The sequence below is a fragment of the Pogona vitticeps genome, chromosome 1 (genome assembly GCF_051106095.1).
Source record: "Pogona vitticeps strain Pit_001003342236 chromosome 1, PviZW2.1, whole genome shotgun sequence".
Classification (NCBI taxonomy): Eukaryota; Metazoa; Chordata; class Lepidosauria; order Squamata; family Agamidae; genus Pogona; species Pogona vitticeps.
The window spans coordinates 258,562,606-259,139,321 of NC_135783.1; the positions used below are offsets into that span (position 1 = coordinate 258,562,606).

Consider the following 576,716-nt stretch of genomic DNA (forward strand, 5'->3'; position numbering starts at 1 on the left):
TTCATGGGAAAGATCGAGCTACTTGGATGCTTTGTTTTGTTTCTTTTCGAATAACACCCGTTTTACCCGTCGTATTCTTTTTTCTCTTGTTGCGTTGTTTAAATGTCAATGACGCCTGAATGGCATGAGTGCCTGAAAAAAAGAGAAAGCGACTACTGTATGTTGCATTTTTTTCTCCTAAACGTTCATTCAAAATGTTTCTCTACGGCCTTTTCAACAAAACAGTCGTCAAGGCAGCTAACCGTTGTTTTGAATTGGTATAGCGGCATTCTTTGATTTCCAAAGATGCCCTCCAGGAAGGCAATCATGGAAGCTGACCTTGGCCAGAATGGGAAACGTTCTTGAATCTTCAGGGGCCACCCTCAGAATTTCCTTCTGGCTTGACAGCACTAATTCCCACTCATGCAAAAGATGAGCACCATATCTTCTGGACTCACATTACTAGATACAGCTGTAATCATTTGGTTGTGATGCAAATACAAGTTTTGGGTTTTCCCCCTGAAGTCCCTGCCTGTCCACCTGGATTTCACTTTGGACCAAAGCATTTCTGTCTCCTCTCTCTACTTTCTTAATCTGGGAAAACTTACACAGGGCCCTGTAGGACAGATAACTATTCATAAACCCTTTGGAATGGAGTGAGGGACCAGGGCAGTCAGTCTCACAACATACAAACAAGGCTCTGACCCAAACTTCTGGCAGAAGTGCGAACTTGGAGGGCAGGCAGAGTTCCAGTCCAATATATATGCGTAGGATGTTAGTTGCTTTTTCCCCCCTCGAAATTTCCGAAAGAATTTCCTTGCAGTGTTGTTCTGAGGTCAAGATGGAAAATGGACAGGCAGGCACAGGATACAAATGCAATTATGTCATAAATAAAATGCCAGACTTTCAGAGGTTTTAGAATCTAAGATCTTATGTATGATGCCTGTTGCCATCTCTACCCTATAAGCACACTGAACAAGTTACAAGATTGTACCGGTATGTCTGATGTCATAAATCATCCAACGTGAAAAGCACAGCATCTTCTTGAATGTAGTCCTTCAGCTCAACCTTGACAACGCAAAGACCTTTTTACTTTATCCTGATTTGCTCATTCATTAGATACTTTTCCATTGGTTCTTTCCTGGCAACTGCAACTTGGTATTTCTGCAGAGGAAGTTCAACCTTTATTCTTTTCTTGCCCCGAATTCTGTGCCAGAGAAAAAAGAAAATAAGAGAACTACAAGACAAAGCAAATAAGTGACTTGTGATGGACTCAGCTTAAAGAGTGTCTTTGAATCCTTCTACTTGCCCTTTTCCTCATCATGCATAGTGAAGATGCCGTATCTTTCAAAAGTTAACACTTGGAGACCTGACCTCAGTAGTCTCGATGTATTGCAGTGAAATAAGCTCAAAGAACAATAGTGTTGGATATCCTGTGATGCTTAACCCTGACAGGGTTAGGCTATAGAAGCATTTCTAGAAACTCACATTTGGTGTATATTTTGCTGCAAAAAGCTTGGAGGAACTGGCTTGGAAGAACTCTTAGTTTAATTCATTGAAGACTTCATACAAAGTTAGGCAGCCATTGGGAGTGGGAGAGATTTGTGTCCACCTTATCTGAGTGAAGGCCTCTCTGCCAGGACCCCTAGGCACACTTGATGCCATGGATGCCCCTCTACAGCCCCTTCAAGTCAGAGCTTAGAATGTTACATTTGCTAGGCTATTCATTACTTCTCAGCAGCCAAGTTGCTTTATCCTTGTCCATTCTCACAAGTTGTGCATTGCATTGCATATTATTAATGTATTTACTACCAGGGCAAAGTAAGCAACATGCTCTAATTCCCTCTGGTGGGCAATTCTGATATAGCATCTTAGATATATTTATAACATGACGAAAGGTAAAAACCAAAGACTTCCCTTGCTTTTTAGGATGGAAAAATAGTTGGTGTGATGCCTGAAAAATCCTTGTCAGCATCAGATTGCTCTCCCATCTCTAAACTATACTGATTGCAAACTTAGATTATGAGGATGATAATGCAGGCTTGAGTCTCTAGTATGTATATAAAATTTCAGCCATCTGCTTTTCATAGCTTAGACTTACGGCTCTGATAGACAAATAAGCATCCTCAATGATAGGTAGACAAGATAAGTGTTACACAGAGAGAGAGAGAGAGAGAGAGAGAGAGAGAGATGTCCACAGCCTCCAATACCAGCAGAGACATGTTCATTTCTTCCCCCTCCTCAGTGCTGCCGTAGTCTGCTGTCTTCACTTGGGGGTCTGCCTGTGTGGAGTGTAATCCACAAAACTTCATTCTGAATGCCATTTTTTTGTCCTAAAAGTGCCAAAATACTTATAATTTCATTGTTGATAAAACCAATTAAGAATCAGACAGGTAAAATATGCTTTGATCCACTGTGATCCACAGTGGTTCAGCTCAGTTCCCTGCTGGTTTCTGCAATTGAAGTTGCGGTAGTCATCCAGACAACAAGCGACTCTTATGTGGCAGGAGTCAGCAGGGGCAGAGGCAGGGAGAGCTGTGCTTGCATGGAGTTCCAACAGATTAAAGCTGCCTTTGATCTGATGAGATGCCAATTGGCAGTTTCCATTCGGACCTCCCCATCCCTTTTTGTCAGCACAGCAGATGTCCCCTCGCACTTCCAGTTCCCTGTGCCTTTTCAAACACATGATAGAAGGTTGGAGGGCCTCCAAATAAAATGTTGGGGATGAGCAGGGGGCTGCATACAACAGAATCTGGAAAGGTTCTATTGCACAAGTGGAAATCCACTTGTATGACATCTTTAGCAATGATCAGCACAAAATAACTGAGTGCTAGTCTCTCACAGCCAATTGGTTTTACAGTGTACATACAACAAAGCAAGAGGCCCCACCCATATTGCTGCTTATCATACTGACTGTGAAAATATAACTCATACCTGCAAGAAAACTTGCAGTATATAAGGTGATTTCCCCTAACCATCCTTTCTTAAACAGAAGTAACAGCCAACATGGTGTCAAGTCATTTCAAAATTAAGGTGACCTTCCCAGGGTTTTCAGGCTAACCAGCATAAGATGCATTACCACCTACAGTTATGTGCCTCTTTGCTTTGAGAACATCTGACTTAACAGAGAAGAGATGTGAGTTGCAGGATAAAAAAAAGAGCAATTTCCATGCACACTAATGATCCAGCCACAAAGAGGTTCTAAGTGAAAGTTGTGTCATTTATTTCAACGTATCAAGCACAAACAAGTTGTTCCCTGGTAGGGAACATCACAAGGAATGTAGTTAAAAATCTGGAAACATTTACATTGAAAGTTAGCCCAGACTGGCACCACCACTAAATAGTTTAAGGCTGCATATACCTATATATATATAATTTCATTTTTTTAAATATATATAGCAGTACTTACCACTTGGAACTACTTCAGGCCAGAAAAGAAAGGCTTAGTACTGGCTGCAATTCTACATAAAATATTGCAAATTTTTTAAAAAATGGTGTAAAAATAGGAAGACTATCAACAGTTTTGAAGGATGCAGTGGCAAACCCTTACTATTCCTGACCATTAACCTTACATGTACCTACGAGCAAAGACCATACATAGGATGCCTTCACACAGTCACAGGATCAGCCCTATATAGGGGGAAAGGAGCTCTCTGTGAATCTAGAAAGCAGTTGTCTCTTGATACAAAACCCCAAGACACTGGAGCTACCTGGGTCTCAGTGACTGCTGCCCAAACTAGCTGCAAGCAAAATTCACCTACTCACATACCAGTGTGGGTGTGTATCAATGGACAAAAGCTCTGCTATGCCACACTCTATGCCCAGTGAACCCCAGTACGCTAGTGATTTTGTGACATACAAAATAACTTATGTACAGTAGTGCTTATGCACCCATCCTCTTTCACCCAGAAGGGAATAATGGTACACTTCAGAAGCATTCCTTTATACAGTGCTTGCATTCCTCAATACAATGCTGTGTGTTTGTATGGTTTAATCAATGTAAAAACAATTCTATATATATGTATGTATATATATTTATATTAAAAACCCAACTGATTCTTAAACAGGCATATCTGATTCTCTGGCCCAAAGGGCATCACTTAGGGCATTGTTGGTTATGCATGGGAAGCCTCATCGTTCCTAAAAGGGGCAGGCCTTCAGAAGTCATGTGTATTTACAGTCTTGGTGGAACGGAGGGCGATGAGGGGCTGTTCAAAGGGAAGTGGTGTGTGAGAGCACTGGCCAGAATATTCCAGAAAATGCTGTGCTATCTATCCCAGTTGGCTGGCTTTTTATACCGTTAGCTCCTTCGGTCACAAAATAATACAGGAGGCCTCTTAACTGATGTTCAGAAGCCTTCCCTGACCTATTGAAAAACTGGAAAACAAGCTGTTTGGTTTCACAAAACCAAGGAGATGTGTATAGTGTTAAAAAGGGGGACGCAAATACTCGTCGGTAGATTTTAATTGCATCCTAAGATGACAAGACATAGAAAACAGAAACTGCACACTTAAAGCTACATTTGGCTTTAGCATTAAGGCCCATACAGGTAAAGAGGTCCTTGTAGATGTCCAGGTAAAAGGCAATGACATTAATCTGAAGAACAAAACTTTGCAGGTTCCCTGGTTTACTGTGTCCTCTCTTCTTTCCACCCCAGCTGTGTCAGCATTAAAGTGCTTAGTGCCTCCGCAGGCTCCTTGCAGTGAAGTCTCTCTTTCTCCTGCAGCTGGTCCCTTTGTTATTGCTGCCCAATGCCCCAGGTTTTGTTTTGTTTTTTTATTTGAAGACATAATTGATGAAGAGCTGACATGTGAGGAAGATGCACAAAAGGAACCAACAGCGAGAGTCCAGGAAGAGGTTTTCCGAGGAGGCCCTCCTGTAAAGAGACTTTTTGTTCAGAGCAGTGAGGTTTCTGCAACGACAAGAAGCCCAGAAACAAGTCATTCAAAATGCAAACGGTTCCTTACACAGCAGATCCCGCAGAGATAAAAATGCCACATTAATCCAAAGCTCAATGTCAAACAAGCCTCATAAATAAAATATTCTGATAGGTAACTTGCCGGCTGCCTGGAACGTTTTGCATCGGTGGGCCTCCCAAATTCTAGAGGGATTAAAATAAAACTTCTAAAATTCTTCATTTGTATTTATTTCTTTAAAAATTATGATTAAGTTCTTGTGCTCCTCTGCCCCCCAGAAAGAGTTTCCAAGAACTACATTGTCTAATCAAGCCAGAACCTGTTGTTGTTTGTTGTTTGTTGTTTGTTGTTTGTTTGTTGTTGTTGTTGTTGTTGTTATGTGCTATCGAGCCACTTTCAACTTATGGCAACCCTATGAATGTGTGATCTCCAAAATGTCATCTCCTCAACAGCCCTGCTCAGCCTTGTAAACTCAAGCCTTTGGCTTCCTTTAGGAAGTTAGCCCATCTCATATTTAATCTTCCTCTTTTCCTGCTGCCTTGCACCTTTTGCCCAGCCTTATTGTCTTGTCCAGAGAACCGTGCCTTCTCATGATGTGCCCAAAGTAGGAAAGCCTCAGTTTCAACATTTTGAAGAAGTTCCAGCTTCTTTTGATCTAGGCCCCACTTGTTTGTCTTTCTGGCAGTCCAGTGTATCTGCAAAGCTCTCCTCCAGAATAATATTTCAAATGAATCAATTTTTTTCTTGTCAGCTTTCTTAAATGTACATCCTTCATATCCATACATGGTAATTATAAATATGATAGCGTGAATGATTTGGGCTTTTGTCTCCAGTGACACATCCTTAGACTTGATGATCTTTTCTAGTTCCTTCATTGCTGCTTTTCCTAGTCTTATTATTCTCCTGATTTCTTGGCTGCAGTCTCCCTTTGGATTGATGGTCGAACCAAGTTATCAAAAATTTCTAACTATTTCAACTTCTTCATTGTCAATACTAAAGTTGTGTAGCTCTTCTGTAGTCATGTTTTTGTCTTCTTAACATTCAAATGCAGTCCTACTTTGGCACTTGTTTTTTTTTTACTTTCAATAAAAGAACTTTAGAACTTTTTATAGGAACACAAATCTTTTGAAAGTTAAGTTAGAAGATGCTCTTCCAGGCACAGAGGAAAGGGCAGATTACCTAAGATTTACAAACTTCCTCTGCAACAGTAGCCCTCTCCCTTTTATCTTTTAAATTGTAGAAGCAGATTAAGTTGGTTCTTCAGTTTTAAAAAAACACACTTCTTATTCCCATGGGGGAGAAGGCAGTGATTCATGTCCACCATGAATGTATGCCCTTCCCTTATAAATAAATCCACGTTTACATGTGGCCGTAATGTCTTGAGGTTTTCTTCCCCCATGCACTGTGCTTTGGTGCCTGCTTGGTAGCATTCTGGCATCAGTAACCTCCCTGACCAGCCTCCATAGAGAGAGACCCCATGTACGGCCATTCACAGCAATCTTTTCCTCCTCCTTCTGAAGTCCCAGCAATTATGGACCCTTACTCTACACTCCTATCCTTTTTATGACACCAGGCATGCTAACTGTTCCACATTGGTTAGAACTACTGGCTGGTTGTTTGAAACTTAGACAGATGACTCTGTTAATTAAGAGCATGGAAACAACAGAATTCTGGCTTGCATAGAAAGCCTCCACAACAGGGTGGGCGCTTTCTCTCAAATATGTCACCTTCATGCAGGAAAACAGCAATAGAAATGGGCAGGGCTGACACGTCTCCCCCTGGCATAGGGTCTACACAAGCTTCACGCGCGCCAGAATGACGGTACCTGTGTATGTCCTGTTGGGCTCTCTGGAGGGATAAGACAGCAGTGTGAATTTCTTTTAAATGGTCCGTTTCTTTCCCACACTGAGTACATGGACTTTCAAAACCTGGAGAGAGAAAAAGAGGAGATAACAAGTCTTTATGTGTGTTTTGTTTTTGAAATGGGGAGAACTATGGCATTTTATATGTTTTGCCTTTTCTTCTTCTCCCCATGCTCACCAGGAAGATATAATCACTCCAACATACATGGGAAAAAGGAATATGGTGGCAGAGGGATGTGGATCACACAGCTGCTTACAGATTCATGAAACCCTGAAATTTCGTTTAATGACACAGGTTTTACAGATATGTTCAAGGAAGTGGCCTACTCACACATTATTTCCTTCCCACATTTGTAAGCCCTGTATCTGCAAAAACTGTGTCAAACCATACATTTTGAATCTGCCGGCCAAGAGATCCACTGTGAAATGTCAGGGTGAGTCATGTACAACATACACAGTTAGGGAAACTCAGTAAGATATCTGCAAGAAAATTCTGGGTCAACTGATGTGCACTCGCTTCCCAAACTCAGCTCCTCTCAGTGAGAATTCTCCAGCAGAGACTTCGGCGCCTTGCTTATCTCAACCTAGGCATGGGAGGAAGGCCACAAAGCAATGCCAGTCTTAACAGACACCAGTAGCCATCTCAACCCGATAAGAACATACCAGGCGCTAAACTAGTGACCCCAAATGCCAGTAAAGTAATAAACAGAGAGATAGCAAATTAGGAATGTAATCCCATAAGGATTTCCAGGTTGTAAGTATTCAAGAAATGGTATGTCCTGAAATAATTATTTACTCATAATCAGATCTCCAATGTCCCAGAGATATGGAAGTGGTGTCTTTCATATCACAATAGAAAAAAGAAATCGGCGCAAAAGTGAAGGGACTCTGTTGCTAATACTTTATTCATTATTATTGTTAAGGTATGAAAACAGTGTAAAAGGTGACAGTAAGAATCCTCTAGTGTGTGTTTTTCACTGGAAAACAGCCAACGTTGTATGACTTTACAAACTGCTAAAAAACATAATTATCCTGCCTGTATGAACATAAAATATATTATGTTGTATTGGATGCTTTCTAATCTTGGCTTGTGCCGTATCATGTTTTAATAGCAAAGGAAAGACAGGCAAGCAGATGTCCTACAAAAGTCAATACCGTACATCCAGGTACTGTTTTAGGAGCAGAATTTGTTGTAGGGAGATGTGGATATCTCACTGCTCAACTTAGAGGTGGCAGAAACCAGGAAGCATACTTTGAACTAAGTTATAATTGTCCTAATAGGAAGAGTGTACATTTTCAGTCTTGCTGGCAAAAAAAGCAGTTGGATATTTGGAAACAAAAACTGAGGTCAGGAGGGAGCATTCACAAACTCTGCACCCTTGGCTTCTGTGGTTTGTGGCTCTCCCTCCCTCGTGAGTCCTAATGTGCAAATTTATAGTTATGTACAGTTACATCCTGTCTTTCCTCCAATAAGCAAGTGGTAGTTGTCTTCCCATTTTCTCCCAGTAACAGTCTTGTGAGAAAGGCAGGTTAAGAAAGAGTAACTGGTGCACGGTTATCTGATGAGCTCACTGGAGACTTGAATGCAGATCTCCAAAAGCCCAGTCCAGCACTTTAACCATTATACCAAACTGACTCTTGCATGTGCATAGCATGTTGTTAGCTAATGGCAACTGGCTGCAAAAATACAAAATGAAAAGAAATGAACAGCATGCAATGGATTGGATGGAAAATCAGAATTACACACTGGTTTTGCCTGCTATGATTTTTAATGAATCTTAGTCTGAAATCACAGGTTTTGATTGTCCGACTCCCAGCGAGTGATTCATCATGTTCAGCGTGTAGTAGGCAAACCACTTGTTGGGAACCACACACTAGCATGTACTGTTTCTTTGTCTTACATAATATTTAGGGGGAGATCCATGGCAAGTGTGGGAATGAAAACTCAGTTACATGTCATGCACAGCAGGATGATGCTTCTTGTTCTGTGGACATGTTTTATTAAGAGACAGCTCAATGTGTGGACATGATGTCAGCCAAGGAACCATGGAAACTCTAGCTGAGGTTGTGAGGGAGATGGGAAGGAGGTCTCCTGAAGGCAGAGTGTGCTGTGTTTATGCTTGATTTCTTTGTCTGGTTTGTTGGGAGGGAAGAAACCAAATAAGGGAAGCTGCCTCCTGCTGGATGACATAATTCACCAATGGTGAAGTGAAATGCCCTGGCTTGCTGCAAACTGTTCATTCTGGATAAACGAGAGATCCCATCCTGTGAAAGCATCTTATGCCCAATAAAAGATCTTGCCTATTTTAGGAACTTTATTCTCAAGGAGCTAAATCAATAATCCAACTGACAATATCAAGCATGAGAAGGGCTTTTAGAAATCTGTCTTCATTCTAAAGCCTTGGGGAGTACACCCCCTCATCACCCAGAGCATTCATTGAGAGAGTGCCAGTGCAAAACATCTGAAGGGTGCCAACTTGAGGGAGGTGGATATGCCATTTTGGGATGGCAGCAAGACTTATTAAAGGTCATGGGTGGAGAGAGAATCAGAACATTGCAATATTCTTACCATCATCGTCTGAAAGGTCCTGCACCGATTCAGGTGTTGAGCAGCTGCTTTCAGTGTTCTGGCTGTTATTGGACGGTTGGTCGCTGGCTTTACGCCATCTACAATCATTTGCAGACCTCTGAACACAAAGGAAAACAAAGGTTACAATTTACACGAGACTCCAAGGACACAAATTATAGAAAGAATCAATACCTGGACTTCAGTGGCAGCTGATGAAAGAATGGTCCTGGCCTGAAACCTTTATTCTTAAATAACAATACTGGTTTCTGTGGAATAAACCTGAAGGTTCAAGGGCAAGGCCACTCAGCCTCTTTCCCTTCACTGCATTACAAGGATTAGATCCAAATCTTAGACATGAGCACAATAGCAGTAAAAAGGGATCTTTCAACAAAACGTAGTACTATATTTTTACCTTTTCATAGGATCACTACTGTTGAGAGTGCCAGATAATCAGCTGCATCAGCCTCCCTTTCCTCACCTTCTAGCATTCTGTGACTACTGTATGTGTTGATTCTCGGTGAGTTGTGCTTTTTCCCCTTAGGAGAAGGAGCAGCTTCCTCAGATTTTTTTAAATATGGTTTAGTACTTTTGCAAACATTCAGCCTCCCCTCTGCATCCTGTCTCTCTCATCTGGGTGACGTGTTCAGAGCAGGGAGGTATTCCCTAAAGTTTAGAGGTGAGGTACCGCCTTGCTCCATCCAAATGTTTCTTGTTTGTCATAACCCTATTTTGCCTCCATTCCTCCAGGCACCACCTGAGTTCACAATTAGAAAGAGTGGCAGAAAGAAGATGGAAGTTTTTAGGTTCTGAAATGGCTATTGAGCAAAATGAATTCCCTTGACTGTTTCTCTCGGCTCTTTTTCAATTCTCCGAACTTATAACTATAAACTTATTTTTGGAGCCCACCTTTTCCTAATGGCATACAGCAGAAAATACACCTGTCTCCTCTTTTGTATCTTCACATCCAGCCTATGAGACAGAGGCATGTTCCCAGATACAGGGGAAGAGTATCAGGAGACAGGTATCTAGTTTTCTCATGTGCTCCCAGAGGCATCTTGTGGGGCCCCCGTGAGATACAGGAAGCTGGGCTAGATGGGTCCTTGGCCTGATCCAGCAGGGCTCTTCTCATGTTCTTAGGTTTGCCTATTACTTCCCATTTTATCCCAGGTGTTTCACAGACAAAAACTAAACCCCAAACTAGCCAAATGGGAATCTGAATGCATTCCAACAGTCTATCCATTGCTGGTTGACGGATTACACTATTTCACATTCCATATACACACCATTAAATACCCTTCTGCTACGTTCATCCGAATTAATCCTTTCCCAAGCGATTCTACAAACTGCAGCCTTGACACTTTGCAGAATGCTGCAACTGTTTGAAGAGGAAGGATTTCTCTTAACAGGCCACATTAAAAATGTTTGCAGACAGAGACCTGGTATGTCAGATTGGAACTGTCCTTGCACTGCCAAGGTGCAGGACTCCCTGTATCCAGCATGAGAGCACAGCCTCTGAAACCTGGCTCGGCAGGAACTCCCAGCTCTGGCAGGTGAGATTTGGAGCACGACCAATGGACAATTAAAATGCACAAGTATGGTTCTCCTCCGAGTTTAGAAGGGATGCTGGTTATGCTGGACAGGGGATTATGGGAGCTGTACTCTTAAAATGAACAGGATCTTTCCCAAACAGGAAAAAAAACCCACATTGCAGGCACTGTGATGGGAATTCTGAAGGAGTCCCAGTTACCTTGTGTCGGGCCACTTGGTTGCTGGTGCGAATGTTCTTGTGAGTTGACATTCGATTGGGTAAATGCCTCTGCATGGTTTGGAGGATGCCGTCTTTCTCATATTGTGCAATGTCATTCAAAGGGTCCCAGGGCCTTAAACTTTCAAAGCAACACAAAAAGTGTATGAATGGGAGGGAAACTACTAGCTTTAAAGGAAGCTGAGAATTCCAAACTGCAAGTTCAGTTTCGCAGTGTGTGCAGCAGAGATAAACATGTATGCAACACAAAATGACTGTAAAGCAGAAAAAAGATGGAAATAAAAAAGGCCCAAGGAGTCTCCACCCTGCTACTAATCAAGTAGCATCTTCTTTTACATGTCACAAACAATGTGCAATCTTTATGTTCACAATCACCAATCACTCTGTGAGGCCTCCCTCTCATGATTCTTTTTCACAGACAGGGAACTAAAGCCATGAGATAAAGCATATGCCCAGAAAGGTGTCTTAAATGTGCTGGATCCTCTCCTCATTTAGGCCTCAGGAAGAGCTAACAACTGCAGTTCTCTCAGAGCTGACCCTCGTGGCCACTAAGCAAAATGAAATGACTTCATGCCTTGATTTGGATGGATATGCGTTGCCATCCACTTCAGGCAGCAAAATGTCTTGGGCCGGCCCTGAATTCTGTGCACACGTCCATGAAAGCCTGTTATTTCAGTAGGACTTCTATCTAAACAGGGCTGGACAGTAAGGATGGACAGCAGCCGCAAGCAGGTTTTGACAGTTTTGTGTCAGGTCTCCCTTATCTGGGTCATATGCAGTGGTCGATGTATGTGCATATTATATAGGCAATTAATCTGTCTTTCCCTCATGATAAGGCAGTCTCCTACTGGCCTCCTCAGGCAATCTATGTAATTCCATCTGGCATTTGGTCCTTCATCAGCTTTGAACAAATTTCATTTATTACATTTCTATACCACTGAACAGCTAAAGCCTGGAAAAAGACCTAGATGGGCAGTTCACAAAATCAAACTTTATCACAGAGCACAGGAAGCTAATAAAACAGTTTAGGACTGTGGTATAAACATGTCCGAAGCACAGTTATGACAAGGATGGTCAACCTCTTGTCTATTGAGGGACACATTATCTTGGGGGTAATATATGGGGCTGAAGCCAGCAGCGGATTGGTGACAGCCCAAAGGAGGTGTGACCATGGCACTCTTCTCCTTCTCCTTCTGCCACTTCCTCCCCACCCACTTTCCTCTGTCTTCCTTCGTGCCCATCAGCCTGCTGGGAAAAAGAGGGATCACCCTTGCAGAGGCCTCATCGGCTTGCTCCACAGTGGGCAACTGACATTAAACCAAGGATCCAGCCAAGGGCTGCCTGTGGTTGCCTCCATGCCCTGTGCCCTCTGAAACGTCTAATCATCACAGATGACTCACTCTTCATATTTGTAGTGCCATTCGTTGGTGGCAGGATCATGCCAGAAGAGCAGGGGCCTCCAGTCGGCCCCGTTCTCCTTCCGTTCCCGTGCTTTGTTCCTCTGCTCCTCTTCCAACACAAACTTCTCTTGAGTTGCTTTGTTCTGGTCTCCTTTGCTGATGGCACTTGTGACATGTTGCCAGAGGCTGAAAACAGACCAGGGTAAACAAGTGTCCTTAGTAAGACCAGGGACAGGCAGGAGGCTCAGAGGCCCTGGCAGTGTTTCTAAGGGCCATGGGGAAAGAAGGGGCTTAAACCAGTCCACTCCAGAATTAAAGACACATCCCAGAAGTACTGAAAAGACACCGTTTGTTAACACTGAAGAACCACCCCGCAGGGGTGGGGAACATTTAGCTCTCAAGACGTTATTGGAGGACAACTCTCATAGCCCCTCACCACCGGCTCGGCTGGTAGCAGTTGTGATCCATCACTCTCCAGAGAACAGGCTGCCCCTCATGGATATGTACACCTCTGCTCTTAGCTGTGGCAACCCCCTTGTGTCTTTGGATCAGGAGCAGCTCTAGGCCCTAGCAACCAGCTGCGGTGTCTTACATGCTGTGGCTGGGAAAAGAGCTCAGCTCCTTGTATTCTCCAACCCTACAACTACTGCATACTTCTACACTTACTATATACAGTATTTGCGTGCTGGAGGAATGATCCAGACCGATACCATAGCAAGAGTTGTTGGGGAAGGGGGAAATTCCCTTGCCATGATGCAGGGTCCCATCTGAGTTAGGCCCTTTATGATTTCCTTTGAGAAATGTCGGTGAAAGTAATGTCAGCTTTCCTCTGTTACCTGGGGCACCTTAAGGCTCAAGCCAATATAGTTTTGGACCTTCCAGAATTGTATAGCTATCAGCCACTCCACCATTACTCCGAGACTCCTGCTAAAATCAAGACATATATTAAGCCCTTCTTCCATCACATGAGGTTTTGGTGGAGAAAAGGACTTCCTCTGTGCTGAATTTGAAACTGTAGGCAAGGACAGAAGCCTATGCAGGCACTCTGAACAGGACTAAGGCAAACACTCTTGAGGAGTAGCATTCTTCTCTCTCCATTATCATTGCTGTTGCCTTCATATATGCCTTCCACAATATGAAGCCATGCCATTGGGATTCTACAGATAGCAGAGGCTTCTCCCTTCAGAAAAACATCCTTGGGAAATGGTGACCAGTGGACTGAGCCAGTATGTTCCTTTCCACTCAACCTCCTCGCATATTTAATCCTGTTCAGAAGCCTCAACACAGTTCAGCTGTCTTTGCTGGAAGTTCTTTGTACGACATTTGAAAGAAGATTTTTTTTCCCAAACCTTCACATAAGTGGGCAAAGTGCAGAATTATTCAAATGTTTGTGTGTGTTCACATGTATGTATGTGTCTGTTTGGGTGGGGTGGGGATATGATTCCCTCACTTGCCCTCTTAAGGCAGCTGGAGCACCTTACCGTTCAGATTCAAATTCTGTTTGCTCTTCAAAGAGCACAATGTGTCGCTTCAGTCTTTGCTTTCGAACCTCACTGGTTGGATTCCAAAAAATCTCTGTGCTGCCATTTTTCAAGTCGTTTATATATACTTCACCATCCTGAAAAAAAAAAAGAAAAAACCTAATTACAGGATATGTTGCTTTCTTTCTTTATTTGTATCAGAGCATTTGCACAATTCAAAATCATGGATTAACATGAAATACAAGCAAAATCAAAAACCAATTAAAATGTCAAAGCAATCAGACTATTTTTCACCAGAAGTGGTCAGAGCATAATGTTACAGTAAAAGAATAGATGCTTTCAGTTGGGTTCTGCAAGAACTAATTGAAAAGAAGTATTTAATTATCTTCTGATACCCCTGTTCTTTCCTTTACTCTCTCCTGCCATGACTTTCTCATGTCCCAGAAAAATGAACTTGTATATTGCATGAACCAGAGCTTGGAAATGCAGTACTGTGTACTGTGTTGGATTTAACATGTTAATACAAAACCACTCTTTTTGCATTAAACAGGAGGAATGTGTCTAATCTTTTAAAAATAAGGCCTTCAAAGTAAACTTGAAGTATTCAAAATATTGGCCAATATCTTGTAAGTGTAGCTTGTCTTGTGCAATGGGACTGACATCTCTAGCAGTGACAAACTGCCTCTAATTAAAGAGTTTCTGGTGCTCACAACTTACAAGCAATGATACAAAGTCACACACAGCTTGAAATAATAATAAAAAATAATTCTGTATGAAAGTAGTGGCAATTTGCTGCTGTCAGAAATGTCACTTCTGCTTATGCAGGTGGAGGTACCCAACAGGATACAGTCCATCACTTCCAAAACATTCTTCTTCAGATGCATCAGGTGGCCCTGTTCCCTTGTGAACACAAAAGTAGTGATGTTAATGTTAACACACCAGCATATTATTTCCAGGCTCTGAGAAAAATGCTAGGGCATGGGCTTATTTTGCTCTGCAAAATCTGATGCTTTTGGGACCATGCAGTAGGTTGATGTATTAATGATATTAGTATTAGCTATGCAACTATTTTACAAATTTTTTAAAAAAGAAAAGAAGCCAACCCATAAAATGGTTCCCCGTAAACATAGCTACTGCTTGTGCCAACTGGGGAAGTTGTAGACCAAAAACAGTATCTTTTTCCAAGCTCTGAAGTTCCCAATTTAGGGCTGTTGTTAGGCATTCTGCCTGACAGGTTTCTGGGTGAGAAGCCTTACAGGGCAGCCATTCTCAAGCTATTTTTGGTCACGGCCATAAACACAATATGAAGGCAATACCGGTCAAATCAGAATTGTGTAAGTCAGATACCAAACCTTATGAGGTGGTATGTGAAGAATGTTGTGCCTCCCTTCAAATGTGACAGAGCCCCCAGGGGTCATATGGACCCCATTGAGAATGGCTGCTCTAGAGCAAGGAGGTGGGTGCATGCTCTTCCCCTTGCTCCTCAATCTCCCACTGCAGCACCTAGGATCCCAGGCTGAAATAATAGCATCCCTTCCTTCCCTCTGCCCTGCCAGGGAGAGAATCACAGTACAACAGACCGAGGCAACCAGAAAGGCAGGAGGAAATTGCACTAAGGCAAGAAGGGAAAGCTTGACATGCTCCGTATTCCATTCTCTGAATGCTTCAAATGCCGCTAGGAAGTCATCCTTGCCTACTGTCAATTTATTCTGAAAATGAGCCACTAATTAAGCTGTCCTGCTTCAAGGCTGACAAGGCGATGGCTTTGGTTCCTCATTCCAGTCACAGAGGTTGAACCAGAAGGGTAATTTAAACTGCTCTCAAGCTAATGGTTGCTGAGGCTATTCTGCCATCAAGTCTAGTATGTAAGCTTTGCCTCAGTATTTCACAGTTATTTCAAAAGATATTCTCTGCACTGACATGAGAAAATCTATCTGTATCTACATTTCTATCATGCCCTTCTTTCAAGGCAGGAAATGAGAAAAGAGAGCACCTCTGAGGTGCAGAAAAATGTAACATAATGAAACCAATGTGTTTTGAAGGCTGTGCATGAAGGGCATTGAAAGGAAAAGCCACGCTCTTTTGCTAAGTCATATCCTCCTCACTTTTTTAGCAGAACACCTAGGAAACGGAATGTTCCTTTCTTAGTACCAGTGGCCTGACAAAGACTCTTTGAAACATGCTGGGCTAAATGAAGGATGGAGAACATACAGGCCTTCAGATATTTTTGGGCTCCAACCCCATGATCCTTCGCCACTGACTATGCTGAATGGGGCTGATGTTGAACACCAGATGAAGGAGCACACCTTGTCTGACTATGAACGAAATAAATGGTATTTTTTGAATATCTGAAAGGCTCTCCCTTGTTCTATAAACAAGAATTTATTTCTTATGGATCGCTTCCTCTAGCTGCTGATTTCAGGGGCTAAACATACTGTCCCACCAATTGGGGCTTTGCAATCCAAATGTTTGGGGTGCTTCGACCATGTTGCTCCCCCTACTGTTTTGTACCAGCTGATAGGGTCCAGCCTGGGATATGTAGTCTTTGTAGCTGGAAGCACAGGAGAGTCTCAGGGAAAGGGCTCACACTTCTTTCTCTCCAAGGGCAAATGCTTCATTCTTATAGCCCTGCAAATTCCACCAAGTGACCCCATTGCTCCAAAGGCCCTTCCATTCACTAGGAAGCGCCACCCTTCATCTCATCAGCTACTGCTTCACTCTGAGGTTCATTTTCTAAACTGTTATCAATCCAGGATTTCAAAACTGGTGCTAGCAGAGTATTAACCAGGACAGCAAGATTTATGTCTGAGCAAATTGAACTGCCTGTTGCAGCAGTTTTACCAGAGAGAACCTATTGTTTTAAAATTCATGCTCTACTTCAAAGCAGCTTTTTTAAAAAAAAACAAAAACAAAAACAAAACCACAACCATTCCCACCAGTCCCTCAGCCCCTGCTCCAGTCTGTGCTTGCGTTTCTAAACTGTCAGTAAAGAAGATTACTTTTTCTTACCCAGTGACCATCGAGGCTTGCCAGCACTTCTTCTCCTGATTTAATCTTCCCCGAGATTTGATTAATGCTTGTGCTGCCACCAAAGAACGGCTGTTGGGAGAGAGTTTAAAAAGTTTAAAAAAAATGCAATCCAGCCTAGAAGAAACTGGAGGCCAGCCAAGAATCTAGATGCTTGTCGTTCTGTGCCATCAGTCACTTCTGTTTATGAATAAATGACATTCAAAAGGTCCTGTCATTAATAGCTCTGGTTCAGCCCTTGCAAACTAAAGGCTCATGGCTTTCTGTCTCATATCCAGTCTTCCTCTTTTCCAAGCACTGTTGGCTTTTCCAGGGAGTCCTGTCTCACTGGAATTTCAGATTCTGGATTTTAAGAGCGGCCAAGGAAGAGTCGTTGCTTTAATTCTGGCAGTGCACCAAACAGGGGTCAAGCAGGCCCATGCTTTAGCTGGTTGCATAATGAAGGGCTCTTTGGACGGCTTGGATAAACACTCAGATAATTAATTATTTGGTGCATGTTTAGGCAAGTTCAACCTACACAGTCCAAAATCCTATTAAGAAAAAAAAATGTACATTCAAAGGCAATCCTGTAGCGGTTTTTCTCCTCTGGCTTGCCACCCATCACACAACCACTTCCCAGATCCAGCAAAGCAAGGGAGTACAATGGCTGGTCAGCCTTGCAGCCAGGATAGTGGGCATGATTGCCTACTTGCAACACTGTGTGAATCCAAGAGGGTTCTGACTGCACTGTTTGGATTACAGTCTGTGCACCAACCTGGGACAGATCTGGTACTTAATAATGAGTTCTTAAAGGTCACATTATAATTCATGCCATGATGTGAAATGTAGAAGTGGAGGTGTGCATCAATAACAATCCAAAAATGTGAGATGGCTTTTTGATCCATATCCCTTTGCATGAATATGTATGTACATGTACACACCTCAAAGAGCACCGGTACCATTCAAACAGCAATACTACATAGCATTATACTCTATTTATTAGGATCCAGTGACAGCCACAGAGAAGCAACCTGGCAAAGAAGTGGAGGTAGCAGCTGATGCCACTGTCCCTGCTAATCAAAACATCCCAGTGTCTTGGCCCTGCCAGTCCTGACTCTACTACACCACTGTTTCCTGCATAAGACTATGTCTTAACAACATGGGTGACCTCTCCCTAACCCGAGGACCCGCCAAATATTTTTCATCTCCAACATAGCGTACCATAAAACTCTAGAAGATGTTGGGGAGGGGCACAGACCTGTCATTTCAATGTAATTTTAATTCCCCAATCTCCTTTAGGCCCCAAAAGACTTTCTTCCAAAAATCCAAAGTGACTGGCTGGGTCGCAGGGCTTGGGGGATTTGGGACTGGGGTGCTCTACTCTGTCTGGCCAAGGACAGGGATGTCCCCAAACACTGCCCATGTCTGCTAAAGAGGCTTAATGAAACCTGAACCACTTTGGAGAAGTGCTGCTAACCTCCCTGTTTAGGCTCTCCCTTGTGAGGAGGGCAGCAATTTTAGGATTTCATCGACATAATCCTTATCTGGGATGCCTTGCAAGACCAGCCCACACACTTAGAACAGGCGATTGGGGTAGAAAACATGCAGGTGTGTGTTCCGGGGGGGGGAGGGGGCAAGGTTTACTAAGTGGAGCCGTAGTACTGAAGACCAGTTTCAAAATGTAAAACATTGATAGTTACGTTGGCTGTTGTAGGTTTTTTTGGACTGTTTGGCCGTGTTCGAAAATGGCCAAACAACCCAAACACATGTTCAGTACACGGCCAAACAGCCCGAAAAACCTAAAACAACCATTGGATCCCAGCCGTGAAAGCCTTCGAGAATACATTGTTGGTTACCTTTAACTTGAATTCCAGTTCTGCCCGGTGGTTGCTTTTCTCACAGTCAATTGTCACCTTCCCTCCAAGTTCCATGGTCATGGTGCCATACAGAATTCCTAGAAACAGAAAAGTCAACATTGTTAATAGGACGTCATGTTTTCAAAGGATGCATATATGTTTCCAGACACTATTACCTATGTGAAACCAGTCCCTCTCATTATATCATGCATAAAATGACAATGAAAGGCTCTTTGGTTATATAACATTACCTAAATAATTAATTATATAAATTATACATACATATAAATGATATAACTAATTATATAATATTAATTATAATATATAGATATCATCACCTTGTGTCCTTCATCACTTTTGAAAAAAAAAACTAAAAAGGGCAAGACCTTTGAGATTCAGAAAAAATGTAGTTTTTCTGTTTTTAAAGTATTAGTTACAATAGTATTAGTATTAGCCACAATAAGGCAATATGTCTGTCTCTCTCACTTTATTGACAAAACAACACTGAGAGGTACAGTAGATCCAGCTGAGAGTGTGTTACTAGCCCAAGGTCACCCCATGTTATGACTGGGCGGTGACTAGAATCCAGATTTCTTGAGTATTCGCCCAGCAACAAAACCACTGGATCACATGGTTTTGCCTCTACAGGGGCAGGCAGAATGTAAACCAGCGTTAAGTCGGTAGATCGCAGGGTGGTCTACACCCTGCCTGCTGTTCATTCTGCCTGGACCATCCTGGCCTAGTTGTGTGCTGGCCTAGAATCCACTGCTTCTTGGGTGCCATTTCACCTCTTGCTGGTTGAAACAGCCTATGGCTCCAACTGCACAACTGATGGGAGGAAGAGGAGCAGCAAAGCAAAGTGTTCATTTGATGCTAGTCAAGGAGCAAGAGAGGAGAGACGGCAGCACAGCACTATTTGAAGATCACAACAACTTATTATATTGCAAGGAAGTGGGGGTAAGAAAGACCTCACACAGGATTGTTTTAGCCAACAGTGTTGCTGCTGTATGTGGATTTTAACACAGGGTAAGTACTGTTGGAGCAACTAAGAAGATGAAAAGGGGACCCCCCATTCCATCTTGACCCACAGCAAAGATTTAGAAAGATGAAAATCCATTCCCCTGGATGGCAGGTGCACAAGCATCTGTTCCAGGCACGACACCCAGCTATACATCCAGTGAGGGAATTTGTTTTTCATCTGCTTAGGTCTGCTTCTGCTGACTCCTAATGAAAATCAGAGAGCAGCAAAGACAATGACATGCAGCTCAGTCAGAGCAAGAAGACAAACAGAAACTCCTCCCCTCACCCCAATTGAGAGGGAACAAACACCGGATGGCATTCTGTAGCTTCAAGAAAGCTCATTTAAAGTTGACAATTTGCAAGCAAAGCAAATTGGGTCCTAACAATGCATCCTAAGAATGACTTCGCTGAATAACTGTGCAGATTTTACTTCTGTATAAAATGCATAAAATTGGACATTGCAATTTAAGATAAACTGTCTGTCTTGATTTGATGGTTGTAACTAGGTCATTGGGGTGTTGGGTATTCATCATCCGATATTAACCTCCCCCGTATGAACTTCAAGTGTATTTGAACTTATGGAGGCACAGCTGAAGGTCTACTGTCTGAAATTATTGTCTTCCAGCTTTTTCCAACCGATCGCTTCTATGTATGAGGTGTGGCAAGAAATTCTAATTAGCTCCATTCCCATCTCACTGAGACCCTTGCCTTCTGCAGTCTTTTTGAAAAGAGATCACCTCTGATCTCAAGTTGTTACACTTAGGAAAACCTATTTTTGTTAATGAATATGTCTTTAAGGAAGAGAAAAGAATCCAAGGCAGGAAAGAACAGAAAGCATGCAATTCTATGCCCAGAACCCCAGCAATATCCCACCTTTGCAGTGTGCATACGGCATGGTAATAATGTATTCTTCGCCGCTGCTTAGGAATGTAAGCTTCGCTTGCCCATCCAATAATGCGGAAAGCGAATTACCTGGGGGTACAATAGTACAAATGATTATCTATCTAGGTCACTGTTGCTCCTCTTACAAGTGGAGAATGGAAGAAAGATCAAGAATCTGGATTTGGTTTACTTTCCATTTTTAAAAATACAGAATCCACCCTCCTTTTTTAGGGGAGGTGCTTCTAAGAGGAGGAGCCAGTAGGACAACTTCTACTAGTTTTTCTTTATTGGTGCCTGCGGCAGCATTGCAGATCAATATAGAAAACCTGGTATACTTCAGCATGGCGAAAGTGTTGCAATTTCTTATTACATTAGGACCCCTGCACCCTTGGGACCAGTTCCAAGCCCCCCCCCCAATACTGAAAAACTCAAATTATAGCAAACACTATTTGAATAGTGAATGCTATACATAGCATCGTCTCTGCCTCCCTTTACTGGTCAGTTGTAGGTTTTACTGGTCAGTTGTAGGTCAGTTCTGGTAAAAACACCATGAAACTATATTTCTCTAACGAACTCTATGCATAACATGGCCTCTGGCTCCCTCTACTGGCTAGGTCTGATAACTTCATCTTTAGAAGTATATATTTCTAGGGTTTTTCTTTTAAAATGTTTGATATTTTCAGACTGTGGATAAATGAATCATTAGATGCTGATCCTGTATATAGGGGGGGATCCTACTGTAGTCTTAAATGATCCTAAAAGGTATATCTGTCTCCAACCTAAGTGAAGCGGACATTTCAAAGGAAGGACTGAATTATCATATGAGCCATAATAAAATTTGTCCCACTTTGCTTTTCTTTCTGCCTACAGAAGCAAAAGGCAGAATTCAGAAATCACTCCAGAACAAATTCTTCCCTGGCATAGATCCCTGTTTGACCCTCAAGTCTTACCATAAAATTTCGATCTAGCTAGAATGCTGCCAGTAATACAGAACCCATCCTTCCTGTTACTGACATGAAAGGCTGATACTGGAGGGTGATGAGAAACCTGTAAGGGAAGACAGCAGGATAAAAAATTGCTCATATATGGACTTCATTTAGATGGTGCTACATAGTTCAAGATGCTTAGTTTAATTCTGGCACAAACAGAAGCCCAGACTTACCTGCTCTGCTATGTAAAATGTGTGACTGTTGGTCTGGGGGTGAAACCAGCAACAACGAAAGGTTTCTCCTAAGATGGGATTGTATGGCTTTTTTATTCCCTGGAAAAGAAGAAATAGATAGGATCACACCAGAGATAAGTTCCAGTAAATGTCCCCTGCGGTGGAGGTGGAGAGAGATAGGACTCCCTCCACCTGAATTGCTCAAACCCATCTTTTGCAGAGTCTGGAACGATGAGTGTTTCAGAAGACAGCTAACAGAACCGCCAATGGCTCCCAGGCTGTCTGTGAGATGCTGGGATGTGCCGTTCAAAAAAAGGAATGGTTCCAAGCTCTGATACCTCAAGGACTGCCTAGTAATTTAACCACACTGCCTTACCTTCGGCTTCTTATAAAAGCCTGACAGGTACCACCTCAAGACTTGCTGGATGCGGGAATATGGATCTTCTTCAAGGGCAGCTCTATAAGAAGGAAGAATAAAAACTGTTTAACTTTCTCTGAGTGGTTGTGGTACATCCACACATCTTCATGGAGAATAAGGATTATTGTGGAATCGTGTCAGGGGCCCTAAGAATGATTAAACACCAACATAATGTAGAAACTTTAAACTTTCCCTCTAAAACCTTCCTACTAATGGGCAAAGTAGAACGTGACTTAGCACAGGAACTAGGAGCACTGTATTTAAAATATATAATTTAAGAAATAAATGTGATTTGTTTTCATGCAGTAAAGGTTTAAATAAAAGGAAAACAATCTGACTCCTTGAGATTGGACTAGCCCAGTGATCACTGGACAAATGATGGTTCAACTAAAAAAGCACCTGGAATAAAATCCTTGCACACCACCCTGATACTTCATCTGTCCATGAGCATCCCTGGCCTGTTGTACCTTTGTCTTCCTTATGACGCATTTGATTTTTGGTTATTAGAATCAAGGATTTACATGTGCTATTCCACAAAGCAACCAGACCCAGGGAAAATTCTATGTCTCTATAAATTCTTAGAATGCATAATCTGTAAGAAGATATTGGGAAACTTACTATAATCCAAGAGCCATAGTAATGAACAATAGCTTTTCAAAGCACTGCCTATAGCCTCACAGTCCCAATGTTGCAAAAACGTACAGACAAAATGCACTAAATGCTGTCACATATCTTTGTTCTTCCCTTTTGAACAAGATGTTATTGACATTTGCTAGAAATTCCATAACATGTGTTGAGATATTTTGCCCATCAAGCGTGAGAGCACATTAAAGCTCAACCCATGCCTTGCCACACTGTCCATTTAGATTTCATTTTAAACAAATTTATTTTCCAAAAAAATAAAAAACATGTTTTTCTGCCCCATGACTTCAAAGATGACTTGATTATTTACTTTATTATTGCTTATTATATGTTCACAATTTCTCTTCCTTACATTCTTCTATTTGTCCCATATATCTCAGTGAGTGTGCCTTTAGTCTTGACTTTCGGTTTGCAAGAGGAGAACAGTGCGAATCGGCATCAAGGTGTTGACTCCTCCCTTACTGCTTGCTATCCTCATTGGGGTTGATAGCAGCAGTTTATGTCTGAAGACCACCAGAATGAATTCCTGGCCTGATTTACTACCCTGATTAACTCTGAGGCACAAGCACACTATCAGGCAGACCTGTTAAGCATCCTAGATTTAACTAAGTTGGCACTCTTTGCACATCTGTGGACAGATGTGCACTCTTTCATCAAAGGCCCGCCCAAGAAGTGCTTACTTACTGGGAAAGTAGGTCAGCGTGGTAATAATAATCAGAAAGCTTATTGAGAAAGGAGCGCGGTTCTAAGATGAAAGTGGGCAGGACGACACGAGACAAGTCCATGCCAGGCCGCAGTTGCTTCAGAAGGATCCACATCAAGCTCTTGTTTTCCTCAGACACTGTTTCAGTCTGAGAGCATTCACCGGTCTGAAGAGGAAAAACATTCTGGTTACCCTGAACCTCTGTTATGGAAGAGCTTCAGCTGGGCTCAGCTGACAGCACAACTAATCAGTCACAAACTGCTCTAGGTGTCTACTCAGCAGGAATGTCTTGCACAAGAGAAAACTCTGCTCTTATACCATCAACTCCACCTATACACTCACGAATTTTTACTTTCCAGAATTACCATACTATATATAGATTAGGATCTTGTTCTTTCTTTCTTTCTTTCTTTCTTTCTTTCTTTCTTTCTTTCTTTCTTTCTTTCTTTCTTTCTTTCTTTCTTTCTTTCTTTCTTTCTTTCTTTCGTTCGTTCGTTCGTTCGTTCGTTCGTTCGTTCGTTCGTTCTTTTTTTTTTTCTTTTACTACGCCTTCCAAAGGCTATGCTGACTAGGGAATTCTAAGAACTATATACCAAAAAAAGGAACTTTTCTAAACTGTGGACCAGCTACCTGGCATACTGCACAGACTAGGTGCTGGGATAATCCCGAAACACATGCATGCAATCAAGAAGTTCCTGTGGGCATCACTTTTCTATTTAGTTCTGATCTTTGTTAGCAACTGAACAGGACTGAGCATAATCTGAAAACATTCATGCAGATTAAAACACATTCCACAGGTCAATTTATCATTTCATTTCTTGCATTAACAACCACATTTACTTCCTAGTCACGATGTCCAGCAGAAATGCATAATATTGACCCTAGAGTCCCAAATCCATCAGGAGGGTGAAAATTTAAGAACTTCAAGCAGCTAAAGACCTCGACTTTATTACTAAAACAACTTGTAAGTTTTAACTGACACAGCAAGGTGGCTGTGCAGAAGTCTCTCACAATCTGTCTGTTACTTCATGTGAAAGAAGAGGACAGTCTGAGTGGTAAAGGAGCTGAATGCACGAAGCAACAAGACACCACAGAGGATACTGGGAAATGGTGTGGCTTCATGCAAATAAAACGTCAGCAGACTGAAAGGGACATGCACCTCTTGAGCCACACACTATTGGTCCCTGCACATGTTCATGGATGGAATTCAGCACTGTGTCACTTGGACAAGTACAGAGCTCACCCGGACAGAGAGCAAACTTACCAACACAGAGCAATCAAACCTTTCTTTTTCTCTCTATTGATTTTCATTCGTTATAACCCATCTTGTGCCAGACAAACAACATCTCTAAGCTTGGTCCTCCTCAGATAATGGAAGCCATTAAACAAAAACTCTTCCAGTTGAATTATAGGCTGCACTTGCGATCAACCTGCACTTTCATCAGATATGTTTGCTAACTGCATGTGGTCATTGATCTTGGTCTTAAACCTGTATAGCCCACACAGATAGAAATTCAGCTCTTTTCAACGCAACACATCAAATACTTCAAGCACAAAATTACACAATGTCTGGTGCTTTTGTCTCTCTCCAACTCTCAAAAACGTGTTTTATCATTTAAACAGATTCCTTCCTTCCTTCCTTCCTTCCTTCCTTCCTTCCTTCCTTCCTTCCTTCCTTCCTCCCTCCTCCCTCCCTCCCTCCCTCCCTTCCTTCCTTCCTTCCTTCCTTCCTTCCTTCCTTCCTTCCTTCCTTCCTTCCTTCCTTCCTTCCTTCCTTCCTTCCTTCCTTCCTTCCCTTCCTTCCTTCCTTCCTTCCTTCCTTCCTTCCTTCCTTCCTTCCTTCCTTCCTTCCTTCCTTCCTTCCTTCCTTCCTTCCTTCCTTCCTTCCTTCTTCCTTCCTTCCTTCCTTCCTTCCTTCCTTCCTTCCTTCCTTCCTTCCTTCCTTCCTTCCTTCCTTTCCTTCCTTCCTTCCTTCCTTCCTTCCTTCCTTCCTTCCTTCCTTCCTTCCTTCCTTCCTTCCTTCCTTCCTTCCTTCCTTCCTTCCTTCCTTCCTTCCTTCCTTCCTTCCTTCCTTCCTTCCTTCCTTCCTTCCTTCCTTCCTTCCTTCCTTCCTTCCTTCCTTCCTTCCTTCCTTTCCTTCCTTCCTTCCTTCCTTCCTTCCTTCCTTCCTTCCTTCCTTCCTTCCTTCCTTCCTTCCTTCCTTCCTTCCTTCCTTCCTTCCTTCCTTCCTTCCTTCCTTCCTTCCTTCCTTCCTTCCTTCCTTCCTTCCTTCCTTCCTTCCTTCCTTCCTTCCTTCCTTCCTTCCTTCCTTCCTTCCTTCCTTCCTTCCTTCCTTCCTTCCTTCCTTCCTTCCTTCCTTCCTTCCTTTCTTTCTTTCTTTCTTTCTTTCTTTCAGGTTTATAGGTTAAAATTCTTGAGAACCCACATAACGATCATGCAATCAAAAACAACATGGCAATACACAACAATATATAATGATTTATGGCATGTTACTGGAATTTTTAGCATTGTCAAACCAAGCTAGGATAATCAAACTTTGGCTATTTACAGTTTGCATACAGTTGACAGTAACATCTAAACACCATTTCAAAATCAGGGAAGGGGACAAACAACTTCCCAAATAATCTTTGCATGTACATTATATGTGGTCACAACACACGGTAAATGTCTACTGGAGAAAAAAATATTTGTCTTAGATAAAGACTTTGGGCCAGAAAAATGGGGGAAATTGCAGTTAAAATTAATTTTTACCAACAACTGCCTTAGGATTTTTTTTCAGTGCCTTTAACTGAATAGTAATCTATGGGAGTTTGCTTTTGTATGAACTAGGGATAGATCCCTTCATATAAATCATAAGCAGAAAATATTGAACATTTTGGAAATGAGTTATGGCAGAGTGATGATACTCAAACATTTATTTAGGTCTAATGATGGGATGCTCAAGGAGAACCATTGCTTAGATGGCCAGAAGCTGCAGTCCGACAAAATTTGGAGAGGCACATTTTCCATGCTCCTAGTTCAGAGCAACCTTGCTTTTGCTTCAGATTCTTTGCTAATTTTTCCCTAGGTATTTTTTTCTTTGCCTAAAAACTATCCTTTCCCTTCACCATCAGTTTAAGAATCTGTTCACAAGTCTCCTGAGAGCAATACCTTTGTAAATGACTAACCAATCCCATTTATAGTATGTGTTGCCTAGGAACAGTTTACATTTATACATCAGTAAATGTTCCATACAGGCAGGAAAAGCGACTTCCACAGGCTCCGTGGAAACAGGTTTTCCTGCCATAAGGCGTCAAGTGGGACAATGACTCAGGCTGAAAATCTAAACACATCTGCGACAGAGTAAGACCAGCTAAGCATAGTATAATGTGATTCCATATTAAAAATGCATGTCCAATTGTTTCACAATTTTTCTTTTCAAGTTTCCCCCCCCCACACATAGCCCATTTAATCCAACTAGCCCAATTCTATATAATATGCAATTGATGATTGGCTTTAGATTTATCATAAAAAGTACAATAGGGTAAGGCTAATAAAGCCTCCACTAATTGGACTTGATAGTTTGTCGCAAAGCTATTAGATAGGATGGAAAATAATGCTGTGGTCCTAATAAGCTATTAAATGTAGACCTCTGACCTTATCACTGCTCAATAACAGCTTGTTTTGTTCTCAAGAAGAAATAAAAACTATCATACTTTGCACCTGTCCTTGGGATGAAGCACATTAAATTTCCTTGGGAACACCAGTTTTTGAGAAATGGCTCCTCTCCTGCTGTTGTGGCAAACGGCCTTGTCAGTTACTACACAGCTTTTTATGACAACACTAAGTTGAAAATCTCAGCAGTCCTGGAAGTGGGCCAGGAGAAGAGCAGCCTGCTCTCCAACTGTCGTACAAGCACCACTACTTTCTTTCTTTCTGTATTTATTTTATGCCCATCTTTCTTCTAGTGAGCTGAGGGCAGGGAACATGTCTCTCCTTCCCTCATTTTATCCTGACAACCACCCTGTGAAATAGGTAATGCTGAGAAATGGACTAGCCCAAGGCCACCCAGTGAGTTCCATGGCTGAGTGAAGACTTGAAACCAAGTCTCCTGAGCTGTAGTCCAAAACTGTAACCTGGACATACTGGCTACATAAATTGATATCAAAAGGGCTAGGAAAAAACAGTGTGGAATAAAGAGGTTTCTGTCATAACAGAATGAATGGAGTGAATAGGTCGGTGGAAGAGTGAAGTCAACTCAGGTTGATGACAGACCCAAGACAATTTCTATGGAAAGATAAGTTAAAATGGTTCCTACCTCCCCAAATTCTTCATAATTCTGTTCGATATAAGTTGTCCCTTTCTTTTCCAACTCCCCGTGGATTTCGGATTGATCACTCTCACTTTCATTTGTCTTCCGGCTGTTTTCGTGCATTTCATTCTCAGACTCCTCAATGTTGTCCCTTTCCGATTTGTCTGAGAAAGCATCATTTTCCAGATGATGATTCTCCAGAGCTGATTCATTAAGGCTGAAACACACAAACGGTTATTACGTTTTATTTGGATATGTTGCTCATCGGTCAGTCTGAGCTATACAGGCCATAAGGCTAAGAAGTATGGTTTTGCACTGCAGGGAATATCCTTTGGATATTTGAACTGTTCAGCCAAAGATGCCTTAGCTCAGGTGGGCCCCATGAAGGGCATTGTTGCCTTCCCCAAACCCCCAGCCTCATGTGGCCATCTCCTTCCAAGTTAAAAAAACAACAAACAAAGCAAAACTAAAACCACTGGCTTTGGGGGCAAAGTTTCCACACAAAGCAGTTTTGGGGAACTCACTTTGCCTTCCATGAAACCCTCAAACCCCACAATCCAAATCACAAATGGATAAATAACCAGAGACTCTCTCTCTCTCTCTCTCTCTCTCTCTCTCTCTCTCTCTCTCTCTCTCTCTCTCTCTGTGTGTGTGTGTGTGTGTGTGTAAAGTTGGGGGTCTTGTGGCTTGTGTGGCCTCTCACATGCGCTGGGATCAAAAAATGTTTACCAGGCCATCAGAGCTGAAATCACATTTATGTTTAAGATCTGTGATTCAGGCAATCCTTCCTATCTGAAAAATCAGACTTGTAAATCACACCTGAAACCTGCGTTTAGCTCCCAAGGACCCATCACAAAATAAGGTGAACTAATTTGCAAATTCTAAGGGAGAAAACCACCTGCTTTGACAATCACATACAATGAGCATTTAAGAAATCCCTTTTCAAATGATGAGTTATCTGTAATGTATAATCTGACCCTCAGAAAACTTTCCAGCAAACTTGAAGGGTTTAGTTAATTTGTTTGAGCACAAAAAAGTTCCTAGATTGAAGGATTGGATGATTAAAATGAGATTGAAAGATCAGATTATAGTTAAATATCAAACGAATAGATTGTCATGGTGTAACTATATCCAATTAGATAGTTGGACAAATGAATGGCTGAAAATTAATGGCAAATGTAGAGAATACACTAAGTACGAACAATTTCTGTCATCACATGAAGATATGCAGAAAGATGCTTTGATGAAGGGAGTAGTAAGTAGAATATATAACCTAATTTTGGAACAAGAGGAAAAAGAGACAGAAACCGAAGGCTTGAAATCAATTTAGGAAAATGATTTAAGGACAGAAATCAAAATAGAGGATTGGATAAAAATTTGGAGGATGAGAGTTTTAAGATTAATGTTGGTAAGAATAAATACTCTGGTTTCTCTTCAGATCGCATAAAGAAAAAAATTTACAATCAGTTTAAGGTGGTATATTACTCCGGTGAAAATGAATATAATACATTCAGATTATTCTAAATCTTGTTGGAAATGTGATGAAGAAATTGGCATGTATTATCATATGTGGTGGGAGTATAAACGGATTCAGAAATTTTGGAAACTGGTTTTTAAGGAAATATGTGATATATTTGGAAAATATATTGAATTCAATTCTAAAATTGCTTTGTTGTCAATTTTTATCAATTTTCAAAGGAATTGATTTCCAATTCTATGACAAGTGCTATAATATTAATAGCTAGATTTTGGAAAGACAAAAATTAGAAGATTGGTATAATGAAGTATGGGGCATTGTTAATTTTAAATGATAAATTAACTACTGAACTTAAGATGAAAAGAGGGGAAATAAGTTCAAATATTTTTTTATGCTATTTGGGGTAGATTTGTGGAATCTGTACTAGTGAAAGGAAAGGGGAAAGCCTCTAAACAACAATCAATACAATTTTGGAAAGGAAAATCGTATTAAAAGTATTGTTCTAAGGGGTCCCGTGGGTAGGGGGTGCACTGGTTCTTAGATCACTGGTTCTTAACCTTTGTTACTCAGATGGTTTTGGACTGCAACTCCCAGAAGCCTTCACCATCAGCTCTGCTGGCTGAGGTTTCTGGGAGTTGCAGTTCAAAAACACCTGAGTAACAAAGGTTAAGAACCACTGGTTTAGATTGTGTAGTACGTTTTTTGCACCTTTGTATTTGTTTTTGTTCTGAAAAAAATAAATATAAAAGAAACAGCTGTGTGTGGAAGGGTTAGTCAATATGGAAGTCATAGAAATGTGATTGCTTGCCACTGTATTTTGGAAGTTCATAGCAGGAAATCTGTGTGGGGTGTTCTTGGTTCACATTCATACACAAATGGATAGCCACATGTTCAAAGACTTGAACAGACTTTGGATTTATAACAGATGACAGATTTAGAAAATCCATTGGTTTACATGAACTGAGACTTCCTTAGCAACACCCACTGAGATCCAAACACCCATCCATGGCTTTATGTGTGCCTAGGGGATGGCCAAAGTTTTTGTGATCCAAAGGAAAGTGGAATTGTTTTCTTCATGGCTCATAATTCATGCTTTTAATCCTCATTAGAAGTGTCCGTTATTTGCTGGAACAGCTAGTGTTAAATTTCTCAAATATGCAGCACGGGACAGGGGGCTTAATTTATTGATGCTCTAAATTCAGGGAAAATTTATTTGTCTCTCTAAATAAAGAGAAACAGCTGCATTTGTAAGAGAATGACGCAAAGCAGATAAAACCTTTATCTGTAATCTCTCTAAATATTAATACCACATGACCACTTGCTAGCTTTTAAATGGAGCATCCCTAAGAACAGAATGATGGAGTAGACTCTAAATGCACAGACTATTTTTCAGAACTATCCAGCTCTATGACAATTTACCGAACAGACACCCCAGCTTTAGAATGAAATCCTGCCCCTGCTCCACCTTTAAAATCCAGCTTAATGGCCATAGAGACATCAAAGTTAAGTAGATCCAGTAGCGAAAAACAGACATTATATTCCAAGGACATGCATGGGGAGGTGGGGGGGGGGGATGAAACAAATGCCTGCAGTGTTGGAGCACTCACCAAGTACCTTGGAAGGCAGTGAGTGCTCGGAGGCTGGAGGCATTCAAGAAAAAAATTAGGCAACCATACTTTGATTTGGATTCCTGCCCTGAGCAAGGGGTTGGACTCAATGGCCTTATGGGCCCCTTCCAACTCCTATAGTTTATGATTCTATGATTACGGGAGTGAAACGGCTAGGTCTGTTGTAAATATTATTATTTAGAACTATAAAACAGCAGCAGAAGAGCATAAAACCAACCATAAACCCGAACTTCAAGATCATGAGGGGAAAAATTCATATCAGTAGTAAACAGCAGGTCTCCTTCACTGTCAGAGAATACTCTGTGCCCAGTACCTGGAGCAGAGGTCCATATTTCAGGCAATTCCTATGTAGCTGCCCCAGCAAAAGGAAGCTATTAATCTCCATTCCCTATTCATTCTGTCATATAGGCAAACGTGCACTGTACTCATTCATCACGGAAACATAAGAAGCATAGAGTAAACTCTTCCAAAGAGGACCACTGTCATCCTTAAAGCAACACCTACATTTTCTTAATTTTTTTTAGCAAAGTTTAAATACTCTGAAGTGTTAAATGTAATTAACAAACCTGCTACTAAGAACATGTCAGCTTAATTGGCCTAACTCCCAAGAGTAAAGATGTTTAATCGTAAGATTAGTCCCAAAGTGAGACACTGTTGACAGCAAATCTAGGCCATCCAAGTATTTTGTCAGAACTACCAAAACAGCTGGAGAACAAATGCTATTCCATACAGGTGATTCCCGATTTAGTGTTCTCCTCATATTTGTTCACAATTTGTATCCCTTCTTGATGTCTGGCTCACAGATTTTTACTCATAGTCTTAACATTTAGAAATGGAAGGATGTTGTTCTGAATGCTCATCTAATGTCGGGTAAATACAATGGGAATGAATCAAAGTCCTTTCTAGCCCAGGATCCTGCTTCCTCCCAGTGCCAAACAATTTCACACAAGAGCACATGAAGGAAACAGCCTTGTCCAGTGATTGGTCTGCAGGACCTGATATTCAGAGGTGTGCTGCCTCTGAACCCAGAGGAAATATGATACCCACTGTAATGAGCAATGGTAAAGGTAAAGGTAAAGGTTCCCCTTGACATTTAGTCCAGTCGTGTCGAACTCTAGGCAGCGGTGCTCATCCCTGTTTCCAGGCCAGCTTCTGTCCGTAGACAGTTTCCATGGTCATGTGGCCAGCGCGACTAGATACAGAACGCCGTTACCTTCCCACCGTAGTGGTACCTATTCATCTACTTGCATTTTTACATGCTTTTGTACTGCTAGGTTGGCAGGAGCTGGGACAAGTGACGGGAACTCACTCCATCAAGTGGATTCAATCTTACAACTGCTGGTCTTCCGACTTTGCAGCACAGAGCCTTCTGCGGTTTAACCCACAGCACCACCACAACCTTGACTGATACTCAAACTTTGTTCAATCCCCATTTAAAGCCATTTAAACTATTGGCCACTGCCATATATTACAACATTGAATTCCACATAACAGGAGGCAGAGGAAAGGGAAAGAAAAATAAACATTCCATTGCTGTGCTCAGAATACTGAGATGTCGGATTTGGCTACAGTGACACACTGCCTTAGTTACATCCCGTTTGGATTACTGTAACATGCTCTATGTGGGGCTGCCTTAAAGACAGTTCAGTAACGTCAGCTGGTGCAAAACTCTGCAGCCAGACTACTGACTGGGCCCAGCCACAGGGAGCATATAAAGCACTTGTTACAAGAACTGCACTGGCTACCAGTCTTTTTCCGGGCCCAATTCAAAGTGCTGGTCATTATCTATAGAGCCCTATAAAGCTTGGGTCCAGGCTACCTGAAGGACCCTATATGTGCCTTCTCGGCAATTAATATCAGCAGAGGAGGCCCTCCTCTTGGTCCCATTGCCAGCACAAGCACAGATGATGGGGACACAGGAGAGGGCCTTCTCAGTGGCAGCTCCCAGGCTATGGAACACACTCCCCTGGGAGATCAGGGTGGCCCCTTCCCTTTCATTCTTTTAAAAAAAGCTAAAGACCCATCTCTTCAGGCAGGCTTTTAACAGTTATAACTGAATACCTGAAACCCATTTTAGCAGATAATTTTAATCCTTTTCATGTTTTAGTCTTTTATTTTTATTTTAATCCATATATTGTTTAATTTGTCTTTTAATATTTAACTTACTGTTTTTTTAATTGTATGAATGTTAATGTTGTGAGCAGCTTTGTGTCCCTTCTTGGGAATAATAATAATAATAATAATAATAATAATAATAATAATAATAATAATAATAATAATAATAATAATAATAATAATAATAATAATAATAATAATAATAATAATAATAATAATAATAATAGATGCAAGTATCCTCTACCATTACAACTTCACAGGAAAAAGAAGCAGGAGAAACAACTACTATGGACTCTAGAAAACCATACAGCATTGAAAAACCACTGGAAGCAGAACAGGCCATGAGATACTACTGGCCATATATCCACCTACCAAGAGCAACCTGCCAAGCAATGAAATCTATGCCAACATTACTGATGGGACTGCATCCACCAACTTAACTTACCCAAGGGCAGCAAGCTAGCTTAGGGCATGTGGGATAGGCCTACAACACACTGCTTTGTCCTCCTACAGCAGACCTGGGCAAAGTGCAGCCCGAGGGCCACATACGGCCCGCGAGCCGCTCCTGTATGGCCCGCCGGTCGTCGCTCCAGTCCGGTGTTCAAGCACTTGTTCAAGCCCAAGACAGACTGGATGTCTCTCACTGAACAAGTTGAACATCAAAACCATTTTTAGCTTTTTGTCTAAAGTTGATCAGCTGCTTATCTTTAACATACCGCAAAAAACCTCTTTAGTATTTGTGAAGATTAACAAGTTTAAAATAAAAGCAATCATAACATCACTGTTTCATTTTATTTTTAAGTAAAGTTGGCTCGGCCCCCAAACACAGTTCAGATTTTTCATGTGCCCCCCACTATAGAAATTATTTGCTTACCCCTGTCCTACAGAGTGGAACAATCGGAAAGAGGCTTCTGCTACTCCTTCTATGTGATCTGACATCAGCTGCCTAAGGAAACTGCCTCACTCTGCCCAATAATCGGGCCAGTGCTGGTTGTGGATGCTCTTCCCTCTCCCATATATTACTCAGTGCAGAATGACTGCTGCAGTGACTTCATCCTGCTTCCCAGTTCTGTCATTATGCACTGATGTGCGGCTTATGTACAACAACTGATGTGCTGGTGGGCCAAATGCTAAACAAGTCCATACATCTACCCCTGTGCAGCCACACCTACTTCAAAACACGGAAACTTCTTTTTCTTCTTCATTAGTGACCCGGAAGCATTTTGGGGCTGCAGCTATTCAGACAAGACTAAAAGGAATCTACTTTCCAGTCTCCAAGGTTTTGTTTTGTTTACTTCAACAAAGCACTAAAAATCTGATATATTTTATAAGGTATACTACATAAATTTATATTTTTTGTGCTAAAGAGTATAGTTTGAAAAAGTTACTGTTTTGGACTATAACTCCCACACCTTGATGCGGATACTGAAAGCTGTAGCTCAAAAGCCAATGTTTCCAGGTTTTTGTTCATGTATCTGTGACATCATGGGTATGTTTTAACTTTGAAGCTGCAATATTATGCAAGTAAGCTTCACTGAATACAGCAGGACTTGCTTCTTTGTAAACAGGCATAAGGTTGTGTTTCAAATCCCCCCCAAACCCCCCACAAAAAAACATGCAACTTTCCAAAAGGCTGTGCACAGGGTGATAGCTATACAACAAAGGATCCCCTGCCATCTGGACACTGTCCTAGTTCAAATAAAATCATCCTCTTATTACAAAACAATTTTCATGTATTCTGCTGTGGCCTGGCTAGCTACAGCAAAGAGAAAGTAGATGAATTAAGAAAGAATTCTTCCATCGGAATGTTACAAACTTCAGAATAGACGGAATGAACAAAAACACATCCTTACTGGAAAAGTTCTTGGTCAGAGATTGTAGCTGTGTGTAGCAGGTTGTATAGCCCAGCATGTGAAGAATCAGTTGAGCAGTTCATATCACTATCCTTTCCTTGCTTGGATGCACTGAGCCTGAAGAGGCTGGAGCAACGCAAGGCCAGTTCCAAGGCGTCCAACCAGCATCGGCCTGCAAAACACCAGAGCAGATAGGGGTGAAATAGGGCAATGCCAGATATTCACTCAATAGCTTCCCATTCTATAGATTCAGACATTTAATCCTTTTTTAAAAAAAATAATGATGGCGATAGCAGACATGATGCTGCAAGGATTTCAAATGCTCTGAAAGCAATCAGTCCTATAAGCAGAGGAAGTATTAATATGTTTTTTAATTTATTTCCTTTAATATTCAATTGTAGAAAATGCTCTATAAGGTAAACGTTTTTATGCCCTTTAGATGCTCTAAACATGAAAGATCTCATTCTTCTGTGCCACTGACCCCTGAAAGTTAAACGAGCCCTAAATAATCATAAACAGATATTGCTGTAACATGGATATAGTCAGTTTGTTTCCTGCCAGCGTATTCGATTTTCAGCGCAATGCAGATGATCAAGATTCCCCAGAATTTACTCTAAAAATGACACTAAGGATCAACATTTCCCAGCTGTGTAAAACTAACATAGTAACTGCTGTGGCTGGCTATTTGAGGTTATTGTAGCAAAATTAAGTATGTTTTGCATACACATTATGTCACTGTGTTTATATAAAGCAAGATGAAAAACCTGTTTGACAAGTCATGGGTTCTTCTCCTTCCATTTCTGGTTATTGTCTTTTTTTTTAAACTCCCAATGACTGGATACTTCTCAGCTTATATTCAAGAAGATGCATGCCTTTGCATGGGGAAAAGAAACTTCAGATGAAGGACCTTCTCACAAACACTAGACTTTTACCTGTAGTGAATGCCTTCAACCTTTTACTACTATTCTTAAAATTGCTGGTGCCCTGTCTTTCTCGCACCATTGTCTTATTCCTCCAAAGAGAAGACATCTTGCCTTTGTTCTCTTCAAATCAAAGGGAAAGCCATGGCTTCTGACATCCCCATCCTAGCTAGTCAGAACAAAATGTACTTGTGTAGTAGACGCAAGCATTCTCATTTTCTTTGAAGTGTGGATGTGAATCATGTACAAAGGGAGTGTGTGTGCTCTGGTAATGATCAAAAGGATGAACCCATAAGTTAATATTGCTTCTGTGCCACTGTGGGCTTCTTCTCCAACTTCTCTGTTAATAGTACTGCCCTTAGTTTGGGGATTATCTCTCTGACAAACTGGGATTACTGGGAAGAGTAATCATTGGTTAGAAACTTACGGGTGCTCACATAAAGTTTTGCCCATACTAAACTGTGCTGGGGTGGGTGTCAGACACACTTGCCTGCACAATGAAGAAGTGCCCCAGCATCTCATAAATTAGCCACAGTCAGCCACGGAAAGTTATGCAAACCCTAATAGGATTTTGGTCAGTGTCCTTGCACACCTTCTGTAAATCTGAGGGAGGCTGACAGGTGTCCCATGGTGCCCACAGGCTGAGAAAAGAGCTGTTGTCCAGTCACTTCCTTTCTCTCACACACACACTCAAGTAAGATAACCAGACAGATGTGTCAGACTGCCGCATTCACCCTTGTCCCCAGCTTAGAGGTAAGAAAGAGAAGCAAGAGAAAGAGAAGTGAGAAAACCAGGTTGTGGGGTTCATACCATACTTTACAAATGTCAGAGCAAAAACATCTAATAGACATTAGGAAGAACAACAACAACAAAACCTAGGAAAAATGGTTCTCTAGATAGAAACATAAACTGCTCATAAACTTGAAATAGGCATTTATAAATTGCTGGCTGTCAGCTTCTTTGCCCTATTCCCCAAAAGGACAGGAAAGAATTGCTAAATGCAAAACATCATTTTTCTTTCAAATGGCATATTTTCATTAATAGCAAACATCATTTCTTTCCCAGAAAGTTACATTCCCAGACCTGTAGCAACCCATTCCTGTATATAAGAGGCTGTTTTGGGAGGACAACATCTGGGATACCTGTCAGCGAAACAACCGCACAGCCTAAGATTTTCTGGATTTAAGCCAGGCAGTCCCCTCCCCCCAATCTTCCCTGTACTATGAACTGATGCCAGTCCCAGACGGGAAGTCTAAGGCCATTTGCAGGCGGCAGCGTAAAGTGAGAGAAATAGAGAAAGGAAACCCTGAGGACTTCTCAGGGAAGAGGGACTGGTAAACAAGAAGCAGGCACTTCTGCAAGTCTGTGGCTTTGATGAGCTTTGTAAAATATTCTATTCTATTCTATTCTATTCATTCATTCATTCATTCATTCAGTCAGTCAGTCAGTCAGTCAGTCATTCACTATCCAGGCTTTCTCCTAATAAAGGGACACAAGGCAGTGTACAACAACAACAACAACAACAACATTACATATATGGAAACCCACAATAAATTAAGACATTAACATTAAAATATGTTAAATCAACCAACTGAATAAATATGTATGTATGTTTCAAGGGGTGGTGTCCTTAAACAAACAAACAAGTCTGAAATGGTTGCAGTGATGCATTTATTACCTTCCTTCCTTTCACTGGAAACTTCCCATTTGCTCAGGATGACACTCAAGAACACTGCACAAAATCAAGGCTGGGGTACCTTTGGCCTTCTAGATATTGATAAATGGCTACTCTTATCTTAACTCGCCAATAGCTGGGCTGGCTAAAACTGATGGGAACTAAAGCCCAACAGGTATCCCAGCCTTGACTTAAACTAATGTCAGATATCATCAAAGCTTTTTTTTGCAAGGTTGCCAGAAGCCCTGGCCAGTTATTTCAAGCATATCACCATGTATCAAATAAAACATCTATCATCTTTGCTAGTCACTACACAGGCAGAAGAAGTCTGACTGTTGATTTGGCTCATATTCAAAGCGGTTGCATACAGTTAGTTTCTGATTTAGGTACTGATCAAGCCCTCTTCATCCTGTTAATACCCCTTAAACCTAGTTTGTTTGTTTGTTTGTTTGTTTATTTATTTATTTATTTATTTATTGTATTTATACCCCGCCTATCTAGTCATTTCGACCACTCTAGTTGCGTATCATCAGATAAGAGGGATGTGTTAGTTGTAAAAAACAGTCTCCCAGGCATTACTTCAGTTATTTACATCTTTAAAATCTACTGTGCTACCCAATGCTGTAGTTAAAAATGTCAATCAAGGGAAAAAATAGAGCAGTGAAGGGTGTCATTATCACCAGGAAATAAATAGCTTTGTATATAGACATACAAACAGCTAAAAGAGCTCAGGATAGACATTTGTATAATGCTGGCTGTCAGCTCCTCTCTGCTCTCTCCTCAAAATAAAAGCAAAAAATAAAATTCCAAATTCCAAAATATAAAGCTCCCTTTTTCTGTAAAGCACGACATACTTTCACTAATAGCAAACATCATTACTCTCCCTGAAAGTTAACAGTCCCAGACTTACAGCAACCCATTCATGTACAGATGGGGCTATTTTTGGAGGATAACATCTGGGACACCCGCCAGCCAAGACAACTGGGCAGCCTAAGGCTTTCTGATCTAAAGCAGGCAGCCCACACAGAGAGAGATCCTTTCTGCACTGTGAACTGGAGGGCTGCTAGTCAATTGTGGAGGGACCCTGTGGCTGTGCCAAGCAGGTGAAATGAGGTGAGCTGGGAAGTAAAAGAAGCTCTGAAGTGTCTAAACAGGGGAAGCAATGGTCAAAGAGCAGGTATTTCTGGAAGCCTGTGGGTTGGAGAGAACTTCTCCTGCTTTCAACCATGAAACTGAATAGCCTCCTCTGGCTGAAGCTTGGGGTCTTCCAATTCCAGAGCCAAGAAATGAGGGATGAACCTGAGGTCCTTTCTCTGTAAGCATGCTCTGACAGTTTCTCTTAATGGCTGTTGGCGGGAGACAACCAGGAGGGTAACTGGAATTCCCTGAGGCACCAACATAAGGAAATGAAAGCTGCAAATATTATTAATATTAGTTATATTTATACACTTTCCAAAGTAGTGTACATGATTCTATTCTTCTTCCCACTTTATCCTCACAAGGACCCTCTGAGATAAATCAAGCTGAGGATGTATGGATCAAACAAGGTTGCCACTGAGTTTCATGGCAAACCCCCAGTCTTCTGAGTCCCACTCCAGTGCCACTTGTACTATAAAATGTGTAAGTGTTAGTGCTGATGCATGTAGGAAGAAAGAAAAGGGGGTGACAGATACAGCATAGATATTTAAAGACTACACACTTTCCATGGTATAGGGTAGATTTTCAGTTCTGCTAGATTTGCTGGCATGGAGGGTCAAAAGACACATCATCCAGAGCTGACAAACAACTTCAATATACTGCATGGAAATTATGCACTGCCCAGCAGATAAGCAGAATATAGGAAAACCAATGCTCAGTCTCAGGAGAACCTGGCTTAAGAAGAACAGAAGAGGAAAATGCACCCAAGACCAAACATTTTCAGCCAAGAGAGCCTGAAGAAATTCCGTTTATGTGCCAATTGTCTAGTCCTGCTGGCTCTTTTTACAGATCCTTGGCTCTCAGATGATTTTGGAGAACATCTGGCAGCAGTAACAAGAGGGTGTTCCGGCACTCTGACTGGAAGCTTTCCTCCAACAATTGTATTTTATTAGAAATGTAAGTTCTGTAGATCAAGAGCAATTGTTGTTGGACAGGCTAATCTCCAAATCTAGTAGGTCTCTCCATCAGGCTGGTCACTACAGAGTTTGCCGAAATGTTTCCCAAATCGTACACCTTGATGGTAACCAACTTCGGCAAGGAAGATGACACCAACAAAGAGTGAGATGTTGAAGACCAGCTGTCTTGGTTAAAGTAAGTTCCAAAATTGAATGTGGCCTGTTTGCAAGCTTTCAATGGTCTAATAAACATATTGCCCACATTTGTTTTTGGATTTTGCACAATGAGCTCATAGTCTTTTGTTGTTGCTATTGTTGGACTATAGAAGATATCCATAGTCGAGTGCTATGCGAAACCTGCTTAAATGTTATAGCTGCATTCTGTTCCAGTGATGTGCATACACTCCTGGCAGGAAGCGGCAGCTGCCAGCAGGCAGGGTAAGCCCTTATTCTGCCGTTTCACTTAGAGGTAGAGCATAAGATCAAAGGGTTATTTCAGCCAATCCTGGTTACGATTAGGTAACTAGTATCCTATCTGTCTCTCTCACAACATACTATGTAAATCATGCTAAGTTAATAAAAAGAGCTCTCAGGGCATTGCCTTTAGGCTCCGCTGGCTCAGACATCCGTGGTCGACTCCTTTGTTCTTTCTCTAAGGTAATTAGCCTTCCTTTGTTTTGTGATCACCCACAAAGTGCAGTATCTGCAACCACAGTGAAGACATCTACTCAACAAGGACAGCTCCAAGCTGAGTACTAGATCTTCCTTTTGCCATTGGCTATGATTCTTTACCTGGATGTAGTTGACAATTTCTTTGTCTAGGGTGTAAACAAAATTAAGTATCCAGCTTTTCTGATACAAGGTTTGCTGTGTTTCCATGTGTCTGTTTTCCCAGTTTAAAAAAAGCTATTGCTTCAATAGAAGGCAATGGGAAATGTTCACTAATTAGCAACCCTTTGTCTAGGGAGTCAGGAAAGACTATGAATTCTACATCCCCATAGATGAAACTTCCAACCTCAAGGTAACTCTACAAGTATGCACACTCCAGTTTGGAACCAACTTCAAACAAGAAAGCCAGGTCTCACATCTGGATTGGATGAATTTGGGTCTTTTCTGTTTCTCTTTGCTCCCTCCAAACATTTGCAAAGCACATTAAGTTACGATTTGAAAGTTATCATATTTGTGAATTTTGGGGTTTAATTAAACTGCAGTTTACTCCACATTTTTGGTGGAGTTGGCATGCTTAAATTTGATATATTTTCAGTTCACTGCATGACATACAACTAATTGCAAGTAATGCTGGTCTTCTTTCATGAGCATTTGTTAGTTTTTGTTCAGCCAGCAGGGGCTAGTGTATTTTTCTAGCAATTTTGCTTGCAATATTTTTCTTTTTTGTTTTTGTTATATGTGAATGGTGATATCAGTCCAATATACATACCAGCCAGAGTCAGTGGTGGGTGTGTCCTACAGTGACATTGGCTGTGGAGCATTAAAAAAATTTGACGAGTGACATAGTGCTGAATTTATACAAGCTACTTGTGAAACTGCACCACTATCATCGTCTGCAACATCCTGATGGAAGGTGTCCCTGTATCCTTGTACAGTGGTGCCTCACTTAGCGATGTTAATCCATTCCAGAAAAACATTGCTAAATGATTTAATCGCTAAGCGATATTAAAAAGCACATAGGAACGTATTAAAATGCGTTTAATACATTCCTATGGGCTAAAAACTTACCTTAAAGCAAAATTCCTCCATAGCGGTGGTCATTTTGGGTGCCTCTAAAGCGAGGCAAAACAGCGGCGGCCATTTTGTTTTTGCGGTGGCCATTTTGGAACCGCCAATCAGCTGTTTAAAAAGTTCGCTTTGCCATGATCGCTTCCCCGCAATCATCGCAAAGCGAATTTTAGCCATAGGGGACATCGCTAAGCGATCGCTCCAGTGATGGCCAAAAGTCCATCGCAAAGCGATTTCACTGCTCAATGGCGCAATCGCTAAGCGAGGCACCACTGTACTGCCTGTGTAGAAAATGAGCAAAGCAGAGTGCTGTGCAAACAAGGAGAAAGGAGTCAGTACCCTTCTCTTCCTTCCCTGCAGATATTTTTCTGTTTGTTCCCAGAGTACATGGGCACTGTGGCTGGCAAAGGTTCCAGCTGCAAGTTCCATAGGCTCCCAGACAACATAAAAAGTATGCTGACCCAGCTGCAAGATTTGAATGGTGACAGGACCTTTGTGGCAGTGGGAACAGTGGCAGTGATGATAACAAAAGCAGTGAGATAATGCAGGTGCCACTGTTTTGTACCTTTGCCTCCTTTTCACTTCCCTCTCCTCACTACATTCAATAGGGTCATACCTCATTATAATCCAGTAGTCACCACTGAAGCACCCGCCTCCTTTCCTGCTGCCCATTGGCCTATCCAGCTGAGGCTCACCAACACAATCTGCCCCTTGTGTTTCCTTAGCTAACTTCAAAAGGAGTGGGGAAGGAAGCTTACTTTGACAGCAGTCGGAGGTTCTACTTAGGAAAAAACAGTCAGAGTGTAAAGAGAGGGGGGAAAATAGTGAAAATAAAAATGTTGGAACTTTAGTTTCTCTTCCAAACTACTGTATTTTTAAATTAAGCTTCTTAAATTCAGTTCTATTTCAAATAGGCAGCGCAGTTTCACAAACTGTAATTCAGTGCCATATCACTTGCTAATTTAAAAAAAAAAGAAGATGCAGGAGAGGCCACTGTTAATGACAGAGGGTGGGCAACCTCTAATCCTGGTAAATGCTTTGAAATGTAGTGATTTGAAGTGCAGCGTGGACTGTTGCCCAGAACATTGCCCTAGATACTGTAATTCAATATTCCTGATAAATGGCAACAGAAGTTTAATGGCCATAGGAAACTTTGAATGCACTCAGGACAGCCTTCTTGTCTAATTGCACCATTGCGAGTTTAAATAAAGGCATAATCAGCCCTTGTTTTGGGGGTTCTGAAGAACAGCCACATGACTTTTTCTTTCTCCTTCAATGAGGGACAGTAATTCTTTGTGCCCTACAGGTGGTGCTGTGCCTCCAGAAGCAACTACCTGCTAAACATGGAGACCAAAAACAATGGTACCATCTCCATTTGAGCCCACACAAACCACCTATTTGAGGGCTACAAGAAAGATAAACTGAAGCACCCAAATCAGGATCAGCTGGCAGATAGCACAGAAGAGTGCCTTGGTCAAACTGAGTACAGTGCAACCACCATTTGGTATAAAATATTTATCACCTTGTTTAACAAGAATAGGAATCACCCACTACTGCAAAATAAATAAATAATAATAATAGCAACAACAACAACAACAACAACAACAGCAACAGCAACAGCAACAACAACAACATGTTAAACTAAATTCTGTATGCACACAACTAAACTTGAGGCCTCGTTTTTTTTACCTAGGACTATTCCCCAAATATTATAGATACATTAATAGATCAACAGCACAGCTCAAAAAGCAGCCACAGCTATATACATATATGTAAAATCTTGTATAATCCATCCCCAGTTAATTATGTTGTTTTCATTATCCAAAGCATTTAACATCCCGTGCTGGATTCTTTCTGAGTAGAAATATCCAGTTTTGCAGGTGTTAAAAACTCCTTAGACCTCCTCTCACAACCACAGTGATTTCTCTCTCTACTACTGCCATTTCTATGTTTTCTCCCAGCTCACTCTCCCCCTTTTATCAGGCACCAAGACACAATGTCCCCTCTCATTTTTAACTAGTTCAAGAGCCCCATAAGTGGAAGTACTGTGTACTAACTGCTAAACTTAGCAGCTAAAGGACCAGGGGAGAAATGAATACCCTAGGCCTGCCTGCAGATCTGCTTCTGGTGATTATAGAAGACTGACTAGCGATGGTACTTCAAGCTACCAAAAGAAGTTAATTAGCTAAATGAATCCATCCATTTAAAAACCAAAATAATCCTGAGGTGCTCCCCCTGTGGAATCCATGCCAAGTTTTAAGTGTCTACGTCTTATGACATGGAACACTTGGAAAACCACTATACATGCTCTTTTATTATTATAGATTCACTTGATTTAATCACAAGATATTGATTTTTTAAAGAAACCTGCAGCAACTTTGAAAAGCAACAAACTCATATGACGTGAGCTTTTGTTGACTAGAGTTCACTACCCATAAAAAACAGTTAGCCAAAAGGTACTACAAGAACCTTTGGAGCAGCAAAGTGCTCCTCTGAGAACCCTTCCAAAAGATCTGGAACGGCTACATATAAATCCTTTAAAATAAATTTTTAAAGTTTGGTTTCTTGCAATCAAATATCACAGTTCCATCCTTGAAAAATTGACTCAGATTTCACTGTCCTTGATATCCATGATACAGATTTTATTTTCTGCTTTCCTAAGAATTAGGTTTTACATGATTTTACTTTACTCATTTCTTCTTTTCAAGTAGGTGCTTTTAAAGATGTTTTTAAAACAAAACTTTTCATTTATGAAGACCACACATAAATACATACACATGTCATTTGGAACCAGGCACCTGCAATGAGCTGCAAAAGGGGCAATGATTTTTGTTAGGGTTTGTTAGGGTGTCTATTTTTAACCTCATATGCTTTGAGTTATTTATAAAATCACAAAACCAAGCAGGTAATTGGGCAGCTCCTAAACCCTACACTGTATGGAATAGAAATTTACTGTGGACTACTGGTCTAAACCACACCAACAGTTAGTTCATCCCATTTGATTGTGACCCATGACCAAAACAGTAATGGAAAAGGACTGTCCAGTACCACAAGGCAACTCAGTATCCATCAAAATGTTGTCTGGAATGGGCAACAGCAACTTGAGTAACAAACAATAAATACTGTGGTAAATCAACAAACTAGGTAATCACTGTATACAGAGAAAAAGTGGATGATCAATATAACTGTTAAAATTTACATTAGCACAGACTTGCCCAGAGTATGGAAGTGTTCTGAGGACTCCAACTCTCAGCATCCCACAGCCACAGCGGATCCTGGGTGCTGTCATTGAACAGCACCCAGGCACCCTGGGCTATCCTAAACAATAAACTATGCCTGGCACAGAAGATGGCACCAATATGGTGTCATGGATGGAAGGCTGTACCTTCACATCATTGCTCGGTCAAAACAGCACCTCTGAGGCTGCAATCCTATGCACGCTAACTGGGGAATAAGTGTTGCTGAGCACACAGGACTTGACTCAAAGAAAGTATGCACACGCTTTTGCTATGAGTGGGGCTTGCTGAACAAGTCACTTCTTCTCACCTAACGAACACATCTCAATTTATACGACTGTTGTAAAAATAAGGCACATAATGCCACATGGGACAATGTAAGGCCCAGTGAGAGAATGATTAGAATATTAATGGGAGATTTGTGTCCAGTGGCAATAATAACTTCCGGGAAGGGGTTTTGGACAGAACTACAGCAGGGGTAGTAAAAACTAGATGCTCCATCTGTCTACTGGGAGGCTCTTAATTCTCAACCTCTCCCATAGCTGCTACCTGCATTTAAATGGTGCGTATTAAATACAAAGACATATTTAATGTCACATGCCATTTGACACTTATCTACTCAGATAGCCTAGGTACAGTCTGGGCAACTTGTGGCTGTCCACACATTGCTGGAATGAAACTCCCATCATCCTCCCTCATCTTTGGCTCTGCTGTTTATTTCTTATGAGAGTCCAACAGCATCTGAAGGGGCACAAGTTGCTACTGTGAAGAAGGGCAAAACGAGAATTTGGTAAATAAGCAACGAAAGTGTTCTACCCATTTCCACTTCTACACACTGAAACTGTATGGGATAAAGAAACATTATTGCATTTTAAAATCACCAATAAGCAGTTTCCAAGGACAGAAGCATCTGGGTGAGGACAGGATCAGGTTTTTGCCTGAGTACAGAAGGCTTATTGCACGCAACTTCTACCAAGTGAAGATTAGAGAAACACTAAGGCTACTCTAAGATGCCCAATGTATTATAGTGGATAGAGTAAAGCCATGGAAACTCACTGGTCGTTCTGAACTGGCAAAACAACTCCTTAAATATTTCATTCACCTTGAAAGTGAGATTAGGGTCGTTATGAGTTGGTTCTGATGTGACGGCACACGATAACAAAAGCTACTCTAAATAGGACAGGGCGATCCAGCCTAGAGAACTCTATAAGAATATGATCTAATAATATAGATATTAGTTTTTCAGCTTCTCCCCAACACATTAGGATACAGATCCTCAGACAAGCATTCTGTACTAGTTTCCTCGGGGAGAGTGGCCATATAGTTTGCCCCACATGTTTTGCAATTAAGCTAAATGGAACTGCAAGTTAAACAGATCTTAAGGACATAATGGCTTTTAAGATTTAGATGGATGGGCAGTCAATGAAGCTATTAAACTGCCTTAAAAGCCTGAGGGACTTTTTGATTTTCATCTCTCTCCTGATAGCTGTCTTAATCCAACATTTGAAATATTTACTCCCCTCTTCGCACTCAACCTCAAAAAACCTAATTATATCTAGTAGTTATCTTTGAGAGCTAGACAGAATGAGATATGGAATGTCAAGAGAAAGTATTTGATAAAGTCTGCAATCCCCCCCACAAGATTTAGCTTGGTAATAAACAAAAAGAGAGAGCGCCTGTAAGCATGAAGTCTGTCACCCTTGAACAGTTTGCAGTTTTCCACTGCAGTAAAATGGCAAGACTCACCAGCAAAACAAAAATAATAGCTTCTGGAATACTTTAGCAAGGCTCATTGCCTAAAAAGCTAAATGTTGTGTGAGAACTCCATGGCTGAATCCAAAGAAGTCTGGTGTGGGACAAAGGCTACAATCCTTTATCTGATTACTTAGACACAATTGATATTTAGCCTAATGAGCCTTACTTCAGAGTATTTAGGCCTAGGATTATATTGTGACTTAACAACAGTGAGGCAGCATATGTGATTAAAAATGCATACATTGTTAAAAAACACCTGCTTCTTGGGAGGAAAGCGATGACAAACCTTGACAGCATCTTAAAAAGAAGAGGCATCACCTTGCTGACAAAAGTCCGCATAATCAAAGCTGTGGTTTTTCCTGTTGTGATGTATGGAAGCGAGAGCTGGATCATAAAGAAGGCTGACCACCAAGAATTTATGCTTTTGAATTGTGGTGCTGGAGGAGACTCTTGAGAGTTCCCTGGACTGCAAGGAGAACAAACCTATCCATTCTAAAGGAAATCAACCCTGAGTGCTCACTGGAAGGACAGATCCTCAAGCTGAGGATACTCCAATACGTTGGCCATCTCATGAGAAGAGGAGACTCCCTGGAAAAGACCCTGATGTTGGGAAAGTGTGAGGGCAAGAGGAGAAGGGGACGACAGAGGACGAGATGGTTGGACAGTGTCATTGAAGCTACCAACATGAATTTGACCCAACTCTGGGAGGCAGTGGAAGACAGGAAGGCCTGGTGTGCTCTGGTCCATGGGGTCACGAAGAGTTGGACACGACTAAGTGACTAAACAACAACAACAACAACAACAACAACAACAACAACAACAACAACAACAACAACAACAACAACAACAACATATTATGGATGGCTCGTGTCTTTGGTTCCAAACCAGCAATGGAAAAAGATCAAAATAATGTTTAGGAACTATAACCAGATTTGCATTCCAGCTAAGAATTTTAAAAAATCATCACAGCAAGAGGATGGTTATTAATTTTATAAAAATTAACACATTTATGTTATTGCTTTTCATTAATATGTGGTAGAGCCTATGTTTTGCATGTAGAAGGTCTCAGATGCAGGTGTTGATGTTTCCAGATATGGCTAAGAAACCCTGGAAAGCCTCTCCTGGTCAAGAGCTGACAATACTGGGAGGAGGATAAGTGGACTCACTCACTCAGAACAAGGGAGCTTCCAATTTTCCTCTTTAACATGGGGAATACTAAAATTGATTTGCCAAGGGCATATTGAAAGCAAGAGCTTATTGAATTAAGGCTTTTAAATGGGCACTGATTTTGTCCTTACTGCTAGGAATTAAAAATTTCAAAGGACTCTTCCCTTCTGGATTACATCATGCAGTTCTTGTGTATCAGCTGACTGGGGAGAAAACAGGGAGAACCTCTGTAATGCTCACAGAAAATCTTGTATTTTACACAGTAAACCAACACAAAATGCAAGACTTTTAATAGAAGATACAGTGTTAACAAAAAACACTTTTTTTTCTGAATACTGCTGCTGATGAAAAAAAAGTGCTGCTCTTTTTACTCTCATGGAGGAGTGAAAAATCTCTCAACAGACATCTATGATTATCTGTTACCTGTTTATCCTGGATCCTAATATGAACTGTTATCCAGGCAAGGGTTTCTCAAGCACAGAAAAGACTCTGGATGAAAAAGGTATGAACAGGGGAAGAGAAACCCATAAAAAGAACAAGACTATTTAATCAGGGCATTTCTTAAAGACCTACCCATTCGCCTCTGTTTATAAACACAAAAACATTATTAATCCTGTACTACTGTTGCAAGTTTAAATTTGACAAAACCGTGATTTTGAATTGTCCTTTTGGTTTATCTAACAAGAGCAGTTACGAAGTTTTGTTCCATTTGTACCTAATACATGAAGTCTCAGAACTACTCAGCCAGGATGAGTCAGGATATTTTGATAGGTTTTGAGATGCAACCAAATTTAAAGAACCAAATATAAAAGGTTCCTCAAGAAGCTGGCTATAAAACAACTGGAATAGACAAAGAAAGGAACAGTAGAGCTTATTCCCAGAGTGGCATCTGTTTTAGTTTTTAATCAGCTGCAACCAAACCAACAATAAGCCCTGTGACAACTTAAAAAATAGTAAATTTTAATTGTCTTAAGCCTACATGGACTGCAGCTGACTTGCATTTGGAGAAGTGGTCTCCACACCAAGAATGTTTAAGTCAAATAAGACTCGTCATCTTTAAGGTGCCATACAACTCTTGCATGAGGCGTGCTCTGGTCCATGGGGTCACAAAGAGTTGGACATGACTTAACAACAACAACAACTCTTGCATGGTTTTGCTGGAAGGAACAATGGCTGTGCATGGGTGCAAACTGGAGATTATTAACCCAAATGCTACAAAGTGCTTTTTAACTTGGATTTTTAAATTGACGATCCTTAAGGATAACAAGAGAAAACAATACAACTAGAGATGGGGGTATTTGTATTCATAATCAAATACAAATATCCCCACACACGGGGACTTAGCAAGCTCTCTTCCTGCTCATCTAGCTAACTCCAGGGAGGGGGAGGGAGGACAAGTCTCCCTGCATGGCTACCAAATAGGCAGCCGACCAGGAAGAGAGCAGTGCTCCAGGTGTGATTGGAAGGATGAGTGGGGCCGCCACCACCACTGGACATGTGAGTGGATGGTCTGGGCCCAGTGGCTAGTTAAGTCCAGCTGCACGGGGATATTCGTATATGAATACGAATACCCACATTTCTAAATATAATCTATATACAAAACCTATAGCCTAAGATATTATACAATCATATATTATCATTTTAATCTTATACACATCAGTAACCTTTCTTCTATCAATATTTCAGTTCAGTACATAAAGTTTGTGTCCATCTTAAAAGATGGAAGACCAATAATCCAGCCATCTTCCCAAAGTAGTCTTCTCACTGTTTAATTCATGGCCTGAAACCAACAGAGGGTGCCACATTTTAGCAAAGTTAACTACTTTTATTTTTCCTCTAAGGGCCCTAGCCCATGTGGTCAGTTTCTCCATTAATGCTATTGTCCATATCCTATCTAAGTATCTTGGGAAGGAAAGTCCTTGTGTGTTCTTCCAAGTATGAGCTATTTCAGTTCTTGCTGCTCCTGTGAGGATCTCCACCAACTCTTTATTAAATAAACAGTCATTCCCTCTAATAAATAATGACAACAGTAATAAAATTGCATCTAAATGCTATGAAGTAAAGCAGGGGGATATAGTCTCCACTGACCCACATATTGCTAGGAGCTCCACTAATCCACTTTCTACCCCCCCAATAAATTTGACATTGAAGGAGATGACTCACAATATGACATCCTTCCAGTATCATTTCCCTGCTTCCTCCAAGTTGCAACCAGTAAAACAGAACAGAGAACAAAGAAATGCTAATATAATGTCATCTCATACATTGCAAATGCATTTGACTGCACTCACGCATCTCCCAGAAACATATGGCTCAGTTGATGTTGATCCAAAAAAAAGGAAAATGAACATGTCTTATTTGAATTCCAAAATAGGAGTTCTGTCATCTTGTTCTTTCCAATCAGGAGATGGAGTTGTTCAGAATCACTGGAGATTACACCACCAACTGCTTGCCCAGAAAGTTTCTCATTGGTTAATAAGAAGGATAAAAAGAGTAACTAGAGATGTAAACAAAGAAGAAAGAACTCACCATCTGATTCGGAAGCTGCCCTGAAGATTAAGTAGCTGCTTGGAAGAGGCTGCGTGATTGAACCTACATTCTCTCCTTTCGGACCCTAGAATAATTTGCAGAATATGGGGGAAAAATCATTTATCATTTGTTCCCTCTTTTAATTTCAACTTTCTACTATCAAATAAACAAAAAATATAAAGCAAACCTCAGTGTCAAACAAATTTTAAAGTATATCCAACAGATCATGAAAAAGTTACATTTTTTGGACTACACTTTCAGAATCCCTCATTAATCATGACTTGTGACCAGTTGGTTGGGGACTCTAGGGCTATAATCCAAAAACAGAACTTTTCCAACCTTTTATATTAAGCTAAAGTCCAACTGAATGCCTCCTAAAATAGGCCAATAACAAAATCTTGGCTACCGACACATTTTATTTATTTATTGAATGACTGATTAATATATAACCAAAGAAATGGATTATAATTTAAGAAACAAGCACTTATAGACAAAACAAAACACTTTGTTGTAGAGCTGGGTAGATGATACTGAAAATTAGGGCCTCCCCTATGTTACATTAGAAACTATTAGGAACAATTGTTTTGTAACTGTGGAAGATTAGAGTAAAAAAGATACAGTATTTACTGATTCCCACAACAAAAGGACTACATCTCCCTTAGCTTGTGAACAGATATGAACTATTCAAATATCTGTTACTATTTACAACCCTTTACATTAAAAAAAAATTAGCAGCAGACACCTTCCCTGCTGTCCCATCAGCTGTGTACTATGACCCATATTTCATATGGATATTTACCATAAAAGTACACCAATATACAAGCACAAAACTGCCCATCTCATGTCAGCATTAACATTTCAGATTCTATTAGGCCTTATTAGGCCACAATACCAGTGTGGCCTAAATAAGAAAAGACCGTTTTGAACGCAGAGACATAGGTGTGGATTTCAAATGTATACATGTACAAGCGGGGGTACTTCTGCTTCTTACAGCTGTCCTTTTTTTGCTCCCCAATTTCTCAGCCAACTCTCTGTAGCTGGCATCTTCAGAGGACAGGAGCTAGAACTCTGTCTGTGTCCTGGTGTAGTTTGTGAGACAGCTGAGTATTTATAGCTGTGGGATCAGCTTTTTGTCCTTTCTAGGAGACTGGGTGATTATGGTGATCAGGGTGTTTTTTTTTTATTATGGGTGTATTGCTCTAACTCCTGTCCTCTGAAGATGCCAGCCACAGAGACTGGAGAAAGGTTAAGAAGAAAAACCTTCAGAACATGGCCAAACATCCCAAAAAACCTACAACAATCATCGGATCCTGGCCGTGAAAGCCTTAGAGAATACACCTCACAAAGTTTTTTTTTGTATATCTTTTATTTCAGACCATTTTTCTGTCAAAATGACTTCCAAAGCAACAAAGGGAGAAACACCAATGTACGTATAATCTACCCAGAGCACCACTGAATCACCAAACACAAGTGTGGAGGGAAGTTTTACAGTTCTGTGCATTGCCCTGTAATATCATCATGAGACATCTCCATCTTTCTCCTGACAATACTGTAAAAGGGAGGGCACAGCTAAGACAGCACCTGAGGTGCCTATTTCATAGCTCTCACACAACCAAAACGATTTCTCACATAGTGTCTCAGAAGTATTAAGAACTAACCCTCTCTATATTCCATTACTTAATTGAGACAAAAAACAAACATGACTATTTGTACAAAACCCTTGAGATTAATAAACTAATTACTTTAAAATATTTTTACTCCACCTTTCTCCTTAAGAAAGACCCAAGCAGGCTTGCTTTATTAAAAGACAATATTTCGCGCTAAAACAATATTTAAAGCTAAAATTTGGAGCAGTGACAGAGAAGGCCCTATCCTGTGTCCCCTCCAAATGCAACTGTGAGAACAGAACTGAGACCAAAGCCTCTCCTGATGTGAACCCCTGAGCAGGTTCATAAAGGGAAATGTGGTCCTTGAGATAGCCTGGATCCAAGCCATTTTGAGCTTTATAGGTTAAGACCTGCACTTTGAATTGTGCCCAGAAATGGATCAGCAGCTGATGGAACTGCTGCAACAGGTGGGTTAATGTGATCCCTGTGACCAGCTCCAGTTAGCAATCTGAAAGTCACATTGTGGACCTGCCAAACTTTCTTGAAACTTTCCAGGGGCAGCCGAATGTAGAGTATGTTACAGTAACAACAAGGGCTTTGCACTGAACTCTGAAACAGGAGGCAAAGCATTCAGTGGCAACATGAAAGGTGACTAACAAGCAGCTAATGATTTGCATTGTTCAATAAATTATACAGCAATTCCCTCCATAATTCTTAAGGTCTCATCATCTGAGAAATTCAGTTGTGCAAAATACCTTACAAGCACTCAAAATACCTTAAGAGGACATGATTAAAGAGTTTTACTGTGAATACCAAGAAGGAGTGGATAATCATTACTTTAATTTGGGAATTATCTCTTATCAGCCACATCTACAGATTTTTTTATATATATTCGCGAAGGCTTTCACGGCCGGGATCTAATGGTTGTTCTGGGTTTTTTGGGCTCTTTGGCCATGTTCTGAAGGTTGTTCTTCCTAACGTTTCGCGAGTGTCTGTGGCCGGCATCTTCAGAGGACAGCAACCTGTGCTCTGACCAGAGCAGTAAGGTAGATAGTAAAGGTTCCTCTTGACAATTTTTGTCCAGTCGTGTTTGACTCTAGGGGGCGCTGCTCATCCCCATTTCCAAGCCATAGACCAGCCTTTGTCAGAAGACAATCTTCCGTGGTCACATGGCCAGTGCGACTTAAACACACTGTTACCTTCCCACTGAGGTGGTCCCTATTTATCTACTCGCATTTGCATGCTTTCAACTGCTAGGTTGGCGGGAGCTGGGACAAGCGACGGGCGCTCACTCCGTCATGTGGATTTGATCTTACAGCTGAAGATCCAGAGACCTTACAGCACAGAAGCTTCCGTGGTTTAACCCACAGCACCACCACGTCCCTCTCAGTAGTATCTTAGCATAATTCATGCATGTAGGGCTCACTAGTAGGAAACAGTGGCCAAAATCCTGTTGATTAGCATGGTAAATTGAAGTAATAAAGCTCATGGATCAATGTGGATTTAAGTTCCATTGATTCAAATGGAACTACACCAACTGCAGCAGACTATGCTATATTTATGTCTGGGTACATTATGTTGTATATTCTCATATACATTTATCATCAGCTTTGAATTGTTTAAAATTCTTTGAAGCTGATATTTTTCATTGTCTTGTGCCCTAAGTTCTATTGACATAGGTAGGTTTTCAGTTAAAAAGAAATCTTTATATGCTACTTACTGTATAACAACAACAAGAACAACAACACTTGGCACTTCGGTTACATTTTGAATATTCTACAATGCGCTTTAGTAGTCCTTAACGACCCGTCTGTAATTAATCCAACTCTGGAAGTGGAATGCCAAGACCTGCCTATGGCTATGGAGCAAATTTATGAGAAAGGTGAGATCTGACCCAGGGGGGCTGCCTTATTCAACCACAGTTGAGTCACCTGCAGAATAAGCTGGTATATATCTACTCATAAGTCTTATTTAGCTCAATGGCACTTACTTTCATGTATGTTTGTACAGGAACGCAAACTAACTAACTGCATGAGCTAGTCCCGCTTCCTTTGTTCTTGCATTTGACAGGAGCATGACTATCATTTTCAACACTGCTTTTTTTTGTAGCAGTGACTCAAACCCTTAATTTACCTATTTTTAAAATGTTGGCACCTTACATCAGCACCATTTCTTGCTACTATATTCCATTTTTAAAAAATAAAAACAGCTCATATTAAGAAAGTAGTGAATGCTTCCCACACCTCATCTTCCAGATTAAAATGAATGAAAAGGGCGGGGGGGGGGGGGACACACAAGAATTATTGCCAGATCATATTAATGTCAGCTGTCCCACTGTAAGCTGCTCAGCTAAGTGATGTGCTTTTGCTCACTTTGTCTATTATGTCTCCTTAGAGATTGCTTCGGTTTCTTCTGTGAGCTCATCCTTTGAAAGAAAAAATATGTCTTTGCTTGTCCTTTTCCAGAGCGGGCAAGTAAATAATGTATACCTTCCTTGCTGGAGACTTCTAACCATTAAGAACTGAATCAGCAAATGTTTCAGCAGTTCATACTATCAGATTGTCTCTGGATCAGCACAATTTACTGCACTCCTCCATTTTGTTCCTTGGTCTTTCACTTCTAAACAGCAAATTCTAGACTTTGGTTGCATTACGCTCTGCTAACCCTGCCAGTGTAACACAATAAATATGGTGTTGTATTTGGGTTGAAAGACATGGTTTCAAATCATCATTACTCACAGTGTATGGTCAGGGTTAAGTAAGTTATCATCCCAGCCTCATCTTCCTCACAGAGTTAAGAAAACAAACATGGGAGAATACAGCCCTGAATTCCTTGGGTGACATATGGAATTATGCTCATATATATTATTGAATCTCTCAAATAATCTATACCCTACATTCAAAGTCCTGAATGAAGCCGACCTGTCGAATAGTTGCTGAAGTGTTCTGAGTGAATGCTTACGTAAATCCTATTGTTTAGAACTACTGACCAGATGACAAACACAGAAATATCCTTTTACACATGAACATAAACTGACTGGGAGAAAACCAATGCTTTATCACTAAGTTAGACCAAACCTAGCCATGACTAGCCATTTACTCCTGCACCAGTAGTTCATTTGTATATAAAAGAACAGGTGGAATGTTGATCGGCATATGAAAGGAGACATAAATATAAAGACAATTGGGTCCTCCACCCTGTCTTATCTCCCCATTCAGCACCTGCAACAAAACCCAGTCACCTGATCAACCTTCTAACGGTAGGACAGTTTGACAATAGAACCTATTACCCAAAGAAGTGATGGGTTTTCCTACACCAGAGGTCTTCCAGTAGAGGGTGGACAGTCATCTGTGGAGCTTCTCTGACTTGAGAGTTCCCTGCTTCAGGTAAAAGTTGGAACCAAATGACTGATAAGACCCCTCTAAGGTCCACAATTCTAATTTCTATTCCTCTTTTGATGCAAAAAGCTGATCACCTGCCCACAATCCATTTCTTCAAAACTGCACTAAGAAACTTTGTCTGATAGTATACCGTAGGTCTCATTGGAACCGGTCTCAAAGAGTGGGCCCATCTTATTCCAGACAGCCACTAAGGTCTTAGCTATCCATTTCCTACTTCACTTGAGTCAAATCAACAGCACTGCCCATAAATGAAAAAGAGTTTCCCGCTAGTTAGTGACATAGTGGGGCATCTGTTGGTCCAGTTACAGCGAGCAAAACATGGCAAGTGGGAATTGGTTTTGACTGTTTTGTACTGTATAATGGTGGATCTTGAAGATACTGTATCTGAATAGTTCACAAAAATGTCATTCCACTTATACAATCTTCCGTTTCCAAGCTCAGTGCTGTTCAAATTGGCTTCATGTGACTTCTCTGGCACAGAGCCAAAACAGTAGATAAGGTGCAGCTGCTACATAAGTTGAAATAGTTAAATCTAAATATCTTATGATTTGAACTGTCGCATTTCTTAAACAAGGCCTCAGAGTGCTTTCATTATTTCCTCAAGGAAATGATGTGTTGTGTTTATAGCATCTTATCTCAGATTCTGAGTACCTCTACAGCACTTGGGCACTAACTATCTCCGGCTTAAATGAAAAGTCAACCATACTTTCTCTGCCTAAGATTTTCAGCATAGGGAAATAGCACTTTCCCAAAATGTTTAAACTGCTGTCCCTAGTAGGGAGAGCAGGAGACATGCTTCCATTGTAGTTAGGATTAAAGTATGAATCAAGATTGCATTCATATCATACTTGCATATAGCCCTAGAGAAAGATTGCCTGTTGCTCATGTCTAGTGTGGAAACACAAGTAGTTGCTCTGTTATCACATAGCCAGTCTTGAAATGTTCCAACCTAGCAAAATACCATTTGAATAACTATAGCTCCATCATGAACATGGGCAAGTTGATTGAGCACGTGGTGGCAGAACAGCTCCTTGAGGAGGAGGGACTGCCTGGATCCCTTTCAGTCTGGATTCAGGGCACACCAAGAGACAGCACTGGTCGCGTTGCAAGATTACTTGTTAAAGGAATCCAACAGAGAATCGTCCGGTTGGCGCTCCTTGATGTTTCAGTGGCCTTTGTAACCATCAACCATGGTATTCTCCTGGATAGGCTGTCAGGACTGGGGGTCTTGAGGGCTGGCTCCTAGCTGGTTCTGATCCTTTCTTGATGACTGGATCCAGAGAGTCCACCTTGTGGAGGAATTGTCAGCCCTTTGGGCCTTCAATTTTGGGGTGCCCCACGGGTTAGCTATCTCATAAATGCTATTTAATATGTACATGAGGTTACTGGGAGAGGTCATCCAGAGACATGCAGCATGCTTTCATCAATATGCGGATGGTTCGCAATACTATCTCTCCTTTACATCCTCTGCAGTGGATGTTGTCTGGCCCCTGGAGCACTGTCTGGCCTCAGTTTTGGAATGCATGAAGGCTAAGAGGCTAAAACTGAACCCAAAAAAGACTGAGGTTCTCTTGATGAGAGTCCTTTTGGAAAAGTTGGGAGATAACCACCCCAGGTTGCGTGGAGTTGTCCTTCTGCTTAGGGACTATGTGCATAATTTGGTTGTGCTCCTGGACTTGGCTCTTTCTCTGGAACAGCAGGTTTCAGACGTGTCCAGGACAGCCTTCAACGAACTCAGACTGATCAACCAGTTATGCTCCTACTCTGATGGGGAAATCTCTGGCAAGATTAATACATGTCCTAGTGATCTCCAAGATTGATTACTCTAACACTCTCTATGTGGGGCTGCCTTTGAGGCTGGCCCGGAGATTGCAGGTCCAGAAAGCAGCAGCCAAACTGGTGTCAGGTATGAACAAGTTTGATCACATCTCACCAGTTCTGGCTCACCTGTGTTGGCTGCCTGTTGTTTTCCCGGTCAGGTTCAAAGTCTTGGTTCCAGCTTATAAAGCCCTCAATGGTCTGGGACCACTTTATCTGTCAAAGTGTCTTTTCCTCAGAACGTCATTCCACCCCACCCATTCCTCACAGGCCTTACTTCTGTTGGTGGCCGCACTGAGGGAGGCAAAAAAGGACAGCTACGAGAAATTGTACCTTCTTGGCTGTGGCCACTTGCTTTGTATGTCTAATTTGAGGGGGGGGGGGGAAGGAACAACACAAACACCAGAATGAAACCCTGAAACAAAAATATTTCTAATCACAGTCAATGTTTTTTTTCCACACAGTAAATATTATACAAAAACACACCCAATGTCTCATACTAATGGTGCAAGAAATATACCTAGCCATGTGCTGTTTTGAAAAACCAGCGGAGGAGAAGGTATTGTCAATGAGCTTGACCTCATTTTTGCACAGTGATGGGCTTCCATCCTGTCTTGCAAAGCAACGTATTTATCTCTCTTAAGCTCTCTCTGTGTGTTGTTGTTTTTTGCTTGACCTTCAGATTGAAGATTAGTCTGGATCTGAAAATACTTCATGACTTTGGAGCAGTTTGACATTTTAGAATTCAATGTTGTCACACAAATACAGAATTGTTGTGGGGGTTTTAAAGGTAACATTTACTGATGGATGTCATTTTCAGACCACTTCAGAAACAATGCAGCTATTCGGACCAACGTTATTGGAGATCTGATAATCTACTTGGGAGGGGCCTAGTTCAGCTGTAGAGCCTATGGGACTACATTTTTAAAAAAGTCCCAGGTCCAACCTATCAGGCTTTCAAATTGGGAAAGCAAAGCATACTGGGAGAGCTGCTGCTGTCCCTGCTGACTGTGAATGGAAACAGACAGACCAACAGACCAGTGGTCAGTGTCAGTAGGAAGCAGCATCCTATGGTCCATGCTGACAGACCTTTCCACCAAGAAAGATGATACCATCACAATATCGCAAATTCCCATTCAAATTTTCTCTCATTCAGAGAGAGAGAGAGAGAGAGAGAGAGAGAGAGAGAGAGAGAGAGAGAGAGAACACGCTTCTCATAGTATCGCTGTGAACATGCTACAGACTTCTCACTTTTAGCAACGGACCTGATTCAAGTGTGGTTAAGCAATGTAACTATAAGACATATGTACGCTAATGTCAAAATCTGTCAGGAAGTGGTCAAGTCCTTCTCATTCATCCTAAATGCTACCTACGTGTGTTATTTCTCAGGGGTTATCTGATTTACTTCTACACAGAAAGTAGGATCTCTAATATCTTTACTGTTCACAGAGGCCTCCCTACTGTTAAAGGTCCTTTCTTGCTTGAGGCGTGTGTGTGTGTGTGTGTGTGTGTGTGTGTGTGTGTGTGTGTGTGTGTGTGTGTGTGTGTGTGTGTGTGTGTGTGTGTGTGTGTGTGTGTGTGTGTGTGTCTCCGTGTGCATGCGTGTATGTGCATGTGCGCGCGTGTGTGTGTGCAGATTGGTTTTTCCAATAGGGATCCCTGTTTAATTAGACAGGACAGGGCACATTCAGGATGAAAGAGAATGTCATATGCTGTAGAAAGAGTCAGTGAGAAATTGAAAGACATTCTAGGGTGTTAGAAATTGTGGATTATAGCCTTTGCAACAAAATAGGGTCATTCTGTGCTAAATTACGCCCTTCAAATGAACTAGTTTGTTCCATAAAGAATGTTTACTGCCCACCGTTGGGTATCCTTGACTCTCAGGGTCATCCACGGGGAGATTCTCTCAAGTGCTTTCATCCTCTCATTATGGTAACAAGGGAAGTGACAAAATTTAAAATACACCCCTGTCCTCTAAGAACTATTGTCACTATAACGAAAGCATAAATTCACCACCACAAGCTGTGAGTGTTTTTCATTTACAGTACATAATTTCCATTTCATTATTGCAATTAAGCTTGTATTTGTGTATTTCATCCTCCCTGGTTGGAGAGATAGCGTCTTTTATCTTCTTTCTTCTCCTGCCCCAATTTGCTGGGTCCAACACTCAAAACGCTCAATACTCTGGTGCTGTGAATCTAATTGCTTCTTGGCCCCACAGATTTCTACAGGATTTTCTGCTTTTCTATTTCCTTCCCATAGGCTTTCCCACCTTCCAAACATCCCATGTTTCTTCCCATGAAATCTAGTGCACAATTCTTGGCTACTGTGCAGAAATTTATGTCACTTCCCACAGTATTCCTTATCACTGCCTCTTGTCTGTTTCATGCTCCTATTCTAATACAGCTCTCTGAAATTGATCTCTATAAGAGCATGAAATTGATAAGAGCAGCAAAAAGATACAAAACTCCTGAGGAGGATAAAGCAGTGCTGGACTGTCAAGCTGAATCTTGTGGAGGAAATCAGGAAAGAGGGTGGAGGCGGGGGACAGTGCTCAGCATTTCTCCCTGCAGCTTCTCCAGCAAATCTTTCAGGCTCCATCGGGGTCCCTGTGAGATTCCCTGGCAGGGAAAAATGTCAAAAATCGCTGCAACTTCAAAAAGTGCTGAATACACATCACACCCCTACAGTATGGAAAGGAGCTCTCCACTCACCAACAAACCCACCTTTTCTAGGAAGTTATGCAACATCTTGTACATATCGGGAGTGGAGTGACTAGCTGTCTTACACCATGGCCTCCTCCCATACCTACATCAGGGTTAGATAAAGCATATCCCAACCTTTGAAGTGCCTGGCACTAGATTTGAGCTTCTGTGCATGCGCTTTCTCTCAGTACTGTATGGTCATACACCCCTGGTCTACCATCTCGTACCTTTCTCCTTTATTCAAACTAAATGTGATGCCAGCCTGTTGAATTTCAAATTTTGTCCTACAACTGTCATAATCAGAAAGGCCCAAACTTTTGTACTCTCAAGTCAGAAAGTATCTTTGGCATATGCAGGTTTTACATAAAAGTACATCTTCCTTAATAAGTTACGGCAAGAGCTTTCAGAAAGGGAAGCACTTCAACCCTCCCCCCTTTTAAAAATTCTTCTGAAATCACATCTTGGAGAATTGTCAAAACTGCTCTGTACCCTGCTGGAACTCTGTTGTTTTCTCCTCCAAGACACCTTGATCTAACACATCAAGTTAGGCATCCCACTTACCTTCACAGCCCAAATCGACTGATCCAGGGGGTGGAAAAGTTTGAAACAGAAGCCATCTTTTTTGGACGGTCTCTCAATCAACTCGCAAGAATGGAGCAGGATGGTGCCCACCCATTGCCCGACCTTTGGTGTTTTATAGATCAGCAACACTCCAGGTTTCAGCACGCACCACAGCTTGGTCCAGCTTTTCAGAGTCCCACGAATCTGAAGAACCGGAAGAAGAGAATTATTTCCTCACTCTACTGAAGTAATTTGCCTCCAGTGAAACAGATTTAAGAGCACTGTTTTTGCTAACATGATCTGACTGCAATGCCTTTCTTAAAAAAACAAAAACAAAAACAAAAAACCACACCAAGCTCAGTTCTCTAAAGTGCCCTGCTGTACTACTCCACTACTCCAGATGACAGGAGGAAGCTAAACTCCTAGCAGAATTATCTGTGAATAAAAGAACTGGCTCGTTCCAAAGAGCTAATTAAGAGAAGGCACCACCACCACCACCAAGATTTACATGTCATTCTTAAACACAATTCAGAATTACATTAAAAGAGCACTCCCACAGGGCACCTATGGTCATCTTCCAAAAGGCAAGGCATGTTAGAAATGCAATTTATACACTTCCAGTTTTTTTTAAAAAGAAAAACATTGCTTGCTTCATCTGTTTTTTCCCCACACTCCAGCCTAATTAGTTTCTTCCACTCTCATATATAATGGTTCTGAAAGGTCTCAAATAAATGAAGCCATTTTATCTCAGGCATTCATTGTGGCTTAAAAACACTGATCCGTTCCACCCCTGTTGCATCAAGTAAAGATTTGATTATCAAAGATCAGAAAATGAGTCTGAGACTGCATAATATCTGGCAATAGTTTCATCATACAGAGTGTTAGCAGTTATCCAGTTAGTGAGAGCCCATAATTTTTTTGAAAAAAGCAAAATGTTCAGAAACATACCCATGTGCTTCATGAATTGAAAAACAAGACTATTGATTCAGTTCTTAGTATCTGCCAAACAAAGAACTGATGACCAGCCACAGAATGGGCTTGTGGTACTTCACAACGAGCAACACTTAATGCCCCATCAGGTATGAAGGCTGCAGAATGACTCCGACTGCTGCAACCTTCAGACCTGCTGGGACAGATAGTCCATAGAATCAGTAGCACAAGGGGATAATGGTTCTATCATTGTTTTTTTTTTAAATGTTTGTGTTTGTAACTAGTTTTAGCATGGTTTTATTTTGTGCCTTTTAATAACTAATATGTTTAATTAATACTTTTTAATAATGTTGTTTCAGATTTGCAATTGTTTTAATACGCATGTTTTTAAGCCGTCTTGTGAGCTGCCTTGAGTCCCTCCTACAGGGAAAAAGCTGGGGTCGAAAACAAACAAATAAAAATCTCATAAGGATGTATAAAAGGTCCTGCTTTGCCACCTACAAGTCTCAGGTATCACATCAGTCTTGAGTACTATGACCTTAATGTATTATTTCAGCCTTCTGCTTTTGTTCCCTGAATCGGGTCATTTTTAAGCTGCAAGCAACCTTTTGAAAGAAGACAGCTGATGGATTATGAAAGTGTACCCCTCCTGAGAACTTCTTATCCGTGTAATCTTAAAGTGATGTTCCACACTAAATTACCTTCAGCCAATCTGCCATTATGACCACACTGGGATCTTTCAAAGCACTGAAGAGTTGCTTAGTGGCCCTTTTCTTCTCCTGCCTGTAATTTTTCTTCTGTACCTGTTAGACCACAGAAACAAAGCAGCACTCATGAGCATTTCACCCCCTTTTTTTCCTACCATGCTGGCAGAGACAAAGAGCAAAACTGAGTACTGTACAGAAGAGGAGGTCATGCCATTAATTTCAAGCAGCCACCCATATTTTAGCAAAGTAACTGAGGCAACCAGTACAACAGTGAATGGAATATCAAGTGCTTTCATTTCTAGTAAAATTGTTACTGACATTGGCCTCATACTCAATGCATTTCTACAGCTACGCAAAAACAACAACAACAACTTCACTCAAAATTACTTCACTTAGTAAAACAGTGCTTAAAATCTTGGAGTAGGAATAGGATAACTCAGAGTCAAACTAGATGACATAGTTAGCACATCATTACACATAGAACTCCCATAAAATGCATCTGTTTAGTCCAACACAAATTTCCCTCACTTCTGTATGCTGCAAATCAGATTGCTATAGCTTCATGATTGGCCATTGAGGGACAAAAGCAGGCCTCATTTGCAAGTCTGATTGCTTAGGCATGGAGCTTTGAAGGATTGGCCTGCCTGGAAGTAAAAAGTGTTATTGGGCTCTAATTGCAACGCTTATACAGTCTTGTTTGGGGGTCATGTGCTTAAAGTAAAGCCATTTTGGTAATCTGAGACCTTTCCTCCTTGAGACCTGACCTCTTAATAAACCAATGGGAGGACCAGGAACAGTTTCTCTCTGTTTAGCTCAACCTGCTTGCCAATATAAAGCAGTTTGCCTGGTGTGTTTCCCCTCCCTTCTGCCCCACTTTTTAGACAGTCCTGATAAATATTTATTGCATCCAATCAATGTACAGTAACTGAATTCTCAGGCTGTGCACAGGAGAACATAGCCAGCAATTTCCAATTTATTTTTAAAAGCAGCTCCTGCTGGTGAAATCATACAGAAGTTTTCCCTGTAAATGCAAGGAGCTTGTTCCTTCTACTCTGCCTGCTTGTAGTATTCCTAATTCAATGAAAACAGAAATGATTGTGCCCACTGGATACATGACAGATGCATGCCTGTTCTGAAGCAAGTCTCACTGAGTTCAGTGGACATACAAAGGTAGAAACATGTATATAAAATCACAGCCTCAATTCATTTAGACAAAATTCTGTATGCTTCCTTTGTGTTCTGGAAAAAAAATCTTATCCTTGTATAGATCACAGGGTGGGTGTGATTCCCAGGATAATGCTTTCTCCAGGTTTTCATGGGAGAATCTTACATATACTTCTCCGATGCTTGTGTGACCTTCCACTAGAATCCTCTTTATGCTCATCAATTCCATTTAATGCACAGGAAATGGCCACACCAAGGGCTGATTTATCAAACAGGAAAATTCCAGCTTCAGTATGCTACAACATTGTTTTATGTTTTGGCACTCCTACTACTCTTGCTAGCCACACTGTTAATAAAGCCTAAATGGTTTTAATACTGCTCACAGGAAAACAAATAAAACCAACAGGAAAACGAACAGTGCAAAATCTGGACCAGTCAAAAATCCTGCCCAGATCTGGCCTCCAGATGAAGGGAAATAGGTTCAATTCCATCATGGTGTCAATAGTTTTGCCAGGACAGTCCTTTGCCCGCCTACCTTCAAAGTCTCCTTCTTGTTGTTTTTGCCGGTTGGAGAAACACACTCTTTATCAGACCCATTGCAAAGCTTGTAGTCAGTCTAAACAGAAAGGAATTCAGATCAGTTAAAAGCTGAAAGATAAAAATAAAATGCAGCAACAGTAACAACATAGCACATAAATTGTGAAGTAGGGAGAAGTTAGTATTGAATGAACACAGAGTTTGTTTTTCCTCTTGCAGTGTCCTTGCTGGATGGCTTTTTTGCAATATCACAAGGAGAGAGGAACAAACTCAGAAGCAGAGAAAGGTTCTGTCATGACCCACACTACCATCCATGACTTAGACACTGATTGGGAAGAAGGGAGTCCATCTGAAATGGTGGCACCAAATCTGGAGCCTGGCACTGGGATAGAGCCGGATAGCCATGGAAGTAGGATGGTCCAAGACTGCAACCCCATAGCTTGATCCACACAGAAAAATCTAACTCAACACCTTGCTTGCTCTCCTTTTTTCATATTCTACTTCTGGCTCATCTTTATCAAGAGTGGTCACTAGTTTGTCATGTAGCTTGCAAACCAGGGGATGTACAGTAATGATGCAACACCCAGTTCTCTGGTTTGCAGTTCAGCAACTTGGAGCATGACCATGAACCGATGGAGCTACAACAAATGTCCAATTCACGTCACTGTGACAGATGGTACATACAAAACCAGCTAGTAATACCACAGAAAAGAGCATCTTAAACCATTGCCAGGGGAAGAGCTGCACTTTGTGAATATGTTTTAATTTTCCTTTGCTTTTTCGGGTGTGGATAAGAGACAAACTGGCATGTGTCTGGGGGATCTAAGTGTCTTTAACACAGGTGACAATGCAATTTCACATAAATTAGATCAATACTGAAGATGGAAATGTGTGTGACTTTCAGGATCTGGTTTGATTCTGGCCATTTGCATCTAAAAGGAGTGTCCGTATAGGCATTTCATAGAATTTTGCATCAAAGGGAACAGAGATGCAATCTCTACATGTGTGAGAAAACTCATCAGAATGGAATCTGTTGCAAAGAATCTCTGGTACAGGCAAATTGAAACAGCAATGGTTTGAAGTCTGGAATGTCTGCTCCTTCCTCTCCCTTCTGGAGCAACACATCCTTCTGTTCACATGGTACACACCAGATTTTGATATTACTTGTGTGCTACCACAGAGAATGAAGGACTCAAATCACGGTTTGAAGTATGTTTGCAAACTAGAGTTCTAAGGGATTTTTGTTAACTGTTAACTAGGGATTGTACTGCCACATAAGTAGCATGCAACCATGGCTAACTATAGGGGATTGAAAGATCATCATCATCATCATCATCATCATCATCATCATCATCATCATCATCTTAGAACTGCAGAGCTGAAAGGGTCACTGAGTCCAGCCCCTGTCAAGGAGGCACAGTGAAGAACTGAACTCCCAACCACTTGTTATGCAGCCAGATACTGAATTATCCAGCGGTTATCATTCCCTCATTTAAAGAGGTGATGAGATAAGACATATGTTCCTGGCCCAGTCCTAGTCTCTAAATCATGGTTAAAGGATCAACAGCTTCAGTAGCATTTGCACAGCCTTTAAAATGTTACCTATATTCTCATTAGGCCACCATCACCTACTGCAAATCATTGCTGACTTAGTAGCTAAATGTGATATAACAGGAATCTCTGCTGAAACTCTGTGAACAAGCCACAGTAAGTTTTAGAAATAATGTGCTTCATTTCTTCCATTCCCTAACACAGCCATGAGGATACTGAATCTACTTTCATTTTTAAAGTATTGTGTCCCCAACTAGAATGTATTTAAACCACGATTTATTAGAACAAGCCAGTATTACATCATGGTTTCAGATCCTAGTTTGTTCTAGGATCCTTCAAGCTCTGATCCTTTCATCATAGATGCACAAATAGAATGGGCAGAGAATCATAAGATCCAAACAGTTTGGTTTGCATAGTACAAAGCCAGAAGTTCCCATCATGGCCATCCATCCATTAGAGAGGGCATCTGTCTCAGTTGGAGGAGAATGCAGGTGGCCAAGTATGTTTTTCCCCTTTGCAGAAGAGCCCTTGCCATCTCCCACAGAGTATCTCACTGGCCACTCTCCAGATGTAGCAAGTGTTCCATTCAGGAAGTGGGTAGGGGGGGTTATTGTGAATGGGTAAGTTCCAGAGAGGCAATCTGGCTGTTCTTCTGCTGTGCCCACAGCACAAATACAGCCCATGAGCCTGCCAGGTTCCAAACATCCATCCTCTCAGAGTCACCCAGGACAAAGAAAGAGGAGGGGCATGTTCTCAGAGTGGAGCATCACACCTGTCTTCTTCCCTCAGGTGGCCAGTGGCCTAGTGCCAACTCTGTTCCCCATTTTACCTGAAGGAGACTTTAAATATAAAAGGCGATGAAGGCAAGATTATGTATTCCCTCTTGGATGAAAGCAGTCTATGATGTGGGATAAGATATCAAATGGAATTCATGCCTTGGCATTAGTTCCTGTCCCTAGAATGCTTGGACTGTTACCACAGAACTCAGAGAATACAAAGAACATTTTGTGGCTGAAATCACACCCGCCTCGATTGTCTCGGCATCAAAATTTGCTGCCAAGAGTGTCTGGCCTTTTCTTCTCCCTCTGCTGGATCCATAGCAGGCAGTTACATGCCCCAGAGTTGATACATTCCATTGGTAAAGATGGCAATCATAATTCAGAAAGGCACAAATACAACTACTGTACACTGCAGTACTCTGGACTCCAGATGTATTACAGGATGGGACGCTAGTTTTTATAAGTACCTCAGCTAGTGCTATGGTTTTTTTTCTCAAACAGTTTTACTTTATAGCATTATAAAGACACCCAAAACGTGTGCAAGATGGGTGGCAAGTGAGCAATATCCTTGGGTAATCATTTCTGACTCTGGATGTTGTAAAAGAAAGACAGAAGTGATCAAACATACAGCGCATGTTTCTATGCCGAGGCCAGGGCAATGAATAAACCTTGCTTGCCAACAGCCAACTGGGGAATGAAAAGCCCAAGTGAGACTGCTGCTTGCAAAAGGATGAGGTGTGTTTGTGCCTTCAGTGCACTCCAAAACAGAGAAGCACACCCCCCCAATGTGTAACATTCAACAGTTGTTTCATTCCTCTCCAAATACAGAGAGAGAAACACACCTTCAGAAAAGTAACGGTTGGCTGACATCTGCTGCTGTGTTAACACAGCAAAATTGCTTTCTGTAGACCCATATTCAGATGTCTACTATAGAATAGTAGACACTGCTAGTTCTTTATGTATTGTTGCAATTGGCATGGTGACATAAAGCAGGTGTGTGCTGCTCTCTCCTTCTGTCCTAATTTCTCATTCTACTTCTGCCTTCTCTCTGCCTTCTTCTCTCTCTGCAATACACAAGTGCCCTGCCCTGGCATCTCCCAATCTGTTCAATGGCTCCATGCGCTCCCCTGAAGCCTGGAAGTTCCTTCCAGAACACTTAAATATTACATGTTGCCAATGTAGGCTGGTAGATCCAACATTAGCAACCTTGGATCCTTTGGGAGTAAAGTGGTATGTAAATATTTTATATACAATTAAGTAAATAGTGGGGTGGTGAATTTGCAGTGGGATTTTGCTCAAGGACACACAGGAGCTGTTCAAGGTTCTGAACCCCATCACCAAAACAGGCTCACCAGCTTGGATAATCCATTTAAAATTAAGAGTAAAACCAACAGGGGGGCTCATTAGCATGCTGACATCAGCCTCAACTACATCTTGTCCTTTTCACTTTAGCATGGTAATCATCTGAGAACCATTATAACAAAGAACGGAGTGTCTCATCACCAAAAAAGGTGGGCACCACATAATGAGCAAGCGACTGCAACTATGAGTATTACAACACATTGAAATAATTGTGGTCTGTATAGGAAGAGGGAATATCCCTACTGATGAGATCACAGATCTTCAAAGTATTCATTCTTTTAATATTACAAATTACCTTGAAAAACATTTGATTATAAAGGTGGAATAATTTTATTTTATTTTAAGAAGATGAAGTTGCATGCACCCTGAAACTGAAAAAACATAATACTGTAATTGGTGGCACTCTGCTGCCAACAATGATACCATCCTTGATGCACAAGCAGAAACCACCTGATAGGATTCTGGAAATTGCATTCCATACCGTCTAGTTAGAAGGAGGGCTTCTTGAGCCATTCAGAGTCGGCTGGATGAGTTTGGGTCCACAATTTGACCATAGTTTGGCAGATGAAAACCATGAATACAGCAAAAGCATGCTCTTCATTCACCAAAGAGAACTTCAAAGCATAAGCACTGAAGTCAGTGATTTTAAAAATAGCTATACATGAAAGGCTATAATTAGGTGACAGTTTAATGAATAAAGAAACCTAGACTCTGAATGACGTACAGTTTAGCTGCTGATTCTCAAATCTGTTCACGAGTCCATGCAGGACCTCTTAAAAAGCACAAGATTGTTTCCTGCAACTGGCTTTTAAGGTCTGGAACACTTCTTATTCCACAAGAATCCTGCCCCAAATCATGTGGGACAGAATAAGCTTGAATTGCTAAAATAGGGGTTGTTGACCTACATGGACCCAGGAAAAAAAGCATACCATGGCCTTGTGACTCCTTCCTATAGTCATCATGTCAGATTAGCAATCACATGGCTGTGCCCAAGCCTCTGCCAAATGAATTTGCTTTTTCCCCTTTCTCTATAGCCTGTCAACACTTCCTGAACAAGTTGCCTTCACCCCCAACACACCACCTCTCTGCAAATGATCTGCTTCATTCTTCTCCCAGTTAGCTACACAACAATAGTCATCTGAAACATATTTAATTGTATGAACAACAAGAAGCACATCCTCCCTTTGTGCTATTCATCAACTTCAGGTGAACTTATTTCATTGCTATAGTATCATTTTAATGCAGACTAAATGTAAGAGTTCCTACATTAATGCTTAAAATCTGCTTAAAACGTAGAGAATGAGGATGACACAGTGGGCAGTGCTGAATTGGGAACAGTATTGCAACCTGCCTTCCACTGTCTCTCCCCTCCTCCAACAACCAGGGGACCAGTTTCCCTGTATGGCCATGGTAGTTGTTTGATTTTCAGGTGAAGCAGTATATAGGATGATGATAAACATTATCCTCTGCCATCATGGTGTATAAAGTTCTTGTCAAAGGCACCAGGAAGATGAGCTAGTAACCTTTGGTCTAGATGGGCGGGATAGAAATCAAATCAAATCAAATCAAATCAAATCAAATCAAATCAAATCAAAAAACAAACAAACAAACAAACAAACTATAATAAGGACACAATAAATAAATAAACCATAATAAGGACGCAATGTCCCCAAATGCATTGGTTTCACTTCCTTGTCACTGACTCCGTTCAAATATTTTAGCCAATCAAGTATAGGCTTCTGAAGCTAAGGGCTTGCATGCTCTTCCATCCAAGCATGCTTACTTAACCCTTCACCTCCTTGAACACAGTAATGATACTCTCACATCTGACATCTTAAATGAGCAAGTTATGGCTGAATATAAATGACACAACCATGGACGTTTCTATCACATAGCGTATTTGTCATCTGTATTACGAGTACAGAGCCATAAATGTTTTCTGCATTATTTTCCAAAATGCATCATATATGAGAATCTCTATCAAAGCATGTCTGCCCTGCATGTTTTTTAAAAAAGTTTGCATAATCATCTGTATACAAATGTAGGGGTGGATGATATATTTTATGGAGCACTAGAAAAATCAAAGAAAGTGCATGCTTTTGTGGAGAAAATTTCCACCTCATCTGACTAAATTTCACTTCATGGATAGTGCAGGAAAACTGTAGGCCAGGGTCCCCAAAACTGATGGCAGATGTCTGTGCTAAGCCTGTTTGGAGAAGTGATCTCAGATGCAGGTTGCAAACGTCATCTGGAGGGTACAGTCTCAAGCCCCTTCCCTGCAGCAGGACAGCCAATGCGGTAGCAGGAAATGGGTGCTGGAGTGAAATTTAGGAGATCCAGATTTTAGGAGATCCAGATTTTAGATCCATTGCCATGAAATTCACAGGGCTCTTAGGATGATAAACTGGAAAGATGAGCAATGTATGTCCCCTAGACTTCAGTGGAGAAAAGTCAAGGTCTAAAAGTAACTGATAATAATGTATGATGCTTGACAATGAACAACAACAGTATTTCAAGTAGTTCTACAAAGAAGTCATTCCCAAACTGGTGCCTCCCAGATGTGTGGGACTGTCAACCAGCACAGCACTAAACTGGGGAAGGCTGCTACACATCTGCACAGCTACAGAACTAAGGAGGATATGCCTTCCGGCTTTTTCAATATAGCTATTAAAACATTTTACAATTCCATGTGTGGATCTGTAATGATTTTAATACTTCTAATTGTCAAGCAATTTTAAATATCCTCTGCTAAAAATATTACACGTATCTTTGGAACCTGATGCAAACAAGACCACCCTCACAGCAAACTGGCTTTTAAATACATCAGGTACAGATTAATCACTGTCTAGTTTCTTAAACAAAGAACTGGCAAGTACTGACAAAAGGCTGCAGTAATACATGGCACTATGGGTGGAATTCAAGTCTGCACAGTACAGCAATGTTGAGTCAATAAATGTGACAGGAAGCAACAGCAAACACTGAATAGCCATTTCTAACAGCAGTCATCCATGTTGCAGCACTAAAGCATTCATTTAGAGGTCGATACACACATTCAGAGAAATGAGTCTGACCTTCCTGCTCTCATATTGTTTTCTTCCCAGCAGCAGAATCTCTTTTGTAATATGTGATTCTGGAATTAAACATACAAAGGGATTCCAGAGATAATCCTAAAGGCACACTTGCTTCTTTTCCCTTCAATGTGCTTTACATCATTATACCTGTTTCACCACTTGACAGAGCACTCCTTTTAAATAAGGATTTTTCATATTGTATAGTGAAGCTCTAAGAAGCAAGCAAAATTCTCCATGTAATGTGTTCATTGTTTGTATTGATGTTGCACTTACCATTTAATGTCAAGCAAAGTATCACAGCTTGAAGTCCAGAGAGCGTAGGAGTGGCGTGTTCTTCCAAATGTTGTTAAAGAACTCTGGATCAATACAGGTCGATCCTCTTCTAACCCACCGCAAACACAGACATTATATACCTCTTTGGCAGATTTCTATGGACAGCACCCATTTTGGATTCTTGCATTAATCAGATTGCCACTAACCAAAGGTTCCTTACTTCCATTCTGGATCAAGCATAGAGCCCCCTGACTCGTGCACAATAAGAAATTGAAGCAGAGACTCCTTAAATAGCCAGTTATCCATTTCCCTTACGCCAGTGTGATTCATGCAAAAGATTTTGGTTTTTGAAGCTCTCTACTAGCTGTGATCTACTAGCTGTCTTTGGAGTTTGTTGCACTGTTAAAAATGGTAACTGTGCATTAAACACACACTTTAGGGATATCCATCTACTATTTGTCTTGGCCCCGGCACAAATGAGAAGAAAAAGAGAAAGCATTCCCTACAGAGCTCATTACCTTATTAACAGAGTTTGGCGTCTGAGGAATCTCATCCTTCAGCATGGTCAAACTGTTTCCTTCCATGTCTTTCCCTAAAACACAAAAGCATACATACAACTCTGAGGACTTCGGAGGGACATTGAAACAAGCACTTTGTAAAGAGCTCCACTTCTAAGGAAAACTGTAGCAGAAACATGTGAGGCTCTAGGCAGGGACTCCTGGACAAATGCAGCAATATGATAACCAATGTGCTGCATGGTACCCAAGAGTCAGCCCAAGACTGAAGAAGATATAGAAGAATGTCCACTCCATTAAATACTAGTAAGATTTCAAAAGAAGATAGATCATCAAAGGGTTATGCAATTTCTGTACATTACTAGGAACATAGAATATTTGGCATTCACTGCTTTTGGTTAAGTTCCAGTTGACACATGCACACCCGTACCTAATGACTGGCTGCTGACCATGTGAAGCAACACCACTGAAAATACAGTAGGACTCCTGTACCCCACGGAACTAGTATCCACTGTTTCACTTTTCCATGGTTTCCTGCAGCCCTATATACAACAGATGAGGGCACAACTTATGGTCTTTGTCCTGCCACCTTTAATTTATATATATATAGGATTCCTATATCTGTGGTATCATGTATCCATGATAGACAGTAGAACTGATTCCTCATGGACACAGAGGGATACTACTGTATACTATTTCAGGTCACTTGGAGAAATAGGGAATTTCCCTTGATGCAATGTCTATGTTTCTGTCCATGGAGTTTTCTTGTCAAAGATACTGGAGTGGCTTGCCAGTTCCGAGTCCAGGTGGATCTCGTTTAGTCAGAACTCTCCACTATGACCTGTCTGTCTTGGGTGTCCCTCCATAGCTTAGCCCATAGCTTCTCTGAATTACTCAAGCCCCTTCGCCATGACAAGGCAGCAATCCATGAAGGATTTTGACCAAACTCTGGGAGGCAGTGGAAGACAGGAGGGCCTGGTGTGCTCTGGTCCATGGGGTCACGAAGAGTCAGACACGACTTAACAACTTAACAACAACAAATGTCTATGCGATGTCCCATTTGGAATTATCAAGGGATGAACAGCATGGGTTGATGAAGCATACATACTCAGTTCTTGTGCATGCTGACTTTTAAACATAAATTGCTTATTTTTGTAGCACATTTTCACTCCTTTGGGGCTTTCTCAGAATACTAAATGTTCTCTGCATCCTTCATCGATCTGCCTTGCTTCATGCTCAGAATGAGAATCAGTTCTGCCTCTCAAGTGGTCTTTACTAAAAGAGGGAAGTCTACCCTGATTGTTTCATGCTTTTGGAGGTCTGCTGTGATCATGACTGATCACCTCTGCCACAAGCTGAGATCCTGGGTGAACAGAAAGGGTGCCAAAAAAAAAAAAAAAAAAAAAAAAAAAAAAGCCCCTGCAAGCTCACTGGGGCTCCTGGCAAGACAATACTAGGATTTAAGGACCTGCTTGCTCTCTCATTCTCCTATATGGTTTAAAAGCTGGGTATTTGTACAATGATGTTTACATGGGGGGAAGATTGCTGAATTAATGTCAGTTTCTTTGATTGTGGATTCATTTAACTGAAAGAGAACATATGGTCCAGACTGTCAATTAGTTTTAATAGGAATCATAAGACTGATTTATGGTTCACAAATATGCAGATTTATTCCTTCAGCTGTATTTTTTTTTTAAAAAAAAAGAAAAATCACACCATCTTGCCAACTGATTTATGCCTTAAGAAGGGAGAGCGGAGCAATATTCCCCCATTTCTATGAATCAATGCCTGTTACTGCGCTAAGAAAAACAATAGCAGAATTCCCTCCCCCTTTCCTGTCCCTGATCCCTCCTATCTTAATTCAGAGCACATTTACTTGGGAGTCTCTCCTAATTTCAACAGAACTGACAGCTAAAGCAAGAGGTAGGTACCAGCTTGCATCATTAATATCACTTAGAAGCATTCACTTCTAACAATTTTTGTGGATCAGTATTTAGCCTAAATCAGGGGTGGACAATTAATTTCCATAGGGGGGGCACATGAAAAATCTGAACTGTGTTCGGGGGCCGAACCAACTTTACTTAAAAATAAAATGAAACAGTGATGTTATGATTGTTTTTATTTTAAATTTGTTAATCTTCACAAATACTAAAGAGGTTTTTTTGCGGTATGTTAAAGATAAGCAACTGATCTACTTTAGACAAAAAGCTATAAATGGTTTTGATGTTCAAAACTGTCCGCGGGCCAGACAGGAGCAGCTTGTATGTGGCCCTCGGGCCGCACTTTGCCCAGGTCTGGCCTAAATGGTCTCCTCATACTCTGCAATAATTTTATAAGCTCTTATATATAAAGCATTATATAAAATGCTATGGCTTTAACCGCTGTGGCTTTAACATATTTCCCATGTTTCAACTCCCATATTTCCATAGCTGCTTCAGAACTCACTTCTTGCCACCTCCAAATAAAAGAAACATTCTACAGAGGGAACTATTTCTACAGCAAACAAGGAAAAACCACATAATCATTGTCTTCTGCCTGCATGTACACTCCCACGAGTGTATTAACATTAAAAGAGATAGCTGGCACAAAATGGCACAAAAATGAATTCAGACTTTGAAGAACTGCCAAACTCTTCATCAAGCAAGATTTTTTAAAAATACACTGACTAAATTGAACCATAGCATGGTAATATTAAATTCTTAAAGCAAGCAAGCAAACAAACAAACAAAAGCAACCTTTTCCAATTTATGAATGTGGAATATTGTGCTTCTGTATCCACCATTCAAAGCATCAGGAAATGGCCCGATACTGCCACACAATATTGCCAGCAGGAAAAAGGATGCCAAGCTTTACATAGAAAAACGCAGCCTGAGTGTTGACAACACCAATGGCAGTAGTCAAGATGATCTACGCAATATGCTCTTCTGCTCACTACTATTCACAAAATGACACCATGCAAGGGAAAATCCCAGAACATGAATCCTTTTTTCATCAGTTAACCACTTCTTACCCAAACACAAAGCAATTGTCATGGCTGTTTTTAGCCAAGTGTGAATCGATCTGCCTTGCTTCATGCTCAGAATGAGTATCAGTTCTGCCTCTCAAGTGGTCTTTACTAAAAGAGGGAAGTCTACCCTGATTGTTTCATGCTTTTGGAGGTCTGCTGTGATCATGACTGATCACCTCTGCCACAAGCTGAGATCCTGGGTGAACAGAAAGGGTGCAAAAAAAAAAAAAAGCCCCTGCAAGCTCACTGGGGCTCCTGGCAAGACAATACTAGCATTTAAGTATCCTTCTGACCTGCCATCTATCATACAATTGGACACATACAGCTGGGAAGTAGAGATATTCAACAACACCCCAGCAATGCAGCTGGGTTTGCTTGCATAATAGCCTACATATACTGCAACAATCCAACAGGATTCTGACCAAGACTGTAAAAGTTTGTACACAAAAGCAAATCTTACTGGACACAGTGGAGCTATTGAACTCCCTAGTTGAAATTTCCCCTCACCTGTTAACATATTGGGTAATCTAGGGCCAAGCTAGATGAAGTGCCTGCAGTTAAACAAAAATGTTTTGTATAAGTTTAATTGCAAAACATTTAATAGGAATCATGCCAGTACTGAAGGGTTGAAGAGGGAGGGGGATTAACCCTTTGTTTTCATGCTGTTTTCCAGCTCCAGATCAGCCTCCCTCTCATCTGAAACTCACAGAACCAAACCTATAGGTGATATAAGTATACTGCATGTTTTCGCACAGGGTCAAACAACTACAAAGAGTATTTTTTTTAAAAAAAAACACATGTAAAGGGTTTTGGTGAGAAATCATTGCCCTCTACGATCACTGTTGTAATTCTGATTAGATTTTACCTTCCCCAGACACTCCTATTATATCCCTCAAAAAGAGCTGGACAGCTTATCATTCATCTCCCCGTATCATGTGTGGTGAAGCCCATGTAAGAGCCTCTGCATACCAGCCTCAGGAACCTCGTTGTTTAGTCATTTAATTGTGTCCAGCTCTTCGTGACCCCATGGACCAGAGCACGCCAGGCCCTCCTATCTTCCACTGCCTCCCGGAGTTGGGTCAGATTCATGTTGGTTGCTTCGATAACACTGTCCAGCCATCTCATCCTCTGTCGTCCCCTTCTCCTCTTGCCGTCACACTTTCCTAACATCAAGGTCTTTTCCAAGGAGTCTTCTCTTCTCATGAGATGGCCAAAATACTGGAGCCTCAGCTTCAGGATCTGTCCTTCCAGTCAGCACTCAGGGTTGATTTCCTTTAGAATTGATAGGTTTGTTCTTCTTGCAGTCCAGGAAACTCTAAAGAGCCTTCTCCAGCACCACAATTCAAAGGCATCAATTCTTCGGCGGTCTGCTTTCTTTATGGTTCAGCTCTCACTTCCATACATCACAACATGAAAAACCATAGCTTTGACTATTCGGACTTTTGTTGGCAAGGTGATGTCTCTGCTTTTTAAGATGCTGTCAAGGTTTGTCATCGCTTTCCTCCCAAGAAGCAGACGTCTTTTAATTCTGTGGGTGCTGTCTCCATCTGCAGTGATCATGGAGCCCAAGAAAGTAAAATCTGTCACTGCCTCCATATCTCCCCCTTCAATTTCCCAGGAGGTGATGGGACCAGTGGCCATGATCTTAGTTTTTTTGATGTTGAGTTTCAGGCCGTTTTTTGCACTCTACTCTTTCACCCTCATTACAAGGTTCTTTAATTTCTCCTCACTTTCTGCCATCAGAGTGGTATCATCTGCATATCGGAGGTTGTTGATATTTCTTCTAGCAGTCTTAATTCCGACTTGGGATTCCTCCAGTCCAGCCTTTCGCATGATGTATTCTGCATATAAGTTAAATAAGCTGGGGGATAATATACAGCCTTGTCGTACTCTTTTCCCAATTTTGAACCTCAGTTGTTCCATATCGTTCTAACTGTTGCTTCCTGTCCCACATATAGGTTTCTCAGGAGATAGACAAGGTGGTCAGGCACTCCCATTTCTTTAAGGACTTGCCATAGTTTGCTGTGGTCCACACAGTCAAAGGCTTTTGCATAGTCAATGAAGCAGAAGTATTTATTTATTTATTTATTTATTTATTTATTTATTTATTTATTTATTTATTTATTTATTTATTTATTTATTTATTTATTTAATTTAATTTAATTTAATTTAATTTATACCCCGCCTATCTGGCCCACCGTACCACTCTAGGCGGCTTCTGGAACTCTTTGGCTTTCTCCATAATCCAGCGCATGTTAGCCATTTGGTCTCTAGTTCCTCTGCCCCTTTGGAATCTAGCTTGTACTTCTGGGAGTTCTTGGTCCACATACTGCTGAAGCCTACCTTGTAGGATTTTGAGCATAACCTTGCTAGCATGTGAAATGATTGCAATTGTACGGTAGTTGGAGCATTCTTTGACACTGCCCTTCATTGGGATTGTGATGTAGACTGATCTTTTCCAATCCTCTGGCCACTGTTGAGTTTTCCAATCTTGCAGGAACCTACCTTTCCATTAATGTAGGAGTAATAATACGGGTCTGGTGTATCATTCTGTGGTGAAAATAACTCTTAACATTGCCACTTATAACCATTTTTATATAATGCTTTATCTATGGTTCACCTACAAATACAATATTTATACAGTGCTTTTCTGAAATAATGTAAGCCTGTGGTTCCCAACCTTGGGTCTCCAGCTATTCTTGGACTGCAACTGCCAGAAGCCTTCACCACTAGCTGTGCTGGCCAGGATTTCCAGGAGTTATAGTTGAAGATCATCAGGAGATCCAAAGTTGACAACCACTGGCCTACATTATTTCAGTAAAGCATTGTATAAATATTGTTAGAAGTGCAAATGTTAAGAGTGAAAGTGTGTGGGACACCTTTCTTTTCTTCTAAGGAAGCCATCTGCTTTTAAAGATGTAATGGTTTGTTTTTCAATTTTTAATTTACACTGTTGTTTGCTATACATTATACAATGTGATCTATATGTTACCTGCAGCTCCCCCAGGCATTTTTGTGCCTCCCCAAAATACTACCACTAAATTTATCACCCTGTTTTCGAAAAAGCTAACATTTAGAAAGACAGCTGAACAGAATGCAAGAGGCACACACATAAGGTGAACACCAATTAATATCACTTCCCATGACCTATCCCAACTCTCACTGGAAGCTTCAGGCCCCATACCTGTGTACCAGATGACTCCACCATAAAAATAATGGTAGCCGGAACATGTATCCCTTATGATCTTGGCGTTCTACTCAGTGCCCCTAACTATGTGGCAGCAGTTGTAGTGGTCCTGCTGCTGCAGTCTTTGCCACACTTTGGTGGATGTGGACAGCTGTCCAGCCAATGTACGGAAGGGGTGGGTGAACTTTAGGCTAATGAGATTTACTTTGCTTTTCCACAGATACCCACCAAATGAAGCCAGGTAGAAAAGAAGTGTTTCATTAGGCAGACACAGATTTGCAAAACAAGGTTGCTCTGAGCCTAGGAATTCATTATCAGCACCAGAATTAGACCTTGCATAAAAATGCTTTCACATCTGAATCAATTCCTGTTCCACAGTCACTCTGAAACAAAGCTTTGTGCCTAATTCATGGTCTGCCTTATTTATGTCATATATTCTTAATCTGCGGACAGAATGAGCTGACGTGCCACAAGCCACCTGGAGATCCCAATCTAACCTTTGCCCATCTGTGCTGGGCAGGGCAGTACTGAACTCATGGGGTAAACACTGACCTGGGCTGATTGGGTAGATCTCATTATCGGCCCCAAAAAACAAGTTCCGAGTCAGCTTGCGAGGATCAATTTTCTGAGGAGTAGATGCGGCAGGGCAGAGTGAGAACCTGCGCCGAAGAAAATTCTCTTCCTTCATGGCATGTGCTGTAGGGGTTTTCTGAAAGGAAGAGACAAAAATAACAAGAGTGTCAAACTTAAGTGTCATTTTCTTATTTTTCATCCTGTCTGCTTATTTCTGCAGCTTGGAATTGATTTGTCCTTAAACTTTCTGAGTGTTTTTAATAAAATTGAGACCTAACAAATAGTCTCAGTATGAAGTTAGTTGCAGGTTATTGCCAGAAGATTGCTAATGTTATCAGGTAAAACACATACATACAGCCACATATACTTTCAATTTTCTCTGATAGGTGTAGACAATGTAATATTTATCCATCACTTACACATTCTGGAAAAAAATTTATCACACTGATCTATAACATCTGATTAAAAAACTGGCAGCTCTAATGCCCTCTATGAGCCAGAATCTTCTTGTGAGTTTATACAGAAAAAGTTGTAATTCAGTAAACCATGTCAGCAAACTGTCGCTAATTAATAAGCTACCTCCTACATGCCTGCTCATGCACCATGCCATGTGACTAGGAATGGGACTGGGATCCTGTTAACTGGTGGGAATTTGCTGCTACAATTTGTACAATTATGCATATGTTGGTGTAAATTCACCTCAGTTTCTGGACATGGTCTCTATGGTGACTCTGTGTTGTACATAACATCGAAAGGGGTTTAGCACTTTTCAAGGATCATCCTTTTTTGCCATAAATGGCCCACAAATCAGTGCCATCGTCAGCAGAGAGTTAATTGCACCGCTGCAACTCTGCCTACAAAAATAATAACTTGCTTTAGATTAGCTATTATCCTTGGAAAGGAGGAGATAATAACAGAGCCAGGTGTTTATGATGCATATGGCTAAGCACCATGAAATAAGTTTTCAACATGTACATGTCCTCAGATGGTGCTGCTAACTGGGGAAATCACATCAGAATTCCTGAAGTAATATCTCAGCAAACACAGCACATCCGATGAACTGGACACTCCACATTTCACAAGGAGGCAGGTAACTTGAATTGAAATAGTACAGAGACCACAAAGTTTAGTAGGGCCAGCTCAAATATTTTTGCTGAATGAGGAAAAATGTGAGATGACCCTTTCCTTTTACATGTACAGAAGCCTGTCTATTGAATTTTATTGGAACATTAGGGCTGGGACATCACACTAGAGTAGCTTAGGGGGTCCAGGGATGGTTACAACTGTCCTCTGATATGTTGCCACGACTCTTCCTTCTCACTTGATTTCTAGCATCAGCCAATCTAAGGTGCTGTCGCTTTCTGCCAAAAGATAGGTGCCTCATATTCAGAGCACTTCCCACAAGCAAAACTACGTGTACTTTAGACATTCAAAAGCTGATAGTATCAGATATGCAATATTAACCCAGCCACAATTCCTTGCCAATAATAGCTTGGAAAGGAGGAGGGAAGATGCAAGGTACAGGGAGAAACACAATGAGGCTTCATAGCTTCTGAAGCATGTGGAATGCAAGCCAAAGTGCATGATATCCAAGACAATGCAGAGCATTATGTGGATGTGTGGGCAGGCAGGCCTTGCTTGAGGGCAGCACTGAATCTCCCACTAATGGAGACAAGGGCTCCTAATTGGCAGTTGTCTTCCATTTCTCAATCCTGGAAAAAATCCTGGGAAGAGCAAAGAATCCAGCATACCCCACCACTGGCTACACTGGCCAACTGGGCAGAGCTCATGGGAATGGTAGTCCATCAACTGGAATGATAATTACCAGTGGCAGGTTGCATCTTGCCCAATCCTGATCTAATGGAACAAAATCTGTCTCTGTTCTATCCAACACTGGGTTAATCCGGTTAAGACGAAAACATAGATGCTGTAAACCTATGTTTTATTTATCACTTTTAAAAAAACCATCAAAAGAACATTGTATTTTAGCAGGGATTACATATGCATAAATGAGCAAACAGGCTTATGCGAGGAAGACGCATGCAAGCAACAAAGGTTTGCTGCTTGCTTGGGCTGTATTAAGAGAGTCAGTCCCCAGCATTGCAAGGGCAGCTGCTACAGTGGCTAGGTTAGAATGTGACAAAGAAATGTATTATGCCACATTTTTGAATGGAAAATCTATAAATATATGATTCCTAACTGGGTAGCTCAGTGAGTGAGGTATCTGGCTGTACAGCTAGAGGTTGGGAGTTCAATTCCCTATTGTGCCTTCTGTGAGAAGAGCCAGCCTGTGTGGCTTTGGTCAAGCGGCACAGACCCAGGATGGCCCCAGAAGAAAGGAACGGTAAGCCTCTTCTGAGTACTCCACACCTAGAAAACTCTGGAATGAGCTGTTGTAGGTCAGAACTGACTTGACTAAATACATTTAATTATCATTAATATTACCCTTCGTGTTAAATTACATGGACTGTTTTAGTTATCCTACAGCCTCCTCCTTCATGCTTTCCTTGTGGACAAGTGCACCATTTGTATCTCCCACTTTTTAGCTGGAATAAAGAAAGACCACAACTATGAAGTAATGTACGAAGGTCACCTAAGAAAACCCTGCTTTAGATCCCATCCATTTATGCGGTCAGTTCTGCCAAAACACACCATGCCATCTTCTAAAGTGGCAACTTAATTGTACCCAAAAGAAGCCCTGGATTTTCCCTGTACAGGTGGCTGGAGAAGGTTTTGCTGATTTATTACAGCTGTTGTATGGACATCGCTGAAAAGCTATGATATATATTTTTGCAATGTAGATCATCGGGTTGCATCAACACTATATGCAGAAAGATGAACGACAAGTTGTAGGAAAAATGCAGCCCTCCAGATACTGTCAAACTACCAACTCCCAGCATTCCTCACATTGGCTATGTTGGCTTGGCCCAATGGGAATCATAGTCCAACAACATCTGGAAGACACTACTTTGCCCACTTCTGAAATAAATGTTTCAAATGAATGACAGTAGTAGAGTTATTCCAAATGAGCTTTTCAAGTATAGAGTGATAAGAATACTGTATACATAAAAGTTGATCAAACCTATTCTACTAAGCTGTAAACATAGTCTCTTCTTCCTTTGCCCCTCTGGTTAGCCACACTTTTCCTGGTTTTTTTCCAGTGATGCCAATGACAGCTGGAAAAATCCCTGAGACACAGTAGAGTCAATCAAAGTAGAATGGTCCTCATCACTCAATGGTTTGGCTTAGTTTAAACCAGAATCCTAGTCTGCTAAACATTTAATTTTAATTTAATTTAAGATTTAACTGATTAATCAGCAATGTTAATTATATTTACATGTTAATTTACTAGGCAGGAAACAGTATGTATACTTTTGCTGGTGTGTTATTGTAAAATGGAGTAAAACAAGAAGATATTAAAGACACATTTTATTTCTGATCAGTAACGGTATGATAAGAACAGTAAGTCAGAAGGTACACAGTGAATATCCAGATATACGTGGAGTGAGGTATCTGGGATATCGAAAAGAAAAAGAATGAGGCTGTGCTTCTAAAATGCAGACTGGTCTCCAAGCCATATTATAGAAGAACAAAGCATTTAATTATAAACGATTTTTAAAGAGAATGTCTTGAAAATTATTTGAGTAAACCCAGTAGTTAGTCCCAATTAGGGTAGATCTATTGAATCAATAGCATTTACATACAGTACATATTGACTTAATTCCCAATCTTTTAATGAAATTGCTCTAGCTGGGACCAACAAGTGGATTTAGACCTTTGCATTTAAAAAAATACTTAGAAAATTTTAAGGGTGGAAATATGACAAACTAAGTACTCACAGTTTTACACTAACAGAAAAGGAAAAAGAAAGAAGTATCAAGCAACAACTTATTTCACAGAATCTAAAACAGGAAATATCAGATAAAACAGTCCACATCTGCTCAAGTTAAAAAAATACCTCTGGCATTCAAGCCAAAATATTCCAGACGTGGCAGATTTACTGGCGTTTTATCACTGGATTTTCATAAAGAGAGTTGGACTAAGCCAACTTTCCATTTTAAAAATAACAAATTACTCTGCCATGATGTAACCTTACTCTGGCATGCCTCTTACAGATAAGTCACAAATTAAGGGAGCAGTGCAGTTCCTACTCTCAAAACAAACCATCCTACACTGCTCTGATATAGTAAGGATACAGAACTCAACTACATAGGAAGGACAGGATCTTGGGGGAAGAACTACAGAAGCACCATGCTCATTGTTACTGTGGTTTTTTCCTATGCTACCTGGCCACTCTGCTCCAAACAGCTGGTGATAAACAGCTGATCTTCTATCCCCAAACAGCTGGTAATAAAGTCATGCAGAAGCAGCCACCACGCAGCTTTCAGTACACTAGAGATGGCTCTAGACAACTTCTCAGTCCGGAATTTTGATGTGGGAGTGTGATGGAGAAAGATATATTGGGTTTAGGCAAGACGTAGGAGAGTGCATATTTTTGGCATATATCCATCTGTATCTGGCTTATTCAGGTATTCCAATTATATATACAGTAAACACACAGAGGGAGAGACCAAGATACAGTATACTAATTCTTACCCCTTCCATTATTGCTCTTGCCATCTGCCACAGTGGCAATGATTATATGGAGCAGGGTGTAGTTAGAAGAGCTTGCAAAAATTGTTTTTGGCTTTGATACCCAACCAATGTCCTTCCCCCCACCCCAAGGGTTAGGAATTAGTGTACTTGTCCTTCTCTCCTCTTTTACCTTAACCAGAACTTCTGATGAAAGAAATGTACATAATTCTTGAATAGACTAGAGTACGTAACTGCTAAGTAGGAAAGGTGCATTGCAGTGGGCTTATACATCTCCACAGACAGAAAGGGCTTCCACAGTAGAAATTTATCTACTGCTAGTGACAGTAGATAAGAAGCAAGCTCTGCAGAGACTGCGAGGGTGGTGGTGGTGGGAGCATCCTGAGACTAGGGTTTGGAAGGTGTACCCGTACGTGTTTGTATACATATGCCTAAGCAGCCTTTAGCTCCCCCAATCCAATACCAGATATGAACTTCAGGACCAAGAAGATTCTGTACCCCATGCAGGGGAAAAAAGGTATATTTGACCTGAATACCATGAAGATGCACTGTCCAGCAGCTGTTCACCTCTGGTCTCGGCTCCTCAGTTGTAGAACACTACAGTAAGGGCCAGCAATACCAGAAAAACATATTCACAGAGCATTCACCAAAGAATGGATTATTTACATTGGATGATAAGACCCCACTTCTCTCCTCCTTGTTTTACCAATAATACTGTTTTTCTCTTTGTGACACAAACTTCCTTTTGCTTGACATTTGCTTTAGTTTGAAATATCTGTGGTATCCCATTAGAGAATCCATTCATATGTTTTCAGAAAAAATAACTGGGAATAGGTTCATAAAATGAATGGATTTCTGTATTTATTTTTTCCATTTCCTCTGACCTTTCAGGATGGAAATTGATTTCTGTGCACAAGACTATTAATATAACAAAACACATTTCATTTGGACTGGAGACTCTTGTCTGACACAGAAATTTTACTAGACTATCCTTTGTTTCCCATAGATATTGACTCTCTCTCCTCCCCTCCCCACCCCCAAATTATTTAGTTAATGTACCCTGTTTTCCCAAAAATAAGAGCTAACCTGAAAATAAGCCCTAGTATGATTTTTCAGGATGCTAGTAATATAAGACTTACCCCCCAAATAAGCCCCAGTTAAGTGAAACCCTGTCCTCCACCATTGTGCAGCAACCAAAAGATGACATGACTTATCTGAATAAATGTAGATTGTACATGAAAAAATCAAACATCCCCTGAAAATAAACCCTAATGCTTTTTTTGGAGCAAAAATTAATAGATGACCCTATCTTATTTTCAGGGAAACACAGTAGCTACAGTAGTTAGAATAGGTCTTGCGAAGTATAGTCTGTGGAGTGTATGTACCTCCTCCCACCAGTATTCTCCTAAGGCCCCTGAACTTCTCAGACACACTGTGAAAAAAACAGATCACTGTCCCTCTGGAAATGTTAGCTATCTCTTTGAGCCAAGCCTTCCAAGTATCAATGAGCAACTTTATTCAAAACTGGAAGAGATCAGAAGCTATTTCCTGTTTTGGAGAATGGTCCCTCCATGTCTAAAACACACCCAGGGGATGTTTTTGAGTGTTTGATTTATCAGATTTTATGATCAATGTTTTCTAGAGATGAGGCCACAGCATGTCACAGAACCCTTGAAAATGGCATGTATGGCCCTCTGACCTATGGAAGTTGTCCATCTCCGAGACGGAAGGATCAGAAGGGTGACACAGGATGGGAAGGTCTCTTCCCCAGTTCATGAATAGCAGTTACGAATCCAAGAAGACATCACCAGGCTAGATGGACAAACTGTCTGACCTAGTATAAAAGTTTGTCCAAAAAAAGTTGTGTTCAACTTCTTATGGCACATAAACTTATTTTCCATACTCCATTGCAGTCAATGGTACAGATATATTCTGACACAAAGTACTACCCTCTGCACGCTGCAGTGGTCAAGATGGACATGGAACTTAGTGTTGGGCTGGCTCATCAGGTCTCCATGAGCATGAATGCCTTTTTAAGAAGGTCCGTCACCATCTAAGAATCGGGGCTGGTGCTCCAATTCAGATCAACTCCAACAGCTCACTAACCTCAGAACAAGAGCCTTGAATCTCGTGAATTTTTAGCAACTAAGGAAAACACTGCCTGCAAAATTATATAAACAACACATGTATTTTTTCATTATTCCACAGAGCACAGGAAACTGTCCAAGAAGTGCACCAAGTCTCCTAAACAATTATTTTTCCATTGTAACTTTTGCAAGTTTCCCCACCCCTGCCCTCTTTTTAACAGAAGCATTGTGACCTTGTTTGTGACATGAATGAGGGCCATGATTATATTGGCCATGATGGCTGGTGTCCTGGGCCATTTGGAAACCCAATATTTATCAGCAAGCTTTTGCCAATCTCTTGGGGTAAAATTATCCAGCAAGTTCCCTATGCTGATTAACAGTATTAATGAGCTGGGTATTGCTAGCAAGCGATGTGAACTCTTGCCTCCTTGGCTGTCCTAACCATGTTCTGGCACTCAGTGTGTATTGTAATTACAAATGGCCTCTTAAAGAGTGCCAACAGCCCTATTAACTATGAGAAGCAGTAAACAGCATCTATCTTTCAGAAGACAACCACCTTTCAGAGATTACTTAACAGGGAAAGTGGGGGGCGGGATGTAAAACAATGTAAATCAAATGAAGTACAATCCACATCACAGCTAGGAAAAATTACTTTTGGAGGGGTACAAAATCCCCCCCCCCCGGCCAGCAGGATCACTTTTGTCAATTCCGAGGCAGTTTACTCTGAAAAACATTTTAAACACTTTTCTCATGCATGCTCTTGGTCTCTAGCGATATTACTATGCAGACTGTGCAACGCTGCCTGTGGCTTTGGTGAACACAGGCTTCAGGTTTTGGAATTCCACAACGATGGTTCAGGCTAACTGGCTAATTGTAAAAAGGAGAAATGTTACTATAGGAAATCAAGCTTCAGATTTCAAAAATGAGTCTGAGCCTAAAATGTTACCAATCTGTTCCCTTTCCAGAGAATACAGTACTGTATATGGTTGTGAGACCCGAGGCGAGGCTATAGAAGCCCTCACCGGAGTGTCATCCTCCTTTAAGAGAGAAAAGGAGACCCAAATGGAATCTACGGCTACTCGCGTCGCGGTCAGACATCAGGGTATAGACACCTGTGACTTGGAACAGGGTTTGACGAGATGGTCGGTGGCCACTCAGACAGGACTAGAAAAGGCGGGAACAAATGTGGTAGAGGCGGGACATGGGGATATAAAAGGGGAACGAGACAACATACCGGGGGGTTGAGAATTAATATGGGTCGAGGATCCCTGGACAGGGAGATGTGAAAAAGTAAGAGTGCCTCGAGAGGAGGCTGATTACAGGCGAAGAAGGGGTTTGCCTCCTAAACCGTCTTATGGGGGGGAATCCGAAGGCAGAGAGTGGCAGAGACGTTTGAGGGAAGAGAAGGAAGCGGTGGAAAGGGAGGAACGAGAAAGAAGAGCATGGCGTCTGGAGGAGGCTCGCCGGAGGAGGTATTTATAGGACCTTGGGACCCCTATGCAGAGGGAACCGACCCCTATGACCATGAGAGGGGAGATGAAGAGACATTACCCCTGATTGACATGGACATTGGGACTAAGGAACAGGGTGAGACCAACCCATTCTCTAAAGCAGTGGTCCCCAACCTTGGGCCTCCAGATGTTCTTGGACTTCAACTCCCATAAATCCCGGCCAGCAGAAGTGGTGGCAAAGGCTTCTGGGAGTTGTAGTCCAAGAACATCTGGAGGCCCAAGGTTGGGGACCACTGCTCTAAAGGACCCGTATATGATCCAAGTTACAATTCCTTTTTACAAGATTTATGGACACCCTTGTTTGACCTGCTGGCGATAAGAGAAAAGGACCATGACAAGTTTAATGTTGATACTTCTTTATTTGACGTTCCAATAAACCCCAGTTCTGTTTTTCAAAAAACTGAGCATCCTGTGTTTGTGTCCAACCAGCCTGAGGTTAATCTTGAACCCTCACAATGGTATGAAAACCAGGGGGCAGAAAGAGAAAGGGATTCAGGCTTCAACTACATGGGCAAATAGTACAAGAGATTAATTCCCATATTTAAAGACTAATTACAGGAAGCAAAGGCCAATGAGAATCAGCCCAGCCCTTCTTACTTCTGAAGTAGATGGTGGTTTTTGTTTTGTTTTGTACTTTTTTCAAGCCAGAGTGATTCTAATGATGTTCACCCCACGTGATTGATTGTTTCGCTCTCCAAAAATACAAGGAGGTGTGTGTTTGATTGTGGGTGGTATTCTGGTGACATACTGAGCTGGGTGTGACGTTTTGGACAGTGGGAGCACACTCCAATCTTTTCCCCTAGTCGCTCCGATGCATTAAAAAAAATCTAAGTTTAGTGCTGGATCATCTTGTCACTGGGTCGATAAGATTAGTTTAGCACTAGATAACGTATGCATGGACAAAAATAAAAAAATAAAAATCAATATGAAATAGAAACAACTCTGACAAACTACAGAAGACCACTGTGTTTCCTTGTATGTGTGTATTTGATTGTAAGGTATATAGAACTTTGGAAAACTGACCATTTTTCCTTATGTCATACAGCTGTGCAGCCCCACTGGCTTTACAATGGAAGGAACCGTAAAAGGACAGCCAGGAATCGGCTGAGGGCAGGATCAAAGGAAGCGGGGCTCTGTGCTGTTGTCCAGATCCAGCTGCACTGGACTGAGGGGCCAGTGTGGACACTGCATCAAAACAATTCATGTTCTCTGTTTGACCACCTAATCTGAATAAAGCATTAAGACAGGCTGTGAATCAAGCCACAGCAAAGCCAAATTGCTCCAATTTAGCTTGCCAGTGTAGTCATAGCCTTAGAAAGATCTTTATTCTCTGGTGGAACTTACTGAATGACCACAGTCACTGATGATTCCACCACTGTTTAATCCACCACATAGGTTCGGAAGATAAAATGCTTCTTAGGACACACCATACATACTGCAATTCAGCCCATGGGGTGAAAACCAAGACTGAAATGCAGTAAAAAAGTAAATGAAATAATGAGTTTCTACAAAGAGTGTTGCTGCTTTAATATATATAATTATTTCATTTACTTTTTTTTACTGCATTTCAATCTTGGTTTTCATCCCATGGGCTGAATTGCAGTATGTATGGTGCGTCTTAAGAAGCATTCTCTCTCTCTCTCTCTCTCTCTCATCATAGTCAAATGATTTTGACTATGATGAAGTCAAAACTGGGCTAATCTTAATCTAGTTTATTGGAATAAACAGGATTTGGAAGCAGTATGTTAAAATTTAATGACATAGTTACTTTTTTTTAACTAAGAAAGGACAACATGATTGATTCTAATTATTTAAACAAAAATTATGAAAAAATATCTTGTTTGCATAATGAATTGAATTTTCTAGTTAAGGTAGAAACTATTTTTTGGAAGGTTAGGAGTTATACAATTTTAGTCATTTTTGTTGTAACTTTTTTAAAGCACTGGCACTAACCTGTTACGAACACATTGTTTTTCAATAATTGCAAGTCACTCACAAAAAGGGACAAATGAAGAATAATGTGTTGTATTCTTGAAGGCTTTCATGACCGGAATCTGATGGTTGTTGTGGGTTTTTCGGGCTCTTTGGCTGTGTTCTGAAGGTTGTTCTTCCTAACATTTCGCCAGTGTCTGTGGCCGGCATCTTCAGAGGACAGGAGTCAGAACAGTCGCCAGAGCACTTACAGAGTTCTGACTCCTGTCCTCTGAAGATGCCGGCCACAGAGACTGGTGAAATGTTAGGAACAACAACCTTCGGAACACGGTCAAAGAGCTCAGAAAACCCACAACAACCAGTAATGTGTTGCTTTGAAGAGTAGCACATCCCTGCTCTGGGAACAAGCTAACTTTAAACCATAGTCATGAACTTGGCCTGTTCCAAGCAACCATATTAATTATCTACTGTTCAGGGTTGAGATGGGATGAAACAATAAATGGTGGTTCATCAAAAATGAAAGCAGATTGTTTCAATTTTCTCCTGACAGCCAGGAAAAGGAGAAGAGATGAAAGGAGCCTGTGAGCTTCTGTGACAAGTTCTCTTGTAACTCTGTCTAGATATTGCCATTATCTAACCACAAACCTAACTGAAAATGTTTCCTCATCTTCCTAAAACTGTTAAGAATCTTTTTTTTTTTGACTATGATGAAGTCAAAACTGAGAGAGAGAAATTCTGACATGTCGACAGAAAAGTACAAATACAATGGAAATAAGCAAAAGGAAAGGAAAGGAGAAGAATGGTCCTTAACATCTGTTGGAGAAAACAACGAAACAACATTGGATTATAGGCCCACAGCAAAGCAAACTGATAGAGTAACTCGGCTCAGAGAGACTGCTAACAAGTATTTTTCAGGCTTTATTGTTTTCAAGGTATCGCGATTCATTTTTTTCTCCCCTTCCCCCCACAACTAAATCACAGACTATCTGAAGTATGTTGTTTTGCTCATTTTTGAACTTTTTCTGAGATCCGCCAAACTCCCTCAGAAATGGATTTTGATCATGGTAGAAGTCTCTTTTTTTTCCTGGAAAACTTCCAAAACTTGATTCAGTCAATTTTTCTAAAAAAATGCTAATGAAATGTTTGCTCCTGTTGTCAAACACAGCACTATAAGAATGCTCCTGAGTGTGTCAGTCTACAGACAGATGAAAGTCAAACATCTAGATGTCAAGATGGTAAGTCTACATAAAGAGATTGTAGAGGAGCTATATGTGGAACAGACACCCAGCTTCATACTATTTGGGCCCTCAAACTGAAAGGGAGAGAGATGGTTCATATCTGCTGAACCATTGCAACACCCACACCAACAGACTTTCTGAAAGGCAAAGAGAAAAGGAAAAGAGAAAAGGAAAAAGGAAAAGAGAAAAATGTAGCAAGTACAGAGTAGCTATGGGAAAGCTTTTGTATTTAACAACCTCTACTAGAGCACACACAGTTACTGCTGTAGTAACACAGATCAGAAAAGTTAGTTCACCAACACAGAGTGTCTGAACAGTTATCAGAAGAGCAGCAATATATTTGATAGGAACTATGGACTTTAAGGTAAGACTGCAGGAACCCAAAGCTTGTAAAGTACATTGATGCACACTGGACAGAAGATAGCACAGACTGTAAGTCTACCAGAGAGATCCTGTTTATGTATGGCAATGGGCCTATTTCATGAGCTAGTCATAAAAAAGATGTTGCAGCTTTGTCTTCTACAGAAGTCAAAATTCATTGCTGCAGCAGAAGCATTCAGAGAATTGCTGTATCTAGAGATGTTGCTAAATGACTTTTGGATAGATTAAGAGATGCCAGTCCAGGTGATGGAAGACAACCATAGCTGCAGCAAGCTGTCACAAAGTGAGAAGATGAATCCATGTGCCAAACACATTGACATGAGGTACCATGTCATATGTGACCTGACTGAGAAGGGGCCCATTGAGATGATCTACTGTCTGGCTACAGAGATGGCAGCAGATATCCTGACAAAACCTCTATGAAGAATTTGTTTTAAGAACCTGCAATACAAGATGGAGCTTGAAGGCTTTTGCATGCAACTTTGAGAATGGAGTATTGGAGAAAATAACAATTTTGCATGCAACCTAAGTTTGAGTGGGAAGAGGGAACTTACACAAACTAAGGTGACTGTCTTCTGCCACTAACTAATTAGCAAAGTTCTTTTTCCCACTTCTGACTTGCACCTCTTCTCTTCCTATTTGTTTTGATTCTGTTGTTTGTTTGCCCTCTTCTTCTCTGACCAAGAGAGACATGCCATTCTCAGCTCCTGACCTCTGGCCATGTGCCTGCATGGTGGACTATGTCTTCCACATGGGTAAGCCTGCAATTCTTTTTTACTGGTGAAAGTGGAATCAAAGGGTTGTAACATGAAACTGCACCACTTAGCTGTGATCTTGCAACATGTACAGTGAGCTTGAACTTGGCCTTTTCGAAAAATGCAGTCAGGCAAGTCAGGAAACACTGATAGCAGTGTTAAATGAATACATTAATTAAATTAAATAAAGGTAGCATTCACTGCTGAAACCTATTAAGGTCTGTAAACATTGGTTGTTGTAGGTTTTTGGGTTGTTTGGCCGTGTTCTGGAAGTTTTTCTTCTTAATGTTTTGCCAGTCTCTGTGGCTGGCATATTCAGAAGATCCTCTGAAGATGCCGACCACAGAGCCAGAGCACAGCCAAACAGCCCCAAAAAAACTACAACCATCGGATCCCAGCTGTGAAAGCCGTCGAGAATACCTCTATAAACATTATTTTTGCAAAGCTCTGAATACACGATGTAGAGGCTTACCTGCTTGATACAAGGTAGGGTAACTAGTTTGAACAATAAAGCACACTTCCAGTGTTTTCATGTGCATGAACAATGTGAATAACACAGCAGTCGCAGAGTATGCCAGCACTCCCAAGAGGATGGATGCACTACTTTCCTCATCTCCTCTGGCACTTTTAGATAGGCCGCAGACTTGCATAGTGCCTGAAGATGAGGTCTCCTTTTATTGGAGTTAATTTTGGGTTCTCCCAATGGAAGCAGCAACATGCTTGAAAGCAAGATGGCACTATTTCAGGACAAGTCCAAAACAGGAGAATGAAAGGATCCACTGAAGGTTGTATTGGTGCACTGAACAAACAAAGGTGCACTGCATTCTTTCAGAAAATGTATAAACTGTTGCTTTCTTTTCTCCACATCTTTCAGATCTTCTGGTTGCAGCCATCTCGAGCCAGCTTGCTCATCCAGTTGTGTCCCACAGAGTTGTTTTTCAGTCGTATTCAACTTCCATGGAACACTTAGCCATTATGTAATCAGACCTAAATATAGAAACTCCTCCCTGTGTTGTGTCAGGAATGTTTTATGACTACCTGACAACGAAAATGCTAAGAGATTAGCTCTATTGGAAGTGGCTTACTATTGTTTTCTGATATTTTGATTCAAAGGACTAGTTCTGACTGGCAAACACTATTGGAACAACTACAGATCGCGGAGAGAGATTCCCCCCCCCCCCAATAGGGTATCTCCTTGTTTACAACTGTTCCAAGAACCACAGAAGACTACCATCAATTTGAGTAAGGTCCCAAAAGAAGCCATTCTGTCTAGACACCTCCTCGCCACATATATCTCCAACAATACCTGGCTCTGAGGAAGCACCTCTCTCAACCAGGTATGTATGTGGGCTAAACCAAAATCCCTTGAGAGCAGTTTGTCAGCCAGTTTCTGCATGCCAGTTTTCCAGACAGCAGCAATGACTGCAGAAGCCAGCGCAGTGATGCTGGTGGACAGTGGCACACGTCTTCTCACCTCACACAAAAAGGAAGGTTGTACTGTTACTTGGCCCCAAATACACTAAACTTAACAACATCATGAAACTTATCTGAAGAACACCATACTGTATCTGTATTTTGGGCCTCACCTGATATAATACTCTCACATATTTATGGGAATATGAAATCAATGGAAGCTGGTACTTTAGAGGGAACTGACTTTATTTTGTCCAATTGTATTCTGGCATCAGTGAGAGTTTAATTTTCACTATGCCTAGTGGGAGAAAGGTCCAGCCTGTGTAGCCTTGGACAAACTACACAGACCCAGAGCAATCCCAGCAAAAGGGAATGGTAAACCACTTGACTCTACGTAGGAAGCCCTGGGAAGAGTTGCCGCAAGTCAGAATCAATTTGAGGACACATCAATCATCTGTGCTACCAAATCAGAAAAACATATAGTGGCCAGATCCTTCTTCTTAACAGTTCTAAACTTATTTCATGAAGAACTGGCTAGTTCAGACTAGATAGATTTAACTTCTGGATGTATATTCAGGAACAAAGACCAGGATGTGTGCCTCTTCATGCTTCCCAGAAGGGTTTGAAATTTTACCAAATGCTCCAGTAGGCACTGCTGAGTCACAGAAGCACAGAGGTTTTTGAAAGAGCCATAATGACTACAGATGCTTCCTTTGCTATGACCTATCAAGACATCTATGGCTGATCAGGAAGGTTCACGGAACAGCACCCATATTCTGCATACCATGTTCTAAAAGCATAAAAAGGAGTACTCGGTGGGCTGCTGCCTCCATGATGCAAGCAACGTTTGAAAGTACTATCATTTTTGATTTACAAAAAGAGTGCTCTCTAATGACCTACAGACTTTATACGATACCCACCTTCTTCCGTACAGTTTCAAAAAGGGGCAGGCTGCAGTCAGCTAAATAAATAATTTTGATAAGGGAGCACAGATGCAACCTTTCTTTTTGTTTGAAGAAGACAGCAAATAAGAAGAAAAATAAAATGCAGAGATACTTGGCATTCACTTGACAGTATCAATCTGATTAAACTCTAAATACCTGTCAGGACATGAGGTACTCTCATTAGAAGAGCCATTGAGACTCTTGCCTGAAGGATGCTATTGAAATTCATGTAGGAGGATTTAATCATATGACTGGCAAGTTGCTCTCTCTAGATTCCCAGAACATGGGGGCTGAGTCATTCAAGGCAGAGGACCTCTACTGAGTCATTCAAGGCAGAGTGGTCCGTTGGGCCAGATAGGCGGGGTATAAATTAAATTAAATTAAATTAAATTAAATTAAATTAAATTAAATTAATTTAATTTAATTTAATTTAATTAATTAATTAAATAATAATAATAATAATAATAATAATAATAATAATAATAATAATAATAATAATAATAATAATAATAATAATAATAATAATAATAATAATAATAATAATAATAATAATAATAATAATAATAATAATAATAATAATAATAATACTCACTAAAACAGTTCCCAGTGGGCCTTTTATCATTTCATCACCTTATTATTCATTAAGTTTTACAGAGGCTTCCAGGTAACATCCTTCACTTCTAACTTCTCCTTATATTTCTACCCATTGCTACTTATGATGAAGAACCCATTAAAAAGAAAAAGACAAAAGAGCTGCACATTACCTTCTAATTTACTAGTACAAATTATTTCCACCCGGAAATACCTTACCAGACCATATTCACATAATCCAGTGATACTTTGTGGAAGATATCAACCCAAATTAATATACCTCATTTAACAGAAGTATGCTTTTGTATAAGGGACGTGGTGGCTCTGTGGGATAAACTGCAGAAGCCTGTGCTGCAGAGTCAGAAGACTAGCAGTCGTAAGATCGAACCCACACGACGGAGTGAGCTCCCGTCGCTTGTCCCAGCTCCCACCAACCTAGTGGTTCAAAAGCATGCAAATGCAAGTATATCAATAGGGACCACCTCGGTGGGAAGGTAACAGCGTTCCGTGTCTAAGTCACACTGGCCATGTGACCACGGAAGATTGTCTTCGGACAAAACGCTGGCTCTATGGCTTGGAAACGGGGCTGAGCACCGCCCCCTAGAGTTGGACACGACTGGACAAAAATTGTCAAGGGGAACCTTTACCTTTATGCTTTTGTATAAGAAAGACACCCTGGAAAAGACTCTGATGTTGGGAAAATGTGAAGGCAAGAGGAGAAGGGGACGACAGAGGATGAGATGGTTGGACAGTGTCACCAAAGGTACCAACATGAATTTGACCCAACTCTGGGAGGCAGTGGAAGACAGGAAGGCCTGGTGTGCTCTGGTCCATGGGGTCACGAAGAGTTGGACACGACTAAGTGACTAAACAACAACAACAACAACAACAACAACAACAACAACAACAACAACAACAACAACAACAACAACAACAACAACAACAACAACAACAACAACATATGGATGGCTTGTGTCTTTGGTTCCAAACCAGCAATGGAAAAAGATCAAAATAATGTTTAGGAACTATGACCAGATTTGCATTCCAACTCTGGGAGGCAGTGGAAGACAGGAGGGCCTGGCATGCTTTGGTCCATGTGGTTACGAAGAACCGAACATGACTTAACAAATAAAGAACAAAAATGCTTTTGAATGCAGTTTTCAAAAAAAGGAAGTCTTGTGGAATCTTCAAGACTAAGCTTTCATGAACTATACCTTGCTTCTTGATGCTGCAGCCACACATTCTTGCCCATGATATTAATTTGTTCTTATTACATGTTGGGAGGTATGCCCAAAGCCACCAATACTCAAAATAGTGATAGTCACACTGAGAACTCGGTTCTGTACATACATCATCAAGGGTACATCCCACCAAATCTAATAAGTCTTACTCCCTTAAAAACCAAGCCTGAGTAGACAGGTAACAGAAGTGAAGAAAAAAAAGGCTTTAAATATGTTGATTTCATGTTTAATATACTACTTCATGTTGCAAAGATCTTAAAGGCTGAACTAATACTAAGCATTCCAGATATGTGCTGCAGGTGCTAGCAGGTGTGTGTCAGTGATGTTATGTTGCTGTGCAGCAGAATCAACATTCTACTAAGAAATTCTAAAAATTGCCCCCCCCAAAAATTATAACTTTTAATCTGGCCTTCTAATCAGCACCAAATTTGGAACATGTATAGCAGACCATCTGCTCTTGCTCTCTGCCACATATGGAGATGTTTGGGCAAAAGGTTTTTGAGTTATGATTTTTTTTTTAAAAGCAAAACTGTTTTCTACCCATGCAGAGAAACAAGCAAGCTTGTTTTCCAGTGTCTATTCACACTTGTCGAAAAACAGCCCTGGCAATTGGTTTGTTTTTGGATGAGAAGCGGTAAACTCATGCAAAAAGGAGTTAGCTTCTGGGATTTTCCCTTGAGTAGTGTCACTTTGTGAATGGTAGTGAGCGCAAACGGATATCCTGTAGACTATCTTTACTTCTGCTGTTGGTGTAGTCAACATTCATGCTGCCCTTTGCTGTGTAAGACTTTCCTGCTCGCAAAACAGACATGATATTGTGCAGCAATATCAGGTTGTTTCCTGGTGTTTTGAAATGTGGATATAAAATGCAATACCCCACATTCATACACTGGAGTTCTGAAGAACTGATCTATCAGGATGATGCATATGTATCAGAGAGCAGGCCTTCTAACCAGTTACAGGTTCTTTCTACATGAATACTGCATAACAAGTCACTGGTGGGCCCTTAAGTGTCTCTGACACACAGTAACCTCTTCTTCCTCTGGGAGGCAAACAGTTTAGGACAGGCTTGTCCAACCCGCGGCCCGTGGGCCGCATGTGGCCCAGGTCGGCTCGTAATGTGGCCCAGTGCAATTTTTTATTTTTAAAGAAATTCCAAAGTTTCAAGTTACGCTGCCGGCGCTTGTGGCCGGAATGCAGCCAGGGCACATCACAATGGTTGGGGGGGGGAGAGAGGGAGGGAGGAAGGAATGGGAGGGGAGAGGGGAGCCGCGTGGCTGCATTGTGCCATCCCTGTCAATAGGTAGACCCCCTCCCGGCCTCATAAAGCCACCGGAGTCGAAGCTGGCAGCCTCTGCTGTCTGAGATGGCAGCTGCCGGTAAACGCGCTTGGAGCGGGGCTGCGGAGGACGGCTAGGGCTGCCCCCCCATGCGACCCAAACCAAATTTATGTGCAGCCCAAACCAAATTTTCATCTTCTAATGTGGCCCAGGGAAGGTTAAAGGTTGGACACCCCTGGTTTAGGAGGTAGCACAAGATGAATCTGCCTGCAACCTTTGCTTCAAATTCTCTCACTTTTGGCAGAGGGATGAAGAGCCAGTACAGACTGCAGCAAGGGGAACTTATTTCTGATAGTTAATACACAGTTTAAGTTTCAGTAAAATTTAAACAGAGTTATCCTTCTGTTACTCAAAAAACTAACTCAGCTGACTCATTCTGTCTATGTCTTGTTGTCGTTGGCCTCTAAATTTAGAAGTATTAGCCCATAATAAACGTGTTGCTCAAACATCTCAACAGTTAATAACTGTAGCTTGCCAAAACCTGAGACAGAAAGTACACACACACACACACACACACACACACAGAGAGAGAGAGAGAGAGAGAGAGAGAGAGAGAGAGAGAGAGAGAGAGAGAGAGAGAGAGAGAGAGAGAGAGAGAGAGAGAGAGAGTGAGTTGGCACCGATGACAAGATTTTCTGGTATGGCAGAGAAATGAATTGCTGTAATATTTCTTCCCACAGCTTGTCTTTTCCCTAAAGACAAACTGCCTTTATAGTGTGGGAACAGATCTAGCAAAGAGACATTTTCAAAATTATGCAACATTTAAAGTCTCTGCTTAGCCAAAAAGAGAGAGAAAGAGGGAGAGGCAGAGGGAGAGGGAGAGACTTTTTATATTTGACATTTGTGAAAACAATTCTATCATTTGTAACACTACAGAAAGATTTATTTTCCATTCACTCTGAGGTGCTATTTTTAAAAAACACAATGCACGAGTTCACCTATGTCATGTGAAAGGGTAATTAATGTTCTGTGTGGTAAAATTTTACTAATCTATCCAGAGTCTTGGCACTTGGAACTGTATGTCAACCTCAGCATCCAACCAATCTACTCAAACTCTGGAAATACCTCACCTGTCTCTACAAACAAGTCACGCTATTTCGTTTTCCTCTTTTTGTACACGGTCACGTGTAGCAAAACAGGATATCATCATTCCCACTAACAACAAACTCAGGGTAGCAAGCTCCCCCAGAAGAGTAGCCACAATTGGACAACTGAGAAATAAGAGAGAAATATGAACATTCAAAAGACATGGAGCTTCAAAGTTTGAAAAAGTATCCATTTTTTTTAAGGATTTGACAAACTTTCCCTCACCCAAAACAGACTAATGACGACTGAGCATGCTCAGTTGCCATGGAATATAGATGGGAGTTATAGTGGGTGGGGATAGAACTGGAAAAGTCATGAAACGCTGCTTGGCTAGTTATAATAACCTTAAACAGAAGCACTTATGCTGCCAGAGAAGATATACTGCATCATTCTGTTGCAGACCCCATTTGCTTGCCTAAAATGTGAAAACAAGCTAACAAAGCCTGTTTAGGGCAATAGGTCCTCCATGGCCATCGTCACAAATTATAAATTTCATAAAGAGCCGCCTATTTTAGGGTGTTTTATTTTGATGTATAGTCATTGAACCTCTATGACAATTCTGCTACATTATGTCTGTAAGGATCTATGCAAAGGTTAACACTGTAATTCAATCTTCATAGGTCTGTTAGCTTGATTTGTTTTTAAGCCAGAAGAATGGTTCCATTAATCCGCCCTTGACTAAATGCAACATTACAGAGCAAATACCTCTGAGAACAGAACAGCTTTTACTCAATACTCCCGTATTCCTGAGAAATATAAGTATTTCTCAAAGGTAAAGAAACATATTACTGTTAGAAGCAAAAATGCTACAGCTGCTGCCAAGCCAAAAAGGCTTCAGGCAGTGCGGCCGGCTCTTTGCTTCTCACCCCCGGATAATGCGAGACCTTGCGGGTCTCTCGAGAAGTCTAAAGAGTGAGGGGGAAACGCCAAGTTACTTAAGGGGCGTTCCCCCTCGAGCCACCCTCTTCTTTTTCAGGCACCCACCCGCTTGCCCTAATTCTAGTGTGAGTTTTCTGGTCACCTTTGGGCCGGATAGGAATTTTTGACCTTCATCCTGATGGGCCTTTGGATGGGGGAATTTTTCACCTATCCCACACTGGAACAGGATGTTGGCATTTTTGGTGGAAATTCTGGTCACACTGGCGGGTAGTGCGGAAAAAACAGGTATTTTCCGGTGAGTCCCAGTGTAAGATCAGGTAAGCTAACAGCGCATCGGACCTCCCAGCACTGCGGATCATGTGATTACAGTGATTGCGGGCAAGGATGCACTAGGCCACTTCCGGACCAACAGTCATCAACTAAAGATGGCTTGAGGTCTGGGGGTGTTTATTAGCGGACGGCCGGGTTCCTGCTGTCTTTAAGACCATGAGAACCTGGGGCCGGGGACTCACCCATCTGTTGATTAAGGCAGTGGTCCCCAACCTTGAGCCTCCAGATGCTTTTGGACTACAACTCCCAGAAGCCATCACCACCACCTCTGCTGGCCAAGATTTCTGGAAGTTGAAGTCCAGGAACATCTGGAGGACCAAGGTTGGGGACCACTGGATTAAGGGATATTTCGATACCTCTGCGATTTACCTGTTTCCGCACTACAGCAGGCCTCCTCTTTGCCAAAGGATGGCTAATTTGAATTTTCAATCAATAAAGTGTGGCCCATGTTTTAACCCATATTATCTGTCTTGCATCTTTATTCCAGAGTTGGGTGGGGAGCAAAGATCTAGGTCCTTGCTAGTTTAGATGTGTGTCCTGGCATTTTGGAATATATAATTCTCTAATATTTCCTACAACTAAAAGATTAAGGGGTGGGGTGGGTTTCAAAAAGAGATGTTAAAAATCATAATTAGGAAAAATGTGATTACATGAAGAGCCTTGTGGCGCAGTGGTTAAACCGCTGTACTGCAGCGAAAACTGTGCTCACGACCTGGGGTTCAAATCCCAGGTAACCGGCTCAAGGTTGACTCAGCATTCTATCCTTCCGAGGTTGGTAAAATGAGCACCCAACTTGCTGAGGGGGGGGGGCAATGTGAAGCCTGCATAATAAACTTGTAAACCTCCCAGAGAGTGCTTGAAGCACTATGGGGCGGTATATCAGCAGCATGCTTTGCTTTTTAAATTCAGACTTACATTTATCCTTCTGTAAGAACACTTAACTGCATTTTTACAGAACTATGCAATGTTGAACAGCACTGTTTATCAAAAAAGATAGGACAGATAATGTGGCATAACAGTGATCTATTAAAAATAGATACAAACATAATAAGTTCTAAAAACAAGAAACAAATAAGCAGGCTGCTCTACAAACTGAACGTTGGCTGACAAAAGTCAGTCCAAACTGGAAAAGAGTACATACCAAATTTGACAAATTAAAGCTCAAGGAAAACCCAATTCTTTACAAGCTCCACAGTACTAGTTTCTGGACTCTGTGAACAACCCTTTACAGATCACATCTACATGACAGGGATCTATTTTATCTTATGAGATGATCCACTCATTTCTAGTTTGTTAGCTAAGCCTTAGTTTATACCTGTACAACACTTTACGTATATCGTCTTTCCCTTACTATTACCCATTGACTTATAATGCCCATTGTCTCCTTTATTTCTTTTTATACAAATTCTTTTACATTGTTACAACAACAACAACAACAACAACAACAACAACAACAACAACAACAACAACAACAATAATAATAATAATAATAATAATAATAATAATAATAATAATAATAATAATAATAATAATAATAATAATAATAATAATAATAATAATGACATCTGATCGTTCAGCCTGGAGGCAGGCAGTGCATCACGGCCTCTCCCAATTTGAAGAGACCCTTGTCCAGCAGGCCGAGGCAAAGAGGAAGTCACAAAGGAAGCAAAACCAGGGAGCTGGACAGGGGACAGATTGGATTTGTCTTCAGTGTGGAAGAGATTGTAACTCTCGAATTGGCCTCCTCAGCCACACCAGACGCTGTTCCAAGTCCTCCATACAGAGCACGCTACCATAGTCTTTCGAGACTGAAGGATGCCTACAATAAGTAATAATAATCTAAAAATAACAAGAGTTGCCTCAAAATCAGCTCAGATTAATGTTATATTGTGCTACAGATCAATAAACCAGTATTTTTGGGATATGCAAGAAAAGGGAGTTCCACACCCAAGGAGGACTTCCCTCTATGTTTGTCTGATGCTTAAACAGCTCACTGAGAATTTCAGCTGAGGGTCTTAGGAATAGCACAGGGGCTACTGTAGTGCAGCTTCTTTACATATCATCCCTTCCTTGTTCATGGAAAGCTAGTATGATATAGCAGCTAATAGAGGGCTGGAAGGGCATTTGGGAAAACATGGTTTTAGCTTCTATTGAGCCATGAAATTTGCTGGGTCACCTTGGGTCAACCACTCTCTTGGGTCTGCAATGGCATGGAGCCTCCTTGAGACTAGAGTATGCTATGTCTTTGAATAAGAGACCCAGTAATCCCCCATCCAGTGTGGTTATTTGCCACCTAACTGGAGATTCTGGGGGGTGTACTTAAAAAAAAAAAAAAAAAAGAGAGAGAGAGAGAGAGAGAGAGAGAGAGAGAGAGAGAACATTTCCAAAGTCTCCGGGAAATAGAGCAATGCTGGCACTGGAAGGAATCTTCCACCACAAAGTGCGGGTCTCCTGGGGTTACCCAGAAAATACCAGTTCTACAGATCAACTTGAGGAGTGGCGCTCAGTTGGAGTTCCTGATTAAATTTTGGGAGGCACATTCTTAGACACCTCATATAGCTCATATTTCACAGCCTCAGAATTTCCTACATGATTTTAGAGAGTTGCAGCTTTTGAACAAACAATTTTGAAATAGTACTTTCATTCGCAATTATCATGTCATTTTGCCACTTAGTGGTAATTGCTATGCAGCAGGTTTCTGGGGTGGGGGGTGGGGAATCCTGTTTAAGCCCAACAGCAAATTCAACTCTGCTCTCTCCAAACTGACACAATACTTCAATTCTTTGCTAATGTGTTATTGTCCATTATGAAACACAGCCATTCTTCTCCCATCTCTCACACACAATTTATTAATGCAACAAGCTCATCTCCAGTCCATTACAGCTCTTACCTGTCAGCAGTGTTTCCTACTTATTGGCCTTGACTGTTCTCAACTATTACATTAAGTCAACATAGATAGAACAATGAAGTTGATGATAATTAAAAGAGCCCCATAAAAGTCATGATGCAAGAAAGGCAGAAGGGCCTAACATAACTGAACAATCATATCCAGGAAGAGATGCCACAATATCAGATGAGAAATGGGGGGGATGGAAGGGCTGTGTATACAATTCTAAAGTAATATTGACATCACAACGATTAAACACAGGCTTCCTGCTACGGGCGATGTAACTTTCCAGTTTCAAAGCCACAGTGAGTAAATTCACTCAGCTGCTCCTCTGTTTACTACAGTTCTGTCCTAACTACCCACATATGTTCATAATAAAAGTTTTTTTAAAAAAACACATGTATTTAAAGCAGCAGTGTGCTTTAAAATGGCCAAAAGTTATCCACTATCAAAATATTAATTATCCACATTGGCTGCAACATGAAGATTATATGAACCATTTTCAAAGGAAGGGCGCTTTGAGGGGCCAGTCGGGGAAGGGAAGGTTTGAAACAGTACACTGTAGTATGTCACAACGGGAGTAGGCAATAGTTCCAGGCAAGGAAAGGGCCCATCTATCCTAATTTAGGTACTTTGTGGCATGCAGGATCCTGGAAGTTGTTTCTTCTGCAAAGATCCCTAGCCAGTAAGACAATTAAGCTGACTACTGAAACTTAAGTTGATCCAAGATGTATTTCTCCTTAGGTATTTCTACTGAATAGTAAAAACAACCTTGTTGTGAGTGCACCAAACACTGAGTAAATCCTCTCGCTTCTTTTGCTTCACCTATGTAATATTGACTGCAATCAGCCATGTAGCACAAAAAAATCTACTAATAAAATCATTCCAAATATACAAATAATTCTGCTAATTTTACCCATATCTTTAATACACTGGGGTATGTATGTGTATGTGTATCAATCTTTGGGTACCCTAGAAGAGAAATGGGGAGATTTTGTTTGGTTCTCATTTAAATACAAAATAACCAAATATGCATACTTCCCAAACCAATATAGAAGCTAGGATATAAGTATCCTTTGGCTTTTCCTTTGGTTAATTTTTTTCCTGGTTTTTGGCAGCAGAGACATCATCTTGCAAACAAAAGTACGCATAGCCAAAGCGATGGCTTTTCCTGTAGTGATGTATGGAAGTGAGAGCTGGACCATAAAGAAGGCTGACCACCGACGAATTGATGCTTTTGAACTGTGGTGCTGGAGGAGGCTCTTGAGAGTCCTCTGGAGTGCAAGGAGAACGAACCTATCCATTCTGAACGAAATCAACCCTGAGTGCTCACTGGAAGGACAGATCCTGAAGCTAAGGCTCCAATACTTTTGCCATCTCATGAGAAGAGAAAACTCACTGGAAGAGATCCTAATGTTAGGAAAGTGTGAAGGAAAGAGGAGAAAGGGATGACAGAAGATGAGAATATGACCCAACTCCGGGAGGCAGTCAAAGACAGGAGGGCCTGGTGTGCTCTGGTCCATGGGGTGACGAAGAGTTGGACACAACAAAACGACTGAACAACAATAAATTAGTAGACAAAGGCAATAAATAAACCAGCCATTTCAAAGTGGGGTGATTATGTAAGTCAGTGGAAAAATTTTAACAGAGCATCATCTTTAAAAGAGTGAGACTTCTAAGACTCCAGTGACGTCCATACAAGATGAGAAACTGCAGATCTGAGGGAGTCAAACTGACAGACAGGCAGGAAGGAAGAGAATATTTTCCTGTGAGCTTCTGTAAATTAGACCTTCTTTCATTTGGCACCTGGTGAATCTGGCAGATTTTTACAGTGGCAGTTGGTGACACTTCCCTTTGGCTCAAAAAGGCTGTTCTTCTCCAAGTGTTAATCTTCACCCAATGTTGGAGGAACACATACAGCCTAAGATAATGAGTCTGACTGCTTGACTGCAGAGTAAAACATTACCACATGACAACAGATTCTTGAATTAAATCAAGGTGTTCTGTGATTTCCAAACCTTTTGTAACATCTCAAGTGAACCATAACTTCCACCCGTACAAAGTTGCACAAGCACAGCACAACATTGCCTGTGTACTCATAAGTAAGTCCCACTGAGTTCAGTAGAGTTTACTTCCAGTTTAAAGGGCACAGGATTGCAGCCTTTCAAAGATCTAAAGCAAAAGCAAAAGAAAAGTGTGCTGCTTATCTACCACCTCATAGTGATTAAAGTTCTCTGGGAGGTTTACAATTTAATTATGTAGGCTACATGCAGCAATCTGGGTACTCGATTTACTGACTCTGAAAGATGGACGTCTGAGTCAACCTTGAACCAAGATGAGAAAATGGATAAGCATCCCTGAAAGGCCTTGAATTGCACTTGTGTACTATTTGGGCCTATTGGGACCTGGGGTCTCCTCCTTCAGTTCCATTGCTTGCCTTATTCATGGGTTGAACCTTGTAGAAGCCTGGATTAGGAACATAAGAAGCGGATTTATATTGACTCAGATGACTGATTCATCTAACTCAGTATTGTGGCTAGGAGTGGATTTCAAAAATTTCCCCAGTTCTATCTGAAGATATCAAAGAGTGAACATGTCACTGTTTGAATGCAAACCTTTTCGCCTACCACTCAGCCAGGGCCCTTGTTTCTCTTCCCATGGACCTTGTCCCTAGAAGTCACAGTAATTTGCCTCTGGTATTGTTATTGTCTGTTATGCAGATGGACAAGACAGGTTGATATGACAAGGTCAGCAGCATATCATAAGGTCAAGAGAAGACCCAGTGTGGGCTCAGTGTTTCCCAGACCGTCATATCTTGCTGAAGGATTTCTCATGTATGTCTGGTGTAAATTAGTGCCAAGCAATAACCAGCAAAGCACTAAAGAAGCAATACTGGATTCTGCACATATTATTGGCTTAACTTTCATTAAAACAGTGTAGTTCAGAAACAAACAGTGTAGTTTCAGAAACCAAATCTTCTTTGCTTGTATGTTTCATTATGTTTCACAGCCTGAGTCACCTTTGTAGTTCAATATCCAAAAGGCAAGAGATACCCCTTTTTCCTTCCTTAATTCTCACTTTCAGGCTGGCTCTGAGATATTAAAGGGCATGTAATGCATCCAAGTACATATAGAGACCCTGTTTCATGGCATAACTTCTCAACATATCCCAGAGAGCAAGGCAGTGAGTACCATCCAGGATAAATAAAATGAAAACTTGGTCTTTGGAATAGGTGATACTGGAATTTCGTTTTTGGAATAGGCTTCAGATATGCACCTGAAGAAGCAGCCAACAGTTCTTGAAACTCTACGGCAAATAAAACTCGTTTGTCTTTAAACAAACAGAAGTGGTTTGTTGTCTTTGCTGCGAAAGACTATAGACAATACATCTACCCTTCTTTTAACAGACTTCTTTTTAAAAAATGCATTTGAAAGACACGATCCATTTCTGACAAATTCTGACAAGTATGAACCATAAGTTAAAAGTTGACTCTAAGACAGATGAGGGCAATCTCTAGAGCACAGGTCACCAAGGGGGTGCAAAATGGTTTTTTATGGGGGGAGGCATCATGGTTATTTTAGATGGCTGTCGTGGTGGGGATCAGTCGGTAGCAGCAGCAAAGGCTCTCTCTTGGGGAGAGTTCCCTCCTCCATGGGAGCAGCAGCAGCAGTGCATCAAGCAGAAATGGCAGCCGCTGGTGCCTGCCAGAGAAGGAAGAGGTGGCGACAGCTAGGCAAAGCCTCACAAATGGTGACTGAACAGGGACTTTGCTGTGGTTTCTTGTGCACAGCAGAGACTTGAGTTTTCCTTCACACTACCTGTGGAGGAGCTGCCTGGCGGGGTCCTTTTTATGCAAATGTGGCAGGGATTTGATACTGGATATTGAAAAAAGGGGGTGTGACTCAAAAATGATTGGGAGACACTGCTCTAGAGATTAAACATTTGCAATCTAAGTGTATTTTAACTCTTTTGTAAGCTGCCTTAGTTTCCAGATCAAGGAGAAAGGTAACATGGGACTGAAATGAAATGAAATGTCTTCCTGCTGAGGCTTGGGAGTTTCAACAACCTGACAACTTTTAAGTGGTGACTGTTCCCACCCAGACTGTAAGATTCTGGTTTTCGACCTTGTGAAGGTAAAATTTTCTAGCTCTGATGGAAGAGCACGGAGAACATGGCTTTTTTTTTTTTTTTTGCCTTCAAGGACCTATATATCATTTTGATTTGATTTAATAACATTGGTAGCCTGCTTTTCCAAACAAGAGATCAAGAGGGCTCCAATAAAGATAACACAGAATAAATACCCAATGCAATAAAAAGGGCATCTGACATACGGATGCAAGCCAACAATAAAACGACATAAAGGCACAAATAACAGAGAATAAAAAGAGAATAAAAATAAAAACACACTGCAGAATTAATCAAAGGAATTTTTAAAAACAAAGTTCCTAAATGTTCCCAAATCCCAAATGATTACAAGGAAGGTAAGTAGATAACTCTTTCACTGAAGCAAACAGATCACTTTTGGGCAATATAAATTGCATTTAAGGGATAATTTACATTTACATTTAAAAACTGGATGGTTTTACAAAGCTGAGATCATCCCACAAGAGGTGCAAAACAAGAAAGACATTCCTATCCACATATTAGTCAAGAATGTGTTGACTGGACTTGGGTGCTTTTAAGTAGAACAGTGGGTAAAATATTTTAAATAAAATTAAATATTTTAAATAAAATAAAATAAATAAATTGGAATTCTGACTGGCTTACTAGTGTCCTTTAACTCAACAGTCCCCTCCATATATGTTGAATTATACATCCCACTACCAACAACAGCATGATATGTAGGATGAACACATCAGACCAGCACCAGACCAATCAACCCTTTCTTTAAATTCCTCAGAGTTCATAACGCAGTTTTGGCAACTTAAACCAGAAACATTTAAATGGGCCAATTAAGGAGAAGAAGTTACATGTGTGCAAAGGGCAGGACTTCCTATTTAAAGGGCTTTCAGGCACAATCTTTTGTATTAGGGGGCATTTGGCATTAAGTCCCAAAGAATGAGACATTACAACTTTGGAAAATGGATTCAGACAGTTCTGTAAACATGGAGAGGTCTGTTTTCCCAAGAAGAGAGACTCAAATCCAAGGATTCAGCTTCCGATAGTCCCAGCAACACATAATTCTAAAACCATGTTCCTGAACTACGGAAGACTTTTATTCCAGAAAAATTTTCAAAAGCAGGGGAAAATTACTCTTTTGGATTCCAACTCCCAGGAGTATCCCAAAAGAGGCATCTTTTGAGCTGTTTCCTTGCCCTAGGCCATATATTGTCAGTTTGCTTACACAGCAGGAAAAGGGGGTTCCTTCAACTCTCCCTCTCTTCTGTATCTGTCCTTATATGACATTTCCACAGATCAGTTACCCACTTTCAAAGCCATTTTGTCTCCTTGGCATTTGGCTGAGTCAGTGCCTGGTGGAGTAAAATTTCATAGCAGCAGGAGCAATTTTTATTCAGACTGAAAGATCAACATTTGCAGCTTAGCTAAACCCCAGGGCAGCAGCTGTCTAACTGGGGATCTCTGATTAAAAGCAAGCTTTTTACAGTCTATTCTTAATTTTTTTTTTTAAGCCAACGTTTCTGATTATGTTGCTTGCTTAGGAGCTAGGCTTAAGCTGCGCTCGCCACAAGAACTGTAGGCTGATTCTGGGAATGTTTACCCAACAACTAAGGTATACCAAAAACAAGCACTCATTGCATTTCACTATCCTACGAACTGGGTTAGGTGGCAGGCAGGTTTTCCAAAAGTAGTCCAGTTCACAAAAATCGGATTTTTAACACTAATAATTAGAGATGGGCACAAACTATCCTTTGAACTAACAGGTGTTTGGTGCTTCCCAGCTCTGCCTCCTCCAGTGGGGGCCCATTCAGAGGCAGTGCCTGGAGGAGATGGGGCAGGAAAGACTAATCTGTCTAGAAGGCTATTCCTAATGGCCACTGCTACTGCTGATCTCTATTACATTATAGTAAAGACAGCCAACAAGGTATAGTAGCTGGAGTGTCAGACTAGGACAGTTGGTAGGTCCTGGTTCAAATCCCTACCGAAGCATGACTATCACTGGATGGCTTTGAGCCTCTCTTTCTGTCTCGCCTACCTTACATGGTTCCTGTGAGTGTAAAATAGGGATGGGGACAGCCATCAGCCAAAGCAGGAAATAAATATAATTACTGTTAGGCATCGCACACCATCATGGCGTGGCATCCTTTTACACAAGAACAAATCCCTGGCAGAGACATTTGCATACTAAAATTTAGAAGATGAAGACTACAGGGAAGAGCTGTCTGAGAAAAATGAATGCTGTGTGAGGTTGTATTGGTTACAGGAGAACTGGAGTGAGAACAAAAGAGCAAACCTATTGAACCCAGAGCCAGCCCTCAAGTTGCTCATACATCTGAGAAATGTGCAGGTAGAAAGAATAGAACTGATGAAGATATACTCTTTTGGGATGCGGTTTGCTTCTGGCTGCTCTCCTCCCTGAATACTCAGGTGTTTTTCTGTGGCAGAGCACAACCTGGCAGCCAATTATTTGGTAGACGTAATACCCACAGCTGGGCCCCAACTGACAGGAGCACAAGAAGCATGTATTTCCACCACTGAGCAATATGTTTTTGCACTCTTGTGTGGTCCCTTGAAACCACACAACCAGGGCTCCATTCTGCAGCTGTCACTGTCAGACAAACAGATGTCTAGCAGTAAGCTTTATATTTATCGGTGTGTGTGTGTGTGTGTGTGTGTGTGTGTGTGTGTGTGTGTGTGTGTGTGTGTGTGTGTGTGTGTGTGTGTGTGCGCGCACGCGCACGCGCGCGCATGTGTTTTCCCGGGCACAAGTCTATTTTTGTTTCCCTATAATGGTGCAATTCTCTTCATCACAATTAAAAAAACACAGATCTCCCCCAACTCCCACCCTGGCTACAATAACTGCAAGAAGGACAAATTTGGTTTGTTCCTAATAATAATAATAATAGTTTCCTTTCAGTGGTAATACATATAAATTGGTATTTAGGCATCCACAGATCGTTGCCAGCTACAGCAGCCCATACAAAGAAATGCATATATAATTTTTACAGTATCTTTCCTGTCATTGTACTATTTTAGATGGTACTGTCTTTAGAGATAATTACCTTTTATCTTTATAAATGAATGCATACAGAAGGCATGGAGAAACAAGCCCATTAGAGCCAGTGTTCTACTGCCTGGCTTAAACTTTGGCTTAATCTTCTTTTCTTTTTCTGGTACACATAAGGAATCTAGTATATATGGCAACATACAAGGTGAATAAAGACTTCAAGATATACATTCCCCTTCCTTTCGTACTTTTCCAGTCACACCGGGGAGCCTGGCTGAGAATCTGGGGACTGGGGTGAATGTCAATAAACCCGGCAGTGGCAAATTATTCCCTCTGCCTCAGAATAGTGAAGAGAGCCATGCCTCTCTACTCAAGAGCTTCCTCCTCCTGCGCTATTTTTTGGCAGACAGTCTGAAGACACAGCAAATGTATTTAGTCTGTCAGCAAGTCCTGTCGTCACAAAGCTAGTTAATCAGTTAAATTTTGTTCAATGTAACCAGTTAATATTTTTCTACAAAATGCTGTTTGTTTTGATCTAAAAACTGTGAGTAAAATAGAAACTTTTTCATTTTTTTCTCTTTCCAGTGTCTCGGAGTGAATTAATGAAGCAGCAAGCACTAGCTGAAGAGAACTAAACAATAAGTGGTGGTGTATTCAGAGGAGACTTGAAGCTAATTTTGCTCTGTAGGTCCTTGACCTTTTATCCTCTGAGTAGTTAGAGGCTTTTCAGCCACATTTCCACTCTCAACCTCCCCCTGAGCAGTACGCATACACTTGGAAACAAGTGCCAAACCATGGGTGGCACAAAGACTAAGCAGGGGTGCCTTCCCCTCCACCAAATCACAGTGAGAGACCATCCTCTCCATCCACGAGTCACCACAGAGTCAAAAAGAAATGGAAGGGAACTACTATATCAGCTGGCATTGCTATATACACAGAGATCTAATGCATATATTCTTCTGCGGGCAGTTTTTGTTCTTGTTGGCTTGGCTTGCAACAGAACCGCAGTTTGCCAACCTTCAGCAACCACAGCCTCCTCTCTTGTACATCACAGAAACGTGGCAACTATAGCAAGAACCCTGCCCATGGTAGAACTTTGCCAACTGTTTCATTCCTTTTGGCAAGAATTCAGAGAGTATCAGCCACTTTCCTTTCAGCTTATGGTAGTTATAGGGTTGGGGTTTGACAGCAGTCACTTAGAATCAAACTAGGCCAGTTAGCATGATATTAAAAGCAGGTCTACTTGATTAAGTGGCAAAATCTGTTTGACATAACAGAAACGTCTCACAAATTAGCATGCTTGGCTTTGTGATTGGCCACTGGGAAATAAACAAAGGCTTCCCTTGCAAATCTGATTGTTCAGACATGCTCCTCTCAACGAACTGCACTGATGGAGAAAAAAAATGTGAAGCCGACATCTTGTGTAGCTGGATCCCCACCTTCAGCCAAATGCTGCAGGCAGGAAGTACCACATGACAGATTGACACTAACATGTGCTGAACAAAATGGGGCCTTACTTTAGTCAATTAATAGAAACAGCCCTTAATCAGTTGCGGGGCCATGCCACGTGACATGAAAACTCTCTCAGTGGTGTTTGAACCACAAACACATGAAAATTCTCCCTTGGTATAGTCATCAATATGTGTGTGTGAATATGTGTGTTTTGCCAGTTTCCATCACAGCTGCTTGAATCTTTCCCTTTGGGACTCATTTTATCCCTCTGCCCCCCATGCACTTCCCTTCTCTCCAAACAATGCCTTAATCAGAAAGGCCACCAAAAGATCACTAGTAGATCTACTGCAGTTGGTGGGATGGATGGCATAGGAGACAGTGGTGGGCAGGGCTATGGGCAAAAGTCTGTATTTGTGCACACATGCAGACTGCAGACCAAGAGAGGGACACATTCTCTCACTCAGGCAGGCAGCCATCCACATGCACGTTGCATGAAAATCATTGGGTAGGAGTGGTCTGTCTGGGGGGGAGCCAGAGCCTGGGGTGGGATAGTGCCCCACATGCCCTAATTATAGACCAGTCTTAACTACAAAAGATGCTTGAAAAAACAAACACATTTGAATGCCTAACTGGGTGTTGTGCTGCCTGAGCGAACAGGCATGCTGAAGCTGAAGTGACCTCTGTCCCTCAAATGACTACGTGAGAGAACATTTGTGAAACCTAGATAGGCTTCTAAATAGGCTTCACTTTCAAAATAAATGGAGGGATATTAAATGCAATAATTAGTTATGTATGTAAAAATGAATGAAGAATTGATAGAGCAATCAATCGATCAGTCAGTCTATGGGTAGAACAGGTCAGTGTCTTGTCCTGAAAATATTAAAGTTGCAAGTCGTAACTAACTTTAACTAGACTCTGTAAGAACTATTCATCTTTATTGAGCAATTGCCTCCTATTAGAAAAACCTTTTAGAAACTAGAATCTGGATTCCCTCCTCCTTCTTGTCCTCAATCTCCACCCCACCCCCCACCGTCCCCATTCCACCTTTCAGGCTACTGATGCCCCAGTAAATAGGTATGAATGAGCAGGCAAAATAGTCAGGATGTTTTGTGCACTTTTAATGGACTCATTAGGAGGAGTGTATCTCTCCCCGTGTGTATTTAACAGTGAAATCAGAAAAAAATAAGGCTTCAGATGCATGACTGTATCAGTCTAGAAAGCCAGGAGATGCTATTACTTCCTTGCTTGTTGAGATCCAGTCCAATATACATAAACTTTTTTTGCACACTTTTTTTTACAGTGGAAAATCACTGAGACACCTCACAGCTGTTTTGCACATAAAGGATATCCTGGAACAGTAAGGGGCTTTCTATAGAAAAAGTCTAAGGTGTTGTCTTTAAAGACACAGCAAGTGCCAAAGTGGTGCTCACAAATTAAAAAGATAAGGAGAGGTTGGGGTAGACACCAGAGATGTCTGATTTCTACTATATCAGGGCTAGGCCGCTTCACGCCCCGAAATCTGCAGATCACTAACCTGATCATTACTGGCACAACAGCTTAATCTTACAGTATTTGCATATAAGGGAATGGCCTAACTATTAGCCTGGGATGAAAACCAAAAGAGGAAACTCACACTCCCTTTGAATGGAATGACTCAGTTTGACGACATGGACATAAAACTGGAACTCAGATTCCTGCTAAGACATGGACTTACTCAATTGGTTTCATGCATAGTCTTAAGGTCACTCATACCTGTCAGCCACATTTGTGCACCTGTAAAATGGAAACAATGTAGTACCCAATTTTCACAACTTTGTTTGAGGAGAATCAAGATAAAGACAACAAAATTATTCTGCACAGTTAAGTAATAAAGAGGGTACATAATAATGTTTACACCAGACTCAGCTATTCTTGATTCAGCATCCTAAATGCTTTGGAAGGCCTTACTATTAATTTTGCAAGCATCACTAGTTCAGGACATTTCAATTAGGCCAAACACAAGGGACAAGGAGGGTTATTATGGTACAAGAGTAGCTTGGCCAGGTTCTGTCCAACACTAAAGTGTATCTGTTGGAGAGGTTGGAAAATACAGCTGGGAGATTCCGGATGTGGTAGTTACTTCTCCAAGTTAAGGAGATCCCCGAAGATATTTAAGATTAGCCACTATGCATTGTTAAAGCATTTAACAAGATTTAACAAAGATAAAGCTGGTCGCATCGCATTTTCTGGTCATGTTTTTAAGGTCTGTATTAAATCTGGGCCTACTAGGGAAAAGTAAGAAAGGGCATGACAAAGAAAACAGACAGAAAGGCCTCAGTGTAAAATATACTGCAAATTAAAATAAGATGTTCTGGAAAAAAAAACAGACACCACAAGTCTGCTGCACAAAGTCAGTTTCAGAATTTATATTCCTCTCTTTGCTTGAATGAGTCTGTTGCACTGACAGCAATTTTGGCTGTGAACACTACCACTCCATACGTGTTGTGAACATTTATCTTCTAGGACCAGCCATAGAAGCCCAAGTCTGTCGGATATTACTTTCATGATGATCTCGTATTTTTAAAAAGGTAGTCAGGGGTGGGCAAAGTGGGGCTTCCCTAAGCCTGTTACTACAGCCTGTGGCCCCATCAAATCTTCCCTAACTTGACGAACAAAAATGGTTTTTTTTTTCCCATGGAGAAAAAAAAACCATAGTGAGCACTCCAGGAGCAGTGGTTCACCCTTCATATAGAGAGCCAGGCTTTCCTGCGGTACTTCACACTCCAGAGTACCCATTTTGCAAAACCAGAACAGGATTTCTGGCCGCTTAGAGTTGTGCTTTTTTACTTTTTCACAAGGTTGGCAGTCTGCAGAGGTCCTGGAGGATCCAAGGGACACAAAACTGGCTAGCAGACCTCCTGACGTTTCCCACTCTAATCTCCCCTGATCTGTTTTCATTTTATTGTGAGAGATGGACAGAGAGAGAGAGGGAGAGAGAGGGAGAGAGAGAGAGAATTAAAAGAGAGCAGGATTGTAGAAGTGTGGAACTGGGCGTGTGGAAATTTTAGGTTATTCTTTCAAGGCAATGAGATTGACCAAAGGCCAGATCATTTTGAGGAGAATAAAAAGAAAAGTGAGGGGCAGGGTAGGCAAGATGTCACATTACAGTCTGTTATTTCCTGTGTTCTATTCTAGATTTCCAGTGAAAGAAAACATAAAGGAAATAAAAGGTGCTCTGTCTTCATCAGCAAATAAATACTTTCTCCATTCAGAGCAGGACCATCAGAGCTATACTATATTTCATCTTTTCCTCCTAAGACAAAAAAACAAAACAAAACACCAGCTTGTCCTAAATTCACCTGTCTTTTCTCTCTCTTCCCTTATTAGAATTGCATCTGTCATCTTTACGGTAACTGCTGGTTCCCACTAGCCACAATGTTATTAGATCAGGTTTGAACTAACTCATAAACATTGCCTGTCTATATTACTTCTGGTCTTTAATTTTTGGCAAAACCTTTGGAAGCCTTGTTCAAGCTATTTCATTTATCCTTAGGCTCTCTTTCCTTTCAAAATGTTAACATGCAATAACTGATCTTCGCTATGAACAATTTGATTTTAGAAACACATTTGCCCTTACTGCCTTTATGCGCAGCTGTCACGGATTCTCAGCTGACCTTAGCTCTCGCTTCCTTTTTCTTCAAGACTTAGTCATTTAAAACTACAGCTCTCATTACAATTTAATTTTGCTTCAACTCTGGGTGGAAGTTCTAAGACTCTTTTGATCAATTTAATTTGCTTTATTCTTCTTACAGACACAAGAGGATTGCTCCAGCGAGGCCCCATTTTGTAACCTGCTGCTTTTTTGTGTGATTGACCACTGTGGATGAAAAGCTATTATAAACAAATACATTAGGGGGATAAAGGAGGGCCATTCTTTTGGCCTGGCAAACTGAATTGTAATTCTAAAAGATCAGAAGAGCTGGAAGGGACCCTATGGATCACTGTCCAGCCCCTGTCATGCACAGTGGGGAATTGAACCCCCAACCTCTGGCTCCACAGCCAGATGCCTAAACCACTGAGCTATCCAGCAGTTACAAGTCAAAGAGAAGCTATATATACTATTTACTTTGTGGCTGGGGACCACACTGCTTGTCAGAGCATCTCTCCCCAGTGTCATCTGCCCACCCACCACACCCTTCCAATCTATGCCCCTCCATGTTGCCACTCTGAGAGAGGGCTGGAAGTCTTCCACGAGGAAGGCCTTCTTTGTGGTGGCACCAATTCTATGGAACTAGCTTCCAGTGGAGTTACACCTGGCCCTCTCCCTGCTTACATTTAGAAGATATTTAGACCGATTTCAAGGAGGACTTCCATAACAACCCTGCCTAACGCTGTGTCTAGCTGTATTTCTCTCTTATAGAGAAGAGAGCCTTGCACTATTTGTGTTTTGATGGTTTTATGGGTTTTCTTTTTTTTACAGTTTTACACTGTTCTTTGTCTTTTATTTTATTTGTTGTGAGCCACTCAGAATAGTGCATTGCACTAATGGGTTAGTATATAAAACTAATGAAATAATACAGTTTCAAATTATTAACATTATTCAGTCTCTAGACAAAGCAGGCACTAAACTATCGTTGGCAAAAAGGTGTTCAACAACACAAAACAGTTATTTGAAAATTGTGATCTCCACCTGGATAACAGTTGATCTGGCAGTTGAAAGACTTCACTCAATAGCTGAACATCTGTTCCTCCTTAGCCATACAGGCACTCCTCACTTATTGACGGAGTTCCATTCTTACGACTAGACCTTTAAGTGAACTCTGGTTGATAAGTGATGAGCAATAAGAGTGTATAAGGGAGTAATAAATCATGTGCCATTAAGAAGGGGCGTGGAGAAGATGCAAAAATGGATTTACAAGGGTCGTAAAGGGTCGTAAATCCAAGTGGTCATTAAACAGGTAGGTTTTTAAGTGAGGAGTGTCTGTAGTAAGTTGCACTAGAGAAGGACCATTGAAGCAGTGCAGATTTGGCAAGTGAACTTTTTAATAAATTTGATTGATTCAAATGGGCCTACTCTATCTGTAACATGCTTTAGCATACTAAGCTACAACTAGAGTAGGCTCATTTGAATCAATGGAATTTACAGAGGAATTCACTCACCAAATTCCCACTGATTCAATGGATCTACTCTAGTGCAATTTACTACACTAAGAAACAGTGAAGGAATCCTACTGGCCACCTAAGCTTCTGTTAAGTACAACTGCCAATCATAGCAGCAAATTGTTGGTAATTAACAAACTGCTGGTTTTGCTCCCAGTTTTGTGAACGGCATGTGACCAGGAACCTAACTGGCTCTTCATTGTTTAGCAGTGATTCACCAATAAGACTCTGGTCAATATCTGCATATGAGCAAGCTGATTCTGAACGCACTCAAAGCATAGGAATTTAATTTGTTGGTGCTATTCATAGCAGTATAATAATTATTATTTTTAATCTTACAATATTTATTTGCTTGGCCTGCTACCTTTCATTCCTTTTTTAAACTTTTCCTCCACAAACTCTCTTAGAAATGCTGAGGGAATTGCAAAGGTCTGTTGTTGCTTTGACTTTAGATGCAGCAACTCCAAACAAGAATGCTATGTTACATGCAAATCAGTGTCCACAGTTTTCGGTAAACACGTTTTTCCCCCCCTGCATTTCCTTTCTTCTGTATTTTACTATGAATGATCAAAAAGTATGCATTTTTCAGTTCTCATTATGTAACCAAAGCATGCTGCATTTTATGTGTTTTGTGATTTCTTGGTCTTACATCTTTGCTTTAGCATGTCTTTGCTGGTCAGCCTCTCAATCCAAGCAATTCATCTTTGTAATGAAACCATATTTCAATTTTCAAAAATTCACCAACTCAAAATATCCTCAAATGTACTTCACAATACATTTAAATGTACTGCATTGAGAAACTAGAATTGACTTGACTCTCTTGCTAATTTAGCTTAATCAGAGATGGGCATTTTCCTGGCACTTTTATTCCAAGAAATAAAATCTTTAAGCTTCACTTAGGGTTAATTATTATAATTATATTATAATCATCAGGAAATTATCGGTTCCACCACTTTCACAGGTGCATTTGGTGCGGCACAGGAGACAACCCTCTCCCCATTTCTGCTCCCCCAAACTACGGAACTCCCTCCCACAGGTGGCTAGGCTGGTCCCATCTTTGCTGTCCTTCCCCAAGCACACAAAGACCTTTTTCTTCCATGCTTAAGCTTTCCCTGCGTGACTGGCTGCCTGAGTGGGGTTCTTCAGTGGATCGTAGCGCCTTACTGCTTTGAATATGTTTTTATGTTGTTTCCATTTACCATAATTTATTGTGGTGTTTATTTGTTAGGTCCTTTTTAGTATGTACTTACTGATTTTAGTATACTTAGTATATACTTCCTGTTTTTAGCTTCACATTTAGTATATACTTTAGTATATTTAGTATATACTTCCTGTTTTTAGCTTTACATATTAGATCTCAGTTATGTCAGCCACCTTGGATCCTTCTTAAGGAGAAAGACAGGATAAAAATATTAGAGAGAATGAGAGAGGGTGTGAGGCAAACAGTCCTATTGTGCAGCACTGGAACTCAAGATCCAGTGGTTTGTTGTGGGTCTTCGTCCTATTCTGATTTTTAACCAAAATAATATCTAAGCATACCTTTATCTGATGGAAGTATTGGAGCACTCTCAAAGACAAGGGGCAAGTTTTAGAAACCTGGAGCAAGAGGAAGGGTGAGACCGAGTTTCTAGTAACAATCCTCTGGCCATTCAAATTATCCTCCAAAATGGTCCAAGGAACACATACCGCCATCTTTTATGCTGCACAGAAGTTCCTAGTTTATCTGTTACCTACTTTGCATACTGTATTAAAGGGAGGTGCCGTTCTTCACTCTCAACACGCTACACCAAAAGCAGAACCTTTGTTTTAATCATGACTCACGCTAACCACAAGAGATTCCCCCACAGTGATTCAATTCAAAATCACTAATTTAAAGAGGATGAGAAACAAGCCTTGAAAAACAATTTGTTCCTAGCAGTGAAAGCCTCTTCTGAAAGCAAGGAAGGATTAATGCTGGAGAGCCAGCAGTTACGGGAAAAAGAGCAAAACAGGTTGATTTGGCTGGTTATGTAAGCTGAAAGGGAAACCTGTGAAAATTTATATACACACAGGCTACAGCCAGACTATCTACAGAAATAACTGTTTAGCTAAAATGTACACAGAGTGACGAAGGAAAAGACAAGAGGGGGTAATGAACAGAAATGCAAGGCAAGAAAACATTGCCACTGTCAGCCAATGGTACTCAGTAAAATAATGCATGCTCAGTCTTCTAGTCTGGATGAAGTACGTATTTATCCTTCCAATGGGACATAAACAGGAGTAGTCAGAGAAATGTAACCAGCACAATCTGCCCCAGTATTTCTCAAGGATAGAAAGTATGTGATATTTGGCCTCAGACACAGCACCTTACTTCTCTTTGAAACCAATACAGTTCCTTGTTATTTGTGCATGTGTCTGAAGTTTGCTATTGCAGAAAACAAAGGCAGAGGATGCGTTGTTCATAGCACGAAATCAACTTCTTAGCATGGGATAGGTTTTGCTTCCTCTAATAAAAAACATTTAATGGAATATGCTGTCTTGGCTATCAAAGAAGAGGAAAGAATTAAGTAACATACTTGGAGTAACAGGCAAATGCGAGAGATGAACAAACAATAGGCTTAGAATGCCAAGCAACTGCACATTACCCGAAAGAGAAGAAAAAAAGAGTCTTATTCTGAAAGAAACTAAGCAGTAGCACAGCCTGCTTCAATCAAGGGATTGGGCATAAGTTGTTAGGCTGCAGTTCTCAGCCTGGCTCACCATTCATTCTGCTAGCCAGAGAGTTGCTGTCTAACAGCATTTGGAGGGCTACATGTTGCCACCTCATCTTGGATGCCAGCAAAATATATTATATATATTTGTAGTAGATGATGTAGGCCCCTTGGGTCCTTTTAAGGAGAAAAGTGGGTACAGACAGACAGACAGACAGACAGACAGACAGACAGACAGACAGACAGACAGACAGACAGACAGACAGACAGACAGACAGATAGATAGATAGATAGATAGATAGATAGATAGATAGATAGATAGATAGATAGATAGATAGATAGATAGATAGATAGATAGATAGATAGATAGATAGATAGATAGATGGTGCTAGGAAGCCAGTCCTATTATGCAGCACTGGAACTGAAGATCCTTGATTTTTTTAAAAATGCATCTGTCAACTATTATTATTTCTTATAATGCCATTCTAAGAAGGCTAAATAGGAAATGACCTGCAGTAGCTGCTTCAAGGAAGCAGAGCTCAGATGTCATTAAAGGGTGGCAAACTGTTCCTCATTTAATACTGTTCTTGTGTTTTTACTGCCAGGCACCAGGAGACGTGGCCGTGGATTTTTCTGCCAGAATAACACAGCTAGCTTAGAGGATACTATACCCTTTAACTGGGGGAGGAGGAATTTGTTTTGCTCCCTGATAATAGCAAAATGTTTTAGGCCAACCCTGGAAACAATTGCTTTCCAGCCCTTTTGCAATACTTGCTTGGTAATGCCAAGAGTTTAACTCATTGGCCAGCTGCAGTTTATAAACCAGATCATTCCAACCAGCTTCATACAACAAGACACTTTATATTATAACCTTGCATACAAATACTCTGTCTAAGCCAATGTCCGACAAAGACGACAGGATCATCTCCAGAGATCTGACTTGGTAGTGAACAAGCCCGGCTCTGCACTTTATTTGATCATCACATTTACTGTAAGTACAAGTGTTTCACAGGTGTTTCCCAGTGAGTTAAAACCAATGAAGTCCAAATGACAGGTGCACATCTGTCAGCCTCCATGTGCACTGCTAGGAAGCTGCAGCTCAGTCAGGACTCCTGGATATCTGGACACAGCTGTCAGCAAGCATGCATTTATCTTTCACATGTCAGTGCAGGAAGCATCAATTAAATTTCTCTGTATCTGCAGAAAGGGTGGTTGCCACTCAAGCATGGAAGCACTCAGAGTAATTAATCAGCAGAACATGCATGCAACTCAGGACAGAGAACGTCCATATATGTGATGGCTGTTGCCTGGTGCATTCAAACACATTCAAACACACTACAGAGTCAAGAACATCCCTTTCAGTTGTCCACTTGCAATTATTCCTTAGATCTCTTCCAAGATACTTCAAGGGGGCTTACCCTTAGGTAAGTAGGTAGATTTAGCCTAAAAGGCTACACTTCTATTAATGCAGTTCCCTGATCTCCTTCCATAAAGCTTGCATCCCAAATAGACTTACATTCCCAATTGTTCCACACCTTCCATTCCTACTTTTTCAAAGGATAAAAGATCCCAATCACAATGTTACTGAAGTCTCTGGACATCTTATTGGTCTTTACTGCAAACACTTCAAGAGATGACAACTCTTGGCTTGCTGAGCGCTAGCATCTAGGATAGAGCAGAAAACTTCAGGAACCTGTACAATTCTTCCCAGGTCTAAATACAACCTGTTATTGGATGAGGTGTGGCCCTACTACTTCCACTAGACAATTGATAATAGTTGTTCCCAAGATTTTCTAAAGGTGACAAAGTTTTGAGATTGGCCTGACATTTACTGGATCTGTAGGTGCTTTACCAAGTTTCGAGATGGCAAGCACTTACGACTTTCTCCAAATTTTTGAGTTCCTGAGAGAGTCAATACAGTTAATAAAGAAATTAAGTAGCCCCTTTTTTTGTTATTCTGCCAAAATGTTTTATCTGTTCTATGCGGATGTCATTGAGGCCTGCTGTTTTGCCATTTTTGCAGCTACAAATAGCTTTTTCCAGTTCGTTTAAGGTCTTGAAAGGCTACTGGTCTCCAACTGTTCATTTTTTTTTTTCAAGTTCAAATTCTGATGTCCTATGGCAATGTTTAACTGTGCCATTAATGAGAAGCTGATGGGCTATTTGATTTGTTGAAATATTGGCTTGAGTGGAGCCTTTAGTTGGTCCACTGTTAAGCTGTTTTAATAATCTCCAGGCCTTTGGCCTGCTTCTTGACATGGCTGTTCCTTCCATGAGTTTTATCCAATTATTTCTTAGTTTCTGAGCCTAGTATTGGTATGTGTGATGCCTAAAGGGTCATGTAAAGGCTAGAAAAGATTAATCATTCTCCAAGGAAGCTAACAATATAAACCTTGAGAGTGTGAGAGATAACAAAAGGAGATGAGAAAAGGGAAAGGCCAGAGCACGGTAATGACAAATATGATTCAATGCACTTATATTAGGCTTCCTTTCATCTCATTCAGAATGATGGCTACCGAGATGAAATACTATAAAGAAACCCACCGAGGGAAATGCTTAATCACTGCTTGGTGTTACAGATTTTATCTCTCTTTATGTGCTGATATTATAACCCTGCAGGCAATATACCAGACATAAATCTCTGTGGAAATATTAAGGTGTATAGCACTGAAATCGATTAAAGGAATGAAAATATGACTACCAAACAATGGGGCTGGACTGAGCTGCTCTGTGGGTTAGACTAGATCTTTGATACCCAAAGATTCAGCATGTTTATCCTCCCTTACTCCACCAGTAACTATGCCTATAGAGGCAGCGTTCATGATCACACACACACACACACAAAATGCACTCATTCCTTTTTCAGATGAATGCCCTGTAAGACCTACAGCCACAGTAGGAGACCTAATGTGATGGTACCCAAGATCTAGGCTACACAGGCCTCTGTTATTTCAAGGAACCCCAACTCACAATGGCTTACTTTGTGACCTCACACATTTGTGACCCTTCTTATTATACTAGCCAGTGCCTGCCACTAGTGCACAACCCTCACTTTGACAACCACTGTAGCCAGTGTCGTCTCTATGTCATCAAGGACAAGAGTCAGAGAAGGGAATGGAGATCAGCTGGGAGAGGAGTGGAGAGAGGAACGGAGAAGGAAGGGAAGACGAAAATGGAGGTTGCTGTGAAGAACGGAGGGGAGAAAAGCGCAGGCGTGAAAAGCAGCAACTGGTGGGAATAAAATTATTTGCTAACTTTCAGGTATGAATTTTTTTTCACAAACAAAACACCTTTGTTTATTTGCACACCATGTTTCTCTCTCAAAAGGGACCCAAGGCGGCTACAACTATACACTAATCACATATTTTTAAAACACCATAAGAAATCTATACCAGAAAACAAGCATGTATCAATATTAAAACCTCAACTAAAAACAATTTCAAAAACATTTTAAAAACTCTAAATTCAATGAGCATAGCATTCTGAGCCCCCCAACTGTTGTTTAAAATCCATCTTGAAAATGAAGTTTTTTGCCTCCGGATGGAAGGACATGAGGGAGGGGGCCAACCAAGCTTCATAGAGCAGGGTGTTCCAAAGCCTGAGAGCAACCACTGAGAAGGCCCTCTGAACCAGCAGGCAAAACAGTTCTGAATGTAAACAGCCTGGTTATTTTATTTTTATATTTATTTTATTTTTTTATTATTGTCAGGAAAGGAATTAGATCTCTAAGTCTGGAGGCCTGCTGAAGCTTACACTCAGGAAAAGAAACGCTGCCTTATGCTACTGGTTCATTTAACTCAGGTACATTGGTTAACAGAGGCTCACCTCGGTATCACTTAGGAGTCAAGTTCAGCTCTACCAGGAGATGCAAGGATTGAGCTGAGGCATTTAATGGAAAGCCACTCATTACCACTGAGTGCCCCATAAGTCTCTGTCTCTGCTGGTTAAGAGGCAAGGACAGCAAGAATGCCAATGAGAAAGAATACAGGATAGCGGCATAGTAGAAGGAGGAGAGAAAGATAGAATATACCTTGGTTCCTTCTATAAGTTTTTCATGAAAGGAAATACATTAGGACCCCCATGTCCACTGGGGATTGGTTCCAAGCCCCCCCCCCGATACTGAAAACCACTGACAAAAGTGAACACTGTAGTGTGGTAAAAAGAAAGAAAACAGGAAAAAATATTTGCACATGCATTACCAGAACTAGCCACTAGAGGGGGGCAGAGACCATGCTATGTATTCGTCATCGTTGTTTAGTCGTTCAGTCGTATCCGACTCTTCATGACCCCATGGACCAGAGCATGCCAGGCTCTCCTATCTTCCACTGCATCCTGTAGTTGTGTCAAATTCACGTTGGTTGCTTCGCAGACACTGTCCAGCCATCTCATGCTATGTATTATTCACTAACAAATATTCATTGCACATTCTCTGCCTCCCTCTAGTGCCCGTTCTGGTAATGCATATGAAAATAGGGTGTGTGTATGTTTCTGGATTTTTTTTCTTTTAATATTTTTAGTATTTTCAAACCATGGATAAGTGAATCAATGGATACTGATCCTATGAATAAGGGGGTCCTACTGTAGTATGAAAAAACTGGCATGCATCTACCGAAAGTTGTTTTCTTTCTCCAAGCCACAATTAAGACCAATCACATTTTTTCTGTGTTGAAACATAAGAAGGAAATGAAGACTTCTAATTGATATGGGGGTAGAAGAAGCTTGGGATTCATGTACTGTACTGTTCACCTCAATTACCTTCTCTCTTCCACCAGGTTTACAAGGTGTATAGAAGATAGAGATAGTGGTATTGGTATACGAATATGAATTAGAGTTAACGAGGGTCTCGCCCCCTGGGGCCAGATTGTCCATTCACACGTCCGCTGCTGCTGTTCGCCCCGCTCTTCCTTCCAATTGCTCTGGAATGCCCAGTCGGCTAGGCACTCCGGGCAGAAGGAGGGAAGGTGAGTCTCCCTGCAAGGCTGATGAGTGGCTAGCCAACCGGGTGCTCTGGAGCAACTGGAAGGAAGAGTGGGGCCACTGCCAGCCGTCTGACCCCAGAGGCCGGACCCTCGTTAACTCCAGCTGTGTGGTGGTATTCATATTCATACCACTATCTCTATCTTCTATACACCTTGTAAACCTGGTGGAAGAAAGAAGGTAACTGAGGTGAACAGTACATGAATCTCAAGCTTTTTCACCCACGGCTAAGTCACAGCTCAGCACTATGTCAGAGCTGAGGCCATTTTGACATGTTGTTTCGCTTGGTCTCCTGTGCCCCATGGAGTCACCAAAGTACAAGTTTGAAGAGGCAAAAAAAGGGGGGGGGCATGGAATACACCACACTAAAAGCCAGCTTGACTTATCTTCTTCTATTATGTACAGCCTGTTCCAGCAGCAAACACTGTAAAGAATTACAGATCATTATTATCAGATGATTGCAAAATGTACAAAGCCTCACTGGCACTTATGGCTCAAATTGCTGCCACTTGTATTTTCAAAGACACTTGTGGTCCCTTTGTTTTCCTCTCCCCATAGCAGTCTTGTCGTAGGTTGTTACACTCAGTGGTTCATAGGGATGGTTTAAGTCCAATTTACATCAAGGATCCCTTTTTTCCCTGTCAAGAACTGAACAGAAACACAAGTCAAAATGTTCCGCAGTTTCTAAGCTCCTTGCAAACAAGATGGAAGGAGAAAGAATAACATGCAACAGGAATAGAAATGAGTCAAGAAAATGCTGGACTGTTTACAAAACAGAGTACACCGTGTTCCCTACTCGGCTGAGCAAGTATTTTAACCTCAGATCTACAATGTAAAGATGTTTGGCAATCTCTCTTCCCTCTCTCCCGGGTTGGGATAGAGGTGAGTTAAAGCCAATATCCATTTAAAATATAAATAAATAAAATATGTCCAACTTTAAATTTTATTTCCTTCACACCTGATGCCTTAACTCACCAAATTCCTGCTGTTCCTTCATCAAAGCTGTACAGCTTTTCAAGCAGATATACAGTTGTTCAGGGGAAAGACTACTGCCTGATGCACAGAATCGTTCCCCTCTCTAGAGCTCAACAGAAGAAGGAAAATACTTTTTTTTCTTTTAAGTCCAAAGTCTCAAACTGTTTTTACACTTCACCACCTCTAAGAAATGCCTCTTAAACATTGGACAACCTTAAATAATTTCCGTTAACTATAATTTTTCTTACAGGACCACAAACTACCACCAGCAAGAAAGGTAGCAGCAGGAGTTATGAAACAAAGACCACTAAAGTTCAGGTCCTTAAAAAAATAAAATAAAAGGGAGGCACTGACATCTAATTGTTGGGATATCATCTTGTCCTTACATTCCAATGAAACAGTGTATTTTTCTTTAAAAACAGTAACTGGTATGAAGCTGCAAACTGTAACTTGCTACTGTTCTCCATTTTCTTGATCTCTAGCAAGGGTGGCTACTACTCTCAAGAAGTGGGTAGGAGAGAGGGAAAGCAACAAGGTCCACCCACCAGGCAAAGCCACACCTTTCCACCCTTCTTAGCTCCACCTGCACAAAGTTCCATCCATTTTCACTCAAGGAAGTGTCTCCTATTAGACATAATATCTGTATAGAAACCCCATGTCCAGAGAAGAATACTGTACTTGTGAATCCTGCATGACTCTAGGGACATACAGGAAGAGGAAGGTCGTGATCTTCACTTCCCATTTATGAAGGTCCAGAGAAGAATGCAGTGGCCAGACTGGAAGATTACATTTGGTGAGGTCTGGGTTCAATCCCCACTCAGCCATAAAATCCTGTAGAGGTAGTTTTAGGCCAGTCACTGTTTTTCCATCTAAATTTAACAGTGTTGCTGTGAGAATGAAATGGTTTGTATGTGTGAATGGAAACCATTGATGTACACACCTTGAGTTCTTAGAAAGAACGGTGGGTTATGCAGATGCAGTTGGGTCTGGCCCCCAAGGACCATAAATTATAACACAACAACCCTCATCTATAATATATCTGTGTTCCACATGGGCTGATAGTCTCTTTACAAATGTTCAAAAGTACTTTATATTCACAGACTCATTAAATTCATTTCTTCTCCGATTAATTATCTCCACAAATATTTCTCTTTCAAGTACAAAGACCTGATTAATAATAATTTGGCGTTTGTGCACGCGTCTATGAGTGCACTCACAGGAGGAGAGAAGGTGGCATCAAGAATCACTGCAAGTTTCAGACACAGACATGATTCACAAAACTGGTTAGGATTATACGGATGACCTTCAGAGAAGCTCAGACTTGTATATTCCCACTATACTCTCTCATCTTCAAGTGTGGTCCTAAGGAGATTGGAAGCTTTCGCTTCAGTTTTAGATGGCACATTTAATCTAAACTCTAAAGTGTAGTAATTTTAATTATGGTTTCTTGAATCAAACCAGGTTCTTAAATCACAATTTGCAGCTGTTTCAACAAATCATGGTTACGTTTAGCCACAGTTTGTTGGAGCCAGATGACATAGCAAGCTGGTTAATCCAAAGCAGAAGTTGTTGTTGTTTAGTCGTTAAGTCATGTCTGACTCTTCGTGACCCAATGGACCAGAGCACACCAGGCCCTCCTGTCTTCCACTGCCTCCCAGAGTTGGGTCAAATTCATGATGGTATCTTTGATGACACTGTCCAACTATCTCATCCTCTGTCGTCCCCTTTTCCTCTTGCTTTCGCACTTTCCCAACATCAGGGTCTTTTCCAGGGAGTCTTCTCTTCTCATGAGATGGCCAAAGTATTGGAGCCTCAGCTTCAGGATCTGTCCTTCCAGTGAGCACTCAGGGTTGATTTCCTTCAGAATTGATAGGTTTGTTCTCTTTGTAGTCCAGGGGACTCTCAAGAGTCTCCTCCAGCACCACAATTCAAAGGCATCAATTCTTTGGAGGTCAGCCTTCTTTATGGTCCAGCTCTCACTTTCATATATCGCTACTGGAAAAACCATAGCTTTGACTATGTGGACCTTTGTCAGCAAGGTGATGTCTCTGCTTTTTAAGATGCTGTCAAGGTTTGTCATCACTTTCCTCCCAAGAAGCAGTTTGTGGCTGCTGTCAGCATCTGCAGTGATCATGGAGCCCAAGAAGTACAAGTACTGTATTCAAATTCTTCTTTGTCAGAGGAAGAAGGGGAAATACTAGTGCAGGGAGAGAGTTATATGTGAACTAGACCAGTTGCTGTGATGGCTGGAAAGACACAAATACAGATTTATCAAGACAAAAACTGTCTGTTGATGAAAGGATTCTAAATGAATCTTCTAACTCAATAATCTATGCATGCTTTCCCTTTCAAGCTCAGTAGCAGTTGAGCAAAAACAGCACCTCAACCAAACAATACATTTAAAAAAAAACACAAGAGCATAACTGAGAGGATGCTTGAAATCAAGTACTGTACTCTGGAATGCAAGAGTGGACCAACCTGAGGTCACTACAGCATATTTGTATTTGTTTTTGCAATACCCCTTCCAGAAGACTTTTCTTCTTCATCTCTGGCATCAGAGATAAATTGGAATATATTATGGCCAAAGGATCCAGGGTGACCTTCTGTTCCAAACCATCGGCCTACCCATCCTCTCAGGGGATGATTACATAGGGATTTGTCCCACTGCTTGGTCTACTCTGGGGATAGGCTAGTTTGCTCCTTTTCCCAGCAACCACACTGCATAAGCGTCAGCATGAACCAGCCTGTCCCTGGTACATTTCTACTTACAACTTTTTGGCTCTTTGTCAGGGCTACTGTTTTAAGATGTGGATAGAACTGCTCCATCTTGGTTCAGTTCCACCATGTGCAATAACTGGGATTGAAGCAAAGCAGATGGCTTAAACCATTTAATGATATTGGGAAATTGAAAGCTTCGTCTGCTCCTTCATGGAGGAGGAGAAAGAGGAAACAAAGTGTTTTTTAAGGCTTTTAGGGCAGCACTAATGCACTATGCCTTTTAGATTTTTTTATTAAAATTGAAAGTTTCCTTTTTTGTTTTCTTTCTTTCCTTTTTTCCTTTAGAGCAGGGGCCTCCAAACTGTGGCCTGCGGGCCAAATCGAGCCGGCCTTGCCTTTTTATCCACCCCAGTGTACGCGCACATGCATGCATGTGAGCGCACGGGACTGTGAGCGTGTATGCATGAGTGCGTGCATGCGGGCGTATGGGAGTGCAGGCAGGCATGTGGGTGGGTATACACGTGCACACACACGCATATGCATGCCAGAGCACATCTTCCTTTGGCCCTCAAAAATCCGGAACATATACTATTGTGGCCCTCACTCTGAAAAGTCTGGAGACCCTTGCTTTTTACTTGTTCAAGGTAAATCAGATATTTAAGGAGTGGCTTTACAAGTTCCAGTAAGTTTCCATGGCCAACCCGAGTCTCCATAGTCTGCCACGTTATCCAGAACATCACACTGGGTACCTTTATATGACCTTAAGTGACCCTATTTGGCTCAATCCAGCATGCTTCAATTTGATCACCTAGCTAAGCCCTGAAAAGGCATGTTGGAAGTCTAGATAATTTACTGGCACAGATTATATGTTCATATATTTTCAAGGTAAAATGAGTCTAAGGAGAAGGCTGGGTGCATTTTGATGTCTCTCCTCAACTGCTTTGTGCATGCTCTAAATGTAGGACAGACCAAAGAACACCTGCAAAAGGAGCAGTAACACCACTGCAGGTGCTCAGAAGGAGAGTCTTTCAAAAGTGGAAATAACTGCCTCCAGTCAAGAACCAGGAAACATTTATTTAAAAAGCAAATCACAGATGTCCTAGGAGTGAAAAGAAAAGGTCAAAACAAAACACTAACATCAAGAACCCCCCCCCCCCCGCTTCAAAGCCAGAAGGCTACCCGTTTACCATCTCAAGGTCAAATGTCACTGTAAAGTCTTTAAAATATCAGCCAAGCACCTGGGGCTGTTGTTAGAAATCTGTTGTAAGTTATGGGTTTTTTTTTCTTTAAACAAAACAAAGAGCACCCATAACCTAGGAAATGGTGTCACCCGTGACCCATAACTTAACATATGCACTGCTCATGCTGCCCCGCCTTCATGCCTGCTTAAATAATCTAAGACGCTGAGCTAAAAGGGGCTTCCTGATGGGAAGCATCTACAAAATGGCTACAGATGACGATATTTATTACAGAGAAAGGGCCAGGTGAAAATACCACACAGATGCCCTATCCAGATGTATATATGCAAGCTGATCACACACACACACACACACACACGCACACACCTCTTCTCTACAATGTGACTGTCTCCCATGACCCAGGGCCTTTACTGATTCAAACAACCTCTTGTTTTCTTGGGTGTGTGTGTGTGTCAGTCTTCATCCTTAGAAGATGAAGTTCAGTAGAGTTCAATTTGCGTGAGATTCAGGGTGGGCTTCAAGCCTGAATTCAACAGGTGAATTCTAGAATCCTTTGCTGGAAAGTCATATCCATCCAAACTATGCAGTGCCAGGAGTCTTCTGGTCATGGGGCATAGGCAGCTTGTGCAGGAAGCAAATAGGGGCACACCACCCTGAAATGGAGGTATGAAGCACCTCTTCCACCTCAAGACACCACTGTGTTCCAGCTACGTATATGTGACAGAAAACTGGAATGGTATATAGTAACAAACAAGATAAAACAGCAGTTCTCCAATGCAAATTTCACCTCAGCCACAAATTAACTAGAGGACATCATGGAGGCCAGTATGTTCCCAGCCTCAAGTGCTCACCTACAGCATGAAGGTAGTAACCCTGGCCTTACGATCACTGAGGTAGCATGCTCAAGAGTGCTGTAAATACTCAAGGAGAATGCTCAGTAAAATGCTGGTTAAGGTGTGCCCAGATTACTCAGGACCGCAGAAATGTGAAGAGCTTCCCTTGGAATTTCAGTCTACTAATAGCCACTTCCTCTTGACAGTTTCTATTTGGACATGAATTTTAAATTAAGAAGAAGAACACTGCCTAAGACTTGAGGGATAAGACTACATTAATTACTGTTACAGCTCTACATGTGGCTAATTTTAGGAAGTGTACAGAAATTTAAGCAGATCGCAAACACTGCAGCTAGATCATTAACTGGAGCTGGTTCCAGAGATCACATAACCCCTCTATTATAGCAGCTTCACTAGCTGTGAAATCTGTTTCAGAGCACAATTCAAAGTGCTGGTTCTAACCTATAAAGCCCTAAACAAACTGGGTCCAAGGTACCTCAAGGACTGCATCTCCCTCTATGAGCCAGTCTGGGAATCATAATCATCAAGGGAGGCCTTTCTCTTGGTCTCGCCACCTCCACAGGTGTGTTTGGTGGGGACACAGAAGAGACCCTTCTCTGTCACTGCTCCCAGATTCCAGAACTCCCTCCCACAAGAGGCTAGGCTGGCACCATCTTTGCTGTCCTTCTGCAAGCAGACAAAGATCCTTCTCTTGAGGCAGGCTTTCCTTGAGTAACTGGCTGCATGAGTGGGGTTTTTTTAAATGGATTGTTATGCCTTGTTGCTTTTAATTTTTTAAGTACAGTATTGGTTTTATCTACCATTTTAAATATAATATTTGTATAGTCAATGTGTTTTTTTAGCTTGTAAATATTGTCTTTTCAGTTATGTCAGCCATCTTGGGTCTTTTTAAGAAGAAATGCAGGGTAAAAATATTTTAAACAAATAAAAATGGAAATAAAAGTATCCTCTCCCATGAAAGCAAGAATGATGCCTAACATTTTAGGGATGTTTCTCTTTGTACATGCAGAAGGCAACAGTTCTGAAGAATCGTGAGCCATCTGTTTCAATAGCAAAGACTATTATTTAGCTCTGCTTCTCCTAATCCTGATGCATTCTCAAAATAAAATGCTCAGTAGTGTCAGGAACAACCACCCCCACCCCCATGGCTGCCGGGCTAAATGAGTAAATAAAGCTACCCTGTTTGTCCCGCAGTGGCACAGGGATTTGCCCTCCCAGCAGCAGGTGAGAGAACATGTCATTAAGCCAAGGAAAAGCTGCAGAGCCTTTACACACCTCTCATTCAATCACAGCCCAAAAGCCAGTGCTAGGGCTGAAATTTTCAGAAGAGCTTAAGGGAATTTCTCAAATCTCACAGAATGTCTTGTCTTTAAGCTCTTCATCCTTGTTCTCTTTCCCTTCACACTTCACAAACCACTCTTCATAGCTTGGGTTTGTAAAATGCTTCTTTCTCACTCTTATTCAGGAAAAGTTTCACACACTCACACTCACACAGAGGCACCTACAGTGAAAAAGAACACTGCAATACACAGGGAACTAAATGATGGAAGGGGGGAAGGCCTGCCTGAAGAACCAGGTCTTCAGCTTGCTCTTAAAAACTCCCAGCAAGGGTGCCAGGCGAATCTCCAGGGGCAAGGTGTTCCAGAGGTGAGGGGCCACCACCGAGAAGGTCCGGTTTCCAGTTCTCTCCTTTCGGGCCTCTCTCAGGGTCGAGCCCCTCAGCCGCCCAGCCTGGCTAGATCAAGTGACACAAGTAGAGCTAGGTGGGAGCAGGCGCTCTGTCAGGTATTTAGGTCCTAAACTGTTTAGGGCATTATATGTAAGCATTAATACCTTGAAGTCAATGTGGAAATGAATAGGCAACCAGTGTAAGGCCGCCAGAGTGGGGGAAATGTGCTGATATTTTTTCACCCCAGTTAGTAGTCTGGCGGCCGTGTTCTGGACCATTTGTAGTTTCCGCGTCAAACTCAAGGGTAGCCCCACGTAGAGTGCACTGCAGTAGTCTAATCTCGAGACTACGAGCACATGGGCCAGAGTGGTGAGCACACCAACATCAAGATAGGAATGCAGGTGGGCAATCTGACGAAGATGTAGGTGGGAGGTACGGACACAGACACTACCTGGGATTCCATGGTAAGTGCTGGGTCAAGATGGACCCCCAAGCTGCGGACTACACTCTTTGTGGTGAGAGCCACCCCCAAAAAGAGAGGGAGCTTCCCAAACTACTGATACGAGGGACGGCCACCCTCAAGACATCCATCTTGTCTGGGTTCAGCCTCCGTCCATTCTCCTGCATCCATTGTAGTACAGCCCCCAGGCAGCGCTCAAGGGACACAATGGCATCCATTGCTGTTGGAAAAAAGGAGATGTAGAGCTGCGTGTCATCAGCATACTGATATATCACAACACTGACCATTACTTGCCTTCTTAGAACTGGAAATAAAATTTGATCTAAGTTGGGAGCCTCTAAAGCCCTTACAGACCACAGCTGCTGGTTTCCTAACAGGCACATGCAGAAGCACACATGACACCAGAGCACCAGAACCTGCTAGAGACTTCCTGTTTCTTGCTGGCCTCAATCCAGTGTGGCGTGTCTGGCTTCTAGGGCATTGAAAGACCTGAACCCAGTGTGTCTTTAGCTGCTCCTTTGTCCATATGAATCCCTTTGTCACTTGGAGTCTTTGGGCTGGTCTTGTTCCAGGTTCCCTTTGCGCATCATCTTAGGAAGATGAAGTGGGTGAGCTCGGGGTTGAGATGAAAGCCACTTTCCTACCCTCAAGACCCATTAGTCATTGTGTCTCTCACCCCCCCACCCCCGCATAAGAAACAAAAATCAAAATAAAAGCACACTTTAATTTTAAATAGCTCTGAGAGGGGTCCAGCAATTTGTATTCTTGGGGAATTCCTTCTCCTTGAGGCACCTAGCAATAGCAGTTTCCCTGTTTTGCCATTTTTTCCAACTGAGGGATGGAGAAATACAAGGGAACAGGGCCACGAAAAGCAGTCCTGAGGCCACCTGGCCAAGGTGGCCTCTCCTAATGTAGAACTTTCTTTGGGGTGACCACTGAGGATAAGGTGTGGCATTTCCTCCATCAAGCCTCTGCCTAACCATTCTAGATTTAGATGGTTATGTGTTTTGGGTGTTTATTTTTTAATGTGTTGTGAGCAAAAGCAGGTGAACACCTACATGATGATGGTGGTGGTGGTCTGAGTGGCTTTTCGTGCAGAATCCTGGGATTTTTATATAAGCAGCAAAAAAAAAAAAAATCAAAAACAGTTCCTGTGGCCCACTGGCTTCCTAGCAATATACTGTAAATTTAGGCTCTTCTGGCAAAGTACAATTGTAGCTGCAGCGACCTTCCTTGCTTCATATATCTCCTAGGCTTTTCCTTATCTAGGAATTAGTAGCCTTGGGCAAACTGCTCAGCTCCAGAACAAACACAGGAGAAGGGAAAGCTAAACTACTTCTGAGTATTCTATAGCCAGGAAACCCTGCAAAGGATTGCCATGATCAGAACTGACTTGACAGCATGTAATTAATTTATAGACATTTTTTTAAATCACCCATGGCAAGCTTTTTGCCTACTTTGGTCTCCCTGAGCATTGGAACATATGAAGCCATCTCAGGCTGAGCAGAGCTCTACCCACTACACTACATCAACTGCCCAGAGTAGTGCTTGCACAAATATGGTAGTACTGTATATAAATCAAATAAATACCTGCATACATACACCATGCAAGGTGCATATCACATACCTACCTATACTTAACTTGTAATACACACAGTTAATGTTTTTAAAGTGATGCAGCACCTATTCACTGCTCTAATACACACTTCTTTTTAACTGTCAGTATCATGAAGTGGAGCTTCTTAGGCCACTTCATTATATTGGTTAATTGCTGCAGACCAAATTGGGTTGCTTGAGATCCATAGGCTGTTTGGATGAGAAGACTGCACCAAATGGCAGGCCAGGCCTTCTAATGACCCTGAGTAGCCCTCTCCAGCCTGCTCCAATTGCTATGTCTAGACAACAAGCCCTAGGCTACACAGAATTCATCACTGAGTCGCAGTCATAGTCCACCTGGATGAATCTCTCAAAGAACTTCAGAACAGAGGTAATTCCCAGAACCAGTGGTTCCCTTTTAACCAGAAATACCAGAGAACTGAACTTGAGGGGGGGGGGAGTCGTTCTGTAAGTGTTTAAAAGCACACATTCTGCTAGTGAAGCCAGGGCCTCTTCATTCATTTCCATGCCAGCCAGCCACATTAAGGTTTAAAAATATATCAGCTGACTGATCCAACCTTCCACATAAAAGAGCCAGTAATAATTTCAAGCATGTTCTAATGTTTGAGGACGTTTCCAACTATAAACATACCAGATCATGAACTGTACACAGTTCACACTGTATTCTTGGATAACTCAAAAGATTTACAAACCACATACTCCTACGCCTTACTGTCAGCGACAGTGGGCATAATCAATATACAACAGCTCACAGTGAGTTAGCATCTTCAGGTGAGCCATTTAGCTATCTCAGAAAAGATTAGAAATCGGGACAAAAGGAATGGTATTTCCCAGAAGGCCCATCTCAATTTCAGAATGACATTTTGTTTAGAGGACAAAATGAGCTAAGTAGCAACACTGGTGGTTTTTGTTAAAGGAAACCAAAACCAAATTATTTCTCAAACATAAACAATGAGCACCCGTTCTAACTGCATATAAGTCATGCATACAGAGATATAATTCAAGCTGTTCTTTAGCTCCAACTCATGCTTTAGAAAAATAAAACATCACAAAAAAATTTTTAGCTTTTATCTCCCCAAACAGCACTAATGCGACCAGTCCCTCTCCCTCTTCTGCTCAATGAACTGATACACTTTCAGTAGCCTCATCTCCTTCTGGACTGCCCTGTCCCTGCACCAGCAACACACTGTTGTCAACTGGCTGTCACATGCCTAGTCCAAAACCAAGACCCGGATCAAGGGAACAGCCCAAACAAATGCATGAAAAAATTCCTTTTGAGGACTATGCTTCCCAGAATCCCTCAACCAGCACAACCAGGATTATTTGCTATGATGGAACTGAAGATAGTCTGCAACATTGAGTTAAAATAGTGTTATGCTATGCTGGCTGCTAGATTCAGGGAGTTATTGTCAAAAATTTAACTTTTCCAAGCTCTGGCACAGACTACATAATCAGAGGCAGCAATTCTGGAAGTGCTCCCAAGAGGAAAACCTTTCCAGCTGTCCTCCTTCTCTTCAACTTCTGAACAAAACAGCATTTCAGAAACATAATCTGGAAATCCCTACTAGTTAATTACAGAACACCTTAGTCCCATTCCAGGACAATCAGAATCAAACAGTGACATATAGCAAAAGAATTTGTTTCTATGTTCAGACAAGCCTAATTTTGGATTGAACAAATGGGCCATGAGACAACATTTTGCAGAGAATTTTGCAAACTGGAGTGCTCCTATTAGAGTTCCAGTCACCCAGACGTACCCTTTTCTAAACTTCTGCATTCCATTCCACCCTAGTCACCTTCTTTTGCCCACTGAGTAGGCAGTAGCACACACTGAGCTCTTCGAGGAGAACCCCTGCCCACTTTAGGATTTTCTTTTTCCCCTTCTAAAGACTTCTGCATTACTACCAACCTTGGTGATTTCCCCAAACCAGCTAATTACTCCTTCTTGTGTATGATTTTGTCTTGCTCATATGATAATGGTCACTCACAGAAAAAGGCTGTCTTTGTTAATACATAGCATATCCCAGTTTCACCCAACCACAAACTTATTTGCAACAATGGATTTTTTTAAAAAACCTAAATTTTCTTCTATTTTTTTTTATGTGAGCAGAAAGCAGATTGGGACCTACAGGTAACCTCTATGTCATTTGCAACAGGTTGCCAAGAGTTTCTGACACACCGTTGTCAAGAATAAAAAGAACAAAATTTTATTTCCCACCAAAATTGGCTGGAGAAATAAAGAAAGGCTGGGGGTAACTAGAAGTGCACTTCTGTGCAAAATGGTTATGTGCTCAGCCTAGGTTTGATCCTGGAAGAAAATTCTTAGGGTCAGGATGTACCTAAGAGGTACTCTGTTCTTTGATTCTAAGCATATGTCATTTGTCTCGTCTCTGGCTTCTAGATCTTGAGAGTTCTAGTTTGTGGGGTAGGATCGGGTCTGAGAAGCCTGGAGTCTGCCCAGCCCTGCGTTCTGTTGCATGCTGCCTTCTCTTCTATGTAGCAAGTACACAGCACTGCTCAAGTGAACGGTCTAATGGAGCCAAGATGTTTTTTTTTGCAGACCCTTGAGAGCACTCTCATCCTCCAGATGTTTTGAATAGAGATAGGGGTATTCGTATATGAATAACCTCGCACAGCTGGAGTTAATGTCCACTCACACGTCCACCACCGTTGCAGGCCCTACTCTTCCTTCCAATCGTTCCAGAATGCCCGGTCGGCTAGCCACTCCTATCAGAAGGAGGGAAGACGAGTCTCCCTGAAAGGCTGACAAGTGGCTAGCCGATCGGGTGCTCTGGAGTGATTGGAAGGGTGGGGCTGGTGGACGTGTGAGAGGATGGTCCAGCTCCAGGGGCCAGCCCCTCGTTAACGCCAGCTGTGTAGTTTTGAACTTCAACACACAGAAGCTTCAGACATGGCCAATGGTCAGTGATGGAGAGAGTTGACGTCCAGAACATCAAAGGTTAAGAGCCACTGCTCTAGAATTCTTGGCATGGGAACACTGGCAAGTAAACAGAGAGAATATACACTTCACTGTTAAGAACTGTATTGGATCAAACCAAAGGACCATCAGGTACATTGTCCTGTGACCCACAGTGACCAATCAGATGCCTCCATGAGATCTATATGTAGAGCATCATGGCACAAGCCCTTGGAAACCTGGAGGTCCCAGGTGACCTTAGTGATTGAAAGACATACACATTAATCTGCCTAATGCCCCTTGAAACCCATCTGCCACCACTTTTCAGTAACAAATATTTTTATACATTAATTCCGCATCATATAATAGAAACAGCAATTTTGCATATGCCTGTCCTGGATTTTTTTTTTTTTTTTTTTTTTTTTTTTTTTTTTTTTTGCCGGTCAATTCCTTTGAATGGCCTGGAACCCTGAAAGAAAGAAAGAAACTTTTCCTTCCACTTTCCCCCACACTGCAGACTTATCCAATATTCATATACGAGCGTCCAAAGTACATTACAAACCTTCTCTTAATGCGTCTGAAACAACAGGGGCTGGGGGAGAAATGGGGACAGAGTGGAATAAATTGCCTTGGACACAAATGCATTACAGTGAAGCAGAACCCTTTGGCAACTTTGCGAGGGAGACCCAGTTAAAATAATAGAGGGCACAACAGGGTCACAGACAGCACCAGTGACAAGAAGATTGGAAGTGAAAGGAAGGGAAGGGTAAAAATCCCATTTGTACCCTGTTTCCCCGAAAATAAGACCTAACCTAAAAATAAGCCCTAGTATGATATTTCAGGATGCTCATAATATAAGCCCTACCCCCAAAATAAGCCCCACGTAAGTGAAACCCTGGCCTCCACAATCGTGCAGCATTGTGCAGCAACCAGAAGATGACATGACTGTATTTGAATAAATGTAGATTGTTGTACATAAAAAAATAAAAAAAAAACTTCCCCTGAAAATAAACCCTAATGCGTTTTTTGGAGCAAAAATTAATATAAGACCCTGTCTTGTTTTCGGGAAAACACGGTATTTTCATTGAGAGATATCTTCACAGTGCAAGTAATTTCTTACTTTAAAAGGATGTAAAACTTTTGTGCAAGTGAAAAACAGAGAGCCACCACTGAGGTATCTGTGCAAGGCTGGGGATACCAATTCAGGGATGGAAATGCATCACAAATACAGTGCATTTCAAGGGAACCCGTGATACCTTTCTATTCTAATTTGGCCAGAGCTAACCCCAGATGTTGTGTCTAGGCACCACAGTTTAAGCAGGATATCAAGAAACCAGAATGTGTCTAGATTGAGGAAGGCAATCTAGAGTCTGGACACCAAGCCCAATGAGGAACATTTGTGCGAACTGAGTATGTTTATGGTGGAACAGGTAAGATTATGAGGGGATATGATAGCTAACTTCATATTGTCCGAAGGGCTGAAAATAGCAGATAGGGCCAGTTTGTTTTCTGTTGCTCTAAAGGAAAGGGTCAAGCCCACTGGGTCAAGCCCATTGGGTTCAAATTGCCAGTAAGGAGACTTCTATTAAAACATTAGTACTTCCTGGCAGGAAGATCTGTTTGACAGGAGAACGGGCTGCCTCAGAAAAAGGGAGGCTCTCCTTTATGGAGGTTTCTAAGCTGGCTGGATGACACACTGGATGTCAGGGATGCTTTAGCAGTAGATTTCATACTCTGGCAGGAGGTTGGTCTCAATGACCTCTCAAATCCCTTCCACCTGCACAGTTCCATTACTATAGCAAGTTCCCAACAGCAACATTTTGCTCATGCTTTGGATGGATATTGAGAAAAGCACTGCATTTGATTTTGTTTACTAATCTTAATACAGAAAGTCCAAAATCATCGCAAACTTTATCTTGGCGCTTCTCAAACAACAGAGTCAGGGATACTGTGAAACTTGGGAAGCAAATGCCTCTAGGAGACATAAGACTAAGGGGGGGAGGCATTCTCTTCCTCCCTGTCCTCATCTCTGTTTTTCAAAGGTTATGCTATGACTGAACATGGTGTTTCCATCTAACCATCTTGACTGTTAGGCTGGGATTTCAAAGGCCAAGTGTGCATGGAACAGATACTGTACAAGGAACTTTGAGCAACTGGAGCTGAGAAGAGGTATGGCAGGAAGAGTTTTGTGAGATGAGTTGGATTTATAACACTCCCAGCTATTACATGCACTGCCTGCCATCATATAGCACTCTAAATCATTCTTATGAATGGGTGACAAGGAATATTCTTGCAGAAAGAGAAAATATGTGCTTTTGCCCCCTCTACTTTTTAGCTTAGTTATATTTAAGTTTTTTTCAAAAAAAATATATTGGTAATAATTTGCTTTTGTATTTTTAATAATAATGATAATTGTGTGCTGTCAACTTAATTCTGACTTATGGTGACACTTTTTAGGACTTGAAAGATATAGAATACCTTCTTCTGGGGGCTCCCTGCAGCTATGCAGCTTGCTTTGTGACACAGTGGTTAAGCTGCTGTATTGCAGTCAAAACTCTGTTCATGTCCTAAGTTCAATCACAGGTAACCAGGTCAAGATTCACTCAGCCTTCCATCCTTCCAAGGTTGGTAAATTGAGTAACCAGCTGGCAGAAGAGGGGAGGACAATATATAGCATGCATGATTAAATTGTAAACTACCCAGGGAATGCTTGAAACGCTATGGGGCAGGATATAAGCAGCACACTTTATTTTTTTGCTTTGCCCAAGGCCACACAAGCTGGCTGTACTTGCAGGCGCCACAGTGGGGAATTGAACTCTCAGCCTCCAGGTCCACAGTCAGATACCTAAACCCACTGGGCTATCCAGTCAGCTCTGTATTTCTAGCAGAATATGTAAAAATTCGTATTTGTCTTGCCACAATGATCAAAACTAAAACCTGTCAGAGCCCAAAAAGTATACTAAAATTGCATACCCATGAGAAATACAGAGGGGAGAACATGAACCAAATTGCTGATTGCTGGGTGATCTGTCAGCTGCTGGGAACTTGCCTGATCTTTTTCACAACAGCAGTGTGATGAGAGTTGTGTTTTGCTCTTTATAGAACCGGCAGGCAGATATGGAAGAGGAAGTGGCAACCACATCTTTTAAAGCTTCCTACTGGACCAGTCCCATTAATGGTTGTCATTTGATCACATATCATTACAGTGGACCCTTGACTTACAGACGGCTTGACTTACAGACTTTTTGAGTTACAGACTTCTCTGGCCGCAAAATTTAGGTTTGACTTGCAGCCTGAGAATTGACTTACAGACCAGAAAAAAACCAAAATGGAACAAAAACGGCCTGTTACAGGATCAATCGGTTTTCAATGCACTGTAGGTCAATGGAGACTTAACCTACAGACTTTTTGACTTGAGAACCGCCTTCCAATACGGATTAAGTTCTCAAGTCAAGACCCCACTGTACCTGGCTTTCCACATCATGTGCTCCTCTGACAATCTAGATTCGTTCTAATCATCTACTGTACTTGGGAGTTCCATTTTGTAGAGAGTTACATCTTTTATGAAGATGAACAATAAAGGAACTATGCAAAATTCTTGATTTTGGAGAGATGTTTGTTGAAGAGACCATTGTGCTGGCAGCTAATTTAGCAGACTGTAGCTTACCTTCCAGAGTCAATTTTTGGATATGAACTAACTTCAGCACACCAAGGATGCCTAGTCTGTCTAAATGTATGTCTGGAACAAAAGCTAAGATCAGGACAACCCTAGGTACAAGTGTAAGGTTCTTGATATATGTAGAAAGAGGAATCTCTGATTTTCTCTGCTGGCAGCAGTGATTTTCTCTTAGGTGACTGGTGAGCTGCTTGAGGGGGATTGCTAGTCCTCAAGATCGTCTGGGTGAGATGCAAGGGACTCCCTCTACATGAACAGAACAGAAAAGTCCCTGCAGTATCAGAATACTGAGCATGGTATTTTATTTCTTAGCCAAGAGCACATATAATTCCTATAAGAAGTGCCTAAATTTACATCAGGAACTTTCTTTTTACTCCTAGCACAGAACAGCAGCCAAGGGCAGGTCCATTAATCATTGTTTTGACACAAAACATGGCCATCAAAGCACCTTACCATGCCTCAGAGGCTAAATCATGTGCCACCATCTTTATTTCATAAAAAGTACTAAACATTGTGCTCAAAATAGGCATCTGGGCTACTTGCAGAGTGCACAAGGTAATTGCTGCAGCACACACAGGCAATTAGCATCACAGAAAAGCATGCATTAAGGATGGAGCAGCAGTTGTGCAAAGGTTCACCATGCCCAGATTTCATAACCTCCAAGCTGTATTAGCAATAGCCTATGAAGTAGTATTCACAATTAGGAAAGTGGTGACACATATCTTTCCACCACAGAATAGGCTCATAAGAATATTGTGTGAGCTATCACAGGGTTCCAAAACTTTTGACAAAAGATTTGAGATTCAATCAATTCTTCCACTGGAAGAAGTCAAAATTTCGGTACATACAAGAATAAGAAAAACTACTTGCCCAGAAAGGAGACATTTCCTGTGGTTTTCTGATCTGAACACATATCTTGATTGGAAGGCGGTAAGCCCCAGAAAAGCGGTTCCCAAAGCAATACGACAGGTAGCTTCTTTGAAAGGAGGAAATATTGCTGCACCTCTACACTGGGAACAACCAAGTTCCCCAATTACAGTATATCCAATGCCAAGAGTCAAGACTTTCTAGAAGGAAGAGCCAGTACAATGGATCATGCAGAGATACATCAGGCAACCTTCTCCGCTACTTGTCCTGCTATGTTCCTATTTTATCTATACATCTCTCTAGATCTGAGGTGGAAAACTGCTGCCCTTCCAGAAGGTTTTGGCTACGGTTTCCATAATTTTTTTATCATCAGTCATGTTGGTTGGCTGTTCTATACGTGGAGATCCAAAATATCTGAAGGATAATTGGTACCCCAAGCCCCATTTAGATCAAATGGTGTACTCAGACCTGTTATCATTTTGAGAATGACTGGTATAGCAAGATCCTTTGAGCAGTATAGGCTGACTGTGGTCTGATTGCACTCTAGCTTCTCTACTGCGTTTTAAAGCCTTCATTGTCCACTTCAATGGGAAGGCGTGGTCGGCCTTCATCTGTTCCTTCAGTATGAACCATGTCCTTATCCATCCAGCCTATTCTCTGTGGCACCATTCACAATGAATGCCCTAAAGAGGAAAAAACAAACGTCTGCAGTATGTATGGAAAGAAAGACAAAAAAACCTATTTTAAGCCTAGGAGGCTTGACATTTCAAAGGGATACATCTGTGGTCTTTTGTACCAGCAATTTTCAGCCCACAGTATACAAAAATGTGTGGTTATTCATCCAAAATTCCCAAAGTGTAGCATTTTATTTGTGTGGTTGGCAGCAGTGGAATGTTCCAGAATTTTGCACAGCTGACCAGCCACATTTTCAACCAGACTGCCATATTTGGGAGACATTAATAATTTATAATGTTTTCTTCAGTAGACAAGAAATGTACACCTTTAAACTGTTTCTTAAAAAACCCAAAGATGGTTAATACTGTATACACATTTGCTTAGGGTTTTTGAGGGATTATTTTCTTCAGTGAGCCACACCCACTACTACACAAGTGAAAAAGCAGGGGCTCTGGTATTTATAAAGCATCTGACATTTCCACAATGTTTTTGCCTGTTAAAATATAAAGGCCAACTTGTTTAAAAAGCTGCTCACTCCACTCGCTTTGGCCTTTCAAAAAAATTTGATTGGCTCGTATTCTCAGACATGCATTTATAGGGCAGAGGATTATATTCTACCACAAAGTCACATCTTGGACAATTTTTTGATAGGATCATGTCCCTGAGTGACCTTCTTCCTGTGTTCCTCCTCACGAAAGCTAAGGGCTTGCTAGGCAGCCCATGTAGGGAAATAGATAGCTAAGACTGGGTAGATTTGAGTTCAGAGCCCCAGGTCAGCCATGCATCTTAATGGAATCAGTAAGAGATAATCACTGTCTCTTAAGCTAATTTACCTCACACCATCTCAAAATTGTTTACATATGTAAAATGTTTTGTTTTGTTTTTTTCCTCTGGAGATTCCTTTGTAGCCCCCCACCAGGGCATATGGGAACAATTTTGCAATGTTTCAAGTCTCCCCCAGTTGTCCTATATCCCTATGTTTAAATAAAAAATTATAATATTCTGGGCAATACAAACATGGTCCCTCCCACACATGTTAAAAAAAATCCTTTTCTTCAGTTAAACCCTTTTTTTTTCATTTGACAAAAGGCCCTTGTAGCAATTTCAACAAAAATATACAAATTAGCCTCTTTGGCCACACACCCTTGCCCTTACAAGTGCTGCCCTCAGTCTGTTGCCAGATGTGAAAAATGGCCTTTATTCTCATTAAGATTTCATATCCCTGCCCCACAGCCTCCATATTTGACTCAGGAGTGGGTTATCTTGATGCAGTTCTGAGCACACTTGATTGGGTACAGGTTCCAATGGAATGTACTTCTATGTAAGAGCATGTGGGACTATCCAGAACGCCACAGATAGTTTTCAGATAAAGTGGATAAAATCCTGTTGCTTGACGTATAGATTAATAAGTAGACCCACTGAATCAATGGAACTTACATGGCAGTTATCAAATCCCCACTGATTCAATGGACCTACTGTAGTTGCAATTTACCATCCCAAGCAACAGGATTTCAGCCAGTATATACCAATTTGCTCCATCGGTGAATCAAATAGTGTCACGTATTGGGTATTACGGCCAGAAATTTAAAATACTATAAATCTAGAAATAAGGTAAATACAGCAAGAAGATGGAGCAATAAATAAATAAAAGGATGATGTGGCATATGTCTCTGTATGCTTGCTTTGTGGAAATCTAATTTTAAATTAACTAACAATTAAGAGTATGTGACTAAAGGCCTATTCAGAAGACGCAATGCTTTTACATACAGTACCAGCCATACAGAGAAGCAGGCAATTACTGTACAAAATTATGTTCCAAGACATCTGCTTTTGATTACATGGGATTTAATCATGTATTTTGCCTTGCTAACTTTAAAAAAAAGTATGGAAGTAATCCTGAGTTCCTCCTGGATACCAAGCCACAAAGAAAAGTCTCTGTGGATCCAGTCCCATAAAATTCAATTGAAAAAATGCAGTGCTGTATCTAATTTACAGATGAGGAAACTATATATTATGGGACACACCCTAAACTGTATGTAAGGCGGGTTATGACATCTGTGGCTTTCATGCTAAAAATGAAAGATTCAGATGGTTGCTATCCTCCTTAAGATTCAGTGGCATCCTATAATTGAATCTCTCTATGTCAGCAGAGCCAAACAAATCACATTGGCATATTTCACATAGATATTTGCAGAGATTCAGCACCCACGACCTACAATTTCATCCCTTCCACCCAACTTGGACTCAAGTGGCTGATGGAAGAACAGCAGTTTAAGCAGTTTTTACTTACATCACCCTCAGCTCCAACTTTATGCATTTTACTCTGAAATAGGCAGAGTTACAAGTAACTTTATTTAGTATTGCCATACCCTTTACCCTAGTGTCTGTGGATATATATGAATACCACAGATGGGGACAACAAAATCTACCCTCCACTGCACCACTATGGCACTGCTTTCTTCCTCCAATACCACCTTTAAAAAAAAAGAGGTTACCTACCTGTAACTCTGGTTCTTTGAGTGACCTCCGCCATGCTGGCTATAACTCTGCCCCTGGCACTGAATGCCTCAGTTTCATGGAACCGACCGCCGCTGCACTGCATGCAATGGCACATGTGAAGTACAGTTGGGAGGAAGGGCGGGAAGTGTGTATTCACAGATGACCACTCAAAGAACCAGAGTTACAGGTAGGTAACCTCTTTTTCCTCTTCATGGTCTTTGTGAATGCACACTAATGGGTGACTAGCAAGCAGGAGGGACGTCACAAAAGTGCTGAAACCAGGACAGCTTGACCTACCACAGCCTCAGCCTTGGCCCGGATATCTAGGCGGTAATGGGAGATGAAGGTAGATGGAGTGGCCCATGTGGCAGCTCAGCAGATGTCTGCAATGTCTACCCCACGCAGAAAGGCTGTTGCTACAACTCTTGTAGCATGAGCTCTGACTGGGCCTGGAAGAGGAGTCTCAGCTGAATCATAGGCAAAGTGGATGGTCTGGACAATCCATCTCGAGATGGTCTGAGAGGAAGCTGGTGTTCCCATAGAGGGACCAGCAAAGGCGACAAAAGAGTTGTTGTGTGGTACGGAAAGTGGCTGTGCGGTGGATATAATATGAGAGAGCTCGCTTGACATCAAGGGAGTGTAGAGCCTTTTCAAGTGGTGAGGTTGGTGAGGGAAAGAAAGCAGGAAGCACAATTGGCTGATTCAAGTGGAAAGAAGATGAAACCTTGGGGAGAAAGGTAAGGTCCAGATGCAGAGTCACCTTGTTTGGGTGAAGCTGCAGGAATGGAGGGTCTGCCCTCAATGCAGCTAGTTCTCCAGCCCTCCGTGCTGAGGTTATTGCCAGGAGAAATGCAGTTTTATTGAAGATTGCAACGGTGTTGACGCCACGGCCATTGACCTCAAGCCCAAGGACGATTTTGGTTTGGCTGCCATTTTCACCACCTTTTGGGATGCAACCTCAGGCGAAGCTGCCGGAGATGGTTGCAGAGTTTGGAGGGAATCTACAGAGGCAGTTTGAAACGGTGAAAGGGCTTTCTCCCAAAGAAATGATTTAAGGTGTTGGAGCTGCAACTTCAGAACTGGCTTCATAAAGTTTTTGCAAAAGGTGCACACGGCCGGCTGATGTTCTTCCCCGAGGCAAACAACAACAACAACAACAACAACAACAACAACAACAACAACAACAACAACAACAACAACAACAACAACCACCACCACCACCAGGAATGCCCGGCGGAGAGGGGAATTTTGTTTGAGTAGACCTCACACCTCTTGAAGAAGCCCGGGGAGGCCATAAGCTCAAAGTAAGCAAAACGACAATTAATCCATTTTTTTTCTTTTTGTAGATAACTCACTGTTGCAAAGTGAAGGTCAACAGTCTGGAATCAAGGCAGGGAGGTCCAAAGAAGAAAAGGAAAGGTAAGATAGATTGATTGAATGAGCACATAAAGTTCCAAACAATGCTGCAACAGTGGCAGTCGAAAAGGAACTGAGGCATTCGGTGCCAGGGGCGGAGTTATAGCCAGCACGAGGGAGGTCCCGGCACCATGTGCTTGAGCTAGAAAGTTCCGAGGCTGCTCCATGCAAGCATGGATTAACCCATTACTCTGCATTCGCATAGACCATGAAGAAGAACAAACAAACCAAAAAACCCATAACACCAGTCTTGCATTACTGGTTTTCTTAGCCCCTCCCTACTTTATAGCTTCATGTTGCTTACCATTTGAATTTTCATTGTATTTGGAAAGAAGAACAACAACAACAATAACTGGGGGGTGCACGAAGAAATGCTTGCTTGGAAATATGGGCCAGGGTACTAATCTGAAGAGGTAAAATTGGCACAACATTACCTGAGTGCATATCATTTAAAAGGATGCTGATCATATCCGAAGTATGAAATCAATAACAACATGACTCCCTACAAAAACCTCCAGTCATTTCAGAAGCGTAAAAATAGGAAATTGATTTTCTATATGCCTAACAGCCTAGTAACACTAGAATCATATAACCATAACCTACATGTGAAGTGAACTGAGAATGATTTTGCAGGAACTGAATGAAGTGCTGGGGGAGGGGAACGGTCCCTGTGTGGATGCAGAGAAGAGAAGAACACCGAGTAAGACGATCTTGTTCTATGCACAATGCAGTAATTCACATGGATAAACCAGATGCTCCTGAATTGCAGGCCAGCTGAGAGAATCATGGATGCAGTTATGTGTTCCACTTTCACAGGTGCTATCATTGTTACCTATGATATGCAAAGGTTCCAAGAAAAATTAATATGAGCTGCCTTTTAAAGCTGATTGCTCACTGTTGGAAAGATAACTCCCACAGTGAAAATTTCAATTGAATTCTAAATGTAGCTTATTCATTGTACAGAACATTTTATTGGTTTTTGCTTTGGTGATGTATTCTTTTCTTGTTCCACAGACGGCTTTTCCACTCTGCAAATATAATACCAGATCAGTTCCTATGTACCCACAGACTGTATCTTTCTACTGTAGCAATCTGCCTGGAACATTTTCTTCCCCTGGGAGGGAAGAGTTGCAGTTCACCACAGGGGAAAAAAAAAAAAAATCAGGTCACTGATTCTCACTTGGAAGGACCCATATTGCCAATAGGATGCAGACACAATTGAGGTAGAACTCAGGGTTTTCATAACAATTACTGATTACTTGCTCTCCTTCAGCCCCCATGTCTGCATACACGTGAGATGCTGCGCTGCTTCCTACAGATTTTAAAACACCTCCCACCTGATTATTCATCAGTGACCTCCTACCCCGCTAAATAGCAACTCTGCAAGTGCAGTGTTTCTCCTCATCCCCCACCTCCCTTGCCCTTCATCGAGTATGACTGATGCTTTCAAGCCATTTTGATCAAACCAGTGTTCTTCTGTTTCTCCCCTCATTCATGACCTAGATAACAAACAGAACAACAGACTGTAACAACAGAACGTGAAGCACATATAGGTCATTCAGGGGGAGATGGTTTTGTTTGTCTCATGAGGTTCTTTGACCGAGTGATCAACGGAACATAAAGTATGAATGGCAAAGACAAGGAGAGTTCTACTGTATGCACAGTTCAGCACAACAGCACTACAGCAAAGAAAAGACCCACAAGGTCATGGTATCCATGAATTTTGATTGAGAGACACAAGCATGTTTACCTACTATCCCCTTAGGCTTCCCCTCAGAGCTTAGCTGCAATCTTGATAGCAGTTGGAAAGGAAATCAATTTTCCCAACAATATATGGTCGTGGATTACTCCTAGTTGCATCTATTTTTTGGATTCCCACTGGATATGTAACTATGAGTCTGACTACATGGGCATTTAGCACACTGTTTGGTCTGCTGCAGGAACGGATTTGTTCGCTCCTTTTTTCCAGGGATCACACAATGTAATTGCTGGAGCAAACCAAATTGTCCTCATAATGTTTCTGCCCACATCCTTCTGAGTCCCTGTCAAGAGCTTCTGCTTTTTTGGTGTGGGTAAGATCACTTTGATTTGGTCTGTTTCCAGCACACATGATTGTGAGCCTTCTGGCTGTCAAGTCTCCTTCTGCTTTGAATTTCTGATATTGTGAAGTAGCTTATCCCATGGATTCAGGTGCAAACAGTTTCTCAACCAGGCTTTTAAGACAAAGCAGAGAAAATATATTGTTAATTTTTAAAAAAAGAAATGATGCAGTGCATCCGTGATGGTCTACTAGAGTTGGAAAAAAATCATCTTCTTTGCCCTCTTCAATGCAGTGGCTTGATTATTAAACCACTTCACAATATCAGAAATTCAAACCAGAAGAAGCTGGACCAAATAGGGTCACTTGGATTCTGACATGCCGTTTGGATGCAAGGATCACACCAAATAGCATATTGTACAGTACCTCTAAATGACCCTGAGCAACCCTATTTAGCCTATACCAGCCCACTCCAAAAGGATCCCTGAGGACAAGCCCTATGAGAACTGTAATGATAAAAGCCTGTACTTCAAAACTTTCCATTGTACTATGAAGTCTATGATATCGTTTGGCCTTTTCTAAACAGCTATAGGATTATCTGTAGGATAATAGCTGTTAGAGAATTTTCTAACTTCAATTTGTTCTGCCCCAGAAAAACCACATTTCTTTTCTTTAGGTACATGAAAAGGGAAGCTAGATATATTGCTTATTTCTTCCAAAAAGCATTTGGCTTTATCTAAGACAATATACAGTGTAAAAACAGAAACAGAAATAATTTATTAAAGATCAAGCTAACCTGCCATGTGGATTCTAGTGTAAATTAATAATTGTGGAGGTTATCATGGGCATAAGAGGAGACTTTAGCATGGTAACAGTCCCATCTTACAGACAAAGTGACTATCTCTGTTGGCAGAGAGGAGCTCTGCCACATTCCACCCCACCCCAGACAGCTAGCTATCCAAGGACAGTAGGAGTTCTCTGCTTTTCTTTACTGAAAAGGTGGTTAGAACTGAAATCCTAAAATACCTCCATACTCTAAAACACAAGTTAATTAATTGCACACAGCAGACTGAAGGCTGGAAGAAAATGTCTGTCGCGTTTTGGGAATCAATGCAGGAGAGTCATCAGAAAGAATGCTGGTCAACAAGACTGCAGCAACTACTGACACTACTACTGTGCTAACTGGGATGGTTAATCTTTCAGAGTGTCTGTGAAATCTAAAAAGAGGCCTAAGTTGGTTTACTCTTTTAATTGCCAATTAAGAACTTCACTAGTGATACCTGGTGTGGTGGAGTGGATACAGTAATGGACTAGAACTCAGGAAACCTGGGTTTGATTCCCCACTCAGCCATGGAAGCTCAACACTGGGAGGTGAACGGGTAAACCAGTTCTAAAATATGTCATTTACCTAGAAAGCCCTATTAGGGTTGCTATACATTGGTTCCAACTTGACGACACATAACGCACGCAATTGCACCAACAATACTAAGTCAAAGAGTAAAAAGTAAAAGTGCATCATCAAGCCAGTTTTAAAGCTAGCTAAGTAGCAACCTTGTAAGACACTCTCTGATCCAAACCACAGAACACCTATACTACATGTTCTATATTCCATTGGGCTCCAGAAATCTTAAGGAGGATGTGGTGTTACCAGTCCTGTAACCACCTGTGGCAATCCCATCTTCAACTGTCATGCCTTTGTCCCACATGGACATAAACTGAAACATCTTTCCACCCTCTTCTCAGAGCAACTACAGTGGGGTCTTGACTTGAGAACTTAATCCGTATTGGAAGGCGGTTCTCAAGTCAAAAAGTTCTCAGGTCAAATCTGCATTTCCCATAGGAATGCATTGAAAACCATTTGATCCGTATCTGCTCTTTTCCGTCCATAGAAACTAATGGGAAGCTGCTATTCTGCCTTCGACCACTAGAGGGGGATATTTTGTTTCTTTTTTTCTTAGGTCAAGAAAGGTTCAGGGAAGGCAGGGAAAATACAGTCCAGGCAGTCTGAAGACTCCCAATCCACTCTCTAAACGCTGGGAGGAGTGAGGAAGCAGACAGGCACCCTTTTCACTGGCCAACAGTTAACTGAAAGTTCAAATTTTGCACTTTCCCTGCCTCCCACGTGGTTTTTTTCAGTTCTTAACTCAAATCTAAGTATGTAAGTCAAGTCAATATTTTCCTATGAGAGTGGTTCTTAAGTCAAAATGTTCTTAACTCGAGCCGTTCTTAAGTCAAGACCCCACTGTATTGTCACCAGGATCTTCACCAGATCCCACTCTCCTTATTGTCTGTGTATAAAGTCTGTAACTTTGACTTTTAGGCTTTACTTCTCTTTTACACAATTAATAAGGAACACAATTTAATCAAATAAAACTCAGGCTGCTCCATATTATTATTTAACATCCTCCAGCATATTAAGTCATACAACTCCATTTAGGCTTTATTCATTAATATGACAATACCAAATTAATTGTTAACCACATAAGCACAGTCTGCCTTTACAGCAGCCTCATTCAGGAAGTAACAATTACATAAAATATATAGATTTTTAAAAGCACTTTAGTCCCATAATGCCTCCTCCTCCCCCCCCCCCCCCAATTTTGTCACTCTCCTACATGGGGATGATGAAGTGTCTGATGAGGGACAGCGGTCTACCAACCATACAAACTCTTCATGTGGGTCAGAAATTTGGAAAATCAGGGACTCAACTGACATGGAGCACCTCATGGACAGCAGAAGCTGTCTCTCTTCAGCCTCATTGCCCTCCATGTGCGAGAGTGAAACAGAACTGGCGATGATGAAGGTTAGGCAAAAACTCTCACTCTACATAGAAGTGTTCTACACAGTATTTTTAATGCCTAAACATGGTTAGTCTCACAGATTCTGTACACTACATTTTCTATTCTCAAAAACCACACCCCTATCTAATTGTTTCTCTCTTGCTCAACTGATACTACCTCATTCCGACAACACGTCTCCCACTCCCACTTAAGCATGCGAATGCTATCACCACAATACCTTCCACGCCTGTCAGTCGCTTTACATACATGGCGCTGACCATATTTCCCATAATATAATTGTGTGCCATCAAGTCAATTCTGACTGACAGCAACTCTTTTCAGGGTTTTCTAGGTAGAGAATACTCAGGGGTGGTTTACCATTCTCTTCTTCCAGGGGCACTACGGGGATGTACAGCTTGCCCAAGGCCACACAGGCTGGTTCTTCTGTGATGCACAAGGGAGGAACTGAACTGCCAATCTCTGGCCCTGCAGCCAGATATCTAACTCACTGAGCCACCCAGCCAACTCCCATAATATAGTGCTACACAAAGACACAAACCATAATAACAATGTATGTAATGTCAACACAGGAGGACTTCATAGTATCCTGGACTGCATCCAGTCTTTGACAGAAAGACAGGAGAATACATGAAAAAGAAAATGGAGCTCCTGTATCTTCAATCATTTGTTTATTTTATTATATCCTGACTTTCTCCTACTTCAGAGAGACAAGGTGGTTTACAAAATAGGGGAATGGTAGGACCACTCATATCTATATAATACTAAAATACAATTAAACATACTGAAACATTTTTAAAACAATGAAAGCTACTTAAAAACAAACCAGGCATGCACGTGTAAAAACACCAACACGGCCACAAAAGAAAAGCACAGCACCCCCTATTAAATATGACTTTCTCTGGAGCCCATTCAGCTGCCAAAAGCTAGCTTGAGGAGAAAGGTCTCTGCCTGCTGGTGGAAGGATAGCAGCAAAGGGCCCAACCTCGCCATAAGGGAGTTCCATAGCCGGAGAGGAGTCACTGAAAAGGCCCTCTGTCACGTCCTCAGCAGAGTTGCCTAGGATGGCAGTAGGACTGCGAGAAGGACCTTTCCCTTGGGAGAAATTCAGTCTTTCGGATAACATGAACCCAGGCTGTATAGGGCTTTAAAGGATAAAACTGACTTGGGTCCTGAAATGAGCTGGAAACAATTGCAGATGGTGTAGCACTGAAGTTTTATACTCTCTGTAACCAACTTTAGTCAACAGTCTGGCTACATATTTTGGACTAGCCAGACACTCTTCAAACAGCAGACCACTGTGCTACAGTAATCCAAATGGGATACTAAATAAGGCATGTGCCAGCATTGTCAGATCAGGTATCTTTTTTAAAAAAGGTGCAGCTGGTACTGTTGCTTTAATTGTTCAAATGCTTTCTGGGGCCACTGCTGAAGCCCAAACTTCCAGGTTTATGGCTAAATCCAGTAAAACATCCAAGTCCAGACCTGATTTTTCAAGGGGCTGATAATCTCATCCAGCATAGATTGAATCTGACCAGGACCACGCCTATTTTATTTTATCAAGCATTAGTTTGTTCACCCTCAATCAGACCAGTACTAATATCAGACACTGGTTTAAAACTAAAACAACTTTCTTGGTGTTAGATGGAAAGGACAAACTGAGTTGCATGTTGTCAGGATATGGGTGGCATCCAATTCCCAAACTCCACATAACTCTACCAGCACTTTTATATACATATATGTTAAATAGGATGGAGGAAAAGACCAAGCTGGGAGAGGCTACACAGGCCAACAGGCAAGGTGTCAAATAAAAGACCCTCAACACTGCCTTCTGAGATCACCCCTCCACAAAGGACTGGAGCCATAACAAAACAGTAGCAAAACAGTGCTATCAACTTCCATCCCACAGAGGTGATCCAGAAGGATACCAGAACTGATGTTATTAAAAGTTGCCAAATGGCCCAGCAGAACTAACATGGGCAGCTACGCCCTTTCACCAGCTCCAGTTACAGACCATTCACCCAGGTCATCAAAGCTATCTCTGTCCTTTAAGTTGGCCTGAAATCAAACTGATGTGATCTAGAAAATAATCCACAGGAATTCTGCTGTACCACAGAGGGCCACTCACCACTTCCCCTACCGCTTAGCTACTTTTATGTGCCAGGAAGGGCAACAAACTAGCACATACGTAGTGGCTCTCATCTCTCCAAAAATCATGTTCACAGCTTCAGGCTCCACAAACTGAAACTCATCCACTATTACTGGACAAGCGGAGGCCCAAATTGTATCCACAAGCCCTGTCAACTGCAGTATTCAAGTCAAAGTGCAGCAAAGTTTTGTCTGTAAAGTGTTGTGGAAGGGGGCACCTGAGCAGATATAACTTGTCAAACAAATGGTTGTTGTGGGTTCACCCATCTACAGAAAAAAGACAAAAGCCTATCTCACAGCCATAAATACTGCACTCCCAAGCCAACTACACCAGAGCACAGGTTGCTGTCCTCTGAAGATGCCGGCCACAGAGACTGGCGAAACGTTAGGAAGAACAACCTTCAGAACATGGCCAAAGAGCCCAAAAAAACCCACAACAACCATTAGATCCCGGCCGTGAAAGCCTTCATGAATACATTGTCTAACAAACCTCACCTGATGCAGTTTTCTCTTCTGTACAACTACTTGGATGTACAGGGTTTATTCTCTGAGTGTGTGAGCATGGCTACCCTACGTAAGGATCTAAATCTGTAACTTCTGTTGTCACTAGCCTGATCAAACTCTGCAGTACACTCTAGAATACAGCTACATGAGACAAAATGTAAAGACTTCCCCAGCACAAAGCATAGAAATTTTACTAGCTCTGCTAGCCCCAGGCTGTATTCCAAAAGACCATCAGTTCCAAACAGGAGATAATAATGATTCTTATGCCTCATTTGGCTAGTTTAAAGACTAATTGTTTCAATAAGTACTCTGTATGGGGCTTTGAAATGTATGTATAATTAGCAAACAGCTGTGTTATTTCACTGAAGTCCACAGTCTGCTAGACAGTCAGATGAATTAGCAGCTTCCCATTCTAGAGAATATTTTGACCACAGCTGAAGATATTGAGAATATTTTCAACAAGTGCCAGGAGAATTAAACAGTTGCTACTCATTCAGACATCAGTCCAGACTAGCTGCGTAAACCCTCCCTCATTTTGTTCTCACAAAAGGAAACATTAAACATTTTGCCCCTGCTGGATAACTTTATGCAAGTTTTCGTATATTTTCATCATTTGGGGGCCTTTTTTGTGGAAAACCCACTAAACAGTTTTTCTTTTTGCAAAAAAGGCTTTCTCCTTGAACAAAAATCCATAAATAAATTAATTAAATTAATTAATTAAAAATATTTGCAGACTGTAAGTTTTGGTTTGTATTTTTGTGCAACATATAAGGGCTTTTTTCTCATGTATTTCTGTTGAGGCTGCTACTGATGAAAAAAGAAATCCTGGTGATTTTGCTCTCATGCAGATGCTAAAGGTTTCGCAGCACTTGATAGTTTTTTCAGTGGTGTGTCTCAATTCATTGAGCTCCCTTTTCCTTTGAGGATGAAGATATTTCTGACTATTTATTACTTCTTCTTCTTCTTCTTTTACTCCATATATCCATCTTCCTTTCCTATTTTCCTACAGGATTAGGGGATTGGGGATTACTGCAGATTTTCCCAGTGATAAACAGACTTGACTGCAACATGTCATCCACAATATTTCTGAGGGTCCTGCTTCCAAAACCACCCCAGACCGTTCTGTAACCGCAGACGAAAGACAAAATGGAATCCTCCTCCCATTATGTACAATAGCCAACATGGGCCAGCAGCAGAATCTTGGGACAGTGACAGCTGTTAGCACAGTGAAGTGACACATTTTAACAATGTACGTCTAGGAGCCTTATTCTAATATATGCAAACTAGGTAGCCATTATAAATAATCAGTGTGGATGGCCTGTGAAGGACTGTCAGGTGGGTCCTTAATCTTAAGGTTTAAGCTGTCTGGAGAAGAGGGGGAAGAAGCCCAGGGGGAGATGTGTGTGCATCAGGCTAAAGATCTACCCACGCTATCATCCAATTCTAAACAGCGGCCAACCAAAGATCTCTGGGAAGCCATCAAGACAGTCACCCTCTTCCACCGTTGCTCCTCATTATTTTGCTTTCAATGGCAAAATGGGGCGTGCAACAAAATGTTGTGGTGCAAAGTGCTGCTCTCCAATTTTTAATCAGGAGGGGAAAAAACTTGTTCTCCTCCAAAAATCCCATTTCATTCTCTTTTCATCTTAGATGCCTAGCTCTGAACAATGGACATAAAGGGGATTATTTATTCTCTCTCTCTCTCTCTCTCTCTCTCTCTCTCTCTCTCTGTGTGTGTGTGTGTGTGTGTACAGATACTAAATCTCTCCCTTCTCCCCTTTGTACCCCATCTTTGCTTCACAGCTGGGTTTGAACATGCCAAGCCAGAATTGTTTCTGTGTCCCAGCCAATTGCTTGGGATTTCTCAAGATCCTCAATCCACAGTCAGACTTTCAGTGATATCAGTCTGCAGCAAAACTAATATCAGCATTTTGTAAAGTTTTCCCCATCAAAGAAGATAGTGCATTTATTAGAAACCCCAAATTAAAAAAAATCAGATAAAATAATTCTGTTCAGATCAATTGCTAAATCAGATGATTAACCTATATTTCATAAACAAAGGCTCTTAAAGCAACACTTGAAAATACATGATTATTTGCCAGAAATCGAAGACTACAGCAGCATTCAATACCTTTGTTTGGGAGTCAAGAGTTCCAGATATACACAGAACTCTGATACTACAGAAAGAAGACAGATTTTTAAATTATGTGTTTATGTCACCAGGAAAGGCTGAGAAAAGCTGCCAAGGATTTTACTCCAGTACGTTTGGACAGCTTTTTCAAACATGTTGCAGATGGCAGATTGCCTAACTACCATAAATTCCAACATTTAATGGCTCAGAAATTAATGCCAAAACTGACAGGTGCAGAATTGCAGCACTCCTAATACTAAAGAAACTGGAAATGGAAAGGGGTAGTAAATGAAATTGATGAAAAAAACTGCAGCTTGCAAAATCTTTTTTTTAACCACAACTTCCAGAAGCCTCTCCCCGGCCAAAATAGAGTTGTAGTTTTTAAAAAGTAACTTGTCCAAGTTCTGGGAAAGACTACACAGATGAGCTCAGGGATGTTCAGAGCAGCAAAACAAATAAAACATAATTAAAAGGAAACACTGACACATTTCAGAAAGCAATCTGTTTTAAGCGTATCTGGCTTGAATTCAAAACCAATTAATACCAATATGGTATCTGCAAATGGTTGACAAAGCTTCCTCTTGCTAAATTTCCCCTTAAAGGCTTCTTAACAGGCTAATCCATCTCAGAGTGGGGAAGGGAATAACTAATTCTCTTTAGGGAACATTAATAATAATAAATGTTTATTACGGTCATTGACCGGCAAAAGTAAGATACATTTTTCAAATTAGGAGACATAAAAACAATATAAAAGCATTAAAAACACTAGTACAGTGGGGTCTCGACTTACGAACGGCTCGGCATACGAACGTTTCTACTTACGAACCGCTCTCATAGGAATATATGGACTCGACTTACGAACTTAGATTCGAGTTACGAACTCTTTTTTCCCTTTTTTTTAAAAGCTAAGTCATCTTAGGTCAAAAGGAAAAAATTATCCCCCTCTAGTGGCAGAAGGCAGAATAGCAGCTTCCCATTAGTTTCTATGGACGAAAAGAGCAGATACGGATTAAATGGTTTTCAATGCATTCCTATGGGAAATGCAGATTCGACTTAAGAACTTTTCGACCTGAGAACTGCCTTCCAATACCAATTAAGTTTGTAAGTCGAGACCCCACTGTATATATGTATATAGATGCTTTTAGTGCTTTGGTGTTTTTAGTGTTTTTAATGCTTTTATATTGTTTTTATGTCTCCTAATTTAAAAAATGTATCTTACTTTTGCTGGTCAATGACCATAATAAACATTTATTATTATTATTATTTAGGGAATATTTCACTTGTCCTAGTTCACTTACTGATGCACATGTCACCCCACCTTAAATTATACTGCTGCATTATTTCTTTAATCATCACGGCAGAAATTAGATTAAAATGAAAGTTATCCTCAAAACAAATGTCATCCCACACCCCACTACGGTTTCCACAATCAGCCCAGAATGGTTTCTTTTGCTCATTTCATATTTAATGGTGGCCCCAAGGTCGCGAGAAGGCCATGAGTTCAGGCACCAAGGAGGCACCATTGTCGTACTGCTCTAACAGTTGAGTAGTTTTTCCTGATAGTCAGTCGAAATCTGACTTCAATGTAACTTGAGCCCATTATTATGTCTCCTGCACTCTGAGATGATCAAGAACAGATCCTCCACCTCCTCTGTATGACAGTCTTTCAAATATTTGAAAAGTACTATCATATCACTCCTTAGTCTTCTTTTCTCAAGGCTAAACAAGCCCATTTCTTTCAGTCTTTCTTCACAGGGCTTGGTTTACACTCCCCTGGTCATCCTTGTTGCCCTCCTCTGGACTTTTTCCAGTGTTTTGGCATCCCTCTTCAAGCGTAGTGTCCAGAACTGAACATAGTATTTAAACTGAGGCCTAAGCAGTGCCAAACAGACGGGTACTAGTACCGCAGAGGATTTTGAGATGATATTTCTATTAATGCAGCCTAAACTACCATATACCTTTTTTGCAGCCACATTGCACAGCTGGCTTGTGATATTCAGCTTGTGATCTACAACAATTCCCAAATGCTTCTCACTCATAGTATTACTGAGCCAAGTATCCTGCGTCTTGTAACTGTGCATTTGGTTCCCCCCCCCCAAGTTTTTTCCCCTAACTTTGTGCTTATCCCTGGTAAATTTCAATTTGTTGTTTCCATCGCAGTGCTCAAGCCTATCAAAATCTTTTTAATTTTTTTTCCTATCTTCAAATTTTGTGTCATCCCCAAATTTGAAAAGTATTCACTGCACTACTTCTTCCACGTCATTGATAAAAAAAAGCTGAAGAGCATCAGGCCCAGGACTGAGCCTTGTGGTATGCCGCTTGTTACCTTCTCCCAGTTTGAGAAGGAGTCATTGATAAGCACTCTCTGAGTACGATTCTGTAACCAACTGTGCATCCACCTGACAGTTGTTCTATCCAGTTCACACACAGTTAGCTTGCTAATCAGGATATCATGGGGCATTTTGTCAAAAGCTTTGCTGAAGTCAAGATATATTACATCTACAGCATTCCCTAAGATATATTACATCTACAGCATTCCCACAGTTTACTAGGGAGATTACCCAATCAAAAAATGAGATCACATCAGTCTGGAAGAATTTGTTCTTGGCAAATCCATGCTGGCTTCTAATTATTATTGCATTGTTTTAAAGTATATGTACTCAGGGTGAGAGCCTGGATATAGCAGAAATCTCAATGTAAGTTTAGGCATATACTGTAGCTGTACAGTATATGCCTAAATCATTTGTCACTGAGTCATTTGTCACATGAGAAAGGAATGCACTAGATCCCCCTTCATCATCAGTTCTGTCATGCTCTATTGTTGAAGGGCAATGAGTCAGCACAGAACAACCTCCTAAATCCATGGGGGCTGTCCATGAGAATTAGATTGAAAATGTACTCCCCACCTTCAATATTTGTGCTCATGCTTTGGTAGGGCTCTAATTTTATGGAATGGCAATGGCAGCACATTAGATTTAACAGGACAGAGGGGACAGGGCAAACTTGTGTGGGACAAGGGAGAGTCCAGCCAGGGTCCAAAACCCTTAGGTTTGGCCAGAACCTGGAAAGCTTTTGCCCCCAAGCAATTCATTCCTGTTACTACTCGTAGTGCTCACACTCTAGGGGCACATGATTACACACTGATATATTTCAAAATAATTTATGCATAGGATTTTAAACCTAGCTTTCACACAAAATAAAATAATCTTGAATAAAATAATAGGATTTTGTAGAAAGATTCACACACACACCCCTTTGTATTTAAGAGATCTTTCGAACTAGGAGTCTTCGGGTGACTAAACTTCTATAATTCTCAGCTGACAAAATGCATCACTGCTCATTCACACTCTATTACAAGAGTGTGATTTGTATTTTCCACACCTTCCTTGTACAAACACCCTATCCTGACTCACAAGCAGAAACTGGTAGGCTCAGTGAATACACTTCTGACCACTTGAGGCATTGCCAATATTGTGGTGCTGCAAGAGAATCATCCTACTCTCTCCAGTGAAAAACCAGTAAAAATTCCTGCACCATTAAAGGTCATGTGGCCTAAGCCCCTTCCCCACCAAGGCAACACCATCACTCTTTAAAAGAAAATGTAAAACTGCAAGGGATTATTTAGCTTAACTGCTCACAAATCATACCATCCATCAGTTGTGATGCACAATGGTGCTCCTTTGTTTTTTATTGTAGTCCTTACCTATTTTGTGGTTCATTAAGGAGGTAGTGATTAATCAGAAAACAATCACATTCTAAGTTAGTTCCTCCTGATTGAAAGGTTTTATTTATTTATTCAAGTATTTCTATCTGCCTTTCTCCTCAAGAAGATCCATAATAATTTCACCGTACAGGTGAAGATATATTATCAAAGAATCATTTGTCTCAAGACTGTGATCAGGGGACAAGCACTTCAATTTTGAAAAAGTTTTATTTTGTGGCCCTAGTTCATCAGGCCAAGCCTCATCTCTTTAGTCACTCACCTATTCCTTCCTCACCTTCTCATGCCTGCTGTTGCTTCATCCCTTCTTATTTCTGCCCCTTTCTTCCCATTCCTAAAGCCCCTATAATGGACCACTCTACAGATTAGCTCTAATACATGCAGTGAACTTGATTTAAATCCAGGCCATCTATTTCCTGGCTCTAAGGTTATAATTGTCCATATCTGCTTTGCATGCAAAATTCTCTAGCACAATTCACAATCCTGTGAATTAATGACCTCTAAAAGAACCTATCATTAACTGCCCTGTTTTGCCCAAAATATCAAGGCCACCACTTCCTTTTATTGAATCAATCCATTTCATAATAAGCCTTCCTCTCTTCCTAACACCCCATCCTCACCTAGCTTTTGAAGTTCCTTCATTGATGCCCTTTAGGTCTCAGTTCACTTCTGATTACTTAGCTGCTGTTTCAAGTTTAACTGATGACTGTTCTGATCTCTTCAATGTCAACATTAAAGCTATATAATACTTACATAGATGTTCTTTTCAGCTTTTAAATGTTCAACTGTAAACCTGCTTTTGTGTTATCTTCTTTAAGTCTGAGCAGTAAATATTTTAGTCCACTGCTATTTTTGCCAATAATATGGTATCATCTGAACTACTAATGTTTCGTCCACCAATTTTTACTCCCCCTTCATCTGAAGAATCACATTTTCCATATGATATGTTTTGCATATAGATTTATCAGACAGGGGATTAAACACCCTCATCTGACACCTTTGCAAATGTAAAACCAGTCTGTGTCTCCATATTTTGTTTTAACGGTAGTATTTTAGATGAGCTGGGTTTTATTAGCAGCTCTGGGATAAGCAAAGGTTCTCTTCCATATACCTTTGAATCCATCTGATACTCACTGGGTGGGGAGTGCAATTCTGCCTGCTTTGAAAAGAAGACAGTCCTTTACCTTTCTATTTGTAGTTCCCATGTTCTTTCAAAGCTAACACAGGAACACATGTATTATTTTATATATACCAAAGTTCATCCCCATCTCCTTGAGTAAATAACATTTTGAGAGGGATCGCCACATCAGTCTGTTGCAGGAAAGAACAAATACTTGTTAGTCTTTCATGTGCCACAAGACCTTAAATCAAATGTTAGTCCAACTATGTAGACATGACAGAATGAATGAGATTTTGCTAATCACAGCTAGCATGCGCCTGTTTGGTGGGTTGTACTCTACGCAGAAGCAATGATTTATTTAAACTTCTGTTGTTTCTACTACAAAAAACTTAACTGAATTAATAGCCCATTTTGGTTCGTCAACAGACAAGTGATAAATATTCATGACGAAATAAGTTACAATTGTTTTGGAAACGGGTATGAGAGAGCAAAAGGGTACAACATGTCTCAGTAAGATTTCCACTGCAATTTCTCGCTTACACATCTTGGTTCTTCAAAGAACCCAGTTGCGCAGCACAGTTATAGGTATCTATATATAGGCTGGGGAAGGTACATTCAGATTTTGCCTCTGTGAAGGAGAGCAGATCCACAGAGGTGTCCACAGAACAAAACTCCATAGAACACTCTATTTTATTTCACTACCGAGTTCATCCCACTTCACAGGGTGGTACAACAATCCGGTCCAAATGTGATGAATATCTAAGAAAATTCCACCTGTGCTGAATCAGTTATTATTTGATAAGCATATTCACACTGGTTTGATTTTGGGAAAAATTCAATGTGTACCATCCCTTTTAAAAATCACTCCTAAAACTAAGTGCCATTCTAGGTGAATGCACTCAAAATATATTGATGTATATGGACATCACATATAAATTTAACATCACTAAACTGGAAAGAACAGTTTAAAAAAGATACAGCAATTCTCTTTGGTCCGAAAAGCCATTATCTGCTCCCACATGCTATGTTCGGAGGGAAAATTGAAAGATAATAATCATTTTTGGGGAGACACACCTCAAGAATGGCTAGCTCTGAAATGTACAGATGTAGTTTCATCAGAGTGGAAATGATTTACAAGAGACCAATGCCTATTTTATACCAATACAAAGAAGTTCACAAGCAAGGGGGAGGGGAATAATCCAGATAACTCTATTGATTTTGGCTTCTGTACAGCTCCTTCTTATATGAGATTTAGTAATCTTAGATAGGGAAACATGCCTCTGAATAGCAGAGGCTTGAAAAGCCTGGGCAACAGCCACTGCACCTCCTCACTGCAGTTAGTAATTCAGATAAGATGATCAAACTGAAATCCCAAAACAAATCCATTGTAGAAGTCAGCTGCTTTCAGTCAAAAGCAAAGTTTTGTTTCCAAGTTACAAATGGCTCACAGACTGCAGTGGAATTGTTGACACACATTCAACTCTAGCTGTTCAAACAAAGCACAAGTAAGCTGAAGTCCCAAAGTCATCCAGAAGAAAACGTATCCGAGTTTCCAATAACTAGCACTCATTTTTCCCCCAAGCTGTTAATTAAATACGTAACCTACTCATTCTCAGATGGCAGGAAATCCCCTTATTTTAATCTCTTTCCTAGAAGTCCGTTGTATCAGAAGAACATCAAATGTGTTGGTCAGCTTTTTATAAACACATATATTCATACAGCATGAAGAATTTAACCTGGTACAATAAAAAGTAGAGATAGTTTAAGCCTTCACTTTAAGTGAAAGGCTCATATAACATATCAGTTCCTGTCTTCTAAATAAAGCTCTGGATTTGTTACGTATTGCTGTGGCATTTTGTGCATTTGTACACCCTGGAAAAAAGGAAACAAGCAATTTTGTTGCCTAAGAAAAAATGTAGGGTTCTGCATTGCCAAATATCTGCACTCTTAGACTCTCATGATTATAGGAGTTAGGAAGACAACTGACATGTTGGCACTAGAAAATCAGAAATGTGTAGTTAATTGCTTATATTTTGTTGGTTTAATTTCAAGGAAGCCTGTGCATTCTCATCAATGGAGACACTAGACTACACAAAAGACTCCCTTGTCTTGTCACTAATTGTTCCTAACTTTTAAACCAACTTATTTTCTTCTGAGGCTTTATGCATATTTTATTCCACTATTCATAAATTGGCAGTGCTATAAATCTTGACCTCATTTTGCCTCATTAACTGTTTTTTTAATTTATAGAGAAAAATATATATTTGGAGCACTTTCATTAAGGTCTACTTACAAAGCACAAAATTCAGAGCTAGTTTGTTTGCCACTTTTCTTCCAAATCAATATTTTTTTCCTTAGATGTGTCAACACCCTTTTTGCTCACAACGCCATTTATTTCCAGGTCACAGCAAAATTGATTTTTACTTTCAGCTCTTAGCTGTCTCCCTGCTGCTGTTCACAGTAAGCCTGTTACCTCAAGGTGAAAAGGAAATTAAGAAGAAATCCCAACTACCTCAGTTGCCATAGTAGTGAAATTAAGATCACATACTGGATTAGACCTAAGGTCTGTGCAGTAGTCCAGGATTGCGATCATACAGAGGCCAGCCAGCCAGCTATAGGAAGTCCACTAAGAGGACAGCAAGCAGAAAGATGAAACTGTCAAATGCAGATTACAGAAGGTGACTGTAAATGCCAAATACAGTTCTTCTTCCTCTTCTTTCTTACAGTGGCCAAGCACTGGTCCACTTGCCATCTCTCTTCTACAAAGTATCCTGCCTCTCATTTGAATTATGTTGAACTAAAGTAGTGAATTCTTCACAGATTGCTGCCTTGTCATGGCAAAGGGGCTTGAATAATTCAGAGAAGCTATGGGCTATGCTGTGCAGGGACACCCAAGACAGACAGGTGATAGTGGAGAGTTCTAGCTAAACGCGATCCACCTGGAGCAAGAACTGGCAAGCCACTCCAGTATTTTTGCCAAGAAAACTCCATGGACAGAAACAAAAGGCTAAAAGATATGACACTGGAAGATGAGCCCTCAGGTCGGAAAGCATCCAACATGCTATTGAGGAAGAACCGAGGACAAATACAAGTAGCTCCAGAGCTAATGAAGTGGTTGAGCCAAAGCTGAAAGGACGCTCAACTGCGGACGTGCATGGAAGTGAAAGGAAAGTCCGATGCTGCCAAGAAAAATGCTGCATAGGAACCTGGAATGTAAGATCTATGAAACTTGGTAAGCTGGATGTGGTCAAACAGGAGATGGCAAGAACAGACATGACATCTTGGGCTTCAGTGAACTAAAATGGACAGGAATGGGCGAATTCAATTCAGATGATTATCATATCTACCATTGTGGGCAAGAATCCTGTAGAAGAATGGAGTAGCCCTCATAGCCAAGAAAAGAGCGGGAAAAGCTGTACTGGGATACAATCTCAAAAATGATAGAATGATTTCAATACAAATCCAAGACAGAATTTTCAACATCACAGTAATCCAAGCTAATGCACCAAGCACCAATACTGAAGAGGCTGAAATTGACCATTCTATGAAGACTCACAACACCTTCTAGAACTGACACCAAAGAAAGATGTTCTTGTCATTATAGGGGACTGGAATGCTAAACTAGGGAGATAAGAGATAAAAGGAACAACAGGGAAGTTTGGCCTTGGAGTTCAAAATGAAGCAGGACAAAGGCTAATAGAGTTTTGTCAAGAGGACAAGCTGGTCATCAGAAACACTCTTTTCCAACAACACAAGAAGTGACTCTACACATGGACATCACCAGATGGGCAATACCAAAATCAGATTGATTATTTTCTCTGCAGCCAAAGATGGAGAAGCTCTATACAGTCAGCACAAACAAGACCTGGAGCTGATTGTGCCTCTGATCATCAGCTTCTTATAGCAAAACTCAAGATTAAACTGAAGAAAGTAGGAAAAACCACTGGGCTAGTCAGGTATAATCTAAACCAAATCCCTTATGAATACACAGTGGAAGTGAAGAACAGATTTAAGGAACTAGATTTGGTGGACAGAATGCCTAAAGAACTATGGATGGAGGCTCGTAACACTGTACAGGAGGCAGCAACAAAAACCATCCCAAAGAAAAGGAAATGCAAGAAAGCAAAGTGGCTGTCCACAAAGGCCTTACAAATAGCAGAAAAGAAAAGGGAAACAAAATGCAAGGGAGATAGGGAAAGTTACAGAAAATTGAATGCAGACTTCCAAAGAATAGCAAGGAGAGACAAGAGGGTCTTCTTAAATGAACAGTGCAAAGAAATAGAGGAAAACAATAGAAAGGGAAAAACCAGAGATTTGTTCAAGACAATTGGAGATATCAAAGGAACCTTTTGTACAATGATGGACATGATTAAGGACAAAAATAGGAGAGATCTCACAGAAGCAGAAGACATCAAGAAGAGGTGGCAAGAATACACAGAAGAATTATATCAGAAAGATTTGGATATCCTGGACAACTCAGACAATGTAGCTGCTGACCTTGAGCCAGACATACTGCAGAGTGAAGTCAAGTGGACCTTAGAAAGCTTGTCTAACAACAAGGCCAGTGGAGGTGATGGCATTCCAGTTGAACTATTTAAAATATTTAAAGATGATGATGTTAAGGTGCTACACTCAATAAGCCAGCAAGTTTGGAAATCTCAGCAGTGGCCAGAGGATTGGAAAAGATCAGTCTACATCCCAATCCCAAAGAAGGGCAGTGCCAAAGAATGCTCCAACTACCATACAATTGCACTCCTTTCACACACTAGCAAGGTTATGCTCAAAATCCTACAAGGTAGGCTTCACCAGTATGTTGACCAAGAACTCCCAGAAGTACAAGCTGGATTTCGAAGGGACAGAGGAACTAGAGACCAAATTGCTAACATGTGCTGGATCATGGAGAAAGCCAGAGAGTTCCAGAAAAACATCTACTTCTGCTTTATTGACTACACAAAAGCCTTTGATTGAATGGACCACAGCAAGTTCTTTGGCAAGTTCTTAAAGAAATGGGAGTGCCTGATCACCTTATCTATCTCTTGAGAAACATGTATGTGGGACAGGAAGCAACAGTTAGAATTGGATATAGAACAACTGATTGGCTCAAAATTGGGAAAGGAGTACGACAAGGCTGTATATTGTCTCCCTGCTTATTTAACTTATAAGATACCACTCTGATGGCAAAAAGTGAGGAAGAATTAAAGAGCCTTTTAATGAAGTTGAAAGAGGAGAGTGCAAAAATGGTCTGAAGCTCAACATCAAAAAAACTAAGATCATGGCCACTGGTCCCATCACCTCCTGGCAAATAGAAGGGGAAGATATGGAGGTAGTGACAGATTTTACTTAATTGGGCTCCATGATCACTGCAGATGGTGATAGCAGTCACAATATTAAAAGAGGCCTGCTTCTTGGGAGGAAAGCGATGACAAACCTTGACAGCATCTTAAAAAGCAGAGACATCACCTTGCCAACAAAGGTCCGCATAGTCAAAGCTATGGTTTTTCCAGTAGCAATGTATGGAAGCGAGAGCTGGTCCATAAAGAAGGCTAACTACCAAAGAATTGATGCTTTTGAATTGTGGTGCTGGAGGAGACTCTTGAGAGTCCCCTGGACTGCAAGAAGATCAAACCTATCCATTCTGAAGGAAATCAACCCTGAATGCTCACTGGAAGGACACATCCTGAAGCTGAGGCTCCAATACTTTGGGCATCCCATGAGAAGAGAAGACTCCCTGGAAAAGACCCTGAAGTTTTGAAAAAGTGAAGGCAAGAAGAGAAGGGGATGAAGGACGAGATGTTTGGACAGTGTCATCGAAGCTACCAACATGAATTCGACACAACTCCGGGAGGCAGTGGAAGATAGAAGGGCCTGGTGTGCTCTGGTCCATGGGGTCACAAATAGTCGAACACGACTTAACAACTAAACAACAACAACAAAAAGTAGTGATTCCTGCCCGAATAGCTCACTGAGTAAGGTATCTGGCTGCAGAGCTAGAGTATGAATCCCCAGGTTACAGCCCAAATGATCAGCCAGCCTATGTAGCCTTGGGCAAGCTACACAATCTCAGGGCACCTCCATTCCAAAAGAAGAATGGAAGGGTAAATCACTTCTGTGTACTCTCTACCTAGAAAACCCTGGAAAGGCTTGCTACAAGTCAGAACTGAGTTGATGGCTCAGTATTATTATTTTATTATTTTTAAAGCAGTGGTTTATGGTCAGCCACAAACAATCTTGACGCAGAGTTCCAAGTGGTGTTGGCCCAAAATGTTTTGCTTCCTGTGGTGAAGAACTCAATGCAACAATTCCTCCATTGGACTACAATCTAGTGTCCTTCACCACATGTGGGGTGGGAGGTTAATATAGGAGCCCAATTCTCCAACAAGGGAAATGGATGGGGTTTCAAGAGTCACAACTGAGAGCTGCTGGTCCCTTTATATCTCAGCTTCTGACCAATGGTAGGGCTAGCTCTCATTCAGGGGTATTATATATACACCCCACCCTATAAACCCCAAAGCATAGTGACAGGTCATTTATCTGAGATCTGGTCCACACACTCTCTTCGCTCTATGATTGACTCCCAAAAGTGGCATCTTCTGTAGGTATATTAGCCTTTCTATAGAAAATGCAGAGCATTGCATGCTACTACTAAGGAGAATTAATATAAGAGAAAGCCACCTGGGAGCAGTTAAGAGTTTATGTTATTTGTTATATACGACTAGCTACTGCTTTCGAATCACTGCAAAAAAGGTGGCACTGAAATTTCAAGGAGATGGCAATTTTAAAAATTATCATGTCACTTAATCTATTTCAATTCCTGTCCCCTTTGAAGAACTGATGGTTAATTACCTCACTACATGTATCATCCAAATGAATGTGGCTTATGCTGGGATTTCCTTCCTTCCTTCCTTCCTTCCAGCAAAAGAATGCATGTCAAGTAGTTTCATCTAGCAAGGAGTATGTCAAATGACAACTCTTTCTAGAAAAGAGAGCCATGTCCTAGGAACTACTAAGTACACATTTAAAATGTAAATATTTATCCAAGAAACAAAAGAAATAAAAAAGGTCCACCTGTTGCCTTTCTTCTGATGCTTCTTCTGTTTAGGAAGGCATCCCGTCCCTTGCAATGGAAGCACAGATGGAACACCCCACAAAACACACAGGTGTTTTTCCACACCCTAACCACCACAGGAACTGGGAAAACACTGCAACCAGGTTCACCTGCCAGACTGTTTAAAACCATATCCTAGAAAAGATTCTGCTTGCCAAAACCAAGTAAATCTGGCTACGTCTACCTTTAGCTCAACTGTGCATTTTAATGGCTTGGTTGCTAAGCAAAAAGATGACTACATCTGACATCTCATCGCTCCCAATGGTAAATCCCAAAATGTAGCCAAATGTGCTTATGAATAGGAAGAGGCTCTGCTTCTGCTGACTCCCAAAAGCCCGAGGACAACACATCAGTAACATGTGACCTCAATCTGAAAGCATTTTCACTATTTTCCCTGGGGCTCCATTCCAAGATCTTGGAATGGATCTTCACACCACACTGTAGTGCACCAAGGTTTATTTTTATCGTACTGTGACATTAAACAAAGGGGGAAAGGCACTTATTATAAAATAGGGCCACTCCCTTCTAGAACACATGTCAAAAGCCTAACAAAGCAAATACCAAATTTGCTTTCAGTGCCATCATCTTAATAAACAAGCCTCCATGGCGAGTAGCTCCATGAATATGCCACGTGTTGTGACAAAATGCATCTTTTTTTAAAAATGGCAAGCAAGCCTGTATTCATGTAAAAAAACGTGCTCTGGAGAATCCTATTGTGATAGGGGTACTGGTTTTTAAGCTACCATTCAGTTTGTTCTTAATCCCTTAAATCAACAACTATAAGGCCTCAAAATACTTCCAGCATTCTTCAAATTGTCCCTTTTCTAAAAGACTTCAGAAAGAATACATATTCCATGGCAGACATTGCTGCTGGATCACACAGAGTTGGAAGCAATGTTGTAAAAACACATGTCAAAACCTTGATGAATTATAGTTGTAGTAGTTGTTTCTCCAGCAAACACCGGAGACTTCAGGTACAGTCCAGTGAGGACCAAACACATGGTGGCTGCCGCACAGTGCACGGATGGCCGCTCTTATTATGGTGATCATCCTCATCTGAAATTTCGGGACTCGAAGCCTTCTGTCTTTATTTTAACACACATCCCCCAGGCAAAAGAGGGCTCAGACTCCACCAACCTGAATATCCATCTTCTCTCCCCGGCTGAAGAGCATTTGGGCCGGCAATGCTACCACTGTACATGTCTCACAAAGGTGTGTGTTTGCGGGGTGTAGTGGGGGGGGGAGACCCTTTTCTGAAAGGGGAAGCCCGGTAAGTAATGTTAAATATTTGCTTAGACGTTGGACCCCCTCCGCTGGGGAAACAACGCTGTTCGCTCCACACGCCGGGGAGTGGGGGGGTGGGGAGTGAGGGGCGCCAGGCTGCTGGCAGCACGGAATTCTTCGCAACCCCGCCGGATTTCTGCCTGCCGGAAACCTCGCTTAGCCATTGTGTGCCGGGTCGCCGAACGGAGGGCGATTTTAAGCCGCGGTTCCCCCGACACACAGCACACACGCACACACACACAAAAGGGCACACCCTGAAGACAACCGCCCCCCCCGCCGAAAAGCTGTCCTCTCCTCCTCCTCCTCCTCCTCCTCCTCTCCCTCCTTACCTCCTCGGCGCGCAGGCAGCGGCAGCGCGAGCTCCCCTTCGCCCCAATCCCTGCTGCCGGCGGTCAGGCGAGCGCCTTCTTCCCCATTTGGCCGCTCGGCGCCCCGTCACCATCGTCAAAAGTTCCTCCAGGGGCACCGCTCCGCCGCCGCCGCCGCCGCCGCCCCCCTCGCCATCCTCGCCGGCGCGCTCAAGCAACCCCTCCCGCTTGCCGAGGTATTGCGGGCGGGCGCGGAGAAGGTTCTGGGGGTGCCGCACGCTCGACCGTCGCCCCGCCGCCGCCGCCTCCTCCTCCTGCTCCTGCTGCTGGCCAAGTGTCACTTTCCTCTCCCCACCGCCGCTGCCATGCGCTGCCTGCCCTAGCCTGGCCTGGCCAAGGCGGGCTCTCGCACCCGGGCAGTCTGGGGCGGGCTGGCTGGCTTTCCTGCCTCGCCGCCGCCGCCGCCACTCAGCCGAGCGCCTCAGGCCGGCCCCGGGAGCTGCCCGGCTGCCCCCCCCTCCGGGATCCTAATTTTAGGGCCAGGCGCGGCGGCAAAAGCAACAACCCGGGGGAGGAGGGGGAGGAGGGAAACGGCGAGCGTTGCCACTCCGAGAGCGAGGCAGCGGTGGCGAGGAGGCTCTGCAGCAGGAAATGCCACAAGACTTAATATCCAACCACATCAGGAAGAGAGCAAGAGAGAGAGAGAGAGAGAGAAGAAAGAGGGATGGGTGGTGTACAAAATCCGGGCAGGATCATTAAATTCTGGATTGGGGTTTTTTGTGTAGGGAAAATGACGCGTTTATTTATATTTCAATCCCGGCATTATTTTATTGGTGGATTAGGAAATGCGGGGATGACTGTATAAAGCGATATTCAAACCACGTTCAAAGGGAAGCAAAATCTAGCCCGCTTTTGCCCCAGTTTCATGGTGCGGAGCCCTCCCTCCCCCCGGTTATAGGGAAGGTTTATTAATACCGCCAGTGGCACAGATGCTTTCTTCCGTCGGTCGGCCCCCTCGCGTCCCTCTATCACAGAGGCTGCGATGACACTTGAAAGCAGAACCGGGAGTGATTCGATTTCGCTGCGATTTGAGTCACAGCCCGTAATTTGTTCGAAATCGCAGTCGGCGCTCAGGCACAGGAGCTGCCGGTGGATTGCGGAGTTCACCGTTCCTACTGGATGCGAGGCGATGCATTTTAAACCCGCAGAGTTGAAAATGGGAGTGAATTTGGAACAGACTAGGGGCTTACTACCCTCTGCTGGACGCCCCAGTTCCGAAGCTGGGTTAAATGAAAATATATAGTAAGCTGGTTGGAAACGAACGAAGCAGCCAGCCAACAGAAGTTGTTTAGGTTCGGGACAAAAATCGCAACAACGCTGCTTTGCACAGCACTCGAGATGAAACGGCTACCCTGCTTTGTAGGTGTGTAAATAAAATATCTGAGCAATAAGAGCAATAGCGGCCAACAGCCCATCCAGCTCGTACTGTGGTTGCTTAATTCTCTAGCATTATGTTTCAGATTTTTCTGTTATTAAAACCAGGAGATCCAACTGATTTGGTTTGTGGCATCCCTTGTTCATTATTGAAAGCATCTATTTGAAGTCCATACACAACTTTCTGAAAGAAAATGGGGAGAAGAAACATCTCATATGCAATGTTGCATAAATTAGATCAAACAGACACACCCACCCACCCCTCCATTAGCTAAGGCACAAAATTAATATCATGGCATTAACAGCGTAAGAGAAATTGTGAAACTAGGTGGATTTGTGCTGTGAACAATCAGGCTGACGTCTGTTGGACATTTCATTGTTGTTTAGTCATTAATTCATGTCCGACTCTTCGTGACCCCATGGACCAGAGCACACCAGGCCCTCATGTCTTCCACTGCCTCCTGGAGTTGGATCAAATTCATGTTGGTAGCTTTGATGACACTGTCCAACCATGTTGTCCTCTGATGTCCCCTTCTCCTCTTGCTGTCACACTTTCCCAACATCAGGGTCTTTTCCAGGGAGTCTTCTCTTCTCATGAGATGGCCAAAGTATTGGAGCCTCAGCTTCAGGATCTGTCCTTCCAGTGAGCACTCAGGGTCTATTTCCTTCAGAATGGAAAGGTTTGTTCTCCTTGCAGTTCAAGGGACTCTCAAGAGTCTCCTCCAGCACCACAATTCAAAAGCATCAATTCTTTGGCGTTTAGCCTTCTTTATGGTCCAGCTCTCACTTCCATTCATTGCTACTGGAAAAACCATAGCTTTGACTATGTGTACTTTTGTTGCCAAGGTAATGTCTCTGCATTTTAAGATGCTGTCTAGGGTTGTCATCGCTTTCCTCCCAAGAAGCAGGTGTCTTTTAATTTCGTGGCTGCTGTCACCATCTGCAGTGATGATAGAGCCCAAGAAGGTAAAATCTGTCACTAAGATCACTGTCATGATCTTAGTTTTTTTTTTTTTTTTTGAAGTTGAGCTTCAGACCATTTTTGGTGCTCTCCTCTTTCACCCTCATTAAGAGGTTCCTTAATTCCTCCTCACTTTCTGCCATCAGAGTGGTATCATCTGCATATTGGAGGTTGTTGATATTTCTTCCAACAATCTTAATTCCGCCTTGGGATTCCTCCAGTTCTGCCTTTTGCATAATGTAGTCTGCATATAAGTTAAATAAGCAGGGAGACAATATACAGCCTTGTTGTACTCCTTTCCCAACGTTGAACCAATCAGTTGTTCCATATCCAATTCTAACTGTTGCTTCCTGTCCTGCATATAGATTTCTCAGGAGATAGATAAGGTGGTCAAGCACTCCCATTTCTTTAAGAAGTTGCCATAGTTTGCTGTGGTCCACTCAGTCAAAGGCTTTCGTGTAGTCAATGAAGCAGAAGTAGATATTTTTCTGGAACTCTCTTACTTTCTCCATAATCCAGCCCATGTTAGCAATCTGGTCTCTAGTTCCTCTGCCCCTTCAAAATCCAGCTTGTACTTCTGGGAGTTCTTGGTCCACATGCTGCTGAAGCCTACCTTGTAGGATTTTGAGCATAACCTTGCTAGTTTCTCCCCATTCAAGTTACTGTATGGGAGAAACCTGAGAGGCATTTTAGATCTGGTCAGGGAAAAGTGGGAAGAGTGAGATCTCTCCCAACCCTTATTGCAACAAACTATGGAGATGAGAGACCATCTCCACACTGCTTGGGACATAGCTAGGGAAACGCTAGGGAAGTCACAAGAGGCCCAGAAGAGGAGAACACAGTAAAGTGAAACCTAAACAATTTGAGCTGGGACAAAAGGTATTGGTGTTGCTTCCAATTGAATCAGCTAAACTGTTTGTGAAGTGGCAAGGACCCTATGAGATCATGGGAAAGATTAGTGAAGTAGATTATGAGATAGAGATGTTAGAAAGAAAGAGATAATTACAAGTGTTACATGTAAACATGCTTAAACTAGACCGGGAAGCCCTCTTTGAAGACCTTACAGATGATGAGCTAGGACCAAAAGTGGGAAACTGAAGCTGCAGAGAGATGACCCTGTTGATGATTGATGAGAGGGTCAAACCGCAAAAGGGCCATCAAATCAGACAATTGTTTACATAGACTTCATCAAAGGTTATTGGCAAATACCCCCTGAGAGATCAAGACAAAGAGAAAACAGCTTTTTTGGCACCCCAAGACTTTTTCCAATTTACAAGGATGCCTTTTGAGTTGCATGGGTCAGCTGCCACCTTCCAGGAAAAAGCAGTGAGGAATGGATGGCCCTCTCAGATGGGGGGTATGTGAGCCAGGAGGCGAGACAGAGGCACCTCTCGCCAGAATGCCATCCATTCTCACAAAGGAGAGAGAGAGAGAGAAGGGGACTATGGACTGTCTGCTCCCTCAAGGAATACTTTGGAGGATTCCCTCAAGGAGGCCAAGAGAGAAGAATTATCCCAGGGCCTAGAGGGGATGGGAGAGCTAATAGAGCAGTTAGAAAAGGTGGGAAAGAAGGAGGAGGGGGAAAAAGAGAGGGAGGAAATGAGAAGTGGGGAGGAAGGAAAGACAAGGGAGGAGGTAGAAGCAGGAGAGGAAGAGGAGATAAAGAAGGAAGGGATGTTACCATCAGGTTGGGAATGGATCTGGCTGGAAGACCTTTGAACCAACAGGTGGGAAAGACTAAAGGTACACAGGGAAGAAGCAGACCATAGAACAAGAGCAGTGATTCCCCCAAAACCTTCATACTGGGGAGAAGCCAAAGCAAAGGAATGGAGAAGGAGGTTAAGAGAAGAGAGAGAGAAAGTGGACCAGTAAAGGTGAGAGAGGATCGAATGGTGAGTGTGGTTGATGAGGAGGAGGTCAGGGTCAGGGGAACCTGGGAAATCGTGGAACTCAGGGAGAGGACAACATGGGAGGAATTTCTGGGAGAAGCATCCGTGCCCCTGTTGCCTGTATTGACAGGGACAACACCAAAGGAATGGATAGTGGAATGGATAGTGGCTGAGCAACCAGGCTCCTGGATTTTGAGTTTTGAGAACCCTTTTGTTCACAAAGTTGGAAGGAAAGGAGAAAGACTATGTTCCAGTTGAAGTAAATTGCTTATTTGATAGTTCCAAAATAAATGTTCAGCCATTACAACAGTGTGTCCATGTTTGTAGATCTGGGATTAAGAGAGGAGGGAAGACAACTAGAGATCCAACCCAAGCCAGTGGCATGCAATATGTTTACTAGAGTTATAAAGGCCCCTTTGAGTCTACTTGAGGTCCCTGGGATCTCATAGCACTCTTTCTGTACATTCTGGGGACATATGATCATCTATAATTTGGTTGGACAGAAATCACATAAGCAGCGCTCTCCTCACAATCTGGATGTCCCTGAAGATTCCGTTTCCCCCCTCCTTTCTTACTGCCAGTCAAATGCTGCACCCTGCTGACCACACCTTCTCTCTGCCATGCCTTCATCTGCTTGATATTGAAAAAGCTTCTTCTTCTGTTCTAACACTGTTGTGAATTTGGATTTTCTGGTTTAATTCCTCTAGTTGCGCAGCAGAAGAACAGGGATTTACAGAGCAGAATAGCTTCAAGTTCCCAGAGTAGTCAACCCCTTTTCTCATTAACTGGAACATATAGTCCCAATAACTCACTCCAAGAGATTAGTAGTCGAAGGAATAAAAACAATTTCTTTAATTACAGTTGTGAACAGATCAAACAGCAAACTGGCAAACATAATCGCTTGCAGTAACAGATTTCAACAGACTCAAGAGAGGGAAAGAAACTGAATTCTCTTTGAATTCAGAGGCAGGGGAGGATCAATTGGTTAGTGCTGGATACATTGACAGTCACCCTAGCCCAGAAAAGAGCCTCCCAGCCAAACATATTAAAGACAGCATGCAAGGCTGCAAAAGCTCCAACAAATACTGCATCTGATTAGAATTTGGAATCCATCTGGACACCCCAAATTCATGAAAATGAAGTTTATGGGCTTTTAAAAAAAATCCTTGAGTGTGAATGAGTATTTATTTATTTATTTTGCTTGCTTTCTTCTGTTCCATTACCCTACCATTTGGCAAAATGAGGCAACTGGCTTACACAGCAATGGGAGGAATGGGAGAAAGGAATTACTTCTCGGAGGACAGATCTGTGGATGCCACTTGGTCAGTCCTGCACCCCTAATATTAGCTCGTTGCTGTCAAAGGCTGATATAAAATTGAACCACCAAGCTAGGTCAGTTCTGTCTGCAGAATGGGGGACACATTTGCCTTCGCCTTGGGCAGCAAAACACCCAGAGCTGGCAGTGCTTTCATCTCTAGAGGAGCTACCGCTGCAACTGATAATTAAAACTGACAATCTGAAGCAACGGCTGCTTCATGAAAACGCCAGAACCGGAGAGCAGTCTTTGCACAATGTTAGCAACAGTGGCAACATAAAATTCCCTTAAAACCCATGCCAGTCAGATAAGATAAAGGGATATAAGAAATTACCAAGGGTGTCTGTGGAACTTTTGTAGGGGTGGGTGGGAAGGGACTAAAGCTGCATAGTGTATGTCACTATAATTCACATCCACAGCAAACACCATTAGAGATGGGAACCAACAATTCATTCCAATTTGTTTAATGGCTGAACAGGTATTGGGCCCTTTCCAGTCCTGACTCCTCTGGTGGGCACCCAGCACCTCAGTGGACACTCACTGAGGGAGGTGGGGCTGGGAAGCACCGAACACCTGTTCAGCCACTAAATGAGCCACCGAACCATCTGTTCATGCCCATGTCTAGACACCACAGGAAAATAGTACATTAGGATGCTGGGGTCAATCCCTCCTTATTTCTGCACTCCATAGATACCAATGAGAGAGAGAAAAAAATCTAAAAGGCCAGGCTAAACAAATGGAGGCTTAAATTGGGTACAAAGATCACACCGGTAATTTCCTTGTTGGGGCATCACTGTCCAAAAGCCTCCATCTCAGACCACCACTTGCCTTAGCTCCAGTTATGTTGGGAATGGATGCAAGTGACAAAGCCAGGGTCCAGATGGACTCAGCTGTGAGAAAGGAGCCCTAGAGGCACTGTGGCCCTAAGTCATACAAACTAGCTTTGTCATCTCCTCACAATAATGGACTTGTGGTCAAGGTCAGGCTGAGACACTTCGAATGCTCACCACAGAGGGAGAGACAAAAGAGGGAGTATGAAGGGGAATCTCTCTTTTTCTTTTTCTTTACAATCCAGACTGTTTCAGTTTGGTGGCAAGCCAGTGACCTGATACAGTATGTCACTTACCAACAAATGGAAACAAAAAATCCAGCTTCCTCCCACTTCCTGCAGTGAAGGGGAGATAGGGAAGGATGTGGGAGTTGATAGGGAGGAACAGGCTGAATAAGATTGCTTTGAAGTGCAGTGCGGCTTCTTGTCCTGAAACCACCCAATCCTGGTGTGTTCATGCAAGGATTGTTTTAAATCTGCCCTTTCAGGATACCCTTTTTAGCCTGATCCAACCAAAGATAATTTCACTGTCTGGTCACATCCTTAGTTGCCTAAGGCAGAGCAGCAAATGGTACCCCACCTTTTACAGAATGCCTTAAAGTCTGCCAACTTCGAGTGGCACATGAAGCAAATGATCACACAAATACCCCCCCTCTTCCAGGCAGTAAATTCAGTAATAACAAATCAAATAACCGACCTTTCAGGACACTGTGAATATTTTTCCTCATGGAAAGGCCCACCCTGCTTCCAGCCCAGCATAAAGTGCCCCCTCTCCCCTAAGGCTCAGGATCTGCTTCCTCCCATAAGTAAACAGAATAGATTTTCTGCAGACATCAGCAGGGAATAAATGTTTTGATTCTTTCCATTAAAAATGTGACTATATCTGCAGATCACAGGCTAATGTCCAAATGTTAGTCTCAGACTAAAGCGTGCTCACTGAACCAATGGGACTTTGATTTTCCAAAGTTCTAGTAATTTGGTGGGTCTTTAACTGGGAATAATGATCAGATGTAGGCACAAATGCTGTTAATATTAGACAGAGATCATACCGAAACAAGAAGATCTTATTGAAAAGATACGAGAAATAGCCGAAATGGATATCTTATCAGAAGTCATGAAAGATCAACCCCTGCAAAAGGCAACAGAAAGATGGGACTTATTTAACAAGTGGACTGAATCAACAGGCAGCAGCTGAATAACATATATTGAAATGAGAACTTTATCTACAAAGCACAAAAGAGTAAATAGAATAACTTAAAATCTTGATATGGCAATAGGTATAGATTGGATATCAGTATGTTATTGTATCCCCTCTTCCTCATCAATCCCAACTCCCTTTTTCCTTTTGTCACCCCCCATGTTAAAAAATAAAAAAATTGAAAAAAATATTAGACAGAGATCAGTAAAAACAAAAACATAAAAACATTAAAAAGTTGGCAGTCATATTCACAAAGACCTGGGGACAGGATTGTAGCTTAAAAGTGGATAATTAGATTTCAGATTGCTTCCTATTTGCTTTTGTATTGAAATCTGATTTCCCCATCCTATGGCCATACATTAATTATATGTATTAAAGCATCTGCCTGTAGACTCTAACCTGAGCATGCAGTTCAACTGTGTTGTTCTGCCTTCTATGTCTTTTTACTTTTTAGGTCTTCTGAAGCAATGAGTGAATGTAGGTACATTTGTAGGAATTAACTCTTGTTAATTAGCTTTCCTTCTTCCCAGTTAAGTAACAACCATATACATGATATGAAGGAGTGAACAAGACAACCGGCTATGATGACAGCAGATAATGATGAGTGTGTGTAAAAGTAAATCAAATAGTGAATCTTTTGGAAAAAGGATTTAAAAAGTTAACAATTCACTTGTATCAATGTAACTGACCTAATTGGACCTCTGCAATGATGGCCACATTGATTCAACAATAAATTGATAGTCTCTCATAATGAAAATCTCTTGCAATGAATTACACAGCCTAAAAGAATAATTGCATAATCAACCAAGCAGCTTATGAACATTACAGCCTCCCAACCACACCCAAACCCACATGCAATACAGTTCTTAATCAGACGGAAGCTTTGCAATTCTACCTTTGAATGTTTCCAGATGAATTTATTGGCTAAAATGCTCAAAGGCATGGTTCGACACAGTGGGCGATTTGTGAAAGGTGAGGGTATTTGCTTCTTCTGTCTACACAAGCAAAAAGAATTCCTCACTACCTTGCTGGTTTCTTTTACATTTCAGAAAACAGGTACTGGTACTATTACGTTGGTTTCCTAATTGCAGAATTGCTACAGCTCTCTCAGGTAATTAAGAGGAGGAACAAAAAGCCACAAACAACGTTCACCCTCCCACAAGAGATCGGCTGTCCCCTGAGACTGTACCAACCGTTTCTTCTCTAAGGCGTAGCAGCAATTTTTGTCGTCTTATGACAAAAGGTGGCAGTCTAAAGTATAGCTAAAATAGATTTAGTATGGTAAGCCATGAGGAATTTAACAAATATGTCGGGAGAAACTCCTATTTCAAGTAGTCCTGCCCAGTCAGAGTTAGCTAAGCACAGTTGTCAGAGAGAGAGAGAGAGAGAGAGAGAGAGAGAGAGAGAGAGAGATGTTTCTGAGAATAAGGTGTAGAACTGAGGACCTAGAAGGAGACTTCAAGCTCTAAAGCATTGGCCTCCATCCTATTAGACCTTCTCATTATATCCTGAATTTAGAGATGGGGGTAGTCATATTCATATAGAAATACCCCCCACAGGTTGAGATAATGAGGGTCTGGCCCTATGGGGCCGGACAGTCCACTCATGATTCTGCCACTGCCACGACTGCTGCTGAGCCTTCCAATGGCTCTGGAGGTCACATTTGATGAGCCACTCTTTGATTTAGCAGAGAGGCTTGTCGTCCCGCCTCCTGCCAGGAGTGGCAAGCTGAACACGATCTCTGGAGCCATTGGAAGGCTCCGTGGCAGTCATGGCAGCAGCGGAATTGTGAGTGGATCATCCAGCCCCATGGAGCCGGACCCTTGTTATCTCCACCTGTGGGGGGTATTTGTACGAATACGAATACTCCCATCGGTAATCCTGATTCCTTCCTCAATGCCATCTTCTCTCCTTATTGTCCCCTTTCAAGGCCTCAAGGGCAAAAGACAGCAGTGGAGAATCCAGAAACAGTGGTGGAGGTCCTTCTTGATCTCCATGAGACCTGTCCCCGAGATTTCTTTCTTATTATGGAATTGGTAGAAAATCCAGCTGCAAAGAGTGATCCCAGAGATGATCAGGAAGAGGAGGATCTGCCAATCAGAATGCAGTATAATCCTTTCTAGAGCAGTTAATTGAGTCCTCTAAAGCAGTGGCTCTCAACCTTCAGCTTTCCAGACATGTTTTAGTTCAGCTCCCAATAACCCTGACCATTGGCCATGCTGTCTGAGGCTTCCAGAAGATCAAACCTAAAACATGAAATTGAGAATCCTTTCTCCAGAGCACTTCGCAGGAGAAGCTGGTCATTCTCTTACTTGTAGCACTTCCTTATCAGTCTGTGTTGCAACTACAATCACCTTACATCTAGTAGTATCTTTATATTTAATTAGTTAACCTATTTAATTAACCCAATTAACCAATACTTTGGCCATCTCATGAGAAGAGAAGACTCCCTGGAAAAGGCCCTGATGTTGGGAAAGTGTGAAGGCAAGAGGAGAAGGGGACGACAGAGGACGAGATGGATGGACAGTGTTATCGAAGCTACCAACATGAATTTGATCAAACTCCGGGAGGCAGTGGAAGACAGGAGGGCCTGGCCTGCTCTGGCCCACGGGGTCATGAAGAGTCGCACATGACTTAATGACTAAACAACAACAAACCTAATTATACTTTGTCTTCCTCATCTTTTGAAATCTCTCTGACCTACATAGACATAACAATTCTAATTTATCAAACCCTATGTAATTTTAAAACTTTGGAATGTGGATCATCACAGAAGACATTGGACTGAGATGTAATTCTGGCAAGAGAATGGTCATGTAGATAAATCAGTGGTATTGTGTGATAACTACAATTTGTGTAATTGGGGCAGGTGGTGCTTCCAATCTCTACCGGAGACAGTTATTTATAGTTACTATAACTTCCTTTATTTTACTCCCCTCCCCCAGCTGCATGCCACATCAGCAGATCTAGATTATGCACACATCTTTTATTTTCAAACCATCAATCTTTTGCCTCCTTTTGGGATCACGATTATTGTCTGCTTCAATATTACAACTAAGCTTCAGGCCATGTTTCAGCTCTCCCTGCTCATGAGCAGAATATTTTATAATTATTGCCATTTGAAATTTGGAAGAATAAAAAAAAAATGAAATGTCCAATATTAGTTCACTGCTGCCTAGGCAGAAGATCACCACTATGGTCACTCTGAGCAAATGGGGGAGGGAGAGGGATTGTTGCATTATTCACTAGGGGCTTTGTGACAAAGATCTGTGCCTATAGTAAATAAAGCCTGTGCTGTGATTGATGTGAAGCAAATATAAAATAATAATGTTTCCAACTTGCACATTCCCATCAACAAAACAGGAAATATCATCCTGGAACTAATACTGTACAATTTTCTGCTCTTCAAATATTTTGTCAAAAGATTCAGGTCTCCTGAGCAAGACACATCTTCCACTCGTACCTTATCTAGCCCTTTAACTCACCACCTCCTAAATTCTATTAAGGATTATTAATATAAAGAAATTCACCATGTGAGCAGGCACTGGGCCACATCAAGCAACTGCACCCCTACTTGTATTCAGTGCTCCGACTCTGAGAAAAGCAGATGTCTTCTTTAGACTTCTGTACAAGATGGTCACCTGATTGGTGCTTTACAAGGGAAAGTAATATTTAACTCTGGGAGAATCCTAGAGTGGATCAAGATTTCATCATATCTCAAGTAGATTTAGTAAAATTATGGTAGCTTTTTAGCTATGATTAAGGTAGGCCTCTGATTTTAATGGGTCAATTCAGAGTATCACTGTATCTGTATCCAACCCACTGTAGAAGCACCTGAGGCAACATTGCAGAAGCTGCAAAGGCAAATAGAATGAAGATGATTCCTGGCTCCGTACCAGACTCATGGGGACAACTGCACTGGCAAATAATGCAACTGTTGTGTCAGAGTTGGCACTGTTAGATTCAATGTTTTTCTTGATGGCAACAAGACTCAGCTGAATGTGAATCAGCTCTGCCTCTTTCTGTGTTTATTCATCATTTTTTTGCCATTTTTTCCTAACAATTCAACTTGTGCTGCTTTGCCTGTGGTGTGGATGGTAACAGCAATCTAAAGGCCAAGGGGGGCTGCAACTCAGCCCGACTCCAAAACAGATAAAATCAATTAAACTTTCTAGCTAGTCAGTCCTTTAGATAGCTAGCAAACAACACATCCAAGCTACCTGAAAGCTACTTACCTGTTTGTTCAAGGGGAATGCAACTCGTGTCTTGAGTAGGGCGTGTGCTGAATTCTTGGATATGAGAACTGCCAGGACCAGACCAAGATATGTTGCCACATGAGCCAGAGCAACAAATGGAGCACCTAACCCATCCAAATCAAGCTTCACAGGATCCAAAGGCAGCCAAGTGGTTTTGGCAGAAGCGCCTGGGTGTCAAAAATACATCAGGAACACATTAAATAGCTTAAGATTGGCTGCGGATTCATGACACCCAAAATCACGGCTTGCAGTAGCTGGCTCAATTGCCTTCTGTGGCATGGCGAGCCCTAAGAATCTTCCGTCAACAATGCCTCCATCTGGTCAGGATTCATCTCATGGCATGAAACAAATTCCACAGGTAGCTTGCATTGCCTTCAGAAGGAAAGAACTAAAGGAGAAGTGTGCATGTGTTCCACAGATCTGATCGCATCCTGTTTTCTTCTCTGGCAGTTTTCTTCTGTTCCACAGCCTCTGCTGCAATCACAAACAGCCACAGTTTCCAATGAATATTTATAGGTGAATGTTGCTTGGCTGCAGAGTCCTCACCCCGCCCCGCTTCACACAAGCAGGCTTGAAGAAAGTGTCACCTAGAATGCTGTAGAGCATATGCACTCATTAAATGTAATTGTGTACGGTTGAGAAAATAACATTTTATAGGACACTCGTCCATTTCCTCCAATAGTCTAGTTTTTCCAATAATCTGCTTCCAGGCTTTCACACAGAAATAACAATAGAGGTTATTTCTAACAATGTTTCTTGAAACGGTCTCCTTGCCCACCGCTGGCCATAGCAAGGAAGTATCGCACAAGAAGAACCGAGGGACTAAACGAGAAGGACAGTTTAGACGTAAAAGCCAGCTGAAGCATTCATGTCTGCTGATCTGTAAGACTCACAAAGCTGATCTGTAAGTTCTTTAAAATAATGAATGGCTAGCATATTCTATTGATTTCCAGGCATCTAAACCAGAATTTCTAGAAAATTAATTGCAGCCTAGGTGGTGTAAAATAAAAGCAAAAATTCTTCAGTAATGTTCTGACGACATAGAAATGGAACAAAGCAACAAAGCTAGGAAACAATTCCATTTGATTTCCAGATCTCACAGAATTCTGGTCACTTTTTACTCAGACTTTATTGCTGTCCTTTCCTGGACCACCCACTTCTCAGCTTCTTGAAGTATCTTCAGTGTTCCTTCCTAATCCATGTTCCTTCTTAATTCATCGCACACAGAGACACACACACAGACACACACATGTGCGCACACACGTGCACGCACATACACAGACACACACTATTCATCTGTGGTTCAGTCCAGAATCCCCCGCTCCTAGTTTTGTTTGGAATCCTGCCAGCTGGCTCCGTCATTCTCGCCTAGCCCTTCCTTGCTATCGTACAACGGCCAGACACTGATGGACTGTCATGGTGAGCATTTGAAAACAGGACCAAGAGCAGCAGTCACAGGTCAGGAAGGAGTCAGAAGGGGCCCTACTGTGTCTTGGTTCATGCAGGGCTTTGCAAAGCCTTAGTTTGCATGAGAGCTGCATTTTCCCCTTTTTCTTTCAGCTTCACAAGAGAAACTGCTTCCATTCAACAGGAACACAAGATGTGCTGTAGGGCATGAAAAGAACAGGAGAAGGGGGAGCAGTCTAAACAGAGCAGATACATTCATTTGTTTGCTCTAAAACGGATAACACAAATGTGGCTAGCAGAGGTTGCATGTCATCACCCTAAAATGAGGAAAAGGAAAAGATTTCTTTCTATCGCCGTCTTTAAGCCAGGGGATCAGCAAACGAAATCCACTTCCACGTCCTGCCAGCTTCTATGTGGACAGAACCTGAGAGACGTTTATCACACAGTATTCAGAAGAACATGTACAGTCAGACCTTTCTGGTCTCCACACCCCGCCCGCTCCCTTTCACACTCCGTTTGTAATGATTAATGCTTGCATTCTTGAAGGATGAAAGCTGAAACAGATGCTAGCCGGCTACAAGGCTGCTCCTCCTAACTCAAAGCCAAAGGCTGTAGTCAGCAGCAGAGCTGTGGCGGAAGTCAAAATGTGGATAAATGAAAATAAATGGACAGGTTCTCATGGGTCTAACAATATGGTGCTGGGTAAGCTGGTCCAAGATTAAGTAGCAACAGTCCAACGGCCAAATCCTGATAAACACTCTTCCTCTCTGTCTTGTTAATTACAGTTCATTCAGCAGAAAACTATACACTGCAAACCATGTCAAAAATAAGTCTCCAAAGAGCCTCTGGCTGAAATCCAAAAAGCTACCACAAATATCTCAGTGGGATATTTGTCTCTTTTTTTGTCTCCTGTATTTTTACGAGCTGTAGGCCTCAAATGCAACCTCGCCAAACAATGGTTATAGGTTCCCTCTATTTCAAAGGTGATTTGTCAGGGAGGTGGTATGGAGGTCCAGCTATAAAGAGAGGCATTCTTTAAAAAGGGAAACCCAGTGTGGTTGAGTGACAGAGTAGAGCTCAGGAGGCCTGAGTTTGAATCCCTGCTCAGTCATGGAAGCCCCTTGAGGGTATGGAACTGGTAAAATGGCTCCTTCAGTGTCTCATTTGCCTAGAAAGCCATATTAGGGTCACCATAAGTCAGCTCTGACTTGATGGCACATAACAACAATTTTTTTAAAAAAGGCAATAACACAGCACCGATGCTATTGTTATTCAACAAGGAACGCTTGGCCCTATGGCTGAGCACATCTTCTGCATGCAAATAACCCCGTGTTCAAAGGCTGGCATCTCCAGGTAGGGCTGGGAAAACATGGATCTGAAATTATTGAGAACCACTTCAAGAGTGGGCAGCTTCTGGGGGTGGGATGATGGTAGTAGCTGCTGCCCCTTTGACAGGCTACATCTTACCCGTACCTCCATCACATTTGCTGTTTTGCTGCATACTTTTACTGTAGTGGCGGCAGCACATCAACAACAGCAGCAGCACTTTGACCTTAAAACACACATTGTAGACCAGGATTGGGGAAGTGCAGCCTTTTGCTGGAATGAAAATCCAAGCATGCCTCGCCGATGGCTCTTCTGCCTAGGACTGAGGAGAGCTGCCTTCCCCAACAGGCAATGATGACACATCTGTTCAGGCATGGCTTTGGCATATACAGTAAGCTCATTTAGGCACAAAAGGAGCTAACTGGGTAGCTGCTGGCTACTCCTTTCATTTTAAATGTGGTTGTTATATTAAACTATGCTTTCAAAGAAGTGTTGTGGTCTGATTGTGTATTTTTCTTTATTACCTCTTTCCATAAGATTATATGTTTAATATGCATTCTTTTTATTGCTAGCCTCCTTGATGGTCTTTGGGATGCGTGGAAAGGCAGAGTACAGGAATAAACAAATAAATTAAAAGGTGTAGAGAAAATGAAATATTGTGCAAACATTTTTTTTCACCATCTAGGAAAGCCCACAGGGCAGATCAGGTAATATGCTTTTTTCTGTCTTTTTTTTTTTTAAATCCACCTCCCCACCCTGCGAAAGAAGATGTTCTTGACCTATAGTGACATCTGGTGGAATCAGTGAGGCACAAACACAGCCCTTCCTATACAAATGATGCCAGTCAGTTGCATGTTTGAGAAGAACTTAAAATAAATCCCAGTTTTGCTAGATAGGAGCAGACACAAGTAAACTGAATAGTTTAAGAGAAAGCCTCACTAAAATGGTAAGCATAAACTCAAAATACATAGAGAATGATGATCATGAAAACAAATACCAGTGTACTGTGAAATAATTTGTGTGCATGAGGAGGAGGGAGAAAAAGAGTCTAGTAAGCTGCACTCTTTCACAAAAATTAACTATTTTTAACCCTTTTCCATTTGAGGAGTACAAAGAATAAATGACCTTTCCCAACCTTTGCCCAAAAAAGAATAGAAATAAATTGATGGATCATAAGTTGTATCATGTGACCCCTGGCTGATTTTGCCATCTGCTGTTGAATTTAGCAATTTTTTTTTTAAAAAAATGCAAACCAATCCACAGTAAAACAAGACATACAGGAGCTACCAATAAAAGCAGTGATGAAATAGCAAAAAAGTATGGGACATAGCTGATGTATAAAGGGAGGAGGAAGAGGCCCTATGTAGTAAACACTGTCTTCAAAGCCATTCTGAATGTCAGTAAGAAAGGATTTTGTAAAACATAATTTGGGGGTGTTCCAGATTCATGCCACTGCCATAGCGAAGGTCCTGTCCTTTGTGTCTACCTGTTGCATCTCTGAGAGCGGGAAGAAAGCTTCAGTGTTACAGTTCAGGCAGGACGAGTCTGTTCATAAGATGTCCTGGTCATCGGCTGTGTATGTATGCGTGGAAGACAGAGTTGCTCCAGGTGTTTTGAAATGGAAGTCACATTAGCCAACATAATGAGTGGTTAAGATCACTGGAAGTTGCAGTCCAAAACATCTGAAGAGTCCCAGGTTGCCAGCTCCTGGTATAAAGAGTGTGAGGGCTGAGCTGCAGTGGTGGGAAGTGGCCAGCTTAACATAATTGATTAAGTTGATGACTAAGGTAAAATCTGAACCGTGTATAACTTCTTGATATTCTCTCTGCTACTTCTGTCTATTCAGCTTCTAATGACTGAGGGCACATTCCACTCAAAGTTAAGTTCCATTGATTTTAACAGGAGGGAATGAATGTATTACATGTTAATCACTTGAAAGAAGTCACCACAAATAAATTGACAGTGAATTCCCACATGTTGCATCTATGCAGGAAAGAAGCTTAAGGCAACACAGAACTTACTACATGCTGTATATAGGTTATCACCAGTGCTGGGATCCAAGTTTCTTGGACTGGGGTGCTTTGGGGAATCTTTAGCTCTGCACAAGTTTTGGGGGTGAATTCCAAAAATCTCTGACTGTTGGCTTTCCTGGATGAGGTTAATGGAAACGGCAGTCCAAAATATCTGAAGGATCATAGTAGCTTACAATATTAATAAATAAATCAGTTTCTTTACTTAGGACAAAGATCAGATCAAAATAAATATAGGACAGTTTCTATATTACACATAGTTAATAGTTGGAATATATCAATACTGTACATTGTAAAATTACAGTCAGAGCCAAGTCTGTTGAATTACTGATGTCAGATGCGCAGTGCAGCAGAGCATAACCCCCAGAAGCAATGCTGCATCTTTTATCTGTATCTCTTTACAATACAGAAGAATCAAGAGATTAGACCTCAAATTGTTTCAAAACTCCTGTCTCAGACCAGGCAAAAGATACTAGATCTTTGAGGAGGAAGTGTCTAGTCCGTTGCCGTTCAGATACATTCCCCAACATAAATGACTTTTGTTCATGAGCAGCATATTCAACTTCATTATACTATCATATCTTGCATTCTGAAAAATATCCCTGACCACCCCTTCCCAAGGGGGTGTTCTTTGTAAAAAAGATTAAATGTTTGCATTGCTACCCATGTGCCCTGATACAAATGGAGGAAAAGCTGTTCAGTTTTGTTTCTACATCACTAATCTGATAGCCTGTGGGTTTAGATCCCATACTGTTTTTTAAATGGAAATGGAACTGTTAGATGTAAATTCATGAAAAGTTCATAAAAGTGGTATTTTTACTAAGGATTAGCAGCATACTCAGATCTTGTTCATGGATAAATAGAGAATTCCCACATCTCAGTATACCTTGGAGAAAAATATTGCAATTGTTATACCAGCATAATTTACCTTATAGTCATTCATCCCAGAACAAGAGGAGAAACACACAGGACATCTAAACACATAGGACAACCGAAACAAAGCACCTCTGAACCCCAAATGCCCATAGCAACATTGCCTGTGCCCACACATCAATGGGCAGTGTGGTGATGTAATGAGGATTAAATGATATATAGACAAGGCTGTCAAATTTCAGGGCTTGGGCAAAAGTTTTTGTTGCCCTTGGTCTTTAGGCACAAAAAAATTATCTCAGAGCGACTAGTGCTAGAGCCCAAGAAAGCTGGCCATTAAGTGGGTGGGATAAAAAGTCAAATACATACATGCATACGTACACACTTACACACATGCATGTTTGGTGACTTTAATGCCTGCACACCCATCTCCTCTCCACTTCCAAATGATGTCAGGAACCACTAATTTAGTACAAAGTTCTGTACATGTGTTCTATGCATAATATGCATTTAGAACATTGTGCAGGAAGTCCACATTCTCTCCCTCCCTCCCTCACTCATTATCTCTTGCACACACACATTATTTTTCACAATAATGTGCCTCCAGTGACATCCCAAGGGCAGACCCTTTGTGATATCTCAGGGGACTTAAGGATTTCTCCCTGAAATCTCAGGGAATGGGAAACTGTTGACCTGGCAACCCTATATGGAAATGGTATAGGAAGGTTGTGAGGCTTATGAAGACCTTATGGAGATACCTCTAAGTCACCTGACATTGAAGGAGCCAATCCACTCACACTGACAAAAAGATGCTCACATCACAATCTCCTACCCTGCCCACAACACACAAACTACCAAATATAAAAATATCACAATGCTTTCTACTGTGGGAATCATAGTGGCACAGCCAAGAGCACGCCAACAAGATCCATGGGCGCCCAGCGCATAAACATCCATGTTGGTGATCCTCATCTCAAAAATGATTCAGCATCAACCATCCTAATTTTATTACAGTATTGGATAAATGGCTTGCCACTTTCCTCTCTGAAAACACATTGACCACTTGTTTTTTTCCAATAGACATTTGACATAACATCTGCCCAACTTGAAGTTTCCTTAGTCCAGATGTTCTTAGACTAAAATTTCCAGAAGCCTTCACTGCTAGCTGTGCTGGTCAGGATTTCTGGGAGTTGTAGTCCAAGAACATCTCGGTACCCAAGGCTGAGAACATCCTCCTTAGTCATTTAGAATAGTATTGTTGGCCATGGAATGGATCGGTGTGGGAATAGTTTCAGAGAGTACTGAAACATGCATTCTACCAAGTATGCAACTGTGACATCAGAGATCACAGCAAAGTTGCAACATAGACATCAAAAATAAACGCTTGCCTGTACTGGATTTATTTTGGCCTAATGCAGTAGCACAGATGGAGACCACTCATAAAGTACTACTATCCATTTCTGATTCAGATGCACACTTTGTAGCATACTGAACAGATGCAGGAAAACCTGGGACAGCAGTGCATTAAGACCAAAACCAGCTCCAAGACTTCAATAGCCAGAGCTTAAGCAGTGTAATTCGGTGGTCATCAGTCAAGTCATGTTTAAATACTGAGATTCCTGAGCCCTTTGGCTCTTCTACAAAGACAGTGACAACCTGTGCAGAACTAAAGAATGCACCCTCCACCTTTTTGCGGAACTACTTCAAGAGACAATACAACAAGCCAACAATTGGGGGTCGACAATTTAGATGGAAAGAATGAATGTTGAAGTTGACTCTTTTTTAAAAAAACACCAAAGCACATCAAAGCCAATCTGCTTCAGCACCCGTTTAAAATGTTTTATTTACACTATAATAGCAGGAGTTCTATCACCTGGAAATGACAGACTGCCATTGTTGCGCTGGAATGCTTGCTGCCTGTTTTGCAAATTTGCAGACCAGAACTTTGGCAGAGAAATGACTTTGCTTCATATAAAGCAAGCAAATCACTGTGGGATAATTGCATATAGAAACAAAAGCAACAGGAGCCAGCTTTGCATCATATAACTAACAATTATACATCCATTATTTCACGAGTAGCAAAGGGCAGCTTTGAACTGAGCCGTCATGCCGCTGATCTGTTTGCAGAATTCTGTTGTAAGTCATCCAGAGTTGTTCTGATACTGTAGACTCTCCGAGTGTCCTGACAGGGGAGGTTGGAGTGGTTTGTGTTTAAAAGGCTCTTATCTTCAGAGCAACGTAGTTTATCTCTCACTTGAGCAATCATTCTATTCACCCTGATCAATATTTCTTCTTCCACGAGTAGGGTCCAGTTGGGTCTTTGGATAACTCCCATTCCCCACACCACCCCTTCAATTAATGACACTCGCTTCTTTCTTTTATTTTGTTCAATAGAGCAACTGACGTAACACAACAACCATGTATCTAGCTAGCACATGATACACATGCTACCGCTCATGTATCTCAATAGGATTATATATGATATTATATTTATATAATCTATATATAATACAGGCTGCAGAATGAGATAATTATAGGAGCACTCCGAATCTTGAAAAACAAACAAACAAACAAACAAAAAAGAACTAGCCCTAACACTATGTCAAAAAAGAGCAGGCCAGATCTAAACAGGGGTGGGTTGAATTCGTCTCAGTCAAAACATGTGTGCATACCGTAATTTGATTCAAACCAAACAACACCAGAAGCGATCCAAATAGTGAGCTATATGCCTGTCTGGACATGCTCCAAGTTATTATCAGCGAAATACTTGCGGTACTTATTTATCAATTAGATTTTTATATTTCTAAAAAATATAACACATGTTGGATAACATGTAAAACCATCAAATCATTACAACAGTAAAAACCTTTCAATATTTTAAAGTCCCGGTGCCCCACAATTCTTAAAAGCAGTTAGAGTGGGAACCAATTACAATCGTGAGAGTAAAACTAGATTATACATCTAAGGTATCTTTTGGTGAAGCACTTGCTCAACTGATAAAAGACATCTGCTTGTCATATCATGCATTTTTCCTCACTTCTGTCTCTTGCACTTAACATGCTTTGCTTTGTTATTGGTCCTTGGAAAGTAAACAGAGAGGCAATATGCAAGTCTGACTGCTCAGGCTCACAACTCTAAAGAAATCACATTCTTGGAGGGAAGTTGGGTTAACTGAAAGGAATCGGTTTGGCATCTGGTTTGAGGCATTCTGCAGTCTAACACAGTCTAAGACCAACACAGCAAGCCCTGTCTCATGTGCCAATGAAGTAAACCTCCATAGGTCATGGAGTTCTGAAAAGGGCCTCTCTGAAGAGCTGAACATTTGGAAAGGTTCAGACAAAACAGGTAGTCCTGTCCTCCCAACAGCCACTGCTATTGTATCCCTGGCAATGTGGCTGTCAGTCCTAACTATGTATATGTACCAGTGATGCCTCCGCATTTCTCATGCAAGGACAGACACTGAAGTGTTGAGGCTCCTCCCAGCCGGCATTCCATTATCCATTTGCAGGAAAGAAATCCTCCTCCCAGACAGAAGGTTGCGTTCTTCATAATGAAGGCTGTCTGAGGTGTTGACAAGTCCCATTGAGACTCTGAACTAGACAAAGCCGATCACTTCCTGTAGGTAAATGCCCTGTTTTATGTGTGAGTTTCCGTCCATAATACTCAATCAGGCAATGAAAAGTTGTAAATAATGTATCAAAGCACTTAAACCCCATAATCCATCGTGTCTACCATAGCAATTCATTAGAAGGTTAAGCCATATCCTAGAACACCTACTTAACCATTCATGACAGCACTAGTTAATAATGTATTGCTGCCTAAGTAAATTTTCATGAGTAGATTTTTTTAATATAAAGTGTGATTTTAACATTTTTAAAACCACAATGTTCATTTCAGTCCTCAACTCTCAGGATTTCTCCATTGTATTCATTCTGAAACAGCAACACGTTGGACCCAAGACACATAAATGTATAGATTTCATTTATATCTCAGTGAGAAGACTAAATAGTCTATTTGCTGGTTCTTATTATTTCCTTGCCCTTGTATACCGTTCACACCTGCAAAATGTTACACTTAAAATACCATTAGCCTTTCATAACTCATCATGTATGTTGACAGCAGTAGAGGTAGGCATTAGGACACATGTAAACTTGTTCCAGAAAACTTCAGCCAAATAGCTCACAATGAAGCAGCTGTATTGCCAAAGATGGAATAACCCACAGCTGTATCATGCTGCTCTGCTTTTCTGTCCGTTCATCGTATGAGCATGGCAGAGAGTTATGTAGGAGTGTTACCCGCAGGTTTGCTACAGCAACAAAGCAGCAATAACACTCTTTGGTAAACGTTTGTGAATGTGAAGGTGGTGGTGGTAGTACCAGCCATGGCAAGCCATTCAGTTTGTTGATAGAGAACCCGAAAGTTCCCCTTTCCTAAACTTATCATGGCTCAACATAGAGCTGGCCTCTTGTTCCTAATCAATATAAATGAAATCAAACCTGGCAGCTGTCAAGGGTTCGGGGACTATGCAACAGAGGTATGGATCCAGAGAAGAGACCTGGCAACAGACCTCAATGCCGATGCTGTCCCTAGCACATATATATTCACAACATCAAGGGTTAGTTCTCTTGGTGGTTTTCTACTGCGATGTCTACCATCATCTGCTGGCAATGGCCTTCTGCACTCTATATAGAGCAAACAAGCCAGTCTCTTTTAAATTGAAACACATAGTCAAGCAATGGGAATGGTAGTATTCAAAAACCTCTGAGGAAAACATTTCAGCTTTCGGGGACATCCTGAAACACAGTGACCTTGAAATGGCTCTTCTTGAACAAACAAACTTCAGTGAGAAGCAACAAGATGAAAGGGGTGGAGGGCAATTGCTGTTCCCTAGGAAAGTCAGGAGCTCGGATGCTCTCAGATTTGGGAAGGCAAGGAAATCTCTCTTCACTGAATAGTATGAGGTGTATTTGGATACATATAGCAGATTATTATTTGCGTGTACCAGTATAGGATACTGAAAACTCATTTTCCCCTTTTCACTTAGAATGTGATCACATTTCAATGGTACTAATTAATCCACTCTATTACCCATGCTGTCCTACTCAACATATTCTAATTTGCTCATAGCAAATTCCTCAATTAGCATCAGGAGACAAATAGGAAAATTAAGAAGAGCCTCTAGGACACTTGCCATGCAAATATAGCGAGAGGAATGGAGTCTAGTGTATGGGTCAGGGAAGCATGCCCCCTCCCTGGAATGGCCAATGAATTGTGGGAGTTGTAGTCCCAAACAGTAAAATTTCCAGGCTCTGCATATGTTCAGTACTTTGGGAATTCTAAATGTAGGTTAAGCGGTGCAGCCCTTTTCTAAGTCAGTCACTTTATCTGCAGATTAGTCAAGACATAGAAGTGATGATTCTTGAGGTTCCACACTGCTGCTCTGGCCTTCTTGCATCTCTTGGAGTAAACACAAACTTCTTTGCCTTAATCTTAACACTGCCAAATGTATTCCCATCACGAAGATGGAAGAGTATCGACAGCTCATGCCCTGTATTGTCATTCAATAATATGCCCATACATATTCAGAGCACACTGCCCGACTATGTCCCTCAGCATGCATATGGATGGGATGATTTCTTCCAACTGGATCAGTGTAACTAATTGTCAAGTCACAATTGCTGTAAAACAAGGTTTACATGTGATTGTCAGTTATATAGTTGCTGTTCTTTCTTACTGCTTTTCAGCTTGGCTCTGTTTCAATGGGGAAATAATGTGACCTTCAGTAGCCTGTACAGTCATTTTTACACAAGCTGATTTCATTAAAGAGACATAGCTGTACTCCACATCTGTCCTCCGGCATACTTAACACCCCTTCTTAACCTGACCATGATAGAACACACAGTTCTGCTTTAATTAAACTTTCTTGTCCTGATCCAGCAAGAGAATTAATTAATTAATTAATTAATTAATTAATTAATTAATTATTTTATGGAAGGCATTTTAATACTGCTTGACTTCCATTTCCTGTCTCTTTCACTATGCCTTTTCTCTCTCTTCAACCTGTTAACATCTCTCTTAAGGGTGTAGCTGTAACCCCTCTCTCCTTCTTCAGATCATGTGCTGCAATCTAGTGCATGGCCAGCTGTCTAGATTAGGAATCAGGGTTTCCTATCAGTGGATTTTCCAAATCAATTTTGATAACTATTCAGCCTGTGCCTAGTTTAATGCTCCAGCAAATAGAGAAAAAAGTGGGTTTCAATCCCTACAGGAAACATTAATGCAAGCACTCTGCTATTCAATCCCCCTAGCAAATCTACATAGTTATTTATAACATTAAAAGAAGTCTGGGGGGCAGTATGTATGTTTTCACACAAAGGAGCCAAACAGAGGCAAGGCATGAGAAGGACGTAGTGTCTAAATTAAAGGTTAAAAACAAAAATAGACATTGTATTCGTGAAGGCTTTCACGGCTGGGATCTAATGGTTGTTGTGAGTTTTTCGGGCTCTTTGGCTGTGTTCTGAAGGTTGTTCTTCCTAATCTTTCACCAGTCTCTGTGGCCAGTATCTTCAGAGGACAGCACTCTGTGTTCTGGTGTAGTTTGCTTGGGAGTTGAGTATTTATGGCTGTGAGATAGGCTTTTGTCCTTTTCAGGAGATGAGTGATTAGTGTGTTTTGTTGTGGGTGTATTGTTGTGATAAGGTGGAGAGATTATAATAAGATAATAAGATGCAACAATACACCCACAACAAGACACACTAATCACCCATCTCCTGAAAAGAACAAAAGCCTATCTCACAGCCATAAATACTCAGCTCCCAAGCAAACTACACCAGAGCACAGAGTGATGTCCTCTGAAGATGCCGGCCACAGAGACTGGCGAAACGTTAAGAAGAACAACCTTCAGAACACAACCAAAGAGTATGAAAAACCCACAACAACCAAAACTAGACGTTTATTGCTCATCTAGGTCAGCTCCTTTTTTAATCTGGAGCTGGACAGCTCCCCTGGCTTGCATGTGCATTTGTGTGAGTGCATTTGTGTGAGTGTGGGGTTGCTCTGTGATCTGTTGGACAGCTCCTGAACCTCAATAAGCCTCAGATGGGTTATGACAAAGATGGTTATGATGACCTCAAAATTTTCATCTGTGAGGCTTGTAGCTTCTAGTTCAAAGAGTCTCATGACACCTGCAGGAAAGATGAAGTTGTCTTGGAGAAAGTTGCCAATTTCCACAAACCTAATCACTTGCTGCTCCAAATGAAGTCAGACCTGACATAACAAAAACTTGGCTTATCAAGAACAAGAGCTAATACCAGGTCAACTAGCATCTGATGATTTGCTGGAGCCCCCTAGTCTTTATCTGATAGGAGCATCTGGGCTTGAGCGGAAAGGAGGCCATATTGGGATTCACGAGAACTATCCTGCAGCTAGGTGGGCCACTAGGAAATGCTGACATGGCTACAGAGCAACATCAACAAGTGATCTGAATGCTTCACTCAGGGCTTGATAGCTCCTTAACATGCAAGAAGTGAATAGAGAGATCCCTCCCCTCCTCCCACCCACCCTGGGACAACCTGTTATTTCCTTGGCTTTTACTTTTGAATTTTGCGTCTTCTTTTAAAAAAATATTTCATGTATTCATATGTAGTGTTACCTGCCTTGAAGGATGATTTACAGAAAATGGTGTATAAATATTGGTAATGATAATAAAATAATAATTGGATTACATTTCATACAACACCTGGCAGATGCATGCAACACTGACCGCCACACATTTCACACAATATTGAGCAACAGCAATCAATGAGGTATCAGGCGAAGCCTTCTCAAGCATGAACACTTGCTCTCTGACTATTCAGGCTGTGTGAGAGGAATCAAGACGTGAATTTAAATGTTGCAAAATTACAAAATGTTTTTCTTAAAGGCCATAGACAACTTGACTCAAAGTCCAACTTAATAGCAATTTCACATATTACGTTTCTACACAATTGTCTCTGCATTTCTATATACACTGCTCCCTAGAACTGCATGTATCTGAGCGCATGGTTTTGGTTATACAGAGATTTTATCTCAGTAAATAAATATTCAATAAATATGCTGCTGCTATTCGTCTCCAGGAGATGGACTGGGAATAATGACTCCTATTGTTGGCAGTGTGGTGCCCCCTGGTCTGATGACAGTGGTCCTTCCTGCCCTCTCTCCTAGCATGGCAGCTTCACATGGCAGCCAGAGGGGTGCTGGGGTATGCTGGGAGACTGATGCAGGTTGGGAGAGATGTGTGTGTAGCTCCTAACCCCAGAAGTGTAGACCCAATTTGTAAGATTCAATGAGGCAATGCTAATACAAAAACATATAAGACCATTTAGACCTGGAGATCACGGCCTCAGCTATTACTTCTAGATGGAGAATTTTGTAACTCAATTTCCAGCTTTTTCTGTATTCCCTCAGTACCCTAAGACAAAACTGTTTAATAATACTTCAACATTCAGTCCTTCCTCTGAAGAGCTCAAAGTGTTATAGCTGTTGCCCTTACTTTGGCCCTGGGAAAGTTTGAGAGCTAGTGATGGGTCTGAGGCTACTGTTGGTACAGCTAGGCTTGTACCTAACGTCCTGTGCACAACACACCAGTGCCTCACTCTGATTTCACAGTGGCTGGGTGAGATGTATCCCTTCCTGGTTGACAAGTCAACAGCACACACAGCATTTTGAAAGAGCTGTCCTACTCACAATGGCAGTGTGACACATGCAGTTGAATCAGGGGTAGCCACATTTCTGGGTAGCTTTATGTATGAACTGGGGAACTTAAATTTCTCACAGCAAGAGAAAAGGTCCAACTATGGCCACATAATTTCAAGTAAAAACCCCTTTTCTTCAGATCCCCAAACATGTTTGAAAAAGGGAAGAGGACTTTGTCTTCAAATCTATGTGCCTTTTGCCAGCTTCCCTCATCCACCTGCTTCTTCCCAGCCATTTTGCACTAGTCATGAGTAAGGCAGCTGCCACCGGCACCAGAAAATGTGGATAGCAGTGACAGTCTTTTGGCTTTTCTTCTTGCATGTTCTTTGTCCAGACGTACCAAACAGCTATCCATGAGTCTTAAACTAGCCTGCTGCCCTCTGGTGTGGTGGAAGTTCCTGTCAAATACCAGTACTAAAGTAAGTCCAATTCAGGGTTCAATACATCTCTGTGCTGCAACTGGGCAAGGGGCCTCATCTTCCTCATTGCCTCAGACAACAAATTCTCTTGGGCTATCTCACACTTCATACATTTCCTCAGCAGGTCTATATATGTTAGAGTGTGAGACTTTTAACTTTCTCCATCCTCCATATTATACATGATAGGCATGTGGAAACCCACTAAGCATGGGCTGTCCACCACAAAAATCACATGAACTACACCAATTTCTGTCTCATTCTCGTGTGCCTCTGATCCACCAAGTATCTTTATTTGTATGACTGCACATTTCCATGGCTGTGACAGTCAAAACTGCTTGTGGGCTGGAAGGAAATACAGTGGGTTATTTGTTTATTTATTTTGCAGAGCAGTTATCCTCAATAAACTGTACTTTGAAGAATTCTGAGACAGATAATAGGCAAATGGGAAATAAACAATGGATTGGATCCAAAGAGGGAGCACAGTTACATTCATACAATGAGACCAGTCTGGCTCCTTCCCTTATAATGTGCCAGTATCCACAATTCTGCATCTTGTTTGAATTGTGCTTGAGCTTGTTCATCCACCTCCAACCCAGAACCACCTCCAGACACTGGTTCAAGAGCTTCACAGCTCCCCTGAGTCAAACATATGGAAATGAGAGGTGGGACTGGGCATGATCTACATACATAGGGCACTTCTGCCGTATTTCTTCAGTCCAAACTTCTGGATCACTTCCCTGTGGTTTCATGCAGATGATGAAAGGCATCAAATAATGGCCAATGGATGGAACAGGTCTTTTTATGCCAATATTGTTTTCTGAAAAAGACAAGAGCTTTTTGATCTCTAAGGTCCTGAGGGTTTCGAAGGCCTCATATTACTCAAGTGTTGGTGCTCCTCCTCTCCCATTCCATTCTCAAACACCATCTAGCACAGAGTTTCCCACCACATCACTCTCCAGGTGAGTTGGACTACAACTCCCATAATGCCCAGCCAGCATGGTTCAGAATGATAGGTGCTATAATCCAACATATCTGGAAAGCCTCAGGATCGGGCACTCTGAGATGGCTGTCTGAAAATGCTTCCCCTCCCCAGTTGTCAGGTGATAAACTCAAGATTTTTTTTCAAAGCTCCCACAAAATCCCACCACATCATGCTGGTAGCTTCAGTTGTGGAACAAGCTCCTGTTCCAAACTTGAACTATTCAACAGCCCTTCCAAATGCAGCCAGGATCTTGGGTTCAGCTGCAGTTTTTATTATACAGCTACTGCAGTCTGAGAAAGCTGCATTCCTTCCAGGTTTTCCAGAGCATGAGGGTGGGGGTGGGTGGGGAATCTCTCCATTCCTTAAGTACCTAGACTTTTTTGAAGTCTTTGGATGTGGAGAACTCTTTGCAAGTAATTTGGGTGCATTGCAGTATCCTGTCCCTTTAAGCACAGCACACTTATTGGCTGGCAAAAGTGTCAGCTTTCTCTCTCTCTCTCTTCCTTTCTTTTCTCCCTTTTACACTGCCCTATTTTTACTCATCCAGAAAGCTAGTCCTTGCTATACAACTCACAGCAAAAATGAGGCAAAACACACACATACACACACACACCCTCACAACTTCAAAAGAAGTTAGTCCCCTAAATATGGCCCAATTAATCATCAGGGATTATTGTTTTTCTGGCACATGACAATGTAAGGAATTCATGGAAGAAAGGAAGAGAAGCAGTAATAGGTGATATTCTCACCCTGAAATCCTGCAGAGAAACCCTTGAGATCAGGACAGATTTTGCACCAAAGGAGTTAAGAAGAGGGAGCCCCACATGCAGTTTTTCAGACTCACTTGGCTGCAACAGGAATTGAATCTCTTTGACAAGGAGGCACGTTTCCACACAGTTAAGCAGCGGTTGCTGAAGCTGCATGTTTAATTGGGGGTTTCAGTCAATCATCCACCGTGAGCTTGACATGCAGAAAGGTATTCTCTTAATAGATACTCACCGTGCAGCAAGGCATGAGTGTGGCGTTTGTCTCCGATACAATCCTTTCACAGCCTTAGGCAGAACAACCTGCTTCTCCTTCCCATCTCAGGCAATCCAGCATTGCTGGAAGGTGGCCAGAGAAGAACTGATTCATCAGCCAATAAAATGCTCTAAAGCTGCCATTCCACAGAAGAGGGTGCTCTGCTCCTGTTCTGGCAAGACACCAGCCAATGAGGAACATCAGCATCAGAAAGTGAGGAAGGTGCATCGTATACCACCTATGGATGGAAAAGGGATGGGTTTGCGCCTTCCCCTCCACCAGCGTGCACTGCTGTCCGCAGCAGAGTTGGGTGGGAAGAGGTGAGTTTGAAGTGTCTTATAAGCATCAGGTCAGCTCTTGGCTTTTGGAAAGCTAAAAAAGGTGGTGGTGGTGGTGGTGGTGGGGAAGCTGATGATTCATTATAAAACCAGTGTGAAGAAGACCAAAAACAGAGATACCATTTATCAGGTTGGATGATCTCTGCAGAAACAGGTTTCTTTATAGGCCAGCAGACCCTGGGCTCTGTATCTGTCTATCTGTCTATCTGTCTATCTGTCTATCTGTCTGTCTGTCTGTCTGTCTGTCTATCTATCTATCTATCTATCTATCTATCTATCTATCTATCTATCTATCTATCTATCTATCTATCTATCTGTCTGTCTGTCTGTCTGTCTGTCTGTCTGTCTGTCTGATTTTTATAGTGCCTCATTATTGTGAGGCACTTCTCAGGGTGGTTAACAATCAAATCTATACAAGTGATATAATACAATAAAGCCAAAATTCATATCATCAAGTAAATCAAATCAAAAACAACACAAAGCAAGTAAATCAATCTACATAAAAAATAGAAGATGGGCTGGTGAACGACAATCATGAGACGATGCCCTGAAAAGCTTCGGAAAAGAGCATTGTCTTCAACAGTCTCTTAAAGGTTGGGAGGGAAGAGGCCAGGTGCAGCTCAACCAGAAGCCCATTCCAAAGAGCTGGTGCCACAACCAAGAAGGCCCTGTTTCTGGTGGAAGACTTGCTGGCCTCCCTCAGTGTGGCAGTCTGTAGGAGCATGATTTGCAAGGATCAGACATGGGAGGCGTGCAAAAGAAATTTAGACAACCACTTCACAGATATCCTTTGATTTGTATTCCTGCATTGAGTAGAAGGTTGGACTCAATGGCTTTATAGGACCCTTCCAACTTCATGATTCTATGACTTGGTGGTGCGGGTGGATATTCTCGGGGAAAGGCAATCTTATAGGTAACAAGGTCCCAAAGCAGAAGAGTTTCATGGTTAAAATCAGAACCTTGAACCTGACCCAGAACATCACAAGTAACAAGTGCAGGCAGGCCAGGACTGGTGAAATGTGGTTAAGTTTACTCACATTTGGCATCAGCCTGGTGGCCACATTCTGAACTTGTTGTACTTTCTAGGTCAGTCTCCAGGGAAGCCCCACACAGAAAGCATTACAATAGTCAGTCTTGGAGCTCACTAGCATGCACCAAAGCCTTCAGGGCCCCTTCATTCAGGTAGGGGCTGAGAGATCAGCCTCAGTTGGATAAAGGCCAACCTGGACATGACTGCAATCTGGGAATCACATGAGAGAGCCAGATCCAGGAAAATACCCAGATTCCAAACTCAATCTCTAAGAGGAAGGATAACCTGTCTATTCCCCCCAACCTGTCGGGATGGACTCCCAGTTCAAGCAGGACGCATCCAGAAGGTCAGTAATTCATGAAGGATTCTGGTCACATTCTCAAAGTTATTGACTTAATATTTCTCAGTCCATGAAGATTGTCAACAAAACTCTTAATCACAGAAAATAAAAATAAAAACATTCCTTAAAACATAAATTAAAAATTAAAAAAAATCACCATTCTTTAAAAAACAGATCAACAATGCTGTAAAAGCCTTTCTTTCAGGTATCCTAAAGTAAATTGTGGGTTATTCTGAAATAAATGAGTGTGCCTCACCTGTTGCTTGTGCTGATGTGTAACCTATATTGCAGACAAGAAGCTGCCATTGTGACAAAAGTATGGAGACAGAATGGTTTCCACTTGGCAAAGGTGTCATTCAAGGATGCATTTAATCCCCTTATCTCTTCAGTCTGTACACAGAACTAGACATGGGCACTTCATATTTGATTCCCTGCCCAATCCTGCCCCCCCTCCCCAGAACCAGCCAGGCCACTTACTGGGCTCCATGCAGCGCTCAACTCCGTTCTCATCATTGTCATGCCAATCCTTGCAAGTCAATCACTCTCGGCTGCATGGGGAGGTGGGGAAAGGCCACTCAGGCTCCTGCCGGGATTGGCACAACAACAGAGCTGAGCATTGCAGGCAGCCTGGTAAGTGGCCCGGCTGGCTCTGCAGGGTGGAATTGGACAGGATTGAGAAACGAATCAGCTCTCCTGGAAAATGAACACAAAGTGCCCATGTCTACTCAGAACATATATATACATAAAGCCAGACTAGAGTTAGATGAAGGAGGAGTGAACATTGGTGGAAGAAACATCAAATGATTTAAGATATGCAGATGACACCATCTTACTGGCAAAAAAAAGCAGGAATGACTCAAAATGAATTTTTGTGAAAAGTGAAAAAAGAAAGGTTCCAAAGCAGGACTGCAGTTAAACAAGACAACAAAAATCCTGGCTACAGAAGAGCTACATGACTTTAACGTTCATGAAGAAATTGAAATAGTTATAAAGTTTTTGTTATCTTGGTTCAATCATCTATTCAAATGGAGACTGTAGCCAAGAAATCAGAAGAAGACTGGGACGCAGAAAGATACCAATGAAGGAATTAGAAAAGATCCTCAGGTGTAAGGATGTGTCACTGGAGACCAAGACCGATCACCCACAATCTTGTATTTCTGATCACCGTGTATGGGTGTGAAAGCTAGACAAGAAAGCTAAGAGGAAAAAAAATTGATGGTTGTTGTGGGTTTTTCGGGCTCTTTGGCTGTGTTCTGAAAGTTGTTCTTCCTGACGTTTTGCCAGTCTCTGTGGCCAGCATCTTCAGAGGACTGGAGTAGGAACTCTGTCCATGCTCTGTTGCTGTTTGCTGGATAGTTGAGTATTTATTGAGCTGTTCCAACATGTTTGTTTCTCAAAAGTCTGTTAAAATGTTTTTTTTTCAGTGTTATACTGTAGAATGCCATTTAAAAGTTATTTTTTAGCATTCTGTTCTTATGGGGTGGAAGCCAATAGCTATATATGCAAACATGAGAGCTATTGGCAAAGGTCATCAATGTTTTTATGTATTATGAGCCTATTTGAACAAAAGAGCAAATGCTTCAGATTATATATATATATTTTTAAAAATGTGTGTCGATTAGAAGCAGGCAGAGTACCTAAGTGCAAACCTCAAATGACTGCTCATTAGAAGAACACAGTTCAATGAGTTAGACCCAAAGGTTTGTGAAAAAACTTTTCCCATCATAATGGAACCTTTGGAGGCAACCCAATATTCTGTTCCGATGCTCCATTTTAAAGCGGCTTTTAATTAACAAGTCTAGTGTTCTGCATCATTGTGAAATACTGCCAGTGGTTGAAGTTGTTCTAAAGTTTAGGTATGGACTGTAATTTATTTATTTATTTATTTTATATCCCACTTATCTGGTCGGGTGAGGACCACTCTAGGCGGCTAACAGTCATAAAAATACAACAATAAAAGATATGAACAATTCTAACTAACAAAACAGTGGAAACACAATATATATATAAATAAATAAATAAATAAATATATATATATATATATATATATATATATATATATATATTTATATATATTTATATATATATATTTATATATATTTATATATATATATATATATATTTATCAGAATAGATTTTACAGGGGTGTCTCCATGTTTTAGAATAATGTAACACAACTGGGAAGCCACGAGCCTCAAAAGCTGGCATAAAACTATCCACCCAATCTGACCTGACCTAGTTAGCTATAAAGGATAGTAGTTCTTAGCACCAAGATAGCATTGTTTGAAGCATCATAGTATTGCAATACTACTAACAACTGTGTAAGGTAGATGTGTATTCTCATTTTTGTATTCTCCACAGTGGCTAAAAGAGGAAGTGAGTAGCCCAAGATAAGCATGGGTAGAAAGTATATTGCCTTATGATTTTCAAGGACAACACCCATTTTAAGAAATCACCCAAACTTTGACAGAAGGGGAAGATAAGGATTGGGTTTGTGGGTGAAAGAACTATGGGTAAAAGAATGGAGTTCTGGTACTGAAACATAGTCCAGAGGAAGTGTAGCCTTATTCTTGCGTTAGATATCTGGGAACAGTAGACATGCAAGAAGAGAGAGCCTGTTATTCCTGCTCCTTCCTTCATCGGATCTGTCCTCCTCTACACAGGGGAAGTGGCAGTTTTAAAGAGGCATCTCTACTTTTCCGTATGTCCTTAAGTGGTGGAAAATCAAGGCTCTGAATTGTGGGGAGCATTTCCATAGATAGAAGCTTTCCTCTTTAGACAATTGTTCTCCACGTGGGTAGAGAACAGAAGAGCTGATGAGAGGTGGCAGGTCTAGCAGGCTTACTATTTCCAGAGATATGAGGAATGAACAGAGTTGATATGTGGAGAGGTACCCTTAATTTTAAATGTACCTCAGGTCCCAAGTTATTATTTTTAATTTTGGTGTCCTAGCAAAAATCAGGAGTAGGGCCTGAACACCGAAGTATGCCTGGCCAAAGGGTAACCAGCAAGATCATGGTTATGGTGAGATTCGTGCTAAGGATTTCTTGGATCATTCCTAATTTACTCAGTAACAACACTATATGTTACCTTAACATCAAGGATAGGGTGATCTTACATAGCTTCTAGGCCAAGATCCAGCAGTGGACTTTAATAGTCATGCCACCAAAATTGGAACTTTCTTCCCCTGACTCTCCTACTTTAACCTTCTGTAGTGCCAAAAAAAAAAAAAAAAAAATCTGTTCCAGATGACTTCCCAGCCCTTCACTTATAAACAAGCCAGTTGTTACATGTTTTTGCAAATAAGAAAAACATTTTTTACCCCTATTGGACAAGATTAAAAGATGTTTTGCATATTTTTCACAGTCTAGCACTTTTTTGTGACAAATCTGCAGAAGCATACTTTATGGGGGGGAAAACCATGGTTTTTGCCTAAGTATGTTCATTTTGCACAAAACTTTATATATTCTACAAAAAATGAAAATATTTTAACAGAAAGGTCTATTTGTTTGTATGAAAAAAAAATCCGCTTTTTTTGGCTAATTGCGTTGCTGACAGCCAAGTGCTGATCTTTTCATTATTGTGCAGAAGCAAAATCTTGTGCAACACTTGACTATTGTTGCAAAGAGGTGTGGTCCTAAGTTGAGACACCTCTTTTCATTGAGGGTTTATTTGTTTGCAAGTATTCATTTGCAAGCGTGTGTTACATCCATACTCTGACACACAGAGTGCTACAATATGCGCCTGGACACAGAAGGATTCTGAACCTGTCCTGTGCAGCCTTTGGAAAGGGAAGGAAAACATCCTGCAGGACAGTAGCATGCAGCTGGACAATTTATCTCTTTCATTCTCATTCTCATTCTCATTCTCTCTCTCTCTCTCTCTCACTCACACACACACACACACCCCACACCCATCCAAGGCCTTGGATCTGAAGGACTTGAAATCATCCTTGTAGAGATGAGACAACGGTGGACTTTGATTAAATGACAATGGAGTATCAGAAGAATACACATTCAATGCCCAGATGTCAATGTTTTATTTAGTTCATTTAGTTAGGTTTATGTCACTGAAAAGACAATCCAACCATTAAAATTAAGAATGACTCCAAACATCTGTAGAATGGTTGAAAACACAGTGAAATTGTACATAATTTGGAAACACGATCATAACAGCAACAACTGATGCACAAAGAACACTCCCTTTTTACAGTTTGGCCTCACGTGAAAAAAAATATGCAGTTAGAAATACTGGCACACATCCAAAGAAGGAAGACACATAATGCTTTAATGGGATCTTGGCGTTACATTTGTCCCCCTGCTTAACAGTGAAATTGTAGGCGTATCTTCTCTGAGGTAATTCCCACTGACTTAAAAAGGACTTAACAATCCATGTGGGTGCCTGCAGGATGTCAGTCTGAGAGACCAGCGGCTTCTCTCACTGGCAGTGGGAACGACAGTGGCAAAAAGGGCAAGCAAGATTCTTGTCAACATCTACAGTTCTCTCCTCCCTAGCCCTTAAGTTGCTTCTCCCATTTTTAAGGCTACAAACATATCATATGAACCATCCCAGCCAACATTAAGGATGCCCTCTGAAGTTTCTGTGATCAAAGCTTAGATCAAAAGGAAATTATATAACAAACAGACCATTGAGAAACCACAACTTTTCAGGCCATTTTCATTAGGAATCCAGCAAGGCTGTTCCTCTGCTGAGTGGGACAGACTAAGGCATTTTGGTGCCTGAGGAAAATCAATAATGCCCTTAATAGTGGTCAAAATTATCCATGAAATAACTGACAATTAGAGAACCTTTGTTGCTGCCTTAGTATCTGGCATCTGTGGTGATCTACTTCACATGGTCAGCTGGGCCAGCCCTGCTGGAAAAACAAGTGCTTAGCAGAGCCTGCAGAAATTTCCATGTTTGAACTAGAACTCCCAGAATCCCCATATAAATGGCCATGCTGGCTGGGGGATTCTGGGAATTAGAGCCCCAAAGTGGAATGTTTGTAAGGTCTGTTGCTTAGGCTACTTCAGATAATTATGTTACATTTCCATTATAGACAGATAATCATTTTTAAATGATTGGATTCCTATGGCATTAACTAAAACACCTTTCAAACCACCCACACCCTTAGTCAGATTGCTTATGAGAATGATAGGCAATTAATAATTTTAATAATTACAATCAATATTTCCTAGGCTCAAATCTAAATACTTGAATCTAGGAACAATTGCTATCCACATATCAAAGGCAACAACGTAGTAGCACCCATGAACACCCAATGGTATGTGGAAAGTGGAAGCAAAGGGATTAACTGGAAAGTAGAAAGAGTAAAAAAGCAAAGAGTGCACTTTGCCAACTTTCATTAACCAGCACAGAGTTTAGGCCCACTGTTCTTAAAACATCTTCTTGGCCTAGAAAGAATGCCAGTCACTTCTGTAGGAAACAGCCATCAGCCATGGCAACATTGTTGGTGCGGCAATCAATGATGTACAAATGGGCAGGTACAAGGCAAAAACAAAAGCAAGAAAATTAATACACCAGTTTTTGATCTAAGACCTTAGTTCACTAGGCAAATTCCTAAGTTAAGATATTTACATGTGAATGGTGGTTATTGCAGTTATGTGTAAAGGCTGCTAGCATCAGTTACGGTGTTAGGATTGGGTGATTGCAGATAATTGTTTTTTATTTTAGTTAAGTCTTGTGCAAAGCTTCTTCCTTAAACATTGATGATCTTCAGAGAAAACAACACACTTTTTTAAAGCACTACTGGTTTTCACCAACCTGTGCCCTCAAAATGATACAGGCAAGTGCTATACAAATTGTGAGTTATATGCTACCCTGGGAGTTCCTTTTGTCCTCCCATCTGGGAATACATCCTCCAAAACAACTGCTCATTTAGGTTTGCTGAAGTCTTACATAATTATACGGAGGAAACTCTTGCCATGGAATGTGGCAGATGTGAAATGGTGTTCTAAAGGCAAAAGTGGCAAACACCCACAAAAGCTTGATTTCTGCAGGAGGAGAACAGATTGGAAAACTATTTGCATATGTTAGAGCAACCTCCTTCCAAACAGTATAGTAGATGGTGCTCTACAAATAAGACTTCTGAGGTACCCAAGTAACCATGCAATGTTTAATATAACTTACATTTTGGTTGCACAAACTAAATGCGTTTCAATTGGCTTTCCAGAGATTGGAAAGACCATGTTGTCTGGAGGATTCTGGGAGATGGAATCCAAAAAGTAAACCCTCCCAAGCACTGGTTTTGTCCAAAAGAAAATGAAGGAAGAGAGGCCACAAAATGAAAAATTTGTATCGATTAGCTCTATAATATTCTCAAAAATTAATAATAATTATGAATTTCTAATGCTGCCAGCGCATTGATTAAAAATTCTAATAGTAATAGTAACTACCTCCCATTTCTAGAACCCCAAGTCCTTCATTAACAATGCTTTCACATAATCTTAGCTTCAGTGTACCAACAATATTAATTTAATGCAGAACCCTTCAATTTGCATTAATCGTATCCATTACAACCTACAGCAGCATAATACAAACAAACAAACAACAAAAAAACCCAGTAAGAGCAATGATATATCTTTTATACTCAAGACATTAAAATATATATCTCAGTTTTAACTGGCTAAAAGATTTCTGCAGTTGGCAGTCAGCAGATCTTTGTACATTTCATTTTCTATGAACATTAAAGTCAATGAACTTTCCTAAGATCACTCTATCATGGTACATTTAGGAAAACAAACCACAAGACAAATAGGAAGAGATAGGTAACCTGAGTAAAACTCTATGGAAATAGAGGCAATCATTCATTCAGTAAATTAAATATTGCACTTTTAAATAAATCCTTAGAACATACAAGAACATGGGGGGCGGGGTGGGGAAATCAGCTAGGACAGGGAGGGCCACATACAGCAAACACTCACACAAAGATAACAGTTGAAGCTCAGTTTGATACATAGCCCTCTTCCTCCTCCTTTAATGACACCAACTAAGGGTCAAGCATCAAGATCAATGGAGGCGACCATTACCAAGTGCAGCAAGTTTAAATAAACTGTTAACAGTGGGTATTCTAAGTTGCCAATGAGATAGTTGCCACCAGATGGAAATGCAGTTGACTGCAGCTTATTTGCACACAGGAATATCAACATTACTACTCTCCTCTAAATGTTCTGAAACCTGAGGAGGCAGAAACAATGTGTGTAATGCCAGAACTAACAAAAGCTGTAGATGACTGCCTTTCCACACAGTTTGAGACATCATGTCAAGTTTTTACACTATCAGCAGTAGCCATTTAATACTCCTCCTTTGGCAAGTACTGATAGGTACTGTATTGCCTGGGCCAAACATTCTCTAATTTCAGTATTTACTTTGAAATTGGCAATTTTATTATAATAAACAAAGCAGAGTTATGGTAAAAAAAATCCCACTCATTTTAAACATTAACATTTTTAAATGTGCTTGGCTCCCTGCTACCTTGCTCCTTCATCATTTTCCTTTATTTTGACCACAGTGTCCTTTGTCCTCACTGCCACTTATGTTGTAATCAATTAAGTGATTCACATGTTTATATTCATGGGCAGGAAAAGAGAAGAGTTATGACATTGGTCCAACCAATTACATTGCACTGAGAGCAAATGAGGTTGAGGGCAACTGAGGTCAGCAGAAGAGGAAAATGGCACAGACAAGCAGCATTATCCCTGGGCAGAAAAGGGCAGTGAAAGAACATGGAGACATCTGGAACAACTGGCAATTTAAAGGAAAAAAGTGTCAATTTGAAAGTGAAAGAGGGCAAGAGTCAACTGAGCTGTATAAGAAAGCTCCATCCTTCATAGGCAACATATTTGTATACAATAAAGGGATTGGACAGTTGCTATCGCCCTCATATGATCAAGTGAATTTACTCTACAATGAAGTCTTTGCAGACTAATGAGAAATATAAGGAACAGGTTGCCACCTCCACAAGGGAAGAATAAGCAAAGCTATTCCAAATAAGAAACTATTACTCTTATGTTAAGCATTCTAATTTAAGTTGAAATTTTTCAGTACAAAAATATAGGACTCTGAGTATTTTGTCTTTAGCAAAATAGCTAGAAAAAAGGCACAAATCCATAATAAAATATCCTATTTGCAAAAGGCTTCTGTGTTCTGCTTTTAAATAAAAGGAACCTGAACAGCCACCATTACATAGAAGTCCATTGGTTAAAGCAACCAATATACACAAATTAAGATTTCTGGAATACGGAGGATGTACGTTCTGTAAGATTCGTTATTTTTGCAGCAACAAACTAACATGGTGTGTCTTACTTGGCAATCTCTAGAACAGAATCAATGTCCAACAAAGTCTGAACATGAGCTGATTTTTTTAAAAAAGCAATCCAAAAAGGTATGAGTCATTTTTCACCTTTGTGGTTTGAAACAATTTAATCAACACAATTTAACTTCACCAGTAATGTGATGCTTCTTTATCTTCTTTCCAAGCAGGTGTCCTCTGCAAAATACAAGATATAGTCCCTTTAACACTATATAGAAAACAAAAGTTCCTGTTGGCATCTTCAACATGTGTATATTCAAATCAGTTATTTTAAAAGTGAAATCAGTCTCTGTTTATAAAGATGTGTGAAAACAGTGCATCTTCCCTATACCGTGGAAGAGGCAGGAGGCACACTGTTTCTTTGCAGTTTATACATGGTAGCCATTCGCCTTTCCAGTGTGTGGGGATGGTGTAAAGTTCTCATAGATTGCCATGGCATTTGTGTTTTGATAGATAAGGTCTGTCTTCGCTTCTTTCTTGGATTTAATGATATCCAAAACACATTGGTTCAGGAAGATGTACTGGTCCTAAGAAGGGGAGGAAAGGACAATTAAATACATATCAGAGTACTGTATTCAAATGATGCATCTTTTCAAGGAGAGATTAGACATGCAATTGAAGTTAAAAAAATCATTCTATGAACACACCCACAGACACCCACACACCCTTGTTCCACCAAATTCTATGCTAACTCTACTGACTTAGAAGGAAGATTCTCAGAATGGTTCTCACTAAACTGAAGTAGCTGTGAGAGTTATGAATTTCCTAAACCTTGAATCAGGTTTGCATTTTTAGCATGGCCACCTCTCATACCTCTGTTTGCACCATTAAGGACCGATGCATTCGAAGATCATACACAACACCATACACATCCACTGTATTCTCCACCTCCATCTGATGGATCAAACGGTCAAGTGCAATAAATGTCCCTGTCCTTCCAACACCAGCACTGTAAGAGAGAAAGATAATTATGTACAACTTTAACAGTTCCAAGTTTGCCTTCAGTCAGCTTTCTCAAAGAGCCCTCCCATATAGCTCGTATATCTGCACAATAACACATCATTATTTGATTTTCATGATGCAGGAAAATGGACATAATCTATTTTGCTACTTGTATAACTAGCACAGGAACATTTTATGTTGTATTTATAGTATATGCTAATTAATTGATTAAAGCTATGTTTTCATCCTGTCTTCCCTCAAGAAATGTCAGAATTCATACTTGATCCTCTCCATTTTTATCCTTATAACCACCCTGTGGTGTAGGTTACATTGAAATGTAATGACTGGCTAAAGGTTTCCCAAGCAGTTTTGTGGCTGAGTGGGGGTTGTAACGTAGGTCTCTTCAGCACTCAAGAGTCATGCTGAGAACTGGTTTTATGATGTGGCTATACAAATCCAGTGAGAAAAGTTCATCCTAATATCTATCCTAGATGACTCTCCTGGCGGCTTCTAACACGTATGATGAATTAATTCTAACCCTCCAGACACGATGGTTAAAGAACACAATTTAAAATGGCTCTTCAAAAAACAAGAGTGCAATCATCTTTTTACCTGCAGTGCACTAAAGTCGGAGAAGTCGGGTGCAGTTTCATGTATTCTTGAACTAAATGCCTGAAACTAATAACGAGGTCGGTTGTTTCTGGAACACCATGATCGGGCCAGGCAGTGAAGTGGAACTGTCTCACAGGGTGACTTTCAGATGAATCACTCTGAGAAATGAAAATACAGAGGACCACTTAGGATTATAATAACAAGAGTTCCCCTAGCTACTTCTTGGCAGTTCTGCCTTGTGTGTTTAATTGGCATAGCAATAGGTTCCATCCAACATGTTCAGGCAAGTCCTGGCAAAGGTTTTATGGTTCCTGATCTTTACCCACAGCACCAGGCACGCAAGATGTGACTTGGGAGGAAATCTTGCCAGAATGGGAAAGCCAGGCACATGAGACCTAGACAAGATTCAAAATGTAACAGGAACAAAGAAAAGTAAGAGTGAAGTTGGGCCCAAGGCAGCTTCAGAATAAGAAACAACTGGCTAAAGCTGAGCTGCTTCAGTGGAGAAGAAGAAAGTCTAAAAATTACATACTCTCATTCAGTATATTACTGTATTCTGAAATTGCTGTAATCTGACTTGATCTGTTTTTTTAATAGATAGAAAGTAAGAGGACATTTATATAGTCAGTCTGTATGTTTTCACTAGTTACAGGATACCACCCAGAGTAGTCAGTTGACTAGATGGACGGGGTACAAATGCAATCAATCAATCAATCAATCAATCAATCAATCAATCAATCAATCAATCAATCAATCAATCAATCAATCAATCAATCAATCAATCAATCAAATATAGAAGCAGAGGATATCTGGATTTGTCTGGTAAATCTAGGAACTTCATTCAGAGGAAGAGTGGGCATTTTTCTGTGGTCCAAACACAACCTATCCCTAACCATCCTAAAAATGGCAAAAGACAGGAAGGGAGGGAGGGAGGGAGGGAGGGAAATTAAAGGTCTCCCAATGCTCATTTCAGTTTTCTTTTGTCTTTATTTGGTTTTTGGGTGGTTTATATGTTTTGGATGTGTGGTGAGAGTTTGTATGCAAAATCACTGCTTCTGAAGGATTCCAAATGCAGAAAATGCACTTTTGGGGGGCCAAAAATTGGGTGAGGGTGGGCTTTTGGGAGAAGGAGTAAAAAAAAAAGCTACAGCCCTGTTTTAGAGACAGAATAGAGAAAAGTAATCTCAACTGTCTCAAGGCTACCTTGTTCATCTTGGCACAGAGCGGCTCAGTCCCACCACACCTATCTCCTTTAATGACTCTGCTAATTGCAATGGCCGGACAAACTCCCTTACTAATACAGGAGACGTATGCTTAATTCACAGGCTTCTAGGTACAGCTTGGGAATCTTTTTTTTTTTTTTTTAACTACAGTTCTCATAATCAGCGAGCATTCTGGGAGCAGTAGTACAAGGGGATCCTGAGAGCTATACACCAAAAAGCTCTGCCTTCACATCCTTTTTTGCCCCTATCAAGAGTTTAAAGGCAACCCAGGAGTCTTGCTTGAGCTCCACTTCACTGAGTCTCTTCCCAACAACTCTTTCACTGCTCTTCATTGACTCTTAAGGAGCAGATGTGGGTTGTGTGTTATTTAAAGTTTTTGGGTGGACAACATCAGGACAAATCCATTTTCATGTTTCCGCCACTCCAGTGGATATACGAGTCATGCCTTCCAGCTCAAATGAAGTTGTAAGTCTGACTTGGGTTCCACATATACATCATTCTGGAATGCCATGTTAAAAAACACAAACATATGCACATTGAATCACTCACTTTTTCCATGGAGAAATCTCTTATAGTCCACTCTGGAAGGACAATTTCAGATGTCATCGCTACTATGATGTCTCCATAGCTCTTGGATTGTTTGTTTGGCCAGTACTCCTCACATTTTGTCTGAAAATAGGAAATAAGCAGCACAATATTTCCAAATAGTTAACATGATTAGCTCCAACCTTGACATCCCAAATCTATGTAAGCCCCTTTTGATTTCAGGATTGTTCTGTTTTTCTATGACTTTGAGCTGAATGAGGGATTGGGGGGGGGGGAATCCAAGAAGAAACTGGAAAGGTTTGAAAAAGCAAAGACTGAGACTCATAGCCCAGAAGGTCTTCAGGTTTCTTCACCTGCTGAGGCTTTTTTTGTAGCCAGTCAAGATCTTGCCCCGCCATGCAAAGTAGAAATGTAGCAGAGAAAAGAACAGTGAGCAGATCTTGGATCTGGAAATGGGATAGACAGATGGAACATGGACCTCTTCCCAGTCCAGGTGGAAAGGGGATAGGCAGGAGCTTTGGGCTATGTCTCAGCCACACGGTTTCATGCACACTCTCTCTCTGATATCCTGCCTTCCTCCCAACAAAGGGACCCAAAAGCAGCTCAAAACATTCAAAAACAAATGCAGCTAAACAAACTGTTGTTGTTTAGTCATTAAGTCGTATCCGACTCTTCGTGACCCCATGGACCAGAGCATGCCGGGCCCTCCTGTCTTCCACTGCCTTCCGGAGCTTGGTCAAAAACAAAAATACAGTATTAAAAAACAATGAAACTACAATAGTTAAAATAACCACATATATACTAGAGATGGGGGTATTTGTATTTGTATACAAATATGAATGCCCCTGCACAGCTGGACTTAATGAGGGTCCACTCATGTGTCCAGTGGCAGTGGCAGCCTCCTCGGTCAGCCTTCCAATCGCTCCTGGAGCGCCACTCTCTTTCCGTTCATCTAGCCAACTCCAGACAGGGAGAGGGAGGACAAGTCTCCCTGCATGGCTGATGAGTGGCTAGATGGGCGGAAAGAGAGCACCGCTCCGGGAAGGACTGGAAGGCTGACCAAGGCTGCTGCTGCCAGCAGACGCGTGAGTGGACGGTCCAGCCCCAGGGGCTGGACCCTCCTTTAGTCCAGCTATGTGGGGGTATTCGTATCTGTATACAAATACGAATACCCCCATCTCTAATATACACATACAGTCCACAGAGAGAGAGAGAACATACATAGAGAGGGTTTGTGTATATTAGAATGAATGATATGTATTGTTTGCATAAGAGAACATGTGTAACCCATCAGACTGTGTGTGGTGTCAACCAACAGGTTAGCTGTAAGATATAAGAAAAAAGTGCCAGTTAGTATGAGGCTTGTCTGCTGATGTGAGGTTTTTTTTCCCCAGTTAGGACAATCTGCTGCTAGTTTGTCTGCTGTTAGTACATTTCTTCGTCTGTAACAGTAAGGAAGATGTTAGAAAACTGTTAAGTGTCTGCTACGAAACTGTTCTAAGAGGCCTGTCAAGCACAAACCAAGTTAAATATTCAATTATGGTTAGCTTATTCTTCAATATACTTTAAGTAAATCTCCTTAAAGTTTGCTATGACTGAATGATTATTCTTTTATCTGCTGGCGCACATACAAACATGTATCAAGGGAGAATATTATTCATAATCTGTGTGAATGTTTAAATTCATGCTTAATCTCTGCGTGCAATCTCACAATAATTCAACATATTGGACCTGCTGAAAGTCCTGAACATTTTCCGAAAGCAGCCCCATGTAGAACACATTACAGTAATTCATGCCCAAGGCATGTGTCATTAAGGAATGTGTCACTGAGTTCAGATGTTTCCAGGAAAGCACGTAGCTGGCACACCACTTTTAGAAGTGCAAATGGGAGTCAATCCATCATGTATTCAGTCTTCCTCTTTTCCTGATGCCTTCCACCTTTCCCAGCATTGCCTTTTCCAGAGAATCCTGCCTTCTCATGATGTGCCCAAAATATGACAGCCTCAATTTCAGTATTTTTTGCCTCCAGAAATAGTTCAGGCTTGATTTGATCTAGGACCCATGTGTTCATCTTTCTGGCATTCCAAGATATCCGCAAAGCTCTTCTCCAGAAACACATGTTAAATGAATCTTTTTTTCCTGTCAGCTTTCTTTACTGTCCAGCTTTCATGCCCATACAAGATTGGAAATACAAGAGTATGGATGATCTTAGTCTTGGTCTATAGTGACACATCCTTACACTTGATGATATTTTCTAATTCTTTCATCGGTATACTTCTGCGTCTCAGTCTTTTTCTGATTTCTTGGCAGCAATCTCCATTTGGATTTATGACAGAACCAAGGAACATAATCTTAACTATTTCAATTTCTTCACTGACAACATTAAAGTTGTATAGTTCTTCTGTAGTCATAATTTTGTTTTGTTTTCTTAATTTGCAACTGAAGTCCTTTTTTGGCACTTTCTTCTTTTATTTTCACAAAAAGTATGGGGGGTAAAATTCCATTAAATATGAAAGTGCCATCCCTACCACCTACCAAGGCAACCAAGGCCATCCCTGTTCTGTAACCAGGCTTCAAGTGGGATTGAAATGGATCTAGATAAGCCACTTTGAACAGAAACCTCTGAAGTTGAGAAACCACAACAGGCTCCAATATTTTACCTGGAAATGGAGAGGCAGAGATTGGCCGATAGTTATCTAATGCAATGGTATACTACATGGGCTTTTTAAACAATGGTCTTACTACTGCCATTCCACTGACATGCCTTTCAACTCACCAGAAATATATCTATGATATCTGGATTAAGCTTCAGGATTTTGCCCTCATTCAAACCATTATCAACATCAGACACTGGTTCAGAGCTAGAGCAGCTTCCTTGGATATATATAGAAAGAAAATATGGAAAGAAGAGTTGGGTGTAATCTGTGTATGGTGGCACTGAAACTCCAGATGAGCTTGTATGCAAATTAAATAGCATGGGGGACAAGACAGACCCATGAGGGACCCCACAGGCCAGGCCATCAAACAGGAGTCTTCCAGAACCATTTTCTAAGCTTGCCTCTCTCTTGAAGGGACCGGAGCCACTTGTCAGTTGCCTTGATACCCACAAGGAGAGAAAGGTGGGACAGAAATTGAAAAGATATAACATAACAAACATAACATAATGTAAAGTAACATAATTCCTTAATTCTAATACCATCCGTGAGTATGGTTTGTGGCACAATCACACTGCATCGCAAGATTTTGTAGGATTATTCAAAACTAACAAAAAAACGTACCCTGCCCTGTTCAACACATTTGGTCAACATGACTACTGCATAAATGTTCTTCTCCCATATCATGCGCCAGAAGTCTTGCACAGTGGTTGGCAAAGGGCCTTGAGCAGCAATGAACTCTTCCTTGGAGTTGTACCCCTGCAATGAAAATGCACTCTGAACACCATTTTTCTTCTTCACAAATCATTCATAAAAAAAGCATTAATTATCTATGGAGATTTTTTTAATAGGATAGGAAGACTTACAGGCATATAGTTTGCATTAATGTAATCATCAAACGGACTGGTCTTCATCGAAAGTTTAACACGAGAAAATTCATCTGAGAAGGAAAAAAAGACGCATTAAAAGCTATATATTATTTTTTTTAAAAAATGGCACTTTCAAAAAAGGCAATCTGCTTGTTAGAAAAGAGGAAACCATATACAACAAGGTGGGCAAAAAGTGGTGCAATGACTGCATCACACCAAACCCTCCAGTGTGGCTCTCCAAGCTCCTATAGTCCTCCTGGCCTGTCCCTTCAACTTCTGGCCATTAAAATGAGCAATGTTGGGTTTTCGGCTCTTTCTGGCTATTTTTTTTAGGGGGCTTGGAAACAGCTTCAAAACTGAAAGCAATCAGAAACAGCCGGTCTAGCCTGGGTGCAGTTCTCCAGGGGGGCTCAGCAGGGCAGACACAGCCTCTCAGATCCTGGAAGCTGACCCTCCCAGTATGCAAAATGAAAGAATACAGGACATATATTAATCAAGACTACAAGTAACCTCAATTATTTAAGTCAAACACATGTAGAATAGCACTGGGAATTTTCCTTACCAATAAACTGGCCACAATCCAACAAAAATTAGTCATGCTTAAATTCAATTGAAATTAACACACGCCTCATTACTTTCACTCAAGAAGGGTGATAGAGGAGCCTTGAGAAGGGTTTTTAAAAACTGTTTTTCCTTGGAGGAAATGATACACGGCTGATGGATCTAGTACAAAAGCAAATCCAGTTCTTTTCCTGCAAGCAGACAGATAATCCCATGGGATGATCTCCCTTCTTCCAGGTGTGAACAGACAGGCACACACTCCACAGTTCCTGGGAACTGTGAATTCTGGGCTTGATGAGATGGGCATTTGTCCTACGAACACATGGCGTAATCACTGAAATGAACTAAACTAAAGCATCCTCAGAATGTCCTACCCACACCTTTCTGAGCCTTTGTTAGAGGCTTCTACTTTTCTGGTGCAGGTAGCATCACTTCTGGTTTCGTCAATTTCCAGCACGTATGGTTGCTGGTAATGGGCCAAAAGTGAGCCTTCCCAATTAACAAGGCTCCTTCTGATTGGAATCTCTGATATCACTTCCTTTTTTATTTGGCAGAGGGGCAGGGGAAGTGAAATTTCTTTTAAGACTCTGGTAGGCTATTACTGAGGCACTGAATCACTTTTTTAAAAAAGAATATTTTCTCGGGTTTCTTTTAAAGAAACTCCCTACAGCCAAATCCACAGATTTTTCTTTTCTTTTCTTAAAGTGGTGCAGTGCCTCAGCGATAGTTTACCAGGGTCTTAAAAGAAGTTTCACTTCCCTTTCCCTGCCCCAAGTGTTCCATTTGCTAATATCCTGAAGTAGCTCACTTGTTAAGCTACTTCAGAATATCGGAAGAAGCCTTGACAGGCAGGAAGGGCTTGCTTTTGATCTGTTACCAAGGATCGCACACACTGGAAATGGGCCAAAACAGAGTGCTGCTACCTCCAGCCAAAAAGTAGAAGCCCCTAACAGGGTCTCAGAAAGGTGTGAGTAGGATTGTTCTTGAGATGGTTTAGTTTGCTCCAGCAATTACATTGTGTGATCATCGTGGGTGGGGGGTGGGGGGAGAACCAACCTGTCTTTGCAGTGGATGAACAGTGAAAAAAAATGCATGCCTGATTGAGCTCGCTGTTGTTTTTCTTGCAAAACAGATTTGACATAGCAATATGATACAGAGCTAGAAAAAGTTCTTTATGTGGACTGACCATGATGGTTAGGGACTTGGGGAGTTGCAGGTCAAAAAAGGATTATTTTTTTTCCAGAGCTCTGATATTACGCATGTTACTGAGCTTAGTTATAAAATCACCCAGTAACGATTACGGCTCGAGTAAGGAGTTGAACCTATCTCAAGTACAGAATTTACTACAATATACTACAAATCAGTCCTCACTATATAAAATGGCATCAAGGATGATATGTAGTGGAGAAATGTAATGTAACAATTATCCATCCATCCATCCATCCATCCATCCATCCATCCATCCATCCATCCATCCATCCATCCATCCATCCATCCATCCATCCATCCATCCATCCATCCATCCATCCATCCATCCATCCATCCATCCATCCATCCATCCATCCATCCATCCATTCATTCTATTTCTATAGTGCCCCATTAGTGTTGCCACTCTCTGATTAAGGTACTTATATTAGGCCATTCATATTTGGACAATCCTATAAATCAATCAACTCCTCCCATTAGAGCAGGGGTGTCCAACCTTTCACCTTCCCTGGGCCACATTAGAAGATGAAAATTTGGTTTGGGCCACACATAAATTTGGTTTGGGCCACATGGGCGGGCAGCCCTAGCCATCCTCTGCAGCCCTGCTCCAAGCGCGCTTACCGGCAGCTGCGATCTCAGACAGCAGAGGCTGCCAATTTTGACTCCGGTGGCTTTATGGGGCCGGGAGGGGATCCACCTATTGACGGGGACGGTGCAATGTAGTCATACAGCCCCCCTCCCCTCCACTCCTGCTCCTTCCTTCCTTCCCTCTCCCCCCCCCCCCACCGTTGTGACATTCCCCAGCCGCATTCCAGCCGCAAGCGCCGGCAGTGTAACTTGAAACTTTGGAATTTCTTTAAAAATAAAAATTGCACTGGGCTGCATTATGAGCTAACCTGGACCGCATGCGGCCCTTGGGCCGCAGGTTGGGCAAGCCTGCGTTAGAGCCTCTTCACCCCATTTAGTGTCATTCTGGAGGGTCCTCATTCACAAGCTGAGCTATGGAGGGATTAAGAGTGGTTGGAATGAAGAGTCTGGAAGTCACTGTATTACAAGTGGGAGACGCCCCTCAAGAAATCAAGCAGCAAAGTACGGAAAAACTCTGTTCTAGTTCTGCCCAGGGAAAGTTTTTTGAGTAGCTAATGGCAAGACTTGTGATTCAGCAAAAGGTGTTTCACCTAAAAACAGAAGATGTAGCATAGTGCTAGTAGTGAACAACTATTAATAGTAGGTTGAAAATAAAAATAAAGCTGAGGAACTTACATGGCAAAACATTGTTGTATCTGTTTTTGCCTTTGTTTTCTGGCAGTTCAGCTGCAAATTTGGGCTGATTTACACCAACCAGCCTGAGATTCTAAAGCAAAAAAAAAGTGATTTACTATTTTTTTCAAGCATGCAAACAGTTCCTGGATTTATTTATTTAATTATATTTCTACCCGCCCATCTAGACCAAAGGTCTACTTATTTAAAACATTTATAGCCTGTCCTATATCACATGATCTCCAGGTGGGTTACAAAGCTGTATAAAACAATTTCGAAACAGAAGATATTTAAAACAATTTAAAATCAAATATTTGAATATTTGACCTTTCAGCAGACAAACAACACTGCACTTAGAATAAAGTCATCTCAGTTTTTGAAGTCTCCAAGCTGTGTATTTATAGCTGATTTGCACCTTTTGGAACGCTGCAGTCTAACAAAAAACAGAGAAATCTTACAAACTGCAGGAAGCTGAGCCCCATTCACATTATCATTTGGGGACTAAAAGCAAAGGTGGAAAAATCTTAGCCTTTTATTTATGTTGAGGTAAGTACAAGGTTGACACAGCTTCTGTGCAGAAGAATTAACTAAACTAAACAAAATTAAACTAAACCACATTAAAAAGCTAACAATTTTTCAAGTTCATACCTCATATTCTTCTGCAAACCCACAGTTTGAGTCTGCTTTCTGTTTCTTAAAGTAGGAGTCAAAGTGATCAACCTTCATTGACTTTGATCTGTAAAAAAACAAGAACATCCACTTTATAGGACATAGTCTTTCCCCTACCCTCTTCCTGCAGCCATCAAAGGTACAAAAATATATATTCTCTGTAGCAGGTTTTTAGGATGCTTGGGAGGCTGTGGGAGAGAGAGAGGGATGCCAACTCTAAGAGAAACAATGGGATCTTACAGAAATTCACCGCTGACTTCTGAGCGTTATCTACTCTACAATTATTTTGCTTAAAACTCAAAAGGCCTACATTTCATGTCCTGCTAGTGACCAATCATGCATGCTATGGAAGGTTCCCCTCCCAAGTCCCTCTCCTCCCTGCAGCTGCCTAAGTAATGTGCTTCTGCTAAAAATCTGGTTTCCAGCCCCTCCAGGTGGGTACTTCAGTGAGGAGTAGAGGTTCCTCTCCTCTCAATTCTGGTGACAGAAAAACTTCTCTGAATAGATGCATCCACCCCAAAAGTGCTGTAGCACTTCAGAGACTAATTCTTAATTGTAGAATGAACTGAGCAGCCAGACATTCACTGCACATTATAATCTATGAGGGTGATAATTAAAGACTAAACAACAGAGATTTCGTTTAAAAAATCAAATCAAATCTGTATCTTGATAAGTGCTAAATATATGAAAAAAGTATCAAACATTTCTGACAGGAATCAAACTTTTTTGAGCAACTAAACAGGAATGTAACACATAATCAAATGGGATACAACAATTCTATTATTTATTTAAGGTTTAGTAAATTCTTTACATTTTTCTTAGATTTGGAGGGAAAGAAAAAAGAAAAAGAAAAAAAATATGCACATTACTAGTGGCATTAACTGAGCATATAAACTTCTATATTTAATAGGATTTAGATAAATTATACCATATAAAACACCAATTCCCTGCTGTGATATGAGTCTATCCAATTATGTTTTGGAGCAAAAGAATAGCTTTAGAAATTCATCTGGTGCATTGTTTAAGCTATGTTACTCCCATTTCCAATTTTTTGCTCCATAAGATGCACCTCTCCATAAGACACACCAAATTTTTAGGAGAAGAAAACAGGGAAATAATAATCTGTTTTCTTCTCCTAAAAATTTGGTGAGCCTTACGGAGAGGTCTGTCTTATGGAACACACCCCAGGACCCTTTAGAGACTCACCCTGCCCCCCGGGGGTCAGAGGGGGAGAAATCGCCACCTTCTGGTACTCTTTTGAAGCTTCCCAAGCCTCAAAAGAGTCCCAGAATGTGGCGATTTCGCTCGCGCCGGCCCTGTGGGGGTGGGGGGTGGGGGGAGCATCACAAGGGTCCTGGAAGGTTCACTCGGACCCTTGTGAGGCTTCCCCCACCCCCCACAGGGCCAGTGGGGGCAAAATCGCAAGCTTTGCTCCATAAGACGCACAGACTTTCCCCTCCAGTTTTTTTTGGGGGGGGGGGAAAGGGCGTCTTATGGAGCAAAAAATACAGTATATATTTATGTCTCTTTCTTCCTATTCCCCAATAAACTGCTTGAACCAAAAGGAAAGGGAAAAACAGTTCTTATAAAGGCCTAAGCAGATGCAATACCATTGACACAGGAACAGTGAGAAGAGATTTTAAAACTTAATGTAATTAGGACCTTAACTTAAAATGTTTTTAAAGGACTGGAATTGTTAAGGAATTCATTCCAATCCTGTTTATTTTTTAAAAAACTAGACTGAAATAACAAGTATAATTGACTCTTTATATTGGCTAAAGAAATAATGTTCCACTCACTCAATGATAGAAAATGGCACATCACTATTTTTTCCACCATCTCTGTAGAATTAAAAAAAATTAAAATTAGTTATTTCTTTTTTTCACTCTTTTAAGCATTTGCTTCGAACTAAATCCACATCTAACCTAGATATACTTTGTAAATATGCCCACATTATACCAGAAATTATGCAAGTCATCCATGTAGTCCAGCTTCTCTCTACAAGACAGAGCTAATTTACCCACCCAATCATGACAGACTGTGCAATGTCACAACGAACAGTGTCTGCACAGCTGTAGCTCTCCAGGTTATGGGAGGCAAATTCCAGAGATTAGAGGGTTACACCCACTTAAGTATTCACCCAAATTGTTTTTTCTTTTGAACATGTAGGTTCTTAAGAAGAAAAAAATTGGTATCCAATTGTGGTCATACATTATGAACAAAAATAAAAATAAAAATTGTGGGGTGGGGATCCAATCATAGCAGAATCCTCCCCCCCGTCAAACAACAAAAAGGGATTTTTTTTTCATCCCAGAAAAGGTTCTTTTAAAAAAAATGTAAATGTAAGATTCTATGGTTTTGTTTAATAGTGGTGCCTCGCTTTACGATTGCCCCACATTACGATGAATCTGCTTTATGACGATCTTTTTGCGATTGCAATTGCAAAACGATGGTCTAAATGGGGGAATTTCGCTTTGAGATGATCGGTTCCCTGCATCGGCAACTGATTCTTCGCAAAACGACATTTTTTAAACAGCTGATCGTCTGTTTCAAAATGGCCGCTGGGTGATTAAAATGGCTCCCCGCTGTGTTTAGGGATGGATTCCTCGCTGTACAGGCAGCAAAAATGGCCGCCATGTGGAGGATCTTCGCTGGACGGTGAGTTTTTACTCCATTGGAACACATCGAACAGGTTTCAATGCGTTTCAATGGCGTTTTTATTTTCGCTTTACAATGTTTTCGCTTAACGGTGATTTTCCTGGAACGGATTGTCGTCGTTAAGCAAGGCACCATTGTATATGAAAATCCTGAAAATTCATGTGCTAAATATTCAGATCTATTTAGTTGTATTGACTTTTATTCCAAGAGTACTATGAATTGTTTTCTACAATGAGGCTGCTAACAGAGAATTATCCTGCTCCCACAACCCCATCAAAAGCCCTATAATTTCTAGGTTCCGTTGAAAAAACAGCTGGCTGGATAGCTCAGTGGCTTAGGTATCTGGCTACAGAGCCAGAAGATGAGAGCTTGATTCCCCACTGTGCCTCCTGTGTGATCCTGGACAAGCTGCACAGTCCCAGGGTGGTCCCAGAAGAAGGGAATGCTAAATCACTTCTGTAGATTCTCTACCTGGGAAACCCTGAGAAGGGTCACGGTATGTCAGAATTGACTCAACGGCACACAATTATTATTACTGAAGAAACAAAAACAGTGAAACCAATCTGAGCCTGCTTTGAGTATCTAATTCAAATATTCCCATAAGTAATTTATTTTTTGGGGGGGCAAAAGTCTAGGGGAGACATCTGAACCTCTGAGGGCTGCATATGGCCTGCTAGCTGCATGTTGCCCACCCAATCTAGATCTTTCAAGGAAGCACTGAACGAGCCAGACCACATCTGAAAGCCAAACAGAAATAAACAAGGAACAATTTCTTTGAGACAAACTTAGGCATGTAAACACTCACAAAGCTTTCCCAAGAAGGAAATCACTGAGGCCCAACTTGCTCTAAATCCACACAACTTGCTGGAAAATGAAAAACAAGGAGAGTGGAACCTGTTTTAGCCTACTTTTATGGCAAATAGGCCATTAATTAAACATGACCATGCTGACTAAGCAATCCTGGGAAGTGCAGTCCAAAGATATAAACCCGGTAGAAAAACGTTTTTGAAAAGAAATAGTGTCTGCTCTGTCAGCTATCTGTATTAAGTAATTAGCTGTTGGTGGCTGCCAAATTACAGTGGTGACTTAACTTACGAACGCCTTGACCTACGAACATTTTGAGTTACGAATAGCTCTGTTCACAACATTTTGCTTTGACTTACGAACGAAAACCGTGGGGAAAGCGGGAAATGGATTTTGGACTGCCTGGTACTGTAATTTTAAAATGTAGAAATTGGTTTAAAAGGTGCTTGGTTTGGTTTAAAGCTGCTTGGTTTTAAAGGTCTTCTGTTTAAAGGTGTTCGTTCCCTCCCTCCCTGCCCTTTTTAAAACCTACGTTCATCTTAGATTAAAAGAAAAATTCTCCTCCTAGCAGTAGAGGACGGATTAACAGGTTTTGCATTAGTTCCTATGGGAACTAATGCTTTGACTTACAAACTGTGCCTTGACATGAGAACAAAAAAACAGTCAGAACGGATTAATTGGGTTTCAATGCATTCCTATGGGAAATGCTGCTTTGACTTGCAAACTTTTTGACTTACAAACATCTTCTGGGACGGATTAAGTTCATAAATCAAGGCACCACAGTATTGCTCTGAGGCTTCCCCTCCCCCCCCCCCATATTTTGGATGCCGAGGGAGAGGGCACTATGTAATAAAAGCAGGCTAAAATTGGTTTCACTTTCTTTCTTTCTTCAAAGGATGTTGATGATTGCAGAAATTTTTTTGTGTGAGGGTGGGTGGGAGATAGTTCTCTACTAACAAACTTTTAATTAAAAAACAATTCACCATTTGCTCAGAATGGCAGTCAATACAGTTCAATAGATCTATTTAGTGCAGCAATTCCTCAAATGTCCATTTATGTGAAACAGAAACCGTAGAATTTTGCCTCATCAAATATTAAACATCTAGAAATATCTAAGATGGCACAACGAAAACCTTCAACTTGATTGAGAAACATTTACCATTTTTTGTAAAGCAGAACAAAGCAGCTAACGTACCTTCTCTTTTTCCAGAATATGAATCCTACAATTACAGCAACAATTACAGCAGCCAGAACACATCCAACAACAGCTCCAGTGATGACATCTTCAAAAAATAAAGAAACAGCCAACATTTTGGTGATAAGTCAGAACATTTCTAAAAATGTAGATGGCAGAAGAATTTTTCAGCAAGATATCCTCAACAGCTAGTTTTGCTTTCCAGTTAGCAACAGATCATAGAGCTGATTCAGAACTGAGGTTTTACGGTTGCCCATTTTCAAATGTGGAATAAATTAGGGATAGGGCATTGTCAGTCTGCTCGATGTTCTGGAAGTCAGTTCTTGGAAGTCCCATGGTCAATAATCAAGGATTTGGGGGGTCAGAGTACAAAACATATGGCGGGCCACCTTTAGAATAAACATTCTGCGTATGTTCTGAATCTTGCATTACTCCCCAAAAGTGAAAATGGACACTCATCAGTATTTGAATTCCCAACTTGAAGAGCAGACAAGTAATCCATTGCACATATTGAATCTGGTTTCAACTCTTCCTGGCTTCACTGGTTTCTGTCTTTATGGCACTTCAGCATCACGTAAAACTTTTTTAGGAATTGTTTTATTTCTCCAGGATAGTTAATCCCTGAAAAATGTGTTTATATTATTTTGGCTTAACTTCATCTTTGTCATCTGCTTTTTAAAAAACAACTGTGATGTTTTACTTGTCTGTGTGTAATTTTAAATTTCTGCATTACCCAGGGAACTTACTGGAGGCAGGGTATAGACCCCCAAATAAAGCAAACAAACATATATATATATATATATATATATATATATATATATATATATATATATATATATATATATATATATATATATATATATATATATATATATATATATATATATATATATATATATATATATATATGTGTGTGTGTGTGTGTGTGTGTGTGTGTGTGTGTGTGTGTGTGTGTGTGTGTGTGTGTGTGTGTGTGTGTGTGTGTGTATACCATGTTTTCTTTCTATTCAAAGTTAGTATATACTTGCATTTAAAGAAAAGAGAGAATGTTGAGAACTCTCAATAACAATTTCATAGTTGTACCTGGGTTCTGAGGTAGGACTACAGTCCCTGAACTAGGCGAAAATGAGAGAAAACTCTTGTCCACATTGATGAGTTGAATTGTCTCATTTAAATTCATTTGAGTGAAACCAGCAACACACACCCTATAGGAGGAGAAAGCAATGACAACTAAGCTGCACAGTGTTTAATGACAAACACTAATATGTACTTCAGTGTCACTTTCATTCTGCACATAAGAAAATATAGTGAAAAACATGAAGAAAAATACCTGTATGAACCAAGGGGATCTAACTTTCCGTTGACATAACCATATACTTTAGATCCATCTCCTACTTTCATATCATACTGTTGACTGTTAGAGGAAGAGGAATACTTTTGCTGGACTTCAATGATAGATGCAACGTAAGCATTTGTTTTCTTTTTGATGAACTCATCATATGTATACTGCAAGGAATCATTAGAGATTGGTCCTATATGCAAAAAAACAAAATGTACAATAATATAATTTGTAAGCCAAATCTGGAAAATAGGTAGCTAGAGCCTCAGAGCACATCAGTGATAGAAACACCTAGTTATTTTTATAACAAAATTCAGTCATGCTATCAAAAATCAATATGCTTGTGTCCTATTTCAATGACCTCTTACTTAATATAGCTACCTGGTAAAATTTACTGATAATTGCAATAAGCGATATGTCAATGTACACCAACTGTATGATCAAATATTTCTGGATGACAAAAGTGACCACAAATTTCTGCATATGACGTTCCCCATCAGATCTTGGACATGTTCAAAGTATTTCACCAAATATATTAAACCTAACAGAGCTTTTCTCCAGTATCCATAACTACATAAAAAAAACCTAAAGCAAACAAATTTCATAACACAGCGTATTTGCAACTGAACACATTGCTTTCTCTTATCAAAGTCCTTGATGAGAACCAAGAAAGCTCTGGAACAAGATCTAGATAAGTAAACATGACTTGGCACCAGGCCTAGGACAAGGTCAAGATATTCCAAAGGAAAAGAAAATAGCCAATAAGGTTCCTTGAAAGAATTTTTTTAAAAAATCAATAGCACTTTCTTATCCCTGTAACTCAGCCCTATAAGATTGTGTGGGGGGGGGGGAAGCAGTGGGGAGTGAGATTGTTCCACTAATAAAAGCCATTCTGAGCCCAGAAGCAGAGCTGGAGCCCATGGTTTTGTTGTCAACAGATCCCACCTCTGCTGGTGCCATAAACCGGGTGGTGGGATGAGGGGTGGCAGGGTGCACAGGCCCCCAATACCCCTGTTTCCCAGTTTAATTGAAAATATATTTTTTAGCTACTGGAGTTGCAAGCGTGCTTTTTCAGTTAAGACATTTCCCCTAATTTTTATAAGTACAGTGGTGCCTCGCTTGACGAGGATAATTTGTTCCATTCAAATCACTGTTAAGCGAAATCCTTGTCAAGCAAAACGAAAAAGCCCATTGAAATGCACTGAAAAAGAAAGGTTACTTACCTGTAACCATGGTTCTTCGAGTGGACCTCTGTGAATTCACACATATGGGTTTAGTCTGCGCCTGCGCTGACATTCTCGGAGCATTATAGAGCTAAAAGTAACAATTTTATGGGATGATCCCCCATGAGGCACAAGCTCCTCCCACCCAAGATTCCCCTCAGTTCCTGCAATTTGTCCGCCGGGCATGAGAGTTATACAACAATAAGATGCCCATGACGACAGAGGGGAGGATGGGTGGGTAGTGTGAATTCACAGAGGTCCACTCGAAGAACCATGGTTACAGGTAAGTAACCTTTCTTTCTTCTTCGTGGCCTCTGTGAATACACACATATGGGTGACTGCCAAGCTTACTTATTGGCAGGTGGGACGTCACGGTAGGAAGGATGGCATCACATTTCTGCCAAATCCAGTGGTACTGCATGTACCTACGCATAGCCAGTATTGCTCTGCAAAGGTAGATGGCATGGATCATATTGGTGCACGGTAGATGTCGAGAGTCTCGATTCTACTCTGGATGCAGCCGAGGTAGACAGCACTCCGTGGAGCGAGGCTAACGCTGATTAGATGGTGACTCGTCTGACCGCTGGCAAGCCATAGATACAGCCTGGACCATCGATCTAGAGATGGATAGGAAGAAACTGGACTTTTGAAATGAAAATAATGAAAGCATCAAAAGAGCCTGTCATCTGTTTAGAAGCTCTGGTAGTGTCCAGAGAAAATGCTGGTGAGCGTCTTACATAAATATTGTGGAGCATGTGCTCTAAAGGAGATGATGGTGATCTGAAGAATGATGGTAAGATGAAGCATAGATAAACATGAAAATTAGTTGAATACGTCAGGAATAAGACATTAAAGTAGGAAGTCACTTTATCAGGAAAATTGAATAACAGGTGGATCAAACCACAATCCAGCTATTTCGCGTGTTCCCTTGGCAGATGACAGCCACTAGGAAGGCTGTTCAAAGTAAGTAATTTGGCACCTGAAGAGAAAATGGGCTCGAATGGCGGGCACATGAGTGAATTTAGAAATCTATAGACCATTGAGGAACAATGCGTTTACATGGAGGACGGGTGGTACTGAGTCCTGTGAAAAGATGTTTGACCCTAGAGTGAGACAAAAGTCCTACATACCAGAATAATCTGGTTAATGGGCAACAATAGCAGATATATAACATTTTAAAGCATAAACAGAAAGCCAAGTAGGCAACAGTTTCTAAGAAAGTTGGTAAGGTAGTTCTTTGTTTCAGTATATTTAATAAAGATTTATTTATTTACACATCGACATCGAGTTCATGGTTTTTGAGCTCGATCGAGCACTGATGCCAAAGTGGGAGTATTTCCCAGGTTGCCAAGTTCATGGACGATAGACCTGAATGGTAGACCATCCTTCCCTCCAAAGTTAGGAGGTGAGGAACCAGAGGGAACTGACATGTATCTGTCTATATCGATCTGAGACAGGCAAACTAGGACCAAATACCTCAAGGAAGTATTTGGATCGCATTTGATTAGGAATGATGGTGATGGAAGATTCTCTGTAGAATGAAATGTATCAGAGGGAAGAGTTATGGCAAATTCCCTGTCCACTGCCATATGAACATGTCCCCGACAGTGTTTCCGTCCGCACCTGCACAGGAGCAATAAAACCTGTTGTCGGCAGACAGACCCCAGTGAATACATTGAAGGTCGATACTTTCCAATGGTGATAGAACCGAACTTGCAATTACTTGGATTAGGGATCCTCTAGTTGGTCAAAAAGAAAAGATACCACTATTGGAGTGGTTCGAGGCTGAGTCTGGATTGCTTTAGCACTGAAGCCGTGGAGGTCATGAATTTGGGGAGATGATTGCTAGTAATTTTTTTTTTTTTTAGAAAAACATACGCTATAGTACCAGTACAGGTAGATGTCCATATCTTGCAGGGGAAGGTTATTATCAAACTGATGTCCTGTACCATCTGAAAGACCTTGCAGATGTTGAAAAATTGAATGGCAGTGAAACCTTAGGAATTACTGATTAGATAATAGTGTTGAGGCTGGAATCTGAAACTTACGGTAGAATACACATGAAAAGATTTCTGAGACCAAGGATGGGATGGATGCCTCTATCCTTTCTATGTATATAATAGCACAGAAGTAGAAGCCATGCATAAGCCAGATGTAGGAACTTGGATTATGGCATGTTTACCCAGGAGGCAGAGGTCTCTTCCTGGAGGATATAGACAAAAAGAGTGAGTCTAATGTTACTCAAAGGGGAACAAAGACAATTATATAATGTAACCTTGAGAGATGTGGTGACATTCTTGTATGAACCGAAATGTCTGGGAGGCTGAAACTCCAGATAAGGTTGAAAGGACTATGGGTAGAACTGAAAGAGCCTTCTATAGATACTAAGGATGCGACAGTAGTTGAAGCCCTTTGCATGTCAAGCAGTAATCCTGTGTTGCTTTGCTAGAGTCGTGGTCTCAGAGCAAGAATTTCTAAGCTCTGTTTTAATGGATTCCAAGAGAGGTAGAATCTGAGACCAAAACTGCTCCAGGTAGGCGCCTATTGTGATTGATAGTTGGCCACATGGAGCAGAAGTGAATGAAGGGAATAAGTCTCCCTGCCAAAGACATCAATGTTTCCGTATTCTTATTAGTAGGGTTCAGGGAAATCATTTCTCATTTTGGATAAATTTGTTCTACGATGATAGAAATGGCACTGGAGTCATCCCAAAATTTCTATATCATTTCCTCGTACCTTGTACCTGTGATATATTCTTCCTAGATCTTTAACAGGAAGTGGCTTGGTGCAAGCATCCTTTATTAGCTTCAGCGTAGTTAGTGTAAGTGCTCAGCTAAGTGATGGCCGGGTCTGGAAAAGGCGGTTCCTCCATTCCCAATAGACGGGATGCGGTGAACCGAGAAGTGAGCTGTGCAAATGAAAAGAAGCACACTGAAGGTGACAGAGGATGATAATGGATCGCATCATATTGGAGGGAGAGTAAGCCAAGTAGCTGGCAAGTGAAAAGAAAACAACTCATGGGGGATCGTAGATTAGATAATTGAGAAGGGAAAGAATCCAATTTAGAGGGAACTGATCAATAAGCTAAGGGGAAAAACCCCTGTGGAAATAGCTCTATGCTCTGTAGAACTTTACAGCACGGCGGAAAAAAGGAACTGAGGGGAATCTTGGGTGGGAGGAGCTTGTGCCTCATGGGGGATCATCCCATAAAATTGTTACTTTTAGCTCTAGAATGCTCCGAGAATGTCAGCGCAGGCGCAGACTAAACCCATATGTGTGTATTCACAGAGGCCACAAAGAAGTACTGGTTCAATGTGTTCCAATGGGCTAAATACCTCATCGTAAAGCAAAGATCCTCCATAGGGTGGCCATTTTCCTGTGCCTGTATAGCGAGGAATCTGTCCTAAGGCAAGTGGAGAGCCATTTTGCACAGCGGGTGGCCATTTTAGAGCCGCCGATCAGCTGTTTTAAAATAGTTGTCTAGCGAAAAATCGGTTCCCGAAGTAGGGAACCGATCATTGTGAAGTGAATTTTTCCTATTAGAACATTGTATTGCGATCGCAAAAACCTCATCGTCAAACGGTTTCATCGTTTAATGAGGTAATTGTTAAGCGAGGCACCACTGTATAAATAATCAAGGAAGTAGGGATCAAGAGAGCAGCCCTCCAAGGTCCATGGATGGACATGTGCAGCTCCTAAAGTTCTGGAGATCCTGTGGTCCTGCTTTAATGCCTTTGCAAACGTAATCAGGAATGACCACTGCATGCTCCTTATGTTGCATTTTAATGCTGGGGGAGAACCTGATTACCATTTTCTTACCTTTTTTTAAAGAAAAGAAAGTGCAGAACTCTCAGCTCCTTGCATATCAAAGAAAGCAAATGGCAAATAGGCACACTGCATATACATTTACCTTCTGAAGTTGTGACCACTATTGCGTATGCTGTTACAGGTCCATGTGTTGAATTAAAGACACCAAACTGAACATTCAAAGAATAGTGATTTAATGCTTTGACAGCAGGGGGATCAGATGGAGGTGGAGGATCTGGAAAACAAATAGGTTCCAATGTCTTTGACAGCATATATAGAAGGAGTGAGAAGAAAGCACTGTTTAAAAATATGTAAATCTCATTTAGAAGCCATGCTTGAGCAGATAAACAATAGACCATTTTTAGTGTTCTTCTTATTACTTATCCATGCTGAGAACTATTGTAACCCCTTCAGTGCAGTGTGGTGCTTTCTCTACCTTACTGATAATACTGATCCCCATTTTGAATCACCAGGATTTTCTGAAGAGCATGCATGCCAATAGGGCAGCTGTAAGGAATCAATGTCAAGCCGTGAAGGAATCACATGGTTAGTGACAACACACATTGCAAATGACGCACACAGAAGTCATCACACGGCTAGTGTCTGTGGAGATTATTGCTGTACTGCCCCGTAGCACAGAGCTGGTATGGAATGGTATATGCATCAGACACATGGTGATCCTAATAGGATTTTCACAGTTTATGAAGTATTTCAAGAATAGTTTGAACCTATGTACTCCCTATTCGTCAATGATCTTCCATGGTTGGGAGGTTTGAATTCAGATCTACTGAGTCCAATGATCAGCAGGCAACATTTCCAATCCTATACTCTAAGTGAAGCTGCATGGACATATAGAGAAGCTTCCTCAGTGGCTGCCACACAACTATGCAACCCCCTCCCCACTGAGGTTCGCTGAAATCCAAGCTTAATTCTCTCTGGCACAGCTGTAACCTTTTAGTATTTGAAGATGTCTCTATGCAACCACCTTGCATAGGCAGGGATATTTCAGTCTTTTATGTGCTAGGTCTGTAATTAGATGTTCTGTTCTGCATTTTTAAAGAGATAGCTGTGTCAACCTGTTGCAGCACAAACAACAAATAATCCTGTGCCACTACAAAGACCAACAATAAATGCGATAGTCTTTATTTGCTCTTTTTTCTTACACGGTTGCTACTCACCTCTGATGGGGAAAGAGGTGCACATTGTAAGAAATAAACTGCTGCATTTGTAAGATGTAAGATCCTTAGCTGTATAACCACCCTGTGTGTCTGTGTACTTCCTCTGCCATATGTATATTTGGTTAGCTACCAAGCCAACAGTTGTGTAATTCATCAATCTGAATTAAATAATCCATTTCAGAAGAATATACTTCCTCACTCCACACCCAGTTCAAGAAAAGTAGCTTTATGCTTACCAGTAATACTTGTGTGACATGTTATTTCTTTAGGAATGCTCTCTTTTTCACATGAACGAGTTATAACTTGAACAGTGTAGTTGGTAAAATAACTCAAATTTGTTACTGTGGTGTTATATTCTTTAGATAATGTTTTGTTCCAAGGATTATTTAAGACAAGAAGGTGGAAGCCTACAAATGTCCCATTTGGAGGAGTCCAGTTGAGAATCAGTTCTGCCTGTTTAGCCACTGGCTCACACATCAATACATCCACTGATGCTGGAACTGCAACAAAAGAGTAGGAGAGGAACTGGTGGTCATGTCAGGATTTTAATTAACACATGATACTGCAGTGAAAAAATCAGCTACAAAACACCCCAGTTCTTCTCACACTATGTTCTTTTTCTTCTTTATCTCCATATCATATACTTATCATTCATCCCAGCAATGTAAATGAATAAAAATCATACTACAAATAGCAGAACCACTCGTACTGCACACAGAGAAACGACACCTTGAACTAAGATAAAAGGATTTCTATCTGGCATATTAATGCAGACTATAAGCAGAAATTCAGTTACCTCAGAGCAAGCTCCACTAAATTCAGTGGAATTCACTCTTGAATAGATAGATATTTATAGGATTGTGAAAAAACTGAAGCTCTGGTTGCAGATTTACAAAAGGAGAGGACAGCAGTAGAAATTAACAATGCCACTAATTTAAGTATTTATATATGATATGAAAGGCTTGAGATTATATTCACAAAGTGGCTGAGATGACATTGCTCAGAGGAAGAAACCAAGTGGTGGTTGTTGTTGTTGTTGTTGTTGTTGTTGTTGTTGTTGTTGTTGTTGTTGTTCCTAAAAGCTATTCATTCCCGATTTCTCTTTGGTTTTATTATAAATATATTTTCCTAGTACCAAATGTAGTTGGTACTGATTGAGCCAATAAAGAAACTATTCAATAAATGTTATGAAGGGTAATTTCTTTACAATGATTAACACACTGATTTTTAAGAATGTTTAAAGTTTTTTTAAAAAAGCTTCACAAGAAGCAATTCTTGATGAAAGAGAATTTTATGTTCAGGCTATGTTTCACGCTGTCTTCTGCTTTTTAGATATACATATATGGCAAAGAAACACAAACATAATGAACTATCAGCAATTAAGATATATACTAAAGGTTACTGAACTGGCAACCTGAATAATACTAATTTTAGAAGAAGTAGCTGTGTTAGTCTGTGCCAAACAAAATAAAACAAAAGAATAAAGAAGACAAATATGTTGCAGTACCTTAAAGACTAACTGCTATATTTTAATGTGAGCTTTTGTGGACAGGCCCACTTCCCTAGAAACTCAGACTTGGTGTGTACCTGTGAAAAGTCAGCAGGCCTGGCTCCAGAAGGGAAGCTGGGCCGCTCTCTCTAAAGATGGCAGGGGCGGAGGACAAAGACGAAGAGGTGGTAGGACCAGGTAGGGAAACAACAGGGGCAACAGGAAGGGGACAGGGCATCTGTTTTGCTGAAAACAAAGTACTGAGTGGAAAAAAGTTCAGCGCTTTGTTTCATTTCAGCAAAATGGGAACCCCGAACTGAACTATGAACTAAATCATGGACCAGCCTGACTTGTGGGGTTTTTTTTTTGGTTCATAGTTCAGTCCATGTCCATCTCTACTTACCCTTATGAAGTTTCTCTTAAAGACTAGTCAAGAATTGCAAGTTCCACCTAATGGTTCTGAATTTGTCCTCCGGTGCAAAAACAAAATGTGCTTCATACAAAGCATGTTTGCTTAGACCCATAAACATTGTGCCTCAGAACAGTTACTCTTCATTTGTTTTGCAAATACAGATGTTATCATAGAATCATAGAACAGTGAAGTTGGAAGGGGCCTATAAGGCCATCAAGTCCAACCCCCTGCTCGATGTAGGGATACAATACAATATTATATTTGGATATGATTTATTCTGTAGTTCTTAATTCTAGTGATAAGCATAGCACATAAGAAACAAAATAAGTAAGATACACATACAATATAAAAGATTAAACACTTTTCTCCAAAAAGAAATGTTGGAGGCTCTCTTATTTTCATGCATATTTTATCCCCTGAACCCCTTTTATATTCATCACTGGCAGTTATACATTGGTGAAGACTTTACTGCATCTTACTATTTAACAAACTTACTTGTACAATAATTTATGGAGCTTGACTTTCCTTCCGTCTTCATATCTCCTGCAATTGAATATATGCTGAATGTGTACTGAGTCCCAGGGCTTAGCCCTGAAATTACAGCACTGGTATCTGCGAAGACCGTGTTCACACCAGCTCCCTCACTGACATTTATCCTATAGAAGTACTCAACAGATGCCAAATCAGAGTTCTTCCATGTTAAGTTGACCACTGTTGTACTGATGTCTGTAACACTTATGTTGAACACTGAGCTGGGAACTGTTAAGAAAAAATGTATGTATGTAAGTATGTATAGACATTTCCATATTGCCTTGCATTTGCAAAATTTCAAAGTGGTCTACAATATTGCAAGGTTAAAAACCATAAAATAAAATCTAAAATTTAAGACAAAACAGTAACATTTCATTATACAGTGGGGTCTTGACTTGAGAACTTAATCCGTATTGGAAGGCAGTTCTCAAGTCAAAAAGTTCTCAAGTCAAATCTGCATTTCCCATAGGAATGCATTGAAAACCATTTGATCCGTATCTGCTCTTTTCCGTCCATAGAAACTAATGGGAAGCTGCTATTCCGCCTTCGACCACTAGAGGGGGATATTTTGTTTCTTTTTTTCTTAGGTCAAGAAAGGTTCAGGGAAGGCAGGGAAAATACAGTCCAGGCAGTACAGTACCAGGCAGTCCGAAGACTGTCTCCCAATCCACTCTCTAAACGTTGGGAGGAGTGAGGAAGCAGACAGGCACCCTTTTCACTGGCCAACAGTTAACTGAAAGTTCAAATTTTGCACTTTCCCTGCCTCCCAAGTGGTTTTTTTTCAGTTCTTAACTCAAATCTAAGTACTTAAGTCAAGTCAATATTTTCCTATGAGAGTGGTTCTTAAGTCAAAATGTTCTTAACTCGAGCCGTTCTTAAGTCAAGACCCCACTGTAATCACAAAAATCTCTAGGGGTAGCCAATTAGATGGGTCCACAACAAAAAAACCGCTGGTCACCATAATCATCCAATTTCCTGAAAAGGGCAAAAAGCTGATCCCACAGCTATAAATACTCAACTATCCCACAAACTGCACCAGAGCACAGACAGACTCCTGTCCTCTGAAGATGCTGGCCACAGAGACTGGTGAAACATTAGGAAGAAAAATCTCATGAACATGGCCAGGCAGCCCAAAAAACCTACAACAACCATTGGATCCTATAAGCCTTCGAGAATACATTTTAAAAAAAAGACATCATAGGCCCGTTTTCTCTTGCCTAGTAATGCTGGTGTAACACAAATGGTGTACATTTTGGAGATGAATTGCCTGAAGTGAAGAAATCATCAGAGACATTATCTATGGCATACTGACTTCTGTGACAACATGCGATTTATAATGTCTACCATGATTTTTTAACTTGGGGCAGTTTTCCTCCAAAATTATGCCATTTGCCTACTATACAAGAGGATTTTGGCCATAAACACATAAAATGTAGATAGCTAAAATAGTTCTCTCATATAAGGAGAACAAAAAATACAGACTGCTACACCTGATTCAAGATTTGTGTCAGAATAAATGGGAAAATAGGTGAGAGAAGGAGACTTATCCAAAAAACCCTAGAAAACTGGTCTGGATGCAAAGCACTTTAATTGCAGAGCTACTGTATTCAAAGTGAGAATAGCTGTGATGATGTTCCTCATCCAATTAACACTAAGAAACAAATAAGTCTTTAACTGGCACCATGAAAACTCTGCAGTGGCCTCATCACAGTACAGAGATCACTCCAAATGGCAAGCACTACTCCTGAAAAGGGCTTCTTCCACATTGAAATGAATGGAGCTTATTAGGCCACAGTAACCTTCATAGGGACGTAGTGGCACTGTGGGTTAAACCGTAGAAAGCCTCTGGGCTGCAAGGTTGAAAGACCAGCAGTTTGAACCCATGTGACAGAGTGAGCTCCCATCACTTGTTGCAGCTCCTGCCAACCTAGCAGTTTAAAAGCATGCAAATATCAGTAGATAAACAGGTACCGCCATAGTGGGAAGGTTCCGTGTCTAGTCGCACTGGCCACGTGACCACGGAAACTGTCTATGGATAAATGCTGGCTCTCTAAGGCTTGGAAACGGGGATGAGCACCACCCCCTAGAGCCAAACACGACTGGACTAATTGTCAAGAGGAACCTTTACCTTTTAACTTTAACCTTCAGATATATGCTGAACAATGGTTGGATTTAGCAACACCATGCTGCAAATCTGCATTTCTTTTTAATAATTATTATCAAGTACTTATTGTAAACTGATCTATTCCTCAATAAGGCCATAGTCCTGTCACAGGGCAATTCAAATGTTACCTCAGTTCTAATTTTACACCTGAAATAGCTGCCACTTATTTAAACAGTGAACCATGGAGGGGACTGCAGTCACAGAATTAATGAGTTACACATCTGGGTGTACTTGTTTGCTGGCCAGTATCAAAGAGGAACAATGTGAAACTGAATGCACTGGAGTGCCTTGTGGGAGATCTGGCACCCAATCCCACTTCTGGCTTCTGAGTTAACGTCGTTCATCATAGATACAAGTCTAATTCATTCTGATAAACCAGAATCCTGCAACTGTATATGATGCTTTATCACTTCTGCTTGGCTTCTCCTGCCAGCACCAACCAAGCTGGGACCTTTCCATTTTGCTAAATGTGATGTCTGCATCCTGATCTCTCACTAAATCAAGAACAAAACCCTGACTTACGATTGGTCTATTAGGAAACCATCAATCCACAGAATGGTATTTTTACATGGTTTTTACTTTTAACTAGAGATGGGGACACATTGGAAAAAATGGTGCTTTGTCAGGATTCATCATTCGTTAAAGTTGACAAAGGGATGAACTGATGAAGCACCAAATTTTAGTAACGAATTGTTTTTATTTTATTTACTATTGAATTTTTATACACAAATAGAGTAGCATAAAAAAGCTTAGTAACAATACTTTTATACATAGTTATAGTATCCTCGGCTTTTAACTTTAAACTCTTATTTTAATATTTTAAAAAATAATTTACAGATTTTGTAACATTTTTAGGTTATAAAATTACTAGAAGTCTGTTGCCACTACATTTATTCAACCCACTACTGGTTTTTATGCTGCATTTAGACATTACAGTTTTACATTCTAACTATAACTTCTCTTTTATTGTTGTCAGCCAACCAAGAACCTGTACTAATTGGGATGTGTTAACGGTTGTGAAAGAGAGAGAGAGAGAGATAAGTGGGGAGAGAAGAATATAGGTAAAATAAATCTGAGGACACATTTTAGAGGGAAATATATAGGTTGAAGGTAATAGCAGAATGTATAGTACAGTATTGGTAAACTGTTTATACTAAATTAAATGCAATTATACTAGGTAGGAGCAGCAAAACATGCAGAAAAGCTATAGTTCTACAGCACATTATAAATTTCATGTGATCATTTTTCTCCTTGCCATTGCTGTGAGTATACCATTATATGTGTGCAAATTACTATACAGTGGTGCCTCGCTTAACGAGTGCCTCGCTGAGAGATGAAATCACTTAACGAGGGGCTCTGGGCCATCGCTGGAGCATTCGCTCAGCGATGGCCCCTATGGCGTTTTTTCGGTTTGCGATATTCGCTAAGCGATTCGCTTAGCAAATATCGCATAACGAAGCGGGGGAGAACAGCTGATCGGCGGTTCCAAAATGGCCGCCGGAAGGTCCGCACCGCATTTTCGCGCCCTGCCCTCACTTACCGAGGGCGTGAAAATGGCGGCGCTATGGAGGAACATCGCTTAACTGTGAGTTTTAAAGCCATAGGAATGCATTGAACAAAGTTCAATGCGTTTCTATGGCTTTTTAAATTCCGTTTAGCGATGTTTCGCTATAGCGAAGGTTAATCCGGAATGGATTAACCTCGCTATGCGAGGCACCACTGTACTTCTTAAATTTATTTACTCACTTGTATGAAGAGATCATTTGGTTTTCCTACAATTTTTCCATCAGCTGCTACTAGAAGGATTTAAAAATATATGATATTCCAAGTTCCAAGTGTACAATTAAAAGATGGGTGCTATTAAATGAGACCCATTAAACAGAATACAATCTTTCTATTTCTAATAAGCAAATGTAGCTAGAAGCATTTTGATCATCATTTTCTCACACAAAACTAGATAGCCAACCACTAAGAGAAAACTAGTCTGAAAAAAAGAGATATTTCCCTGCTTGTTGAAGGACAGCAAAGATAGGGTCAGTCTGGCCTCTGATAGGAAGACGTTGCAGAGTTTGGGAGCAGTGACAAAGAAGGCCCTCTCCCATGTCCACAAAAAACACAACTGTTTTGTATACTTAGAATCACCTTGATAGATGTTGTGTACTCACTTGTATACAGTGATGTATTCTTTGGCTCTCCCTCAGTTTTATTATCAGGGGCGACTGGATAGACGGTGAACCTATACCATGTTCCAGGTTCCAGGTTGCTAATTACTGCACTGGTGGTATCAGAAGACTCATTTCTAAGAGATGCATTACTTTCTATTTCTATTTGGTATGTATAGTTAGTAGCTCGCAGGTCTTCGTTTTTCCATGTTAAATTCACTGTTGTGGTACCGATGCTTTCCACGCGAAGATCAGACACTGGACTGGGCTCTGTTGAAGAAGGAGACAGCTGAATGATTTAGCATGCTGTGGTGTGGTTCCGATAGAGTCTGGTATGCTGCTAACTGTGTGGCCAGCTATCCTCCTCTCAAGCTTTAAAACATTTTCATCATGATAGCAGAGATACAAGCGCTGAGCAAGCTCACTTACAGTCAGCAGGTTCATTCATGTTGCATATGTATTCTGTCTTCCACTGCACTTACCAAAGGACAAACAATTTGCAGAAATAATTACATGGTGCTGGATAAGTAGCCTGGTGTAAATTTAGGGGCCATTTTAAATACCTGCAATCAGTTTGCCTTCAACTGATGTAAACATCTGTCACTCCTGTTTGAACAGGTAAAGTTCTGCTTTGTCCTATACTCAGGCCCACATGCAGCAAGTGAATAAGCTTCTGGAGGGCATCTAACTAGGTCTCTGCTCATTTGCTCTTTGTACAAACGTGTACCTGCCCCGCTTCCTTTCCGGAATCAAAACCAAGAAGGTGACCACCATTACTGCAGCACACATATTATTATTATTATTATTATTATTATTATTATTATTATTATTATTATTATTATTATTATTATTATTATTATTATTATTATTATTATTGTTGTTGTTGTTGTTGTTGTTGTTGTTGTTGTTGTTGTTGTTGTTGTTGTTGTTGTTGTTGTTGTTGTTGTTGTTGTTGTTGTTGTTGTTTACTTTTTGCCCCCATACATCAATACATTGGTAAAAGTATGCCAGCAGGGTGCCACCACGTTTACATTACTGGCCAGTAACAATATTTTTTATTTGTATTGGAAGTTACATTAAAGCATTGCTATGCCAATGTCACTGGGGGTGTGTGTGATTGCCAGTACTACCGTGCAGATATCCCATATCCATTGTGTGCAATGCATTTCTGCAGAAGCAGCCAGTACAATAGAGGGCACTTTCCTAAACAGAACCCCCTTCCTGAGCAAACTGTCTCTGCTGGTCCTCCTCGATATCTCTGCTGCCTTTGATACCGTCAACCACACTATCCTCCTGGGGAGGCTCTCTGAGTTGTGAACTGGTGGCCTGACTCTTGCCTCACTCTGATCCTTCTTGGAGGACTGTCCCCAGAGAGTGCAGATTGGAGAGAGTTTCTTGGCCCCGTGGTGCTTCAATTGTGGGGTTCCACAGGGCTCGATCATCTCTCCAGTGCAGTTTAACATCTATATGAGGCTGCTGGGAGGGGTCATAGGGGAAGGTGGGGCTTCATGTCATCATTATGCTGATGATACTCAGCTCTACATCTCATTTTTCCCAACAACAGTGGATGCTGTTTCATCCCTTGAGGGCTGCCTGGGGGTTCTTCAGCAATGGATGCAGGTGAATGGACTGAGGCTGAATCCAGGCAAGATGGAGGTCCTTCTGTGAGGGTGCCATTCCCAAGGTTGCTAAGCCACATGGGTGTTGTAGTGTAGAGAAAACTCTCCTAGTATCCTGTGGCAGCTCCTCCCCTCAGAAGCAGCCACAAGACAAGGGTCTGGGAAACCCCCTCTCCTTGGGGTGTGTGTGTGTGACTCTCAGCACTAAGAGTGAGGTTCGCAGTTTGGGTGTACACCTGGACCCAGCGCTCACCATGGAGACCCAGGTGTCGTCAGTGGTCTATTCCGCACATTTCCACCTTTGGTGGATTGCCCAGCTGTGTCCCTATCTTGATGTGGGGGCGCTCACCACTTTGGTCCATGTGCTCATAGTCTCAAGATTAGACTACTGTAATGCGCTCTACATGGGGCTGCCTTTGAGACTGATGTGGAAACTTCAGATGGTACAGATTACGGCTAGATTTCTTACTGGAGTGAAAAGGTACTATCATATTTCCCCCACTCTGGCCGCCTTGTATTGACCATTCATTTCCACATTGATTTCAAAGTTCTTATGATTACATATAAAGCTATAAACAGTTTAGGACCCAGATATCTGGCACAGCACCTTCTCCCACCCAGTTCTGCCAGGGTCACTCATTCCAGCCAGGCTGGGCAGCTGAGGGGCCTAACGCCAAGGGAGGTTCGGAAGGAAGGAATGAGGAATAGGGCCTTCTCGGCAGTGGCCCCTCATCTTTGGAACAACTTGCAAGTGGAGATCCGCCTGGCTCCCTCTCTGGATGTTTTCCGGAATAAACTTAAAACCTGGCTATTTGGGTAGGCTTTCCCTCCTGCTGTATCTTAATTTCTTATACTTTACCACTTTGGATCTATAATATATACTTATTGGTTTTATTGTTTTTAAATTTGTAAACTGCCCAGAGTAGATGTTTGGTCTAGATGGGTGGGATAGAAATCCAATAAATAAATAAAACAAATAAATGTTCCCTCTAATTTTCAGCTCCACTGGTCAGGGCTCCACCCCCTGTGTGCGAGTTTGCCCCACCATGTGTGACAGTCTGCCCTCCCCCATGCAGGATTACATTGTGATCAGAATGAAAGGAGCTGGAAGCAATCACTGTGGTTGCATGAGGGAGGAGGAAAACTGTGGAGGGCGGTAGAGTCACATGTACTTGCACAGTCACACACCTTAGAGCGAACCTTGTTCCTGTTATGTCAATGTATTGATAACTATTGAATGCATGTGTATGTGTGCTTATGTGTAAGTAAATTGCCTTTGAAGCAAGAGAGAAAATACAGCGGTGCCCCACATGACGATGATAATCCGTTCCATAAAAATCGCTGTCTTGTGAAAACATCGTCTTGCGAAAACCGTTTCCTCATTGAAATGCATTGAAACCCATTTAATGTGTTCCAATGGGGAAAAATCATCATTGTTTTGCGAAGATCGCCCATAGGGAAGCCATTTTGTGAAGCGCCGATCAGCTGTTAAAATGGCTGTCCTCCAAATCATCGGTCCCGAAAACACCCGTTTTGCAAAGCGCCAATCAGTGCCAAAACTGTCGTCTTGCAAGAAATGGTTTGTGAGGCACGGACCCAAACATTGTCCAGTGAAAATCGCCCATTGGAAACACTGTTTTGAGAATCACTATAGCGATCGCAAAACCTCATTGTCATGTCGATTCGTTGTTTTGCAAGGTCGTCGTCTAGAGGGGCACCACTGTAAACCGGTGCCATGGTGTAGCCGGCCATAACTATCCAAACAGGATGAAATAAATTGGTATGGCTAAAAGTTCCTGGGACATTCGTCTCGGGATATAAACCATGTGACCACAATTCAGTACAATAGAGGTATGGAAAATATCAGAAAAAATGGAAAACATTTCCCTCATGTGACCAGGGCCTCAGCTGAATATCCTTCAGGAGCACCACTACCTGCTATTGGATAGATTTTTAACATAAGCTTTTTTTGGCATGATTTATAGATCCTCAATTTTTATTTTTATTTTTAAGACTAGAGATGGGGGTATTCGTATTCGCCTCTCTGCCAGGTCGAGGAGTGGCTAATCCACCACGAGCTCCGTGTGATAGGAAGGGAGCGCGGAGCCCATGGCAGCAGCGGAATGGTGAGTGGATGGTCTGGCCCCAGCGGGCCAGACCTTTATTATCTCCACCTGTGGGAGGATATTAGTATTTGTATATGAATAACCCATCTCTATTTAAGACCTATTAACTTCCAGTTGCTACTGTAAGTTGTTATTCTTATTTTATCTTCTGTTGCTAGTTTCTGTCTTGTATTCAGGCATTAAGATGCAACTACCTAATGGTCAGTTCCCTTTTACTGTAAACACCTCAGAAATTTCTATTACAGGGTAACATAGAGCTGTAAAATAAACGAATAAATTTGAATTAAATAAATCAGAAAATAACTTTCAGAGGACAAGGTATTAGACCAACAGAATGTGCATTGCTGACAAATTTGTTGTATTAAAAAGGTATGCAAATTGTATTAACCGGTAAAGCTTAACTATAGTTCTCTTGCACATTATAGATTTCATGACCTCATTTTTCTTTTTGACTCAATGTTGTGAATGTAAACAAATACATTTTTTTAAAAATAATATCCTAAACTGCAGAGCTGGAAGGGCCTCTATGACCCACCAAGAACAGCCCATCAAAGAAACACAGCGGGGAATTCAACTTCCAACCTCTGGCTCCATGGCCAGAGATCTAAACCACTCAGATATCCAGCAGTACAATTCCTTTCTACACATATAATCACACCATTAGATTTTGTGTACTCACTTGTATACAGCGATGTATCCTTTGGCTCTCCCTCAGTTTTATTATCAGGAGCAACCGGATAGACGGTGAACCTATACCATGTTCCGGGTTCCAGGTTGCTAATTACTGCACTGGTGGTATCAGAGGACTCATTTCTCGGAGATGCATTTCCTTCTATTTCTATTCGGTAGGTATAGTCAGTAGCATGCAGGTCTTCATTCTTCCATGTTAAATTCACTGTTGTGGTACCGATGCTTTGAACATGAAGCTCAGAAACTGGGCTGGGCTCTGTTCAAGAAAGAGACAATTCATTATTTTTGACTCTATATTGTTAACATAGAGCAGGGGTCTCCAAACTTTGACCATGAGGGTATCACCGGACATTTTCAACATTTTTGAGAGCCAAAGGAACAGGAATGTGTGGCCACACGCACACGCATGCACCGCTCCACTCGCACCCCTGCACGCACACCCAAGAGCACCCTCACATGCACAGATGCTTCCTCACCCACCTCCCCATGTGCACAGGCTAAGTGAACAGGCTGGATAAAACAGCAAGGCAGACCAGATGTGGCCCGCGGGCTATAGTTTGGACACCCCTGACATAGAGGAATCCAATGTTTGTGTATTATTTTAAATATGTATACCTCTTCTGTCTCCCAAGAAGGACCCAAAGGGGCTTACAGTATTAAAACAACAAAAGAACATTAAAAGATAATAAGAATAATTTATAAAAACATACAAGAAGAAATTAAAAATATATAATATTAAAAACTTGTAGATAAAAATCACTGAAACACATTAAAAACACAAGAAACACAAAGGTACTGTTTTAACAACCACCTCTTAGATAACAAGCTACTGTACTAAGAAAATGTTGGTCTGAAAAGAAAGATCTTTGCCAGCATGTGGACGGACAGCAAAGAAAGAAAAATCTGGTCTCCCACAGGAAGGTGCTCCAGAGTTTGGGAGCAGCAACAGAGAAGGGCCTCGCCCATGTCCACAACCAATTCATTTGTTTTGTATACTTAGAATCACCTTGATAGATTTTGTGTACTCACTTGTATACAGCAATGTATCCTTTGGCTCTCCCTCAGTTTTATTATCAGGGGCGACTGGATAGATGTTGAACCTATACCATGTTCCGGGTTCCAGGTTGCTAATTACTGCACTGGTGGTATCAGAAGACTCATTTCTAAGAGATGCATTTCCTTCTATTTCTATTCGGTAGGTATAGTTAGTAGCATGCAGGTCTTCGCTCTTCCATGTTAAATTCACTGTTGTGGTACTGACGCTTTCAACGTGAAGCTCAGAAACTGGATTGGGCTCTGTTCAAGAAAGAGACAATTCATTACTTTTGACTTTATATTGTAAAGGGAAGGAAATAAGGTGGGCATGAGTGCGAGTCACATTACAAACAATGAGAACATGGAACCAAGATATCTATCTGCAGCCCTTGTGGGCTCTTGTATATGTGATTTGAAATGTAATACGGGCTGCGAATCAAATCACAGTGAAATCCAATTCTCTCAATTCAGGTCTCAAATGAAGCCACATCCTTTGATAGCCAACCACTAAGAGAAAGCTAGTCTGAAAAGATAGATATTTGCCCACTTGTGGAAGGACAGCAAAGACAGGGCTGTGACAAACCCAGACCTACTGGAGGATGCCACAGTTTCACTAAGCTGCCACCAACCATTCCCTATAAGAAGTCACACAGACCAGGGATGGATTTTCAACAAATAAAAGAATAAGGTTTATTTAAAACAACACACAGGGAAAATAAAATGATCAAATGAATAAGATACAGTAACGTGGCTTAGTCTCAATCATACATACACACAGTTTGGTTCACACAGAACACTTAACTTGAAGCACAGACCCTGAACCTATCAGTTCTGGCTAACCATACAGACACCTGAACCTATCAGGTTGGTACTGACTGACACACAGTAGTACCCTGTCTGACACACAGACTCTCACTCAAGCTTCTTCTCTCAGCTCTTCTCCAGCTTCTCCTTCACGCTTCACATATATATACAGTACAGCCCCTCCTCCTGATGTCCCGCCTTCCACTCCCCATAGGATGGAACTTTCCCTCCAAACCCATGACAGACAGGTAACATCAGTGCTGTATGTAACACCTCCCCTCTTTATAAGTTGTTTTGTAGGGGGAAAGCTAAGGTGCTTTTCACCAAAAAACAACCTGGACCCAAAACATACAAAAACAGTCATATAATAACATACAATACCATACTTACTTATACTTACACTCTATTAGGCATTTAAACATTTACCATTAACAATACATCAAGTTACCTTTATTCATACAAACCAACATGTTTAATAAACAGACACATTTGACTTTTTGTCATCAAAATATATACATAGTCCATGTTTCTTTCGCCGTCTTCATTCTTCGGGTCTTCTTGACAAGGCGTCAGCAACACAGTTCACTGACCCTCTGACCACCTTCACTTCCAAGTCATAGTCTTGCAGATTTAAAGCCCACCTCATAAGTTTACTATTGTGGGATTTCATTGTCTTTAACCATTGCAGTGGTGAATGGTCAGTGCACAGAATAAAATGTCTTCCCCAGATGTAAGGCTTGGCCTTCTGGATCGCGTAGACTATGGCCAGGCACTCCTTTTCCACGGTTGCCAAATGTCTCTCACCTTTCTGGAGTTTCCTACTCAGGTAGGACACTGGATGCTGGTCACCATTCTCATCCTCCTGGCAAAGAACTGCTCCTACCCCGCTGTTAGACGCATCGGTGTAGATGATGAACTCCCGGTCGAAGTCAGGAGCACGCAGCACTGGATACTGGACGAGCGCCTCCTTCAACCTCTGGAACGCCGCCTCACAGTCGCTGGTCCACGGGATGCGGTCATCAGTCTTCTTCCTCGTCAGATCGGTCAGCGGAGCCGCAATCTCGCTAAACTTCGGGATGAACTTTCTGTAGTAGCCCACCAACCCAAGAAATGATTTGACTTTTTTCTTGGTGTTGGGTCTGGGCCAATCACGAACTGCTTCTATCTTGGCCTCTAGGGGTTTTATCACTCCTCCCCCTACTCTGTGACCCAAGTATTTTACTTCTGGGCTACCCAGCTGCAGTTTGTTCTCTTTGCAGAGCCTAGGCCAAAGCACTTCCTCCCCTGGGTCAAAGTGCCTCTCCCTGCCTTCCTGGTCATCCCAAGTTTTCTTTCTGACCTTTTGAGCTTGCAGGGTCTCTGCTGCTAGCTCTAGGTTTCTCTTTAGGTCATTCCTCAAGGTGTCTATGTATGTCACAACGTCTTGTGGGTCATCCTGGGTGATCTGCTCCCAATTTTGTTTGATCAAATCAAGGGGCCCTTTCACCCTTCTCCCAAATAAAAGTTCAAACGGACTGAACCCGGTACTGGCTTGTGGCACTGATCGATAAGCAAACAAAAGGGATTGCAGCTTCTGGTCCCAATTGTTTGGATTCTTTGCCAAGTAAGCCCTAATCATGCGCATTAGAGTCCCATTGAACTTCTCAGTTAACCCATTACTTTCAGGGTGATAGGCAGTGGTTTCCTTGTGCTTAATTCCACAGATTTGCCATAACCGTTTCATGAGCTTCGATGTGAACGATGCGCCCAAATCTGTGATTATTTCTGAGGCAAATCCCATCCTGGACATATACCCCACCAAGGCATCTGCCACTGTGTTAGTTTCAATGTTAGTCAAGGGAATGGCTTCAGGGTACCTCGTGGCATGGTCCACAATGGTGAGAATGAACCTGTTCCCCCTCTTTGTGGCCTTGGGCAAAGGTCCCACAATATCCACCCCTATGCATTTGAACGGAGTGTCAATCACAGGCAAAGGGCACAACTTTGCTTTGGTCCTGTTGCGGCTATTCCCCTGCCTTTGACACACATCACATTGTTTACAGAATTCTTTGATCTGCTTCCCTATTTCAGGCCAGTAAAAATTCTGTGTGATTCTTTGCTGTGTTTTGTTCACCCCTAAGTGCGCAGCAAACATGTCAGAGTGCCCCCTTTGTAAGATCATGGGGCGATACTTTTCAGGTACCACTAGCTGACTTCGGATCCCATCTCCCCCTTTTGAGATATTCCTCAGGGTCTCTCTATACAAAATCCCCTTTTTCTCTAGAAATCTCACTGGGGTTTCAGGTGTTAGCTGGGCGTCAGTCACCTGTTCAAAACACTTTTGGAGAGTGGCGTCTGCCTTTTGCTCTTGGCCAAATCGGCTGTCTGTGGTTAAGGTTTCCACCACAGCTTCTGAACTCCCCTCTGCTTCCGTCTCGGGCTCATCAGTACCCCCCTGAACTGTCCCCGTGGTGGCTTGTGAACGTGTAATCACTAGCACCCGTTTCACATGTTCAGCCAGGTCATTTCCCACGAGCACGGCTGCTGGCAGAGTCGATGAAATCGCTAGCCGCCAAACTCCCCTCCAGCCTTGAAAGTTCACAGGCACCTCCGCTACTGGCAGTGAGATCACCTGTCCCTCAATCCCTGCCACCTTTATGCTCTCATTTGGGATTACATATTCCCTAGGAATAATATCTGGATGGCACAGGGTCACCTGGGAACAAGTGTCCCTCAGCCCCCGATACTGATGGTCAAGTATTCCTACGTCCACCCCTGCGGTTTCAAACAACTGAGAATCTGTTCTCACGAGCAAGCAGCGCTTGACCTCCACAAGAGGACCATTTTCCTCAGCCTGATCAGCAGATGTAACTGTCCCAGATTGAGTAGCCATGGCAACAGGCTCCCTCAGTGACAAGGGGCTTTGCTCTTTCTGGACACAGAACACAGCTTTTGGCTTGGTTCCACTCGAATCCTGAGGCACAATTCCTTTTAGCTGCTTTAATTTCTCACACTCTGAGATTAGATGGCCCTTTCCCTGACAGAAATAACATTTTCTGCTATATTTTGAGTCTTTCTCATCTTGTTTTGGTTTTCCCTCCAAAATCTGAGGTCTTGGTTTCATGTCTGAGGGCTTCCCTTCACCATGGGCCCCTCCCCCTTGCTGGTTTCTTCCTGGTCCCTGAGAGTACTTGCTGTAGGTGTCTTTAGGTTTCCCTATCGATTTCCCCTCACCCAAGGGCTTTCTTATTTGGGAAATAAAATCTGCGATCTCGGCTGCCTCTGCCACAGATTTCGGTTTCCTTTCCCTCACCTGGAATTTCAGTTCCCCATGCAGGACTGAATAGAACTGTTCCAGCGCTATCAAGTCTTTGAGCTGCTGAAAGGTCTCTGTCCCCTCCTGAGATAGCCATTTCTCTAGCAGCCTCACCAATTGGGCCCCCACTTGGGTAAAAGTCTGCTCTGGTTTTTTGGTGATTGACCTGAATCTTTGCCTCAGCTGTTCCGCATTTATCCCATGTCTTGCAAACACCAGTTTTTTAAACTCTGCAAAATCTTTCATCAGTTCCTCTGGCATCTCTGAATAGACTTCGGCCAGGCTGCCACTGATTAAAGATCGCATAATGGTCATCTTCTCAGTTTCCCTCACTGAGAAGTCCACAAACGCTCTTTCCACCAAGGAAAAGAACACCTCAGGACAATCTCCCTTGTGGTACACAGGGAATTTCTTCAGGTCAGCTTTAGACAATTGGCCTCCCTCAGAATCCCTATTGTTATTATTGTTCTGATTCATCAGTTCCAATTTTCTTAACTCAAATGCCATTTTCTCTCTCTCCAATGCCAATTCAAATTGTCTTTGTTTCTCCCTTTCCTGCATTTTTTCTCTCTCTAATCTTTCCTCCATTTCAAATTGCCTCATCCTCAGTTCATGCTGTTGGGCTATGAGCATTTTTTTGAGTTCTGGGTTCTGTTCTCCCGTGCTGTCATCCTGCACTGAGCCAAATTCATCCTCAGAACCTTGGTCAACCTGGGGGTCTTTCACTTCACCCATTTCTGCCATTTGGCTTCGAGTCAAGGGCATAATCCCCCCCCCCCAGAACAGGCTGCTTTCAAAAGTCAAGCCTCAAAATAAAGCGACCACTTTTTTTTTTCTCTTTTGCCTCAGAACCAGCCTTCTTATAGATTGCTGCTGTTCTTCAGCACTGACTTGCAACAGTTGCGAGCCAGAGTCTACCCCCCTCTGCTAGGCCTCTCAGCAGGCAGGCTAGATCACTGCTACTACACAGTTTTGCCTCAGCTTTTTCCCGCCAAAACAGATTGCCTCAGAGCTCCCTAATCTAGTCCCCAATCTGAGGTTACACGTTCTTCTACTAGCGCACCTCCCCGTGAGGTACACCTAGAAGATTACCTACGTGCTCTCAGATTGTCCCTGACTAGACCCCCCTTGCTCTGGGCACTCTTGCCAAGGCTTTGCTGGACCACTGGACAACTGGACCAGTCGTATCCCACACGCTGGACACCAATCAATGTGACAAACCCAGACCTACTGGAGGATGCCACAGTTTCACTAAGCTGCCACCAACCATTCCCTATAAGAAGTCACACAGACCAGGGATGGATTTTCAACAAATAAAAGAATAAGGTTTATTTAAAACAACACACAGGGAAAATAAAATGATCAAATGAATAAGATACAGTAACGTGGCTGAGTCTCAATCATACATACACACAGTTTGGTTCACACAGAACACTTAACTTGAAGCACAGACCCTGAACCTATCAGTTCTGGCTAACCATACAGACACCTGAACCTATCAGGTTGGTACTGACTGACACACAGTAGTACCCTGTCTGACACACAGACTCTCACTCAAGCTTCTTCTCTCAGCTCTTCTCCAGCTTCTCCTTCACGCTTCACATATATATACAGTACAGCCCCTCCTCCTGATGTCCCGCCTTCCACTCCCCATAGGATGGAACTTTCCCTCCAAACCCATGACAGACAGGTAACATCAGTGCTGTATGTAACAAGGGCCAGTCTGACTTCCGACAGGAGGGCGTTGCAGAGTTTGGGAGCAGTGAAAAAGAAGGGGCTGTCTCCCATGTTGACAAAAAACACAACTGTTTAGTATACTTAGAATCACCTTGATAGATTTTGTGTACTCACTTGTATACAGCGATGTATTCTTTGACTCTCCCTCAGTTTTATTATCAGGGGCGATCGGATAGACGGTGAACCTATACAATGTTCCGGGTTCCAGGTTGCTAATTACTGCACTGGTGGTATCAGAGGACTCATTTCTACGAGTTGCATTTCCTTCTACTTCTATCCGGTAGGTATAGTTAGTAGCATGCAGGTCTTCGATTTTCCATGTTAAATTCACTGTTGTGGTACCGATGCCTTCAACATGAAGCTCAGAAACTGGACTTGGCTCTGTTCAAGAAAGAGACGATTCCTTATTTTTGACTCTATATTGTGAATGTAAAAGAGTGTATTAGTGTGTATTATTTAAAAAAATTCTCCCCAAAAGGGCCCTTAAGTTTTAAAATAAAGAGCATTAAAAGCTAAGGAGAATGTTATTAAAATTTGTCTTTAAAAAATCAACCAATGATAACATGAAAACCTAGTACTAAAAACACATTAAAAACAACAGGAACACGACAGTCCTGTTTTAACACCCCCTTCTTAGAGATTTGCTACACCTATAAAGAACTTGATATATTTTTAATGTCTGCATGATGTTCACAGCAGATTCAATTCCTTCCAGCCTATTTCCCACCTAACCAACTTTTTTTCTCACCTCCAGGGGGCTAGATTGAATCATATCTTTTCCCCTGCAGACTTTCTTCGAAAGATGGGGTCATGTCTTCAGGTAATTTTTTCATGTAACAAAAGCACTAAGGGCATGCTTTTCAGGCCAGCGAGAGCATGTCCCCACCCTCACTGCCCTCCAATGTTTTAATATTTTTTAAAAAAATATATGTGCTTGAATTCTAAGGAAAATCATGGTTTTGAAATGGGGTTTTTTGAAAACATTTCTTTTGGTATTCTCTCTGATTGAATTGTAGCATAAAATCACAATAGGATAATTGGCCAGAGAAAGAGATTTTGGATCCGCTCAAGAAAATGGTGTTCCTCCATTTAGTTTTTAATATACTTCCACATTATTACCATATTCTAGGGCTGCTAAACTTTCAAAAGGTGCTAATGTTCTGCTTAATTGTGTCTGTACTGCAGTAAGAGATTGCCAAAAAGTGCCAAAGAATCATGGAGAAACAGGAATTAAATAGGATTAATAAAAATTATACTGTGTTGATCTCTGCTGTATAGCGCTGGAGCGTTGTCTTTATGTGTCCCTAAGTGTCCTTGTGTGTGCAACCTGAAATGTAACGCAGGCTGTGAATCAAATCGCAGTGAAGTCAAATTCTTCCAATTCAGCTCTCAAGCCACATCCTTTGATAGCCAATCACTAAAAGAAGGCGAGTCTGAAAAGAAAGATCTTTGCCCACTTGTGGAAGGACAGCAAAGAAAGGGCCAGTCTGGCCTCCGACAGGAGGGTGCTGCAGAGTTTGGGAGCAGTGAAAAAGAAGGCAATCTCCCACGTCCACAAAAAACACAACTGTTTTGTATACTTAGAATCACCTTGATAGATTTTGTGTACTCACTTGTATACAGCGATGCATTCTTTGGCTCTCCTTCAGTTTTATTATCAGGCGCGACCGGATAGATATTGAACTTATACCATGCTCCGGGTTCCAGGTTGCTAATTACTGCACTGGTGGTATCAGAAGACTCATTTCTACGAGATGAATTTCCTTCTATTTCTATTCGGTAGGTATAGTTAGTGGCATGCAGGTCTTCGTTTTTCCACGTTAAATTCACTGTTGTGGTACCGACACTTTGAACATGAAGTTCAGACACTGGACTCGGCTCTGTTCAAGAAAGAGACTATTCCTTATTTTTGACTCTATATTGTGAATTTGAAGGAGTGTATTAGTGTTTATTATTTAAAACATTTTTCCCCAAAAGGGTCTTTAAGTTTTAAAATAAAGAGCATTAAAGGCTAAGGAGAATATGTTACACATTAAAAACAACAGGAACACGACAGTCCAGTTTTAATACCCCCACTCTTAGAGATTTGCTCCACCTATAAAGTGAGTGAATTTGATATATTTTTTAATGTCTGCATGATGTTCACGGCAGGTTCAATTCCTTCCAGTCTATTTCCCGCCTAACCAACTTTTTTCCTCACCTCCAGGGGGCTAGATTGAATCATATCTTTTCCCCTGCAGACTTTCTTCGAAAGATGGGGTCGTGTCTTCAGGTAGTTTCTACATTTAACAAAAGCACTAAGGACATGCTTTTCAGGCCAGTGAGAGCATGTCCCACTCTCATTGCTTTCCCTCACTGCCCTCCATTGTTTTAATTTCTTTTTTAAAAATGTATGTGCTTGAATTCTAAGGGAAAATCATGGTTCTGAAAAGTCTTTTTTGAAAACATTTCTTTAGGTATTCTCTCTGATTGGATTGTAGCATAAAATCACAATAGGATCATTGGCCAGAGAAAGAGATTTTGGATCAGCTCAAGAAAATGGTGTTCATTTAGTTTTTAATACACTTCCACATTATTACCATATTCTAGTGCTGCTAAACTTTCAAAAAGTGCTGATGTTCTGCTTAATTGTGTCTGTACTGCATTAAGAGATTGCCAAAAAGAGCCATGGAGAAACAGGAATTAAATAGGATTAAGTTAAATAGAAATTATACTGTGTTGATCTCTGCTGCATAGCGCTGGGGTGTTGCCTTTACAGTGGTGCCTGAACTTACGAATGTCATGACTTGTGACCAATTCGAGTTACGAAAAGCTCTGGCCACAAAAGTTTGCTTTGACTTGTGTCCAGAGCTTTAAGATGCGACCAAAAAAAAGGTGCAGAAAAAGGCAGGGAATTTAAACTGCTAACCATTGGTTGGCGAAAAGGCTGCTTATCTGTAGCTCTTTCGCCCCAGTGGTTAAAGAGTGTGCATTCGGAGGAGGCTTCGGACTGCCTGGTATTGCTTTCTGCTTTTTAAGATACCTGTTCTGAGTGAGTACAGGGTTTTGCAGCGTGGGTTTGGGCTGGGGGAGATGTTTCTGTGCTGTGATGGGTCTTGTAGTGGTTTTTTTTAGAGAGTGTGTGTGTTTCTCCCCCTGCTGGAATGGATTAATTGGGTTTCCAATGGGTCTTGCAGTGTTTGCTTGTTTTTCAGTGTATGTTTTTCCCCCCCGGCCAGAATGGCTTAATCACATTCCCTATGAGTCTTGCAGTGTTTGCTTGTTTTTCGGTTTGTTTTTTCCGGACGGAATGGCTTAAGTGCATTTCCGATGGGTCTTGCAGTGTTTGTTTGTTTTTTGGTGGTCCCCCCGGCTGGAACAAATTAATCGCATTTCCGATGGGTCTTGCAGTGGTTTTTTTTTCCAGTGGGGTTTTTTCCTTCGCCCCAAGCAGATTAATGGGGTTTCAATGTATTCCTATGGGAAATGGTGCTTTGAGTTATAACCAACTTGAGTTACAAACATCTTCCAGAACCGATTAAGTTTGTAACTCAAGGCACCACTGTATGTGTCCCTAAGGGTCCTTGTGTGTGCAACCTGCAACATAATGCAGGCTGTGTAAACAAATCGCAGTGAAGCCAAATTCTCCCAATTCAGCTCTCAAATGAAGCCACATTCTTTGACAGCCAACCACTAAAAGAAGGCTAGTCTGAAAAGAAAGATCTTTGTCCACATGTGAAAGGACAGCAAAGATAGGGTCTATCTGGCCTCCCACAGGAGGGTGTTGCACAGTTTGGGAGCAGCAACAGAGAAGGCCCTCTCCCATGTCCACAACCAATTCATTTGTTTTTGTATACTTAGAATCACCTTGATAGATTTTGTGTACTCACTTGTATACAGCGATGCATTATTTGGCTCTCCCTCAGTTTTATTATCAGGAGCAACCGGATAGATGTTGAACCTATACCATGTTCCGGGTTCCAGGTTGCTAATTACTGCACTGGTGGTATCAGAAGACTCATTTCTCGGAGATGCATTTCCTTCTATTTCTATTCGATAGGTATAGTTAATAGCTTGCAGGTCTTCGCTCTTCCATGTTAAATTCACTGTTGTGGTACCGATGCTTTCCACGCGAAGATCAGACACTGGACTGGGCTCTGTTGAAGAAGGAGACAGCTGAATGATTTAGCATGCTGTGGTGTGGTTCCGATAGAGTCTGGTATGCTGCTAACTGTGTGGCCAGCTATCCTCCTCTCAAGCTTTAAAACATTTTCATCACAATAGGAGAGATGTAGGTGCCAAGCAGGCTCAGTTACAGTCGGCAGGTTCATTCACGTTGCATATGCATTCTGTCTTCCACGGCACTTACCAAAGGACAAACAATTTGCAGAAATAATTACATAGTGCTGGATAATTAGTCTGGTGTAAATTTAGGGGCCATTTTTAATACCCGCAATCAATTTGCTTTCAATTGACATAAACATCTGTCACTCCTGTTTGAACAGGGAAAGTTCTGCTTTGTCCTAAACTCAGGCCCACATGCAGCAAGTGAATAAGCTTCTGGAGGGCATCTAACTAGGTCTCTGCTCATTTGCTCTTTGTACAAATGTGAGTGCAGCAGCTAGTGTTGACTAGAGAAACTGAAAGGAACTAAATTCAGGAACTAATCTCAATGTAAAGATGTTATGCCTAATATGAAGAATTCAGGCAAGGAAAAAAATTACTAAATCTCAGATGTTTGTTTCTTATTGTTGCAATTCCTTGGATCACCTTCTGAAATTAAGTTTAGAATTCTTCTGAGTAAAGTTGTCCTTAACTTCAGGCCATGCAATTCACTATGCAACATGTGGCCTACATGACAGACATTGCTAGAGTTTTCCAGGCGGCAAACATTAAACCATAACATAAGAAATAAATCCTGCATCATACTTATTCTTCAGTTCTAATATATATTATATATAGAGAGGGATGAATATATTGCGCCATGTCCTAATATTACTGAAAAAGGGCCGATGCTACAATTTGGGCATACCCTGCTCTGTCTTCTATGCAGAAATGTGTTATTATAGAGTTACAGACTTTGGATATTTCATAGTCTGCCAGTCCAGGATGAGAAAATTACAGAGCATATCATTCCAGCAAAAGAAAAATACTGGAGCAGAGAAGAACACATCAAACTTTGAAGTAATATTAGTATTTTAGGAGTGGAATACAAATAAACAATTACATGAAATATGATGAATTGTAAAGCAATGAGTCATTACAAAATCTGTACTAAGAGTTAATTCCTTTCTTGCCCAGGACATGAAAGTTGCAATGCTATCCTTTCTGGAATGGCCACTCATAGGATAGGCAAAAAATCTCTACCTCTGAAAAGAGATAGAGACCTCTGCCCTTTGAAGAGAAGATCTACCATCAGATTCCTCTCTGTCCAGGACCCTGAGAAAATTTGTGGAGCGCTTACCTCTTTGATAGTGTGGGATATGTGAGAAGGCATTTCAGAAATGAGTCAATGGATTCTAGGATATACTTTGCTAAATTCTACTGGCCCCTCAAAATGCCCCTAAATTGGCAGAATCCCCCAGCCATCATGGTTACAAGCTACTTACTGGCCACACTAGCTGGGGAATTCTGAGAGTTGTAAGAAATTCCACAAACTCTTATTCTAGATCAGTGGTTCTTAACCTTGGGTTACTCAGGTGTTTTTGGACCGCAACTCCCAGAAGCCTTCACCATCAGCTGTGCTGGCTGGGGTTTCTGGGAGTTGCAGTTTAAAAACACCTGAGTAACCCAAGGTTAAGAACCACTGTTCTAGATCATATGAGAAAACGATTTTGTGTTCACTTAAAATGTAAGAACTGCCTTACAAACCATACAGAATTCATTACATGCCTCTTGGAACTTACTTAGACAATCACTTACTTGTTGTAATGACTTCGCAACATGTAGAATTCCCATTTGTAAAATACACAACATACTGTGTACCAGGATCAAGTTCAGATATTGAACCATTCACAAGTAGAGGCCTTGCCTGTGTCCCATTTGCAAAAGTCACATTACTTATTCTGAAGCTGCCAGGAAACGGGATACTTATTTCTATTTCTGACACACGTACATCCGTTAAAGAACTGCATTCTTCACCACCTATACAGAAGAAGGAGCCAACAGGTGCATACGTTTTAGTTAACTAGACTTTTCACTAGTTGATAAAAATATTCTAATAGTTTTTTTAACTAAGCATGGAAAAACAGCCAATTTCCTTCTTTTTTATTTATATTTTATTAAGGTTAAGGGACGGGGAACGTTGCTCACGTTTTGGGATCAGGAAATGGAAAGAAAGTGGGCTTAAACTATTTTCAGAAAGACAGTCATGATGGTCTGTTTCAAGAAAAGAAAAATAAAGAGCAAAAAAAGCAACAATATTGTGGCACTTTAAAGACTAATCATTCATTTCAGTGGGAGCGACACACTCACTGTACAGCAGTGCTAAACAAAATAAATTTATGTATTCTCAAAGTCAGAAACAGACAGACACAGACAGAGTTCTGACTCCTGTCCTCTGAAGATGCCGGCCACAGAGACTGGCGAAACGTTAGGAAGAAAGACCTCAAGAATATGGCCAAACAGCCCGAAAAACCCACAACAACCAAAATAAATTTGTTAATCTTAAAGGTGCCACAATACAGAGATGCTGGGAAATTTGAGTCCTAAGTCTTTGGTACCGAGTCCCAAGCCCCACATCTGAATCCCTATTAAAAACAAACTTTTCCCCTGAAAAAAAAAGAGAGGGGTGGGTGGGTTCCAAGTTGCAAGTCAGGTCAGAGTCATTAAAAAACCTAAGTCGAATCTAAGTTGAGTCACCAGTGCAACTTTAGTCTGATTTGATAGCGAGTCCCACAACTCAAGTCCCTGTCCTTGCCACAATAGGATTGTTCCTCCTTTTGGCTTTAGGGGGTTAAGGAGGAATTTAACAAATATTGCATGATAGTACACGAAAACTGTGCCAGGGCATTTCCATAGGTGAAAAAAAGACATGTAGACTGCTGCATGAACAGGGTGTACTGCATCCTCATTGACCTGTTTCTAGCAACAGAGAAGGGACAGGCTTTCTGCAACTGCTAAGTATCCATGGCGGTCATGTTGTGAACCCTCTGAAGCTGCTGTAGTGCAGCGAACCACAGCATACAGGCTGCAGGCTTGAGATTTACGGAAATAAGGGATATAATTTTAAGGGCAGCAAGCTTGTTACTATGCCTTCCAGTATTTGTAAACTACATAACATGGAAAATACTGAAATACAGAAATATTTCAAGTGACAAGTAAACTGTACCAGTGATCTTGATGGGAGTGGGTAAGGGATCACGAAATGGGCCAACAGTGCAACAAAGTTTTGAAGAACATTTATAGAAACATGGATGTTAGCAACCATCTTTGCTCACTATTATCTATCAGGCATAACACTAAAATGGGGAGAAACTAATAGAACGGTACTTACAAGAAGAAACAGCAGCTTTTATCTGTAAGGAGAGAGAAAAAAGTCCTATTAGAACACCTCAGACACTTTATCTGCAGTGTGAAACACATATTTGCTGTTATTGCAGTAACTCTGTATCATGGTGATGATAACTATGCAAGCACAAAGTATTACCAGAAAAAATAGGAAAAAGCAGTGTGGTAGTTACAATTACACAAATGTAAGAGTAGGCCGTATCTTTCTTGGATCACTAAACAATCAAACATGGGTAAAAATCTACTTCTTAAGGCTTATGCACCAATATTTTATGGATGGTGTAGAAAAATTATAATAAGAGACTCAAAAATTCATGGCAGATATCTGTGCCAGGTCTGCTTCAGGTGAGTTCAAATGCTGGTTCAAGCCCTCCCTCTGGCAGCTTGGTTGGAATGTTCTACTTAGCTTTTCTAGGAAAACTTGAAAGTTTAAGATACATAAAGTTGAAATAAGATGGTGACTATATGTTATTCGGTATGACTGACTATATTTATAAGCATAGCCTACTGCTTGGAAAGCTTTTGTATATACTTAGAGGTTCCCTGATGATGTTATCGATCAACTACTTATCACCAGTCATATTTCTGAATATTACCTACATTCAACTGAATGTTTGGTCCTCACTAAAATACAACCTTCACTGGAATATGCCATAATACATCAAAGAAATACTATATGCACACTAAATAAAGCCTACCTATGGAAAAAAATGAATGAAGATTTCTGAACATGGATCCTATTCATATATAGCCAGATACTTTAAAATGTATACTGTTAAAATGTCACATACAAAAAGGGAAGGTTGTTCTGTAACTGTGTGATCCTGTCCCCCCACATATATAGGTTTGTTCTGAATTTTACGAGGGGCTCAATTTATACCCTTTCTTTTGAATAACTTCATAATACATATTCTTTCTATTGTAATGATCTAACCAGCCAAATTACTTGATAAATATATTTTGTGTACTGTATTTAGTTATACTTCAATTGATTAATAGCAAGTTGCTCTTATTTCCCAAAGCATATATACATGGGGCAAGCACAATAATAAGTGAAAGATTTAATCTGTATAACCTTTTGTAATACTGACAGTAAACCGCTAGAGGCCACAATGAAACTACAGAAGTTTTGTGTAGATATTGAAGCAAGATTTTAAATCTGATAGAGTACAGTTGTCAGTCAAATTTCATTTTGTCAATCATATTTTGTCACATTCAGGATCTAGGAAGGGTAAGTGGATCAGGCACTGGCTTACAAGGAGCAATTTTAATTGTGCTCCCGGCATTTTTTGTGCAAATACTAGAGGGTTTGGTTTTATCCCTTTATCTTTCACCTCACTCCATATGCACTTACATAAATAGCCTGGAACTGATAATTTGGATTTTGTTATTAAAAATATGTTCATTTTGACACATCTACCCTATTTGTCATTTTAAAGTGTACAAGGCTGCCCATGTAATACAAAATTAGCAAAAGTTTTAACAAAACAACAGAAGTTACCACAAAGAACAATACACAAACAGCAGGTTAAAAGAAGTGCTTCGCCCAAAAGGAAGACATCATAGAACACTTTGTATGAGGCTGTTTTTAAAGACTGTTTGGGGGGGGGGAATGAGCAGTAGAAGACGTTGGTTGTATCATCACTGGCAGTGCACTCGAGTAGTTGGCTCTTGACTGCCCAGCTGCCTTTCCCAAAGTGACAATCTCCACAACGAAGGATTTCCTGCTTGGGATAACCTTCAGCCAATTTTCTCCCCCCACTCACGCCCTGGGAGTCATGCTGATCAGAAGAGCAGAAAAAGATACAGGGCTGGCCTACAAAGCTGTGTAAAGAAACTGGGATTTTATTCTTTTTCTTCTTCTTTTTTCTTCTCTTTTCTTTCTTTCTTTCTTTTTTTTAGTAAAGCAAGGCAAATTTGTACATGAGTGTGAACGATCTGAGTGGTAACTTAATTAAGGGAAACCAATTATTAGGCCTAGATTTGCAGCAAAATAAAATTCCATGGGTGTTTTCCCACAGTAGTAGATGTAGTAGGTGTCAAGAGTGCAATATGCTGCTTTGATATTTTGCACTGTACATTATCCTGGGCAAGCCACTAACTCCCAACTGTTCTAACACTCTCTTTTCAACAGCAGCCAAATGCCTCTGAAATGTTTGTGGGCACCACAGGACAGCTATCATGTTCATAATTGTTGACATGCAGTACTTGGCATTCAGAGATTGGAGAGTGACAGGTTTGACATAAACCTGGAGGAATTGTTAATACAGTTTTGTACTAAGCAGTTGTAAAAGAGCAATAAACACTGTAATTGTAAGGATCCACGCTAAGAAAATAAGGCAAGTAAGAATTTATGCAGCTGGGGTAATACATGACTTGTATCAGCTGAGAAAGAAAACCTAGGATTGGCTAACCCTGGGATAAAGCAAGCAGACCCAGCATACACACTCTGTGGTGTCGTGGTGATGTCGTCGTGGAAGAATCTTAGAGAAGGACTCTGACTGCTGGACTGATTTGTAAGGACTCTGATCTGATTTATGACTATTGGAATTGCCGTGTTTGACCACTGGATTGAAACAAGGACAAAGCAGTATGTGTATGTATATATCCTGCAACGTACTTGATTCAATACAATTATTTCTGCTATCAATACTGTTTCCTTGCCTGGTAACTTCATAAATCTAGGAAACTCTACTTGTTAGTGTCACCTGGCACACTTGGTATACCGCAACTCTGTCAGAAAGGGACAAGGCATTGCATATATGTTCCACCTCAGGCAGCAGACCATGTTCCCAGCCCCCTCCAAATGACAAAATTTTGTCTATAATATTCTTCTGTTTGTGTAAACGGACAGATCAGTTGCATAGCTTTTTTTTTTAACTTTCTGTGGACACCAACTCCTGAGCTGCTACTGGTGTTAATGATGGTGGCGGTGGATACATGAGGTATAACACCACCATCCTTTGTCTAAGACATAAGCCACTCTCTGAAACCAGCTTCCTTTAACTTGGTGGCCATGGCCCTACCTCAGGACTTGAAACTCAACTTTTCTGGGAAGGCGTTAGAACAATGTCCACATTTTAATAACCTTTTTAGGTTATTTGGTTAAGTCGGGGCACTCCAAGCAGGCCATTTATTCTGCAAAATGTACCTCTTTGCTCCCTGAAGTTTTTGTTTTTACCTACACTATTAAGATGGCACAAATCTTGCCTTACCACAACCACTGGCAAACAGTCACAGGAATGGTGGCAAAAATGTCCATGCTGCAAGGCAGGGTTGCTTTCTTTTCCTGGGCTATTCTGGTGGGTGAGGCTGTGCATTATGGTCCTTCTCAGTTCAGTTCTGAGGTCACAGCCTCATCAGAAGATTTCAATTATTTGGTTTCTTTTTGGTATTTCATGTATTTTGTTTTGTTTTTGCTTGTCCAGTGGCAGAACTGAAAGCAGCAAAGGAAGAGGAAGAAATGAGGGGTGCTAGTCTTCTGGAAAAAGCCTCCTTCTCCCCATCATTACATTCTAGGATTCGGGATTTGTTTCTGTCTCTTGATGTCTGAGAAGGGGATGTGCCCATAACAGCTTACATTAAAATACTGTATAGTGGTTAGTCTTGAAGGTGCCACACGTTTTCATCTTTTTGTTTTGTTCTGTATGGTTTGGCCTTGATTTATTTCGTTTCTTTGGATTTTGCCTGACAAGATTTGGGAGTGTCTCTCAGCGTTTTAATGATTATAACTTAACCCTGTATGTCCACCTGCTTTGAAAAGTGGGGAAGGTTTAGCAGGGAGGGATATCAGATTCCCTTCTTGCCTTGTCCCTCCCCTTTTCTGGATCCCTTTATGGAGGCAGATATGAGTGAACTGCACATTTGTGTGTGTGGGGGGGGGAGAGGTGGAAATTTCAGGAGCAAAAATAATGGTAAGAGGTGGCGAAACCTGGCCTAACCTGGAAGAGCCTTTGTTTTGTTTCCTCATTGTAAATTTGCTGTCATTGGTCTACTTCATTTGATTTTCACTTATTTTAAATACATTTACATATACTATGTATTAAGCAGTAAATTAATCAATTTGGTAATTTTTCATTAAAAAGTGTAAATTAATATAGTCTGACATAAATATTTTAACAAAGAAAGGGGTTGTGTGCGCATTTTAGAACAACTTTCACTGAGCACACTGATAAAAAGCATATGTTTATTCGAAATACTACTCCAACTGTTTAAAAAATTCTCTGAGACCCATATCAGCATAGGATGATGAAGAAAACCCAGAAAAACCTGAAATAAATGCAATAAGCAAAGTCCTGACCTTGCTGAACTCTAAAAGAATTATGTGCATAATGAATACTATAGACTACCAGTGTATAAGAATTTTTTTAAAAAATCATATGGTAATTGAGTCTTTCGTAACAGATTTTAGAAATATTCTTATGGTGTGTAACAGGCCTAAATCCTCTTGTGCAGCTCCAGCTATGTAATGGAAATGATAGCAGCAGCAGCAAATTACTAATTAAAGTTCTCTCTCTCACACACATACCCATTTTGGCATACACATGGCTTGTACACAACAGAACAAAGTCATGTGCAACCCAGATTTGAAACAAATGAGGTCTTTTAACTGCAACAATATAACACCGATGGTGCCATTCCTGTCAGGCAGGCAGAACCTGCCCAACAAGATTTCAACCAATATAATACTGTATAATACAACTCTATAATACTATCAGATTTTACATGCAATGTTTCCATTACACTGTCCAACAACATGAGTTTGTTCATGGTTCTTTTATTATTATTGGCCAAACTCATCTTGCACTTTTACACTAGCAGAAGGGAAATGGTGTAACTCACTATGGCAAGCTGCTGCAAATTAATGAGCCCCTACTTGGGCTCCTCAGTGTCAACAGTTGGGAAGCTTGCCACACAACCAGGAATCCAAGCTGAGATCAGTAATTAACAGCAATTTGCCACTATATGTTATGCCACTTCCCTTTTGTTGGCATATATACCCAACAAGACTTTGGCCATTTCATCAACAGGGACTCTTGTGTATATGCAAAGTGTCCTATAATTTTAAAGCAAACACCAGGTGTTTGCCTTAAAAATGGAGGAAGGAAGATGCAATAGAGATTTATGGCACATCAGGATGCTATATACTGGATCACAGTTCAAGCAGTTTCCAAGTTCCTGTTCAGATCATGTACAAAAAAATGTCTTCTATCCACAACAAGGTCCTACTCATTCCCAATACTGTATCTTAAAAAGAGGAAATCCAGCCTTCTCTATATTTATATATCTGTCTTATAAATGTGAAGAAAACATGAAAGTTTTGCCAGAAAGGAAACAAGGCTTATATGATGCAGATAAGTGGTTGGGTTCACAGAAAATATTGGCAAACATTTTTCATTTAAAAAAAAACACAGCTGCTGAAGTAACTTATGTTTAACATGGAGAGGAATACTGCCAGGCCATAACCTGGATGGACATCTCCTGGCAAGTAAGTGCTGATATGAGTATGGACTCTGTATACTAGCTCATTTATTTATTTATTTATTTATTTATTTATTTATTTATTTATTTATTTATTTATTTATTTATTTATTTAATATCCCGCAGGAGCGATGCATAGACTTTGGCTGGAATCCTATTGATGTTGCTAACTTGCTGCAAATAATTTATACGGTGCAGAAGTGCATTTCAGTTGAGCAACTGAGCAGGGGGACAGACAGGTGATCAAGACACATCTCACCTTGTTATTAATTGACCACAATTAGCCCTGCCAAGTTACACCAGTAAGATTTTGCCCTTTCTTTTTCAAAAAAAAAAAGGTGGCATTTCTATTCCAGAAAGAGAATCTTAAAAGTATTCCTAATCATGTTTTTATAAAGGAAGGGAGAGGACAAGTAAAGCTATGTTGGTTTCTAAGCCATCTCTCTCTTCAGATAGTGTTCTGGCCCACCAGGTCTCCAAGCTACCAATATCTGGAGATATGAGGAACCCAGAACCAAGCAGTCAGCAGTTTCAGTTCTCTCTCTCCCTCTCCCTCTCCCTCGTGTGTGTGTGTGTGTGTGTGTGTGTGTGTGTGTGTGTGTGTGTGTGTGTGTGTGTGTGTGTGTGTGTGTGTGTGTGTGTGTGTGTGTGTGTGTGTGTGTGTGTGTGTGTGTGTGTGTGTGTGTGTGTGTGTGTGTGTGTGTGTGTGTGTGTGTGTGTGTGTGTGAGAGAGAGAGAGAGAGAGAGAGAGAGAGAGAGAGAGAGAGAGAGAGAGAGACTTAGTAATGATAGTGCAGGAATCATAGTGTCTCCCAACTTCTGTCCAAAATATGAAGAAGAAATGTAGGTCACATGTTGAATGTCCCCTACTGGAAATTTCCTCACAAGGCAAAAGCTATGTAGTCTTACCAGAATAACTGAAGATTCAAGAAGTTGCATTGTAACACATGACCCTTCTCCTCAATCCTGCACAATTCATATGCTCCTTTTCTGAAGTACCAAGAGTTTTTACTTGCTATCTCTGTAGTTTTTAGTCTTCCCGTGGGAAGATGTGTGGACTCTACTTGTGCTTCCTCCAACAGCATTCTCCCATTTTCATCTGGCTTTACCATCTCAAATTTATTTCTAACAACATTTATTTCTACTACAGCTGGGTAGATTTATTTTGCTTCTTCTCCAGCTCCCCAAACTTTACAACGTCTATGTCCAAAGAAGACTGCTTGGCCGACTCATCATGCCTGTTACTTCTAATAATTAAGTAGAGGTATCACCTAATCCAGAATTTCCAATTCAAGGAAAAATATTTGCAAGTAGAGAGAAAACATGGCAAATGAAATGGAACTCCCGTCACCAAGTTTTACTAGGTTGTTTCTGAACAGTAAAAAAAATGAATCAAACATTTTGTTAAGCAGCAAAACATTGAGTTGAAAAATCTGTTGGAATACATTAACAATCCTATTCAAACTTATTCAGGAGAAAGTCCTATTGAACACAGTGGCATTTCACTGAAGAAGATTCTTGGCACAACACTATAAATTACAGGTGAGAGAAGGAGAGCTTCCAGATGTCTGAAGGCTGGACTCCCACTTTTGAAAAAAAATGAAACATTGCTCAGAAAGTTTCCCTCTGCCTTCTGGAGATGACAGTTTTGTCATGCTTTGAGTTCTCCACTGCCCAAAAGTAAGATGTAAGGGTTTCAAGGGTCTTTTTCAGTTTTTAAAAAACGCTTTTTCTAACTTTTCCCCCCAAAGGTGGCCAAGGACAGGAGCAGCCCTCCAAAGTCCAGAGGTGGACATATCTGACCCTCAGACCCCTGGAACTTGCCCAGTCATGCTATAAAGGAATGGCCAGAGATTAACAGATGTTTTAAAATATGCTATCGTTGTGTTCCAGCAACTTAATTAAAAGGAGCTTCCACTAGGGAAAACGGAATGAAGAGAAACAATTCTAAGTGCATAAGTGTTTGCTCTGGCAATGTATTGCTGACAGCAGACCTATGTCAAGAATTCTAGCATACTGTAACAAATGTGATCAACAGAAATCTGTATTTTCATTCTTTTGCTGAAATTTCAGTTGTTTCTGGAAAGGCAATGTTATGTCATTGATGCTGAACTTCTTTCATCTAAGGGCCTGTCACCAAAACCTGACATTCAGACAATTCCACTGTATAGTTATGAGTACAGGAATTTTATGCAGAGGTATTTCCAGTAGACATTCACGAGCCTTGTGATTTTACAAACCTTCTATTTTCCTTATATTTAAACAACTCAGAAGGATGAAGTAAAACATGTCTAATGAATTTCAAATGTGTAGACAAAATGATTCTTTCCAGCGCCAGCAGTTCTAAGGCACACATCTCTTACATGCACCACAACAAATATGCTACTGACATTTCACTGTTGTACACAAACACATCCATGCCAAAGCATATGTCCCAGTTGAGCTCAGTTTCCACAATGGTATCCATAGGTGGCATTTGAGACATGATCTGTGCACATTTTGGTATCAATGCTTCATGGCCATACAGTCATCATTCTCACATTCACCCCATACACATATTATGATGAAATGCATTAGGGAGACAATTAACCTCATTTTATGCTATATCCTAACAGAAAAAAAGCCAGTAATTTCTGCATGACATGTTTCAAGCAGTGCTCATTGTACAGGGAGTAAGTCTTGATGGTTTCCACAGGACAAGACTGATATACTAATACTTTCTACTGGAGTCATTGCGGTGAAATAGTAACCTTTTGCTCGCTTTCTTCAAATTAGAGCTTCGGAAAATTTATCCAGGAAGAACCTGTTCATTTTTACGGCAATGAGGAAGTGAAAGGTAATGCTAACAGCTATATTATACCATGCTAAGAAAATATCTACAGTAAATCATCGCTTTGTCATCTAGAACAGTTAACTGCATTTGTTTGTTACTGGGTTTTCCTCTCTTGCACGCACGTAACTGTTTAAACGTTTACATAACTCATAACTCAGTCCCATTTTCACAAAGACAAAAAAGGAGAACCCACTTCATCAGAACTGTGTGTCATATTGTCACAAATAGTAGAATATCCTGGACAAAAAGATGAAGGAATGTTCAAAACAGGTTAAAAAGGAATAGAGATTTTTTCATTAAAGTGTCTGATGAAAGGCAAAACTTCTTGCTGCTTTTCACGTTCCTGCCTTGTTCCATGAAAAGGAATGGTTACTTATTCATTATAGGTTTGACCCTATAGAAAGGTTACCATCATCTTCACTGCTTAATCCAGATTTTTAAAACAAGAGCAAATACACACACAGACCTCAAAGCGTACACTAATAAAAAACAGACTACTAGATAATCAACACATGCAATAAATCTGGTTGTTGTGTGGGGAACTTATTTTTAAGCAACACTCTAGCTCAGTTGTTCTCACCTGATGTTACATGTATGTGGTGGGACATAGACTAGATACAACTGGGACACAGACTTTTCATAACAATTAATACGAATTCGCTCTTCTTCAATTCCCATGTCCTCTCTTCCAATGTGGCACAATCTTCTACTAACTCTATCGACCCAGAAATTATCTATCTGTGGATGTACTGTAAATGATACATAGTAACATGACTATAAACATATACTGTATATGTTCTTCCCACAAAAAGCAGGTTCCTTGTTTCCATCATGATGGGTTCCTAAGCAACAGGACTTGCTCAGAAATTTAAATACCAAAGTATATACAGTATCTTATATACGGAGGGAGAAGGATCTTTAAAACTGATATTATATGACCAACATAATGGATACACTGAAGTCCAGATCCAGGTGGCCCAAAAGTTTTTTCAATCTACCATAATGTTCACACAATTGTTAGTTACCAACTTACAGTGGTCTTATGAATTAATAACTTCCATAAAGTCCTATAACACAGTGGTCCCCAACCTTGGGCCTCCAGATGTTCTTGGACTTCAACTCCCAGAAATCCTGGCTAGCAGAGGTGGTGCTGAGGGCTTCTGGGAGTTGTAGTCCAAGAAGATCTGGAGGCCCAAGGTTGGGGACCACTGCTATAACAGTCCTGCTCGGATCTTCCAAAAATAAGGCTATGGCTTCCACTGTTAAGAAAATCTACAGTGGTGCCCCGCATGACAATGATAATCCATTCCAGGAAAATCGCTGTACAGCAAAATCGTCGTCATGCAAAAAATAATAATCCCCATTGGAATGCACTGAAACCTGGTTAATGCATTCCAAAGGGGAAATACCTCGTTGTCCAGCGAATATCGCCCATAGAGAACTGCCGATCAGCTGTTTTACATCACTGTCTTGCAAAGCTTCTGTCCGGGAAACCAACCATTTTGCGAAGGGAAGCCAGCCAGTTTGCGAAGGGAAGCCATTTTGCGGAGCTGGAAAAATTGTCATTTTGCGAACAAATGTTTCCCGAAGCAAGGACCTAATCATCGTAAAGCGGATTTCCCCCATAGGAACCAGCATTTTGCATTTGTCATACTGTGGTTTCATCATACTGCAGGGTCGTCGTATTGCGGGGCACCATTGTATCTCATATTCGTCCGTCTGTCCTTCCGTCCTTCCTTCCGCATTCTATTTTTCCCACCATTATCATCTTCTTCATCGAGTCTTGTCTTCTCCTGTTACCAGAGCCTCAGTTTAGTAACTAAAGTTTCTAATGAAAGTTCAGGCTTCATTTGATCTAAATCCTATTTATCTGTCTGACCATTTACATTATTTATAAAGCTTTCCTCCAACTCTACATTTCAAATGTATTCTTTCTTCATGGCACTTCTTACTCCACAAATGGTAAAAAAAAATCTCACTGCATTTATGTTAAATGTGTTTGTTGTGAATTCTTGACATCACTTCACTTGCATGGGAGACTAATGCAGTGGTCCTGCAGTTGCTGCAATCTTTGGCATCTCCTTTATTTGGGATTGGAGTGTATGTTAACCCTTCTATGAGGTGCTGTTTTATTTTCTGGATTTGCTGGCATAGTCTTGCTAAGTAGATTCAGTCTCTGCAGCCTGAAATAGTTCTACCAATATCCCACCTATTCCTGATTTTTTTCCCATTCAATTGCTTTTAGAGCAACCTTCAAATTACTTTCTAGAATTGTTGGTTCTCCATCAAAAGATCCTTCTTTGACGGAATCTGTGACCCTTCATCCCTTTCATATAATTTTTCAGTATATTATTTCCATCTTCTCTTTATTTTATCGTGTTCAGATACTGTACTATATACAGCATTCCCCTACTGATCTTCCAGCACCCCTAATCCTGGTTCATATTTCCCTTTGATTTATTGGATCTAAGTGCAGAAATCTTTCCTGTTGTTGCTGTTCTCCTCTATTTCCTTGCAGTTATTACAGTAATATTTTTGACTCTATAAGCTACCCTGTTTCCCTGAATATAAGACCTAACCTGAAAATAAGCCCTAGTATGGTTTTTCAGGATGTTCATAATACAAGCCCTACCCCAAAAATAAGCCCTAGTTAAGTGAAACCCTGCCCTCCACCATTGTGCAGCATTGTGCAGCAACCAGAAGATGACATGACTGTAAAATAAAATCCCCTGAAAATAAGCCCTAATGCTTACTTACTTTCTCCAAACCTTTATTGGCATAAATACAGCTGGGATTACTAACAATAAACACAACGGGTTATAATTTGGAAGTTAATTTAAGAATCTCAAGCAGAAAAATAGCGACAGCTTCAGTGATACGGGAGGAAGAATCATTCAGAAAAATCTCAGGGGTGTTCGGCAGGGAAGATAACCAGGGTTCTAGTAGTGCCTTACGAATGGAAAAATGAACTGAGCAGAAAAACAATATATGGTCAAGTGTATCCGGAACCAAATGGCAGAACAGGCATAATCGATCCTCTTTAGGAATATTTGCAAATCGACCGGTATGGTTCGCTGAGGGAAAAATGTTAAATCGGGCTAACATAAATGCTCTTCTTAACCTGGGGTTGATAAGTGAGGAAAAATAATTTGGATGATAACCAAGTGAAGGGAAAAGACCAAAAGAAAGCGGGGAACAGGTAGGATTCAGTTTGGCTGCAAGAACCTCAAACTCATGCTGCCAGAGTTTAGATTTAATAAGAGCATGGGCCTGTTGAATTCCTAAATCATTTAGGGATTCTAGATTCAAATCAAGGGATTGAAGTTTAATCTCAATCAACTTCAGCCACTTGGAAAGGAAATTGTCTCTGAGTAGATCGTATAGTAAGGAATTGGGCTTAGAGTTTAAATGTAAACGAAGCCAATATTTAAATGTGGTGGACCAAGCAAGGGTAGAAGGGAGATGGGTACCCAATTCCAAAACTAAAGTTGAAAGACGAATCATGTTGGGGACTCCTAAGATTTTCCTGAAGAAGGCGGCTGCCAAAGTGTCAACATCGTGATCTATGGCCTCAATCCAAATAGGAGCTCCATATAGTAAGTGGGAAAGCAATTTAGTCCAAAAAATAAGCAACGCTGCAGGCACAAATTGATTGCCAGATGAGTAGTGAAATTTTGAGATGGCATTAAGATGGAGGCTAGAGGAAGATAGAACCAATTTTTTGTGGGGACGCCAACTGAGTTTATGATGCAGAGTGATACCTAGATATTTAAAGGATAAAACCTGCTGAAAGGTTTGTGCTCCGATTGTCCAGGGAGATAGTGATACAGAGTTGGAAAAGTTAATTATTTTAGTCTTGTCAGCATTTATAACCAGGTCGTTAGCTGAACAAAAAGTTTGAAATTTGGATAGGGTACGACGGAGACCAGCTTTTGTTAGAGATAATAGGACTGCGTCGTCCGCGTACAAAAGCACAGAAATTGGGGAACCATTAAGAGAGGGTGCAGCATTAGTAGAAGCAGAAAGAGAGGAAGGCAGGTCCGCTAAAAATAAATTAAAAAGTAGTGGGGCTAAGACACATCCCTGCCGAACACCTTTGTCAACTAATAATTTGTCAGAGAGCTCATAGGAATTTGGCAGCCGAATCTGACATATATTGGAGGAGTGGAGACGCCTAAGCAAAAAAAGCAGTCGGGGTTCAATACCCCAGTTGTTAAGTTTATCCCACAGTAAATTCCTATTAACTGAATCAAAGGCTCCTCGTAGATCGACGAAGGCGGCAAAAAGTCTAGCTTTGTGATAAATTGAGTATTTTTCGGCAAGGTGATACAAAAGCAGAACATGATCCAGAGTCGAGGCTTCAGAGCGGAAGCCTATCTGTTCCTTCCCAGGGAGGTTTTTAGAAGAGGCCCAAGCTGATAGTTTTGATAAGAGAAATTTAGAATAAAGTTTGCCTATATGAGACAATAGGCTGATTGGGCGATAGTTACTAGGAAGAGAAGGGTCGCCCTTTTTGAAGATTGGTATCAGAATAGAAGATAGCCAAGAGTCCGGAAATACACCGGAGTGATTTACTATGGTAAATAATTTGGCAAGCAGATGGGACCACCAAAGAGGATTGTTAGACAGAATCTCTGAGATAACATGATCAGGCCCTGGGGATTTGCCAGGTTTAAGGGTGGAAATTAACTCTAGTACCTCATCGGAGGTAACCGGGGGCCAATCTGGGAAGTTTTGAGAGGGATTGATAGAATAATGGGGAGAGCACGAGGAGGAGAAGATTTTTGAAAAATGGGTAACCCAAGAATCAGAGGGTATTGGAGAGTACGGAGAGAGAGCATAAGATAAGTTTGTACGGGAAACAAGGGACCAAAAAACCTTAAAATTCCGAGAAAGAATGGCTTGCAGCAGATTGGTCCATTTGCGTTGGGCGTGTAGATGTTGTTTCATATCCAGAAGGGTGGTACAAGACCTTCTGGCTTCGAAGTAAATTTTAAGAGCATTAGGGGAAGGGTAGGCTCGAATAGAATGAAAAAGAGATCTGACCTGTTTCTTTGCCAGCCAACAATCGGAGTCGAACCAAGAATTAGCTCGATTGTGGGAAGAAGACCGATAAGGCCTACTAAGAGCTTGAACCAAGGAGGCCAAGAGACAGTCGTAAGTGTCTATAGCCTGGGGGGTAGAGTTGGTTGAACCTATAGTATTAATAAGGTCAATAGTCCCTGGCAATTGTGACCATGATAAAAAGTCAGTGTCAGTTTGAGGGGACCATTTAAGGCGTGGTGTGGGGCTGAGAGGGGGGGGAGTAATAGGAGGGAGGAAGCCCTAATGCATTTTTGGAGCAAAATTAATATAAGACCCTGGCTTATTTTGGGGGAAACACAGTAGTTACTGAAAAGCTCCACTGAAAAGTGTCTATTCAGTTGCCTGACATGTATTTGCAATAACTTGGTTTCACAGAATTCTAGGACCTGTTCTTCTGCTTTATTTTATGTACTGCTCAATTAATATGTACAAAAAAATTCCATATCCTCTTCGGCTATGCTTCTTCCCAAAGATCAATCTTCCAGAAGGGCCAGGGAATAACATGGTAGCATCAGAAAACCAAGCACAGCATTGTTATACTCTCCTCACTCCAGGCTAGCTTCAGCATAACTTTGTGCACATGGTGAATTCTTAGGCAAAACACCATGTTTGTTAGTGATACCTGGGTTCTGGCCTCCATCACTGCCACTACCTGTATTATTCCAACATTTGGTTAAAGCTAGGTGCCCTCCATTGCTTTAGGCAACCAAGACTCAGAATCATGAACCTGTTGATTACCATCTTTGCTTCAACCCCTTCAACAGCATGAGCATTATTATTGCAAACAAGCATGATTCTGTGTGTTCTGTGAATCAAGATTTGACCTCATATGCACGAGGGAGGTTGCAGATGGGGCAGTGAGGGAGGAGAGAGATTCCGCTGAGGAGTGGTTAGATTCTCATTGTGTGAATCAGAGCAAAGATTCTCAGTTTGTTTCTTGCAAAGCATTTGATGCTGGGGGCATCCAGCTTAGCCAACATTCAGCAGAGCAAACTGAAAAGTGTAAGGAAGGCATCACTTCTGGATTCAGCCTTATCCTCTGTCGTTTAAGGTAGGGAAAGGGAGAGCTTTTCAATTCAGGATGGGCCACTACTCCTGAAATGGAAAAATGACTTAGCAGAAAAGAACAAATATAAGTGAAACCACATGTTTAAAGTTTACTGGCTGCATGTGTGTGATACAACTGGCAGACACTGCTGTGGGAAAAAGTTTTATTACAGAAATAATATAATTCATGATATGTGCTGGATCAAGCTCCTGGTATCCTTCTCGCTTAAAAGGGGGTTAAGAATGATAGGGAGTGGAAGGAAGAGAGACAGTAACATTTTAATTAACTATTCATTGTCCAACAAGTTTCATTGTCCAACAAGGTCAATATCTTAAAAAAAGAAATAAACCTTGCGGCCAATGAACTGAACACAAAATCAGAAGAATCAGTTGGGGCAGCTCTTGACCTCCCAAACATAGGGATGTAGTGACTGAGGGTGGGGGGCATTGGAAGATTTAGGGAAAAAATGTTCTCACAGTGGAGAGAACAGGGAAATTACTTTCCTCATTGTTTTTCTGGGTCTTCACATTCCTATCCAAACCACTTCAGACCACAGGAAAGGATGGAAATATATTCCTCTAATATAGCAAATCTCCCCACAGACAGAAAACCAGCAAACTCTCTAGTGTATCCCAGCCTTCTTGACATGCTAGTTTTCTACAAGCAAGGAAATATTTATTTGTTTCCATGTTTTAAATAAAGGAGAGCATTTAGAGATATGATCATTCCCCATATTGTGACAGACATTGTGAGTGTATATCCCTTTACTCCATCCATCTCACATATAACATTCATTGTTTTCACCATAGATTTTTTTCCTCACCATGATTTAGCATCATGTCTCTAGATTTACCTGGGGCACCAGTTACACAAGCGTTTTAAAGCCTTGGAGAATGTCATGCAGGAACTATAAAAATAATTTCCCAGTTCCTCTAGGCAGGCTGATCTATTCTGCTGTATGCTCAGCCAAAAGCACTGCCCACACAACGGTAAACAGCACAATTCATGGTTTCCCCTTAGTCAAGATTAAGGAGCCACTCCCAAACAAGTTGGACTGGCTGGAGTATCTCCTGTTGATAAAAGTTTTGGAACGGTTCAATGAAATTTATATACTGTGAAGCTTAACATCTTGTGACACTTGTGTATACAGTGCATTTAAGCAACAATGAAGAAACACAATGACAGCCAACCAAAAAGGGGAGAAACAGTTCTTCGTATTTACACAATAAGATACTCAGCATTCCCCAAATCTATTTCTTGGATAGAAGTCTTATGAGTTTAATCACTTGCTACCAAATAAAACATATTAGGATTTAGGACAAAACAGAGGTATTTTAAGATCAAAAAGGCCTGTTTGTACACCCACGTGTGGCACTTCATCTCATACACACTTTCCCTTTTTGACATCCACCACTCAAATGTCAGTGCTTTTGAATGTTCTATGCCCCAGTGTGGAAGAATAAATAGAACACCTCAATGGCTCTCACACTATGCCTCTTTAATTGTACTCCACATAATTAAGCCATGATAAAAGGGGAAGGAGAAGGTACAGAAAAGTGAGAGAATGTCTCAGGAAATCAATACAGCATGAAGGATGCCAGATGGTACATACAAAACTGGACACTTTCACAATTTATCTCTTTGAGAAACTTCCATCACATACTAGAAGTTTAGTTATCTCATAGTTCAAATCACAAAAACAATACAGATTGAGTAATTCTTGGTCCCATCTAAACTTTCCTTTGAACTGGAGACCCACATCATTCAAGCATAGATAGGTTCCATCAATGTTGATATTGCCTCAAAACCACATAAACAACATATTTCTATTTAGGATGACATAACTGACAACATACTCTGTTCTGTTCGGTCTTCAGAATCATTGACAAAGAATATGATCTATGAACGCTCTACCCATATGTATGCTAAAGATGAAGATGCCAATGTTTGGATCTAGGACTGTCTGCATGGAAAGCAGATGGTCTTTCCCTGAGCAACAACCCTTATTACTTACTATTACAGTGGGGTCTTGACTTGAGAACTTAATCCGTATTGGAAGGCGGTTCTCAAGTCAAAATGTTCTCAAGTCAAATCTGCATTTCCCATAGGAATGCATTGAAAACCATTTGATCCGTATCTGCTCTTTTCCATCCATAGAAACTAATGGGAAGCTGCTATTCTGCCTTCGACCACTAGAGGGGGATATTTTGTTTCTTTTTTCCTTAGGTCAAGAAAGGTTCAGGGAAGGCAGGGAAAATACAGTCCAGGCAGTACAGTACCAGGCAGTCTGAAGACTGTCTCCCAATCCACTCTCTAAACGCTGGGAGGAGTGAGGAAGCAGACAGGCACCCTTTTCACTGGCCAACAGTTAACTGAAAGTTCACATTTTGCACTTTCCCTGCCTCCCACGTGGGTTTTTTTCAGTTCTTAACTCAAATCTAAGTATGTAAGTCAAGTCAATATTTTCCTATGAGAGTGGTTTGTAAGTCAAAATGTTCTTAACTCAAGCCGTTCTTAAGTCAAGACCCCACTGTATTACATCCCATATTTTTTTTCAGATCTCAAGCAATACTTTTCACACTCACAACAGTCCTGAAGAGATAGGTTAGGGTGTGAGAAGGAGCTCATCCACATACTATGTGGCCGTTTAGTTTCCCATTGATTCAGATTCGTTTAGAAGATCTACATGATATCACTGCAATCTCAAATCAAACTTTTCCACTTCCTTTGCATTTCAGGATTATTTTTTTCAGCCTGAGTCCTTCCAAATCAGCTATCCACCTCTTTTGTCTTAGAACAAGCTTGGTTTCTTTGGGAGTGTGTACAATTAGAGCTCTCTCTCATGTGCAGGAGTGTTCTTAATATGGAGCAGTGCTGTCTCTCACTGCCTCTCTAAATGTGGGGAGGCACAGGTGTTCTCGTGTAAGAAAAAAGGAACTATCATCTCAAAGCTCTCCTTAAAACTCTGCAGATTTTTCTCCATGTTAGGAAGAAGCCAACGCCCCCTTCTTCACAAAATGGAAGCTTCTACTACTAAACTCAGAGTTGCTGATAAATGTTGAGCTATGATCAATCAAGACTGAGAGGTGGAGACAAGGCACAAAATGGGGTGGACGTAAGAGTGAAGAGAGGAAGACAGGAGAAGAAGGGGAGGACACATGTTATGGCATGGAAACTCAACTCTGCAGAATATGGATTGCACTGAAGGAAAACTGACTACAGGTTTGCAAGCCTGGGGCAAGTGAATCCAGATCTATGGCCACACACCCTATCTGGATGGGCTGAAAGTGACTGGCACAAAATGAACTTCAGAGAGACTGAAAGGGGATTTGTAGATGGATCGCTCCAGGTCACTCCAGCAATCAAATAACACCTCATCGGCTCTCACACTATTTGCTTTCATTACAGTTTGTAAAGGAGGTTGCACAAACACTTAACTTTACTTTGATCAACCAAGTGCCGACAAGTGTTATGCTTAATGGAAGCTTCTTACCCTAATGGGGATTTGAGGTTCTAAATAAGAAATCAGGCATACCAAAGTGGCATGGGCCAGCAGAATGTAAGTTTTATATAGTCAGTTTTTAACAATAAGACCAGAAACCGACAAAGAGTCACAGTGAAGCACTATGTTTCGGCCATGTTTCAGATGACTCGTCTTCATACCATGAGTGTCTGTCATTTACTAATGTCTAAGTAGACAGCCCGTTCCCTCACAAATCACAGTCTTGCACTGGCTTTGTGCTTTGTCTGGATTTCTGATATGAACTCTATCTTCCTTTCCTTCCACACTTTGTTGTATTAAGGGAGTCTATTGTGTTCCTCTTGGAAGTTTATTTAAGCAGCAGATTTGTATCAGCTGCTTCAAATGCATTATTGTATTAGCCACAAATTGTTTTCCAAAACACACTGCAACTTTGTAAATGAATAATTCAGCATTTTCTACTGTAGATTACCAAATTATGCTCTATAACTAAGATTAAAGATTTGAATAGACGTATGTTTTAACATACAAAGAAACTGGTTCTGACGCAGCATTCTTCCCTTCTGTGGCACTTATACTTACACCAGGTAGAGATTGTCCAACCCACTTCCAACACTCTATCTTCTCCTTTAACCCAAGTTCAGAAAAGGGTTAGAAAGAACACAGAAGCCAACATTCAGTCAGGGAGGTTCTCAGAACTCCAATCCTTTATTTATTCATTTACTTTAAATCAGTGGTCCCCAACCTTGGGCCTCCAGATGTTCTTAAACTACAACTCCCAGAAGCCTTCACCACCACATCTGCTGGACAGGATTTCTGGGAGTTGAAGTCCAAGAACATCTGGAGGCCCAAGGTTGGGGACCACTGCTTTAAATCCCACCCTTTGAGCATCAATTTATGTTTCACATTGTACACTCGCTGTTTTGTTTTGCTATTGGAGCTCTTTCCCAGCCTCTGGTAATAGGCAGGAGTGTGTCTCTGAGTGGGAAATAGCCAGGCATGTGTTCCCATTTCCTTTGCAGAGCCATGTATGATGTAACAGCCTCTTTGGTGGCCTACGTGATTCCTGCTTCATGATAGGCCAAGGGAGGGGGCACTGGTGGTAGGGAACACTACTCTAACAGCTGGAGTTGCCTCCTGCTCCTCCTCACTTTTCTACTCTATGGACCGCATCACCTGGCATCCTGGCTGCATTTTGCACTGCTCCTTCCCAGCCTATGGCAATAAGGAGAGGATTATGACATGACCACAGTATCAGGTTCTTTGTAAGGTCCCCCAGCCTTTGGTACATGCTCGGTTTTATTGCTTATTTCCAGTCTCTTTCAACCTCCTCACATTCCCAGTCCTCTGAATTTTCCCAGCCTTCATCATCCTGGCCCTATCCCATTCAGACCTGTACATCGCCAAAATGTGCTCATGGCTTAAGTACGTATCAAAGCAGAGAGTAATCTGTTCCAGAATGTTTTTGTTTTAGTAAGTGCAGAAGTGCTGGCTGAATAGCTCAGTTAAGTTAGGTATCTGGCTGCAGAGCCAAAGCTTTAGAGTTCAATTCTCCACTGTTCCTCCAGAGGAAAGAGCCATCCTGTGTGGCCTTGGGCACACCACATCTAAGTACTTTCTTGCTAGAAAATCCAGAAAAAGGTTGCCATAAGTCAAAACTAACTTGACAGCATATGGTGATGGTGCAGAGCTGGGAGTTTAATTCCACCCTGTGCTTGCCAGAACAAAGAGCCAGTCTGTGCAGCCTTGAACACGCTAACAGTCCCGGGACACCCACAGAAAAAGAGAATGGTAAACCACTTCTCTGTATTCTGTACCTAGAAAACCCTGGAAAGTTTTTTTGCCAGAAGTCTGAATTGACTTGAAGGCACAGAATTGCTATGCGCAGATGTCACAATACAGTAAATACAGTTTCTGACCACTGGGGGAACCTCACACATATACAATTGGATTGATTCCACCAAAAATGAAGGACAACACCCATGCCCCATTTCCTCCTATCTCAGCATTACTTGAACAATGAAAAAAAAAAAGTAATAAATTTGACCATCTTTCCAACATATGCATTCCAAAGACAGTATCTACGTTTCTGTGTGGTTAAAATCCATTACCAATCCTTCCCAACAAGCCATGTGTTTCTTTAATAGCAATATAACATTTAAGAGCCGTCAGAGAGCATTAATAAGACGGGAAAATGAAAATCCCACATGAAAACTCGATGGAAGGGGGGGAAAAAAACCTCTCTTCCAGCAGAATTCCATCTCCTGACCTTTCCATGAACTCTAAATAACCAGCTCACAATTTCACAAAGCTTTCGGAATGGAAAGCATGTTGCATGATGCTGAAGAATCTAAGCCTCTGACTAGTTTTGTTAGGCAGCCAAGTATCAGTTAAAACTGACTGGTGTTTTTTGGCAAAGTGCTCTTTGCCGATGGTGCAATAATACAAAACTACATAACGTTACACTTTGGCCAGTTTAACCAGCCTGAAATACAGAAGAGCTTATGAGACTATACATATGCAGGACAAGACTGAACAGTGTATTTTGGTATCCGACATCAACAGAATCAGGGCCACTTTTTCCTCCCCTCTCTCCCTCTGCAGCCTTCCTTGTCCCAAAAAAACTACACCAAAGAGCTACCTAGCTGGAGGACATTTGTTGCGTGGGGGTGCTGTAGGAAGGAGGGGGCAGGATGGCCCAGTGGAAGTACACCCTAGGTTAGTGTTTATGCACATACATACTTACATATATGAAACCACAAACACATGTGTATGTATATGCATATGTATACAGATTTATAAGAATTATTGTAAGTGCTTTAGTTCAATATCTCAGGCATTATAATAATGTTTAAACATTAACAAGCAGCTTGACTATTTTTTAACCAAATTTGCCACTGGCTAAAAGCAGATGATATGGTAGACCTTCAACCCAAATTCAGCATTATCACCACTGCAGCTGGGTTGCAGCTACCAGCAGCTATTTTATCCATTCTTTAGTGTGAGTAGAAGTGAGTGAGTAAAAGGAAAATGCACTGAAATAACACCCAGGTAAAAGCTATAAGCTGATGCAAGAGGACCCAACAACAAGACAATTTGGTATTGACTGTCTAATGAAAAAACACCAGAGACAATACAGCATTTCAGCACTGTACTGGAAATCGTGCCACAAAAACCTGCCATCATAATGGCAAGCTATTGGAAAAGTTTAAAGCTCAGTAATGCATTTGTATATCCACAATTAAGCATATACAAAGCATGTTCTCTAATATCTGGAGCAACCTGTGGCACATACAGAATTACTGTGCAAGCTTATTTAGTTACAATATTTTTTTACCTCACCTTTCTCCTTAACAAGGACTCAAAGTGGCTTGTATGTTTAAAACTAAGCATTTAGAGCCAAAAACAGTAAGTATACAAATACCAAAAAGGATCAAATACCACACACAAATAAAACTATAAACAAAAGCAGCACCAAAAGCACATTCAAAGCAGTAAGACACAACAATCTATTCAAATATCCTACTCAGGCAACTAAGGAAAAGCTTGCTTGAAGGGAAGGTCTATGTCTGCTTGTGGAAGGATAGCAAAGACAGGGCCTGCCTGGCTTCCTGTGGGAGGGAGTTCCCAAATCTGGGAGCAGTACAGTAACAGAGAAGGTGTGCTATCGTGTCCCCACCAAATGCACATAAACGTATGTATGTGTGTGTGTCTGTCGTAAGGACAGAAACACAGGGAATGAGAGGGAAATGGGACTTTGGAGTGGTTCATTCTACTCAAAGGGAAGAAAGAAATCTAGTACATGACGATTAAGAATTAATGTCAGCCGATGGAGGGGAGGGGGAGGGGAGGAGCCTGAACATAAATATAAGTTAAGAGAAGATAAGATGTTAAGGACCTTTAAAAATCAGTAGCAGTCTGCAAACTTGGATTAAGTTTTAGAAGGTATAGTCAGTGCTAGCATACCAGGCAAAACAGAAGACAAAAACAAAGAAGACAAAAATGTTGTGACAACTTAAGGACTAACTGCTATATTCTAATGTGGGCTTTCATCAGGAAGTGGACTTGTCCACAAATGCTGACATTAAAACACAGCAGTTGGGTTTTAAGGTGCCACAACATTTTTGTCCTTTTTTAAAAATTTATTTCTTTCGTTTTGTCTGATAGAATGAAGACTATTACTCAGGACTAGGGAACAGGTGGCCATCCAGATGTTATTGAACTGCAACTCCCATCAATCTAAAAAAAATCTACCTGGGGCTGATGGGAATTTTAGTCCAACAACAACTGGAGTGGCACATGTTCCCTGACCCAATTAAAATAAATAGATCTTTGGCTCACGATGCCCATTTGGTTGACTTGGCTACCTGCCTCTCTGCTCCATTTCTCTGATTAATTGTTGCTAGCGTCAGTAACTCTTGGCAAGGTAAAGAACTGCACAGGGCTTTGGGAGGCAAGGGACCTCAAGTGATATAATGAAGCTTTTCCAAGCTCTTCAGGGATTCCAATATGCTCAGTGCTCTAATTTATTAACTTCCAATCTGTTAGGAATAATATGATATAAAAAGAGAGGTCATGATGGTGTAAGATGCTAAACATGCAATTTCCTGATTGACGAGAATACATGGTGCAGGGCTGGGGTGGGAGCTCCACAAACGACGTACGTATCAGAGAAGTTGCAGGAGCAGCAGAAACTGAAGAGAAGAAAGAAGGAAGTTGGAAAAGAGAACTATAGAGCAGCTGCTTCATTGATTTTCATTTCCTTCATGCTGTTAGCAAAATGTCCCATGAAGTAAAGAAAAAGAACATCTGTTTGAGTTGCATCTGGATTTAAATGCATCTAAAGTCAATACAGAGGTTTATCCTCATGGTCGGGAGATACCTCACAACTCTGTTTAAGAGGTCATTCATTTATTCATAGGGCCACCATAAGTAGGAAGGAACTTGACAGCACCTAACAAGAAAAGGTTGAAGACAATTGCACCTGTTCTCATATGGAAAAGATTATGCAATTTTTTTAGCAAGTTCGTTTTGAATTTAAATATCTTCTTCATTTATTCTCAGTGGTCTTGGGGAAGACGTTAAGCTGAAATGGCAGGTGCTACCCCCACACTGGAAAAAAAACTGTATAGCTTTAACTAGGTGACTTCATGAGCTGAAAGTAAGAGAAATGAAATGAAACTCAATAAAACAAGAGAGGAAAACTGCAGAACACACCACACTTAACTATAATCACAGATTATGAGACTGAGGCCTCATAATCTGTGAACAGAGGTAGAAAATTTCAGTTGGGTGGAAGATAATTACGGCTCACTAATCCACTACAACTTCAACAAAAGGCACTCTCTGTTCATTGTGGTACCATCTATCGCATTAACCCCATAAACAAGAAAGTACCCTTTGTTACTCATGTTACAATGCTACCTATATTCAAAGATGACCAATATCGACATGAAACAGACAAAGCATTAAAGTTGCTTTTCTTTGCATCTCATCAGAAGGTTTCTGATTTTGCAAATACTGAGTAACTAATTTTTTTTACTGGAGCCTTTGATTTTTCATCTGGAGTCACAGTTTTGGCTAAGAAAGTAAAACTTCCTGTCCTCCTTTCATTCTCAAAATCTTTTTTTTTTATTTTTTTATTTTTATTTTTTATAAGGGATAACAAAAAGGAAAAGGGAATTGGGATTGATGAGGAAGAGGGGAGACAATAACATACTTTCATCCATTCTGTACCTATTGCCATATCAAGATTTTAAATTATTCTATTTACTCTTTTCTGCCTTCTAGATTCAGTTCTCCTTTCAATATGTACTGTTCACAAGCTGCCTGTTGATTCTGTCCACTTGTTAAATAGATCCCATCTTTCTGTTGCCTTTTGCAAGGGATAGTCCTTCATAACTTCTGATAAAATGTCCATTTCGGCTATTTCCCGTATCTTTTCAATAAGATCTTCTTGTTTCGGTACCGTTGATCTTTTCCAATTTTTAGCATATAAAATTCTAGCTGCCGTAACTATGTATATAACTATATAATTCTTTGACTTATCTATATTTTCTTTCATTCTCAAAATCTTGATGGTCCCCTCCCCACCCCTATACTCTTATTTAGGTATGCCTTTTGACCAAATAATGCTCTGTTAGAAGGAGGCCTTATTCTCATTTTAAAACTGGTAGCCTCTGCAGCTGCTTTTTGTACCATCTGAATAAAGCAAAATAATTAAGAACCAAATAAAGGCAAGATCACATAGGGATGAACTATGCCAGTGAGAGTTCAAGACTCAAAGGCTAACACCAATATACTTTGTCCCATTTCATTCAGCACTGCCATATTCTTCAGAGTCCCAGCCCCAAATGTCGCAATTTTCTGACAACAACTATGCTTGGCTCTCTTCCCTCTACTCCCCTATGTTTGCCTATGATAGCTAAGACTGAAGTGTGCCATATTCAGTGCCAAGTGAGGTCAATCATATATCTATCTTTAATATTAATGTGTTTATTTCAACATTAAATTATTGGTTTTTGCATACTAAATTACTAGGATGCCAAAATCTATAATCCTCTTATTTCTTATAGTTATATGATTTGAGATGACAAGAATTTCAGCTGAAAAGGGTAATTTTAAAGAGATGCTTTTCCAATTTCTCCTGCTGAACTTTTGAAGTTTTAGCCTTGAAAATATTTAATGACAAGAACATGCTTACATTTATAAACTAGAAGCTTCAAAGGGATCTGCACTTTACAAATATATAACATTTGGAAACAGTTTGGTTCCCCTACAATTGGATATTTTTAGAATGGCCTGAAACCCTTGCCTAGTGGGGACATTTTACATGTACAGTAAATTGCATTAATTGACTCTAAGCCCAAAGAGTTACTTGCTTCCTATTATGCCCTTCCTTTTTTCAATTTTAAGTCTTTATGTCAATACTAATCTTTTGCACATTCCAATTGTTCAACTTTTGGCATTTTTAGAAATCACATTAAATGGGGCTTTGCTCCCTGTTTGTTGCCAAACGGCAACCTAAACTAAATAGTTCATTCTGCACAGAAACATTTTCTTTGTATTAAAGTCAATTACAGCACTGGTCTTTAATGTGGTATTCAGTTGTGACTAGATGGGTACCTGTATTCATATTAGAAACGAAGTTTGGCAGTGCAAGTGGTGCTGATTCCTGTCCCACATGCCCAGAACTGACCGGCCCACATACTGGTTTCTGTGTGGCGCTGTGGCCCACCTTCAGCACAGACACACCAAACCAGGAAGTAGCTTGGCCAAGCGTTTATTTATTTATTTATTTGATTTATATCCCGCCCATCTGGTCTGGTCATTGCTGCCTCCCCTAGCATCCAACCACTGTGGCACAGACTTGCCCCACTCAGCCAATGAGTGTCGGCTATGCAGGGAGGCGGGGAAGGACCAGCTGGGCTCCTTCCTAGATTGGTGCGCTGGCACTGAAGGTAGACCCCTGTGCCACACAGAGCCCAGTAAGAGGGCCAGCTGGTTCTGGGTGGTGTGGGACAGGAATTGGCACCACCTGTGGTACCCTGCTTCCTTTCTAATACAAATACGAAGTGCCCATCTCTTGTTGTGACCATAAATGAAGAGTCACCAAAGCTCACAACATTACTTTTTAAACATTTCTGAGAGTATAGTCACATTAATCTGTCATGGAGGGAGGAGGAATCAAAAAGTCGAGTGTCACCTTCAGGACTAGCAAGCTTTCTAACTTTTCATAAAGTGCAGTGAGATGCAGTCCATGAAAGTCTAGGCCAAATAAAGCTTAGTCTTAAGGGACACAAGGCTCCGTGGTTATTTTTTAAAAACATAAAAAACCCCACAATATTACTCAACACTTCTGAGAAGCTGCTCATTGCTTTTTTTACAAGTATATTATGTCATATAATTTTTTACCAGCAACATAGCCATTTTAACATTTTTTTAAAAAATTCAGAAATGATCAAAAATCTCCCAAGTGATCCCCAACAATAATGTTTCAGGAGTAATCAGTAAATTCTAAATGCTGCATGAAAAAGTAATGATGCCATTACACTCCTTTTAAAAATTGACAATATTAGCAATGTTGCCACCCCACCCCCCAAAAGACTGCATTAAGAGATATTACTAGCAGGACTGATGCCCACATTCCCCAACTGCTGGACAGCTCAGTAGTTTGGGAATCCGGCTGCAGAGCCAGAGGTTGGGAGTTCAATTCCCCACTGTGCCTCCTTGACAGGGACTCGATAATTCATAGGATCCCTTCCAGCCTTGTAGAATAATAATAATAATAATAATAATAATAATAATAATAATAATAATAATCATCATCATCATCATCATCATCATCATCATCATCATCATCATCATCATCATCATCATCATCATCTTCATCCCATGTTAGTTCACAGCTCCAAGAATCAAGCTAGCAGAGCAGACTGCTGCCGCAGTGGACAATACAAAAGCCAATAATCTTAAGGCTGAACCACGTTACAGAGGAGTTGGGTCTTGCACAGAGAAGCCATGGCAGTAGGATAAATGGCTGTTGTTATGTGCCTTCAAGTCAGAACTGAATGACAGCAACCCTGTACCCAGTGTGATGGAGTGGACAGGGTGACAGATTAGGACCCAGGAGAACTGGATTCGGATTCCCCCTCAGCCATGGAAACTCAGTGGAGGTGTGGAATTGGTAAAATTACTCAAGAAATACCTTGAAAGCCTGATTACGGTTGCTGTAAGTCAATTCTGACTTGACAGAACATAACAACTAACAATGGGGTTTTCATGTTTAATATTTTAAGAGTGCCATATTACAGTACTCTTTTGTCTCTCTCTAATGCCTCATATGAAATATATTAGTAAGGTAAAGCTTCATGCTCCTTTGTGGAGCAATGCATTATCGTCGTTTAGTTGTTTAGTCGTGTCCAACTCTTCGTGACCCCATGGACCAGAGCACGCCAGGCCCTCCTATCTTCCACTGCCTCCCGGAGTTGGGTCAAATTCATGTTGGTTGCTTCGCAGACACTGTCCAGCCATCTCATCCTCGGTCGTCCCCTTCTCCTCTTGCCATCACACTTTCCCAACATCAGGGTCTTTTCCAGGGAGTCTTTTCTTCTCATTAGATGGCCAAAGTACTGGAGCCTCAGCTTCAGGATCTGTCCTTCCAGTGAGCAGTGAGCAATGCATTATAGCCCTCATTTATTTTGGAAATGTTTTCCCTACCCAAGGCTGTCCCTGAAGTTAATAATTACTTGTGTAACTGCTGGAGTTCAAATATCTCTGAAAGTAAGGGGTATAAATAAATCTTTCTAACCAGTTTTTGCACATTACAATGATAGAATTGAAGACTGATAACTACTGTCCTGTCAATATGCAGAAAACTGTCCTCCTTTTAAACAAGAGTTTCAAATAACCAAAAATGAAAACAAGGTGTTGCACGTAAGATGGCACTTAAAGTTATTTATTAACTGTACAGTTTGGAAGAATATTTACTAAACATGTTGACAGACTACAGACTACCATCTACCTGTAAAAACCCCTTAGCTACCCTTGCAAATTCCTTCATCTTACATAATACGACAGACAGAACAAATCGTGGGCTGTCTAATCTTTCTCATGCTCCTGTATTTGTATTCTCTCTTTTGCACACAAGGCCAAGTGGGTCTATCTGCTTATCAGTGACCTCAAAAATAAGTTAGCATTAATACCTATTCTCCCATCCTATGCTACCAACGTGCTCACAAAGTAAAAGAAAACTCAGCAAGAGATTGTCCAAAGACAGAAATCAGTCTTCCTGCTCCTGCAGTTCACAGTCAGAAATACATAGTCCCGAAATCTTAAGGACAGACCCTTCCCTCTTAGCAAAATTGGCAACAATATAGGGCTACAAATGCTCTCCATGCAGCAGACAATGACTGTATCCAAGGCAGAGATAGCAAATGAATCCTGATGCCTGTAGGAAGGAAAACTTAGACATATTCATCAACATAAGGCTCAGATGAGTATTCTTCTCTATGATTATTACTAAAAGGGGTTGAAATTTTCACAAATTTCTTTCTTTTGCCCCACCCCCCATACCCAGAATCTACCATACGCAGGAAGCTAAAGCAACAGGTTTTATAAATAAACCATGAGATCCTGACTTGCAGTTTCCAACCACAAAATGCAATGCAATTTGGATGGGCTCACTTTTGTCCTTAAAATGGTTTGAACCTGGAATCTGCTTTTGCCGATGGAAAAGGTTCTGAAACACAGAGTGTATCCCCACCTCTAACCTTGAAGGAATCCTCCTTCCCCATTGCATCACAGCTCAACCCCTTCATCAGGATCCACCAACTTCCTAGGAATCATTTGCAGGATGCTGGAGCAGTGCCATGGAAAGCAAAGGGGAGGGAAGTCCCAACAGCCCTCCTGTGTAGAGATGATCTTAATTCACTGAATTTGTCTGACTTTGAGACATCACAGTCATCAGCAGATGTAAATTGAACACACAGTAAGGAACACAAGGGATAGCAGTTTCATAGTCAATATTTCTGCACAGAAACTGCTGGAGAACCACAAGCTGCTTGAAATGTGAACTTTTTTTCTGAATACAAAAATAGGCACATGATCTAGGCACACAGTGTATCAACAGTGAAGAGCAGGAAATGGTCTGCTAAATCAGCCACTGTTTATGAATATGGCTCACTGTTTGGGTTTTGAAGAACAAGGGCAAAGACAATTGCATTAAAAACATATGCAGAATTGGGAGAATATGTTTGTTATAACAGCAGGTATATGTAGTTAGTTCTCCAGAAGTGTGATATGAATGACTCAGGGACTGGAGGTAGAAACAAAACATAGTGCCAGAGTACAGCAATGGGCAGCCATAACCGTGGATTCAAGAAAATAACACATATACCACTTTGAGCTTCCTAGAGGAAAAGTGTGATATTAAAATAATAATAAAATTAGTAGGAGATGAGAAAATATGAGAATGTAAGATTTACTATCCTTATAGCTTATCTGTGAAAGACCCAGACTATTGCTTCATATCTAAGTGCATGTCTGCACACAACCATACACAAGAAAGGATTAACTGTCTATTACCATTTAACATGCAAAACAGTAACACTAGTTTCTCCGGCAAAATCCAAAGGAAAAAAACAAACACAAAACAAAAAAAGAGATGAGGACAAAAACATGTGTCACCTTAAAAACTATTATATTTTAATGTGAGGATTCATGGATCACATCCACTTCAAACATATGGAATAAAAAGTTTCTCCTTCACTGTGTGCGAAAATAGAGACGTTGGCCGTTCCCATGTACACAGCCCACATACAGTATTTGTTCTAGGATTCCTTCAGCCATTGCCACTGTGCAATGGTCTTCATTTCCCTGTTCAGTTAAGGAGCACCTGGTTTGCATGCAGAACATCCAGATTTATTTCCCAGCATCTCCAGAAAAAGCCAGGAGAGAATCCTGGCTGAAACCCTGGACAGCCGCAGCTTGTCAGAGTTGACAATACTGAGCTACCTGGACCACCAGCCTCCGTATATCGCAGCTTGTTATCTTCTTATCACTTCACTATACCCTCTTCAGGGAGCACTGTGGTGGAATAACAGAATGTTGGCCAATGATCAGCATTGCAGTCTAATCTTCATGTGTCCTCAGTGGTGCATGGCTGCTCCTCACAGGACTATCATTCTCCCTCATGAGAGAGGCCTATGCTCAGGCTGGGGAGAAACCAAGTCCCACTGACCTTGTCGAAGTGGTTTCCCTCAAAATCACTATGATTTCCAAGGTATGCTCTGGCCAACTTTGGGGATTTCTCAACCAGAAACATTATCAGGGACATCTCAGGCCAACAGTAGTGGACAAGCTTTCCTGAAACACAGCTGGCTCACACTGCACAGCTGTATTGGGTCACATTCTCAGTTCATGCAGAAGGCAGCACTGTAGGCTGGCCACTGGCCCTATGAACAATGCATGTTTTGGAACATTGCTACATAACCTCTGAAACACGCAGGTATTCAGCAAAAATCATGAGGAAATTACTCCATATAGTCAATAAAGCAGGAGGTAAAAGTTGACAGCCATAGTGTGATGATAAGAGGGAAAAGAAGCTACTGGGAAGCTCCCACAGTGTGGTGGTGAATCAGTACTAAAACAGGGGGAAGGATGTACCATTCTTCCTTTCTGTACACAATGGGAAAGATCTCAAAGTAAATTCACCTCTCATGCTGGCAGCCAGGAATCTGTGTTTTTGTGTGTTTTGTTTTGTTTTTAAGATCAAGTAGTAAGGCAACAGCATTCTTCAAATGATCTGGTATTTAACGTGTACATGAGTAGTGGGGGGAAGGTTGTTAGGAACAAGCATCCTGGTCTTGGCCACAATTTGCTCATGTAATGCTATGATCAGATATTACGTACTGTATGCATAGATTGTATATACACTCATACTGCTATGTAAGCTCTTCACTGCATGTGCTCTTAACCAAAACCTAGGTCATGCATTCATTTTTTTATACGTGTAGTGTCCCTTCACTATAAGGGACATGGTGGCGCTACAGGTTAAACTGCTGAAACCTCTGTGCTGCAAGGTCAGAAGACCAGCAGCCGTAAAATTGCATCCACGCTACGGAGTGAGCTCCCGTCACTTGTCCCAACTCCTGCCGAACTAGCAGTTCAAAAGCATGTAAATATGAGTAGATAAATAGGTACCACCATGGTGGGAAGGTAAGGGCGTTCCATTTCTAGTTGCGCTGGCCACGTGACCACAGAAAACTGTCTACGGACAAACGCTGGCTCTACGGCTTGGAGATGGGGATGAGCACCGTGCCCTAGCGTTGGACACAACTGGACTAAATATCAAGGGGAACCTTTACCTAGTGTCCCTTCACAAGAAAAATGAAAGTGTACAGATACAGTCAGGTTATCTCAAATACACTATAGAAGCCAAGATATCATAAAAAGCCTAGTGGAATTAGCAGTCACTGGTGATTAGAGAAGTCAAAACAAGAGGAGACTCCTTTATCAGCCATCTTGAGCTATGTTTTGTTCAAATGCAGTTAGGAGCTAAAGTAGATGACACAGTAAATTCACCCCACAATGGTACTTTATTGAAACCAGTAATAAAAGATTAACTGAACTCAAGACAACAGGGTTACTGTTGGAGACCTTAAAGTGGTCTGCTGTACCAGTGACAAGCACAATGGACAGAGTGGCGGATCTTTTACTCCCCTTAACTAAATTCCATTTCTGAATTCAAAGCAGTGTTATTATCCCAGCAAAAGGGAAAGACTGTATGTCCAACAGTGACGTTTTTCAGTCTGGTGGTTAAAATCATTTAGTATCTAGCATCTCCAATAATAGCCATATTTAAAACACACACACATACACATACAATGGGCTCTCTATTGAGGATTTTCATCAGGGCAGATAGTCATTTACATAAAACTTTTTTCTATCACTTGGATGAAACCTTACAAAGACTCAATTCATCCAGCATTCTTAATTCTAACAGAAAAAGAAATTAAATAACTGAACAGTAAAACTAGTGATGATCCATCATCGTGGAAGCTTGTTAAGAGTAATATCCATTATTGTGTTGATGTTTTCTGGATGACTACGAACCTTGCCTGTGTCTCAGGAATCCAGGATGCATGGGGAGGGGACTGTTCCCTCCATTCCATGCAGACATTTACCTAACTGTCACAACACACTTTCAGGCCCAATCTTTTAAAATGTATCTCATTGCTTGCCCCTGCAGTCTTCTATATTGTTTGAATTTGTATCCCCAAATCAGTAGTCTCTGTGGCATTCTGATTTCATTCACCAACCCATTTGCCAAATGACAATTTCATTAGTTAAGTGAAAATTTCACCAACATTACTGCCAGATCCAAAACTTAAAAGTCAAACCTGAAATCCAATTTCATCTTGCAGTTGCGCTGTTCAACACCATTTCCTTGCCCCAAACTGTCATGCCTCATCCAAATGAATCCTCATCAGAAGAGGAAGAAGATATGTCTCAGCCAGAGGAAGCCAGGGCAGAAGAGGAATTCAATGGCCCTGCTCTCAGAAGCTGAGGAGACAAGGGCAGAAACCAGTCCTGCCAAAGAGGACTTGAGAGGATGAAGGGAGCTTGGCAGAGACCCTGGTGATTTGCCTCAAGGAGCACCGGTGGCTCCCACTTTAGGAACAACAACAAGAATAAAAAAGAGCACTCCAAGGACAAATACTGTAGATGGCTGATAACTAGCTGAAAACAGCCAAGTGCCTGAGAAGAGGGATGGCTGAAAGCTATAAACCCTGATTTTACAGTCAGTTTGAGCACTGAAAACGACACATCTGACTTACGTCTGATGCTGTTTCTATCTGCCTTGATTCCCTGGAACTCCCTATGGTCCAAATTAACCTATGACCATGTTTCTCCCTACTCCCTGTTTGGCAAAGTGAATGGCTTACTGGATGGACTCTTGACTTGACTCTCAGAATTCTGAGTCACAGCTCAGCACCTGGAAAGAGACCAGCCTTGATGATGTAGCCTCTTGTGCTTGTTGCCATCTGACATTACACAAACAAAGCTCTACTCTAGGACCTCCCTATCACATCTTTTCATATGCTTGACAGTATGGAAACCTTGCTAGGTTCTAATTTTGGTTAAAGAAAAATAACAAATTATGGCATTATGGCTACAGACTTTAGATTATGGATGAGTTGAAGTAAAGGAGCAGTTGGATGTCCGGGACCAGGCCAAAATCATAGCAGCCCAAACACCTATCTCTACAGACCTGGAAGTGGCTGCAAAGTGCACCCACATGTCCACTATTTCACAGGAAACTTTCCCCAAGTCTGAAAATCAGCTTTGTTCTTTGAGAACAATGATGCAAGGAGAAATGACGGTGAGAATTACTGTAATGGTTTTGTCGTGTGGGCTTCTTTCTCTTTTGTTTCCGATAATATGAAACACAATCTTTAAGAGTCCACCAGATTGTGAAACATGACAGGCTGTTCCTCCTGCAACCAAGTTTCTGCTGGTGTGAGCTGGGCAGCTATGGTGGAAGGTCAGAAACAATTTACATTAGTGAAGGATATGAATTTCCTGTCTTAGACAATCTATTTACTGTATGAAACAATGTTTTGCATGAGCAGCAATTCAGCAATCAGGACTAAAGATGTTTGGTCTTTTGACATCAGCTCCTATTTCTTCTCATTTCATATCATTTTCAGCTTTAAGCGCACAATTTTCATCATGCTGTTGCAATAGTTCTTTTCTGGGAAGTCAATGAGGGCCTGCAGAATTTTTACAGGGATGTCACAGCCCTCACGGCAAAATGACTGCCATGACTTGTCACAAAACACCCCATTTCCATAAAAACCAAGTGCTGAAGCTGAAAAAAAAGGTCATCTGCCCAAAAACATGAATACAAGGTTGTGGTTGTGCTCTGAAGAGTGCTGTCCTCTGAAGATGTCAGCCACAGAGAATGGCAAAACGTTAGGAAGAACAACCTTCAGAACACGGCCAAAGAGCCCGAAAAACCCACAACAACCATTAGATCCTGGCCATGAAAGCCTTCGTGAAAATACAAGGTTGTGTTTGGGCTTGAGCTCTAAAACTCAAAAAGTACTGTTTGAAACCCACTATTTCTTGCACCAGCACCAAATTCATACAAGGCAAACTGAGGATGCTTATGGACAAATAACTTTGACCGGTAACTCAGTACAACAGAGAGGTGGCATTCACGCCTCAAGTGCTAGACCATGGATTTGCTTGCCATAAAGCTCAAACATATTATACCCATTTCACAGAAGACATGTGAACACATGCAGAGGAATACAAAGCAACCAACACTAAGCACCTCATAAAACAAGCAAACACCAGCCTCTCTTTTTCTGAGGCTGCCTCTGAAGTCCATGAGATACTGGCATGGGGTGGCTACTTTGCAGGACACCAGTCACCCACTTTAATTCTTAAGCCTACTAGAAAGTAAAACAAAACCAAGAAGCATGTCAAGCACCAGGGGAGATGTCTGCAGGTATAGAGGAACTGGCAGGCACCAAACAGAGGCCTCTGGTATTATTGTCCTGGGCATTCACTCACTTTGCCTGAGTTGTTGTTGTTTAGTCGTGTCCGACTCTTCGTGACCCCATGGGCCAGGCCCTCCTGTCTCACTGCATTTTATCATCAGCCTGTGCTATGACAACAATACTGACTTCAACACTGGCAACAGCATAGATTTATATAGGGGTGGGGGTGGGAATTCTCAGTCCTAAGCTACTTTGAAATGAAAGTAAACAGGTCTGAGCTATTGCTTACAGAGACAGGTTAGATATCTTTTTAATAGATAAGGTACTAAACATTCATGCTATCTGAGACCAAGAACTTCTGCCTCAAGGTGGGCAACTTGTTTCAAATGGAGCGCAAGTCCACCATTCTTCATCAGATAATCAATTAGAAAATGAGAAGTCGAAGTCATTGTTTAACAGGCTACTAACTGTTACTGCAAAAGCTAACTGAAACTAGCAAGAGGAAATAGAATGGTGGGAAATCCTTTAATGCTGCTTTCTAATATGGCATTAAGCACACACGGCTTAAACCTATGTCCAGAATACATATGTTCGGCTATATAATTATCTTTGCTTACTCCTTCAGGTTCACACAGGGGCTCTTGGGCTAATCTGTGTCCCCTTTATTTGTGGGAGAACAGCCAGCCTGTGTGGCCTTGGGCAAGCTGCACAGTCCCAGGGTGCCCCCAGAGGAAGGGAATGGTAAACCACTTTTGAGTATTCTCTGCCTGAAAAACTCTGAAAAAAAGTCAACCAAAGTCACAAATGACTTGATGGCACAAGCTTAGTAGTAGTAGTAGTAGTAGTAGTAGTAGTAGTAGTAGTAGTAGTAGTAGTAGTAGTAGTAGTAGTAGTAGTAGTAGTAGTATCGACAGCAGCAGCAGTAAAAGTAATGTCTCCATTCTTATTTTTTTAAAAGAAGAAGAGTGGGTTATTTTCATTAATACAATCTCCAGGTTATCTTGTGCAAGCAAAAGTTTGGCTTTTTTTTCAAACAGTCTTCATATACATTCTTGAATGCCTGGGGAAATAGAGGGGGAGATGGGGGGGAGAAGAGAGATTGTGATGATAACACAAACATTCTTACTCACTCCCTATCTCGTTATCTAGCATCTGTTCTTCATCAAGCTCTATAGGGTCTTTGAGTCAATCCACATTTCTAACACTAAATGACTCAAGGACCTCCATAGGAATCTGCAGAACAGTGGACTTGTGCTTGTAAATTAACGTTACAGTACTTTCTTGTTTGAAGAACTCTGCCACAATGCAGTAGAAATGAGTCTTCAGAAGCTTAATTAAACATATATTTTTATACAAGTAAAAACAAACCTGTCCAAGTCTTCTTAGAACAAACCCAGGCAGGGTCATCAGTCTGCCCTTGATTTTTATATACTCAATTCCAGAATCTTTATTTTGATTTGTTGGACACTGAATGTAAAATAATTTTATTCTATTTTGGTCCAAAGCTAGGCCTCATATTTGGTACACATCACTCAATTTGCAATAAGCAGACACTGCTGCATCTATCATAAAGATCCCAAACTAAAACAATCTGCCCTGTAGAAGCATTTCCAGTTTGTGGCTCCAGTTTTTCACAGATGCTCTACAAAGGACTGTATTTAAGGCTGTCTGCACAGTCTCTGAGATAATCCTAAAGCTAATACAGTACATTTTAAACATTAAAAAGGAAAGACACCAAGTGGGCCTTCTGCAAAAAAAGAGGAACTGCAAGAGATGGAGATGGAAAGAAAGAAAAATAAAGATGGGCATTTTATTGCTCCAACAGCCACACTCCTAAGAGGAAAAAGTTTGTTTCTAAAATATGAGGATTGTAATTGAGTTTTGCAGTTAGCCAGTTGAGCAGTAACAGTTAGTTCAGAGTGACTAACTTGATGAACCAGCAATGTTATCTATCAGCTGGACTGACTTAACACTACAGGTGCATGGGACTAGTCAACAGGTGTCAGCCTTGACACCTCATATGCTGCTTAGAAACAATATTTGTTTACAGAAGCAGCTTTAGTGGTGCAATCCAATCTAACCATAAACTAATTTACAACTGAGATATTTTGGTTTTGCAAACCAGAACATGAATTGATAGCATATGCAGATAAGCATGTGCATATATACTGCATGAATATGCATGTGTCAACAAAAATCTGACTGGAACAATCATTCTATTTAAGCCAGGTCTCAGTGGAAATTGTACGCAGAATGAATGTGAAAAATTATTTCTAATTCAGATATAAACTGTCCTCTCTAACAAAATATTAAGCAGCTGTTCCATTTTTGCTCAACAGATCCATGCAAATAATTTCCCCTTCCACCTTTGCATGTGTCAGTATAGACATGACTATCAAAATTATGAAGCATGCAAATATTGGTAGCGCACATTCTCATGCATATATCACATACAACAACTAAATGTGTATTGTTAAGTTTTGTTTTCAGAGCACCTTTGGTCTTCAATCAAGGTCTTGTAACAGCACAATTTGAATTCAAATGCAGGAGAATGGGATCTTTGTTTGTTTGTTTGTGTCAAAAACACCACAATACAACTCATATAATGCAATATAAAATTAGGCAACAGCCTGTATATAAACACATATAAAATACAAACTGGTTTGCAAAAATAAAATAGCCAAGCTTAGATAAATGTATCAGATAATTCTCATCTAATAATAGGCAATATCAAGAATATTTGGGGCAGCTAACATTAGATCTTCCACAGTATATGTTGAGGGACATAGAGCATACGGACATAAGAAGTGAGGTTGCCTGTTTGTATCCACACTTGTAGAGTGCAGAGTCAGTGTGAAAACACCATATTCTTAAATTCATCTTGGTTCTGCCAACTCCAAAATAGGATATAAATGTGCAGCCTCCTGCCCTTCCAAAACATTTCCTTGAGGCTATAGCTACATGTTAAAACTTCAAATATTTTAGCCCCCACCCCGGATTTTTCTATTTTGGGATGTGGTAACAGTTGTGGAAAAGGGAGGCTCTCCTTCCTGTAAATTCAAGTATGACAGTAAACTAAAGAACATGAAATGTTTATTTTTTTTTTCAAAAATCCTCACACTTAATACACACATGTATATTTAAAGGTTACTACAGTACAGTATATATGTTTCTCAGGCAGTATATATGTTTCTCAGTTGCTTGGAGAACCGTTGTTTATGCCCATGGGTATGCTCACAAACCTTTTCCTTTCCAATTAAACTTTAGATTTGGGGGCACGGCGAAGGGGGAATACTACTTTGTGGAGCATATTTCAGTTCTATCTTAGTGTCTTCCGTGTATAACATGTAGGTAGCCCTCTCGTGCTGGACATTTCTAAAGCAACTCGCAGTCAGATACTTTTCTCACCTCTTGCAATGGCAGTTCTCACTGGCAAGAGATGGAACTAATTCACAAGTTACCTTGAAGAATCAAACATGGCTCTCATCTTATAATGCTTGCATATCACTAAAATCGATCAATATTTTGTTACCTACAATGCTAAATATTAACAAAAATGAAGACGGAACAATATATTACAATATAAAACATGGGACTTATATATCATCCTTTTCAATGTGGCATAATATAACCAGGACAAGAAGTAAATTAACACATGAAGTCAACAGTTTAACCTTGGGCTCTTGCATTGTTATGGAAACTGGGTTTTTATTTCCATAGGTTCAAGTAAGGAGACAGAGAAGAAGATAAATTATCCAAAGACAAGTTAGTGATAGGAAGGAAAGCATGGGGTAAGTTACTGTGCATCATTTAAGAAAGAAGTCATACAGCTTGCCCTGTCTTGCTGAGGCTTGGGGGCCATTCTGGTCTTTATTAGAGGTAAACAAAGAAGAGTGCTCTGTTATTAGACCGCAACTCTCTTCACCCTGACCCCAGGTATATTGATTTGGGATAACAGGAGGTACAGCCCAACAAGACTATGTGGGACACAAGTCACCCAACCCTGGTCTGTGTTGTTGTTACCAAGTCTATGTTCACACAAACACCCTAATGGACATACAAAAACCCTAAAGGCAATATTAGGGCTATTCCATTCCTCACAATGGCAAAGCACAGCTTGCCATTATGTGCCTGAATGAGAAAACAATTAGCCCTTGAGCCCCATAATATATCTGGGAAATGGTGTGCCCCAATAGAAATATTAAAACATTAAAAATTAAAATGCACTTTCCTCTTCTCTATAACACCTTTAAATATTTTATTTATTTATTTTATTTATTCTATTTATACCCCGCCTATCTGGTCATTTCGACCACTCTAGGTGGCTTACAACATGGAGTACAACACATATATAAAAATTTATAATGCAATTACACAATTCAGCAAGATGGAAAGCGTATAAAATAATACAACTAGAAGAGGGGAAAGAAAATTGGGAGTGTTACACAATGAGACAGCCAAAGACCATTTGAAAAGCAAACTAATTTCTCTAATATTTACCAAATCAAATATAAAATCTATTTGCTACATTGATCTGAATGGGAGCGTTTCCTTAATGAAGCAACAGATTTAGGATTTGAGGGTATTCCTAGATCCACTGCTCCCAGCATAAGTCCAAATGACCCTTGGGGTAGGCTCACATAACTGCGGCTGCTCATGAACATAGCCTGAGCACTGTGACCCTCAGCAATTGTAACTTCCAAGCTGGATTAGTATAATGAACTGTATGTAAGTCTTCCTTCAAGGTTCTTTTGCAATCTCCAGTTGGTGCAGAATGAAGCATCAAGTTTCTGACTTGAATGTCTTACCATGCACAATTACACATGTACTAAAGACTCTGCTACTGACTTGGTTTCAGGTATTAAGATCACGTTATTGTTATGTGCCTTCAAGTTACCTTCAACCTACAGTAATCCTATAAATGAGTGACTTTTCAAATGTCATGTTTTAAGCATCCCTGCTTGGCTTGTGCAGATTCAAGGTTGTGGCTTCCTTTATGGACTCAATCCATGCCATATTTGGTCTTCTTCCTTTTCTGCTGCCTTCAACATTTCCCAGCATTATCATCTTTTCCAGCGAATTTTGATGTGCTTAATGTGTGACAGTCACAGTTTCATCATTTTTTGCTTCTAGAAAGAGTTGGGGCTTGATTTGATTTAGGATCCACTTGTTTGTCTTCCTGACTGTCCATGGTATCTGCAAAGTTCTCCTGCAGAACAGGTTTCAAATAGGCAATATAGTAGTGCGGATAATCTTGGCCTTGGTCTCCAGTTACGCATCCTTACAATTGATTATATTTTCTAGTACCTTCCTAATCTCAATCTTTTGAATTTTTTTTTATTTTTTTTGTCTGAAGTCTCCATTTGGGTGGATGATTGAACCAAGATATATAAAATATTTCACAATTTCAACTTCTTCAGATATGTAGTTCATCTGTAGTCAGGACTTTTGCTTTCTTAAGATTCAAATACAGTTAACGTAAGTGTACAGCTCTATACAACTTGGCACCAGTAACCACAAAGAATGTCTCATTCTATGCCAAAACCTGAATTTGCTAATTTTGCAAATTTAGCTCCCTTAATGGCTACGCTGGCTGTGGGATTCTGAAAGATGTAGTCCATAAAGGTCGTGTCACCAAGAGCTGCCCTATACCAAATTTGCAACCCACTGAAGTCTTCAGAAAAGGCCCTGCAGTCCACACTGCAATGCAGGAATCTTCCATTTGGAGGAGACACAGAAATGAGCATTTACTGCAGGGGAACAATGGAACAATCTCTTCCTGGCAATAATCAATGTTAAAGTGGCTGGGAGGGGCGTTTCTCAAAATAAACATCCCTTTTTACCTTGAACTTCCTGTAGCTACACACTATTTTGAATTCTCCTTTATTTTTTATTGCTGTGTCTTTGCTGGATTGTTTTATGGCACTATTGTAAACTGTTTCAGTATTTGTATAGAAGAAAAGCAATATAAGTGTTTTGAATAAATATATGGTCTATGGAAATAGATGGGATATGAAATGCATAATATTTATTTTTATGTAAGTTTCAGGTAGAAATGTGTAGTGACTGACAGTTATGTACTTGCATTAAGAGGTGTGTAGAAAAGGTGGTTTCTAGGCAACAACTCCATTGCGCTTTATTTCCAGCCTAGTCTCAGGACAAATGCAGGGGGATAGTTAACATATCATGACCTTTTTTTTTTTTTGGAAATGTTTGATAATTAGCAAGTTTGACTGGACAAAGATGTCACAACTTTTTGCTTTCTTGCTCTTCTCTGACTTTTTCCATCCTAGATTTACAATACAATCCCATGCATGTTTTCTCTGGGTTGAATTATGTGCTATTAAAATGCAGCACACAGATAAACATCATTTTTTGCCCCCTCTTAGGTAAGTGTGTGCTGCCTCAGTGCATTGTAGAATCAGCATGCATACACGGGGAAGATTTAAAACTCATTTTTGATTTGAAAATATTCTTTCTCCTCCTCATTCTAAGAGACAGAAATCTTTACCTTCTTTTTCTCAACCTTCATACAGGGAGCAGAATTTATCATTTTATATTTTAAAAAGCAAGTTAAAAGATTTACACCTCCTCCTTCTGCATGTGCTAGGGACACATATGCTTCAAGCAAACAACTGTGAGCTTCACCTGCATGGTACATGTTTTTTTTTTCAGAAAAAGATATACAAAAAATAAAAAATAGTTGCTATACAATCTAAACTACTGTGCACCCAATACCCACGGGACCCCTTAGAACAATACTTTTAATACGAGATTCCTTTCCAGAATTGTACTGATTGTTGTTTAGAGGCTTCCCCATTTCCTTTCACTAATACAAATTCAACAAATCTACCCCAAATAGCATGAAAAATATTTGAAATATTTTGAACTTATTCCCCCTCTTTTCATCTTAAGTTCAGTAGTTAATTTATCATTCAATGCAATGTCCCATACTTCATTATACCAATCTTCTAATTTAATGTTAATTTTGTCTTTCTAGCTATTAATATTCTAGCACTTGTCATAAAATTGGAAATCAATTCCTTCAAACAGTAATCAAGTTCTGTCTTCTCGAAAATTGACAACAAAGCAATTTTAGAGTTAAATTCAATATATTTTCCAAATATATCACATACTTCCTTAAAAACCAGTTTCCAAAATTTCTGAATCAATTTACAGTCCCACCACATATCATAATACGTGCCAATTTCTTCATCACATTTCCAACATGCATGGTACATGTCTAAGGAAGATGTATAGTCGGATCCAAAATATGCCTCACTGTCCACAGCTACTGCACTCATCTCCTGCTTATGGTCTTCTTGTGAGCATGGGACTGCCACTGTGGGATCAGAATGATGGATTACATAAGCTTTTGACATGACCCAGTAGTGTTCTTCGTAGGTGTGCAACAGGGCTCGCTCTCTAATTAAGTGCACCTACAGCTGCAAGCTCATCCCCCCCCCCCTTTTGAGAAGATGGTCAGATCCTTCCACCCTATCTACGGTGTCACAATGAGTCAGTGAGGAAATGTTTCCACCTCTGACCATGTGTCAGCAGTCTGAAGCTTCACCACAATGTCACTCCAAGCTAGTTCCCCTTGGCAGGGGTGGGGGCTGCCCTCTGGAGACAAGATTGCCAAAAGCCTGCTCTCAAAAGAGTGTTAACCCTTTGTTTAGCTAGGTTTTAACAGGCAAAGGAACTCCGGACCTGCAGAGGAACAGAAGGGAACATAGCCATCAAGCAGAAAATGTGGATACAGTATTTGCATCATAACAGGGGGAAAAGCTGGATTAAAAAAGGAGTTCAAGGTAAGTTTTTATCAGTGTTCCTTAAAATGTCTCAAGGCATACACCTCATGATAACAGTAGGCATGAAAGAAGAATAACTTTACAACAAAAGGGAAAGAACTTACACCAGAGCACATTAGGACTGAGGCTCCAATACTTTGGCCATCTCATGAGAAGACTCCTTGGAAAAGACCCTGATGTTGGGAAAGAGTGAAGGCAGGAGAAGGGGACGACAAAGGATGAGATGGTTGGCCAGTGTCACTGAAGCTAACAACATGAATTTAACCCAACACCGGGAGGCAGTGGAAGACAAGAGGGCGTGGCATGCTCTCGTCCATGGGGTCACGAAGAGTCAGACACGACTAAACGACTAAACCACAGCATTGTTACTAGTTACATTTATATCCATCCTTTCTTACAAAGAGTTTAAGGGAGTCCCCAAAGTCCTTCTCCTGATCCTTCCCACTATTTCCTCACCATAATCCTGAGAAGTAGTTCAAACTGAGAGTGAGAGGCCCAGATTCATCCAGTAAATTTGTTGGGTCAGCGGGAACTTTAACCTGGATGCTCCACCAAAGTGGAATCCAGCATTCTAACTACCGTGCTGCATTTTCTTCCTAAATCTAAGCACATATCTAACTGACTTGTTGCTTTGGGTAAAGATGTAACACAGTCATTTATGTATCTATGAAAGACAGCAGAAAGTAAGTTTGTTTGCTATTTATCATGAAAAGAGCTTCAAAACAGTAAGAGCCAGAAACACAACATTTTGCATGAATGCTACACTGGTGCCTCGCTTAACGGCAATAATCCGTTCCAAGAAAATCGCTGTTAAGTGAAAAGATCGTAAAGCAAAAAAACAAAACAAAAAAACATAAACAAAAAAACCACTGAAACGCATTGAAACCCCTTCAATGCATTCCAATGAGGTCAAAACTCACAGTCCAGTGAAGATCCTCCATAGGGCAGCCGTTTTCGCTGCCTGTCTTGCGAGGAATCCATCCCAGAAAACAGCGGGGAGCCATTTTGTTTACCCGGCAGCCATTTTGAAACTGCCGATCAGCTGTTTTAAAATTGTCGCTTTGCGAAAAATCAGTTCCCAAAGCAGGGAACCAATCATCACAAAGCAAAAAACCCCCATTTAGATCATCATTTTGCAATTGTAATTGCAATCGCAAAAAGATCGTTGTAATGCGGTTTCGTCGTAATGTGGGGCAATCGTAAAGCGAGGCACCACTGTACTTATTTTTCAGCTTTAAATAAGTGGATAGGCTAAGTTTCAAAAGAACTGTGTTGTGAAGGGGAGAGGGATAAAGTGTGGGGGGGATTAGGATGGAGAAAGAAAAGAGACAAGAGCACTGAGGTGCGAGTGAGACTAACGGTTTACCCACTTCAGAAAATATATTATGAATTTTTTGAAAGTTTATTCAAAAAGATCTGTGAAATATGAACAGCAAGAAATACAAAACTGTGCAAAGATACTACTGATATTTTGATTTAAATAACTGGTCAAGTTATATCCTGACATGGATTCCCCCGAAAGCCCCAGCTGGACCCACTGATAACAAGCATTCAAAAGTGCCTGATCTGCCTTTGCTCAAGTCTTCCACAAAGTGTGCCAGAAATGTTCAAGAAATTTATTTGTTTGTTTGTCCTGAAATTTCTCTGAAATGGTGGTAGCTACAATCAAAAAATGTTGCATGGATATTACTACAGTGGTGCCCCGCATAGCGAGGTTAATCCATTCCAGATTAACCATCGCTATTCGGAAACATTGCTAAACGGAATAGAAAAACCCAATGGGCCCCAAACTCACCGTTCAGCGATGTTCCTCCATAGCGCAGGCATTTTTGCGCCCTCGGCAAGCGAGGGCAGGGTGCGAAAACGCTGCGCGCGGCCATTTTGGGTCTTCCGGTGGCCATTTTGGAACTGCAAATCAGCTGTTCCCCTGACATCGCAATGCGAAGATCAGTAAGCAAAACGCTTACCGATCGTCGCAAAGCGAATTTTGCCCATTGAAACCATCACTATGTGATCGCATTAGCGATCCCAAAAAACGGATCGCTATGCGAATTCGTCGTTAAACGGTGCGCTCGTTATGCGAGGCACTACTGTATCTCCCAGCTTAAATAAATGGGTAGGTTAAACAGAAATCAGCTCCCCTACCGCCCTAAATTCAGCCCACTGATAATTAGCTATTAGTAACACCTGATCATGGATATTTGGCAGAGTCTGATACTTTTAAACAAAAACATTTTGTCTAATCTTTCGGAATATATAAATCACTCTTACTTCTACTATGGATCCACCAACTACAACTAATATTTCAGGGAAGGAACTATCCAAATGGCACATTATTGCAGATATTTTAAATAAAATAAAACAAAATAAAAACTGTATTCTCAAAGGCTTCCATGGCAGGGATCTGATGGTTGTTGTAGGTTTTTCAGGCTGTTTGGCTGTATTCTGAAGGTTTTTCTTCCTAACATTTGGCTAGTCTCTGTGGCTGGCACTTTTGGAGGACAAGAGTTAGAACTCTGTGTTCTGGTGTAGTTTGTGGGATAGTTGGGTATTTATAGCTGTAAGATCAGCTTTTTGTCCTTTTCAGATTGGATGATTATGGTGATCAGGCTATTTTTTTTGTCACGGCTGTATTTCTGTGATAAGGGGGGAGTTGATCTGTCACAAAATAAAAACTGTAGATCTCTCTCATGTCCATTTTTAAAATCTACCAACAGACTGTTGCGCCTTGATTTCATGCAGAAAACATTCTCACTATGCTCACTACAAACCAGGCTTAATTTCTACCTTTCTATGTTATGTGTCATCATGTTTTGGCTAATTTACGGCAACCAAGTTGGGTTTTCAAGATATGTGAGATGTTCAAGGAGTGCTTACCACGTCTGCTGCCACCTCCTGAGCGGCCATGTCCAAGCGGGGATTTGAAACCAGGTCACTTGAGTCCTACCACAACACTGCATCATGTACACTGCACCGTTTCTTCTATTTACTTGTACTAGATTTCAAAACAAGTAGTATGAAGACTAAAGCCAGTATGCTACTGAGCTTCTGCTAAAAAGACAGTCCTGTCATAGTGATAACACAGGATTGCACCACTTGTGCAAACATTGCCCTTGTGCAAGAGGAGAATGGGTTCCCCACTCCCCCAGAAATCCCATTTCCACAACGGAAACAATTGCACAGGTGGGACAATCCTGCATTACTATGTTGGCGGGATGTTCTGCTCAGAGGAAGTTCAACAGCACACTGGCCTAGGAAGTGCAGCTGTTCTGATAAATCACACCGGAGTGTGTAAAAACTGCACAAGGTCCATTCCCTGGGGGGGGGGGGAGAGAGAGGGGGGAGAGAGAGAGAGAGAGAGAGAGAGAGAGAGAGACTCTTCTGCCTTTGCTCAGAAGCCAGTTCCATCAGGCTTTTTCTTCCCTTCAGTTACCACCCTCCAACAGCCACCCTTTTATGCTGCAGCAGAGGAAGGGGTGGGAAGCAGGTCACGCAGCTGATAACCCAGCAATCTTTGCCTTCTGCTCAAACCGCTGCCATTCCAGCTAGTTGTTATAACTGAACGATCAACTGACGTACAAGTATATTCAAAGTACATCCATCAACAGCAGGAACGAGGAAGTGGATCTGTCATGGGGACCAACTTATCTTGCCACAGAGGACATACTCCAAGCCACATCACTCCTCTGATGTCATTTTCTACTTTTCCATGCAGAGAGAGATACAAAATTCCATGCTACCCTCAGCACAGAATGACCTTGCTTAGTCTGCTATCAGATTGGAACTAACAAGGGGGGGGGGGTTCCCATGTGTGTTCGAATATCAGCAAGGCAGGGAAAGAGTGCCACCGCTATCTCTGGTCTGAGATCAAAGACACTGGCAGGATTTCCCACAGGAGAATACAGGCAGGGTGGGGAGAGAAATCCTAATGGTATCTCCAGCCTCAGATTGGATATAACAGCAAACTTTTCCTGTGAAATCCTACTATTATTTATAAATGCATATAGGAAATAGATTCTTCCACTTGCAGTTTACCTTTGTGACTGGGAAAGTGAGCTGTCGGTGTGGGCGCACTCTAACACAGGGATTGGAGCTTTGAGGAAAGATGAAGGTTCGGTGAAGGCACAACATTCTCTAGACTCACCAGGGACTAAATTCAGACTGCAAGAAAAATTAGAGGCAGCGACTGGACATTTTCCTCTCCTAATCTAAAGATTTCTAAGTGGTGTACAACGATCATTTTTTTAAAAGCACACACACAAACAAAAAATCAATACACACTTTATTACCCATAGTAGTACATTAAAAACATCAATAGTTAAACAGTTGGCTGAATTATACCAGGCAGATCTACAATCTGATTTTCAGGTGCTTGTTAGATTTTTAGCTAACAGAAGGGCCAAAGTTTTTGTAACACGGTTGCCTTAACATTTATTATGAATGTGTTTAGTTACAAAGAATCTTACAAGAATGAATTTTCACTTGGGTTTGCTTTTCTTTGTCCTTGCCCCTCCCATGTCTTTTGAATCATAAACTTAAGGACATTGTTTTATTAGTGATCCCAGGAAAGTTGCTGGCATGGAGAAAGGTGAGGTGACATGAGCGGCAGCCCACATAGTCACCGTTGGTGGTGGAAAGTGGGTCCACCATGGGGACACTGTGCATCCTATGGCTGACCTTTTCAGGGCTGATAGGGAAGATATTTCAGATTGCAGGCAGGAGAAATGGCTAGCGGACATTAGGCAGGCACTCTTGGACTGGTTACAGTGGGAATACATTGGCAGGAGGGCCTGTGAAAGCCTTGCCTTGCCTGTTGTGGCAGTTTTTGTGCATAGGTTTGGATCCCTGAGAAGGGAGACGGGTAACCAGCCCTATTTCAGGTAAGTGGTCCCCCCACACAGTGGGGCCTTTATCACAATTTACCTGTAATATGTTCTGTAATACAATTATTTGTTCAATACAGCTGTGTTTTATTGGTATGTCAGGAGCAAGCACAAAGTTGTCTTGCCTGGGTCCGCAATATAATGCTTAATTCTTAGCAGGGATGCCGCTAGATTTAGTCCTTCATCAACATCAGTGTGATGCAGTAGTTACTGAGGCGCTATCCAGTATTTTGCACACCCTGTTAGGTTTTAGCATCTTTTTCCTACAAAATTCTACTGACAGCATGGTTCTTTAAATGTTAATTGTTCAGCCTGGAGGCAGGCAGTGCATCACGGCCTCTCCCAATTTGAAGAGACCCTTGTCCAGCAGGCCGAAGCAAAGAGGAAGTCACAAAAGCAGCAAAACCAGGGAGCCGGACAGGGGACAGATTGGATTTGTCTTCAGTGTAGAAGGGATTGTCACTCTCGAATTGGCCTCTTCAGCCACACTAAACGTTGTTCCAAGTCCTCCATACAGAGCACGTCACCATAGTCTTTCGAGACTGAAGGATGCCTAATTGTTCATATAGAGACAGTATACCCCAGACATCTAAAAGCTCTGCTAATATTAGCTCACAGCACAATATGATTTATACATGATTTCTGTATTTTGTACAATAACTCTATAATGTAGGCCAGTTATAGTACCCCTGCATTACAAAACAGAAAACTGGAGCTAAGGAACAGTTGTTTGCCAACACAACCTAATGAGGAAACGGCTGTAGCTCATGACTGTTCAGACAGACAGACACAGAGACACAAATCTTCTTTAACAAACAGTCTATGTATTCTTCATAGAATAAAATCTCTAACTATCTCAAAAAATTCTGTATTTAAAATCCTAAACTCACAGGTGAGCTCGGAGCTTCTGGGCCTGGCATTTTTTTCATTTGTAACAGGAAATAGATTATTTATCACCTTATCTCATGCATCAATGCTGTGGCATTTAATTAAACCATCCCAGAAACACCTTTACTTTTTTGCTTTGGCATTATGAGTCACCTGCTTGTACACAAACCTTCTAAATTAAGCCCATATGCCTTTTTCATACTGGTTGTGAAGGAAGCTACAGGCACAGCGAACACACTTGACAACCTGTGACTTTGTCATAAGTGGAACTATGCAAGCACATCATGAGTCATCGATTAGTAGCAGCCTCTAAGCAGCTATTTTGGATTCTTTGGAGTTCATTGTTACAGCTCTCAGCAAAGAGTTCTACCTCCTACTGGTTCTCTGTCTTCTTAATTTCACAACTATGTGTTAGTAGCTATTATAGTCCAATCAAAGTAAAAATGGGAGTTGATGGCCAACTAAGTGCAAAAGAAATCGATTGTCCTGTCAAATTCACACAAGGTACTGCACAAATTAAAACATCTATAAAGCTGTTATTAGAGGGGGAAAATCCAAAAGTGTTATCTCAAATATGACAACCATTCTAATATGATCCGCCACAGAACTTTGGCAAATATACTTACACAAATATGGCATTGTGTCTCTGAGCACAATGGTGTTGTCTCTCACAATTTATTTATTTATTTATTTATTGAATTTATATGCCGCCCACTCTACCCAGAGGTCTCTGGGCGGCTTACAATAATTAAAATTCAATACAATAAAAATAAAATGATTAAAATACTATTAAAATACAATTAAAATACAATTAAAATTGCCAATTCTGGGGTTGCTCTGGGTAGTTCTGGTATTTTTGTTGCAGATGTGCAGAGATAACCAAGCCTTGGTAGCATATTTATGATTGGATGTACTCAAATGCACTGGGACATCCTGATACCACTTGTACACAAACATCTGAAATTGCTCCCTGAGCAATCTTTTTCACTTACCTTCTCCACCTCTCTCTGCCTACTTCACTTTTGTTTTCCTTCCCTCTTTCTTTTCCTTGCCCATCAATCTCAAATCTACACATTTTCTAATTCTTTTCTTCAAAACTTAGTTTTTGCATTTATGCTATTGGGCAAAAATTACAACATTTAAAAAAAAAAAAAGGTTGGAAGGACAAGTGATATCCAAGAAAATCCAACATGAGCAGCAGTAGGGCAGGGAGGGATAGAGAATGATCTGCAGAAACAGATCCCTAAAGAAACATCATCGTCACCATCATCGTAGAACTGCAGAGCTGGAAGGGACCCTATGGATCATCAAGTCCAGCCCCTGTCAAGGAGGCACAGTGGGGAGTCAAACCTCTAATCCCTGGCCCTGCAGCCAGAGACCAAAACCCAGAAGCTATCAAATGACACTACCACAAAATGCATGGATTAGCATGCAGCAGTGCAATATTAGGGACACATCATGTATTGGAGCAAATCAGAACAAAAATATACCACCACCCAGTACTTGTTGAACAAAAAAACCCTGGAAAGCAAGGTATTTTGTCTTACTTTGACTTTGTTGACACTAGTTTCCACCTTGCTCTGTGGGGACACCTAGATGCAAGGACAGGTAAACAAATGCTTTAATTTTTAAGGTGCCATAACAGTCCTTTCCTACTATGCACTGTCAGCAGTGCCTTCTGGAAATGGTTGTAATAAGCAAAATTACACCTTCCTCAAAATCTCCTTTCCACAGCACCTCCCCAAAAGTTTGCACAAGGTCTCCTAACATTTTCAAGAAAATGCTGTGGGAATGCAAACAGAAAGGAAGAAGAATCCATTCTGTCAGTGGCATCTGCCTGTAGATGGACAATGTTCAAAATCCTGTTGCATAGCACAGAAAATTAACTAGACTAGATATATTCAATCAGTGGAGATTTTGTGAGTCAGCTCCTCCATAAGTTCTATTGATTCAAATGGGCCTACTCTGACCTATTTTACAAGATTTTGCACACACACCCCGGGTGTGTGAGAGAGGGGGGGGAGAAACAGAAAGAGGAAGAGAGAGAGAGAGAGAGAGAGAGAGAGAGAGAGAGAGAGAGAGAGAGAGAAGAGACATATTGGTTGTTAAGAGAAAGGTTTTGAACCCTTGAGACTATATTTGCCTAAGAGGAGCATGACTGAGTGATTTCGGTGAAAGAGACAAACGTTTCCATTCCGAGAACCTGCCATACCAGTTACTGAAACTCTTACCTGATACCATACCTACATTTTGACATCTTGATTTCAGCCCCCTTTTCAGTTAGGTAACCCTAGTTCTTTGAGTAATAATCCATGTGCAAGAGACAATATTAAAACAGAAGACCCCAGTGATTTTTGTCCTTTATTTATTATTATTTCAGTACATTGATTAGAGGAAGTACAAGGCAGGCCCTGAGTGGAGACACTAACTCTCACTGTGAAGACCTACACACTGCTTCATAGAATTATTAAAATAAGTCTCTATCACCTTTCCATACCATTTAGTTGACGGGATCAATGTCATGCAAACACATGGCAGTCTAATGCAGAGTAGGATACCAGAATATAATATCTGATAGAAGCAGTACTTTGGCACAGCTACAATTCTAGCAAGTACACCAAATGTCATGCATCATGAACTAGTGTCACAAATACCTATAAGAGCAGTTGGCCTACATAAATCCTCAAACAGCTTTGTAATCAAACCTACATCATACTAGCATCTCCCACACCATATCATCAATCCTGACCTCATCTGGAAAACTGACTCGCTACAGAAACACTCATGGTCATCGGATTCTCCAACCTGGTTTGACAAGATGCACACTGCAAATGAATGGCCACCACTTAGCTAGTCTGTTGTTGTTCCTTAACCATTGATAGCAATGACTACTACAGAAATGATAGGCATTTATGGAACTCTCATTTCTTGTGTGCAAAAAGTTGGCACTACTATCTGGCCTCTTACCTTTGACCAACCTTTTTGGTAGACAACCCAATGAAATGTACAAAGTGAACCAAAAAAGAATAAAATATGCTCTGTGTCTAATTGGCTTTAACATGGTTTTTGTTTTGTTTTTTTTGTTTTGTTTGATGGATGGCCAAGACATGAGTTGTTTCCTCTAGGTCTATGGGAGGTCCCTGCACAGGCTTCGCCTTCTAAGAATGTTGTGCATACATTAAACATAAAAGCAACGAGACAAGATGCAAGAAGTCAAACATTTAGTGTAGCATCTGTTAAGATGCTACACTAAATGTTTCAGTTATAAAGGCAAGAGTAGGTAGAAACATCTTAGGGATACATAACTGTGATACAAGTGAACGTGTCACTGCCAATCACAAATGAAAAGATAATTGCTCCAGTGTCACTGGCAGTCACGGATGGAAATGATTCCAATCAATCCAAAAGAATGCTTGCTTGTGTCATAAGGTGACAACAGACAAAATAAAACACAAAAAAGCCATCTTCCACAATATAGTATTCAGTTGTCAACAGAGAACTGGCTCCACAAAGTTGATGACTAATTCTTATACAGCTTACCTCTGATTGCAGTACATGGAAATAGCTACCATTGTACAGAAATTCCATACAGGTTCACAAACAGGAAATTAAAGTCTTCACTTGCAATCCATGTTAGACTTGCTTCAATATTTTCAAGAAATATAACCAGCCACTTAAAAAGTAGCAGCTAGACACAGACAAATTACTTTCATTTGAACACCATGATGTCTGCAAAGCGACCACTGGCTAGCGGTCTCTTTAGACATCACAGTTCACCACATACTGACTGATGAGGACTCTGAAGTAGATCCTCCATGGACAAAGACTTATGGTGGCCTCTGCTGAAATAAATACCTTTCCTCGGAAATAAGGATTGCAATATCAAACACATGAAAAGCACCAAGAGATAATCTACTTTATGAAGGAAAAAACAACAACATCCATACAACTATCTCTAAGACAGAAACTCACTCAGGGGGTCCAATTCAGAACAGCCTGGTACTACCGTGTTTCCCTGAAAATAAGACAGGGTCTTTTTGCTCCAGAAATGCATTAGGGCTTATATTCAGGAGATATTTTATTTGTTTACATGTACAACCATCTGCATTTATTCAAATACAGCCGTGTCATCTTCTTCTGGTTGCTGCACAATGGTGGGGGGGCGGGTTTTCACTTAACTGGGGCTTATTTTTGGGGTAGGGCTTATATTATGAGCATCCTGAAAAGTCATAATAAGGCTTATTTTCAGGTTAAGTTTCATTTTAGGGGAGACAGGGTACGTCAATATGTCATTGCTGACAAATATAAGGTCTGTTGGGGAAGACATTATATCAATAATTTGAAAGTCCAAACAGACTTTCAAGAGAGCAAAGGAAGTTTTAACATTTATTACAGATATCTCAGTGAAGGAAATCTTTGAACCCATAAATAAAGATCTACAATTAGTTTTCCAGCATCTGAAAAACTTACCAATAAAATATACAGTATAAATTAATATAGGGTAATAAAGAGAGAGCCACTGGGCTATAAAATGTGATTAGAATAGGTGTGGCTTAGTAGCTAACCCACACCTTGCTGGACCAGCTTTCAGGACATTTCAATTAAAATCAACACTTGGCCATGAAAATGACTAGATGACTTTGGACTACACTGTCTTGGCCTGGGTTGCTGTGAAGGGAAGGAAGAAAGCCTTGGGCTTACTGCAAGAAAAGCAGGATACAACTTTAACAAATAACATAAATAACCAGGTTGGGGAACTGTGGCCCTCCAAGTGTTTGGGGATACAATTCCCTTCAATCCCCAGCTAGAACAATCAAATATAAGGGACTTTGAAGCAGCTCTTCGAAAGCATGTGGAAGACTGCTGATATAACTAGAGATGCCTTGTAGGGCTTCAAGTTTAAGTTTTATCAAAACCCATACTCCTGGAGTCCTGAGGGAAGCAAATAAGCTTTTCCTGGCTGAAGCACTGTGGGCCAGAATACCAAGTGAGATTACCCAAGCATCACTGAAGGATTGCCAGTATGTTTCAGAAGATGATTTCCCTCTCCAAAGACTATCTTGTATAAAAGGAGCAATGTTGACGCCAATCTTGACATAGTACGTATGCTAATTATAGTTTACTCAGTAATCATATTTGATAGGTACAAACCTAATCTATCAATAAAGGATGCACATCTGAGAAAATTACAAGTAAATTTCATACCAAAAAGAACTGTTCAAACAAGGGGGGGCGGGACTTCCTTGCAAACAGATGAGCACAAGAGAAACCACTTTATGGATGGTTGGCCCTAATGTTGTGGAATTTTGCCCCCAACATTGTCAGGTCCTAGAAATGTTTTGTTTCAGGCTGCTGTGAAGAACTTTGGCTGATATTTTACTTATGATGCTTACAGAAGCTCTCCTTTCAGATTATGCAGCAGAATGGATGACTTATTTTATTCATATTATCATTATTTACTATTTTTGCTTCTTCATCATGCTATTTATTTCTACTGTTTTTATGGGTTGATAGGCATTTTATTATATTCTATACACCAGCTTGAAAAAAAAATTGTATCTTGAAAGCTGGCTTTTTAGTAAATCTGATAAGCAAATAAATACAAAATTAGTATCAGCTGTCCAATTATACTGGAAAAGGATAACACAATTTTTCAATTGCTGCAAAAGCAGGAGACTGTGCTCAGAGATGCAGTACCAGAGATTGAACATCTTCTTATGCTACAACATTAATGGTTTCACTCTTCACTGCACTTTCAAAGGAAACCAGTACTCGGAGAAACAGTTACAGCTTTGGAACATAAAATGTTTGAAGGTAAAATTTAGCTTCTAAACTACAGAATGCTTGCTGCAATCGATGGCTGTGATAGTACCTCTTCTTGGTTTGCTGAGCAGAAAGGCATGTCTTTACAGAAACTATGAAATAGTGCACACTTCAGTGAACAAATGTACTGTATCTACAATGAAAAAAAGGAAAAGAACCCTTTCGTCGTTGTCTAGTCATGTCCAACTCTTCGGAAAAGAACCCTTTAAAATTAATTAAAAGGAAATCCTTTGACTATACTATGGTTCATTTGGTAACAACCTGGGTATATCATGCTAAAGATACCGCTGCCAAGAAAGTGCTCCTGGAAATACATCATTTTGCAAGTTCTTACACTTTAACCACAAAATGTAAGAACTTTGTGGTTAAAGTATACACGGGAAAGGGTCTTCTCTGTTGCTGCTCCAAGACTTTGGAACTCCCTCCAAAGTCCCATGCTAGATCACATTACACCAGTAGACATCTCTAAAATGTCTAATTCTGGATATACTCTCCTAATTAAAATTTTCTAGATTTTTAATATGTCTGTTGCATTGCTTCTAAATATTATATAAGCAGATTTGTTTTCTTCTGTCATTAGTCTGACATCAAGCCATATTATGACTCAACCATTTAAAGGTTTATAGGACTCCTCTAATGATATCGGCAAAGCTGAACTGCATTCTGCAATTGACACATGAGATCCTGCGCAAATAGAGTCAAACTGTTTCAGAATGGTGGGGGAGAAGAGCATGTTGGGGGAATATTTACACACAGGCAGCAGAAAATTGGCAGTGTATTATAGCAACTCCTTTATAAAGGAATTTGCAAGTATCTGGTAAGTATACCTAAAAGCTTACATCAGAATGTTTAAATGTGGCAATAGAATAGGCATCATTCTCTACCACCATTCCACATCGTGGCAGCTACTTCCCCATCAGCCAGGACACTTGTAAAGGAAGAATAAATGTACTCTTTCAGGTGTGCCTCCCAGCTCTTTTAAATCATTTGCTAAGCATCCTTTTGAAAGTCTGACCCATGGCTAAAAGCAAGGAATGTTGTTGATGATGATTTGACATATGTAGTGCTAAAGCATTCTCTGGGCAGTTTACAACATAATCATGCAAACAACAACAACTTGCACTCTAGGAAGCTGGGTACTCATTTTACCAACCTCAGAAGGATGGAAGGCTGAGTCAACCTTGAGGTTAGATATACCAGTGTTCTGATTTCTCCAAAGCCACAAAATGCAGCTTTCAATCATGGGTATATTTTAGAATTGACTAGAGAGGGTGGTATTTGTATTCATATATGTTTTAATAGGGAAAAATCGCTTCACGATGATCAGTTCCCTGCTTTGGGAACTGATTTTTCACTTAACGATGATTAAAACAGCTGATTGTCAAGCTTTCAAAATGGCTCCCCGCTGTGTAAAATGGCTCCCCACTGTCTTTTAGGATGGATTCCTCGCTTTACAGGCACTGGAAAATGGCCGCCCTATGGAGGATCTTTGCTGGACGCTGAGGTATTTCACCCATTGGAACGCATTGAACCGGTTTTCAATGCATTTCAATGGGATTTTTACTTTTGCTTGACAACAATTTCGTTCTACAGCAATTTTGCTGGAATGGATTATCCTTGTCAAGCGAGGCACCACTGTACCTCCTGTGAGTAAAGACAGCCTGTGTGGCCTTGGGCAAGCTGCACAGCCCCAGGATGCCCCCAAAAAGAGGAAATGGTATGCTACCCGTGAGTAATGTACCCTGAAAAAGGTTGCCAGAAGTCAGAATTGACTTGATGGTACATGATGATGATGATTATCATGGAAATTTAATTAAAAATAAGAATGCATATGAATAAAATACGAACAGCAAAACCAACAAGCAATTCATAATTAAAGATACAAAAACCACAAAACACCTGCAGCAATGGTATCAGTGTGAGTAAAATCCTAAATGAACTGTGATTTATGAGGACTCACAAAACGGGCTTCTCTGGTTGTTTTGAAGTAAGAAGAACAGGGAACATACAGGTCTGCACTACGGGAATATGGAGGAAGGTTAACAGGTGCCTAAAGGTAGATTTACTCAATTCCTATTATGTTTCTCACTCATTCCACAAAACAGATTTTGGTTGACTTAGGAAGGGAACATCCAGTATGCAGTGCAGAACAGCGAAGGAAATGGTTACAGAAAACCTAGCTATTCCAAATGAGGGCACAGACATAAAACGTAAAATGCAGAGCTCTGGCTATTGTTTGTACTGTATTTGTTTTGAGAATTCCTGGACAGTGCATGAGATGTCAGAAGACTGTCAGAAGTTGAGATAGTCTTCCAATGAAGAAAAAAGCAAATCTGCAAAACTACAAGATGTCAATACCAGGCAATATTCAGAACAAGATCAAGTTTCTGCATCAGACTAGTTTTAACAGGAAGCTTAGGAGGCAGTACAGAAACTGATGTACCACAGCAGCCACTGGAAGGCACTTCAGCCCACAAAAAGGCTGTGTCTTTCTCAGGAGATGATGTCTCCAAATAGAGGGAGTTTTTACTTTCATGTTTCAACAACTCTGATATTTTTAATCCTCTAAGGGAGCCTCCAAATGTGTAAACCCTTCTCTTTTCATTCGGAAGAACTGATTCCTATGTTTTTGTGAGCACTGATAGACCCAGTAGCTTTGACGGCCTTTCCAATTTCCATCCCTATCCCACTCAATAAATGATGGAGGAAACTCAACAGAATTTATTGAAGCTTAGAGCAGGGCTCAGAAGATAACAAACTATTACATAAGGAAACAAGAGTCACAGTCCACAATACTGTCTCTGCTTCTCTTTTATAAGTCCGCCACTCCGAGGATCTATTCATTGGTGAGGCAACAGACTCTTGAGGAGGTTTAGTTCTCTCCACAGAGCTCCCAACCCAATCAGTCCAATTATTTGAGATACTCCCTTCTCAGCGCTGACCCCTGGAGAGAGGGGCAGTATGATCACACTGAGGACAGGTGTGGTAGGATTCTCCTTCCAGTGCTTCAGGCCTCTCAGCCTCCCCTCCCCATTCCTCCTCCCTGGAAGGCTCAGCTTCTCTCTTCAAGAGCCTCATGGTACAGTGGTACTGCAGAAAAAACTGTGCTCATGACCCAGGGTTCAGTTCCCAGAGTTGTCAGTTGCAAAAAGATGGTATTTTGTCTCCCAGGCAATGAATGCTTCAGGGTTAAGCCTGATAGGGTCAAACATCCCAGTCAAAATCCAGGTGCATCACAAGCACAAAGCAGACGAATCCTCTGTTGGTCCAAAAGACAAGAACCAATGGGCGGAAAACGCAGGAAGCTAAAGCTCTGCTAAACATTAGGAGAAACCTACTTTTGGGAAGATTTGTTCAAAAGTGAAACAGCCTGCTTCAGGAAGTGGAGACTTTTTCTTTGTTGAAAGTAAATATGGAAAAGTAAGATAGCAATCTCTTAGGGATTCTACAGTTGCTTCCTGTACTGAGCAGTGGCTCCTGGACTCGATCGTCTTGTTAAATATGATTCTATTGAACAAGGGACACCACAAACTCCGTATCAAACCAAACATGTATCAGTTATAAGTGTTGTTATGTGCCATCAACTCACCCCTATGGAGTGATCTCCAAAAAGTTGAAAGTATCAGGTGTTTATATAACATCAGTGTGCATCATTCAGGAATTAAGCACTTAGAAGACATTAAGGGATATGCTCCATTTATTTACTGGATTTATGAAACCACATTCTCCAACAAGGAAGTGTCAAGGGCAATGTGCAATGAAAACTTTAAAACTCACAGGTCTACAAATGTATATCGTAAAATGTGAGGATTGCAATTAAAATTAACCAGCAGCAAAATGTTAAATATTCTGGGGGAACAGGGAAATCTGCATTCAACTATGAACTAGGGCAAACCACCAGAGAAAGTGAGCCAATTTTCTATTAAGTCCCAATATGCTAACAGAATTGATCGGCTGGCTGGTTCAGGCAGGGCAAGGACTGGAGTAGGTTCAGGCATTGTGAGAACCTGGATGGGGTAGGTGCATTGCTAGGCTCAAGGGAGCACAGCCTGCCTATCATCAGCACATCACAACATAGCCGTATGTGCTTGCCACCTTCTTTGCCCATGTTCCTGATCATCCTCTTCTATCCATGCCAGATATGAAGAGAGCAATGCAGCTGAATCAGGTTTCTTCATCCCATGAGCAAGAGGGGAGGAGATTCAGAGCAGACACAGTATTACTGTCAGGGCAGTAATTTGATATTCTCCTTCTAGTGTCATCCATGCACAGAAACACCCACATACTAATAAGCCTCTCCTTCAAAACATAAAACAAAAACATCCCCCACCCTCCCAGACAGAAAATTCAGTGGCCCTAAGCTAACCAATCTCCCAACCAGCTGGCATCCCAGACAAAGCCTCTAGACTCCCGCAGTGAAACTAGGGGGATGAGCAAACAGTTACATGAGGAAACAGATGGAGGTTCTTTTAATAGCAATTTTTCAGGAAATACTGAAAGTGAAACTAAAGAAAAGGCTTCTTTTAGCCCAACAGGCAACAGTTTCACTTCAATTACGATAAACATTGGCAAATAAGTTAAGTTTGTGTATACAAATCTGAACTCCCTAGAGCAGAGTTCCCCAACCTTTTTACTTGCCCTGCCTTCTGGCTCTCCCTCAACCCTATCGCCACCGGGCCACAAAGGCAGACCTCCCCCCCCCGCATGCACTCCCCTCCCCACAACTGCTTTGCGCATGCAGGGGCTTGCATGAAGGGGTGAGGGAGCGCTCATGCTGCTGACATGCGCATTCACAAAGCAGCTGTGGGGAGGGGAGTGCGTGGGGGCAGGAGGTCTCTCTTTGCGGCCCGGTCGGGCTCAAGCCGCGGACCGGCAATGGGCCGCGGACCGGGTGTTGACGACCTCTGCCCTAGAGTAATAATTTGTAAAACTGTAGGTATGTTACCTCAGACTACAGTAGCATCCCATTTCTAAAGCTCTATTACTTCAGGCAATCTTTCCAGCCTAGCCCTAACTTCCTCCTATAATGTAGCTTATAAAACAAGAATGGGAAGATCTTCTAAGAGATTTCTGAGACATCTAAGGTTGATTAGCAAGCATACCTTGCTCATAAATGGCAATCACAAAATAACTCTTCCCCGCCCCCAAATCCCAATTATACCTGCTTAAATGAAGAAAGTAGATAATGAAGGAAATAATCAGGAGTGGCTTTTTAAAATTTGTTTGGGTTTTTTTTTTTTTTTTGCCTCTCGGTAATCAGAACAGATAGATGGGTACAGAATTTTTAAAATTCTAGGCTTCAACTGTTGGATTACAGTGGACCCTTGACTTACAGACAGCTTGACTTACAGACTTTTTGAGTTACAGACTTCTCTGGCCGCAAAATTTAGGCTTGACTTGCAGACTGAGATTTGACTTACAGACCAGAAAAAAACCAAAATGGAACAAAAACGGCCTGTTACGGGATTAATCGGTTTTCAATGCACTGTAGGTCAATGGAGACTTGACTTACAGACTTTTTGACTTCAGAACCGCCTTCCAATACGGATTAAGTTCTCAAGTCAAGACCCCACTGTACATGGGTCTTGGCAGGAGATCTTGTGAACCTGATCCTTTGAACATGAAGTCTGAACACCCATTCAGAAATGTTTCTGACACTCATTCCCATTCTCACGTCTATCACACAATCCAAACTCCCAATGTACAACGATTGTCAATAGCCCACCCATCTCTTAAGCAACACATCTCACATCTCCCTGTCCCTTTCATATGGAGACTAAGCATATTCAAATCCATAGACCCACCACACATGCACCCAATATAACTTTTCCTCTTTATCTAAGCCAGCCGATTTTGTACAACCAACCAACCCTGCCATCATCTTTTAGCATTTTGTTGTTGTTATTTAGTTGTTAAGTCATATCCGACTCTTCGTGACCCCATGGACCAGAGCACGCCAGGCCCTCCTGTCTTCCAGTGCCTCCCGGAGTTGAGTCAAATTCATGTTGGTTCTTTTAGCATAGGCTCCCCCACTTTAGCACCCTCCAGATGTTTTACACTACAACTCCCATCTACCTCAGACATTGGCCAGCAATGATGGCAACTGTAGACCAAAACAACTGGAAACAAAGTAGATGGTGAGGACTGCTTGAGCATTCACCAGCAAACTGCTGCCAGTCCAGGGGATTATTGGTTTTCTAGTTTTTCAGAAACGGTAGTAGGAAGAAGAGAATTTGGCCCAAGAATATGTTCTTCCTTTGCGGGGTTTGCTTGCAACTGAGTCTCTTGTTAATTGCCATTTTGTTGCTCATATAGCGGACCTTTGGTTTAGATAGGCAGGGTAGAAATCAAACAAACAAACAAATAAATAAATAAATAAATAAATAAATAAATAAATAAATAAATAAATAAATAAATAAATAAATAAATAAATAAATAAATAAATAAATTCATTCATTCATTCATTCATTCATTCATTCATTCATTCATTCATTCATTCACTCCCAGATGGCTAGATAGCTCAGTGGTTTAGGTGTCTAGCTGTGGAGGTTGGGCATTCAATTTCCCCACAGTGCCTCCAAAGAGAAGAGTCAGCCTGCGTGGCCTTGGGTAAGCTGCAAAGTCCCAGGGTGCCTCCAGAAGAAGGAAATATAAAACTGCTTCTGAGTATTCTGTACATAGAAAATTCTGAAAAGGGTTGCCATAAGTCAGAATAGACTGATAGCACATGATCACTTTTTAAAATAAACTTCTAAATGATACAAAACCACCAATTTAAAGCTGTAGCTTTAAGAATGCATATACTCACAATCAATGTGATAGTGGAAGTGTAGTGATGTACCTATGAAACCATATTCAATACCTCTTCCACCTGCAGAGTCTTATCAGATGAGATTTGAGCCAATCACAGCTCCATGACATCCCGCCTCCCACTGGCATCCAACTGCAAGTTTGCAACAGACATTTCTTCCCCCTCCCCTTTAGCCCTATACATTGCCAGAAAACCAGCTCCCAAGAGTTTTACCGCAATCCAGAGAACAATTTATGGGTGCACGAGAACAGCAGGGCTATCATGAAGAGACAGATCACCTCTTCTCAATTCTGCCAACAGAAACAGTTTCATCAACTGAAATAATCCGTTGGATCTTGGCCTAACTTTTTTTTACAAGCCAGTCTACATAAAGTTAACATGGTGCTCTGAGTTTATGGAGGGAGAGCAGGACAACATCTGCAAAACCGTCTGAAACTGTTTTCTATAAGCTTTCAAAATACTGAAAATTCACTATCAACTAGAATTAAATGCCACAGGAACTGTCACAGCCAAAAGTGAAAGAACTAAAACGCAGCTCACAAAAGCCAAGAACACAACAGAATGTGGGTGAGTCTCTTTTCCACCCCCCTGCCCCCCCCACAAATGGAAATTACCCAAGTAGCATGAAAGGAAAATGCTTATTGTATACCACAGACTGAAAAGCTAATAATTGCTCTGAATGTTTGCAGTTAGCTTATTTGTTTGCCTGTTTGAGAGGGGCAAGCAATTATAAATGTTCCTTTGCTTTTAAGTAAAAAAAAAAGGCTTAATTAACAAAACAGCAGGAGAAGAATGCACATCTTTTTCTCATCTGAAGGAGGAAAATGTGTAAGTTTCCCATATGTAAAATACACCTTTTTTTGAAGAAGGAACTATTTTGTTGCTGACCAACTTTAACAGTCAGCAGCAGGGAGCCTGGGAATCAACAGCAATCAGTAATAATACTCATCCCTATTGTGTAACCAGCAACTCATCTTATGTGCTAACACACCCATAGACAAATACAGGGGGTATTCAGCCTTTCCCAGAAAAAACTGAGCTAGGAAGCTATAAATTGTAGGGTGTATTGGCCAATTTGTCTGTATTCAATGGTGCAAAAATCAACTACCTATGATTTTATCTTTCATGTTCAGGTCTAAAGTGAACATGGAAGCACCTCCAGAAAAGTTCAATGTGGAAGAGCATAATACCATAATCAAGTTCCTGTTTCTCCAAGGGAAAAGTGCAAAGCAGATCCATGATGAAATGTCACAAACTATGGGTGACAGTGGCCCTTCATATGCAACAGTTAAATGTTGGGTTATCAATTTTAACACTGGCCATTTCAGTGTTGAAATTGAGAAACCCAGTGGAAGGCCTGTTTCTGTCTCTGTGCCTGCAAATGTGAAAGCCACCCATGACATGATCATGGAGGACTGCCAAATATCAGCCAAAAGGATTGCTATATATCTGAGAATATCACGTGAGAGAGTTGGTGCCATTATCCACAACGACTTGGAAATGAGAAAGCTGGTAGCAAAGTGGATCCCCAAATTTTTGACAACCGAACAAAAGAGGAAACGTGTGGAGTCATTGGTGGCTGTTTTGGAACATTTTGCAAGAAATGAGTCACATTTCCTGGGCAAACTGGTAACTGGTCATGAGACATGGATCTACTGTTATGATCCTGAGACAAAGGAACAGGCTAAGGAATGGAGGCATAGTGGTTCCCCCAGGCCAAAGAAGTTCTGAGTGCAAAGGTCAGTGCAGAAGCAAATGGCAACAGTTTTTTGGGATAAGAAGGGAGTTTTGCTGCTGGACTACCTCCAAAAGAGTTCAACCATCAATGCAAAAGACTACTGTGCTTTATTGACGAAGTTGAGGGAAAACATCAAGGAAAAACATTGAGGAAAGCTCTGCAAAGATGTCATCCTGCTGCATGACAACGCTTCATCACACACTGCAGGTGAAACAATGACAAAACTGACGTCCTTAGGCTTTCAAGTGATGCCCCATCCACCCTATTCTCCTGACCTGGCTCCTTGTGACTATCATCTGTTCCCCAAATTCAAAACACACCTAAAGGGACAACGATTTGGGAGTGTTCTGGAGGCAACTAATGCTGCAAATGAGTGGTTGCACCAGCAGTCGGAAGAATTTTATTTGCAGGAACTTAAGAAGCAAAAGGGACGTGGTGGTGCTGCAGGCTAAACCGCAAAAGCCTGTGCTGCAGGGTCAGAAGACCAGCAGTCGTAAGATCGAATCCACATGACGGAGTGAGCGCCCATCGCTTGTCCCAACTCCTGCCAACCAAGCAGTTCGAAAGCATGCAAATGCGAGTAGATAAATAGGGACCATCTTGGTGGGAAGGTAACAGCGTTCTGTGTCTAGTCGCACTGGCCATGTGACCACGGAAAGATCGTCTACGGACAAATGCTGGCTCTATGGCTTGGAAACGGGGATGAGCACCGCACCCTAGAGTCGAACATGACTGGACAAAAAAAATTGTCAAGGGGAACCTTTACCTTTACCTAAGAAGCTGCAGGACAGAAGTCACAAGTGCACTGACTTCCTGGGGGAATATGTAGAATACTGTGGCAGTTACAGCTTCCTAGCTCAGCTTTTTCTGAGAAAGGCTCAATACTTATCAGCACCCCCTTGTAGTATCACATTTCTATGACCAAAAGAGAATGTACATGACATGAAAATTCTCCACAGTAAGCTGCACACATTAAGATCACTGAGGAAAATACTAAAAATTGTACACAGACTTTCCACCCCCGTGGTGCCAAGGATTGCAGAGAAGGCTATTCGTTCTTACTCAGAGCTTGGAAATGTCAGCTTTTTGGAGTTCCCAGAATTCCACAGGGGCACGCTGGGAGATGTAGTCCTCCAAAGTGCTTTGTTCTTGCTTCTGGTAACCCATGTGTTCTTGGCCTGCAATTCCCAGAAATCCTGGCCAGTACAGCTAGTAGTGAAGCCTTTTGGGAGCTGCAGTCCAAGAACACCAGGGCTATACCAGTCTGGGAACCACAGCACTGGACATTAGACCAGCGTTTCCCAATCTGAGGGTTGTGAACCCCCCAGGAGATCACGAAGTGTTTTCTTGGGGAGGGGGGTGTCGTCATGGGTCACCTTATATGTGTTGTAGCCCTTGTTAGGTAATTTCTTCCTTGATTTTCAGAGTGTGATGTTACAGTTACATGAATATGCATGTATGAGAAACAGGCCCTTTGGGGGAGAAAGAAGCCTCTACTTTCTGAGAAGGGATGACTTTACCCCATTTAAAATGCTTTTATGCAAATGTGGCAGGGGAGTTGCAAGTTATTGCCTATTATAAAAGAGGGCTGTGATGCAAAAAAGGTTGGAAAACAATGCATTAGACACGAAAGTTCTTCATAGAATGATCATGTGTCTCTGGTTTTATAATCATTCTGTCCAGGGTGAAAATGATTACAGGTCTGTAAATCACAGCTAGCACATCTTCACTCATTTTCAGTACTTTACCCACTGTCTCCAGCTTTCACACCAACAACATGAACAGCAAAACCACACCCAACTCTCTACCACTCAAATAACTTAAATTAACTTCACTGTTATTTTCCTACAGATGATTATCCAACTGTTTCAGATCATGAGACAGCAACATAGGAAATGCTTTATACTGAGTTAGATCACTGGACCATCTTGTTCTCTGTTTAAGCCGATTAGCACCAGTTTTCTAGGGTTTCAGACAGAGGTCCTTCCAAGCCCAATACTGTATGGAGATGTCATGAATTAAACTTAAACAGGACCCTCTGCCATGCTTTACCACTGAGCTAGACTTCCTCGCTCTGCTTTGTCATGTCAGTGTCTTGATTATCTCTGCAATGCCTTTGCTGGCAGCTTTTATCCAATTTGTTTGTTTTCCTTCTTTTCTAAGATGTTTCCTGCAAGATTACCTGGCTTTCTCAATTTGAGGTCTAACGAAATACTTTTAACCTTGAATTAAGCCCTCAGAGAATATGTTGTTAAACAAAATGCATTTGTTCTTCACTATACTTTCTCTTTTATCTTACACTTTACTGACAAGGTACATTCAGACGCATGCCGCCTTCCTTTCTTTTACTTGCTGCATTTGTACTAAGAGTAGAGAGGGGCACAAATGGCAGTTCAGCGGTTTGGCAAAGCACCTGCACAAGTGATCCATGAGTACCACATGCTTCCCTCCTCTGCCGCCTCCAGGCATCTGACCACTCAAAGACAGTGCCCTGCGCTTCCTTGCCCCACCTCCTCATCTGAGTCAGTGGCCACCAGAGGAGGGCGAAGGAGGGAAGCAAGCAATGCTACCCAGAGGAGGTGGGGGAAGGAATCATGTGGCACCCGCAGAATATCTATGTGGATGCCGTGCCACACCGGGCTGAACCACCGGACCACAGTTTCTATCTCTAAGAGCATTTTTACCAAAGTACTCCAGGTGGTTTACTATTTTAAATAAACATTAAAAAGAGAGAGTGAAAGAAGCAAAGGACAAAACAATAACATTCTCAGTGCTTTAACAATATTTTCAAGAGCTGATGGCATATGTTTTATGACCTGAGTTTTTCTTGAGGGAAAAAAATGTCCTGTCTGGACTACTATACTGCATTCTACATGGGGCTGCCACTGACAGAGAAGACAGAACAACTGCACAGTGCCTTTGAAAATTGTTCAGAAACTTCCACTGGTTCAAAAAGCAAACTACTGACCAAGGCTGTCTATCTCTTAGGTTGCTCTCAGGCACTGGAATGTCATGCAAAGAAGCCAGTGCCTCCTTTGTTGTACTTCAAGTAAAAGTACGACAACAGCCCATGGGACTTCTGGTGTTTCCAGTTGATGGGGCTTTTACTGCTTTGCTTGTAGAATTTTACAGGATCATCTTCCATTTGTAACACTTCCATGTTTCCTTAACACTTTTACTCCTTAACAGATATAGAGATCTAGAACTATGGACATGGGTATGGTCGTGGAGTGCCTGGTCCTTAGGCTCTGAAACCTCCTATCTAGAGAGGCTATGGTGGTTCTTCCTCTGTTGAATTTCTTTCAATGCTGTTTAATATCTATATGAAGCCGCTGCGTGGGGGTCATCCAGGAGTGTGGCGCTTCATGTCATCAGTACGCTGATGACACACAGCTCTACATCTCCTTTTTTCCAACAGCAGTGGATGCCGTTGCGCCTCTTGAGCGCCCCTTGAGGACTGTACTGCACTGGATGCAGGAGAATGGACTGAGCCTGAACCCAGACAAGACAGAGAATTTGAGGGTGTGCGCCCCTCCTATCAGTGGTTTGAAAAGCTCCCTCTCTTTTGGGGGGGGCAACTGTCACCACTAAGAGTGTGGCCCACAGCTTAGGGGTCCATCTTTACCCAGCGCTTACCATGGAGTCTCAGGTAGGATCCATGGTCTGCACTGCCCACTTACATCTTTGTCAGATTGCCCAGGTGTGCTTCTATCTTGATGCTAGGGCGCTTATCACTCTGGTCCATGCGCTCGTAATTTCAAGATTAGACTACTATAATGTGCTCTACGTGGGGCTGCCCTTGAGATTGTCGCGGAAACTACAAATGGTCCAGATCACGGCCGTCAGATTGTTAACTAGGGTGAAAAAATTTCTCCCACTCTGGTGGCCTTACACTGGTTGCCCATTCATTTCCACATTGAATTCAAGGTACTGATGCTTATATATAATGCCCTAAACAGTTTAGGACCTAAATACTTGACAGAGCACCTGCTTCCACCTAGCTCTACTCATATCACTCAATTTAGCTAGCCTGGGCGGCTGAGGGGTTTGACCCTGAGAGAGGCCTGGAAGGAGAGAACTAGAAACCAGACCTTCCCAGTGGTGGCCCCTCACCTCTGGAACACCTTGCCCCTGGAGATTCGCCTGGCACCCTCGCTGGGAGTTTTTAAAAACAAGCTGAAGACCTGGTTCTTCAGACTGGCCTTCCCGCCTTCCATTTCTTAGTTTTTACATTTTATCATCTTGGACTTTCTCTATCACTATGTTGTTGATACTGTTGTTTTAATTTTTGTTATACACTCGGACTGTAAGCCGCACAGAGTAGATTCTAGATAGGCGGGGTAAAGCCGGGAATAAATAAACAAACAAACAAACAAACAAAACAAAAGCAGACAAAAGCTTTTTTGTTAATTAAAGCAGGCTTTTGGCAACTGACTGTGCATGCTGCACAAGAGGCTTTTAAATGTGCAGATGCTGTACAGTATATAGATTTGTTTCTAGGAGACACATACAGATTACCTCTAGAATATTAACTCACAGATAGATTATTTGGAAGTGATATTTTTCCCCAATAATATTTTGCAACAACTCTGCAAAAAAACACCTACACTGTCATCTTGCGAGTGGAAGCCAGTAGGTGTGTGGCTGACACATTGTGTGAATGAGGGCATCTCAATTTGCAGCACACGTCTGCAGCCACTATAGAACAGCAGCTCTTGAATTGTCTGCCAGTGTTCACCTTATAACTAAGGTTTGCAAAAGGACAGCTCCTAGTGCTATGAGTCAGAAGACGCTATGGAGATTTACCATCTTTTCCTTCTTAACAGGAAATTTTGTGAAAAGAAGGGAAATGGAATTAGTGGTAGGAAAATGTGGCACAACAGGTGAAGAGACAACATCTGGAAGCACTGTAAAATTCCATGTTTAAGACAGGAAAATTGCATAAAACATTGCCTGAAACCACCATTCATTAAAGTAACCCTTTAAAGGAAGAAGGGAATGATAAACCACTTTCATGTATTCTACCTAGAACACCTTGGAAAGAGTTGCTATAATTGACCTAACGGCATGTGCGCACCGTGCGCACACGCATGCACACAAACACACACACACACACACACACACACACACACCGATTTAAATATACCTGTAATACATATGAACTATCAAGGTTGATTACCAAGAAAGACTATGCTGGCATTTAGGAATTTGAAATATTTCTCAGTCCTGTACTACCTGAGGCCTAAACAAATATGATATTGATATGCAGGAATCTGTGGTATTTTCTCAGTCCTTTTGACCACTTTAAAAGAAAAAAAATGTCCATGTCCCTTCACTTCTTGAAGTACAGCTTTAAGATATGAAATGGAAAATGAATTTTTTTAAAAATGCAAATTTAAGGATAAAAATGTAAACATATCAGCTGAAGACAGATGCTACACTGAAAGTAGTAACCTGTGAGGAACTAAGGGTGTGATCAGAAAATAATTTTTTTAAAAAATTAAAAGAATTGCAGCTGATTGTGCTGCTAAGGGTCACTTTGCTGGGAGAAATCTCCCTCAATGTGACCCTTCTGTCTGTGCAGGAATTGCTCCAACCTGACCTCAAAAAAGAGTAGCCCTGCCACTGGACCAAAAGGGGCCACCTTGGGCACAGAGCAGGGCTGGGCTTCTCAGCATTGCCTTCCACATTGTGTCATTGCTGAGAAACAGCTCACACTGCACCATGCCACAAGCAGTCCCAAGTGCAAACTATTTCTCCACCTGAAAGCACTCTAAGAGAGAAGTAGCAGTACAGACTTTCAGTAGAAGAATACGCAGTTTAAAACAATGATAATTGGTTAATGCATTGGCGAGTCCAAATCAAAATGCTGGCATTAACCTTTAAAATACTAAATGGCTTGTGGGACAGACTTCTGAGAGATTCTGAGAGATACGCTTCTCCCAGGTTAAGCTGGACTTTTAAGATAGGCAGAGGCGACTCTTCTTCCCATCCCCTGTATATGACAAGTATTGTCACATCTATAGGAAACAGAAAACGACCAGTGTGGTGGGGCTCTGACCTTAGAATGCCCTCCCAAGGGAGGAGAACCTGGCACTGATACCTTTATTCCTCTCCACCTCAGGTTAAGCCTTTTCTATTTGCCCAGCCATTTTTTAACCTACTGTATTTTCACCTTCCTGAATCATTGCATTCCTCTCCATTTTAATGCACTGTTCTTTAGAATTTTCACTGTGTCAATGTTGTTCCCAAATTGTCAATCTAGTATAAATGCATGATATATACATCTTTATAAAATAAATAAAACCATGCTTTGTAACAAAGGTGGGGGACAAGACCCAAATTACTCCCCTAGGACTAATCCAGATGGCCTGGGGATCATTCCTGCAGCCCCTTTGAAAAGCTCCTCTGGTGAGTACCATTTGGCTCACGTTGCCTTGCTCTGTGCAGAGAAAGGCATGGCACTTACCATGCTTGGTGGATCAGCTTCTCCAATAACTAAGTTGAAAACCACTTTTGATCACCACCGTTTATCATTCCACTTGAGACAGGAAACAGGAGTCAAAAGGGCCTTTGGTCAATGCCTGGAATTGTTAGTCCTGCAGGTTCAGAGGTATCTCTGACCAACTTTGCTTGTTTTCCATTTCCCCAAACAGAAAAGAGAAGGAAGAACAAAGTGTGAAGGTTCGTTTGTATGGGCTTCTCTGTCTTCTAATAAAGTACCGCCAGACTGGTTATCAAACAACGTATTGTCTTTTATTAATTCACCCAACGGGGATTCAACCATAACACATTTTCTTACACAACTCTCTTGTTCGAGCAACGGCTCTCGCAAGGGCAACAAAATACTTTCTTCCATCATGTTAACTGGATTAAGATCCCATGGACCAGTGAGGACTTGACCCTGTCCCATAGTCCCCAGTTCAGGATCCATTTGACTCAAAAGCGGGAGGGTCTCTTCATCTCCCATCCATCCCCAGGACGGGTCCCCTTCTCCGGGCGAGTTCCCCCAAGGTCCAGGAAACATCCCATCTTTCTCAATTCTTTGAGACGCCATGCCCGGCGAGCCTCAGTCTCTCTAGCAATGGCTTCTTTCTCCTCCCTAATCTTCCTTCTCCATTCTCAAGTCTCCAACTTATCCCAATAAGATGGTCATTGGGGTAAGCCTCTCTTCCTTCGTTTCTCCGCTTCAGCTTTGGGTGCCCGGACTTGTTCCCATTTTCCAGTCCATGGGTCCTGCATCCAGACCCATTCCCAACCCCCGGGGATATTGTCTCGGGTCGTATTTATCTCTCCCAGCCCCCCTTCTTCCAACACTCCCTGAGCCTCCCCTTTTCCCACCGATTCTTCCTGAGAAGGGCTAGATACTCTTAACTCTTTCAATCCTTCTTCCAGATCTTGGGTGTCCATAGCCCACGATACCCCTTTTCCCTGCAGATTCTCTTCCTCTAAATCACGTGTATCTGAGCCTTTCTCTCTCTTAAGGCTCGGGGTAGATGGTGGACTAGTTTGGGTTTGTTTGGATGTCTTTACGAGAGACGGCTCTACTAGAAAGACCTGGAACCTCTGGTCTTTCCCTTCACACAAAGTATTACAGGTCCCTTTGTGGGTAGGGGGCTTTCAGGGAAGTTCCCCATTCTGCTCTACAGTGATATGATCCAATTCGGGAAGGAAAGGGAACAGCGGTTACCAAGTCCCTTCACAGAGGTTACCAAGTCCCACCACCACCACTTTTTCCTTATTGTCCTTCCATCTCTCTCCATTACTTCTCCATTATTCAGTGGAAAGTAGATACAAGTACTATGACATACTTCTCCCAGGTTCAGGGAAGTAAGTGGGATTTAAATGCTGTCTGCAATGAGAGCATTTGTAACTTATTAACTAGCAACACCACCACTTAATCACATTACAGGGGAACTGTGACTGTCTTCTTTAAACCTTGGTCGCAATACAAATGTAAACAGCTTCTTGGAAAGGAATGCAAGTTCATCAAGAAACTAAGAGAGGTATGAAATATTTTTATTGCATGCTTCCTCCTAGGAGCTCAACATGGCTGCAAGGTTCTGCCTCACCCACCGTATCCTTCCAACAATCCTGCAAAGTATTTTCAGCTGAAAAAGTAAGTGAGGTTTGTGATCAAATGGAGACTAGAATACAGATCCTGTACGCATTGTCAGTCTAAGCACAATAGCCGCTGCCCCCCCCCACGCACACACAACCTTAAGGTTTTTGGAAGCCAAGAATTGTGAGACACCTCACAATAGTCTAACGAAATCAGATTTCTGCCGCACAAAAGCTAATGCCACAAGGGAATGAATGAGCAAGACATGGGTCCCCTGCTACAGTCAAGGGTAATCCACAAGCGCTTGCCAAAATGTCAAGAAGGCCGGCCCTACCACCATACCCAGCTAGGACTTGAGGTGCACCAGTCTCCCACTTGCATATGTAAACACAGTAAGCCAAGTTAGAGCAGTGGTAGCCACATACACACACAAGCACCAGCCAAAGAAACACACACACAAATCATACAAGAGCAGGGGGGGGGAAGCACTTCTGCTTATCAAGAGACAATACTGTACTGTGTTTCAGCTACGGCAGTGCTATAGCAGGCACTATTAAATTCTTAAGGCCCATGAAGCAGAAACTTCATATTCTAGTATTTGTATACATAGTATGGAAAAAGTTACATACTGTTCACTTTTCCAAGGGCTGAACATTTCTCAACTGCTTTTGAGAAAGCACAAAACCACACACTTTACTATTGGGAAAGTGGTGATGGAGAAGAGACTAGCCCTTGCTATGTTTTATTTGCACACATTTTAAGAAACAGATCCATGTACCCAAGATTTTAGAAACACAGGAAGCCTCTTCCCTACACTTGTAGGCCCTCAAAATGATACAAATCTAATAAGATCATCAACAGAGAAGTGTTCTGGTCAGACTCGCATAAGTGCATGTTTACTCAGTGGCTGAAATCCTGTTGTTTAACTTTACACTGTGAGAGGCTGATGACATCATCAGCTCTGGCAGGGGTTTTTGTAAATAAAACATTTTTGCTTATCTCCTCCAAAGGTTCCAAGGATCCCGTTTTTAATGGGGACACAGTTGGAACCCACATGATAGTGTGGGAAATCTTTAATTTCTGATCATCGTTGCAGTTAGTAGAATCAGCCTGGTGGTGGCAATTTCCTGTAATTAAAGGCTTCCCACTCCTGTTCCACAGCCCCCAAAGGCTTCCTGATGACAAAGGAAATCCCACAGGAAACTCAGGACCTTCAGGGGAGAAATCAGAAATGTTTTATTTTAAAAAAAGCTGCTGCTCATGACATCATCAGCATAAAGTGGCACAACAGGATTTCAGTAAGTTACAAGCAGGACAAAGTAACTTCTAGTAAATTACAAAGATGTGTTGGTCTCAGCATGGTGGGCTTCTACACCTCGTGTGATTGTTCACTGCCACAAAATAATTCCTAAAGGACTCTGGATTCTTGCATTTTGAGGTGTGCATTCACTATCACATTAACAAAAACCACAACACCTGCAGCAGCACCTCCCAAGACGCATAACATGCTGCTTTTGGGAAGTTCTCTTCTCATACCAGACTCACAGGACAACACTAAGACTAAAATGCAAATTGGAGAATACAAATAGGGAAACACTGTCCAAACCCAGTAACTACAATCTGACCCAACAACCCCTTCTACTGTAAAAATGCCTCAATTAACAGAAGCAGGAAGGAGGATGTGCTAGAGGGAGGGTAATGCAATGGTTCATTTTTTCCCCTGCTGCAATGAGGAAAAGAGGGTGTTTTCTGGTGCACACCATGTACAGAGTTCTTCAGGCATAATGAACAATGCAATCACAGCGGGAAAAGACCAACCTGTTCCTCTGAGGACTGGTGCCCATGTTTATTAATCTATAGATCCAATCTATCATGCCACACAAAATACGTTGGCCTGTTTAAAACCCACCACCCTAGGCTGCATTTCAAGCTACTTTATCAGTGTGCTGCTGAGTTTGGATTCAGTCATATCCATAGTAGAGGAGGCCTACCTGTCACAACTGCAACAGGAACACTGGTGGCACAGCTGCAGCAAATGCTCCAAGTGTAAATGCCATACAGGTGCACAATGTTAAGCACAAGACAGTACTTACATTTACCAATCTTGCCCCAATCATGTTTGCCACTCTGATGGAACTGTGATCACAACAAGTTCTTTTAAAACCACAGAGAGCAGCATATATTGCAGATAATTAATTAATCAATTAATCCTCTTCCAGATCAATTAATTCTGACCAAATAGGGTCACTTCTGTCCTCATATCCACAAACTTGAACTAAAACTATATTTTCAAACCCTGTTGCCATATAATACAGACAATTACATTTGTATACTCAGTGCTAAGACCCCAACCAACTGCCATTCACTCCTTTTGTAATCATAGACTAGAACCTTTGCTTCTCCCACAAAACTATATTTACATAGAAGGGATCTTTTTCTCTTTTTTGTTATTTAGTCATGCCAGTTTGTGAGTACAACAAAATTAAGGGAAACTAGTGCAAGTCAAGCAATTTGGAGTAAGTGTTCCAATATGCTCCAAAAAAAATGATAAAAATAAATGCTGAAAGCATGCTCAAAGAAAGGCTAGTGAAAAGGGATATTCCTTTAGCACTCTGTTAAATGTTAACAGACGTGTCCAGAGACCATTTCCAGAACTGACCCTACAATTTTACGAATATTTAACGTTCCACTCGGTTCAACAGGATTTGCTCCTCAGGACATGCACACAAGACTGAAGACTAAACTCATATTCTCACGTTACATTCAGTAATTTCACAGAGAGAAAGGCATGGCATGGGCTGGAACATATGGTTTTCTTCCATTGTTCTCTCACTAACGGCATTCACACGCGTGCAGACCCTTAATCGGAGTTCATGCCAGACGCACCCTAACACCGCACAGTAAGCATTTCTGCGGATGAAGAGTTTCAAGGCAAAGAACACGAATCAGACGCCGGAAAAGCCATGCTCGTTTTTCCTTCTTTCCTTTTTTTTTTTTAATTAAAGGAAAAGGAGCGAGTTTGCTATTCTCTTAGGAGCCGACCGGGGGGGGGGGGAATAAAACGGGGCAGGTAGGATTTCTGCTCTAAGGAGAGGGAGTGTTTACACGGGGGAAGGGGTGGGGCTATTTTCCAATCGCGATGTAGGTGAAGACCCTCAGGGCTGAGGAGCCCCCCCTTAGGGTGAGGGGGGCAGAGATAAGAAGGGAACCGCTTGCCGGGGTTGCTCGGTAAGGCTTGCCGGCCTCCCCCCCCCCCCTCACCACCTCCCCGCGCCAGAACAGGAGCCCTCCTTGCTCGTCTGCCCTGCCCACCGCTTTACCTTGCCGAGGCACAGCAAGAAAAGGAAGAGAAGCGGCGGCGCTCTCCTCATGGTGTTCGCGGGAAAAGAGGTGGCGGCGCTGGCGGCGGCGGCGGCTCGGGAAGGCGCTCTCCCGGTTGCACTTCAGAGCCACTCCGGTCCACGCCGCGCAGTCATGGCAAAAGGAACCTCCAATCCACCCGCCAAAAATAAATAAATAAATGAAGGGACGCGAGCAGAAGAAAACCCTCGCCCGGGTCCTCGGCGTAGCCTTCCCTTCGGCAGCGGTGGCGGCGACGGCGGCGGCAGGGCGGCTGGCCGGCTTCTACCTCCCCAGCCGGGGCTTCGGCGGCGTCCAGGCGGCGGGCTCAAGGGGAGCGCGTAAATGTTGGGCTGGGTGGAGCGCGAGGCGCGGGCAGGAGGGCAGACAGCGCCGGAGCCGGAGCCGCGGCGACAGCGGAGCGCGAAGAGTCGGCAGCACCAGCACCAGCACCCGCGGCCGCCGCCTCCCCGGGCTGGCCATTCATCGCTTCCTTCCACGCTGCCAGGGGGCAGGAATCGGCCGACGCTGGCAGGAGTTGAAAAGGTCGCGTTTACGGCTTGCCGCTGGGAGCCGAGTAGGAAGTTGTTCAGGCTGACATTCCCCTCCCTCCGTCCTTCGTTCCCTCCCTCCGTCGCCACCCACCCTGAGCCGGGCTGCCGGGGTGAGGCAACGCAGCGGCTCCAGCCACGCGTGGCTCTCGTTCTCCCGCCAGCCCCCACTTCGCCTGGTCGCCTTCCTTCTCCGCGGTGTTGCGCGAATTGCCTCCGGGAAGTAAAGTGGGGCGGGCGGGGGCTGGGGGGGGAAGAGGAGGGAATCTTCCGGTTCGTTTGGGAGGCTTCGCTTTCTCGCCACTTCGGGTTCCAACTTGGCTGGGAAGTCTCCAGCTCGTCAGGAAGCCCTGTGGAAGAAAAGCGCGGCGGCGACGACGGCGTGGGCTACGGAAGGGAAGGCTCCGCAGGCGGCATGTTTCCGAAGCAGGCATGGATTAGTCAGCCGCCTTGTCTGTGGAAAGCGCGGGCCCGGGGTGGGGGCGGGGAGGGGGGGTTGAGGCTGCGTCCAGACGACCCTGGACTCCCTTTGCCACCACTTCCGCCTTTGGGGAGGTGTTCCTGGCGGGCGCCGCCGAGTTGAAAGGCGCTGGGGCAGCTCTTTCGCCTGGAGGCGGCTGCGCTACTCCCCCCCCCCCCCCGCATACAATTTCTCGGCGGTGGGGTGTGGGGTTAGACACGGACGCGGCGAGCGTGCATAGGATTGCAGCCTTCGGGTGATCGCACTGTAAGGCTGCACTTGATGCTCTCTCGTCTCGGGAATCCGAGCTCAGGCAGATTTCTTTTTCTTCTTCAGTGAACGGTCCGCCGGAGAAGGCCCGAACAGACGAGAAGAGAAACGGGCAATAAGAAAAAGAGGAGGGTGCATCACAGCGCTTTTGCAAACGGTTCTTAGCGAGGAGGTGATGGCGGAATGGTGGTGCTGGGAAATTTCCAAACGTTCCCAAACCATGCATGCACCTTTAAATTTTAATTCTTCGGTGTATATGTGAAATGAAGGGAAGCAGGCGTGGGTGCTCAATTAAAGTAGACGTTCGCCGTTCTGGTCTATTTAACTGTCTTGTCTTTAACTCTGGTTATAAACGCAATTTAAAGTGTGGCATTATTTGGAGTTTTATTATCCTGATCTCTTTCACACTTAATAAGGGTCTGCCTCTGTGAAAAATATGCAGCTGTGAAACCTAATTAATTTCTTTATGATTAATGAATACTTTATTCCACTCAAACACCAGGACGCAATGGCCAAAATCCTATTGCTTAATGTTCATTACAGTTATTGCCCGCAACATCAAATGTCTCTCTCCAGAAACGTATATACAGGTACACACTTCTCAGTAGTACAGAAAGCATTCTCTTGCCTGCCCAAGATGCTAGCCCTCACTGTCCATTTCCCAGAATCAAATCCAATTTGGTATTTACATTGCCATAGGATGGGGAATTCCAGGCCTTCTAGGTACTGGTAATAGCAGTTCCCATCATTTCTACCATCAGCTATAATGCCATGATTCACCAATGCCATGCCAGTTTTCAGATTAAAGTATTACTTTGCATACAAGTGCTGGTATACACAGATGCCCATTGGAAGGAAGGAACACAAATACTGTACTGTCCCTTCCCCACCACGCAGCAGAAAGAAAAGGAATTAGGCTATTAAGTTGCATCTCACAGCAAGCCTAACAGAATTTTCACAGTGTATGAGATATTTATGGAACAATTTTAGCCGCACCCTCCCCTATGAGCAGAGATTTGAACCCAGGTCTCCTGAGTCCCAGCCTGCCACTCTATCCACTACATCACAGCGGCTCTTGTAAGAAAAGGAGTAACCATTTCCGAATGCTTAGAACAAGCTAGTGGGTACAAAACTTAAAAGTACACTGCAGATCTCTGATGGGGTAGAGCAGACGCAAGAAAGTCAACATTTGGTTGTAAATCTATCACCTTGCTTGGACCATCCATCTTTTTTAAAAAACCTGATGGAGACATGTTTTTTCATGCATGCATGTTAACGCCAAGCAAGGATATTAGAAGGTATAGGTACAAACTAGACTTGACAAATGTGAAATGTTTATTAAATAAGAGTTGCAGCCCAACACTCCCCATTTCCCTTTTCTGCATTATAATAATTACTGTTTTGTTAAATTGCAACCATGTGGACAATATGGATCCGGAGGTACATTAGCCCATTTTTTGTGGTGATTTCCTTCCAGAAAATTGTTCTTTGCACAGTAAATGCTTCACCAGAAAGCAAACAGTATACTGTAAGTGGGCAGGGAAGGATAAAACCCCTCTTCTGGTGGCAGTCCCGATCTCACACCCTGTCAGAGCTCATCTTTTAAAGGCAGTTCAGAAATAATCATAAGCCCTTCTGATGCAGAGAGCTCCAGGAGCTGAGGTATTATATCCTGAGATGCAGATATTTATATTATAAATGCTTCCTCCCTTTTCTCCTGTTTTTTTTTTAGTATGTTGACATTATGTGAACACTGTACATACAAACACTTTCTGATGAAGCCAGTAAGTCCAGCATAAGGGCAAATATATGGGCAGATTTTGAAGGCACCTCAAAGACAAAAAACATCTGTTACAGTGATGCATGCTCTCCCTGCCTGGAAAACCAGAGGAGTACAGCAATTTCCTGAGACTTCAGCTGGCACCCTAAAACGTGCCAGCCTTTTCCCGGATGCATAGCACATAAAGCAGCATCCAGCCATTGGTTTGAAATTTGCTTTCTTAATGCAACAAATGCATGAGACTGCAATTCTATTCACATTCATTGGCGCATAAATCCCATTGAATTTATTACAAATGACTTTTGACTACAGAGGCCCAGGATTGCACCGTTTGTCTGCTAGCCATTTAAAGTATGGTTTATATACTGGCTGTAAAAACCTTATGGCTTGCTTGTATAGGCACTTTAACCTAACAGTTCTAACGACACTCAAATATAAGTTCAGCCAGCCAAAATAGTTGACATGTATTCATACATAACTCAGTGAAATAGATAATCTGGCTGTGGAGCCAGGGGTTAGGAGTTTGATTCTTTGAACAGCCAACCTGTGTGGCGTTGGGGAAGCTGCAGGGCACCCCAGAAGAAGGGAATGGTAAACCACTTTCGAGTACTCTCTACCTACAATGCCCCTGTAAAGAATCGCCATAAATCAGAATTGACTTGCTGGATTACAAACAATTCGACATGTTAAATTATGCTAGGCATAGCAACTAATTTGGGTGTCATAAGTTATCATTGTGTTTTTATTACCAAGAAGGGGAAGCAGTGGTTGCAGGTGCAGTTTTCTGCAGTGGGATGCCAACGAATTCCTGGATCAAGGTGGAGGCTAGAAGAACACCATTTGCTACTCTTTTTCAGCCAGTAAAATGTATTTCGCCGCCCTTGTAAAGTTAAAAACACATCCCGATAGGCATACAGCTCACTCTTTGGGTCTCTTTTGATGCTGTTTGGTTCAAATCAAATTATGGTGTCCACACATGTGTTTCAGAGCTATTGCTTGTCTGGACCTTTCTCATGGGAGAAAAAACATTGATCCCTGTGAATGGAAGGATGATTCAAGTGAGAGATAAAATAGATAGCTATAAAGATTTAAAAAAAAAAAACTTTAAAGCATGAACCAAATCACTCAACTTCCCCCTTCCGGACATGCCCTAAGTCCCCCCCCCCCCCATTTCAGTGTAACTTACTTCCAAGTATGACATGTGATGCATCTGTCAGTTGAGTCCAACTGAACTCAGTTAAATTTTCTTTTTAAGGTAGCAGTTTTATGCACACTTGCTACATGCCATCAAATCACTTCCAACTAGTAGTGACCCAATGAATTAATAATCTCCAAAAGAGCCTATCATTAGCAGCCCTTCTCAGGTCTTGCAACCTCAAGGTCATGGTATCCTTGATCGGGCCAATCCATCCCATGTTTGGTCTTTCTCTTTTTCTGCTGCCTTCAACTTTTTTTCAGCATTAAAAAGGATGCTCTGCGGTGCTTGCATCTGAGTAAACTTGTACAGACTTGCTAGATTGCTAACTAAGTGGTGCCAAAAATGGAACAACACAGATTTGCATAAAAGCAACACAGGCTAATTCGGAAAGAGTGAGCATGATTTAAACAGAACACAGTGCACTATATTGACAGAAAATGTTACTAGGTGATCTGTGTGTATGGGTGTGGGTGGGGACACCCGCTGTGTCTTGTGTGCTTTTTCAAGGCCTCTGCTTTCTTCTCTTGTTGCTCTTGAAGTTGGATTGATTCAAACAAAAAAAAAACCCTTTCTCTTGTATGTCTGGCAAAACTGCCCATTTTAAACCACAAGTCTTTGCAACCAAGCTCATTGTTGGGAAAGAGTGAAATTTCCCTATGCCCGTAACTGAACCCGGCTTATTCTCTGTCCTTAGCTTTGCATATTCTGTATTGGGGGAGAGGAAATCAGGAAGTTTAACCAATACATTTTCAACATGTTTGTTTGTTTGTTTATTTGTTTGTTTATTTAACATATATGCCGCCCACACTACCCAAAGGTCTCTGGGCGACTTACAACATTTAAAATACAATAAAAAGACAAAACAATTAAAATACAATTAAATATATATACTCTAAAAATTGCCATCAAGACCCACAGCTGAATTTCAATTAAAAGCCTTTTGGAACAGAAAGGTTTTGACCCGGCACCAAAATGTCATCAGCGTCAACACCAGACGAATCTCAGTCAGGAGAGCATTCCATAGTCTGGGGGCAGCTGCCGAAAAGGCCCTTTGTCTACAAGCCATCCCCCTCACCTCCTTGAGGGATGGCTCTTTCAAAAGGGTCCCCTGGCTAGATATTAACTGCCAAGTAGGTTCATATGGAAGGAGGCGGTCCTTCAGGTATCCAGGACCCAAGCCGTTTAGGGCTTTATATATCAAAACAAGCACTTTGAATTGGACCCGGGCAGCAACTGGTAGCCAATGTAACTTAAACAGAATTGGCTTGATATGTTCTCTAGTGGCCCCACCACTCACCAGCCACGCAGCTCGATTCTGGACCAGTTGCAGTCATCGGACCGTCTTCAAAGGCAACCCCATGTAGAGCGCATTACAGTACTTTATGCGAGATGTTACCAGTGCGTGTGTAACTGTTATGAGACTCTGCTCGTCCAGATAGGGTCGTAGCTGGTACAATTTCTGCAGCTGAAGGAAGGCGCCCCTGGCCACCTGGGCTTCCAGAGTTAGACTAGGGTCCAGGAGCACCCCCAGGCTGTGGACCCTGTCCCTTAGGGGGAGTTTAACCCCATTCAGAGCAGGGAAATGGCCCTCCAACCTGTCCAGCGAAGCACTCACTAACAGCACATCCGTCTTGTCTGGATTGAGTTTCAATTTATTAACCCTCATCCAGTCCATTATCAGGTCCAGACATGAGTTCAGCACAGAAATTGCCTCACCTGGATTGGTGGAAAACGAGAGGTGGAGCTGAGCATCATCAGCACATTGCTGACTCCGCAGCCCAAACCTCCTGATGACCTCTCCCAGCGGTTTCATGTAGATGTTAAACAGCATGGGGGACAGTATTGAGCCCTGAGCAACCCTATGTCATAAACGCCATGGGACAGAGCAACTGGCCCCAGCACCACCCTCTGGACACGGTCAGCCAGGAAGGAGCGGAACCACCATAAAGCAGTGCCCCCAACTCCCAACCCAGCCAGCCTATCCAGGAGGACACCATGGTCAATGGCGTTGAAAGCCGCTGAGAGGTCCAGGAGTATCAACAGGGTCACACTCCCCCTGTCTCTCTCCTGGCAAAGGTCATTGTACAGGGCGACCAAGGCAGTCTCCGTACCATAACCTAGCCTGAAACCCGATTGAAATGGATCCAGAAAAAATGTTTCATCCAGCAGCATCTGGAGTTGCCCAGCTACAACCTGCTCCAACACTTTGCCGAAATAAGGGAGGTTTGCCACTGGTCAGTAGTTAACCACCAGCCTTGGGTCCAGGTTAGGCTTTTTAAGGAGTGTCTGAATTACCGCCTCTTTCAAGGTGGTAGGGACCGCTCCCTCTCTCAAAGAGGCGTTCACGGCCTCCTGGACCCAGGTGCGAACCCCCCTGGCAGATCTTCCAATTAGCCAAGATGGGCAAGGGGCGAGCGGAGTGGTGATAGAACGGACAGAACCAAGCACCCTGTCCACATCCTCAGGTCTCAACAATTGAAACTCATCCATTAATACTTGACTAAGCATGGCACACTCCAACCCACTGCAAATCTGAGTGATTTTTCCTTCAAAATGAATGGCAAACTCATCACAGTGAGCTGATAAGCAGTCTGGGACCTCTACCGGATTTCCTGTTTGAAGAAGATCCCAGACCACCTGAAACAGTTGTGCTGAACGACATCCTGAGGAAGCAACACGTCTGGAGAAATATTGCCGTTTCGCCAGCCATATTGCCATGAAATAGGCCTGATAATGGGCTCTGTGTTCAATCAGACTCCCAGCAGGATTTCCTCCACCTGCACTCCAGCCATCTCCCCTCTCACTACAAGCCATTGCCCGCAGTTCAGAAGCATACCAGGGAGCTGCCTGGGCTCTGCGTGCAGGGAGAGGGCACTTAGGCGCAATCGAGTCAACTGCCCAGGTCATCTCCCTATTCCATAGGGTGACCTGAGCTTCGACAGGAGCGCCGACCATATCAGACGGATAATCCCCCAGAGCATTCAGGAAACCATCCGGATCCATTAGTCTCCGAGGCCGGATCATCTTAATAGATCCCCCACCCTTGCAGAGGAGAGAAAAAGCTAATAGACTAAACTTGACCAGGAAGTGGTCTGACCCTGACAATGGGGTCACAACCAGCCCCTCCACATCCAAACCACCATCTTCCAGTCCCGTTGAGAAAACCAGGTCCAAGATGTGGCCCTTCTCATGTGTCAGGCCGATGACACATTGAGACAGCCCCATGGTTGTCATGGCGGCCATGAAGTCCTGAGCTGGTCCAGTCAAGGCAGCCTCAGCATGGATGTTGAGGTCCCCCAGCACCAACAGCCTGGGGGTCCTCAACAGCAGGTCCGAGACTACCTCCGTCAGCTCAGGTAGGGAGACTATTGGTATGCAGCAGGGTAAGCGGTACACCAACAGAATCCCTAATCTGTCTCGCAAGCCCAACACACAATACAGGCCCTCGAGACCTCCTCTCAAAGGGATAGGAAGCCTGGTCAAGGAGATAGAACTCTTATAGACTATAGCAACTCCCCCTCCCTGGCCCTCCAAGCGACATAGGTGCTGGACCAAGTACCCAGCTGGGAGAAATTTTATAGAAATGCAACCTTAAAGCCTTTGGAGCAAATGTTGTAATTTGCAGGAAGATTTTGAATGTGTTTTCTGGGATAAACTCGACACCCTTAATCTCACAGACCAACGAATATCTGGATTTAAATCCACAATTCCCTCCCAAACTCTTTCACCTTATTCCCTTCAGAAATGTTTGGAACCAGTATCCCATATTTTAAAAAATTAAAGCTCAAAGGGAGGAGCAGTAAATCGAAGCAAGATTTCCTGAGTTAAGCCTGTGGTTGTGTTTTACAACCATAATGAAACATTACATGTTCTATTTAGGTGGAAAGCACATATGAAGAGGAAAGAATAACTATAATTTTGGAAAGCCATTTCCTTGTAATATTTTTATTGTGGGAAGCCTGTAGTCCTTGCGTATCACAACACAGCATATCATAAACAGAACAGAGTGTAATTTCAATATTAATGTCTGAGGTTTAGGCAATGTGAAACTGATTTGTAAAACTGTATTGGATCGACTCAAAAAGACTTGAATGACACCCAGGGCAAGAAAGAACCCCATTACTTCAGCCTCCAAACTTCTACTTTGTGTAAGAGCCTCTCTTAAAGTTGTTATGTTTTAAGAGAAACCCATTGAGTTACCCTTAAGTTTGGATTGCTACAGAGTTTTTATCATTCCCACTGTCCAATCCAGCAAAGTAGTTTCTTGTACTATGTGATAATTGTGTTGTAACCAGTCTTGCTATTGCACCCAAAGAATCATAGAAAATACTTCCCAGTTCCCTTTAGTACGTATCTAATTTTAATATAACACCTTCAAATATATACAACAAAATACAAAATAAGTCTTCCTTCCGTGCATTCTTTCAAATGCCCCTGTGTAAATATAAAATTTCATTGTGGTCTTTAATTAGGGCAAAAAATAGTAAGATGATTTTAGGAAAGAAAACACTAACTTTAGGGGGGGAAACAATCACTTCACAAAAATGTCATTAAGTACCAATTATTTCAGCAGAACGTATTTTTGAGGCAGTACTCCGTTAAAATTTTACTAAGTACATGCTACAGGTCTAGAGAGCCTAATATAAGATTATGCTTACTGAATATGATCGTCCCTTCAATAACAAAATGTGCTTCGGGAAATACTTAGCAGCTGCCAGGTCTATGTTGTACTCAGAGGTCACGTGAGCTTGTGAGGAGAGTAAATAAATGGGTGATTTGTGTGAGACTGGTGGAAGAGACAAGAGAGGTGGAGGTTGTAACTGTTCACCTGGGACTGTCTGTCTGAACTATTTAGTGATTTGTCTGTGTGTTTTTGGCTCTTTGTTTGATTGCAGCTGTGTGCTCTGCTCGAAGAACATGGTTCTAGGAGGAGAGACTACATTTGGTAAGTTCTGATAAGAAGTGAGTTACTACTGGGTTAGAGAAAAGACTAGCAGCTGCCCTGTCTGTAGCTGCACTCAAGACTACCTGCAAGTTCACGAGCAGGAGCTTATGAAGAAAGTTAGTAAACATGTGAGGTGGTGATAAGTGACTCCCTCTTGAGGGTGACAGAGGCTGCAGGATGTCTTGGTACCACCTTTCTTCAAAGGTTGAGAATATGACAGATAGCTTGCCAAGATCCATCAAGCCCTGTGCCCATCATCGCTCTTTCTTATCCACGTGGGAACAAACTATACTGCCACACACAGCCTTTAACATATTGCAACTAACTATGAAATTCTGGGTAGGAAAGCTCATGCTATGAACATCTCTCCCTACAATAGTAACAATAGAATAAAAATAATGCACGAGTAATTAAACTTTTCTTGACCTGAAACATCTGTTGAACCTACATGTTCACCTACTTCTCCTTTCCAGTAGACTAAACACTGTAGTTCATATCCTAAGATAAATGAGTGGGAAACATTTTGTACATCCACCTGCAGCTGATTGCACGGCCACCCCAAATCCCCTCTGGAACTTAGGGGAGCCTATGTGAACAATCTAGAAAGAAATGCAGCAGGCTGCCAAGGCAGGACAGAATTGGCTACAGTCAAAACATTTAGGACATTTCCTCCATTCCCTGTTATATGCGTGTGTGTTCTCACATATAGCAGCCTTAATAGGGCTTTCAAGGTAAATGAGATATTTCAAGAGTAGTTTTATCAGTTCCAGTCCCTGTGAGATTCCATGGCTAAATGGGGGTTCGAATCCAGGTTTCCTGAGTCCAAGTCCATCACTATCCCATCCTGTACTCTTCAGGAAAATAACACAACTTTCCACAGAAATGGGGACACAGACAGAAAACTGTAAGAGGAGGACAAGACAGGACACCTTCCATTAACTTTTTTCAGTTATCTTATCCTATTTGAACCTATTCATTTAGTATTGAACACTGTGCATAATTTCGTAACCATTTTGAAGATTACTATTTTAGACACACACACCCCAAATGGGTGAAAGCATTAGTACTATCATGAAAAACTACAGCAAGTGATGCATCGAACATCTTTCTCTTGGAAAAAATTAAACGTTTTTAAATGTTGGAGATATATATTCATCCTGCAATAGTAAGGTTCAAAGAACAATTCATGTATCCTGGAAAGTATTGGTATGTGGGCTTACATTGCCCAACAGTTGTCTATAGATGGTTCTTAGCCTTATGAAAACACCCTTAACATTTGTTGCATTGATTTCTGAATTTAATTAGGCTTCAAGAAATTAGATGTATGTAATCATTAGCATCTGGAAGCTGAGTCATGGCAACTGGACTTCTTTCTTATTAGGTTGAAACATTTCGCTACTCATCAAGGTAGCTTCTTCAGATATATCAGGGGTCTCCTATCAACTCTCCTCAGATTGAAGAAGCTACTTGGATGAGTAGTGAAATGTTTCAACCTAATAAGAAAGAAGTCCAGTTGCCATGACTCAACTTCCAGATAACTTCACCTGGATGACTGAGAATCTTCACAGTATCATTAGCATATTAAACAACCTTTAATTTCTATGATTGGTTTCGCTGCCATCAAGCGGTTAATGAAAGGGACACAGGAATGCCATTTTAAATAAGGTGACTCATACAGGCAAAAAGGTTCTACCATTATAAACCTCAACTTTTTATTGCTTGTAAAATGGCACACACTGAGTTACAACAATGACAGAACAGAAGTACTGTGGCACCTTGAAAAGTAACTGTTTTAGTTTAGTGGGAACTTTCATGGAGCTTTTATAGGCTGTGTTTGAAAATGTCACTATCACCTTTAAAGTTCATTTCCTGTGTTAATAATGTTGTTGTCAACTTCTGCTTCTCATTTCACTGGGTCATACCCTGACTATGTACTATGCTTATAAATCTGTGGCCTACAGATTCTGCTCTGTGTGTCAGAAGAAATAGATTATAATCAATGAAAGTTCTTACTGAAATAACATTTGTTGGTCTTCAAAGTGCCATGATACTTTGTGTTACTTTCACTTTTTTCTTTTTTTAGAAACAGACTAATAGATTTTTGAACTATTTCAAATCTTAAAAGATGATGCTGTTAAGGTGCTACACTCAATATCCCAGCAAGTTTGGAAAACTTAGCAATGGCCAGAGGATTGGAAAAGATCAGTCTGCATCTCAGTCCCCAAAAAGGGCAGTGCCAAAGAATGCACCAACTACCGTACAGTTGCATTCATTTCACACACTAGCAAGGTTATGCTCAAAATCCTACGAGGTAGGCTTCAGCAGTATGTGGACCGAGAACTCCCAGAAGTACAAGCTGGATTTCAAAGGGGCAGAGGAACTTGAGACCACATTGCAAACATGTGCTGGATCATGGAGAAAGCCAGAAAGTTCCAGAAAAACATCTACTTCTGCTTCATTGACTATGCAAAAGCCTTTGACTGTGTGGACCACAGCAAACTATGGCAAGTTCTTAAAGAAATGCCTGACCACCCTATTTTCTATCTCCTGAGAAATATATACATGGGACAGGAAGCAACAGTTAGAACTGGATATGGAACAACTGATTGGTTCAAAATTTGGAAAGGAGTACGACAAGGTTTTATATTGTCTCCCTGCTTATTTAACTTATATGCAGAATACATTATGCGAAAGGCTGGACTGCATGAATCCCAAGCCGGAATTAAGATTGCCAGAAGAAGTATCAACAACCTCAGATATGCAGGCGATACCACTCTGATGGCAGAAAGTGAGGAAGAATTAAAAAACCTCTTAATGGGGGTGAAAGAGGAGAGAGCAAAAAACGGTCTTAAACTCAACATCAAAAAAAACAAGATCACAGACACTGGTCCCATCAGTTCCTGGCAAATAGAAGGGGAAGATATGGAGGCAGTGACAGATTTTACTTTCTTGGTTCCATGATCACTGCAGATGTGACAGCAGCCATGAAATTAAAAGACGCCTGCTTCTTGCAAGGAAAGCGATGACAAACCTAGACAGCATAGTAAAAAGCAGAGACAAAACCTTGCCGACAAAGGTCTGCATAGTCAAAGGTATAGTTTTTTCCAGTAGCAATGTATGGAAGTGAGAGCTGGACCAGAAAGACCACGGAAGAATTGATGCTTTTGAATTGTGGTGCTGGAGGAGACTTTTGAGAACCCCCTGGACTGCAAGGAGATCAAACCTATCCATTCTGAAGGAAATCAATCCTGAGTGCTCACTGGAAGGACAGATCCTGAAGCTGAGGCTCTAATATTTTGACCATCTCATGAGAAGAGAAGACTCCCTGGAAAAGACCCTGATGTTGGGAAAGTGTGAAGGCAGGAGAAGGGGATGACAGAGGATGAGATGGTTGAGCAGTGTCATTGAAGCTACCAGGATGAATTTGACCCAACCGGGAGGCAGTGGAAGACAGGAGGGCCTGGCATGCTCTGGGTCCATGGGGTCATGAAGAGTCAGACATGACTTAATGATTAAACAACAACAAAAATAGACTTCTCTCCCCATATGGATTTGGGTCTGAAACAGTCAGGGATAGTGTGGATGAATGAACTGGAAGTTGTAAGCCAGGACAATTTGTAACTCTGCATTTCATCATCCCAGATCACAGGGCACATCTGTTAAGGCTTCTTATTTCTTCACTTTGTGGAGCTTCAGACAACATGAGATAATCTTAACACTGGTCGTACAATGGGCAGGTGCTTTTTTAATAATTGGACTTCTTTCAACTGAGTCACCACATTCGCTCTTAAACTTTTTCAGTCTTGGAAACATTTTAAAAAATCACAATGCCATACAGTCCTGTCAGATCAACTTTTAAGTAAGGCCCAGTGACATCATTGGGACTTATTTCAAGTAAGTGCTCATAGGATTGGAGCCCAAAAGGGCTTTTTATAAATCATGATGGAACCGTCTGTAGACTGCATCATTTCTGCATCACCCAGAGCAGTCTTTATTAAATAGAAAAATAAATAATATAAAATATTACTAAATAGAATACAACCATGAAGTCACTACTATTTGAACCTTGGTGAACTATTCCTCAAAAGAAAAATTAAGATTTCTGTATTTTCTTTGAAAAGAAATCCAGAGGCACAGAGGGAGATTGTGAGAAAGACAAGGACATAGTTTGGCCATTCTCCTGCAGTGCCAGAGGAGTGGAAGAAAGAGACACAAAAGCAAGTGAAGGCACAGTGTGTTTTGGCAAACAGTCCTTATAACCTCCTCTGTGATAGGGTTGCTTTTATTTTAAAGGGATACAAATCAGGAAATTTATATAGCAAATTCATGTCTGAATACTAATTCAGTTTATAAAAACAGTGACAGGTAACTGCTGGTCTTAGAGAGTGAGGTTTCATCTTGAAATTTTGGGTGATTCCCCACTCTGCATTTCAAAACATGAGCCATCTCTGAAAACAACCAAAAGTTGTACAATAGGGGGAACTCTAAAACTCATCATATCATGACCTTTTGTGTGTCAGAGTCTCTGCTTCCCCATAACTAATTAATTTTTGGACCAAATTCCAATATTATGCATAAACATTTGAGTCATGAGAAGTGCATTTCATACATTTGGGTCATGAGAGGTGATGCCATGGTAAAATCCTGGTTCCACTACATGTTGCTTTGATTGTTGTTTTGCAGTAACAGTCTAATATGGCTACCCATCTGAAAACCTCAATCCATTTTACAGTTGAAAAAAAAGATCTCTAGCCTCATAGTCACTCAATGACTTCACAAAACTTGCTCACCCGCCTCTTGTGCTCTGTATCTTCTGCAACACAATACTTTGTGTAGGCTGCTTGCTAGCATAACCCCAAGGCTCTTTTGAAAGGTTAAATTGCTTCCTTCCCCTTGTTCTTCTCATGAACCCAAAGCACAAGGTGGCTTATTGATAGGAAGCACATGACCATCAGGCTGGAATGGCAAAGAAGAAGATATACCAAAACTAATTGGAGTGACCGAGCCTGCTGTAATTGGTCTCTACTTGATGATTTTGGCAACAGAGCTCTGCATACACACATATACACAGAGACTTGGGACTAATCATCCTTGAATGCAACGCTGCTTCTGAATAAACACTGCCCTTCAGCAAAATATGGGCTGCCAATGAAATCCTTCCTGCATTTACACCAACAGTGTTGTAGGGTATGTGTGTAAAACAAAGTAATAATCCTTACTCCAGGATTTATTGTCTATGTTAATATATAAAGGCCACTCTTCTTCATTTATGTGTGTGTGTGGTCCTGGGGTGAAACCTAGGAGAACACTCTTTAATCCAATTGATTTCAGTGTAGTTGGACATTCTTAACATACAGTATGCTGAACTGAGACCAATGATCGCATCGCAGCACATCCAAGACACAGAAGAAGATTTTGAAAGGCGCATGTTGTTTAGACAGACATTTCTAATCTCCAAGGCCACAGGACAGGTTGATCACAATTAACATCGTGCACTGCATTCCAACTCATGATCCATCCTGAACTCTTTTATATAGCTTTGTCTCCATCCTTTTGAACCCTAACCTAGGAGTCAACCACACTGAATGCGGGAAGGCTTACTTGCCTGCAAACACTGGGATAATTGATCTGTAGGAGAGTTATGTTGGCTCTCAGCAAGCAGCTGGAAAAGTAATCTCTTGTATAAATTCTAACGCTAAGTTTAAGGGTAGCCAGACTCTTTTCAGGGTATAATAATTTTTTTAAAGCAGAGTAATTTATATACTGTAGTTTGAAGTTCTCAGGTAGATTGAGAAGGAAATAATTGCTTCTAAAGCAAGCTAAAATGAATCTGAAATTTCAAGTTATAGAGTACATTTCTCAGTAAGTTTAACTGACCACAACTCTCTTCCTGGCCTTCCCATCAGATGACAAACAAAGTTTTCAGTGGATGATTCATGGCAACTCTTTTAAAATGCTGCTTTGAATTTTTTCCTACTTTATGCAACTTTAGACATTTTTTGTTACTGTATTGTAATGTATTGTATTTCATCCCCTGATATGATTGCGAACAACTCTGAGGTGATGGGTGCTCCAACAATGGAGGCATTCCAGAGACAATTTGACAACCGTCTGTCAGATATACTTTAATTTGGATTTCTGCATTGAGCAGAGGGTTGTAGCCTTATAGGCCTCTTCTAACTCCATTATTTTATGAGTCTATTAATACAGAGCCATGCCATATGTCCTGTCATCTGAAATATGATCTTCCTGACTGAGAGCATGTGCATATCCATGCTCTGTCCTGGCAATGCAGTCAAGGAAGTTATCCTTATGGAGATGGCTTTTTTTAAAAAAAAAAAATCTCCCTGTCACTGAAGTCAATATGTAGTGATGGCGGGTGTACTGAATTTGGAGCTCATATAAGTAATGTGAGCATGGACTGCAAATGTATACGCTATGGTGTATCTGTGTTCTTCCCTGTGGTCCACACATGCTCCCCAAAACATCTCCCAAAACTTGGCCAGTGTATTTGTCGAGCAAAACAGATACATAGGGAAGCATGCCAAGAACTGCTGGATAGCTCAGTGGTTTAGATATCTGGCTAGAGGTTGAGAATTTGATTTTGCACTGTGCCTCCCTTGATGGGGGCTGGCCTAGATGATCCTTAGGGTCCCTTTCTGATCTGCAGTTCTAAGATTATATTAGCATACCTGTGATAGAATCTTTTGTGGAGATAGCATTCCACTGGCATAACAGGGCTTCCACCATAGATACCTTGAACAGACTGATTTCCAGCATAGGTTTTGTACCTATTATTGAAGTTTTCAAAAGTATATGGAAGAAAGTTGCTACATATTACAGTACTTATGCTTTAAGATACAGCCTCAGCCCCACCCCAAAAGCAAGCTTGTAACTCCCCCAGCCCTCAGGGCACTATTCCAACCTTTTAATTCTCTGGGAAATCTTGCTCACAGTTCTATAAAGTAGTACGCAATAATGGAGTGCATTTTAACCTCTTCCTTATTGCCCAGTGATGGTTTTGATGAGATTGTACGGATTATCTAAGTACAGCAAGTTAAACTGACAATGGACTTTCCATTTGCCCTTTCCATTCTATGTACTTTGCCCTGCCAAGCATAATTAGCTGGGCCAGCCTATAAAGAACTCAGTACACCTTTGAAATGAAAGTGTTTCCTAAGCTCTCCACCCCACACTTGACATAACATGAGACTTTTTTCTAACTTTTCTTTCTCACTTTTCTTTCTTTCTTTCTCCTTCCTGAAAGTTGTTCAGGACTTGAACTGCCCAGAGGACTCTGAAAGGACTTTTTTATTATTAACAACAGAAGAAGCTAGTAGGTCAGAGCAGTACATAAACAAGAGATTTTTTTTCTTTTAAAGTCAGCATCACCAAACAAAGAGGCCTATTGAGCGTCTAAATTATAATATGGGGGACTCAGTGTTCTATATTTTGTCGACAAAAGCAGCTGTAACTTTCCAGCAAAAAGTAAAATAAGATTTTAAAAAAATTCTGGCTTCTTTTATATACAGCTCTGCAGAATTCAGGGAAACAGTTTGTGACAAAAATAGAAAATAAGGCTAGTTTACCTTTGCTAAGCTGTACCAATGATTTAATGGTTCATCACTGAAACAAATTTAGGGAAAGTGGTCTGTTGAAAGACAGAAGATAAAGAAGTATGCCATATTAGATTATAGGACCAAAACATTACCAAATCCAGTGGGCAGATAGATAACCCATGTGTTTTTCTTTTTTTCCTTTTCTTTTTCAGATTAACATGCAGATTGGTACTCTTAGTGTTCCTTCCTTCTTTTTTAATTCAGGTAATTTCCAACTTCTTCCTGCTTACCCACTTTGGTTAAAGAAATGGTTGCTTCACCGGGTGGGTCAGCCTTCTAATAAACATGACATTTAAAGCACCGGATTTCCTCCAAAGTGCCTTCCATCATCTGGAAATTTGGCAGTACGTCTTTCCTGGCTGGGAAAAGGATTTCTAAGCCCAATCTGTGAAGCATGCTTAGAATCGTTACTCACACATTTGCACTAGCTCATGAAGAGTGGAAGGAGAGGGGACTGGCCCCAGTGCTTGTTCACGGTTTGTAGCAAATGGCTGAAGACGGTAAAAGAAGTCTTGTTAATTGCCCTCTAACATGGTGGTTCCCAAACTTGGTGCCCCAGATAGTCCTGAAATACATCTCTCAGTACTATTGTGCAACACAACTAACTTCTGGGAGTGGTAAGCTAAGAATACCTGAGTCCCCAAGCTTGGGGATCCCACTCTAATAAATCAATCAAACTGGGGATGTATGATTTTTTTTTGTATCACACACAGCATATGACACTGGCTGAGGAGTTAGGACACATCTATCATTTTCTCCCAGTCTTTTCTATACCTTTTCCCACAGCAGTTTTGATGCAGACACCCTTTCCCTGCTACTGCCGGGAAGAATGCTAGCCGCAGCATGAGAGAAAGAATGTTATGTAGAGAAACTACTTGAGGAGCATTATTGTTACAGAATACTAACCCAATACTGTTTCCTCTGATTCATGGAACAAAATATTTCTGATATTTTTTTCTTTCTGCATAAGGCAATTAGGTGAATCTCTACACAACAAAAAAGTGAACACGAATCTGGTATCAGAAATGGCAGCATCCTAAAAAAGAACTAGATAGCAGTTCCATCTCTGACTATGGTCTGTCATTGACATTCAAGTAGTTGTTATAGTCTAAACCAATGTTTCCCAGCCCTCATGGGGGTCATGACTCGAAAAAGGTTGATAACCAATGGTCTAAAGACACCTGAAAGTGAGGGGTGTGACTATGGTTATGTCTCTGTGTAAGATTCAGACTGACTCTTCAGACTGCTGAATGATGCAGTTCATTAAAAAAAGACCCAATCTATCACCAGAGGTCTGGATCAGGAGAACAGATTATTCCTGTATTGCCAACATGTTTATTGGGGTTTTTTTTAAAACATACTCCCCTGACATGATGTTTGCGCTGCAGGAACAATTTGATGAGTAGCCATTGTTCACAATGTAAATATCACTGAGAATGCATTCTCCATTTCACTTTCCTCTGATCTCATTGTCTTATGTCCAACTGTTTATATGATATAACTAAAATTCTGGATCGCTTCATATATCCAATCACATGGGGATATAGTCCATGAAAGCTCATGCTGTAATAAATTGGTTAAACTTTAATGTACCTTGCTGCAATTGCCTAACATGATTATCTCTTTAGAAAGAGGAAGGACACTTCCTTTGGTTATTGCACAGGTTTGTTCACATGTGTCACTGTCATAAGAGCCCACATACTAAAGAATCAATATCTTCTGATCTGCCCTCCCACTCAAGAGGCCACCAATGGACAGAAACAGAATCCTGATTATGCTTCATTTAGTTAAAACTACCCACCCCCACTGTGGATTCTTCTAGCACTTTTGATGCAGCTATGGAGGAGGTGGAATCTGCAGAGACACCAAATACTGAGTATACTGTCATGTCAATCTCAATGCTGATCCTGTTTTCTGTTTATTAAGTACTTGGAAGTGGTTGATGAGTTTCTCCTTCTATTGGTGCTCTTAGACTGTGCCACTTGCCCAAGGCCATACAGAGTGAAGAACACATAATCACGGGAATTGTACATGTTTCACATAACCCCATCTGGTTTCTCTCCTGGGAAGCACAGGAGGGGATTCCAGCTCTCAGACTCTGGCTCCACTGCCAGGCCTTCCAAACTACAAGCAACACCAGCTCAAAACAAAAATAGCCACCATCTTACTTTATAGTTATAATTATATTGGTGGATCCTGTCAATGAAGCCAGGAGAATGCCCCCTTTAGTGGCAAACTATTTTTAACCATTTGCACGTGCAAGCCAAATGCTAAAGTCAATGCATCTCTGTTTCATGGGTCAGTGTTCGGCTTCTGCAATGCTCATGAAAGGGTATCAGATTTATAGAGGGATGAATTCAAAGTACAAAGTGACCTGTGATGTTAGAAGAAGAGAGGAAGGCTTCAGGAAACAAAGACAGATTTGGCTTTAATGAATGTTAAGCCCTACACCCACTGACAGGAAATGGACTGACTTGGCATAAAACACAGCAAATGAAGCTCAGCAGCAGTCTCTGCAGCCCCATTAAAGCAGGTCTTCGCATGTCAGCCTTTATAGATAGCTTCTTGGGGTCAGGCCTTCATCGCTTCACAAACTTTGTTCAGAAAGCAATGAAAAGCTGTCCTCTTCCTAGAAGTACATCTTTATCGAATGACATACGTAGTTGTGTTTTCAATAATACATCATGGGTTCATGTAGTTAACAAAAATAAATAAGATCAGATGAGATGTTCAGGATGGATCTCCTTATTTTATTGTGAGTTGGAAAAGACTTGACCAGGACCAATTCTTTCAAGCACTGCATGGGTTTTACAAGATGCAGCGTAAAGAAATTCACGGCATGCCAGTGACTAGAGAGTTTAATAAATTTATGGATCTAATGTGAGTTTAAAAAAATTAATTCAAACGTCTTATGGTTTGCTGTTTTGTTGTTTTAAAATTGTAAATAACCTTGCTAGATAAGCAATTCATACAAATCATGGCAGACAAAAACCAGTACATTTTTGTGCTGCATTTGGTGCATCTCACTGAGTAAATTTTATCGCTCATGGTGTGATTGTTCACTGGGGATTTGTGCTTGCCAGCCTGTGTGCATGACTAGTAAGCCACTCACTCATAAAAAGGGTGGCAGGGGAATACTGGATCAAGGTAAAAAGTGCTCCCTTGCTTCATATTTGTTTAATGAGTCTCTGGACACTCAAGGATGTCCAAAGGAATTTTTTCCAGCAGAAGGAGGAACGCTGAATAGGCATATCAGCATAATTCACGTGTATGGGGCATGCCACTGTAGCACTCTACATCTACCTTTGTACATGAAAATCACAAAGCACATTAGGATGGAGAGAAATCAAGCACCCTCACCCAAGTATAACTTAGCACTGCTGATGAATTTTGCATCTTCTGGATAATTCATCATTAACAGTATAAGATGAAGTGAGAGGGAGATGGAGCATAATATGTCCACCAGTGGGATCACAGAGAATCCACTTTGCCTGTTATTCAGTACTTCGAAGCTGATGAGTGTTACACAGTCTGGCACATTTACCACAGCAGTCTCTAGTTACTTTGGTCTCTTTTTTCACAGGTGATTTCAGAAGCTGAAAAAAAGAGGGATGGGGGAGGAAAGGTAAGAACGATTAATGATGAACACTTGACATATGCCCCTTTCAACAATCCCAGCAACTTATTGTAAAAATAACATAAATTTGTCAAAGTGCCTCATTTTTCATGTCATGAGACATGAAACAACAAAAGACCTTGGGAAGAACCATCAAAATCCTACTTAAAGCCCAGATCCAAATGATCCGGAAAAATACTCTGATCCTTTTTTTTTAAATCCTCCATGTTCTATGTAGCAGTGAAAATATTGTGTTCAAAGAAATGTGTAATGAAACTTAGTATAGGTAAGTAAGTTTCTAATGGAATACCGTTTTTAAAAAAAAACCCTTTTTAGAGTGAGTATTGATCACTGTATAAAATATACTATTTATTTGATTTTTATACCACCCATCTGGCAGCCAAGGCCACTCTGGGTGGTTTACAACAATATAAACAACAACAAAATAACAAGATATAGAACAGCTACAAGGATACCTCTATCTGGATAATTTCTAAAAGCGTAGCCATATTAGTCAATGCCAGCATGTTGGGGAAAAGCAAAAGAAAGGAAAACAAAAACAAAAAATTCAGAGACAAAACATTGTGGCCCTTTAAAAACTAACTGCTATATTTTAATGTGAGTTTTCATGGACCTCAAACTGAAGAGTGAGACAGTATGGCTGTCATATTTATACATGGCCCCATGACCGGGGGGGGGGCGGTGATGGGGGATACAGAAAATGGACAACGTGGCAATTGTTCATTAGTAAAGAAATAGGCTATCAAGGGATGAATAATGTCAATTTTCAGTCTATAAGGTAAAAACAGCGTAGTTGACACTAGCAGCAAACTGTGTGAATCAATGTAGCATTTCACACTTGGTAATGACTTAAGAAGCTTTGATTGCTATTGAGTTCTTTTAAGTGCGCCCCAGAGCAAAAATGAAAACTGGGCCAAGATGAGGAAGGACTCTTGCGATATCCCTAGGTGAGGTTGGCCAAGGAGGTCTGGGCCAAATTGGAGGACCTTTTAGACACACTATTCTCTGAGTATTTTAATCATCTTTTTATAATTTGTGGTGATTTCAATGCTAGAATGGGAAATAGCTTTTGTATGATGGAAAAAGCCCTTGGCATGGAGCTCGGAGAAGATAAAAATATCTCCCAAACTTCCCATGACAATAAGTATGGTCACTTCCTCTTTCAATTGATTTATAAATTTTATCTTATATATCTAAATGGATCTTACCACTTTTTTTAACTGATAAGGGTCCCAGTGTGGTAGACTATATTGTACGATCCTTTTCTGTGCTCCCGTATGTAGATTTTCTAACTATTGATGACAGGCCAGAAAGTGACCATTTCCCCCTCAGAGTGTCCTTAAGGCTCCAACAAAATCAAGCAGGAGTATTAACAGATCACAAAATGCCAGGTCATATATCAGGCGAAAAAAGGCTTAAATAGTCTATAAAAACCGATGCTAACGTAACGCAGATGTTGAGCTCTAATACACTCCAAGAGTTACGGCAACATGCTCTCGTTGGGACTCACTCAGAACATTTGCAAAGTCTATCAGGACATAATTCTTGCACTCAAAGAATGTCTGACCATCACACACCCAGTAAGAACATCAGAAATTCAATGGTTTGATAGGGAATGTTAAGGCCAAGAAAAAAGAGCTGAGCAGAGCAACAAGACAGATGAAATGGATTAGCGCTGATGAAGCCACAACTCTCCTGCAACACATTTGGAGGTAATATAAAGCCTTTCTTAGAGGGGAAAAGAAGCCTTATTACGTCAACAATTGGAAATCTCTGGGCCAGGACCTCATCAAGGGTAATGAGCCCAAATTTTGGAAACAGATAGAAAGAGGCTTCCCACAGAAACCCTTTGAGATTGCCAACTCCATTAGACTAGAACTATGACTCTCCCACTTTAATCATATATTTGGGCTTAGTATCCGTACTAACTCCATAAACGTGATTCCCTCTAATCTTCCTGAATAGCCACCTGTTTGCCCCATAGAAATCGGGGACTTGGTCCTAACTCTTTTGAAAGCAAAGGCTCCCAGCGAAGACATGATCCCTCCCAAGCTCTTTGCTATTGACATCGAGTGGTGCTCCCCTATTTTAGCTAGTCCATTCACCAACATTAACAACACAGGAACCTTCCTCAGGCTGGCAAAACAGTATTGTGGTGCCAATGTTTAAGAAAGCTGACCCCCTAGACCCCAGCAATTTTAGACCTATCAGTCTTCTTAATGAGGCCTCCAAGCTTTATGCTAGATACCTCTTGAATAGGCTTCTAGATTGGGACAGCAAACACTCCTTCATCTTTGAAGAACAGGCAGGCTTCAGGAAACACAGGAGTACAATAGATCAAGCCTTTGTCCTACATCATGCAATAAGCAAATATACCAAAACCCTTAGAAATATTTTTATGCCACCATTGATTTTTCATCAGCCTTTTACCTGATAGATGGAGATGGACTATGGTGTAAATTGGCTAGAACACACATTGACAGGAGACTCCTGTGGCTTATACAGCAATTACGCACAGAAAATACGATGCAGGTGCATATTGGTCTACAAGGAGCTCTATCACAGCAGATCTGTATTAGCAGTGGGGTGAAACAAGGGTGTGTTTTAGCACCCTTTTTAAAAATATCTATATAAACAGCTTGATCCCACAAATGGTTTCCCCCTCTTTTTTCTCCCCAGCCATAGGCTGTAAGAAGATCTCAATGCTGGTTTATGCTGATAACCTAATTTTGCTATCCCTGAACAAAATTGGCATTAAAAGAAGCTATCTAAATTTGGGCAACTCTGTAAAGAGGAATGGCTAGCAATCAACTACAATAAGACAAAGATCATGGTCTATGGGAAGAGAGCCCCTAAGCATAATTGGTGATTGGATGGGCATGTCATTGAACAGGTACAGTCCTTGAAATATTTAGGCATCCACTTTTGGGAGAATCTCTCTTGGAAACAACATCTAAATGCCACTATACTATTGAGCTCCAGATTGAGAGAGCAACTAAAAAGATTTTTTTTATATAGTAGAGGTGGCTGACTGATAATCCTGCACTCAAGGTTTTTGCTGTCAAAAGCTTACCACAAATGCTTTATGGGGCAGAATTATGAGGAGAAGCAGCTAAGCCAAAATTGGAAATTTTGCAAAATAAATGTCAGGACAGGGCTGTTTTTGTCAGGTGCCGTTTTTCCACCTGGTACCCCCCAACTTAAGTTGAATCGCACAAAACCAAGTTACCACAGCATATCTTGAAGGGAGGTATAAAGGAATCCCAGCGGAGGAGTGGAAATGTATCTCTGGCTGCAATCAGATTGGGGACCTAACAGCTGGGATCTGATGGTTGTTGTAGGTTTTCCAGGCTGTTTGGTCATGTTCCTAAGGTTTGTCTTCCTAACGTTTCACCAGTCTCTGTGGCTGCATCTTCAGAGAACAGGAGTCAGAACTCTGGCTGTGCTCTGGTGCAGTTTGTTGGATAGCTGAGTATTTATAGCTGTGGGATTAGCTTTTGTTCTTTTCAGGAGATTGGGTGATTATGGTGATCAGCATGTTTATTGTTGTGGGTGTATTGTTGTGATAAGGGAGAGAGATGATCTGTCACTGTGATTGATGGGTGTTGTTAGCTGGTATTTTGTGTGCAGTGATCACTGGTCCTTGTGGCTGGGTCGAGTTTGTTGACCTTTTGCAGGCTGTATTTTTCAGTGCTGGAAGCTAGCCTTTGTTGAGTTTTAGACTTTCTCCTTTTTTGTTGAAGTTCTGCTGGTGTTTGTAAATTTCAATGACTTCTAACATAATGATTGCTGGTGTTGCCCAGTACTTCTGTATTTTGAAATAGACTTTCATGTTGAGCTTGTTTTAGGGCATGTTCAGCTACTGCCGATTTTTCTGGTTGTTTTAGTTTGCAGTGCTTCTCATGTTCTTTGAATCTGGTGTGAATGCTGCATTTTTTGATTATATTATTTGTTGTTATTGTTTAGTCATTAAGTCATGTCCGACTCTTCATGACCCCATGGACCCAGAGCACACCAGGCCCTCCTGTCTTCCACTGCCTCCCGGAGCTTGGTCAAATTCATGTTGGTAGCTTCGATGACACTGTCCAACCATCTTGTCCTGTGTCATCCTCTTCTCCTCCTGCCTTCACACTTTCCGAACATCAGGATCTTTTCCAGGGAGTCTTCTCATGAGATGGCTGAAGTATTGGAGCCTCAGCTTCAGGATCTGTCCTTCCAGTGAGCACTCAGGGTTGATTTCCTTCAGAAGGTACAGATTTGTTCTCCTTGCAATCCAGGAGACTCTCAAGAGTCTCCTCCAGCACCACAATTGAAAACCATAAATTCTTCAGCAGTTAGCCTTCTTTATGGTCCAGCTCTCACTTTAATACATTGCTACTGGAAAAACCATAGCTTTGACTATGCGGACCTTTGTCAGCAAGGTGATGTCTCTGCTTTTTAAGGTGCTGTCTAGGTTTGTCATCGCTTTCCTTGCAAGAAGCAGGCATCTTTTAATTTCGTGGCTGCTGACACCATCTGCAGTCATCGTGGAGCCCAAGAAAGTAAAATATGTCATTGCCTCCATTTCCCCCCTTCTATTTGCCAGGAGGTAATGCGACCAGTGGCCATGATTTTAGTTTTTTGATGTTGAGCTTCAGACCATTTTTTGCGCTCTCCTCTTTCAGCCTCATTAAGAGGTTCTTTAATTCCTCCTCACTTTCTGCCATCAGCGTAGTATCATCTGCATATCGGAGGTTGTTGATATTTCTTCTGATAATCTTAATTTCAGTTTGGGATTCATCCAGTCCAGCCTTTCGCATGATGCATATAAGTTAAATAAGCAGGGAGACAATATACAGCCTACAGATTTCTCAGGAGATCGATAAGGTGGTCAGGCACTCTCATTTCTTTAAGTACTTGCCATAGTTTGCTGTGGTCCACACAGTCAAAGGCTTCTGCATAGTCAATGAAGCAGAAGTACAGATGGGCGTAACTTGAAATGGTTGTAAGTTGAAGCACCATTTCCCATAGGAATGCATTGAAACACCATTAATCCGTTCCAGCTGAAAAAAATAATCACAAAAAAAACCCCATTCCAAGCCCCATTGGAATGCGATGGGTCTGAAAAATAATCAAACCCACACACCCACATAGCCAGCCCCACCCGAACGCATGATGGGGCTGAGGGGGAAAAGCACACCAAAACACAAAAACACAACCACTCCCCACACCCAAACCCACCCTGTAAAACAAAGTAAATGTACTTACTCAGGAGCAGAAAGCAGCTCCATGCAGTCCGAATCCTCTTCTGATGCATTCACTCTAACTGTTGGGGCAAAAGAGCTACAAAGAAGCAGTGTTTCTGCCTACCAATGGTTAGCAAATTTGAATTCCCTACTTTTTTTCCCTGCCTTTTTCCGGTCGCAATTCGAAGCCCCGTCTGCAAGTCAAAGCAAAATTTTGCAGCCGGAGCTGGTCACAACTAGAAATGGTCATAAGTCAGGACAGTCGTAAGTCGAGGCACCACTGCAGATGTTTTTCTGGAACTCTCTGGCTTTCTCCATAATCCAGCGCATGTTTGCAATTTGATCTCTAGTTCCTCTGCCCCTTTAAATCCAGCTTGTACTTCTGGGAGTTCTTGGTCCACATACTTCTGAAACCTACCTTGTAGGATTTTGAGCATAACCTTGCTAGTGTGTGAAATGAGTGCAATTGTACAGTACTTGGAGCATTCTTTGGCACTGCCCTTCTTTGGTACTGGGTTATAGACTGATCTTTTCCAATCCTCTGGCCACTGCTGAGATTTCCAAACTTGCTGGCACATACTGGCTTTCTTTTGGTTTCCTCCATTCACTGCCAGCTTTGCAGTACACCACTAAGACTATACAACTTTTAAGCTCATAGGGGTTACATAAGCACAACAACACACATACAAACACCTTCACACAGAGCCAGCAAATTTCTAAAATGGGGCAATAGATACCCAGTTTTGAAGCCACCTCGAACACAAAAATAAAACCTTGTCCTCTTCCAGCACCCCTCATGCACCCTGAGATTTGTCTCCTTGCCTGGAGAACCCCCATGAAGAAACTGCCATGTAGCTGGTATCCTGAGACCTCTAGATTTCTCATATTCCAGTGCTCATTGGTTTAAACTACCAACATTAAATGCACAGTTAATAAGACTTGGGACTATCACTGCTCAAAATGAGTTGAAGCAGAAAGGTTTGTGTTCTTGTGCTTTTCTGGCCTCCTTGAAGTCTTCCTGCTGAGTCAGGGATGGGCAGAGGATAGAGCAGAATCTACTGATAGAACACAGGATGCTGTAGCATAATTCAGCAAAGATTTCCAGCTCCCAGTGGTTTAACATTAACAACAATCAAATTACTTTCCTCTGACTAAATCAGGCCACTCAAATCACAGATAGCTGAGCTTTCTTCAGTTTGCAAGAGCTGAGCAAGACTGTTCAGGACAGGCCATTCGGGAGATCATTAGTTCATTGGATCACCTGAACTGAGAGATGACGTGATGGCACAAAACAACAACACCTAGCCTCCTGTTTCCAGGAGTGAAAACAAACTCCCGGTTTAAGAGGAGGAGGCCTCTCTCAGTCCTTGGTTTTATATTTGCCTCTTCAGTAGTTCCTAATATTTCAAGAACAACACTCCGCTCATGCGTGGTGCATGAAGTGACGTGTCAGAGGGAAAACAGCCAGTGCAGATAATACCCAAGATTTGCTTCTAGATAAATTAACACAGGCAAAGATCATCAGCAGTTCCTCACTCTTCCTCTTCTTTCCCTTCTCCTTTGGCAAGCTGTGAATGTCAAAATGTTCCAGTCCTGGAGAAAAAAAGCCCCTCATTCTGTTTGCTCCCACTAGCTTCTTCCTTGATCACTCATACGCCTTAGAGAAGTATACAGTCATCTGAACAACAGATGGAATTTGAGCTAGCTCATTTGAGGGAAAATGTGGGACGTTAAATCCACCCATTCTTTCAACTGAAGGTTTAGCCATACAACTATTTAGATAAGTAGTGGCTACTGGAAAAGTCTGCAAAGGCTGAGATGCCATCATGTGGTGTGTGGAGAAATGAGGTGTGTGTTGTTTTTAGCCTGGGACTACAGCTATCAGAATAGCTAAGCCAGAATGATGGGAATTGGAATCCAAGAAAGTAACTTTAAATAATATCTAGTTCAGGCTATTGCAGAAAGCTAATACTCTGTTCTTTTTTCCAATGTTAATACCCCAATAGTAGTAGTAATATTTATGGAGCATGACTAGCAATGTGTGAAAAACTGACTACCTCATGGGTCCTGGGACCACATGATTAGTTGAGTGCCAGCAAGCCCTAAGCCCTCAGCAGCTACCACTGCAAATTTACCTAGAGATGATTGTGTGAAGAGGCCTGAGAGGGCTGAAGAGGAGGATGAAATCCAATCCAAATATTTTTCATTGCACACAAGGATGAGGGAAAGGCCCTCTCAGGAAAGCTGCTCTGTGAGTGTCAGCCTGGGAGTGAAGGGGAGGGGGAATAAGCAGTAGGCAGTTCAGGTCAGGAAATAATAACCCTAATACTACACTAATTATTCTTTTCCTCTGGGCTGCTTGTAGTCTTTAGGAGTGTGGAGTGGGCGGTGCAGGGTCGGGTGGGGGAAGCCCATAATTTATGTTAGGAAAAGAGGGATGCATCTGTTTCCGGAGTTCAGCTGATTAACTCAAGTCTGTTGTGTTGTTATAGGTTTTCTGTTCTGAAGCACTGCTTTCTTCAGATAGGACTCCTTCTGTCTGAAGAAAGAGTCCTATCTGATGGATGAACAGATAGATAGAGATGTACTGTGTATATATACATATATGGATATACACATTTATATATAAATAAGTGCATGTAAATACCACACATATCCTATTACAGAGTTGTTCGTGTAAGATCATGTATTACATCATTCTGTGACAGCGCAAACCACATTCCTGAAACTGCTCTTAGGGTATGGAAACAAATAGTGAGAGTGAAAGTGACTGGACAGGATCCTCTGTGGAGAGCATGAAGAGAGTGTTCCCAACTGTTAAAAAGATATTTAAAAGTAAGTGTAAATTGTACTAGAATATATAAAAATGATTTCATGTTAGCAAAGACAGGGCCAAGGGACATGCAAGTCCTCCCTCTCTTTATGGTGCTGATTATGGAGGATGTAACAGAAGACTTCAAACCCTCTTTGAGCCTCTCTCCTGCTCTTTGTGACACATTAAAGTGTTCTGAAACGAAGAAGATTTTTTTTCTAGCCTGCAAAGGTACTGCATGGTCTTTTAAAACAGATTTAAGCACCGGCAACGGCACAGTCACTTAGCCGCCTTTCTCCTCTATGACGGCATGCACAGTCAGCGGCTGCTCCCCATCTCTGGAGTCATTAAAATCTCTGGTTTCTCCCACCATTCTCTAATATTATTAACTTTTTAGTGTAATGAAGCATTCTGGAGAACTCAAAAGTCCGCTGAGTTCTGTGGTAATTTGGTTGGTCCTAATAAATGTGTTACCCAGTTGTGAGTTTTGCTTTGAAGTGGCTGAAGCTGTTGGGAGCAGCCTTTCATCAATGTCTTGCTCATTTTGCAGTGTTAATTTAGCTTCTCCCAGGGATGGGGGCTCAAGTTGCGGGACGTGCTGTCAAGTCGGACTGAAGTTGCAGCGGTGATTCAACTTGGACTCAACTAAGTTTTGTTCCATTAACTCAGACTTGATTCAGGACTTGGAACCCCCCTTCCCCCTCCCCTTTTTTTCTGCGGAGAAAAAGCTTGTTTTTAATGGGGACTTGGACCTGAAGACTTGTCAACATCCCTGGCTTCTCCATTCTAAATACTCAAGATGGTTATCAGGACATTCAATCAAAGTTTTGGCACAAAATTTAAATAATTAACTGCACAACAAAGAACTGCTGGATGGCTCAGTGCTTTAGGCCTCCATCTGCAAAGCCAGGAGTAGAGAGTTCAATTCCCCACTGGGACTCCTTGTCAGGGACTGGACTTGATGATCCATAGGATCCCTTCCGGCTCTGCAATTCTACTAATACTAATACTAATACTAATACTAATACTAATACTAATAATACTAATACTAATACTAATACTAATACTAATACTAATACTAATAATACTAATAATACTAATAATACTAATAATACTAATACTAATACTAATACTAATACTAATACTAATAATAATAATAATAATAATAATAATAATAATAATAATAATAATAATAATAATAATAATAATAATAATAATAATAATAAAAGTGTTAATAAGTACAGTTCCAGCTTCTGTAAAAAAGCTTTCTATTATCAGAGTCAAAATATAAATATTTAAGAATAGACATGGGGTGTTCATATTCGTATCCTGAGGCCCTTGTGGCACTTGTGGCTGTCATCAGTCACATAGTACCAATTGCAGAAGAACCTCAGCTGGCGCTGCCCTGCCACTCCACACAGATGGCCACTCAGCAGCTGAGCAAGGAGACTCATCATCCCACCACCTCTCCAGAGGTGTGGAGAGGCAAGGCAGTGCCAGTCGGACAACTTCCGAAATATACTACTGATGACAGCCACACAAAGAGCAGTAAGAAGACCAGTGGCTTCTGGGGGAAGGGTCTGGTTTCCGCTGGCACCTGTGGTGCTGATATTTGTATTCGTATCCCTCGGATTACAAATACAAATATCCCATGTCTATTTAATAACCATTTCTTCACTGAGTGAGACAGGATGTCCAAGATGTCATATTTTCTTACATTTTTAATTTGGGATGACAGACAGAGCTTTCTCATGATTTTCACACAACTCCAGTTCCATTGCTTCCAAAGTGGAAATATTACTAATTCTGACAGTTTTTGAATAATTTTGCTCCACAGTATTGTAATGCAGGCTATCATGGCCACTTACAGCTTTTCACCCAGGCTTGACAAAGGAAGAAAATCTGGTCATGAAACACTTCCATGAGAGAGGGGAGGTTTTCGAATGTAATGTGCAGGTTTGACTCCAAGCAGCTTCTTTTGCACATTAAAATCCTTGTGATAAATGAAGAAGCACAATTCAAAGATTAATAGCACAGCTACACTATAAATTTGCTTTGATTTGCAGGCTGTTTTACAATTGAAAGTATCATCAATATTCACACAGGAGCTGCAGATTGATTCAGGAGTTCACGATTCACACTGGATGCAATGCAAGTCTCATTCCAGCTCACAGCTGCCCCCTTGTCTTTTTCCTTCCTCTGAGCCTGTCTCTGCTGATATTTTTATAGGGCCTACATATGTCCTCTATGCCGTGAGGGAACAGGCCAGGTAGGTGGGACTTGTTCAGCCCCGGAAGGCAGCCTATCTAAGAGAAGGAAAACTCTGATTTCAACCCCCCACAGAGGCGCCCCCATCGTCCTCTATGCCGTGAGGGAACAGGCTGGGTAGGTGGGACTCGTCAGCCCCGGAGGGCAGCCCATCTAAGAGAAGGAAAACTCTGATTTCAAACCTCCACTGCCTTGTGGCTATATCCACTGATGAAAAAGGCTTCAGGAGGAGTGAACCTCGAGGCAAAATCTGGAGCCAGAGTCCCGGAGGCAGTTTGTGTCATTCTGTCAACTCCTGCGACGTTGCTGAAACCAGTTGTATTGGCTCTTGCCTTTCCATTGGACTATCTCAGTGACGTAGAGAGGGGGGATTTGCTTGTTGGGTAACAGCCTATCCTCCATATTATTTTACCCAGGCTTCGTGCTCTGGAGAGGACACTCCAGCTTCGTGTACAGTGTCAAAACACTAGATGCTGTTCTAAGTCCTCCATGTGGAGCACGCTACCATAGTCTCTCGAGACTGAAGGATGCCTATGATGATGACATATAAAAATAACAAGGATCCAGCAAAAAAGGTGATCAGGTGATCTAACACTGATCTCATATCTGTATGAGTTTTTAAAAATGTAAATAAATTCAGAACATCATTAGGGGAGAGGAAAAAACATGTATGAGAGTGTTTGCCCAGGTTTTGAATATCACACCCAAACTGTCTATGTCACTGAAACACCACCTACAGACACCCTTCTCCCATGTTTACAAGAATGTATCACAATTAACCACATGGGGGAAAGCCCATTCGAATAATTTTGGTTTGCAAAACTAGGGAAAATATTTATTTATCTATTTAATTATTTAAAATATTTTTGCCCCGCCTTTCTCCTTAAAAAGGAGCTAAGGCAGCTTTTTAAAAAGCTGTCTTGAAAGCAAAAAAGGGCTGAACCAATTTGAATCAGGCTTGGCATCAGTGAAAAATACTTTGAATTCACCCATTTTATGAAAAGAGCAAGTCCCACAGTATTTGACCATGTCATTGCAGCCTAACAGAGGGAGCCTTTGCTGTGATAAGTGGAACTGCCAAATACATTTCCTTATATACCCCAACATTTATCTGAGAATTGCTTTAGTTTAAACAAACATTTTGAAAATTGAAACGTTTTTGGCTCACTTTTTGAGTGTCTGAATTCCAGCTATTAAATTAGGTGTTAATAGAGCCGTTGATAAAGCTACTGTTTAGCCTCTAATGAACTCTAGATTATGGTATTGTTAAAATTAAAGGAATTCCTGTTCCATGCTGTTTTTCTTGGCAAGTGAAGTATTATGGTGCTTTCACTGCAAGCAATGAATTTTCTTTAGTGTAAATTTCCTTCAATTCATCAGGAGAGATTTGGGCTGTTCCGCTTAGACTATGTGACTGTTTTTTTGGATGGAATTGTGAACATGTCAATGATGAATGAGAGGGCTGTTCAGGACATTATCTTAGACATTCTGTTCTATTTTTGCTACATGCCCTTCCTTTTCCAAGCCTTCTCCCCTACTTAAACTCTTCAAAATTGTTTTCTACATTACAGCTTTCCTTTCTTAGAACATAGATGCTTATAGTTGGAGGCCAAAATGGGCCTTGAACTTCCAATTTTGTGTGGAAGAGAAAGTGTGTGTCCCTCTTCTGGGAGTATGGAAGGGGGAGGTGAAGCTAATATGTGTGTGCTTAATTACATGGAAAAAGTTCCTTCCTGCTTAGGGCTGAACTATATGTTATAAATAGCTCATCATTAGAAGAAGAAATGGCTTAACTGTTGAAAGCATTTGATGGTATCAGCAGGAGCTTTTCTAACTTCACAGTCATTTGTAAATTACTTTGCTTTATTTTGTTATCTGTCTTTGAGAGCTAAAAACATTTCCAATTTTGATTTCTAAGACATGAAAATCTACCTAAATCACATTGCTGGTACACTAACCTGATTTAAGCTTTAATGACTGGTTATCTGTTATATATGGCTGGAGCATTTCTGCGTGGACCTGCTGTACAGTCATGGCAATGCCACATGTCTTTTGGCTGTCAGCATTCATATGGGTAAAATGTTTGATGGGCACTTTCTGCTTATGTTGCTTGCCTCCTTGAGACACCAGCAGTAAGTTTAGTGAGTTGATTCTATTTGACCTGACAGCAGGGCCAGTTTGCATTTGCTGGGGTAAAACCGTGGCATACCCAATTAGGGCTGGCCCTACTAATCAGATGAGGTTGTCACCTTAATCTGGGTTTGGGTATAATGAAAGGGCTGCAGCTTGATACTTATTTTATTTTACTTATTATTGTCTTTATACTATTTGTATTATTGCATTGCCATGTTGTATTATTGTAGCCACTTGGGTCTCTATATTGGAAGAAAGGCAGGATGTGAATAAAATAAACAAATTAAATATTTTAACTGCTAGAGATAAGGAAAGCATCTCTGTCCATGTGCAAAAATAAATTGAATGGTTTTGGGTTCTGTGCTCATTGACTTCAATCAGTCGGGTGTATCACACGCTGATCTGTTTCAGACAGACATGTGTTTGGGGCTGGCTGTGCCATGGATACTCTTCTTCCCACTCCTTTTGGATTTTCTCTAATCCTTTTTGTTCTTTCCCCCCTTCTCCTAGTTTGCAGAACTCTTCTTGTAGGCACTTCTCAAATGCTGTTCTTTCAAATCCCTCATTATGGAGACACCCACTTGCCTTGCCAGTTCCAATATATGAAACTTCGTTCGTTTAGTCGTTTAGTCGTGTCCGACTCTTCGTGACCCCATGGACCAGAGCACGCCAGGCCCTCCTATCTTCTACTGCCTCCCGGAGTTGTGTCAAATTCATGCTGGTTGCTTCGCAGACACTGTCCAGCCATCTCATCCTTGGTCGTCCCCTTCTCCTCTTGCCATCACACTTTCCCAACATCAGGGTCTTTTCCAGGGAGTCTTTTCTTCTCATTAGATGGCCAAAGTACTGGAGCCTCAGCTTCAGGATCTGAATATATGAAACTACCCCTCCCCTTTGTCTCTGAGACCCCTGCCCCCATTCCCCCCCCCCAAAAGACAGGCAAAGCAAGGATTTGGGATGGCCCGGACATGAGAGCTCCTATTTGCCTCTGCTGACCTCTCACCCTACTTAACTTCTTTGAGAAATGGTGGTATGTGAGGAATGGAGGCTCCAGGAATGTGCAAATATCTTTCTAATTGCTGAGCTCTTAAAGCGAATGGAATTACTCAAGCAAAATGTTGAGTCAGGCTAGCCAGAGTCATGGCAGAAACAACATTCCACCATTGGTAGAGCCATTGGCACTTTTCCCCACAATGCCTGCCTAGAACACCAATTGCAACCCACCCACCACCTATCATTCTCTGCACGATACTCCTAATCAGTGCCCTAGACTTCCTTTGACGGTCTTTGTTTTGGAAATGCCAACCCAAAGCCACGAAGATTTTGAAACATATTTCCTCTCCAAACTGGCTTCTGCTCAGAAGCTGGATCTTGGGCCTAGAGATGCTGGGCGCTCTGCCTTCCATCTACAGCCAGCCTGATTCCTACACATCACTTTCCCCTCCTTCCTCTATCTATATCTGGTATTTTATTATTACAGTGGGGTCTCTACTTAAGAATTTAATCCATATTGGAAGGTGGTTCTCAAGTTGAAAAGTTCTTATGTTGAATCTGCATTTCCCATAGGAATGCATTGAAAACCATTTAATCCGTATCTGCTCTTTTCCGTCCATAGAAACTACAGTGGAACATCTACTTAAGAACTTAATCCGTTTTGGAATGGTGTTCTTAAGTTTAAACGTTCTTAAGTTGAAGCAAAATTTCCCATAGGAATGGACTGAAAACCAATTAATCCGTTCTGGCTGTTTTTTTGTTATGTAGAGGTGCGTTCGTACATTGAAGCATTAGTTCCCATAGGAACTAATGCAAAGCTGGTTAATACGTACTCTACCACTAGGGGGAGAATTTTTTTTTAACCTAAGATGACCTAAGGTTAAAAAAAGAGCAGGAAAGGTTTTTTTTCCTGTTCTTATCTTGGATTTCTGTTCTCAAGTAGAAGCAAAATTTAGCAAATGGAGCTGTTCTTAAGTTGGATTGTTCTTAAGTAGAGACGTTCTTAAGTAGAGACCCCACTGTAGTTCTGTCAGGATTCCTAAAGAACCTTGTTTCTCCTCCAAGGTTTCCAGGAAAAAGCCTTTGCATGTACAAAGATTAAATAAACTGCAATTCCTCATTGCTTCATCAAGAAAGGCCTGTTCCTGCCCAGAGAACTGAGCTCTGATGCAGCACCCCAAGCCTGCTCGACATATTCTCTTTCACAGCTAGAAGAGGACAATGTTAGCACTTCAGTCCAAGGACAGGCAAGCGATGTCTCACAGACACGACTACACTGTCGTAGCCTACAGCCCTGCTGCCTTGGAATCCTGGTTAGTGAACTTCCTTAATTTCCCTACCCATCTACCTCACATCCGCCGTAGTGCTCTCTCTCTTCATTTTGATTGGTCAGAAGTGTGTGGCAGTTGGTTTCCCATTGGTCTGTGATACCATGCGGCTCTACACTCCTGTGACCATCCAGAATGAAGGAAAGGTTCCATCTACTGTCGGCTATACCTGCATTTTGTCTATCTGGGGCCAAGATTTATTTTAGCTTAAAGCATATAATGTCATTTCTTTAATGTGTCTCTGTGTTGTATATTTAGCTGAATCTTATTTCTTTGTTACTATATGTGCCATTTCTATTTTTAGAACAACTAGTATCAGTTGCTTTGGACATTGTACTCAGGTAAGTAAGGTGCAAAGTGTCTGAAAATGGAAATGATGTTAGGCATAATACCAGTGATGCATGATTCTAGTGATCCCTTGGAAAGAAACTATACTCAGTGAGAAAATAATGAAAACTCTTAACATTGTGTGCACAAAGTCACTTCCTTGTCCTCTATGTGATATGATGCAGAATAACTCTCTTTTATGCTTCTATACTCAGAAGTAGTTTAGGTTAAAATTCTGGCTTCATTGATGATGTTGATCTGCAGGCAAAAAGTATACTCTTTAATCATCCTAATTGCAGCATGGCCACAGTGGTTCAAGGTCATTAAATACTATCCAATCTGCATCAAACTTTAATATATGCTCCAGGTAATCAAAATGTACAAAAACAACAGTGATCGATACTGAAGTTTTTTTTTTTTGAATGAAACCTACATCCAGTTTAGTTTGCTTTGTTCCAGCAGAAGAGAAGCAGTAAGTTGGGAAGTGCAGTATTCATCATGACAGTCCCCAAAGCTATCCTATACGTATAAACAGAACGGAAAAATTAGCTAGACTGCTCCGTATCAGCAAAGGAGGAGCAGATCTTCTGCAAAGTTAATGGCTTTTAAGTACACATTCAAGACTAAGCCATACTCAAATATTTTGCATTAAAACAGAGATAAGCTTCAGTCACACAGTCACGTATGGCCAGCATATGTAGGAAGAGAATGGAACCGAGGGAGAACGGCTGAGTCTGAGCACATGATAGTCCTACCAGGTCCATACTGATCCTGCATCTTTTATTTATTATTTATTTAATTATTTAATTTATATGCCGCCCACTCTACCCAAAGGTCTCTGGGCGGCTTACAACAATTAAAATTCAATACAATAAAATACAAAATGATTAAAATACAATTAAAATACGATTAAAATACAATTAAAATTGCCATCATAAAGACCCACAGTTAATGTTATTTCAATTAAAAGCCTTCTGGAACAGGAAGGTTTTGACCTGGCGCCGAAAAGTCATCAACGTCGGCGCCAGACGAATTTCAGTCGGGAGGGCGTTCCATAGTCTGGGGGCAGCTGCCGAGAAGGCCCTTTGTCTACAAGCCATCCCTCTTACCTCCTTGAGGGACGGCTCTTTCAAAAGGGCCCCCTGGCTAGATCTTAACAGCTGGGTAGGCTCATATGGAAGGAGGCGGTCCTTCAGGTATCCAGGACCCAAGCCTTTTGTTTCCTTCTCTCTGAGGAAGATCAGTTGGAGGTAGCAGAGGCACATGAGGAGGGGGTTCGCACTCTTCCAACAGTGAATGTTTGTGCCCTCTGCATTCGAGTATACTGGGCCAAAGTCCTGTTCAACCCACTTAAGTTATAAATCGAACTAGACCTCCTTTAAAGACAAAGAAAAAAAAATGTGGAAATGAGCATTTACTGAAGCAGAAAACAGAGGTTGGTGCTGGAGAAATGGTAAAGCCAAAGTAACCAAGGTGACTTGGGTGGTTGTTTTCAGTGGGAGGCCAGAGGGTCAAAAACATATTGGGAAAGGAGGGGGGGATAGAATTGAGGCACCTGTCATTATCTAACTTTAAAAGAAAGGGAACTTCAAGATCTTCCCTTCCTGGCTGACTGTTAAAAGTTAGAAAAGTTAGTTATGGGCACCGCTGAGCTTTGGGTTTCTCAGCTTTTAGTTTCACGTTTAGGAAGAGCTTCGTTCTTCAATGCTTTTCAGTTATCCAGAAAGAATGAGATGATGACCTAACTATTTAGCAATGATTCTGAGACAATCAGTATTCATAAAAAGGAGGAAAAAAAGGAAGTTAAGCTGTTATTAGGAAACCCAGAGTCACTACACCCTGGTTAAAAATAGACTTAAACAGCAAGTCTTGCCAACAAGACTTCAAGTTTCCAATATGATCCAACTCAATGCACTGACAACTCAAGCTTAAGTCACAGACCTTCAACGCACCAGAAGGATTGGATGGAACTGGAAGGGATCGGATCCATTATTATCCGTGGAACCCAGTTCTGGATTCAGTGGGCTGCTCAGCTAGGGAAGGCAGCTTTTTCTCTGGGCATACATGGTATGAAGGACACTGAGCCAGCATGGAGAGTATCGACTGACCATTCAGCCACACCACCCTTGCTTAATCTGGTGTGATGCTTGCCAGTTTTGTCCCTGTGCTATTGATTGTGGAAAGTTTCCTGTGAGACCCTTTCTCCCAACACCCTTGAGCCAACTTGCTCCTTTGGTGCTCCAGGGAGAGACAAAAACTTTCAGGTTGTTGCTTGTGGCTGCAAATCAACTTTGCAAGGCAGAAAGTGCCAAAAACCCACAAAGTATTCAAAATTTTCAAGTGCAAGGCAGTGCCCTTTAGTACCACAAACCCTTTGTTCTGTCTAAGTAAAAACACAGCCATAAAATTTTATTATTTTCAAAAGGTATTTCAAAAAGACAAGTTCAAAGCTTCAACAACAACAACAACAACAACAATAATAATAATGTAATAATAATGTGGTAAATGGATAATATTTTGAAAATAACAGAAACAAAGGCCCAATATAAGAAGCATCAATTTGAAAATAAATTAAACAGAAAAATAAACCACTGCATGGATAACTCTTTGAAAACATTGATGGAAATCTTGATAATAATTCAACATGGGCATAGCTAAAACTGGGGACCACTAAGAAATAAACTGAAAGCTTGATTTTTGCTTCAGAATAAGAAGCATTCCAAACCAATGAGATGAAAGCTAAGATCCAAGGAATTAGTGCTAACAGCAAATGTCAACTGCCAAGAAAAAAAATATGAAACTGTGTCACTCCTCATCTGAGAATGTCCAAAGATTGAACAAACAGATTACAAAATTAGATATGATAGAGGGGCAAAATTAGTGCATTGCTCATTATGCAAAAAATATAACTTACCAACCTCCAAAAACCCATGGGAACATCAGATAAAGGTGTCAGAAAATGAGAAAGTCGAGATCTTACAGGATTTCCAGATCCAAATGGATAGACACCTTGACCATAATACACCAGACATAGTAGTAATAGAACAAAGAAATGTCTGGATCATTGACACTGTAATTCCAGGGGATGCAAAGTTGAAATGGAAGCCATGGAAATTCATTGGGGGTTAGAAATGGTAAAGCCCCTCCTTAAATCCGTCACTTACCATGAAAGCCTTATTAAGATTGCTATACATCAGTTTTAACTTGATGGCACATCACACACACCACTATGGATATGCAGTTTGGGAGTGGGTGGTTAGAGAGAGGATGTTGTGGAAGTTAAATGACAAGAAGGATACAACAGTGTAGCCATATTTTGAGTGATGGTAAGAGCACTGATCTGTTTTATGAATTTCCTCACTGGGAGGGGTATAGTTCTAACCCTATGTTTTTACTTTAAACTGATTCCTTTCATAAATATGGAAAGTGAGCATGTACAGAGGCGTGACAGCAGCTAATTCTTCAGTTAAACAACACAGCCATTTTATGGGTCCAAATGTTATTGCAGTAATAAAGAATTAGAAAAACCAAAAAAAGAGACAGAGACTTGTCAATCAAAACATCTTGCTTGTGGAAGAAACACACTTCAGTGGTCCCCATAGTCATCAGGGCTTAGAGAAAAGTATCAAGAAATTTCACACAGTAGTATAAGCAGTAGCAGATCTCAGAAATAACACCATCGGAGCTACAAAAATGGCAATATTAGGAACAGCATGCACACTGTGCTGACATTTAACAGATACTTAGGGTTTTGGTTAAAACTTGTTATCTGTTACGTAATACCAGTCAATGTTTTTATAATTTTGATTGACTGTGCCTATCTTGGAATATTTTTGAATAATAATGTGAAGCAATTCCATGATGAAAGCAAAATAAAACTCAATCAGATACTTAGGCGGTTCAGAGTCAGACGTATAGAAAATAATAAAGCTAAATATTTGTTTCTATACTTTCAAAGCAGCATGGTTCCAAGTGCACACAGAGTTCTGCATAATAACAGGCCTTAGTTGCATATAGAAGCAAGTCAGCAGAAGCTGCTGATTAAGTAAACCACTCTTTCGTCTTGCCATATGTCCCATCATCCCCTCATTAGATGGACCAACTCTTTCAACCAAGAAAGGATGGTGTCCTTTTTCAAGTCATTGGTAACTTCCGCAAGAATAATTCATCAGACTTTTCCCTAGGAAGCTGGGCTGAGGCTGAAGGCCAGGTATGTTTGAATGGACATTTTGCTGAGGTTTTTTCCTGGGTTTTCTTTTTGTCACCCCCACCACATGGCCTGGAGGTGGGGCCTAGGGAGTGGGGATTTCTGCTTTAAATGAGCGTGTCCCAGGACTCTGGGCCTTTTCCCCTAGGAAGCTGGGCTGAGGCTGAAGACCAGGTATGATTGAATGGACATTTTGCTGAGTTTTTTCCCTGGGTTTTCTTCTTGTCTCCCCCACCATATCACCTGGAGGTGGGGCCTAGGGAGTGGGCATTTCTGCTTTAAATGAGCGTGTCCCAGGACTCTGGGCCTGACGGCGCACAAAATTCTCGAACTCTCTGATTCTATCTCTGGCCCTAATATGGTAAATAGGAAAGAAAATTAGATTTGCATACACCTGGGAGGCGGGAACGTTCTAAGGTTTGGATCATACTTCAGCACTATTAAAGAGCAGGCTGGGTAGGTGGGGCTCATCAGCCATGGAAGGCAGCCCATCTATGAGAAAGAAAGCTCTGATTTCAAACCTCCGCTGCCTTGCGGCTACATCCACTCATGGAAAAGGCTTCAGGAGTTAACCTAGAGGCAAAATCCGGAGCTGGAGACCCGAAGGCAGCATGTGTCGTTCTGCCAACTCCTGCGATGTCGCTGGAACCAGTTGTTCTGGCTCTTGCCTTTCCATTGGACCATTTCAGCAACGTGGAGAGGGGGAATCTGCTACTTGGGTAACAGCCTATCCTCCATATTCCTTTACCAAGGTTTCATGCTCTGGAGAGAACACTCCTTGATTCAGAGCATGTTACCATAGTCTCTTGAGACCGAAGGATGCCTATGATGATGAATTCATCAGATAATACAGCTGCCATTAATTTGTATACCATAAGAATCTAAGGAGACTTTGCTGCTCAAAACACTTCCTACACATTAAAGTTACAAATAACATTTTTGCATCAGCTGCTCCAGGTTTACTAACTGGAAGGTGCATTCCTTCTCCCAGCCAAATTATTTCATTTGTTACAGACTTGGGGGAATGCATTAACCCCTTCCTTGCTAGTTTCTTAACAGATAGCAAATGATTCCCCCCCCCCCCGGCAAACTAGAGCTTGAAAATTTTAACTTTCTTGGACCTAAGCTCTCAGAATCTGTGGCCATGCTGGCTAGTGCATTCAGAGAACTAGAGTCCAAGCAGGTAACTTTCCAAAGCTCTGGGCACACACTGCACTAAAACAGTTCAGAAGGTAGGCACATGAATAGAGTAAAGAACTGTTCTAAGAAAAGCTGAAAGGCTCAAAAAGAATAGCAGGAAAATATCAGTTGGACACCAGATTATGCTTCGTGTGAAAGCAACGTATTAATATTCCACAATCTGTGCCCGCCTCCACCTAACTGGCTGTTTTCTAAATCAGGGTGAAAAAGCAAAGAGCCAGGGCTTGAGAATGTCCTGGAGTTGCCCAGAAACTTTATTTCTCTGTAGTACTTAAGAGTCAGCACCTGGGACAAAGGTCTGATCTGCCCATTTAATTGACTTTCCCTGGAAAGAATCCAGTAGACAAGACAATCATTTGTAATACACCAAGAAAGGGGGGAAAACCAGAACAAAAAAGAGCACACCATGTAATGATATTTTACAGATATAAAACAAACATACACTGAAGTGATGTCTAGCATATAATGTTCTCTTTATATGTTTAACCTATGACAGAAAAGATTTGAAACTTTCAGTTAATAGCTTCCTGGACTCATATTAGGAAGTGCAGGAACTATAACAAACCAGAAATAACATGATCATATACTGTTGGTCAGACTGTAAAATGCAGGCTGCATTCAGTGTGAGGTACTATCCGTTTTCTGGAATTCCTGTTTTGGAGAGTTATGCCATTGTTCTCCACTTTAAGATGAATATAAGTTATTATTGTTATTATTTGAAAATACAAGACAGAGTCTTTGACTGGTATTATATAAAAGAGCATGTACAGAGGCTTGACAGCAGCTAATTCTTCAATTAAACAACACAGCCATTTTATGGGTCCAAATGTTATTGCAGTAATGCCTTGTGAAGCTTCACAGAGAGCAAGCCCGCAACCTTTGCTTCCAGTAAGTTGTCATAACAAGGCTAGGGAAACATCTGGGTCCTGAAGTCCTCAGTTTGACACCCTAAGTGCCTCCTTCAATGTTAGAAGGCTCCTTCTCTATAGCATATCTGATAATGCCTTGTTCCAGCCTATCAATGTGGTTTTGTATATTATCACCAGAATGCTAGGGGATATAGCAGGAGTCTCCTTAAAAATGCAAAGAGTGTAGCCTCATTTAGGCATCCCCTGGGCAATGACAGCATCCTGTCAGTTGACAGACTTCCACTCCGGAAGCACCACTGGATTGCTTCCAGAATGAATGAAATAAAGCCACAATGGCTTTGTGCATTCTCTGGGTTTTAAGACTACAATGGACATTCCTTAAAACTTTTAATTACTTTACAATGTGAGGAAATGTCGAATTGGAGGAAGAGTGAGAACTGCTCTTTTAGGTATCCCCAGCATTGGATAAGATATATATATATATTTGTCATACTATCCAGTCCTAGAATGCTTATGTTTATGTAATCGTCATTGTTAACAATTCTACATTTAAATTGGCTCTCAGTCCATTGCCCATATGTCAGCCCCAAACATATGCACTTTGCATATGCCCATACATATCTATGTGCCGCTCATGAAATCCATCTGGTAATATACCCATTACTTTTAAAGGTGTCACAAAACTGTTTGTTATCTTGCTCCAACAGGTTAACATGGATACTGTGGTGAAAATTGGTTTCCAACAGAGTCAGGCACTTTGTATTCATATCTCGAGGACATGAATACAGCCGGTGGCACTACACATGCTGCAAGGGCCCTATTCTCTCCCCCCCCTCTAGAACCAGGCGGGCTACTCATGGGGCTCCACATGGTGCTGGCACACCCATCCCAACAGGAGTCTTGGCAGCCCTTCCCCACTTTCCTGCACAGCTGACCACTTTGGCTGGGGTGCTGCAGGTTGTATTTGTTATCTCAGAGATACAAAGATGAAACACCGACTCTAGTTTCCAAAGCTCTTTGGCCAATTCTCTTTTTATGTCTCATCTGAGATGTTGTGGAGCTGTAGAAAAGCGATCGTGCTAGCCACACTCTGCTGAATGGAGTGTGCTGAATTTCTCTTAAATGAGCTCAGGGTCTTGTTTTTTAAAAATTGAAATGAGCACAGGGTTTCAGACTTATTCTATGATTTAAAAATTATCATATTCAGGAGTTTTAAGTCAGTGCTGAATATCTTCTTATTTAAGAATTGCAAGTGACCAAATCAATGCGGAGAGTTGTGGAGATTGAGACAAAACATGATTCATTGCCCCATTGATTTAGCTTGTCCTGCAAGTTATGTTTGGCACAGTTGGGCTGTGTTCTAGGAAAAGATTGGAATGGTGCTTTTGTAAGCAGTCTTCTTGGTCTTTTGTACTAGGACAACACAGGCAGGATTTAGGCCTCATTTAGCTCGGGCATATGGGGTGAACTGAGACAGTGTAACAATCCTTGCACTGATAAGCCTAAATTGTTTCTGATTTCTTACACTGTCACTAAAATTAATGTCCCCAACAACAAATGCAACCCAGCCCATTCCTCACCATAGTACTTGACTGAACACACAGAGTTATTTTTAAAAAGTGATTATGCTTTGTTATGGGTCTTGGGCCTCCTAAAAGGAATTAGTTACAATTACAATTTTTGAAAACATTTTGCTATCTTGCTTCTCAAAAATAACAAAACATTCACCCTTATTTATTGTTTAAAAAGATGTTGAATGCAGTAAACTCCTGATAGAAAACACATTCTCTTCATCTTATTACAGTATGGCCTTCCTGAGGCAGCAGCACCAGCCAGTACCAGAACCAAGTGATTTATTTATTTATTTTGGTCAATGCGGTAGTCATATCCCACCAATTATAAAAGTACCTAAAAGTCTATAATCATACTCCAAAACAAATTAAATTATAGCTTGTTAAGCGCAACTATAATTTAAAGGAATGAATTATAAGTGACTCAAGTCACTTTCAAGCTTTGGGTCAAGATCCGATGTGAAGCTGGTGGCGCTAAGTTAAGTTTAGCCACGGTGCCATGGGCTAAACTTAACAAAATATAAGCTCTTCTTAAAATAATGTTGTTGAAAATTATGATAACTGCCTCCAGTTCTTATTCAGGAGTGGCTGTTAGGCTTCACATCTAAAGAACTGTGCAACCGTCCACAAATGATTATGCCAAATAAAATCTGTTAGTCTTTAAGGTGCTACAAGCCTTATTCTTATGGATTCTCCTTGGGGTGCCCACGGTTAAGCTACGTACCATAAAACATTTGCTATGCTTGGAGCTACACAAACCATTAGAGAGTGAGACTGGTATAGCAGATAAAGTATCAGACTAGGACTCAGGGGAACTGGATTGACATCTCAAATCAAGCATGGAAACTCACTGGAGGGTGACCATGGTAAACCACTCCCTGAACATCTTGCATACTTTGAAAAAAAAACCTATTAAGGTCACCATAAATCAGAAGTGATGTTATTGGCACATAACAAAAAATATTAAATTATCTCTGAATCACCATCATAGCCAGCTGGACTGGAATGCATCATCTTCCTACCACTTTTTGACAATGCTTGGCAGCAGCTCTCGGACAACAGAAAACTTTTTTTCTGTAGTAGGCTGATTGAGAGGTAACAGTGCCACCTATTGACTTGATATTTGATATTTGACTTGAGATTTCCTGCAAAGCTTGAAAGCAAAAGCTACATGTACTGTGCAAGCTATTTAATTTAATCAGAAACACTGAGCATTTGACAAGACAAGAAGTGACAAAGGGAATCATGTGTATAACTGAATGAGACTAGATTCTAAGCATGTTGAATCAGATGGTAATTCCGTTTGTTTCAGTAGTAAACAATTTAATGGTCAAAACCCTGTTTCTTAGCATAATAAATCACACTAGAGTAAGCCCATTTGAATCCATGCAACTTACAGAGTTCCATGGATTCCATCCCCATGGACCTAATGAGGCTACTATAGTGTAATTCACTACAGTAAGCAATGAGATTCTGGCCAATGTAGGAATACTTTGCGAACAGTGCTGTTACTGAACAGGGACAGAAAACATCCATCCATCTGGATGCTGCCTCCAATTATGGATGGGATATTCTGACAACTGTAGTCTCTAAGAGTACCTCAACAATATCCACGCACTGTAATTAACATTGGCAAGCCAGACATGAAAAGGAATCTCAGCCCCAGTGACCTTACAACACTTTGCCAAATTTGAGAAGCCAAGAGAAAAAGAGAATGGAACAGAGAAACAAAAGAGTAATGAATAAACAAACCAAGAATAATAACTGATAATGAAGATTGTTGATATTTAGGAGCCACAGAAGGACCCTCCCTAGAAAATGTGAACACATTTAGGTATTACCCAGGCAATGACAACATCTGTCAGCTGCTCCTTCCACTTCAGAAGCAACAATGTGAGATAGTTCAACTCCACTGGATGAATGTGAATAAATGATTTTGATAATATCTTGCAAGCAGACATAAATAACAAAAAGGACTTTGACAGGGCCAAAGCTCTATTAATCTCTAATAACATGAGGGCTTGTCATCATCAAAAGAAGCGCTACTTCATCAGCTCTGCCAGACATATTATTGTAATATACTTCACATTCAAAATACGCATAGAAACAGCTACCAGTGATGCCTCAAAATATCCAGCATGAAACTTGCAACTGAGAGACCTCATAGACAGTACAGAAGTGCTATACTAATCAAGCCTGACCTTCAAATAGTCTACTGCTGTCACAACACAGTATGAAATAGGGATAATGACAGTGGAGCTAAGTAATTGCACAATATCCTCCATTTATAAAGCACTTAATGCTACTATTTACTTTAAAACACCAGACAATTGTCATAAGCAAACAATAGATTTTATAACTGAACATGTTAATTGCTATTGGGGATATGCATCTGGATGATAACAATGGAAAAGCTGTGCTAAAATAGTTGGAAACATTCCAAGTAGCTCTTATTCATGATATCAAACTTTCCCAATCTTTCAGTAGAAGATGATAGTAATGTGGCTATAACCCAGAATCAATATATGCTAATGAGTCTATAGCCTATCAGTGTGTGAAGTCATTCTCTAACTCAATTTCAAATATGCAGCACTGCCCCATAATGTGACAGCTCATCCAATAATTTCAACCATCAACAGTGGAGAACGTACATTTTTAAAAGCCAATTGGCAGAAGTTCAGAACAACATTGGCTAGAATCATATGGAACATTTGTCCAGTTCTGGAGGCTTATGACTATCAAGACATTGAAAATATCATCCCAACTGTTCATACCCTGCCAATGCAAAACCAACAATCTCTGGGACCTAACAGAAATAGTTACCGAAATTAATTATTATTTTTTAACTATTTGAATAAAACCCTTTAGCGAATAAATAATTTTGGCTAGGTAGTGATGTATTTCTTTGGTCTCAGAAACTAAACCTGATAATTGGATAAAACTCATGGAAGAAATAGACATGTCAGGGAACATGGCCCTACTCATGCAAACACTTCATCAAATCAAATAATCTATCAACTCCTCATTAATGGCAAATCTAAGCATCATCATGGGAAATTAGAACTTGAAAGGAACAAGCAACTGGAGACTGATGAACATACAAGATTATTCAAAGTAAACCAATTGAAAAAAGCTATTTGTGGCTGACAAAATGGCAAGATAGCAAGCCTGGATGACATCTGCATAGACCAAATAAAATATTTTGGAGCAGTAACAAAGAGGTAGCTCATTAATTGCCTTGACTTTCTCAGGATCCCAAACGTTTGGAGAAAGGCAGAAATTATTATTATGAAACCTGGTAAAGAACCTTGTGACCCAGTCAGCAAAGCTGCTCAGTTCAGGCTCACCATATGCCTCTCACTATACAGTGAACAATACCCACCCAGGCATGGAGGAAAGGCCCAGCTGGGTCATAGCACTGCTGGAAGAAGCCTCAACCTAGTCACTCTTTCGTCTTGCCATATGTCCCATCATCCCCTCACAGTGTCTTCCTGGACAGGCTCTCTGAGGTTGGGATTGGGAGCTTATCCATGAGCTGGCTCCAATCCTTCCTTGAGGAACATGTGCAGGGAATTCAGCTAGGGGAGGAGGTGTTGGCACCTTGGACCCTAAGGTAAGGGGTTCTTCAGGGATCTGCATTATCTTCAATGCTGTTCAACAACTATTTTAAGCCGTTGGGAGAGGTCATCAGGAGATTTGGAGTACTCTATCACAGATCTCTCTCCATTATCTCCTCTGCAGTGGATGCCGTCCAGATGCTTGAGTGTTGTCTGGTTTCATTACTGGAATGGACCAGGGCTAACAGACTCAAACTGAATCTGAACAAAACAGAGATTTTGCTCCTGGGAGAACCTCTAATAGGCTAATGGGGATGGTCTCTAAACTGGATGGTACTTCCCTCCAGTTTAGGGACCAAGTGCATAACTTGGACGTTCTTTTGGATCTGGCTCTTTCTTGGGAGTCCCAGATTGCAGCCATGTCCAGATCAGCCTTTAAACAGCTTAAGTGAATTGGCCAACTTTGCCCCTATGTAGACTAGGACTCCCTTATTACTTTGGTACAGGCTCTGGTAATCTCCTGGATCAACTACTGCAATGCCTTCTATGTGGGGCTTCCCTTGAACCTGATCCAGAAATTTCAACGCATCCAGAATGTGGCAGCCAGACTGGTGGTTGGTGCAAGTAAATTTGACCACATCACTCCAGTTCTGGCTCGCCTCCACTGGTTGTCCATTGCATCCCAGATCAGGTTCAAGATTTTGACACTTGCATACAAAGCCCTCCATGGTTTGGGCCCATGTTACTTGTTGGAGCATCTTTGCTTTATGTCATCCGTCTGACCCACAAGGTCATCCCAGCTGATGCTCCTCTGGATGGCCATTCCAAGGGAGGCCGAAAAATCCTCTGCGAGAGGCAGGGCCTTCTTTGTGGTGGCTCCAACTCTATAGAAGTAGCTTCCAGAGGAACTTCACCCTGCTCCCTCCCTGTTGACATTTAAGTAGCAATTATAGACATTGCTTTTCAGAGAGGTTTTTCTACACTGACTCCAGCTGACCACCTCTGACCATCCTTTCCTCCATCCACTCTGGTTTTATATGATTAGTATGTGCCATCTGTTTTTAGAGTTATTGTTGTTTTAATATTTTTATCCACATTTTTGTTCTTTATGATATTGTAACCACCCAGAGTAGTGCCTCGGCACTAATGGGAGCAGGATGCAAATTAAACTAACTAACTAACTAGCTAACCAACCAATTTATAGGGATGGCTTTGAAACTAGAGAGATCACAAGAGTAGCCTTTGTTGACCTGTCACCTGCTGCAGACACTGTTCATCATCAAATAACAGTTCTCTAATCTAACCAAAAGCAAAGCGTGCTACTTATATACCACCCCATAGCACTTCAAGCACTCCCTGGGTGGTTTACAAGTTAATTATGCAGGCTACACATTGCCCCCCCAGCAAGCTGGGGACTCATTTTACCGACCTCGGAAGGATAGAAGGCTGAGTCAATCTTGAGCTGGCTACCTGGGATTGAACCCCAGGTTGTGAGCAGTTTTGGCTTCTACTTTTTGTGTGGGGCTTCTATTTTTTCAAGCTGGATCAATTCATATGGGTCATTTCCCATGTGGTCAGTTGTTATACATTCCTGTAAAGATGGGACCGTGTCTGTAGGTGGTGTTTTGATGACGTAGACTATTGAGGCATGATGTTCAAGACCAGGGGACACATTCCTCTGCATTCTTTCCTCTCCCTTGATCATCCTCCAAATTTATTAAAATTTTAAAATTTTCTTACTTGTATGAGATCAGCACTGCATTGCCCTATCATCTTATTGCCGGTCATTGTTGTTATTTCCCACATTTACACCCCATAAAAGGATCAGCAGAGACAGGACTAGAGGAAAAAAGGATAGAAGGGGGGCTGTGGGCTGGAATGTGAATCACATCACATCCAGTATGAAGGGTGAAATCAATCTGGAGCCCTTGTGTGAGCGCTGACTGCAATTTCAATGTAATGCAGGCTGTGAATCAAATCAAATCAAAATCAAATCAGAGTGATTTCCAGTGTAGTCAGCCCTTAATTAATAGAAACCTGATTGCAAAATCACAGATTTTTGTCAACATTCAAGGACAGTGCAGCTAATGGAGGACTTAAAAGAGAGCCTTACTCCAGGGCAGTATATTGGCTCCTATTTTGTTTTAACATCTACACCAACAACCAATCACTTTTTCAAGGCACCAAAAGTTTTGTTTATATTGATGATGTCATTTCTGCTGCTCAGCTGGACAGTTTTTGAATAGTAGAGCAGATGCATTAGAGGAACTTGGTGCATATTATGATAGATATCAACTTAAAGCTGCTAAATATGTGCCTTCTACCTGAGAAACAAGTAGGCATTCAACTAGATCATTGTTTTGCCCCCAAATACTGAGATGTTACTTTGGATCATATGCTGGCTAGTAGGAAACACTGCCAAAATATAAAGCAAAATATTTCAATATTCTTTGAAAATATCAAGACTCAGTTGTGACACCACCCACAGAAACACTAAAAACTGCAGTCTTGGTCCTATGCCGCTGTCTAAGCAAATATGCCAGCCTGCTGTAATACAGTTCAATCTGTGCAAAACAGTACTCAGTGAAAGCTGTGGAATCATTACTGGATGCTTGAAGCCAATCCCTACTGGGGGAAAAAATCATTTACCTAGCAGGCGTTGCACCTACTGACAAATGGAGAGAGGAAGTGGCTAGTAGTGAAAAATTGAAAGCCTCTACTTCAAATGCTCACCCATTGTTTGGCTACTATACTATGCCAACCCTCCCAGATTCAAATCAAAGAAAAGGTTTTTCAGAATATCTGTGAATTTTGAAAGAACAGCAGGGAATGGCAGGACTATAATGTGGAAAGAAAGAACTACCCACCTCTTAAAATGAATGGCACCTCAAGACAGTCTAGCCCCTGGTCACAAGAACTGAATAGGCCATGGAGTGCAGCTGACAGAACCAAAGAGAACTGGGGGGAAAATGGAGCCTTTGCCACAACACAGTTGTGTGTGGAGAAGGGCAGGCAACTTTGCACCACTAGCAGCACGCTCTATGCTGCTCTGCATGTTCTATTGCAGATTTGATGTTAGCTGCCCCAAATACTCTTCATATGATTGGGTGGAAATTATCTGATGTATTTATTAATTATAGTCTTGTGTTTCTGACATGAACAAAGAAGAAGAAAGAACTACTGTATGAGAAGTCTTAATATTAAATGTTGATATCAAACTGACATGTTTCTGCAATCGCACTGCGAACAAACCAGGCAGGAGTGTATTCGGCTACAAAGCACTAGATGGCAATGTCACTACAATAACGCAAGTTCAACAGCACCGCCTCAAAAAGAATTCACCTTTAATTCACTGTAACATTGTAATTTAAACAGTTTCATTGACAAAAACGTTTTGTTAGAGTTGCTCTTACTTGTATGATGATGCAAGCTTTCTAATTGCACTACTGCTATTTCTTTTAAATGTATCTTTACTTAAATATCTGCAGTTGTCTTATTCCTGGATGCACATTGTTGTGGAAACTTGGTAATTCCCTTTTTATAATTAGGAGAGCATTAAAGTTACAAACACAGCTGCCACACAGGACAAACATGGAGAGAGAATAGCAAATATATCCGAGCTTCCATCCATCCCTTTCTGTTCTCACTAGTCCTTTTTATATATTTGTTGGCAGAAAAAAAAAGTGAAGAATGCTACTCTGTTTCATTCTTTTCCTAAAGATTTTTAGCCTCCTGTATGTATAATTGTCTCCAAGGCTGGCCGGGTGTATTTTGAAACAGAAAAGCATGGTAAGCACCTCTCACCAATCCTAGTACTTATAACACAACCATACTAAATGAAATAACACACAATGTGCTGATATTTCATGACACCCTAGTGAAGTGCCCGAGGTGATGGCCTAAGACCTCCACTTGTAGAATAAGCTCTGTAAGCATACTTTTCTGTTAAAAAAACCAGAATGTGCAGCTTGGCTTCAAGGAGCAGCTTGGCTTCAAGGAGTGCTTAAGACATGTATAGAATAATATAAAATATGTACATGGAGAATGTGGCCGGAAAGGTATATCTATCAAGGAGCCATGTTAGCATGAGGTCCCTGTTGCTGTCCTAGTTTTTCCTTTCTGTTAATTACACTGCTTTGGGGGTAGGGAGCAGAAATCAGCCTACAGGTATTTGTTTCACTTCTTCCCCTATCTTCACAATGTTGGGCTCAGATAACTCTCCAGCTTCAAAACCTCTGCAACATAGAAACTGTACAACTGAGGGGCCTCTTTCAATTCTGGCCACTGAGTGTCAAAGTGGACATTAAGCATAATGTGCATTTCCTGAGATTAGCCTGTTTTCTTTCCCCCAATGCAATTTCCTCAGAGATGAGTGCCTCCAAACAAACTTGCTAATTAAGCCAGTATGTATATTCCAATGACCTGTTACAAAGCAAAGCACACTGAAATTCAAGATACAGAAATAATGGAAATATTGTGCTGTATTGAACAGACATCTTTTGCCATTTAAGAAAGCACTGCTTCTTCTAATGTGCTAATGGCACTGACTTGTTTGACACCTGGCCTTACTCTGTGTTACTCCCTTCTACCCATTCAGCTGGACTGGTTCTAACTGTGATTCTACGTGGAATCTGGGATTGTGACTTCTTTGGTCAGCCTGTTTGGCAATCTGCACTGTGGAATGGATGGGGAGGATGGCCTTATTAAATCCTCTGGACCACTTTAAAACCTGTAATGCCATCAACCATAGTATCTCCTAGATCAGCGGTCCCAAACTTTTTTGGGACCACGAACCGGCTGAGTCTCTGAGGGAGGCGAGGCACCCCCCCTGCACTTGTGAAGGCTCGGGAGCTCTCTTGGGCGCATGCGCGTTTGCTCTCGGGCTCATGCGCAAAGTGGTGGGGAAGCGCCCACCCGCCAGTGCCAGCGTGAGTGCTTCCCCACCCCTTCATGCATGTGCAGGAGTACCTGCATGTCCGCCCATGCACCCACCCACCTCTTCACTCGGGCGTATGCGTGAAGGGGTGGGGGAGTGCTCACGCTGGTGCTGGCATGCGTGCATGTGCACAAAGTAGCTGTGGGGAGGGGAGTCCATGTGGAGGGGAGGTCTGTATGGTGTTCACTCCTCGTGCCCCTTGCCTGACCCTCCAAACACAGAGCACATGAAGGCAAACCACTACTCCTTTTCACCCGCTGCCACCAGTTGATCACTAAATCAAAATTAATTATGGAAGGATGAAGATGCAAGTCCAAACTTCACTGTCTTTTAAATAAAACATTTTTATTGATTACAGATATCTGAATATTAATCATAGGTAACTTCTGTTATCATCAATCTCAACCTTCTATTTGTCATTACAGTTCTTATTTACTTTCCACTCTAATCACCTCAGATCTCCCAAATACCACATTCTATCTCTCCGCTCTGATCTGACTGACTCTCTGACTGACTGATTTCACTCTCTGACTCCGCCTCTTTATTACATTTCTCTCGGCTCTGCCTCTCAGCAAGATTAGCCTACAACATGAATATTCATAACTACTTAACATAATAAGGGTGAATGCTCCAACACAAAGTAGCTATGGGGAGGGGAGTGCGTGCCGGGGGGGGGGAGGGAGGTCTGTCTTCGCAGCCCAGTCCAGCTCAGGCCATGGACTGGGGGTTGGCGGCCTCTGTTCTAGATCACTTGGTTGGATCGGACATTTGGGGAATATATTGCTGTGGTTTTGATCTTTCCTACGGATTTTACTCAGAGTCCTATCTTGTTGGGTTTTCCACCTTGCATTAACTTGTTGAATATGTCACACATTTTTCTTGTAATAAAGTTTAGTTCTTTTTAAAAAATAATCCAGCCTGTTCATCACTGCTACTTGGGTCACCAGAGTGTTAATTATATTGTATCTTGACTGTTGCAATGTGCTGTACATGGAGTTACTCTTCAGGAGCATCCAGAAGCTTCAGCTGGTACAAAATGATATTCAAAGACCTGCACTACATGATAATTGTTTTCCAAATAATGCAGATCTTTTAATAGTTTTAACCATTGGTTTTAACCACTAAAGCCCTTAAACAGCTTGTGGCCCACCTATCTAAGGTTCTGCCTGTCTTGTTATGAAACTCTCCAGATGTTAAAATTTTCAGGAGAGGTTCTGTTGAATGTTTCATCATCTCTGGAAGCTGTTTTAGGAGAAACACTGGAGAGGGCTTTCTTCTGCACTGCTCCCAGATTATGGAACACACTCCCCTCAAGATCTGCAACTGGCTTCCATCTTTATCACCTGAAGAAAGGATGTATCTTCACATCTTTTCAGTCTCGTCTATTAAACTGTTTAGATGTGTATTGTTTATTGTGATGGCTTTAATAATTAGCTTTCAGTTACTTTGACTACTCATAGTAATTTTTCAGTGGAATGGCAGGCTAAAAATCTAAAAATTAACCAGTCAATCTTTTTCCCCAGAAGAGGTGCTGAGCCTACTTCCTGATAGCATTATTATTATTTACTTCTTATCTAGAGACCTTTCTGTTAAATCACACGGGTCTTTGCTACATTTTTAACTTGTTGCACAGGTGCAGCTGTTCATGTGGAAGCGAACTTTTATCTTCCATTCCACATTGTTCTCTCCATGTAAGCAGAAGAATAACTCTCTTGCCCAGAAGATGGAAACATCACTTGTTTAAATTGCAACTTGAATTATTTCCCACCTGATATGGCCACACGTAGGAACAGTTTTGATTGCCATCAAGTATGTCCAGTTGTTTCTGATCAGGTCATTCAGACTCTCTGAGCACAAAGAGTGATTTGTAGCCCGGAGCATTTTCCTTGTAGTGTTTCCATTCATATTTCACGAAGTATTCATTATACTGAAACTTATCCCCATGAACCAATTTAATAATCATGCAGCGTTTCTCCCTCTGCACTTAATTAAAACAGGGTATAATTCAGAATTGCTGTGACTAATTGAAACAATGATGCCTTGTTCAATCATGTACCATGTATATTAGAGAGAATCTAATGGTCTTTTTGTTTGCTTCTTAATAAACTGCAAAAGCCTGTGCAGTAGAAGGCCTTCTGCATTTCTCCTGCAATAAAAGAAGCTGAAAAGCCCCCTTTTCTTCCTGTAGTATGATCACTATGGACAGTTTGAATATTGCTCCTGAATTCAAAAGATCTCCTCTCCAAATGTCACAATAAGAGAATGAAGCCATGAAATTCATACCTAGAGTTTAATTGTATAACATAACATCGTCTGAGCATATTAATATAACACTCTCAGCCCTGGATGTGAGTTAGAAACTGGTGCCTATATTACACTTTGTTCCATAACTTGGAAAAGTTTTGTATTACACTTCCCTAATTCCTCTGTGCTGTATCAGAAAGAAGCTTTTGTCAGGACATGGCAGATAATAATAAGAAAATGGTGCAAGACCTCAGATAGTCACAGAAAGCTCAGACAATACCCTGATAAAGTGCCAAAGAAAGTCTTTCATCCCATTTCCCTCCCCCTCCCAAAGTCATGAATTCCACACATTCCAAAGTATTGATCTTTATGGATCGTCTTTTTTTATTTATTTTTACAAATACTGGTCTCATTGACACGAATCCTGTTTGCACAGCTCCATTTGCGTAAGGTGGATCATATCAAAAACTATGGACGTTAATCTTTAATTAAAAGTTTCCTATGCTCCACGTCCAGGAACCCCCACACCCTAGGAACCTCTTTCAGTTTGGGGAAGCTTTGGGGGTCCTCAGGATTGGAGGGAGACCTTTGATATCTGAAAATTCCTGAGGACCCCAAAGGCTCCTCCAAGGAATCTCCAAGGAGCCTTAAAATCTGGAAAGAGGGATAGTCTGTGGCTGATGAAATCACCAGCCTTGCTTACGCAGTGACATGAAGACAATTCTGGCCAACATCAGATAAATCTAATAAGCCTCAATGTCCACAGATGTGTTCTGTGATTTGATCCTTGTTTTAGCAGTGTCACATGTAAAAAAAATAGCCTCCCATGATGATGTGAAAAGCCAATTCTGTGTTTTTAGTGTGATGTCTACAGACACCAATTTATGTAGCCTGGAGTTGGAGATCAGATGTAAATATCATGCAGTCACCTTCTTCCTGTTTGTGGATGAAATTGTCCCTTTTTGGAAGCCAACTTGTGGTAGCATTCACAGCAGTTTCTCATAATTTAAAATACACCAGTTCCGATGATTGTGTCAGAACTATTCCTTGATCCAGTCCAGCTTTTGTTCTTATATATTGGAGGTTTTTTTAAAAAAATTCATTGTTGTTGCAGATATTGTGTTTAGATGCCTACAATTCTTGGAAATAGGACATTGGATTCAGAAACTCAGAAAAGCTGAGGGTTTTTTTTTAAACTTAATGTAACTTAATCTATTAGCACCAGTCCAATATTGATCCTGGGGAAGGCCATATTGTGCTTGCCCAGCTAAGTGAATGGACCTGTCACCAACATTACATTCACAGGGGGGCAAAACAGAATGCAGACCACTGAAAACTGGCCCTGTCATTAGGCAGAGGGAGTTGGCCACCTTTGGCAGCAGACTTGGGATGCTTAATTAGTTGTTATTGTATTTTTACTATTGAGAACCGGTTAAGTACTTGTGGGACTTTCTGAGTCATGCATCCAAAATAATTTGGCTTGCATTGGGTACTATACACCTTGCCATGGGTGACTGGGAGCACCGTTTGCTCTTATGCCGCAGGCCTCAAAGTGCTTAAGACAGCCTTCGACACTTTGCATTGAGTACTTCTAGAGTTTCTCAGACAGACAGATGCAAAGCATAGAGCATATAATAATGAATGCAAACCCAGAATTGGTGTGATTTGTAAAGTCCACTTCTCTAATAGCTACATGCCATGTTTGTCTGCTATAGGAACCACACAAAGGTGGGTGTTGTGCAACATTCATAACCGGAGATGACTGATTTTAGAGTTATATGGTCCATGTAATCAGAATATTTTTTAAAATTTTTCCCCCAGCCCACATAGGACAACTGGATTGCTCCTTACTCTCACAGTGCATGCATTCTGTATTGTTCACATTTGTATAACAGCCTTACTAACAAATCCTACGTTAGAGGTAGGAAATGAGTAATAAAGAAACCAAGTTAAATTTTTGTGGGTTGTGCTTGCATGTTCACTATTTTAGTGATGCGTGTAATTATATGAAATAAAAGGATAATAAATTACTGTATTTTGTTATTGAATTACATCCATTACATTCAAAGCCTGCCTGTTTCTTATTATGTGTATTGGTGTCAATAGGTTAGATTTCTGTCATTTTTGTTCACCAATAGACCTGTGGATCTGGTTTTAGAGTTTTGGTTGGTGACTCAAAATCATTACGTAAACTTTTTCTCTTCCTCTTCTCTCTCTTCCTCCTCCACATTTTCTGGTCCCACAATCTCTTTCTCTCACACACAGATATAATTTTTCTGCAGGCATTTCCCTCCCTCCCTCATTTCCTTACAACATCCAGCTTAACCCGAGGAGTATGTTCAGCCCTCTTCGCTCATTTTTCGTGGACCATGCCACCAGTGCTGAAATTAGGAGGCACAGTGGCATAAATACCAGTAAAAAGACTTTAACACCACAAAGTGGCTCTCTGGACCACAGCACAAACAACTCAAAATGCTCGCCAGAGGTTTCTTCTCAAATTCAAGCAGACTGTGATTTGGGGAGAGTATGTACACAAAGAGCAATGGCATTCCACAATACTGCAAAATATAGAAACATTTGCAGAAATTCATGTTCATTTAGTGCAAAATGGAATAAGAAGATGAGTCTATGTTTGCCACTGTTTCAGGCACACGTTCAAAATTGTTTCAGGCACACGTTCAAAATAATGATTTGCTATGTTTACAATTTAATAATGACCAGAGGCCAGGAAGCACCTATAGATTAAATCCAGTGGATCTTCAGATATCTGTATGAGAAAATTGATTTGGGCTTTTCATATTTATCCATTGTAACCTGTAGTATTAATTTCATATAAACAGTCTTGACAGACTTAGATGCAGTAAATAAGAAACAACGAAAATATGCCTATTGTAAAAACTTTTATTTCACCTGTTCCAATAAAATGTCAATGTTTTTGTTAATTGTAACATATTCACATGCACAGCAGGTCACTGAGACAGGTATTAGGTTACTACATGTAAGGACTATTTGTACATAGCGTTACAATTAGTATTTTAAAAATCCAAGAAAAATATGGTTACTTATACAAAGGCAACTCATGAGAACATGGAGCCAGTGACAGCAGCGGACATGTGGACCCTCATTATGTCCACCTGCGTGGTGATATTCGTAATAGTATATGAATACCCCCATCTATAATCATGACTAGTGGCTGTGTTGGGCAAATAAGCAGAGAATGGTACTCCAAAAACAAACAAACCTTTTTATGACGTAACAGGAATTTGAACCCAGGTCTGCTGAGTCCTACTCTGTCCCACTAGCCACCACGCCATAATTGTTCTCATGAGTTGCATTTGAGTGTAATGGAAATGGATGTCTACTTCCCAGTACCTGTTTAACTTCAATAATGTCATTTTAACTGTACCCAATTCTGTTGCTTTGGCCTGTTTCAGCCAAGAAACAATTTCTCAGCCCTACAATCTCAGTAATCTCTTGGTTCTACTAGAGATGTAGTGGGTCGTTGCACATGCTAAATTTTTTATGCCATCCCTTATGGATACTTTCACTTTTGCAGGAATTCTTTTCCCAAATAAAATCAAGCCTAATACAGTGCACACCTAGACATGTCTACTAAAAAGTTCAGTTGAACTTACACCCAGGTAAGAAGGCATAGTGGTGTGTGATACTCCCCCACCCAATTTAAAATAAATAATATTTAAATAGCAGATTTGAGACTAAACTATTCCTTTTACATTCAATGTTCTCTAATACATGCGGTTTCAAAATAATTATAGAATGCTCAAAATACTGTCTCAAAAAGTAAGGCTACATAAATAGCATGTTGAATACAGTAAGTCATTACTAATTTCTTTTGTACATATGAGCTATGAACAAGGAGAGTAACATTGGGATTCTTTTATAAAAACAAAATTTAATTATTCTAAAAGAATAAAGAATTAAACTTTGGAAAAAGCCCCCTCCCAACTTCCTCTAATATTTGAAATAAATGAAGATCCTGGTAACCATGGCATTTTAGTGACATCACTGTAACCATGGCAACAAAACTGGAATGGTGTCATCAGAGCCCCTCTCTCTAGCATCGGCATATAATATTTAATAGACATATCCAACATGTGGGGGAGTGTTACCTTACACTTTATGAATGGCATAAAATGTAATTTGTAGATTTTAAATATAGACTCTTCTCCATAATGGGAACACACTAGGTGCATTGCTCGAACATCACAATGGAAGATTCAGGGCAGTAGTGTTATGTAGGGGAGAACTATCTTTATCTCCAAAAATGCATCCAATTGATAAGAAAAAGGCTTCAAGCTTAATTCAAATGCAGAAATCCCAAATGAAGAGAAATTAAATGACAAAATAAATTGCAGCTATGGTACTCAAGGAAGTAATTTGAGGAGGAGTTAGCTTAACTATAAAATTCAGTGATGGGAATCATTGCTAATACCACCACACACATACCTGATGCACACAACATACAAATAATATTTCCATCAGATTTTTATGCAGAAGAGGGTCGAGTCCCATTGTTTTGAGATAATATTTCTGAAATTGAACATCATTGGAAGCAAATAGGTAAACTGTAAACAAATGAAAAATAAATGCAACAAGGGTTGCTTGTTTTGTTTACCACAGCTCTCAGAGTAGCCAGCCATCATGACTAGAGATGAGGGTATTTGTGTTCATATACGAACACAAATACCCCCGCACAGGTGGACATAACGAGGGTCCGGCCACTCCTGGCAGGAGGGAAGATGAGCCTCCCTGCCAGGCTGACTAGTGGCTAGTCAACCATGAGCTATAGAGTGATAGGAAGGGATTGTGGAGCCAGCGGCAGCAGCAGACATGTGAGTGGACAGTCTGGCCCAAGGGGGCCGGACCCTCATTATATCCACCTGTGTGGTGGTATTCGTAATAATATATGAATACCCCCATCTCTAATCATGACTAGTGGTCATGTTGGGCAAATAAGCAGAGAATGGTACTCCAAAAACAAACAAACCTGTAAATGGATTTACAAATAAAGGTGCTGAACAGTACTTTTCTAGTATGTGAAACATATAATTAATGAAATATTTTTATAATTGTATTTAACATTATCAACTAGAAAATATGTGACTAAATTAAAAGCTAAGAGTCAATTTCATTTTGATATCAGAAACAGTGTCCAAAGGTTAGTTTTAGGTCACATAAATAAGCATGATGGTCATTTAACTATGTCACCAAGATATATTACACAAAAATGACTGAGCAGAAATTTGCAGTTAGCATCCTGTCCACAAGTCACCGTATTTTAAACTGATGAAGGATTGTTATCAGTTTAAATTTGCTTAATTTTAACAGTGTTGGGAGCATCTGGACAGGTAGTCTTGAGAACTGCGTACCTCACATTCTGAGGGTTGCATTATCTGCCAACACAATGAAGTAGCATTAGGCTGCTGAATGACTTTCTACTCACTGGGTCTTCCTGAAGAGGAAGGAGTATAAGGATGTTCTAACTGTCCTGAGCTCTTCCTGATGTTTGGTAAGTTCCTGTATCATTTGTCTCCATTCCGTGGCAAAAAGTAGTAACAAAAATGAATTATTGGCTTTGGGAGGAACGAAAAGCTGCAGGAACTCATGTAGTGGGGGAATCCTCTACATAGCAAGATGAAACAAATTGCATCTCAATGCTGAGGAAATGTAGACTGAGATCAGAGTACAACCAGGTCCTTAGACAGTAAAAAATATGCCATTTGGAAAACATTTACAGAGGCTCTCCTACAGAGGTTTGTTTCCATAGTCTTTGCTGAGCTGTATTCTATGTCAGTCAGTTTGTGGAGTTGTTGCATGTGCTCTGGATACTGCTTTATTCCCTTGAGAAAACATTAGGCATAGAGATTAAGGTCAAATCTGTCCCCTCACCCTCACCCCCAATTTTTCTTATTCCACATCTAAAGTTGGGGATAACAGTGATGTTTTGGAAATGATTAGTATCCAAGTAAAGAAATCTTCTTCCCTTTTCCGCATGTGAAATTCTGCTTTCACCCACTGTGTTGAGCTCTGACTCAGAGCATGCCAAAACCTGCTAACAATGTGTGTCCCACTGGGAAAATCACTAGGATTGGGCTCACCAGAATTCTCTGCCACAAAGTCACTTTCTGACTCAGAACAAGGTCTTCAACAGCACTGGCAGTAATATCTGCTACAAATGAGTCACACTGACATATTAATATGAACATAAAAACTCTAAGACATGCAGGCAGATACCTGTAGAACTCTGCAAGTGACTCCCAAATGTCCCCCAACTCTGAAAGGCCATGCCTAAACAGATAGAGCAGCTTTTTACTACCATTCCAGTTCCAGTTTTTATGCAGCGCACATGAAACATCACTTGTGCCTAATTCCACTAGGCCCTATATAACCCAAATTCCCATCTGCAGTAACTCCATCAGCTCTCTGGAGGTCTAACCTTCCATATAGCTATAAGGGGGAGTGAAGAGCACCTTGACCAAAGTCATAAGTGTGAGAATGGTTGACTTGAGAAACCTTTATAGAAGGCAGAGGAGCAAGAAGATTATTAGCAGGATGAATCAGATGAGGATTCTGATCTGAAACCAAACCTTGTCTTTGATGTGGTATGAAAAGCCTAAAGCATGATAACAGATGAGAAAGCTTTTTCCCATGAAGGGCCAATGATGCTATGAGATTACACATCCCTCCCCCAAAAGGACATTGTAGCATTCCTCTATTATGTCAATGGTTTGTTATGTGAATTGTTCATGCATATTCATGTTGCTGAGAGGCGGAGCCAGGAGAGATGTGATAAGAGGCGGAGCCTGGGAGGAAGAGTCAGAGAGAGGAGTAGCGTGAGAGAGTGGAGAAGGAGTTAGAGTGTGGAGTTTGGGGAAATCTGAGAGGTGATTTAGTTACGAGTGTATTATCAAATAGAAGATTGTTGTTAATAATAAATTTACCTATAGAAGATATTCATGAATCACTAACAATTTCTGTAATCAATAAACAAAAGTTATATTTAAAAGACCTTGAAGTGTAGAACTGAATCTTCATCTTCCTGAAGTAATGGTGATTTAGTGATCACCTGGTGGCAGCAATGTAAAGGAGGGGATTGTTTGCCTTCAAGTGCTCTGAGTCTTGATGGTCAAGCAAGGGGGCACGAGGGGCGAACGCCACAGTCATACATGCTAAATTCATGATTTTAGTATGGAATGAAAGCAGTAGGGAAGAAATTGGTAGAGTAAAACTAACAAACAATAAGAAAATTATTGGTATAGACTGACTAGTATTGAAAGTAATAGAAACACTACTGTACGTTGCAGTGAAATTTCTTGATCGGTTTTGAGGGTTGAAACTGTTTTTTTCACACATTTCACACCATACACATTTTGGCATGTACAGTGTTAGTTTTACATGATAGCTTCACTACATTTTAGAAGATATGTCTGTCTAGTTAGGACACGTAGTTCAACTAAACAATATATTTGATAATACAGTACACAGAATTTGTTTCAACATTATTTTGCTTTCTTAATAAACTTAGACATCTTAAAACTTCCACTAAATCAGAAAAAATCATCAGATTTAACAATATTCTTCCTGTTGAAACAACAGTTATACTTCCTGCTGAATCATAGAATAATTGAGTTGGAAGGGCAGGTGACTCTATCTAAATCAACAAAAGGGAAGCCTCTGCCATGCAATAATGGGCCAGAGCTGCCACGGCTGATATATTCACCAGTAACAACATCTGCACCCTCAGTGAACAATACTGATGCATCTATTTCCTCTGCTTTAACTTACCCTCATCAATTCCACCTCCTATGACCAGTGACACGGGCTCAAATGACAGGACCATCAGGACTGCACACTCCACCCTCTTTTCCCAATGTATCTAGTCCACAATTGCAAATCTCAGCACCAATTTCAGCTGGAAGGAAAGTAGCAGAGTTGATAGATCAAATGATTTGTAGGTAGGTTTCAAGAAGTGCCTCAGAATATTTCCATCAATTCCTCATCTGCACATTTTCTGTTCATTTCTCTCCATGCACCTAATGCCTTATCCATCCCTGGATCTCCAACCAAGGTACAGGACCCTGATCGATCAGCTGGAAGTTCAGTTGCAATGCAAACCCCTTTTAACTGTATTCCAGGGCCAACAGCAGATGGCTATAGAGAATTCAGGAAAGTTCATAATCCTTTCCACCCAACTGATCTCATGTCCTGGCAGACAAACATGACCCAGACTTGCTACACTGAAGATTTAGTTTAGGTTACAAATTGGCAGTAGACCAAGAGAATTCAACTGGAAACTTAAAATATTACATTTAAAAAATGAAGAATTCAAGAAACAAGCAAAAGAAGAAATGGATCTCTTTTTTAAACAGAATATAATGCTGGATATTTCAATGCGCACAGTCTGGGAGGCAAGTAAGGCTTTCTTTAGAGGAATTGCTATAAGATTTGGAGCAAAATTAAAAAGAGAAAGACGGAAGAAATATGAAATTCTAGAAAACAGTCTAGCTCTGAAGGAGAAGCAGTTAAAACAAAATTCAACAAATAAAGATTTGATAGAAAAGATAAAACATATACAACACCAAATAAATATATTGCTCACTGAAGAGACCGCAAAGAAGCTCAAATTTGCAAAGCAAAATTTTTTTGAGAACGCAAACAAACCAGGAAGATGGTTAGCATACAAATTAAGGAAAGAGAAGGAGAAGACAATAATCCGAACTTTGAAGGATGAAAAGGGAATAGATAGATTTAAACAGGAAGAAATAAAAAAAATTGCTGAAGATTTCTACCGGAAATTATATGAAAAAAAAGAAGTAGACAGAGAAGCCCAGGAAGAATATATACTGAAACACAACAATATGAAATTGAGCAAAGAACAAATCCAGGCCTTAAACGAGCCCATAACGTATGCTGAAATCATGGAAGCCCTTAAAAAACAAAGAAATGGGAAAGCACCAGGTCCGGATGGCCTACCAGCAGAATATTATAAAGAACTGGAAGAGGTGCTACTTCAGCCATTTAAGAAGTTGATAGAATGCGTTGAGGAAGAAGGAGAAATACCAGCAACATGGGCCGAGGCAACAATTTCTCTTATACATAAGGAAAACACGGAAGGCAAAGAAATACAAAATTATAGGCCGATTTCACTACTGAATGTAGACTATAAAATCTATGCCACTATTTTAGCAACTAGAATGAAAAGAATTTTAACCCACTTGATCCATCAAGATCAGTCTGGGTTTCTCCCCAAAAGACAGATGAAGAATAACATAAGAATAGTTTTAAATGCCCTGGAATATTACGAAGCACACCCGGAGAAACAGATGGCCATGATATTTTTAGATGCGGAAAAAGCCTTTGACAATCTTGACTGGAACTTTATGATACACACTTTAGAAACACTGCAGGTTGGAGAAAGATTTATGAAATTAATCAAAGCAATATATACTGAACAAAAGGCAAAAGTAAGAATCAACGGCGAATTATCAAAAGAAATTCAAATACAGAAAGGTACTAGGCAGGGGTGTCCACTCTCTCCACTTCTATTTATTCTGACTCTGGAAATACTTAATGAACAAATTAGAAGTAAAAAGGAATTGAAAGGATTAAAAGTGAAAGGTCAAGTTTACAAACTCCAGGCCTTTGCGGATGATCTAGTTATTATACTGGAAGAACCATTGGATTCAATAGAAGACTTAATGACAACGCTAAAAAACTTTGGGGACATGGCAGGAATGAAAATAAACCAAAAGAAGACTAAACTACTTACCAAGAACATGAGAGAACAGGAACGACAAAAGTTAATAGAGAAGACGAACTTCCAAGAGGAGAAGAAAATTCGATATTTAGGAATACAAATCACAAAGAAGACAAGCACATTATTCAAGGATAACTACATGAAACTAATGAAGGAGATACAGAACAATTTGGAGAAATGGGATAAATTACAATTATCGTTGTTGGGAAGAATTGCGGTGATTAAAATGACTATCTTGCCAAAAATCTTATTTTTATTTCAGTCAATTCCTATCATGTTAAAGCAGTCATTTTTTAAAGAATTCAATAAGATAATTATGAGATTTATATGGCAAGGTAAAAAACCAAGAATTAAAATTAAGGCTATGCAAGATGCTAAGCAGAGGGGTGGCTTTGGTCTTCCTGACTGGGAATTGTATTACAGAGCTTGTATTCTAGATTGGATAAAAGAATGGATAACTTTAGAAAATGATAGATTACTTAGCTTGGAAGGACATGATTTGCAACTAGGCTGGCATGCTTATTTATGGTATAAAAAGGACAAAGAACAATTTTTTTAAAATTCACATATGATAAGGAAAGCTTTGTTGGTAACGTGGAGAAAAATTGCACAACAAGTTTATTATAAAATACCTGCATGGGTGTCACCCATAGAAGCCTTCACACAATCCAATCTTATGACAAAAGCAAACCTTCTAAGATATCAAGAGCTATTTAAAAAGGATGGTGAATTAAGATCTAAAGAGGAATTAGAGTCGCAGAATGTTTATTTAGACTGGTGGCCTAGAATTCAGCTAGAATCCAGATATACAAAAGATAAAATAGAGGGTTTCTACTTCGAACAAACTATCTTTGATAAACTGTTATTGGGTTCAAAAGAACAAATTGTTAAGAAAATGTATAATTATATGTTGGAAATTCAAATGCAAGAGGAAATGGTTAAAGAACCTATGATTAAGTGGGCACAAAATATAGGGCACAACATTGATATTGATCAATGGCTGAAAATATGGCAAAATAACATAAAGCTCACAAGATCGGTTAATTTTAAGGAGAATATATATAAGATGTTCTATAGGTGGCATATGACCCCTGAAAAACTGTCAAAGATGTATACTGATGTATCAAATAAGTGTTGGAAATGTGAAACACAAATGGGAAGTTATTATCATATGTGGTGGTCGTGTGGGGTAGCGAAAAAATACTGGAAAAGAGTGCATGTTATGTTACAACAAATTCTGCTTTGTAAAGTACCACTAACCCCAGAATTGTTTCTATTAAGCATGATACCCGATAACATAGATAGGTCAAAGGAACATATACGTAGTTATATATATTATTACAGCAGCCAGAATTATGTATGCTAGAAATTGGAAAAGTACGGCGGTGCCGGAACAAGAAGATCTGATGGAAAAGATACGGGAAATAGCCGAAATGGACATCTTATCGGAAGTTATGAAGGACCAATCCTTGCAAAGGGCAACAGAAAGATGGGACTTATTTTATAAATGGACTGAATTAACAGGTAGTAGCTGAATATATATAGTGAAATGTGAACCTTATATATAAGGCAGAAAAGAGTAAATAGAATGATTTTGGATTTGATATGGCAATAGGTATAGATTGGATATTAGCATGCTATGATTTCCCCTCTCCCTCACAAATCCCCTTCCCTCACAAACCCTAACCCCCATGTTCCTATGTCACCCTTTATGTAAAAAATAAAATAAAATTATAAAAAAATAAAATAAAAAAAAGATTTAGTTTAGCATTCTTAATGCATATCCCAACTATATAGCAATTAATGACAGCCCTTATGACTATCCGAAGAACAGAAGCAAGTTATTAGACAAGCCAATCTTTGTCTTGAGGAACAATGACAGAATAATCCCCAAATACCAATCCAAATTATGTCTACTGAAGATCTGAATTGAGATACAAATAATGAAGTAGATCAACAAAGGCTTCAATGGTACAGTAGTGCCTCCACTTACGACCATAATCCATTCCAGAAGATGGAAGTAACTTGAAATGGTAACTATTTTTAAAAGAGAGCATTGAAGGAATGTCCTCAGTAGCCACATGGACTACCCCCCCCTTGGAATCAAATAAATCATGATTCCACTGAAGCTCATTACAATAATTTTGACTGATGGGTTGCTGGAGATTGTGCAGCATTCCAGGTGGCTGTTTTCAAATTAAATTCAGGAAATCCAATGATCCCACTTAAAATACAAGGTCAGGCATACTCAGCTTTATCGGACACAAGTGTCACCCTTTTCAGTTTAAAAGTAAAGCCGTTTTAGCTCCAGGTAAAGGCTCAGAATTAGTAACAGGCATTGAAGGATGACCCTTTCATTGTCCTGTTATTGATAAGTTTAAGGGTTTTGTAACTGTGCCAGGAGGGCATACTCCTTCGCTTTTGATTTAATGTTCCTTTTGCCAGTAAAGGAAATTGTTTTGGTTTGAGTTTTACCTCACTTGCTTTGTTTGTTTGCCTCTGTCCTTCACAAGAATAAACCTCCAGGGTTAATTTTGCCACAACAAAAATTAATCAAAATGTTGCTATTTACTTTAGTAGAATGCTGATTTAGATATTTAGGATAAAATAGTGCTGCTATTCAAAAATACTGAAATATTTGATTTTACTACAGGCATGCTTATAACATTTCACAGGCTTAATCTGGAGTTAATTTAAAGCTCACTCACTTCCACTCCAATTTGGATGAATGGATTTATGGAAAATATATACTTCCTACATGCTAAATATCCTAGGAAGCAGACAATTCAACTGAGTAATGTCCATGGTGGTTTAATTTTAGCAATAGAAATATGTCAGGAAATTTCTAATGTCTGCTTAGGACTGAAATATTCAGTATGTGACTTAAGGCTGTGCCAAATATTTCTGCATTTCCCCCCAACCATTTTCACTCTGATAGAAAAGAAATTAATTTTGCCTTTTTCCCCCAAAGGAAAATATATTTTAGCAAAATACTCATAAGAGGGATTCTTGTGCTTGCCTTAGGAATAAGACAGGTGAGTTGATATAAATGGCATGCTTTGCTTTGTACAATTATCATTTGAGCAGTCAGCTTGCTATCTACTTACATTTCAGCTTCAGCCTAGGGAAGATGCCACTGGGTATCTATTTCCACACACCCAGTGTGGTGTAGAGTAATCAACTGGGATTCAAGAGACTCGGGTCTGAATCTTTGCTCAGACAAACAAACTCACTGGGGATGTGGAACTGATAAAACCACTCCCTAAATATCTCACTTACCTGTTAGGATCACTATAAATCGTTTCTGACTTACAGTATATAATGGTTGCTGGTTCCACCATAAGCTAAAGGCTCATTTGACAGTGTATTTGTTCCTTCTGTTTAATGCTCAGATGGTATCTTGATGGAAATGATTGGCAGTAGTCATCATGTACTGTAGCTGGGGAGGGGGAGATGTGAGAGTAAGGCTCCCTTTGGAAAGTGGTGTCCTACTTCACGCAGGTGGGCAAGGAAGAACTCCAGAGAGGTTTTACCATTATTGTCACAGATCCCTCTCATTTTCTAGCAGCAGAGTGCAGGCATAGATGATTGCAAATTTTCTACCTTGTCAGGAAGCATTAAATTGCCATTACCTGCGGAGAGAAAGATGAGTACTGTATGTGGTTTCCTCTCCTGGCCTATGAATATGGATTCTTTCAGTGGAAACAAAGCCTAGTCTTCTTGCCTCTGCCTGGCCTTCTCTGAACAGGTGTCACACTTTTCTGTGTGTGCATTGTAGTTGATTAGTGTTAAAATGGGGAGTCGATGAAACCTTTGGCAGAGAGATATCCACTGATCCACTTCTCTGAAATCAGATGATTAGAATATTTTTTAGGAAACAGTAAATGATCTTCTGTGCTGGGTTTGTGTTTGTGCGTCTGTGACAGCAGATTAGCAATAAAATGGAAGGCTAATGACCAGAGGTGACTCAACTCCATCCAATGCAAACTGAAATGAAGCGGCGCTCCCTTGAGGCGATACAAAAAAAACACAACACCACAGGTACCCATTGTATTTGTCACACATTGTCACTGCTGGTACCACTATAAGCCTTCCTTTTTCTGGACATCAGGAATAATAGCACTATCATCAGTGCACATAGTGCAACAACTGTTCCACCTGGATGAGCAATTACTCACTATAACACTAGGGTGATTGAGACTGTCACCAGTTAAAGGTGTTCTGAATAATCACTTAGGGTTTTGGAGGCTCATCATAGTCCGATTTCTTTCTTTTTTCTGATTTCACTCTTCATTTTCTCTAAAATTTGTGTGTGTGTGTGTGTTCTTTCTCTCTCTCTCTCTCTCTCTCACACACACACACACACTCACACTCACTCACACACACACACACACACACAGACACACACAGACACAGACACACACACACACACACACAGACATTATGACGTAGGCTCTAGTCCATAAAATATTAAACCATCACAAACATACGTATTACTGTTTAATGTGCCAAGAAAACGACAGATATTGCTGCTACAGACAACATTGCTACTTTTCTGCAGAGGGTTTCTGGAAGTAGTGCTGAAAGCATCTTTTTATGCACACTTTCTTCTCAGTACATTTGCTTCGAAGCCTCTTGAATCCAGCAAGGTCAGTCTGGCTGAGTAATGGTAGCACTTTATCAGAAAAAACAGAGTTTTGTATATAACTGACTATGTCTAGAGTACACACACCTCCATTTTCCCAGTCTCTCAATTTTCTTTGATCAACTTGTTTTTGCTGTGCATGTGTGTGCGTCTGTGTGCTAGGATTTCAGTGATGAAGGGGGAAAGCAGTAATGAGCACCCACTAGCACAATCAGGATTGTTATAGCAGATGTAGGTACATTTTGATTCAACTGTTGTAGGCACTGAGTGGAGAGCATGTATGCTGGGCAATACAATGTTCCTGAGTACAACAGGCTTTGAATGCTGTATCAGATGATTTGTCCGCCTTACCATGCAATCCTATGCATGTCTAATCAGAAAAGCTCAATTAAATTTATTCCCAAATAGATTTGGGATTAGAGTCTTAGATTTGAATTGACCACACTTCCCTGACAGTCTCAGGCAGACTTTTCATACCACTAAGGTATGCACTACCTTTGACGGCAAGATGTGTGCAAACTCCATCTAAATGTGGTCCCTTCTCCATGTGAGAGTACAGCTCTGGAACTATTTCATATAGGCAGTGGCTTATTCATGCAGCTTTACACAGAGGCAAAATTAAGTGCAAAGATTCTGCTCCCTCTCACTATTGCCTCCTCTGCAAACTAGCTTCCCAGTTCTGAGCCAGCCGCTCATATACATAGACTAACTAATCTGTTTTCAATGTGCCATTGAAAACTGGTGACATCTGTTTGGAGCAACACAAAAAAGGCTCAAGCCTGCACGTAGTTCTGGGTCCACATGTGTGGGGGCAGCTGTGGGCTACCTGTGGAAATGTAACAGGCGCATGTGTCAAGCACTTCTGCTGTCATTGGTCTTCTGGGAATGGTGTGGATAGAACTTGCAGCTGATCTTTATTATTCGTTTATCAGATACACATATGTTCCCTGATTTCTTCCAAAAATGCAAGGTGGCTTCCAGGGTTCCCCTTAGGGAGTGTCGTGGCATGGCTGGGTGAAGACTAGAAATTGGATTTCCCACATCCCAGTCTAACCACCCTCTAAGCACCACAACAGGCTAGCCATTTTCTCTGACCATGTGCCTGCTGTATTTGTGTGCAGCCAACACAACCAGAAGCCGTATCTGAGGAACGAATTTTTTTTTCTCTCTTCACTACATAAAATATACCCCGGTATGGAGGCTGTTGCTCCCTATAAGTGACAAGGGACCGCTTCGGATGCCCTTGCTCGGGCCTCTTCCTCGGCCGCCGCCATCTCCCCGGTGCTCCCGGGCGCTTCAGCAGCCTGAATATTTCATTCATGTCCCCCCCTTGCTCGCCCGCCCGCCCGCTCCCCCCTCTCCCTTGCTCTCCTTTCAGAGAAACGAGGGTGCGCGCCCGCGCGTGGGAGGCCTTTGAAAGCCTCCTCTGTCAGTCAAACCCCTGAGCTGAAAAGAGACAGAGATACGGGCGCCCGGAAGGCGGGGCGGGGGGGGAGTGAGTCGGGGAGAGGGAGCGCGAGCAGAGCACAGCCGAGCGGTCTTAATAGAGGACGTGGGCGGCTGTTGTCGCTGACGCCGCCAGCCCACAAGCCAGCCGTGCGGCCCTTCCCGGGAGCATCGGCGTAAACACGAGACTTCCAGCGCTTAAAATGACCACCCGCCCGCCCACCTCCTCCTACCTCTCCGGCTCATCACCTGCCACGATGCGTGAAGCGATCGGAAGGAAGGGATGGCGCCGGACGCTGGTGGTGGTGGTGATGGGGTAGATGGAGAAGAGGAGGGACAGGAATGGAGGAGCCGCATCTTTGCTGGGCTTGGCGCCTCCGTAACTCTCAAAATTTAAGCGGCCCCAGGAGGACGGCGGCGGGTTGTGGGGTGTATGTGCGTGCACGGCCGCATCCTGGAGAAACAGCCGAGGGCTCTGGAATACAGGGGGCCAGAAAGTGGCTTCCAGAGTTGCTGAGAGAGAGCGAGAGCGTGTGTCCCCCCCTCCCTCTCCTCTTGAGGCTGGCGGAATCTCGCCTTGTCAAACACCTGGGGACTCTTCACGGTGGTCAGGGCAGCAGTGGGAGATTGTGGGGGGTTAGCCGTGAACGGGTGGCGGTGGTGGTGCGGGCGGGGGCTTCGCCCTCGGTGGGGAACGGAGCTTCCCTGTTTCCTTCAGACTGGCTCTCTGCAGAGGAGACCGTGCAGCAAGAATGAGGGAGGCTTTTCCTCCAGGGAGAGAGAGCAGCCCAGGGTTCAGTTCACCCCCCACCCCCACCCCGCACCTCAGCGCGGGAGTCCATGAAGTTAATAAAAAAGGGGACAAATAACGGCGCACGTACAAAGCGTCGTTGAACCGCGACAGCAAACTTCACCGGGATGGGGACGGCTTTCCCTTAAGGGCGCCAGAGTTGAAGTTCCGCAGGGACCGGCTCCGAACCGCAGCCACGGCTTCCGCCTTTCTGGAAGCCTCCCCCCCCCCCCCCCGACAACTCCACACACACACATACGCATACACACGCGCGCACACCGCTTTCCCAAGTAACTTGAGGGAAGGGCGAAATGGCATTTCCCTTCGCTTCCCGCTTGGTGCCGTGGAGCGCCGGTGGGGGGAGCTTTGCAATGTGCCGTGGGGTGGAGCTCTGCAGCGTTCGGGGGCTGAGGAGTTGGGTGGGTGGGCTTTGCAGACTAGACTGCCTGAGCCGGCAGGAGGAGGAGGAGGAGGAGGAGGAGGGAGGCTTTGCAGTGGGTAAGACTATGAAGAGCGAGCGCGCACACCTCCTTCCATTCTCTGCCGGCCTGGGTGCTGCTGCTGTTGCTTGCTGCTGCTTTCTTCCGCAGCGTGAGTCCCGCTCCTTCCCTGTCCACCTTCCGGCGCCGCGGCTCTTTCAGTACCGTACCTCAGGCTCAGCGGCACTGAGCAGGTGGGGGCGGCGGCGGCGGCCGGAGTCTGGGGCGGCCTCCTGTCGGGTGGCGTGGCTGGGAGAAAGGGAGCGGGGCAGGGAGCCACGCGCGCAGCAGCAGCACCGGCGCCAAAGCGGTGGGCGGGAAGCTCCTGGAGGAGAAGGGAGAGCAGGGAGCGGGAGGAGCGAGGGCGCCTCGTTCGCGCCGGTCGAAGACAGCGGTACCGGCGGCCTCGGCTACCGAGGCGGGCCGGCTCCGAAGGCACGGGGAGGGGGGCGCGCTTGTGCGCGGGCTGGTTTGCGGCCGGGTCCAGAGCTGCAGCACCAGCTGGGAGCGAGCGAGCGAGCGAGCAGCCGGTGCTCCCGCTCGGCTTCTCCTTTTCGGCGGGCAGCCTTCTGGCAAGGAGTAGCGAGGGCTTCGTTAGGATGCTCTACAAACGGCATCCCGGCTGGGCAGGAGGAGGAGGAGACGGAGACCAGATCTGGGAAAGGGGCTACGGGGGGCTGGCGAACGGGAGCCGAAACGCCGTCTCCTCGCGAAATGCCAAACTGGCGGGATGGGGAGGATGGCCACGGGCAGCACACACGCCTCCAGCTCCCTCCAGGAGAGGAAATCCCTCAGAGACCGCCCGGACCCATCATCCCCAAGCGGCCGATCGTCGCCTTTTGCTCCCTATCTGTTTACGTCCCCCTCAGCGCCAACCCCCCCCCCCCAAAAAAGCCTTCAGAGAACCCTTTCTGAACGTTCCCGTCTTCTCCTTCAAGGCGGCGAGAGCGGGGGGAGAGTCCCATGTTGCTGGGGTTGTGGCAGGGAGAGGGACATGCCGGTTTTCATGCAAAACGGAGGGAGGGGGGTAGGCTAAAGTTGTGTGTGCCTGGCAGCTCCCTCACGTACAGTATTCGTTTGGGGAAAGGGGGGTAGAGGTCCATGATATGGAAAAGCAAAGTGCTGGTCTTTTTTGCTTTGCTTTTTTTTTAAAGTTGTGTTGGAATCGCTGCTTTGAGTTGCTTTAAGTAATCTTCCTTTCCTGACTGCAGTGGGTTATTAACGAGGGCCAATCGTCTTGTTTTTCACAGACACAGACACACACACACACACACAAAGACACAGACGCACGCGCACACCCCTTGTTGCCCCCTTCCCTTATCCTTTGCCATGATCTCCTGAAGCAACAGTCATGGGCTGTCATTCCGAGCCAGTGGTGAGGCCATGGTGGCCCATCACTTTCTGCAAGACTGGATGGCACTGCTGAGGATAGGAGAGTCGGGAATGTGGAGGTAATCTGAAGGATCACTCTCCCTCCCCTCACCCTTGTGGGCACTGCAGCCCTTGTGCCGAGCCCAGCCACCTGGCTGCAAACCTGGCATTTGTTGTCTGGAGGTGAGAGGAGGTGGTGGTGGGGAACAGTGGTGGTTAACCCAAAGGCCTCAGTCGAAAAGGTTAGACCAGCGAGTGACTTGTGGCAGTGCAAGGAGGCCAGAAGCCTGGTTCTTGTGCCTCAGACAGAGCATAACTTTTACTTGTCCACAAGACGGTATTGGGAAAACTATAATCTTGTCTGTAATGAACAAGCCTGTTTTTTTATTTGGCAAAGACTAATAACAGGGTGTCCACTCCTCCCTTTCTGGCAGCATTTTCTCTTTCAAATGCTTGAGTTTTGGCTTGTTCCTTGATTTACCGTGAAAAGCATGGCCTTTGGAACACACCTCCAGATGTTAAAAGGGTTGGCTCTATTTGTAGATTTCCCCTGGAGCAGGTGATTTGCTCTTTGTTTATTTTTTTTTAATTTGGGTCAAGGTTCTTTTGTTGTATACAGTGTTACCTTCACTTTTAGTTAACAGGGCTTTATCTTGTTCCCATACATGATAAACTTCGGCAGAATACCACCTGTACTAAGCATTTGTGGTAAATAAAAAAAATCAGCTTCTCATGGCGGATACAACACCAGTCAGTTTCCACAGAAGTAGCTCTGTTAGTCCATCTCAGCATGCTGGCAAAATTAAAGAGGAAAAGATGTTGGGGAGAGAGGGAGGACAAAATATTGTAGCACTTTAAGGACTGACAGATTTGTGTCAGAGTGAGTTTTCATGTCTCTAAATCCGCTTCCTGAGACACAACAGATTTTTATCAACAAAAGCTCATGCTGAAACAAATATGTCAGTTTTTAAAGTGTCACAATATTTTGCCTTTTTTTCTGGGTTTTTTTCCTTTTTACCTGCTTTAATAATTTAATACTGGACAAAATATTGCTTTAAAACACATAGCCCCAGAAGAAACACTGGAAGATGTCATGAAGAGGCAAAATCAGAGTATCCTTTAGCTGTTTTTTTGGTCTGGTCCTCTTGGACAGTGCTATCAACAGGAAGCGCCTCTCCTCTCCAGACAGTAGATGTTGTGAAGGCCAACAGGGATTGATAAGAATTTAATTTCGCTTTGTTTTTTATAAGAATTTTCCAGAATAATACAAAATCCTTCATTTTCAGGAACAATCTAGTATTTTAAAAATTCATAAGTAGGAGAATGTAAAACTATGAAGATTTGTCCATTCAGGCTTTGAGTGCTTGACTGCTAAAAATCTGTGTTCTCAGCCATATTAGTGATGGATTATGGTTGTAATCTCTTTTTTGTGAGGGGCTTCTCATCTTGAATTCCTGCATGATAGAGAAGTAAAACAGACATGTCTCTATACTGAAAAGAGTTATTGGCTAGTGCAAACCAGTGAGAATTTTGTTTTAACATACTTTTACAAAAAATATCAATGTCTCCATATTTTTTATTATGGAAGGAAACTGAGATTTAAATCCGTCAAATATGGGAAAAGGCAAAGCCAACAGATTTCCATATATGCAGAGATCAGGCCATGCAGTTTAGTACTGTACTTGGAGTTTTTAATCCTAATACTGACATAAGTAAGAGTTCACTGATGGGAGAAAATTAGAACCCTGAGTTTTTGTCAGCTTCCTCAATTCGGCACAGCTTTGTGGATACTATATTCTTCAGCAACATTACTACGTATCAACATGGCTGAAGATAGAAAACCTGTCTGAGCAAATAATGCTTACTATCTATGACCTTCATTGCTGGATCTGTTTCATGCTCATTTCAAGGAAGATGGCTCTTCTTGATACGAAACAGATGGTGAAAAAGAGTAAAATCAAGATTACCCAGATCATGTTATTCCTTCATTTGATCATGCTTTGTATTTTACCTGATGATCTAACTATCTCTTGTTATGTTCCATTGGATGCCAGACATGTCTTTATTCTGATGAAGACAAACCCCAAATTCTGAGAGATGCTTCTAAATGGCAGAAGGTGAAAAGGGAAAATGGGGACAGCATAAGATTCATTGTTGATTACTGGTTTTAAACATGATTGTGGAGTTGTTTCTGGTAATTAAGGTCTTTAAGCCCCACCCGTTATGTTTTTGCGATGGGAGCTACAATCTGGACATAATACTTGATGGAGTGTGAAAGTCTGCTAGCCTTTTATTTTGTACAGCAACCACATATGTTCTTGTGGCAGACTAAAAAATTAGGCCGTTCTTTTTGAAACAGCCTCCTTCTTTCCATGCATAGCAAGAGTACACTTATCTGTTGTGTTTTCAGAACTTTGCAGATTTCTGTGAGGGAAGAACATGCCCTATAATGAGTCATTGTTTAGTCGTTTAGTTGTGTCCGACTCTTCGTGACCCCATGGACCAGAGCACGCCAGGCCCTCCTATCTTCCACTGCCTTCCGGAGTTGGGTCAAATTCATGTTGGTTGCTTCGATGACACTGTCCAGCCATCTCATCCTCTGTTGTCCCCTTCTCCTCTTGCCCTCACACTTTCCTAAAATCAAGGTCTTTTACAAGGAGTCTTCTCTTCTCATGAGATGGCCAAAGTACTGGAGCCTCAGCTTCAGGATCTGTCCTTCCAGTGAGCACTCAGGGTTGATTTCCTTCAGAATGGATAGGTTTGTTGTCCTTGCAGTCCAGGGGACTCTCAAGAGTCTCCTCCAGCACCACAATTCAAAGGCCTCAATTCTTCGGCAGTCTGCTTTCTTTACGGTCCAGCTCTCACTTCCATACATCACTACTGGAAAAACCATAGTTTGGACTATGCGGACCTTTGTCGTCAAGGTGATGTCTCTGCTTTTTAAGATGGTGTCTATGTTTGTCATCACTTTCCTCCCAAGAAGCAGGCGTCTTTTAAATTCGCGACTGCTGTCCCCATCTGCAGTGATCATGGAGCCCAAGAAAGTAAAATCTTTCACTGCCTCCGTATCTTCCCCTTCTATTTCCCAGGAGGTGATGGGACCAGTGGCCATGATCTTAGTTTTTTTGATGTTGAGTTTCAGGCCGTTTTTTGCACTCTCCTCTTTCACCCTCATTACAAGGTTCTTTAATTCCTCCTCACTTTCTGCCATCAGAGTGGTATAATCTATATATCGGAGGCTGTTGATATTTCTTCCGGCAATCTTAATTCCAGTTTGGGATAAAATCCGGCCTTGAAGTGAAATCACTCCCTTAGCTGTAGTCCCATGTCACACCATGTGATGCTTTTTGAGCTTGGTTTTCACATCCCTTGTGATGACTTGGTGTTTCCTCCGCTATATCGCATAGCACCCTTATGCACCCTATGGTCCTTCCACCTGGCATGGAAAGTCTTTGCAGCACTGTGGTTTATTCCAGCAGTGTCTGAAAAGGCAAGTCAATGTTTGGCACTTAAGTGCAGATTGAAACACATTGTGAAGACTGTTTATTAGCATATGAAGCAATCTTGTACTGAGTGAGGCTGTTGATCTGTATCTCAGTCAATATTATGGCCTCCATCAGCAGTTATTGGACAGATGTCTTTCAAAACTTTGTTACCCAAAATTCTTTTGGAGATGTCTGGAATTGAACGTGGGACTCATTTTGGCAAGGAGTTCCTCTGGCAGTGAGCTTGTGAAGAGGAAATTAAAACCATATAGAAAACAGACGGCAAACTGGGGCTCTCTAGTGTGCCTGCTTGTACTGCTACCCTGGTTCCCATTTGGAATGAGAGGATGATTCATGCCATCACTCCCAAATGTCCTTTAAAAATTGCTCTAGTCTTCCTTGTTCGTTCTTTCTTTCTGTATGTGGTTTTACTTTCTCAGTAGTTTATTCATGAGAAGAACCACGGTTTGGTTGACTAGAGTGTTAAGGCCCCAGAGGAGTTGAGTACAATGCAGGCAAGTCAAGGAAGGGGGAGCTGGTGCAGCTAGGGCACCAGTGGGTCACAGGATCAGACTCCCTGAGGTTGTAGATTGTTCATCCCTGATGTAAGTCATGCTATGCAACAGCCTGAGCCCACTGAAGGCCCAGTTTGCTGCATGTTTTGCAGATGAAGTCATGCCTCTTTGGATGCCACTGTTTTGAAAGAGTGGGAGGGTGATAGGAGTAGACAAACATCTCTACAAGTAACTCTGGATACTTTTCAGCTTGTGCAACTTAGGAATGTAAACAGACTGCTTTGTGGACTGAAATCTACCACATACACGTGCTCATCCTTGGGACAGAAAAGTGTTCATAAAATCTGCCAGGGCTAGATTATACTTGGACTCTGGAAGCAGTTAATGCCTCCTTGTGGGATGTTGGGTTCCCCACTGCCTTAAAGGAAAACAGTAGTGGGACCTTTATTGGAGTGAGTGAGGGGACAAATTTTGATCCAGTGGTTTTGGACAACTTCTGTTCAGTGCCTGTAACTTACCATATGAGGGCAGGATATAAGGTGAGGCAGGATTCTAAGAATTGGACAATACTGGTTAGTTAAAATCATTCTAGTCTGCTTTCTGTTTTCATTTGAGGCTTACTCACCTTGGTGGCTGATGATTGCTGAAGGAATGCAGTCTTGTTCTTCTAAACTCCTTGTGGACCATCTAGCTGAACTGAGTTTAGGAGCCATTGGCCTGAATCCTCTTACCTAGTTACTTTGGCACGTCACAAATGGCATAACTTTTGGCGGTGAATTACTGCAGATGTTATCAGTTGCATACTGAGTTGTATGCCTCAGAATACATCTGATAATATACATCGTGATTTCTTAACTTGGGTGATTTACTTCCAACAGTCCTGCTGTTTGCAAGAGAATTTTGGCCACTGTGTTACAGTGGTTCTTGTTTATTTTGAAGGAGCAGCCTCAGAAAGTTGTATTAGGATACTTTTGCTCCACTCCATCACACCTGACTCATGAAGTGCCTCAGGTTTCTGTCTTCTTCATGCTTTTCAGCATCTTCATGAAATTGCTGAGTGGAGTGTAGGTTAAATCTTATCAGTATGCCAGTGAAACTCAGCTCTACCTCAAGTTCAGTGGTTACCAACCTTGTGTTCTTGGACTACAACTCCCAGAAACTCTGGCCAGCACAATTAAGGCTTCTGGGAACTGTAGTCCAAGAACACCTGGGTTACCCAAGGTTGCATCTGACTTATACATCCATGAAAGAAGCCAGGTTTGACTTGTGTAAGAACATAAGAAGAGCCCTGCTGGATCAGACCAAGGGCCAATCTAGCCCAGCTTCCTGTATCTCACAGTGGCCCTACCAGATGCCTCTGGTAGCACACGAGACAACTAGATACCTGTCTCCTGATACTCCTCCCCTGCATCTGGCATTTGGAGGTACCTTCCTTTTAAGCCTGGAGATTATACTTCCCCATCATGGCTTGTAGCTTGTGATGGACTTTTCGTCCAGGAATCTGTCTAATCCCCTTTTAAAGGCATCTAGGCCAGATGCCCTCACCACATCCTGTGACAAGGAGTTCCACAGACTAACAGCATACCTGGTAAAGAAAGATTTTCTTTTGTCTGCTCTCACCCTCCCAACACTCAATTTGAGTGGATGTCCACTGGTTCTAGTATTGGATGAGAGGGAAAATAGCTTCCCTCTATCCACTTTATCCATCCCCTGCATAATTTTGTACATCTCAATCATGTCTCCCCTCAAGCACCTTTTCTCTAAAGAGCCCAAAATACTGTAGCCTTTCCTCATAAGGGAGGTGCCCCAGCCCAGTCATCATTTTAATCTCTCTCTTCTGTACCTATTCCAGTTCCATAATGTCTTTTTTGAGGTGTGGCGACCAGAACTGTACGCAATACTCTAGATGCGGCCTTACCAGCATTTTGTACAATGGCATTGTAATGTTGGCTGTTTTATTTTCAATCCCCTTTTAAATGATACCTAGCGTGGAATTGGCCTTCTTCACTGCCACTGCATACTGGGTCGACACTTTCATCAAGCTGTCCATCAGCACACCAAGATCTCTTTCCTGATCTTTCACGGACAACTCAGAACCCATTAACTGATAATTAAAGTTTTGATTTGTTGCCCTATTGTGCATTACTTTACATTTTCCTATATAGAAATGCATTTGCCATTTTGCTGCCCATTCTCCCAGTTTGGAGAGATCCTTCTGGAGCTCTTCACAATCCCGTCTGGTCTTCACCACCCAAGAAAATTTCATGTCATTTACAGACTTGGTGATGAACTCTGTAGGGTCCTTCTTTTATTTTAATTTTTATTTCTTTAAATACTTATATGCCGCCCACACTACCCAAAGGTCTCTGTGCAGCTTACAACAATTTAAATACAGTAAAAGATAAAACAAAATACAGTTAAAAATACAGTGCTCTAAAAATTGCCATCAGAACCCACAGTTGATATTATTTCAATTAAAATACTTCTGGAGCAGGAAGGTTTTGACCTGGCACTGAAACGTCATAAATGTTGGCACCAAACGAATCTCGGCAGCTGCGGAAAAGGCCCTTTGTCTACAAGCCATCCCTCTTACCTCCTTGAGGGATGGCTCTTTCAGGAGGGCCCCCTGGCTATATCTTAACTACTGGTTACACTCATATGGAAGGAGGCAGTCCTTCAGGTATCCAGGGCCCAAGCCATTTAGGGCTTTATATGTCAAAACAAGCACTTTGAATTGGAACCTGGCAGCGACTGGTAACCAATGTAATTTGAACAGAATCGGCTTGATTTATTCCCTAGCAGCCCCACCACTCACAGCTCGATTGTGAATCAGTTGCAGTCACCGAACCGTCTTCAAAGGCAGCCCCACGTACAGCACATTGTAGTAATCTATACAGTATGTTACCAGTGCATGCGTAACTGTCATGAGACTCCGCTCGTCCAGGTAGGGCCGTAGCTGGTATAATTTCCGCAGCTGAAGGAAGGGGTCTCTGGCCACCGAGTCCACCTGGGCTTCCAGTGTTAGACTGGGGTCCAGGAGCACCCACAGGCTGTGGACCCTGTCCCTTAGAGGGAGTGCAACCCCATTGAGGGCAGGGAAATGGCTCTCTAGCCTGTCCGCAAAGCACCCACTAACAGCACTTCTGTCTGGATTGAGTTTCAATTTATTAACCCTCATCCAGTTCATTAATAGGTCCAGACACGAATTCAGCACAGAAACTGCCTCACCTGCATTGGTGGAAAATGAGGGCTGGAGCTGAGTGTCGTCAGCATACGTATTGCTGACTCCACAGCCCAAACCTCCTGATGACCTCTCCCAGCAGTTCCATGTAGATGTTAAACAGCATGGGGGACAGTATCGAGCCCTGAGGAACCCCATGACATAAACGCCATGGGGCAGCGCAACTGTCCCCCAGCACCACCCTCTGGACTCGGTCAACCAGGAAGGAGTGGAACCACCGCAAAGTGGTGCCCCCAACTCCCAACCCAGCCAGCCTATCCAGAAGGACACCATGGTCCTTTAAATACACTGTGTATGAGCAGGAGGTTTTATTGAAGCTTGGTAGTCCATAAGGCCAAGCCAGAGTGGAAAGCAGGAATCTGGTTACCAATTGTTAGGAACAATTCACAGAATATTCAGGTCTGCTTTAGTTTAAGCTCTAAACTTTAAATTGTTTCACAATTTCAAAGAAAATGCAGCCTACGATTAGATGTTTCTGAAGGCTTGTTCACACAAAAGGTTTCTCTTTTTTTATAATCACAGTCAGATTGAATTTTGAACATTGTTCTTGTTTTTTTGTTTGGCCATATTTGTTTGTTTATTTGTTTGTTTCCATTTCTATACCACCTCATCGGTGTTGCCACTTTCTAGGTGGCTTATAATATGCAATAAAATCATAATAACAATTTTAAAAAATACAACAAGGGCCTTAACATGATATATACCATTACTGTCTGTTGTCAGAATTGCAGGGGCTCCGCCGTATGAATAGTCCCCCATATTTGGAGCTACCTGTATAAACTGACTTGGATGGGCATTTTTTTCAACTACACAATATAATAAATCTGCTTTGCTGGTTACTATTTAGATCAAATAAATAAAATTACTAAACTGTGGTGGCTGTACTTTATCCTGAGATAAAAGACTCATTGGAAAAGAAAAATGCTAGGAAAAGTAGAAGGCAGTAGGAAAAACAGGAAGATCAAACATGAGATGAATTAATTCAGTAAAGGAAGCGACAGCCTTTAGTCTGGAAGAATATAATGTTAATGATAGGACCTTTCAAAGGTCATTTTTTTTCATAAGATTGCTGTAAGTCAGTAGTCACTTCATGGTACAAAATAACAGCGTTTAGACCAGGGATGAGCAACTGTGGCCTTCCAGATGATAGTGGATCATCGACTGTGCTGGAGTGAGCTGATGGAGACTGCAGTCCACTAATATCTACAAGGCCACATTTCCCCACTCTTGATAAAACTATGTTATATGGTTCAGGCTTTCAGAAACCTATTGCACCAGACACACCAGCCATTTGTTCATCTTTTCTCAATACCATTGTTTGTCCATTTCTTGTTGGATGGACCCAGTCCTGAAACAGTGCATGCCTTCTGTGCCTAAGTGTTTATTTCACAATTCAGTAAAAAACACGGGGAGATATGTAGCAAGTTCTAGCTCTCTGAATACAACAGACCAGATTGCTTCGGTCACATTTGAGGTGTGTGCACTTACAAAATGACACATCTGTCTAAAACTACAGAGGAGCTTTTGGTTTTCAAAGCAGAGGAAGCAGATGGGATCAAAACTAGATTTTGCATTGTAACCCAGATCCTTAAGGGTAACTCTGATAGTAAACTGTTTAGCATTCCGGAAGAATTATACAAAACCCATTGGAGATATCTTATGATTAGAAGGCAGCTTAATTACAGGCAGCTCAATAAAGGGACATGCAGGATTTGGAATACATTTTTGAAAGTTACCTTTTACTTTGCATGTCACAAAATCAGCTTCTTAACAAATCACAACATGGCAAAGCAAATATTAAAGAGCTGTATTCCAAGGGAAAATCTGCACAGTAATATAATGGGACACTGTGCAGCTGAAGGACCTGAGACTCAGGGCCTGGGGAATGTAAGTGATAAATGAGGTGCTTTCTGTAGCCTCTCCTACAGCCTAGCTCCTACAGTTATTATGGTGATAAAGTGATGAGGAGAAAAGCCATCTGTCCCCTGAGGAAGGACAAGGCATAAACATAACAAATATACTTTCCAAACTGGTAAGAAAAGGAAGCCATGTTAGAAAGGCATGGCAGAACTGTTTCATATTAGCAGACTAATAGACCATTTGCTAATTAACAGTTTAGTGTTGTGCCTCCATTATATTATGTTTTCAGATGAAAAATGTCTGTGTGTGTTTAAAGGTGGGAGCAAGCTGCCAGGCTGTGGAAAAGGAGGGTAGAAATTGACAAAACCAATGATACCAAATAACCCACAGTAAATTTATGTGTGTGTTAGGATGTAGTCAGAATTCTGCTTCCTGGAATTAGAGCCAAGTCCTTTAAATCACAAAATTAGTCTTTTAAAATCCCCACTGACTTCTTATAACCTCCTCAGACTTTGCATAAAGGGCGCAAGCATGAGCAATCATTCTTCTTAGCAGAAGGGGAATCCCAGGCAATAGAAATCTTGGTTCACAGATTTAAACAGCTACATTTTGCATATTTGGCAGTTCTGAGCCACAGATAATATGCATTGCATGCTGTCAGCACAGTTGAAAGAATAGAAAGCTAGAGTTATTATACAGTGATTACCTGAATTCACAGTAGTGAGTGCATTGGGGAATATATTATGCAGTTGTACTGTTAAACCCAGATCTCAGAATAGTATATATTAGCATCACATTATTTTAGATCAATATATTAAAGCTTCTAGACCAAAGAAGAATCTGTGTGGATGGATAGATAAGGATTAAGGTAGCCACATTCTCCCGGTCTGAAAGAGATTTTTATGTGTGACTTGGAATCATATAAATAGCTCTGCAGATTAGTCCACACAGAGTAGATGTCTACAAGCGTTTGCCTGTCTGCACATACCTCCCACTAGAGTCTGTTGTGTTATATGACATCAAGTTGCTTCTGACTTTTGGCAGAATGAATGATCTCTGAATGTCTATCACTAACAGCCCTGCTTTCTTCAGTTTTAGTCCATCTCCTTTACTGCTACCTTCAAATTTTCTAGAACTAGCCTTTTTCAGTAAATCTTGTCTCATCAGATGACAGAGGCTTCAGTTCAGCCATTTTAGTTTCTAGTGATTGTTCTGGCTTGATTTGCTCTGGAACCCACGAGTGGATTGTCCTTTGGTCATCCCTGGTATCCACAAAATTCTCCTCTAGCATCTGATTTCACATATCTTCTTTTTTCTCCTATCAGCTTAATTCATTGTCCAACTTTCACATCTGTGGATGATCTTGGTCTTCAATGATACATCCTTGCACTTTTTTAGTTCCTTCATGGCTGCCTTTCCAAGCCTCAGACTCCTTGGATTTCTTGGATGCAGCCCCCATTTTAGTTAGTATAATTGATTTAAGACGCAAAATATCTGTGACAATTTCAGTTTTTTCACTGTCATCATAAAAATTTTGTAATTCTTTGGTAGTTACCATTTTTGTCTTAATATTCAACTGTAATCTTGCTTTTGTACTTGCTTTTGCTCATTGGTAGTATCTGTGCCATGTTTAGAGCCAGAAGGAAAAGCAAACAAATTTCCATTCAGTTCACAGAATCACCTTTACTTGGCTCCCTGGAGGCAGTTATACTCATCACAAGTAACTAAGCCAAAGAGGCATATACAATATGTCTGAAAATGACTACAGGAATAATTTTGTGATAACATAGTGAACCCAGGCTTCAGGCTTCCATGCAAACATTTGGCTACTGTTAAACAGACACATCTATCCTGGCAAGTCGATATATAATTCAAATACTGGATGCTTGAATGCGGTACTCAAATGAGAGGTTTGGAATGTGGATACCAGCTGCTCTTGTCTTCTGCTCCTAATCATTTGAGAATTCTGTGTGGAAATGGTGGCTATTGCTTGACTCCTGCCTTGTGCTCCGCTGAATGCTGCTAAAGGTGAATTGAAAGAACTGCTGGCTTTTATGTAGTGTAAATTAATGACATGCCACCTTCCTGGCTCCACACAGTTACTATTGCACTACAGTAGCACTTCCTGGGTTCTATGGGGCTATCTTCTTTCTGAACTATTGAAACACAGTGAACTTTACAAGGTTATGAATTCTCCCCTTCCCCCAAAAAATAATAGAACAACAGTAACAGAAACACAACCTAAACCGAATTATATAATAATACATCCTTATGTTCTGTTCATTGACACTACGCCAGAACACGAGTTCTTCTAGGGAAAAGTGAAGTAGTACAAATGGTCTCCTTGAAACAAAACAGTGAGAAACAATGGCCTAGATAGCGTTATCACTCAAGGAAGGAAAACCACAGCACAAAGGAAACAGGTACGTTCTTTAAGGCCCTAACCAAAGTGCTAAGGGCCTATATTATCCTCCAAGGGGATGGCAGCTCCTGCAGTCTCTACGTTTCTGTTTCTCAACTGAACATTTTAAATTGCAGCCCCCTTTGAATCCCAAACCACTGGGCTGAACCAATGAGTTTGTAGAGGTTACACAAGCACCTATTTTATATTTGCATTCAGTCTAAAACTTCGTCCTCTTTAATCGTACAATGAAAACTTCATTTGCTCTCCCTACCTCCACCTCTCTACCTTCTTCTTTTTTCCCATATCATCTGGTAAATTGAGTACTTGGTTGTCCTTGCCTAATCATCACCATCACCACCATCATCATCTTAGATCTGCAGAGCTGGACTCTATGGATCATCAATGGAACTCTAAGAAAAGGGATCCATTGTACTCTTTTGCAAAGTTATGGTATCTAGGAAAACTGCAGTGATCTAGTGGCAAAGGTGTGATCATTGATGAAGTCCAGAGTATTTCAGATGAATTGCACTGGAATCCAGGGATTCCACCATTTTAAGTTGTTGAAAAGAATGTTGAAAAGACACAGTGAGAAGCTAGTAATCAGAGATCAGCATGAACCAGAAAAATCAGGGTTTGTGATGGTTTACAGCGAACTGCAAACCATCTGGAAAACAAACCAGTTTATGGTTTATGGTGGATTTAGTCCATCTCTGCCTCCCTACCGCTGGCACCATCGCCTGCGCTGCCTTGGCCTTGGTCTCCCTGGGTGGCCAGGAGAGGCAATGGTGGCAGCAGGGAAGCCAGCCAGAAGAGCAGAGTCCCAGTTGCTGTACATGCATCTGCCAACCAGCTGATTGCCAGGGAAGCTCGGCACGGGTTTCCCGGACACTGAGCTGGCCAGTGGATGGCTGCACAGAGGCAGAAGCCTGGCTTCCTTGCCAATGCCTCTGATGACGTTACCTGGGGATTAGGGCATTCCAGGTGGCAGTGGTGGTGGTAGTGGTGGCGGGAGCAGGAGGCAGGTCAAGGCAAGGGAGGGGCAGCAGGAATGGAGTAGGTTTGCGCTCCTAGTTTACTGAAGCAAACAAAAGGCCAAGAGGGAAAAGTGTTTCATTTTACTTTGGCAAAATGCAGTCATATAATGTCGAGAAAGTTCTTCAAAGACAAAATTGGGGGCGGGGTGGGGTGGGGAGGGCAGGTTTCATAACAGTTTAGTTACTGAATAACTGAATGGAAAATTTCCAGAAGAGTAAACTCTGATGATGACCTCAACAAATTCAAATGGAGGTGATGTCACTGTATATGTGGAAATGTAATGATTCAGAAATCAGCAATTAGAGATACAGGGAAGCTGCCCATTGAAAAGGTAACAAGCATTGAATGGTGCTTCTTTTTGGCTGCGTCTTCTTCAAAAGAATAATAATGAAGTAGAAAGGTCTACGTCCATAGACAAATTTTGAAAAGCAGTTAAACAGTTGGAAGTTCAGCATTCTTTTTTTGTTGGCATGGTCTTTGCAACTTCTGTACACCTTAACAGCATCCATTCTTTCTGCTGTGTAATTGAAAACTAGTCTTTCCAGCAAATTAATACTTAGAAGGCTTTTTAGCTGTAAAACACTCTAGGCAGTGCATTGCGAAGCTATTCTAGTATGCTACCATTACTGCTTAAGAGGTACAAGGCTTTAGACCAAATGGCTTTTATCAGTGGAGAAACATAGTAATTGCCTTAAAATGCAGTGCCTGGAGTGTCTGGCTTCTATTATGAAGTAGATAGCACAGACACGTCAGTGAATGAAACTACCTGAGGTGATCACTCTCTGTGCATGCCCTGTTGTGTGTAGCTGTGTAATTGCTTCTGTAAGTAGTGACATTAGTGACCGCAACAAGTTTAAAACGAAGGGATATAGTTTGTATACGTACTTTGTGAAATGCTGCTTCTGAAATCAAGGTGGGTGTTTTTTTTTAAAGAATGTTTGCAAGTGTTAGGAAACAGGGTGAGGGTACAATCTAGTTAAAGAATTTGTTGTGGGCCTTTTAGCAATTTTAAGTGAGGACTCACTATATTCCACAAAGCTTGTTTTCAGCCTTTGATAGTGGAAGGAAATGTTTACAGATTGCCCTTCCCTTGCCATCACTCCCCAACGCAAATTTGGTGAGTGAGAAAACTCCAGAGCAAATTGTGTGATTTCGGTCTATCCCCAATGCAACATAAGAATCTTGTGTTTTCTGGCAGATGAGACAACCAAGTCCATGATTGCTTAGTCCACTCTGAGGTATATGATCCCTTAGGGTCTTAGTAAGGGAACCAAACAGTGACCTAGCAGATTTAGATAAAAAGCTGAAAATAGAATCTATTCATAACAATTGCTCATCCATATGTACAGAGTTCTGTTCAAATACGCACTCCAACATTGAGTTTCTTCTTTGACATTGATCTACTGTATCAGTGTTTCCTAACCTGGGGGTCATGACCCCCAAGGGGGTTGCAAAATGTTTTCTGGGTGGGTCACCTTATATGTGTTATATACCTTGTTAAATAATTTCTTCCTTAATCATTTGGAGCCAGATATTAGAGTTAGCCTGTATGTGTATGTATGAGAAGCAGGCGCTTTGGGGGAGAAAGAAGCCTCTACTTTCTGAGAAGGGATGACTTTACCTTATTAAAAATGTTTTTTTTATGCAAACATGGTGGCAGGCTTGCCAGTTACTTGGTTATTATAAAATGGGTTGCAACTGGGAAAAAGGTTGGGAATCTCTGTACTAGATGCAACTGAACTTTCCTGGACTCATTTGGGTGCACAAGTACCAGGAGCTAAAACAGAATTATAATCCCAGTGATGAGAGACCCACAGCAGATGAGACATAGCGCTTCTCCACGCAGAACATAGACTTTGCAGTTACCTGCCAAAAGATGTAGCAGTGGTTGCCAGTCTGGACAGCTGTAAAAGAGAATTAGACATATCCATGGAGGTTAAGCCAACTACTCATGGCGGTTATATATTACCTCTGGTTTCAGTCTGAGTCAGCCTCTCAGCAGCACCAGTGGCTGGAGAACATGAATTGGGAGAGTATGGTTACATTTATCGCTGTCTGTGGCCTCCCCCTAGATACGTATTTGTTTGGCAGCTCTGGGAAACAGCATGATGACTGAGATAGGCATTTAGTCTGAGTTGACAGGCTGTTCCTGACCTTAAGTTAGCCTTTTTTTTTCTTTATTAGAACTTAGAAGTATCAGGTTAAAGGTAACAGTTACCTATAATGAGTTACTTTATGGGAAATGAGGACATAAGAAAGTTATATTTCAAAAGTAATACAGCGAATAGAATAAAAGCTAGTTTATTAGAGTAATGGTTTGTCGTTCCTTCTTTAAAAGTTCAAGGGCTTTTCAAGACAATTTTACAGGCATTTTAACCGGCATTTTTCATGTGGTATGCCATTTTCTTATTAGGCCTAAGTTTTGGCAGCAGTGCCAGAGGTTGGGAGTTTAGGCCCTCACTGTGCATCCTGAAAGAGCCAGCCTGTGTGGCCTTGGGCAAGCTGCACAGTCGCAGGATGCCTCCAGAAGAAATGAATGGTAAACCATTTTCAAAGTACCTTCCACCTAGATAGAGAAGGGTTGCCATAAGTGAGAATAAGTGAGAATTGACTTGACATCAATGGAAGGTAACAAAGAAGAGTAAGCAGTGTAGCCAGTGATGAAATGAGCTATATTTTAAAAATTATAATGAGCAATAGAAGCTATTTCAAACATTTTAATGACTAATAGGAGCAATTATTTTTAAAAAACCCAACATTTTCCAGGCTATGATTGTTGTCTTGGCTTCTGGACAGAAGCTGTGATGGAGAATGCTGGATGGTGTGTAAGGATTTTTGTGGCAGTATATGAGATTTTGGGGTTCTGTGGGGATGTCTTCTGAAATCAAGTACCTATTTTTAAAAGCGTAACAGCTAAGCATTTTGTAGAGGCTACTTCACCTAGGCACTGAGATGTAGTGCAAGGAGTCTTCCCCTGTTGAATTTCTGCCTGTCAGTAGCTCTTAAAAAGAAAGGCGTAAAACCCTGCATTCAAATCACTACCAGATTTGTAATTCTGGTCTTCTATTGTGAACTGAATGGATGCCCTAATTTGAGCACAAGGAGGTGTGTTCAGAGAATTCCAATTTCCACTTTTCAAACAATAGATCATCTGATTTTTTATATAGTGGCCAGACACATTCTAGGACAACGCTGGCACACCTGAGGAGTATTTAGAGTTTCTAGAAATAAGTATCCTTATATTTTGCCTGCTGTGTCTGAAAATGTTAACAGTAATTTGGAGGAGTCAGAAGCCATCCATCTTGCTGCTTTTACTGTCAGCCTAGGCGAGAGTGAGCTTTAAGACATGAACATGTAGGGTTAAATCACACAGAAGGCCAAACTAGACAAATTATGTATGTCAAAGTCATTGTGAGGAAGTCTTCCCACCATGAGAAGCCTTTGGATATGTACAAGGGAAGTTCAACTCTCTCTTTCTTGACCCCATTCTGGCAAAAGCTGTATCTCCACCTCCTCCTCCTCCTCCACCACCACCACCTCTTCTTCTGGTGTTTAATAGTGAAGCCAGAGACCCTGTTACTACCACCTACAGGTGACTTGGAATTATAGAAGAGATCTGGAGAGAGAAGAAAAAGACTGGAAGGAGAAAGAACAGAAACTGTCTGCCAGAAGCTGTTCTTTGCATTTCAAGGGAAGTTCCTATAGGTCCTAGACAGGATTTGAGGAACTTGCTTTCTCAATCCTGTGTTTACAACTTATGGCGACTGTGAATGAGCAATCTCCGAAATGTCCTGTCTTTAAAAGCCCTGCTCAGCTCTTGCAAATTCAAGCATGTGACTTCCTTTATAGAATCAATCCATCTCATATTTAGTCTTCCTCTTTTCCAGTTACCTTCAACCTTTCCCAGCATTATTGTCTTTTTCAGAGGATCTTCTCATGATGAACCCAAAGTAAGACAGACTCAGTTTTAATATTTTTCTTCCAGTTCAGGCTTGATTTAGGATCCACTTGTTCATCTTTCTGAAAGTCCAGGGTATCCACAAAGCTATCCCCCAATACCACATTTTGAATGAATCAATCCCCCCCCCCATCAGCTTTCTTTACTGTCCAGCTTTTGCAACCATACTTAGTGATCGGGAATACAAGTGTGGATGATTGTGGTCTTGGTCTCTAGTGACACATCCTTACACTTGACACTTGATCTTCTCTAGCTCCTTCATTGCTGCTCTTTCTAGTCTCAGTCTTCTTCGGCCTGTGTAGTCATTTGTTATACTGGCTGGGAAACTGTGAGAGCTGTGGTTCGGATATTTAACATTTCCCCCTTCTGGTTTTATAGAGGAAGTTTTTGGTAATGACTATGGCAAAGAAAGAAAGAATTGAAATTTTGTTGCCTGTTTCACTGAGGCACAGTCTGATTCATATTATTTTCCATTGCCTATACAATGTGCAAGCCAATGCAAATCAACCCAGAGTTCTCTCCATCCCACCATCCATACCTTTCCCCCCACCATTGGGGTGTCTTTTTCTTTTCCAAATTGAATGAAAGTTCAGGCCATGTGATCACAAGACAATCCTTAATGGGCAACCAGAAGCAGGCTCCCTAGGTTCATATTTCCAGGTGGGGAGAGAAGAATCAAAGGGGCACTTGCGGGGTCGACCAACCTTTGTCCCTAAATCATTTTTAACAAGGGTTTAGTGTAAGTGCTGGCATGCTAAGCCACCTGGAGACCAAAGGTAGGGGAAAGAGTGAAGAGTCACCACTTGTTAAGGAACTTGTTAAGGAAACTTTTGCTAACAGGCAGGTTATTGAGGTAACACTTTGCAGCTTGTTAAGGTACTGTAGCTTTGGTGCAGAATCGTGAAAATTTGAACTTAACAAGCTGCAAACAAAGCAGATTGCCAGTTTTCTATGTAAAGAACTGTACAACTTTAACAATATAAAGTACAGTGAACCCTCGACTTACAGACGGCTCGACTTACAGACTTTTCGAGTTACAGACTTCTCTGGCTGCAAAATTTAGATTCGACTTGCAGCCAGAGAATCGACTTACAGACCAGAAAAAAACCAAAATGGAATAAAAATAGAATAAAAACCACTGGTTATGGGATTAATTGGTTTTCAATGCATTGTAGGTCAATGGAGATTCGACTTACAGACTTTTCGACTTGCAGCCACCATTCCAATACGGATTAATTCCTTAAGTAGAGGGTCCACTGTAATGGCTTACTGCTGTATGATAAAGAACATCACAGCTTGAGCAGTGTTCTTATAGTTTACTTTTACCTATTAACTGAACTTTTTATTCTGAACTGTGTTTTTTTTTTAAATAATCGTGTTTTTGGTTTGCAAATCCTGCTTATTATTCTTAGAGATAGTAATTGCAAGACATTATAACCACATGTCAGTACTGGAATACGAGGTAGTGTCACCAAAGTAAATAAGGCTGTGTGTTTCTCAAATATCCTTCTGGCCTCTGAAAAGAACAGTGTCAAGTCAGCCCTTAGCTGTGGCAATGCTTGAACTGCAATGGAAAAGGGAACACAGGATGTTCGCCTAGACTGGTGAAAAGGATAATCTATGAGGAAGAGTCTCTATTTGCAGGTTAAATGATAACCCCGCAGGTTAAATTACATGGGTTGGGAGATGTCATTTTGATGGTGGTATGCACAGGTAGAGAGGTCAGCTGCCACATGTGCCTGGGATTTCTAAACTTACAAATATGAATTGTGACTAAAGGCTTTGATTTGTTTTTAGTCACAAAGGGGCAATTAGGAAAGACAAATCTGAAAGAATTTCTGAGTTTTTTATGTTTATTGAAAATTGGAATAGTTTTTTAAAATCTGAGAAGTATTTGCATGGATAACTATTTCTGAACCATTGAAAAGTCATCCTGCCTGAGGATCACACCATATTTAGATAAAATGGCTCACAGGGTGAAAGAAGAAATGAGTGATGGTGTCACTGTATGAGACATGGTTCTTGGAATTAGCAATTGTGTGAATGGCTTTTGAAAAGTACATTGAAGGCATAGCAGAGGGAGATTAATGAGGACTGGAAAAGTAGCCCAAGGCCAAAGAAATAAAGACCCCTAAATCCCATGCCAGCTTTCCAAATCAGATCAGGACTTTCACACTTAGATTTTCCTGAACATGGCTCTGAATTGCAGTCACCTTGCAAAATTCCCTTTATATAATTTATTTTGGGATAACATATTTACATTAATCCCCCCACACACATATTATAGGCATATGTTGTTGTTTTAAAATAGTACTCTCCTGGTCACCCTTCCCAGTTTGCTCTTGGAGTCTAATTCTAGGAGTTTGCAACAAACTGAATCTGTACTTCATGGTTTTCCAATAGTTTGAGACATTTAAAACTGCTATTCCAGTTTTCTGGTTGTAGACTTTACAAGATTGAATCAAGATTTTTGCTGTTCTGAGAACTTGTATTTATCACTAATTGTTATTGATTCATATTTACCTAGCTATGCCTTAGTCATTTCTCCTAGATATTTTTTAACCTATCTGTTCTATGTTACAGTACCTCAGTGTCTGTTTAGCCACTAAGCACATACACATGACCAAACCCAACGTTTCCAGGGTGAGCTCACTCACCAGATGCAGTTTGGTCATGTTTCATGTCTGTTGCGCCAAATAAAGCCTGAGAACAGCAAACAAGGGGAGAGCAATAAACACAAGCTAATTGGTTTGTTTCATATCCTTTTGAAAAACTCAGATGCTCCAGTGGGTCCATTTTATGAAATTAAAGTATGGTGCAAATATAGTGGCGGATGGGTTTAATGGATGCAGCTGAATGGGTTTTGAGGGTGAGAGGATCTAAGAATATTAGTATTATATTTATTTCTTTTCTCTATATGAAAAGTTTTAAATAGCTGGATTATCTAGTTCTGCTTTGAAGCGAAATTCTGTGGTTGTATCTTTCTTTACTTTTTTGGCTGCACCTTCTGTAGGATGAACAGCCTGACCAGTGTTAACGATTAGTATCTGCAGTAATTCAGTCCTCCTCCTGCTCCACTTTCTTCCTGTTCCTACAAACTCTTACTTTGGAAGTCAAAATCTTCTGTCTTCTTATTTGACTTAGGAAACTTTTACATTAAATTACATTTTCATGGAAATAGTAAACATGGAAGACCCTTGGCAAAACAGAAAAGAAAGCCCAACAAATGGTGTCTATACAATCCTCATTCCCTTCATGTACTAGAATGGGCCATTTCAGTCCACCAGTTTCAAGTTTTATTCCAGAATTCACACAGGGGTAGAGCTACCACAATGTAGACCTTCTAATAAGACAATGTTGCCTGCACAGTAGTAAAAAGTGTCCTCAGATTTCAAAAAATTTACATGTTCCTTTGTATAATAAAAAATCAGTTGGGGCAAAAAAAGGCTTTTGTTAAAAAAAGAAATCCTGTGCCTTTTGGGGGCAAACTGTGATGCCTGAAGTTGAAATGAAATGCTTTGCTTGTCAGTACGTTGGCCTGGAGGCCCTTCATTTAACAGATTTTAAAATTCAGCACAATTACTATATTTTAAAATACAGCACAATTCCATCACCAATTACTATTTTGTTTTGTAACATTTGCCTTATTTTTCTCTCAGCTCTATTTAGGTGAAACTTACACATCTGTGGAGATACAAACGTCTTGCAGGTTATGGGCATGTTTATGCCTCACAATCTATCTTAATCCTCTTTGGTATCCCACAATACAAACAGTGTAAGTTTATCTGTTGTAAAGTTTGGTCACATATCTTCCTTTTACTATGGAAGACATATTAACTGAAGATGATCATTTTCATCTAAGGGGAAATAACTTTGATCAGCGTGTTACAGGATGTTTTGAAGACTGACATATGAATAACTTGCATGACTGTCAACAGCTAGCCTAAGCATGGACAAAGGTTTCTAAGAATAAAACTGAGTTTATGTTAAATGAATATATGAAATACATAGAAAAATGTGAACAATTGAAATTTGATTCAGAATCTCTCAACCCATGCTTTAATATATGGCAGTGAAACTGGATGAATGTATTCTCAGACATCCTATGCATGTGTCCCAGTATTATGTTTATCAACTGAGTGCATGTTAGTTTGATTTGGGACAAAATATTGCTAAATGCTTGTTTTAAAAACTTCTAATCCCTTGCCCAGTTCCTTAAGCAAATTGTTACTTAATAATTTTTAAATGGTAGGACCTGATTTAGTGGCAGGCAATAAATGAAAAGGGTTGAGTTAAAACTAACTGTTGGTCTCATGACTGGAAAAAAAAAGTAATTCTGGGCATGATCCAGCAAATATCAAGTCTCATTGTGACTCACAAATCATGAGTAAGTCCCGTCACATCATTTCAGCACTTCTCCAAAGCCTCTGTTTTTTTCTGGATTGTACTCTACGTATTTGTTTTGCAGACAAAGCAGTCATTGTTAACTTTTAAATGCAGCTGAGCACAAATACCCAGTTCTGGTTGTTTTAATAGGGATAGCCTGTTTGATTTGTTCTAGAGTCCACTTATTTGTTTTTCTGGAGGTCCATAGAATCTGCAAAGTCCACCTCTAGTACCACATTGCAAAGAAGCCAGGCCAACTTCATCATTGTCCAGCTTCCACACTTGTACATCATGGTTATTGTATGTGTGATCTTGGCCTTGATGTCCAGTGACATGTCCTGATGCTTGAAGATTTGTCAGGTTCCTTTAAAGCGACCCTTCCAAGTGCCAGTATTCTTCTGATTTGTTGGCTGCAGTTTCCATTTGACTTGATTATTGAACCAAGGTGTCAACGCTCCTTAACAATTTCAGTTTCTTCAAGTAGCCATTATTTTTATCATTTTTATGTTTAACTGTTACCCTGCTTCTACACTTTTGTCTTTAACCTTCTTCAGTAGTCGCTTCAACTCAGTGTTGCTCTGTGCCAGTAATACAGTATCATCAGTATATTTTACATTACTCATGTTTCTTCCACCAATCTTTTTGTATGATGTATTATGCATATAGATTGAACAGATCTTAGAATCTTAGAACTGCAGACTTGAAAAGGACCCTATGGATCATCAAGTCCAGCCCCTATCAAGGAGGCACAGTGAGGAATCAGACTCCCAGTCTCTGACTCTACAGGCAGAGACGTGAACTACTGAGCTATCCAGCTCCAGTAGTCAGTGGATGCTTGCAATATGATTTCTAGTGTCCCTTCTTTTTTTTGAATCCAGGTTGAATATCTGGTATATCAGGCTATATATCTGGTAAAAGTTTTTAATGGAAAAAGGGAGCATCACTCTCCTTTTATGAGGAATTATTGTGATGGTTCTATTGTATATTGTTTCCATCTCCTGTGTTTTAACCTAATCAGATTCTGATCTCATATGTGTCACCTTCTGCTTTGCTTCTCACTTGTTGTTAACAACTTTAAGAATTTTCTCAGTCATTCATCAGAGTTTTCCTTTCTTTTGCCTAGGCCTCCAGTTTGCCCTAGGGAAGCCTTTGGGAGCTGTGGGATCGAGGGGAGCTTTAATCACCAAACATTGCTGCTGGATTGCTGGGCAGCAGTCCTGATCCCAGTGGCAGCAATCTGCCAGTGATTTTTTTAAAATGAAACGCTTCCCTTTTCTCATCCTGAGGCTCCCAGTGCCTTTCCCAGGGCAAAAGGGAGCCCTGGGAAGCCTTGGAACCTAAAATGGAATTATAGAAAGCAAGAAATAAACTTATGTGCACTATATTTGAGCCAGTATTTCTAATTTCTATTCAAGGTCCTCTGGTTCATAGTCAGCTGTGTCAAGGAATGCAAATCTGTTCTTTATATTGTCTTTAAATTCTTCAAGAATGTTATTTACATTTTATTTGGGTATTATGGTTGTTTTAGTGTTCTTATTCAGCTTTAATTTTTTGATGTTGACAACTCATGATCTCGACTGTGATCCACTGCTGGACTTGTTTTTGAAGACAATATACTGTACAGCATCTCCACATTCCGCTTTCAGTTATATAGTCCATTGGTCATGTCCATGTGTATATTAGGTTGCATGTAGTTTTAAAAAGTTCAATTAGTCACTCTCCAGTTTCATTTTTGGTCCCCAGACCCAATTATCCAAGAATGTTTGGTTCTGCTTTGTTTCCTACTTCTGCATTCTAGTGCTCTTGATTATCAGCACATCCCATTTTGGTGTGTGATCAATTTCCTCATGTACACTTGTGTTAAAATGTTCAGTTCTTCTTTTTCATCATCTGTAGTTGAAGTGTAGACTTGAATGATGGTTATGTTGATTGGCTCTCCCTAAACAATAATTGGCATTTCATGGTCATACTTCATATTATACCCTCAACTGCTTCTACTATGTCTTGTCGCAGTGTACTTGAGATTCAATGTTTCTCCTGATTTTGCTGTTTCCAGAATAAAACACTTTGCAGTTATCTGATTGAAAATGCCTCATTGCAGTCCCCTTTAGTTCATTCACACCAATTTTTCCAATATTTAAATGTTCTTGTTCTGTGGTTTTGAGCCTACCTTGATTCACAAGTCTCATGTTCCATGTTCCATGCATTGTGCAGTATTGGACTTTCCTATTGCCTCTCTGCACAAGGGGCAACTAGACATCCTTTCAGTTTTAATCCAGTTGCCTTGTTAGGAGCAGTACTGTTGATACTTATCCTTTTGTTTTCCTTGGTACTTTCCTTACCTTGGAGTCTGATCTTCTGGCATTATCACTTGTTTCATTTTGGGTTGGTTCATCATAAGATTATCAAGGTTGTAAACTATTAAATTATATTATTATTATTCAAAAGTGATTCATCACTGCCTTATTCTGTAAAGTACCAACAAGAATTAGCTCAAGTGTTACTACTACTGTACTGTTTATGAAAATTTCTCCACCAGTGCTAAATTTTACTGCTGTTGCTGCCCAGTTGCTGCTCTGAAGGGTTTTTTTTCTGTCCCAGTCTCCATTGAAAGTATCAGTTCTTTCCTTCTGATGTCACTAATAATCCTTGAAGAAAATGGATACATCTCATGCTGGAGTCTGTTCTTTAACCCTGCTAGGGCTCAGACTCAAAATAGAGTCTATTCCTCTGATTGTATTGCTGTTAGCTTCCCTAACTTGCTCAGAGTCTTCACAGTGCCTAAGTATGTGTCCAAGAGGGGGACGTAGCATTTAGGTAACTGCAAATCTACTCTTTCTTACATGGATCTTCATCAGTGAATTTTTTTAAAAAGGAAACAACTGTCTGGGATACATGAATTGTTTCTAAAGACATTTAATCATGACTTACCTCTTTAAAACAAAGCTATTAAATAGCAAACAATCAGTGGGTGTGAATCATATTCTCTGAATTAAATTTGTTTTCTAGAGATGAGTGGGATCATATGGGTTGATTGAAATTCCAATTACCTAAGCATATTATCCAGGCTACCCCTAATGGCCTATTGCATTGCCCCTCCCCATTTCATATCAATGTATAACCATTTAGCTGTAACTAACAAATGAATTTAATTAATAATAATAATAATAATGTGCTGTTAAGTCAGTTCTGACATATGGCAGCCCTTTCCAGTATTTTCTAAGGAAAGCATATCCAGGTGTAGTTTTCCATTTCCTTTTTTCTGAGGGCAGTCTGGAGTTGTGTAACATGCCCAAGGCTGCACAGGCTGGCTCTCCTCCCCAAGAGGCACAGTGGGAAACCAAACTCATGACCTCTGGCTCTGCAGCCAGTTATCCAACTCACTGCACTATCCAGCGAGCAACAGACAAATTTAAGCCCACGATTATCAACAATTTCTTTAACCAATCATATCTTTTTATGTACTGCATCAGCCTTTTTACTACCTCATATTGGTCAAGGCTAAAGGAAGGTTACACCTAGTAGTGCTGAATTTATACATATTCTAAGTAAGCTACAGTTTAAGACCAAAACACACGAAGAAATCCATCCCATGAATTCACTTTTCAAGTTTTATCTAATAATTTCAATTCATATCAAAAAAATCATTAGGCCAGGTATTCATAAGCTCTCACATAGCACTAGTGGCAGTGGTGGAAGTTACATTTTTGCCAGTGTATAGTAGGTATGCAAGCATGGCTATTGCTACCATGATCAATCCCCCTTTTGCTTTTGACCAGGGGTTTTAAACTCAATTTACCTGGGGGCCGCTGGAGGCAGAGTCTGGGTGAGGCTGGGCCACATCAGATTTTCCCAAGTGGAGCAAGAGCCTGAGGAAGCCACCAGGAGTTTCCTTAGCTGACAGACAGGTGGGCTGGCTGGCAGGCTGCAGTTCTGGATGGAGGATGCAAGAGGTGCTGTCTTGGGAGAGAGTCGGCAAGCGAGGCAAGGCTTTTTTTTTACTCTTGACAGCAGAGGATGTGTGGGCGCTTTGGGGGGCAGGCAAGGCGAGGGCCACAAACTATCATCTGGGGGGCCGCAAATGGCCCCTGGGCCGCATGTTTGAGACCCCTGCTTTTGGCAGTAGCTTAGACTCTTTCTACCTGGTGGTTATAGCCCTGGTAAAATGTGTGATTAGTCATTTAGTCGTGTCCAACTCTTTGTGACCCCATGGACGAGAGCACACCAGGCCCTCCTGTCTTCCACTGCCTCCCGGAGTTTGGTCAAATTCATGTTGGTAGCTTCAATGACACTGTCCAACCATCTCGTCCTCTGTTGTCCCCTTCTCCTCTTTCCTCCATACTTTCCTAACATCAGGGGCTTTTCCAGGGAGTCTTCTCTTCTCATGAGATGGCCAAAGTACTGAAGCCTCAGCTTCAGGATCTGTCCTTCCAGTGAGCACTCAGGGTTGATTTCCTTTAGAATTGATAAGTTTGTTCTCCTTGCAGTCCAGGGGATTCTCAAGAGCCTCCTCCAGCACCACAATTCAAAAGCATTAATTCTTCGGCGGTCAGCTTTCTTTATGGTCCAGCTCTTGCTTCCATACATCGCTACTGGAAAAACCATAGCTTTGACTATGCGTACTTTTGTTGGCAAGGTGATGTCTCTGATAGATCACCTAAAATTATTAAAGTCATAAAAACTGTGAGTAAACACTGAAAAAATGACTTCATTAATTTACATCTTCATCTTAATGGTGTTTGGTCCCATTTGGTTAAAAGTTACTAGAAACAATTCATTTATTTCAAACTCTGGTAGTTGTTGTGTTTAGATTAATTTAGATCAAATTGTTTCTCGAGACTGAGCAGTCTGTTGATGGATCCCGTCACTAATAAATAAACAACTTATGTGTACAGAGTAAAACAATGGGTTCTATCCAGCTTCATGCAAATGGAATGGGTTTTACAGAAGGTTCTTTTCTGGAGTTTTTACAGTCTTGCATGCTGCCTGTGGTTTGGGTGACTGGGAGGGATTTTTCTGGCCTGAGGTGGCTGTCAGTTTGTATGGCCCTGGCCAGTTGTCCCCTCCCACCTCTTGGTTCAGGGGGAGCCCCGCCTTTCTGCTGGTCTGTTGAAGTCTGCTTTTTTGTTATTCTGCTGTTCTGCTGTGTTCACAACTATACGTGATGAAACACTTCTGTTCTTTCTCCTGCAGTTGTCTCAAAGTGTGTTATTGAGACCCTAAGTGCCAGTTAATGAGAAAGGGGTGGCTATCTGGGAAACCTGTAGCTATTATCCTGTTTGAATCTCTGTGTACTTCTACTGAGTAATGAAATAATTTTACAAGAAATTCAAAACCCTGCAACATTCCCACTCATGCTAGTCTCCAGAGTTCATCTGAAAGTGGAGACGGGGAGAGTTGCAAAAACATCATAAATGAGATTAGTGGTAGCACAAAGAAGGCAAGGATCCTTGAACATTGATTGGATGTGCCTTCTGTGAGCTAGCACTGGATGCAGGGCTGGAGTCAAATATATCATGAATGGATGGGGAAAAGATAAGTTTGAGACACCTGCCTTCCTATCTAGCCAGCTTATGTCCAGAGAAGTCTTCTAGGAGTTCTTTTTAAAGAAATAATATTGAACTACATTTCTGCACAGGGCTTCCCAAAAAGAGCCAGCCTGTGAAGTCATGGATAAGCTGCCCAGTCCCAGGGAGCTCCCCCCAAAAAGGAAATGGGAAACCACTTCCAAGGACTCTTCTACCCAGAAAAGCTTGAAAAGTGTTGCCATTTTCCAGTCGGAATTAATTTGGTGGCACACAATAAAAATAAAAAACATTTCTGCCTTGGGAAATTGCTCCCTACAGAGTTACTGGTTTCATTTGACAGTTGGCTAAACTAGTTGCTAGTGCTGTGATACTCTTATATGGCAGGTTTTAGACATTACTTTTTAATATATATATTAAAGTAATGTCTGAAACTTGTCATATATTTTATATATTTATTTATATATATATTTATGAGAAACTTAATATATTTATTAAGTTTCTCATACAAGGGATACACTAGGGGGAAGGGGGCTCAAATAGGACCAAACCAGTTTAACAAATTCTTCAAAACAAAGACATTATAGAACTTCCCATTGTTTATTACAAAATTTACCAATTACAGTGGTGCCCCGCCTAATGAGCAATTCGTTTAACGACGAATCCGCATAGTGACGTGTTTTTTGCAGTCACAAAAGCAATCGCATAACGATGTTTTAGATGGCCAAAAATCGCTTTGTGATGATTGGTAAGTGTTTCTCTTGCCAATTTTCGCATAGCGATGTTTTTTCTAACAGCTGATCGGCGGTTCCAAAATGGCCGTTGGGTAAAGAAAATGGCTGCCCGCAGTGTTTTCGCGCCCTTTCCTCGCTTACCGGGCAGCAAAAATGGCGGCCTCATGGGGGATTTCCGAATAACATTGAGTTTTTTGCCCATAGGAACGCATTAAACAAATCCGGATAGCGACGATTTTTTCAGAATGGATTATCGTCGCTATGCGGGGCACCACTGTACAGTGGTGCCTCGCTTAACGATTTTAATTGGTTCCAAAAAATTCATCGCTAAGTGAAAACATCGCTAAGCGAAACGCGGTTTCCCATTGAAATGCACTGAAAACTGGATAATCCGTTCCAATAGGAACGAATTGCTGTCCTTAAGCGAAAATCGCCATAGGAAACATCGCTAAGAGAAACGCAGTTCCCCAATTGAAATGCATTGAAACCTATTCAATGCATCTCAATGGGTTAAAAAAATTCAACAACAAATTAAAAAAGAGTCAGAACAAAGTCAAATTTGGTTAAAAAAGGATTTATTAAGTGCTCTTTATGATTTCAAACATTTTAAACAGTAAACTTTAACTTTATAATATTTAAAAACAGCAAACATGAGGCTGTTTAAACCATCGTTAAGCAAAAACAGGGGACCCAAAAATTTAATCATTATGCGAAGCACGGTCCCAACATCACTAAGTGAAAATCGCCCATAGGGACCATCATTAAACGGAGCGCAAAAATGCTCCAAAAAAGTCATCACTACTTGAATTCATCGTTAAACGAAGCGCTCGTTAAGTGAAGCACCACTGTATTGCTTCACTTATTTATAGTGAGTACTTCCAAGTTAGTATCCCTGCATCAAAATTAGTCCAAACTCAGGAGTGTCCTCATTAATATCTAAATCTCTAGAATTCGAAGCCACATACCATCAGTTCATCTTTTTCCTTGTTTGACGGTAAGTCCAAAAAGTGCTAACAAATGGTTCTAAAGTTCACCAATGATTTGTCCTTAATTAAAGCTGACAACTTCGTCATTTCCAACACCTTAAGTAACCACTATTCCACTGATAGTAGTTCATTCACTTTCCAATATTGAGCATAGAGGGGTTTTGCAGCTATTGTCACGTATCTAACGAGTATAGCTTTATTCTTTTCTACATGTTTAAACTCAAAAGGAAAAGTTCTGGTTTTAATTGCAAGTTAATTTTCAATATCTCACACATTATTGAGTAAACTTGCTACCCGAACTTTGCAGCACTTCTAGACACTACTTTTTTGTATCCTGTTTGTGCAAAAGGTTGCATGTATTCTCACACAAAATTATGCCATTGGCAAATTACCAGAAATTAGGATGATTGCTGCTTCATTTAAGAAACTTGAGGTGGATTGTTGGCATTTCTCTGAACAATCATCTGGTGTTCAGTTTCTTTCTCTGTATTTGTGTGCTGTTTCTTTGAAAAAAAAGAAGGATTTTTATATAAGTTACAAAGACCCTGTGTGGGAAGGAGAGAGCTCTTTGTGTAGCTCTTGGCTGGATGCAAAAAATCTCACAGAGCTGTAAAATCCTTCCTTTTCATGGACAGATAGCTAAAATTAAAGAGAATGGAGAAATCAATGATAGTCTTTCCCTCCCCAAGCCAATGTTATTCTCAGTCATTTTGATTCCAAAGGGGTGCAGTCTGTTGCCTCTCATCCCCAACTAAAGCTTTCTCGGCCATTTTCTTGATCACAGTGTTCCTCTGGGCAACATATTTCAACCCAATGTACTACCACAGTCATAAACCCCTTTTCAAGAAGACCTTCCTTTCGTGGGTAGCACAGGTGGATCATATGATTAGTTATCCAAATAAGTGCACTTGTGTGAATAAAGTTCTATCAACCCGAATTGGTCCATTCTGTTTCTTGGCATGTAGCTTGATTCATGAGAGTCAGAAGTAGCCATTAGATTGGTCCAATTTTCTGAAATAACCTACATTAATGGACTTTCTAGAAATTTGCCTAAATTTTATGGGTAGTAGTAATTGATTGCAAGTACTTCCTTCATTGCAATTTAATGGAAAGATTGACTCATAATCATATTCAGGGATTCATATGGATTTCTTGCCTGTACAGCAGGCTACTTAAGAGCATAACAGCCCTGCATGATCAGATCAAGAATCCATCCAGTCTTTCTGTTTTTAGCCTAAAAATAGGCTTAAAATAAAAGCTATATCTTGGATATAGCTTTTGGTCACAGTATAGTTGACTTGGGTTTTGTTAGACTCAGACCCTATAAATGATATTGTTGTTTTGTTGTTTAGTTGTTAAGTCGTGTCTAACTCTTCGTAACCCCATGGACCAGAGCATGCCAGGCCCTCCTGTCTTCCACTGCCACCCGGAGTTGGGTCAAATTCATGTTGGTAGCTTCAATGACTCTGTCCAACCATTTCGTCCTCTGTCGTCCCCTTCTCCTCTTGCCTTCACACTTTCACACCATCAGGGTCTTTTCCAGGGAGCCTTCTCTTCTCATGAGATGGGCTAAGTACTGGAGCCTCAGCTTCAGGATCTGTCCTTCCACTGAGCACTCAGGGTTGATTTCCTTCAAAATGGACAGGTTTGTTCTCCTTGCAGTCCAAGGACTCTCAAGAGTCTCCTCCAGCACCACAATTCAAAGGCATCAGTTCTTCAGCGGTCAGCCTTCTTTATGGTCCAGCTCTCACTTCCATACATTGCTACTGGAAAAGCCATAGCTTTGACTATGCGGACCTTTGTCGGCAAGGTGATTTCTCTGCTTTTTAAGATGCTGTCTAGGTTTGTCATCTCTTTCCTCCCAAGAAGCAGGTATCTTAATTTCGTGGCTGCTGTCACCATTTGCAATGATCATGAAGCCAAAGAAAGTAAAATCTGTCACTGCCTCCATATCTTCCCCTTCTATTTGCCAGGAGGTGATGGGACCAGTGGCTATTGCCTTAGTTTTTTTGGTGTTGAGCTTTAGACCATTTTTGGTGCTCTCCTCTTTCACCCTCATTAAGAGGTTCTTTAATTCTCCTCACTCTCTGCCCTAAGAGTGGTATAAACAATATACTTATAGCTAAATTGGGATTTGTCAGAAGTACAGTTCTTGTTACTGGAGAAAATTAAAGTTGATCAAATCATTATTTACATTTTAAAAATCAGATTTTTGTTTTACAGTTTAAATTTTAAAAATTGGCTGTTTTGGTGATTGAAATTTTTAAAAATTGATTTGTTTATTTTCATTGTGATTTAAATCAATTTGATTTTAAAAAAATCATTGGTTTTTATCCACCCTGGTCATATTCTTATACATCAGTGGCATTACCTATACAACTTATAGTCATGTGTGTCACTGTAGGAGGAACTTTTTCTTGACATTCATAACAATTTCCGTTTATTTATCCCATTAATTTCCATTTAATTTTCCCAGAAAGGCAATTAGTATTCTCTACCTTGTTCAGTTGCTATGTCTCATCTCCACTTGGTTGCTAGATATTTTGAGAATGGGAAAGAGAGCCATTACCCTTTGATCCTTAATAAAATTATTTTGTTATATAAATGGGATTTGCTGTGTCCAAATACAATGTTACCAAAAATCCTATAGTAAGTAATCAGGCACAGCCAGTTACTTTGAATAAAATATATGCCTTTAGTTCTTGATTAAAGGGTGACTGACTTTGTCACTTCTTGAGTCACATACGTCCTTTGGAAATACTTGTTTCTGTATAGAATAATGACATGCCTTGGCCCCTTTTCCATAAACTTGTATTATACTATAGTACTATATAGTTAGGTACATGTCTTTCAGCAGCGTTTTTTTTTCAGTAAGGGGAATTCTAGGAAAATAAATAAAATACTGTAAAATATATGCTTTCTACATACACGTCTCTTTTAAATTTTGACTGCTGCCTCCTGTTTCTATCCCTGTATGCTGCAGATTAGTATTTAGGAAAATCTTAATTGTTTGCCCAAAATATAATTAAGATTCACAATGGAAATACTGGCAGAGACATATCCAGTTGTATGTATGATACGGTAAGGAGACACCTGTTGTGCAGCCGTCTCATTCTACTACAAATGCATTAGCAACTCTGCAACTTATCTTCTCTATTGTTTTTAGCCCCTTCTACACCCTGTCCCTATTACTACACTGAAACATTTTGATTTAGCTAAATGCAAGATCCTGTTTAATTTCTAAAATGTGTTTCTCATTCATATCCAAACTCTGCTGTTTTCCTTTTTTTCTTTTTCTTTTCCTTTCTTTCTTTTTTTTCCATTAGGAGAAGGCATTAGTAACAAATGAATCAGCTGGGGAGATCCTGAAACTGGGGTACCTAGAATGATTGCCTTTTTGGTAAGTTTATAGCATCAATCTTCTGTGTAGTCTCAGTTTGTTGCGTTCTACAGACTGGCCATAAAATAAGCAAGGAATTGCTTTCTGAATATGTTAACAGGAAGGTTTACATTGTGCCAGGTAGTCTTAAATCATCTGTGCTAAAAATTCCAACACATTTTTTAGCTTAAAATTAACAGCTAAGATTTCAGAGAGTTATATAACCATTTAGAATGGGAAAAGTTTGTACCAAAGCTGGGAGGCCACCAAATGATGGTGTCAAGGGGAAAGCAATATGGTCCTCTAGAGCAGTGGTTCCCAAACTCTGTGCCACAGCCGCTGCCCCCCCCAGGTGCCATCAAACCCAGCCAGGGGCACAGTAGAATCCTCAGAACTTCTGTGGCGCACAGTTTAGGAACTATGGCTCTAGAGAACTTCAGAAGGGGCTCGATGTGGTATCAAGACAAAGAGTTACCATCTTTGATGGTGATCCAGAATGAATGATGCACATACATATATGTAGGGGCTTTAGCAGATTTTAGAAATGTTACTTTCCAAGCTATAAATACAAGACCCCTTTCCTTGAAACCAGCATGGCCATGCCCAAGCTGGTAATGTTTTCAAGCTTTGCCCATGACTTTTTCTGAAAACCGCACAGTTAGAGATGCAAGACCGATAAGCATTTTGTACTGTGTGAAACAACCTTGATTAGATCTTTATCAAAGTGGAGTCTGACTGTTCATCCCACTGTCTGCACATTCTGGAACTAAATTCTTGCATCTCAACAACCCAGCTATCATGCAATTTGGATGTATTATGACAGGTACCTTTATAATGAGGAATGATGAAAAGACTGCTGTCTGACTGTTACGCAAAGGAGAAGTAAAAATAAAATAATTGATCATCTTTCTTATCCTACAATACAGGAAGGGCATGGTGCCAATAGACTACGCACACCGGATGACTAACAGGGCTCCCACACGATCAGTGTAGGCAGGGAATGTGCTGTGCTGCCACATAGGATGCCATGGGTACCCACTAAAAGCTTTTAGCCCATTAATTCCTTCCCTTTAAAAGGGGGGGAATTCATGTTTTTAAAGAAAATTGTGTTCTTTTATTTTTTGCACAATTGTTTTGATGATGGTAATAATTCTTTAGACCAAATACTTCATATTTAGGCCAGATGAATTAACTCTCAAGTTACAGGGCAAATGTAACTTATTCTATGCGTACTTGTTTAAATGTGTTGCAGGTTGGTCCGTGTATTCCTCCTTTTAATTGAATTATTGCTTCTGGGGGGAAATCACCAAGGTTATTCACATGCTTTAATCAATAAAACATATGCAGTCCGTGGTTTCTTACTCCTTTCACTGATATGCTAATACCTAGAATAATGTTAATCATTCAGAAATGATAAACATGGAAAAGAGAAACATCCATACTAATGTGTCATATTATACTGTATTAGAGTAGAGCTTACTGTCTCCTGTATGAGGCAGGTAGTTTGCCATCTTTAAGATACAACATGTACTTTTTTACAGAAAATGCACATTCAAAGATCTATGCACGTTAGGCACCACTGTATAATATTGTGAAGATCTGAGTTTAAACCTGTGAGTAAAGAGCATGATTCAATCTTTTTATGGACTGTCAAACACATCACACACACTCATAAGGCTTCTTTGCATTGTACTGTGAGCAGCCATGTAATACAGAAGCATCGAAGCTTGTCTTTAAAGACACAAGGAAGTGGCATTTTAAAATAAAAGTTGCAAATCCTGTATTTTTAATATCTAAGTTTGTCCACATTGGCAGATTTCATATAAAGGCAAAATTCTCCCATTGCACTGGACAGATGGCTAACTATTGATCATATTTCTGTTCTCTGTTACTGTTGTTAAATTAATTAAATCTAGTTTTCCATCCCCAGGAACTCAATTTTAGATCTCAAAAGCCAGCCGCATTCCACACAAATGTCTAAAAACACAACAGGCTCCCTTTGCTGAAATGAATATTACAGTGCTCTATGTTTGATTCCAACTTGCTGTGCAGAAAAATGAAATAGTGGTGGAACACATGGTAATTCCCCCTGATAAAATACAAAGGAGGAAAGAATAGATTTCTGAAGACCCACAGCCAGGAAGTAGATCCAAGAACTCTGATTCCATGTGGACTATTTTGTAGCCGTTCTAAGGATTTTTCAAGGCTTTATAGGATATGTGCAAAGTAGAGACATGTATCGAAATAGGAAGCTGCCTGTAGTGACTGACAGTGGCTTTTGACATCCCAGCTGGACATTCTAAATATCAAAGTTGGGGCCTTCTTCCTGTAAGATAGGATGGTCAACAAACAGGCTGGAAGCACTCCCTTGCCCCATTTTTATATTGCATTTTTGGTCCAATTGTGGTTTGGCAAAAGGCCTCTCTTTACATGAAAATGATATAGAAATAGTAAGTCATATTTTCCAGAGGCTTCTATGAGCAAAGTTGGCCATGTTGGAGACCTTTTCCCATTCGAGGTATAGTATTGGGGTCGAAAAGGATGTAGCCCCCAACAAAGGGAAAATATGACCACAACGTACTCCCCTTTAAATCACCTTTAAAGTAGCTTTTGTACAAGTGCACATCTTAGTGATTTTCAATATCACTTTTGCAAATATTGAACCAAAATCCTGTTATGAAGGACTGCACACGTAAGGGCTATCACACAAGAAGTTTTTCTTATTTTACTGGCCATTTTTTCTGCATCCAGGTGTATAACCAACGAATGCTGGCAGATTGTGCACTCTACTTGTATGATTTCTGGTTTATGCTGCCACAGAATTCCAATGGAATTCTGGCCTTGGTATTGCAATACACATTTACACCATTCGCCACAATAATGGGCATAGTTTGAGTACTTCATCTTCTTTCCAGGTCAGTGTCTTGAACATCTTAGCATGTATTAGCTCAAATCCTGTTGCTGTAAGTTGCACTTTGTAAAGCTGATTACATGATGAGTCATGGTGAATTTTTGGAAATAAAACATTTCAAATTCCCCACCCCCATAAAGTCCTAGGGTTTCTGTGGAATCCTTTTAATTGTGGGGATGCTGTTGGCTGTCTTTAAATTCTGGAAATTGCTGGTGGTAAAGTCATCCCAGCAGGGTTTTTCCCCCCCATAAATTAAAATATTAAATCTTAAAATATTTCCCCTACCCTGCAGCCAACTATGGCTTCCTCATGATGAATGGGATTCCACGGGAACCTTGGAAGCTTTAGGAACGAAATCAGTAATATTCTCCCCAAAAATTGATATTGCCAATGACATCATCAGCCTTATGAGGAGTAACCTACAGCAGCAGGATTTCAGCCAATGTAATAAAAACAGAGAAATATACTTGCATATATATATATATATATATATATATATATATATATATATATATATATATATATATATATATATATATATATATATATATATATATATATATATATATATACACCAACTTGATCGCCTCAGTAATAAACATTCCTGTCTGCATTGAAGGAGACATCCTTGACTTGGTCACCTTCTAGTGCTGTTTAGGAGGAACAGTGAGCACTTGCTTTAATTAGATAGATAATAGATGAGATTCAAGGCTCAACCCCTAGTTCTTCCCTGTCTTATCTCAGAAATAAGACACTTTGCTTCTCCTGTTTCTGATTCTTATTCCTTTTCCTGAAAAAAGAAAAGAAAGAATTATCTCCCAACCCCCTTGCTTTTCTAGCTTCCTTCTTTCCATTCTTGCTCCTCTGGGTCTTATCTTTACGCTCCTTTCCCACAGTTCAGGCAGAGAGAGCACTTTCTCAGGGTTGAAAGGGTGAAGTGTCAAGAGTGCCCACACCCTTAAGACTGCCTCCTCTACCAGCTGCCTGATTGTGTAATACTTTGCCTTTCCCTGTCATGCTGCAGCCAAGTCTCCTCTGCTTCCAGCTGCCCAACTCCCTCCACTTCTCCAGCCAGCAGTCGTGGTTCACCCACCTATCCCTCCACCCACACATTCTGACATGGCTGATGTCCCACCCCTGAAGATTATCTTTTGGATGAGGAAGAGGGCAGCTCAATGGGCATGCTGAGGCTGAAGTCTCAGCTCTTAGACCTGAAAGAAGACGAAACCTCTCTTGCAGATTTGTTAATGAAAGGAACTGGGGTGGGGGTGGGGGAAGAGGGGCTGGGGTTGCTGATAATGCTTGCACTGCTAACACATTTACTACTAATACTGTAGTTTCTAAGCATTACAACACAGCCCCGTGCAAGGCTTTCACAAACATTGTGCTTCCCCAACAGAGAGTGTCCTTTCCAATCTAGAGCCAACCTGTACTACTCTTGCATCCAGGAGAACATGCCTTTGGGGTTGATGTCCTTAAAGACATTCTTGTCTTCTGGATTTTTTTTTAAAAAGGCACCCTGTTTCCCTGAAAATAAGACCTAACCTGAAAATGAAAGCATGCTCGTAATATAAGCCCTACCCCCCAAATAAGCCCTAGTTAAGTGAAAGCCCGTCCTCCACCACTGTGCAGCAACCAGAAGATGACATGATTGTATTTGAATAAACTTAGATGGTTGTACATGAAAAAAAAAAACATCCCCTGAAAATAAGCTCGAATGCGTTTTTTGGAGCAAAAATTAATGTAAGAACCTGTCTTATTTTCAAGGAAACATGGTAAGCAATTCTAAAGGAGTCCTCCTAACTCTTTTTGCTCATCCATAGTAGGGGCTTTCAGTTCTTCAATCCTAGTTGATCAAACTAGACCTCAAGGAGGATCTTGAGATTAGCCTTAACTTATCCAAACAGCCAAGAGCCAACTATTATCCCAACACTTCTCCCAGTAGCTGTTTTAGTTTTCTCATTTCCTCATAGAAAAGGAACCTGCTCCTCCAAGTGGTTTCTTCATATCATTTAAGAGGGCTACTAAAATGTATTTCATTCTATTCCCAGAAATAGATTTCTACCTTCTCCCTACTTCAATTCCTCTCTCAAACAGGAGTTAGTAGATGAGACCATCCATCACCTTTTGTATATTGCAGCTTTAGAGCATCCCTGCAAGAAACATTCTGAGGATTATACTGCATCGTCTTCTGTGTACCTGAGCAAAGAGGTTGATATTCACTTCATTCTCAATTTCAAATAAGTTGAGAAGTTCATAACATTAAAAAAAAAGGATGGAGTTTTTTCCAAGCCATTCAGAGAGACTTCCTGAAGCCTACTTACCTGTGCTAGTCCTCTTTGCCTCTGGCAGATTTCTCTGGTTTTACTCCACTCCCAAGCTCTTCAAGGGGTCATTGTTGCATTCCATGGACACATTATCTTCTGGAACCGCCTCCATCTTTGACATCTGAACATGGTCATCCAGTCCCTTCTCTGGTGGCTCACCCTGTCCACATATGCAGTGGGAACCCATTTCCAGTTCCTCAAGGACAGTAGTCATACTTAGTGTCAGCCCCGCAGGCTGAGGAGCCTACTGCCTGGACCATCAGATCTAAGGATGTTGGTCTCCAGAGGAGCAGACTGTTCCACCAGTTGGTTAGAACTCAGGACATTGCTCATAGTATTCCTATATTTGCTTGTTATCACAAATAGATCAGTGCAGACAATATGGTCACAAAGGTCCATGTATTTAAATAGGGTTGGAGCCCCTAGTTAGTATCAGTCTACTTAGAACATGTGACCTCTGCCTTTCCTGAACAGGGGGTTAACCTAGTTAGGGATGTCCCTTCCTTTACACACAAGAATGTTAACTTTTTCTGACATCCCACCTTACTATATCCTTCAAAAGCATAACATACAAATAGTCATGTCCAAAAAAAGGATAAGTACATACTCAGTGACCTCAGTGAAACCATTAGCATTGTGAGGCAGCAGTAGAATATGATTTCAGGAATAGCATAATGAACAGAAGTCTTGACTTGGGGTTGGTTCTACTATTAAGGAGAAGAGGGGAAGGGGATGATGGAGGAAGAGATGGTTGGACAGTGTCATCGAAGCAACCAACATGAATTTGACCCAACTCCGGGAGGCAGTGGAAGATAGGAGGGTCTGGCGTGCTCTGGCCCATGGGGTCACGAAGAGTCAGAAATGACTAAATGACATCAACGACTGCTATTAAGCAAATTGAAACAAGCTGCTTCGGGTGGCAGATCTGGGTTGGGTGGGGTAGTACAGTCAGTCCTTTGGCCATTCTCCTCTGTTGGAGGGAGGATGGTGCTGTGTGCTCCACATAACCTGCCTCATTCCCCTAACCTGGGCAGCTACCCTTAGGGGGTTGTGTGGTGGCAGATGTCATTCAATTGCCAGTATTTCACTGGCAGCCCCACCAGGTTCTGAACATGGAATCTACCTCAGGCAGCAAAATGTCTCGATTAGGTACATTACTGATTCATTCTATAATGGATTTGTTTGTTTGTTTGTTTGTTTGTTTGTTTGTTTGTTTGTTTAGGTAGGTAGGCATGTCAGGTTACATGTCCTTTTGTGGTTCCTGTTAAGAACATAGTGTCACTGGGGGTACTTTTTCCCACTTTCTTCTCTTTCTAAAGGTTTCGTAAAGCAGAAAATATTTGAAGATACAAGTTATTGTTCCATAAGATATTGGTTTCAGGAGAATATTGAAGGAAACATTGCCAGAGCCAGCCATGTGACTGAGAATAACTGATTGTTAGATGGTGAGTGCATTAACATGAATCGTAACTTTAAAATGAGCAATTTGTTTCTACTTTGCTATAGTGAAAATATTCCAGAATACTTTGGTACAGCTTCTTTGAGAATTGCAATATGTGAACTCTGAGTACTCTTAAGCGCAGTGCTTCCCAACCTTGGGTAACTCAAGTGTTCTTGAACTACAACTCCCAGAAGCCTCAGCTATCATGGCTGGTGGTGAATTTCAATCCAAGCACCCCTAGATTATCCAAGTTTGGGAACCACTGGCATAGAGTATTTAGAAGAGGGAAGGTATACTGTTACGCATTCCTTGTACAATTTACATGAGATTATAAATGCTAGTAATTTTACTTCAGTTGTAAAATTCTTGATTTAGGAACTCAGAACTTCCGGGACTAATTCAAGTCAAAGCTTTTAACTAAAGAAGGCATCCAGAGGCAACTTAAATAGGAAGTTATTTTAGCCTTCCTTTGAATGTTCCCTGTTTTTTAAAATAATGATTGAGTAGATCAAAATATCAGCACCATGGACAGCCTCCTCTCAACCAGGGCAGATTTTTAACACACATGGACACTCTCTCCTTCTGTCTGCAGGGGCAAAATGTTTATTTTGAAGGGGGTGCTTTTGGAAGGGTGGGGTGTTGTTGTTGTTTTTCTATGACATCCATACCTCCCTGAATGAAGGCAAGCTGTGACAGGGCAGCAAAAGGATAGAGCAGAAGAAAGCATGCCTAGCTAAATGGAGATTCTAAAACAGGAATGTTCTTTTTCTGAAGGAAGTGGGAAGAAACCCACCTATTAATTCCCATCTGAGCTCACACGTAAGACAGTAGCATCAGGAGTGAGAAATAGATGATGTTAAAAGTTTTCAGAAGTCAGGCGGGCATTTAGAATGGGGACTCAAAGACAGAAGTACACCAAACACTTGATTTAGGTATACTAGTAGACAGGCACCAGTTTCGGTTCCACAATTGTGCTTCAAATATTTGTGACTCTTGCCTAAAGATCAGATGTTGCCCATAGATTTACAATCTGTGTAGTGCAAGGCACACTTGGCTTTTGCAGGAACTGTGTTTTGAGCTGATTTTAATCTTCCTAACCTAACCAGTGCCAAGTTGCAGATTGAAGTTAGGAGTACTTCTTCTTTGATATTATGTGTCAAGCAAGAAATTGAAAGTAATTATACCTATTGAATGCAATAGTACTCTCAGCTGGTGTTATAAGATCATTCTCAGAAAATACCTAACTTGAGCATATTTGTTCTGAAATGCTTTGCTGGATGAGCTCTTCTGTGGAAGGATTAGATTCCCGTCAAATCTTCTGAAAGAGCTTACCTTCAGTTTGGGTCAGTAACCAGCAGAAAATAAATCTATTCCTAGCTTATCGTACTGAACTTAATCAGTTATTTTGAAGTTAGGCATGCGTATGATTGTCGTGCTTGACTGGGTTTATGCCTTCAGGGATTACATTGATAACATGAAGGAAACAGATTGATGTCCACATGGAAGCTGACTTTCCAAAAGGCAAACAAACAAGGTATCATCACCATATCCACTGAAATTAATATCCACATGCCTGTGAGCTTAAAGACTGGCCTGTGTGATAAGAAAGCATTCTATATTTGATGCATTTATAAGGAAGATTGGGAGGTCCTGTTTAACTACTTCAAAAATCCCACTTGAAACGTGTTACTGGAAGTACAGTATATCTATCCAGCTCATGGGTGAATTAGTATGTATCATTCTGAGTTTGTGGCACCTTAGACAGTATTTTTTCTTCTTCAAATGTATGCTTCTATAAACTAGAGGACCACTTCATTAGATGCAACTTGATGAAGTAGTCAGCAGTTCACAAAAGCTTATGTTATATATTCCTTAATCTTTCAGGTGCCACAAATCTCTTCGTTGTTTCTGGTGCAACAAACTAATACTGCTACCTCATTTAAAATGAAATAAAGAAAAGTGCAACTTTTACTGGCTCTCAGAATTTTGCATACAATTACTGAATTTGCTTCAAGTTACATTGGGTTTGGTCTCATCAGATGTCAGTATTAGAACTGTGTACTGCAGCTCTCATATTGGGCACTCAGTCAGTAGTCAGGCCCCTAATGATGTTCGCATGACACTTGCATAACTAGTTGCATCTAAACGCACTATCAGGCGCATAACCAGGCAATCAAGCAAGACGCACATCAGTATGTTGTATATTCGCCACAATTAGCCTCAGCAAGTAAACAAACCATAAATGAACACTAATTGCATTCTGGCCAGTGTTTGATCAAATAGTTCTAGCTTTAAAAGGAGGTGCAAACAAATCTGTTTTTCAGTTCATTGGGAACATATTTGGGGTCTATCTATATGTGAAAACACTGATATTTTGATTAGCATTCTAGTAGCTTTTGTTTTCCTTTTACTCTACTTTTCCATAAATCAAAGTAAAGATAATCTAGAGATCTATAAATAGGGCTTGTACTAAGTCACTGGAAACTTGTGGCCTTGGCTTGTCCTTCTATAAAGATCACTGCACTTTTGGGGAAATTGAGACTGGAAATACTGTTCAGGAAAATGTTTTGTGGGAAAAATACATTTCTCTGTTGGGAATTGGTTAGCCAGATAAATGGAATTATTGCACCTGTTCCCAAAATAATTTTTTCGGTTATGATGGCTCTTCATTGTTTCTTCATAAACATGAAATAAGAGGAAAATATATTGTATCCAAACATTGTATCTAGATTTTGCATTGTGTTAAAACAAAAGTTTTTGACCGAAGGAGGCAGTGGAAGACAGGAGGGCCTGGCGTGCTCTGGTCCATGGGGTCATGAAATCGGACATGACATAACGAATAAACAACAACAACAAAAACAAAAGTTGGCAGAAAGTGAGTTTTTGATAGAGAAAGAATTTGAAACAGCTTGAAATCTGCCAAGAAATTTCACCTGGTTTCCATCCAGGGGCTAGAATTTCCAGACAAGTGGGTTGATCTGGTTATAAATAATATTTATAAATGATGCTGTGTAGCATGTATCAACTGGGGAGCGGTTCCAAAGAATGCAAATGTATTTCTGTTAAGTATGAATAACTGTTTTCCAGAACTCATTCATAGCCATGTGTATTTATAGAATTAAACAGTGGTTTCATCTGGCATATTCTAATGTCTGGGTGATTGCCATTTGGCAAATGTCTGAGTGATTGTGGGGAGTTCCACTCAACAGGGGAAAGGGACTTTCAGGATTAAAATGTGAATCTCTGAAAATAAACTATTGGAATTAAAACCAGTTTTATTTAGCCAAAATCAGTAACACATGATTTTTTTTAAGCATAGTTATGCCAGGCTAAGTACATTGGCATCATTCAGAATGTACTTTAATTTCTAGATCAGCTAACTGGTTTTGTTCATTTGCTGGCACTGGTTGAGGAGACAGAAGATCCTTGATGCATTTCCTTCCCCTTCCTTCTTTTGCTTGCGTGCTCACCTGCAGAGGAGAGGTCTTGGTTTGTTAAATCATAATTTTAGCATGATCTCCAAAGCAGGAAATTGTGCCAAACCAAGATCACATTCTAGTTTGCCGCGTGGATTCGATCTTACAACTGCTGGTCTTCTGACCCTGCACCACAGGCTTCTGCGGTTTAGCCCGCAGCGCCACCACGTCCCTCTGATTCTGCCAGATATTTATCTCTAAAGGTAACCTTTCTGAATAAAGAAAGAAAATGGTCTCCTTTTTCACCTGACATGCATTTATTGGATGTTGTATACCTCATATGTTGTGCTGAATGGCCCTTATATATATTTATATGACATTTGAGCTCTGAAATAATGATGGGGTGTGTGCAGGCGAGTGAGGTAGAAGGAAAAAAACAGGCTAGAGCTGCATCCTTAATAGTTAAAGATTTTAATGATAGATTTGTGTTTTTTTCTATTAAACAGGTGGAGAAAGAACAAGTAAAATATGGTTTTCTGTAGAGCTCTGTCTCCTCTTTCTTAGAACTATGATAATTATGGACAAAGAAGCTACTGCATATATAGCCATTATTAAAAACAAAATCTGGTCAATATTAATCCCAGTGTGGCTGCTGGACTGAAGGCCAGCCTGGCTGATTCAGTATCACTCAAGGAGCAGGTGACAAAGCAAGTGAGATTGGTTTCTGAACTTGCTGGCTAGCCCTGTACCCACCGGTCTTTGTATGCCTCCCAAGGTTTCCTATTTGGTATTTCTTGGCCAGCACTGTGCCCAGTGGGCTCTATATGTTGTTGCTTGACAACAACAAGTTTATCTTGAGCATGTTACCATAGTCTCTCACGAGTGAAGGATGCCTACCTAGTTTATTTTGTCATACTCTGTTATTTATCTATCACCACTTCTCCTTCATTGGTAGAGTCTTATAGCAAAAAAAAAAAAATCTTTATTTCTCAAGGGTTAGCACTTCCTAATTTGCCAAGGCTGATGCTGCTTTCTTAAGCATTAATGTCTCAATTTAACATGAAAACTTTGGCTTCCTTTACAAAAACAAAACAACAACAACTCTGTGGCCATTAAAGGAGCTGAGTGGGTTTTTTTGGCCCTGCAGTCTTAATTAAAAATTATCTATGAACACCAAGCTCAATCTGCAAGAGAACAGAATGGACATCATTAGTGCCCGCCCACCCATTACTTAGGGAGGGAAAAGTACTAGGAGGAATCAGTCAAGTAAACTCAGGAACTATTTGCTTGGAAGCAACAGGACTCTTACAGACTCCTATTTGCAGCTCTCTGTTTCATCCTACAGTATTTTATTAAACATACATACTTTATTGTTACAGCATCAAGCCATACATAAAACAAAATTGAATGCAGAGCTTCAGGTACTGACATATACTGCAAAAAGCCAAATCAAATAAACAAAAAGCAATAAAACTACAAAGATAACAATATAAGACCAATGTCTAAGGGTTTGCCTATCTATTCTGGTTACTGTGGCATGCCGCCCAAAATTTCGCTGCCAAACAGAGAAAACAAAAGTGTGCAGCACGGGTATAAGATAATCTCTTAGAGGTCTTTTGTGTGTCCCAATTGATAACAAAGTCCACATCCTAGTGCGCAGTTTTGCTATGGGGTGTTTGGCACATTCTTTTTCAGTTCTTAAGCTGGGTACTCTGCCCCTTTCCTTTCACCATGCTCTGTGCTACTGAGCTACAGTGGCTGCCATTTAGGGAGCCATGATGTTCAGTTACCTCCTTGCTCAAACTTGTCTATCATTTGTGCTCAGTGCTGAGCCAGAATGCCAGCTGTCAAAACCCACACCTTAGGATAAGTGAGGGGGACCTGGATTCTGAACTGAGACTGGTCTGAATCATGCAAAGTAGAAAGACTGGGGAGGTACCAGTCCTGCAGATATCCTACCAGTGGACACAGAATGGGAGGACTAAAGAGCCAGAACTCTAAAGCAGTGAAAGAACAGATAGACTGAAGAGAGAGCTGAGATATTGAAATGGGCTCCTGGGTGCCTTTTCCATGCCATGAACAAGTGAATGGTTTTAATTTGGAATGACTGAATACTTTTTTCTTGAGCAGGACCTTTCATTCCGTTTCGTCTTCATTGTTCAACAGTTTGAAATTGAAGCCATAAGTGGGCCAGTAAAATCTCAAAATATTATTAGCTGGTTTCCTAAAAGAGGCTCTCTCTCCAACCATTGCAAAACCTCCACAGAGCAGGTTACATCAGCTGTAAAATCTACCCATTTAATTTCAGCTGCAGAACTGGTTAGGCATGCACAGTTGAACCAAAGAGATATTGTGGGCAAGCAGACTTGCTAGTGACCTGTTTTGGTTGGAATATGTGAAGGATGAGATGTAAAGTCAGGAAATCCAGCATCATGCCACCTCTTTCTTTTAAAAGGGAGTACATCCTTCAGTCTGCCTGTTACCTGCCTGCCTCTTACAGCGATGATGGCTATGTGTCCAGGCGTACTGCTGGACTGTGAAGGAGCTGTTCCTTGAAGGTGTGCATTTCCCTCGACATCCATTTGCAGCTACAACTGAAGTTTTTGTGATTTGGTTGGCACCAGCAGTAGGGGTTTTGCAGGGTCATGGGTTGGAGAAGACTCCTGAGTCTCAGTGACGTGGCTCCCTGTTTCTCTTGAGTGTTTTACTTTCCCTGTCAGAAGGTGATATCATTTGATTTAATTGATCCCAGGTTCCTGAGATGTAGTTGCCCTTGCAGAAACCTGGTGCAGGATCTGCAGTTCCGGTGCCTACTGTAGAACTCTGCCTTCAACAAACTCTGTTTCTTTGTTTTTAAACAAGTAAAATATTGTGAAGACTGTAGGCGTTTTCACTGTGCTCTCATCCAAACAGAACTGAACTCTGAATTAGTGCTCTTGGGGAGCATCTCACATTCAGGAAGGCGGACACTACTTAATGTGGAATCTGGTGTAGAATACCAGAAGCAGTTGCAAAAAAAAATTACTTATATTTATAACTGGAAAATTACAGGCTGGTATGAATATCTTTTGTCTAACAAAAGTCAGAGGCATTTTTTAATTTTGCTGGTGATTTGACAGCTGCAGTCATGATTTGTGTTGCTGCAAAGGGAACCACACATATCCAGTTAAAATGTGGCTATTTTGCTCAGGCAATGGCATCTTTGTGTTTCCATTCTTTCTGTGCTTCTGATAGAATTTTAAAAGAGAAGAATGCTAGAATAGCAGACTATTGCAATAAAATATTCATATGTAATTAAATTACTTACATAACTGTGTGTGCATTTGTGAAATAACATGGTGGACATATTCTCTCGCCTCCACGACCACTTTTGGATAGCTTCAAAGAAATGTTAAGTCCCAAGTGTCCCTGGTCAGTGGTAAATAAAAACTGTTGGAGTTTTTACAACCTTGCATGCTGCTTTTAGTAGGTTTGGTTGGGAAGGACCGTTCAGATCTGGGGTGGTTATCATTCTATCCAGCACTAACCAATCGTTCCCTTCTGCCTCTCAATTCAAAGAGAGCCTTGTCTCTCTGCAAAGTACTTTCCCCCTCACTAGAGTCTGTGGAGGTCTGTTACTGAAAGCAGTTATGTTTGCCAGTTTGCTGTTTGATCTGTTCAATTGTAAGTAATGAAACCTTTTATACGTTCTCCTAATAATAATTCAGATTGAATTAATGAGACTGTAAGTGTCAGTTAATGAGAAAAGGGGTGGAATAATTTGGGGAATTTGGATCTGTTTTGCTCTGTGAATCTCTGCACTTCTGGTGCACAGCTAGAGGAATTTAATCAGAAATACAAAACCCTGCGACATTAACATGTGGCATATCGCGAGAGAAAATGGATGATACCATCCCTCCAGATTTCTATTGGAATATGCTTGCCACCAAAAGAAAAGCACAGTGTGGTTAAATAGCATCCTCACCTGACTGTCATTCCGTGCTCCAGCAATATATATAGAAACCTGTTTGTGTATCCAGATCTTTCTCCTTGGATTTTTGTAGTAATCTATGCACACAAAAAATTAAAAAATTAGAAGATAGGTGGATACACAGTTTACAGCTATACAGTAGTACTGAACAAAGCATATTTATGATTATGGGGATAATCCATAGGTGTATATTTTCTATATATTTGTGCTTTTAAACATTTTCCACTTTTTCAAAGATCAAAACTATGTCTCTTTTAAAAATATAATCCTCCTTCACCTATCTTACCCTACCCTGTCCTTTCTTTTAAACACACACAAGTGTTGATGTGGCACAGGAAGGAGGAACAATTACGTTAAATAAATTATCCTCATGCCTTCTCTTTTAGGTATTGTTCCAAGAACATAAACACAGTATGACCTTCAAGCTTTGGTCCAGCGATCTTTGTACATTTAACTATGTGCCATTTGCTGAGTTCCATTGTCCTGTTGCAACAACAAGATCTCTTGCTTATCAGGACTGGAGAGCTCATTAGGGGAAAATTCAATTATTTAAGAGTCAATAGGTGCTTGCACTGGCACACAAGAGGTGCACTTTTCCTTTCCATTAGATGTACAATCCATACACCCCAGCAAATTGAGTATGCAAATCTTTGTTATAGCAGAGTACACAAAGACTTGGCAGAGAAAGAACAGCATACCAGCATGAAGGAAGTACACACACATGCACACAAACGGTTTATTTGATGTTTATCATGAGCTCCTTTAGGTGCAGCCCACTGCGGGAAATAGCACGTAAAATAAACTAAACACAGTTCAGTCATTCTGTCTGAGAAGTGTAGGTGTGCAATTCTGACAGAGAGCTTTGTTCCGGTTTCAGCTTGCATGCGTCACAGTTTTTGCCACTGGAAAATAAACTTGGGCACTGGAAAATAAACTTGCAAATCTTTGGATTCCACAACCAATGCATAGTGACAAGAAATAGAACCATGTGGCTCTGTGCAGCCCCTCTAACAAATGATTTACTGCTCCCATCAAGTCCACAGAATGTGATCTGGCACAGTGGTTCTCAATGTCTGACATTCCAGATGCTTATGTCTTCAGTTCTCAGAAGGTCCAGACGCTGTGGCCAATGGATACTCTGTGTTGATATGTCGGCAGTGCTAGAGGGTAAGAACCACTGATGTGATAGACTGTTTACCTCTGCATAGGCCAACAGGAGAGAATTCTGGAACACACCTAGGGCATGTTTTCCCTTAGCAACTTGCTGTCTGAGAGGGTTTTTAAATGAATTGTTGTGCCTTATGATTTTGCATGTGTTTTTGGTGTTGATTTTGTTTACCGTTTTAGTGTAGTATTTGATATATACCACCTTGGGTTCTTTGTAAGGAGAAAGGCAGTGTGTGTGTGTGTGTGTGTGTGTGTAAGTAAGTAAGTAAGTAAGTAAGTAAGTAAGTAAATAAATAAATAAATAAATAAATAAATAAATAAATAAATAAATAAATAATAAAAGGTTTTGCCATTTTTTAAAAGCACTAGGTTTTAGGTAATAAGCATTATTGTTTGCTTTTTTAAAAGGGCAATCTTGGACAAGGTCCTAACTGAAGGATAGCAAATGCTAATTATGTCAGTGTATAAAAAATAATATACGTTGTATGAGCTCACTGAAGAACACACACTTGACATCATTCATTCATTCATCCATTCAGTTTTTATAGTGCCCATCTGGCTACCAAGGCCACTCCAGGCAGTTCACAGTACAATAAAATAATACAAAACCAAAATTAAACAACAATACATACAAAACAACATCAAGATAACAAAAGGCAAAATGGCAGGACAGATGAAAACCCCCTGCACTATGATGGCATGACATATTAATGCTTTTCAATGAATTTTTAAAGTTTTAGTTGAAATTTGAAATAATATATATGGCTTTAAGTTTAATAATGGGGTGGAGACAGCTGTCATTAGCTTTGAGGATGATCTAAGACCTAGACAGGAGGAATGTGACCCTATTGGTTCTGCTGGAAGTCTTGATAGTTTTTGATACAACTGACCATAGTGTTCTTCTTGGATCCCTCTCTGAAATGGGACTTGGAGGCACCATTTTGTTGCTCTTAAGTTGATGATGTCACTTCCTTCTCACACCTCTCTCTTGTCCCTCCAAAGAGTAAACCTCTCACCTTTGTTCCCTAGAAACAAAAGGGGCAGCCATGGCTCTTGACATCTCCAACTGAGTTAGTTAGAACTAGGACTTCTATCACCTTTCTTATCCCAAGTGTATTTCTCTAATAAACACAAGCTTTCTTACTTTCTTAGAAAGAAGTGTGGTTCTTTACAAAGGAGGAAGTTTGCATAGGAAGTCGTTCTGAGTCTCAAACACTGAATCAGAAAGTTCATGCTGCACCAGTATCGCTGTGTGTGTTCTCCCGAACAGAAATGATAGAACAGAAATCCTGACATCAACAAGGACAAAAAATATTTTTAAAAATTCCGTCCTTTAGAAGGAACTTGAAACTCACTAGATGATTTCATCATCTCCCCATCCCACTCCAGGGAATAACTTCTTTGCCAAAATTTCATAAAGCTGGTTTTCCTCAGAGGGTCTGTTACTTTTCTATGTCAAGGGAGTATTTTACTTTCAGAAAAGCTGTCCTTAGAAAGTAAGGAAAATGTGATAGAAAGAAGGAGATGGGTAACCCCAAATCATCCCACTTTTTAAATTAAAAACAAAGAGAAGGCTTTTCATCTAAGAAGTTCAAAATGTTTAACTGAACCCTGACAGATATTTTGTCTCTTCTATCCATGTGGCAGATGAACAGACTGGAGCATCAGAAATGTTAGGCTGGAGGGCATAACTGGAAATGACATTTATATATGGTTCACAAAGGCTGATCTTCAGAATATGCTATGAGTGATGATGATGCTTTACAGCTGGTGGGGAAAGCATCTGCCAGGTCTTGCATGCGTATGAGTGCAACGCATAATGAAGCCAAGCAACTATGCAGGTTAAGAACTCAGTCAACTTGATGAAACCTATTCATCGCGGAAGAATGGAGAACATTGCTGCACTCCCTCCCTTCCTCTCATTCCATGTGAAATGACAGGTGGAGTGAGTGGGAGCAACGTGAAGATGAATGTAGAGAGGACTGGTGACTCAGCAGTGACTGTTGAAGTCAGGCAATCTCTTCAAACAGTTTTGGCGTACGGCTCTTCTTCAGTTTGCCGGGAGATCGCAATAGGCCATTTGTGGGCGGGACTGGGTAGGAAGAGGGCGGAAGTGGCAGTTGCTCACCGCCACAGAGGAGGATTCTTAAACTGGGTGATCTGTGAATCTGTTCAGAAGCCAACAGCAAAGCTGTTGCAAAGACGGTTCCTTTTAAAAGCATTTGTTTTTATCCCTCTTTGGCACCTAACACCTTTTCCAGAGGAATCTTGCTTTGAATAGAGTTGTAAGCAGCGCAGTGACACAGTTGAGAATTGTTGCTCTTTGATTATTGGAACGGGGTAGGGTGGGGTTAATAATTGCTTTTGTGAACTGTGTGCATAATTTGAAATCTGTGTTTTTTTCTTTCTTTCTTGGATTTGTTAGTATATGTTTACAAAATGAACAAGGTTTGGGCCTCACTTCCACAATTACAGCTGAGTGTTGTTATGTGTTTACCACTAGCAGTTGATGGTGGGGTTGTATGCCCCGGTCATTTCAGGATGAAGCCACCCTCCTCTCTGCTTGAACCATGTGCTGCCTCTGGTTTACGCAGAAGTGAACTCTGTTAAATCACAAATAGATATGGATTGGATTGCAGCATTTAATCCACAATCCTGATTACACTTCCCTGGGAATAAAATCCAGCCCTGGGATTTCCTTCTAAATAAACCTGGAATTTATACTTCCTTGGAAAATAATGTATCAATGTTTTGCTTCTGTGTTGAGCCTTATATTGAAGAGCTTGTATAAAAAAGGCACAGATGCCTTTAAACGGATCTGTGAAGGCTCACGTCAGCATAATACTATAAAATCATAATTGGGCTTGATAATTTACTGCTGCTTAGTACCTTCTCGTAAAGTAATATTTACAGTGAGGCATATCCATCACACACTAGTAGGAGAGTTATTAAAACAAGAATATAAAAAACTAAAAGACATTCTGTAAATAACTCCATATTACTGAGTAGGGCAAGAGTAAATAGCAACTTATTCGCTCACAAGAAAGCCTTGATCCTGTTGCTACATGGTGACAGGTAGGGGCCATGAATGGAAACATAGTTCACTCACACTTCTTTTTTCCAATGAAGGTATCAAAAACTACTATAGTACCAAAGAGTGACATTCATACTTCCTGTTGTATTGACAAACTGTGGTTGCAGATAACAGAGGTATCAAGTTGCTTTCTTTTGTGCATCAAGAAGATGTGAAAAACATGCACCCCTTTTAAACTCCTGTTAATTTCATACTTGAAGGTCCCTCAAAGCCACTGGTGATGGAACCCTTGAATGGAGATGATGGAGATCAAGAACAACCAAGCAAGAAAGAACAACCTCAGAAAGGCTCTGGGGGGACTCCACAGCATAGCTGGGTAGCATGGTGGAATGGAATGACAACTGGTGGAATCATTTATCTCTTTGCCTTGTCACAGATATTGGTAAGTTTTCAGGCTGATATCAGGTCGGGGATCTTGTAAAAACAAAAGGACATGATTTTGTTTCTTTTAGATTCGTATATTTTAGGAATCAGATTTCCTGCATCATTTTTGGTGATATAGCTGACATCAGGGTGGATAAAAATGGATTTTTAAAAAATCAAATTGATTTAAATCATTATTTAATTTTTTAAAAATCATTCTTTTAATTCAGAAAAATCCATTTTTTAAAAAAAAATCAGTTGGATTTAAATCAAATCCACCCTGGCTGAAATTAAGTCAAAAACTGTGCCATGTAATGCTGTGCAGCACTCTCTATAGGGGGCTTCCCTCGAGGTAGAGCCAGAGACTGCTACAGGTCTGGAATTCAGCTGCCAGGCTGGTGTGGGGTGTGAATAAATTTGATCATGTGTCCCCAATGTTGGCTTACCTGCATCAGCTCAAAGCCAGGCTCTCTCAGCCATGGCTTTTTGGAACCAGCTCCAGGTTGAACTGTGTTTGGCCTCCACCTTGCCCACCTTTAAGAGGCTGCTGAAGACCTTGCTCTTCAGAGAGGCTTTCAACTATAACCTTGTACGAATTTCTTTTGTCTCCTGCCCAGTCAATTTATTATGAAAATGCTGTACCATGCCGGTTTTAAATTCGCCATGATCTGATTTTATTTTCTGATTTGCTGGCTCTGTTATTGTCCTGTGTGATCTTATTGTGTGTTAACTGCCCAGAATAGAGCAGAGTGTTCATAGGGCAGTATATAAATTAGTGAAATAAATAAAAATAAAATAACGTTACAGCCAGGTAACAATCTTGTTTGTCTTTTTATTTTAGTTAATGTGTGCAGTCTGCAAAAGGTCTGAGTCATTGAAATACAGATAATAATACATAACAGAACCATTGGGGTTTTTTCTTTCTTTCTTTAAAAAAGGCTTCTTCAGTTGGCTGTGTAAATTCATATCATTAAAATGAAATGTTTGTATTCTTTCATGATAATAAACTCATCATTAATTCTCTAATTGACTGCACAGGTTTTCTTTACACTATGGAGTGGTGGCTGTGAGACTGTCTCAACGGTTCAAGATGTTTTAAATGTGGTTTCTCACTTACTTACTCCATTTGGACAGATGGTTGCAAATTCTAGTAAGGTGCGTCCAGTGATTTCCCTGTACTTAAATGTAGTGCCTCAATCTGTCATCTTGGGTTGTGTTGATATCACATAGAGCACAGTATGTTTTCTATACTTTGTAGATTTCTGGCTCGGAATGAATTCAAGAACAGTTTGTGAGCCACTGCCTCTATGCCACACAAACATCAATGCAGTAAACTGAGGTTGTGTAATGCTTCTCATTAAGGCTGCAGTTTTATATGGAATTGCCTGGCAGCAATTCTTATTGAACTCAGTGGGATTTATATTTTAGTAAAGATGTATAGGATTATGTCCTAAATGTGCCCTGGATTTCTGACATCGCATCATATACCGTATTTTTCCATGTGTAAAATGACACTTTTTCCTAAAATCATTAGAGAAATAATTGCGGGTCCTTTTATACACAGAAGGAGGTGGAGGCGGAGGCAAAGGAGCAGCCACGCTCAGCCACCTCTCATGGCTGCCCTTTGACTGCTGCCGCTGCCACCAGATCACCTCCTCCAGCGCCACTGCCAGGGCTCACCTCCTGCTCATGTCGCCACCCTTATCCCCTGCCTGAAGGGGGCCCGTGAGTGGCACTAGAGAAGGCGGTCTGGCGGCAGAGGCAGCAGCAGGAGGTGGAGACTGAGGCCAATTAGCAGCCCTGCTTGGGCACCTCTCACTGCTGCCCATTGACTGCTGCTGGGGATAAGGTGGTGACGTGAGCTGGAGGTGAGCCGCAGCAGTCACACTGGAGAGGTGATTGGGTGGTGGGGGCAGCTGCAGCAGGAGATGGAGGCGGAGCCACGCTGGGTCACCCTTCGTGGCTGCCCATTGACTGTGTAAGCAGCCCCTTATCTCCAAAGAGATTTACGGGGGTGCCGGAGACTGGGATGAGTCCAAAGTCCAGACAAACCTCTGACTGCTGAGCAGAGCCCTTAGGTCTCAGCAAGGTCCTGTCTAACACTTCTTCCTCAAAAGCCAATCTCCTTTATTAAGAAAAACAACACACAGAGACAAATCCATGAGTTATACTCAGAATAATCTGGCTCTAAATCTTTGGTAGCAAACACACATGGCCAATTAGACATTCAGCTAGTCTGTACAAGAACCAATGCATGCAAATCAAATCATTACTGCTTTATTGAAATGAATTGCTTTAGAAAAGGTTTCAGTTGATGGTAAAATAGTTCAGTAGGTACATTTTCATATCAAGACAAACAAAACACCCCCCTTCCCACTCCAGCTATAAAAATAAAGAAATGGAATTATGCTAACTAATAAAAAGCATAACACAGTCCATCTCACGTGTCTTGGGTCTTCACAGGCTGACGCTAGATGAAATCCAGTTGACTTCCATCAGTCCATGGTAGGAAAAGTAGTCCATAGCAAAGTTATAATCCATTATGGGAAAAAGCACGTGTCAGACCTTTCTCAGTCCAACTCCATCTTTTTCCAACTTCTTACCAACTTCCTTCTTCTTCCCAGAATTCTTCATAAGGAACACCCCCTCCTGGGTCTTGTTGTCCCACCTAACTTTCTCATGAGAGCTTGAGAGTTGTTATCATGTTTTGTGGCAGAATTATTTTGACTACGAAAGTCTCTGCTCTCTACTCATCTTAGCAACGAGATAACCAGAGAGTGAAGCTTCTCTGAAACAGCATGAAAAACTTTCCTACTACAGAGCAGACTTTAAATCAAGACAATATTAAATGACTACAAAACCCATTCTAGCATCTCATAAAAACACAAATCATCACAGACTGCTCCTCCGCTTCTGGCATGGTCAAAATTAGGGGCTCGTCTTGTTCATTGGGGGCTCGTATACACGGAAAAATACGGTAACTCAAGCAAAAATGTTTTTCATTTTGAGACCATTCCTTTTGTCATTTTCCTCCTTTTTCCTCAAAGACAGTTTTTGGAAAAACTAATTCAGGATATTGTAGAACTTCCAAAGCACTGGTGGGTGTTCCAGTCCTACATATCAGTATTTTAAGTTGTATGAGCAACTATTCCGTTCCTTGACATGGTTCACACTTCCTGTATCAGACCCAGATAATATGACTAATCCTGTGGTGTTATGTCATGGCTGTTCATAAGTCATTTGAAAAACGTTATCTGATGGGAGTGTTTGGTGGATTGATATCTTCCAATGGCATTTTCTAGAGGTTTTTTTTTGGGGGGGGATGAGGGCTGCAAAAAGAGCCTTGAACGCACTGCTCCATTTCTATTCAAACTGGCTATTTTTTCTCACTTCTCTTTCCCATCGACTGAGCTGGTCTTTTGCCTTCCACGCCACTGCCTGATGGTGCCTCAAGGTTGGGGAATCCCCATCACAATCCTTTCCCTGCTACAGTGCCTAGCTGTGGCTGCTACTGCTGCTGGGCATGGCACTGCTGCTGACACAGATGTGCTGTCTTTCTGTGCTATAAAAAGAACATTGGTAATAGAGCTACCTAGCCAGAGCAGCGACTTCATGGCCCTCTCTTCCCAACATCCTACAGAAATGATGAAGCAGCCCTCATTTCAACAGTGAATCAAGAGGCAGCACTGTTAGGCATGCACACACGTGTGTGTGTGTCTGTGTCTGTGTCTGTGTCTGTGTTTAAGCCAAGTGAGCTACCTATATACTGCCCCACAGCACTTAAGACATTCTGTGGGTGGTTTACAATTTTATTATGCAGGTTACACATTGTACCCCCCGTGATCTGGGTACTCATTTAACCAGCCTTGGAAGGATAGAAGGCTGAGTCAGCCTTGAGCCAGCTACTTCGGCCTGTCAGGATTGAACAGGTTGTGAGCAGAGGCTTGGTGGTGGTACTGTGGTTTAACCACTGCCCCATGAGGCTCATGTGGACAATAGCCGGAAGAGAATCTCTACTCCATTGCTGAGCTTTCATTTCTGTCACCTAAGATCCTCTCAGTGCCACAGAAGTGGTATAATGTGGCAAAAAGGAAGGGCACATTGCCAACTGGCTTTTATGTCACTGTGCCATTAGGACAGTGGATGTCATCTGTGAGGGATGAACTGAGCATCAAGATGGAGGGAGGCAGAGTAGGAAGCATTCTCCGCTAATCCAAGTGGGCCCTAAATGGAAAAATCTTGCCTTGACAGGTAAACTAAAAATGCCTACCTAAGACCCACTTAATGTTTGCAGGGTTGAGGATCTGTACTGCCTCTTTAGTGGGAGGGACCAAAAGCAGTGGCCTTCAGTTTCCTCCTATTGGATATTAACCTGAAGAGAAGCCATGAGCTTCTATGTATCACAGGGACACACAGTTGTGACCCTCCAGATGTTTCTGGCCTGTAACTTTTATCCATTCTAGCCAGTGTGACCAACAGAGAGGGGTTATGAAATCTGTGATCAGATAACAGTTGAAGAGCCACAATTGCCCACTTAAAATTTAGGATGATAATAAAATGGAAATGAAGGGAGATTGGGAAAGATGCAGGCTCTCAGTTGTGTGTCCTCTGAACCTATTGCCCTTCATCACAGGAATACTTCCATGTATAAAAGATCAAGGACATGGGATTGTCTTGGGAGGAAGCCTACTACCTGGATTCAGTTCTCTAACTCGCCATAAACCCTTTTGCCCAGTTTTGAGGATTTTCATGAGGTGTGGGAGTGGAGCTGAAACGAAGAAGAGCTGAGCTTCCCAGCATACTTGGAGTCTGGAGTGGTCATGGGGGGGGGTGAGCTCAGAAAATGAATGGACCTTGGGCTCATCACAGTCCCTGGAATGGTTTTTTTGAGGGGAGCAACCTGGTACACATGCCTTTTTGGCCCCCACAACTATTATCAGGGCAAGATAGCCAGCACTGTATTCCCTTTCCTTGAGCTAGTTAGCAGCTCTGTGGGTCGGGTTTTGGAGAGTGCTTCTTCCAGTGCAGCCTGGAGCTTCACAGCTACAGCAGAGGGGCTAAAGCTGCAGTAGTTCTCCCTGCAACCTTCTCCACACCGCTGAATTGGTGATGAACCCTTGCAACCTCTGGGCATGTACTTATTTATTGACCTGGGTACTTATTTATTTATTAAAATCTATTTATAAAACCTACAGAGAAAGGTTTTCTCTACCCCTTCACAGATTGCTATCTTGTCGTGGCGAAGGGGCTTGAGCAATTCAGAGAAGCTTTCGGCTATGCTGTGCAGGGATACCCAAGATGGACAGGTCATAGTGGAGAGTTCTGACTAAACGTGATCCTCCTGGAGCAGGAACTGGCAAGCCACTGCAGTATCTTTGCCAAGAATACCCCATGGACAGAAACAAAAGGCTAAAAGATATGACACTGGAAGATGAGCCCCTCAGGTCGGAAAGCATCCAACATGCTACTGAGGAAGAGCGGAGGGCAAATACAAATAGCTCCAGAGCTAATGAAGTGGTTGGGTCAAAGCCGAAAGGACGCTCAGCTGCAGACGTGCCTGGAAGTAAAAAGAAAGTCCGATGCTGCAAAGAAAAATGCTGCATAGGAACCTGGAATGAAAGATCTATGAACCTTGGTAAGGTGGATGTGGTCAAACAGGAGATGGCAAGAATAAACATTGACATTCTGGGCGTCAGAGTGAACTAAAATGGATGGGGAATGGGCGAATTCAATTTAAACGATTATCATATCTACTATTGTGGGCAAGAATCCCGTAGAAGAAATGGAGTAGCCCTCATAGTCAACAAAAGAGTGGGAAAAGCTATATTGGGATACAATCTCAAAAATGATAGAATGATGTCAATACGAATCCAAGGCAGACCTTTCAACATCACAATAATCCAAGTTTATGCACCAACCACCAATGCTGAAGAGGCTGAAATATGAAGACTTACAGCACCTTCTAGAACTGACACCAAAGAAAGATGTTCTTGTCATTATATGGTGACAACCCTGAGTAACATTGTACTGGAATGCTATAGTAGGGAGTCAAGAGATAAAAAGAACAACAGGTAAGTTTGGCCTTGGAGTTCAGAATGAAGCAGGACAAAGGCTAATACAGTAGAGTTTTGTGAAGAGAACAAGCTGGTCATCACAAACACTCTTTTCCAACAACACAAGAGTGACTCTACACATGGACATCACCAGATGGGCAATATTGAAATCAGATGATTATGTTCCCTGCAGGCAAAGATGGAGAAGCTCTATACAGTCAGCAAAAACAAGACCTGGAGTTGATTGTGGTTCTGATCATCAGCTTCTTATAGCAATATTCAAGCTTAAAATGAAGAAGGCAGGAAAAACCACTGGGCTAGTCAGATATAATCTAAACCAAATCCCTAATGAATACACAGTGGAAGTGAAGAACAGATTAAAGGAACTAGATTTGGTGGACAGAGTGCCTGAAGAACTATGGATGGAAGCTCATAACATTGTACAGGAGGCAGCAACAAAAACCATCCCAAAGAAAAGGAGATGCAAGAAAGCAAAGTAGCTGTCCAATGAGGCCTTACAAATAGCAGAGAAGAGAAGAAAAACAAAATTCAAGGGAGATAGGGAAAATTACAGAAAATGGAATGCAAACTTCCAAAGAACAGCAAGGAGAGACAACAGGGTATTCTTAAATGAGCAGTGCAAAGAAATAGAGGAAAATAATATAAAAAGGGAAAAACCAGAGATCTGTTTAAGAAAATTGGAGATGTTAAAGGAACATTTTGTGCAAAGATGGACATGATAAAGGACAAAAATGATAGGGACCCAACAGAAGCAGAAGACATAAAGAAGAGGTGGCAAGAATACACAGAAGAATTATACTAGAAAGATCTGGATGTCCCTGACAACCAGATAGTGTTGTTGCTGACCTTGAGCCAGACATATGGCAAGTTCTCAAAGAAATGGGAGTGCCTGACCATGTTATCTATCTCCTGATAAATATATATGTGGGACAGGAAGCAACAGTTAGAACTGGATATGGAACAACTGATTGGTTCAAAATTGGGAAAGGAGTATGACAAGGCTGTATATTGTCTCCCTGCTTATTTTACTTATATGCAGAATACATCATTCGAAAGGCTGGACTGGATTAATCCCAAACTGGAATTAAGATTGTCAGAAGAAATATCAACAACCTCAAATGTGCAGATGATACCACTCTTATGGCAGAAAGTGAGGAGGAATTAAAGAACTTCTTAATGAGGGTGAAAGAGGAAAGCGCAAAATGTTGACTGAAGCTCAACATTAAAAAAACTAAGATCATGGCCACTGGTCCCATCACCTCCTGGGAAATAGAAGGGGAAGCTATGGAGGCAATGACAGATTTTACTTTCTTGGGTTCCATGAGGACTGCAGATGGTGACAGCAGCCACGAAATTAAAAGACACCTGCTTCTTGGGGGGAAAGCAATGGCAAACCTAGAGAGCATCTTAAAAACAGAGACATCACCTTGCCAACAAAGGTCCGCATAGTCAAAGCTACGGTTTTTCCAGTAGCGATTTATGGAAGTGAGAGCTGAACCATAAAGAAGGCTGACCGCCATAGAATTGATGCTTTTGCATTGTGGTGCTGGAGGAGACTCTTGAGAATCCCCTGGACTGCAAGGAGAACAAACTTGTCCATTTTGAAAGAAATCAACCCTTAGTGCTCACTGGAAGGACAGTTCCTGAAGCTGAGGCTCCAATACTTTGGCCATCTCATGAGAAGAGAAGACTCCCTAGAAAAGCCCCTGATGTGGGAAAGTGTGAAGGCAAGAGGACAAGATGGTTGGACAGTGTCATCGAAGCTGCCAACATGAATTTGACCCAACTCCGGGAGGCAGTGGAAGACAGGAGGGCCTGGCGTGCTCTGGTCCATGGGGTCACGAATTGTGGGACATGACATAATGACTAAACAACAACAGAGAAAGGGCTTCTTTACCAAGCAAAGCTACCAAAGCAGTGCACAGCTAAATTGCAGCATAGAAGCAGAATAGAAACAACACATTATCTGAAGCAAGACACAAAGCAATTTTATATGCCAAGCACTTGATGGAATGATAGAGTTTTGACTATCTTTGAAAACCTCCTGGCTTAGGTGAACTACTTGTAGCAACTGTTTGTTGAACCAATTATCTGGAGCTATAAAATTATGGAGTGCAGCTCAGTGGGTTTGGAGTGCCTGGCTATAAAGTTGGAGTCAGGAGTTTCAATCCCCCCATGATGCCCGGGAGAGATGTCAGGCAAGATTGGTCACCCAGAACTTGTGTGACTGATGAGATTATATCCCCTGAGACCTATGTAGTCTTTTGCAAGGTGTGTGGTCCCAGAGTGCCACCAAAAGGAGACAATGGGAAACCACGTCTGAGTACTTTAGGTGCAGAAACCCTGAGAGGGTTGCCTTTAGTCGGAACTGACTTGACAATATATAATTATGAATAGAGAGTAGAGTGGGGTGGCAGAAAGAAAAACACTTCCTTTTTTCCTAATTCATTATTCTCTGTGAGACTTTTTGTAGCTTTCCAGTTGTACAGTGATTACAAACTGATAAACTGTCTTGATGCATGTTTAAGAAACTCAACATATTTTATGCCTCTGTGTGACAGCCTCCTGACACAGAGGAGGTGTCACGTCACTCTCTCACACACACTATAATCACCCTGCCACCAACCACTCCTTCATAAGACTCTTCAGACAAATAAATGACTTTTAAAATAAAAACTTGTATTTTATTGATAACAACAGAAGGAATGGTAAATCACTTTATCAATTAAAATAAAAAGGCAATCAGTAAAAATAAAGTATCCCCTCATACACACTCTCTCTCAGACCTTCACTAACACAGTACTTTATAACATATACAAGCCCTAACTCCCTAAGTCCCTACCAGACCCTATCCAAGCCCTATCTGGTTCATATCATGTCCCTATCTTGGACCCTATCTAAGCCCTATCTGACTAACACATCATTCACTCCCCTCTTAAATACCATAGCTCCACCCTCTGAAGTCCCACTTCCCGTCATGCTATAGGCAGATAAACTCTAGCTACAGCAGTGACGGGCAGATGACATCATCGCTACCGTCACACTCTGCTTCCAAAGTTATCTGCTTGTCTTATGGTTTTAATGCCAAAGCCTTAGGCAGAATAATAATCATATTGTGCCACCAAGTCAATTCTAATTTACGTTGATCTTTTTCATTTGGAGAATACTTAGAAGTGGTTTACCACTTTCTTCTTCTGGAGGTGCCATGGGGCTGTGCAGCTTGCCCTAAGCCATAGATGGTTCTTCTGGGATGCACAGCAGAGAATTAAACTCCCAGTCTCTGGCTTTGCAGCTATCCAGCCAGTTTTAATATTTAAACATACATGAATGAAAACAACCCCTGTTACAATCAGCGGGACTTAAACCTAAGTGAATATGGTTAGGACCCAAGCTGCTTTAATTGTATTAATCTGGAGGCAATGCAGAAAGCTGTGCTTTTCAGTGCATTTAACTTAAACATGCTTCTTTGGATTCCATCAAGAGAGCCAAGGTAATATTATTCAGACTCAGTCAAGTGGTTGCACATTTTCCCTGCCCCAGTTCTGACTTCCAACTTTGATTAAAATCACATTATAACTAAAAAAATATCTCCCAGCCAGGTATAGACTTATAGAGAGTCCTGCTTCCATGTTGTTAATTGCTTTGCCTCTCTATGAAGAATAAATATTCACAACAGTTCTGGACAATTGAATATATTTCTTTTTAAAACAAATGAGAAATCAAAGAGATGAGCACTGTCTCAGTGAGAACAAAAGAGAATCTCTGCTGAATCAAATCAAAGGCCTATCATGCCCCACATTCTGTTCCCACAGTGGCCACTCAGGGAACAGATGGCCACTGGAAGGCCATCAAGCAGGACATAAATGGAATATCACCCCAATTTGTTTTCCACATCAACTGGAGGTAATATATAACCATCCTGGCTGATAGCCACATGCTAGTTTAAACCGTTACTTGTGTGGTACAAAATTACAAAGTTTGATTGTGTGCTATATAGAGGCACATTTCTTTTTATTTCTCCTGAATTTCCCACCATTCAGCTTCAGCGGATGATTCTATGTGAAAGAGGTTGGGGGAGGTGGACTGGCCGTATCCATTTTGTCCCCCCGTGCATAGTTGTAAATACAGTCATGTGAAGCAGAAAGTACACCTTTGAATTCTATCGTTTTACATATAAGAACATAATAAAAATCATCTGGTCTTTAACAGGTCTGCAAATTCAGTTAATATAACCTCAGATGAACAACAATGCATGACATATTATACTGTGTTATGATTTATTTAACAAAAATAAAGCCAAAATGGAGAAGCCATGTATGAAAAATGAAGTACACCTTATGATTCAATAGCCTGTAGAACCATCTTTAGCAGCAATAACTTAAAGTAATCATTTTCTGCATGACTTTATCAGTCTTTCACATTGTTGTTGAGGAATTTTAGTCCACTCTTCTTTACAACATTGCTTCAGTTCACTGAGGTTTGTAGGCATTTGTTTATGCACAATTCTCTTAAGGTCCTTTCACAGTATATAAATCTAGTTGAGGTCTGGACTTTGCCTGGGCCATTGCCACACCTTGATTCTCTCCCCCACCCCCCAAGTCATTACTGGTGTGCTTGGGATCATTATCCTGTTGCATGACCCAATTTTGGCCAGGCTTTAGCTGTTGAACAGATGGCCTCACATTTGACTCTAGAATACTTTGGTATACAGAGGAGTTCATGGTCAACTCAATGACTGCAAGGTGCCCAGGTCCTGGAGCTGCAAAACAAGCCCAAATTATTACCCCTCCACCACTGTGCTTGACAGTTGGTATGTTTGTGCTGATATGCTCTGTTTGGTTTTTGCCAAATATGGTGCATTATGGCCAAATATCTCCACTTTGGTCTCGTCTGTCCTAAGGACATTGTTCCAGAAGTCTTGTGGTTTCTCCAGATGCAACTTTTCAAACCTAAGCTATGCTGCCATGTACTTTTTAGAGAGAAGATGCTTTCTCCCAGCAAACCTTTCAAACTCAATTCAAAGAAAGTGTACTTTCTTTTTCACATGACTATACTCCTGTGGTGTGTCTCCTTTTTTGTTATTAAACTGAATAGCTTCAAACATTGCAACTGTCCCTCATCTTTGCTTTTTTTGGGATGCGATTTCCAACAAATGAAAAAGAAACATTGTTTTTTAGTTCATTTATTTTTAAGTCTTTTGCATGGGAAACATTTTTCTAGATTGAAGAAATAAGCTAGAACAGAAACCACCAATGAACATGAGACCCCAGAAAGCTCTATTTAGACAACAGGCGGGCTGTGTCTGTGTACATGTTAAAATAGAAGATATTATAATATGTGTATAGACCTTTGAAGGAAAGGGTCAGAACCTGAAAGGATCCAGTTTGTTGGGAGAACAGTAGGATGCCTGGAGAATTATTGACACCGGAATAGAACAAAACTTTAAGAATCCAAAGTTACAGATTCAAAAAATCCATTAATGTGCTGTTGAAACGGGGAACAGTGAACAAACATAATGGGACATTTTCCTTAGTGGAAAAAGCAGGGTAAGAGCAGTAAAAACAAAACACACACAAACATCATCATCATCATCATCATCATCATCATCATCAACAACAACAACAACAACAACAACAACAACAACAACAACAACAACAACAACATTATTCCTGGACCACAATCCTAATCCTGTTTGTGCTCAAGGAGAGGAGCAATCTGACCTGCAGTGCCATGCCTGGTCTGTTGTTTGTTTGGTGTGATGTCATGTGCTGGAGTTAGAAACCGGAGGCAACTCTGAAGTCTGGAGGCTTTTGAGGGCAGAGCTTTTAAGTGTGATGATCCCTCAGACTGTGGCATGAAAGATGCACCAAGCTGAGGGAGGACATATTTTTTATTGCTCACTCTAGCTCTGGGTTAGAGTGATTTTATGTGAACAGCTAATAAATTCAATTCAGTATTATTTTATGACAGCAGCTATAAAATTTGGGTAGGAGTCTGAGTAGTTCAAATTGGTGACTCACATGTCACAGGGGCAGTGAATCCACTCCAGGTTTTAGTGTGAAGTTGAAAGGGGCTATCCAAGGTACTGCACCAGTTTGGGAATAGTGTTCAGCACCTTGGAAAGCTACTGTAAAGTTCATACTAAAATCCAGAGCAGATTTACAAAACTCCAACACTGCAGTCACCCATCTCCACTGGATCTGAGTCTGTGAATTACAAAATGTAAAGTTCAAGAAGTTTGTATATAGTGATGCTTCCTGAATTTCTGACTGTGTGGTTACATAGTGATTAATTTGTAAAACTGACAAATTCACAGGAATTGTGCAAACATTATCTCATATGCTTCCCTTTGCTTTTTACTTGCCTTCTGATTTAACTATGTGTTTGTTTTGTTCCTCAGGATCTGATCAAAGATGTGGGCATCACATTGTCTTACTTCCTGCTGACTTTATTTTTCCTTAGCTTGCTACTCATAGGAACATTGGTAAGTTGACATCCTGGATGTTTTCAGTTCTGATTAAAGGATTTGCTAAATAAATTAGTACCTTCAGAGAATATTCAGCTGAGACTGCCTTGATAATATTCAGCTGATACATTTGGTGGAAAATAGTTAGTACTGCTCTAATAAGCATTAGCAATTCACATGCATATGCTATGAGCAGGTTGTTATATGTACATGGTTGTTAGGCTCATTCTAGGACATTGGACAATTGCAGGATTTTCTTTGGTACTTTGGCAGAAAGTGTATTTAAAATAATTCACTAAGGATGGTAATTAAAGTTAATACCTCTTTCAGTAAAATATGCCGGAGTGGGTAGTGAGATTAGGCTTGCTGTACAATTGCCTTTGGGTTTTGCTGAGGCTTTTCTTAGCCGGATACATTGTGCGATCAAATAATACGCTTCCAGTGAATGAATGAAGCTATGCACACTAGAGTGGAAAGGGCAAACTGCTAAATTCACAGTGAACTGTGTAAAATTCAAGTAATTTGCACAATGAACCATCTAAAACTATGGAACAACCCTAATCGCAGTAAGTGATGTTCTTATCGTGATTAGACATATTGAATTTTCTGCAGGGTTCCTCAATCAGTGTCCCCCACCATTTTAATTAAGAAAGAAATTAGTAGAGGAGAATTATTTCCACTGTGTAATTATAGACATCATTTATATTATGTAAGTTCACTTGGTCTATCAAGTTATCAATATGCTTAGTGAGCACAAGCTGCAGGAAGTGCTATCATATCACCCCTCAGCCTTCTTTTCTCAAGGCTAAACATGCCAAATTCTTTCACCCTCTCCTCACAAGGCTTGGTTTCCAGCCCCCTGATCATCCTTGTTACCTTCCTCTGAACTTGTTCCAATTTGTTAGCATCCTTCTTGAAGTATGCTGTCCAGAACTGGACACAATACTCAAAGTGAGGCCTAACCAGTGCTGAACAGAGGGGAACTAGCAACTCATGGGATTTTGAGACCATACTTCTGTTAATGCAGTCTAAAATAGCATTAGCCTTTTGTAACAATCCCCTTCTAGAGAACTCTTAGATTTTTAAGTCAGGAAGAGGAAGTGATCAAGAACAGAAACTTTGGTAACTCACTAGACTACAATTGGGGGGGGGGGACAGTGATATAAAACTGCCATTCTCATGTTATTTGAAGGAAGCTTGTAGTGTAAAGGCTTCTGCCAACCTAGTAGTTCAAAAGTATGTACAGTAAAAACGTGAGTAGATATATACATACCACCACGGTGGGAAGGTTCTGTGTCTAGTCGCGCTGGCCACATGACCACGGAAACTGTCTTTGGACAAACGCTGTCTCCATGGCTTGGAAATGGGTATGAGCACCACCCCCTAGAGTCAGACACAACTGGACTAAATGTTAAGGGGAACCTTTACTTTTACCTTTTTGTAGTGTAAAGTAAGAGTTCTCATTATCCTTTGTAAGATGGTATATAATTTCAGTTCTCATGAGCAAATTTGGCACTATAAAACTGATGCACGTGCTGTATAGGTAGCCCCTTTGGGTTTGCCCAGAGTAGCTTTCCTATCATATTTCAGTTCACTTCCCTTCTGTCCTGAGGAAAGATAGTAATGTTGGTTTTCTCCATTGGCACAAGGTAAGGTAAAGGTTCCCCTTAAAATTTGTCCAGTCGTGTCTGACTCTAGGGGGCGGTGCTCATCTCCATTTCCAACCCATAGAGCTAGTGTTTGTCCAAAGATAATCTTCCATGGTCACGTGGCCAGCACGACATAGGCACAGACCATCCAAATTTAATTTATGCTGAAGGAAATTGGAAGTCAAAATTAGCAAGATTAGTTAGGTGTTGAAAGAAAAAGAAATTGCTGGTGATGGAAGAACAAAAGAAAGGGAAGAAAGACAGCTGACATTCCTTTCAGACCAAGCATGCAGGAGTACATTTGTTGTAAAGGAAATGAATTCAGTAAAAACAGGGAATAGAAACTGGAGTGCAGATGGTGACAGATCATGAAATGCTGTGGAAACAACAAAATACTTGAGTAATTCTCTGTGGCAGGTCATGATGGAAAACTGCTAATATGGATACATAGGTACCCTGTGAGCACACACCCATCACAAGTTATCCTGTTTCTAACATGGACTTATTTCAACTTTCTTTGGAAGCTTCCAACAGATTGGATGTGCACCTCCCATAACTTATCTTACTGCTGAATGCTCCAAGGTGGGAATTTAATTGTAATTTCCCTCTACTTCATTCCTTCTTGTTCTGTCACCTGTGGGTGGAGTAATTGCTCTCCTCCCACTTTCTGAAAGATGTTGAAATATTTAGAAACTAGGTTCTAGTGGTCCCCAAATTTCCATATCTTAATATCCCATAAATTGCTGTATTCTTGCTTGAAATCCAGTAGGATTTATTTGTTTGTTTGTTTGTTTAAATTTAATTTAATTTAATTTAATTAGTATACTTCCCACTTAGCAAATTGCTGCTCTGGGCAGTATACAACAAAAATGAAAATTTATATAATACAGTATAAATTATGTAAAAATTAGCCCATCTCAACTAGAGTAGACCCATGAAATCAATGAAACTTATGGAGGCACTGACTCACCAAATTCTCATTGATTTAATAGATCTATTCTGGTTGCAATATACTACTGGATTTCAGCCAGATAATCTGTTCCTACCAGATAAAAATATAATTAAATAAAATAAAATACCAAGATAGAAGCAAAGCGTTAACTTCCCCTGAAAAGGATATTGATATGTTTTTTGGGCATCTGTCACTATTATTATTTAAGGACATAAAAACTGCAATCGTTCTGTTGGGAATAGACACAAACAGACTGAAATAATTCCACTAGTAGTTAGAAACTGTTATGAAAAACTTGCATCCCACAGCTGGTAGCTATGACACCAGATGAGCACCACCATTCTCTTCAAACCTATCAGCCTAATCTGTGAATAGGATAGCAGAACGGAATGTAATAAGTCAGTCCAGTGCTCTTCAACATTTTTATTAATGACTTGGATTAGGGAGTGTAGGGAATGCTTGTCCAATTCGCTGATGACACAAAATTGGAATAGCTAATACCTGGAAGAGAAAAACAAAATTCAAATGATCTTTATAGGCTGGAGCACTGGGCTGAAAACAACAATGAAATTCAACAGGTATGAGTACTGCATCTCGGAAAAAGAACTCAAATGCACCATTACAAGATGGGGGATACCTGGCTCAGCAATACTATAAGCAAGAAGGATCTTGGAATTTTCATAGGTCACAAGCTGAATATGAGCCAACAGTATGATGAGACTACAAAAAAGCCAAATGGTTTCCAAATTCCATGAGGTGCTAGTTCCCCTCTATTCAGTACTAGTTAGGCCTCCCCTTGAGGTGTAAACTGATACAGCTTTCTGAAAACCTAGTTTCTTGTTCCCATTTTAACCATAGTTAAAGCACTGCTGATCTTAACTGATGAGCTTTTGTCAAGTTCCTGAGTTCTACTGTTATATTTTAAAACAAACTGTTACAATTATAGCCAATGGGCCATTGATGAGAGAATGTTCCAGTCGTTGTATCAAGACAAGAGTGAGGTACAATATAGAAAGTGGCATTAACTTCAATGTACCTGTCTACCTTCACTTTAAAATATGGGGATGAAGCCACATTTCAATGCACTCTCCTCCAAGTTAAAATATCCACTTCTTCTTGCTCTTTAGCCTTGCTAAGCTGAACCAAGTTCCTGATGGAGAGATTCTTTGGCTGGAGTTCTTAAGAAAGTTGAAAATGTTTTGGATAAATAACTTAGTGGATTGGAATGCCTGGCTGGCCTTGATTCAATTCCCCACTATGCCTTGTAGAAGAGCCAGCCTATATAGCCATAGGCAAGATACACAATCCCAGGGTGTCCACAGAGAAAGGTACTGAGAAACCACTGAATATACCTAGAAAAACCTTGAAAGGTTCACCATTAGAATCAATTTGGCAGCATAGAATTATTATTATCACTTTTTACGGTGTATGTATGCATTTCTTTAGTTCTCTTGCCTCTCTGCTAGTACATTTTTGGAACAGCATAAGAATCCATTTATATGGGGCAAAAATAAGACAGGTTTACAGATTGTGGTTGATCCTTTTTATAATAACAATTGTTGTGAACTGCCTAGAGTGTGGTAGTCAGATGGGCAGTAAAGAAGCTGAATGAACAACCAACCAAACAAACAACAAACCATTGGCATGCCAGGAGGGCAGGGTCTCCTATCATCCTCTCTCTAGAATCCATGCGTAGTCACAGTCTATAACCTGGGCTTACACATAGTTTTTTGAGAATCCAGTGACGATCAGGCATTGTACAAAGGAGGAAGTGCTTTCACTTTTGGCATCAATACAGACTGTCCTCACATGGAATGGCTCCACTGTATTCAATGCCTGTGCCTAGTAGGTTCCATAAAACCCTCTGTCTCAGTGTGAAATTATAATAGCCGTTCCTCTTGTGACATTCATAAGAAAGCATTGTATAGTGTTTTCCTATTCCCTTTTAGTCCAGCTCTATTATGTAGAGGTATAATAAACCCACTGAACACTAAAAGGGCACGCCCTCTTTAAATTATGCATAGCCATATTATACTTCCTATCCAGAAGGCTTTAAATGCTGCCTCTTTTCCCATAGGTTTGGTATCTTTTAAAACCCCATCCAGATCCCCTTTTCCCCCTTCGAGAAGACAGGCGGCAGTCTGTAAGCCGCCAGCCTTCATTCACCTACTCAGAATGGACTGAGGACAAGAATGAGGATGATTTTCTTGATCTGGACCCTGTTCCAGAAACACCGGTGTTTGACTGTGTGATGGACATGAAAGCAGAGACAGATCCAGCAACCCTGACAGTTAAATCTGTGGGACTGCAAGAAAGGTAGGATACTGTACTACATGAGGAAACATGCAGGTTTGTTACAGGAATGTGCAAGTTTAGGCATTCCACGTGAATCAACCCAGTAACAACTTGATTAATTGGCGATTTCTTTTTCCAAAGTGAAAGAGGTAGATTCATTAGTTACGTCATATGTTGATTTGTCCTTCCCCAGTAATACCACACATGTCCATTATAGAACCCTGTTGCAGAATGACAGTTCCTGCTCATTTTTTAAAAAAAACAGAATTTAACCTAACAAAACTGAATTGTCCGCTTTGATGAACATGATCAATCTGTCATCGATCGAGTGTACTATTAAGCAGTAGGATCTCCTGCCATTTGTGTTTTGACCAGTAGGAGCCCCACTGGGCTAGTTTGAAAAGCAGGAATATCACGCTTAGGAAATAAAATGGTTTAATTCTCTCCTCATATGCCCTTTCCGTGATGCCATTATCTATCCTCGTACCCTCAGTTGGTGTTTGCCCTACTGGGATGGACCACACAGAGTGAGATACTGTTCTTATAATTTTTACCTCTGCTGAAAGATGATTGATTGGCATCTGGAAGAAGGCAAGGACAGGATGGAAGATTACCTCCAGACCACCAGATTCTTGGTCTTCCAAGCAGATCAGCCCAAAGAACTGTTAATTTGAAAAAGCAGAAGTCACAGACAATCATGCTGTTGCATTTGATTGGTGAATGGGAAAAGCTTTGAGATGTAGAATTTAGATTGTTTGGTGCTGGCTCCTAAGTAAGAAAGATGGTAGATTGTGAGTAAAAATAGTATATCATGTTGTGCTTTTTATGCTAATTGTGTGGGGTTTTTAAAAAAAATGTAATGTAATGATAACAATTTTGTAATGTCATAATTTTGGCATTTAATTGTCATTGTATTTTAATTCTGTTTTAATTGTTGTAAGCCACCCAGAGACCTTTGGGTAGAGTGGGCGGCATATAAGTTAAATAACTAAATAAATAATAAATAAATAAATTTAAAAGTTTTTTATTTGAAATATTTTAACATTAGCTTGTATTCTAATTTTTGTGAAGGCACTTCAGTGGTATAACTAAAACTGTGAAGTGAAGAGGTGCTGTCACTGGTGTGTGTTTTAGAATGCCTTTAAATTATCTGCTGTCTCTTAATTTTAAATCTGTTTAATTCTTTTCTTAAAATTTATAATAATTAATTAGAGAGTTCTTTAGTTTCTAATGTTGCTTGTTTCTACTGTAAGCCACCTTTCTTCTCTCCTGAGGAGAAAGGCAGGGTGTACATATTTTAGATAAATAACTAAAACTGTGTGCAGCATTCTCAGATTATGTATGGCAACTTTTGTGTTTTGCACTAACTTTACATAATTTTTTTTACATTTTATTTGCATTTAGTGAACAAGAGAAGTGAAACAGTTTGTGTTAACATATTGTACCATCACCACTGAATGAATCTTCCTGTCTTCTGTAGGAGGGGTTCCAATGTTTCACTCACCTTGGATATGTGCACGCCAGGCTGTACCGAGCAAGGGTTTGGGTATATCATGTCTCCAAGGGAACAGTCAGCTCAAGAATACCTCCAGACAGCATCAAATGTTCTCATTGCGGAGGTGCTGCACGAGAAAGCATTAGATTCTTTTGTACTCCAGACAGAATTTTTTGTAAGTATTCTGAACTTCCCATTTTCAAGACAGAAGTTTATAGCACTTGTAAAACCAAAGACAGCTATGCTGGTCCATCAGAATAAAACTAAATCAAAATCCACAAAGAGGCAAAGCCTTCATTACAATGAACTAAAATTCCATAAAGATGTGGAAGCCTTCAGATTCGAAGCCTAAGGTTTCAAGATAAAGTGAAACTGCTTGTCCATGTAACCCCAGTCCAGTCCCTGGGCAGCCACCTGGCTGAAAAGTTGAGGACCCTTTTCAGCCTGGAGAATTCCTATCTGAGAAGGGTTTCAGGGCTATATTCTAGCAGGGGATGGAACTAAGGGCACAGAGGAAGACCAAGATCAGAATAAATTAAAGGCAAAGGTTGCCCTTGACATTTAGTCCAGTTGTGTCCGACTCTTGGGTGCGGTGCTCATCCCTTTCTCCAAGCTGTAGAGCCAGCGTTTGTCTGTAGACAGTTTCCGTGGTCACGTGGACAGCACAATTAGACGTGGAACGCCATTACCTTCCCACTGAGGTGGTACCTATTCATCTACTCACATTTGAATGCTTTCAAACGGCTAGGTTGGCAGGAGCTGGGACAAGCGATGGGTGCTCACTCCGTCGCGTGGATTCAATCTTACGACTGCTGGTCTTCTGGCCCTGCAGCACAGAGGCTTCTGCGGTTTAACCCGCAGCGCCACCACATCCCTTTTCAGAGTAAGTTAGATTGTATCAAATGGGTAAACTTGCACTGATTTGAAGATCTATCTATCAAGCAAGCATACAAAGCACAACTCAGTTATAGGCATTACTTCTTTATATCCTTATGTCTTCAGTCATTGACTAAAGAAAGTAGCAGAAGAATCTTCCAGACTTCATGCGCAACCCCCAGAGTCTAGATGGGAAATACCCATCTGTGATCGACTGACTGGCAGTCACTTCCCAGCAACTTCTGGAGAAATTTCCTCCTGTTCTTTGACTGGCAACCCTAGCTCCCCAACAAAGCTGTCCTTTTCAGCTTTATGCAGGATGATTTTAGGACTGTCTCCTAGCAGAAGAAGTTTGTCTTTTTACTGCATGTTGTATTCTATGCTTGTTACACCAGAGGGATTGGCGGCAGCAACAGCAGCACTCAAAGCTTCTAGAAATTGCCATAAACAAGAGCCAGTACTGACTGAGATATGTGATATTCACTGGTGTGAATTGATTTTGTTGGTGATGGCCAACAAAATCAATCCTCCAACAACCCTCCAAGTGGGCTTCCACAACCCGTCAAGCCCCACAGTGTTTTATTTCTGACTGCCAGAGCAGACAAGGTAGGGGGGGCTGCCAATGACTTCTAGGAGGGAAACATACACAAGGTATATGTTGCCAGGGAGATCACTTGGAGATGGAGAAACACTGGCCCTGTGGCAACCTCTCTCTCTCTCTCTCTCTCTCTCTCTCTCTGTCTCTCTCTCTTCCTCTCTGCATAGTAATCCTGTGCAAAGTCAAAGCCTTCTTGTACCCTCTCTGCCCAAAGGATTATTGGATATTGTGTGTGTGCATGCATTTTAAACCAAGTATGGTTTTATCATTGCATTAGGTGCTATTCTCTCTGGGTGTAGATGTGTGTGCAAAATACAGAACTGCCTGAAATGCCACTAGAAGTGCAGAGGGAAGGGAATCATTTTTAAAATAATAAAACCTTAACTCTTTCATCCTGCACAAGGTTCACATTGTGCATTTTACATGTTTCCCTCCATAAAATGGCATTCATGCACCAGGGTGGAAACATTTTAACTTCCTGTAACTGATATTATTAGACAACCAAAGAATCAAGCAAACAACAAGTCAACAAAAACCTAAAATTGGTTTTCATTTATCCTAACTCCTGAACCCCTACAGCTGCCCTGAAACTGGAAAGGTTTTGTTTTTATGGGGCATGTACAGTATATACAAAAATCACTCACAAAACCCAGGGAGAAGCAAACACTTTTTATGGAATAGGTGTTATCTGAAGTCACCTGTTGCAGCCTAAACAATTAAAACAAGGCTCATGGCATCTTCAAGGCTAACTAGGTTTATCTGGCATAAACTTTTATTGACCGTAACCATTTGCATCTGAAGAAGTATGCAACAATCCATGAAAGCTTTTGCCAAATAATATGTATTAGTCTTGAAGGTGTAGTTTTCTGTCCTAGAAGCACTTTCTAGGAAGTTTTCATAACAGATTTGCTGCCCTCACTGCCATTAAGGGAAGGGGCCAGAATGTCAGCAACTCCCCTTCTGAGAAAAGTTCATTAACAGAAAAGCCTCCCTCTGTTCATCCACATATGCTATATATACTTGTCAGAAGGGGCAGATGTACCTGCAGATTGCATCCAGTTCTGTCAAAGAGTAAAGTTTGATAGGTGATGACTACAATAGTCATTGGGAAATCTGAGGCTTATTTCTGAAGTGAAATTCTGATTCATTTCCAGGTTGAATCAGGTGGTTTCTGAAGTTGTTTGACTTAAAATGGCTGCTCTTCAAATCATACCAAACTGCATACGAAATGTTGCTAGCCATGTAGTGCCTTCTGTTTAATCACACTGTGCAGGTTTGCAGTTTGTGGTTTGAGTCACTGTGGCGGTTATAACATACAACTAAAATCAGTTTTCAGAAGCATTATGATATTCATAATTTTTTAAAAAGTCTGGACTTCTACATCTGCAAAAAAACATAAATTTATCAATTTTATTTTGGAAGTTGAAAAATTATAGAAATGTCAAAAGTCTTTGATCTAATTCCATTGCTGCCACAGCTTTCTGTTCAAGATATGAGATTAAGTATTTCCTAATCATTTCTTAGAGATTCCCTAAGGATTGTTTTGAAACTCTTATCAGTGGTTTCTGTTACATATTTTCCAACAGGAAATTCCAATGAACTTTGTTGATCCAAAGGAATATGATATTCCTGGTTTGGTCCGAAAGAATCGCTACAAAACAATTCTCCCAAGTAAGCACCTGATCGATGCTATAGCCAGATTTAATCTGAGATTTCTTAAAGTATTTTGAGATCCATGCAGATATTTCCCATGTTTGTTTGTTTGTCTCTTTATTGGATTATGTTCCATCTTTTTCCCATAACAAGAACTTCAGACAGGCTCATATTTGTACATTTTTATAGAAGTATTAAAACGTGGTAGAATCAATTTGATATTCTTGGAGCCTAATGGGGCAGTGGTTAAACTGTAGTACTGCAGACAAGTCTTTGCTCATAACCTGAGTTTGATCTCAATAGGCTCAGGTAGCCGGCTCAAGCCTGACTCAACCTTTTATCCTTCCAAGGTTAATAAATTGAATACCCAGCTTTTTTGCTGAGGGGGGCAATGTGTACCCTGTAAACCACCCAGAGACTGCTTTAAGCTCTATGTGTATAAGAAGCACACTCAACTTTGTTTTTTGTACTTGATAAAGGAGCATTGGAAATGTGCTACAGCACTGTCTCACTAAACTAAATTATTATTTTGGCTAGGTGATAGAGATTCACAAAGTGATCCTTGGATTTCTTTGGAAGAGAAAGGATGAAAAGGTGGTCAAAGTAACCTCTCTTTTTTTAACCACAGCTCCCAGAATTCCAATAGCCATGCTGGCTGTGTGATTCTGGGAATGACTTTTCCAAGTTTTAGAAATGTTGGAATGAGTAAGGCCAGACATGCTAAGTAATCATGACTGTACATGATACTGTATCATAATCAAGAAGATCCTTTCTTCAGCAAACATTTAGCCTCAGCTAAATACCTGGAAACACAAGAAGGTGATGAGAGAGGAAAGGGAAAGGAGAGCTATGTATAGCTAATGATGATGAATTCCAAAGTAAACTCATTTTGCCAGGCCTTTCTAGCAGTCATTGGTGGCTTTTGACAGGGATAGAGGAAATACCCCATGAAATTCTGGGGTAAGCACTCCCTCTATGCAAGACATCCCTGCTCCCAGTGTTCTGTAGTGACAAGCAATCCTGCACACATGTCAGTAAACAAGACAAACACCACTACATGTACGTAGTCGCAAATCATCTGTCCATGTCCTTGAGGACTTGATCTGTTTCCTTGTTATGTGCCACTCATTACTTCTGATTTATAGCAATTCTATGAAAGAATGGCCACCAAAAGAGCCTATCACTAGCCACCCTGCTCAGGTCTTGCAAACAAAAGCTTTTGGTTTCCTTTATTGACTCAATCCATGTCATGTGAGCCTTCCTCTTTTTTTCTGCTACCTTCCACTTTACCTAGCATTATTGTCTTTTCAAGCAAGTTTTTTCTTCTTCTTTAGTAATTTTAACTTGTAGTGAGATTGTGTAGTTTACCTAAAATCATTTTATTGCTGTTACTTCATAGTAGACAACAGCAAGTACTGGATTAAAGATGTTGCCTGCAAAGCAGAAGATGTTGCTTGGCAGGGCGGGTAGTTGAAATATTTAAGGTTGCTTAAAACAGATGTTCACTCCAGTTAGAGCTGAAAGGTAAACAGGCACTTAACTTAATGATCAGTTGTCTGCAACTCCACATTTAATTGCAGTTAGTGGGAGAAATGATAATAGTCTTTAATTCAGCTAATTTATATTTCATTTGTAGGAAATATCTTTTGCAGATTTACACATTTGTTTGGGGTAAAAAAAAAATTTTTTAAGGTGATCACTTCCCAAAGAACTCATTACTTGATGTGTCTTTTTTCCTTTATTTCATGTTTTGGGCTCAAAAGTGCCAGCTTAACAAAAGGAAAAATGATGGATTTCAGGGCCCCCATATCCAAGCTCTGTTGTTCAGTGTCAAGAAAATCTAGAAATGTTAGGAAAAATCTGTTGTCCAGTGTCAGGAAAATCATTATTAGGAAAATCAGTGTCAGGAAAATCTGTTGTTCAATGACATGAACATCTACCAAAGCAATGCAAATGAACATCTTTACCTTTACTAATTCTGGGATGGGCATGAACCAGCAGTTTGTGCCAGGTTATTTTTCAGTGGGCAGTGCCTCTGAGTGGGTGCCTGTTGGAGGAGGTGAGGCTGGGAAGCACCAGAAAACTCCTTAGTGCAGTGATGCAAATGGAAGAACAGCTTTTTTAATTTGGAAAAGGAATAACTGTCATCAAGACATTGCAATAAGTATTGGAACTCCTTGCTTTGTTAGTGTTGGCATTACCTTTTTTCTGCCACATCATATGATGCTAAGAGCCAAAGCTGGGATGGCCTTGAAAGAGCATTGGACAAATTCATGGCTTAGACAAGTACGCTTGTCTGCAGCTTCTTATACATGTTAGCTAGGTACCATGCTACAGAATAATACTTATTCCTGCCTGTGGATTTCCCTGTGGTACCTGGGTAGCCATTTTGGGAGTCAAAATGTGGAACTGTTTGGACTTTTGTTCTGACCCAAAGCTTATAAGTGCCATCAAGATTATTAACAGTGGATTGTCAAGAAAAAACTGGCCAGAATCCTATTGTGTACTTATGCAAATGTAAGTGCCAAGGAGCAAAGATGTATAGCACAAAGACAAATGTCTGCTAGTTGAGGAATCCCTGCTCATATTTCTTATGGTATGCCAGATCATGTTCTGGAATATGACGAGGCACGCAAATGGCGGTTTCTTAACTGGTGGCAGGTCGCCATCATAATTTATCCTGCATGCAATCAAGTTCTGACCATTAAATTCATTGGTGTTAAGTATAAAGAGTAACATTTAAAATTAGTTACATAATTGTGAACCAAAACTGATTTAAATCGCCATTTAAAAAAAAAATTGTTTTAAATTACTAAAAATGGACAAAATGGTCAATAAACACAGAGTTATATCCCTAAAGTAACAGATTAAAGCAATATGAAACACTAATTGTTAATAACGAAAAAAGTATTTGGCATTTTGATTTAGGCATCCTTCAGTCTTGAGAGACTATGGTAACGTGCTCTGTATGGAGGACTTGGAACAGCGTGTAATGTGGCTGAGAAGGCCAATTTGAGAGTGACGATCCCTTCCACACTGGAGACAAATACAATCTGTACCCCATCCAGCTCCCTGATTATGCTCCTTTCGTGACTGCCTCTTTGCCTCGGTCTGCTGGACAAGGGTCTCTTCAAATTGGGAGAGGCCATGATGCACTGCCTGCCTCCAGGCTGAACGCTCAGATGTCAGGGTTTCCCATCTGTTGAGGTCCATTCCTAAGGCCTTCAGATCCCGCTTGCAGATATCCTTGTATTGCAGCTGTGGTCTCCCTCTGGGGCGATTTCCCTGCACTAATTCTCCATACAGGAGATCTTTTGGAATCTGACCATCAGCCATTCTCACAACATGCCCAAGCCAGCGTAGACGTCGCTGTTTCAGTAATGTACGTATGCTAAAAATTCCAGCTCGATCTAGGACTACTCTATTTGGAACTTTGTCCTTCTAGGTGATACCAAAAATGCATCGGAGACAACGCATATGGAAGGTGTTCAGCTTCCTCTCCTGCCGTGCACAAAGGGTCCAGGACTCACTGCAGTACAGGAGTACTTTGGAGTAATTTGGCATTTAACAGTCAAAATAACTAACTGTAAATCCATTGTTTAAGATTTTGGTAACTAAAGGTGATAAAATCATTTTTAATAAATGACTTCCAAGGTCTGATCTAAATTATCAAGATAGCTGTCATGTTCTTAAGACCAAATATGCAGGTAACATGCTAACGGTGTTCCAGGTTCCTGATAAAAGGCTGTGCTTTGGTTTTGGTTTGGTTATTTTGTTGCCTGATCCTTTTTTTTGGCATTGTGAGTATTTGTATAGTTGAGAAAAGAGAGAATGGTCTCATACTTCCTTTAAGCCTATAACTCTTTACTCTTGGTTTCTGCTTTCCAGATCCTCACAGTAGAGTGTGCCTTACATCAGATGATCAAGATGATCCCCTGAGCTCTTACATCAACGCCAACTACATCAGGGTAAGAACTAAGCAGTCTTATAAGGCTTCTTCGTATCAGCTGTATGCTTGGCTTCAGCTTGTTATGAACATCTGCAGGAATCCATGGGTGATCATTTCAGTGCCGCTACTCACTCACATGCATGTACCCATTTGCCTACATAATACTGTTAAATCTTACAGACTAAAATGCATTTGCAACTATTGGAAATGCCAGCTGTTGATGGTCTCTAATACTGAATGTTTGCCATCTTTATTGCCTTTGCCACAGCTTTTGGAATCCACTAAGAATCCAAAGACTGCTTTGCCTAACAATGTGGAGTCCCGAGGGGAAAAAAAACTTAAAAAAAAATAGAAGGGAAAAATTCCCCTTTCCTTAGAAAAACTGAAGGAAAGTTTTGGTTTGTGTGTGTTTTTTTAAAAGGGCCTTCATTATTCTAGTTATGCTGTATTATGCCTTGAGGAATTTAGCTTTGCTTAACTGTACATCTTGAATAAAGTAAATTTTTTTCATTGCCATAGCAAACATTGCTACTTGTAAAAACTGAAGCGGTGCCTTCTGTCCTTGGTCTGTGTGTATCTTTGTATGTATGAGAGAGAGCAAGACAGCATGTACACATTTATTCTGATTTGTCAATAGTCAATAAAGACAGCAAGACTGAGGTATACGTGTGTGTGGCTTGACACTAATGTACCCTCATTTCTTTGTTGGCAGGGCTATAGAGGAGAAGAAAAGGTGTACATTGCTACTCAGGGACCCATAGTTAATACCGTCAGTGATTTCTGGAGAATGGTGTGGCAGGAGCATTCGCCAATTATTGTCATGATTACCAATATAGAAGAGATGAATGAGGTAATGCTGAGCTTCTATTCTCTGTGCTGCTTAGTAACTGATGTTTCCACACATCAGATTCTTACCCTGTGGAGAGTGCTTAATGGATTGTGGTCAGCTACCATTTTCCCTTCCAGTCTAATCTATGTCTGCAGCACTACTTAGATGTTCCCAGGGAGACCAGGATGGTGTATATTTAGAGAGATATGCCTACACGCACACACACACGCGCGCGCGTGCGCGCACGCACACACACACACACACACACACACACACACACACACACACACACACACACACACACACACACACACACACACACACTGTAAGGACATATTTGGTTAGACCTCCTTTCATGAATGCACAAAAGTCTAGTAGGTTCCAACAGTTTCTGTATTAACAAAAGGTACAATTAAGCCTAGTTTTTCATTGATACCTCTTATTTCAAAAATTAAATTGTGCTGTGAGACTCAGTTATAAGTATAGGCTATAAGCTCCTTCTCACTGTCATTCCTGCACCGATATTCCTCATTTTTCACCCTGCCTCAAATTGCTGAATGAATACCATGTCTTGTCGATGCAGAGTTGAAACCTTTGTTCTGCTGTGATGCTAGGAAAAAAAGTCTTTGTGTTCCTGCTATATACATTAATTCTAATAATGCAAGGATTATTGGCTCAGTATTTTAGTACTCTTGTCAGGTCTAATCTGAACTGACAGACAGCCCACGGAAAGGTGTGGGTGTTTTTACTTCATTTTAGCTGTTTTGAAGTCTGGGCTATAGTTAGCTACTAGCACATTTGACAGGATTTTATTTTATTTTGTTGCAGTGGATGGATATGCAAGGAGGGAATGGTAGGAGAGTGGGGATACACGGAATTTGTGAGTGTTTGATACAAGAAGTGGTAGTGGCAGATTTTCCTGATGGTATAAAACTGGTGGCGTTTCATTGATTTGAAAGATCAGCAACAGTTTGTGCTTCAGGACAATTTAGGTCTTTGAAGGGCTGTTGTTTTCTTCGGTTGAATTTTGTTTAGCCTTCACTCATAAAAATTTCTGCTGGAGGCCAAGACACAGCAGTTAAACCACCATGCCAGGATCATAACATTGTGCATTTCTATGCCTTCACTTCCCAAATAACACTGAGTTATGAGGGATGATGGGAGTTACAGACCAACAATATAGAGAGGAATATGCGTTCCTGATTATAATACAAGTTGGGTGCTCCAAACTGTGTTTTCTATTATATAGGCTTATCTTAGAAATATTCTGGCATGATGAAATGCCAAATGACCATAAAAATCCAACAGAGCTAGAGAATTCTCTGATTATGGAAACTTTTGAATCACAGATTATCCATATGCATGATTGCTATTTTGGTTTTAGAGGAGTGTCATCCTGTTTACATTTCAAACATTTCCCCCCTACGTAAGTGTTGATTTTTCCATCAGTGATATTTTCAAAACAGACTGCAGCTAAAGTGTAAATCCTCTTGTAGATCAAAACTTTTAAAAGCCAGGGGGAAGTGTTTGGTGTATTTTTAATCATAGGTCTAGTGACAGATCCATACTGGAAGAAAGCTTCTGTATCCTGAAGGGAACTGCAAAGAGTTTCCTATGCAGTTCTTTTTGTCACTAACGAAACTACATTAGGTGGGAATTTTCACTTTTATCTGGTTCTTAAAGTACAGGATCTAGCCACCAGAAAGTTTCAAAAACAGTTTTGGTGTGCTTTCTGGATCTGTTGTTCAGAAACAAAAGTCAACAATTCTGGTGGGTGGTGGATATAATTTTAAGTTGCTCTTCGGACTGATTCTTTGTTTTGTTTTGTTACATTTCATATTTTAACTGGTTAAAAAAACCCCACAAAACTGCACCCAGAATTTACTTAAATATATGCTTCTCCCTCTTCTTTTACAGAAGAGTCACTTTTACTAACTATCTCCTTTTTAAATCTATGGTTTATGTTTTTCTCAGAAATGCACTGAATACTGGCCAGAAGATGAGGTTACCTATGAGGAAATTGAAATCACTGTTAACAGAGTCATACAAGCAGATGATTACCGGTTAAGGCTTTTTACCCTTAAGGTAAGATCACTCAGATGTCTATGGAACAGCATGAAATATTCTATCCAGGATTAAGACATCGCCAAATTGCCCATTGGTACCCATTCGATGCAACACGGCAGAAATAATCACATTATATGGCTGCATTGATGATGCCTCGGTCCAGCTTCTGATCAGGTAGGCAGCACAATGATAGAAGCAGCTGGGCATTTTTCTTGAGGTTGGTGCAATTCAGAGACTTTCCTGACACCTGTTTGTAACATGCACTTATTTATTGGAAGAGCCCTGTGAAGCTTTTCACACAAGTGACTGCTGTTTGACCATGCTTTCTCAGTAAACATTTCAGCTAGCTCTTCAATGTTATTCCAGATTATATTTGGTTCAAGGGACACAGCTGTGTTTGAACCATGCCATCCCAGTTTCTACAGATCCCTATGTTCTTTCAGGTTAGATGTGGCAGATCATCAAGTTTTGTAATCAATCTGAGTTTAGTACTAATCTATCATAAATGTGTGCTGCAGCTGAGCCCATTAACCTGACGGCTGTTGTGCTGGAGAAATGCTATGCCACAAAATGAAAGCTGCACAAAATTCACCTAAAATTGACAACAAATGTGGGCAGCCTCCACAGGGCCAAGAGCCATTTCCCAGATTTGCCACCACTTCCAAGGGGATTGGAGCTAAAAGGGTAAATTTGCATTTCATTTATTCATAAAAGAATTCAGGTGGTAGTTATTGGTAGTTCAGCACAGTGTTAATGTTTCCAGTCAGATGCTGTAAGGTTGAAGCAAACAGTCTGCTGACCTATAGCTCCAATTCAGGCACAGCATTGGGCTGCCATAAAGTGAAGCATACAGAATTAATCAGCATGCCTGCAAACTGAGCAGCATCTTTGTTTATTCAGGAGGATATATTTTTTTAAAGTAAGCCTTATAGCTTATGCTTTCATAAAGGGTGACATGCGGAATATGTAATTGGAAATAGCTATCTGTCTATCAGGATATAAATACATTTTCTGACTGTCTATGTAGCTCACATTTTTAACTACACTGTTTTATCTTGGTTAAGCTCTTTGCTTAGATGAAGAACAGCATGAGAACATGACTATTAAAGTCCTTAGAAACGGGTGCCATGACAGTTAGTGTGTTATCTTAAGCTGTGATTTTGCTTTTAGGACAGCAGAAGATGACAGCAACGCTGCTGTACCAGCAGTTTTTATTGTTTATTTATTTAATGTGTTCCCCCCTGTCTGGTTGTTTATAAAACCTGTTGTGGTGGATTACTAGTTTAATTTAAGTGACACTTCATTAACATGGGAGAAAATGCAGGAAAAACAGTGCAATGAAAGAGACATCAAGCATGGTGTACACTGATCAGGAAATAGGTGGACTTTTACCTGCCCAAATAAATAGGAGTAGGGAAGAAGGAGGTATGAATCTCCATAACCTCCGTGGGAGAAGTTCTGTAATAATCAACATGCAAGAGAGTTAGTTCTGCTCCTGATAGAAACCAGCCAGGCTCCCTTGAAAAGTGGGATCCAGAGTCTTGTGCTGAGGAGGCTCCTATGGGAAGAGAAGAACCCTGTGATATCAGGATTGAAGGCATTTTGGAACTTTGAAGCAGAGATTGAGAAAGTTACTTCGTTTAGATGACAGGTTCAAGAATCTTCCAGACAACATACGTAGCCACAGGTCCTGCTGGTTAAAGATTCTGTGAGTTTGGGAACTTTCCAAATCTCTGCTTTAATGGTCAGAAGAAGTGCTTTGAATTGGGCTGGTGGCTAGTTTTTAGAACAGGGATGATGGGGGGATGCATGGTCTACACTGCAGGACAGTCTCCACCAGGCTTCTTATTTCTCCTCTGTCTCGAGCTCTAGTTCCTCTCACACTACGGCAAGGCTTTTCAAAAGGTGGCAGTGGTTCTGAGTTTTAAAACCTGGTTCAGTGGCTGAGTAGAGACAGGCTATTTACTGTGGTTCAGTGCTTTAATGCAATTTGTTGGATTGGGCCCACAGGTGCTGTGGGGGTGCCATAGATCCTGCACTCTTTACTCTTCCCGTGGGTGCCCACTCAGAGGAGGAGGAGGAAGTGGGGCAAGGAAGCCCAGGATGCTGCTTCTGATGGGGCACCTGCGGGAGGAGGCAGTGTGTGGAATCTGGGGCACCTGTACAACACTGTGGACCCAATCTGACGAACTGGGACAAACTGTGGTAAGTGCCCATCTCTAGTGGCAAGGGAACAGTGATGGCTGCTTGTGAACAATAGGTCACTTTGCTCACTGTGAGATGTGATCACACCTGCTCCTGGTTTGTGGTCTACAGTAAGTTTGTCCAGACTAATTTGTCCCTGGGGCTGCAATCTGTTTGTCGTCTCAGTACCGTATATACTAAGGTGAAGTGTTCCAGTTTGCCAGTCTCAGAGTACAATCAGACAGGTGTAAAGCCTGCTGTTTGGTCCACTGAAGGGATGAATTGGTTTGCTCCTTTTTCTGGTGATCATGCAACATAATTGCTAGAGCAGGGGTCTCAAACATGCAGCCCCGGGGCCATTTGTGGCCCGCCAGATGATAGTTTGTGGCCCCCACCTTGCCTGCCCTCGGAAGCACCCACATGTCCTCTGCTATCAAGAGTCAAAAAAAGCCTCACCTCGCTCACCGTCTCTCTCCCAAGACAGCGCCTCTTGCACCCTCCATCTGGAACTGCAGCCTGCCAGCCGGCAGAGAGACAAGCTGGCTGGCAGGCTGCAGTTCCGGATGGAAGGTGCAAGTGGCACTGTCTTGGGGGAGAGCTGGCGAGCGATGCCTGAGAGCGGAGCTTGCTCCTGGCCCATCCTTGAAGAGTGCCTCCAATGGCGCCTCCAACAACATCTGACACCGCTGCCGCCTCTTCCAGGGAAGTGGTTCTCTGGCTCTCTTTCTCTCTCGGCACCCCTAGCACCAGCCCAGCCAGCAGCCACCTCAGCGCCCAGTGGTGCTTCTTCCTCCTCCTCTTTGTCCTGCTTCAGCCGCCTTAGCTCTGGAGGCTGCCTGGGCTCGCCTCGCAAAGTTTGCTCCCCTGTCATGGTGGGGGTAGCTGCTGCTGCGGGGAGGCCCTCAGAGGAAGGTTGCCAGACCTCTGTGTGTGTTTGTGTGTGTGCGCACGCGTGCACCTGTGGGGGGCCCGCCCCATTCTGTTTAATTTTGCATGTACCGACGGGGCTTTTCTTCTTTGGCAAGGCTATTCTGTGAGTTTTTTTTTTTTTTAAATCTGATGCAGCCCAGCCTCACCCAGACTCTGCCTCCAGTGTCCCCCAGGTAATTTGAGTTTGAGACTCCTGTGCTAGAGGAAACCAAATTGCTACCCACGCCTTTCTGGCCCCTTTTCAGGGGCTTCTACATTTTTGATATGAGTAGGATCACTCTAGTTTGGTCTGTTTCCACTGTGTGTGTGATTGTTGGGAATGGACCAAAAGCAAGCATTCTGGCTATCAAGGCCCTTATTTGTTTTGAATTTCTGATAATGAGAAGTGATTTAATAAGTGAGCCACTTCCGGATATTGGCAAACTGAATACTACCTCTGCACTTTGGCAAAGGGGCAGGGGAAGTGGGGGAAAATGTGTAAACTCTGGCAGACCATCATTAATGTGCAGCATCACTTATATAAAAACTCTGCTTTGCCTTAAGGGACCAGGTGGGAAACTGCTTGCAGCCAAAGCCACAAATGCAGCTGTGGGCAGTTTCTTAATTGGCCCTTCAGACAAGAACCAAATAGAGTCACTTGAGGATTACACCATATGGCATGATACACACCACCCAATCCCAAGCTCATAGCAGCCTGCTCCAAAATGACCAGTGTATAATGCTACTTTAACTCTTAGGCCATTGTGGCACTAGAACTCTCACCTTTGGACAACGTATTTCTTTGGGCAGAGTGTGTGAGTGATTGAGTGTGGCTTAAATAAATTATAATGAACTTCCTCTCTTTATGCAGTGAATAAACTATTTCAGTAAGGAACCTACAGAGCAGATTGGCTTCAGGTCTCCATTAGTAGACCACCTCTTATTTGTTAGTTTACCTCAACTGGCACTTACTGTCTCAACACATTCACTCAGAGACTGATCATGGGAAAGAATAAAATGTTTCTGTTTACTTACAGTTCTTCATAGATAAAAACAAACATTATCTTGTGTAAAAATTTTAATTTGTTACATCACTGAGTTTAGCTTGTTAACCAGCTTCATTACTGACTGACTGGTTACATAACTAACAGAACACTTCTCTCTAACTGTCCACTTCTGACAGATGCCATTGATAACACTAACAAACCCCTGACTGGAAAAAGGGCAGGAAAAATAATTCTGAGCTGGAGAGCAAACAGTTGTCTGTTACTGAAGTGACCGACATCTACCCCAGACTAGAAAGGTCCCTTGCCTTGTAAGCAGGTTACAATATTTCTGACAATATTTTCTAACAACCCAAATAAATCTAAGGTGCCAAGTTAGGGCTGCTTCTTAGGGCTTTTCCTACCAAAAAAACAAATTAAGTACTGGAGATGGAAAAATTGAATTAATCTCTAGTGCTTCTAATCCTCTTTCTAAATGTCTAACAGAAGGGTGAAGAAATAAGAAGTCTGAAGCACTACTGGTATACATCTTGGCCAGATCAGAAGACCCCTGATCAAGCACCGCCGTTGTTGCAGCTGGTTCAAGAAGTGGAAGAGGCCATGCAGAGCACAGAAGAAAAGACAGGTCCAATCATAGTTCATTGCAGGTAGATTAATTATATTTATCCATGAATAACCATTGAAAGAAAAGAAAGGGAAAGGGGTGTTTAGGTTGTTCTCTATCTCAATTAACATTCCTTTGAAGAAGAGTTATTAGCAATGTTAATTTTCTTTTAATTTTCTCAAGTGTTTTCTCTTTTAGTTTTGTTTTTGGCATTTTTACACCTAAAGTAAATACCACTTGTTCAAGCTGTGTGTGGGCAATGAAGAAGTATAGTGTAATATTCTTTTTGTTGATCTTTTCCATAAACATAAAACAAGTGAGAAGGTAATATGCTATACGAATGCACCAAAATGTGCTAGTATACTACATTTCATATGTTGAATTTTAAATTAGTATTAGACAGGGGAGATGGCTGTTTGCATGATGGAATGAATGAGCTGAGTAAGAGACTGAATGTATGTTGGGAAAGGTCATTATCACAGTTGGGAAGGGAAAAGAAGACTTTATCCAGGTAAAACTGGAGATAAGGGTAGCCAGACCTCTTGTGCTTTTCTGAACCCAAGACGAATGAGAAAGAAGTAGAAGAAGCACGGTTCAGTTTGATAGATAGATAGACGGACGGACAGATAGATAGATAGACACAGACACCCTGTTTCCCCAAAAATAAGACCTAACCAGAAAATAAGTCCTAGTATGATTTTTCAGGATACTCATAATATAAGCCCTACCCCAAAAATAAGCCCCAGTTAAGTGTAACCCCACCTTCCACCATTGTGCACCAACCAGAAGAAGATGACATGACTGTCTTTGAATAAATGTTGTACATGAAAAAATAAAACATTCCCTGAAAATAAGCCCTAATGCTTTTTGGGGAGCAAAAATTAATATAACACCCTTTCTTATTTTCGGGAAAACATGGTAGACAGATAGATAGATGACAGTATAACGAGTAGTGCTATAGAGTGAAATGCGCAGAGGAGTAGAGAGTTAGAATTTGATAGGTTTGCATGTCGGTTGAGTGGTTAGGATTAGGCTTATGTTAGATATTAGATATAAAAGATATTCCTTCTTCATAGCCTCTATGAATCACACTCCGCATGCGCGGAACCTCATCAGAATATTCTAGAGCTTCTGCGGTAGCAAAAAGGTACATTAGTGCAGACCCCCTACTCCCTGATATATTGCCTTGGTGCCAAGACTCCCCCTTCAGTTTCTTTTCAACTGCCGCGTTAAGAGCCTCAATCTGTGAGTTTTTCGAAAAAAGAAAAAGAAAGAAAATTATTTACTACTTTATTATTTCAAAACTTCTTTATTTATCATCATCATCATCATCTTTAAAATACCACTCTGGCCCTCCAGCAAAAGCCCCCCTCCCCCCTTCTCTGGTTTTCGGTTCATGGCTTCTCCAGGCCCATTTAAACGCTGCATGGTCTGCAACAACAAAATCCCACTTTCTGACAGCACGCTAAGTGCCTGTTTTGCCTTGGTGAGGCTCATCAAACCTCTTCCTGCCCTCACTGCAAAAACTTCAAATCCGGTGTTCTCCACAGTCGCCTTTCTAGGCTCAAACTTCGGCTTTGGGAACAGTCTCTCCAGCTTGCAAAGCCTATGGCCCAACCTTCCTGTAAATCTGTACCCCACACTAAAAACATGGATAAAGCCATTTCCAATGTGGCAAAACAATGCCCTTCGGCTACTCTAGCTTGTTTGAGAACCTGTCTTGCCCCTGACGTTGACTCTATCGACTGCCCCACAAGGTCACAAAACCAAGCATTCGACATTGAAGACGGCCACCAAATGGAAATCATTGACTGACCTTTCCTCAGCACCTGAACCTTTACCACTGAAGAAGACGAAGTCTTCAAAGTCAAAACCCTCCAAAACCGTCTCCACTCTGACTCCACAACCACCTGATTCTGGAGACCTCATCTGTGTTGGATCTCTCAGATGACAAGGCACTTCCACCTCGCCAGCCGTCACCATCGCCAATGGGAACAGTGTGTCGACCGACTCAGGACTTCTCCTACTAGCCCTCAACAATTTTTGGGCTCTCCCAGTGAGTCTTCACCAGTTGCTTCACCGAACATCCACGGCACCGAAAGACAACTTGAAAACATGCCTTACTCTGCCCCAGTAGGCCTACCACCTTGGCCACCAGCACATTAACAGAGGCACCGATCTTACAAACGCGTCTGCTTGCCTTCTTGCATGGACATGGCTTACACCCAGCACCATCATTGGGATGCCTTTTGCCCCAATCAGTGCCTAACAGAGAGGCCTGCCAAGCACTATTGACCATTTGTTTTCCCTGGTTCGGTGGCAGCACCAGAGCATTTTGTCCCCACACGGTAACCTTTGGTGTCAAAGCAATCTTACCACCATGATCGCCCAGAGTTACCAGGCATCTCCTATCAGTCAGCACCAAAGAAACCTAGATGAGTCAATCAACACTCTTCGACTCCGGTCACTATTGTGGCACTGACAATCTACTATTTTCCTACCCACCCAGATAACTGCAGTCGTTCATCCCACTCGGCGTCACCAGCATCTGTCTATTCCACTGTCATCCGATGTGGTCCATCGACGCTCTTGCCACCTCAGCAGCCATTTTGACACCAACAGCATCTTCCATATCAACACCAGCTCCATGACCCCAACAATGTCGACGACTCTCGATATTGACTGCTGTCAACTGACGCACCTTCTGATCCTTCTTGGAGGACCATCCTCAGAGAGTACAACTTGGGTCTAGATGGGCAGAGTATAAATAAAATCAATAAATACCACCAAATTCCGCATGGTTACCCTCGGGTCTGTCCTCCCACTATTCCACAAAAAAGACTGGTTCACAGTTATAGACCCCAGAGACGCCTACTTCCATGTCTCTATCCATCCCTCTCACAGGCCTTACCTGCGTTTCCAACTCGGAACCCAGACCTACCAATTCAAAAGACTTCAGTATGGGCTCACGACGGCTCCCCGAGTATTCACCAAATGCATGACCCCTGTGGCAGCATACCTCAGGCTTCACAAAACTCACATTTTTCCATACATCAACAACTGGCTTCTTGTTGCTCACTCCCATTACAAGCATAACAAGACGTCCGTTTCACTTTGTCTCCCCTCCAAGATCTCAGCCTCACAGTACGTAAGTCTTCAAAAATACACGTTGATGCCTTCAAGACTAATCCATTATATAGGAGAAATTGTAGACTCCAAACATGCTCCAGCTTTCTCTCAACAGACAAAAGTCTCAATTTAATTTCTTTGCTCCATGCCTTCACTCCTCATGCACATGTATCTCTAATGGTCCAACGCTTGTTAGGCACAATGGCTTCAATGACCTCTATGGTCCAGCATGTCTGCCTCAAAATGGCATCACTTCAAGCATGGTTCCTGGCCTTATTCATCTCACTGATAGATCCACTACATACTCTACTTTGAGTCACTCCAGAACTCGTCTCCCAGCTTTCATGGTGGTACTCCACACAAAACCTGACATTGGGATGACCTTTTCAACAACCTTGTCCACAAATCCAGGTTACCACAGATGCCAGCCTCACTGGCTGGGGTGCCCACTGCCAATCCCTACAAATCCAGGTCTAGTGGTCGCAAAGAAAAATAATGCTCCATATCCACGAGCTAGAACTACTAGCAGTAATAAAAGCCTGCAAGGCTTTCAAAAACAATCTTATTGGCAAAATGGTTCAAATAGCCACAAACAGCATCCCCACAATGTACTATATTCTTAAACAAGGGGGTACTCACTCCCCAAGTCTCCTATATTTCGCTGTCGACCTGTGGGAATGGTGCCTCTCCCATCACATTCGTTCCACGGCAATCCATGTAGCTGGTCAGGACAACAATCTTGCAGATTTACTCAGTCACAAAGAATCTCAAGCCCACAAGTGGGAACTAGATCAGACTGTCTTTCTCTCTCTGTGCACACACCAGGGCACACCCTTTGCACACTCTTTGCCTCCCAAACAAACCAGAAGTGCAAATGTTACTGCTCCCGGGCAGGAGTTAGCAAGAACTCTCGCAGCGATGCCTTTGTCGGCTGTTGGCCCAAATCACTCACTTACCTCTTTCCACCGTTCCCACTTCTCCACAAGGTGGTAGTCTGTCTTCAACAGGACAGGCCCAACGCTATTCTAGTAGCTCTGTGGTGACCACGACAGCCATGGTTCCTGATTCTCCACCAGCTGTCATCCAAAATTTATCACCTGCCCCGCCTGCCTCGGCTGCTTACACAAGACAAAAATGAAATTCTCCACCCAGCTCTCCCTGCCCTTCATCTCACAACGTGGGGGATTCTGCCTCCCTGATGAATGTCCTTCATCATTCAAAGAAACCGTCAACTAGGAAGGCCTACATGTATAATTGGGGGGAAATCCTAGTCATTCACTACATGGTCATCGCTATCCTCAATTAACTCTTCTCTTACCACTGTTCTTCATTTTCTATTACAATTAAAAACTAAGGGCCTTTCTCTTTCATCACTCAAAGTTTATCTTTCGGCAATTGTGGCCTATCAACCACCAACCTCTCCAGCAGCTAAGTTTTTCAGACATCCTACTCTGAAACGTTTCCTCAAAGGACTGTCACACATGTACGTATCCTGACATACATCCTCCATTGCCTCAATGGTCATTGACATTAGTTCTCTGACACCTTACAAGGGCCCCGTTTGAGCCCCTTGCCTCAACTGACCTCAGATTACTTACTTTTGAGACACCATTCCTTGTAGCTATCACATCAGTTCACCCTGCTAGTGAACTGGCAGTCTTGAGGTCTGGCTACCCTTATCTCCAGTTTTACCTGGATAAAGTCAAACTCTTTGTAGATATTTCTTTCCTGCCCAAGGTTGTCTCCCAGTTTCACCTATCTCAACCCTTGGTCCTTTTTTCCATCTCCATCTAATCTTCAAGAAAAGATTCTCCATACATTAGATGGGCTCCTGCTTTCTTCATAGCCCGCACTCAATCCTTCAGATGCTTAGCTAGACTTTTCATTGGCTACCAACTTCCTGCTAAAAGTCTCCAAGATGCCTCACAGTGAATATCCAAGTGGGTTGCATCTGCCATCCAGCTTTCTTATCAGTTCACTCGAGTTCCAGCGCCACAGAATATCTGTCCTCATTCTACTAGGGTGTTGTCAACATCCACAGCATTTCTTCAAGGGATCCCTCGAGTGTGATTCACAGAGGCCATGAAGAAGAATGACAGGTTACCTACCTGTAATTGTAGTTCTTTGAGTGGACCTCTGTGATTCACACATCCCAACCCGGCCTCCCCACTGTCACGCCCTTCCTTTTATGTGGCGCTTGACCTAACTGAAAGGAGAGCCTTGGCCCAAGGTACATATACCAGGGGGGAGGGGTGTGCACTAATGTATCTTTTTGCTACTGCAGAAGCTTTAGAATATTCCAACAATCCTCTGCACATGCGTGGATCACCCAGAGTGTGAATCACAGAGGTCCACTCAAAGAACTACAATTACAGGTAGGTAACCTGTTGTTATCTAGTTTTCATTGTTTACCATTCCAGCCCTTTGTGTCTTAATCTTTTATTAAAAAAATAAAAACACAAACATTTCTATTTTCTAGCATACCTTATCACATAAACCAACATGTTGGTGGCTTGGTGACAGTTCAAATGACTGGTGAAATGTGAAGGGAACTTTGGCAATCTGTTTGTTAGCAGGGTAGCAATGTGATTGGCTGGGTGGTGTGTGTAGTCAGCCTATCCTGGAGCCTGAAGAAGAAAGGGGCTAGAGCAGTGGTCCCCAACCTTGGGCTTCCAGATGTTCTTGGACTACAACTTTCATAAGCCTTCACCACCACTTCTGCTGGCCAGGATCTCTGGAAGTTGACGTCCAAGAACATCTGGAGGCCCAAGGTTGGGGACCAGTGGGCTAGAGGACTAGAGTAATGAAAGACAAGAAGAGCCAGGAAGTTCTGAGGGAGAAAAGAAAGAAAGAAAATACAAAGGGGAAATATAGAATTGAGCAAATCTTAAAGCTAGTGAGAAAGATAAAGAACTTGTGAATGATCTTAATTGCTTGTCGTAGCTGAAGTAGTCTCATGCGCTGTGTAATAAGAAGTTATGATTTTCACTCTTTAGCCACCATTAACCACCTGATGTGGTTAATGGCTGGTGTCAGACATGCTACTGGAAAGATGTTTTTAAAGGCAATATCTTTTTTAAGCTTTCTGTTTAGGAACTGGGAGTGGCAAAATGATGTGGTTTGAGTTTTAACAAAAGCTTAAATAAAGACTTTCCACAGAGTAAATTGGTTAAATAAAGAGCCCATGTAGAGACGACAGTGTGAAAAAACACACTGGGGGTCTGATCAGGTGGTATCAGTGTGAGGTCCAAGAACATAAGACTATTTTCTAGGCGAAAGTGGCAACTCAGCTGAGGTGGGTTTAGGGGTGACACAGTGTATTTATCTGCTACAACGCTATCTGTTTTCTGAAACGTTTTTCCCGTATAGTTACCATGGCAATTTACTTATGTGTTAACAGAGTGCTGTTTATCAAGACCTCTAGATATCCAAACAAGTTGAATTGTTCCCCCTTTCTAAACAGACTAAATTATTTTACCCAATTATGCCTTTTGCAATCATCAGATAATATTTTGTAATCTTGTTTAAGTGAGGAAATGATATCTGGAAAATAAATAAATAAAATAACAACAATGAAATGCATAAATACCTAAATATAATTTGTCCGTTTGTATAGCATGTAATAGACTTGTCAATTCTTTTTCTCATTTTGCATTAAAACAATTGATAGAATTTGTCCTCAGCCCTAAATATATGTATGTATTTATTTATTTAAAATATTTTTACCCCAACTTTCCCCTTAAAAGGACCCAGGGCAGCTTACAACAATTAAAAGACCATATTTAAAAGATAAAAACAGTGAGTATAAAAATATTTTTTAAAAAATTAAACAAGTATTATGTTTAAAATGGTCAATAAAATCAATACTAAAATACATTTAAAATGTATTGTTGTATTCTTTTAAATGTATTAGATTTAAAAGAGTACAACATTCCATTCAACAACAACAACAACAACAACAAACCCTCTCAGCCAGCCAATCATTAGGGAAAAGCCTGCGTGAAGAGAAAGGTCTTTGCCTGCTTGCAAAAGGACAGTAAAGATGGGGCCAGCCTAGCTACCCATGGGAGGGAGTTCCAGAGTCTGTGAGGAGCAACAGAGAAGGCCCTCTCCTGTGTCCCCACCAAGCGTGCCTCTGAGGGTGGTGGGTCTGAGACAAAGGCCTCCCCTGGTTATCTTAATTCCCAAACAGGCTCATAGAGGGAGATGCAATCTTTTAGATAGATTGGACCTGTAAGTGGGTTCAAGCTTGGGTGCTCTCCATCCTCCCTTTTGTTCCCCAAAAAGGGGTGACAAATCTTCAAGGTGCATAAACATTTTATTAACCGACAATGGAGAACCATGAACAACTTCTGTAGGACCAACAGGTCCGTCTAATATGTCCTTTTTATGCCAACCATCCTGAAACTCATGTGTTAACAAAGACTTCAGCAACAGGATTCACCCCAAAGTGTTCGCTATCAGTCAGTTTTCAGGTCAGATTCCGTAGGCTGCGGCAGATGGTCCCACAACAAGAGTGTCGCGCTCACTCCCGTTCTGTTGGCATTGTTGATTGATTGCTCAGTACCGGCCTGCCTCCCTTCTTCCAAACATCCTCCCCTTTAGGGTACACATAAATGGTGATTTCTGCAGGTTCTATTTCTCCCAGTTGCATGGCTATCCCTTCCTTCCCTTCTGTGTATCTCCTCTCCCTCCCTCTCTTAGCCTCAGTCGGAGCAGTCGTAGAATACTGTTGTGTCCTCTCTATTTTCTCCAGAGGTAATTTCATCCTGACTCTCTCTCTCTCTCTCTCTCTCTCTATCTCTCTCTCTCTCGGGTCCATGGATCCTTCATTTCCAGCCATCCCCATCCTAAGGGTATATCTTCTTCCTCCTCCTCATTCTTCTTTTTCCTCTCCTCCTCCTGTTTTACCTCTGTCTCTCAGTCTACTTCCCCTTTTATCTCTCCCTCCACCTCCACCACCAGATACCCTTCTTCTATTGGTGTCTCTGCCTCCCCCCTGGCCAAAGGGTTTGGGGGGGCGGGTAGAGAGATTCAACTATTGTGTCCTGTATTCATCTATTGATTCAGGTGAAATGATATTCTGCAATTTTTTTTCTTTTCTGTGGGAGTATAGCTCTTGGTCAAAATTATTTAAGTGGCAATGAATACCAGCATACCCTGAGACCTGCAAAACGAGGATAGCAGAAATTGTTGTTTGCTGCTTCTGTTATTTAGAGTGACATGTTGACATATCAAGCCTGACAGAAGCCAGATTGCTCACATAACATCTGTCTGGCATTGCCCTCTGTAATGTTTTCCTCCAATCTGAGTGCTAATCTTTCATTGAAGGAAATATTGGGCTTTCAGTTGGAACACTTCACAGCTATCTTTTTCTTTTCCTCATATAAATGAGAACCATGTATTTCAGACAGGAAGGCGCTGGGTTATTAAACGGCCTTTCTGCATATCAGCCCATCTGCAGACTCAGTTGATGGGATGCAAAAAGATACATAAAATCAACACCTATGCTTCTGTAAATTATTACCTTTATCCAGCCCCCCAAATATTCAGACATTAAAAAACAAATGCTTGCATTCCTTGTGCAGTAGCTTGATGCAATAATTCCATGCCATCAAGTTACTTGCAGTTTAGGCTAGCCCTTTGCAGAGTTTTCTATATATCAAGTACTTGGAAGTGATGTGCCATCTCCTTCTTTTGTGGAGAGTTCTGGGACCATGTAACTTGCAAATGAATGCACAGGCTACTCTTCTCCTGCAAAGCACAGTGGGGAATCAAACTCCCAACACCCCTGGCTCCATCATTAAGCTTCCCTTCCTCCCCCTGTGGGTTTTGTTGTTGTTAGGTGCTGTTAAGTTACCTCCAACCTTACAGGTGACCTGTAAGAGGTAAAGGTAAAGGTTCCCCTTGACATTTAGTCCAGTCATGTCCGAATCTAGGGTGCAATGCTCATCTCCATCTCCAAGCCGTAGAACCAGCGTTTGTCTGTAGACAGTTTCCGTGGTCACGTGGCCTGCGCAACTCAACACGGAATGCCGTTACCTTCCCACCATGGTGGTACCTATTTATCTACTCCCATTTACACGCTTTCGAACTACTAGGTTGGCAGGAGCTGGGACAAGCGACTGGAGCTCACTCCGTTGCGTGGATTCGATCTTACGACTGCTGGTCTTCTGACCTTGCAGCACAGAGGCTTCTGCAGTTTAACCCTGTAAGGGTTAGGACTACGTAAAAGATAGTGTGAGAAGCAAGAGGACCAGAACATCACTTTTCAGAGATACAGTAATAAGCCATTAATGATGTTGATCTGCTGGAACTGAATCTGAGTCTTTTAGCTTGTTGAAGAGACTGAAATCTGGTACAGCTTTCTTCAGAAAGGAAGGATGAACCATTACACTTCCACAGTCCAAAGTTGGGATCCTCAAAAAAATTTCCAAGACTCCTGTGGTTTCTGTATCTAGAATCCCCCCCCTTTGGGGGGGGGGTTATACCTTCATCTGACTGTATAAACAGAATATCCCATGTCACAACACTTCACATCTTGTTTATTATTAAAAATCATTGCCGGAAGCATTATTCTCAGCCAGAGTTCTAATCCTGTTTTGTAGGTTTTTCTCCATAGATTCTAGTCCTCCCTGTTTTCTCTTCCATGTAGACAAGAAGCTTTGTTCGCTTTGCATTGCTAAGGAAATGTTACTGCACTTTCTGGAAACATTGCTCCTCACTTTTTGTTACTCTGTCTGGCCAGTGCAGGGATTGGGAGAACTGGTTGTTTCATTGCTACCAGCATTTGCTGCAAACAATGGAAGAATGAGGGTGTGGTTGACATACTCAGAACAACCTGCCAACTGCGGCTAGACAGGTAAGAATACTCTTCTTCATCTTCGTCTTTGTTTTTGTCTCCAATTCCAATTCCAGCATACGAACAGGTCATATGAATATCATATAAAAATATTCACGTGAAAGGGGTGTTAGGGAGCGAATCCTAGGTGTGCAGTAATTAGATGTTTGTTTTTTAAAAAAACTTCACTTTTAAATATATACCCCTGCCTTTTGAAACTACTTGTTTGGAATTTTTATTTTATTGTGTTTTATTTCAAAAATCAAAGAAATAAAAATAAAATTCACTGTTATTTTTATTCCCTTGTTGTCAGTTAAAACAATATTTTATAGAGGCAGGTTTTGATATTTCTGAGGAAAATGCTGGAAATAGTAACTCAAGATGATGGCCAGAAACATATACCTTTATACAATTTTTAACTAGTTAGTTCACAAGTGATAGTTGCATAATTTCAGGAATACTGGTTGGTTGAGCTGAAATGCTATAAATCATTCATCAGTGGATGCCTGAAGTAAACATTCAGAGGGTTAGGCTCTTAATGAAGTCAACAGGGGAAATTAGTTTAGTTCACTTACACTGAGTGGGACTTGGACAGAGGTATGGAGGTAGAATGACAGCTAAGACTTTGAGTACATACTGTATAGCTAAATGTACAGGAAGACATTTTCCAGACATAACTGCAGATCAGAAGTGGTCCCAAGCTTCAGTTAGAAAAAGAAGTCGTGGCTGGAATCCTAGCTAAGTATGGGAGCTGGAATGCCATCTGGCGATTGTGTGCAGCCTTCCAGGAAGGCTGGAAATGCGGTGAAGGCAAAGGCTGTTTGACACTTAACTGCACCTGACAAGAAGCAGAAAAGAACAGCTGTGTAATACTATAAGGCCAAAGAGGGATCAGCACCAGAGATGCAGTTCCCTTGCCATTCCCAACAGATTCAGACCACAGTCTAAAGAACTTCCCCCTCTTTTGGGGGGGGGGGCTAACAACTCCGAGACTACCAACCAGCCTGGCTCATACGAGGATTCTAGAGGTTGTAGGCTGAGGATGGGTGAGCTTTTCTATGCTCTGATTTGGCTCTCCCAACGAGGCTCCTTTAAAGTTGCTGGAGCATGTGTCTCCTATTCGTTAATAGTAACAAGACAATATTAAGTCTGTGTGGATGATCCAGCATGAGACTACGTATTTCTGTGAGCCTGAACTTACTAGAGAGGAAGCCTCAGTAGATGTAGTGGAACTTAACTTTGAGTGGACGTTCGTGGTGTTGTACAGCATTAATATCTTACAGGATACCAAGAGTTATTTTTCAAAATAGGCCAAGGCAGCTTTGCCCTCACAGTCAAGTAAATGAAAAGAGCTTTTGCACTCTGAATCACATCTGCACAGATACATGCAAGCACAGAAAGTTGTCTAAAAGAAAACGTGCCAAATCCTTTTCTCTCCCATTTTTAAAAATTCCTTTGTCTATGGGTTGTGGTGGTGGTGGCTCTCAAGGTTATAAGGGGCTTTTGCTGTTGGCTTCTTCGCTTGCTTGCTTAAAATAAAACAGAAGGTGTGGTATAAACATTCTCAGTCTGACTCTTCTCCTTACAAGGCACAGTGTGGAAAACACCTGAAAGCTTTTGGCATTCAGCACCAAGCAGTATTGTAGATGTCTGGAACATTGCTTGTACAGGTACACAGAAATTAATTTAAAACTAGGTGAAGTTTAAAGGTTGCCCAAGTAAAACTTTTATTAGTGTATCAAAAGCCTTAAAAAGCTATGTGATACATAGGAGATGGATTGTATCTAAGGCCTCCACCTCTGTTGAGCGAGGGATTTGGCCTCCCTGACATATAAAGATATGTGTACAGTATGAAGAAAATCCCTCACTCAACAGGGGTGGAGGCCTTAGATGCAATCTGTCTCCTATTTATCATCTGCCCTTTTATTCGTCCCCAGCGACCCATGACAATGGGTGGAGAAGGACTGCAGAAGTGGGATTTTCACTCACCTCCAGTCCTTTATCCTTCTAACAAGCCTATTCAGACCAGGGGGAAGTGAAACCATTGTGGAAGATACATATATCAGAGGTTTCCTACCAATTCTGAAGAAGCTACTTGGATGAGTAGTGAAATGTTTCAACCTAGTAAGAAAGAAGTCCAGTTGCCATGACTCAATTTCCAGATAACTTCATCTGGATGACTGAAAATCTTCACAGATACTCTACTTATGATGTTCTGCCTGAGTTTGTGAACTCAGAAGTCTAACCTTTTTCATTTTTAGTTTTTAATTAGCTTCTCAAAGAGGCAGGCTGCTGGAAATTTGTGGGATATCAAACTCAAGCAATACCTTGTTCCAGGATATTCCTAGTCATCGGGGACATGCCCCTGATTCTAGCTGAGGGGCTTGTCTTCTTTCAGTGCGTAAGGTTGCAACATGTTTCTGCATTCTGTTTTCAAAGGCCAGTATGAAATGTGGAATCCTCGGTGCTTATCTGCTGGTTTGAATGTGAGAAAAGACATCTGATTTACTAAAAAAGACTTTTTTCTACATTTTCAGAAACTGGGGAGGCCTAACCTCTAAAAAACCAATATACACATAGAAAACAAATAAGTAGTAGTTTTGCAGGGGCTATACCATCACACAAGACTGAAAGTAGGGAAGATTATGGTTCAATTATCTGCCATCTCTAGAAGACACTCTTTGTACACAGGAAGTTCAGCACATCAAGAAAAGGTCTTTCTGCCTTTATGTGCTAGTCTCCTAAATATTGGGAGGTTTTGGAATCAAAACATGGTGACTACACACACCTAAAGATTAAAATAGTTCACTCTTAATGTGGCTCTGCCATGATTACAATTATTCTAAAGGTGTAGGTTAGCCCTGAATAGATGAGATCATTCTGCTTCAAAATCTTTTTTTTGTTTATTTGCTCAATTTTGTTCATACTCATTGCAGTATTAAATTTGCATTATCTAAACAACCTCTACATCTGGAAAGCATTTTTCTAGCCTGTTTCTAATCTGTTAACAATCTGATTTTGTCAAACACAATGAAATTATTTTCCTATCTCAATGCACATGCACGCACACACGTATGGGCACACGTGCATGCACACACACAGGCTTAAACTCAGACATGTTGCTAAGTGAATCTAAGTACTCAGTCCAAAGTACCTTTGTCAAGAGGGAAACTAAAATTAAACCCTTTGTACTTGGTCTGGTTACCTTCTGCACTGTATGACTTTCTGTTAGTAGTTTAGATATACACACAGGAGGCTGAGTTTCAGACTGATTTTCCTGCTTCTCTTTCCAGGGGAGGAATGATCCAGACATGTGAGCAGTATCAGTTTGTCCACCATGTCATGAGCTTGTACGAGAAGCAGTTTTCTAGAGCAGTGGCAGAAGAATAAGGATTCAGGATATTTACGATGTCAAAAAAACAACAACAGAACTCTGACAGGAACTTGTATGTATTCTGGAGCTGAGAAGAAACACACGAGGATTTCAGAGTAGAAGATAGTTATTTATACATATATAAATATATATATAATTTTACTTTCATATTGCATTATTTTGCATTTAAGAGCTGAGATACTGCTTTTCCTCAACATGTGACAGGACACCATTGTCTTCACCCAAAAACAATGGCCTATTTATACTGTAAATAAGATAAGTAGTTGCATTTGTTACAAATTTTACAATGTCATTGTCAGATTTGCTATTTTAAAAACAACTAAAGTGCTATTAGATCCAAATACAGTGTGAAATTCTTTGATAAATGTCTTGCCAATGTCTGTAATGTATGTTTACTAAGCTTGAACCGTAAGTTTCTTGCCTCCCCTCCCCATGGATCATTTTTACATTTTAAACTACCGGATACTGTGTATATCATAAGACCTTCTGAGCCTCCACATTAAAGAATTCAAGTGGATTCATATTGAAATAATGTTTTCCATGGCTGCCATGTTCACTTGTAGCAAACAGTCAATACCTGAAACAAGTGTGGGCAAAGTATGCCTTTCCCCAATGTTGTTGTACCTCAGCTCCCAGCATTTTCTCAGCATTGTTTGGTTGGCATTGGTGAACACTATTGCTTAAAAATGTCAGGAGGAACACTTTTGGCCCACCTCCTAACTTCCCAGGTAGCTGTGGTGTAAAAAAGAGTGGGAGGAAAACTGATTGTTCTTCATGGAAGCAAAACAAATCCAAAATCCAGCAAAAATATTGCCAGCCTACTGTATTATGATTCTTTGTTTGTTTGTTTGGAATAAGGTCTTTTTTCTTGTTGCTATAGCATTTCTTAGTATTTTGTGGGCACTGGTGAGGGAGAAATGGGAGGTTCAACTGAAGAGACTCGATGAGTAGAACTTGGCTTCATGACCAACTGCCACAAGCCAAATGGCTGCTACAACATTTTCTTATAAGTTCTGACCACTATGGCAGGAAAATTCTGGAAGTTGTATCCAAATAATTTTTTTCTAAGATTTCTTAAAGGTAAAGGTAAAGGTTCCCCTTGACATTTTTTGTCCAGTCGTGTTCGACTCTAGGGGGCGGTGCTCATCCCCGTTTCCAAGCCATAGAGCCAGCGCTTGTCCGAAGACAATCTTCCGTGGTTACATGGCCAGTGTGACTTAGACACGGAACGCTGTTACCTTCCCACCAAGGTGGTCCCTATTTACCTACTTGCATTTACAAGCTTTCAAACCGCTAGGTTGGCGGGAGCTGGGACAAGCAACGGGAGCTCACTCCATCGCGTGGATTTGATCTTACGACTGCTTGGTCTTCTGACCCTGCAGCACAGGCTTCTGCGGTTTAGCCCACAGCGCCACCACGTCCCTTTTCTTACCTAGTGACATTGTCATATTAACGTTTTGTCCAGCCCCAGCTTTTGCCTTGCAACAGCTCCGTCCAGATTTTTATGATGAGCTTTTGAAAGAGGAGACTGATGAAGCACTCATACATAGCAGTTTTCCTTTGCCTCTGTATGTGTATTCAGCAACCATATGCTCTGTAGAGTTAGATATGAAGGCTTCTCCTCTAAATTCATATCGATGTTTATTTAAGATCTTTTCATGCCGTCTTTCTCCTTAGAAAGGACCTAAGGAGGCTTACATCATTAAAAGACAATATTTGAAGCTAAAAACAGTAAGTATACAAATACTAAAAAGGATCAAACAAATAGCACTTTAAGAAACAGTAAACAAAAGCAACATCAACAACACATTCAAAGCAGTGAGGCACGATAATCCATTAAAAAAACCCATTCAGGCTTCCAGTCACTGAGAGAAAGCTTGCCTGAAGAGAAAAGTCTTTGCCTGCTTGTGGAGATGATAAAAATGGGGCCAACCTGGCCTCCTTTGGGAAGGAGTTCCAAAGCTTGGAAGTAGCAACAGAGAAGGCCCTCTCCTGTATCCCTATCAAACACACCTGTGGGGGTTCTGGGACCAAGAAGAAGGCCTTTGTTGATTAACATAAAGCCCAAGCAGGCTCATGGAAATGTGATCCTTGAGGGAGCTTGGATCAAAGCCACTTAAGGTTTTATAGGTTAAAACCAGAACTTTGAATTGTGCCTGGGAATGGGTCAGCAGTTAGTGGACCTGCTGTAACAGGGGTTATGTGATCCATGTGACCAGCTCCAGTTAACCATCTGGCTACCATATTTTGGATCTGCTGAAGTTTCCAAACTTTCAAAAAGCCTTTGACTTAATTCCCTCACCAAAAACTAAGTAGACTTAACAATCATAGGATGGAAGAGTGCATCTGCTTAGAGATCAATGAGTATCTAAAGAACTGGAAGCAAAGAATAAGAATATAATCACACTGTGAGGGATGTAAAAAGAGTAGACTCCCAAGACCACCCTGTATTGGGACGAATGCTATTTTAAATTTATCATGAGCAACCTGAGGTTGGAGTGAGCCCTGATGTCACCAAGAGAGTGATGATGATAGCAAATGATTCAAAGTCATATCCAGAAATTCACTGAATGGGCAATAAACAGGTAAATGGAGTTTAATGTTGGAACTCTGGGGCTGAATATTCCAACTTCACATGGAGAGGAAGGTCTAAGGCAGCAGTGGTGGAGTGAGGGAGAGATCTTGGGGTTGTGATGAACAGTGTATGGCTCCTAAGCAAGAAATAGAACTTATCAAAATAAGGACTAAAAATAAAAAAGTGTTGATGAGAGACCGCCATGATATCTGTCTCAAGATAAGGCAACTTCCTATGTGCCTAGTAGTGGGAGAGGCCAAACAGACAAAAGGCTGTACTTATAGATACAGTGCACATAGATACAGTGTACATTTATAATGTTGAGTTTCCTGTTACAATACCATCTCAGAGCTACTCGCTTTGGTGGGCTTCATAACAGAAATTCACAGATTAGCTGGAAAGGTAGAGAAGTATTTGGTTAATTTCACTGTAGCATGAGGTTTACTGGTTACTCCAATTCTAGATTGTTTTGCCCACAAACTAAGGTTTTTAAGGTTAAAAAAGATTGGTTCGAAGCGAAATTGTGGAGGACGTGGGCAACTTCTCAATAACCTACAAATTAATTTATTTTAGAAGGGCTTAACGCAAAAACCTAGTGGCTAAAACCACAAGAAATGAATGAAGACGACAGGATTTAGCCCCCATATTCAAGTTCTGCTGTTCAGGTGCTTCTCTCTATTCTCACTCAATTAGTCTAGATATGTTGTATGATGAGTTGTAAAATATTCCTGCATAGAAGCACTTCAGGTTTCATGACCACTCACATGCAAAACAAAACTCATTGCGCTTAGAAGCATGTTTAGAAGAGGGAGCTGTGTTAACCTTTCTCCTCATGGTGACAAAATTAAAATGGGGTGGGGGAACAAAGGACAACATGTTATAGCCCCTTAGGGTCTAACAGATTTGTTTCAGGATGAGTTTTCATGGACGTTTTAGATGTATGAAAGCTCACAATGGAGCAAATCTGTTAGTATTGGAGGTGACACAACATTTTGTCCCTTCCTCCACTGTTTTTTAAAAAAAATCCCTTTAAATTTTATCAACATTAGAAGCATGCTGTGTCAGAGAGGAGTCAGTATAGCCTTCCCCATGATGAACTTTCTTTGCTTCTTGCATAGACTGCTCCAAACTTACGTTCAAGAATGTACAGATCCGAGAGCAAACAGAAGAGCGTCTAGTCTCCTGCGAGTGAAAACAGTTTCTCTCCATGTGTTTGTCTGCTCTCTGTGTGTTCATTTCATGAAATCTACTTCTAGGCTGTGCCCTTTCCTACGAACACATCCAAGAACATGAGGGGAGAGGCATTTCCTATAACAGCATATGCCTTGCAAGAAAGATAGTGCCTCTGAGAACTTGTAGTGCTTGCCTGAGTCAAGGCTTTATTATTACTTCTGACCTGGAATGGAAGTCCCTGAGGTAGCTTGAAGACTTTGCCTTTACTCTTATAAGGTAAAGTCTTACTGTGGCAATCTGTCCCTAGGGGTCTGTTAGAGAAAACCAAGCATAGTCCTTCCTGCTTTGCATAGTCATCTACTCTTCCTGCTAAATTGGGCATGGGGGAGACACGCCACATGATTTCTAAAAGGGCTCCAGTGTGAAGGACAGATATTAAATAAGGAAAGGAAGGGCTGGTTGCTTGGTTTCTTATGTTCTTCTTATGGAAGGTAGAAAGTCTGAATTCCAAAAAGCAGATGTGAGATTATGTATGCGTTCTTTTACATATTCGACTCCAACTCCCATGTGCCTTTGCTAGCACAGCCAAAGCTGAAAGACTTTGAGAGTTGCAGTCTGGCCACAACTGGAGTGCCACAAGTTGCTCACTCCTGCCCCATATCTAAGGACAGAACTACATCCAAGTGGTACTGGCCTGTTTCCATATCTTCACACAAACTACCCACCATGCATTTCTCAGCGGCATGGCACTTGGGGATATTGTGAGACACTTGTCCCCAGATTTTTAAAAAAGTCACAAGATTCTTACTAAAACCTACTAAAGAGGTCAAACGATTCTGGCAGCCTGTGTCAGTCCTCAGATGCATAGGTGCTTTGTGTCTCTGGTTATTGACCTGCAACTGAAATGTCCAGGTAAGAACTTGTTGAGGAAAGATTTAAAAGAACCTACTAAATATCTAGCCTGAGAATATTTCCATCACAATGTTCCCTTTGGACCTTTTACAGAAACAGAGCAAAAAATGGAAGAATGTGGCCACTACACATTTACAAGCACACAGATGTATACACTCTAGCCGCCTAGAGTGGTCTTACAGGCCAGATGGGCGGGGTATAAATCAAATAAATAAATACAATAGCTGAAATGTTTTACATTAGGCATCTTCTAGGACCATCTCTACCATTAGACAGAGTAAGGTGGTCTGTCCAGGCGGCGGACATCAGCAGAGCAGCTGTGGCAGGCTCTTGTGCCTTTCCATTAAAAACAGAATGTGTATGACACACAACTTGTGCGGGACCTGCTGAGTTAACTTAGCAGCATCTATCCTGCTGCCACTGTTGAAATAGGTTTCAATGGTCAGACTAGTATGTAGACAGGGAACATCCTGTTCCCTCAGACAGCAAAATATTTGGGCTGGCCCTGCTGTATCACTACAAGAGTATGTATGCACCTTGTTCTCTTCCCCATACATGTGTGGAACCCCATATGCATGTGGGCCCACACATCCACCCACAAAGGTGTCATATAATGTATGAACAGTATGAGTTCATGCACTACTTGATTAGAAGAGATTCTAAGCTCTGAAAAGGGCAGGAGCCATTGGTCTCTGTCAGCAGCAGAGCAGAATCATGGGGCAATTGATCAGCCTGCTTGAAGAATAATTCCGATTGATTACCGCTTGACTCTTGATACCAATTGCCAGCATTTAATTTTATTATTTTCAGAACTTGGCCAATTAAAATATGGTGACCTTCTGCCTTACTCATGACCAAAAGTACACAGTTTCAATATACAGTAGGCACATGAGCAGAACTGTGAATATATGGCCTTTGTGATGCTTTTTAAAGGAATAAATTCAATTTTACTGTCAAGTAAAAGAACTGATTTATAGCAGTGGGACTTGTGTTAGGGTTGACTAACAAAACTCTGTTCATCTCAAGACAAACTCTATTCATCTCAATTGGAGTTAGCTTTAAAAATTGTGTACAAGTAACTTACATATACAGTGGACCCTCTACTTACGGAATTAATCCGTATTGGAATGGTGGCTGCAGGTCGAAAAGTCTGTAGGTTGAGTCTCCATTGACCTACAATGCACTGAAAACCGATTAATCCCGCAACTGGACATTTTTGTTCCATTTTTGTTCCATTTGGGGTTTTTTCTGGTCTGTAGGTCAATTCTCTGGCTACAAGTCGAACCTAAATTTTGCAGCCAGAGAAGTGTGTAACTCAAAAAGTCTGTAAGCTGAGCCATCTGTAAGTCGAGGGTCCACTGTACTTACATTTTGTTACTCCCTTATGACATATTTATTTTATTTTATTTATTCAATTTTTACCCCGCCCCTCTAGACAACGTTTACTTTCGTATCTCACATGAGCCATTTAACTTTCATGATAATTTTCAGCTGGGATAAAGGGTTAATGTAGGACAGAAAAGAGGTAAGAGTCAATGTGTGTATCTCTTGGCAAATACTGTACTGGCAATGCTGATATTCTGTTTATAGATTTAAATACAAATTAGGGCGGAAATTGTATGATTGGGCAATTTATGATTAGGGCACTCTCTGTAAATACATGGTGCATTTAACTTCTATTAACTGTTGGTTTTGCCCTTAAGGGTCTGTCTTTCTAATACTCTTCGTTCATGAAACTGTTGAACCTGCAGAAATGAATGTAACCACATAGCCCACAAGGGGGACTGTGTATATTTAAGTTCTGAACTACACAGAGCCACATCTGAGGTATGCTGAGGGACCCAGCTGTCTTCCAGAGTCTGCCAAGACTCTTTAGCCAGTTCACATTTGCTGCAGGACTCAGAAGAACTCGTTGATGCTCCAGAAACTTTGGTTTCATAACAGAGGCCACCAACAAACTCTGCTGCCAGAGAAAGAAAAGGTACTATTTAAGAATAGTTTAGTTTGTCTGTTATATTTGTTTGGGATATTTTATGAGTGTTTTGAATTTAAATGATTACGTTTTGCTTTGTGTTTTAAAGGCCAGTTTTATTTAGGGCTGTGTGTTGTTTCTTAACACACAGCCTCCACCTCCTCTATTTTATTCAGTAAATCGTATCCATGATATTCACATAATTAGCATTTTGAATAAACAGGATTCCTATAGTATCATGGAATGCCACCAATCGAGATTTAGCTAGGTTTGACAGGTCTGGAGAGGCAACTACATAATGGATTTTGTAATGCCTTTCTGAAGAGGGAGCTGGCTGGATACCTTAGGTATCTGGCTGTGGGGAGTTCGATTACTCAATTACTTGCCCAGAGGATGAGCCAGCCTGTGTAGCCTTAGGCAAGCTGCACCGTCCCAGGATGCCCCCAGAAGAAAGTAATAGCAAACTACTTCTGTATATTCTCTCCCCAGAAAACCCTCAAAAGGGTTGCCATAGGTCAGAATTGACTTAGTGGGATTACATTAATTATTATTCTGAAGAGGAAGCATTATCTAAAGAGCTGCATCCATGAAGTGGTGACATCAGGGAGACAAGCAGTGAAGTTGAGCCATGGTGAAACTTGAACACATCAGAGCTAGTTCTCACACAGTATCCAATGAAAAGGACGGGGTTCCAGACAGAAGCCATAATGGACAAGATTCATATACCCTGTCATGAAGGCAACATTCATATCAGAGGCAGCCTCGACCAGAAATAAGTTGTCATGGAAACTGTATCCATGATCTTAGTGATAGATACTCTAACTCATGGTGGGTGGCTATCTGCAGAAATGTGATTTAGAAGTTTTGATTTAAATATGCAAGCATGACAATGGGCTGGACTGAATATAGTAAGAACTGCCATAGTTGCTGTCCGTTCCATCCAGTGGTGTAGTGGATTCAGGAGTGAAGATCTGAGACTTTGTGAATAAAAGGGTTATGATATCACCTAACACCCCCCTTCGGGGTTCCTTGTTGCCTCTTTGCAGTACCTGGCAGAGAAATGCTTTTCCCAGGAGCCCTATATTGTATATTGTTGCAAGTCATTCCTGTTCTAATCCCAAATATTTGAGGGTGATTTGTTCTTGAATGGGCAAATAAGAGTCATTATCATTACAACCTGCCTGTACATCATTTGTTAATGTGGACCAGCCCAGTGCCTACATTTTTTTGTATCTTCCTAGAGTAGGGGAGCTATGAGGACTGTCATAATGAGCTCCTGCACTTACAAATTTATCAATACACCATTGGTTCTGCCTGTATATGTGAAAAATGTGGCAGAAGAAAAAGCAGTATTAGAAATCAAGCAATAGCCAACCAACTGTGCAGCAATGAGATATAGATAAGTCCCTTCAGGGGCCACATCAGGAATTGCTAAGAGCCACAAGACCTTACAGGGCTAGGATCATTTTGTCTTTCCTTGCACCAATCCATCTGGTCACTGAGGCCATCTTCTGAAAGCTTTGTCTTCGTGACTCCACACAGAAGCTGTTGACCAAAGGAACATCTTTTCTGGTTTTGGTGCTCCACTTCTAGAATGCCCTGCTTAGGAAGCTTGCCTGGTGCCCATGTTACTATTTTTATGGTATCATGTGAAGACCTTTGCATTCTCTCAGATTTTTTTCAGTTTTTGAGACATTTGTGGTGAAGAACAGAATGCACATTTAGGAATAAATAAGATGCTACAGGTCTTATGGTACGATAACACCAGTGTCCTCAAGAGCAATCTTTCACCAGTCTCAGCAAGAGAGATTGGTCCCTTATATGGGAGGAAATCAACTGGTGAACCAGGGGAAAACATATATGTAGAGGGTGGTAGAGCTAGGAAAAGTTATATTTGGCACAACAGCTTCCCAACTCCTACATGCTGGCTGAGGCATTCTGGGAGTACTTCTTCCCCTCACAAACAACTTTTTAAATCCATGAGGTGTGACCTGATCTCGCTCCCTCTTTCTGGCCATTCAAGGCATTATGATTAGGACTGCTTCTACCTACTTTCTCCAGCATCTTCTTCAGCGCAGACCATCCTGTGTGTTCTTTCTTAGTCATGGAGGTGGGAGAAGGCACGTCATTTGATTAACTAATGACTGCATGTTTTATTCCACAGCTCAAAAAACTAACGTAATTTGCAGAAAGCCCAAAGATTCTCATTATGGCAGCCACAGTCATGCGCATGGAAACGCAGAAGCATCGCTCCATAGAAGTCTCAAGTTCCAGCTCTATGCAAGTCACGTCTCAGTCCACCAAAATTGTGGGAGGCAAGTATCCCAAGGTTCTCCAGCAGGCCAGGGCATGAAAGAAATCTGTGATGGTGTGCAAATAAATTAGATCCATTGGTCTCAGTTCTCCTAAAGTTAGTACTGACACAGAAAGAAATAACATTTCTTCCTTCTCTTCCGTCACTATCATCATCATTGTCATCTTTCGTATTTATAGTTTAAGCTAAAGGTTAGTGTGTGGGACTTTGGTTACTCAAGACTAGCTTTAGTTAGGCTTGCAGGTCCTTGTGTTGACAGACGTTTTGTTGCATATTTAATTACACATATTTATTCACCTACAGTTCTGAGTAAGTGGGGTTCTTCATTCACCATGTGGTATACCCGTGATTCTTAACCTTGGGTTACTCAAATGTTTTTGGACTGCAACTCCCAGAAGCCTTCACCACCAGCTGTGCTGGCTGGGGTTTCTGGGAGTTGCAGTTCAAAAACACTTGAGTAAACCAAGGTTAAGAACCACTGTGGTATACAATAATTAGCTCCCATGTGCTCCTGCAAAACAGCATGCCTGTGTTATTTGCACTCCCCAGCACAGGCTTTATGAGCATAACATAAAATCTAAGTTTGCGTGATCTTCCAAAACTGCTCCAGGGCCTAAGACAGAGCAGCAAATGGGGCTTGTACACTTCCTCGAATCACACTGCAGAGTAACCAGCCAAATTACTTAGGCACCTGAAGTGGAAAGCCCAAAAGTCTCTCTTTCCTTCCCTGCCCCTTAAAATACAACAATAGTATTGTATAATAGTATTCTGCCTGGTGGATTTTTGGAGAATTCTGGGAGACAGAATTTTAAAAATCTAAACAGTACCTCCCTGTTCCCCAGCCTCCACGCAACCTCTACCTGTAGCATGCGTTGGATAGCCAGAGGTGCATGACTTTAGCTCACCCCGCAGTGATCCTCTTGCAGTGTTTTTACAAAAAGCAGGAGATGGGCTAAGCTTCAAAACATACTGTTAACACTGATAATAAAGCCAGAATCGCCCATTAGATTGGATGTTACTTCATTGCTTATAAGCCAGGGGTAAGCAATTTGTGCCCGCCAACACTAGGGGTTTGTGACTAGGTGCCACCCCTGGACATTTTGAGGTGAATGCCCCCCTTGCTCCAGTCCCCAGCCCATCCAGATTTCAGAAATAACATCATTAGAGCTACCAAAAATGGCAATATTAGGAACAGCATATATACTACATCAATATTTAGGTTTTTTGGTTAAAACCTGAATCCGTTATATAATACCAGTCAATGTAATAATAATAATAATAATAATAATAATAATAATAATAATAATAATAATAATAATAATAATAATAATAATAATAATAATAATAATAATTTGTAGCATTTGTTTTTCTGAACAATTCTCTGAAATCCAGATAGCTGTTTTTTTTAATTACAAATATATGTTTTCTCTGACAGAAGAGGTAGTTTCTCAGAAATCCTCTTCTGTTGTGGAGTCTTTCAGCATGATCTCCCGCTCTGTCGAGATCCCTGCAGGACAGAGCATCCCAGAATTTATTGAGAAACCTCGTCCACTTACATCTCCTGAAGGTAAGCAAGACGTATCCATGATGCTAATGGCAAACTCTATTAGTATGTCAGTCATTATGTAGCCCAAACAACACCAATCAGTGCACAAGCAGGCCTCCTGCTTTCCTCTCTGACCTCACTTGTTGTCAAATAGGTGCTCTGTTTTCTTTCATCGGTGTGTTTTGTTTCTTTTAAGTTCAAACATTCTATGATCTCATTGCACTTGTTTGTTCTCTTTTTTCCCTTTTTTTCTTTTTTGGTTAGCTGCTGGGACAATCCAATCAATCATCTCCATAGTTTGCAGAAGTTTTTTTTAAAAAAACCCTTTAAGGGGGAGAAAGGCTCTCTAAAACGCAGGATTGAGTATGTTATGTGGAAACAGAATGGTGACCAATTCTTGTCAAAGGAGACAAGAAAATTGGGAAGAGAAGAAATTAAAATGGAGTAACCCAAGCAGGACCTTACTCATTTTGTTAGAAGCTCCCTTTATATATCTTTAAAATCATGTCACTAGCAAGGCAACGCAGCACTAGATATAACAGTCACAGTCTGCAACACAGACATGCATGGAGCTGCCCTCTAGAATTCATAGGTAGAGATGGGCTTGGTCCGACAGACTAAATGGCTAAAGCTGGCACGCTAAGTAAGCTACTATAGAATTTAATTCATGGTCTCTTCAATGTCTGCCAACAGGAGAGAAAGCTGTTTTTCGAGCCAAAGTGAAAGGTAACCCCAAACCCTCAGTAACATGGAAAAGAGAAAGCGGGATACCAATCAAAGAAGGCTCTAAGATGTTTTTTGACAGCATCAATAAGGAATATGTCCTGAAGGTAATCGGTGTGGCTTTTAAAATCCTATTTCTCAGTATAATTTATTTTTCTGCTTCCCTGTACAAAGCTATAGTGCCCGCACCTTGACATGACATTTGCCATTATGGGGAAAAATATAGGAGACATGTACAGTACAGTGAAATACAGTTCTTAACTAATTTTCAAGAGTGGGTTGCTCCCCGGATGTGGAACCTCCTTCCACATGAAGCTAAGTTCCCTCCTTCCTTGCTGTTCTTCCATCAGCAGGCAAAAATGTTATCTTTTATCAAATGTTTGGCTGCTGTTCAGGCAGCAAAGAAATGAGTTTTTAACAGTTGATGATGCACTTTTCTTCTTTAGAATTCTCTTCCAAAAAAATTTTATGTGTATTTTTTAAAGTGTAATGGTTTTAATTATTACATGTTAATTGCATTTTAATCATTTTTATTTATGGATCTGTATCACCATCTCTTTGTAAGAGGCCTTAAATCCCTAAATTGGAAAAAAAGGTAGAGTATTCAATCAATCAATCAAGGCTTTGCGAGAACACACACACCTTTCTCCTCAAACTGCAACTTCCTGGTAGCTGCTTCCTATTAAAAATACAATATGTCAGGGTGTCACATGCATAGGTGTGTATAAACAAGGCATCTGTGAGACCTACTTGCCTACCATGAAGGAGCTACACTCCAGTGTTCTGGTATCCCCGTGCAACTCATTGATCCACGGTGTGATTTTTTTGTATATAGAAAAATTAGCAGCAGAGGGAACTGCTGACTCTGAATCAGACTCTTCACCACTCTTGCCTGGTATTGCCAACTCTGACTGGCAGCATTTCTCCAGTGGTTTCAGGCAGGATTCTTTCCTCGCCTTACCTGAAGATCCTTGGTATGTTCAAGCAGCTTCCTATTCAAGGACTAACCCTTCATGTTAACTTTCTAATTCAAACAAGACCACTTGGGTTCAGGGTCGTAGAGTTATACAGGCAAGGTCGCAGTCCTGTACTACCATCGCACACAGCACTGCTTCTTTCCAGGATGTATGTATTTCTAATGCTGCAATATTTGTACCTGCAGCAGTGTTCAAAAGGATTTCATTTCCCCCAAAAAGTAGTTTTTAAACAAATATATACATGCCTGTTAATAACGTAATCATTTGACCATTTATTGCCAGGATTCACAATCAGGGACATACCCACCTAAGGCCTTAACTGTGCCTCCACAGAGTCCTCTCACCTCACATATTGTCAGATTTTTTCCCCCACTACTGATATTGTCACCAGTAAACGCTCTCATACAAATTGCTCTTTCCATGATGTTATTGTTTAAATTATTAAAAAACCATTTCTAATTTTGTTTCTGTACATATACATCAGTGGATGCAGTTTTGCACACATCAGTCTCTTTTCCTGTTCTTTTCAGTGAGGTGTAAGTGTCCACGTTGTTGGTTGACCTCTGTGTGTGCCTGTGCTTGTGTTTGTATACTCAGAAGGAACCTCAGGCCCCCAAGCAATTCTTGAGCTTGGAAAAGGATTGCATTTCTCTTGGCCATTTGCTTCCCCACTATAGCCCCCCCCCAGCCCAGGCTGCATTTGGTTGGCCATATGTTTCCTTTGAACAAAAGGCCAAAAGAAAAAAAGATTTGGACTGAATTTATGTCTTCTGCTAGTGCACATGTGCAAATGTTTTTTTTTAATTCACAAATCTCAGGTTTTTACTGGTTTAGCCCATTAAAATATGGAGGAGAATCTGCCTTGGCTGAGAGGCATCAGTACCTGTGAAGAAGTCATTGTTTTTCATCTGTGCTAGCCTGTTGATAGGCAGCTTCATCTGTAATAGCGGATTGTGCTGGTTGTATACAGTTCACACATATCTCACGTTACTTCTTCTGGCTATTCTTCACAGCTGGAAAACCTCACTTCAGATGATTCAGACAACTATAAGTGTGTGGTTTCCAATGAACATGCTGACATCATCTATACCGTGTCCTTAAGCGTAACTGAATGTAAGTACCAAGAAGATACAGTACTTAACAAGATTTGGGGAATGTGTCTGTGGAATCTCATTATAAAACAGAAAAAGTCTTGGGAAATTTTTACCAGAAGCTTCTCCTTGCAATAAAGAACAGGATAGTGCTAGGATAAATGGACCGTCAGCTCTATCAAGGAGAAGCAGTCTCCAGAGGTTTAGGTGCTACATAAGCGCATCGGAGGACCACAGAGGGCCACCCAGTCACCCACAATTGGCCTATTTTATTTTTAATTTAAAAAAACCACACTTGCCCCCTCTAGTGGCCATATTTTAAAAAATAAAGCCATTTCAGGAGGTGTCTGGGATTTTCTCATGCATTGAGGTGTTCCCAACACCCCAGAACTGTAAACACACAGACAGACACCCTGAAATAGAGGGCACAATAAGATTTTTGAGCCATTTTTAAAATGAAAAATCGAACTATGGGTGTGGTGGCAGGTGCAGGAGGGGTGGGGGATGTGTTTGGGCCCGTGGGGGGGGGTACATGCAGCCCATGGCCATGCATTGCCTGCTGCTGAGTTACATGGCGTTCCTACCCCCCTCAGGAGCCCTTCTGTTTTCCTTAGAAGATAGGTGAAACATGTGTGACCCTTCAGATATTACTGGACTGTTATTCCTCTCATGGCTCTTTAGTATCGGTAGCGCCTAGGGCTGTTCGGGATTACAGTCCAGTGCCATCTGAAGAGCCACACATTCCCCAACTTTCCCTTAAAATACTGGGCACCGGCGTCAATCATCTAATTTCATTCTTTTTCTTTTTTTTTTTAAAGCCCAAGAAAAGCTGGATTTCAAAAAAATGTTGAAAAAAAGGTGAGATGCCTGCCAGAGATCCAAGATACAATTCATGTTAGCAAATCTGGTAATCCATAAATTCCATTACCATCAGGTTTGCAAATTATTTGTGAGTATGATGCAGGAGTAGTGGAAGAATGATTATAGACAGGTTTTTATTCCTGCAGGAGACTCCCTCAATGCATGAATGTCAAAGTCATCATCAGAAGTACATGGTGACTCTAATCACCTTGTTTTCCCTCTCACAATGCTTTGGCAATCAGATCTGCAAATTAAGCCCATGTTAACCTTCTAGTGACCAGTTATCTGGCAAACCATGCTAATACAAGATATGTAAATAGACAAAATAACAGTTCAGATGCTGTTTACAATAAAATGTTTTCCACCATCTGAGGGTGCATCTTGTCTAAAACTATGCTGTTCACATTGTTCAGTTTGACCCTTGACCCATGACTGTGAGAGGCCTGGAGCGTGGCTGTTGGTGTGTAATTATTAATTAATCAATTAATTAAATTTATTTATTTAGACTCCCCTCATTCCTAACAGATTCCAGGTTGGCATATAGGGATAAAATTGATCATTAAATCATGAAAAGCAAGAGATCAGGATCTCATTATCATTCATAGAACATAGGGGAAAAACAAGCAACTGCAGACAAGGATAATAAAGCCGGTTTAAAATGTCAAAGTCAGCAAGTGATCATGTCTTGATCTTGCACCAAATATACTGCAGTGATGGCACCAGTCCAGCTTGGAGTTCCAAAGTCAGGGTGCCACCACAACAAGGGTCCTCTTGTTTTATGAAGAGAGCTTGTCAACAAACAGTGCGGGAGTCCATTTATGTGCTTATAGATTTAAAAAAGGTGTTTATTCCACCTGTCCCACCTTCTGAGGCAGAGGCAGCTGAGAAAACCGCAGTAACCTCTCAATAAAATTGAACATAATCACAAAAGGAGCACACAGTCTAGCCAAGAAAAAGATCCTGCAGAGAGAAAACAGCATTAGAAACGATGTTTTCCTCTGCTTTTTCGATGATCAAACTTCTGTGCCAGTTTATGAAAAGGTAAAGCTCATCAGGGAGATGACTCTTAAAGCTTTAAAAAAAAATATCCCACTGTGTCTGGCTGCAGTTGTGACCTCTTAGAAGGATAGTACTTTGAGCAGAGCCTTCCCAGAGGTTTGGGAATTGGATGAAAAAGAGGGGGAAACAGAGCCAATAATTGAGTAGAGGGGAGGGAGAACCTGAACTGGCAGAGTGAAGCAGACCCCTCAGACAGCAGATCTGGAGTTACAGATTGAACTTGTTTTTGTGTGACTACATTTGTTTTTGTTTTTATCTGATTTTGCTGTCCATTATACAGTAAACAGAGACATTTGTGGGATACTCTGTCTTGTGCGGCCAAATAACCTGGCCAGGTTTGGATGACATGTACAGGACTTGACAAATGGATGAGCTACATTTGCTGCTCTCCTTGTGCCCCAGATGTCTGTAACGTCATGGCCCTATCTCTGGCTACAGAGATTGGGAGACCACTTGACCTAAGCTGTTTGGGCTTGTTTGAACCAGAGCTGGAGCCTACCAGGGAATCTCAGGTGTTATCATGGAGAGGAGTCCTAAAGCATGGCCCCGGCAACTTCACGTAAGGATCCTGGGAAGCTGCTACTAGACAGGGTTGCCATTATTGCACCCGAGGGTCCAGCCAATGGTTTGATTCAGTATAAGGCAGCTTCCCAAGCTCCTTGCTGCCAGAATATACAGTGAGTAGAGATGGGTACAAACCATCAAAATGTCGGGTTGTCTTGGTTCGTCAAGGTTGATGAACCATGGTTTTCCAGATGCTTTACCAACAAACCACAAATTGGTTCATCGGTTCATCGGTGCTTTTTTTTTTTCGGAGCCCATGCCTGTCTAAAAACAAAAAAGCTGAGTGCCCCTTCCCCTTCCCACTGCCCCATCACCTCCCTATCTTGTCCTCATCTGTCGCTACTGCCACACAGACCACCACCGCCTCTGCAAACAGCAGCCAGCTTCCCTTCCGGCAACCTAGCCTGCCCTGTCTGTGTTTCGCCCTGCCGATCACCTGATTGATGGGCCAAAGGCAGACAGGGCAGGCTGGGCTGCCCAAAGGGAAGCCAGCCACTGTTTGCAAAGGCACCAACAGTGGTGGCAGTGGCAGTGGTGGAGGTGGTGGCGGCAGATGAAGACAAGGTAGGGAGGCGACGGGGGCAGTGGAAAGGGGACAGGGAAGACTGGGGAAGGCAACAAACCAGGAGATTCATATATCATTGTTTCAGCAAAGTTCAGGTTCTTCAGTTTGTACAAACCCAAACTGATCTGAAGCAATTGGATGTTGGTGTTTGGGGGCATACAAAAGGGCCATCCATATAAGAATAATTTATTAATTCAATAATAATTTATTTTATTTTTGTGATTCCTGCTGTTGCTATTGCTACTGCATTTTTTATCATCAGGAAGGCGTTAATTGACAGAAAAGTTTCTGTCTCCAGCACAAAAATAGCTCAACTCACCTTATGTTTTTTTAATGGGGGGGGGGAGACTTGCTGCTGTGCCTCAGGCAGCAAGACTACATAAGGCAGTCCAGCCTTCAAGAGCCCTAGACACTGCCTTATTGTGAGGAGGGTGAAAATTCTATGTTAGAATTCTTCTCAGCACAATAAATTCAGAATAATATCAGTTTGACCTTTTTGCCTACACATGTAGGGCGCCTCCACCTCCAAAGAAAAAAGAGAAGAAAGTGGTGGATGAAAAGGAAATGCTAGAGATTCTGTCCAAGGTACCCAAGAAGGACTTTGAGAAGGTCTGCATGGAGTATGGCTTTACAGATTTCCGAGGGCTTCTGAAAAAGCTGAAAGAGATGAAGAAAAAAGTAGAAGTTGAGGTTGGTGATGTTTATTGGGAGTGGAATGCTGAACTGAGGCACATTTCCAGTTGCAGACATACCAAAATTGTTCCTACCTTTTTCATTGTACTGCAGCAATTTGTACAGATGAATTATTATTATTATTATTATTATTATTATTATTATTATTATTATTATTATTATTATTATTATTATTATTATTATTATTATTATTATTATTATTATTATTATTATTATTATTATTATTATTAAAAAACTCCAGGCACGGTCAAAATTATAAAAACATTGACTGGTATTATATAACAGATATATGTTTTAACCAAAAACCTAAGTATCTGTTAAATATCAGCACAGTATGTATGCTGTTCCTAATATTGCTGTTTTTTGTAGTTCTGATGGTGTGATGATGATGATGATGATGATGATGATTAAAAATACCAGACACAGTCAATCAAAATGATAAAAACATTTTTAAATCATCATTGTCTTAGAATCACAGAACCCTATGCAGAGGGACCCTATGGATCATCGAGTCCAGTCCCTGTCAAGGAGGTGCCAGAGATCTAAGCCGCTGAGCTATCCAACATTTATTTATTTATTTATTTATTTATTTATTTATTTATTTATTTATTTATTTATTTATTTATTTGATTTATACCCCACCTATCTGGACTATATTATACTAATAGGACATCAGGGTGAGGTATCAGATCAACAGTAAAAAATGAAACATGTCAGTCACCAGGCCTAGAAGAAAAGCCATTATTCAGAGCCTAAATTATACAATTGAAAATTAGTAGCAAGTGTTTTTTTCTCCTAAATGTACATTGTGCTGGACTTTTCCAACGTGAAGAACCTATATGCTGCAAAGTGACCACCTTGGTCTTTTGTAGAAAATCCGGGGAAAGGGTTGGATCTATTTACTTATAAATAAATAAATAAAAATTAGATCTAAGGTATGTTTCCATGAACAGAAGAACATTGGATGTAGCACAGGTTTCTCTGAGTAGGACTAGGAGGTGATTCTCAACAATTGCCCATTATTCTGCACTCCATCTCAACACCACTTCAGTCACTATTCCACCAGAGTCCCAGTCCTCGGAAGCAGACAGAAGGCAAATTCCTAACTGAGTGGCACTTCAGAGAAAGAGAAACCAGTTAAAAGACACGAACGGAGATCACTCTCTCATCCCCTGTCCTCCCTCGATGGCATAATAGACTATTATAAAATTAGAGTTTTAAGACGATTGGAGTTCTTAAAGAGAATGTTTAATAGAGGCACTTGGGGAGAACTCTGGTGTTGATAGGTAAAAAGGGTGAACCCCCACCCCAAGTGCCCTTGCTGCAAGCTGCGAATGGTCGATTATAAATTAAAACTCCTCCTGGCTGAAGTTGGATTTACAATTGGATGTGTTAAGTGGGAGTCGGGGCCTAGACTGACTCATTTAACACGAAGATGAACTGATTAATGGTTTGATTGTTTTATGGCTCCTAACTGAATTGGGAGTACAGGAAAGGTGGGGAGCCAGACTTTATGGATGTGGTGCAAATGGGAAAGAATAGAGAAAACAGAAGCAGAGACGGGCCTGCTGGATTATAAGAAGGAGCAGTTAAATTTTTCAATTTCTTGAAGCTGAATTCTTTTACTTCTCAGTGGAAACTGTTATTCTACAATAAATCTGCATTCAAGAGGTAGAAAGGACAGACCTCAGTCAATGTACAAGTCCATCAAAATTTACAGTGGAAGATGTTTTGAAGAACTATATACAGGAGTTTCAAATGAACATTGTCAATCAACTTAATAATTATATTAAAACCCAGACCCTCGAAATTAAGGCAGTAATTTCAGGACATAAAGAAGATAAGGAAAGGAATTTGCAGATGGAAGACCATTTCACCAGAGCAGCGGAAGCAGCAGAAAAAGATACTTTAGAACCAAGATCAAAGGAAGATAAAATAATAGGTCTTTATGAGAGGAAGGTCCAGGTGGATGAGTCGGGGATTTACACCATATAGTGTAAATCCCCGACTCATCCAACTGGACCTTCCTCTCATAAAGACCTATTATTTTATCTGAAACTGGTAGAATCCTATTGGAAACCAAACTAAATATATGAAAATATATTAAAATGAATAAAATGATATAAAATTTTGATTTATCTTCAATTTATATTGCAGGCCGTAAGGATTCTAAAACCCCTAGAGGATGTTTCTGCTAAGGTGGATTCCACTGCAATATTTGACTGTATTCTTGAACTCAAAGATCCTAATATGAAGATGACATGGATAAAGGTAAAGACCTTAATTTATTTTAAATGAAGAAAATCAGAACATGACACTTTCAGAGTAAATAGCAAAGTGGATCTGCCATAGATTTTCTTCTAAAACCACCTTGTTAGCTAACTACTTCTGCAAACCAGTTACTTTCGAAGTAAGAAGAATGATAATCAAAGAGAGAAAATAGAGAGCTGCACCAAAAATAGCTGTAGATCAGCACTGATATTCCTATTGATTCTCTGTCCCAATTTTTCAATGTCTCATTTACCTACCTCACAGAACGCTTTGCCTGCAGCATTTCTCCAATGGGTTTTTCACATCACTCGGAGAGCCAGCTGAATCCATATGTTCTATTACTATCAGTATCAATTGCTCTGCAGCCCTGTATTTCTATAGTTATACAAAGGGCAGTTTGTCAACCATTATTCCAGTTTACATGTCATGTGACACCCAATGAGGTGTACAGACTAGAATATTCTACTGGGACTCAGGAGTCCTGAGTTCAAATCCCCACTTGGCCACCAAAGTCACTGAGTGACCTTCAGCCAGTCATACTCTCTCAACCTGATGTGCCTCAATGAGCTGTTGTAAGGATAAAGTGGAAATTAGGAAAGGTGTTTATGCTGCCTTGAGCTCATTGGAGGAAAAGTATAAGTGGAGGAGGAGCATATAATTATACTGTTTACACATACATATGTCCATACTTCTTTTTTTCAGGACAGTGAGCCTTTGCGTCTTCAGTATTCCCTAGGAAAATATGAAGTAAAACAGATGGGCACGAAGTATATGCTGTACATCAGCAATGTGACTGAAAAAGACATGGGTGTCTACAGTCTTACAGTGGCTGATAAGCACCTCTCAGCAAGATTGCGTGTAATAGGTAAAGCAGATTTTTAAATGCATACAAGAAATACAAGTCATATCCTCAGCTTGTACAGTCACAGCCTTGTTCATATCTGTACAGTCGTTCTGACAGTATAGGGGCTGAGGATCTGGCATATATTTTACAAAGACCTCCACTCGTTTGGACAAATATATATATAGTGAAAGATACTGTATGTCTCACTTCTCTTCCCTTCCCTCTCTTTTTTAACAGATGAACCCCTGAACTTTTTGGCAGAACTGAAGCCTTTGAAAGTAATGGAGAGGCAAACTGCTGTGTTTGAGATACGCCTTTCCAAAAAGGTGCCCAACTTTGCCTGGAAGTTCAATGGGAAAGACCTGAAGCGGGATGACAAGTATGAGATCATCACATCAGAAGATGGCTTAACCCATACGCTGAAAATTAAAGATGTTCGCCCTAGCGATCTTGGGGAAGTCAGTTTCGAAACTGGAGATCTAGTGACCAAGGCCAAACTTTTAATTGAGAGTAAGTGTTACCCAGTCTCTAAAATAGAGGTCAGATGTCTGTCAGTGATCTTTATGCATGCAAGTGAAATTATCTGAGTTGCAGCAATGAACTGCCACTAATTAACAAGATGCCAGTCATGTTGCTGTTACATGCTGGTCATGCAACTAGACACATGACCAAGAATGCACCAACTTCTCAATAATTAGTAGTTATTCATTCTCATAACTTAGAAGGTTCCACAATGATTATTGTAGGTTTTTTTATAAATGTTGATCTGTAATCCCGCTGCTGCATTTTCTTCTTGAACCTTCATCAGTGGCTATTTCAAGTCTTTGCTGTTTTCTGCCAGTAGTATGGTGTCATCTATGTTTCTAAAATGATTGGTATTTCTTTCACCAATTTTTACTTCTCTTTCATAAGAATCTAACATGGTCAGTTTTGTAGTGTCAGAAAGACACTATATTTTATGCACGACACTTATTTGCTGTATGTGAGTTACTGTTTCTCATGGCAGTTAAGTTTAGATGGCATAAACAAATGTACATTCACCAGTCTCGAGCTTCTATGATTTTTCTATTTGTTTGCCAGACAACATTAATATTACCAGCTTTGTCTGAAGAGTTGATTTCCAGCGTGTTTGCTCACTGTTGAATTCTATGCACCAAGTGTCTGCTGTGGATGTATGAGAATTCAGTTTGACTCGTTTTTCAGCAGAGTGTTCCCAAATCCACAGGTGTATTCATGAATGAAATGGAAAGAACTTCAGATGTTTTGGAAAAGAAAATTAAATATGGGAGAAAAAGAAGCAGAAAATTTTGCCTGTCAAAACAGAGGGCGTTAGGTTCTTATCTCCTAAAACGTTGGCTCTGGGGCTCTTTCCATTCAGCAGTGCTCCTCTCTATGTTGAAATGTACCAGTTCAGGGTCACTGCAGATGGCTGAAAATTCTATCTCATTGTGGTAATGTTATACATCCATCAACACCATAAATTAGATGAACAGAACTGTACATTAAAAATGAATATAAGAGGATAAAACAAAACCAATAGATTGGCGTATCCCTTATGTCTCGTCTCTTCTTTTCTCTTAAGGAACGCCAATTAAATTTGTCAGAAACTTGAAGAATGTCAGAGTCAAGGAGAAGGGTAAAGCTAGTCTGGATTGTGAGCTGACTACTAAAGATGTTAAACTGAAGTGGCTGAAGAATGGGAAGGTAATTGAGAGGTCTAAAAAATTTACTATGATCCATGAAGGGAAGACAGCAGAGCTGATCATTGATGAGGCTGACCTGAGTGACACAGGAGAATATATGGTTATTGCCATGCAAGAAAATGACCCAACAGAATACTACAGCAATTGTAATGTGACCGTAGAAGGTAAGAACTACAGGCTCAAGAGAGTGCTTTGAAATATGATATGAAGCCAACTTAGGTCGGTGTCTGGGACCAAGCTTGATAGCATTGCTTTTTTGGACTACAGTTCCTCTGCAACTGTTGTCTGAAAAAGTAACTTTTCCAAACTCTGCTATGAGTGGTTATATGTTTATGTTTGGGATGAGGAGGATTTGGTATTGTCCAGCTTTTAATGTCTTAGCGCCTAATTACATCCACTTGTTTGGAGTTACAGAATTAGACCTCACTTTTCTTTATTTGTGGAGCTGAATTAAAAATGTGTTTCCCAGTTGCTATAGGGAAAGACAGAGGTTATAAAGGAAATGTTTAATGTGGGGGGGTATTTCTCCACATTTGGCCTGGCTTTCTTTTAGGAGAGACAAAGTGTAGATTAGGATAGTGACCACAATAACAAGGTTCACACAGGTGTTTGCAATAGTTCTGAGCACACCTATCCACCCACAACAAAAGAAATTCATTGTGACATATAGACTATGTAAAACATCCCTGTCTAGTTTCCTGGAGCCAATTCCTGCTCGCCATAGACGAGTGGTCAGGATGGCACGTGCAATTCTCCCTTGCCTGCCATGTTTTGCCTTCATGGCCATCTTATGAGGTTGGTAAAGTTAAGGGCTGGTTGGCCAAGTTCATTCAATGAATGTCATGGCTGGGCGAGAATTTGAACCAGGGTCTTCTGTGTCCCAGTCGAGTATTCTAACCACTACATTGCACCAGCTTTCTGGACATTGCTAAATCTATTGCTCCTTCAACAGCTGTGTGCTTCCACTATGCCACAAATGTGGAGCACACAGACTTATAGGGGTTAGAAGAAAGACTGGCCAAGATGTGTGATGGGATTCTCTGATGTATTCCCACTCTCATAAAGCTACAGCCTAAACCTATTAGCATTGAACATCAATTTATAATGGAGGTATATACAGAGAGAGAGAGAGGAATGGAGAGAGAGAGAGAACTTAACTATTGCACACGTTCCCTGTCTCTTCTCAATTCATACTGGATTTGGCATTTCCTATTCTCAACCTTCAGTAAGGGTAAAGGTAAAGGTTCCTTTTGACAAATGTCCAGTCGTGTCTGGCTCTAGGGGGTGGTCCTCATCCCCGTTTCCAAGCCATAGAGCCAACGTTTGTCCAAAGACAGTGTCCGTGTTCACGTGGCCAGCGTGACTAGACCCGTAACACCATTACCTTCCCACCATGGTGGTACCTATTTATCTACTTGCATTTGCTTGCTTTCGGACTGCTAGGTTGGCAGGAGCTGGGACAAGCGATGGGAGCTCACTCCGTCGCATGGATTAGATCTTATGGCTGCTGGTCTTCTGACCTTGCAGCATAGAGGCTTCTGTGGTTTAACCTGCAGCAGCACCACGTCCCTCTTCTCCGCCTTCAGTACATGCTTTAATTGGGTGTTTCACTCTTCTGAACACAGAGAGATTTGCTACAGTCAAGAGTGGCTTATCAGATGTCCAGGCTCGAACAGGGGACCCAGTAGAGCTCTGTGTTGTCCTCAACGATGAGAAGGTAGAAGGAGTATGGCTGAAGGATGGGAAAGAGGTAAGCTTTGGCAGTGCAAAGGGGTGGACTTGTTCGCCAGTGGTTGGTGGAGAAGGCTTGGAGGATCCTCATGTCAACTTTGAGGGATAGTCACTACAAGCTCCAATGTTGAACTGCCTGTGCTTGGGCATGTATTTATCCTCCAGTGAATCTCCAGTGAAGCTCTTTTTTTGTACTACAACTCCAAGAATCCCCTAGCCACCATGGCCATTGGGTTTGGTTGATGCTGTCTTTGTACAGTCGAGGTGAGACTGCAAGGTTAGCAACCCCATCTTCATCTTATTGAAATAGGTGCTAACTGTTCTTAGGAATAGAGTGGACCTTTTAAGCAAAGATGTATGTTGACTATGCCCAAACAAAATGGCAGGCGGTGCTTTTGCCAATGACAGGTGGACAGACAAATTGATCTAATGGTAGGTAGAGCCAGGCCCAAGTAATTCTGGCTTTGTCTCTATCTTCCTTGCTAATTAGAATGACAAGACCTGCAGAACAATTCTTTAAAATCTAACTGAACTGTAACAGTAATCAGAAACTGGCTCTGCAAACACCTTGTGACAGCAGCACCTTCCTTTCCTGTTCTATCACCATTTTGCAAACATAGAAGCTGAGAATTCTGCCACTAGATAATGTGGCAGCCCTCCAGCAAGCATGCACGTGGAATGTGTTATGTGGAATCAGCATAGCCCAATGGGGAAGCCTGTTCCTTCCTAGAATGAAGGCAATGTTATTGAGGCAGCAGTGGGATGGGGCAGAGATGAGAATACATGGCTGCGTCAATGTCAGAGGGAGCCATGGACGTTGGGAATCGCAGCCACAGAGAGGCATAGCTGTGGGCAAACAAGCTGCCTGTCCCTGCTTAGGACAATGGGAGAGCAGGATTGGTAGACTAGCATGAGACCATGGCTTATCACTTTCATCTTGAACAGTGAGTAGGCTAAAGGTGGCCTTTGCAGCTGTTAACCCATTTTAAAGGCATAATCTAGGCATCTTCTCTTCCACTGTAACAGTTAAAGGGATCCTGCCATTCTCAATAGTAAGTGTGGGATATTTCATAGATAAACTAGTAGTAGGAAAAGGCACTTCTCCTCTCTTGCTGGTCATCTGATTGTTGCATCAAACACACTTGTGCAGATGCCAAGACCCGGGCTGTCTGTTGCCTATGGAGGAAGCCATGGCACAAGTCTCCTCCTGCCCTTGCATCTTGTGTTGTGTTCTGACATATTAGAAACATGGCTTTGAGGCCAAGGGCTATACTTCTTATTTCACTTTTTATTTAAGGTAGTGAATGCCAGCAATGCCACCCTTTTTCTATAGAAGTCTCCTGCAGCTATATAAATATTTTGTTGCTATTCTATTTCATTTTGGTCTTTGAAACCTCTGAAGTCCCTTCTCCTTTTGGAGTACAAACTTAGCATTTAAAAAAAAATTAAAATCACAAATATGGCTATTTGTACACGAAAAGCAGGAATGCCTATATGCAGGCATGTGTATAAAGCTTGGAAAAGTTCCTGTTTAGACCACAGCTCCCAGAATCATTGCATGGAACTTCTGGCAGCTGGTGTCCTAAGGAAAACAAAAACAAAAAGCTTCTCCAATATTTGTATATATGTGTGTGTGTGTGTGTGCATGCATGTGCACCTGTACAGAACTTGGGAAAGTTATTTCTGTGGAACAAAAGGGTCCTGAAAACCCTGGCTAGGAGCTATAGTTCAAAAAGGAACTTTTCCAACATGTATGTCTCTGTGTGTGAGCACACATACCTTATATCTATGAACTGAAACCTCCGGAGTAACAAACAAAAAACCAGTAGAAGCTGTGGCCCAACTGCTCAGAAATATGACACCTTCTCTAAGATGGTGTCAGAGGGTGTCCTGTTTGGTGTTAGAACTCTTTTTTAAAGCTTTAAAAACCTTTCATTTAGATTACAGATATGAGAGGAATCCAGATTATCAAGCAAGGGGCTGTCCACAAACTCATCATTGACAACATGGGAGAGGACTCCGAAGGGAAGTATACTTTCAGAGCCAAAGGGGCCGAGAGTGAGGCCACCGTCAGCATTGCAGGTACAGGACTGTGTTTCTTCTTGGTGCAATCTACTTTGTCCTTTTTCGTGCCCGCCTCCCTCTTTAGCTTCTGTTCAGGCTTCCATCTCAAAGGCATTACTTGGCACATCAGCAATTGACCCAATAACTATGGTCTTTGCATTCTTTAGGAGCACATAAAAACCACTAACTGTTGCATTTGTCTTAAAATGCAGCTTCCTGAAAGTAGCAGCTTTTTATGTTTAGAGGAGTAGATTTCTACCTTTATGACAACAAAGATAAACCTGACAGGGGGCAAATTCAGTTTACCTCCTCAGAAGCCGAAGGGATGCCTGAATAAAAGATTCCCAGTAAACAAGGGTCGAGATTTCATATTGTTGCCCCACTTCTGTCTAGCAATTATGCAAAAGAAGCAGCATCGTAGAATATATATTACAAAAATAACAGTGATAATGCAGTTTCTCCATTTTGCATAATCTGCCGCAGGAGTTGCTGTTTTTCTTGATGTGGCGTTTGAATTGCCTGGGTACAGAAATTATTATTTCCCACCTCTCTCTGCCAAGTACTCCTTATTAAATTATTATTAAAATGTAGCCCAAGCTATCGGTCTATATCCAGAAGGGACCACTTGTTTTATCCGCTTTGCAGTAAAAGTAGGGCCATCTTCTCCCTATTAGTTAGGGAAGCAGCCCAATCTTTCTTAAATGCCAGCATTTATGAAAATCACAATACATTGTGTAAAATTCCCCCTTAATTAATTCTGCTTCTGTAGGCTATGAAGAGGGATATAATGGTTGGATGATACAGTGTCATTCTGCAGCTGCTAGAAATCCTGATAATCTCTCTTTCCCTCTGGCTTCTTATATTTTAGAATGTCTCTATTGTCTTAAGGACTAGAATTGTGTCTTTTCTTTCCAAGACCGAACACAGAAACTGAAATACCAAGCTCAAGCGTCTATATTTGTTCCGAGCATCTGGTAAAACAAATGGAATAAGCAAAGTATTTACAGCTCTGTTTCCATACCTAACATGAGGGTGTTGCATTGTGACAGCCTCCCAAAAGAGGTGAAGGTGCCTGAACAACATTTATCATTTCTAAATCTCTTCCAAGAACATCTTAACACTAGAATTTTACTGATGAAATACAGTATATCATGGCAAGAACCTAAACTGGTGAAAGCCAAACATTGAGACTTACCTATAGAGGAATGTTCCTCATAAGCATTTGGGACCATATTGGTTGTTGTGGGTTTTTCGGGCTCTTTGGCCACGTTCTGAAAGTTGTTCTTCCTAATGTTTCACCAGTCTCTGTGGCCGGCATCTTTAGAGGAACCATAATTTGGGACCATAATTTTCAGGTGTCATTTCTCACTTCTCTTCCCTGCCCCAGATCCTCCATGTATTGATCCATCTGTGTTAGAAGCTTTAGCAGCACACCCAGTGACTGTGAAAGCAGGGCAGACTGCTCACATCAAGGTGCCCTTCAAGGCCAAGCCCTTGCCCAAAGTCACCTGGTTCAAGGATGGCATTGAGATGACCGAAGAAGAAAGGGTGGAAATGGAAAGAACCAATGACCACGCAATCCTCACCATCAAGCGCTGTGTGAGGGAAGACAGTGGAGCCATTATGCTGAAGCTGAAAAACGACTGTGGGACAGTCAATGCTCATTTGCACCTCAATGTGATTGGTAGGTCCTGAATGACTCGTAAAGGCAACATCATTCTCAACTTTTTTTTTGTCACTTATCAGGTTCCAGGACCCCCTGTCAAACAAGGATATGACGCAAACAGATATCTTTCAGAAATTTCTCCCATTTTTCAGTCTGCATCCCCCTTCAAATGTGCCAGGGCTCTAAAGGCGGCCATGCTAACTGAGGGTAAGAACCACTGTGTCCAGTGGGGCTTACTTCCCATTAAATGCAGACTCAGTACCTTAAGAACAGTGAAAATGGATTGGAACTAGACTTAATCCTGCTTGTAGTGTTGCAGCTGAAATCAGTGGGATGTAAATTAATCACATTAAATCAAGGGGTTCTTAATAAGATTTCAGTGAGTTTCCTACAAGGATAACTAAATCTGGATCCAACCCAATGTATCATTCTCATGCTTTTTATAGTGAAGGCATGTCTCCTTTAAAAGTCTGGCCTTTTGTACTGTTATTTGGAAGTAAATCACACTGTATTCCATAGAGCTTATGGTCAGAACAATATGCATAGGAGTCCAGCCTTATTGTATGTTTGCAGCACATCGCCAACCATACTGAGCTTCATTTTGTTTTGGTCCATTTCTGAGCACACATGCTCAAACACATACACACAATCCTGTGCTCTGCACACATGCACATCCTCCTTAATACATTCCATAGGCCGTCATGAACAAAGGAGAGGGGCCTCGAGGTGAATTCATAATCTTTGCATTTGTGAGGGAAACAGCTGGGATTTGTTTTTGTTTTTTTTAATGCTAGCATATCAGGCTGCTTTAAATGTGATGTCAGGCTTATCAAATGCTGAACAAATTGTCTTCATGTGCAGTATCAGCTCAATGAAGATCTCTGATCTGGTTGTGTATATCAGTGACATGGTAGATCTTCATGCATAGGCACCAGTAACCTGGTTGAAACACGACTGCCAAGAGCATGCACAAAATGTCCCCCTGGCATATTGTTTGCTTGTTGTTTTCTTCACATGCTCAATGTAATATTTTGTCCAGTATCAAATGGTGTGTAGGTGTAATAGCACATACTAATCACCCCAATTATTTAAAAAAGAAAATAGTTTCTGACATGTTCTGCCTTCTCATTGCGCTCCCTATGCTTCAGATAAACCAAAGCCTCCACAAGGAAAAGTCGAATTTCTGGAAAGGACTGGGAAGTGTATTAAAATGAAATGGAAAGCCCCTAAAGACAACGGAGGCAAGAAAGTGACCCACTTCATTATTGAACGCAGGATGGCTGGGAAGAAATCCTGGATCAAAATTGGGGAAGTCGACAGCAAACTGACCACATTTGCCGCAGATAAAGTAGAAGAAGGGAAAGCCTACCAATTCCGGATCCTGGCTGTGAACTCAGAGGGTGCAAGTGAGCCACTAGAGACGGAAGAAGTCTTTGCTGGGGAACCTATTGGTAAGCACCAGACTCTCAGATCAGATTGCAATGTGGTTTGCATTGTTAACACCCAAGGCATCAGATTTGCCACTAGCCAGTGTTAAGGCTGGCCTCATGTTCAGATGGGACAGCAAACCAGGAGAATGGCTTAAATGGTCTGTTAAGAAGACGAAATTCCTAAAACCTGATTTGATAGTAAACACCCAAGTGATCTGCACATTTGCCAGGAATGAGCATTTACCTGGGATATGTTGACCGAGGGAGATAAATTGTAGAGATTTGCAGCATGTTATCCAGTTCACTAGTCTGGATCAGCTAAAATAAAGTGATTTGAATCATAGTATCTTTGGTCTATTTTGATGACTACATCTTCTCTCTGTATTACTCACTTATATGTTGGAAAGGAAATTATTAGGTAGGGGATCTGCTAGGATTTCTACAACTCCCCATGATAATGTAAACCAGAACAAACCTACAATACATAAATAACTCTTATGTCATGGAACAGATGCAGTTATATGCATCTATATAAATGATTATGTTGCCATAACTTAATATTGCATGATGATAGCAGCAGGAGGAGCAGTTTTTCAGAAATTAAACATTTCTAACATCTGTTCAGAAGCTCTCATGAAATACCTTTCATTGTCCTGAAGCCATGAGGGCCATAGAATAGGAGGAATCATAGAATCACAGAATATTTGTTTTGAAGAAATTTCCCATTTCTTCTTTTATTTGCTTTTGAAAATCTTTATTTTTTTAAAAAATATGTATTTAATCTCCATTGCTGAACTTTGCAAGATGTCTGTAATTGCAGTAATATTGGACTGTGGTCTGCAAAGGTGTTTGTAAGGATTTCTATTTCCTTTATTTCCTTAATCAAATTTGTCGAGATCCAGCAGGCATCAATTCCTGACCATCTTTTATATCTATTTGAGAAATGTGTATAATATCTTTGTGTCGGATATTTTGTTCTCCATCCATCTACAATATGTAATTCTTCTGCCAATTGTAAGAATATTTTTGGAATCATATTTCTTCTTTTTCCCCCCTCTTTTCTCCTTGTTCTGTAGAGGTATCTAGTTTTCTATCAAAGACTACATTAAAGTCCCCCATGATGCAATATTCCTGATAATCTTTGATAGGGAGTTCTTTTTTGTAAATATATGTAAAATATTTCTTGATTTTCATTTGATGCATATATTTTCACAATCAGTATTTTTTTCTGATTCTTTTTGTATTTCCACCATTAATATTCTTCCATCTTGTGATTCATAGACCAATTTAGGGTTTAATTCTTTCCTTATATAGATAGCCAATCCTCTTCCTTCCCCCCCCCCCCAGTCTGATGCTGTAAATTTCTCTCCATAGTCCAAGGGCAGTGTATAGTTTGCTTCTCCTCGGTAGCATGTGCCTCTCACTATGAGGGATGGTCTGAATGTTCTGTGCCAGAGGTCCTGTGGAGGCACAAACATCTGCTTCCTCTCCCACTCCCAATATCAAAAGCTCCTTCGGTTCTGCTTTTTATAGTTTGACAACAAAGGAGGTCACTACAAAATACTCACACCTGCAGTTTAGTATCTAAGTAGAAAAGCTTCCTCCTCTTATTATTATATCAGCAGAACTGCCTGTCTGACATTTTTGTGTTGGTGTCTATCACTGCTGAAGGTTTTTTTGCTTTAATCCTTGGTCAGTACATATACAGAAAAGCAACAAAGGATGAAAGGGAAAAAACTACCTCGGGTCTTGGAAAAGTTGTTTCTTTCAGTGGCACCTCCTATGAGCATCCCCCAGGAAGAGCTCCTCTTACACTCTTCTCCTGATGGTTATATTCTAAAACTCTTTTTCAGCATCCCCAGGACAAGCCTCTCAGCCTCAGGTTACTGACGTTACCAAAGATACGGTTACCATTACCTGGAATCCTCCACCGAAAGATGGAGGTGCCCCAATTCTAGGATACATTGTGGAGAGGAGGAAGAAAGGCAGCAACCTCTGGGTCCCAGTGTCTAAAGAACTAATTCAAGGTCAGCAATCTATTCCCACTCCCCCCCATGTTAATTCCCACCTTTGTGCAGAGTGAAATACTCATCTCAGATGGCAGAGAGTGGCTGAAATCCGTAGCAAGCTACAGCAAGAGTAGGCCAACTGACTCAGTGGACGTTACAGAGGACTTGATTCACCATAGTGATTCAGTGAGTCTACTTTTGTTGCAGTTCACTACTGGATTTCAGCAGTTTCCAGAATGTGCCATCTGGAAGAGAGAGCTGTTGGCCATGCAGTCTGCCTCTGCACCCCCCCCCCCCCCAGGGTTGTGTACAAGGGCCGCCAAAGCTTGCTTGCTTTCTTCTTTCTTCTTTGTCAGAATTGGAAAGCTACCACGGAAGTCTCTGTAGTAGCAGGCTGTGCCGTTGGCCACAAGATGGCAGCAAAAACCACCTCCTCCATTCTGCAATCCTGAGTTTTGTTTTGCTTTGCTATCTGTTTTGTTTCATTTTGTTAAATGCCTTTAAACAAGTTCTAAAAGGAGATTACTGCTTACACATTTTTTCTGTTCAGGAAACATTCTTGCTTAGTCATTTTGCAACATATTGTTTTAAAACCTTCTTTCTGTTTTGAGATACAAAATGCAAAGTGGATGGCTTACTGGAAGATACAGAATACGAGTTCCGTGTCATACCTGTGAACCGCGCAGGACCTGGACAGCCAAGCAGTGCTTCCAACTCAATTGTCACAAGAGATCCCATCAGTAGGTGTCTAATCTTAATTTATTCCTTGTGTTTAGCAGATAGTTTGTAAAAACACCCGGCTTCTCCTGATGAGTTATTGCTATCTCCATAATCAACGGAATTTCAAGATATAGCAAGGTTTCAGGATTGACATATGTGATGCTTTATAGAGAATAGGAGTGGCAGGTTCCTAATGGCAATGTAAAACAAGTGCACAGAAACGGCAGAAGGCAACAAGGTTGCTGACTGAACAGAATGCTGGCTATTAGCTCAAATTACACAGGCATCCTCTGGTACACATTGGACTACATGGGTGTTTATGGCTTTTTGGGAGTTGTAAAGGTAAAGGTAAAGGTTCCCCTTCACAATTTTTGTCCAGTCGTGTTCAACTCTAGGGGGCAGTGCTCATTCCCGTTTCCAAGCCATAGAACCAGTGTTTTGTCCAAAGACAATCTTCCGTGGTCACATGGCCAGTGCAACTTAGACACAGAACGCTGTTACATTCCCACCGAGGTGGTCCCTATTTATCTACTTGCATTTGGATGCTTTCGAACCGCTAGGTTGGCGGGAGTTTTGGGAGTTGTAGTCCAAGATATTTGCAGGGCAGATCAGGGAGGACCAGACTCGTCCTCCATGGCCATATATTTGCAATGTGTCCCTCAAACGTACAAACCAAGAGGTGGTCAAGTGACTCGCCAGGCCACTGGGGAGGAAAAATAGGGCCCTATTATGGTGAGATAACACCTCCTGGTCCTACCATGAAGTAGCTCAGCTGCAAGGCCACCATATTTTTCAAAAGGAGATGCATCTCAGATTGGAACCAAAAGAAAGGAGTGCTGGTAGTGTCACTGGTCATGAATACTGGCCCAAGTCAGGGTGATGGTACAATCACTACTGATGTTTTCTTCAATTCCAGAGCCTCCTGGACTGGTGAAGGATTTGCATGTAATTGATTCTTCCAACTCAAGCATTTCCTTAGCATGGCAGCAGCCAGATGAAGGTGATCCTCCTTCAGGATACATTCTGGAGATGCGAGCTGCAGACACCAAGGAATGGTCCAAGTGCAGCAAGATCCCAATATCTGGTAACAGCTACACCGTGGGAGGACTTCAGGAGAAGCAGAAATATTTCTTCCGGATTCGTGCAGTGAATGAAGCTGGAGTGGGAGAGCCCATTGAACTGAAGGAAGGGGTTTTCGCCATGCCCCCTCCAGGTAACAGCTGGGTGGTTCAGTACGCATAAAATACAATGTCAGAGTAATGGGGGGGGGGCTCTGCTGCTCTACAACATAATGGTATCACCTCTTTGGGTGGTTGCTGCTAACCTTCCCACTCAGACTTGGAATCTATTCCCCATATATCATGTGATTGCTGGGAAATAGCTCACACGATGCACCACACAAGCAATCCAAAATCTGGGCCACATGCCTCTGTGATCACACCCTAGATCTATGCCTTTCAGTACCTAGATGGGAGACTATTGATGGGAAAATATCTTAAGCTTGAGGGATGGAGAAAAGGAGGGACAGATGAAAGGTCTGTTGGATTTCTGTGTGGAAGCTGGCTGCCAGGAATAAATATCAAAGGCAATCTTAACTGAAGGGAAACTATTTGTTAAGGAAATTACATATCCGCCAGGCAGAAGAGGATGGGGTTTACTATAACATCCTTGGCTGTCTTTTTGGAAGAAAGGCAAGCTTTAAATAAAGTAAATAAATAAAATAAACAGTATGACTTTATGACGAAGCGTCAAGATAGATGTTAATGGGAAATGTTCATTCCCCGTTGTTCATCTTCTTCCACCCCTAGATGTAGATGCCCCAACGATCAGACAAGTCCACGTTGGCCTTCCAGAGACCAGTTACAAAACAAAGTGCATTAAACAAAATGTCTAGGAGAGGAAAATCATGTGCTCTGAGAAAGTAGTAAAGTGAGAAACTGAACCGGGATTTTTCATATTCTGGACCAACTTTGTCATCACTGATGAAAGCAGTTGGAGAAAGGCATGATTTTCCCCCCAGGATAACTGCCTGCCTAAATTGTGCTATTCATATTCAGGGTTGCTATACAGTGATGTATAGCTGGTGCCTTATGTGGGTGATGGGCAGAGGGCACAGCACACAGGCAGCCGAAGACTGGACTGACAGACAGAGCTAGGGGCAAAAGTGAATGTTTATATACACAATGGTGAACAGGGTGAATGGGCTGGCAACTAGACAAACATCTATAAAGCAGGAGGGGCCTTGACGGATACTTTGCTTTAATGAGGTAGCTAGGAGTGGGCAGGCCGGTGGTAGCCTGCATCTAAGATATGGCAGCTCCCACTTGCCCTGATGGACGCATCACTATTCCTGCTATGGCTGTGTTGAGATAAAAAGAGATAAGACCCTGGGAAAGAGTTCCTTGGTCTCCAGTGTCATGTCAAGGTGGTCCTGGCTGCTCGGTCACCTCTTCCCAAATGAGCTGAGCTGCATGTTCTTTGCAGCTGAAGGGGCATAGCAAGGAACCACAAGGCACAGGCTTGCCAACTGACAAATTGTTGGTATTGTTTATTTCTGTCTATTTCTCCTTCGTGTTGCTGGTGTGTCCTGTAGCTGCTCCAAAGTTTGATCTGAGCGCCAGACTGAAGAATCACATGGTTGTTCGTGCTGGGACTGCCCTCCGGATTCATGCCTTCTTTACTGTGAGTCACCCTTTGTACTTCATAATTGCTGCTTTCTCTATGGAGCAAATTATGTCTTATAATCTTGCCTTGCTGCGAAGACTTCGTAATGCCCCTCCACGCCATGATGTTCTTCTGAGGTTGGATGTGTGCACCACAGTTGAACTGAGGGTGGTAGGTGCTATGAATATTTGCATTACAATATCCACAAAGTATGTGGTGTCTGAGAGAGAGAAAGCATATGGGGCCAGGGAAGGGAAAGGGGTGTTCTCCACTCTGTTTGCCGCTCATCACAGTAGAACTGTCAGGAAATGTATGAGCAACTGGTTATGGAAGAACATGTTTTTAGCAGATTCCAGGCCCCGCAAACCCCCACCCCCACACTGGGAGCATGGTTGAAGACTCAAGAGGGCCTAAAAACCAATCTGTTGCAGCCCCAATCCACTCCTTTCTTACTCCTCCTCATTGCAGCTCCAACACTGAATAGGTAAATGATGCAGACGGTTTATTACCCCGCCCATCTGGCCTAAAAGATCACTCTAGGCGGCTTCCAGTATAATATAAACAATAAAATAATACAAAAAATTACAAAAACCATACTATAACATACACAATACAAAAATAGAGTAGAAAATAAATAAAGAGAGAATAAACAGAAAAATCAGGTATTGGCTGGAGGGAAGGCTTGAATGTATAGCCATGTTTTAATTGACTTTTAAAGATGCCCAGAGTGGGGGGTGCACGAATCTCAGGAGAGAGATTGTTCCAGAGGCGAGGAGCCACTGCCGAGAAGGCCCGGTTTCGTGTCTTTTCCTTCCGGGCCTCTCTCGGTGTCAGGTTCCTCAGCCTCACCTCCTGGCTCGCACAGGTGATCCAGGTAGATCTTGGTGGGAGCAGGCGTTCCACCAAATAATGAGGTCCTAAACCGTTTAGGGCCTTATAAGTGAGCATTAGAACTTTAAAGTCGATGTGGAAATGAATGGGCAGCCAATGCAGCATGGCCAGTGTGGGAGAAATATGCTGGTATTTTCTCACTCCACTGAGGAGCCTGGCCGCCACATTCTGCACCACTTGAATTTTCCGCATCAGCCTCAAAGGGCCGCAGCCGGGCAATCTGCCATAGGTGGAAAAAGGCAGTGTGGACTACCGACGCCACCTGTGTTTCCATGGTGAGCGTCGGGTCCAGATGTACCCCCAGGCTGCAGACCCTACTCTTCATGGCCAGGGTCACCCCCCAAATGTGAGAGTCACCCAAGCTGCCAGCCACGGGGCACCCACCCTCAGAACTTCCATCTTGTCCGGATTCAGCCTCAGCCCATTTTTCTGCATCCATTGCAGTACGGTCCCCAGGCAGCGCTGAAGAGACAGGATGGCATCACCTGCAGTTGGTGAAAAGGAGATGTAGAGCTGGGTGTCATCTGCATATTGATGACACAGTGCTCCACACCCCCTGATGACCCCATCCAGCGGCCTCATATAGATGTTAAACAGCATTGGGGAGATAATCGACCCCTGTGGGACCCCACAATTGAGACTCCATGGGGCCGAAACATTCTCCCCAAGCTGCACTCTCTGGGGACGGTCCTCCAAGAAGGAACAGAGCCAGGCAAGTGCCAAGCCACCAATCCCCAACTCAGAGAGCCTCCCCAGGAGGATACCATGGTCGACGGCATCAAAGGCCGCTGAGATGTCGAGGAGAACCAACAGAGACATTTTGCCCCTGTCGGTCTCCCTCAACAGGTCATCGTACAGGGCAACCAATGCCATCTCTGTACCATGGCGCGGCCTGAAGCCCGACTGAAACAAATCCAGGGCATCTGTTTCATCCAAGTGGGCCTGAAGCTGATCAGCCACCACCCTCTCCACCACTTTGCTCATGAAAGAAACATTGGTGACGGGCCTATAATTGCCAATTTTGTCCGCCGCCAAATTAGGTTTTTTTCTGGAGGTTCTGGAGCTGGTGGTGATCAGAGAGCAGGTCTCCTCTTCTGAGTGGAGTTTTCTCTGTGTCCTTGGAGCAGAGGACCTGATATGTCAGGGATGCTGAGCACACAGGCTGTATGCAGTCCTTTCCCCCCAGTTATGTAGCCTCCACCCTTTTCCCACCACAGTAAATCGCTGACCAGCTGTTCTGCAAAAAAAAAATAAATAAACACTTCTATAGTGATCTGGACATTGATTGCTGGATGAGTAGGAGATAGTCCTTGTTAGGTTTAAGCAGGGAAATACATTCTTTCCAGTAAGAACTAGATTGGGGGCTACATGCAGCATTCTATTACACACTCTCTCTCTCACACACACACACACACACACACACACACACATATACACACCAGCAATCCTTATACCAACTGCTCTTTCTTTGCTGCTAGCATTGCAGTATAAGAGTGTATGAGGATCTCTGGGCAGGGGACTTTTGACAGTGGGGGTCACAGTTAAAGTCTCGGGAGCACAAGTTATGCACTCCTGCTGCTTTGTCCCATGCTGCTGTCCTCCTCATGAACAATTACCCCTTGCTTCCAGGCTCCTATGCATTACAGGAAGGAAGCCGTGTTTGGTGTTAACAGCAGTAGTGTGCATGTGTGAGTGAAAGAGAGAGGGTTATTTCTAAATACTGTGGCATTGGGGAAAATATCAAAAAGAACCCTTCCCTGTGTGCTAAGGTCTAGATCCTGATTAACCCAGCATTATCAGGCTTGTTTGTTTTTTAGTGGAGAGGGAATCTTAAATAGGCTCAGATAGTTAATGTAATGTGTGGTTTGGTTTAAAGAGAGCACACACAAAGCCTAGCCACACTAGAAATAATCACAACGGCAGAGGAAGCATTTTGAACGTGGCTGATTTTTCATTAAAGTAATCACAATAATGCAAAATAATGCCGATTTGGGAGGCCAGACTAATCAGGGCTTTATGAACTCTGTAATCTCCTTCCCTGTATTCAAATCCATGCCACAAAGCTTTATCAAAAGGGATCAGGTGGTATTACTCCCAGTGGTTCACTTGATGGAGATTAATTAAGATTCTTAAAGTTTTCTCTAGATAGTTTGGATGATTATGAAGTTAATCCAAGATTCCTTTTGTGCATATGTCTCTTCGTGGGTGTTGTTCCTTTGTCTCGGATGCTTGTACAGAAACATAGGTCTGGAAGGAGGAACTTAGCAAGAAAAGCAATCCACAGCCCTTCCTTCTCGGAGATCTCTTTGTCGCAGAGATCACAAAGATCCTTCCTCTGGCAGCTTTTAGGGTTGACAGGCAATAACAGTTGCCCTGGTCCCCTTTCAAACCAAGGTAGCCCACCCTTGGCTGTTGAATGAAAGAACTGTACAAGCAGGCAGTTTAAGTCTGTTCCTTCTCTGCTAGGTGAGAAGGAAGGAACCAGGGAGTAAGAAAGCGGTGTCCCAGAGGGAGAGAGAGAAAGAAAGAAGGAAGGAAGGGGTTGTCAGAGAAATGAAAGGGGAGACCCACACATGTTGGCTTAGGCCCAGCCAGCCCCTGACTTGCACACTCTTACCTTTGCCCTGCAGCCTGTCACAAGAGTTCCTTTTGAGCAGTTGTTTCTCATCATCTCTGCTCCAAAACTAACTTCTAAGGGGAGAAATGGTTTCTCATTTCCCATTTCTTTGTGCTTCTTCATCTCCCCCCACTTTTGTCAACTGAAGGGAACAGTATTTCAAGAGTGTCATGGAGCAGATGGGCAAGAGTCATATGTGAAGAGCTGCATGCCTGTGTCTCTGCTTAGTTTCTATTTATTTTTTTGTTTGAATCATTTGTAGGCCACCTTTCTCCCCGTGAGGCAGCTCACCATCTTAAAAGCAAGTCACGCCAAAATCACGATAAATGACCATTCTAGCTTGGTTGTGTTTTGTTTCTGGCAGGGCTCCCCTCCTCCGAATGTGGTGTGGCAAAAGGATGGTGTTCCTACAAGAGGCAGGGAGAGCATCACGAAAGGCAAGAACAACTCTGAGTTTCTCATCCACAGCACCAAGCGCCTTGACTCTGGATGCTACCGTATCGTGCTCACCAATGACTATGGACAAGCCCACTATGACATCCATGTGCGAGTGACAGGTAAGGTAAAGGTAAAGGTTCCCCTTGACAGGAACAAGAGTGCATTAAAAATCTGGGGGGAGTTGAGCTTGTGAAAATGAAACTGCGCATCATTACAGCCGTCTGTTGAAGACATGAGAGTAGCACTGAGTCCATCGTTCACATGAATCCCAAAGTCTGTATCGGGGCCAGATTTTTCCCCCATTTTTCCTTCTAGTGGGCTGCAAATGAGAACTTCTAAGCAAAACCTTCCCAGGCTGTAAACCAGAGCTCCCCTCCCATGCAAAATCTTCCAAAACTCTATATAGTTTCAAGTATCTGAACACTGGGCTGAGATAACATCAGACACTCACAGAATGAATGAAGCCACATTCAATCTAAGGGACCAGAGGGAATGCATCATTACTTTAGAGAACTAAGGTTTCCTTTAGGGCGTCCTGTGTCATTACATATAGAAGAATCGTGTCTGGGAAGAGAACGTGCAGCCATTTGGAATTTGTTTGTGACTTTTCCAAAACAGATACCTGCGCTCTTCTCTTGATACTGAGAGCTGTTGTCCAGTTATGGGGAAATATGTAGTTTTGTAAATTAATTATTATTTTCAGTTGAGTTCATTACATTTTTATTAAGGTATCTGAAAAAAATATAGTTATAAAGAAAGAAAAATGTGCCTGGCCTTTAGGTAATGTGCACAGATACCGTATTAAGATTATTATGTGAGAAAAGGGGAAGGATTCAGTTTGGTGCCTCTTGTTCAACTCATGGGAAATATAGATGTTCTCTTTCAAATCATTGTTATGGGCCAATTAAAGGAAGTAATCCAGCAGTCTATTGGCAAACTGGGTATTTGCTTTAATTAGTATTTTCCACCTTCAGCTATTGTTCTGTGCTCTGGTGGGTTTTATGACATGGCGTAGCAGTTTCCCCTGCTGCTGGGGGGGGGGGGGGAATCTACTAATGAGCCATGGATGATTGTGTAGAAAAGGAGCTAATGCAGGAGACTGATGATTAATTGAACTTCTCAATTGAGTGTTGCACTAAGATGTCTGAATGTACAAAGCACATTGTAAGATAATATAGTTGTCTTCTTTGTGGGAAGGAACTACTGTAGGTGACCGTTTGCTCCCCTCTGTGGCATAGACTCCAAACTTGAGCCGCCATGGACATACAGATGAAATATCGACCATTTTTTCACTGCTTCCAAAATAAAAGACGGACCTCGACAGAGAGAAATGAAGCGTTAACCCTTAATCCCTATTTTTGCCTTAGATTTTCCCAGGCCACCGACTAACCTGAACCTGTATGAGGAAGTCCCCAACACCGTCACACTGAAATGGGATCACTCCCCGGATGTGAAGGAGGATGGGGGTGCCCATTACGTCATCTTGAAACGGGATAGTAGCACTGCTACTTGGTTCACAGCAGCAGAGAAAGTGTACAGTAACAAGTACACGGTCACAGGCCTGCTTCCAGGCAGGAAGTATTTCTTCCGGGTCATTGCCCGCAATGATATTGGTGACAGTGATCCACTTGATTCAAAGGATTCCTGGCATATCAACAAAGACAAAGGTAAGGAGGTATCTCAGCGTGAGCAACCTGAACCCCAGCAGTGCTTTCCTTCAGTCTTAATGGATCCTTGTTCAGTTTGCAATTCTGGAGCTAGACTATACCTTTCAAAATAATGGCAAGAAGAGATGTTTCTAAAGCTTGGAATTAGCAGGTTTGGAATAAGAATTCATCTACCTTGGAAACATTGAGCATACTTTGATTTGACAGTCATTTCCTTTAGAAGATTTTCTCCATCTCATAATACAAAACAGGATTCGGCAATTGGGCCAGGTAGTGTCTTATTCTCAATGAAACTTCTAAAAACTGTCACTGACCATTGTGATTTTATTTGTTTGTTTGTTTGTTTATTGAATTTGTACCCTACCCATTTAGTCAACTGACTACTCTGCTTTGTAGACTCATGAGCCAAAGCTCTTCCTGCTATCCACTTACTTTTGATTAAACTCTCATTGGTTCCCTTCATGAAGCAAGACTTGGTTCTGTATTCAGAACAAAGGAGAAATAGTAGCTGAGGAATGCAGATAAGCATATCACTGTGTCAAAATAATACAATACTCTGGAAAGCCATTTACTAATTTGGGAGGCATCAATATATACATTATGAGCAGTAGCTAATGCACCTTAAGCTCCCTAGAAAACAATATAAAAAAGTAGTTTGTCTCCAGATGTCATGTCATATTGAAACTTTTCTCAATGAAGTTCAGTTATATAACCATAAAAAGGAAAAATATGTTTGTCCTCCTTCCTTCCTTCCTTCCTTCCTTCCTTCCTTCCTTCCTTCCTTCCTTCCTTCCTTCCTTCCTTCCTTCCTTCCTTCCTTCCTTCCTTCCTTCCTTCCTTCCTTCCTTCCTTCCTTCCTCCCTCCCTCCCTCCCTCCCTTCCTTCCTTCCTTCCTTCAATTTCTATACCACCCCATTAAGTGCAAAATCACTATTCTTTATTTGATCCAAAGCTCCTCAGAAGGCAGAATGTTTTAAAACATAGAGCTGGACTTTTTCCTCCCACCTTCCCTCCAGCATCCCCCTCCACAGCCTAAATATGGTTTGATGGGGTGTCTGAGACATTTCACCACAGTGCATTTCCCAAATTTGGTGAGGGTATTCTGTGACCTCACTACACCTCCAACAGTCCTGTGACCTTACTGCCTTTCCAAGATTATATGAGTATATTCCAGAACAATACAAGGACAATAAAAAAGAAAGATGAGATCAGCCAAAGACAGCTTCACTCACACTAGATAAGCACATGACTATGGAGTTCTGGAATGATTTTTATCCTGTCTCATGCTGTAACTTACCCAAGCAGATCTCAGATATCTTGTTTCCTAAATGAGAATTGGAGACAAATAGGATACAAGCATTTGTGATAATCAAAAACTGGTGCAGCCTTTAAGACATTACTTGCCTTCAAGTCATAACAGAATAGTCACAATTAGACATGGGGACGAATATAAAAACAAATCAGAATATTCGTTAAATATCTCTGATTCATCAGATATTCGCTGCTTCATATTCTTGAAGTCCAGAGACCACAACAAATACGAAGCAATGAATATAACTGTTTTATATTCATCCCTTCATTACCTATCTGCTTATGCCCCCACAGATCAGCTGTTTTTCAGAAGCATAAGCAGAGAGGGAATCCCACATCTGGGGCAGTGGGGGCTGACTTGGTTCCCCTTTCCTCCTCTTCCTATGCCTGTGCAGCATAAAAGAGGAGGGAAGAGATCAAAAGGATCTACCAGCCGCTGCGGGATCACTTTGATCCCTGCTTTCCCCCTTCTTGCTAAGCCCCGGGGGGCTTAGCAAAAGGTGTGGGAAAGGGAGCAAAGTGCTGTGGGATCACTTTGATCCCTGCTTTCCCTCCACTTGGCGGAAAGCAAAAAAAAAAAGACCCAATAAATGATGAATTGCTTTGTTGTTCCTCAGGGCACGGGGGGGGGGAATTTGGGGTTCATGATGAAGCACCATTTTGGCAGTTTGTCCCCATCTCTAGTCACAATTATAAGACCATGATCATGTCAAGCACTCAGGACTGATATATCAGTATATACCATATTTTTCTGTGTATAAGACGCCCCCCACTTTTCTAATCCAAAATTAAGAAATCTAAGTGGGGCTTAGCAAGTGTAGGGGGAAAGGGATCAAAGCGCTTCAGGATCACTTTGATCCCTGCTTTCCCCTCCACTTGTTTTTGTTCTCTCCTCAGCTTACTTCCATGTATAAGAGGACCCTCAATTTTTAGTCTAAAGATTTTAGACAAAAGTATAGTCTTATATATGGAAAATATGGTAATTGAAACATTCCCAGACCAACATGGCTGACTGAATGATTTATTGCATTTACATCCTGTCTTTCCTCCAGTGAGCTCAAGGCAACACACGTGGCTCTCCTGATCGCCATTTCCTCACAACCACCCTGTGAAGTAAGCCTGAAAGGTACTGGCCCAAGGTCACCCTTTCAGGACTTCCTGAGGCCTTGTACCTAAATCTCCTAAGTCACAATTCAGCACTCCAACCACCACTCCACATTGGCTGAGGATGTTCCCTTGACTGAACACTTTTTGAAGATGTATTGACCATCCTGTTTTGTCCACAGAGACCTTCCATGCCAATATCAAGGAATATCAAAAGCGAGACTGGCGCCAGGCCCCCCACTTCATCACCCCACTGAAGAACCATGCAGTGTGCCGGGGCCAAGACTGTACCATGAGCTGTGCTTTCTTGGGGAAACCCCGCCCTGTGGTTACCTTGTACAAGGGTAACGTCAACATCACAGCCAATTCTAAATTCTGGTACAATTCCAGCAGTGGTGTCTGCACGGTGATGATCCCCACTTGCACAGCCAAGGACAGTGGAGAGTACTCCATATTAATTGAGAATGAGCTTGGGCAGGACAAATGCAGCTGCACATTGACTGTGTATGGTGAGTTGAACTCCTTCCTTGGTGAGGGTTGACGTTTCTCATAACTATAACATTTTTTAGCAGGTAACAGCTACAATCAGCCAAATGATATAGGTTTCTGTGTTCAGATAACTAACTCTATTCAAGCTGGCACATTTTTTATACCAGCCCAAGAAACAATATGGAATAGCATTTTTGTTGGTTTCCTGGTGGATGGCCTCAAGTACACTAGGAAATTCACCTTGCTTTGTCTTAGGATTTGTCTACAGGAAAACAGACTTGTAATTATCCCCTAAAGGAGTGTAATTCAGCCTTTTTAACCTCCAATTAACTTTGGTAAATATAAAAGTCTCATGCCCCTTTCTGATCTGCCTTCCGCAACAATTTGGTCTGATACCTGATGCATTGTGATCAAGGTTCCCTCTAAGGTGCACACCTGCATGTGCGCAACTCTGCCCTCCTCTGCACAGGGCTCCTCCTCCTCTGCACACCCACAGTGATAGCTTTCAGTCCCATTGGTTCCAGTGGTGGTCGCACACGCAGGGGGCTGACACTCAACCAGTGGGGCTGAAAATTAGAAGGAATGATGATTGTGACTAGATACAAATCATAGTGTTTGTAAATGTAGGAGAATATTTATTCTGATCACCAGAATGATGATCACCTGACATTCCAAGCTACACTAAAAAGACATATTCTGCTAGTTTAGCATTACTGCTCTGGTGGAACACGATTTCTTCCAAGCCTTCTGTTTAAAATGATTTTGAATCAAATGGATACGGCATCAGTAGTGAAAGCTGGGTTATTCAGTTTCACTTTTGATCATCTGGGGCTTTTGCTTCCTCACAACTAGGTGGAAGAACCAGTGTTTGCTTGCAGTTCCAGTCTGATATTATCTGAACAACTGAGAAAATTATTTAATGTCTGCTCTTAGTCTGCGTTCTGTTGGCCTTTCAAAAAACAAATAAATAAATTACAAGGTAGAAAAGGACATCTAATTAAATAATTCTAAGCTATTAAATGTCTTGGACCCACAGGAATAAATCTTCAAACAGGAAATTCAAATAACTTATTTGTTTGGTGCTCAGTTCACTGTGCCAGTGATATTAATCCCATTGATGGAGTTAATCAGTGCAGTTCTGTGCATCATACTCAGATGTATGTAAGCCCCACTAAGTCCAGTGGAACTTACTGTCAGGATTGCAGACTTCACTGCACGTCTTATGTACTATAAGGTGTCTTGGACTGCTGTGTTATGAGCCTGACAGACAACCAGATGCTAAATGACTGCATAATAATAACCAGAAGACTGTATGATGATAAACTCAGCCATCTCAAACATGGGAATCCCTCTTGTGATTACGACCTTCCAAAATTGACTTGCCTTTCTAAAAGCCCTGCATATTTGGAACACAGAAGTCAATATTCAACTCACCTCATGACTTGCATTTTAAGTAATCTAAATTTGGCCACAAGTGAGGCAGGATGGCCTTTATTATCCCATGCCTTTGCATCCTGGAACAAAAATTGGCAGGAAAAAAGAGTGACAAAAGGGAGGAGACTCCATTGCATCTCCCATTCAGTTAGGGCTATTTGGCATACATGGGAAGTCTCCATCAGATGTAGCACGTTCCACTGCTCCATCATTGTGCAGGAAAAGTCATTCGTGGCTTCCATGAAGATCTTCAGTAGTCCTTGCACAATATTGCACAATAGCCTAAGGACCCTGGTACCCTTGAACATCTTCTGATGTTTCCCATAGTTACTGTTTTTAGAAGGTGACACGATGAGTCTGAAATCAGAGGCAAGGCTTTGGGATTACATTATTCCCCAATGTCCTCTCCTGCTCTAGTAATCTTGATAGGAGCAGTGCGTGCCTGTCCTGAGATTTTGACCTAGCAACCTGAAATAGAAATTTCCAAGAGCTCAGAAATAAACACTGCGCCATTTGTTAATATTTTATGAACTTTCTTTTTTAGACAAAGATGATAAAAGCCTTCTGGATTCAGTGACTGAAAGCCTGCAGAAGTCCAAGCACCTCTGGTGAACGGCGCACACAGAAACCCATTCTGACTACAGCTTGGCTTTCTCAGTAGTTCAGCGGTTCCAATTTTGCTGTGCGTGGCTTGAGCTTGGTATCATTAATTTAAATGAGACGTTGGTGCTTAGTCTCTTAACCTTGAATCTCTCATAGGGACATTTGTTTTGCCTTTAGAGCACTGAAGGACAGAAGTATGGGAAAAACAATATTGCTAATATGTAAGGCCCCTAACCATGGAAATAAAACAAGAGCCAAACATAGCTTTCTGTTTACTGTTTCTCTTCCACCTAAATCCAGTATTGGGTCATTAATTCATGTCAAGGTCAATAAAAGAGAGATGGGGACCAATCATCAATTCTTTCATTTTAGCCCGTTTTCATTAGCACACACCTCACATATGTTGAAAACTCTAGTAGGGTGACTGGGTGAGAGATTCTGGGAGCTGTAGGCTAAAAAAAAGTAACTCTTACAAGCTCTGCCACTTAGTGTCCAGGTATCTCATTATAGGTTTTATTGGGCACCCAAAAACCATTTGATGTGAACAAATAAAGGAACAGAAGTCTCCTTCAACAAAATAAAGTTGCTGTCCATGGTAGCCACATCAAGAGGTAGCAATATCCAGAACAAACTCTCTCTTCCCCCGCCCTCGACAAAGACGTTTTAAAAGTTGTTCAAGTTCATATGACACCTACATGCAGCCATTCTCACCTTTGCTCTATTAAACATGTATCAGCTGAGATTGAACTAGAGAAGCCTGTTGGTCTCCAGTGTCTGCCAGGGTCACCTCTGACCATCTCCTTAATCCTATTCAATGTACACCCTTCTTTCCTTTTAGCTACCCGATATGAAACTTTTAGATCAGAAACTAATATTAGAAGTCATCTTTGGCTGTGAGAGGGAAGTTCCTAACCCATATGAGCACCTGAATCTCACAGCACAAGCTTCTCTCACCTCCAGGTCTATGCAGATGAGTTTGGTTTGTTCAGTGATTCATCTTAAATCACAGGATGCCTTTGAAATATGATTTCACAAAAGGAGAAAGACTGCCCTGGTCACCTCTCTGCAACATTGATGTGATTTCAGTTCTAATTAGGGCTATCTCTGCCATCTGTTATTACCTTAGACTGTTCTTTATATAATGAGTGTTTTAAAGCATGCCTTTTGCTTGACCTGAATTGGTGAAACAATGGTTGAGCTACAGCTGTTTTTACAATGTATAGCTTGAAATAGCAGGCTAGACAGCTGCGTGGTTTAGGTATCTGGCTGCAGAAACAGAAGATGGGGATTTGATTTCCCACTGCAAGTAGAGACAGCTTGTGTCCCAGGGCATCCCCAGAAGGAATGGTAAACCACTTCTGTGTATTCCCTACCTCAACATTTTTGAAAAGGATTGCCATAAGTCTCAAGCTTGGCTTAACATGAACTTTCCACACTCCAAAGGGAAAGGGTATTGCTTGACACACTGATCTTTTATCAGTTTTAAGTGCGAAAATAAACTACTGCAGCTGGAGAAAAATTAGTATCAAAGACTTCACCCCAATACCAATTTGTTAAATTTAACTGGTGGATTGAGCCAAGTGAAATTCTTGGTATCTTTGGCTTAGTATGTTTCAGGCATATCATCATCATCATCATCATCATCATCATCATCATCATCATCATAGAACCACAGAGGTGGAAAGGACCCTATGGATCATTGAGTCCAGCCCCTGTCAAAGGCACAGTAAAAAAATTTATATCACTTATGATATCACTTTGATATCAGTTATGTTAGAAATAAATTGGGCATGTTTAGCCTTGAGAAAAGCAGATGGAGGGGAGACGTGATACCATTCTTCAAGTACTTGAAAGATTGTCATTCAGAGGAGGGGCAAGATCTGTTCTCCATCATACAAGAGTGCAGGACACGCAACAATGGGCTGAAGTTACAAGAAGCCAGATTTCGGTTGAATATCAGGGAAACCTCCCTAACTGTTAGAGCAATATGACAGTGGAACAAATTACCTCAGTAGATGGTGAGCACTCCAACTTGGAAGTGTTCAAGAGAAAATGAGACAGCCATCTGTCAGATATACTTTGATTTTGATTCCTGCACTAAGCAAGGAGTTGAAATCAGTGGCTTTACTCGTCTGTTCCAACTCCAGTGGTCCCCAACTTTGGGCCTCCAGATGTTCTTGGACTACAGCTCCCAGAAGCCTTCATCGCCACCTATACAGGCCGGGATTTCTGGGAGCTGAAGTCCAAGTACATCTGGAGGCCCAAAGTTGGGGACCACTGCATTAGTCTATGATTCTGTAATTCTATGAGGAAAGTAGCCACAGTTTCTAAGAATGTACCACTGAAATTTTAAAACCACTTTTATCAAATCGATGTCTGAATGAATCCACACTGATGAGTTATGATTATTACCAATAAATAAATTGATTTTGAAACATTTAGCCTTGGTCCATTAGAAGATCTCATGAAGTTTGTATCTCTTGAGTCCAGTTCATTTCACTGTTCATTACACTGCACTGAATACTTCCATGGCAACATATGGTGCATGTTGCAAAGGAGCACAACTAAATGTCAATCATGAAGACTGCTTTCTAACAGAGACTGGTTGGCTTTCTGGCCCTCCCTACTAATGTCTAATGCTCAGTTCCCAATGAGATTAGCTTTTAATCAGGTGCCAAAGAAAAAGAGATCCATACTGGCAGTGATTTTGCTGCAGCTTGCTCTGTTTGGCTTTCAAGGGAGCTAAATGCTACACTCTTGTTTTTACATTCTGAAGTTTTCTGCACTAACTAAACAACCATAACAGTGTAAAGTATTTAACCCAGATTGAAAAGAGTATGAGGGCTATTACAGTTCATCTTGCTCAATTCCATAGTCAACTCAGGTTTCTCAATATGGCATTGCAACTGCAGATTTCTGATTATAGTGCTGTCCAGCTTCTAATAAAGAATCTTTCCAGTGCCATTTTTAAGCTGTTTATCCAGGATGTTTCCCCCAATGCTTGAGGGCAATCTGCTTCTGTAATGTTTTTGCCCGTTGCTTCGCTAGTTGTGAAGCAACAAAGAAAATGTCTATTCCATCTTCTGCATGGCAACCTTTCAGATGCTGGGAGACGTTTACCCCTTAATATCCTCTTCCCATATTAAACATACCCAGTCCATTCAATCGTTGCTCACAGAATGTGGCTTCCCTATTAAAACTAGGCTTCTCCCGCCTCTGGTTTTGGCAGTAATATGGCACAATCAAGCAACAACAAATATGCTGTCTTTTTAATCAGTACCACTTTTATTCTGGAGTATTCTTTTATGCATATACAGTGTTCTACACTTAGAAGAAATATAGGAAACAGAACATTTTCTAAACTGAATAGAAAAAAAATAAACTCAAAATGAACAATGGCAGCATTCACATTGCATTTGCTTCTGAGTTTGTATTAATTTAGTTTGGCCTTTGAAATTTATAGGCCTTATATTATTTTGTAGTTCGTAAATGGCTGAATTCTCTCAAAAAGGACTGGCTCCACGTTTGTATAGTGATGAAACATTGCTAGCAAGTAAAAAGAAAAAGAAGACAAAATTGCAACCCACAAATTCTCCAAATTCTGGGTAAAATGATACAAACGCATCCCACACAACCTGAAGGACAGCACTGAACACAAATGGAAAAGAACAGTACCATATCCAAATTTTCTAATTCATTCCCTTCTTACCCTACTACCACCACTGTGTGTTATTCCAGGCCTGATTTCTGTTACTAACGCTGATGACGTTTGTCAAGGCAATTGGGATTACAAACCTACAAAGCCATCACCGGAGTTCCTGTGTGAAGACACAAGACAGCCTTTAAAAAATCTTGTCAGTCCGAGCTTTTTGTAAATGTACTCTGCTCTCCAATTTACTCAAACCAGCCCAAAACAGCCAGAGTCATCTTCTCTGACTGCAGTCAAAAGTGCAGAACACTAGCAGATAGCTGAAAATATGTAGTCTACTGTCATGTATCAGAGTCTATGGACTTTAATCCAACACAGGTATTAGGAGTTTAAATAGGACCACAGCTTCTCCTGCTTCCAACCTTTTAGGGCAGGGGTAAGGAAAGAGCGGCAAATGTTAGAGCACTTTGAATATTAAGCAATTTTATTTCACTTTGAGCTTTTGTGGACCCAAATCCAATTCTGTCTGAAGGAATGGATTTTGATCTGTGAATGTTCACACTGAAATAAAACTGTTATTCTTTAAAGTGCTACAAGGATGCACTCTTTTCTTGAAACTATGTAAACTCTGTATATTGCTGGCAAATCTGCCTGTGTTGCTGCATAACGTGAAAGAGCCTACTGTTAATTTTGTGTCATTAAAATAAACAAAACTCTGAACTATTTCTATAGTGATTTCCAAGCCAAAAACCCCTCATACCTGCTGTTTTGCATTGGATTTCACCTTTTGTTTATCAAGACTCTCACAAAACATGAACCATGTTTTTTATCTTACTGTGAAATGGAATCTTTGCACAACTGCAGGATATCTTCAGTACGGTTGTTCTTTATGACAATGCTGGACATGACACAATTCAGCTTTGATATCCCACCGATCTAAAGTGGTAAGCACATGTTCAGTTCTCATAGTGCCTGTCAGGATCGTGCCCTTAATATTTTTAACCAATCAGTAAACAAGCAAAAACACAGAAAACCGGGGGGGGGGGGATATCACAAAGTACAATGCAGTGAATAAATGGGGTTTTAAGAAAGAACAAGCTGGCTGGATAGCTCAATTGTTTAGATATCTGGCTGCAAAGCCTGAAGTTGGGAGTTCAGTTGCCCACTGTACCTCCCTGGAGAAGAGCCAGCGTGTGTGTCTCTGGGCAAACTGCACGGTCCCATGTCACCCTAAAAGAAAGGAATGGCCAACCACTCAGTATTCTCGACCTAGAAAACCCTGGAAAGGGTTGCCATATGTTGGAATTGACTTAAGGGCACACAATTATTAAGTAAGCACAAGAACACCAGTGTTTTATATGCACATCATACACAAATGATTTGACAGCAGCCACATGCAAAGGCAGTACAAATCTTGCAGAGTATTCCAGTGTAAGTAAGCTCTAACCAAAGCAGATGTCTGAGATGTTACATTTGCCTGCACCACCTGCATATTAGGGCTAAGTGCTTTTTCCTTTCCATTGTTAATTTGCGTTTTTCTTCTTCTGGGGTTTTGCAGGGGAAAACCCCAGTTTTCCACATAGAACAATGGGAGTTACAACTCATGACCACCGCATGAAAAAAAAAATCCAGTTTTTCTGTAACAAAGTGGTATTTACGAATGTTTCTCTGCAAAAACATATGTGCAAGCTGCTAAAAATTATTTTAATACTGCTTGTGTGCATACCTCCTCCAGGAAAGGGAAGCGGATAATGTACATTAATTGTCCCTCACACTGCCCCGTGAGCTGGGTAGAAAAGCATTATTACTAAATGAATACATGCAGCGAACCAGTTAAATTGCTGGTATAAACCAATATAGCTCCTCCAGCTATTAAGGGAACTCCTTGGATTTAATGAAGCTGTGCATTTGGTGCCTAAATATCTGAACCCAGCAGGCAAGGCCTGGGTGCAAGAGCAGATGTACACACGAAGTATACACCTGCGTTCCTACCACCATTTTTTCTGCAGAGCTCAAGTCGCACTCAAATAATTGAATGCCTGGGGGAGATCAGAATCACCAGCTGTAATGCATGTTGCTCATGCATGGAGCCAAAGTGCTTCCACAATTTACCAAAGGCAACAAAACAAGTCAAAGATGGACTTGCAGCTCCTGGGCAGAATCATGTTACAGAAATGCAGGGTGTAATGCCTTCTGCAGGATCTCTGGTTTGCAGCTGCATGAACCAGAGATTGCCCTGTTGAAAGCAATGGGGCTTCTGTGTGTACACGTGGGGGAGCAAATAACCCCTTGCCCAAACGCTCAGAAAAAAATAATGTGCAGCAGACCATGCATCTACTGCTAAAACTAGAAAGCAATCTGCCATTTTTGACAGGGATCTCTTACCCTTTCATCATTAGTAAAAAAGAAAGGAAAGAAAAAAGCCCACCCAGGATCCTGATATCCATGCCCCAAGAAGCATGCCATGCAGACACACCCTTGGACTAGCATTGCTACCATTGAACATATACAACTCTACTACTGCTGATACCCTAATTAAAAGGAAGAGCAATGAGAGGGGGGCCTACAGTTTGTTGCCCTTAGTCCAAGCAGACCACTTGATAGTGTGTATTTGGCAGTGAAGACTGCCATTTGCACATCCTATAGGGCTAAATAAAAGATGTCACTCTGCATTCAGAAACTGGCTTTTGGAATAATATTAAGTTTTTGTTTACTAGATGTTAGGACCAAAATGGAATGAATCACATAGTGAATATTTGTGCACTGTTCTCCATGAAACCCAAATCCAAGACTATCTATAGCTAGTAATGTCAGGAGTAAAGGATGAGTGTTGAAACCATGGTGACAAAATTGAGCTAGGAGAAAAATGGTCACTCATTTATTTCAACTCTGCAGCAGGTAAATGAGGGAAAATAGCAAGATACTTCAAAATAATGACCCATCTGACTTAAAATCCTTGGCTTTAAAAGGTGAGAGCTTATTTAAAATAGCTAAAACCCTAATCAATTTTTGTCAAACAAATGTACCCAATAACATCTCTAAAGATGCAGGAAATGCATCTGGGCCAATGGAAGATGAAACCTTGCAGACAAATTAAGTAATGTGCAAAAACAAGTCTTTTATTTAGGACTTTCTTCCAAGAAGGAAAAAAAAGAATCATCAACCAAAATTTTTACTCAAAGCAAATGAATGCTCTGAATGCTTATCAATGACTCAACAGTAATCTATTATGTGGAAATAAAACAACAGCACATATGGGAGACTATCTGAGAAATCTATATGTAAGTGTGCACATGCCAATGCATGTGCGCTTTTAAAATGAAGTGCCTTTCTTTCAATGAATTACTCAGGGACTGTACAGTGACAGCTCATTTGAACTCGCCATCTGCTACCAGCTAATTGCTTTTCCAAGTCATTTCAAGAGAATGATAACTTGCAAAGCATATTTAAGTAAGACAGAGCAATCTTCACAAGCAGCTTCCTAACTTCCTTGCTACCCATGCACCTAACCTGGGAGGGGAAAGCACCAAATGTGAGCATTTATTCCAGACTAGGAGGACATCTGCAAAAACTGCAGGCACAAGATTGCAGGGGGCACCCGACAGCTCGACAGCAAGGTGAAGTTCATGGTGGGGCCAGCAGATAAGCACGATAGATAGAGGAAGACACCAAAATGCTAAATCCTCTTACTGCCATTTCACCCTAACCAGACATAGAATTTCTCACATGAATGAAATGCTGATAACATTATGCAACAGCATTAAAACTGAGAGATTATGCATCTTTAGTGTTATTTTAAACCAAGCCTTTCATTCAGGCCCATTGGTCTTTTCCAACACTACTGATAATATTTATTGTATATTAAAGAATTTCCCTCTTTTCCCAACCTGTTTCACTTTATCCGGGCTCTGGCTGCCAAGAGAAACAGCAAAAATTCAACAGCTAGTAAAGCAGCTGTTCGAAACCTTTGTATTAACTATCATTCCTCCCCCCCATCCCCTCCAGTCCATGGTATCATAATTCAAGTTAAAAACTATTTTTAACAAATTTAATACTGCAAATGCAAGGGGTTTGGGTTTTTTAAATAGAAGCAAAGGGCATTTGTTTACATACCATTGCCTGTTTAGATTTATAAGAGATTGTCCCCAGGGGAGATGCTCCTTGCAATGACTGATTGCACTTCTTTGAGGGTATAGTTCTGTGCCGTATGCAGGATGCTTCCAAACATGGCTTTTACTGAGTACTCACTTTGCCCCATTCGTGGTAATTTAACAGAGGTCCAAACAACATCATTTCCAGTTGGTAGCTCATAGTTTATTCTGTCTGGTGTTCTTACTTGAGAAAATCTGTTAAACTAAAAAAGACAAAATAGCTGCACAACGGCAGAAAAGCTATTGTTTTATCTGGAAGCGACCAAAGTGTACAACAGACACAGCAAAAGTACAAAAAAAACCCACTGTCAATACTTTTCTGATTTCCCATTATTTTTCTCCAAATTTCAGTTTTTGATCCACCATTCAAGCAACATAAACCCTATATGTCTCCTTTCTTTTCCCACAAATGCAGAACAACTAAATTTTTTTTAAAGTTTTTACTAAGGAACTGAAGAGCAGATAAACCATTCCTAGGAGCCATTTTAAGTTACAACTTCCCGTTTTCTTTACAGACAATATATCCTTGGGAACCAGACCTCCAGATGAAACCACAAAGCATGCAGAAGAAATGGCAGCTATGCAGAGGCTTGTCTAATTATGGTGGCCTGAAATGGGAAAAACAGGTCATTGGTTCCATTATGTGGAACTGGTATTCACTACAATACAAAAGGTGCATTTAAATGAAAGGGCCGCTGGCAAGTCTTCTAAGGGAAGCCATGCCTCTTTCTCTCAGTGACTATAGGGAAAGTGAGGAGTATGAAATCTGCCTGACATCCGGATAAAAGAAGTAAGTGGTATTAGCTAGGAGGCAATCAAGGAGAAAGTCAAAGAGCCACTATAGTGTCCATTTGTGGTGTTTTAATTTGGCATTTATGACTGGCACAGATGAGAGGAAATGTCTATCTACATCAACGGAGGAGGAAGCACCTCTCTTGCATTCGATGGACACCCATGCCTTGTATGTAATTCTTATTCTCAAGAATAAATGTGTAACCCTATTGCGTTACAATTATGAACTGGGGAGAATTGGTTCCTTTTCTTGTGTAACTATACCTTTTTCATGACTAAGAGTTGTAGTGTTTTGGCTTCACTAACTATTTATTTAACTATTTATTTATTTATTTGATTTATACCCCGCCCATGTGGCCTAAAAGGCCACTCTAGGCAGCTAGAGAAAACTAGAGAAAACTATGGTCTAGTTCAGGCGTGTCCAACCTTTCACCTTCCCTGGGCCACATTAGAAGATGAAAATTTGGTTTGGGACGCACATACATTTGGTTTGGGCCACATGGGGGGGCAGCCCTAGCCGTCCTCCGCAGCCCCGCTCCAAGCGCACTTACTGGTAGCTGCGATCTCAGACAGCAGAGGCTGCCAGCTTTGACTCCGGCGGCTTTATGGGGCCAGGAGGGGATCCACCTATTGACGGGGACGGCGCAATACAGTCACGCAGCCCCCCTGTCCCCTCCCCTCCCACTCCTTCCTTCCCTTTCTCCCCCTCTACTGTTGTGATATGCCCCAGCCACATTCCGGCTGCAAGCGCCGGCAGTGTAACTTGAAACTTTGGAATTTCTTTAAAAATAAAAAATTGCACTGGGCCGCATTACGAGCTGACCTGGGCCGCATGAGGCCCTTGGGCCACGGGTTGGACAAGCCTGGTCTAGTTCAAGTGCTGGCTCATGCCCCTGTCTTGTGCTCTTCTCTGAGTGCAAAGATGACAGTGGGTGAGAAGTGGTGTGAGAAGACTATGTTTCATGCTGCAGGCTGGCAGCTTTTAGTATCTAGGTATTTTTAGAAGTAACTGATAGTTACTTGTGAGACATATGAAATTAAATAATTACTTTTTAAAATTATAGCCATAAATTTAAATAAATATGCAGCACAGATCTTAGAAAGATAACGGTTAATAGTTACTTTTTAAAAGCAACTTTCCAAACTCTGGATATTTCTTGAAGTAACAAGGGCTGGGTTAGATTCTTTTTGAGGTTTAGTTCTATTATTGTTTTAAATTTTATGTCCCCAGTGTCAATGTCTAGACCAGCCATTCTCAACAAGGACCATCTGGCCTTCTAAAGGCCCCCAGCACATTTGAAGGGGGCCACAGGCTGGAAACAGTTCCTCATAAATCACCTTATAAGGTTTATTATGCAACTTGATTCGGCCTATATTTCTTTTACATTGTGTTTATGGTTGTGGCCAAAAAGAGGTTGAGAATGCCTGGAATAGCATGTAAGACACTTTAAAAAGTAAACTAAAAATATAAAACAGAATTAGTATCAAGACAGTCTCTTATTGTGAATACATACTGCTCCAATCCATAAGGCCCATTAAAAGGCAAAGGTCATACAAAGACTACCCAGGTGTTTTATTCATATAAAGTGCTTTGTATTGCAATGGAAAAAGTAAAACTTAACATTGGTCCAGAACACCTATTTGCATATCAAATGCTTCTTCTGTCTTATATCTTTTACATTAGCAACAGTCGGTATGAGAGAGCCTCAAAAGTGGTTTAAATTTAGGTATAAAAATATTCAAAGCTCAGATCACAAACCCAGACAATTCAGAAGACAATACTGCCAGACAGGGAAAAAAACTTTCTTTGATTAGTAAACACTTAAAGTCTTTCTTTTAACTTTATAAGTCTCAGCACATAATGCAAACAATCCAGACCAAACCTTTTCCACTGCTGAGTGAGCCCAATAGACCACCCTAATGCAAAACCTTCTACAGATTAAATTGCATCCATGTGATTACCCACAAACATGACAAATCAATTTAAGCCTGGGTGATGGCATGCCAACTATGGAGCTGTTGCTGTTGTTTCTTCTGATAGGGTTCGGGATAAGAATGGAGCCCATCTTAAACACTAGCCGTATAGCATGGAAAGACTACTAGGACTTGTGTTAGAGTATGTGTGTAAGGGAAAGCCCAAGAGGATGCCAGACAGGCTTGTGAACTGGGGCCCCTACTCCCCTCCATGTCTCCCTTTGCTTGCCTACTTGGACAGTTAATGGAGCAGCTTATAGTCTCAATACTTTCAGATTCAGAAAGGGGGGGGAGGCTAAAGTTAAGCACCATCATGATCCTTATTGGCACTTCTAGTTTAAAACTGAATCAGTTTTCCACCCTAGCTTATAGAGTAAGCTAGACATAAATAAGTTTTCATTATATAGATGCCAACACCCTTGAGCACATAGAGTCATAGATAACAGCTACGAATCTAGCTCTTCATTTTTATTCATTTATTTATTTATTACCTTTTTTCAGGTTGTATGTCTTTTTTATGTCTATGTTTTCAGACTGGGTTGATTTTGAATTGCTCTGGGAATAATCTCCCTGAACAGTGAGCGTAACAGTCATTCCCAGACATCCTGGGAAATCCAGTTCCGGGGAGAGATGGGAGCTAGGTATCTGCACTGGAGAATTCTCAGCATCTCATCAACTTATGTATGTGCCCCATGTTTCTTTGGGGGAAACCATGAATGCTATAGATAAAACCAATATAAGTTTGCAGCACAGATAGGACCTTTCAGAGTTCCTTTCATTGATTGCCTATTAGAGGAAATATTTACAGGAATGCAAAGTACCTGGAATATGGTGAGCGCTTCTTTCAAGATGGACTTAAGAATTACCACTTTTAGAGTTCTCTCTTTATGGGTTTTTGTAGGTAAGTAAAAAAGCAGGAAAAAGAACAAAAAGTGGTTATTGTCGACACAAGCTAGGTTTTTTAAGCAGAAAGAGAAGATCTGATGAAAGAACACAAAAGGGGAGGGAATCCAGAGGGGTTTTACATGACACAATTATTCAGGGGAAAAGAAAACAAATACTGCAATGTCCTCCACTTAATTGATTATAAAGAGATTGAAACCAATACAAATACACAGTGGTTAATAAGAAAGATTTATACCCCAAACTCCCATGAACAACCAGGAAGGGATGCACCCAGGGGTCTCCACACAGACTGCTGCAGGGCGGGTCAATCTACCAGTAATCCACTTTGTCATGTGACACCCAAACTGCCCTGAGAATTGGTTGGCCAGCAACTTCTCCAAACCACACTTCCCTCCCACTTCAAGGTGCAGCCACTTAATGCTGACCAGTGGAAATGCACAAAATGGCTTGGGAGAGTGGTGTATTGATTAGACTCTCAGCACTTTGGTGATAGGCTGTACCTGTTGGCATGACCCGCTTTGCAGCTGTTGGCATGAAGGCACCTGCAAACTCTAGAGCTCTGGTCAGTGGTGGTGGAAACAAACTGGATATTAATGCGCATGTGTACCTAGAGACCGGTATATGGACATGCTGCATGCACAAATACATAGAAGCATCAGCCTTGTTTTTCAATAAATATTGTTCCCGGATAACCCACCAAGTTCTTAGTCAAAACAACAACTTGCTCATGCTCGTGATCCAGAGTATGTGGACCTTAACTATGCATTGCTGGCGACAAGGTCTCCTCCCAATATACTGACTTCATTAGAGATTTGAAAAGGAGGTTTGGTGGGAAGGAGAAGATGTCTCCCCATACTCTCACACAGCGACAACAGCTGATTCCACAAGCAGGCCATTCCCTTGGCCCATCCATCTAGATGCAAAGCAGCTGGTGACTGAGACTTTGAGGACCCTTGGTTTGTTCTTTATTTCCATGTTTTCATGCTTTAATCTGAGATTGTGCAAGTCGGAAATTGTCTGCTTGAAAAGCCAATAAATTATATACAATGACCTGCTTTTTAAAAAAACACTATTTCCCCTTTCCCATCCCGCCCCCACGCCTGAGAAGACGGTTGCATTTTGTTGTTGCTTTTAAGCCTGCAGAACAAGAGATGCCCCACAGGATTCACATTCAGAAGAAAGGCTTCGAATGGCCTATAAATAAATGGTTGTATGAATCTGGAATTCAGACTATTTTCTCCCAGGGCCAACACAAGCTTTCCTCTCCACATCAACTCTTCTAAGTGCTGTTGCATCTTGTCAGACACTTCAGGGCCCCAGGATTCCTTGTATTGACATACCACAATGTCACAACTGTACTGCGGTGTGCACACAACAAGGGCTCGAGCAGAGAATGCCGAGACTTAGTTTCACAGGATTTTCGCAACATTCAGTGTTGAAGGCAAGGCTCTGAATTCTCAAGGTCCTCTCCGTCCTCCCCTTTTCAACATTGTATTGAAACGAGCCTTCTCATTCTGGAATGTTCAGCACCAACCTCAGCGTTACTCAAATGCCATGAAGTAGTCAAGAGACCTCCCAAAGCATCCAAGATAGAAAAGGTCAGACAGCAGGTTCGGCAGGACCAATCAAAACTTCCAGTGTGGGTTCCCCTCTCCAGCAAGATGGACTGGAGGAAAACCAGCTAATCACTAAATGGAAATGCTTTGAGGAAGCAAAGATCTGCAATCACGGATTCGCCTAAAGAGTCAGAAATGTCCTCGAGGGATGAAAGAATGAATGAATGCAGCTACCGCATCCTCAGCAGAATGTGTGAGTCAGTTGAAATCTCTTGTCTATTTCTGCTTCCTGAAGACCTCGTCATCCCTGCTCTCCACAGCAGAAAGTGCAATGAGCATCTGAGCGGCATAGTACGTGGCCATGATGATGACCCTCGAGTAGGGCACAGGGAAGCAGAACTTGTTGAGAGCAATGGTCAGATCGGACACCATGAAGAGCACAGAGCCAATGCACGCCGAGAGCTTGGTCCAAGTCCAAAGGTCATTGCACAGCTGCATGCCAGCCATAGCCCGCCAGCCCATGAAGCCAATCAAGGCTACGTAAACAGCTACTAAGTAGGTAAATGGGCCTGAGAGGTAGCAGTACAGGAAGGTGTAGCAGAAACTGGACATCAGGGCCATCACCAGGCCTGCTTTCAGGTCTAAAGGCTTCATCCCAAATGCAGAGGAATACATTATGTGTGTGACGGCAAACATCAACAAACCTGGAAAAAGAAGAATTAGCAAAATATGAATGAACAGGGAATAAGGTCACAAACATACATTAGAACAGTGATTTTAGAACAGTGCAGAGCAAAGAACAACAACAGCAACAACAACAACAGTAACAACAACAACAACAAATTACATAGTCTTTTAAACTCAGTTCCAAGGGCTATTGCTTCTAAAGCCAGAATATGCCTCCTATGCACTAGGGCCAGAACTCCAGATATCTTTCAGGTTTGCAAAATACAAAAAAATTGTTTAGGGGCAAAATTCTACCTGTGCTGTGGGGTGGGGGGGGCAGTCAAACAACTAAAAACCAGGTCAGAGTGGGCATAGACTATGGAATGACTGGAACAGGAGGAGAATGGAAGGAATGGCACCTGCATTGAAAAAGAGTAGAGCTCCTAGTGAGAGCACTCTTCACATCTGTGAGAGGTGTGAAGTATAATCTTCAGAGATATAAGCCAAACAACATTGTGTATTTTGTAAAATGTCCTGAAGATTGATGTTGTTATAGAAACCAGAAGTGGGAACTTCTGTTTTGATATACAACCTCCGTCAGAGCCACCTAGCATGGCCAATAGTAAAAGGGTTGTGAAAGTTGCTGTTCAAAACATCTGGAGGGCCAAAGGGTTTTCCACCTGGGGTGTGTGTGTGTGTGTGTGTGTGTGTGTGTGTGTGTGTGTGTGTGTGTGTGTGTGTGTGTGTGTGTGTGTGTGTGTGTGTGTGTGTGTGTGTGTGTAGAAGTAAATTGATACGGTGGTACTCTTCCTCCTGTTATTCATGATTCCTACTCCTATTCCTACTACGCACGTGCATGTAATTTGGAATGGTGAACAGCAAGGGAAGGAGCGGGTGCTTTCATTATTTCTGCCCACCCCTATTGGATTCCGATCTTGCCTCTGCCTCTTAGCCAATTTTCATCACTTAGGGGAGCACTCAGGGGAATGAATGAACTTGGGATCTTAGCTGTGGCAGCTTCCTCAATACGTGTCAACACTTCTGAGATGGAACACTGAACAAAATCCCACCCAAAGGATATAAGGCCTTCTCTATTGATTTGAAATCAGGTTGACAGAACTGGGTAACTGAGGAGGCGCCATTTTGGGAAGAAACCAGGGCAATCCATTCACACTGCCACCATCACATTTCATACTGCACGTAGTTATATCAAAAGGGTAACTTTATCTCTGGCTGGTTCACTGGTCCTCATCCTCATCCTCATCCTCATCCTCATTATTATTATTATTATTATTATTATTATTATTATTATTATTATTATTATTATTATTATTATTATTATTAGTAGTAGTAGTAGTAGTAGTAGTAGTAGTAGTAGTAGTAGTAGTAGTAGTAGTAGTAGTAGTAGTAGTAGTAGTAGTAAACACCAGGCGCAGCCAAAATTATAAAAACATTGACTGGTATTATATGACAAATATGACAAGTACTGTGTGAAATCTGCAAAAGGATTCATTTCGTACCTGCTTTCTTGGGATGGAGCTCTCACTCTCTGGCCTTAGCACAGCCTGCCAAACCAGATCCCAGCTTTGGAAAGGGGTCAAAGAATGCTGCTGTACTAGCAAAAAGATTTGTAACCATCACCACCCCTTGTGCTGATCTCAGAATCCATAAGGTCTTTTCAACACTAAGGTGAAGCAGCAGGTAGCTGTAACAGGACAGAGAAGGAACTCTTTCCTCTTGTTCACTGATTCACACTGTGCCTTAGGCAGCTTGTCACAGTCCAAAGGAGGGCATCTTGCTGGTGAAAACCAGCATGGCTCCAAACAGAGAAAAGGTAGTGAGAACTATTGTAATTTTTTATTCTCTGCAGCCGAGATGAAAAACGTTTCCTATCTCTGCTCTATGGGCACCTAGGCACTAAGGATCCCCTACCTGCCAAGTGTTGTCAGTGTCAACTTGAGAGGGCCAGTTGTGCATAGATATGGGAAACAGAACATGATACTACTGGACTGCTGTTGTCTGTAGTGTCGACACTCATTCCACTACTGTATTGTCTTTAGACAGGAATAAACGTTAACAGGAAAGAAAGGTCTGCTAGCCCAAACAACATACCTGTACATCTCTCTTTCTGTTTCTCTCATAAACTCTAGCAAAATTTGTGCTATAATGAGATCAACAGTTTGATTTTAGCAACAACCATATATATCTTCTATGATGAGTGTAATATGGCTGTCGTTCAGAGGATTTGCAAGGTTTTGGGTTCAAACAGCCTGGAAGCCTGCTTATCAAAATGGCAGGAAGTCAAAAGAACAGGAGAGGGCATATAGATTACGTCATGATAGCTCTGTCACACAACTCTCAAGCATTGTTAAAACATAGTCATTCTCCAGACAAAATCATCCTCCTTTGGAAACACCAGTGTTACTTTCACATTTAATCATTGACAGCACATGGTGTGCACCCTGAAGGCAAGTGGTTTATCATATATTTTCAGAGTGGTCCCCCAAGTGATGAAAGACAGCTATTATTTACCATGAGATGTGATATTCCTCACCTGCTAATTGTTCAAATAGTGTCTCTGTTTTGTGGTGATTGGAAGATAAACAGGGGCCTAATTTACAAGTCTGATTGCTGAGGTGTATACCTCAGAGACCATTGCACTGTCAGAAGCAAAATGGGTTAATTGCAGACAATAAGAATGCCCCTAAACATCTGCTTTGAAATTATATCGCCGTGCACACTTCAAAACAGGATGCATACTAACCGTGAACAAAGTAACCTTGTTCTTGCCAGATGAGAAAAGCATCTCCTATAGACGAGAATATCAAGCCAGCAAAGATCCGGCAGGCGCTGCGATGGGCCATCAGGAAATTGATCCCATGGGCCAACAGGAACACCCATAAACAGAAGATAGGCAGACACTTGATGAGGGCACTGAACCAACATGGGCTGGAGGTTGGCAGCCAGAGGACAAAGTAGACACAAGTGGCTTTGAAAAAGGGCACAAGTTTAGGTCCTTCGCTCTTCACCTGGTGGAAACAAGAAGGTGTAAAGTTTTTCCCCCTGCTCCTCAAATTCATCCAATAAATCCACAGAGGCCACGTCAAGGCCATAAACACATCTGCCCAATCCTTCCCCTTGGCTCAGAAATCTAGCGTTCTTTTTTTGTTCCAGAATGTTGCTTACCAGAAACAATTGCATGAAAAAGCCTTTGTGAATGTTGCCATATTTCTCCCTGCTCTCTCCACCTCAGAGTCACCAGCCCTGTACAGCCTATGCCAAAAATAAGGGCTTAAGAGATTTGAGTTTATTCCCTGTAAAGTACAAAAGCCTTGGAAATCAATCTTGTTCATTATGCTGACTTTAAGGAATGATGCTGCTTAGGGCTGTTTTTGCTTTTAACACACACCGCTTTTTCAAAGCTTGGACATTTTACTTTCTGATCTGCAGCTTCCAGAATTCCCAGTGGCCATGCTTGGTCTAGGAATGCTAGGGTTGTAGGCTAAAAGAGTAACTTCTCCAAATTCTGCTGTGCTTTTTTTTTTAACTTGTGTGTTAGGAGGAAAAACCTAGTTGTACATCTATCCACACACAGTGCACTTTTTGAGGGATACATGCACACAGATCCATTGTACTATATACACTTGGTAGGGACACACATTACCAACTGCAGTTTCCCATTATGGGATACAAGGACCATAGCTTGGTGGCAGACCGTGAGCAATACATAGCCAGGTTTTGGATTCAGCTCCTTACATACCCAGCTGGAAAAAGTCTTCACCTACTCAGAAAGGCCCTTCGTTCAGATCTTAGACAGAGACAGACTCTACTCATTGATATGGGGTGGACTGTAGGTCTGGTTTCTTCAGACATATGTGTTCCATTCCTCATGAAGCTAAAATAGAGTTACCTCATAAAATGATGGAGATGAAGTGAGGAAGAAGAGAGCCATATTTAATTAACTGTTAAAATCGTAAATTTATGATATTATATTTTATATTGTTTTGTTTTTTAATGTAAAACTGTATATTTTAAATTGTTTTTATCTTCTAAGTTGTGAGCCGCCCAGAGTATACTATGTCTAGATGGGCGGCATATAAATGCAATAAATCAATCAATCAATAAAAATATGTATCATTGAGCTCCTTAAAGGAAAGGTGGGATATGAATGAATGAATGAATGAATGAATGAATGAATGAATGAATGAATGAATGAATGAATGAATGAATGAATGAATGAATGAATGAATGAATGAATTTTGGTGTGCCAAAATAGGTTTGTGTGTGATTGTCATACTTACAGAATATGCTTATTTCTTATCTGATTCATGTGAAATAGACATGAAGAAATAGACATGTGTGGTTTTCACAGCCTCATCATGCCATGAAAACCACACATATCACTATGGATCTATATCCATAGAACAACAGTCTATGGATTACATTTCCACATGATCTCCATACCCAACTATGGGAAAGAGGAGTTACTTGAGCTGTTTGTGCCATCAGACTATAATAGAATTGTGTTTTTCAAAAATTCTCTTTATTTATTTTTATTTATTATTTCTTAGTTTTATTTGTATGCAACATTTCTCCCAACAAAGGGACCCAAGGTGGCTCATAGCATTAACATTCACACAATTAAAACACAATAAGTTAAAAGACAAATTAAACAATATAAGATTTAAAATAAAATTAAAAGAATAAAACATGGAAACATGAGAAAGACTAAAATTATCTGCTAAAAGGGTGTTCAGGGATTCAGTTGTAATTGTTAAAAAGTCTGCCTGAAGAGATGGGTCTTTAGCTTTTTCCGGAAGGATAAAAGGGAAGGGGCCACCCTGATCTCCCCCGGGAGAGCATCCCATAGCCTGGGAGCTTCCACAAAGAAGGCCCTCTCCTGTGTCCCCATCACCTGTGCTTGTGCTGGCAATGGGACCGAGAGGAGGGTCTCCTCTGCTGATCTTAATCACCGAGAAGGCGCATGTAGGGAGGTACGATCCTTCAGATAGCTTGGACCCAAGCTGTATAGGGCTTTATAGGTAATCACCAGCACTCTGAATTGGGCCCAGAAATGGACTGGTAGCCAGTGCAGTTCTTGCACTAGAATAACCGTAGCCCTAAAGGTTTTCTACACAGTTGCTGGATTGTATTCAGTCAGGTGCTCTTTCTCTTCTTCAGGGCTTGCAACTCATAAGGGCCTGATGCATCAAGGAAACATTTTTAAAAGGAATCTCTGTTGTTTTTGTACCTCTTATAAGTCCAAGGACTTGTAACTCAGAATCCGGCAAGTTCTCACTACCTTTTCTCTGTTTGGAGCCTTGCTGGCATTTACCAGCAAGATGTCCTCCTTTGGACTGTGACAAGCTGCCTAAGGCACTATGACAATAACCATTCTTATTATGACTAAAATTTTGCAAAGCCTGGAGGATTAAAGGCCTGTAACATAAAATAACTGGTACACCAAGGTATAAAACCAGGGTATTGTAGTTGCAGAGGGTGCAAGTTATAGGGCTTGCATATTAATTAAAAGTGTGTTGAAATAAGTAGAACATATTTATGTTGCAACATGTTAATATTGCAACATAAATATGTTCTACTTATTTCAACACACTTTTAATTCTCTCCTTCATTTTAGCTCCATGCTGAACAATCTACCATGAAGACTTGGCTAGAGAGCTAGCTGATTGTTTTGCAGCTATTCTTAATAAACTGATGTTCAAACCTCATGTTAAAAGTATAGCATACATTTCCAGGGCTGCATTTTTCTACACCCCACTTTAATTATTTTAATGTTCTACATCAACAAAATTTCACATCTTGACAATTTAATACTAGCATTTTGACAAAAGTCTTAAATTAATGTTTTAAATAGCTCTCTCAATACACATTTATTTTTTATTTACATACATACCATTTGCTGGTTTCCAAAAAGTAACATAGCTAAATTAGACTGAGATACAAAGGAGTTTTTTATCTCAAAGATGAGGGGCAGATGAAAACTGGGCATGTCTCATTAATGCAAATTCCCATTCACTGGCAGTAAAACCTAGTTTCTATGGGGCAAATATCTTGCGGGGGAAAACATTCAATTATTTTACCAATAAACAAAGATGCTTCCTTTACAGAATTACATTCATGTGGGACAACACATACAAATGGCTTACTATGGATTCTGCTGGTGCTAAATTAGGTTCAGATGAAAAGCGAGTGAACACTTATGGAAGAAGCATGGATCATTTACAATGCAGAGATGAAAATCTGCTTTCTGCCAGATATTACTGTCAGGAAGCAGCAATGACTTGAAACAATTACTAATGAAGGTAAAAGAAGAAAGTACCGATGCAGGATTACAGCTGAATTTAAAGAAGGCAAAAACAATGACTGCAAAAATGTAACTTTGATGTTGATGAGGAAGAGATAAAAATTGTTGAAAATCTTCTGCAACAATAATCAACCAATATGGAGACTGTAAGAAAAAAACTGGAAGACTGAGACTTGGAAGGGTAGCCAAGATCATCAAAGATCAAGATTATTTATAATATGGCATTCCCAGTTATTACATGTGTGTGTTCAGTCGTTTAGTCGTGTCCGACTCTTCGTGACCCCATGGACCAGAGCACGCCAGGCCCTCCTATCTTCCACCGCCTCCCGGAGTTGTGTCAAATTCATGTTGGTTGCTTCGATGACACTGTCCAACCATCTCATCCTCGGTCGTCCCCTTCTCTTCTTGCCTTCACACTTCCCCAACATCAAAGTCTTTTCCAAGGAATCTTCTCTTCTCATGAGATGGCCAAAGTACTGGAGCCTCAGCTTCAGGATCTGTCCTTCCAATGAGCACTCGGGGTTGATTTCCTTTAGAATTGATAGGTTTGTTCTCTTTGCAGTCCAGGGAACTCTCAAGAGTCTCCTCCAGCACCACAATTCAAAGGCATCAATTCTTCGGCGGTCAGCTTTCTTTATGGTCCAGCTCTCACTTCCATACAACACTACAGGAAAAACCATAGCTTTGACTATTCGGACTTTTGTTGGCAAGGTGATGTCTCTGCTTTTTAAGATGCTGTCAAGGTTTGTCATTGCTTTCCTCCCAAGAAGCAGGCGTCTTTTAATTTCGGGGCTGCTGTCTCCATCTGCAGTGATCATGGAGCCCAAGAAAGTAAAATTTGTCACTGCCTCCATATCTTCCCCTTCTATTTCCCAGGAGGTGATGGGACCAGTGGCCATGATCTTAGTTTTTTTGATGTTGAGTTTCAGACCGTTTTTTGCACTCTCGTCTTTCACCCTCATTACAAGGTTCTTTAGTTCCTCCTCACTTTCCGCCATCAGAGTGGTATCATCTGCATATCGGAGGTTGTTGATATTTCTTCCTGCAATCTTAATTCCAGCTTGGGATTCCTCCAGTCCAGCCTTCCGCATGATGTATTCTGCATATAAGTTAAATAAGCAGGGTGACAATATACAGCCTTGTCGTATTCCTTTCCCAATTTTGAACCAATCCGTTGTTCCATATCCAGTTCTAACTGTTGCTTCCTGTCCCACATATAGGTTTCTCAGGAGATGGATAAGGTGGTCAGGCATGCCCATTTCTTTTAGGACTTGCCATAATTTGCTGTGGTCCACACAGTCAAAGGCTTTTGCATAGTCAATGAAGCAGAAGTAGATGTTTTTCTGGAACTCTCTGGCTTTCTCCATAATCCAGCCATATTACATATGGCTGTAAAAACTGGACAATGAATAACTGTTAAAAAACGATGCACATAAAATGTAGTGCTGGAAGAGAACATTGCACATATTATAAAGTGCTAGAAAGATAAAGTGACTTCTGGACCAAATCAAGCCTGAACTCTCACTAGAAGCCAAAATGTCTAAACTCGTTACTATCATATTTGGCCATATCATGAGAAGATTCAACGGTCTGGAAAACACAGTAATGCTACAAAAAATGGAAGGCAGTAGGAAAGGGGGAAAACTTAACATAAGAAGGTTTGTCTCAGTCAAGGAAGGTAAAATCTTTAGTTTCCTAGATCTGAGAAGGACCTTTGGCAGGTTGTAAATTCATAGGGACAACCTGTGTCAGGACCAACTTGATGGCACATAACAACAATCTGATTCCCCCTTATTTTCTCAAGTCTTGTATAGTCAGGGCCATCCTGTGAAGTTCTACACCTTTTTTCCAGAGCCAAAGAACTGAACCTGTGGGTGACTTGCTCCGATAGCAGAGATTAGAAAAGTTATTTTTTTGACCACAACCCCAGAATCTCCCAGTCAGCTAGTGGCCATCCTTGTTGGGGGATTTTGGGAGCTACAGTCCAAAAAGGTGATTTTCCCCAACTCTGTTTCATAAGATTTCTATGGAGAATGTGTGACCTACCCAGACGATCTTCCAGTGTATGTTTTTTCCTAAAAGGAGACCGTCTGAGCCACATTCCAGACACCCAGTTCCTCCAAGCAGGGCATTTCACTTCTCCCTAATTCCATTTCTCTTTTCCAGCTGTCACTCTACATTGCAGTCCCACTGAGCCTGTATAGTCCTCCACTGGTTTGTGCCAAACGTCCTTTATTTGCTTTTTTAAAAAACTTTCTGCATTCCCCCCCCCCCAACACAGAGACACTTCTCTCTCGTTTTTCAGAGGCTTTGTTTTGGATACATGCTTGTAGCTCTCACAGCCTGAGTTTGTTATTAACATGAATGATATTCGTCATTAAATATTGACTTACACGGTACCCCATTCCCTGACTTTCACTCATTTGTCAGTAAGAAATAGTTCACTAAATGTGAAAGATTTGATAAGCAAACGTACTTATCATCCATACAGCAAAATGGCCTGAGACAGAGTGCTCACTAACCCCTAGCAGGCAAGGTGTACATTTGTCATTTGACATTTTCCAACCGGTTAGGAGTCCACAAGGTGACTCTGCCAGTGCCTGAAATCTATGTGAGCTCCTGCCCTCAAACCTGGGTCTGTGGTATCACTTCTGCCCAGTTTAGCACAAATAAGACCAGTTCCAAACTTCCCTCAGCTGACTGAAACTGTAGAGTCGGCAGCCAGGAACGCTTGACTTCTAAAAGAGCAAGCCATGACCATTTGCCAGAAGAATATAATTAAACTCTTGGCAATACTCTCCTGCTTCACTTTATTTGGCATCTAAAAACCCAAGAAACAAAACCTGGCACTATAATGAAGGGGCAGAACGAATGAAAAGAGTCAGAGAGAATTAATCAAATCAGCATTAAAAAGAGGGCCTGACTATCAAAGGAGGGGAAGGGATAAATTCCTGCACAGCTGTGTACTGGGGGTCAGTCCAGATACCCAAGGGCTCTTTGGGGAATTATTCTGATCATTCACATAGCTGGACTTTGTTATTAAGGAGCTTTTTAAAAAAATAAATAAGGAGCATAATTATTACAAGATGGTTTTATAACTAATCTTTGATCAATTATTCAACCAATAAATACTCTTCTTAACCCTCAAGGACAAAGACTAGGTTTAGATAAAGAAGTACTGAAGCTCTAAGCTATCTCAAATTAGCTCCAGGCTGCATCACATCTCCCCCCTACCCCTTGAATTATTCTAACATATATAAAAATGCTGAAGGTGCCCTCTCCCTCTCCCATTAGAGGCACCATAGTTTTAATTTAGTTTTCAGACACAGAGAGGAGAGAGAGAGAGAGATAATTGGAGTTTAGTTAACGTGCATATCAACTCAGCATAGAATAGAATATATAATGGGACAACCTTGCTAAAATTAAGCAGGTCCAAGTTAAATCAGCAACTGGATGAGACACCACTCACAGGTCTATGTATTGCACCTCAGTTTCCATCACAGAAGGGCAGGGAATAAAATGTAACAAATACAATTTGACAATGAAGCTTTGTTAAATTCATATCTTTATAAAAAAAAACCAACTCCATTTATGAATGTGGGATATTGTGCTACTGTATCCACATTCAAAATGCCAGGAAATGGCCTGATATTGCTGAACAATATTATGCCCGCATATTGTGCCAACAGGAAATTGACTGCCAAGCCTTACATTGCAAAGGAGAGACTGAATGTTGACAACACCAATGGCAGCAGTCAAGATCTTGGGGTTACTACCATTCACAAAGTGACACCTAGCAAGGGGAAACTCCAGAAGCTGACTTCATTTTTTTTTTCATCAGTTCCCCACTTCTTGCCCAAGCACAATACAATTGTCAGGGCTGTTTTTCAACAAGTGTGAATAGAGTAGAGAGCAGAAGAGGGTATCCTATAGACCAACTTGACTGTTACCATTTATTTCTATCTGAACTTGAAGTATGTGTATGGTAGAGGGGAAAAAATCAGTATCTCTCTTACTATTCCCAAAATTGTCATCCGTGTTAACAAACTGTCACAATATTCAACTAGCAGGAAGGACATACCAGGAGGAGAAGGCGGGATGAGGCAGGCCTTGCTCAGCCTCTGAAGTCATTTTGCTGCTTTTACCAGTTTTCTTGATCAAGGAATGAACACATAGAGCAGCTACTAGAACTCTTAACATGTTACTGTGACCTGGGACAAAGTGGTGATCTGGACGATGTGTAACAGCTGAATCCATTCACAGCTACAAAGAGCTGTGTTCAAAGAGACGTAATTCCAGGTAGGGGTTGTGTAGTACTACAGGCTGATTAAACATGAGAGCTGGGCAAACTCCAAAATCAGACACAAATGTACTGCAACCGTAGTTATTCAGAACTGTCTGGATATTCTTACAAGGATGGTCACTTCCTGTTCTATGTAGGCAGAGAAAATATATACTGTAACTGCCACACAGGACCAGCTGTGCCTTATTGTTTAGCAGGTTATGTTGTCCTTTGACAAAGAAGGAAGGGAAAAATTAAGTACTTTTGCAAAAACTAAGCAACTTACAGTAAAACCAAGTCGCTTAAATAAGTGTGTGTGTGAGAGAGAGAGAGAGACAGAGACAGAGAGAGAGAGGTATTATATCCATTCTGATTCTTAAAAATGCTCTGATCAAATGAACACTACACAATATACAGCTCTGTACAGTGACTGCTTAAAGACAAAGCAAATGTTGCAACCTCCCTTGTGAGGGAATTGTATTGCAATCATTCAGACAGATTTCAATTGACCCAAGCTGTTTAAACATAATCTCAAAGGATCTAACAAGCCTGCTATATTTTCCCATGCTGTGCCAGAAATTTAATCACAATTTAAAACACATTTGCAGTACTTGGGATTATGCGCCAATTGGGACTTTCTGGTGACTTGTTTCTGACTGGACTATTGGTCCCTTAGTTACGGATGGTACTTTCAAATGTGACTCAACTTTAACCTAAATTTCATGGCAGCTGCTGGTTTATAAGGAAGTGTTACCACGGATGTTTTATAAGAAAATATTATTGAGGACAAGAATGCACATCACTCTGTGTCTATGATCCCATTTCATTTTCTTCAGACATGTCCATGTAAGAACATTAAACAGGCTATTAGGAGAGCAAAGGCATTTCATACAGGAAGTTTAACATAGAATTAAGATATGAATGGAATGAAGGATAAAGGCCTCGGCTTCAGATCCTTGGCATTCTTTGGGGCGCCAACAGAATAGAAAAGAATGTGATATAAACAGACCACTATATGCATGTGGTTAGCACAGTGACATCTTATTAAACCCTTCAGTGGTACTGAAAGAGGAAGAGAAAAGAACCCATTAAAAACAGTTCATCATAACATGTACAGAAAGTGAGCGCAGACTTCTTGTTATGCACTGTCACGTCAGAACTGACAGATAGCAATGCTTATAGGACTTTCAAGGTAAGTGTGATATTTAAAGAGCGGTTTTATGAGTTCCAAGCCCCCAATGAATTTCTGTGGCTGAGCAGCATTTGAATCCAGGCCTCCTGTCACTCTAGGTGGTATGCCAAGATTTTAAAAGCTTAATTATGAATATGGTTGGACTTAGCCGTATTATAAGGCAGGGGAGGTCACCTATCTCCGGCAGCAAAAGAAGATTACATAGAAGGCAGTAAATGGCCAATTATTTATTTATATGACATATATATATTTGGTCAGGCATCCATCATACTGCTTTGCTAGACCAGAGCTCGAAAATGGTTCTTTTCTTGACTACAATTTCCAGAATTACCCTTGCCATCAGGCCCTGATGACTGGGGGATTCTGGGAGTTGAGGTCCAAAAATACCTCTCCCCTGCACCGTTCACAACCTCAAAAAAAAAAAAAAAGGGGGGGGGGAAACACAAAAACCAGCACGCGAAGAGTTGTACAGCTCAAAGAAAAACTCTGGGATGGTTCTTAATGAAGATTTTTCAAGCTTCAAAGGACACATTCTCCAGAGACACTTCATTATTTATACCACAGTCTTCTGTGAAAAGAACACGGATTGTACATTACTGAAGGAAAAGAAAAGGGCAGTGTTCTTCTCGGGTTTCATGGCATTGTACATTTTGCCTTGCAGGGACTCGCAGGCTAAAGGAATGGGTAATGAGATACAGTGATTCTAGGTCAGCACTTCAATTAGTCTGATATTGAACTTCACAGGGTGTGTGTATAATGAAATGAAGGACAGGGATGATCCCTCCAGCCTTGACAAGTCCAGGGTCAACCCTATTCTATCATAAAACCAAGGTCAACTCTATTTTGCAATGTGACTGTTTCTTATACCCATGTGGAACATGAGACCAGATGAAAATTAAAACACGATTTTACATTTCAAAAAATGACAAAAGCAGTCAATAGGCGTTTCTCTGCCCTGACTACCCGAGATGTTATCTGAAACCAGAGTGATGCCAAACAGATGCACCAAACACAAGCTAGTCCATTTAAACTGGCACTTTTTTCTTCCATACCATCTTATGATCCCGCAAAGCAGAGCTTGGGAAAATCACTCTGTTGGACTACAAATCTCAGAATCCTGAAATAATAAATGTTTCCATGCTCTGACAGACCTCACAAGCTCCTCATCAAGGCAGTCCCTTTCTCCCAGCAACGTGTCTTTATAATATCTTGCTTGACAGAGATGAATCTTTGTCTTGTGTTTTTGGATCTTAATAAAAGTATTACTAATAAATACTAGTAAAAGTATGGATTTCAGAACAATGCATCTTGGCGTCCTAAGGATCTTAAAGTTTGCCAAGGAAAAGACTTCCTATCGGCAGGTGCTGCACTTTGTTAATTAATGTGTCTTGAGATTAGTTTTAATTCAGTTAGGTTAACTTCTTTAATTGTGTTTTAAACATTTTAGTGTCTTGTGTTTGTACCAGTTCCTGTTTTTAATCTTGTTGTGGGCCACCTTGACCCCCAGTATAAATCAAACTGAACTGATCAATTAGTACAATAAAGTTGCCAATAAATTTTGCCTCATGGATGTTCCAAGCACATTGTGGCAAGGGATAGGAGAGATTGCTTGAGTGGAACAGCAAAGTGCAACTAGGCTTCTGCAGAAAGGTCTAACCCATCTTAACAAAAATTCCACTGGGCCTCACTCCTCAAATATATCTACATAACCACGTAATTATTATTGCATGCAGTCCCCATTTGGGGGGCAAATTTGCACACCTCACTCTGTACAGGGTAACAGAGAATGCATATTTACTTGGTTTAGAAATAAAGTGTTGTGTTGTTTTGTTTTGCACAGTATGTTGTTTAATATGTGGGATGGTCTTACATGGCTACATCCTGATCATAGCCTCCCTCAGAACTACAGCCACATAATTAGGGAACATTTTGAAGAATAGCTGAGAAATTGAGTTACTAAACTAACTGTGATTCTTCTCTGAGAATGCATTGCCTGCAGGGAGATGCCAAGGACTCTGTGTACTGATGACCAGCAAACCAATGGGACCAGTGTCTCCTTTATCACTATCATGCCATTATTTCTCATCCAACAGTGATAACTTCAAGAGTATAACAGATAGGGAACCTTCACTAGGAAAGCCTAGTCAAGAGGAGCATAATGAATCAGTCTGGGTCTGGTCAGAGGGATCACATAACCCCCCTGTTACAGCAGTTTCACTGGCTGCCAATCCATTTCTGAGCTCAATTCAAGGTGTTGATTCTAATCTAGGAAGCCCTAAATGGCTTGGGCAAAAGCTATCTCAAGGACTGTATCTCTGTATTCGCGAAGGCTTTCATGGCCGGGATCTAATGGTTGTTGTGGGTTTTTCAGACCAGAGCACAGAGTGCTGTCCTCTGAAGATGCCAGCCACAGAGACTGGAGAAACGTTAGGAAGAACAACCTTCAGAACACGGCCAAAGAGCCCGAAAAACCCACAACAACCAACGACTGTATCTCCCTTTACGAGCCTGCTTGAGTGTCAAGATCATCAGGAGAGAGGCCTTTCTCTCGGCCCTGCCATCTTCACACATGTATTTGGTAGGGACACGGGAGAGGGCCTTTTCTCTGTTGCAGCTCACAGACTCTGGAACTCCCTCCCATAGGAAGCCAGGCTGGCCCATCTTTGCTGTCCTTCCGCAAGCAGGCAAAGACCTTCCTCTTCAGGCAGGCTTTCCCTAAGTGAATGGCTACCTGAGAGGATTTTTTTTTAATGGATTGTTATACTTTACTCTTTGAATATGGTTTTGTGTTGCTTTGGGGGGGGGGAGGTATGTTATTTTTAGTATTTATATACTCATTGTTGTTAGCTTTAATACTGTGTTTTAACAATCTAAGCGACCTTGGGACATTTAAAGGAGAAAGGCAGGAATGGAGACTCACGTCACAGTATCAAGTTGAGCTGAGGTTGCACCAGCAAATGGACTTAGGCTCAACTTGAGATTTTTTTTCCCTCAACGACTCAGACTCAACCTGCAACTCAGAACTCACGCACCCCTCCCTTTTTTCTGGGGAGAAAAGTTTGTTTTTAGTGGGGACTCGGAATTGGGACTTGGTACCAAAGATTCGGATTCAGACCCAAAGACTTGCCAACACTCCTGGAGAAGGATGGGGTAAAAATATTTTAAATAAATATTAATTTGTACCATTTTCCTCACTGTAGTCCCTTCCCCATGTCCTGTGTAAGTGAATGAAATTATGAAATGTATTAGACCAGATTGCAGCTTTTTTTTGTCCAGTCAGTTTTACCTACAGGAAATAACTTTGAACAGGCATGTATTCTTGAAGAGTGGGATGTTGATGAGCAAGATATATTTTTCTTGCCATTCCTCAACTCTATTCATCCAAGGACCAAAGGTTTGATAGCAGAATCCAAGGGGTTGCCCCAGTGGTAAGATAATCACACTTTTCATTCACTTCCTTTCCTCCTGACAGTTCACACATGAATACTGCATAAGACAGTAAAAACTAAAAATAGCAGCTGTGCTTGCAAGAAATTGTGGCTGTATTTAAAATTCCAGCCAACCTCTTTCCCCTCAGAGAAAACCAAAAACTCTTATCCTTGTGAGCTGCTTTCAGGGGTTTGACAATATGGCCTAAGGGTCTGTTTCATAGACTAGTGCTAGATGCCTTAGTGAGAGATGCAAATGATACAGTTGGTCTCAAAACCATTCACACGACAGACTTAGGATAGCTATGTGAGAATAAGATTTTCCTATAATAGTTTTAGAATTCTAACAGTATTAATTACATTTGGGAATGCTTGCATATGGCTGCAGGAAAAGATGTAACCCCATTCACAGGGTTAACAGGTTGAGTTTGTAATTAAGTGAGATAAGTCTTGTTTCCACCCAATGTTAATGTTCAGAGCAAATAGCCATTTTGTCAAGCTGAAAACATGGTTAGCAATAGTCTTGTTCTCTTCTCATATTCAAAGCAAGTGTCACATCATAGAGGCATTCTATATGTGTTATTTTTCATACTAAAATAGTAGAAACATTAGAAAACAGGTGCTAAAGTGAGCTAAGGGTTGGAGAAAGGGGGAGTCTTAATGAAACACTGAGTACGCTAGCCAATCAGTGCTATTCCCCAGCCAGCTTTTTGCAATGAACTTGCAGAACTAGTTCTCTCCAGAGCCTGAATATGGCAAGAGATAAGTATTTGAAGTGCTGGATGCCATACAGGTGCTTCAAAAACTATCCTTACAACTTGATGTTACTTCTGCATTCACCTTTGGGGAAGAATTAAAGTCAAACAGCAACATGGTTGTTGTGAGTTTTTCAGGCTCTTTGGCCGTGTTCTGAAGGTGGTTCTTCCTAACGTTTCGCCAGTCTCTGTGGCCGGCATCTTCAGAGGACAGCACTCTGTACTCTGGTGTAGTTGGCTTGGGAGTGCACCAGAGCACAGAGTACTGTCCTCTGAAGATGTCGGCCACAGAGACTGGCAAAACGTTAGGAAGAACAACCTTCAGAACACGGCCAAAGAGCCCGAAAACCACACAACAACCATTAGATCCCGGCCGTGAAAGCCTTTGCGAATACATCAAACAGCAACACTTTGCCTTCATTTTACACACTTTAAATTGAACATCAGCAGTGCATCTGTGTGTGCAAACAAAATGTGAGAGGGAAAAAAATGAAGGCTGTCACCTGGGAGATTATTAAAAATGAAGATACTGACCTACCCATGCAATTTGTTTCAGAGGAAAGTGACAGATGGACAGATGTTCACAAATTAGTGAAGTCAAAGGAAAGGGCAATGTACTTGAGGCAAAAATGAAGATACCCTCAAAAAATAATAATAATAAAAAATCCAGTTCCTGTCCAATTTACAGCTGCTAGTGAAGCACCCAGCAATTTAATGAACTCCATTATTAGTTCTTGCCATGCAATTTCTTGATCTCTTATAGAGGGAAGGTGTACTCCAATCCTACTTTAGGTGGGCTTGTTCCTTTGTCACCAACTTACCAGACACAAAGGTGGAATGGGACTGAGGTGGAAAGCACTTCCTTGCTTCACCCATTCATAGCTGACCCCCTCTCCAAGATATTGCCTGTGGGGCACTAGTAGCCCATGGTTCAGGCAGGAGAAGAGCCTCATCCTGAAGTGGTGGAATGAACTCCACTCAGCTAACCATAAGCTACTGATAATGGTAGGAAGTTACTGAACCTGCCATAATTCCACACAGGAGGACAAGCATGGGTGCAACTACAGGCAAATTACACAATGCATTACATATGTTTGTTGTACTCTTATTGCCCAAGGAAAGAGATTTGGCATGAACTGTATAGGCTTGCCTAATAAAAAATAGTCCTTGACATTTCACAAGCTTCAGTATACTGTGAAATCAGATGCAGTAGGTTGGGCATGAAGAATAGAAGATATGATTACATCCTGCAATGTTGCAGAGCAGTTCTACCAACATGTATCTGATCAATCTCCCTCTCTGTTTACAACATATGGAAGATTCTCTCTGGACTGAGTTTCAATTTATTAACCCTCATCCAGTCCATTATCAGGTCCAGACACGAGTTTAGCACAGAAACCACCTCACCTGGATTGGTGGAAAATGAGGGCTGGAGCTGAGTATCGTCAGCATATTGCTGACTCCTCAGCCCATACCTCCTGATGACCTCTCCCACCAGTTCCATGTAAATGTTAAACAGCATGGGGGACAGTATCGAGCCATGAGGAACTCCATGACATAAACACCATGGGGCAGAGCAACTGTCCCCCAGCATCACCTTTTGGACACAGTCAGTGAGGAAGGAGTGGAACCACCATAAAATGGTGCCCCCAATTTCCAACCCAGCCAGCCTATCCAGAAGGACACCATGGTCAATGATGTTGAAAGTTGCTGAGAGGTCCAGGAGTACCAACACTTCCCCTGTCTCTCTCCTGGCAGAGGTTATCATACAGGGTGACCACGGCAGTCTCCATACAAAAGCCCAGCTTGAAACCCGATTGAAATGAATCCAGAAAATCCATTTCATACAGCAGCACCTAGAGTTGCCCAGCCACAATCCACTCCAACACCTTGCTCAAATATTTATTTATTTATTTATTTATTTTATTTCTATCCCGCCTATCTGGACATATTAGCCCACTCTAGGCGGCTTACAATAAAAGAAACAATATAATTTTAAAACATTGCACCTAGACTAAGATAGAAATCAAAGAAAGATATAAGAAAGGAAAAATCGTCAGGAGTTTTCTGTTGGGAAAGCCTGCCTATACATCAATGTTTTTAGTTGTTTCTTAAAAATGTCCAGCGAGGGAGCCGCGCGAATCTCAGGAGGTAAGTTGTTCCAGAGACGAGGAGCCACCGCCGAGAAGGCCCGATTTCTGGTCTTCTCCTTCTGGGCCTCTCTCGGCGTTAGGCTCCTCAGCCTCACCTCCTGGCTCGCACGAGTGACACGGGTAGATCTTAGTGGGAGAAGGCGTTCCACCAAGTATTGAGGTCCTAAACCGTTTAGGGCTTTATAGGTAAGCATCAACACTTTGAAGTCGATGCGGAATCGGATGGGCAGCCAATGCAGTGCGGCCAGAGTGGGCGAGATATGTTGGAATCTTCTCACTCCACTAAGTAATCTGGCCGCAGCATTCTGCACCACCTGTAGTTTCCGCAGCAACCTCAAAGGTAGCCCCACGTAGAGCGCATTACAGTGGTCTAATCTTGAGATTACGAGCGCATGCACCAAGGTAGTAAGCGCCCCCACATCAAGGTAGGGTCGCAGCTGGGCTATCCGCCTAAGATGGAAAAAAGCAGTACGGACCACAGACGCCACCTGAGATTCCATAGTGAGCGCCGGGTCCAGATGGATCCCCAAGCTGCGGACCCCATCCCTGGCGGGCAGAGTCACACCCCCAAAAGTGAGGGAGTTTCCCAAGTCCCCAACTGTGGGAGCGCCCACCCTTAGTACCTCCGTCTTGTCCAGGTTCAGCCTCAGCCCGTTCTCCTGCATCCATTCCAGGGAGGTTCGCCACTGGTCAGTAGCTAATCACCAGCCCTGGGTCCAGGTTAGGCTTTTTAAGGAGTGGCCGAATTACTGTCTCTTTCAACGTGGTAGGGACCACTCCCTCTCTCAAAGAGGCATTCACGGCCTCCTGGACCCAGGTGCGAAACACCACCATCCCCGCAGATCTTCTAAATTAGCCAAGAAGGGCAAGGGTCGAGCAGAGTGGTGGTAGAACGGACAGATCCAAGCACCCTGTCCACATCCTCAGGTCTCAACAATTGAAACTCATCCATTAATATCTGACCTAAACTTGATAACCCATGAACCACACATTGCCCCCCAGTGGCCCGACAAACCACAAATCAATTAGTCAGGTCATTTTTGTTTCGACAGCCCCTGGGGCTATCTAAAAAAAAAAACAAGCCCCAGTCCCCACAGCCTTCCTGTGCTGCCCAGCATAAGAAGAGGGGGAAAGGGATCAAAGCACTCCCCCAGCCCCACTGCCTTTGGGGGCTGGGGGATGGCTTCTGTCAGGCTTTCTCCCTCTTCCCATGGACATAGAAAGAGGGGGAAAGCCCAACCCAAGCTATCCCCCAGCCCTGCTGCCTTTGCAAAGGCAGTGGAACTGGGGGAATCACTTTGATCCCTTTCCCCCTCTTCCTATGCCCTCATGGGCATAGAAAGAGAGGGAAAGGCCGACCCAAGTCATCCCCTAGCCCTGGGGGTGGGATTCCCTTCGAGCAGGCTTTAGCAAGCTGCCCAAAGGGAAAATCCCTCTCTGCTTATGGCCCCAAGGAACAGCTGACCTACAGAGGCATAAGCAGATAGGGAACGAAAGGATGAATATAAAAGAGTTATATGAAAAGGGTTGCTTCGTATTCGTTAGGGTCCCTGGACTCCAGGAATATGAAGCAACGAATATCTAACAAACATCTGACAAATCAGAGATATTCGTTGAATGTCCTGATTCATTTTTATATTGGTTCCCATGTCTAATGATGATCAATCAGTTTCTCATTTAGCCAGGTGGCCAAGTGAACCCAGATGGAAGAACGGGGGTTTAGGAGGGGAATCTACAGATGGCAAAAAAGAGAAAAAAATCCCCATTTTTCCCCTCTCATAAAAAAAAAGAGTCAGTCTCTGATCATGGCAGCCCTGTATTTTTACCTATAAAGTTGACCTGCTTTGCAGAATTATTGAGATGAATACACAAATATCATTATTCTTAACAACAGGCTATTAATCTGAATCAGTGGCTGTGTCTAAATTCTAATTTAGAGTACATTTAGCAATGGCCGTCTGAATTTTAAACAGATGCGGAACGACTAATACTGATTAGAAAGAGGTGGCTGAGAAAGAGACTATATATTATTTCTAAAGTCCTTAGATACTAGATAGCAAACACTAAGGAAGGTGGATGGATGGATGGATGGATGGACGGACGGACAGATGGTGATAAAAACAATAATTCCCCAGGGAAACACAGCAGCAGGAAAGAGGAATCAGTTCTCTTGGCTGAAAGCAATCAATCTGCCTATGAGCTAGGATGTCTCCTTGCAGTGAATGTGTGCAAGCCTATGAAATGCCATGCCCTTCAGTCTGGCAGCTGCTACCACTACCCCATTTATAAGGGGGACTTACGGGTTCCATGTGGGAGAAATGAGTCAGCTTGCAACATCCAGAATCCCAGTGGCAGCATGAGAGCGGTAGTCCTTTTTCCCCCCAAACTTAACATTTTTCAGAGGATGGACTACCACATCTAAATAACCCATTAAATCATAAACAAATCTTTATCTCTCTCCCCCCCCAACAAGCTTCTAATATTCATTACATATATTTATCCACATATGGCACAATTTTTAGGATGTTGTGTTCATGATTATAATCTGTATTTCAGCTAAATTTACAAATAAAAACTTGATCCAGTGGAGATAAATACCTTGACAAATTTAGATACAGTATTACATCTTGCTAGTAGTTTCAGTCAGCTGCCTTCTGTTTCACTTAAGCTTTTTTTATACACAGCTAACGTCAGCATTTTCATTATGCCTCATAATTTCATTAGCCACTTATCTATAGGAGAAACTCTCCAGGATTTCCCATGTGTGACAAACACTGGTACTGTCATCACATGACACTGAAATCCTAGAATCCCCAGGAATCTTGGTTTATCAACTAGCAAGCTCAGTCACTCCTACCTCCATGTTTTGTTTGTTTGGTCTGATCATGGTATGTGGATTCTTCCTTTAACTTCTTGGAAGGGGGGG

General features: G+C 41.3%; 5 protein-coding genes and 2 long non-coding RNA genes across 21 annotated transcripts in view; 2 read left to right on the forward strand and 5 right to left on the reverse strand.

Moving 5' to 3' along the window:
* Positions 1 to 3,178: 3,178 nt before the first annotated feature.
* On the reverse strand, positions 3,179 to 196,060 carry OSBPL5 (oxysterol binding protein like 5). 4 transcript variants are annotated; one of them, XM_078383847.1, is made up of 22 exons: positions 195,825 to 196,060; positions 77,865 to 78,021; positions 71,122 to 71,195; positions 63,566 to 63,646; positions 61,861 to 61,962; positions 60,230 to 60,433; positions 50,138 to 50,222; positions 35,026 to 35,197; positions 27,959 to 28,169; positions 23,643 to 23,827; positions 22,275 to 22,356; positions 21,899 to 21,997; positions 21,687 to 21,783; positions 20,728 to 20,826; positions 18,835 to 18,932; positions 16,982 to 17,071; positions 13,973 to 14,109; positions 12,492 to 12,677; positions 11,074 to 11,212; positions 9,327 to 9,444; positions 6,721 to 6,823; positions 3,179 to 4,891 (listed from the first exon to the last, which is right to left on the reverse strand). In XM_078383847.1, the coding sequence occupies exons 1-22, from the start codon at positions 195,837 to 195,839 to the stop codon at positions 4,756 to 4,758; spliced, it is 2,670 nt and encodes an 889-aa protein (XP_078239973.1). In that variant the 5' UTR covers positions 195,840 to 196,060; the 3' UTR covers positions 3,179 to 4,755. The 4 variants fall into 4 exon arrangements, with proteins under 4 accessions (XP_078239973.1, XP_072841781.2, XP_072841780.2 ...); XM_072985680.2 differs by lacking the exon at positions 195,825 to 196,060 and adding an exon at positions 179,038 to 179,635; XM_072985679.2 differs by lacking the exon at positions 195,825 to 196,060 and adding an exon at positions 167,198 to 167,337.
* On the reverse strand, positions 115,342 to 116,178 carry LOC144586123 (uncharacterized). Its single transcript, XR_013540864.1, has 2 exons — positions 116,057 to 116,178; positions 115,342 to 115,512 (listed from the first exon to the last, which is right to left on the reverse strand). It is a non-coding gene; the product is annotated as an uncharacterized LOC144586123 (long non-coding RNA).
* Positions 196,061 to 204,434: 8,374 nt separating the features above from the next.
* PTPRJ (protein tyrosine phosphatase receptor type J) lies at positions 204,435 to 327,635 on the reverse strand. 2 transcript variants are annotated; one of them, XM_072985684.2, is made up of 21 exons: positions 327,458 to 327,635; positions 254,170 to 254,191; positions 252,597 to 252,818; positions 250,565 to 250,831; positions 239,814 to 240,080; positions 235,393 to 235,659; positions 231,028 to 231,291; positions 228,868 to 229,131; positions 227,557 to 227,688; positions 222,415 to 222,616; positions 222,168 to 222,289; positions 221,085 to 221,172; positions 218,227 to 218,268; positions 216,407 to 216,494; positions 215,762 to 215,852; positions 212,729 to 212,802; positions 212,487 to 212,621; positions 209,212 to 209,331; positions 207,440 to 207,597; positions 206,699 to 206,834; positions 204,435 to 206,412 (listed from the first exon to the last, which is right to left on the reverse strand). In XM_072985684.2, exons 1-21 carry the CDS (start codon positions 327,506 to 327,508, stop codon positions 206,254 to 206,256), a joined length of 3,171 nt encoding a protein of 1,056 aa, XP_072841785.2. In that variant the 5' UTR covers positions 327,509 to 327,635; the 3' UTR covers positions 204,435 to 206,253. The 2 variants fall into 2 exon arrangements, with proteins under 2 accessions (XP_072841785.2, XP_078239978.1); XM_078383852.1 differs by lacking the exons at positions 239,814 to 240,080; positions 250,565 to 250,831.
* A 68,236-nt stretch (positions 327,636 to 395,871) lies between these two features.
* Positions 395,872 to 397,865, reverse strand: LOC144586125 (uncharacterized). The gene is made up of 2 exons (XR_013540866.1): positions 397,709 to 397,865; positions 395,872 to 396,059 (listed from the first exon to the last, which is right to left on the reverse strand). It is a non-coding gene; the product is annotated as an uncharacterized LOC144586125 (long non-coding RNA).
* Positions 397,866 to 398,663: 798 nt separating this feature from the next.
* Positions 398,664 to 497,812, forward strand: PTPN5 (protein tyrosine phosphatase non-receptor type 5). 11 transcript variants are annotated; one of them, XM_072985688.2, is made up of 15 exons: positions 398,664 to 398,763; positions 431,571 to 431,644; positions 438,181 to 438,306; positions 450,150 to 450,331; positions 451,351 to 451,467; positions 462,787 to 462,870; positions 467,531 to 467,769; positions 469,229 to 469,418; positions 472,304 to 472,388; positions 476,259 to 476,338; positions 477,032 to 477,169; positions 479,123 to 479,233; positions 483,799 to 483,959; positions 493,794 to 493,907; positions 497,180 to 497,812. In XM_072985688.2, the coding sequence occupies exons 4-15, from the start codon at positions 450,170 to 450,172 to the stop codon at positions 497,274 to 497,276; spliced, it is 1,578 nt and encodes a 525-aa protein (XP_072841789.2). In that variant the 5' UTR covers positions 398,664 to 398,763; positions 431,571 to 431,644; positions 438,181 to 438,306; positions 450,150 to 450,169; the 3' UTR covers positions 497,277 to 497,812. The 11 variants fall into 11 exon arrangements, with proteins under 11 accessions (XP_072841789.2, XP_072841790.2, XP_078239983.1 ...); XM_072985689.2 differs by having other exon boundaries at positions 398,671 to 398,856; XM_020810930.3 differs by having other exon boundaries at positions 398,730 to 398,938.
* Positions 497,813 to 502,663: 4,851 nt separating this feature from the next.
* On the forward strand, positions 502,664 to 542,224 carry IGSF22 (immunoglobulin superfamily member 22). The gene is made up of 23 exons (XM_020810914.3): positions 502,664 to 503,921; positions 506,077 to 506,227; positions 507,662 to 507,793; positions 508,466 to 508,602; positions 510,486 to 510,585; positions 511,382 to 511,421; positions 514,125 to 514,302; positions 516,463 to 516,576; positions 517,279 to 517,441; positions 517,658 to 517,930; positions 519,003 to 519,287; positions 520,749 to 520,873; positions 522,795 to 522,936; positions 524,306 to 524,602; positions 525,733 to 526,035; positions 527,868 to 528,041; positions 528,635 to 528,763; positions 529,660 to 529,956; positions 531,337 to 531,425; positions 535,280 to 535,472; positions 536,721 to 537,020; positions 539,618 to 539,944; positions 541,903 to 542,224. The coding sequence occupies exons 2-23, from the start codon at positions 506,122 to 506,124 to the stop codon at positions 541,968 to 541,970; spliced, it is 3,972 nt and encodes a 1,323-aa protein (XP_020666573.3). The 5' UTR covers positions 502,664 to 503,921; positions 506,077 to 506,121; the 3' UTR covers positions 541,971 to 542,224.
* A 9,881-nt stretch (positions 542,225 to 552,105) lies between these two features.
* Positions 552,106 to 576,716, reverse strand: part of TMEM86A (transmembrane protein 86A) — a 38,257-nt gene continuing 13,646 nt past the window's right edge. Inside the window, exons 2-3 of the mRNA XM_020810924.3 lie at positions 558,420 to 558,684; positions 552,106 to 555,693 (exon numbers count right to left, since the gene is read on the reverse strand). Of these exons, the coding sequence (XP_020666583.1) occupies positions 555,266 to 555,693; positions 558,420 to 558,684 (693 nt within the window). The 3' untranslated portion in view covers positions 552,106 to 555,265. The remainder of the gene's footprint in view (positions 555,694 to 558,419; positions 558,685 to 576,716) is intronic.

Bases quoted from the DNA above. Each gene is read 5' to 3' on its own strand.
- OSBPL5 (XM_078383847.1), bottom strand. The intron at 60,434-61,860 runs GTAATTTAGTGT...CCGGTTCTTCAG, and splicing joins TAATGGCAGATTGGCTGAAG to ATTCGTGGGACTCTGAAAAG. The intron at 21,784-21,898 runs GTAAGTCTGGGC...CTTCCCTTACAG, and splicing joins CATTTTACATAGCAGAGCAG to GTTTCTCATCACCCTCCAGT.
- PTPRJ (XM_072985684.2), bottom strand. From the start codon at position 327,508: ATGAGGAGAGCGCCGCCGCTTCTCTTCCTTTTCTTGCTGTGCCTCGGC. The intron at 227,689-228,867 runs GTAAGCATAAAG...TTTGTTTTCCAG, and splicing joins ATGTCACACAAGTATTACTG to ATCCTCCACCTCCATCTGAT. The intron at 206,835-207,439 runs GTAAAAAGATGA...TCTCTCTTACAG, and splicing joins CCGACTTTAGTGCACTGCAG to TGCTGGTGTTGGAAGGACAG.
- PTPN5 (XM_072985685.2), top strand. From the start codon at position 446,675: ATGTGGCTCTGTGCAGCCCCTCTAACAAATGATTTACTGCTCCCATCA. The intron at 451,468-462,786 runs GTGCGTCCAGTG...TTTGTTCCTCAG, and splicing joins TGGTTGCAAATTCTAGTAAG to GATCTGATCAAAGATGTGGG. The intron at 476,339-477,031 runs GTAAGAACTAAG...CTTTGTTGGCAG, and splicing joins TCAACGCCAACTACATCAGG to GGCTATAGAGGAGAAGAAAA.
- IGSF22 (XM_020810914.3), top strand. From the start codon at position 506,122: ATGGCAGCCACAGTCATGCGCATGGAAACGCAGAAGCATCGCTCCATA. The intron at 520,874-522,794 runs GTAAGCTTTGGC...CCTTTCATTTAG, and splicing joins GGCTGAAGGATGGGAAAGAG to ATTACAGATATGAGAGGAAT. The intron at 535,473-536,720 runs GTAAGGTAAAGG...TTTTTGCCTTAG, and splicing joins CATCCATGTGCGAGTGACAG to ATTTTCCCAGGCCACCGACT.